Source organism: Schistocerca nitens, chromosome 2 (assembly GCF_023898315.1).
Source record: "Schistocerca nitens isolate TAMUIC-IGC-003100 chromosome 2, iqSchNite1.1, whole genome shotgun sequence".
NCBI classification, from domain to species: domain Eukaryota; kingdom Metazoa; phylum Arthropoda; class Insecta; order Orthoptera; family Acrididae; genus Schistocerca; species Schistocerca nitens.
This window is the reverse complement of record NC_064615.1, coordinates 70,914,551-71,491,266: the sequence shown is the minus strand read 5'-3', so window position 1 is coordinate 71,491,266 and position 576,716 is coordinate 70,914,551. Positions and strand designations below refer to the sequence as shown.

Below are 576,716 nucleotides of genomic sequence, written 5' to 3'. Positions count from 1 at the left end.
AATATTTCGTGACAGTATATTGCAATCATGACAAATGAAACCGATATTTCGGTAAGATCCACACCAGTCGGCGCCTTCCTCCTTTATTCTTGATATTATTACATTCTTCTTGGAGTGTGAGGGTATTTTGTTGTATATACCAGATGGAAACTTCTGTAATTGTTGGCTCTCCAAAGGATCTTAATAGTTCTGAGGGAACGTCGCCTACTCCGAGTCCTTGTTTAGAAATAGGTCTTTCAGTGCGCTGTCAGATCGGATCTCCCATCTCATCTTCATCCACTTCTTCTTTCTTTTGCATTGTATAATATTTAATTTTATATAACTCTTCTGTATATTCCTTACGCCCTGCAGCCATACTTTTTCGCACAGTATTGGCTTGCCATTTAAGCTCTTGATGTTCATATTGTTCCTTCTCTTTTTTCCTAACGTTTTTTTAAAATTTTCTTTTACGCAGCATTTACATTTTCTGTTCATTCATGCTTCTACGTATTGCACTTCTTCTCTAACCTTTCGTAGCAGTTTTGCATTTAGACACCTAATTGCCTCTTGCATGCTTAACTTCCTGCATTTATATATTTGCTCCATCCATCAATTAAATGTAATATGCCTGTGTTATTCAAGAGCCGTCTTTTTGTCTTCACAATTTCATCTCTCTAAGCTACCCGCTCGTTTTCTATTGTGTTCATTTCCCTGTTTCAGTTATCGCTTCCTAATGCGCTCTTTGACACTTCCAGCGTCATTTGTTTTTTTTTTCAGTTTATCCTGGTCCCATCTCCTTAATTTCCTGCCTTTCTTCGGTTTTAATCTGCAGTTCATAGCTAATAAATTCACATCTGCCCCTGGAAATATTTTACAGTTTAAATTATACTTTGGAAATCTCTGTCTTGCCATTACGTCAACTGTTTGTACAATCCGAGTATTTCCAGTTCTCGTCCACGTATACAAACTTATTTCATAGGTCTTAATCCAGGTGTTAGCAATGATTAAATTGTCCTCTGTGAAATATTCTACCAGGCGCCTTCCCCTTTCATTCCTTTCCATGTTGTTCTACTCTTTCTCCCTTTCTTTCTTTTTCCAATCTCCAATTCCAGTCTCCCGTTACAATTAAATTTCCATCTTCCTTAACTACATGAACACTTTCTTTTAACCCACCATACAGTGTTTCAATCTCTTCATTATCTGCGGAGCTAGCTAGTGGTCGTATAGATTCATACTACTGTGGTGGGTGTTGGTTTTGTATGTGGCCTTGCGGGGTAGCCGTGCGGCCTATGGCGCTTTACCACGGTTCGCGCGGCTGTCTCCGTCAGAGGTTCGAGTCCTCCCTTGGGCATGGGTGTTTGTGTTGTCCTTAGCGTAAGTTAGTTTAAGTTAGATTAAGTAGTGTGTAAGCCTAGGGAACGATGACCTCAGCAGTTTGGTCACAAATTTCCAAATTTTTTGGATGCGCCTTGGTTGCAGCAATGCGTTTACTGTGTTGTTCATAGTACTTCAGTCAGACTATTAATAATTTTTATTACGCCTACTCTTCAATTACAACTATTTGATTTTGTGTTGACAACCGCATACTGCTCTGTTCTTCTGCCACCGTACTTCAGTACACTAAGGTGACAAAAGTAGTAGGGATATCTCCTTATATTGTGTCGGACGTCCTTTTTGCATAGTGCAGCAACTCGAAGCAGCATGCACTCGTCAACTCGTTGGAAGTCGCCTGCAAGAATACTGAGCCATGCTTCCTCAATTGCCGTCCATAACTGCGGAAGTGTTGCCGCTGCAGTATTTTGTGCACCAACTGACCTCTCGAGTATGTCCCTTGAATTTTCAAGGGGACTCGTGTCGGGCGATCTGAGTAGCCAAGTCATTCGCTCGAATTGTCTAAAATGTTCTTCAAACCAATCGCGAACAATTGTGGACCCATGACATCGTTGTTCGGGAACATGAAGCCCCTGAATGCGAATGGTCTCGAAGCAGCCGGACATAACCATTTCGAGCCAATGATCGGTTCAGCTGGACCAGAGCACCCCGTCCATTCCATGTAAACACAGCCGACATCATTGTGGAGCCACCACCATGTTGTAGGGTGCCTAGTTGACAACTTGGGTCCGTGGCTGCGCCACACTCGTACCCTACCATCAGCTGTTATCAACTGAAATTGGGACTCATCTGACCAGGCAAAGGTTTTTCAGTCGTCTAGGATCCAACCGATGTGATCACGAGCCCAGGAGAGGCGCTGCAGGAAATGTCGTGTTGTTAACAAAGGCACTCGTGTCGGTCGCTTGCTGCCTCAGCCCATTAACGCAAAATTTCCCCCCACTGCCCTGACGGATACGTTTGTCGTACGTCCCAAAGAGATTTCTGCGGTTATTTCGCGCACTGGTGCTTATCTGTTAGCACTGACAGCTCTACGCAGACACCGCGGCTCTCGGCCGTTAAGTCCATAGTGAGAGGTAATGTCTGAAATTTGCTATTCTCGAAACACCCTTGACACTAAGAATCTCGGAATATTGAATTCCCTAACGATTTGTGAAATGGGATGTTCTTTGCATCTAGCTCCAGCTACCACACCGCATTCAAAGTCTGTTAATTCCTGTCGTGCAAACAGAATTACTTCGGTAACCTTTCCACATTAATCATCTGAGTACAAGGGACAGTTCCACCAATGCACTACCCTTTCATATCTTGTGTACGCTACACTATCGCCATCTGTATGTGTGCATATCGCTATCCTTTGACTTTTGTCACCTCAGTGTAATTTCTACTGTATCTATACTCTACCTATCAATTTCTCATTTTAAATTCTCTATCGTACCTAAGCGAATTATGTTTTATCATAAAGATAAGAAAACCTCCGTCTTCCGCAACTGAACTTTATTTTTTAGTACCAGACATGTTTCGCCTATTCATGTTAGGCATCTTCAGTGGTCTACAATACACATAAAATTATTTGATTATATATGTACTGACATGAGCTTTTTTGTCATTCTTTGACAGTCTATTTAAATCTAGCTATTTCTGTTTGCAATTATATGGTTGTATTTTTTACTTACAGTCATTTTTATATTTTGTTCATTCAGCCATTTGTTCTCTCTTTGTATATGTTAAAAACATATAGTATAGGTTTCTTCCAACAAATATTTCTTTGCACATAACTTGTACTGTGGCATGCGATTAAGTGTTCTACATGCGACGCTCTGATCCGTAGAACTCCAGTTTGTTTTTCCTGATGACATACATACAAGATATTTTTAGAGTTTAACATGTATTGAAGCACGAAATATTTTCTGTGTTTGGACTGAAAAGCCTAAAGGCCGAAATTACTATTATGTATTTCATTCACAAACAATTTTAAAAAAGGTGACGATGATTTCTTTTAAAATGTTTTGTATGATCGTAGACTTTGTAAAAAATTGATTAAAACTCAATGGTCAAATTAATTAAATTATTTGTCACTCGACCTGGAATTAGGCGTATAATTTTGTATTTCTTCATAAACTTAAGAAAGGACCGAATCCTAAGCATTATCGTGTTGAAATCTTGTGTTCCGAAAGAAACTTTCTTCTAATTTGTAGTCCTTAACAACCAAATCCCAAAAGGATTTCATTGTAACCAAGGTTTTCGTGTCAGAGTAATCCGTGAAATGTCCCTAAGATACACCGTGTAGCGAAAGGTAAGCGTAAAGAACATATTCCACCCACGTATCATGAACTGTGCGTGTGGTTTGACCAGTGTAGGCTTTGTCGTGTTGGCGTGGTTTCTGCAAATCTAGATCATGCTATACCGAGCCGAGAAGGCTCAAATTCTTTCAAAGTGCCTGTTATCGATTTTGCCTAGTCTTGATTAAATAGTGACAACACGTACAAGGAACGTCGTGTACTTGAATATTAAGCTGTTGTAAAATTCACCTGAAGACGGCTGCCTGGTCGTCAACGGAAGTCTGAGTCATGCACCTGCAGTCCCGGAATCTTATGGAACGCTGGTTACGCCGGAGAGACTTAACCAATAATAATCTTAAATTTTTTCCCGCTTTAACAGTGAACGAACTATGTGCGCACAATTTTTCCAAAAAAAAAAAAAAAAAAAAAAAAAGTGGGGGCTTGGGGGCGACGCGAAACCGCACAGGGCGAGGTTTTGACTGAAAACTGTGATTTAAACGAAGGAGTCACATCTCACAGAATAGTGTAGTGTGAAATTCCGTACAGCCAAGAGCCCAACCCCTGTCAGTAAGCGTACACACAGGCATCTGTCTTTAAATTTCAAAACTATTTAGCCATTCCCCGCGTATCTAGCGTGGGTTGCCTCCCACACTTGCTCGGCCAGACTCCGGGAACGCTCTTCGTACAATGTTGTGACTGCAGCAGTAAAATCAAAAGATTTTCACGTATACAATAAAACAAGATAATTTCCAAGAAGAGTTGCATATCTGCTCGATACATATCGGACATGTGGCTCTCGAGGCGGCAAATATCGTTGCTTTTTACTGCGTTGACAAGAGCGACGGTAAATGACGAACGTTTTGTAACGTGATGTAATTTAAAAAAGGAAACTACCAATTTGACTTACTTTGCTCGTCATTCACATCTTCAGCGTGAACAACACCCCTGACAAAGTCTCTCAGAAATATCAGCAGGGTCTCAAGCGAAAGTTTTTCCAGACAACCGTAATTCTCGAGGTATAGATGCTGGACAATATCTAGTTCGTCACGGTCTTCCAGTCGGCACTCTCTCTTAATGGAGTTCAAATACACTCCTGGAAATGGAAAAAAGAACACATTGACACCGGTGTGTCAGACCCACCATACTTGCTCCGGACACTGCGAGAGGGCTGTACAAGCAATGATCACACGCACGGCACAGCGGACACACCAGGAACCGCGGTGTTGGCCGTCGAATGGCGCTAGCTGCGCAGCATTTGTGCACCGCCGCCGTCAGTGTCAGCCAGTTTGCCGTGGCATACGGAGCTCCATCGCAGTCTTTAACACTGGTAGCGTGCCGCGACAGCGTGGACGTGAACCGTATGTGCAGTTGACGGACTTTGAGCGAGGGCGTATAGTGGGCATGCGGGAGGCCGGGTGGACGTACCGCCGAATTGCTCAACACGTGGGGCGTGAGGTCTCCACAGTACATCGATGTTGTCGCCAGTGGTCGGCGGAAGGTGCACGTGCCCGTCGACCTGGGACCGGACCGCAGCGACGCACGGATGCACGCCAAGACCGTAGGATCCTACGCAGTGCCGTAGGGGACCGCACCGCCACTTCCCAGCAAATTAGGGACACTGTTGCTCCTGGGGTATCGGCGAGGACCATTCGCAACCGTCTCCATGAAGCTGGGCTACGGTCCCGCACACCGTTAGGCCGTCTTCCGCTCACGCCCCAACATCGTGCAGCCCGCCTCCAGTGGTGTCGCGACAGGCGTGAATGGAGGGACGAATGGAGACGTGTCGTCTTCAGCGATGAGAGTCGCTTCTGCCTTGGTGCCAATGATGGTCGTATGCGTGTTTGGCGCCGTGCAGGTGAGCGCCACAATTAGGAATGCATACGACCGAGGAACACAGGGCCAACACCCGGCATCATGGTGTGGGGAGCGATCTCCTACACTGGCCGTACACCACTGGTGATCGTCGAGGGGACACTGAATAGTGCACGGTACATCCAAACCGTCATCGAACCCATCGTTCTACCATTCCTAGACCGGCAAGGGAACGTGCTGTTCCAACAGGACAATGCACGTCCGCGTGTATCCCGTGCCACCCAACGTGCTCTAGAAGGTGTAAGTCAACTACCCTGGCCAGCAAGATCTCCGGATCTGTCCCCCATTGAGCATGTTTGGGACTGGATGAAGCGTCGTCTCACGCGGTCTGCACGTCCAGCACGAACGCTGGTCCAACTGAGGCGCCAGGTGGAAATGGCATGGCAAGCCGTTCCACAGGAGTACATCCAGCATCTCTACGATCGTCTCCATGGGAGAATAGCAGCCTGCATTGCTGCGAAAGGTGGATATACACTGTACTAGTGCCGACATTGTGCATGCTCTGTTGCCTGTGTCTATGTGCCTGTGGTTCTGTCAGTGTGATCATGTGATGTATCTGACCCCAGGAATGTGTCAATAAAGTTTCCCCTTCCTGGGACAATGAATTCACGGTGTTCTTATTTCAATTTCCAGGAGTGTATCTCCACAACCGCTCAATATGCTTGGTATGCAACGACGGAGGACACATATTCGTAGTAATTGTTCGCAAATCCGTGATATATGCTTTCCTTTTTCAAAGTTTCATAAGACTTCCAGTGTGTTCAGTTATCACTTTGGTGCCTGTTAAGATGAACTGCTTTGCTGTACAACAGGCACTAAAGTTTTGTTGTTCTTAGTATAAAGCACTTCCTAAACTGCCTTTCAGTATCCCCGAAAACCCATATATGTTCTGTATCGGTTTTTAGGTCCTCTGCCGTACTTCCGAGTACGGATATATGACTCATCAACTTCCACACTCTTGTTCTCACCACCGATGGGAGCATTTTTATTCGTTGTGACAACCTAGCACACCTCTTGACAAAAAACGTAGTAGTCGCAAAAGTGTTTACTGACACTTCAGTTTCTGACACAGTGGTTTGTAACATGTATTCTTTTACCAAGCACGACATTATAATCATACTCTTCTCGATGGTCAATTTGGAGGTATCAAACCATGTTTCCTTCCTGACAGACGTCCTTTTCTTGCATTTTGCGCATCACAACTGAAAACGGAAGTCTACAACGGCGGTCTTGTTAGAGAGTGTCTCACACGTTTCCTTATGACAGTCGACACAATTCCTCAGATCGTGGTTTGGCAACAACCCATTCTTCCAACAAAACTGTAAATAATTGTCTACACTCCACAACCGCGGAATTAACTTGGGCCGCGAGAAATTATTCGAACTCGATACTGCACTGAATTTGGTCATCACTGTAAACAAATTTATGCGACGTTCCGTTGTCAACGCAGAAATCAATATTCATATTTGCCGTCTCGAGCGTCGTGCGTTCGATATACATTGACGGAAAATAAAAATCGCTACACTAAGAAGGAGATGTGCAAAATAAACGAAGATGTCTATTCAAATTTCGCACCAGTCGCATAAGAGTGGTGTTAGTAGCGCCACTATGAGGATGCAAATGAGGTATGCTTTAAATACCCGCTGTAAAAGTCGTGAGTGTTAGTTAGCTTCACATTACATGTGGTGAGTTGAAGCTAGTCAAGAATGCCTTCAAGGCGACAAAGACGCCGTTATCAACACCTCACTGAATGAGATTTCACTCTGCAGCGGAGTGTGCGCTGATATGAAACTTCCTGGCAGATTAAAACTGTGTGCCGGACCGAGACTCGAACTCGGAACCTTTGCCTTTCGCGGGCAAGTGCTCTACAATCTGAGCTACCCAAGCACGACTCGCAGCTTTACTTCTGCCAGTAGGTTTGGAAGGTAGGAGGCGACGTACTGGCAGAAGTAAAGCTGTGAGGGCGAGGCGTGAGTCGTGCTTGGGTAGCTCAGTTGGTAGAACACTTGCCCGCGAAAGGCAAAGGTCCCGAGTTCGAGTCACGGTCCGGCACACAGTTTTAATCTGCCAGGAAGTTTCAACACCTCACTGAGTTTGAACGAAGGCGTGTAACAGCGCTACGAGAAGTGAGATGTTCCTTCTGCGACACTAGAGACAGACTGGGTAGAAATGTAGCTACTGTACATGACTGCTGGAAGCAGTGGTCACAGGCTTATACGGTCTCAAGAAGACCGCGCTCCGGACGGCCACGAAGCACTACCGAGAGGAAAGACCATCGCGTTCGGCGTATGGCTCTGGCGCATCTGCGTCTGCAGCAGCAATTTGAGCAGCAGTTGGCACCTCAGTGACACAACGAACTGTAACAAACCGGTTATTTCAAGAACAACTCCGAGTCAGATGCCCTGTAGCATACATTCCACTGGCCCCAAACAACGCCATTTGCGACTTCAGTGTTGTCAAGCGCCCGCATCTCGTGGTCGTGCGGTAGCGTTCTCGCTTCCCACGCCCGGGTTCCCGGGTTCGATTCCCGGCGGGGTCAGGGATTTTCTCTGCCTCGTGATGGCTGGGTGTTGTGTGATGTCCTTAGGTTAGTTAGGTTTAAGTAGTTCTAAGTTCTAGGGGACTGATGACCATAGATGTTAAGTCCCATAGTGCTCAGAGCCATTTTTTTGTTGTCAAGCGAGAGCTCATGCAAGGGCAGCGTGGAGGTCTGTTGTGTTTTCTGATGAAAGCTGCTTCTTCCCCGGTGCCAGTAATGATCAGGTGCTGGTTAGAACGACGACAGTCAAGGGTCTGCAACTAACCTGTCTTCGTGCTAGACACATTGGACCTACACCTGCAGTTGAGGTAACGGGTGCTATTTCGCATGACAACAGGAGAAATCTCATGGTTATTCTACGCAACTTGACTGCAAATTTGTACATCAATCTGTTGGCTCGGCCTGTTGTGCTACCATTCATGGTCAGCATTCCAGGGGTGCTTTCCAAAAGGATAAAAAAAAATGGCTCTAAGCACTATGGGACTTAACATCTGAGGTCATCAGTCCCCTAGAACTTAGAACTACTTAAACCTAACTAACCTAAGGACATCACACACATCCATGCCCGAGGCAGGATTCGAACCTGCGACCGTAGCAGCAGCGCGGTTCCGGACTGAAGCACCTAGAGCCGCTCTGCCACAGCGGCCGGCTCCAAAAGGACAACGCTCGCCCAACTTGTTCTACAGAGTGTCAACATGTTGCCTTGGCCTGCTCGACCACAAGATCCGTCTCCAATCGAGCACATATGGGACATCATCATACGACAACTGTAGCGTCATCCACAACTAGCATTAACCATCCTTGTATTGACCGACCAAGTGCAACAGGCAGGTAACTCGTTCCCACAAACTGACATCCGGCACCTGTACAACACAATGCATGTTCGTTTGCATGCTTGCATTCAACATTCTGATGGTTACACAGTCTGTTAATGTACAGCACTTCACCTTTGCAACGCCTTATCTCGTACTTACATTGACCTGTGACCTGGCAATGTTAATTATTAAATACGGTACTTAGGCAAATGTATTGCCGAAATTTCATTCATCATCATCTTCATTATGATCATCAGCCAGTCCTATCACTTTATAATGTGATCTCTTTGAGTCGGCATATAAATGTGAAAATTACCGAACTATCAGTTTCATAAGCCACGGTTGCAAAATACTAACACGAATTCTATACAGACGAATGGAAAGACTGATAGAAGCAGACCTCGGGGAAGATCAGTTTGGAGTCCATAGAAATGTTGGAACACGTGAGGCAATACTGACCCTACGACTTATCTTAGAAAATAGATTAAGGAAACGCAAACCTACGTTTCTAGCATTTGTAGACTTACAGAAAGCTTTTGACAATGTTGACTGGAATACTCTCTTTCAAATTCTAAAGGTGGCAGCGGTAAAATACAGGGAGCGAAAGGCTATTTACAATTTGTACAGAAACCAGATGCCAGTTATAAGAGTCGAGGGGCATGAAAGGGGAGCAGTGGTTGGGAAAGGAGTGAGACAGGGTTGTAGCCTCTCCGCGATGCTATTCAATCCGTATATTGAGCAAGCAGTAAAGGAAACAAAAGAGTAGGTATTAAAAGCCACGGAGAAGAAACAAAAACTTTGAGGTTCGCCGATGACATTCTAATTCTGTCAGAGACAGCAAAGAATCTGAAGAGCAGCTGAACGGAATGGACAGTGTCTTGAAAGGAGGATATAAGATGAACATCAACAAAAGCAAAACGAGAATAATGGAATTAGTCGAATTAACCAGAATGAGATTTTCACTCTGCAGCGGAGTGTGCGCTGATATGAAACTTCCTGGCAGATTAAAACTGTGTGCCCGACCGAGACTCGAACTCGGGACCTTTGCCTTTCGCGGGCAAGTGCTCTACCAACTGAGCTACCGAAGCACGACTCACGGCCGGTACTCACAGGTGTTTTAGTCGAATTAAGTCAGGTGATGCTGAGGGAATCAGATTAGGAAATGAGACGCTTAAAGTAGTAAATGAGTTTTGCTATTTGGGGAGCAAAATAACTGATGACTGTCGAAGTAGAGAGGATATAAAATGTAGACTGGCAATGGCAAGGAAAGCATTTCTGAAGAAGAGAAATTTGTTAACATGGAGTATAGATTTAAGTGTCAGGAAGTCGTTTCTGAAAGTATTTGTATGGAGTATAGCCATGTATGGAAGTGAAACACGGACTATAAATAGTTTAGAGAAGAGGAGAATAGAAGCTTTCGAAATGTGGTGCTACAGAAGAATGCTGATGATTAAATTGGTAGATCACGTAACTGATGAGGAGGTATTGAATAAAATTGGACAGAAGAGAAATTTGTGGCACAACATGACTAGAAGAAGGGATTGGTTGGTGGGGCATATTCTGAGGCATCAAGGCTGGCTCTGAGCACTATGGGACTCAACTGCTGAGGTCATTAGTCCCCTAGAACTTAGAACTAGTTAAACCTAACTAACCTAAGGACATCACAAACATCCATGCCCGAGGCAGGATTCGAACCTGCAACCGTAGCGGTCTTGCGGTTCCAGACTGCAGCGCCTTTAACCGCACGGCCACTTCGGCCGGCTAGGCATCAAGGGATCACCAATTTACTATTGGAGGGCAGCGTGGAGGGTAAAAATCGTAGAGGGAGACCAAGAGATGAATACACTAAGCAGATTCAGATAGATGTAGGTTGCAGTAGGTACTGGGAGATGAAGAAGCTTGCACAGGATAGAGTAGCATGGAGAGCTGCATCAAACCAGTCTCAGGACTGAAGACCACAACAACAACATAACAAAGCATCCCAGCAAGATCTTCCATTTCTTCCGATTCTGAGCTTCCCGTTGCCAATTGAATCCCACTGTCTTCCTCCCCGAAATTTCATTACTCTACATTGATTATTACTTGGTTTTGCGATTTCTTTCTCCGTCGGTGTATATCGGAGGCAGGTCGCGACCCCAGTGTTGGAGATTACCTAAAACACACCTAGGTACCAGAATGATCGAAAGAAAAAGTCATAAATTCAAAGAAAAAAGGAATTTGCACGTGAAATAACAAGAATGTTGGGAAAGAGAAGTATCACTCTTTAGTTTGAGTTAGACTGTGAGAGTGTAGTTCGTAACAAATGCTATATATGATGGGTAATAAAATTCGAGAAACTGTTATTGGCCTCGCTTCCTACAAAACTTTGCCATTGCGGCCTCATTCTGAAGTGTCAGTAATGGAAACAGTATTACAAAGAGATACTGGAGATGGCCAGATCGAGATACTCTCAAATTTTGCTCTAGTGGAGTGCTGGTGTATCGTCAGGAGAGGACACGGCTGGGAAACGCGGCCCCGGGCTGAAAGCAGGCGCCTTGAATAGCGGCGTCTGGCACCTGCCGCCTAGCCGGCGGACACGGCCGCAGTGCCGACAGCCGTGGGAGACAACTGGCGTTCCGGCCCAGCCCCGTAGCAGTGTTTGCACGCGCCGAGATGTATCGTGGTACACAGTCTAACAATACCACCACCTGCAAAGTAGGTTAGAAATCAGATTAATAATGTTGCTCACGCAGCATATGTTCGCTTTATCGTGCAACAACAAAGTTACTGACTGTGGATGGTATCGTCAAAATGGAAATAATGAAGTCACTGTAAAAAAGACATTAATTTTGGCACTTATCTTGAATGGGTTCCCACGTAGATTTCGTCGAAGTTGTTATGGCTCATCTTGTTGATTCTAGGGTGATTCCACTTTGACTGTTAGAAGGTCCAGATCTGTATTTTAGCAATATTTGAAGACCTAAAAAATGCGTTTTTCAGGAAATTCTTAATGATCGAACAATCCCAGATTAGAACAATGGTATGGTAGAAATAATTTTTGACTTGGTGTTCACGATCCACATTTTTATTAAACTTCTTGTAAATTCACATGTACTCCTTCTTAATAGTCACATCATCAAGAAAACAGTTTTGTATCAATCTTCATATATTTAATTTCCACTTTAACCAAACATAAGACTTGACTGTTCTTTTACAAAGCGAAATAACAACTAAACTTCTGCAAAGTAAAACTAAGACTGCTCTGTGCGCATTCGCGCCAAAACGGTTACGAGTAAGTCAAAAATTATGACAGTCTCATAGAAATGAATACACACAAGAACCATATCACTGTAATATATCGATACATCGGAGTACCTATACATTAATAAAACCAAATGTGAATATTGTCACAAAAATATGTCTGTTGCTTCGCAGAAAAGTAGTACGATATTACTGGTTTCGAGAACTGGGGTTGGAGTGCCGTAATGGTCACGTAAATAAAGAACCATGGCTACAGACAGTGCACGTAACCGTGGAAACACTCCGTAGTGTGACATAAATCCAAAAGCATTCAAATTGAAGGCGGAAGGGAGAGAAAGGAAAGGGAACAAATTATTGATGTCAGCTACATCGGGATTTATACGGAATCAGCGGCGACGAATGAAATGTGTGCCGCCCCAGGACTCGAACCCTGGATCTCCTGCATACAGGGTAGTTGTGTTAACCACTGCGCCATCCAGAAACAGTGTTAGTCACAAATGCGAAGATTACCTCGGCACGCCCCTTGGCCGACCTAAACTCCCACAGAGCGTCTCCTGTCAGCAGACCCCATTCGTGTCCTCCATGGTCGCTATTTTGAGATTCCCGGAGGAGGTCGTACGTAATTGTGCATCCGCACCGAAGGTGGTGGATTCATGGCCCATCGAAGCGAATTAACTGTATGAATGTGTGATGTCTGTTGTGTCAGACATGTCCGAAAGCAGTAGATCTCCGGTTCGAGTCCCGGTTCGGCACACATTTTCACTCGTCGCCGCTGATTCCTCATGAACTCTCGATACAGCGGACATATCACAAATTCCTTCCCTTTCCTTTCCTGTCTCCCCATCCACCTTCAAATTACGTAATAGGTATCAAACCTGCGGATTTCGTGAAGTGTCCGTTTTTTCGGACGTATCCGAAAGAACTACTTTCATCGCATTCATGTAATAGATCCAAAAGGCATTATATTTCGACTAGGACGCTTCGATAGAAGAGGCTGCATTTGAAAATGACACCATCTGACAATCGAGACACATCGGAACAGACTGAGGAAGAGAATCGTTCTGACTTAACACCTACATCACAAATAAATAATTAAATAAATAAAATTAATCGGGAGATGAAGAGGAAAATTGTTTCAACAAATGATTTATTCATTCAAATACATTAAGTTAGGTATACGTTTTTGTTACAGCCACCGTTTACATCAAAAGACTGGTAAACTATTGCCGACACATTTGAGTTGAAGTGAACTTCCTCAAATGACTGTGCGCTGCTACTAAACGGCAGCATAGTCCTGTCTTAACGGCAACTGTTTACACTACCTACAATTTCCTCAACGTCACCGTTAGCAGCAATGGAAGAACATCAGATGGGTGAGTTTTCAGAGCCATTGGAGTTTCAGGTTTCATTGAAACCGCAGTAATAGTTCTCGAAAAGATACCTTTCCCAGGAAGAAGACTGTGTGTGCTGCATGTTCTTGTATCTGACGATGCATTTGCCTTACAGCTTTATTTTATGCAACCACACCCATTTAAAAGTCAAGATTCCGTGAGAAGTAAAAATTATAGACACTCTAAAGCAAGAAGAGTATTGGAAAACGCCTTTGGTATCATGTCTAACATCTTTAGAGTACTAAGGAAACCCCTTCTCCTTGCTCCACAATGTGTGGAGTCTGCAGTTTTGGCAGTTCGCACTTAACATAATTGGTTACTAGCTGAAAAAAGCACAAAAAAGGCGAATATGCTCTTCTCAAAAAAAAAAAAAACTCTGACAGAGAAGTGAGGAACTGGCTGCCTCAATCCACATACCGTCTTCCCCACTAAAAATTTTTGGCATGAGAACATATTAGTGCTGTTTTAACAAGGAACAATTTAAATCCTTTAACCCAGTCTCTCTTTGTAGTGATGCTTTCGTACTCAGCATCTCCCTCTCACTGCCACTGTCTATACATGTCTCTCTCATTGTCTGCTTTTTCTCCCATTGGTACTTTCTCTTGTTTATACACACATCAAAAAAATTTTGCAACACCTCCCTTCCGAGAGTTCCGGAACCTGTACAGAAAACTGGAATAGAGATCAAAATAAACATCATTTCCGTCCTATTTATTGCTCATGACAACCACACATTGCATGTTGTACCACCATACAGCGAGACCTTCAGAGGTGGTGGTCCAGACTGCTGTACACACCGGTACCTCTAATGCCCAGTAGCACGCCCTCTTACACTGATGCGTGCCTGTATTCGTCGTGGCATACTATCCACAAAGTCATCAAGGCACTGTTGGTCTAGATTGTCCAACTCCTCAACGTTGATTCGGCGTAGATCCTTCAGAGTGGTTAGCGAGTCACGTCGTCCACAAACAGCCCTTTTCAATCGAACCCAGGCGTGTTCGATAGGGTTCATATCTGGAGAACATGCTGGCCACTCTAGTCGAAAGATGTCGTTATTTTGAAGGAAGTCATTCACAAGATGTGCACGATGGGGGCGCGAATTATCGTCCATCAAGACGAATGCCTCGCCAATATGCTGCCGGTATGGTTGCACTATCGGTCGGAGGATGGCATTCACGTATCGTACAGCCGTTACGGCGCCTTCCATTACTACCAGCGGCGTACGTCGGCCCCACATAATGCCACCCCCAAACAACAGGGAACCTCCACCTTGCTGCACTCGGTGGACAGTGTGTCTAAAGCCGTCGGCACACGGACCGTGCATCCGAACGTTGAGCGTTGAGCGTGCCGAGTTTCTGACGTCATAGCGTGCAATTGCACGTTCGGGAGTCTTTCCGAGCGTGCAGAGCAATATCTGGCATGTCAGATATCCTGAGCGTGCGTCTGAACGTTGACCAATGAGATGGCACAACGCCACCTACGTCACACGCACGCCGTCTCCCTTCAGTACAGATTTGAGAGGCGCCATATTGGCATTCATTTCAAGCTTATATGTATATATGCCGTTTCCGAGCACCAGCAAATTGAGAATCACTGGAAAACCCGTTGTTAGTTGTGTGATTTGTTCCAATAACATAATGAGGAACATCATATTGGTGGCAAAAGAATTACTATAACTTGCGTATTATGAGAGGAGGCTATTTGAAGGCAGCCACACACTGAAGATCCACCCAAAACGCATTGTTCTTGGTACAGTTCGTTATAATTAAATTTCAATTAATAACATAATTATCTAAGATTAACGTTTTCAGTAAGCGCTAACATAATATGATTAAGTGCCAGGGCCGAGTAGTTGGTTTAGCGTAATGAGTAGCGTCTCTCTCCAGTAATGAGTTTTTGTTGAGGCAGTGGTTCGCGTGTCAACACTTCCAACTTTTTTTTTCCTAACATTCGCGCTTTTATTACGTTCTGATACTTCATTATTAGTTGAATATAACTATATGCTATAATATTTGATGTTATGTAAATATAAGTTCACCTTGTTTTGAGGGGTGACTTTGTTCGATTGGCTTAATCTGCAGGACAGCTTGCGCTACTTGTATAAAGATATTTTGCCCCTTTTTCTTTTACGCTTCGTAATTCACATGTTGCAAAGATTCTGCTACTGGGTAGGAACAGTGATCAAGTAAGACTGACCTTGGGGTTTTAATAAAATGTGGGAATGATGAAATAATGTTTATCTTATGCGGAGAAGTGTTCCAAATTTGTACCGCACTGTTTGTAATGGAACTTTTATAAGCCTGTGTCCTTATTGATTGGACACGGTACTTTCCTTTTCGTGGACGATGGAGGAAATGTGTGCTTTAATAGAGCTAACATGGGAATTTTACGCGCGCCCGTTGAGTAAACAGTGTGATTTACGAACTAGAAACATCCCTCAAACTGCCGCTGGAGTGCGTTGCGATCGCGTATAGCACGTTGGGTCCCACGTACCGTATGCACAAGTCGCATCGTTCCTGAGCGTTCATCAGCACGTTGAACTTGACTCGCTCAACGTTAACGTTCGACAGCACGGTCCGTGTGCCGACGGCTTAAGGCTTTCAGCCTGACCGGGCTGCCACCAAACACGTCCCGGACGACTGTCTGGTTGAATGCATATGCGACAATCATCGGGGAAGATGAGCGGTCCATTCGGCATGTTGTTGGGCCCTTCTGTACCGCGCTACATGCTGTCGTGATTGCAAAGATGGACCTCGCCATGGACGTCGGAAGTGTAGTTGCGCATCTTGCAGCCTATTGCGCACAGTTTGAGTCGTAACACGACGTCCTGTGGCTTCACGAAAAGCATTATTCAACATGGTGGCGTTGCTGTCAGGGTTCCTCCGAGCCACAATCCGTAGGTAGCGGTAGTAGCCCTTGGGTGGCCTGAGCGATGCATGTCATGGACAGTTCCTGTCTCTCTATACCTCCTCCATGTCCGAACAACATCGCTTTGGTTCACTCCGAGACGCTTGGACACTTCCCTTGTTGAGAGCCCTTCCTGGCACAAAGTAACAATGCGGACGCGATCGAACCGCAGTACTGACCGACTAGGCATGGTTGAACTACAGACAACACGAGCCGTGTACGTCCTTCCTGGTGGAATGACTGGAACTGATCGGCTGTCGGACCCCTCCGTCAAAAAGGTGCTGTTCATGCATGGTTGTTTACATCGTTGGGCTGGCTTAGTGACATCTCTGAACAGTCAAAGGGACTGTGTCTGTGGTACAATATCCACAGTCAACGTCTATTTTCAGGAGTTCTGGGAACCGGGGTGAAGCAACAAAGGGAGAACTCTGCCAAGTTCAAAGGATAAGCTGTAGTCAAAGAGCTGAAACTCCATTATCACCAATATTGTAATATCCTCCAATCCCTTATGGAATGACTGGAACTGATCGGCTGTCGGACCCCTCCGTCTAATAGGCGCTGTTCATGCATGGTTGTTTACATCGTTGGGCTGGCTTAGTGACATCTCTGAACAGTCAAAGGGACTGTGTCTGTGATACAATATCCACAGTCAACGTCTATTTTCAGGAGTTCTGGGAACCGGGGTGAAGCAACAAAGGGAGAACTCTACCAAGTTCAGAGGATAAGCTGTAGTCAAAGAGCTGAAACTCCATTATCACCAATATTGTAATATCCTCCAATCCCTTATATTTTTAAAAACAAAAACCTTCTCACATTATGCTCCAAAAATAGAACACTCCAAGGATAAAGCAAACATTATGTGGAATGCCGGCCGGTGTGGCCGAGCGGTTGTAGTCGCTTCAGTCTGGAACCGTGCGACCGCTACGGTCGCAGGTTCAAGTCCTGCCTCGGGCATGGATGTGTGTGATGTCCTTAGGTTAGTTAGGTTTAAGTAGTTCTAAATTCTAGGGGACTGATGACCTCAGACGTTAAGTCCCATAGTGCTCAGAGCCATTTGAACCATTATGTCGAATATTACTAAACAAAAACAAACAAGACAACGATCCTAATGAAATTTAGTATCGAGAAAATAGTTGTGGTGGAAATTGTGATACTTTCAATTTATTGAGCACCAGATTCAAGGATTACTTCTTCACAATGCCAGCAAACATGGCACCCATTAACATAAAGCCAAAAAAGGGTTTTTATTTACGTCCACAGTTCACACGTTGAATACATCGTCAACAGACATTAATTTAGCTCGTGATGAGAATGCCTAAATTCATCAGAGTACTAAAAAGTACGAGCAGTAATCAGCTGGATACGGTGGTATGTCTAACTGATGATTAAAATCTTGCCCTGACTTGACAGTGCGATACCTAAGCTATCTATGTAATTTCTCCTCTGAATGCGAAAATATTTTGCTGACGCCCAGTTACATAGACAGAAAAGATCATAGTAATAAAATGTTAGAAATTGGAACTCGACCTGAAAAATTTAAGAGTTCGTTTTTCCCACGCCATGTTTGAGAGTGGAACCGTATAGAAATTGTGGTGTCACCGCCAGACACCACACTTGCTAGGTGGTAGCTTTTAAATCGGCCGCGGTCCATTAGTATACGTCGGACCCGCGTGTCGCCACTGTCAGTAATTGCAGACCGAGCGCCACCACACGGCAGGTCTAGAGAGACGTCCTGGCACTCGCCCCAGTTGAACAGCCGACTTTGCAAGGAACGGTTCACTGACAACTACGCTCTCATTTGCCGAGACGATAGTTAGCATAGCCTTCAGCTACATTTGCTACGACCTAGCAAGGCGCCGTATTCAATTGATAATTAATATTGAAGCATGTATCATCAAGAGCGATGTTCTACAAATGTGGATTAAAGTTAAGTATTCCAGAAGCTACGTACTTTTCTTTATAGCATTCATTACGTTTCCTGTTTCAGACCTCACGCCAGCCTGCGTGAGATTAAGCGCGTGCCTTTCGGCTTCCTCTCATTGTGTCTAGGCTGTCTTGTCTAGACACAACAGAAATAATGCGAAAGTGTCCGATGAACCCTCTACCAGGCACTTAAATCTGAATTCCAGCGTAGTCACGTAAATGTAGGACCAAGGACTGAGGCATATTAAATATCATTTAGTAACACACATCTGTAAACTGAAGGTAAGCAAACCACCTCTAATTACAGACCTATTTCGCTCCTTCCTCTGTTTTCAAACGTAATTGACGAAGCGGCCTATGATAGAAAACTGACTGATTTAACCTAACTTTATAACGTATCTGCACTCTCATTTGCGTATAGAAGGTTTTTGTGACAAGTATACCTGATGTTCCGTAGTTAATGGGACCAAGGCATCGAATCCGAAGATCAATGCTTACCGATAGAATATAGGCAGTTAGAGCTTGATCGTTATCGTACGACTGTTTAACGTATACAACATCAATCGAAGTGTAAAAAAAAAAAAAAAAAGGTGGTAAGTTAAAGATTGAATGAATTAAGATTGCAGAATGAAACACATTCGCCAGCTCCAAAACCAGCAAAAGTTAAATTTGGTAAATGACTGTAATGATTTTGAAATTACGCGACTATTGGGCAAGGATGATATGGCGGCAACCGGAAAAAATGCACTCGCGCGTGCTTAGATATAGAAAATAAATGTAACATGAACACTAAAGACGTCAATTTGGAATGCAATGACGTTAATTATAATTACGAAAACCAATAATATGCAACAACTTGCAACATTCCACAGAAAGTATACTATATTACCTAACGTGGGATAACGCTGTCTGTCTGGATGTTTGCATAATCGTGACCAAATTTAATTACTGTTCTTTACCGGTTACTTTTCAACTTTAAGTTAAAATGAACAGTCGAGATCGCAAAAATATTTGCTTATTTACCGGTTTCGGCTGATGTACAAGCCATCTTCAGAATTTTTGGCCCTCTATGGCTGGTCCTGGCGTCTCCACGGATTTCTCGTGATACCAAGATAGACAGTAAATAAATAAATATTTTCTCGACTGTTCATTTTAACTTAAATACAGCATAATGTCGCTACTTTCCATAGACCATGTTGTCTAAATTTATGTGCTTTTCAACTGATATCGTAAATGGATAGACGAAGTAATTGGAAACAAAACCGAGTGACAAGAATTAATACGAAATAAAATAAGCAAAGAACCTGTAAAGGAAAAATTAACAAGCCGAAGAAACTGAAAATATTTGAAGTAAGAGAGAATTCAGTGTTGCTCTTTACTCTTTGAAGTGGTGAGTCCTAGGCTGCGATCTTATGCTTTTGATTTAAATATCTCAGCAGTACACCACTTTTCTATATTAATCACATAATTTCATACAGCACAGTACAGTGAACAGTAATAAACATAACGATACACAGTTTAGCTGGTCCAAGATGGACGATCTTGTTACACCTCGCGCGTAATGGCGCGCTTCGTTATTGAAATAAACGCAATCAGTATTGTGATCATTTAGCAACAGTGTTCATAAATGCAATTTATTAATCTTTCAATATTATGCTCAAAACTAAAAAATAAAAAATGGCAGAAACAACTCCCATAACATATGTACGGAAGAATAAAGTAACGAAGTAGAAATTAATTCAGACATAGAGGATATTAATGCTACTGTGTGTGAAACCAGTACACTGTCTGAAAGTGTGACACATTTCAATGAGATATCCAATCAGCTACGAGTAATGAACAGATCACGAATGCAATGGTTCGACCTTCAGTCGACCTTCCGTCCCCACCCGCACAAGCTTCTAGTGAACTCGATACACAAAAAGGTTGCAAAAAATATTAGCTAATATGACAACTAAAGATAAAATGATCACATTTAATAATGAAATTGCTGCAATGATATCAGACGAAATTATCTCAAAGTTCGATCAAGCAACGAAAAATAGCACATCACAAATTTCAGAGCTTTCATCGACTGTGCCTGATTTGCAGCAACAGTTTAGCAACATTTCTCTGTATGTAGGACAAATATCCCAAGGGAACAGAATTTCAAGCGACAACAAGAAATTTTAGCTAGTAACGTAATAAAATTATCTAGCTAATGTTTGCCGGACTTTGTCTACTAACATAGATAAGATCACTGGTTAAAATACCACGCTTCATGACACTCAGTCTGAAGTAGAACATTTCATGATAGAACATTTAGAATTCGATGACGAGATGTAAAGCTTTAGCAGTAATTATTCCGAATGGGTAGGTAACAAAGATAAGCACGCTGATAATGCATCAGTGAAGAGTTACCGCGAGCGGTGGAAAGGGCGGTGCATGAATACTTTGCAAGCAATGAGATTTCAAAATCTGAACAGAATCATGAAATTAAACAACTTAAACAAACTTTTGACAAAGCTCTGCGGTTTGGCAACAAAATGTGTCTTCACTCTTGTCTAATTTGCAAAAGGAACTAAAACAAGCACAGGAAAGTGTAACACATTCCTCGCCCACGGTTGCAACCGGGCACTGAAGTTCAAGTCACGTGCAAAATGCACGAGGTATTGGTAATGAAAATGTGTACTGCGCTCGGTTCCCACTAATGACCTAACTGTATAGTCCGGGGGTAGTATCTAACTTTCCAACTGCATTACTGGACGAGAGTTTACTGGAACATCGTCAATTCCAGGTATACGTTCCGTAGAAAGGACTGTCTACCCTTTCGTTTTTCTTAAATCATTCAAAACGGCTTTGCCTGGGACTTGGACTGATCGACAAAAGATTAATTATTTAGTTATTTAAATAAACGGTGAGGCCGCCGTACGGGCAACCGAAACTGCGGATAACTGTATCGACTACGAGCAGTTTGGACAAACTTCTGTGACCAAATTTTGGTCAAGCTCGTTTAGGAGAGGTTAAAATAAAAATGCGTTGAGCCAGAATTCTTTCATCTATGTCAAGGTAGCCTGAGACGTTATTTCGGGAAGTATCTAAACATGGCACACTACTGGGACTATCCTGTCACCAAACTTGATGTGTTGCGGATTGTAAAAGCAAAATTACCGTTTTAGACATTTGAAAAATTGTACAAAATCCAGAGGTAGATACGGAATACTTTAAGCCCGCACTTGTATGACATAACAATAGTCAGAGGGTCTACGCCACACAGTCGCGACAGTAAAGTCAACCGAATTCGCGCCGCGAAAACTTTGTTAACTATGTAGTATTGGCTAACCAGCCGTCAAGTGCGAATCCGGCTCCTCAAAACTATGGACCGAATTCGTCTAATAATAAAAGAAAGAGAGGAAACCGTTTCCATGCACGACTCCATAGCAATCATAAGATACGAAATAGCTGGAATGGGAAAAGGAATGATAATGGAAGCCGTAACTACGGTAACTGCCAAAATATCGACTATGACAATTACGCAAACGGACAATGGCAGGCGTACCTACCAAACAAAACTAATAATTGTCCTGGGAACCGGATTTCCTATAATATTAACAGTAAACCAGAACAGTTCGCAAAATAGCACTCAAAATCTTGTGGTCCAAGGTGTGAACGTGATGGAACAACAGAATGAGCGTCAACTGTCAAATGACGGTCCGTCAAATTACATTCGGTCTCATCTTACCTCCAGCTGATGACTGGGGTTCATAGCGGGGGCAACAACCTGTCACAAGTTAATAAAAAAACATAATATACAAAATAGTAATCAGACGTATCCTATATTCTTATTGAGGTACAACAGGTTAGCTGGAGAAAATACGAAATGTTGTGGGCCACAGAATCAAATGTTACAGCCCACAACACAAGCAAATGAGGATGGTGTACTAATCACTGTTACAGGGGCATCAATGTGTGTTGTATCATACAATTTGTATATGAGGATGAGGGGATTGGGCCTTATTCCATATCATCCTGGCGCAAATGCCGAATCGTGGGTACAGTTGGTGTTAAGTCACGTGTGGTTAGAATGCAGGTTTTTGTGACAATTAAGTTTGAAGTAGGCTGTTTAGGTTTTTATGTTGGTAACTTCACGTAGCGCTCTGTATGAAAATCACTGGCTGTAATGTGTGCAGTCTGTGACTGGTTGGCATTGTTGGAATATTCGCTATTGTAGAGTTCGGCAGTTCTGGACGTGTGTCCGTCAGAAAAAGCGAAATTTGTAAGACTGGATGTTATGAACTGATATATGTATTATGACTTTTGAACACTATTAATGTAAATACATTGTTTGTTCTCTATCAAAATCTTTCATTTGCTAACTATGCCGATCAGTAGTCAGTGCCTTCGGTAGTTACAGCCTTTTATTTAGCTGGCAGTATTGGCGCTCGCTGTATTGCAGTAGTTCGAGTAACGAAGATTTTTGTGAGGTAAGTGATTCATGAAAGGTATAGGTTATTGTTAGTCAGGGCCATTCTTTTGTAGAGATTATTGAAAGTAAGACTGCGTTGCGCTAAAAATATTGTGTGTCAGTTTAGTGATGATCATAATAAGTAAAGAGAGCAATGTCTGAGTACGCTCAGTTTTGCTCAGCTGTTTGAAAATCAAAGAAAGTAAGGGGTTTACCAGCAAAGTCATTCATAATTTTTCTAAGGGGACGTTTCAAGTTGAATAACGTAGTAATCCCCCCAATGAACCATGGACCTTGCCGTTGGTGGGGAGGCTTGCGTGCCTCAGCGATACAGATGGCCGTACCGTAGATGCAACCACAACGGAGGGGTATCTGTTGAGAGGCCAGACAAACGTGTGGTTCTTGAAGAGGGGCAGCAGCCTTTTCAGTAGTTGCAGGTGCAACAGTCGGGATGATTGACTGATCTGGCCTTGTAACACTAACCAAAACGGCCTTGCTGTGATGGTACTGCGAATGGCTGGAAGCAAGGGAAAACTACGGCCGTAATTTTTCCCGAGGGCATGCAGCTTTAAAGTATGGTTAATTGATGATGGCGTCCTCTTGGGTAAAATATTCCAGAGGTAAAATAGTCCCCCATTCGGATTTCCGGGCGTGGACTATTCAAGAAGACGTCACTATCAGGAAAAAGAAAACTGGCGTTCTACGGATCGGAGCGTGGAATGTCAGATCCCTTAATCGGGCAGGTAAGTTAGAAAATTTAAAAAGGGAAATAGAAAGATATAGTGGGAATTAGTGAAGTTCGGTGGCAGGATGAACAAGACTTTTGGTCAGGTGAATACAGGGTTATAAATACAAAATCAAATAGGGGTAATGCAGGAGTAGATTTAATAATGAATAAAAAAATAGGAGTGCGGGTAAGCTACTACAAACAGCATAGTGAACGCATGATTGTAGCCAAGATAGATACGAAGCCCACGCCTACTACAGTAGTACAAGTTTATATGCCAACTAGCTCTGCAGATGACGAAGAATTGATGAAATATATGATGAGATAAAAGAAATTATTCAGGTAGTGAAGGGAGACGAAAATTTAATAGTCATGGGTGACTGGAATTCGAGAGTAGGGAAAGGGAGAGAAGGAAACGTAGTAGGTGAATATGGATTGGGGCTAAGAAATGAAAGAGGAAGCCGTCTGGTAGAATTTTGCACAGAGCATAACTTAATCATAGCTAACACTTTGTTCAAGAATCATAAAAGAAGGTTGAATACATGGGAGAAACCTGGAGATACTAGAAGGTATCAGATAGATTATATAATGGTAAGACAGAGATTTAGGAACCAGGTTTTAAATTGTAGAACATTTCCAGGGGCAGATGTGGACTCTGACCACAATCTATTGGTTATGAACTGTAGATTAAAACTGAAGAAACAGCAAAAAGGTGGGAATTTAAGGAGTTGGGACCTGGATAAACTGAAAGAACCAGAGGTTGTACAGAGTTTCAGGGAGAGCATTAGGGAACGATTGACAAGAATGGGGGAAAGAAGTACAGTAGAAGAAGAATGGGTAGCTCTGAGGGATGAAGTAGTGAAGGCAGCAGAGGATCAAGTAGGTAAAAGACGAGGGCTACTAGAAATCCTTGGGTAACAGAAGAAATATTGAATTTAATTGATGAAAGGAGATAATATAAAAATCCAGTTAATGAAGTAAGCAAAAAGGAATACAAACGTCTCAAAAATAGGGTCGACAGGAAGTGCAAAATGTCTAAGCAGGGATGGCTTGAGGACAAATGTAAGGATGTAGAGGCTTATCTCACTAGGGGTAAGAATGATACTGCCTACAGGAAAATTAAAGAGACCTTTGGAGAAAGGAGAACCACTTGCATGAATATCAAGAGCTTTGATGGAAACCCAGTTCTAAGCAAAGAAGGGAAAGCAGACAGGTGGAAGGAGTATATAGAGGGTCTATGCAAGGGCGATGTACTTGGGGACAATGTTATGGAAATGGAAGAGGATGTAGATGAAAATGAAATGGGAGATACGATACTGCGTGAAGAGTTTGACAGAGCAAAGAAAGCCCTGGGTCGAAACAAGGCCCCGGGAGTAGACAACATTCCATTAGAACTACTGACGGCCTTGGGAGAGCCAGGCCTGACAAAACTCTACCATCTGGTGAGCAAGATGTATGAGACAGGCGAAATACCTTCAGACTTCAAGAAGAATATAATAATTCCAATCCCAGAGAAAGCAGGTGTTGACAGATGTGAAAATTACCGAACTATCAGTTTAATAAGTCACAGCTGCAAAATACTAACACGAATTCTTTACAGACGAATGGAAAAACTAGTAGAAGCCGACCTCGGGGAAGATCAGTTTGGATTCCGTAGAAATGTTGGAACACGTGAGGCAATACTAACCTTACGACTTATCTTAGAAGAAAGATTAAGGAAAGGCAAACCTAAGTTTGTGCGTTTGTAGACTTACAGAAAGCTTTTGACAATGTTGACTGAAATACTCTCTTTCAAATTCTAAAGGTAGCAGGGGTAAAATACAGGGAGCGAAAGGCTATTTACAATTTGTACAGAAACCAGATGGCAGTTATAAGAGTCGAGGGACATCAAAGGGAAGCAGTGGTTGGGAAGGGAGTGAGACAGGGTTGTAGCCTCTCCGCGATGCTATTCAATCTGTATATTGAGCAAGCAGTAAAGGAAACAAAAGAAAAGATCGGAGTAGGTATTAAAATTCATGGAGAAGAAATAAAAACTTTGGGGTTCGCCGATGACATTGTAATTCTGTCAGAGACAGCAAAGGACTTGGAAGAGCAGTTGAACGGAATGGACAGTGTCTTGAAAGGAGGATATAAGATGAACATCTACAAAAGCAAAACGAGGATAATGGAATGTAGTCGAATTAAGTCGGGTGATGCTGAGGGAATTAGATTAGGAAATGAGTCACCTAAATTAGTAAATGAGTTTTGCTATTTGGGGAGCAAAATAACTGATGATGGTGGAAATAGGAAAGATATAAAATGTAGACTGGCAAGGAAAGCGTTTCTGAAGAAGAGGAATTTGTTAACATCGAGTGTAGATTTAAGTGTCAGGAAGTCGTTTCTGAAAGTATTTTTATGGAGTGTAGCCATGTATGGAAGTGAAACATGGACGATAAATAGTTTAGACAAGAAGAGAATAGAAGCTTTCGAAATGTGGTGCTACAGAAGAATGCTGAAGATTAGATGGGTGTATCACATAACTAATGAGGAGTTATTGAATAGAATTGGGGAGAAGAGGAGTTTCTGGCACAACTTGACAAAGAGAAGGGACCGGTTAGTAGGACATGTTCTGAGGCATCAAGGGATCACAAATTTAGCATTGGAGGGCAGCGTGGAGGGTAAAAATCGTAGAGGGAGACCAAGAGATGAATACACTAAGCAGATTCAGAAGGATGTAGGTTGCAGTAAGTACTGGGAGATGAAGAAGCTTGCACAGGATAGGGTAGCATGGAGAGCTGCATCAAACCAGTCTCTGGACTGAAGACCACAACAACAACAACAACAACGTAGTAATGGAACGCCCATTCCTAGTAACTGATCATTCAGTTCCGACTGGCTGATAGGCGTAGATTTTCTGAGAGAGGAAGACGCAATAATCGATTTTTCCTTGGGAAAATGTTTCGTGATGCACAATGGCGAGCTGTCGTGTACTTAGGCAAAGATGATAGTCATAGCGCTACCAATCCCTTAACAAACTCCATGATCACTTAGTGTTAGCTCTTACTATTACCGCCCGCTCCTGTTTCTCAGACGTTATCATGACAGTGCTGCCATCCTGGCCAGGTCTTCGGTTTGGTGGCCAACAGCATCCTCATCCACTCGACACTGATAGAAACTTGACACACTAGTCCCATAGTGCTCAGAGCCATTTGATCCATTTGACACACTACTTCAGTGGTTTCCAACGTGGGGTAATTACCCTCTGAGGGCTAAAATGAAATGTTCTGTGGTGTGAAAACAAAAAGAGTTTGCTTGTGTTTATCACGAAATTGAACTATTTATAAGTGATAATATTGGTTATATGAGTTAGCAATATTTACTTTTTCTCAATAATTACTTTTTCTCAAATACTAGCATTAATGCGTGACACTACACGCTGGAGATTACAGGTTACTCACGTAGTCGACTCACTACATATATTCTTCGTGCTTTCTACTGGACATCGATGACGGAAAAAGTTATACATAGACGTAACAAACACTAATTATTTGATCAAAATATCTTTTTCAGGTCGTAGATAGTTCCTGGAGTAGGCAAAAAATGCGTCGTTACTCACTTCGAAACAGATAAACGAACTAATTGACAGCGCGAAACAACGGTAATTACATAACGTTACTGTAGTGCTCCGCACAGTATTATTATCGTTGTTATTTTGGACAGACACAAAGCGTTGACAGTCTGAGGTCTACCAATTCTTGACAGTGCAGAAGTAAGGAGTCTACTCAAGTGATTTACTGACTGTAATGCAGGGCACATACTTTAAATTAATTTTAAATTGGAGTGCACAGTGCAGGTGAAGCAGCTGGAGACGAGTAGTGCAGGGGGAAAATGTTTTGTAACAAGTGTCCACGCTCGCTGTTGATAGCTTTCTTACCTCTGAGGAGGAGTTGTAGGTAGCATTCCGATACATCGGGAACTGTCTCAAAATTTATTCCAAAACACACACACACACACACACACACACACACACACACACACACACACACACAGTCACTCACACACACACACACACACACACACACACACACAGTCACTCACACACACACACACACACACACACACACACACACACACACACACACACGAACGTGCGCATGCGCGAGCGCGCAAACTGCCAGAACACAGCACATCGAAAAGAAATGTGCCATTCAAGATTTACACACGTGTAAGTACACTACTGGCCATTAAAATTGCTACACCAAGAAGAAATGCGGATGATAAACGGGTATTCATTGGACAAATATATTATACTAGACTTACATGTGATTACATTTTCACGCAATTTGGGTGCATAGATCCTGATAAATCAGTACCCAGAACAACCACCTCTGGCCGTAATAACGGCCTTGATACGCCTGGACATTGAGTCAAACAGAGCTTGGATGGCGTTTATAGCTACAGCTGCCCATGCAGCTTCAACACGATACCACAGTTCATCAAGAGTAGTGACGGGCGTATTGTGACAGCCAGTTGCTCGGCCACCATTGACCAGACGTTTTCAATTGGTGAGAGATCTGGAGAATGTGCTGGCCAGGGCAGCAGTCGAACATTTTCTGAATCCAGAAAGGCCCGTACAGGACCTGCAACATGCGGTCGTGCATTATCCTGCTGAAATGTTGGGTTTCGCAGGGATCGAATGAAGGGTAGAGCCACGGGTCGTAACACATCTGAAATGTAACGTCTACTGTTCAAAGTGCCGTCAGTGCGAGCAAGAGGTGACCGAGACGTGTAACCAATGGCACCCGATACCATCACGCCGGGTGATACGCCAGTATGGCGATGACGAATACACGCTTCCAATGTGAGTTCGCCGCGATGTCGCCAAACACGGATGCGACCGTCATGATGCTGTAAACAGAACCTGGCTTCATCCGAAAAAATGACGTTTTGCCATTTTTGCACCCAGGTTCGTCGTTGAGTACACCATCACTGGCGCTCCTGTCTGTGATGCAGCGTCAAGGGTAACCGCAGCCATGGTCTCCGAGCTGATAGTCCATGCTGGTGCATACGTCGTCGAACCGTTCGTGCTGATGGTTGTTATCTTGCAAACGTCCCCATCTGTTGACTCAGGGATCGAGACGTGTTTGCACGATCCGTTACAGCCATGCGGATAAGATGCCTATCATCTCGACTGCTAGTGATACGAGGCCATTGGGATCCAGCACGGCGTTCCATATTACCCTCCTGAAGCCACCGATGACATATTCTGTTAACAGTCATTGGATCTCGACCACCGCGAGCAGCAATGTCGCGATACGATAAACTGCAATTGCGATAGGCTACAATCCGATCTTTATCAAAGTCGGAAACGTGATGGTACGCATTTCTCCTCCTTACACGAGGCATCACGACAACGTTCCACCAGGTAACGCCGGTCAACCGCTGTTTGTGTATGAGAAATCGGTTGGAAACTTTCCTCATGTCAGCACGTTGTAGGTGTAGCCCCCGGCGCCAACGTTGTGTGAATGCTCTGAAAAGCTAATCATTTGCATACCACAGCATCTCCTTCCTGTCGGTTAAATTTCGCGTCAGTAGCACGTCATCTCCGAGGTGTAGCAATTTAAATGGCCAGTAGTGTACATAGCGATATGGCAGTGCTCCGCCCCGTATTATTATTATTGTTATATTGGTCAGATACAAAGCATTAACAGTCTGACGTCTACGAATTCTTGACAGTGCAGAAGTAAGGAGTCTACCCAGGTGATTTATTCGCTCTAATTACAGGGCACACACCTTAAATTAATTTTAAATTGAGGTGCACAGTGCAGGTGAAGCCGTTGGAGACTAGTAGTGCAGGGGGGCCGGCCTGGGTGGCCGAGCGGTTCTAGGCGATACAGTCTGGAACCGCGCGACCGCTACGGTCGCAGGTTCGAATCCTGCCTCGGGCATGGATGTGTGTGACGTCCTTAGTTAGGTTTAAGTAGTTCTAAGTTCTAATTTTTTTTTTTTTTTTAGTGCCGGGGGAAAATGTTTTGTAACAAGTGTCCACGCTCACTGTGGATAGTCAGCTTTCTTACCGGAGGAAGAGTTGTAGGTAGCACTCCGATACATCGGGAATTGCTTCAAAATTCATTCCAAAACACACGTACAGACACACACGCGCGCACGCGCGCCTTCGCGCGCGCTCCTGTGCGCAAACTGACAGAACATGGAAAACAAATGTGCCATTCAAGATTTACACACGTGTTGGTAGATTTTTTGCTATGATAGGAATAAAAATAATAACAAGGAAATGAATGGATTTGAAGTGAGATTTATGACGTACACTGACAGAAAGACTCAAATACAAAAAAAGTTGTTAGAAATAAACAGTAGTGATTGTCTCATTGACTCAGTAGTTCGTAGCTTGGTAAAACACCCACAAAAACTAAATACTATTCATTTTTTATAATTTTAAAACTTAAATTGTCCAAATAGTTGGTGATGATGGGGAGGAGGGTGGTTGCAGGGAGCGAGTACTAGAAAATGTCGGATTGCCCTAGGGTAACGGTTTGAGAAAGGTTGGGAACCAATGCACTACTTTGATGAAAGTAGATGAGTCGTAACCCAGTACTTTATAATATTCCATCATTGCCTACGGAAACAGTTCTCAGAAACACGGCTGCAGATTCAGTGCGTACACGCGCTGCCGTCGTTAACGCGTGCGCCGCCAGATTTCGGGAGTCCGTTCCCTGCAAATGAGGGCAAATGCGCGCGCCCGGCTCTCTCCCCTCGTCCGCGGCGGGTGGCCGCTCTCCGCGGGGGCGCGTGTAATGACGCGTGCCTGTTTGTTGTTGTACAGTCATTACGGCGCGCGCCCATTCAGCGTAGAATCAATCGCCGGTGCTGTCAATTGCGCGCGCTCTGCCGCGCTCCCGGGGCGCCGCCTTTGTTCCCCGACCCGGGCGCAGCGCGCGGCAGAACACACGGCGCTGCACGGCGCTGCCCGTCCGTCACTCGGCCAGGCATCGCTGACGCCAAATTGAGCGCCTGTCACGCTAATGCCCGCCCGCGCACACGGAACGCCCCCGTTTAAGCCCTTCACAGGTCAGCGAGCTGCCGGCTCGCTTTCCAGCTGCCGCCTCCACGCTGGCACATGTACCGCGCCCCCGTCGCTCACTGACTTCCTGCACGCCCACGCCGGTGCACTGTCAGTCTACTGCCGCCCCTGCCGGGATCCTAATTTTACGAATGAACTCCCTCGATATGAAAATGAACAAACAACAAGAACATAACAAAATCTGGAGAATCTAACAATAAAATCCGTCCATTATCATTTCAAAAAAGATGGTTCAAATGGCTCTGAGCACTATGGGACTCAACTGCTGTGGGCATCAGTCCCCTAGAACTTAGAACCACTTAAACCTAACTAACCTAAGGACATCACACACATCCATGCGCAAGGCAGGATTCGAACCTGCGACCGTAGCGGTCACGCGGTTCCAGACTGTAGCGCCTAGAACCTCTCGGACACTACGGCCGACCATTATCATTTCAATTGCGCTTTCACTTCGACAATGTTCGTTTAGAAGTCACAGATTCGTCATCAGGGGACCTTCACTGCGATTTCAACATGCCAGAAACAGCATTCTGTGACAGTTACAGTGCATTATTAATCGCCATTTTGTAATAATTCTGGCTTATTCAGCCATCATATTAGGCTCCAAGAAGCTGTTCGCAGAGCAGTGGAGATGCAAGAAGTATATAGATGACGAAATGTGGTGTGAGGTACCTGTGACAGATGTTAGATTCGGTACCATTCCCGTGAGAATGGGACCGCCTGCATAATGCTACTGCTCTGTGATTGGCTGCTGTGTTCGGAGCAAGGGCGCCAAAACGTTACAGTTATTATTATTAGTTAAACTACCCATTGGAATGACTTCACTTTTTAATATAAATATCTCTCAACAGATGACTATCAATCAGTCATTTTAGAATTATTAAAAACAGTTTAAATAAAAAACAAAAGACTGACGAAATTGCAGACGAAGCACTTCGGAAGCGTTCGGGTCACGCCTTTTCTGGTAAGGCGCGTGAGGGGTGGCCGAGCGGTTCTAGGCGCTTCAGTCTGGAACCGCGCGACCGCTACGGTCGCAGGTTCGAATCCTGCCTCGGGCATGGATGTGTGTGACGTCCTTAGGTTAGTTAGGTTTAAGTAGTTCTAAGTTCTAGGGGACTGATGACCTCAGAAGTCAAGTCCCATAGTGCTCAGAGCCATTTGAACCATTCTGTAAGGCGCGCGAAGTGTTTCGGGCTGTTCGTCACTCTGGATTAGGCAGTCGAGAAGAACAGACGTGTTTTCTGTCGCAGGAAGTGTTTCCAATTTTTATTTAAGTTCATGTTCGCCACTCTAGATTAGACACTCGAGATGTACAGTCATGTTGTCTGTGGCAGGATGTGTTTGCCAGTATTCAGTACTAAAAGATACATTTTCGTAAACATCGTGTTTGATCATGTACTTTGCTGTACTCTGTGGCTGGTCGCACTTGCAGTTGGAAATTAACAGTCAGCGGTGACAGCTGTTGGAGGTGAATAACCAGCAGTGATGGAGGTTGGATGTCTGAAGTGTTAGCGCGAGCGCACAGTCTAGACGTGTGTCCGTCATTGAAATTTAATTTTGCCAATGATTATATAATTTTTGGAACTGGTTGTCACGGTCGATTATATAATTATTGAACTGGTTGTCACATTCTTAAGGTAAATACATTGTTTGCTCTGCAACAAAATCTTTCCTTTGCTAACCACATGCCTATCAGCAGTTAGAACCTTCAGTAGTTAGAATCTTTTATTTAGCTGGCAGTATTGGTGCTTGCGGCATTGCTGTAGTTCGTGTAATGAAGATTTTTGTGAGGTAAGTGACTTATGGAATGTATAGGTTATTGTCAGGATTTCTTCTTATTCAGGGCCATTCTTTTGAGTTAATTTGAAAGCAGTCAGATCGCGTTACCGTTGAATATTGTGGGTAATTAATGAATAGGAAAAGTTTGAGTTCTGTTTGTCAGGGCAAATTCTGTAGGTCAGTGTTGATATGATAAAGAATAGCAAAGAGAGAGTATACTCAATTTCACTCGGCAATATAAGCAGAAAATTTAAATAAAGAAGTTTCAATACAAACCAATTCGTACATAGTTGTTAAGGCTTTCGTGGCCACGTGTTGACAAGTTGCCTGTTGGCTTCTGTCTTGGGATCTTCCGCTGACGACCGTTTGATGAATTTTCTGACGTTTCACCAGCACGAGTGGGTGGCATTTCAAAGCTTAACCTTCCATAGTTACTTGTGGAAAGTCTACCACAAACAATGGAGAGGAAGCTTTGACAACGCCAGCCACCCGTGCTGGCCCGATGTCAGAAAATGCATCAAACAAAAGTCGGCAGAGAACCCTAGACAGAAGTCAACAGAAAATTTGTCAGAGCTATTCACGCCTTTTGGCGTCGTGTTGTAGAACTATTTCCATCTGCATCTGCATCTGTATGGATACTCTGCGAATCACACTTAAGTGCCTGACAGAGGATTCATAGAACCACCTTCACTATAGTATTATTCCACTCTCGAACCACTATACCTCTCCGTGCGAGCTCTGATTTCTCTTCTTTTATTAAGATGATCGTATCTCCCTATGTAGGTTGACGTCAACAAAATACTTTCGCATTCGGAGGAGAAAGTTGGTCATTGATTTCTTGAGGAGATCCTATAGCAAAGAGAAACGTCTTTGTTCCAATGATGCCCACCACAAATCCTGTAACATGGCCGTGGGACTCTCTCCCCTATTTCTCGATAATACAACATGTGCTGCCCTCCTTCGAACTTCTAAATGCATTCCGTTAATCCTATCTGTTACGGTTCCCACACCGCGCAACAATACTCCAAAAGAGGACGGACAAGCGTAGTGTAGGCAACCTCTTCATTAGATCCGTTTCATCTTCGAAGTGCTCCGCCAATTAAACGCAATCTTTTGTTCGTCTTCCCCACAACATTTTCTACCTGTTCTTTTCAACTTCAGTTATTCGTAGTTGTAATTTCTAGTCATTTAGTTACAATTACGGCCTTTAGTTTTGTTTAAGAAATAAAAGAGGAAGCCGCCTGGTAGAATTTTGCGCAGAGCATAACTTAAACGTAGCTAATACTTGGTTTAAGAATCATGAAAGAAGGTTGTATACATGGAAGAACCCTGGAGATACTAAATGGTATCAGATAGATTATATAATGGTAAGACAGAGATTTAGGAACCAGGTTTTAAATTGTAGAACATTTCCAGGGGCAGATGTGGACTCTGACCACAATCTATTGGTTATGAACTGTAGATTAAAACTGAAGAAACTGCAAGAAGGTGGGAATTTAAGGAGATGGGATCTGGATAAACTGAAAGAACCAGAGGTTGTACAGAGTTTCAGGGAGAGCATAAGGGAACAATTGACAGGAATGGGGGAAAGAGATACAGTAGAAGAAGAATGGGTAGCTTTGAGGGATGAAATAGTGAAGGCAGCAGAGGATCAAATAGGTAAAAAGACGAGGGCTAGAAGAAACCATTGGGTAACAGAAGAAATATTAAATTTAATTGATGAAAGGAGAAAATATAAAAATTGCAGTAAGTGAAGCAGGCAAAAAGGAATACAAACGTCTCAAAAATGAGATCGACAGGAAGTGCAAAATGGCTAAGCAGGGATGGCTAGAGGACAAATGTAAGGATGTTGAGGCTTATCTCACTAGGGGTAAGATAGATACTGCCTACAGGAAAATTAAAGAGACCTTTGGAGAAAGGAGAACCACTTGCATGAATATCAAGAGCTTTGATGGAAACCCAGTTCTAAGCAAAGGAGGGAAAGCAGAAAGGTGGAAGGAGCATATAGAGGGCCTATACAAGGGCGATGTACTTGAGGACAATGTTATGGAAATGGAAGAGCATGTAGATGACGATGAAATGGGATATATGATATTGCGTGAAGAGTTTGACAGAGCACTGAAAGACCTGAGTCGAAACAAGGCCCCCGGAGTAGACAACATTCCATTAGAACTACTGACAGCCTTGGGAGAGCCAGTCCTGATAAAACTCTACCATGTGGTGAGCAAGATGTATGAGACAGGCGAAATATCCTCAGACTTCAAGAAGAATATAATAATCCCAATCAAAAAGAATGCAGGTGTTGACAGATGTGAAAATTACCGAACTATCAGTTTAAAAAGTCACAGCTGCAAAATACTAACACGAATTCTTTACAGACGAATGGAAAATCTGGTAGAAGCCGACCTCGGGGAAGATCAGTTTGGATTCCGTAGAAATATTTGAACACGTGAGGCAATACTGACCCTACGACTTATCTTAGAAGAAAGATTAAGGAGAGGCAAATCTACGTTTCTAGCATTGGTAGACTTAGAGAAAGCGTTTGACAATGGTGACTGGAATACTCTCTTTCAAATTTTGAAGATGGCAGGGGTAAAATACAGGGAGCGAAAGGCTATTTTCAATTTGTACAGAAACCAGATGGCAGTTATAAGAGTCGAGGGGCATGAAAGGGAAGCAGTGGTTGGGAAGGGAGTGAGACAGGGTTGTAGCTTCTCCCCGATGTTATTCAATCTGTATATTGAACAAGCACTAAAGGAAACAAAAGAAAAATTCGGAGTAGGTATTAAAATCCATGGAGAAGAAATAAAAACTTTGAGGTTCGCCGACGACATTGTAATTCTGTCAGAAACAGCGAAGGACTTGGAAGAACAGTTAAACGGAATGGACAGTGTCTTGAAAGGAGGATATAAGATGAACACCAATAAATGCAAAACGAGGATAATGGGATGTAGTCGAATTAAATCGGGTGATGTTGAGGGAATTAGATTAGGAAATGAGTCACTTAAAGTAGTAAAGGAGTTTTGGTATTTGGGAGCAAAATAAGTCATGATGGTCGACGTAGAGAGGATATAAAATGTAGACTGGCAATGGTAAGGAAATCGTTTCTGAAGAAGAGAAATTTGTTAACATTGAGTATAGATTTAAGCGTCAGGAAGTCGTTTCTGAAAGTATTTGTATGGAGTGTAGCAATGTATGGAAGTGATGGTTCAAATGGCTCTGAGCACTATGGGACTCAACGTCTGAGGTCATTAGTCCCCTAGAACTCAGAACTAGTTAAACCTAAGTAACCTAAGGAGATGACACACATCCATGGCCGAGGCAGGATTCGAACCTGCGACCGTAGCGGTCTCGCGGTTCCAGACTGCAGCGCCTAGAACCGCACGGCCACTTCGGCCGGCTGTATGGAAGTGAAACATGGACGGTAAATACTTTGGACAAGAAGAGAACAGAAGCTTTCGAAATGTGGTGCTACAGAAGAATGCTGAAGAGTAGATGGGTTGATCACATAACTAATGAGGAGGTATTGAACAGAATTGGGGAGAAGAGGAGCTTGTGGCACAACTTGGCTAGAAGAAGGGATCGGTTGGTTGGACATGTTCTGAGACATCGAGGGATCACCAATTTAGTATTGGAGGGCAGCGTGGAGGGTAAAAATCGTAGAGGGAGACCAAGAGATGAATACACTAAGCAGATTCAGAAGGATGTAGGTTGCAGTAGGTACTGGGAGATGAAGAAGCTTGCACAGGATAGAGTAGCATGGAGAGCTGCATCAAACCAGTCTCAGGACTGAAGACCACAACAACAACAACAGTTTTGTTTGATTTATCGTGTAACCGAAGTTTAACGGATTCCATTTAGCCTCGTGTGGATGACGACACACTACTAGTTATCTGGGGTCTATTCCCAATTTTCGCTGCATACAGTATCTTTTCTGTGTCGTTTTGTAATTTGTTTTGATGTTCTGACGATTTTACTAGGCGGTAAACGACAGAGTCATCTTCAACCAGACTGACGACTGCTCAGATTGTCTCCTAAATCGTTTATATACACTACGTGATAAAAAGTATCCTGACAGTATTGGAGCAAGGCCAGTCCCATGCCATTGCCGGTACTATTCCAAAGTACCGTTATCCATGATGGCGGCCATGGCGTCAGAGACATCCCCCCCCCCCCGTTTACATATACGCGGTAGGCATGAAATGTTTTCATAACACCGCCACCATTCCAAAGCACCTTGTTCCAATACTCCCGACACCCCCAAAAACATACGTTATTCATGTTAGGTGCATTGTGCTGCCACCTACTGCCAGGTACTCCATATCAGCGACCTCAGCAGCCATTAGACATCGTGAAAGAGCAGAACGGGGAGCTCCGCGGGACTCACGAACTTCGAATGTGGTCAGGTGATTGGGTGTCACTTGTGTCATACGTCTGTACGCGTGATTTCCACACTCCTTAACATCCCTAGCTCCACTGTTTCCGATGTGATAGTGAAGCGGAAACGTGAAGGGACACTCACACCACAAAAGCGTGCAGTCCGACCTCGTCTGTTGACATACAGAGACCGTCGCCAGTTGAAGAGGGTCGTAATGTGTAATAGGCAGCCATCTGTCCAAACCATCACACGGGAATTCCAAACTGCATCAGGATCCACTGCAAGTACTATGAGAGTTAGGCGGGAGGTGAGAAAACTTGGATTTCCTGGTCGATCGGCTTCTCATAAGCCACACATCACGCTGGTAAATGCCAAACGACGCCTCGCTTGGTATAAGGAGCGTAAACAGTAGACGATTGAACTGTGGAAAAACGTTGTGTGGAGTGACGAATCACTGTCCATAATGTGGCGATCCGATGGCAGGGTGTGGGTTGGCGAATGCCTGGTGAACTTGTAACCTCCCCACAAAAAGTAATAATATAAATAAATGTTATGGATAGTGATTCTAATTTTAGTGTAACCTCCCTACAGAAATTCATTCACATTTAACCTCCACACAAAATTTGTTTCCCATTTAATGTTCCCACAAAATTCTTTTCTCATTAAATGTAAGCTCGAAACAGAAAAATTCCTAAACCTCGTAATAAAAAAAAAAAAAAAATTCAGTAACCTGGTAAATTTTGGAAGACAGCAGTGCTGCGTCATGGCCCTGTAAGATCATTCTGAATAAAAAGCAAAAAATTCTTACCTCAATAAAGTCGCCAACTATCTGCTCTTACAATAGCTTTTTCCGACACAGCTCTGTGCAATGCTGGTCTATAGATTTGTCATTTATGAAAGAAAGCAACTGATTTTTCTTTTGCAACGATCGGAATGATCATGGATTGGAGAAATTAGTAAATTCTTTAAATTGAAATGAATGCTTGTTAGAAATTACTTTATATGACGAAGATTATTATTAGGACATTTTTAAAAGATTTACAAGGGAGTTCGCATAACATTACTAGATATGCGCGAGGCTGCTTTTACCTTATACTATAACGCTCAGGCTCCGCCATCGCTGCACCACGACCGGCCCAACCAACACGATACACCTGACTGCTCGCTAGCAACAACTTACTGCTACAGCTACACAGTTCGTACTGCATACAACACTGCTCTTTGGTCTCAGATTCTCTTATAGCTTACATATCGCAGGTAGCGCGCGAGCAACCCATCGAAATTACATCTGCTCGAGTGGGCTAGCAACAAATTCCTTAATCATGGACCTCTTACATAACCCTCCACTGGGGGGGGGGCAAAAATTTGGCAGCGATGGTGAGTCAATCGGACTTGCCATGAGCAAAAAATTTTTCTATAATCTACTTAATTAACTAAATCTACAGTCACAGAGTATATACACTATTGATAAGTGCAGAACATATTAAGAAGGACAAAATGTATGTGCAATGAATACAAAATATATTAACAAATGACATAAAGTGCACACGCGCTGTAAAACTCTTTAGCATTTTCACAACTAATAAACATATCAAGGAGTGAAATAAAGCGCACACGCAGTGTAGAAGTCTTTAGCATTTTTACATAACATATCATGGAGTGAAATAAAGTGCACACGCACTGTAGAAGTCTTTAGCATTTTTACATAACATATCATGGAGTGAAATAAAGTGCACGCGCACTGTAGAAGTCTTTAGCATATTTAGGACAACTGATCTTGCTAACAAATGAAATGAAGTGCACACACACTGTATACGTCTTTATCATTTTACAAGAATTTAAACGCACTGTATAAGTCTTTACCATTTTACAAGAACTAGGAAAGGAATGGGAAGGATTGCATCATGGTTGTAGCACAGTAGGTTGCACGCAGCTGCACTGAAAGTCGATATCTTTCTACAGAAGCACAACACCAAGTGAGACAATCTGAAGTTCTCTTCCTGAAGTATTTATCAGTGTAGCCAAGACACTGAAATGTTGTATTAATATTGTATGTTATCTTTTTGGTAGTACGTTAGGTACACCAAATAGTATAACCATAATAACATCTCCATTGTTCAAGGCGGTGGACAGCACGTTGTGTCAACACCACACTCTTTCACCAACGTAGAATTAGTGCAAAAACCAAATATGGTGCTTCATGATCATAAAGATGGACAGGACAAACGGATATTGAAGTAATTTCTGGTAATTAGGTCAGAAGGTGAAGGACATTAAGTCTTATGCTAGTCATCATTGAGAATTACACTAGTCTATCAACCGATTTGAGTAATTGGTGGCACTCATTGCCTAGTTACTAAACATTTCTGTACTATGTATGAAGTATTACAGAATAATATTCATAAGTCATCTGATTACAGTGAACATTGGCACTCATTGGCCAGTTACAAACCATTTTTATGCATTATTCAAAAGTGATTATTCAAAACAAGAGTTAATTAATGGCATACCATTTACATAATTCATCTAGTTACAGTAATCATTGGCACTCATTGGCCAGTTACGAAGTATTCTTATATTTTTATAAAACATTATACAGTATTATTCAGAAGTCATCATTCAAAATGAGAGTTAATTATTGGCATAGCATTTATAGAGTATAACAAAAATATTATTTACAGAAATTATTGGCATAGTATTTATGCATTATTACAAAACATCATTCAGTGTTACTCAGAACTCATCATTCAAGTGACATAGGATATATTTAAAATGCAACACACTATAACTATTACTCAAGGTCTGTGGTTAGAAAACATCATTCAGTATTACTCAGAACTCATCATTCCAGTGACATAAGACATATTTAAAATGTAACACACTGTAACTATTACTCAAGGTCTGTGGTTAGAAAACATCATTCAGTATTACTCAGAACTCTCTTAAACTGGTAGCATTATTTGGGACTGGTAATACATTTTTTTGTGTGTGCTAGCAATGCATTGCGTTGGGATCGATAATTAATTGCTGGGGACATAACAATATTTGCATTTGACTTATTGCTGCAAATGAAGATGTGTAACGTCATTCGTCATGAGTCAGCTGTAGCAAGGTTATGAAACAAATAGAGTATATGTGATCACATTCATAAATGACACAGGTTTAAAGACCAACTGCTTATAGCGCATTAATTTCATGAATAATTTCTCCTGCAAAAAATACAAAATGGATTATTAAGCTGAAAGAAGAAACGCATATTATGCTGAAAAGTAGTGAACTTCGAATTAACAGGTAATGAAATGTGTAAAAAATATATATGTTCTCTAGCTGTCCTTTCCAAAACCTTCAGTCATCATACCATGCGATATAAGACATACTGTCAAAATGAACTGCAACAAATACTTAAATAACTACATAGCATTTCTTAACTAACAGTAAATATATAAACTTCTCTCATCTGCAAAGAAAAACTTCATTATTCATATTACCATAACTTCATTACTATCATCACCTGCAAAGAAAAACTTCATTATTCATATTAGCATATTCTTCATATAACTATTCATCATCATTCATTATCATCTGCAAAAAAGACACTTCATTATTCATTATTCATATTACCATTTACTTCATACAAATATTCATAGTATAGAGTTTCTTATTTCTAGCGTATTTCATCACTAAAACTAAGATCTGTAGTTCTGTCTGACAGCCTGCATCAATCGCCTCGTATTCTGAAAGAAAAAATTAGTTAAGACTGCTATCATACGATGTGTATAGTATATTCTTGTTAGTGTTTGTTAATTCTGATCCATTTACTCTTCGTGACGAGGTATTGCATCTTCTTTCGTTCATTCCGAAGGTGAAATTCCCATTTCATAGTAATCCACTGTGGTTTGTTTAATTTATTTCTTTTACACGTTATTGCTTTCTGAAAATGTTGAATAAGGATTAATATCTTGCATTTAAATCATATACCCATTAAATAAAAACTGGTTTCTAGTGATATAATTAAGCATACAGCATAGCATGACAGAAAACGTATTATGTCAAAAACATAGACAGTGTTCAGGTGCAAAAATGTACACAGAGTATCATAATGTAGTAGAAAAAAAAATGTAAAATAGTCACGATGTTGAGATATCATAAGGCAAAATGTCAAAGTCAACTGGTGTTTGTTACATCTTAAACAGTTCATAGTGCATACAAAGAAACAGGAAAACAATCATACATACATGAAAAGTGGAAAATGTGCACGGTCTGATATATAACGACTTGAAATGACTTTCTTTGTGTTCAGCTTGTATGTTGTGTAGTTGATAGAGGCGATAGTTGAAGACTTTAAAGGAGAAAGAATTTAATAAAATTAATATGTCATTAGATAGAATTGCATAATTGGTCATAAAATATGTAAGTTTATCTGGAAAAATGTGCACGGTCTGATGTGTAACGACAAGAAAAGCGACCTGCTAACCTTACCTTGCCGGGCACTTGCCAAGAAAAATATGATAATCATCATTAAGTGGTCACATAAATATAATTGCATCATTGGTCATATAAAAATCAGGAAATGGCATTACAGTGTGATAAATCATAAAGTATGTTCATTCAATAAAGGGTTTAATATTGGAGACATGGTGATTGCCTTTGCTTTTTCTGGTTCTCAAAGTTTCGACGTGTACTACATTGGGGTGAGAAATGCTGCGAATTCGATATGGACCTGCGTATAGAAGCTCAAATTTACTGCATCTATTCTTTCCTCTGTTTGATAGATAGTGTGTACGTACTAATATCTTCTGTCCAATGTGAAAGTCACGGTCGGAGATAGCATAGTAGATTCATTTGGTATCGAGTTAATTACATCCTGGAATGACAGTATGTGTGTATCCCAATCAATATGTTTTTTATGGCAATATATTCTACACAGTTTACCAATTTCTTTCATTAGACGTTCACAAGGGTTCGAGGAAGCGTGATACTTGGATATATAGATCGGAGAAATGTTTCTTGCTCGTAACATATATGTCCATATAGCAGATCGAAACTGTGGTCCATTGTCGGAAATTACTTTCAATACATGTCCTACATGAAATAGAAAATGTTTTATAAATGCTTTCGAAACAGATTTAGCAGTAGCTTTGCGTAACGGAGTGAAGGTAACAAATTTTGAAGTGAGTTCAACAGCGACAAAGATGTAGCAAAAACCCCTATTAGTTCTGGGAATCGGACCAAAAATGTCTACAGCGGCCATGTGTCTCAATTTAACAGGTACAATGGGATGTAATGGAGGAATATGTGAAGTCGTATCTGACTTAGCTTTCTGGCAGATTTTACATGACGCTAAAACTCGTCGAATACGTTTCTCCATATCGGCAAAATAACAGTTCTGTCTCAGTATAAGAAAACATTTTCTGGCTCCGTAATGTGCGTAACTTAAATGAGTATACCAAATTAATTTGTTAACAAGCTCGTCAGGAATGCATAGTAACCAATTGTTGCTGTCAGTGTGAGAGCGGCGAAACAGAATATTATTACGTACAGTGTAATGGTTTCTAATGGTAACATTATTCCTATCTTGCCAAATGTGTTTAATTTCTTTCCACGCGTTGTCTTTACTCTGCTCTTGTGCTATGTCTCGTAATGACGACGAAATGAAATTTTCAAATGCAACTTGTTGAATATGCATGACGCTGAAATTTGCTTCGCAGAAGTTGGTTGCGATGTCTTGCTGATTGTTGCTGAGAGAACGGGATAGTGCGTCTGCTACAATATTTTGTGTACCGGGAATGTGAACAATTGTAAAATTAAATTCCTGTAAATAAAGTTTCCATCTGCTTAACCTGTCGTGTGTAAATTTTGCTGAAAGTAAAACCTGTATCGCTCTATGATCTGTGTAAACGGTCGTATGTCTTCCATAAAGAAAATGCTGAAATCTCGTAAATGCCCATACAACACATAATGTTTCAAGTTCTGTGACAGAATAATTGCGTTCAGCAGGTGACAGAATGCGACTCGCAGAGGCGATGTTTTTAGTTACTGTAGTACCATCTTCTTCAATTTCCTGAAAAATGTGTACACCTAAAGCGGTGTTAGGACTGTCGGTGGCAATGGAAAAATTTCTAGTAAGATCTGGATGTGATAAAAGTGGTGCATTCAACAAAGCATGTTTTAGATTGACAAATTCAGAATGTGCTTGGGTATCCCAGGACCAAATAGTGTTTTCACCCGTCAATTGACATAATCTAGGGGTGTCTAAAGCAGAGTAATGAATAAATTTACGAAAAAAGTTAATTAAACCCAAAAAGCTGCGTAGTTGTTTCTTCGTCGTAGGAACAGTAATGTCACGTAAAGCTTGAAGTTTTTCCGGGTCAGGCGCAATGCCTTCTGCTGAAATTACATGTCCAAGAAATTTTATAGAAGTTTTGCCAAAGTGCGATTTACTGAGATTAACTGTGAGTCCTTGTGCACGAAAAGTTCGTAACAGTTGTTCAAGAATCAAATTGTGTTCAGGCCAGTTAGCTTCTGCAATAAGAATGTCGTCAACATACGTTGTGATTCTGTCTTTAAGTTCTGTCGGAAGTATACTATTCAAACCGCGAATAAATGCTGCTGAAGAAATAGTTAAACCGAACGGTAATTTACAAAATTGATAACAGTCACCAAAACAGAGAAAAGCTGGGTACTTTCTGCAGTTCGGATGGAGCTGAATTTGCCAAAATCCCGATTTCAAATCTAACGTGGAATAAATAACAGTACCATGAAATTTCTGTAGAAGTTCTTCTAGTGTCTGTGGGCGATCTGTTTCATTAATAATAATGTCATTGATGTGGCGCGAATCAAGTACAATGCGAAGTGAACCATCCTTTTTCTTAACAATGTGGAGCGGGTTTATGTACGGACTAACTGCCGGTTCAATAATACCTTGGTCAAGCATAGCTTGCAATTCTTTCTTAACTTGTTCTCAGTGAATATACGGAATGGGATAATGTTTGGCTTTAAATGTGTCGTGCTGTTTAACTTGAAATTCATACATAAAACCGGACATAGTACCAGGGACGTTGTCAAAAACTGGAGCTTGCTGTAAAAGAATTTTGCGTAGTTGCGTGCGTTCGTCGTTTGTATTTGCACTGCTCTGTTTAACTTTATCAGAAATCATTTGTATAACGTCATAGTCGGCTTCGTCTGGAGTATTATAGTTGTGTACGTAGGTATCTGTGAACAATGTGGAATGACAGTCTATGTTACGTGATGCGGAAATGACCTCTGTACGATTAATTGTTTGTTCTTCTGCAGATAAAGAGTGCTGAAATTCTAAAGCCAGTTGTACATTTTCATCCTTTAACATTAAATAGGAGTTTTGAAAGTCAATAATTTCGTCGTGTTGTACCAGAAAATTCGTACCTAAAATAACGTCTGTTGTCAATAAGGGAACAATCCAAAAATTTGAGTGAAATGTATGACCTGCAAAACAAAATGATAAATGTGTCTGTAATTTTACATCTACTCCTTTATCAGATACTGCTCCTTTTACTTTAGTTTTGCCTAATGGTAACGTAGGATAGGTATGCTGTTTGTTACATTCGTTGAAAGTTTCCTCATTTATAACTGACATAGGTGATCCAGAATCGATTACTGCTGACAATTTGGATGATCCAATCTTTACGTCAATGACAGGGTGGGAAATGGTTTTTTGAATAACTGGTCTTTCCTGCAAAAGACTGTCTCGGATGTCGTCAAAAGTAATAACATTTTCGTGAACAAGATTCTGCGTGTCAAAAGTATTGCGTGCGTTGCTGGAAGATGCATCCTGTACTGTATCTAGTCAAATTCTATCTGACGTGCTATTATTTGCGGGAGGATGCTGTGGCATTTCGACTATTTGAACTGTTCTGTTATTTCGTCCTGACGTTTTACGTTCGGGATGATATCTATTGTCTGGTTCATTCATGATAATCTGTTGTTGCGGATGATTTTGTTGCTGGTAAGACCGACTGTTATTAAACGTACTCTGAAAATTGTGCTCATTATTTTTACGTCTGTCATGATAGTCATTGCTATATGGCGCGTTGCGATAGAAATTGAAATGATGTGTTTTCTGTACGTACTGGTTTCCTTGTTGCGGTGCGTTACTATTTGGTAGAGCCGACGCTATACGTGTAGGCGGCGAAACATTAAAGCTTGGTTGACCTTGTGCATTACATTGTTGGTTAGGCATGCTAACCGGCTGGCTTTGATGCTGTTGCGGTGAAAAGCGTCTATTGTTACCAAAATGTGGTTCCTGTTGCTGATAATTTTGACGATACTGATAATTAAAATTTTGTCTGTTACTAAAGTTCTGGTGGTTGTCGTTCCTGAAGCGTCTATTAGCTTTGCTATTGAAATAGCGTGGCTGATCGTAATTGCTGTATCCTTGTTGACCTTGGTTATTATGTGAAAAATTTTTGTTTATGAAGGAATAATCTTATTGCTGAACTTCCAAAAGCTGTAACAGATCTCTGAATGCCGAAATATTTTCTTTCTGCTGACCTGTTAAAAGTGATACTCTTAATGATCGTGGCAATTTAGAAATACATAATTGGATAAGCGCAGATTCACTGTATGGCTCACTTAAGTACTGGTTTTGTTGGACCATGTGATCAAAAAATTGCGTGACAGTGGAAAAATTTGAGTTCCCATAATTCGGTAAGCTAATTAATTGATCCTTGATTCCACGTTGTGTCGTCTTCGACCAATACGCTGACAGAAAAGCATTCTGAAATTCTTCTACCGAATAGCATTGTCTCGCGATCGGTCTCATACGAATTGCCGGTTCGCCTTCCAAAAAACTGCAAATAAATTCAAGTTTGTGTGTTACGGGCCAAGTTGGTGGAAATGCAAAGCTAAATTGTTGTATCCAATCCAAGGGGTGAATCTGTGTTGTGTCATTTTTAAATACTTTAAATTTTCTCACGGATAGAAAGTGCTTGTAATCAAAATTATCGTCGCTGTATGTCTGAACAGGTTCACGATTGTATGATAATCTGTTTGTCTGTGACTGTTCGGAATCTAAGTCACGTACTCTCTGTAAATTACCTAAATTATACTGGCTGTGTGAGTCTGACAAATGTTCGCAAAGTGGCGTATGCTGTGATGTGTTAAAGGCTGAAACATTTTTCATCTCTGTCACTTCTTGCTGTAAAGTTGACAATTTTGTACGTAATGTATTATTGGACGAACCTATCTCACTGATTGTCTGCTGTAAATTTTGGAATTCAGGTGTTTGATTAAACGAAATCGGTGAAGTATCGTCTGATTTGGTGTCATTATTACTTTCGATAACATCAATACGACTGGCCAATTCATCATATTTTTCAGTCAGTACTTTTACCTAATCATCGTTTTTAGTATCGCAAGCATTAATTTGTTCTTGTATTTTACGTGTGGTTTTGTTTAATTTCTTAACGTCTGCTTTGATGGCATCGGGATCCTGTATTAGTTCTAATTGTTCAAGTCTGTCGGTCACTGTCTGAAAGTCTACTGTGTGTGTGTCTGCTTTTGTTTTAAGATCAGAGGTTTCATCATGTAATTCGGTGTTCAACTGTTTGATTTCGTCTGATACTGTAGCAATATTGTTGTCTACGTATGTTTTTGCTTTCGTAAACAATTTACGCTTATCTTTCTGTCTCTGTGCAGTAATTGTTTCCCTGACTTGTCGCTTTATTTTATTCTGTTCCTGTATAAATTTACGGTAACGCGTTTCACTGTTTTGTAGGTGTGAGAGGTGGCATGAGCCCCCTCTCATATTTCTATCTTACGATTCTCCTCTTTAGTTGCATGCGGTGGAGGGTTGCTTTTCCTTAACACGCGTACTTCCCACGCAGCGTCTCTCGTCACCCGGGTGGGCCGGTGACAGGCGGGCTCGGTGGAACTGGAGAGAGTTAAGCCGACGTGTGTGAGGCAGTCGAGTGAATGCTTTTCAGACGCCGACATTGTCAAGAGACACGCCCGCTGGGGTGTGAAGTAGCGGCTGGGCTAGAGGTTCCGTTACTTCAGAGAAACTTTGCGAAAACACTTTCTGGCGGGCTACCAGCGAGGCGTGGGAATGACTTGTGTACCCACGCAGTTGTGGCGGGAAAATTCCCGCACTTTCTGCAAAATCAGCACAGAAATTGGCGCCAAGAATCTCCATTGGTGGAATGGTAGTGCTCCGGCAATGGAGTGGAATTTCCGCCGGTTTTCGAGTTGCTGATTGGAACGTAACCACGGCCACTGTCGTGGGGGCGGGAATGTTCGGTGTTCGGCCTGTGCGGGTGCTCTGAGTAGTCAGCAGTCGCCTTTCGGTCGAGGACGTCAGAGCAACCAGCCCTCGCCTGCGGTACGCCAGATCGTGTTCTGGGAGATAAGAAGACTGTTGGTAATGTACGTCCGCAGCACCGGCAGGTAGGGATTTTCCTAGGTGATAATCAGAGCTCAGCAGAGCGCGCCTGTTCATCCTTTTCTAACTTTGTTCAGTTTCGAGTAGCAGCAATTACTATTGGGTTAGCTGTGTGTCTCTCTTGAGATTTGAGTGGAAAGGAATTGGCTCCACATACCACTTCGTCTTAAACCTCACGATCTAAGTTAGGGACAACTTCACCTTTACTGTGTTTGTATGAATCTCCAATTTTAGCCGATTTGATGTTTTATATTTCCTGTGTCTCTTTTACTATTCTGCGTTTAATCTTAATAAATCATATTGTTATTTTGGACAGAACTTTCTTTCTGTTAATCAATAGAGCAACCCTATCATTCCTCACTATGATAATGAAACCTTTGTTTATTTAATTTATTTATCAAATTAAATTATTGCAGGTGCCAAACTCTCTTCTACTCCACTAGCAGGGTTGATTAGAGTCAGTTCGCGTATTTGTTTTATCCTTGTGCAACAGCAAAAGTCGGAGTTAGAATAGGGGGGGCTTAGAGCATGATTTACACATGTGGATTCTAGTAGAATTTAGTGATAAATACACTACTAGCCCCGGCACCTCGCATAATATGGCGACCCTTGGCCTCGGATCTTTCCTGTGAATCTCTGATAAACAAACAGGATTCTTAGTAGGAACATTCAATTTTTTTTCTCTCTATTTTTTTTAATGATTAATACCCAAGTTTTTTTTGGTAGTTCCGCGTTTAGTTTTAAGTAGCGGCGCATGAGTACAGTTTTTGTTTTCAGTGTATATATTTTTTGTTCATTGTTTTTTCTGTGTTTCGCTGATGTGGTGTATGTACCGCATCGCACTTTGTCGGATTTGTGTGCGGTTTCTGTACCACATCAAATTGTGTTTGTGATTACAGCGTTGGAACAGCGTTGTTGAAATTTTATGTTTATGTGTAAAAAATATATGGAGTAGATTAATTTTATCGTGCATTTTAGATGAATTTGTTTTTATGAATGATAACGAGAAGTAAGGCACGACTATTATCGGGCGAAGCTAAAACAAAAGAGGATAGCATAATGGATAAGGGGCAGTTTACTGACGGTAATAGGTTCGGAGATGAGATGGGCACATTTTTAGCAGGACAGGACGCCAGGGGCATTGATGAGGAAGGTGATTTGGACGCGATCTCAGAGCAGCGTTGCGGCCGTGATTATGATAGTGAAGTAGAGGATGAAACAGAGACAGGCACACAGGTCGAGACGGTAGCAGAAGTTTATAGTCAAACGAACGAGTGCAGACAGAGGCCAGCTCGGTCACGTCAGAGCTCTAGCGCCCAGGTGTCCAGAGTTACATCGCCCATGTTTGAAGAGGATCAAGAAGATGACGTAAACCCAATACTGAGCTTCCTACGATCAATGAAAGAAGAAGCTGACGAACAGCGTAAGAAGGAGAAGGAAGAAGCTGACGAACAGCGTAAGAGGGACACTGAGGCAATAATCTCGCATATAGGGGCAATTCGTGGGGAATTATTAACAATAAAGAAAGAATGTGGAGAAGCAAAACAAATGTCAATGGTAGCACAAAAAGTAGCAGGCCTAGCCAAAACTGCAGCAACAGGGGCAATGAAAATCGCAAGAGTAACTTCTAAACTCGCAGGGCGCTTGCGACGTGCGACACAAGTCCACTCGAAATCCCTAGCGGCCTTAAAGACTCAAGGTAATATTGCGGTTACGAACATCACGAAACGAATGAAAGAAGTAGAGAGTCGGATAGCAAAACTAGAGCGAAATGGGCACACGAGCACTGCGCGTTCGGATACCAATGATGGAGCACACAGGATTGTGTCTCCGAGGAAAAGCCCGCCGTGCTCTAGCCCAGTGACAGCGTGCGGAACAAACAATGCACACGCAGAAACAGCGAGTAATAGCTCCAATAATTGCAGCCCACTTAGAAGAATGAATGCAGAATGCCACTTCCACTGTGATACAGACGTAGCACATCACAGTTATCAGCAAGATAGATCAGGACACTCCGCAGACGTGCAAGTATCGGAAACGTCTGACAACACCAGTGCGAGGATCGGACAGAATTTTGATCACAATCACTTCCTGTCGATACTCAAATTCCAGAAGTTCAAAGATAATGGAGGGTCGATGCATCCGAAGAGCTGGGTGGTGCAATTTACTAATTCATTACCGTCGTCATGGCCAACCCAGGCCAAATTAGAATTCATGTGTGGACACATCGAAGGCCAAGCCGCGGAAAAGATGCGGGGCGTGGCAGCGACGTGTCGGACTTATCAGGAATTTGTTGGTGCATTCCTGCGGACCTACTGGTCAAAGGAAACGCAAGACAGGATTAAAGAGGAAATAATATTTTGTCCTGAACTGGAAGTGTCCGGGCATAAGAGCGCAACCAAATTTTTTGATGACTTACTCAAGAAGAATCAGTTTTTAGATAGTCCATACAGCAACGGAGAAATTATTAAATTTTGCTTTTCGAAATTGCCAGTTAGGTATCAACAGACACTTGTCGGGAAGTGTGGATCTGACATAGATGCATTCAAGAGTCTACTGCGCGAACTCGAAGTAGTCTTCGATAAACAAGACGCAAAGGACAGGAAGAAGGCGCAAAATAACAAATACCACGGGCCAGCAAGGGAAGACGACAACAGATCGCATAATCGCACTGGTCAGTTAGGAAACCAGGGTTACCGAGATCAAGGTTACGCTATTCAAGGTTATGGAAACCAGAGACACGGAAACCAGAACGTCAGGGAACAGGGTCAATCCAGACAAGCAATCTGGGACAGGAGGAATGACGAACGGCAAAGCGACCGTAATTGGAGGGAGCGAAATCAAGGACAACAGGAGAACCAGGAGATTGAAATTAGACCTCCAAATCCTAATGCACGTCAGAGGAGGGGGAGTCTAAGAAGGGATTGACGCTAGTCCATAGGACTCCACCACTTCTCTCACATAAAGGAGTTCGTAGAATAGTAGTAGTGTAAGAAATGTACATAGTAGAATAGGCAAATATATGAACCTTTGTTCGGGGAACAATAATCGTTACATTAATAGATTAAGATTGCTAAAGTATTAACACGCTGCGTTGTCTTGCATAAGAATTTACTGCTGCTATCCTCTTTTTGTTTATGTTTGCGATCTCCAATGTCGATGGAGTAGGAGACACTACCTTTTCATGAGCAATGTTTTTGTCCTTTCCTATCTGGTGTCCATGTTAAGGGATAAGAATGAGTGACGAGACGTCGCACAAACGGGCGCATACAAGAACGTGCTCTTAGAAGCGTTCTGAGAGGTCGTGATACGCTCCATAGCGGCCACAACCAGTTCGTGAGACGTTCATACCAATGCTTGCAGGCACGCGTCAGTGCACTGCACGATTGTGGTATATTGCGCGATTTCGAGGGTGAATATGGGCAGTATAGTTTTTGCAGAGCTGCGCCGGTATCGTTGTCTTGCAAGTCGGGGTGAACCTGTGAGCATTTGACTCTAATGGTGCCCTAGACGAGAGAAATGAGGGCATAAAAGCCTACCATGCTAATGTGCTGGTTGGGGATTTAGCGTGCTGCTCGTTTTTGTCACAGATGAATCACCAAGGAATTGTACTTGGATATTCGTGACATACTGTGTAGCTGGCGTGTGTTGGGTGTCTGAATCCTCAACAGGAACCAGTCCTGGCTTGGTCATATTACATTGCTTCTGGAAAGAGGTACTTCGATCGCGAAAACCGCTTCACATAGAGAAGGAAGTTGCAACTATAAATTTATTGTCGTGTATAGCCATGGCTAACCCAGTCTCTGGAGTTTCAGTGAGGCGTAATGAAAACTCGGAGGTCATGTCGTACGGCGCGCACATCACTGTCGTCAATAGCGGCGAGCAGCAAGACATCTCAGCGTAACAGGAACTATGTAAGGGTATTGTATAAGGTAAATAAAAAAAAATAAATAAATAAATAAATAAATAAATAAAATAAAATAAATAAATAAATAAATAAAAGGGAAAGTACGATACTAGGATAAGTTAAACTGTAGGATTTAACAATAACTAGATTAATATTGTGGGGGTTTTCTACCACAAGTGTGGCGCGCGCCTGTTGAGTTGCTATTTTTCAGGTCACCAAACCACAGACCCGAGATGGAGGGACGACGGGCGAGCGAAAGTAGCGTAGTTGCATGTTCTTTATAGCACAGTAAAACTTAGACCTGCATAACAACATAATTTAATTAAAAGACGTAGAATGTAGATCATTGGGATATGGTAGTTAATTCTTGAAGCATGTCTACTGTCGATCTATATAATTAATAGTAATATTAGTGCGGGCCCGCACATTTAGTTGTTCATCCATTACAAAGCATCAGTTATCACACACCATGTACATACTGAGATCGGTCTCTACACATATATCAAAATAAATTATTTCCATGTCTAGATTAGATGTTATAATGATTGCCATAGATTAATAACTATAAAAGTAAAATAAGAGTGTCTGAAATGACAGACCATCAATGTTTCATTATGTAAATTTATTATAACATAGAAGGTCATGGGAAAAAGTTAGGCATAAGACTTTTGTAAGAATTGTACAGATGACGAGGAACGTGGCAATGCAGAGGCCAGCCAGCGCAAAAACAAGAGGTCTTCGGCTACCTGCTAGAGGGCGAGCGTCCCGTCCTACACGCTGACAGTCACCCGGCTGCCTACCTGAGGGATTACACGGGACCCTCGCCCCGCCACAAGCGAAAGTGGGGCTGGCCGTTGACCCTGACACGCGACAGCCTGCTAGCTCTCCGGACGCGGCAGCCGCTTGGAGGGATTCCCTGCGGCAGACCACGTTGTCGTGAGTACACGAAGAACATCACATATCGTGTCAGAACCTGCGCCTCATGTGCCTCAGGACAGAAAGGGACGCTCTATACTCACCTGTTTGGGTTTTTACAACTCACTAGCATTGGCCGATCTGCATACACAAAGCAGTATCGTGCCACACTAACAAATGTATGGTCTCATGTCTTACTTCTCCTCTCTATTAGAGAGCAGTTTTTAACAATAGTCGCTCCTAGTTCGATCCTGTATGGATGACCTCACACACTTGTGGAGTCACTCCACGTGCCATCATCCCTCGTCGAACTGCAATATTGGGAAACGTAAAGTTCTGTCCAGCGAGAGAAGAGACCTAGACTAGTGATGTATCCCAACAAGGAGATCTCAGAGACAATTAATCGACGTGAGGAGAACCTATCACTGTGTCTTCCTACCGTACTGCCGTGATCATATGCGTGGGTCTGACTACAATCTCAACAGCGTACTGCAGACACTCCAGAACTCCCTATTGCTGTTGCCACAACGTAGCTACTACAACCGACGTTTAGCCTTATGTGATGTCAGTACAGTGGAATCAGTGAAGTGCCACGGATATTTCTAACAATGTGATTTAGTGCCTCATTCTCAGCACAGTCGTGAACTTTGTGCAATGTGCACGCACAATTTGATGCCCCATGAACCTTGTTTTTTTTGTTTTTCTTAAATTTCTTTCTCTTATGTTGTTTCTGTAATGTATGTTATACCTTGTATGCGTTTGTGTTTTACACTGTAATTCTTATTACAGATTACTGTATTGTTCTCCACATCATGTTTTTTTTGTATTTTGTGTTTATTGTTGTGTGTATGCTAACAGTGTGCCTGAAGTCCCCATAAACTGAAGCAGATACCACCACTGTCATTGTGACTGGACCATCAGTTCAGGGAACATTTTGTAAAGGTTATTCTTGCTGCAGGGAGACAGAATGAATCGGAGGTTGTAACTAGATTCTGAAAACTCACAAAGAGATTGTTAACTTAAATATTATCATGTGTGAGTGAGGTCAGGTTAGTTTAATGATTAAAATTGTTGTAACATCTTGGGCATTTAATTGCGGAGCACTCCAACTCTGATTGTAAAGAATAAACTGCTCCATATTTGGCTCAGATGCCCGGGCCATATTTAGAGAGTGAATGTCTGCGTGAATCGGTGTTTGGAAGGGGCTCCCTGGGTATGGATGTGTGATGTGAGTGTTAGTGTTCCATATTAAGAAGGTGAAGTTGGCTACATCATAAATAATCCTCCCTCTATGAGTTGCATTTTTCAGTTGCAATGATCTTTTTTATAGAGTGCGGTATGTGGAGTCACTTTGTAAGATTGTTCTTGGGCGATTGACTCACTACCTTGCTCCTAAGTGAGCCAACCGCTCACCAATTACAATCTAAAATGGCGTAGGGGCAATGAGAGGTGGCATGAGCCCCCTCTCATATTTCTATCTTACGATTCTCCTCTTTAGTTGCATGCGGTGGAGGGTTGCTTTTCCTTAACACGCGTACTTCCCACGCAGCGTCTCTCGTCACCCGGGTGGGCCGGTGACAGGCGGGCTCGGTGGAACTGGAGAGAGTTAAGCCGACGTGTGTGAGGCAGTCGAGTGAATGCTTTTCAGACGCCGACATTGTCAAGAGACACGCCCGCTGGGGTGTGAAGTAGCGGCTGGGCTAGAGGTTCCGTTACTTCAGAGAAACTTTGCGAAAACACTTTCTGGCGGGCTACCAGCGAGGCGTGGGAATGACTTGTGTACCCACGCAGTTGTGGCGGGAAAATTCCCGCACTTTCTGCAAAATCAGCACAGAAATTGGCGCCAAGAATCTCCATTGGTGGAATGGTAGTGCTCCGGCAATGGAGTGGAATTTCCGCCGGTTTTCGAGTTGCTGATTGGAACGTAACCACGGCCACTGTCGTGGGGGCGGGAATGTTCGGTGTTCGGCCTGTGCGGGTGCTCTGAGTAGTCAGCAGTCGCCTTTCGGTCGAGGACGTCAGAGCAACCAGCCCTCGCCTGCGGTACGCCAGATCGTGTTCTGGGAGATAAGAAGACTGTTGGTAATGTACGTCCGCAGCACCGGCAGATAGGGATTTTCCTAGGTGATAATCAGAGCTCAGCAGAGCGCGCCTGTTCATCCTTTTCTAACTTTGTTCAGTTTCGAGTAGCAGCAATTACTATTGGGTTAGCTGTGTGTCTCTCTTGAGATTTGAGTGGAAAGGAATTGGCTCCACATACCACTTCGTCTTAAACCTCACGATCTAAGTTAGGGACAACTTCACCTTTACTGTGTTTGTATGAATCTCCAATTTTAGCCGATTTGATGTTTTATATTTCCTGTGTCTCTTTTACTATTCTGCGTTTAATCTTAATAAATCATATTGTTATTTTGGACAGAACTTTCTTTCTGTTAATCAATAGAGCAACCCTATCATTCCTCACTATGATAATGAAACCTTTGTTTATTTAATTTATTTATCAAATTAAATTATTGCAGGTGCCAAACTCTCTTCTACTCCACTAGCAGGGTTGATTAGAGTCAGTTCGCGTATTTGTTTTATCCTTGTGCAACAGCAAAAGTCGGAGTTAGAATAGGAGGGGCTTAGAGCATGATTTACACATGTGGATTCTAGTAGAATTTAGTGATAAATACACTACTAGCCCCGGCACCTCGCAGGTGGTGATTAAAACGTTCGTCAATTTCGCTGTTCTGATGGTCAAATTTCGCGTCTACTTTCGCATCCAGTGTGCTTGAAAGTTCTGCTGACATTAATTTAAACTCGTCGCGTAACTGTGTTGCGTTTTCAGAACATTGTTTAGCGACTGCACTAATTTCATCTCTAAGTAATTTAGTTGTGGCTACATGTGTATTATTCAATTCTTGTGCCACAGATCTAATTTCTTCACTACTGTTCCTAGCACAAGCCTTAATCTCCTCACGTAATTGTTCTTTAGTATCATGACATTGCGCGGCAACGGCTGTAATCTGTTCACTAAGTTGTTTGTTCGATTCAATGCAGTCAATTACAGTCATTGGAAAAGGAATGGACAAGGTACAGGGACACAGTACTAGAAGTGGCTAAAGAATGTCTTGGAACAGTAGTGTGTAAAAGTAGGATGAAGCAAACAGCTTGGTGGAATGACACAGTCAAGGCAGTCTGTAAAAGGAAAAAGAAGTCGAGAAAGTGGTCAATAGATTGCAGTGCAATAAAGCACCTGGAGTGGATGAAATTAAGTCGGAACTCATCAAATACAGTGGAATGTCAGGTCTTAAATGGCTACACAGAATAATTGAAATGGCCTGGGAGTCGGGACAGGTTCCACCGGACTGGACAAAAGCAGTAATCACACCAATCTTTAAACATGGCAACAGAAAAGCTTGTAACAACTATCTCTTTAATCAGCGTTGTGAGTAAAATCTTCTCAGGTATTGTTGAAAGGAAAGTGCGAATATTAGTTGAGGACCAATTGGATGAAAATCAGTGTGGGTTTAGGCCTCTTAGAGGTTGTCAGGACCAGATCTTTAGCTTACGGCAAATAATGGAGAAGTGTTATGAGTGGAACAGGGAATTGTATCTATGCTTTATAGATCTGGAAAAGGAATATGACCGGGTTTCTAGGAGGAAGTTATTGTCTGTTCTACGAGATTATGGAATAGGAGGCAAACTTTTGCAAGCAATTAAAGGTCTTTACATAAATAGTCAGGCAGCTGTTAGAGTTGGCGGTAAATTGAGTTCATGGTTCAGAGTAGTTTCAGGGGTAAGACAAGGTTGCAACCTGTCTCCACTGTTGTTCATATTATTTATGGATCATATGTTGAAAACAATAGACTGGCTGGATGGGATTAATATATGTGAACACAAAATAAGCAGTCTTGCATATGCGGATGACTTAGTTGTGATGGCAGATTCGATTGAAAGTTTGCAAAGTAATATTTCAGAGCTAGATCAGAAATGTAAGGACTATGGTATGAAGATTAGCATCTCCAAAACGAAAGTAATGTCAGTGGGAAAGAAATATAAACGGATTGAGTGCCAAATAGGAGGAACAAAGTTAGATCAGGTGGACGGTTTCAAGTACTTAGGATGCATATTCTCACAGGATGGCAACATAGTGAAAGAACTGGAAGCGAGGTGTAGCAAAGCTAATGCAGTGAGCGCTCAGCTACGATCTACTCTCTTCTGCAAGAAGGAAGTCAGTACCAAGACTAAGTTATCTGCGCACCGTTCAATCTTTCGACCAACTTTGTTGTATGGGAGCGAAAGCTGGGTGGATTCAGGTTACCTTATCAACAAGGTTGAGGTTACGGATATGAAAGTAGCTAGGATGATTGCAGGTACTAGTAGATGGCAGGAGGGTGTCCACAATGAGGAAATCAAAGAAAAACTGGGAATGAACTCTATAGATGTAGCAGTCAGGGCGAACAGGCTTAGATGGTGGGGTCATGTTACACGCATGGGAGAAGCAAGGTTACCCAAGAGAATCATGGGTTCAGCAGTAGAGGGTAGGAGGACTCGGGGCAGACCAAGGAGAAGGTACCTGGATTCGGTTAAGAATGATTTTAAAGTAATAGGCTTAACATCAGAAGAGGCACCAATGTTAGCACTGAATAGGGGATCGTGGAGGAATTTTATAAGGGGGCTATGCTCCAGACTGAACGCTGAAAGGCATAATCAGTCTTAAATGATGATGATGATGACTGAACATTTTTTACAACGAATGGAACGATACGAAGCATAGCACCGACAGCAACTGAGAGATTTATACAAATAAATTTAGAAACGATGGAGCTGATCCCAGATGGTACACAAAACAGGTCAGAACAATGTTGCAGAAACGATGAAGAAAGCATGCCAAATTTAAACGGATGCAAAATTCCCAAGGTTGGCTATCTTTCAAGAAGATCGAAATTTAGCCTGGGCTTCAATGCGAGATGCTTATAACAGTTTCCACAACTAAAGCTTGTCTCGAAATATGGCAGAAAATCCAAAGAGAATCTCGTCATTTGTAAAGTATGCTAGCGACAAGACACAATCAATACCTTTTCTCCGCGATAGCCACGGAAATACTGTCGATGGCAGTGCTGTTAAAGCAGAGTTGCGAAACACAGTCTTCCAAAATTCGTTCACCAAAGAAGACGAAATAAATATTCCGGAATTCGAATCCAGAACAGCTGTCAACATGCATAACTTAGGGGTAGATGTCCTCAGAATAAAAGCAAAGCCGACAGTAGTGGCCGAGCGGTTCTAGGCGCTACAGTCCGGAGCCGCGCGACCGCTACGGTCGCAGGTTCGAATCCTGCCTCGGGCATGGATGCGTGTCATGTCCTTAGGTTAGTTAGGTTTAAGTAGTTCTAAGTTCTAGGGACTGATGACCTCAGCAGTTAAGTCCCATAGTGCTCAGAGCCATTTGAACCAATAAAAGCAAGTCTTCCTGTCCATACTGTATACCAATCAGGTTCCTTGTCAGAGTATGGTGATGCAGTAGCTCCATACTTAACCAACATATGCAAACGCTCGCTCGACAGAAAACCCGTAATCAAAAACTGGAAAGCCGGCCGCTATGGCCGAGCGGTTCTAGGCGCTTCAGTTCGGAACCGCGCTGCTGCTACAGTCTCAGGTTCGAATCCTGTCCAGGTGACTGATGACCTCAGATGTTAAGTCCCATAGCGCTTAGAGCCGTTTGAACCATTTGAAAGACTGGAAAGGTGCACAGATAACACCAACATTCAGGAAAGGCAATAGAAGTAATCCACTAAATACAAGACCATATCATAAACGTCGATACGCAGCAGGAGTTTTGAATATGTATTATATTCGAACATTATGAATTACCTCGAAGAGAACGGTCCATTGAAACACAGTTCTTGTGAAACGCAACTAGTTCTTTACTCACACGAAATGTTGAGTGCTATCGACAAGGGATTCCAAATTCATTGAGTATTTCGAGATATCCAGAAGGCTTTCGGGGGACTATCGTCTTAGGCGACTGGATTCGTGATTTCCTATCAGAGAGGTCACAGTTCGTAGTAATAGACGGAGAGTCATCAAGTAAAACAGAAGTAACACTTGGCGTTCCCCAACGTAGTGTTATAAGCCCTCTGCCGTTCCTCATCTATACTATGTGATCAAAAGTATCCGGACACCTGGCTGAAAATGACTTATAAGTTGGTGGCGCACTCCATCGGTAATGCTGGAATTCAACGTGGTGTTGGCCCACCCTTTGCCTCGATGACAGCTTTCACTCTCGCAGGCATACCTTCAATCAGGTGCTGGAAGGTTTCTTGGGGAATGGCAGCCCATTCTTCATGGAGTGCTGCACTGAGGAGAGGTATCGATGTCGGTCGGTGAGACTTGGCACTAAGTCGGCGTTCCAAAACATCCCAAAGGTGTTCTATAGGATGCAGGTCAAGACTCTGTGCAGGACAGTCCGTTACAGGGATGTCATTGTCGTGTAACCACTCCGCCACAGGCCGTGCATTATGAATAGGTGCTCGATCGTGTTGAAAGATGCAATCTCCATCCCCGAATTGCTATTTAACAGTGGGAAGCAAGAAGGCGCTTAAAACATCAATGTAGGCCTGTGCTGTGATACTGCCACGCAAAACAACAAGGGGTGCAAGCCCCCTCCATGAAAGACACGACCACAACATAATACCATCGCCTCCGAATTTTACTGTTAGCACTACACACGCTGGCAGATGAAGTTTGTAAGAGGTATGCACTGCCTGCGATATGTAAGGTATAAGAGAATCACAGACCAGAGAGTAGTGTTGTATGCAGTAGGAACTGTGTGGTAGTAGCAGTAAGTTGTTGCTAGCGAGCAGTCAGGTGTATCGTGTTGGCTGGGCCGATCGTGGTGCAGCGATGGCGGAGCCTGAGCGTTATGGTATAAGGTAAAAGCAGCCTCGCGCATATCTAGTAATTTCAATTTAAAGAATTTACTAATTTCTCCAATCCATGATCATTCCGATTGTTGCAAAAGAAAAATCAGTTGCTTTCTTTCATAAATGACAAATCTATAGGCCAGCATTGCACAGAGCTGTGTCGGAAAAAGCTATTGTAAGAGCAGATAGTTGGCGACTTTATTGAGGTAAGAATTTTTTGCTTTTTATTCAGAATGATCTTACAGGGCCATGACGCAGCACTGCTGTCGTCCAAAATTTACCAGGTTACTGAATTTTTTTTTTATTATTACGAGGTTTAGGAATTTTTCTGTTTCGAGCTTACATTTAATGAGAAAAGAATTTTGTGGGAACATTAAATGGGAAACAAATTTTGTGTGGAGGTTAAATGTGAATGAATTTCTGTAGGGAGGTTACACTAAAATTAGAATCACTATCCATAACATTTATTTATATTATTATTTTTTGTGGGGAGGTTACACTTGGCGACAACCGGTCAGGATCGTATTTCTTTGTGAATCTCTGAGAAGTAGTCATATATCTGCTCTTATATACTTAAATGTAGTTTGCATCTGGCGCAACGCATTTACTAATTTGTCACGCTTTCTTTCACAGATCATCGGCAATTTATTGCTCTTTGTTGTAATTGTTTGTTCCATTTCGCTTTGTCTTTGTTTCATTTGTGCTTAATTTTGATTCGTGAAAAATGCCGCGAAAAACTCTTAACAGTACATCGCGATGTGCAATGAGTGAAATAGCCGACTCAAATAATTTGACCGATAATAATTGCGACACACAGTGTAATAGTGATAATCGTCTAGTTACAGATAATCAGTGCCTGCCGATCACTAGTATTGAGTTAAATACTAATGAAGGCAAACAAATTCAATTATGTCCACAGTAAATTTAACAATTGATGACGCGGCACGTTCCGATACAATGAACGCTGCTCAGCTTGACACACCCGGTTTGCAAAATTTGAATTGTGAACAGATAAATTTTTCTCACGAAGATGAACAATGTAGTCCAAACACGTCAGATTTATTTGGTTCCGAGGTAGTGACCCACAGTGCACATCCGATTGGCAAACCTTTTCGAGAATCACAGAATGACCAAAAGGTTACACAAAACATGACAATTGCAGGTACGCCATCAAACAGCACAGAGAATATAGTAGGTAATTTTGGCATGGATCAAGTTGTAGTATTATTACTACAATTCAAGAAAGAACAAGGTGACAGTCTCAAACAACTAAATGAAAAACAAGATAACAATTCCAAACAGTTGAATGAAAGTCTCAAACAGTCGAATGATAAGCAAGATAACAACTTCAAACAACTTAATGAAAATCTTAAACCTTTCTGAGATCGCTGTTATATACTTGTGCCTGATTTCCTTATCCTGAAGTTTCTCCACTCTTATCCTCCTACATATGGACCTGACCTCCTGCACTTTCGGCCTCACAATCCCAATTTCACTGAAGATTAAATAATGATCAGTGTCATCAAAGAATCCCCTGAATACACGTGTGTCCCTCACAGCCTTCCTGAATTCCTGATCTGTTATTATATAGTCAATGACAGATCTGGTTCCCCTGCCTTCCCAAGTGTACCGGTGAATGTTCTTATGTTTAAAAAAGGAGTTTGTGATTACTAAGCCCATACTGGCACAGAAATCCAAGAGTTGTTTCCCATTCCTGTTGGCCTCCATATCCTCTCCAAATTTACCCATAACCTTTTCATACCCTTCTGTTCGATTTCCAATCCTGGCGTTAAAATCACCCATGAGCAGAACACTGTCCTTGTCCTTTACTCTAACAACTACATCACTGAGTGCCTCATAAAAACTATCGATCTTATCTTGATCTGTCCCTTCACAATGCGAATATACTGACACAATCCGAATTTTCTTGCTAGACACTGTCAAATCTATCCACATCAGTCGTTCATTTACATACCTTGTTGCAACTACGCTGGGTTCCATTTCTTTCCTGATGTAAAGCCCTACACCCCATTGTGCTATTCCTGCTTTGACTCCTGACAGGTAGACCTTGTATTCTCCCACTTCCTCTTCTTTCTCACCCCTTACCCGAATGTCACTAACAGCTAAAACGTCCAGCCCCATCTTACTTGCAGCCTCTGCCAGCTCTACCCTCTTCCCAGAGTAGCCCCCATTGATATTAATAGCTCCCCATCTCATTACCATTTGTTTGCCAAGTCGTATCTTAGGAGTCCCTGGTTTGTCAGTTAGAGGTGGGACTCCGTCACCTCCAAAGGTCCGAGGCATTTTGCTCTGATTGTTGCCAGCATCATATTTAAAGTACCAGGGAAGCAGGTTGCTAGCCTTACTTGCCCCGAGTCCCATTGGGGTTTACCCGTAACGGTTGAGGGACTAACCGGTGGATTTGGTAGTCTTTGCTGTATGAGCACAAAGGTGACCACGACTCAGAATATGTCCGAGATGCCCAGCCTTATTCCAAAGTAACTGGTATCCAGACTATCGGGACCACTTATTTGGCCACTCATACGTTGCCCGAGGTTCATGAACTAGGACATGACTACAGGAACCCACACCATGAACCACAAAAATGTTCAGATGTATGTGAAATCATATGGGACTTAGGATAATTTAGGTTAAGTAGTGTGTAAGCTTAGGGACTCATGACCTCAGCAGTTAAGTCCCATAAGATTTCACAAAAATGTTCAAATGTATGTGAAATCTTATGGGACTTAACTTCTAAGGTTATCAGTCCTTAAGCTTACACACTACTTAACCCAAATTATCCTAAGGACAAACACACACACCCATGCCCGAGGGAGGACTCGAACCTCCACCGGGACTAGCCGCACAGTCCATGACTGCGGCGCCTGAGACCGCTCGGCTAATCCCGCGCGGCCCATTCGTTGTATATTTTATTGTTGTTGTTAGGGTTTTCAGTCCGAATACTAGTCCGTTTAGTAAGCTGTTAATATTTGTTGCAGTAAATATATAAGTTAAAAGAGAGAGAGGCGATTATAATGATGAGGTAAACGACGAGCACGATGATTCGTGGCAGTGGAAAGAAGATTAATCAGTTTTGTGCGTCAGAATTAACTTTGCAATAAAATGACGCTCATAAATCGGCATCGGACTCCGTTATCATGTAATTAAATGAAGCTTGGTTCGTTTCCTGGAACGTGCCATGAGCACTTACAGCTGTGACAGTGGCGGCCGATCCATTGCATCATCGTATTAAGACGACCAACAGCAAATATTTGCTGAAAAACATCAAAAATTATTGAATAAGTACAAACGATAAATAATACAAATGAATGAAGTAAATCTTCATGTTATTGTAATTCAACTAATAGAAACTAACAATGTAAGACGTAACCTCTTACTACGTCCGTTCTCTAAGACGGGTGAGACAGAGGAGAGTACAACACAGTACTGAGACACTAGCATTTTTCATAAGTCAAAATAATTTCGAAAATAAGTCACAGAACATCTTTGAAATCGGGGAGTTGTGACGATACTAACTGTGGGGTTACAGTTTCCGCACTAGTCTATGCTGTGGAAGCATCTTCACCTCCGGGTAGCTAGCGTGACCTACATCCAGTAAACCTGCTTACCGTAGTCAAGCCCTGCTCCCCTTCTTCAATTTTTACTAGCCACATTTCGTTCCATTACCAAAATAAATATTCCTTGTTTCCTGAGGGTGTCCCTTCTCAACTGATTCCTTCTTTTCGTCAAGCTATGCCATAAATTTATTTCCACTTCATATCGATTCAATAGTCTTGTCATCTAATCTTCAGCATTCTTCTGTAGTACCACATTTCAAAGGCTTCTTCTCTTGTCTGAACAGTTTATAGACCAAGTTCCACTTCCGTGTAAGGCTGCGTTCCCGAGAAATATTTTCAGAAAATACTTTTTAACACAAAAATTTAAATTCGATGTAAAAAAATCCCCTTCTTCAGAAACGCTTTTACGGCTGCTTCCAGTGCGCATTTTACATCGTCCCTGCTTCGATTATCCTCAGTTATTTTGATGGCCAAACATCAGAATTCATCAACTACTTTTAGTGTCTCGTTTTCTAATGTGATTTCCTCAGCAGCACCTGGTAGGAATGGGAGAAACCGACCAGTTAAAACCCATACCGGTATTTTATTTCTGAATAACCGGTGTTTTTCGGTATTGTCTTGTTTCGATTATATAGGGGTTTCTTTTTTATTTTTGATTAATAACTGGGCAAAAAAACTGAAATATAAATTAGCTATAGCAAATTAAAACTTTTTGTTTTTAAATTAATATTATTTAAAAAGGCCTAGTTTTTATTTGCAAAGTTTGCATTGGTTTGAAATACTGCGTTATTATACACACACCAAAAAAGATTTTGCATCACCTGCTTCCCAGAACTCCTGAAGATAGAAGATGACTGTGGATATTGTATCACAGACACACTCCCTTTGACTGTTCAGAGATGTCACTAGAGCCGCCCAAAGATATAAACAACCATGCATGAGCAGGGCCTATTAGACGGATGGGGTCCGACAGCCGATCACTTCCAGTCATTGCATCAGGAAGGAGGTACACGACTCGTGTTATCTGTAGTTCAACCATGCCTAGACGGTCAATACCGCCGTTCGATCGCGTCTGCATCGTTACTTTGTGTCAGGAAGGGCTCTCAACAAGGGAGGTTTCCAGGCTTCTCGGAGTGAACCAAAGCGATGTTGTTCGCACATGGAGGAGATACATAGAGACAGGAACTTGTAGGGTGGCTGGTGGAGAATATTTACTGTTGCATAAGTGTTTGAATGTGGAATGTAGAATTTGTTTGAATGGAGAAACACTGCATTTCCCTGCCGTTTTACCATATGTGGGGCGGCGGTTGGAAATTATGTTGTTGTTAAAATGTTCCTATTATTTAGAATGTTATTTATGCTGTCTTTCGCCGTTCTCAACACTGGCTCTCTAACTACAATATTGGCAACCAGAAAGTGATTAGCAAAACGTGAAGCCTGTAATTAGAATTCCTAGTGCCCACTTCATCTGAGAATACACTTATAGTTACAGCTTATAGCTCTGAAGAATTAGGAGATTGTCTGGGATTTATAATCAAAAACGGTCGTGAAAAAAAAAACGGTCTGTATTCTGAAAGTCACAGATGAAAACAAAAGAATCCACACAATCTAACTAACAGAGCAGTTCAGAGTCTAATGCGCTGATGCCACTATAACTGTCCAAGTTAAATATTTAAATGAATGCTCGCCATAATTTGATGATAAGGTTCATCAAACGCCACGCTAAATAATTGGTAGAATGTCTGTCCCGCGGCGGCACGTGAAAATACGACAATACGCAAACTGAAGATCGATAATTAAAGTCAACCCAGAATTAACACTTCACTCGAAAATGATTTCATGGTTACACGTATCCCGAGTAACTTAATACGGCATCCGAGGCTGTTTGTAGCAATGATATCGACGCGACGCTACTCCCGACACAGATGGCGTGCTATTCAGCGTCTGGAGAGAGCTGGGGCCTTGCTTCCTCGCGCAGCGTTCTTATATATAAAGCCGCGGTGCGGACGGCTAAGGGAACGCCTGATCAAATCGGCTCTCCCGACTAGCCGCTGGGCTAGTAATGCACCACTTTAAGTTACCTAATAAATCATAGCTTCTCTTGCTGATGGCCGATGAAGCTCTTAATTTAAATGTGCATTCAGCACACAGGTAAGTATTGATAATACAATTTTGACGTGGCTAAGTTAAATATTTTGGGCGAGAGAATTAATTTAATTACACTGCGCGCAGTAGACGAGCTCTGAACTGGCCCTTTGGAGATACGCTATCGCTATAGTTTTATAGGTATTAAAATGAAACTTCTCACATCTTCATAGTTATAGCGGATCTCCAACCTACTTAAATATAAATATCCTAGCCTTATTTATTAGCCTACTTAATCTATCTTGCTTCCTTAAGTTTTAAGACAAAAACCAGAAAATCATGAATTTCCACTAAAATTTTAATTTGTGAAATCCAAAGTACTGTTTTTATTAAATAATTATGAAAAATGAATCTAATTATAAATTTTTAACTCTCTAGCTCTTTTCTGTTGCGCCAATGATTTTTACAGAAAAACGTCCAAATTTCGAAAATGGCTAAAGTTATCGAACTGATATTCAACACATATTAATTTAGTATTACTCCTGACATGCTAGAAACGTTTTAGGTCATTTATTTGATTTTTAAAGTATTGCGCAACATTTATGACGTCAGAGCTAGTTACAGCGGACTGGCTGGCACACAATGGAAAGACTGATGTGAATTTACTACGGCATGAGTAGGCTGCTTCCCTACATCACCCTCTACTTAAATTTTTTGTTTTTGAATGTTAATGAATGAAAAAAAAATTAATTACAAAAAGGGAAGCAAGAGTACAGCGTAACTTCCTATGAAAAATTAAAATTGAAATGAAAACATGTTGTTGTTGTTGTGGTCTTCAGTCCTGAGACTGGTTTGATGCAGCTCTCCATGCTACTCTATCCTGTGCAAGCTTCTTCATCTCCCAGTACCTACTGCAACCTACATCCTTCTGAATCTGCTTAGTGTATTCATCTCTTGGTCTCCCCCTACGATTTTTACCCTCCACGCTGCCCTCCAATACTAAATTGGTGATCCCTTGATGCCTCAGAACATGTCCTACCAACCGATCCCTTCTTCTGGTCAAGTTGTGCCACAAACTCCTCTTCTCCCCAATCCTATTCAGTACCTCCTCATTAGTTATGTGATCTACCCATCTAATCTTCAGCATTCTTCTGTAGCACCATGCAGAAACATTAAAAGAAAACTGATTGCCTACATTAATTATTTAAATTGCGGGCATGTTCACTGCCTCTTAAGCAAAATTATTACTCAAAATTTAAGCAAAGTCAATGAAACACTTTGGCATACATATTGCCTTAGACACACAAACACATAAAATTATGTAAAATTATGAAAATCTTAAATCCATTAAATACATTTTTACATACACAAACTCAAAAAATTTAACAGTTATTCAAGATGCATAAACAGATGATTATATCTTAGCAGTCTTTTCTAAACCTGAAAGAAAATTTCACAAATAATTTTTACACACGTGGTTGTAGCCGCTTTGGCTGGCGTTCTACACTTCCATTCACAAGGGTAGAGGAGGGGAAGTTGCTATGGTGTGCGTCCTTCACGTTCAGTCTAAATTACATGGGAAAAGGGGAGGGGTCACTGTGAGTTGTGTCCAAGTCACTCCACGCTTTCACGCAGCTACCAGGCTGCCATTATCTGGTTTGTCCTGTAGAACAAACAAAAAGAGTGCCTCAGACTCTGTTCACTTAACATCTAAGGGTGGGTCACAATGAAATGGGGATATATACATTTTATCTTTCAATATTTTACTGGAACAAAGTTAACAGAACCTTTTTAATTTTACTCCCATGGTTACTTAATTGTCATAAAATCGATAAACAAATGGCTCAAAACGCCGTTAGTCACGTACTAGAGAAAATTAATGCTCAAGGCATACAATCATGAATCCTATTTAATTTCAATTTATTATTTCTGGGCCGGAACACTGAACCAATGCTCGGTACATTCCTGACAAATCTGTATTTTATTCACTTAGCTTACTCATCTTTGATTACCTTATTCTTAGAGATAGTATGAGTATATTTGATTAGTAGTTGTTGTCTCAGCTTCTTTGTACATGTGAGTAACGTTTGGTAATAGTACAGTTCTGAGTGTTCAAAATACACAACGTTTAGTTGACTTCAAAATCCACTTATTGGTCCTCTGCTGCTGTGTCGGTTCCACATCTGCAATTATGTACTTAATTCATCGAAGTGTATTTATGCTGAGCTATAAATAATGTTTCACGTCTGTCATTATGTGCTTACTTACTTTGCTAGTGTATGAACTTAAGTAATACTCACTCTATTAACATTTAAAGCATAGGATAGCATATTTATTTCATATCTATAGTGTATTGCAGCTGATCAGTTTGCTCACGTGGCAATCCATTTCCACTTGATCGGACGCTGAAACCACGGGTAGTCTCTCTCGACCTACCACTAAAGTGCATCAAGTAATTATGGACGAGCGTAATGCTAAATTCCTTAAACCTATAGGACACCATGAGCTCCTCTGTCTCATCTAACATAAGGGTACCTATGGTCGCATTCACGCCTCCAACTCAAACCTCAATACATGTAGGTGTGTCCTGTCACACACTACCCCAAAATAATGGCCAGCTCCAACCTTATAAATACTTCAGGGACGTGTCCTTCACGTCTCAACCACAAACACTGTTCAATTCTATTACACAGCCATTCCTTGCTACACAAGGTGAGTTTATTCTTACAACTTGTCTGCATATTTTTTTCATAACACTAAGCAATATCTTTTACTATTAATTAGTTAGCTTTAATGCATACACTAGGTTTTACTGCCACTTCAGATCCTGCTTGAACACGAATTTGTACATCTTTTTAAAATAATATTGTGGGACCATCTCCAAGAAAACAACAATTTTGTACTTATTATATTACCATGGTTCTATACATAATTGTTACTCAAATACATTTGTACCTTAATTACGTCATACTTCTCTATTGTTTATGTCACTATTAGGTTTGTCACATTAGGTTTTTTTTTTCACTAATCGGTGGATAGAATGGTTCCAGAACTCATGGCTGGATAGCCATGACGGAAAATTTAAGGTGTTGGAAAGAAGAGGTCGAAATTTTAGGTGGATAGAAACGATGAAGAATGAGTGAGACCTGAAAAGGAAAGAAGATCTCACACAGCTGGGACTGCACAGCTGCCACACTGTGTAGAGGTTACAGAACAACCTCCTCTCTACAGCATTCATTAGTTTATTATTGGTTTGATAACCATAACGGAAAATTTTAGTATTTGGAAAGAAGAGGTCGAAATTTTAGGTGGATAGGAAAGATGAAGAATGAGTGAGACCTGAAATGGAAAGAAGATCTCACACAGCTGGGACTGCACAGCTGCCACACTATGTAGAGGTTACAGAACAACCTCCTCCCTACAGCATTCATTAGCTTCAGAAATTTTTCGTATTGGAAAGAAGGTGTCGAAATTTTTGTAGATAGGAAAGATGAAGAATGAGTGAGACCTGAAATGGAAAGAAGATCTCACACAGCTGGGACTGCACAGCTGCCACACTGTGTAGAGGTTACAGAACAACCTCCTCCCTACAGAATTCCTTGGTTTCAGAAAATTTTCGTAATGGAAAGAAGGGGTCGAAATTTTTGTAGATAGGAAAGATGAAGAATGAGTGAGACCTGAAATGGAAAGAAGATCTCACACAGCTGGGACTGCACAGCTGCCATACTGTGTAGAGGTTAAAGAGCAACCTCCTCCCTATAGCATTCATTCACTACCTATGAATTTCTTTAGGTCGATCACGTTCCTGAGACCTAATAGCTTTTTACTTTTAGGGTACTCTAGCCTATATGCATTGGCATGTGGTTTTCCTATGATCCTGAAAGGTCCTTGGTATACGAACATAAATTTCTTTGTTTCTGCATTTACTTTCTTTGATTTTTCCTTGGTTTTGACAAGGACTAACTGACCTATTTCAAAACTAGTAGGTACAGCTTTTGCGTCATGACGCTTCTTCCTTTCCAACGCTCTTTTTCTTATATTTGCCCTTGCCTTTAATTTCTTCTCGTCTGTGGATATTTGCGTTAGAATAGGGAATTCTACCATATCTGCAATCACATTGTGCGGTTCTTGGCCAAACATCAATTCGCAAGGTGCAAAACCAGTTGCATCATGTCTTAAGTTGTTAATTACATTCTCAAAATATTTAATGTGCTCTGCCCAACTTGAGTGTTTCCGAGCACAATAAGTTCTGCAAAGCCTGTTCAATTCTCTCATAATACGTTCACTCATATTTCCTTGGGGGAAATAGGCAGATATTTTCAGATGTTTCACGCCGGCCTTATCTAGACATTCCTTAAATCTATCAGAAGTAAATTGAGGCCCATTGTCTGACAGCAAATTCTTCGGAACGCCAACGTTCACGAAGAAATCTTTTTCCAACTTTTCAACCAATGTTTTTGCATTTGCTCTTTTAATTGGGTATAGCTTAACATATTTACTGAATCCATCCACAACAACAAAAACATGGGTGCAACCACCTCTCGAAACAGGAAGAGGGCCAAACAAATCACAAGCCAGTAATTCTAGCGTTTCAGTTGGCTCTACTGAATGTATATTCCCTTGTATTCTGGTGTTAGCAGCACGGACTTTTTGGCACACTACACAAGAGGCTAGACGCTTGGCCACACGGCGGTACATGTTGTCAAACACAACCTTCTCTTTTAATTTTGCAATGCACTTCTTTGCACCGTAGTGCCCATACCTCAGGTGTACATAGTCGATTAGTAAGTCTACATGTTGTGAGGGAAAGCACAGCTTCCACTCAGAAACACCTACTTTTTTTCTCCTAAACAGAATACCTTTATGCAGACAATAGTATTGCGAAACCTTTGGATAGTTCGCATTTCCTAAATAGCTCTTCACTAATTTCAGTTGGTCATCTGCATTCTGCTCACGTCTCAAGTTCTTAATCACTCTCTTTAATGCACTTTCTTCCTTTACTTCGTGCAATGCAAACGTTCGAACTTCATTTGGGTCTGTTGCTGTAATTCCCGCGTCATCACAGAGCTCCGCACTTCTAGATAACCCATCAGCTACCAGATTGTCTTTCCCTTGAATATATCTAACCTCAAGGTCAAACTGCTGGAGATACAATGACCATCTTACCAAACGAGCATTCCTCAACTTACATGTCTTTAAAAAGGTCAACGCCTTATGGTCACTGTAAACAATTATCTTGTGACCTAATAGATACTGCTCAAATTTCTGTACCCCAAATACAATTGCCAATGCTTCCAGTTCTGAGATGCCATATTTTCTCTCTGCTGCCTGTAAAGATCGACTTGCGAAAGCTATAGTCTTGTGCACTTCTTGTTCGTTCTCTATTTCTACTTGGAATATCTCCATAGCTACACCATAGCCACTAGCATCAACAGACATACAGAATGGTTTTTCAAAATCAGGATGATGTAAAATAGGTCTATTAATTAAAGATTGTTTAAGCACCTCAAACGCCTGTTGACATTCTGCTGTCCAAACCCAAGGGGTATTCTTTTTCAGCAGGAGGTGAAGACAGGGCGCATTAAAAGCCTGATCACTAACAAAACGCCTATAGAAGCCGAAAAGACCGAACATTGATCTCAACTGCTTCTTGTTCCTGGGAGCCTCAAATTTTTCAATGACTGCTAGCTTGCCTGGGTCAGGCAGAATACCTTTTCCACTTATCATATATCCCAAGAAACCTGTTTCCTCTTTAACACACTCTGTCTTTTCAATCTTTAGTTTCATGCCACCTCTCTCAATAGCCTCTAACACTTCCTCTAATAAAGCTATGTGTTTTTCCCAGGTAGGAGTTGCTATTAACAGACCATCTACGTAGACTGTTATTTTATTACTTAAGGCTGGTCCTAAAACATGGCACATCACACGTACGAAGGCACAAACAGAGATATTAAGTCCGAAAGGTACCACACGGTATTGGTAACAAACTCCTTCGTACAAGAAAGCTGTGTACTTCCTTGAACTTTCCGCCAGTGGCAAATTCCAATATCCACACGTGATGTCCATAGAAGTTAAGAATTTTACTCCCCAGAACTTTTGCAATAACTCGTCCATGTTCTGCGGTCTATCACTTTCCCTAACCACTATTTCATTCAACCAACGAGCGTCCAAGACCAATCTGACACTCCCGTCTCTTTTTGGTACAACAACAAGACGATTATTGTACTCACTGACCGCTTTTTCAATCACACCCCAATCTAGCATTCTCTGTATCTCCTTTCGAACCGCCTCCTTTCTAGCTACATGTATTTGGTATGGCTTCCTGAAAAACACTTGGCCGGGTTTCACCTTCGGTTGACATTCATAACCTTTGACCACGCCAGGTCAATCTGAAAATACCTTAGGATGCCTTTTTAAAACCTGTCTCAGTTCTTCCTTCTGATTGGCTGAAATTTTATCGATTTCCTGCAATTTAGCTTCTATTTTGTCTAAAATAATTGCTTCTTCTTCTTCTATGTTCAGCTTATTTTCACTAAGATTAACACCTTTGTCCCAATACCTCCTATTTTTCAGAACTCGTATAGGCATCTCCCAAGTGTCATCATTAGTTACTACATGGTTATCACTAAAAGGTACTGTAATTACTCCGGTTATTGGCAAGACCATTTTTAACTGGCTTCTTTCAAAGTCAACAACACTCTGATATTTTGACAGGAAATCTATGCCAATTAAAACCTCAATACTGAGATTGTTTACAATTAAACATGGATGATCAATTAAATTACCATTAATGTTAAAGGGCAGCAAAGCTTCTTGCTTTACCGTTTTTGACACCTTGCCAGTAGCCCAATTATTCTTAGTCCTGATACCCTCATTACTGTAAGCTTGTCTTTACCAGGTAATGCATCAAAGAAGAACTGAGATATCGCACTCACCTCACTTCCACTGTCTAAGAGACAACGTACATTGATACCCAACATATTCACTATTATTATAGGGTGGCTTATTCTAGGTTGTACAGGTGGTTCCTCAAACTCATCCAATAGTTCCTTTTGGATTTGTCTCCAACTAAAGTGATCGACATCTGTCTTCATTACATTTAGGTCACAGTGTGTAGGGGTTTCCTGAATTACATTTTCAGCTGCCTTTTCCAGTCGGTCTATTAATTTCAAATCGAAACACCACACGACTTCATTACATTTAGTTTGCTGAACATAACCCAAATTACTGTAGTCTGGGCGATTCTGCGCCTCCAGACCGGGCATAACACTAGTTACAGCTAAACCACTTTTACCATTATCGTCGGGTTCCTTCTCAAGTAACAACTGGTCACAGCTACTGGGTTCATCGACCCCCAACAGGCTACCCTCTACATTCTCACTTATCTCCTGCCCTAAATCTATTAGTATAGTATCAACATCTTGCACAGGCACTTTAGATAAAAGCACATCATCCTCATCGTAAATATAAGCATGAATTTCTTCTGCTTCTTCACCTGACAATTCAGTATTTTTGTAGCTCTTCCCTATCATTACACTGCTGCGCCTTCTCTTTCTCTTCCCATTTAGAAAGCGTCTCTAACACGGTATTTATCAAATTCTGTGAGTGATCTAATATTTCTGTTGTATCCTTAGATGCTACCGACACTTCATCCACATGTTCAGTTTGAGTATTCTGATCTGTCTTACCAATTATTGTAATTACTGGCTTAGGAAAAGTAACCGCCTGGTGAGCGCCAGTGTCCTCATAGATGGGAACTAGTTTTCCTGCCTCGGCCTACTGCTGTTTCCTTTATTTTCATTATAGTTAACTGACATAGCATTGCTTTCCGTACTGTTGTTTACATGCATAATTTTGTTTGGAACAAAATTATTATCACTTGGATGCCATTGTTGGTTCTGATAATTATTTCTCCAATTCCTACCTCTCTTAGGATGGCGAACACCTACTGTTCTGATGTTTACATTGTCATTTTGCTCGTTCCTAAAATTACTACTATTGTTATTAGCATTTCTGTTATTACGTGCTTGCTCCTCATTGTCAGCAACACATTCTACACGTTCCAAATATTCAATGAAACGATCCAGATTGTCTCTAGGGGCAGATATAATTCTAGTTTGCCAATACCATGGCAGTTTGGCTTCAAGACCTAGTATAATCATTTCCGGTTTTAGCTTTTCGCCCAAATGTGACAAACGTGAGATCCATGACCTAGCAAACTCTTTAATAGATTCCTTGCCTGCACTGAAGCGTTTTCCACTCCAAAATTCTCTCAACACTTTATTTTGATTATTGCTAGACCAATACTCATTAATGAAAGCTTTTTTAAATTCTGCTAATGTTTTAAACTTCAACCTAACATCCGCTGACCAGCGCATGGCGTCACCTGCTAAATGGCTTCTAATAAATGAGATTTTCTCTCGTTCAGATCACGTTGGTGGAATCAAATCTTCAAAATCGTTCCAGAAATCTAGCGGGTGGATATTTTTATCTGGATTGAACCGCAAGAACTGCCGACACCCGATAAAAGCGGCGTTTGCAGCTACAACTTGTTGTATACTACCATTACCAGAAGTTACTGAAGCTACTTTACTCTCAATGTTAGCAATGTTAGTACTAATATTTTCTACTTTCATTTCAACATTATCTACTCTTTGCACAATATGAGTATTATCAGTTTTGATTGCGTCTACTTCTGCTTGACATATATTTACTTTTATATCAACATCTTTAAACCTATCTGAGCACAGTTCAGATTCCGCCTCGATCTTTTCTGTTAACTTGTGCTCCAGCTTCGCATCTTCCACTTGGAAGTCTCTGCGAACCTCAGCAACTTCAGATTTTACTGTTTTATACATTTCAGAAAATTGTTGAGCAACCTTTTTCTTAATATCCTCATGATTGTAATTAATTTTATAATTCAAACTGTCCAGATCCTCCTTCAACTTATTGCAACCAGCCTTGAAGGTATCGTCCATTACCTCCAATCGTTTATTAAAATTTGTTTGGCTGGCCACAATCTCAGACTTTAATTCAGCATTACTGTTTTTGACCTGTTCACTTATTTCAGACTTTAATTCAGCATTATTGGATTCTAATTTATTGTCCATTGCCTCAAACCGTTTATTAAAATTTGTTTGGCTGGCCACAATCCTGTTATTTACCTCAATTATATCAGATTTTAAATCAGCTGTCACTTGAGCATTACTGGCAGGTATTGCTTGTAATATAACATTTAAATCAATAGCCCCAGTATCTTTGGGTTGCTCACTAGCTGGTTTCTTTTCACACTCAGGTGACGAAAAACTAGCTCCAACACCAGAATCATCAAAACTAAATGAAACTTCTGATTGATCCGTCATATCTAACTTATCCTTTTTAAACTCTACTACCTCTGATGACTATTTCGTTTTTAACTCATCAGATAAACTATCATCCAATAAATTTTCAATTTCTAATTTCTGCTTTACTACAGGGGTCTCTATTATTGAATCATTGCCCCTTTTTACACTACTGCCAGGAGACAATACTTCATATTTCACTTTAACATTACTACTTTCATGCATATTTACACTTGAACCATTGTCTGGATTTACAGTTACCTCAACAGACATAGGTTCTGATATAAGTTTAACCTCAGTTTCTTTTGGCGGTTCCATCGCCGACAGTCTTTTAGTGCAGGTTAGTAAAATTTTTAACAGCTTTTCACTTAACTTAGTTCCTTCTGCACGACGTATGGCGTTGCCGGCGTGGTGTACCAGGATTACTGATGCGACGCAGCTCGCTGAATTGCAGATGGCACTCCAACGGCTGTTGTGTGTTTGCGTGGCCCGCAACTGCAGGCGCGGCTCCAGCTGCTTCGGCGGATGACTGCGGTGCGGCGAAACTGGCTTCTCGCGATGCCGGCAGTGCCGCTAGATTCAGTGCCAGCTCCGTCAATCCAGATGCGTTGTTAATCCAATTGCGCCATCCACATACACACGTAACACTTTCACTGTTCTATTACTCAGCTGCGTGTCGCATTTCACTCGCGAATCCGAATATTTAAAAATCACTTTCACTTTTACTCAGTTTCGTTTCCCGGCCGATGCATCATATGTGGGGCGGCTGGTGGAGAATATTTACTGTTGCATAAGTGTTTGCATGTGGAATGTAGAATTTGTTTGAATGGAGAAACACTGCATTTCCCTGCCGTTTTACCATATGTGGGGCGGCGGTTGGAAATTATGTTGTTGTTAAAATGTTCCCATTATTTAGAATGTTATTTATGCTGTCTTTCGCCGTTCTCAACACTGACTCTCTAACTACAATATTGGCAACCAGAAAGTGATTAGCAAAACGTGAAGCCTGTAATTAGAATTCCTAGTGCCCACTTCATCTGAGAATACACTTATAGTTACAGCTTATAGCTCTGAAGAATTAGGAGATTGTCTGGGATTTATAATCAAAAACGGTCGTGAAAAAAGAAACGTTCTGTATTCTGAAAGTCACAGATGAAGACAAAAGAATCCACACAATCTAACTAACAGAGCAGTTCAGAGTCTAATGCGCTGATGCCACTATAACTGTCCAAGTTAAATATTTAAATGAATGCTCACCATAATTTGATGATAAGGTTCATCAAACGCCACGCTACATAATTGGTAGAATGTCTGCCCCGCGGCGGCACGTGAAAATACGACAATACGCAAACTGAAGATCGATAATTAAAGTCAACCCAGAATTAACACTTCACTCGAAAATGATTTCATGGTTACACGTATCCCGAGTAACTTAATACGGCATCCGAGGCTGTTTGTAGCAATGATATCGACGCGACGCTACTCCCGACACAGATGGCATGCTATTCAGCGTCTGGAGAGAACTGGGGCCTTGCTTCCTCGCGCAGCGTTCTTATATACTGTATAAAGCCGCGGTGCGGACGGCTAAGGGAACGCCTGATCAAATCGGCTCTCCCGACTAGCCGCTGGGCTAGTAATGCACCACTTTAAGTTACCTAATAAATCATAGCTTCTCTTGCTGATGGCCGATGAAGCTCTTAATTTAAATGTGCATTCAGCACACAGGTAAGTATTGATAATAAAATTTTGACGTGGCTAAGTTAAATATTTTGGGCGAGAGAATTAATTTAATTACACTGCACGCAGTAGACAAGCTCTGAACTGGCCCTTTGGAGATACGCTATCGCTATAGTTTTATAGGTATTAAAATGAAACTTCTCACATCTTCATAGTTATAGCGGATCTCCAACCTACTTAAATATAAATATCCTAGCCTTATTTATTAGCCTACTTAATCTATCTTGCTTCCTTAAGTTTTAAGACAAAAACCAGAAAATCATGAATTTCCACTAAAATTTTAATTTGTGAAATCCAAAGTACTGTTTTTATTAAATAATTATGAAAAATGAATCTAATTATAAATTTTTAACTCTCTAGCTCTTTTCTGTTGCGCCAATGATTTTTACAGAAAACGTCCAAATTTCGAAAATGGCTAAAGTTATTGAACTGATATTCAACACATATTAATTTAGTATTACTCCTGACATGCTAGAAACATTTTAGGTTATTTATTTGATTTTTAAAGTATTGCGCAACATTTATGACGTCAGAGCTAGTTACAGCGGACTGGCTGGCACACAATGGAAAGACTGATGTGAATTTACTACGGCATGAGTAGGCTGCTTCCCTACAAACTGTCGATGACATGTCTCGCTCAGGCCGAACAAGGGCTACCAATGCAGTGGATGACCGCTACCTACGAATTATGGCTCGGAAGAATCCTGACACCAATGCCACCATGTTGAATAATCCTTTTCGTGCAGCCACAGGACGTCGTGTTACGACTCAAACTGCGCTCAATAGGCTGAATGATGCACAACTTCGCTCCCGACATCCATGGCGAGGTCCATCTTAGCAACCACGACACCATGCAGCGCGGTAACACATGGGCCCAACAACATGCCGAATGGACCGCTCAGGATTGGCATCACGTTCTCTTCACCGATGAGTGTCGCATATGCCTTCAACCAGACAATCGTCGGAGACGTGTTTGGAGGCAACCCGGTCAGGCTGAACGCCTTAGGCACGCTGTCCAGCGAGTACAGCAAGGTGGAGGTTCCCTGCTGTTTGGGGGTGGCATTATGTGGGGCCGACGTACGCCGCTGGTGGTCAAGGAAGGAGCCGTAACAGCTGTACGATACGTGAATCCCATCCTCCGACCGATAGTGCGACCATACCGGCAGCATATTGGCGAGGCATTCGTCTTGATGGACGATAATTCGCGCCCCCATCGTGCACATCTTGTGAATGACTTCCTTCAAAATAACGACATCTTTCGACTAGAGTGGCCAGCATGTTCTCCAGATATGAACCCTATCGAACACGCCTGGGTTCGATTGAAAAGGGCTGTTTGTGGACGACGTGACTCGCTAACCACTCTGAAGGATCTACGCCGAATCAACGTTGAGGAGTTGGACAATCTAGACCAACAGTGCCTTGATGACTTTGTGGATAGTATGCCACGACGAATACAGGCACGCATCAGTGTAAGAGGGCGTGCTACTGGGCATTAGAGGTACTGGTGTGTACAGCAATCTGGACCACCACCTCCGAAGGTCTCGCTGTATGGTGGTACAACATGCAATGTGTGGTTTTCATGAGCAATAAAAAGAGCGGAAATGATATTTATGTTGATCTATATTCCAATTTTCTGTTCAGGTTCCGGAACTTTCGGAACAGAGGTGATGCAAAACTTTTTTTCATGTGTGCAGAAAATGAGAAAACCGATGAGTGCTGTTTTAATAACGATGCCAACAGAACATTTGTGCAGCATTTCTGAAACAATGATGTCCCTGTTGCCGTGTGTAATGGATTAATATACGTGAGTACGAGTAGTGTGCAAGACATGTCCCCACCTGATCTATACGGAAGTTTGTCGCTGTAATCGCCGGACATCCGTTGTATTGCAGAGTAACACGAACCTTAGTCTGGAAATGTTTTATGAAGTGACGTATCGATGAAGTACAATCCTTCATTTGCTTTAAAAGATTAGAGACACGTCAGCCATTTCTATGAAATAATAAAAGAGAAAAGAAAATTGTTAATGGTAATAATTAAAAACTTAATAAAAACTCTTCACAACATGCAAGTAGAAAGTAGCTAATCCGTTACCAGCATCCACGTAATATGCCTTTGACTTATAGGATATAGGTTCCGCCTTCTTGCAACATGTTTTACCGAAACATGTTTCAGCACCTCTGTGCCATCATCAGTGGATTTTTTTGCTTATTTAAACCTGTAAAAAGTGAACATATTTTAGGTTGTAACTGATCTAACAAAGTGAGGCCTAAAGAAAATTTTTGTTCGCTTGCTTCTTACCGTGGTTTTGCATTATATGGTTTTGCACCATCGACTGTATGGTGCCCTGCCAAACCATATAATGTAAAATCACGGTAAGAAGCAAATTGACAAAAATTTCTTTAGGCCTCACTTTGTTAGATCGGTTGCAACCTAAAATACGTTCACTTTTTACAGTTTTCAATAAACAAAACAAAAAACAAACCACTGATGATGGCACAGAGGTGGTGAAACATGTTTAGGTAAAAAGAAAGCTGGCCGTTGTGGCCGAGCGGTTCTAGACGCTTAAGTCTGGAACCGGTCGACCGCTACGGTCGCAGGTTCGAATCCTCCCTCGGGCTGGATATGTGTGACGTCCTTAGGTTAGTTAGGTTTAAGTAGTTCTCACTTCTACGGGACTGATGACCTTAGATGTTAAGTCTCACAGTGCTCAGAGCCATTTGAACCATTTTTTGGTAAAAAGAAAAACCACTGTGTCTGCAAATAGGCGGAACCTATATCCCAAAATCTGAGTGCAAATACGGAAAAAAAGCGAAGACCTGAAGGTCCAAAAGATGAATATGCATTTCACTGCTTGTTGTCCTAGAAAATGGACAAATTAACACTAAAAAAAGAGTTTTTCAACCTCAATTTTCACCATTCAGCACTGACTACTCATAACGCATAAATAGCGACATGGCTCAGATTTGAGTATTATTTTTGAGCAGAGTTTAAAAAAATTAGAGTCAATAGGATTTTCTGGTGATTTTCTGTAGCATTATCAGTTTGCGAGAAAAGCAACGAACGGTGGGAGAACTGAGTTTTCTTTTATTTGCCTATTTAATTTTATAGTTTGATTCTATGTATCCTTACTGAGAAAATTAAAAATTTTTCAATCTTTGCTTTATTACAGGATATAACACATAGAAAAAGGAAATGGAAAATCAGTTATTTCAGAAACCAGTTATTCTGACCGATTTAATCGGTCATGTTAAACTGACATAACCGAAAACCGGTTGTTTCAGCGACAACCGCCATTCTTAAACACCTGATCTGATTCGACTACATTCCATTGTCCTTGTTTTACGACACACCTAATCAGCTAATAGTATTGACATATTGAAGCCTGTGTAGCCTAATGGCTCGTCCTAGCGTCTTTTGTATCGCGACCAAATGGATTAAAATGGGCAACGAGAGTGTTCAGAATGAGATTTTCACTCTGCAGTGGAGTGTGCACTGATACGAAACTTCCTGGCAGAATAATACTGTGTGCCGGACGGAGACTCGAACTCGGGACCTTTGCCTTTCGCGGGCAAGTGCTCTACCAACCGAGCTACCCAAGCACGACTCACGCCCCCTCCTCACAGCTTTACTTCTGCCAGAACCTCGTCTCCTACTTCGCAGGAGAGCTTCTGTAAAGTTTGGGTAGCTCAGTGGTTATATCACTTGCCCGCGGAAGGCAAAGGTCCCGAGTTCGAGTCTCGGTCCGGCACACAGTTTTAAACTGCCAGGAAGTTTCAACGAGAGTGTTGTCCGCCACGAATTGCACGTGCAGCAGAGGTGCGCTCGCGAGAGCGGCAGGTAGTCGGCAGCCGCCAGCTGCTGCTGTGTCCGGCTGGCTTCCTTTTGAGTGGCACGCAGCGCAGCGCAGCGGCTATTATCGCAATTACACGGCAATCAGCCGCCGCCGCCCATTGTCAGCCGTCGCCCCCGCCCACGCACATGGCGCGCTCCTTTTGGGCCGACACGCACCGGCCTGTAATTGGGGCCGTCCGTTCTGTATTGACTGCCGCCGTCGAATGCTGTCCCATTTCGTTCCCCTTGTCCGCCGTGTAAAAGCGGAGTCAGCCTTCAGTTTTTACCTTTTGTGGCACTCGGGCAGCGCGTGATGTAAGGGAAGCTGGCAGCAGCCATGTGGTTGACTGCTGGCCAGTCCCATGTTACACGCAAGCTGTTCCACTGAGGTTTGGCTGCATGCGACGTGTGCTGGGACTCTCCCTGTGTCATATAAGCTTCCCGGAACGTGAAACTATGAGCGAGAACTCCAAACTGGTGCGGGTGACAGGTTGCATATCGTGACTTATATATAAGCAATACAAGAGCGATGTACTTGAGGACAATATTATGGAAATGGAAAAAGATGAAGATGAAATGGGAGATATGATATTGCGTGAAGAGTTTGACAGAGCACTGTAGGACCTAAGTAGAAACAAGGCCCCGGTTGTAGAAAACATTCCATTAGAACTACTGACAGCCTTGGGAGAACCAGTCCTAACAAAATCCTACCATCTGGTGAGCAAGATGTATGAGACAGGCGAAGTTCCCTCAGAATTCAAGAAGAATATAATAATTCCAATCCCAAAGAAAGCAGGTGTTGCCAGATGTGAAAATTACCGAACTATCAGTTTAATAAGTCACGGCTGCAAAATACTAACACGAATTCTTTACAGACGAATGGAAAAACTGGTAGAAGCCGAACTCGAGGAAGATCAGTTTGGATTCTGTAGAAACATTGGAACACATGAGGCAATACTGACCCTACGACGTATCTTAGAGGAAAGATTAAGGATAGGCAAACCTACGATTCTAGCATTGGTAGACATAGAGAAAGCTTTTGACAATGGTGACTGGAATACTCTCTTTCAAATTTTGAAGATGGCAGGGGTAAAATACAGGGAGCGAAAGGCTATTTACAATTTGTACAGAAGGCAGATGGCAGTTATAAGAGTCGAGGGACATGAAAGGGAAGCAGTGGTTGGGAAGGGAGTGAGACAGGGTTGTAGCCTCTCCGCGATGCTATTCAATCCGTATATTGAGCAAGCAGTAAAGGAAACAAAAGAAAAGATCGGAGTGGGTATTAAAATCCATGGAGAAGAAATAAAAACTTTGAGGTTCGCCGACGATATTGTAATTCTGTCAGAAACAGCGAAGGACTTGGAAGAGCAGTTGAACGGAATGGACAGTGTCTTGAAAGGAGGATATAAGATGAACACCAACAAATGCAAAACGAGGATAATGGGATGTAGTCGAATTAAATCGGGTGATGCTGAGGGAATTAGATTAGGAAATGAGACACTTAAAGTAGTAAAGGAGTTTTGGTATTTGGGAGCAAAATAAGTGATGATGGTCGACGTAGAGAGGATATAAAATGTAGACTGGCAATGGTAAGGAAAGCGTTTCTGAAGAAGAGAAATTTGTTAACATTGAGTATAGATTTAAGTGTCAGGAAGTCGTTTCTGAAAGTATTTGTATGGAGTGTAGCCATGTATGGAAGTGAAACATGGACGATAAATAGTTTGGACAAGAAGAGAATAGAAGCTTTCGAAATGTGGTGTTACAGAAGAATGCTGAAGATTAGATGTGTAGATCACATAACTAATGAGGAGGTATTGAATAAAATTGGGGAGAAGAGGTGTATTTGGCACAACTTAACTAGAAGAAGTGATCGGTTGGTAGGACATGTTCTGAGGCATCAAGGGATCACCAGTTTAGTATTGGAGGGCAGCGTGGAGGGTAAAAATCATAGAGGGAGACCAAGAGATGAATACACGAAGCAGATTCAGAAGGATGTAGGTTGCAGTAGGTACTGGGAGATGAAGCAGCTTGCACAGGATAGAGTAGCATGGAGAGCTGCATCAAACCAGTCTCAGGACTGAAGAACACAACAACAACAAGCAATTCCCACAATCTTTCCGTAACAACTAACAGCATTCATAAAGTAATTACGAGTTCTTGTCAGAGTTCTTGAATACGAACTAAATTCCACTCTTTAAAATAACCACCAAGTGATGTGCCAAATTATGTATGTTGCAGGGGTGGTAGAAGGGGCCTTTTTTTTAATAGTGCGGAAATCCGCCAGCACCATAGAGTAGTGGGCATTCGGACGCACAGAACTACAATTCTGCCCGCAACATCTGCTGCAGCTCAAGTCGCGTGATTTTGGGACGGCGTAATTTGGTCCGTACAGCGCGTAGCGTTATTTGGAGTGTTATTACTTCGCACATACAGACAGATCACTTTCAGAATTACCGTGAATCTTAGTTCACGCGTTTTACAGACAAATTAACCATTTTATACCAGGAACTGAAGTTGGCTTAAAGATATGAAGAGCAATGGTATTGCGCTTTTTCACCGCAGTATCATAGCTCAATTCCACTTTACTTTTTCGGTAACATAAGAAGTGACATCCAACAATATTTTTTATGTTTTCTATTCCTCTTTTTGATATTGTCGAATCTCTATCTTAATTAATTACGTTACAATGACAACGTATAGGAAGCTCTCTCATGCAAAAATACTTTGATACACACAGAGGTTTGAGAACCTCCGCAAATAGGAGGAAATCAATCAGACAGTCATGTATGAATTTTATCTGCATATGATCATAGCACCGATATGTACACACTGACTGGCAATTTACTCAGACACTCTTTCAAGTTATCTTACACTTGTCTCGTAAACACACGCCCATAAAATCGCAGAAATTATCTCTAGAATACAAGACTTTATAATACCGTGTCTCAATATTTTTCAATATATAAAGTGCCTCTTATTAAAGTAACATTTACAATCATACCTTCGTTGTACAAACCCATGACAAGTCAAAGGCCCTACTTTCACAAACTTTTCCTTACCTCCATAGCAACGACAAAACTGCACTATAGCTGTTACTAAAACTCAAGCATGTAGAAATATATATAAAATAAGAAGAATACGTGTGATATTCAAGTTTTACTATTACCGAAAATTGTAGACAAGCACAGTCGTCCCAAAATCACGGGATTAGCCCGGTTTGATGTTGAGAATGTGCGCGGTAGACTTTCCTCACTCCATGGATATACCTGTACATACTACATACTCCAAGGCCAGCAGAAACTATAGTAAAAAAAAAAGTTGTTGCCGATTATGTCTCTGAAGCAGTCACTAGAAGCGTAAACAAACAGAGAGGAGCGTCTCTCTATCCGTTGGTCAATGTTCGGGACTGTTTTTAAAACAAGGCACCGCTCTGAAAGTGGAAATTTGTGGGAAGTTCCTATGGGACCATACTGCTAAGGTCATCAGTCCCTAGGCTTACACACTACTTAAGCTAACTTAAACTAACTTAGGCTAAGAACAACACACACACCCATGCCCGAAGGATGACTCGAACCTCCGAAGACGATAGCCGCGTGAACCGTAGCAAGGCGCCTGAGACCGCACGGCTACACCGCGCGGCGCACAGCTCTGACCAAGCTTCTACGTGTACCCGCGAAATGAAACTTGTTAGTTGCTTTTTATCCTTCAGAATTATAAAGAACCTTGGAAGAACATATCGTGGCAAAAGTATTCCCCTTGGCGTGCAAGACTGGCGAAATACCCGCTCATTTCGAAAGAAAGGTAATTCTGGTTCCAAATGGGGCAGGTGCAGACAGGTGTGAATATCACAGAATCGTCTGTTTAATAGGTCATAGTTACAAAACACTGACGCGAATTACTTACGGAATAACAGAAAGACGTAGAAGTCGAACTCAGGGAGAATGAGTTTGGATGCTGGAGAAATGTACAAACACGCAAGGCGATACTAACTCTACGATTTAGAAAATAGACTGCATCTATGCAAACCTGCGTTGATAGCATTTGCAGATTTAAAGAAAGTTTTTGACGAACTTGAATGGATTAGGCTCCTTAAAATTGTTAGTGAGAAAGGCAACCTAAAACTTGTACAGAAATGAAACAAGGAAGAAAGGGAAACCATAGTTGAGAAGGATGAGAGACAAAGTTGTTGTCCGTTGCCACTGTTATGCACTCTGCAGATTGAGCAAGCAGAAATTTGAATGGGGAATTAAGGTCTAGCGAAGAGTTACTTACATGTTGTATAGATCATCTGAACGAGTCTTTTATCGAAATGATATGGCACTACTCAGTTTACAGGAATATAGGATATGCAATAATGGTGTTGTGATTAATGAACACAAAATTTGAGGTTTGGCGACGACCTAATTCTGTCAAATAAGTTGAAAGAGCAGTTAAACGAAATTGATAGTGTCTTAGAAAAAGTTTTTAAGACAAACATCAATATGGTTAATGGAATTTAGTCAAATCAGGCGTTGCTGACAGATTACGAAATGACACTAAACGCAGTAGACCTTTTTTCATTCTGGCAGAAAAATAGCTACGGTGACCGAAGTAGAGAGGATATATAATGCACACTGCCAATAGCAAGAAAAACGTTTCTGCAAAAGAGAAATTTGTAAACACTGGAAATAAAATTAGTGTTAGGAAGCCTTTGATGTAGGTATTTGTCTGGAGAATTGCGTTTTACGGACGTGAAACATGGACAATAAACAGCTCAGACAAGAAGAGAATAAAAGCTTTTAAAATATGGCTCTACACAACAGTGGTGGAGATTAGATCGGCAGATCAGATAACTAGTACAGAGGTATTGAATCGGAAAAGGGAGAAAAGGACTTGACTAACAATAGAGATCGGTTGATATGACACATCCTGAGACATCAAGGAAACTTAAATTGGTAACAGAGGGAAGAATGAGGGGTAAAAACGGAAGAATGAGGCCAAGGTTGGGCAACAGTTAGAAGGTTCAATAAGTGAAGATTGCAGTCGTTGTTCATAGAAGAAGGGGCTTATATAGGATAAAATAGTCTCGACAGCTGCATCAACCACTGTTATGGCAAGAAAATAACAACAAAAATTACTACTACTACTATTACTACTACTACTACATCTGAAGCTTACTAGCACGATTTCTGTCGACGTTATGTTGAACGAGCCAGTTTACATACTACAGATACATCATATATTTGGGTCTATAGCTACATACTGCTCTTTTACTGGTTCCTAAATAACAATCTGCCTCATATACGAGGGCTGTTCGGAAAGTAAGGAACGATCGGTCGCGAAATGGAAAATACAGTGAAAATCTGATGAAGCTTTGCACAGATGCGTTGAGCACTGTGTCTAGTACGCCTGTCGATCGGATCGTGTCGCTCTTTTCAGTTCTGAGCTCAGTGAGAACGTAAAGATGGCTAGAAATTACCGTCTCCCGCCATGTATGAGGGCCTGGCGAAAGATTTCGCCTGAAGCTATGCAATCCACATAACATGACTGTCATGCGGTTCTTTCTACACGACAATTCTCAGCAGCACTCTGCAGGGGCAATGAAGATGCTCCTGCAGTGTTTTCGATGGGAAGTGTTTGATCACCCACAATGCAGCCCGTAATTGGCTATCCATGAGGTTCATCTCTGCTCAAATGAGCCACTGGCTATGAAGACAATGTTTTGACACAGACAACGAGCTGCAGTCCAGAGTAGAAAATTGTTGAAAAACGCTGGCGGCTGTCTTCTATAGCAAGAGAATTGAAAAGTTGATACAACGCTAAGACAGATTATTTATTTCAAGTTTCTGCTATCAGTCACTTTTTATTTTATTTTATGCTTAATCAAACATAATACATCGCGTTTCGAACATGTTCTGTTCATTTTCAAGCGTTAATGCATACATACATACATAGAGAAATGTTACTTAAAAATAAACAGTCTTAAACTAGATTAGTTTAGTATGTAAAAATGCCATACCTTGGAATAGTATCTGACAAATTAGCAAGACTATTCGAAAACACACAAGTACAAATTAGCTTCAGCACCAACAACAACCTAAGTAGGAAGCTTACTCACATTATAAAACCACCAGATACAAGTCTTGATGCATCTGGCATTTACAAAATTACCTGCAGCCAATGTAATAAATAATATATCATGCAAACAGGCAGGAATTTCAGAACCCGATTCAAAGAACATTTAGTCTGCTATAGGCTTGATAAATGTAACAAATCAGCAGTAGCAATTCACGTTAAAGACACAGGCCACCCTTTGAAAATCGAAGACAACCTCGAAATTTTACACAAAATAGGAAAAAGTAAAAGAATGGATATCATGGAAGAAATGGAAATTTTCATACGTAACACAAAGCATGGAGATAACATTCTTAATTAAATATCCGTATTCAAAAACGCAAAATTCTTAAACAGTCTTAAGCCAGTTCTAACTCAATAGATTCAAGAAATGTCAACGTAAATAATGGACTAGAACCAAGAATATCGATACAAAACCTCGATATTCTATACAGACTCACATGCTACAGTCCGCCATCTTGTGTTGTGTGTATAAAATTGAAGCAATTTGTGCAGTGGCAATCAGTGACAAAATATAATGTGCAATAGTGTAATGTCAGTCAACAGCTCCGCCATTACACCAGTGATGCAAGTGAAGCAGCAAGACGATGAATTTGTAAGTGATCAACTGTCATATAAAAACCCTTCACACTATTTTCGTAACACATAACTGAAGCAAATCTATCTACATCCGATACAGGCTGTAATATACATAGTCAACAACAAAGAAGAAAACCAGCAGAAGACATCACTGATTTCGATTTCTAGATATACACTGCCCCCCTCCTTCCCCCCAAATGCCACACAAGCAGCTACATTAAAAAATGAAAAAAACAGTGGACAAAGTGTTCTAGACTAATCTAGTTTAAGACTGTATATTTTTAAGTAACATTTCTCTATGTATGTATGCATGTATTAAAGCTTGAAAATGAACAGAACATGTTCGAAACGTGTTGCATTATGTTAGATTAAGCATAAAATAAAAAGTGACTGGTAGCAGAAACTTGAAATAAATAATTATCCCACAGAGTCCACAAACATAGCCATTACAGCTACGACAGATGTCTTAAGTCTGAGAGGCGACTGTGTAGAAAGTAGCTGGAAGGTGCAGCTAACTGTTGCAAATAAAACAGTTTTGATTTTCACTGTGGTTTCCACGTCGCGACCTGTCGTTCCTTACTTTCCGAATAGCCGTTGTATAACAAAAATGAACACATTAATGATCGACAATGCTCATTTTATATCCTCTTTTCTTCGACCAACATCACTTTTTTGCTCCCCAAATAGCAAAACTCCTTTACCACTGTAAGTGTCTCATTTCCTAATCTAATTCCCGCTGCATCACCCGATTTAATACAACTACATTCCATTATTCTCGTTTTGCTTTTGTTAATGTTCACCTTATATCTTCCTTTCACGATACTGTCCATTCCGTTCAGCTGCTCTTCCAGGTCCTTTGCTGTCTCTGACAGAATTACAATGTCATCGGCGAACCTCAAAGTTTTTATTTCTTCTCCATGGATTTTAATTCCCACTCCGAATTTTTCATTTGTTTCCTTTAGTGCTTGCTCAATATACAAACTGAATAACATCGGGGATAGGCTACAAGCCAGTCTCACTCCCTTCCCAACCATTCCTTCTCTTTCATGCCCCGTGACTCTTATAACTGCCATCTGGTTTCTGTACAAATTGTAAATAGCCTTTCGCTCCCTGTATTTTACCGCTGCCACCTTCAGAATTTGAAAGAGATTATTCCAGTCAACATTGCCAAAAGCTTTCTCGAAGTCTACAAATGCTAGAAACGTAGGTTTCCCTTTCCTTAATCTAATTTCTAAGATAAGTTGTAGGGTCAGTATTGCCACACGTGTTCCAACATTTCTACGGAATCCAAACTGATCTTCCCCGAGGTCGGCTTCTACCAGTTTTTCCACTCGTCTGTAAAGAATTCGTGTTAGTATTTTACAGTCGTGGCTTATTAAAGTGATAGTTCGGTAATTTTCACATCTGACAACACCTGCTTTCTTTGGGATTGGAATTATTATATTCTTCTTGAAGTCTGAGGGTATTTCACCCGTCTCATATATCTTGCTCACTAGATGGTAAGGTTTTGGTAGGCCTGGCTCTCCCAAGGCTGTCAGTAGTTCTAATGGACTGTTGTCTCCTCCCGGGGCCTTGTTTCGACTTAGGTCTTTCAGTGCTCTGTCAAATTCTTCACGCAGTATCATATCTCCTACTTCATCTTCATCTACATTCTCTTCCATTTCTATAAATTTGTCCTCAAGAACATCGCCCTTGTATAGACCCTCTATATACTCCTTCCACCTTTCTGCTTTCCCTTCTTTGCTTGGAACTGGGTTTCCATCTGAGCTCTTGATATTCATGCAAGTGGTTCTCTTTTCTCCAAAGGTCTCTTTAATTTTCCTGTAGGCAGTATCTATCTTACCTCTAGTGATATGCACCTCTACGTCCTTACATTTGTCCTCTAGCCATCCCTGCTTAGCCATTTTGCATTTCCTGTCGATCTCATTTTTGAGGCGTTTGTATTCCTTTTTGCCTGCTTCATTTACCGCATTTTTATATTTACTCCTTTCATCAGTTAAATTCAATATATCTTCTGTTACTCAAGGATTTCTATTAGCCCTCATCTTTTTACATACTTGATCCTCTGCTACTTTCACTATTTCATCTCTCAAAGCTACCCATTGTTCTTCTACTGTATTTCTTTCCCCCATTCTTGTCAATCGTTCCCTAATGCTCTCCCTGAAGCTCTGCACAAACTCAGGTTCTTTCAGTCTATCCAGGTCCCATCTCCTCAAATTCCCACGTTTTTGCAGTTTCTTCAGTTTTAATCTACAGTTCATAACCAATAGATTGTGGTCAGAGTCCACATCTGCCCCTGGAAATGTCTTACAGTTTAAAACCTGGTTCCTGAATCTCTGCCTTACCATTATATAATCTATCTGAGACCTTCCAGTATCTCCAGGCTTCTTCCACGTATGCAACCTTCTTTCATGATTCTTGAACCAAGTGTTAGCTATGATTAAGTTATGCTCTGTGCAAAATTCTATCAGGCGGCTTCCTCTTTCATTCCTTACTCATATTCCATATTCACCTACTAGTTTCCTTCTCTTCCTTTTCCTACTATCGAGTTCCAGTCACCCATGACTATTAAATTTTCGTCTCCCTTCACTACCTGAATAATTTCTTTTATCTCATCATACATTTCATCAATCTATTCGTCATCTGCGGAGCTAGTTGGGATATAAACTTGTACTACTGTGGTAGACGTGTGCTTCGTATCTATCTTGGCCACAATAATGCGTTCACTATGCTGTTTGTAGTAGCATACCCGCATTCCTACTTTCCTATTCATTATCAAACCTACTCCTGCATCACCCCTATTTGATTTTGTATTTATGACACTGTATTCACCTGACCAGAAGTCCTGTTCCTCCTGCCACCGAACTTCACTAATTCCTATTAAATCTAACTTAAACCTATCCATTTCCCTTTTTAAATTTTCTAACCTACCTGCCCGATTAAGGGATCTGACATTCCACGCTCCGATCCGTAGAACGCCAGTTTTCTTTCTCCTGATAACGATGTCCTCCTGAGTAGTCCCCGCCCGGAGATCCGAATGGGGACTATTTTACCTCCGGAATATTGTATCCAAGAGGACGCCATCATCATTTAACCACACAGTAAAGCGGCATGCCCTCGGGAAAAATTACTGCTGTAGTTTCCCCTTGCTTTCAGCCGTTCGCAGTACCAGCACAGCAAGACCGTTTTGGTTAGTGTTACAAGGCCAGATCAGTCAATGATCCAGACTGTTGCCCCTCCAACTACTGAAAAGGCCGCTGCCCCTCTTCAGGAACTACACGTCTGTCTGGCCTCTCAACAGATACCCCTCCGTTGTGGTTGCACCTACGGTACGGCCATCTGTATCTTTGAGGCACGCAAGCCTCCCCACCAGCGGCAAGGTTCATGGTTCATGGGGGGGGGGGGGTGGTTCCATGCATTAGAGTTTTCAGTTACATACATCCAGGTTGATTGGGTATGTTTTGTGTCATCCACCCATCTTCCATTAGGTCATGGTCTAGGACATCCAACAAAGAAATTTCTTGGTCCATGTACTATCCATTTGCCTCGCTACATGTCCTGCCCACCTCTAGTGTATTCTCATTACAGTTGTAATTAGGTCTTCCACTCTTTTATCTTATCTGATGCATTTGTTTATTATCGTGTCTCTCCTAGTAATTTCGAACATTCAAATCTCCGTTTCTCGCTGGGCAACTCATCAGGTTTTGATGTATTTGGTATCATAATCTTTTATCTCACCTCCATAACTCAAAATTGGTATCATCTACTATGAGTACCAAAACAACTCAGGTCATTTTTACTTTCTTGTTCATTTGTTCTGCAGTCCATCCAGACACTGCATTCTACAGTTGTAATTGCAATTCTCATTTACTGGTTCTATTACTTCATTGTCCATTTGTCGATTTGCGTTCAACATATTGGCTAGTGTCAGTTAACTACATTGCCGGAAAAAAGAAATAGTACACCGAAAGACGACGTCGATTTTTATCCGATGATGGCATATGCCACCTGTGGATAGTAAATGTACTGATAATGGTTTCAACGTCGTCCGCCAACAGATAGCGTAGTGGCATAGCTACCAGGGCGCCATTTGTATCTACCCTTTAATAGGGAGTGCTCACACCCAGAAGGCTGTGGGGTGAAGCAAGCTATGCCACAGAGACGCACTCACGCTTCCTACAGCCAATTGAGCGAGTTTGAAATGGGTCTGATTCTGGTCTTCCGAGAGGTTGTAACCTCCCCCCCCCCCCACACTTATCGACCTTAATGACAGTGAAAAATTAAACCGCGTGTACCTAATGGAAATTTGGGAAAAGCAATCATCACCGAAGTTAATCTGTCGGTAAAGAGGGAGGAAGGGTTACATCTAAATGCAAATGAAATTGGTGGAAATTAATTTTGAAAAAAGGTAAAGTTAATAAAGAAAGTAAATGTGCGGTCGCTACGTTAACAATTAACTGGTGTTAATTAGATATTTGAGATTGCGGGAAAATTACGGTCGCCAGTCCTATGGACAACTACTATAATAACTGAAAAAGAAAAGTTAATGCACATATAATTAGCACTAAAAGTGTGGCAACTGAAGGTTGACACGTGTTGTGTGAAAACTGAATGTTTGTCAGAAGTAATAAATTTCGCTACACTCTGACTTAATTTAGCAAAAGAATTAATAAAACCAAAAAATTGAATGTTAATTTAGTGACAGAAGTTAATAGTGAACGTTGTTTCAAATAAAATAAGGTTAGTCTTGGGCTGCCTCAACAGTCATCTCAAAAGTAACTCGAATCTACGCAGTTTGGAACTAAGAGATTTAACCTTGAACTTGAATTAAATGATTTTGAACAATTAACAATAGCAAAATTTAGTACGTACCAAGCTGAGCTGTAGTCTTATGTAAGCTAAAATATGGTAACAAAACTCGCAATCTTAATTTGTGCTTGTGTAATCTAAATATAGTTCATAGCCAGCTATGAATACTTTAACTGAACTTTGAAATTAAAGCAGTGAAATGGAATGATATTACTTTAATGCTGGCGTTTGAATTTCAACGACATTCGGGTTCATTTCGGAAAAGAAAGGGACCCTGCTTGGTAATGCCATTGGGACAATGAGCAACAAAGGTTGATGCTAAGTTGCTGTATTTTAGTGATGCAAAAGGAACAGTTTGAAAAGGTGAGGTCTGCCATACAGTTCTAAAACTTTACGTGCTTTCAGTCTTCTTTGTTGGTTGATTGAAGGTTTGAAGTCGTCGATCGAGGAGGTGGTGACAATCACTCATTATCGGCCTTCGCTGTTGCAGAAGCTGGATGTTGGCGCGCCTTCTTCTCGACACGGTCACGAGGCGAAACGAGCTCTTGATGTTTCCCGTCCGCGACACCGTGCCAGAACTATCATAGCAAGTCGAGCGCAGTTACATGCTGCCAAACCCCGAAAGCGCAGCAACTCGCGGGAGCGTCAGTCAACACACGTGCTCCACTGCCCTACTCCAGCCAGACTCTGCTCTGCCCGCGCTCCACGCGGCAGAATTAACACTACCAAAGATCCTAAACACTTTGGTTCTCCACACGACCTATCGATGTAATCGTTCGATAGCATAGTTTTCCCTAGGCCAGACCCAGCGTAAAAATACAAAACAATATTTACAAAACAAACCAATTATACATCGACATAAATGCGTAAATATATATATACACAAATAATAAAACAATTACAGTATATAAAGACACAGAAATGTCATATCTTGAGGTAACAAAATAAGGAAAAAATTTGTAGTAGAATGGATGGAAATTGGAGGGTATGCATTTCTGGCGTTACAAGGTGGGATGGTCCTTTGGGATATCGGCCACACAAGTAGGACGTGCTGCATCAGTTGTGCAACGATACTGCTATTAGTGGTCACATGAAGATTCTCAAACCTGTAGACGAGGTTCTGACGGTCCACGCTGCATAGAGGCCCGCCAGGATCGTCGTAATGTAAGGTGCAGCAGCTACTAAAGCGCAGATATGACGGCTTGTGAGCCCAGACGTGTCAACACGAACTGTTACGAACCAGTTATTAGCAGTGGGGGTACAGGCACGTACACCTCTATCCCGTCTCCCACTCACGAAACAGCATCGACACACACGGCTCGACTGGTGCCGTCAGAGGATCACTTGGAACATGGAATGGGGCGTCTTCAACGGTATAAGCAGATTTTGCCTGTACGCAGGCGATGGTCGTTCGCGCTTACGATGTACACTTTGTGCGCACTGTCTCGTAGATGCCTTTGTCCAAGACACACTGGCTGCACTCCAGGCCTTATGGTATCGGGTGTAATAAGCAACAGCTCTTGTTCATCTTTGATGTTTCTAGAGGGGAGGATAACCATCGCTCAATACGTGCGGAACGTCGTTACAACCGTTCTTTTGCCGTTCTTACCAGGCACTTAAGTGTGATTTGTAGAGTACCTGTGCACATGTAGATGTAGATGTAGAGCAGGATTACGCTCGTCAGCACATTGCCCGTAAATCTCAACGTGCTAGTCAAGACGTGCAGCAGTTTCCCTGGCCAGCACGATCTCCGGACTTGTCTCCAATGGAGCACATGTGGGACATGATGGGACGAGAAGTGACTCGTGCCACTCGTCTGCCAACAACTTTTACAGAACTACGTAAACGGGTCGAGCAGGAGTGGCATAAGGTATCCCAAGACACTAGTCACCATCTGTACAATCGACTGGATGTCAGACTCAGCGCCTGCAATGCCGGCCTGGGGGCTACATCACGTACTAATATTGGTGTTTCAGCGTCGTTCGATACCTTACCAATTGTGCTGTTGATCTGCAAATGGAATCATTCAACGCACTGTGGAAAGAATAAATCTTGAGTGAAATGTAAACGTCTACAAGAGTGTACTAATTTTTTTCCGGCAGTGTATTTGCATGTTCCTTGGATCATCAGTAATTGCGACCTCTCGTTACGTTGTTGACTGAGTCAGTTTTACCTCTTTTATTTTTTTACATGCAGGCATTTACGCTTATATTCACGCTCCCATCCCTCCTGCCTCTCTCTCTCTCTCTATCACACACACACACACACACACACACACACACACACACACTAGACATTCAGAAAGTCTTCTATGGAGTAGAAAAAGTTGTCAAGCACATATAATTTCAGTTGGTGAAGTTTGGTGAAGTTAATTTTACTATTTCATGAATTTGTAAGATGACTGTCACATATTGCTTTGTGATTTTGTTTCGACTCCGTTACGAATACGTAATAACTGATTGTGTGAGCTTGCTACGTTTTGATGGGAGTGGAGTTCTGCTCGCCAGAAGGAAGTCAGTCTGGAAGGCTCTGCAGTCCTACAGGGCTGGCACGTTTTTCACGGTGCCTCAAAAGCTGTGAACGACCACCACCTGGGTGGCAGAGAGTTTTCGCGGAAATGGTCTTGTTTCCCGAAATGCTTATTGTGGGCAGTTCCTAGCACTAATCCGCTGGCCACAAGCACGGTACTCCCAGCCTCCATAGCTTTCCCCTGAGGGTTGTGGAGGGTAAAATTTGCCTTTCTGTCCTCGCATCAAAAAAGATTTACCTACCGGCGCTTTCTCGGTGTGAGAAAATTCGTTGTTTCTCTTCAGAATTATGGACTGTCAAATCCAAAGTAGCGTCTCCGCCACGAGACGCGTTGGATTTGGTGCTGATCACTGGAGAGAGACTGTTCGAATCCAATACCAACCTCATGAATCGTAATAACACTTTTGTAAGATTTGAGTGGGAAGTTTATGCTGTTTTCCTCTGTTGTACATACAAAAAGGAACATAGTTGTTCGTCAGAATAGTAGCAGGTTTCAGATCATCTCCAAGATGACCTTTGGAGTTGTGAGAGTTGAGGAGAAGATTTGGTTCCTGGCTCTGGTCTGGTTCGGACTGGTACCCACTCGTACGTGAAGAATGTAAGTTTCGCTCAGGAATTGACATAACCCATCTTCTGAGCATCTAACATTTAACTAATTTTGCTGTGCATCTCGAATGATCAATTATCTGTATTAATATTTGTCTCATTTATCGTGCTTTTATAAGCTGCCCAGATGTGGAAGTCTTATTCATTTTTGCTTCCTTCTATATTCGAATTAAATGCGAGTTCCACGGAGTTTAGAGTTATTTTATTTTAGTTTGCTACAATTTTGAGGACATTTCTCTGCATTACTCATTGTCAGTTATTCCCTTGATTAGATTAAAGAATAGTTTCACGTTCTTGATCTGGCTTACATTTTGAAATCCATAATGTCCTGGAATAACTGACAGAAGCCAACCTCGGGGAAGATCAGTTTGGATTCCGGAGAAATATAAGAACACGTGAGGTAATTCTGACCCTACGGCTTACCTTAGAAGGTAGGTAAGGAAAAGACAAACCTACGTTTATAGCATTTGTAAACTTAGAAAAAGCTCTTCACACTGCTGACTGGAGTGCTCCCTCTGAAATTCTGAAGGTGGCAGGGGTAAAATACAGGGAGGGAAAGGCTATTTACAACTTGTACAGAAACCAGACGGCAATTATAAGAATTGAGGGCATGAAAGAGAAGCAGTGGTTGAGAAGGGAGTGAGATAGGATTGCAGTTTATTCCACATGTTATTCAGCCTGTACATTGAGTAATCAGTAAAGGAAACCAAAGAAAAACGTGGATTACGAATTAAAATTCAGGGAGAAGAAATAAAGACTTCGTTTGCCATTGACATTGTAATTTTGTCAGAGACAGCAAAGGCTTGTAAGAGCAGCTGAACGGAAGAACAGTGTCTTGCAAGAAGGATATAAGATGAACATCAACAAAAGCGAAACAAGGATAATGTAGTGTAGTCGAATTAAATCAGGTGATGCAAAGGGAATCAGATTAGGAAACGAGGCACTTAAAACTAGTAGATGAGTTTTGCTATTTGGGTAGCAAAATAACTGATGATGGCCGAAGTAGACAGGATATAAAATGTAGACTGGCATCGGCAAGAAAAGCGTTTCTGAAGAAGAGGAAAATATTAACATCGAATGTAGATTTAAGTGTTACGAAACCTTTTCTGAAAGTATTTGTCTGGAGTGGAGGTATGTATGGAAGTGAAACACGGACAAAAAAACAGTTTAGATAAGAAGAGAATAGAAGCTTTCGAAATGTGGTGCTACAGAAGAATGCTGAAGATTAGAGGGGTAGATCACGTAACTAATGAGGAGGTACTGAGATAAGAAATTGGTGGCATAACCTGACCACAAGAAGGGATCGGTTGATAGAATACATTCTGGGACATGAAGGGACAATCAATTTAATATTGGAGGGAAGTGTGGAGGGTAGAAATCGTAGAGGAAGACCAAGAGATGACTATAGTAAGCAGATTCAGAATGTCGTAGGTTGCAGTAGTTATTCGGAGTTGAAGAGGCTTGCAGAGTACAGAGTAGCATAGAGAGATGCAGTAAACCAATAGTGGAACTGTAGACCACAACAGCAGAAGAACGGCCTACAATTTCCCTATGGTTACTTGAGTCGTAAATAATAAATGTAACAAGTTGCATTTCTAAGATGTTTGCTTCATTGTGACGAGTCTTAGTTGTAAGCGGTGGCCAAGCACTATTTTTGAAGTGGTAAAGAGTGTGGAACCCTCGCATGTTATACAGCAGGAGTAGCTGGAGCACAAGCCATTGAGCCTTGTGTCTACCCCTCCCAGGCCCGTTAATTCAGTGTCTAGTCATGGTAATTGCGGCATGTGCCCAGTGTGTGAATATTTTGCATATTTCACATTTAATTTCCGCAGACAAAATGAGCTAATTACGCACTGATACATATCTTCTTTACAACACAAGTCATGCAATTTTGAAATTTTTTATGTATAAAAATAAAAACTTTTATTTGTATAGACCGGAATTTGATAACAATAATTAGGTAACTAGTTTCGGTTGAGAAAAACAAGCACCTACAAATACAGTTTGTTGAGAAATTAGTGTTACTGTACGTGTAAAAAGGATAAATCACAGCAGCTGAATAGCAAGAAGCACACTCATAAGAAATATATGAAAGTTTAGTTTGCTGCATTCACTATGAACATTGACCTACTTGCACATCTGTATATTTTCCCTTTGTGACAAGTTAATTCCGGTAACAATGCAGTGCACAAACTACTGTCTTATACTTACGAACATTTTCATTCAGCGTGGCTTAGAAGCACTTGCTCTTCTGTTGATACGATGTATTTTTAACGACTATCGGTTTCATAAGATTTCATTGTGGTAGACAATAGATCATTTTTTTCGTTTTTTGAGTATGCTCCCTGCTGTTCAGAAGCCGTGATTTAGCCGTTTTACATACGGTGACACTAATTTCACACCAAACTGGATTTCAAGATAGTTGGTTTTTTCTTTTTTTTCTTTCTTTTTTACAACAAAAACTTCTCATTTTAGTATTCATTTCTAATTCCAATTTAGACAATTAAAAAGTTTAAATTGTTGTTTTTAAAAAATATAAAAAATATATTTAACATCGCTTCTCTCCATTCTGACCGGGCCAGGTAGCAATTTGCAAATTCTTTACATCCCTCGGTAGGTTATTTTTGGGGTTGGATATCTCAGCTCTTTCTGTCTCACGCTAAGGCTTAGTGACGGCTAGTGTTAAGTCATTACTCCTTCTAGTATTGTATTTGTGAATGTTACCGTTGTTTTCGAACTGTAGCTGATTGTTTATAACAAACTTCGTAAGAGCATACATGTACTGTAAGGCACTTGTTAGTTAGCCTAATTGTTTAATGAGCTTCCTACAAGAGGTTCGAGAGTGGACGGCCAGTGTTTTGCGCATAGCAAGCTTCTTTGTAACAAAAACTTTGTCTTCGGCGCTGAGTTAGCTCTAACATTACATAAGACATTAATGAATGGAAATAGATAGCGTAAGTCAACTTCTTAGTATTTTCTTCTCCAAAATCTGATATTTTCTGTAACACGTAAGTTGCAGAGCTTAGACATTTAGGAAGATCTGTAACGAATGACTTCCAGTTCAGGTTCCTATTAGTAGAAAAACCCAAAAATTATGGATATTCTTTTGCGCTTATTGATTTACCCTCATGCTTCATTTATATTGGTGTCATCAGGTCTTGTATAATACTAGGACGATATCAATGTCTTATTGTAAACGAATGGGAACATGTAGAAACCCCACATGTACGTTTGCTGACAAAATTGAGTCACCTGTGATTCTGTATTTTAAACCGATGAACCGAGCATGATATAGGAAACCCCATACATTCTTGCATTTTCCGTGTTGTTAAACACCCAATGTGTAACGTAAACCGAAGGGGAACCCACACATGTACAAAAGAGATGAGATTTCTAAAAATTTTATTTATGGCCTATAAATGACAAGCAAATTCATGACCTAAGGCGATTTCTACCATTCCTACCAAAAGAAGAAACCATCCAGAACTTCTACAGTGACATATACAATTGGCCAACATGTATCAAAGAATAAACGATGTGGGTAGCATAATTTCTCAGAGAAAGAAAAATAGGCAGAATTTGTTTTACTTTTGTCCATATTAGCAATAGAGTATGAATTAAGTAATGATTTGCGCTTATTTATTACGAAATATTGAAAAATCCCACGTTTTCAAAAAAAAAATTTACTTTAACGTAAAGAAAACTTACCACGATTGTATACAGTGCAGTGGCATTCATACCTCCGCATTTACTGCAACTAAAAATCAGAAGAAAATCGGAATTTCAGCATAATTTTAAGGCCTAGGAATGTTTTTTGTATTTTCTGTAATGTTTAGTTTTTTGGGCATGGGGATTTCTCAATATATGCATTCAAAATGATTCGTTGTTCTAATTTCAAACTTGGTCTTCCTCCATCCTCTCCTTGTTCACGGTTTAAGAATCTGACAACTTTCTTTAGGGCTGCTGAGAATACTTTTTGTGATATGGAAGCTTCTTGCCTGACTTCTCTTTCAGTTTAGAGTTTCTCACTATCTTGATGAAGCCTGATGGAAGCTGTAGTGTTGGCATACACTTCAGTACACTAACGGAGGTTGAATCAAAGCCATGTCTCTGCACTTGTTAATTCAGATTCTGCTGGAACTGTGTCAAAAGTTTTCTCAAAATCTATGAATTCCAGAGACGTTGTAAGTCATACTAGTTGTTACGTTCAGTTACCTCGATTACGACTAGCAGATGGTCCGTTGTACTGTACATATATCCATTTCTGAAGACAAGTAATTCGTTGTCTGATTAAAATACAATGTTTTTATAGAGATAATTTAGGGAATATCTTGTTCGTTTTAGAGAAAAGGTTCGTAGTCCATACCTTTCTTTATGTGTCCTTTTGCTGAACAGAAAACTTTGCTCCATGGTTCCATTTCTATTAAATTGTCCTTCTCTGAAGACATTTTGTAAACAACCTTCTTCTGTCTTCGACAGAAAAAGGTGAAGTTCCCAGAAGCCCGAAGAAGGAAACGCAATGAAACTTTCCGGGTTGAGAGGGAATGTAATGTTATTTCAGTAATCACAAAATGGAATCAAATTTACGAAGAACTAGGCAGCACCACCTGTCATTCCCCCTCCCCCTACCCCTCCTCCTCTCCAGTGCGGACGCACGCACTGAGGCAGTTGGCAAGACGGCCCACAAATTTTGTAAATATTCCTTGACGTCCTAGATACCGCCATTGGGTCGAAACTGACGTCTGAGCTGGTCCCACTCGTGTTCTATCGGTGACAGATCTGAGGTTTTCGCTGGCCACGGGAGTAATTCACCGTCCCGCAGACAGTTCGTAGAGGTACTTGCCGTGTGGGACGAGCGTTCTCCTGTTGAAAAACGGCACCACGATAATATAAAAAAAATGGTTCAAATGGCTCTGAGCACTATGGGACTTAACATCTGAGGTCATCAGTCCCCTAGAACTTAGAACTACTTAAACCTAACTAACCTAAAGACATCACACACATCCATGCCCGAGGCAGGATTCGAACCTGCGACCGTAGCAGTCGCGCGATAATGTCACATGAGAGGTAACGCGGGAGGACACAAGATGTCCGTGACGAGCCTTCTGCCCTCAGAGTTCCCTCAGTCCACGCCAGCGTCACCTGAAGTTATGCACTGTGGTTCCCCACATCACGATGCCAGGAGTAACACCACTGTGCCCCTACAAAACGTAGGATGAATGTGACCTCTCACCATGAAATGTTAAGTAAATTACTTCTATTGATTTCGTAAGGAAGTACTACAACCTTTTCGAAAACATGAAGGTGAAGAAAACAGAATTAGATACAACAGGACTCAAACCCTATACCGACCTAATCTCTCCACTGAAACATCGTGCCTGTAGTTTACACACTATGCTAAGCTGTTGCTCGGTTATTAGAGACTTTGGATTTTATGTTATGGGCTTTTATAGCCTGTAATCGCCGATATTTTGTTATTTTACATTCAATTATTTTCATGAGTTTTTTATGTGCCGTTGCCTTAATAGGACTAACTTCGATAACATAGGAGTTTTAACGGTATAATTCTTTAATTACCTATGAGCCGTTTCCCGTAGTTTTATTACAGCAAATCGTAGCAATAACAATTCGTTCGCGACATATTCAATGTGCTGGTGTTTATAGACGCACGTATACTTGTAGTGCATTGTATAACATAAAACCCACCGAATATTGGCCTCTACTGAACAAGACAAGTACAGTGTGACGTCCTGCTTTCTGCGGGGCCTGATTGTGACGTATGGAGCGTTCTTGCTTCCTATTGGCTCCACTTTACGTGACATGCCGCCGAATTATCGCAGAACTTATTTTATGTTTCACGTGACGAAATGGCTCCTCGGCGTGACGTAGCAGGAAGTGACGTCGCGAAACTCGTAGAGCTCCACGCCAACGTTAACGAACTCGTCCCATCTGCCGACGGCTTAAGTGAGCACGGCTCGGGAGTGAAATCTGTGGGAGTGAGGGGCGTGGCGATCCTCGCGGTCCGGCTCACTAGCAGGTCCATACACTGGTTCAAGTGGCCACTAGCGGCTCTAGCTGAGTCGATTATCACCACAACAACGAAACATAAACGCAGTCAAAGTCAAAAGAGAAGCAGTCACACAAAAACATCACGACACGTACGACATTATTTGTATCAATTAACCGCAGCCCGAGCCCATCACTTTTTCCTACACCATCTCCAGCTAAATAGTAGCTCAACGCTTTTCAGAACCTTCAACATTTATGGCGGGTCATGGCCCATCGAACATAGGCCGGTGTGAGGTGGAGCGTACACCATTAAGTTAAGTAGTGGTTTTGTCTTTGTACATATGTACTGTTTGTGTTTTCCTTTTTTCGTTTATAAATGTATAGCCATGGTGTTCTTTTGATCATTGACAGAGGTCTTCTTAGGCACTTGTGTGTTTTATTGTTCTGAAGAAGGTGTAGTTATCTACGCCGAAACCTAGGTTAACACTAGGCGCTTTTTTCGCAATCGAGGCGGGTTTCTAGTTTTTTAATATATTACCGATTTTCTTTGATGTCTCTCTCTCTTTACCGAACAAGTCCACGTTCAGAAACAGAGAAGTGCCAAGTAGATTTCCACGCCCAGATCCGGGTATGCGCTTCGGATTCCCTCAGTCTTCCGTACTACGCTATGTAACTTGGTTTATTATGAAAGGTCACCTGCCCCCAACATCTGATATGAAACACCACCTCCCCCCGCGGTGGGAGGACACACACCTTCTCCACCCCACATTAGTCGTCAGCCGACTCCTCGGTTTCATGGATGCCGTACAGCTGCACGAAATTACTTAACTTTTAGGTACTCCAGCCAAATCAGTGCCACGAGCAACCTTGATTGGCCATTTTGTGCTCGCACTTACAGAGCTTCTGTAAGGTGCTGCTGTCTGCCACTGCCTTCAGAAATTTCTCTACAGAGAGTGTCGGACACACCAACCCTACTGTCATTAAAATCCATAAAGTAAGCTCCGACCACCAGCCATATAGGAGGATTAGGGCAAAACCCCATTCCTCCTGCAGCTGGAAAATAACTAAGGAGACTCCAAAGGCAGAAAGGGCTAGCACAATATTGCTCATTTTAACTGTCTTATCGTGTTTTTTGAAGTGCCAAGGTGATCTCGTGGCCAAAAGCACACGCCTCGCGTCGGCACGCTGCGTGGGTATGACGCAGAATAAAATAAATCAGAGAACACAAGCTCCGAGAAATTATTGTACGAGGGTTGGAACATAAGTAGTGGCAACTATTTATTCACAACCGATACAAGAGAGTTACATGTCTGCACCTGCTACTGTCCTTCAAAGTAGTCACCAGCGTTATGTAGAACCCGTTGCCAGCGATGTGGAAGGCCTAGCATAGCGTTAGCAGAGCTTGTTCTGTTGATGGTGCGAATGGAGAGGTCTACTGCCTGTCGAATCTCTGGAACAGTTCTGGAGCGAATGCCACCAAGTGGTTCCTTCATCTTTGGAGTCAAATCAAAGTCACAAGGACTTAAGTCCCGGAAGTATGGTGGCTGGTACAGTACTTCCCAGTCCCATAGACCTAACAGAGCAGCCACAGCTTGTGCTGTATGCGCCCGCGCATTGTAGTGCAAAATGATGGGTGGTTGCGCAAAAAGTGTCGCCGCTTCTTTCGCAAAGCTGGTCGCAGGTGATGCTCCAAAACCGAACAGTAATACTGTGCACTGACGGTCTGCCGTGGAGGAACGTAATGCGTTAGGATAACACCATCACAGTCGTACACGAGAATCACCGTAACTTTCACCATACTGGGGCTCCGACGCACTTTCTACTTTCGCGACGACCCATAACGACGCCATTCGTTCAATTGGTTCAGTTTTGGCCCATACGATGTGGCCCGTGTCTCATCCAGTGTCACGATACGGCGTAAGAAGGCCTCTACTTCGCACTCATAGCGCTCCAAGTGCGTCTGAGCAGCATCGTAACGCATCCATATCTGCATTTCCGTCAATTCATGCGGAACCCATCGTGATGCAATTTTTCGCATGCCCAGGCGTTCCTTCAGCATCCGAAGCACCGTCGTATGCGCTAATCCGGTTTCGTGGGCGAGCTCACGAATCGTATGGCGTCGATCCCTGTCCACTAACGCGGCAACAGCACGCACTTCTTCTTCAGAGACGCTGGGACGACCTGCCCGACACATGTCTGCCACAGTTTGCCAACCTTCGTTGAAGGCGTTTGCGCAACGTGCCACTGTTCTGTACGGCAATGCCGATTCCCCGCACGCCTCTTGAAGACCTTGATAACCCTGCCGTTGTGCACGACCTCTGGCATATTCAATGTTGATCCAGTCCCGTTGTTTCTGTTTCGAAAACATAGCGAGACCGTTACGTTAGACCACTCGCTCACAAGTGATTGTGTTTCCCTCGATTGTGCGCACGTAGGTGAAGTGGGGCGGGCGAGTCCATTTGCTCGGAGGTAAGGTACACTGCTGGCCACCGTAAATGCAACACCAAGAAAGACAAGAGGTAGCACAACAAGATTTATTTTGTAGATAACATGTTGACCAAGTATCAAATGATTACGTTTACAGACGTCTGTGACATGTGGTTCCTGCCAGAATCAGTAGCCAGAGTAGCCGCCATTGTTGGAGATCACCGCTGCCACACGTCTCGGCATTGAGTCAAAGAGACGTTGGATGTGTTCCTGGGGTACAGCAGCCTAAGCAGCTTCCACACGTTGCCAAAGATCATCTGGTGTGGCAGCTGCGGATGTAATCTGGGTCACTCGTTGAGCAACCATGTACCACATGTTTTCTATCGGCGAAAGATCCGGAGAGCGAGCCGGCCAGGGAAGCAATTCAATCTGGTTATTGACGAAGAACCTTTGGACAATGCGTGCCACGTGTGGTCGCGCATTATCCTGTTGAAATATGGCTGTGGCCGAGCCCTGAAGGTAAGGAAGGACAACTGGCTCCAGCACCTCGGATATATAGCGCCGGCTATTTAAAGTACCGGCAATGCATACTAGAGGCGTGCGAGAGTAATATCGAATACCGCCCCATACCATAATACCCGGTGCAAGACCAGTATGGCGGTTCATAACGCAGCTGTCCAGCATCCTCTCTCCACGGTGTCTCCACACTCGAATCCGACCATTGCGGTGCTGCAGACAGAAGCGTGCCTCGTCAGTAAAGGCAACGTCATTCCATTCTGCCGTCCACATCCGTCTGTCATCACACCATTGGCGACGGAGGCGTCTGTGGTTCTGTGTCAATGGTAGACGAAGCAATGGACGTCTTGCGGACAGACCACCCTGCTGTAAACGGCGTCGAATGGTACGCGCAGACACTGGATGATGCGTTACAGACGCAATGTGCTGTGCTATGGTTCGGGATGTCACTGAGCGATCCGTCACTGCCATGCGCACAATTTGCCTATCAGCACGTGCAGTGGTGCACCGAGGTGAATGCGATCGACCACGTCGGTCCGTCGTACCCTCCTGCATCCAACGGTCACATATCCGCATTACAGTTGTTTGGTTTCGTCCAACACGAATAGCGATTTCTCTGTATGATAATCCACAATCTCGGTAAGCCACTATCCTTCCTCTGTCGAACTCGGATACTTGATCAAAAGATGTTCGCTGTTGTCTACGAGGCATAACTGATCGTCTTGTGAAACAACCACAAGGTAAACACACGTGCCGAACGTACACTCGTCGAAATCGCCAAGGCTTAAATGGCGCTATGAGGTGGCGCCACAGGCGCGCGTGATGTGCGTCTGCGCTGAAATTCTAATCAGTTGCATATCTCATCGCTGCAAACCTATGGTGTAAATTTCACTTGATTCGGATGCTTCCTTCAGGGTGTTGCATTTACGGTGGCCAGCAGTGTAGGTATGTCAGCAATGTGTGCTATCAGCGACAATAGTAGATTGCATTGCATAGTGTCTCCACAGCAGTGTTGCCAGTATTGAAGTTTCAACCTGCATACCAGTTGATCAAAAATTGAGTATAAATTTGAAAACTTAATAAACCAAGGAGTAATGTAGATAGAGAGGTAAAAATTGACACACGTGCTTGGAATGACATGAGGTTTTATTAGAACAAAAAAAGTGCACAAAATGTCCGACAGATGGCGCTGGACAGCAAAACGTCAGTGACTGCTACCGTGACGGGTGAGAGGTACGCCGATATGTTACGGAATCGCATCATCCCCAGCCTGGCTGATAAACATCTGCTGGAACATACGATGTTTATGCAGGATGGCGCTCCACCCCATATTACTAGACGTGTGAAATATCTCTTGCACGCGTCGTTTCGTCATGATCGCCGCCACTTTCGTCATGCTTGGCCTCCCAGGTCCCCAGACCTCAGTTCGTGCCGTTATTGGCTTTGGGGTTACCTGAAATCGCAGGTGTATCGTGATCGACCGACATCTCTAGGGATGCTGAAAGACAGCATCCGACGCCAATGCCTCACCATAACTCCCGACATGCTTTACAGTGCTGTTCACAACATTATTCCTCGACTACAGCTATTGTTGAGGAATGATGGTGGACATATTGAGCATTTCCTGTACAGAACATCATCTTTGCTTTGTCTTACTTTCTTATGCTAATTATTGATATTCTGATCAGATGAAGCGCCATCTGTCGGCCATTTTTTGAACTTTTGTATTTTTTTGGTTCTAATAAAACCCCATGTCATTCCAAGCATGTGTGTCAATTTGTACCTCTCTATCTACATTATTCCGTGATTTATTCAGTTTTCAAATATATCCTGACTTTTTGATCACCCGGTATTATACTTAACTACAAGACTCCTTGATGAATTCCAGATGCAAATTCTTGACAAAGCCAGGATACGTCAGGCACTTCAACTGTTCGCAACGAAATCATGCGCAAGTCTTGAGTCCGAGTCTGAAGTATTACTTTCGTAAAGAAATGGCGACTACACTATGTCGACACTATACTGTTCTAGACTGGAGCTACGCAACAACTCAGCAAGACCTCGTCTACCACTCAGTAAGAAATGAGCTCAACTGATGCGGTGGACTCTTTATTGCCGGCCGGAGTGACCGAGCGGTTCTAGGCGCTTGAGCCTGGAACCGCGCGACCGCTACGGTCGCGGGTTCGAATCCTGCCTCGGGCATGGATGTGTGTGATGTCCTTAGGTTAGTTAGGTTTAAGTAGTTCTAAGTTCTAGGGGACTGATGACCTCCGATGTTAAGTCCCAAAGTGCTCAGAACCATTTGAACCGTTCGAGGCATTTGACACTTTATTCTCGTGACCCACAGCACCGGTGGCATATCAGACCAGGGGGCGTGGCACCCGTGCGGCTAGTGGTTGGGCAGTCGCTGTCGCCGCTGCTGCTCCTGTTGGCCGACTGTTGAACTTCAGGTGACAACCACTGAACCTAAACGGTTGCCCCCTGCGCGATGTCGACTGGCTACGGTACCATACTTTCTGCATCTGCTCTGGTTTCCAAGAAACTAAATGGGAGACATTTGTTTTGTAATGAGCGTCGTATGGCATCATTTACTAGAGCAGCGTCAGGAACTCTGGGACAAAGTAATAGCGAGGGCCTAGTTTCGCTTTCGCTCTGTTTTCCCGCAGGCTGCTCCGCGTGAGGTCAAAGCGCATCAGCCGAGAGTGAAGGCGGAGAAAGAGCATCGGGTGCAGGTGCAGGCCGCAGCCAGCAAGTGCTAATCGAGTTTCGCGCGCCGCTGCCCGCCGCTGTTTGCTCGACGCTCCTCTGCTCTCGGCGTGTGTACCCTGCCTGCCGCCGTGGGGAACCGACAGCTGGTGCTGCAGCTCCTGCCGTGGGGCAACGCTGCCAACCTCGTACTGCTCCAAAGCCCGGCGAGGATCCGAGGTGAGGGTCACGACTCTGTGCCCCCACCGCCCTGCTCCCAAAACACATTTCAGTTCTTGTTGTTGTTGTGGTGTTCAGTCCTGAGACTGGTTTGATGCAGCTCTCCATGCTACTCTATCCTGTGCAAGCTTCTTCATCTCCCAGTACCTACTGCAACCTACATCCTTCTGAATCTGTTTACTGTATTCATCTCTTGGTCTCCCTCTACGATTTTTACTCTCCACGCTGCCCTCCAATACTAAATTGGTGATCCCTCGATGTCTCAGAACATGTCCTACCAACCGATCCCTTCTTCTAGTCAAGCTGTGCCACAAGCTCCTCTCCTCCCCAATTCTATTCAATACCTCCTCATTAGTTATGTGATCTACCCATCTAATCTTCAGCATTCTTCTGTAGCACCACATTTCGAAAGATTCTATTCTCTTCTTGTTTAAACTATTTATCGTCCACGTTTCATTTCCATACACGGCTACAGTCCATACAAATACTTTCAGAAACGACTTCCTGACATTTAAATCTATATTCGATGTTAACAAATTTTTCTTCTTCAGAAACGCTTTCCTTGTCATTGCCAGTCTACATCTTATATCCTCTCTACTTCGACCATCATCAGTTATTTTGCTCCCCAAATAGCAAAACTCCTTTACTACTTTGAGTGTCTCATTTCCTAATCTAATTCCCTCAGCATAACCCGACTTAATTTGACTACATTCCATTATCCTAGTTTTGCTTTTGATCATGTTCATCTTATATCCTCGTTTCAAGACACTGTCCATTCCGTTCAACTGCTCTTCCAAGTCCTTTGCTGTCTCTGACAGAATTACAATGTCATCGGCGAACCTCAAAGTTTTTATTTCTTCTCCATGGATTTTAATACCTACTCCGAATTTTTCTTTTGTTTCCTTTACTGCTTGCTCAATATATAGATTGAACAACATCGGGGATACGCTACAACCCTATCTCACTCCCTTCCCAACCACTGCTTCCCTTTCATACCCCTCGACTCTTATAAATGCCATCTGGTTTCTGTACAAATTGTAAATAGCCTTTCGCTTCCTGTTTTTTACCCCTGCCACCTTCAGAATTTGAAAGAGAGTATCCCAATCAACATTGTCAAAAGCTTTCTTTAAGTCTACAAATGCTAGAAACGTAGGTTTGCCTTTCCTTAATCTTTCTTCTAAGATAAGTCGTAGGATCAGTATTGCCTCACGTGTTCCAACATTTCTACGGAATCCAAACCGACCTTCCCCGAGGTCGGCTTCTATCAGTTTTTCAAAATGGCTCTGAGCCCTATGGGACTTAACATCTGAGGTCATCAGTCCCCTAGAACTTAGAACTACTTAAACCTAACTAACCTAAGGACATCACACACATCCATGCCCGAGGCAGGATTCGAACCTGCGACCGTAGCGGTCACGCGGTTCCAGACTGAAGCGCCTAGAATTGCACGGCCACACCGGCCGGCCATCAGTTTTTCCATTCGTCTGTAAATTCAGACATTTCAGGAGAAACATTTATATTTTTACTATACTAAGTTCTACCTATCGAACATAAGAGAGGCCAACGGGCTTGCTGCAGTGGTAACACCGTCTCCCGTCAGATCACCGAAGTTAAGCGCTGTCGGGCTGGGCTAGCACTTGGATGGGTGACCATCCGGTTTGCCGAGCGCTGTTGGCAAGCGGAGTGCACTAAGCCCTTGTCAGGCAAACTGAGGAGCTACTTGATAGAGAAGTAGCGGCTCCGGTCTCGGAAACTGACATACTGCCGGGAGAGCGGTGTGCTGACTGCATGCCCCTCCGCATCCGCATCCAGTGACGCCTACGATCTCAGGATGACACGGCGACCGGTCGGTACCGTTGGGCCTTCATGGCCTGTTCAGGAGGAGTTAGTTAGTTTTAGAACATAGGAGGAAACGACTGAAAAAACAGCGCTCCCTTTACGCTGGGGTGACAAAGGTCAGGGAATCTCGATATGCTCGTATACAGATGGCGGCGGTATCGGGTACATAAGGTGCATTGGTAGAACTGTCATTTGTACTCAGGTGATTCGTGTGAAAATGTTTCCAACGTGATTATGATCGGACGATTGGAATTAACAGACTCGGGACGCGGAATGGTAGTTGGACCTAGATACAAGGAACATCCCGTTTCGGAAATCGTTAAGGAATTCAATATTCCGTGATTCACCAAGAGTGTGCCGAGAACATCATATACGGATAACGCAGTGGCAGGTGGCCTTCACTTCAAAACCGACTGCAGCGGCGTTGCGTGGAGTTGTCAGTGCTAATAGACAACCAGTGCTGCGTGAAATAATCGCAGAAATCAATGTGGGACGTACGACGAACATGGCAACAGACGACTAAAGCGAGTACCTCTGCTAACAGCTCGACATCGCCTGCAATGCCTCTTCTGGACTCGTGGTCATATCGGTTGGATCCTAGACGACTGGATCCGAATCAGGTGAGTGCAGATTGCAGTTAGCTACATGCATATATGAAACCATGGGTAACAGAAGAAATACTTCAGTTGATTGATGAAAGGAGGAAGTACAAACATGTTCCGGGAAAATCAGGAATACGGAAATACAAGTCGCTGAGGAATGAAATAAATAGGAAGTGCAGGGAAGCTAAGACGAAATGGCTGCAGGAAAAATGTGAAGACATCGAAAAAGATATGATTGTCGGAAGGACAGACTCAGCATACAGGAAAGACAAAACAACCTTTGGTGACATTAAAAGCAACGGTGGTAACATTAAGAGTGCAACGGGTATTCCACTGTTAAATGCAGAGGAGAGAGCAGATAGGTGGAAAGAATACATTGAAAGCCTCTATGAGGGTGAAGATTTGTCTGATATGATAGAAGAAGAAACAGGAGTCGATTTAGAAGAGATAGGGGATCCAGTATTAGAATCGGAATTTAAAAGAGCTTTGGAGGACTTACGGTCAAATAAGGCAGAAGGGATAGATAACATTCCATCAGAATTTCTAAAATCATTGGGGGAAGTGGTGTGTAGAATATATGAGTCTGGCGATATACCATCTGACTTTCGGAAAAGCATCATCCACACATTTCCGAAGACGGCAAGAGATGACAAGTGCGAGAATTATCGCACAATCAGCTTAACAGCTCATGCATCGAAGCTGCTTACAAGAATAATATACAGAAGAATGGAAAAGAAAATTGAGAATGCGCTAGGTGACGATCAGTTTGGCTTTAGGAAAAGTAAAGGGACGAGAGGGCAATTCTAACGTTACGGCTAATAATGGAAGCAAGGCTAAAGAAAAATCTGGACACTTTCATAGGATTTGTCGACCTGGAAAAAGCGTTCGACAATATAAAATGGTGCAAGCTGTTCGAGATTCTGAAAAAAGTAGGGGTAAGCTATAGGGAGAGACGGGTCATATACAATATGTACAACAACCAAGAGGGAATAATAAGAGTGGACAATCAAGAACGAAGTGCTCGTATTAAGAAGGGTGTAAGAGAAGGGTGTACCCTTTCGCCCCTACTCTTCAATCTGTACATCGAGGAAGCAATGATGGAAATAAAAGAAAGGTTCACGAGTGGAATTAAAATACAAGGTGAAAGGATATAAATGATACGATTCGCTGATCACATTGCTATCCTGAGTGAAAGTGAAGAAGAATTAAATGATCTGCTGAACGGAATGAACAGTTTAATGAGTACACAGTATGGTTTGAGAGTAAATCGGAGAAAGACGAAGGTAATGAGAAGTAGTAGAAATGAGAACAGCGAGAAACTTAACATCAGGATTGATGGTCACGAAGTCAATGAAGTTAAGGAATTCTGCTACCTAGGCAGTAAAATAATCAATGACGGGCGGAGCAAGGAGGACATCAAAAGCAGACTCGCTATGGCAAAAAAGGCATTTCTGGACGAGAGAAGTCTACTAATATCAAATACCGGCCTTGATTTGAGGAAGAAATTTCTGAGGATGTACGTCTGGAGTACAGCATTGTATGGTAGTGAAACATGGACTGTGGGAAAACCGGAACAGAAGAGAATCGAAGCATTTGAGATGTGGTGCTATAGACGAATGTTGAAAATTAGGTGGACTGATAAGGTAAGGAATGAGGAGGTTATACGCAGAATCGGAGAGGAAAGGAATATGTGGAAAACACTGATAAGGAGAAGGGACAGGATGATAGGACATCTGCTAAGACATGAGGGAATGACTTTCATGGTACTAGAGGGAGCTGTAGAGGGCAATAACTGTAGAGGAAGACAGAGATTGGAATACGTCAAGCAAATAATTGAGGACGTAGGTTGCAAGTGCTACTCTGAGATGAAGAGACCCCGCGAAGTCACGGACACAAGTTGTGAAGAACGTACTGTGCAAGCCGGTGGTGACTCCAAACGGTGTGTGTTGTGTGTAAATGGAATGGACTGGGTCCTCAGGTGCAACTGAACTGACCAATGACTGGAAATTGCTGCGTCGGCTACTTCGAGACATTTGCAGTCAGTCATAGACTTCACGTTCCCAAACGAAAATGGTATTTTTATGAATGACAGTCTGCCATATTACAGGGCCGCAATTGTTTGAAATCGGTCAGAGCAACATTCTGGACAGTTCAAGCGAAATGAATGGGTCACACAGATCGCCGACATGACTCCCATAAAATATTTATGAGATATAATCGAGGGGTTACGTCGTGCACAAAATCCTGCACCGGAAGCACTTCAGCAATTGTGGATGGTCATAGTGGCATCATGGCCCAATATTTCTGCAGCGAACTTACGACGACTTCTAGAGTCCACACCACTTCTAGTTGCTGCACTAAGCGTGGAAAAAGGATGTCCGGCACGATATTAGGAGGCACCCCGTGAGTTTTGCCACCTCGGTGTATTTACACGCTCACACAGGCATAGTCTGTAGACCTGTGTTTCTCACTCTAGCGCTGATAACGGTGAGTGCACATTTGGATTTTATGTTCGTAAATTATGACGCTGTCAGAGTTACGATTGTTTGCTACTATCATAGTTCGTATATCAACTGCATGACACATGAAACTTCCTGCCAGATTAAAACTGTGTGCCGGACTGAGACTCGAACTCGGCGTGGGCAAGTGCTCTACCAACTGAGCTACCCAAGCACGACTCACACCCCGTCCTCACAGCTTTACTTCTGCCAGTATCTCGTCTCCTACCTTCCAAACTTTACAGAAGCTCTCCTGCGAACCTTGCAGAACTAGCACTCCTGAAAGAAAGCATATTGCGGAGACATGGCTTAGCCACAGCCTGGGGGATGTTTCCAGAATGAGATTTTCACTCTGCAGCGGAGTGTGCTCTGATATGAAACTTCCTGACAGATGAAAACTGTGTGCCGGACTGAGACTCGAACTCGGGACCTTTGCCTTTCGCCGACAAGTACTCTACCAGCTGAGCTACCCAAGCACGACTCACGCCCCGTCCTCACAGCTTTACTTCTGCCAGTATCTCGTCTCCTACCTTCCAAAGGTCCCGAGTTCGAGTCTCGGTCGGGCACACAGTTTTAATCTGCCAGGAAGTTTCATATCAGCGCACACTCCGCAGTAGAGTGAAAATCTCATTCTGGAAACATCCCCCAGGCTGTGGCTAAGCCATGTCTCCGTGATATCCTTTCTTTCAGGAGTGATAGTTCTGCAAGGTTCGCAGGAGAGCTTCTGTAAAGTTTGGAAGGTAGGAGGCGAGATGTAAACGATCCTCAAACTCAAGTTTTATAAATTGATGATCTATTCTGAAAATGATTGAACATAAATTTTTAGCTCATTGTAATGATTCAATTTATAAAACTTTAGTTTGGATCGTTTACATAAAACACATTAAAAATATAACAAGAAACTTACAATACTCAGTTAGCGCTTAAATACCTTTGATGTCTTCATGACTTCGATTTTTAATAATTACCAATTATAGTACTCTTCAAGTAATATATATCTGGTAGCGAACAGGCACATCGCTCTGTCTCTACACACAACTTCTCTGCACAAAGGTTGACTCACGAGTGTTCTTTCGACAATGCTGCGCGCTTCTTGCCACGCTATGTATCAATGCGCGGGCTCTCCCGCCAACAAAGAGCTTGGTGCGGATACCTGACTCTCACCATCGATATGCAAAGAACTTAAAAAAATTTTACAAAACATTTTTCTTATCATTTTTCTTACATACTATAATTGTTATTTACATATTTCTTAGCTTATAAATATTTTTCATGGCCTATTTGATTTTCTATTGACATATTTCAATACGTCAACGAAACGAGATATTAGTTTGGTGGGTAAGTTCATAGCGTTTTTATTTTGCATATTGGTATTGTGGTTGTTATGGGTTTATTTATCGATTGTGATTTTTATATTTAGTTCACTGTTGATAATTGAGTTCCTATATAGTCATTTTGTCGCTTGGAGGTAGTGAGAGGAACTGTGGACGCTAGAAAATGGAGTGCTAAGTGGATAAGTAGGAACATTTCTGACATACTCTTCTGTTTGAGTTTAGTAGAGGGGTGAGAACAACGGAGGCAGACAGAAATACACTCCTGGAAATTGAAATAAGAACACCGTGAATTCATTGTCCCAGGAAGGGGAAACTTTATTGACACATTCCTGGGGTCAGATACATCACATGATCACACTGACATAACCACAGGCACATAGACACAGGCAACAGAGCATGCACAATGTCGGCACTAGTACAGTGTATATCCACCTTTCGCAGCAATGCAGGCTGCTATTCTCCCATGGAGACGATCGTAGAGATGCTGGATGTAGTCCTGTGGAACGGCTTGCCATGCCATTTCCACCTGGCGCCTCAGTTGGACCAGCGTTCGTGCTGGACGTGCAGACCGCGTGAGACGACGCTTCATCCAGTCCCAAACATGCTCAATGGGGGACAGATCCGGAGATCTTGCTGGCCAGGGTAGTTGACTTACACCTTCTAGAGCACGTTGGGTGGCACGGGATACATGCGGACGTGCATTGTCCTGTTGGAACAGCAAGTTCCCTTGCCGGTCTAGGAATGGTAGAACGATGGGTTCGATGACGGTTTGGATGTACCGTGCACTATTCAGTGTCCCCTCGACGATCACCAGTGGTGTACGGCCAGTGTAGGAGATCGCTCCCCACACCGTGATGCCGGGTGTTGGCCCTGTGTGCCTCGGTCGTATGCAGTCCTGATTGTGGCGCTCACCTGCACGGCGCCAAACACGCATACGACCATCATTGGCACAAAGGCAGAAGCGACTCTCATCGCTGAAGACGACACGTCTCCATTCGTCCCTCCATTCACGCCTGTCGCGACACCACTGGAGGCGGGCTGCACGATGTTGGGGCGTGAGCGGAAGACGGCCTAACGGTGTGCGGGACCGTAGCCCAGCTTCATGGAGACGGTTGCGAATGGTCCTCGCCGATACCCCAGGAGCAACAGTGTCCCTAATTTGCTGGGAAGTGGCGGTGCGGTCCCCTACGGCACTGCGTAGGATCCTACGGTCTTGGCGTGCATCCGTGCGTCGCTGCGGTCCGGTCCCAGGTCGACGGGCACGTGCACCTTCCGCCGACCACTGGCGACAACAACGATGTACTGTGGAGACCTCACGCCCCACGTGTTGAGCAATTCGGCGGTACGTCCACCCGGCCTCCCGCATGCCCACTATACGCCCTCGCTCAAAGTCCGTCAACTGCAGATACGGTTCACGTCCACGCTGTCGCGGCATGCTACCAGTGTTAAAGACTGCGATGGAGCTCCGTATGCCACGGCAAACTGGCTGACACTGACGGCGGCGGTGCACAAATGCTGCTCAGCTAGCGCCATTCGACGGCGAACACCGCGGGTCCTGGTGTGTCCGCTGTGCCGTGCGTGTGATCATTGCTTGTACAGCCCTCTCTCAGTGTCCGGAGCAAGTATGGTGGGTCTGACACACCGGTGTCAATGTGTTCTTTTTTCCATTTCCAGGAGTGTATTTGCGCTGTGTTTGGGGATTATGCCACTGGACAGAGCATGGTAAGAAAATGGTTTTCTCGTTTTATGCAGAACCGTTTTGGCACTAGTGACTCTCCATGTTCAGGAAGAACTTCCGGGTTTGATGAAGATCGTTTAAACGTATTAATCCACATGACCCACGTCTCGAGAACTGGCTGATGTGATGAGCTGCGATCATTCCACCATCGTGTGACATTTGCATACAATGCAGAGCGTTCAAAAATCGGGTGTATGTTCTGAACCAAAATCACAAAAATCAGTGAGTGGCTGTATGTGTACCTCTGCCTGGTCGTCATCAGTGGGCTCATTAACAACACCGACCGTTCCTATCCTGTATCGTTACTGACGAGAAATAGTGCCTTTATGTTAAAATAAGGAAAAGAAAGGAGTGGCTGAGTCCAAACAAAGCAGCAACTTCCCGTACAAAGACCTTCGCGCATCCACAATAGATATTGTTATGCATCTTGAAAGGTCTCTGTTGGACTCCTTTCATGTTTAATTTCTTAAATCTGTTGTCATTTACGGCATAAATTCCTCTTCTAAATTTACTGTGGCGTTTCTGACTATCTGGGAGGAGACTGAGTAGTGGAACGTGTTACTTTTACACATAAACAAGAACGATCTGTCACACTACTACACTTTAAAACACAGTTTATATGTAATTCATGTCACACAGTCTCATACGGAACCTACATCAGCTTTCTTTTATATACTGTATATGATAAGATACTGTCATCCTCCTTCCCTTCTGTGTGAGAGGATGAATGAGCAAATGTATTTCTAGTTGCATGCTTGAGGGTAGCAGACAAGCCTGTCTGCTAGAGAACAGTAGGACCAACGTCGGAACAGGTAGCTACGCTTTCTAAAAGCAAAGAGGTTTTTATCCTTAGTATGGTCCTGTCCGTCCGTTGTCATGTTGGTATAGGAAGCTGCCCCTCTGGCCACTTCCGTTTGTATTTGTGAGCCACCCCTCAGGAAGGGACCAGTCAGTCTGTCCGTGGCGAGCGTCTGAAGTGGTAAGATCTCCGGCTAAGCGCGTGTCTGCTAAGTCTGTAGGACAATGGATTTATTAAGTTCAGCCTAACAGAAAATTTAATCACCTTTGTTTCAGGTTTAGCACTAAAATATCTAATGTTATCTTAAATTGCAGCGCAGTGTAATTCTCGTGTGAAGTTCAGATTATTTTCCGGTAGTTGCTTTGTCACTACTTTGTGAGTAAAGTGGAACCACGTGTTGATCAGTAACTCTAACTAAGATCAATCTTAAATGCGAATGCTTGTGTGATTATAACGTCTCGTCTTGACAATATTTTTCAATATAGCAACTTTTCTTTATGTTCAACCCACGAGGGGTGTACTTTGCGAGACCAGTACCACGTGCTTATACAATTGTTTGACCCATCAGGTTAATAGTAAGACGTTAGTAACCAGTTCGAGGTTTTTCTTTTGTAAATTGCTTTTCGATCTAATTTATTTTAATTATCAAAATTATTGTGGAGTTACACTCTTTGTGTAAACCAAGTTGACCACGTGAAGCATGTGCTGTAATCATCAAAGTAGCCCTCAGCTATTCTTTTCGGGAAGATTTCACAGCGAGTTAATATGAATTTAGTATACCAGTGTGTGGTAATTACATGACGGACAGGATTGTGCTACGAACGTAACTTCTTTGGGTGAAAATTGAATCGGTTGGTAGTGGTGAATTTTCTGTTGCATATGTTTGAACGTTCTTTGTGTGTTGTTTTATGAATGCAGTGTTGTATGCAGTCTCCCAATCTTGGCTCCATATTTGATGTGTTCCGTAAGATTACAATCTCACATTTGCACAATCCTAAATAAGGCACCAGCTTAGTTAGGAATCAAGTTTAATATGCTGAAATTTCAATGATCAATGTTAAAATAAATTTCCAAATATAAACTGATTTATTTCTTTTTATTTAAATTCTCTTATATATATATATATATATATATATATATATATATATATATATATATATATCTCACCGGTTGTCGTATGACTATTAAAAGATTATAATTAATGTTAGTCTGGTTGGGAATTTGGTAAGCTAGATTGGATACCTGGTGAAACGGTTGCTCAAGAATGCAAGGTTAACTTCCCCAGACAGCTCACAGCTTTTAACCCGCTTTTATTGGCTAGCAGTACCGCTTTCATAGCACAAATTAAAGTAACAACGTTACAATCTGTCTGAACAGCGACCGTGTGGTGTTCTAAGAATTGCTTCCCAAAAGTGTAACCAGCACTGCTGACATTTATTGCCAAATACTGAGACATCTTGCAGACTGAATCCGAGAACAACGACCAGGGAGACTGCGTGAAGTAATGCTACTTCACCATAACGCCCGCCTGGAATAATGCTAGACTTATAAAAGACACTATACAGGAGTTGAGATGGGAAGTCATTCTGCACCCAGTTTATTCACCTGATCTTGGTTCCTCAGAGCCGGCCGCTGTGACCGAGCGGCTCTAGGCGCTTCAGTCCGGAACCGCGCTGCTGTTACGCTCGCGGGTTCGAATCCTGCCTCGGGCTTGTATGTGTGTGATGTCTTTAGGTTAGTTAGTCTAGGGGACTGATGACCTCAGATGTTAAGTCCCATAGTGCTTAGAGCCATTTGCTCCCTCAGATTTTCACCTTTTCCACTCTCTATCGAACAATCTTCAAGCAGCTTCTTTTCCGGATGAAAATGCGCTCCAAATGTGGTTCGACAAGTTCTTCGCCTCAAATCCATGCGATTTCTACAGTTTTGGAATCGAGAAATTACCCCAGAGAAAAAAAAAAGTTCAAATATGTGCGAAATCTTATGGAACTTGACTGCTAAAGTCATCAGTCCCAAAGCTTATACACTACTTAACCTAAATTATCCTAAGGACAAACACACACACCCATGTCCGAGGGAGGACTCGAACCTCCGCCGGGCCCCGCCGCACAGTCCATGACTGCAGCGCCTAAGACCGCTCGGATAACCCCCCTCGGCTTACCCCAGAGATGGTAGACTGCTGTAAACAGTGAAGGAGAATATATTATTTATGAGTAAAGTCTCTTTTACGTGTATGTGTTGTGTTTATTGTAAACTTATGCAAAAACGCTACGAACGTTTGACCAACCTAAAAATATAAAGCTATGGTTAATTTCTACCGAAGTTCGATAACCTTCATGCAGAATAGGAATCCAGAGATCACAGCAACGAGAGGCACGAGAGTCTTCATTGTTTACCCGGGAGAACTGCACCTGATGTTAGAGGAATACTTTCGAAAAATATCGTAAAGAAAACAAAAAGCTTAAAGTTTAATGCATGGTTGCGATGTGCTTTTATTTATATTTTAAAGAGACCTCACGGAAACAGCTTACCAAGCATTTCTGTGTCACGTTTAGGTTTTTGAATCGTTCATGAAGCATTAGGAATGTCCAAGTTGCTTGGGATAAATAAAGCCGCGTGTAGTTCTCGAATGCAACTATTTAATGCGTGGTTAAGAAGCTTTGTTGTTTACGCAGTTACGGCGATACCATTCCGTTACTTTACTGGCGAGTAGACCATGGGTAGTCGCTCGTAGTGAGTGAGCACTGAAGAGAGCCGTTGGCTGCACTGCAGGGCTGCGGGCGTGGCGGCGTTAATTGAGTTAAAACTCGGCCGGGCGGTGATAGGGAGGGAGATTAGCGTGATGTGATGCATGGCGCGCTCTGCATACGGCGCATGTATTCATGGCCGATGCGTATCGCTAAGCCACGCGCCGCCGGCAGCCGCCGTTTGCTTTGCATACATGGCGGGCCACCTGACCCCTTTGTTATTCAGATCCGAGCGCCAGGCGATTAATTTGCCTTTACCGAACCGATATCCTCGAAAAATTGCCTCCTGCGCCTCGACCCGGAAAGCTGATGTGATGAAAGGGCTGGGCGCACCTTGCAGCGTTTGTTGTTGGGATTTTTCTCTTGTGATGTACGTCAGTCTGCTGGAAGTTGACCTTAGGATCAAAGAGACCCTGGTCTGCACCTGTTGGAGCTTAACACTCGCCAAACTTTCAGAGCTGCCATTCCAGATATATTGTAAAATGAACATAAACCATCCAAAATAATGCAAAACGGTTTGCTGCGATCCAGAGTGCCGAGCTGCATGTTCAATGGTTGAAGCACGGAGCTCCAATCAGAACCGGTGGTGTCCAATTCCCAATGAGTGTCGAAATTTAGTTTCTCTATACTTTTCCTAAATCACTCCAAGCAAATGCTGATGTGTTTTCTTTGACCGTGCCATGGTAGATTCCTGCCCCATGATTATGCAGTTCGAGCATGCGCACTGTCTTGTCTGATCTCCTAGTCAAGGTGACAGTAAACATCAATCTTCCTGCTGTAATATCCACGACACTATGTTCTAGCCACAAGATGTTAAAATGAACTAAGTGTACAAACTTCAACAAATATTATCGAAACCACGTATAAAAAAGATTCTATCGTATAAAAATGACGATAACTATTTCATTATTTCTGTAATAACTTAATTTCTGTGTGAATTACAACTATTATCAGAGAACTATATTCATAAACAACGAGAATTATAATCTTTTTTTGTTATCTGTGATAATTGTGGTTCAGTTGTTCTTCCTGTGCTAAGCGATGAACTGTTCGGACGTAAGACTTGTGAGGTCTGTAAAGAGAAAACCTGTAACTATAGCGTTAATTATTATTTGAAAAATAGAGTCGCTATTGTCTAGACATGGATTTGTATTTATTTCAACTGTAATCAAATCTAATTAATGTTTTGAAGTGTTAATTTTTCAGCTCCGCAATTAGGAGCCATTAGCGCAAGTAACTTACAGCGGAGTTTACAAGTAGCTGGTATAAAAAATAGGAAACATTTTTCATTGAGAATGGTTTGAAATGCTAAAGAATAGAGAACAAAAGGCTTAAGGGCTTTTATCTGAATATATTAACTTGATATAAAAGGAATCGAGAACCACAATAGACAAACTGACTATAGTCTGTCTGCCTCCACCTTAAAAAAATATCTCCGCGGCAGTTTTGAATCGAGAATTTTAAGAAACATAAATGTTGTTAGGTATAAATGTATGGAAATAAATGTGCACCGGTGGTCCCGAATCTACTTTAAAAGACAGAATTCAACTCAGATTGAATCTTTAAAAATAGTGCTCACAGCACGTTACGTAATATTAATTTCTTATTTGCTGATGTATGAAGCCTAATTATTTACATGAAATATTTTAATAGGAGACATACGTCAGTGTTGTGCGCGGGTAGTATTTTGTGACTAAATGTTCCTTTTGCTAGAGAAAAGTGCTTCCATCTTCAGTAACAGTTGTGTAAAATCTGATAAATGATGTGCAATTTAGTGCCACTTACAGGACTTTACAGACAACATTTCTACACAACGTCAAGTGGAGATTTCTTTAGCAGAGTGACAAATATTAGCCGGGATAATCATTTTTTGAGATCATGCGAATTGTTACACTGACAATAGGTAACTGGTTTTATTTTTTTTATCTACCTGAAGTATCATTTATAAGTAATTAAAGTCACGAAATACTATAAAACGGTTCCGCCACTCTACCCTTAGTAGTCCAACGCCGTTAGATGTCCTACAGTCTCAAATTCGATCTCACTTCTGGCGTGCGTAAATCGTTCGTTATTTCATCGTAAATATATCGTTCTTCTGCCTTTTTGCCTTGACTGTAACAATAAACTTGGTTCTCAATATGTCTTGCACTACGATTGTTAGCATTGTAGCGCACATGGAATTATAAGGGAGTAATATTTTGCTTAGTTCATTTAACACGCGCAACTTTTGACTTACGAAACATCAGATGCGTTGTCAGACAGCGTGAACGTCCCAACTACGCACATTTCCAAGATAGATTACTGTTCCAACGCCAGGGGTCCAAGAGATTGAACAGTCAAAGAAGTTTTTCTATCGAGTTCTGTATCTCTCCTTGAGACGTGGACGGGATGTCGTGAAACAGAGCTTGTAATGGTTCCATATTACTACTTGAATATTTTACTTCTGCCGCTACTAGTGCGGTAAAATTAAGAAACATTAAACTTGAGCAGCCTTTTTAGATGATCACATTGAAGTAGATTTCTTGAAATGTAATAAATTGATAACCAATAGCCGTTAGTTTTGTCAGCTGCGATCTTTGAAACTAAACGCTCGAAAGAGATAAAAACAACAGTGCACAGGCTGGTGTCAGGCAGTACCGATCGCTACAGCGCGATGTGAGCTTGAGTCCAAAGATGGCTCTGCTACAGCTGTCCAAGCTGTACTGTCGTCCGCAATCCTCTTCATCTCTGCATATTTACTGCAAACTATATCCATTTAATCTGCGTACTGAAGTCAAGCCTTGGTCTGCCTCTACAAACCCTCCCTCCGCCTCCTCCTCCCCTCCCCCCCCCCCCCCCACACACACATTTTCTTCTATTAACAAATTGACAGTGCCTTGATGCCTATGGATTTCCTCCATAATCCGATCCATTATTCGTTGTTGTGCAGTTGTGTAATAAATTACTTTTCTCCCCTATTCGTTAGGGTATCATTTCATTAGGTATCCTACGTACCTGTCTAAACTTCAGTGTTCTTCTGTAGCATCACATTTAAAAAGCTTCTATTATCCTCTTATATGAGCTACAACGACGGAAAAAAATATCGTAACACCAAAAAACAATTAGCGTAGAATGGCTCTGAGCACTATGGGACTTAACTTCTGAGGTCATCAGTCAAAAAAAAAAATGGTTCAAATGGTTCTGAGCACTATGGGACTTAACATCTGTGGTCATCAGTCCCATAGAACTTAGAACTACTTAAACCTAACCAACCTAAGGACATCACACACATCCATGCCCGAGGCAGGATTCTAACCTGCGACCGTAGCAGTCCCGCGGTTCCAGACTAAAGCGCCTAGAACCGCTCGGCCACTCCGGCCGGCAATTAGCGTAGAGTAATGAAATTTCGGGCATACGTTTGCCTAGGTAACATATTTAATTGATTAAAATTGGAAGATCGCAGGCTAGTGTAAGCACGTGATAAGTCATTGCAAATGTGAAATACTGGTACAATGCATTCAGTGTGTTGTAAAGGTGTCGGATGTCAGTTTGTGGGATGGAGTTAAACGATTGTTGCTCTTGGTCGGTCAGTACAGGGACGGCTAATGCTGGTTGTGGATGACGCTGGAGAAATCGTCCGTTGAAGTCCCACATGTGCTAGAATGGAGACAGGTCTGGTGATCGAGCTGGCCGGGGTAATATGTCAACTCTCTGTAGAGCACGCTTGGTTATAACAGCGGTATGTGGGTGAGCGTTATCCTGTTGGAAAACACCCCTGCAATGCTGTTTTTGAATAACACCACAAAGGTCGAATCACCAGACTGATGTACAAAATTGCAGTCAGGGTGCGTGGGATAACTACGAGGGTACTCCTGCTACATATGGGCTCGCACACTAGACTAGAACTCCAGGTGTAGCCCATTGTGTCTAGCGCGCAGACGCATGGATAGAGACCGTCAACTTGTAAGGTGGCTATACTTTCGCACCTTACAAGCACTATCCACATACTTTGCCGTGATCTACAAACACAGTTAGGTATCATGTGATAGGTTGTACATCGTACATATGAATATATAAAGCAGACTGACATTGTCACGTACGTCTTGTAAATAATTGTTAACGCTTATTGCATGAAAGGTGATGGAGTGTCTTTATTATAAAAACGACGTAGAGGTTGGAACACCAGTGGAAATGAAACAGCTGGCGGAACTGAAGCCCTGGGTGGAAGGCCCACACAGGTGTGCTGGTCCTGCTTAAACACAGGAAATAGTAAGACGGACGTCGTAGCACCTAAGCGCTGGAGCACAATAGAGTAGCGGCCGGCATATATTGTAGCCGAACCGGAAGGATTATACTTCGGAAACACTGAAAATCTTGGACGCAGGCGAGAGGAAAGAAGAAGCGTCACCTCGGAAACCACACAGGATGGGTTATTTCCAAGGATTTGTACTCAGAAGCGTACGAGTATAGGTTGTTCCTCGCAAACTTTCCGCGCTGGACGACAGAAGACTAAAATATGGTTGGTCGGCGTTCGGAAGATTCTGTAGAGAGGGAGAATATTCCGTGGTTTCGGGAATATGATTCGTTTTCGGAATTACGAGTGTGGGGAGCCAAGCCTTGCTGGAAAGCCAGCGCTGGACAGACGAGGTCTTCCGTTGTGAGCGCCCGAGTGTGACGGTCGCTTGATATCAGCTTTGTTGATACAGACTTGCTGTCTTTGCTCTCAGGAGAGTTTATAGTTAGAACAGTTAGGCACTGTACTGTTGCGAACCTATACGATTCTGGACTTCACATCCGGGTTGGCAGTCGTCGTTGAGTACGCAGCGTTCAGTAATTGAGAGCACTTCCTCTACCTACACTTACGTTGAGACGTTACCTGAACTCCGTCCTTGTGGCTGGGAGTTCGCGTTTCTCGTCTGTAGAACACAGAGAGGAGAAGACAATATTAGAGTATATTAGTCAGAGGACTGCCTTCTACCGTCCTAGTGTTTGAAAGAGTTTTATTTTGTGGCTGGCGTTCTTCCATCGACGCAGACGTGTACGAGAACCAGCACGCCGTCGCACCAGACGCAGTACATACGGTGATATTGCTAGTTGCTTTGGCTTATTAGGGGCTAGAAGGCTAAGCAGCTGTGATCACGTAGGATTTATTTCCACTAGCGTTGCACTCCATTGTAGATCATCTTTAAAAGCAGTGTCTTCTTGTGTTTGGTACATAGATGATGTCAGTCATTTCGCGTTATTTATATTAGATCGCGCAGCCAAAATAAAAGGGCAGAAGCCGGCCGGTGTGGCCGTGCGGTTCTAGGCGCTTCAGTCTGGAACCGCGTGACCGCTACGGTCGCAGGTTCGAATCCTGCCTCGGGCATGGATGTGTGTGATGTCCATAGGTTAGTTAGGTTTAAGTAGTTCTAAGTTCTAGGGGGACTGATGACCACAGATGTTAAGTCCCATAGTGCTCAGAGCCATTTGAACAATTTTTTTTAAAAGGGCAGAGTTGTTCAATGGATCAGCAATTTTAGTTAGGAAATATAAACATTTGTAGTAAAGATTGTTTTCAATATACAATAAATGTATAAGTAGCAACAACATTTATCATTTAGTGTAATTAGTTCCCTTAATCAGTCATTTCTGTTTAGGTTGGAATTTATATGTTAAAAAGCATTAAGATATCCTAAGATCTGCTTCAGGGATAGTCAGACAGGGCCAAATATTCAATTTAGCGTTTATTATTTTCGGTTGCGCACAGTCATTTAACACCCGCCTGCAGTAGCACCTTGGAAACTTGCCTCCTTCTAATCAACACGCGGCCATCACTGGCACCGAGGCAGAACCCACTTTCGTAATGAAACGCAACAGATCTCCATCCTGCCCTACAGTGGGCTTTCGCCTGACACCACGGAAGTCGCAAATGGCGGTGGTTTGAGGTCAGTACGACGTGTGCTCGGTGCTGTCCTGGAAGTAACCGATTTGTAAAAGGTCGTTGCGTCAATGTGATGCCAATTGCTGCTCAAACTGCTGCTGTAGATGCAGTACGACGCGTTAGAGCCATACGCCGAACTGTATGGTGTTCCCTACCGCTGTTGCCACGTGGCTGTCCGGAGCTTGGTCTCCTTGCGACCGTAAATTCTTGTGACCACCGCTGCGACCAATCATGTACAGTGGCTACATTCCTATCTAGTCTTTCTGCAGTATCGCAGAACGAATGTCCATCTTCTCGTAGCCTTAGTACACGATCTCATTCAAACTCAGTGCGGTGCATGACACTGGCGTCTTAGTCGCCTTAAAGGCATTCTTGACTAACATCAGCTCACCACGTCCACTCTCAAAGGCGACTAACCCTCACGAACGTCACAGTGGGTATTTAAAGCAAACCTGACCTGCATACTCATTGTGGTGTTACTAGCGCCACTGTTATGCAACAGGTGCTAAATCTGAATAAACTTCATCTTTCATTTGTAGAAACACTCCCACAAACTTCCGTTTACATCGCAAAACTCCTTCTTGGTGCTGTGATTCGTTTTTCTTTCAGCGCATGGGTCACCAACAGTCCACTTCCAAACTAGGTACGCGTCAGACGAATGCCTTTAAATTAATATTCGATGATTACAGATTTCTCTTTTTTTCAGAAACGCTTTCGTTGCTATTGTCAATCTGCAATTTATATGCTTTCTACGTTACCCATCGTCAGTTATTTTGCTGCCCAAATAGCAAAACTCGTCTACTACTTTTAGTGTCTCATTTCATAATCTAATTCCCTCATAATTGCCTCTTTTAATATTACCCTTGTTGTACTTTTGAGCTACAAATCTGTCTCACTCCGTTTTCAACCACTGCTTCCCTGGCAGTCCCTCGACTCCTATAACAGCAGTCTGCTTTCTGTGTAAATTGTAAATAACGTTTCTATAGACAAAGATTTACCTTCCTTCAACATATCTTCTAAGATAAATCGTAAGGTCAGTACTATCTCTGTAACCCAAGATTGTCTTCTACCAGTTTTTCCATTATTCAAGAAATAATTCGTTTCATTATTTGCTACCATGACGTTTAAACTGAAGTCTGAGAGAATTTCACCTCTGTCATGTGTGTTACATATCAGGAGGAACAGTTTCTCATGGCTGGCTCTCCCAAGCGTCTTAATAATTCTGAGGGAATGTCGTTTACTCTAGACGCCAAGTTTTGACTTTCTTTCAGTGCTCTGTCAAATTCTTATCGTAGTATCACACCTCACATCTCCTCCTCAACTACTTTCTCTTTCCTTTCTGTAGTATTGCCTTCAAATCGTTTCTCTTGAATAACCTTTCTATATACCTCGCTCCACTTTTCAACATTCCTTCCGTTATTTAGTACTGGCTTGCCATCTGAACTCCTAATAAACGTACAGTGTATTATGACTTTCTGCAGTTGGTAACGGAATTGCAAGTTAACACCCAAGGCCAACAACGGCCGTGCGGGATCCAGCGGACCCAATGGAGCACGCTCGCTGAGCCACGTGTCCAGCACCTCTGGACTACGGATGCCCTTTGCCGCCGCAATATAGGACGGCCGGCGGCAGCCGCTCAGCCCCAACTGGAGTGGGAACCATATTTCATGCTTTTGTTCAGACGGACTCTTCCTGTTGAGATATATGTCATTTGACCATCTTCTTCTTCTGTGCGGATGCGCAAACAGTGCTCGAACTCTTACTGGAATCGACAAAAAGCCGCGCGTAATGAGTATAATGGGCAGAGGCACTATGAATATAGTGTGGGACAATAAGTTGGCAATGTGAGTCTCACTGGAGGCGTGCCAGAGATAAATCCCTGCAGTCGCACTATCCTCTGTGTCCTCGGTGACTCATAAGGATAGAGCGTCTGTCATGTAAGCAAGAGATCCAGGGTTCGAGTCTCGGTCGGGGCACACATTTTCAGCTGTCCCTGTTATATCAACACCTGTATGCAGCTAAGGGTATTCATGTTATTGTAATTTCTTCCTGTTGACCGTATGATACTTGAACTCTCTTTCTTGCTGCATCATTTGTAATGCGTCTTCGTTCACTTGGAGAAATACAGTTTAAGTGAATCTTTTGTTTGTTGTGTTATCTTGTTCGCTAATCATTTCTGCTCCTGTCCTGCTTTCCTGCGACGACAGTTGCCACGCCACTCTGAAGCCTACCTCTCCTTACCACTGTGTACGAAGTCTTACACAACAAGAACTAGAACGTCCAGTCACAACTGTGGGTTCTTTGATTGCCCTGGGAGATGATTTATCGCAACTACAACATTTGAAATATTAGTTCACTTTATTACAAAAACGGTAAAAAGCTTTTCTTAGCTTTATACAATCCATAGCCACAGGAATCTGTCGCATATTTACAACTATCTTTGAATATTAAAGCATCACTTGGTGCACACTGTTTCTAAACTCTTCTCTCGAAGTACAAAGTTTTCTGCGTTCAAATGTACAAACATGCGTAACACTTGAGTCCTAACTAGTCGATGTTGTCTTCTTGATCGGAGATCATGAACTGGGCTGAGCCTTCCTCTGCTTTATATTGGCCACTGTGCAGTGGCGTAGTGGAGCTACGAGCGATGGTGTGACTCCGTCAGCGCCTCCCATTCGTCGGTGTGCATTGCAGGGAGACAGCGCTACGTTCTATGGTATCGATGCAAGTTGTCAACTTTGGTATGGCACCACGAGTTTCGTGCGATACCACACAATGCCTGTTTTCTCTTCAAATGTTTCTTTAATTTTACAATAAGTTCCATCTGTCGCTTCCTTAGTATGCATGTTTCTCCAGTTTTGCATTTATCCTCTAGCCATCCCTGCTTTGCCATTTTGAATTTCCTATTATAACTTCTCTTAGACGTCTGTAATCCCTCTTACACGTTTTATATGCTGCATTTTCATATTTTCTCCTTTATTCAATTACGTTCGATATACGTAGGGTAATACTGGGCCTTGTCTTTTTCCTATTTGATCCTCTATTACCTCCACTATCTCATTTCTGAAAACGGTATATCGTAGCCATTTATTGTTTTATATTTCAGATAAAGAAATCAATGGAAACATCAAACTGTACAACTTCACAGAGTGTAGCATAACTAATGTGTTCACAAAAACAGATGGCACACTTGATAGGACTGCAAAATAAAGTTATTCAACATCCCCATGAGATTAAAAAAAATCTTCTCACTCAAGGTATGCGTCATTGAAGTCATTCTTAGCAGCAGAGTAATGCTCTCCACTCTCAAAGGTTGGTATACACTCTGAAGCTCCTTACTAGGGATGATGGTATTGGAAGTGATATGCCCTTTCTGTCCTCCGACCAAACTGCCAGTCACTTGCTCGTGACCGTATAAATTAATGTGGACTGCGAACTATGGTGGACCTTTTCATTTTTTCACATTAACAATTTATTGCCAAATGTGAAGGAAGAGTTAAGCAACTGAAAAAATACTAGAACCAACTAGGGATTGAAGCTAGGATTTTTGGATTTGTTGTTGTTTGCGTTTCTGGCCTCTGATAGTTTTTCCTTTCATTACTTTGTATTTCTTTCGGCTCATGTGCACCAATACCAATATTGCTTCTATTACATCATTTTCCTCAAAAATCATAAATCCTTTGACTCAAACTGAAATTTGTTACTTGTCATTCAAAGAATGGAATGCATCCACTAAGCCATCTCGTCACCATCGCAAAACAACAAAAGCCCTTGTTTATCGTGCTCTGCCAAATTGAAGAGGCTTCTGCAATTGTGTCAATGCAAATGCCGGTATGGTTCCTTTGAAAAGTACCATCCCACTCAACATTGGTGTATCGTTCTGTCTTTACTGGTCTTGTCATCGACGAGACGTAAATTCTTTCTTCTTTCTTTCAAACGGAAGATAGAGATTTCGTTATTGTCAGAGGATGGACACAAAATACAATTATCAAAGACGAAAATTTTGTCCCCTGCATCGTATTACTGAGAAGCATCAGAAAAAAGTGAGCCAAGACTTGATTACAACACTGCAGTTTTGAGGCAGTTGGCAGGTCATTGGCGTGGGCCTTTGACATCAGGAAGGAACAAGAAATGAAACTTGAGGGTGTCAGAGAGGCGGCGTCTGTAGTTTAGGAGCAGCCTGTGGCCCTTACTCACATTCTGTGACGTCACGTAGTTTTGTGGTGGGCTGGAACTGCCTTGCGGAGGGTAGATTGAATCTCTGCCTCGCACGTGTAATATCAGTCCACCACTGGAAAGGTCTGGACATTGGTACTTACCCACAAAAGCAAGTCACCTACTAAATCTATGGAGTCAGCAGTTACACCTTTGATGATGATTTTGAGTGTTGCTAAAAGCTTTAGAATTTTATACATTGATCCTGCAATTCACATAGACCCGAAAATTTTATGTTACGGAAATGCCTTTCTCTATTTCTGGCATACCACGAGTCATGTAATATGGTAGATGCAGTTACTAATATCTTCTTAGAGCTCAAGGTCTTAGGTAAAGGTCACTGCTGTACGTTTTACAATAAATGCGAACTGACCTAAGAACGCATCAAAAGTATAACAATACATAAATAAATAAATAAATCAAAATAAATACCCTAAACAGTGTGCGTATTTGATATCGTATTACTTAAAAATGAAATTTATCAAATTTTGCAACACAATATGAAGAATACTTAAGAATAGCAAACGTAATGGCTATGAAGTTACATGTTACGAAAAGCAAATATCAATTACAGCAAAGAAGATTGTTATGGCATCTATGAAGAACACTTTGCTTATCATAAAATAAATAAGAGCGTCATACAGTCTGAGCTCGTGCGGTCAGCTTTGAATTTAGCGACTTCAGAAGAACATTGATCTTGAGGTTGAGGCTTACTCTTGTGTCCCTGTTTGCTTACAAATAAATTTGTTTTTAGCTTGTCAAATGAGAAATAGTTTTGCTCTCTGATTAATTTAACATTGTTTCTGATTTCTTTTAGGCAGGGTTAGGAAAACTCTGCTGTTTGATAATTTGTTGGTTTCTGCGACGGGAATATCTACCCACAAGTAAGTGAACGACTAGCCATCATCTTTCTTAATCACACTAAGAACAAAGTATTTGAAACCACTGTAAGACCTAAACAAAACAGAATCGTGTATTGGCATCACTATGTAGATGACATCGTATGCATTCAGGATGAAACACCCAGTCTCTTAGAACAACTACATAATGACATAAACACAGTCCACCCAAAAATAAAATTTGTCATAGAAATAGAAAGTTATAAAAACTAAATTTCATGCACCTCACAGTATACAGGTACAACAACCAACTTCATTTTCCTATATAAAAGAAACCCACCACTACCAGTACAACCACACACACAGGAACTCAAGTCACCCTATTACACACAAACAAGCCAGTTTGCAATATACGCTTCATAGACAGTATAAAACTATACTCAATAAGGACAACTACAAAAATGAACTACAGATGATCAATCAAACAGCTGTTTAGAATGTATATGGAGCAAAACGCCACAGACAAACGTAATGCTAAATTAAAACAAAGATGAAGGGTCACCTGGCACACAAAAACATATATATATATGAACCATGGACCGTGCCGTTGGTGGGGGGGGCTGCGTGCCTCAGCGATACAGAGGATCCTGGCCTGCTAACGTCGCCCCCCCCCCCGCACCCCCACCCCCGTGCACAATAGGCACACTACAGAATATCAACAGACAGTGATGTAATTGAAAAATCAAATATATTTACTTATGTTTTGAGAAGCAGTGGTGTAGAACACAACAAGCATTTCGAACCTCTGAATAAAGTCTTCTGTCAGTTGAACAGTACACTATCTTTCTAGCTGCGTTGGTTCTTCCAGACTTAACTATGACGTCGGCAGCCGCTGCCCCGTGGAGCTGAGCTGTCGAACTGAGGAGACGATATGCACAGATGAACTGGTCCCTGAGCACTGTGACCGGCGTCCGGCGTCGGAGAGGGTGCTGACGTCATGTAGTCTTCCCGGAGAGGGGAGAGGGGAGGTATGGCGCCTGATTTGGGTATACTGCTACGCTGGCGCCACCCCTTGGGGTCCGCAGATACTGACGGCCAGTGCACGAGTGGTGTCTTACGATGCCACCAAACTCGCTATCAATGACTCTTCGTAAATTATTTGCGCTGTGTCTTCGTAAACCCCCCTCACAATTGGGGACTAGAGGTCGAGGGACGACCCCCGTTTTGGAACATGAGACGAGAAGAAATAGTTATCGACTTCTACATCTATACTTTGCAAATCACCGTGAGGTGCATGGCAGAGAGTTCGTCCCATTATACCAGTTATTAGGGCTTCTTCACGTTTCACTCACGTAGGGAGCGCGGGAAGAATGATTATTTGAATGCCTCTCTGCGTGCAGTAATTATTCTAATCTTATCCTCACGATATCAATGTCAGCGATACGTAGGGGATTGTAGACTATTCCTAGAGTCACTATCTAAAGATAGTTCTTGAAATTTTCTTAGTAGGCTTTCTCGGGACAGTTTACGTCTATCTTCAAGAGTTTTCCATCTCAGTTCCTTCGATGTGTCCGTGACACTTTCCCACGGTTCAAACAAACCTGCCGCCATTCGCGCTGCCCTTCTCTGTATACGTTCAATATCCGCTGTTAGTCCTATCTGGTACGGGTCCCACACACTTGAGCAGTATTCTAGGACTGGTCGTACGAGTGATTTGTAAGCAATCTCCTCTGTAGACTGGTTGCACTTCCCCAGTATTCTATCAATAAGCCGAAGTCTACGACCTGCTTTACCAATGACTGCCAGCAGTGACTCTTTGATATCATAGTCATAGGATATAACGTTTTTTTCGTTTTTTAAAGTGCTAAATTTTACAATTCGGAACATGTAAAGCAAGTTGCTAGCTATTGCATCACTTTGAAATCTTATCAAGATCTGACTGGATGTTTATGCAGCTTCTTTCAGGTAGTTATTCATTACAGGCAACTGCATTATCTGCAAAAAGTATGAGGTCACAATTAATATTGTCTGTAAGGTCATTAATATAGAACGTGAACAGGAAAGGTTCCCAACATACTTCTCTGGGGTATACCTGAAGTAACTTCTACATCTGACGATGACCCTCCATCCAAGATAACGTTGCGTGCTCACTACTAAAAAGTCCTAAATCCAGTCACAAATTTCGCTTTTGACAGTAAGCGTATGTATGGTAGTGAGTCAAATGCTTTTCTGAAATCAAGAAATACTGCATCTACTGACTGCCTTGATCGAAAGCTCTTAGTATGTCATGTGACAAAAGTGCCATTTGCGTTTCGTATGATCGATGTTTTCGAAATCCATGGTTAGTGGCATTGAGGTCATTCTGTTCAGGATACCTCATTATGTTTGAATTCAGAATATGTTATAGATTCTAGGATATTGGGCGGTAGTCTTGTGGATGACTTCTACTACCCTTCCTGTAGACGGGCATGACCTGTGCTTTTTTCCAAGAACTGGGCACGTTTTTTTCTTAGAGGAATCTACGACAAATCGTAGTTAGAAGAGGGTCTAACTCAGTAACAAATTCAGTATAGAACCTGACAGGAGTTCCATCGGGCCCTGGAGCTTTGTTCAGTTTTAACAATTTCAGCTGTTTCTCAACATCACTGACACGGTACGAGGATAAAATTGGGGCAATTCTCCTGGGTTTTCCTTTGTAAACGAACATTTGAATACGGAGTTAAGCATTTCAGCTTTTGCTTTGCTACCTTCAATTTCAGTTCGTGTCTCTTTCACTAGCGGAAGGACACTAACTTTGCTGCCACTAACAAGCTTTACATAGGACAGAATTTCTTCGGGTTTTGTGAAAGACTATTGGACAATATTCTAATCCGATAGTTACTGAAGGTATCACGTATTGCACTGCTGACAGTCAAACGCGTTTAATTCAGCATTTCTGTACCTATAGCCCTACGCTTTTTTTTACACCTACCAATGCAGTAATCTCTGTTTCTTTAGAAGTTTCTTTACAGTGACTATATACACGGAGGTTCCCCTCCCATTATGAACTGTTCTACTGGGTACATATCTATTCCGTGCATTGTCAACTATTCTTTTAAAAGTTTAAAGTTCTTCATTCAGGTATGACACTACTGATTTTTTCGTCTAGTTTGCTGAATATAAGCATCTTTCTGCTTGTGTTAGTTATTCTGTGTAATTTGGTAATCACTGCTGCAACAACCACGTCTTGGTCACTGGTATCAGTTTCCATGTGGACATCCCCAAAGAGGTCAGGTCTATTTGTTGCCATTGGATCCAATATATTTCGATCATGAGTGGGGTTCCTAAGTATCTGTCCTGGATAGTTTTCAGAGATGGCATTTAGTAGTGGTTCACTGGATGTTTTATCAAGGCCACCACTAACACATCTGTAATTTTTTACCGATGACCACAGTTCACAGATGGAAACGTGCGTTGAATGGCTTCCAGGATTTGTTCACATAATTACTTTAATTTCCTTCGACCGTGTGTTCGTTGTCTGCAGTATCACGGTAGCAGTTTCCACTCTGTTATTTGTTCTTCAGTGTCTAGAGGCTACCCGTCTGTTTGCAAGATGCTTGAAATTTTATTTCATGTTGATGTGATTTATGTTGTTCAAATTATTTACAATGTCGTCTCTATAACAGAAACAATCTGTATTAAAATTATATCCCTAATTACGGAGTTGAAGGAAAAAATCAAAAAAAGAATTTGGATGGGGCCATTCAGAGAAGATAAAAAAAGTTTTAAAATAGTCAGCGCAACTTATTGTTGTGTGGGGGATCCAGGTTCGTTTCCAGCGTAGGTCGACGATTCTATCCGCTCGGGGATTGGGTGTTATGTTGCCCTCATCATCATTTCATCATCGTCATCGTCGTCGACTAGTAGCCGAAGTGCGTCAAATAAAAAGACTTGCTCTCGTTGGCCGAACAACCCCAGAAACGGTCTGTTTCTCCGTCTCCGTCTCCCACTTCTCTGTGTCCATTTCCGTCTGGATGTTCAGTACAGTATCCTGAAAAAGTCTGAAGTAAATGCATCCAAATCTTTTCCAGAATTTTTGGTAACTGAGTTTCCTCTTTATATATATGTATGTAGCCTATGTCCGTCCGAATGTTCATTAGAGTATCGTGAAAAAATTGGAAGTAAATCGGTCAAGATTTGTCGTAACTATGCTTCCCTTTTGTATATGACATATATATGTTACAAAAATATATATCCTATGTCCGTCCGAACGATCATTACAATGTCGTGTAAACATTTGATGTAAATTGGTGAAGAACTTCTCGAGATTTTCGGTCCAATGTTAGTTCCTTATATATTACGTATGCAATTTAATATATGTCAAACCCATTTTTTGTTGTGAAAACATGTGACACCAGAACTGTCAAAGTGAACGCATTTTTTTTAAATTTTCTTTTTCATACCAAAGATGCCATTAGCATCCACAACTACAAAAAAAAAAAAAAAAAAAAAATTAAAAGCAAAATAAACAAACCTGTCGAGCCGTTCTTAGTTGATGGTATTTCGTACATGCAGCAACTGATGTTAATTTCCGACTTTTCCGTTGGATTTTCCAAATATTTTCTTTCATGCAAACCTTTTCCTACAATAACGAACACAGCAACAAAAAATCGGTCAGATCGGTCAAGTTTTCTCACGTGTGGATCTTTCATACGTGCGGCGTTTGATTTTTATTTACGTAGGTCGACTTCATGAAATATTTACTTCAGATACGTCGAGCAGATAATTTTCAGTATTTTGGGAAACCTTGATAGTATCATGTGGGGTTGTAGTAAAAAAGATGCATTTTTTCCCGAAAAGCAGACCTATATCGCGTCAAGCTTGATGGATTGGTGTGCGTCAGCCCTCGAGAGTATTCTTTTCGTCGAAAGACTCGAATATCGGAAATTCTTGCCAGCCGAACACAATGCGGCGAGCGCTCGCTTTTATCGTGGACGGGGAGTAAAAAAGCGGCGGCGCCGCGCGCCTGATGAGGTCACGGCGTTCATCCATCAGGGAGCGACCGGGGTGGCCTCAGCGAGTCTTAATTAAGGGCGACGACAATGCAGAGCCGGGGGTCGCGACCTCGCAGCGCGCGCCCCGAGCCGTGCCGATTCTGGTCCGGGACAGCGGGATGAAAAGGGCGAGTGGCGACGGACGGGCGGCCGTGTGATGCAGGCAGGCAAACAGCGCGTGTCTAACGAGGAAGTGGACGCGTGGGGGCAGAGCAGGGTCACCCTCTTCGTGAGGGCTACCTGCGGTGCTAACCGAAATGCTGCGCGGACTTTTGCAATATAAAGCAGTTCTAGGAGGAGCCAGAAGCACCGATGAACTTCCATTCGATATGAGAAGGTGGTGCCAGGTACATTTTTATTTTGATTATTTTTATTTTCTTCGCACGTGATGTTCTGCAGCACGAACACATTAAATGCAGTTTTTGTATTTATATTCCACCAGAGCTACAAATTCTTTTTTTAGATTATTTTATTTTTCAGCTAGTAGTTTCGAGCATGGCTCGTGTACTATCAACGGAGAATCCATTTTTACTTAATGTAAAAATTAGACCCTAATATACAATACTGGCCATTAAAATTGCTGCACCAAGAAGAAATGCAGATGATAAACGGGTATTCATTGGACAAATACACTCCTGGAAATTGAAATAAGAACACCGTGAATTCATTGTCCCAGGAAGGGGAAACTTTATTGACACATTCCTGGGGTCAGATACATCACATGATCACACTGACAGAACCACAGGCACATAGACACAGGCAACAGAGCATGCACAATGTCGGCACTAGTACAGTGTATATCCACCTTTCGCAGCAATGCAGGCTGCTATTCTCCCATGGAGACGATCGTAGAGATGCTGGATGTAGTTCTGTGGAACAGCTTGCCATGCCATTTCCACCTGGCGCCTCAGTTGGACCAGCGTTCGTGCTGGACGTGCAGACCGCGTGAGACGACGCTTCATCCAGTCCCAAACATGCTCAATGGGGGACAGATCCGGAGATCTTGCTGGCCAGGGTAGTTGACTTACACCTTCTAGAGCACGTTGGGTGGCACGGGATACATGCGGACGTGCATTGTCCTGTTGGAACAGCAAGTTCCCTTGCCGGTCTAGGAATGGTAGAACGATGGGTTCGATGACGGTTTGGATGTACCGTGCACTATTCAACTATTCAGTGTCCCCTCGACGATCACCAGTGGTGTACGGCCAGTGTAGGAGATCGCTCCCCACACCATGATGCCGGGTGTTGGCCCCGTGTGCCTCGGTCGTATGCAGTCCTGATTGTGGCGCTCACCTGCACGGCGCCAAACACGCATACGACCATCATTGGCACCAAGGCAGAAGCGACTCTCATCGCTGAAGACGACACGTCTCCATTCGTCCCTCCATTCACGCCTGTCGCGACACCACTGGAGGCGGGCTGCACGATGTTGGGGCGTGAGCGGAAGACGGCCTAACGGTGTGCGGGACCGTAGCCCAGCTTCATGGAGACGGTTGCGAATGGTCCTCGCCGATACCCCAGGAGCAACAGTGTCCCTAATTTGCTGGGAAGTGGCGGTGCGGTCCCCTACGGCACTGCGTAGGATCCTACGGTCTTGGCGTGCATCCGTGCGTCGCTGCGGTCCGGTCCCAGGTCGACGGGCACGTGCACCTTCCGCCGACCACTGGCGACAACATCGATGTACTGTGGAGACCTCACGCCCCACGTGTTGAGCAATTCGGCGGTACGTCCACCCGGCCTCCCGCATGCCCACTATACGCCCTCGCTCAAAGTCCGTCAACTGCACATACGGTTCACGTCCACGCTGTCGCGGCATGCTACCAGTGTTAAAGACTGCGATGGAGCTCCGTATGCCACGGCAAACTGGCTGACACTGACGGCGGCGGTGCACAAATGCTGCGCAGCTAGCGCCATTCGACGGCCAACACCGCGGGTCCTGGTGTGTCCGCTGTGCCGTGCGTGTGATCATTGCTTGTACAGCCCTCTCGCAGTGTCCGGAGCAAGTATGGTGGGTCTGACACACCGGTGTCAATGTGTTCTTTTTTCCATTTCCAGGAGTGTATATTATACTAGAAGTGACATGTGATTATATTTTCACGCACTTTGGGTGCATAGATCCTGAGAAATCAGTACCCAGAACAACCACCTCTGGTCATAATATCGGCCTTGAAACGCCTGGGCATTGAGTCAAACAGAGCTTGGATGGCGTGTACAGATACAGCTGTCCAAGCAGATTCAACACGATACCACAGTTCATCAAGAGTAGTGACTGGTGTATTGTGACGAGCCAGTTGCTCGGCCGCCATTGACCAGACGTTTTCAGTTGGTGAGAGATCTGGAGAATGTGCTGGCCAGGGCAGCAGTCGAACATTTTCTGTATCCAGAAAGGCCCGTACAGGACCTGCAACATGCGGTCGTGCATTATCGTGCTGAAATGTAGGGTTTCACAGGGATCGAATGAAGGGTAGAGTCACAGGTCGTAACACATCTGAAATGTAACGTCCACTGTTCAAAGTGCCGTCAATGCGAACAAGAGGTGACCGAGACGTGTAACCAATGGCACCCCATACCATCACGCCGGGTGATACGTCAGTATGGCGATGAGGAATACACGCTTCCAATGTGCCTTCACCGCGATGTCGCCGAACACGGATGCGACCATCATGATGCTGTAAACAGAACCTGGATTCATCCGAAAAATGACGTTTTGCCATTCGTGCACCCAGGCTCGTCGTGGAGTATACCATCGCAGGCGCTCCTGTCTGTGATGCAGCGTCAAGGGTAACCGCAGCCATGGTCTCCGAGCTGATAGTCCATGCTGCTGCAAACGTCGTCGAACTGTTCGTGCAGATGATTGTTGTCTTGCAAACGTCCCCATCTGTTGACTCGGGGATCGAGACGTGGCTACACGATCCGTTACAGCCATGCGGATAAGATGCCTGTCATCTCGACTGCTACTGATACGAGGCCGTTGGGATCCAGCACGGCGTTCCGTATTACCATTCTGAAGCCACCGATTACATATTCTGCTAACAGTCATTGGATCTCGACCAACGCGAGTAGCAATGTCGCGATACGATAAACCGCAATAGCGATAGGCAACAATCCGACCTTGATCAATGTCGGAAACGTTATGGTACGCATTTCTCCTCCTTACACGAAGCATCATAACAACGTTTCACCAGGCAACGCCGGCCAACTGCTGTTTGTGTATGAGAAATCGGTTGGAAACTTTCCTCATGTCAGCACGTTGTAGGTGTCGCCACCGGCGCCAACTTTGTGTGAATGCTGTGAAAAGCAAATCATTTGCATATCACAGCATCTTCTTCCTGTCGGTTAAATTTCGCGTTTGTAGTACGTCATCTTCGTGGTGTAGCAATTTTAATGGCCAGTAGTGTATGTCTTACTTCGATGTTCGGCTTGTTCATTTAAAATGTTACTTGGATTTGCAAACGTATGTAGATCTGTATCTCCTCTAGAATAAAATGTAATCACAGATTATGTCTCTGACATAAAAACAGATATATAATATGACAGCTGATGAGAGGTGCACAGTTACACTATAAAAATGACAAAACAAAATAATGTCACTTTGCAATGTTGAAGAACATATACAAAAGATGAACATTAATAAAACCGACAAACTGCAGGTATGGAATGCTGACTGGAAATGGAGGAAAAAAGATCCTATGGACATGTGTCCGGAAATGTATCGTTGCCACGGTAGATGGCGCTGAGGAATGAATGATCCCTTGATCGTGTGTTCCTTGTGTATTCCAGGCTGTGTGATGGACGCAGCGTACTGTAAGCATCAGAATGGTCCCGTATTTACGTCAGGAACAAGCCGAGACGGTGTTTGTGTATGGCCAAGCAGATGGAAAAGGTCGAGAGGCAGCACGGCTAAACCAAAACAAGTACCCTCACAGACACCAACCACATCACACAACATTTCAAGCCCTTTTTGGATGAACCCTATACCAGCTCCAGGCAAGTGGTCCGCCAGAATGGTGTAAGCCAAAGTACAATTACGTGTATCCTGCATAAAACCCGCTGCTATCCCTCACACTTGCAACGAATGCAAGGTGATCGGAGGAACTTCCATCCGTCAATGCCATCTACCGTGGCTGCGAAGCATTTCTGGACACATTTTCATAGGACGTTTTTTCCTCCATTTCCAGTCAGAAATCCGTTCCTGCTGTTTGACGGTTTTATTAGAGTTGATTTTATACAGGTATCGCTTGAAAAAGAGCCATGTTCGAAACATCACATCTCGAATACATTTATACATGCCGAATGTGTAGGCAGACAATTTGTTAAAGGGTTTTACAACTATCGTTTCCTTCTTTTTTCTTTGTTTTTATTTCTGCTGCTATTACCTACCCAAGTTCGCTAAAATCAGAAATGAAAAATAAAATGTCTCATGTCGTTTCCTTCGTAAAGGAGTATTGTTAGGGCAAAGGCGAGTAGTAAGATTAATACGTTTTGTTCACCTGCATTCATCTTGTGGGTGCCTCTTCAAGGAGTTAGCTAGTTTAACTGCACCTTCACAATACATCTTATCACTATTGAAATTCGTCACAAAGAATCCATTACAATATTAGAAAAATAATGATGCCCATACCTGTTGCTGCTGTTGTGGTCATCAGTCCAAAGACTGGTTTGATGCAGCTCTCCATGCTACTCTATCCTGTGGAAGCCTCTTCACCTCCGACTAACCACAGTAACGTACTTCCCTCTGAACCTGCCATCTCTTGGTCTCCCTCTACGATTTTTACCCCTCACGCTTCCCTCCAGTACTAAACTGGTGATCCCTTGCTGCCTCAGAATGTGTCCTACCAACCGATGCCTTCTTTTAGTTTGGCTGTACCACAAATTTCTCTTTTCCTGAATTCTATCAGTACCTGTTCATCAGTTATGTGATCTACCCATCTAATCTTCAGCATTTTTCTATAACACCACATTTCAAAAGCTTCTAATCCCCTCTTGTCTAAACTATTTATCGTCGATGTTTCACTTCCATACATGGCTACACTCATTACAAATACATTCAGGCAGGACTTCCTGAGACGTAGATCTATACTCGATGTTAACCAATATCTCTTCTTCAGAAATGCTTTTCTTGCTATAGCCAGTCCACGTTTTGTATCCTCCGTACTTCGACCATCATCCGTTATTTTGCTTTCCAAATTACAAAAATCATTTACTACTTTAACTGTCTAATTTCCTAATCTAATTCCCTCAGAATCACCCAACTTAATTCGACTACATTCCACTATCCTTGTTTCACTTTTGTTGAGTTCATCTTATATCCTCCTTTCAAGATACTGTCCGTTCCGTTCAACTGCTCTTCCATGTCCTTTGTTGTCTCTGCCAGAATTACAATCCCATCGGCAACGTTAAAGTTTTTATTTCTTCTCCCTAGTCTTTACTCCCTACTCCAAATTTTTCTTTTGTTTCCTTTACTGATTACTCAATATAATGATTGAATGACATCGGGGATAGGCTACAATCCTTCTTAGCCACTGCTTCCCTTTCGTGCTCCTCGACTCTTCTAACTGCCATCTGGTTTCTGTACAAATTGTTAATAGCCTTTCGCTCACTGTACTTTACCCCTGCCACCATTAGAATTTGGAAGAGAGTGTTCCACTCAACATTGTCAAAAGAGTTCTCAAAGTCTACAAGTACTATAAACGTAGGTTTGTCTTTCCTTAACCAATCTTCTATGAGAAGTCGTAGGGTCAGTATTGCCTCACGTGTTCTTACATTTCTCCGGAATCCAAACTGATCTTCTCCGAAGTCGGCTTCTACCAGTTTTTTCACTCTTCTGTAAAGGATTCTTGTCAGCATTTTGCAGCCATGACTTATTACACTGATACTTCGGTACTTTTCACACCTGTCAGCACCTGCTTTCTTTGAGATTGGGATTATTATATTCTTCTTGAAGTCAGAGGGTCTTTCGATTGTCTCATACATCTTGCTCTCTAGATGGAAAAGTTTTGCCATGGCTGGCTCTCCCAGAGCTATCAGTAGCTCTACGGAATGTTGTCTACACCTGGATCCTTGTTTCGACTGAAGTCTTTCAGTGCTTTGTCAAATTTTTCACTCAGTATCACGTCTCCCTTCTCATCTTCCTCTACGTTCACTTCCATTTCCATAATATTGCTCTGAAGTACATCTCCCTTGTATAGACCCTCTATATACTCCTTCCACCTTTATGCTTTCCCTTCTTTGCTTAGGGCTGGTTTTCCATCTGAGCTCTTGGTATTCATATAGGTGGTTCTCTTTTCTCCAAAGGTCCCTTTAATTTTCCTATACGTAGTACCCATCCTACCCCTAGCGATACACGTTCTACATCCTTTCATTTGTCCTCTAGCAATCCCTGATTAGTCTTTTGCACTTCCTGTCGATTTCATTTTTTAGACGTTCGTATTCCCTTTCTCCAGCTTCATTTATTGAATTTTTGTATTTTCTCCTTTCATCGAGTAAATTCAGTATCTCTTATGTTACCCAAGGATTTCTACTAGTCCTCGCCTTTTTATCTGCTTCATCCTCTGCTGCCTTCACTATTTCATCTCTCAAAGCTACCCAATCTTCTTCTACTGTATTGCTTTCCCCTGTTCTTGTCAATCGTTCCCTAATGCTCCCTTTGAAACCTTCTACAACCATTGGTTCTATCAGTTTGTCCAGGTCTTGGCTGCTTAAATTCCTGCATTTTTTAGTTTCTTCAGTTTCGATCTATAGTTCATAAACAATAAATTGTGGTCAGAGTCCACATCTGGAAATGTCTTACAATTTAAAATTTGTTTCCGATATGTCTGTCTATGATGCAATCAATCTGAAACCTTCCGGTGTCTCCACGTCTCTTCCACGTATACAACCTTCTCCTGTGAGTCTTAAACGAAGTGTTAGCTATGATTAAATTATGCTCTGTGCAAAATTCTACCAGGCGGCTTTCTCTTGCATTCCTTTCTCCCAGTCCATATTCACCTACTACGTTTCCTTCTCTCCCTTTTCCTACTATCCAATTTTTTTACTCATTATTAAACCTATTCCTGCATTATCCCTATTTGATTTTGTATTTATAACCCTGTATTCACCTGACCAGAACTCCTGTTCCTCCTGCCACCGAACTTCACTTATTCCCACAGTATCTGACTTTAACCTATCCATTTCCCTTATTAAATCTTCTAATCTACCTGCCCGATTAAGGGCACGCTCCGATCCGTAGAACACCAGTTTTCTTTCTCCTGATAACGACATCCTCCTGAATAGTCCCCGCCCGGAGATCCGAATGGGGAACTATTTTGCCTCTGGAATATTTTACCCAAGAGGACGCCATCATCATTTAACCATACAGTAAATCTGAATGCCCTCGGGAAAAATTACGGCTGTAGTTTCCCCTTCCTTTCAGCCGTTCGCAGTACCAGCACAGCAAGGCTGTTTTGGTTAATGTTACAAGGCCAGATCAGTCAATCACCCAGACTGTTGCCCCTGCAACTACTGTAAAGGCTGCTGCCCCTCTTCAGGAACCACACGTTTGTCTGGCCTCTCAACAGATACCCTTCCGTTGTGGTTGCACCTACGGTAGGCTATCTGTATCGCGGAGGCACGCGAGCCTTCCCACCACCAGCAACGTCCATACTTGAAGAAAACAAACACCGTCCAAACAAGCGGTGATGGTGATCCCCGGCCGCCGTGTCATGCTCAGCCCTTAGGCGTCACCGGATGCGGATACGAAGGGGCGTGTGGTCGGCACACCGCCACTTCTCAGTCAAGTAGCTCCTCAACCGGCCTCATAGGGCCTGAGTGCAGCCTACTCGCCAACAGCACTCGCCAGACCTGGACGGCGACCCATACAAGTGCTAGCCAAGTCCTAGAGCGCTTAACTTCGGTGACTGGAAGGAAAACTAACTTTACTACCTTCTTTCAAAGCTATCAGTGATTCAGAATGGAGTTTTACAGGCATCAACAAAAATTTATGCTCGTTTTCCCAATACCATAAAACATCTGAAAGGTAGCAAATCAAGTTTTAAATCTAGCCTAGAATCATTCCTTCCAGACAACAGATTCTATTCCATACATGAATGTTTATTTAAGAGCTGATAGCCTAAAAAGGCGACAAATACAACTTAGTTTTAAGTTTAATTGCATGACTACGATTGAAAAATAATATGTTCATTGACGTTAAAACTAATCATGTAAAGATATCCTAAAAACTAATTCCACAAGATTTTGATTAAAAAATTGTTCATATGACCTACGAAACATGATAATGACTAATAAACTAACAGTATAATAGAAAAGAGCTTAGACGAATAGATTATGATCTTACGGACTGATTCTGCGGCTCTTCTCTCACGGAAAATTCAAAGGTATTTTGTTAAGCAAAAAAAAAAAAAAAAAAAAAAGTTCAAATGGCTCTGAGCACTATGGGACTTAACTTCTGTCATCAGTCGCCTAGAACATAGAACTAATTAAACCTAACTAACCTAAGGACATCACACACATCCATGCCCGAGGCAGGATTCGAACCTGCGACCGTAGCGGTCGCTCGGCTCCAGACTGTAGCGCCTAGAACCGCAAGGCCACTCTGGCCGGCTAAGAAAAGCAGAGCTCGCGATTACGCCCTCCGTGCTTCACACAGCAGAACATTTTTCTGCTATCGAAATCGCTGAATAAATGTTGACTTGTGAACAGCCCTGCAAGGCAACTCCGAAAATGGCTATATATTGACTCGAGCAACCCCAAAACTTCATATACTGTGGAGTGAACGGCGTTAAATTAAATGCTGCAACTGTGGTCTTTTGTGTATGAGTACCATGAACTGATGAAAGTAGTTACCTGTATTTGGTTTCACAGCCGTAACATGGATTCGTAGGTAACCCCACCCAAGGCACTAGATCGCTATAGTTGAAACATTACTATTACATTACTCGTATGCCTTTCTCTCATTTACTATACTTCTGGTGCCTCCAGCTACATGTGTTGTGGTCTACAGTCCAGATACTGTTTTGATGCACCTCTCCATGCTACTCTATCCTGTATAAGCTTCTTCATCTCCCAGTACCTACTGCAACCTACATCCTTCTGAATCTGTTCAGTGTATTCATCTCTTGGTCTCTCTCTACGATTTTTACCCTCCACGCTGCCCTCCAATACTAAATTGGTGATCCCTGGATGCCTCAGAATGTGTACTACTAACCGATGCCTTCTTTTAGTCAAGTTGTACCACAAATTTCTCTTTTCCCGAATTCTATTCAGTACCTCCTCATCACTTATGTGATCTACCCATCTAATCTTCAGCATTCTCCTATAACACCACATTTCAAAAGCTTCTATTCTCTTCTTCTCTGCCGGCCGGAGTGGCCGAGCGGTTCTAGGCGCTGCAGTCTGGAACCGCGAGACCGCTACGGTCGCAGGTTCGAATCCTGCCTCGGGCATGGATGTGTGTGATGTCCTTAGGTTAGTTAGGTTTAACTAGTTCTAAGTTCTAGGGGACTGATGATCTCAGAAGTTAAGTCCCATAGTGCTCAGAGCCACTTGCACCACTCTTCTTCTCTAAACTATTTATCGTCCATGTTTCACTTCCATACATGGCTATACTCCATACAAATACTTTCAGAAACGACTTCCTGACACTTAAATCTATACTCGATGTTAACAAATTTCTCTTCTTCAGAAACGCTTTCCTTGCCATTGCCAGTCTACATTTTACATCCTCTCTCCTTCGGCCATCATCAGTTATTTTGCTCCCCAAATTACAAAACTCATTTACAACATTAAGCGTCTCATTTCCTAATCTAATTCCCTCAGCATCACCTGATTTAATTAGACTACATTCCATTATCCTCGTTTTGCTTTTGTTGATGTTCATCTTATACCCTCCTTTCAAGACACTGTCCATTCCGTTCACCTGCACCTCCAGGTCCTTTGCTGTCTGTGACAGAATTACAATCTCATCGGCGTACCTCAAAGTTTTTATTTCTTCTCCATGGATTTTAATTCCTACTCCGGATTTTTATTGTTAATTTTTATTATTTCGTAATTTATCTTCACAAAGAGGATGTAGGGATGTGTGTAACACGTGGACGTATGGCACAAGTAGTAGCAATAGTAAAAGTAGCACTCCACATCCATTTACAACACAGAACAAATTAACACAAACAACAACAGTTGCGAGGAAAATGTTGTTTCTGGTTTACAACTGCGAATATTTAGGAGGACATTTTGGTTTCTGAATACATCTTAGAAACATACATCTTAGAAACATACATCTTAGAAACCCTTTGTTACTTCCCTAAAATCTTTGACGGACTGGGTTTGTATCCTTTCCAGTACTACTGCCTACATTTTTTTGTTAATTTATCCGGTTATCAAATTAGGCGTAATCTTTAATGGCTTACTGATATCAGGCGTCACTTCTGGACACTCTTGTCTGGCTACAGATCATGTGCCTACTCATTTTGTGTCTGGTACTCATTCTGACAGATGAGCCAAACCATTACGATCACATGACTAGTAGGGTGTTACTCTACCTTTGAAACATAATACAGCCGCTGTTCTGTATGGCATGGGTTCGACAAGTTCTCGGTAGGTTTTCAGAGGTATGTGGTACCACGTGTCAATGCATGGGTCATTCAACCCACATAAATTACAGGCCGGTTGTCTGTGGGCATGGAGCTGGCACCTGATAGAATCCCAGATGAGTTCCATTAGGTTCAGATAAGGCGAATTTAGTGGTCATGCTATCAACGTGGATTTAGTATTATCCTCCTCAAACCACTGTAATACGATCCTGGCCTTGTGTTGGAGACAGTTATGCTGCTGGATGATGCCATCGCCATTGGGCAAGATAATACACAGCAGTCTGCTGGAGGATTGGTGTGTCTGATGGGCTGTTCGTAATTGGATTTATAATCATTACTCCCGAATTTTGTTGACGTCTCTCAATAAAATACTTGAAGATTGTAAAGAATAACGCCAGCAGTTTGCCTGTACATTCCTTCTCTAAACTGGTAGACGTTTTCCTTGTAATTTTCTCTGTAGAAGAGTCGAGACGGACGGATCACGTCAGTGACCCAAAGTTAGGAACGACCCCCTGGGTACTAGAGGCCACTTTTTCAGAGAATGGCATAAAACGCAGTGACCACTGAAAGCAGGTACTGGGCGCTAGCCGCGCTATTGTCAGGGATGTCATTTTAGCATAATGCTTTGTGCTCTGCCACAGAGGGGGTCTAGGGCTGCATTGACAGAAACAGGCAATGTGACGTGGAGAACACCTACACTCAGGAGATAGTCGCAGTTTTTACAAGCAGAGCCAAACAAATTTCAAAATAACTTTGTTATAGGCTTACAATTGGCCTTCCGGGAATGCTGTGTGAGGGTCAGTCAGTTACAGGTCAACATCTTGGCATGCCGTAAGAAGTGACTGACCTGCTTTGTGAACACGAAGTCTTTTCTCTGTGTAGAGCACAGGGCCAACTCTCTGCCGCCACTTTACGCAAGGGGATGATCTCTGGCCTAAACAGTTGTGGAAGAGTAACGTAAGTCAAAAGAGTTTTCAAGAGGTGCATATGTGGGGGTGACCACATTGCCTAAAACATGAAATTGGCTGAAGAGTGGAAGAAGAACTCAGAATGGTTTCCCGGGTTCCCGGGTTCGATTCCCGGCGGGGTCAGGGATTTTCTCTGCCTCGTGATGGCTGGGTGTTGTGTGCTGTCCTTAGGTTAGTTAGGTTTAAGTAGTTCTAAGTTCTAGGGGACTGATGACCATAGATGTTATGTCCTATAGTGCTCAGAGCCATTTGAACCATTTTCAGAATGGTTTAGGAGTTGCAAGTCCAGGTGTGTAGCTTCTGGGTAATATTGCAAACTTTTTTTGCGTGGGAAGGAGATTTCCGACTTAGTTATAAATATTTCACTGGCCAGCAGTTTGCAGAGCTGATCTAATTGGCACATGAGAATTAAGCGGACTGCAGAGTGGATAACGAACTCAGCTTTAAAAGAGAAAATTCTTTTGTTCGAGGCACAATAGAGAAGACTTTAGAGTGAGATACGGAGGTGGAGACTTGGATTCAGGAGACGAAAGAGTACATTTGACTTAGAGGCTTCAGCTGATATGTCGCAGTGAGTGACAGATCACGGCCACACTTTGCTTCATGCATCTGGGAACTGAATATGGTGAGACATCACAGCATTGGCGATCAGAGTGCGACAATTCGTTTACGTTTATTGGCACACTGCTAGGAGTAGGGATGTTTGCGAATTCAATACTCTCGCAAAGACGTGCAGGCTCGTTACAAATCAATCGGAAATGTTAGTCGCATGTGTAGTTCTTCCAATCTTTTGGCGGACACAAGCAATCACTGCAAAGTCACCGTAGATTTATGTCTCCACGAATCTTGTGTAAATTACAGTCTTGTTCCATCCGCCTGAATTATCCAATTTTTGTCAAAGTATTCACATTTTAGATTTTTGTTGGCCCATGTTGCTATTAATGGATACTTTAGTATTCTCTGCATTGCTTGTGATCGAACAGATTCTGTAATAAATTATTATTCATGTATGTCATTAGGGAACTTAGTAATAAACAGGAAGTGATGTGGACCATTGTTTCAGTCCGTAGCTAGACGAATAACATGTTTGTCATCTTTGTTAGTTAAAGCACCCATTTCTCCTGTTTGCTAGGACCACCGTTACAAGACACCTTTTCATTAAATGCATATCAGTCCGTGGGTAGCGATTGACTATTGGCCATTCCAAATGACGCTGTTCATTCTGGCATCCACAGAGGTATGTGGAATGCTCAGCAGTATCCTCGCCAAGACAAAGCATAAGGGTTGTCCACAACATTGTTCACGCAGTCGACGTTGCCTTCGATTAGAACCACAGGGACCATGGAACACAAGGTGAATGTTCCCCGAAACATAATAATACTGGCCCCATCGTCATGCGTCGCTGACACGATGAAGATTTCGAATAATCGTTTGCTTGGATGACTGTATACAAGTTTCTATTGATGCACTGCCCAGTATCCATGATCTTGTGCGCATTGCAATCATAATGTTCGTCATAAACCTGTCTGTACTGATATACGTCCTTGAATTTTCCTTGTTTGGCTATTTTTTCGTTTACCTCAAATGCTGATAACATAATGTGTCTCATAGATCAAACAGAAGAAAGAACTGACAAATATCACATGAAAAGCAATCTGATATACAGGAACATTAAATTGCAAAAGAAAAGGAAAAGGGATAAAAGAAAACCTTTTTTGACGTAACAATAACAAAGGAAAACGGTAAAAAGTGTCTCAACATGCACAAAAGCCTGTTGTCACTGCCACCATTTTACACACCACATCGAATCAGCTCCACAGTAAAAAGCAAGATGCACATGTTACACAGAGTAAATAGAATCTCACTTAACAAGAGAAATAATCAAACAAACAGCAATGTACAACCTATGTGACAGACAGACAGTAGAGAAACTGAATTACAAACTTAAATCAAAAATATGTGCATACACACAATAGAGGCAAATACAAAAATCAACAGACCACATTCGAAGACAGCACATTCACATGCAGCCTACAATACACAAAAAAGGACCTGGTACACAGTGACAGACACATAAACCAACACACGAAGTTGCAATCATTATAAAGAAACAAGGCCTATGTATAGCATATAAAACAATAAATACCTTTTAAGAATATTTAAACACCTCAATATTCGAGAGAGACAAATTGCAAGGATCAGCCATGTATCAAATGAAACGTGAAAGCTGCATTCCAGCGTAAGTTGGAATGGCAAGCAGGAATTTTAACACCGGATACAAAGAATATTTCAGATGTTGAATGTATGAATGTATTTCACGTTTTCAGAACACTTAAAGGAATATAGCCAACATGCCACAAATATAGAGCAAGCCAAGAAAATTATCAGAATAAATAATCACATTAAATATCCAAACACAACAAAACGAACGTATTCAAAAAGCCATTGCAGAGAGAAAGCAACTGATAAATGACCAGACATATATAAAACAGTGACAACGACTTACCACTAAATCTGACCAAAATTCTTTCTCTCTCTCTCTCTCTCTAATGCTACACACACACACAAACACACACGCGCGCGCGCGCGCGCGCATCACAAAACATATAATCGAGCAGAAGGTGTCTGGCTCAGAACTGATTGTAATTTATGTACAGGATAGCAGCAGATAAATCAAGACTTATATGTATTTCCGGCCACTTATGATGATTGAATGAACTGAGGCGAAACACATCTGACAAAACAAATATTGCCATTATTCAGTTGCATTCAGACAGTGTTAACGTAAAAGCCATTACTACGAAGGCTATTTTTTTTTCAATCTCGGTTCGGTCGTGAAATTAAAAAAGCTGGTGAAGCTTTCCCCAGATGTGTTGCACAGGGTCTGTAGTGTGCCTGCCTATCGCATCACGTCACACATTTCAGTTTCAAGAGCACCGTAAGCATGTAAAGGTGCCAAGAAAACACAAGTGTGAAGTCCTTCTGGGGTGGAGTTACGCCTGATTTCATACAGCCCACACCTGTCACGCGTTCCCTTCTTCATGACTATTCTAGATATTTGATTACCCACCATACAGCCTGGACTTAGCTCCTTTGAGTTCTATCTTTTCAATCACACGAACAGCAAGCTATGGGGACAGCAATTTGGCGCAGTCAAGAAGCTACAGACCAGGGTTGGGAATTGACGGAGATCAAAGGCGGTTGCCTTCTGTGCGAGGATGTTGGAAGTTGGTTCCACAGTATGACAAGTGTCTAAGACGGAGTGGTGGCTATGTAGGGAAATACCTGGAAGATGTAGCCAAGTGCTGCAACTAAAGCATTTTTTAAATTTTCATTGTGGTTTCCTTTTCGCGACCGATCAGAGACTGAAAACAGCTGGCCCTTGTATAACAGTGGCATAATTTTTTGGCTCATCAGTGCACACATGGTGTTCCTACATTCCCTTTACAAACTTCTAGGACTTGTAGAGAGGACTGAGTACATAATATTTTGAATGGGAATCTATGTTCTGAAACATACCGTTTCTGTGCTACAACCATTTGAAAACATGTTGGTAACGCAACCACTTTGACAACTAATTTATTAGGCGTTATCCAGTATATCACTTGTTTCACAATGCCGTTCATGAATAGCCAAAGAAACTGATCGTGTTCACGTTGGCGACGGGATCTCTTCAGTGTGATGAAGTATGGCCTCTTCTACTTCGGTTGTTAGGCGTCTTGGTTTTCGAGCTTGGTAAAGGCGACGAGCATTTCTTCCATTACCGTGAGCTTCACCACACAGAAGTATCATGTCGCTGTATTCAGCAAATGAGTACTGAAACATGTTGCTCTAACACTCACAGACACGAGAATGAGATTCGAACTAGGACAGACATCACATGATTTATTTTACTTTGCCGGCCGAGGTGGCCGAGAGGTTCTAGGCGCTACCGTCTGGAACCATCAGAACGCTACAGTCGCAGGTTCGAATCCTGCCTCGGGCATGGATGTGTGTGACGTCCTTAGGTTAGTTAGGTTTAAGTAGTTCTAAGTTCTAGGGGACTGATGACCTCAAGTTAAGTGCTCAGAGCCATTTGAACCATGTTTTATTTTATTTTATTTTACGCGTCTAGTTTCGTAGGACGAAATTGAGGAGCAAATCTCCAAGGTCATGGAACGTGACAGTACATAAAATTACGACAAAAGTAATAACGGATAAAATAAAACGATTATGAACCTAAAAGAGACGAACCATGCGTTTATGTAAGCGCAGTCAATAATATAACACAGGAAACAGCTTGACTTTTCAATGAACTCTCGACAGAATAGAAGGAGTAACCCATGAGGAAACTCTTCAGTTTCGAATTGAAAGCACGTGGATTACCGCTAAGATTTTTGAAGTCTTGTAGTAGCTTAGTGAAAATGGATGCAGCAGTATATTGCACACCCTTCTGCACAAGAGTCAAGGAAGTGCGATCCAAACGCAAAATTTCTGCCTAGTATTAACTGTGTGAGAGCTGCTAATTGTTGGGAATAAGCTGATATTGTTAAGAAGAAATGACAGTAAAGAGTATACTGTATATATTGAGACTCCAGTCTTAGAATACCCAGACTAATGAGCAGAAGTTGACAAGAGGTTCGCGAACTTAACAGCACTTATTGCCCGAAGCGTCCGTTTCTGAGCGAAGATTAACCTTTGAAAACGGGAAGAGTTACCCCAAAATACAGTACGATACGTCATAAGGGAAATGAAATAAGAAAAGTAAGAAAAGGAGACTACTTGTGTCGAACTATCACTTACTTCAGATACCGTTCGAATAGTAAAAAGGGCAGCATTAAGTCTTTGAACAAGGTCCTGAACGTGGGCTTTCCACGACAATTTACTGTCTATCTGAAGACCTAGAAATTTAAACTGTTCAGTTTCAGTAATCATATGCCCAGTCTGAAATGAAAACGTCGGGTTTTGTTGAATTGTGTCTTAGAAACTGTAAAAACTGAGTATTACTGTGATGTAGCGTTAGCTTATTTTCTACAAGCCATCAGTCTTGCATTTAATATCCTTTACTACCAATCTAGTGTCATCAGCAAACAGATATATTTTAGAATTACCTGTAATACTAGAGGGCATATCATTTATATAAATAAGGAACAGGAGCGGCCCCAACACTGATCCCTGGGGCATCTCCCCCCCCCCCCACACACACACACACCGCCACTTGACCATACCCCACTCTGACCCCACATCACAGCCATTCTCATCACTGTGGATAATGACCTTTTGCAGCCTGTCTGTTGAAGTAAGAGGTGAACCAATCGTGAGCTACTTCCCTTATTCCATAATGGTCCAACTTCTGGAGCAATATTTTGTGATTAACACAATCAAACATCTTAGTTGAATAAAAAAAAGTGGCCTATCGTTCGAAACCTTTTGTTTAATCTACCCAGTATCTCATAGAGAAAAGAGAACATAGCATTTTCAGTTGTTAAAGTACTTCTAAAACCGAACTGTACATTTGATCGCAAATTATCCTTACATACACAGCCTGTTGAATAACTTTAGCAAACACTGATGACCTAGAAATAGATCTAAAACTGCCTACGTTATTCCTTTCTCCCTTTTCTTAAAGCGGTTTTACTACTGAGTACTTTAATTGGTTAGGAAACTGACCATTCCTAAAGGAAAAATTACAAATATGACTAAGTACAGGGCTAACATGTGCAGCACTCCTAGACTCTCCGTCGTATCCGTGAGAAACCTCAGTCTTCAGTGATTTAATTATTGACTCAGTCTCCCCCTTGTCAGTAATACAGAGGAGTATTTCAGATATCAATACCGGAAAGGCATTTTCCAAGAGAGTTATATGATTCCGTGTAGAAACTAAGTTTCTGTTTAATTCGCCAGAAATGCTCAGACTATGTTTATTAAATACAGTACATATATATGATTTATCGGTAACAGAAATATTTTTACTACGAATTGGCTTTATGTCCTTGATATATATCCTATGAAATCTACCAATTCGATGTAATCACCCCTCCCCCCCCCCCCCCCCCACTATTGTGTCTCACTGTTTAGAGGCACAAAACGCGAGGTGTTTTCAACTCGTTACTAAATGCAAATAAGTAGGCGGCCGAGTTGATAGGAGCTGAAAGAGTCCAGGTTGCAATAATACGCGGTACGGCACACTGTTAGAGAAAAGGATTATTATTCAAGAAACACATAGTACAGTGGAATTACTTATCTTCAGTAGTTTGTAGGGACTGCAGCTGCGGCTATAAACTGACAATCTCGTAACATGGAATACCATGAACTAATACAACATATTCTCAGGGACTAAGCCTGATGGGCCCTCCTCAGAGAATCAATGCAGACATTACAGAACTGGCTGAGGGCCGGTTATGAAAGTGCGTCTGCCTAGGTTGAAACCTAGCTAAGAAGTGAACGAGGCACACTCCAGTTCCGTCGAGCTGCACAGCCCGCTAGAGTGCGCTGTGATAGGCAGACGACGGGCTGCCAACCTTGTGTTGGCGCGGCGTTGTAGTAGTATCTGTGGCAATGATACTACACCCGCCACCATGACTACCCTGTCGCATGTTTGCTGCGCAGCAAAGATGTTTTCGAAGGGCTGTAGCAAAGAAACGGTGCTTTTCCGGAGATGAGTTCCAATTCAAAATATTGTCTATTCAGTCCCCTCTGCAAGTAGTGCAAGTCTGTACTGGCGATTTCCGAACGCCCTGTATATGTTGAATGATATTTGTAAACGTATCTGTGGCCTCCGTGCTTTCTACATCTACATCTACATCTACATCTACATGATTACTCTGCAATTCACATTTAAGTGCTTGGCACAGGGTTCATAGAACCACAATCATACTATCTCCCTACCATTCCACTCCCGAACAGCGCGCGGGAAGAACGAACACCTAAACCTTTCTGTTCGAGCTCTTATTTCTCTTATTGTATTTTGGTGATCATTCCTACCTATGTAGGTTGGGCTCAACAAAATATTTTCGCATTCGGAAGAGAAAGCTGGTGACTGAAATTTCGTAAATAGATCTCGCCGCGACGAAAAACGTCCTTGCTTTAATGACTTCCATCCCAACTCGCGTATCATATCTGCCACACTCTCTCCCCTATTACGTGATAATACAAAACGAGCTGCCCTTTTTTGCACCCTTTCGATGTCCTCCGTCAATCCCACCTGGTAAGGATCCCACACCGCGCAGCAATATTCTAACAGAGGACGAACCAGTGTAATGTAAGCTGTCTCTTTAGGGGACTTTTTGCATCTTCTAAGTGTCATGCCAATGAAACGCAACCTTTGGCTCGCCTTCCCCACAATATTATCTATGTGGTCTTTCCAACTGAAGTTGTTCGTAATTTTAACACCCATTTACTTAGTTGAATTGACAGCCTTGAGAATTGTACTATTTATCGAGTAATCGAATTGCAACGGATTTCTTTTGGAACTCATGTGGATCACGTCACACTTTTGGTTATTTAGCGTCAACTACCACCTACCACACCATACAGCAATCTTTTCTAAATCGCTTTGCAACTGATACTGGTCTTCGGATGACCTTACTAGACGGTAAATTACAGCATCATCTGCGAACAACCTAAGACAACTGCTCAGATTGTCACCCAGGTCATTTATATAGATCAAGAACAGCAGTGGTCCCAGGACGCTTCCCTGGGGAACACCTGATATCACTTCAGTTTTACTCGATGATTTGCCGTCTATTACTACGAACTGCGACCTTCCTGACAGGAAATCACGAATCCAGTCGAACAACTGAGACGATACCCCATAGGCCTTCAGCTTGATTAGAAGTCGCTTGTGAGGAACGGTGTCAAAAGCTTTCCGGAAATCTAGAAATACGGAAACAACTTGAGATCCCCTGTCGATAGCGGCCATTACTTCGTGCGAATAAAGAGCTAGCTGCGTTGCACAAGAACGATGTTTTCTGAAACCACGCTGATTGCGTATCAATAGATCGTTCCCTTCGGGGTGATTCATAATATTTGAATACAGTATATGCTCCAAAACCCTACTGCAAACCGACGTCAATGATATAGGTGTGTAGTTCGATGGATTCCTCCTACTACCCTTCTTAAACACTGGCGCGACCTGCGCAATTTTCCAATCTGTAGGTACAGATCTATCGGTGAGCGGGCGGTTGTATATGATTGCTAAGTAGGGAGCTATTGTATCAGCGTAATCTGAAAGGAACCTAATCGGTATACAATCTGGACCTGAAGACTTGCCCGTATCAAGCGATTTGAGTTGCTCCGCAACCCCTAAGGTATCTACTTCTAAGAAAGTCATACTAGCAGCTGTTCGTGTTTCAAATTCTGGAATATTCCATTCGTCTTCCCTGGTGAAGGAATTTCCCTCTTCTTTCATGTTGTTTAAGATGTAAGCAGCAAGGCAGCGACTGCGGAGAAGGAAACAAACGTCGCCCTCCTCCGGGGGTCAACTAGCGATCGCTCGAGCTCGCCCTTTCGCTTTCGCCGGCGCACTCCCCTCCGGCGTCGCCCCTTAGCGGCGGGAAATTGCGCCTCGTACTCTTTTTTCTTCCGGCGCGGCGCTCTGACTGATGGGATGTGAGGGGAGCAGATAACAGGGGGGCCCGCCGAGTCGTGCGCTCGCGCGCACGCCGGGGGATCGCGTTACGCGGCCCGCCTCTGTGTGTGAGGTCACCGGGGCCCGGCACGCTAATGGGAGCGCGGCGCTTCCTTTTTAATCGCGGCCCGATCGCCACCTGTGCGCTACCAATTAAGGCGGCATTAACGGAGCCGGCGGGCACGCGCGGATAAGCCGCGACACGGGCTGGGTGGCCGCAACAGGTCTGCTCTCTCACTCTGGCTGGCAGCGCTCGACAGTGAACGTGTGAGCCGCACGGCAGCGGGGGAGGCGACTGGTATAGAAACAGGGGCAAGCGAGGTGACTGCATGCGTCGAGTTTGTGTTCGACGCATCTTCATCAGCGACGAAGCAGCAGCTCAGTGGGAGAAGGACGGGTGAAAGAATGGACGTGGTCATATCAAAGAAATCAACCTCCGATTCGGGTAGAGTGTTTGGACTCAAAGAGCCAGAAAGGTAAGGACAGCACAGGCATTACGGCGAGCACAGAGGAGCGTACACATGCACCTGACATATATGTATAGAACAACACTTACTGCTGGTCATATTAGGCTCGCTACCTCCGGACCTAGCAGTAAGAAAGAGAAATGCACAATACTGACTCAGAGAGATACTGGGCACAAGAGCCATATCGAATAAGGAAATTTATTTACTTATTTAATCGTATGGCTAGAGCCCCCTGTCGGGCAGGTCGTTCGCCGGGTGCCGGTCTTTCAATCTGACGCCACTTCGGCGACCTGCAGTCGATGAGGATGATAGGATGATGACGAGGACAGCACATCCAGTCCCTGGTCGGAGAAAATTCCCCGACCCAGCCGGGAATCGAATCCTGGCCCAGAGGATTGACAATCCGTCACGCTGACCATTCAGCTACCGGGGATGGACAATAAGGGAATAAAGGCACGCATTGGTAGAGAATGGCAAGAAAGCTGGGACAGGGCAGAAACTGGGAGGAAACCCCACCAGTATCTGCCTAACATAAAAGAAAGAACCAGAATGACGTACTTCCTTCCGAGCAAGGGAGCTCTACGCTATCTGCCGGAACATGGTCCGTATCCAAGGTACTTACTAAAAATACAACAGCGCACCACAGACACTCATGAATGTGGAGCAATCGGCACCTCGGATCACATCGTCTGCGGATGTGCCATTAGACAAGATGTTACAGACCAGGACAGGAAACAATTTGGAGGTGCAACACTCTTTAACACAATAAGGGATGAGAATCTGTGACGTAAGCTGAACCCACTGACAGCTAAAATAGCAGCCTACGAATTGGAAGTCTACAAGAAGAGAGCATACGTCATGATAACGAGCGTTCCACGGCAGAACTTCCACCTACAAAAATCCTTCTGGTAACAGTGAGGAAATAAGCCACGCTAAGGACCAGAAGGTATTTTCTGAAACCCTGACAGCCATCTCCTAATCTCCGCACCTTGGGTGGAACAGCAGCGCAGTCCCTGTGAATCCTAGAGTTGCGCCCAGAATGAGATTTTCGCTCTACAGCGGAGTGTGCGCTGATATGAAACTTCCTGGCAGATTAAAACTGTGTGCCGGACCGAGACTCGAACTCGGGACCTTTGCCTTTCGCGTGCAAGTGCTCTACCAACTGAGCCACCCAAGCACGACTCACGCCCCGTCCTCACAGCTTTACTTCTGCCACTACCTCGTCTCCTACATTCCAAACTTAACAGAAGCTCTTCTGCGAACCCGAGTTCGAGTCTCGGTTCGGCACACAGTTTTAATCTGCCAGGAAGTTTCATACCTAGAGTTGCGTGTCAGCGCGCCGAGGTAAATGAGAAATCCACCTTGGTTCTCATGCCAAGTACAGTAGTGTAGTAAAGTGTTATGTCGTTTAGTGCTGTTAGTATAGTGTTGCATAGTAGTGTATCCAGAATAGTGTAATAGACTAGTAGCGTATGCCTTCTGGATATCGCGTGAACAGATACCTGTGCGGCAGATCGCCAAATGGTAGTACATAGACATTTTTAAGTTTTTTTAGTTATCATTCTTCTTTTATGTAGACATTCTATGTAAATTTATTTTCCCCCTCTTAAACAGCATTAAGCTTAGTTATTACTAACACATTTGAAATTATGTTAAAATATTATGTGCTATATCCATGCCAACTGATGTGTAACATTCGACCTGTTCTTTTATATAGATAACAAAATAAAAGAAAATAGCAAATAAAAATAAAATGAAAAAAAATCACTGAATAGTAAACATGTGAGCTGGTGGTATCGAAATAGGGACAGGCGAGGTGTTTTGCATGCGTAGTGTTTGTGTTCGACCCATCCTCATCTGAGACGGGACGCTACCTGCGTGGGAGAAGGATGGGGGAGAGAATGAAAGTCGTCTTATCGAAGAACCAATCCCGGATTCGCTTCAGCTGGTTTCGGGATATCGGGAGAAATCAGACTCATGATCGCCAGAGCGGAATTCCAATCCCTCTCCTTCCGATGTAACTTCATTTCGCGCCAAGTTCACTATGGATTAGTGAATACAGTTAATCTGTTCTTTACACAGCACGTAATGTAGTTAGGTGTGATTGCATAAACTGCAGCTGGAGACGTTCGCTACAAGAGCCATGAAATGGTCAGGATTCTGTGTGAGCTCGTCAACGATAAACCTATCCCACTTACAGATTTAACGGTGAAACGGGAAAGCAATCCTTGTTAATCAACATAACAGTGAAATACATTGTGGATACTTTATAGGAGAGCGTTGCTTTGTACATTCGCTGACAACCACTTAATTCAAGTGAAAAAGGGAAGATTGGTAAACAAACAGACATCGTGGCTACGGTCTCCTCAGAGGATGGCATGTTCATGGACGTTCTGAAAGGTCCCTACGCCCCCAAGTGCCGTAAGACTAAATAATGGAGAGATAAATTTGTTATCTACCTCCTCTATTATTGAATGGTGCGGGCGCAGTACTTCAGTGTGTTCAATTAGGAGACTCGCCACCGTCTATAATGAAAAAACTATATAAAGTTCTTATCGATAGAATTTGAAACATATCATGCGACATCCGCAGACAACCGCCGACGACGTAAACACGAAGGAACATCGAAAACAAAGAAAATGAAAGGTTAGCATGCCCACCTTCAGTGCGGAAGGACCCGGGTTCGATTCTCGGTACCTCCTCAGAATTTTTCCGAAGTCGGGAGGTCGGATACAGACTAAATGAGGAGCTGCGTGATTAAAGAAGCAGGGGCATCATCAGGATTTATCTCCTAGTTATAACGGTTGGAGATCTCAGCGACATGTTGATCACGGGGCCCACGACCATACATCGGTCGTATGCCTTGTAGGCAGCAACTGAGCAGCCGGAACAGGTCTGAGGTCTAATCCCTGAGTGGTGTTTACTTCCACATTTGTCATTTGGCCGCATAGAGGACGAATTTTACTATTTCCACCACAAACAAAACCAACAACATCGCAGTAGTAGTTTGGAATATATACTCTGCTCAAACATTATGAGTCACCTCGACGAAAACGATTTATTGACAAATAGCCTACACGGAGTCAGAAAATATCGTTCTTTTGAAACACAACTAGATCTTTATTTTGACGAAGAAATGAGTGCTATCGATAGGAGACGTCAAATTGATTCCATATTTTTAGATTTCCAGAAGGCTTTTGACACCGTTCCTCACAAGCGATCTCTAATTAAATTCCTTGTCAATGGAGTGTCGTTTCAGTTACGTGACTGGATTCGTGATTTCCAGCCGGAAATGTCACAGTTCGTAGTAATTGACGGAAAGCCATCGAGTAAAACAGAGGTAATATCTGGCATTCCCCAAGGAAGTGTTGTAGGCCTTCTGTTGTTCCTCATCTACATAAACGATTTAACAGACAGTCTGAGTAGTCCTCTTAGACTGTTTGCAGATAATGCTGTCATTAAACGCCATGTAATGTCACCAGATGATCAAAACGAATTGCAAAATGATTTAGACAAGATATCTGTGTGGTGCAAAAAGTGGCAACAGACTCTAAATTACGAAACGTGTGAAGTCATCCATATGAGTACTAAAAATGATCTGCAAAATTTTAGTTACACGATAAATTAAAACTAAAGGTTTTAAACTCAACTAAATACTTAGGGCTTACAATTACGAATAACTTAAATCGGAACGATTGCGTAGATAATTTTCTGGAAACATCAAATCAAAGAATGCGATTTATTCGCAGAGGTTTACTAGAGAGACTGCTTGCACAACGCTTGTCCGTCGTCTTCGGGAGTATTATTGTGCGTTTTGGGATCCCCATCAGATATCGTATTTTACGGACTGTAAGACGCACTTTTATTTCGAGAAATTTCCTCAAAAATTCAGTTGCGTCTTATACTTGAAATTAATATGAAAATGTTCGGTGTTTGATTTAAAATTCCCGACAGTCTTAAAAATGGCTATATATTCGATACCGCGGGAAACCTATCTCTATCTGGTAACATTCGTTTCAACTGGCAGCAGTGCACCAATGCGACGAACGTGAGTTGCGAGGATTCACAAGCTAGCTAACACTGTCCCTTTCCCGCCCCGCCATCACAAACACAGAACACTGTCTAGCCTATGATGCGTCGTTACAGTCTACGGTGCTAGTGAACTTGAATTGAAAGGGATTTGTGTTGTCGGTAACAGTACAATATTTTTGTTAGTAGCTAGTGTCGTAATGGAAAAAAATAAATTATGCGGGCTATAAATTGAAAGTAATAGCATATGCAGAAGAACGTGGAGACAGAGCAGCTGAGCGGCGTTTCGGGCCCCCACCAATAGAAAAAACCATTCGCGATTAGCGGACTGATAAAGAAGAACTGAAAAAAAATGAAGAAGACTAAATGTGCAGATAGAGGACTGAATGCAAAATAGCCAAAACTAGAAGACGACGTACTGAAATGGATTCAAAGACACCATCAAAATGGCATTGGAATCAATAGAAAAATGAATGAGATACACGCTCGAAACCTTTCGCTACAATGGAACTTGTAAGTGGACTGCTTCTGTGTTGGCAGCGATGTGTGGCGGTTTGCATTGAATCTCTGACTGCGCTTTCTTTGTAAGAGACTCTGTGGCTGGTTGGACTCTTTGTTGGCAGTTAATCGCCAATACTGTTGGGCAGTTGGAACTGTTGGAAGCCAGTCGCCAGCAGTGATGGAAGTACCGTTGGGCAGTTGGAGGTGAACAGCCAGCAGTAATGGATGCTAAATGTGGGAAGTTAGCATTGATGGAGAGTAGAAGTCTGAAGTGTTAGCATGGTCTAATGATCTGGAAGTATCCGACTTGGAGACTGAAAATTATTCCTGATTATATCTCTTTGTACTGGATGTCAATGACGATTTATATTCGTTTTTGAACTGGATGTCACATTATTAACGTAAAAATTACATTATTTGGTTTGCAACAAAATCTTTCCTTTGCTAACCACATGCCTATTAGTATTTAGTGGCTGTAATAGTTAGAACCTTTTATTTAGCTGGCAGTATTGACGCTCGCTGCATTGCAGTATTTCGCGTAATAAAGATTTTTGTGAGGTAAGTGCTTATTGAAATGTATAGGTTATTGTCAGGATTGCTTCTTACTCAGGGCCATTCTTTTGTATTAATTATTTGAAGTCAGGTTGTAATTCTTTTGGGCAGTAAGTTTGCTTTGCGCTAGGATATTGTGGGTCAGTGTGTGGTGTCACCGCTAGACACCACACTTGCTAGGTGGTAGCTTAAATCGGCCGCGGTCCATTAGTACATGTCGGACCCGCGTGTCGCCACTCTCAGGATTGCAGACCGAGCGCCACCACACGGCAGGTCTCGAGAGACGTACTAGCACTCGCCCCAGTTGTACGACGACGTTGCTAGCGACTATACGGACGAAGCCTTTTCTCTCATTTGCCGAGAGACAGTTAGAATAGCCTTCAGCTAAGTTAATAGCTACGACCTAGCAAGGCGCCAATTGTACAGTGCATGTATCTTACGAGTCTCATTTGTATAGTCAAGAGAGATGTACCACAAGGAGTGATTAAAAGTTAAGTATATTCCAAAGCTACGTATTTTCTTTATAGCAGTCATAACGTATCCTGTTCCAGACTTGACGCCAGTCGGCGTGTGTGTACGCGTGCCTTTCGGCTTCCTTCTCAGTGTGGCGTAGCTAGCTTGTTACGCCACAACACAGTGTTGACTTGATAAGGAAAAGTAAGGAGAAAGTAAGCTCAGTACGTTCAGTTTTACTCAGCTGTTTCAGAATCAAATAACGTAGAAATTTCATCTTCTCAGTCATTCAGCAATTTAAGTACACATTCACACATTTAAATAAAGAAGTTTCAAACTTAACGGACTTTAAGGGTGAATCTGGTTAGTGCTACGGATTTATGAAGCGTGTTGGTCTTAGCATGCGAGCCAAAACCAAAACTGAAAGTCACACTTGGGAACTCTGAGGTGGCAGCACCCAAACCACATGAAAAGAGCGCCTTAAGCAGGGAACTGCAGGGGGGAGCTGGAATCACAAAGCGCTCATCAGTGGTGCAAATGCGCGTCACTGGAAAACATGGTGCCGAACCCATAAAACCCGGACTAGGGAGCATATTCTGTCTGATTTTACGTTCCAAGAGTGGGACATGGTGGATGTTCGGTGATGATATGGCCAGCCATATCGTTGTATTCCATAGGCCCCATGGTTACTTTAACCAGGTCGCGTTACTGCCCAAGATTATGTAACATTTTGGTCCATCCCACGGTATAATATTTGTTCCCCAATGGGGATACTGTGTTACAAACAGGCCCCCACAACCGCACGAGTGGCCGACTGTGAAGAGCGGACAAATTGAATAGCTGGGCCGCGGCCATTAGAGTGGTAAACTGACGCGCGGAGTTCGAATGTTTATACATCGCTTTTGGTTATAAAATGCCTTCCCTTGAGTTAGGTCACAAACATAATGCCTCATTTAAATACGTTACTACAATATACTTTTTAATTTATGAACAAACGGCAACTAGTCACTGTTAATGAATTTATATTACGTACTACATGGAATCTGCCGCAGCTAAAAGTTATGTACTGGACCCCTAGCATTTTTCGTAGTTCATTTACGATAGATGTACGCAAAATGCGTCAAAATACTCGAAGATTTGCCCACTTTATTAATAGATATTTTCTGACTCTGCTTTGCTTTAGATTTTATGACGAGAAGTGCGTTATATATGGCATAGTGCTTTGGCAACTCACGACCAAATTATCGAGTTTCGACCTAACCTAGACCATGAAAACACTACCGATCAGCCAGCTTTCTTCAAAATGATCAGAATATATAAAATGGTATTCTGTCGGTCGGAAATGTTGCCTCCTGACAGCGTGTAACCATTTTTGTAACAGCTGTGGTTTTGAGAAAGGAAACCTGCAAATAGATGCACAGACACTATGCTAATACCGTGTTACAAAAACAATTATTAAGCAAGTCCACTGACATACAAAACAACTTCAAATATTCACATACCTGTGAAATGTAATATTCGTTCCTTTCTCGAATCTATTTGTACAATTAATCGCTGCAAACTCTTCACCATTGTACTTCTTTTGATTGGAACGTACAGACAGTAGAATTGCGAGTAACAAATACTGTATGTACGCCCCAACAAATATACAACGTTGAATCAGGGTCTTCATAAACAACAATACTACACAACACATCTCTTTTTTAATCTCATTTTGTTCGTTTTAGTTTCTTTGTATTTGCTCGGGGCGGACGTCGAAACACACGCGTTTCAGTTCGTAGCTGATCCATTAACTCAGTTTTTTTATTACAGAGGGCAGCTAGCCCTCCGACCGAACACTCTGAGTTACCGTGCCGGCATCAGACTACAACCACTATAATGGCGTCCAGCCGAAGGTTCAAATTATCCCGCGACTGCAGCGCTATCAGTGAGTCTAGTTATTTTTTACAAGGTCTTTGGTTACAAAACGGTAGGAACCGTGTTTACGCAGCTCACATCGTCCATGACTGCTTCTGTGAGCACGAGGATGGAATGTCGCATCTTCTCTGGTCAGCACAGTCACCAGAGTTTAGTACTGTTGCGCCTTTGTGGTCTGCTTTGACGAGAAGGGCGCTTGATCAGTGTTCACCTCCAACATTGCTCCCTGGAGTTGCATTTATCCATTACAAGATGACTGGAACCTGTTCTGAATGCCAGTGGCTTTCCTACACCGTATTAGCCATTTTAATATGTTTTTGATGTTTCCATATTTTTGTCCACCCCCTTTATATACGAGGAGACTTCAGAAAGTAAGTCACACATTTATTGAATCCCGCCCTATACTTCAAAGTGACACAGGTAAATCACACTAGTTTTCACCATAGTCATCATGCGTCTGTGCAGAACGGTCGGAGCGTTCTGCAGTCCTTCAGTTCCTCGACGATAGAAAGCGGACTGTTACCTGAGGACAGGTATGTGTTCAGAAACTAAGTGACACGCAGTCATTTGGTTCCTAGAAGAGAGGCAAACTTAAATGAAGCAGAAAACTTGTTTCTAGGCTGGAGATAACTGTAGAAAAAAGGATCACATAACTCAAGCCACGTTCACTTTTTTAGCGTTCGTTTTCATTCGAACAATGACTGTTTTTATAAATAGACTGAAAATATAGCAGTAATATAGAATTTGAGCTATATGCTGTAGTTCGTTTGCTTGTTTTTCTTTATTAAATAACACATATTGATATAAAGGCGATTTCTATAAGAACGTAGTTGCCTTTTATCATATCATGCATAAGAACAATGGAATCACAATATCGATTAGATGGCTATGTTTTAGGGATGAACAGGTTTTTAAATTTTGCTTAGTTTTATAGAATATTAAGTTCTCTAAAAAATCGTGTATTCGGAGTTATGAGCATGAAATTATGTTCATAAGCACAGATCAGGCAAGCGACTAATTTTCAAAATGATGATTGTGCGGAACAAAACGTAAAATTAATAACAACGATTAGGAAAGTGTTAAGTTATTTAGTTGCTTACGCAGTGGTGAAGCATCCTGCGGAAGCATATGTCTGCATTAGGCATGCTCCATCTGCCGTGTGACCATTTATAGAACGGACGGCGGCAGGCCACACGAGCCAATGGAGTACCTGCAAGAGAATCCCTCACGTAGCACAGTAGAAAGACAGAACGACTCGTAGGTGCGCCGTGGCTACTAGAGTCATGCGCGGCGCAGTTTCAGCCTGGCCAGCAAGTGCGTAGCGCGCTGATCCGGGCCACGGACTAGAAGTTCAAAAATGTGTGTGAAATCTTATGGGACTTAACTGCTAAGGTCATCAGTCCCTAAGCTTACACACTACTTAACCTAAATTATCCTAAGGACAAACACACACACCCATGACCGAGAGAGGACTCGAACCTCCGCCGGGACCAGCCGCACAGTCCATGACTGCAACGCCTTATACCGCTCGGCTAATCCCGCGCGGCACGGACTAGAAGAGCAGGCCGTCAGTGTAGGCTTTACACCCGAGACATGGTTTAATTTTTTTTTTTTTTTTTTTTGGTGGGATCTGAAATTTAAAAACCTCTCTCACACCGGCCTGATTTAGCTTCACTGATCAGTATAGTAAAAAAACATGCGTATATTAAGGGACTTTTCATTCACAAAGCAGGCTTATCTCATTCACAGTTCAATACTGTTCTATCCTGATTAAATTGAGCTTAACTTAAATCCCATAAGGCAGTGAAGCAATTTCGAAGTCTCGGTGCGACGAAAATTGTCAGTCGATCACCTGAAAACATTTGTAATAATTATTAACTTTCGGTGATCACATGGGGAAGACCAGAGATCTGCTGGTAAGACCGTGTTGGCCCATTTATTGAAAGTAATAAACTGGATATCTTGAGCGTACAAAACGGCAGGTTCGTCCAGTGTAAATCAGACGTTCCCCACTGATCCCGTGCAACACAGCGTAGTAAGCAGACACTGTCAATAATAATCAGTTAAATAATACGCGAACACAATTACTTTAGTTTAGTTCATGTATTAAATTCCTTCTCATACAGAATCTCATCAAGATGGCGTCTAGCTCAACAATACATACATATACATCTTCGCTCTTTTTCGGCTAATCGGCAAGATCTCAATCATTCTTTTCATAAGAGAAAACATAGATAGCAGAGAAGCTATTCCGTGGAGTAAATGCACGCTCCAAGGAATAATAGGGCTTGAAACTACTTTGCGTTGATAATCATCGTATATTAAATTTTAGGAATCGGTAAGATAAGAAGAGATATTTCGAGATATGTACTGAGTTATATAATTTATAAAAATGTCTGAAAATATTGCGGGGAGACTGCTGCAAGAGACATTACAATGGCCTTCACAGTAGTTCTGTCCATAAAAATAGAAACTGCTTTCACCAATTACGGGCTGCTTCCAGCAGAAGAAATAAAATTCCAGCCGTCTGTGCCAGCTTTGACACTTGGTCTTCAAACGTAGATTCTACACGATGTTCTTTGCATTTGCCTGTATTTGAATATGAACATTACACACCCAGTTGCTAATTTCCAGTATATTATCACAATACGACAAGCTGACATTGTGCTGATGTAAATTGCAGATTTAATCGCCTCGTTGAAGCCCAATGGACTGGTTATATTTGTGTACACGGTGGTTAGAAACAGTCTGAAAAACTTGTAAGGCTGTTGCAGGTTAAGGGGCTCCGGAACGCCCTATACTTGCAATGTTAAAATAACGCTTATAAATTACATCTTTCCTCACAAAGTATTCGAGGTAGGAAGTTGAACTTTTTGCAGATTATTTATTGGAATATGGGCTACAACTTAACACAGGGATTTTACAAAATTTTAGTTCAGTTATTAAATATGATTTTTTTTTCAATTGTAATGACAATTCACAACATTTTTTTGCAATTTTTTATTTATATATTCAAAAGTATACAGTTTTTGTGGTGTCACCGCCAGACACCACACTTGCTAGGTGGTAACTTAAATCGGCCGCGGTCCTGTAGTACATGTCGGACCCGCGTGTCGCCACTGTGTAATCGCAAACCTAGCGCCACCACATGGCAGGTCACAAGACACGGACTAGACCTCACCCCAGTTGTACGGAAGACATAGCTTGCGACCAGACGTACGAAGCTTTCCTCTCATTTGCCGAGAGACAGATAGAATAGCCTTCAGTTTAGTCCATAGCTACTACCTAGCAAGGCGCCAATTGTATCAGTGCTAATAGCGTACTAATATTCAAGAGAGATGTATTCCAACAAGAGAATAAAGATAAGTATTAAACGCATCTACGTACTTTTCCTCTTATTCATTAATAAGTCTCATGTTCCAGAACTTCAATCCCGTCTGCGTTAGTTTAGCGTGCACCTAGCTACCTCATTGTGTCTATGCTGTATGAAATAGACACAACAGTTTTTTGGAAAAAGGCTGTGTTAAATTATGCTGAAGGTACTGTGTAACATTTACTCAAAGTTTGAAACAAATATGTTTGGAAGATCCTTAGAAAACATGTAATTAGTATGAGAAAATAAAAGTTTTGGGAATCGAGCGACAAAGATTGGATTAACTTTTTAGTGCATTCCAGGTCCATAGGATGGATTATCTTCATCCTCTGCAAACTCCTCCTCCAGCTTCCTCTTGTTCTTCCTCCTGTTTACTCTTGCTTGTATTTCTAGACTCTTTACAGCCCTGTCTGCAGCCCGAAGGCGTTCCTTGTCTAAAGCAAGCATCGCTCGTACCATGTTAGAACCTATCTTCATTCCCGTATTTCTAAATACCTTGCACCTTACAATGTTGCCATCATTGAAAGTCGCAACAGCATCATACACACCAAAGTGAAGTGTTTCTATTCCAACAAATACAGTCTTGGGGATTCTCGACCATATAACACTATTTACACTTTCATTGGGGTTTTGAGTTTTTCCGTGAATACACTTTTTCAACAGTTCAGGTGCTGCTAAGTCTCTGAAAATAGGTTTTATCACCTCCATTATTGCATGAGGCAGACTATGCTTATGAGTGTACACTTCACCAGTTAGCAATCCTTTGTTATATTTACACCAACTGTCTTCTTCTTTGGGACACAAGCTATGTTGGGGATTTTCATCGGTTGAAGAAGTATGAAAAAAAAAAGAGCCCAAACAGCCTTCTTCATTTCGTCGACACTTTGTGTGTTTTGCCTAATAGCCTTTCCATAATAGTTCTGTATTTTGTCAATTACACTGTCAGTTAACCTTCCCTTCCCATCCAACCCTTTACCGTCACTGAGTTTTTGTTTTTTGTACGAAGCTTTCAGTCGCCGAAGTCTTGTTCCCATTCGCTTCTGTACGTGTCCAATACACTCAAATTTCTGCACTACAACATCATCACCATAGGGCTTCAGTCCTTGAACATGTTTGAAACTTTTAGAATCACCGTCACCAAGGTAATTAACATATCGCACTTTATCACACGCCTCAGAACGCTGGAATATACTGGCAACACCAGCCACTTCCATTCCTCCACTACTGCCACTATAGTTAGCTTTGCAATTATTTTCATGTGTACCTTTATATTTTTGTGGACATGTACAATACTTTGATATTACTGCTACATCTAAAACTTTCCCTGTATACATACTGGTGGCAGATACTACACCATGAAGAGATGTGTGTCCCCGTTTATGCCAGGTACCATCGAACGCTGCAGTCAAATCTCTGTTACCATTATTTTCCATTTGACAGCAGTTTAACAGCGGCACAGTGGGTCACACCCATGTGGAACACATTTCAAAAAAAATTTAAAAGTAGTTGTAGCCTTCGGAATTGAATAAATTATATATCTATTAAAAGGTAATAGTCTGCAGATTCAGAAAACGCAAAAAAGTAAAAATTGAACTTTTCATGATTTTGAGCCTTTCCAGAGCCCCTTAAGCTGAACTGAGAAATAATTGTTAAGAAAAAAAATGGGTACGTTGGTCCTCTTGCAGATTAATTAGCATCGAAGTTAGCCTATGAGGCCGCTGCGCGCGCAAATTCAAGCGGTCCACCAGAGACTGTGTCATCAACCATGTTCCTCGTTTAGCTTCTTAAAACTTCTTGCAGAACTCACAACCGACCGGTTGCTATTTTATATTAACGTGACAAACCCTAATTCTAGGGCTATATTTTATTTTTGACACATGGATCTATGCCGGCAATTGTAAAAAAGGCGATGGTACATTAGTCCTTAGTAATGTAAAACTGTTACCTTGTGAAGAAGACAAATTTATATTTGTCGAAACCTAGGTAAAGAATTTCTTTATCCATTGCAACTGGTCGGCTGTTTATAATTTTATTTATAAGCCAATTAGTGATTTCTGCGCCTTTCAACAATTTTCGATAGACGCTGACCAGTTTAGCCGTTACTGAGAGATCATTTCCAGGTGCAGAGTCCTAAAAATCTTCGACGAAACCACTTATGGAGGGGGATTTCTCCATCTGCAGCCAATATCGTCACTCAAATGATTCCTCATTCGCCTCTAGTCAGCTGATATACTTAACACTCGGCGTCACGTGTCCGCAACGCCAGTAGCCGGCCTTCAGTCTCAGGGTGTCAGCAGTCGTCATGTTCTAGCTCTCATGTGTATTTCAGCTTTAGTGACTTATACGATACTCTGTGTCTCAACAAGTTTTAGTGTACACACGATACACTAATAATACATTGACGGGAAAAAATGACAACACCAAGAAGGAGCTGTGCGACATAAGTTGGCAGGCGTGTCTCTACATCTGATAGATAACGTCTGTTCAGATTTCGCGCCAGTCGCATAAGGGTGTCGCTACTAGCGCCACTACGAAGATGAAAATCAGATTTGCTTTAAATACACTCTGTAACGGTTTTGAGCGTTAGTTACCTTCCAGATCGGACGTGGTGAGTTCTGTTAGTCAAGAAAGCCTTTAAGGCGACAAAGACGCCGTTATCAACACCTCACTGAGTTTGAGCGAGGTCGTGTAATACGGCTACGAGAGGCTGGATGTTCTTTCTGCGATATTGCAGCAAGACTTGGCAGAAATGGAGCACTGCACACGAATGCTGGCAGCGCTGGCCACGGGAATTTACGGTCGCAAGAGGACTGGGCTCCGGACAGCCACGTGGCACTACCGGGAGGGAAGGCCATCAGGTTCGGCGTATTGGCCTGGATGTTCTTTCTGCGATTTTCCGGGAGGACTTTGTAAGTAGGCTGTTTAGGTTTTTTATTGGTAACGCCACGCCAGCCGGAGTGGCCGTGCGGTTCTAGGCGCTACACTCTGGAACCGCGTGACCGCTACGGTCGCAGTTTCGAATCCTGCTTCGGGCATGGATGTGTGTGATGTCCTTAGGTTAGTTAGGTTTAAGTAGTTCTAAGTTCTAGGGGACTGATGACCACAGCAGTGCTCAGAGCCATTTGAACCATTTGGTAACGCCACGTTGCGCTCTGCATGAAAATCACTGACTGTGCTGTGTGCAGTCTGTGGCTGGTTTGCATTGTTGTTTGCTATTGTAGTGTTGGGCAGCTGGATGTTAACAGCGCGTAGCGTTGCGCAGTTGGAGGTGAGCCACCAGCAGTGGTAGATATGGGGAGTGAGATAGCGGAGTTTTGACAGCGGATGATCTGGACAGACAGTAAATTTGTAAGACTGGATGTCATGAACTGATGATATATATATATATTATGACTTTTGAACACTATTAAGGTAAATACATTGTTTGTTCTCTATCAAAATCTATCATTTGCTAACTATGCCTATCAGTAGTTACTGCCTTCAGTAGTTTGAATCTTTTATTTAGCTGGCAGTAGTGGCGCTCGCTGTATTGCAGTAGTTCGAGTAACGAAGATTTTTGTGAGGTAAAAATTCATGAAAGGTATAGGTTATTGTTAGTCAGGGCCATTCTTTTGTAGGGATTGCTGAACGTCAGATTGCGTTGCGCTAAAAATATTGTGTGTCACTTTAGTGAATGTCTGAGTACGTTCAGTTTTGCTCAGCTGTTTGAAAATCAAATAACGTAAGATGTTTATCAGCAAAGTAATTCATAAATTACATATGTCGACCCTTAGCTGAGGATACCTCACTGGAATCTTCTGATTTTTTCTTGTAGTTTCTGCAATTAGTGTAGCTATTGTTTATTGCTACCGCGTAATTGTAGAGAGAATCTTCTTTGTAGTTGTAGTTTTCATTGTTGTACAGTAAAACAGTTGTGGCATGCATGTAGATTTGCACCAAGTATTTTGCAGCTGCGCTTGCAATTAACTAGATATTATTTTCAGTACTATGTTAATGTGTTTTCTTATTTTACTCTTCCAATTGTGCTTTTCTGTGTTATCGTGTGAAACATTGTGACAACTATGGCGTGTGAAAAACGTAATACTAGGCTCCAAAGTAAACTGAGAAATGACAGTGAAGACCATAGCAGTGTATCAGCACCACCGTGTAATGAATTAACTAATGTTCAACATAGTAATTTGGTAATTGTGCATACGGAAATGGTGTAGACAGTGAAACAATTAGTGAACAGGGAAGCATTATCGATCGGTCGGTCGGCAACAGTTCGCCTCAGGAATCCGAAATGACAGGATACAATCTCGCAAGTACTGTAGATTCAGGTTTTGCGTCCTCACCGTTTTCTCAAATAAGTCAAGACCCATTTTCTGCTCGTCAAAATGTGAATGTAGCCGGTGCAAATGCACTGGCGAAAAGCATAGAGGAATAGATTCCAGACACCAATACATTATTATTGCCATTAATGCAACAAATGAAACAAAATCAGAGAACAAACAATGTATTTACCTTAATAGTGTTCAAAAGTCATATTATATATATCAGTTCATGACATCCAGTGTTACAGATTTAGTGTCTCTGTCCAGATCATCCGCTCTCAAAACTCCGCCATCTCACTCCCCACATCCACCACTGCTGGCGGCTCACCTCCAACTGCGCAACGCTACGCGCTGTTCACATCCAGCTGCCCAACAGTACAATAGCAAACAACAATGCAAACCAGCCACAGACTGCACACAGCACAGCCAGTGATTTTCATACAGAGCGCTACGTGGCGTTACCAATAAAAAACCTAAACAGCCTACTTACAACTTGGCAGAAATGGAGCACTGCACATGAGTGCTCGCAGCAGTGGTCACGATAATTTACCGTCGCAAGAGGACTGGGCTCCGAACGGCGACGTGACACTACCGAGAGGGATCGCCATCAGGTTCGGCGTATTGACTGTCACGCATCGCACTACATCTGCAGCGGCAATTTGAGCTATAGTTGGCACGACAGTTACACAACGAACTCATACAATCGGTTACTTCACGGACAGCTCCGCGTCAGACTCCCTCCAGCGTGCATTCCACTGACCCCACACTACCGCCATTTGCGATTTCAGTGGTGTCAAGCGAGAGCTCATTGGTGGGCAGGTTGCAGGTCTGTTGTATTTCCTGATGAAAGTTGGTTCTGCCTCAGTTCCAATGGTGGCCGTATGTTGGCTAGAAGGAGGCCATTTGAGGGCCTGCGACCAACCTGTCAGCGTGCTAAACACACTGGTGCTACACCTCGAGTTTTGGTCTGGGATGCGATTTCTTTTGAGAGCAAGAGCACTCTCGTGCTTATCCCACGCACACTGACTGTAAATTTGTACGCCAATCTGCTAATTCGCACTGTCGTGCTGCCATTTATGGACAGCATTGCAGAGGGTGTTTTCCAACACGTAATGCTTCTGACGCTGTTGTAATCCATCGTGCACTACATCCTGTCTTGACCTGCTCGATCACCACACCTGTCTCCAATCGAGTACACATAGGCATCATTAACGACAACTCCAGCATCATCCACAAACAGTATTAAAAAAAAGCACTCCGTCTTCAGGCCACAAGTGGCCCATCGGGACCGTCCGACCGCCATGTCATCCTCAGTTGAGGATGCGGGTAGGAGGGGCGTGTGGTCAGCACACCACTCTCCCGATCGTTATGATGGTTTTCTTTCACTGGAGCCGCTACTATTCGGTCGAGTAACTCCTTAATTAGCATCTGGAGACTGAGTGCACCCCGAAAAATGGCAACAGCGCATGGCAGCCCAGATGGTATCCATCCAAGTACCGGCCACACCCGACACCGCTTAACCTAGGTGATCTGACGGCAACCGGTGTATCCACTGCGACAAGGCCGTTGCCACAAACAGTATTAACCGTTCCTTTATTGATCAACCAAGTGCAACAGGCGTGTAACTCCATCCCACAAACTGACTTCGAGCACCTTACAACACAATGCATGCACGTTTGCTTGCTTGCATTTAACATTATGGCGGTTAAACCGGTTAATAATACACCAGCATTTCACACTTGCAGTGGCTTATCTCGCTCTTACATTAACCTGTGATCTTCCAATGTTAATCACTTAAATATGAAAGCTAGAAAAATGTATTCCCGAAATTCGATTGCACTCACATTAATTATTTGTTGGTGATACGATTTTTTTGCTGTCAGTCTACTACAGTGCGAACGGTCCAGTGACTACTTGCCACATCCTCTACTCTGCTTGCCAGAGAAATAATGGTGACGGAAGTTATTCCTGTCACCGCGGATTAGAAAACTACGAGGAGCATTCAGTAAGTAATGCAACATTTTTTTTTTCTGAAAGCATGTTGGTTTTATTAGGATTCCAATACACCACATTATTTTCCACTCTTCTGGCTACAAAACCCTGTTTTTTTTCAACATAATCTCCGTTCAATTTGACGGCCTCACGCCACCTTACTGGGATGGCCTGTATGCCCTCATGGTAGCACTCTACTGGTAGACGTCAGAGCCAATGTTTTGCAGCATGAGTAACCTCCCCGTCACCCACGTACTGCTTGCCGCGGACTCTCCCCTCATTGGGCCAGGCAGGTGGAAGTGGGAAGGTGCATGATCCGGACTGGAGAGTGGATGAGGCAGAACAGTCCAGTGAAGTTTTGTGAATTCTTCTCGGCTGCGTAGACTTGCGTGACAGGCCTTGCGTTGCCATGGAAAAGCAGGAGTTCGTTTGCTTTTTAGTGACGACGAACACGTTTGAAATCATTTACTCAATTTCGTTGCGATAGCACAATACACATTGTAACAGCTCCATGACTAAGGAATTTATTCCAAGCGCACTCGAACATATGTAATTTCGATGGATTGCTCATGCGCTGCCTGCGATGTGAAAGCTATAATAGAATCGCAGACCAGAGAGCATTGTCGGCTGCAGTAGGAGCAGTGTCGGCGGTAGCAGTAGTGGTAGCTCGCAGTCGGGCGGTTGGGCCGGTCGTGTCTGAGCGATGTAGTATGAGGTAAAAAAAAAAAACAGCCGCGCGCATATCTAATTTGTTACAACTAAATTTGTACTATTTTTAAAACAAGTCCCATGTAAATGTTGTAAGAAAATCTTTTGATAATAATTTTTTTAATAAAATTAACTTTTTGACAATCATTCATTTGAATTTAAAGAATTTACTAATTTCTGCAATCCATGGTGATCCCGATTATCGTAAAGAAAAATCAGTTGTTTCTTCTTATACATGACAAATCTAGCGGCCAGCATTACACTGGGCTGTGCCAGAAAAAAATTCTTATAGGAGCAGATACAGGGTGTTTCAAAAATGACCGGTATATTTGAAACGGCAATACAAACTAAACGAGCAGCGATAGAAATACACCGTTTGTTGCAATATGCTTGGGACGACAGTACATTTTCAGGCAGACAAACTTTCGAAATTACAGTAGTTACAATTTTCAACAACAGATGGCGCGGCGGTCTGGGAAACTCTATAGTACGATATTTTCCACATATCCACCATGCGTAGCAATAATATGGCGTGGTCTCTGAATGAAATTACCCGAAACCTTTGACAACGTGTCTGGCGGAATGGCTTCACATGCAGATGAGATGTACTGCTTCAGCTGTTCAATTGTTTCTGGATTCTGGCGGTACACCTGGTCTTTCAAGTGTCCCCACAGAAAGAAGTCACAGGGGTTCATGTCTGGCGAATAGGGAGGCCAATCCACGCCGCCTCCTGTATGTTTCGGATAGCCCAAAGCAATCACACGATCATCGAAATATTCATTCAGGAAATTAAAGACGTCGGCCGTGCGATGTGGCCGGGCACCATCTTGCATAATCCACGAGGTGTTTGCAGTGTCGTCTAAGGCAGTTTGTACCGCCACAAATTCACGAAGAATGTCCAGATAGCGTGATGCAGTAATCGTTTCGGATCTGAAAAATGGGCCAATGATTCTTTTGGAAGACATGGCGGCCCAGACCAGTACTTTTTGAGGATGCAGGGACGATGGGACTGCAACATGGGGCTTATCGGTTCCCCATATGCGCCAGTTCTGTTTATTGACGAAGCCGTCCAGGTAAAAATAAGCTTCGTCAGTAAACCAAATGCTGCCCACATGCATATCGCCGTCATCAATACTGTGCACTATATCGTTAGCGAATGTCTCTCGTGCAGCAATGGTAGCGGCGCTGACGGGTTGCCGCGCTTGAATTTTGTATGGATAGAGGTGTAAACTCTGGCGCATGAGACGATACGTGGACGTTGGCGTCATTTGGACCGCAGCTGCAACACGGCGAACGGAAACCCGAGGCCGCTGTTGGATCACCTGCTGCACTAGCTGCGCGTTGCCCTCTGTGGTTGCCGTACGCGGTCGCCCTACCTTTCCAGCACGTTCATCCGTCACGTTCCCAGTCCGTTGAAATTTTTCAAACAGATCCTTTATTGTATCGCTTTTCGGTCCTTTGGTTACATTAAACCTCCGTTGAAAACTTCGTCTTGTTGCAACAACACTGTGTTCTAGGCGGTGGAATTCCAACACCAGAAAAATCCTCTGTTCTAAGGAATAAACCATGTTGTCCACAGCACACTTGCACGTTGTGAACAGCACACGCTTACAGTAGAAAGACGACGTACAGAATGGCACACCCACAGACTGCGTTGTCTTCTATATCTTTCACATCACTTGCAGCGCCATCTGTTGTTGAAAATTGTAACTACTGTAATTTCGAAAGTTTGTCCGCCTGAAAATGTACTGTTGTCCCAAGCATATTGCAACAAACGGTGTATTTCTATCGCTGCTCGTTTAGTTTTTATTGCCGTTTCAAATATACCGGTCATTTTTGAAACACCCTGTATATACATGTTATCCGGCGACTTCATTGAGGTAAGATTTTTCGGTTTATTCAGAATGATCTTTCAGGGCCATGACGCAGCACTGCTGACGTCCAAATTTACCAGTTTAGATTCACAGTCAGTTAATTATTGAAAGGTTATATATGAGTCAAAATTTTCATTGGGAGTTTAGTTACGTTATTATTGAGAGGCTACGGAGAGTTACTGTGGCGCCATCCCATGGATTGCCGTTTTGTTTCCGGTGTTCGAAGTGATGAACCCGTGCTCCACCGCCTGCGATAATTTTAGACAAAAAATTGACAAGATCAGCCTCGTAACGCGCAAGTAATTCCGCACAAGTGATGCTTCGTTGCTCTTTATAATCTTTTGTTAGACATGGAAACACCCAGTGTATTCACACCTTCGTGTACCCCAACTGGTGGACGAGTGTGTCAGCGCTAGTAACAGAGACATCAACTTGAGCAGCGAGGTGTCTAATTGTGATCCTTACATCATCTCGAATGAGAGTGTCCGCACGTTCGAATATTGCTGGAGTCACTGCTGTGTGCGGCCGGCCGACACGCGGAAGATCGGACAGGTTTGTGCGATGATGACAGACATCTGGCTCAGTGACTCGCCGTGCTTTTGTTTACTATCAGGTCTCCGTAGACATTTTGCAGGCGACTATGAATATCTGCAATGCTCTGGCTGTCCACCAAAAGAAACACAGTGACAACTCCTTGCTTGGGACGCACATCCGTAACAGACGCCTTTTTGAATGCTACGTATAGAACTGCCACTTGTCGGAACTTCATGAAACTATATGAGCTGAAACGAGAATGTCCCACAACAAATTCTGCATTTTTTAACCAAAGCTGGCCGAGGAAAAAATGGTTACATTGAAAGGTCTCTGTTGGATTCCTTTCATGTTAATTTCTTAAATCTGTTGTCATTTACGGCATAAATTCCTCTTCTAAATTTACTGTGGTGTTTCTGACTATCTGGGAGGAGACAGAGCAGTGGAACGTATTACTTTTACACATGAACAAGAACGATGTGTCACACTACTACACTTTAAAACACAGTTTATATGTAATTCATGCCACACAGTCTCATACCGATCCTACATTCGCTTTCTTTTATATTCTGTATATGATAAGATACTGTCATCCTCCTTTCCTTCTGTGTGAAAGGATGAATGAGCAAATGTATTTCTAGTTGCATGCTTGATGGTAGCAGACAATCCTGTCTGCCAGAGAACAGCAGGGCCAACGTCGGAACAGGTAGCTACGCTTTCTAAAAGCAAAAAGGTTTCTATTCTTGGTATAGTCCTGTCCATCCCTTGTCATGTTGGTATAGGAAGCTGCCTCTCTGGTCACTTCCGTTTCTATCTGTGAGGTACCCTCGGTAGCGGCCTAGGCCAGTTGGTCCGCGGTGAGCGTCTGAAGTGGTAAGATCTCCGACTAAACGCGTTTCTGCTAAGTCCGTAGGACAATGGATTTCTCAAGTTCAGCCTAACTGAGAATTTAATCACCTTTATTGCAGGTTTAGATCTAAAATATCTAATGTTATCTTAAATTGCAACGCAGTGTAATTCGAGTGTGAAGTTCAGAATATCTTCCAGTAGTTGCTTTGTCATTACTTTGTGAGTAAAGTGGAACCACATGTTGATGATCTGTAACTCTAACTAAGATCATCAATCTTAAATGCGAATGTGCTTGAGATTATAACGTCTCGTCTCGACAATATTTTTCAATATAGCAACTTTTCTTTACGTTCGACCCACGTGGGGTGTACTTTGTGAGACCAGTACCACGTGCTTATACAATTGCTTGACCAATCAGGTTAATAGTAAGACGATAGTAACCAGTTCGAGGTTTTTCTTTTGTAAATTGCGTTTCGATGTAATTTATTTTAATTATCAAAATTATTGTGGAGTCACACTCTTTGTGTAAACCAAGTTGACCACGTGAAGCATGTGGTGTAAGCATCAAAGTAGCCCTCAGCTATTCTTTTCGGGAAGATTTCACAGAGAGTTAGTACGAATTTAGTATACCAGTGTGTGGTAATTTCGTGACGGACAGGATTGCGCTACGAACGTAAATACTTTGGGTGAAAATTGAATCGGTTGGTTGTGGTTAATTTCCTCTTGCATATGTTTCAACGTTCTTCGTGTGTTATTTTATGAATGCAGTGTTGTATGTAGTCTCCCAATCTTGGTTCCCTATTTGATGTGTTCCGTAAGATTACAAACTCACATTTTCACAATCCTAAATAAGGCACCAGTTTAGTTATGAATCAAGTTTAATATGCTGAAATTTTTACGGAACAATGATCAATGTTAAAAAAATGTCCAAATATAAACTGATTTATTTCTTTTTATTTAAATTCTCTTTATATATATATATATATATATATATATATATATATATATATATATATATATGCTGAAATTTTAACGGAACAATGATCAATGTTAAAATAAATGTCCAAATATAAACTGATTTATTTCGTTTTATTTAAATTCCCTTTATATATATATATATATATATATATATATATATATATATATATATATATATATATATATATAGGGTGTTACAAAAAGGTGTGGTGTCACTGCCAGACACAACACTTGCTAGGTGGTAGCTTAAATCGGCCGCGGTCCATTAGTACATGTCGGACCCGCGTGTCGCCACTGTGTGATCGCAGACCGAGCGCCACCACACGGCAGGTCTCGAGAGACGTACGAGAACTCGCCCCAGTTGTACGACGACGTTGCTAGCGACTATACTGACGAAGCCTTTGCTCTCATTTGCCGAGACACAGTTAGAATAGCCTTCAGCTAAGTTAATGGCTATGAATTAGCAAGGCGCCAATTGTCACAGTGCATGTATCTTACGAGTCTCATTTGTATAGTCAAGAGAGATGAATCACAAGGATTGATTAAAAGTTAAGTATATTCCAAAGCTACGTCTTTTCTTTATAGCAGTCATAACTTATCCTGTTCCAGACTTGACGCCAGTCGGCGTGTGTGTACGCGTGCCTTTCGGCTTCCTTCTCAGTGTGGCGTGACTAGCTTGTTACGCCACAACAAAAGGTACGGCCGAAGTTTCAGGAAACATTCCTCACACACAAAGAAAGAAAATATGTTATGTGGACATGTGTCCGGAAACACTTAATTTCCATGTTAGAGCTCATTTTATTACTTCTCTTCAAATCACATTAATCATGGAATGGAAACACACAGCAACAGAACGTACCAGCGTGACTTCAAACACTTTGTTACAGGAAATGTTCAAAATGTCCTACGTTAGCGAGTATACATGCATCCACCCTCCGTCGCATGGAATCCCTGATGCGCTGATGCAGCCCTGGAGAATGGCGTATTGTATCACAGCCGTCCACAATACGAGCACGAAGAGTCTCTACATTTGGTACCGGGGTTGCGTAGACAAGAGCTTTCAAATGCCCCCCTAAATGAAAGTCAAGAGGGTTGAGGTCAGGAGAGCGTGGGGGCCATGGAATTAGTCCGCCTCTTACCAATCCATCGGTCACCGAATCTGTTGTTGAGAAGCGTACGAACACTTCGACTGAAATGTGCAGGAGCTCCATCGTGCATGAACCACATGTTGTGTCGTACTTGTAAAGGCACATGTTCTAGCAGCACAGGTAGTGCATCCCGTATGAAATCATGGCGGTGAATCGAGGAAGTACAGTACATACTGACGAAACTAAAATGAGCTCTAACATGGAAATTAAGCGTTTCCGGACACATATATATATAACTGGGTGTCGTAAGATGAGTATTAAAAGATTATAATTAATGTTAGTCTGGTTGGGAATTTGGTAAGCTAGACTGGATACCTGGTGAAACAGTTGCTCAGTAATGCAAGGTTAATTTCCCAAGATAGCTCACAGCTTTTAACCCGGTTTTATTGTCTTGAATATCAGCACCGCTTTCAGAACAACTTAGTGCATCAACGTTACAACATTACTTCTTGAACGCCCCTCCAGTTGCTTATCGATCGCCATTATTGCACCATCGTGCGTTGGCTGCAGAGGATGGCGGCAGTTCGGTAGTTGTAGAGCGCAGCGAGTGTAACTAGAGAAAATCGCAGAAAAACGCGCAGAGAAGCCGCGTCTCGGTAGGCGTGCACCTGTGCGTGTGTCTAACGAACTGCGCCGTGGGCGCGGAGGACCGCGTGGGGAAGCACCTGCAGTGTGGTCGGTGTCGGCTTGCTGCGGCCGCCTCTGCTCGCCCGCGAGTCCAGCGCAGCAGCTCGGGGCGGTAGCAATAAGAGAGCCCTTCTAGGGCCTCGCCCTTCTCACGGGTATTGCCGAGGGCGCGCCGTCTCAGGAATGCGGCCGAGTCTCATTTGACCTGGAGCCTGACCCCGCGCCTGTCTCAGGTGACTGCTGTAAATGAGCCGTGTGGGAGGGGGTGTCCTCCACTGGGCGACTTCACTTTTCACCTGATTTCGGTGTCTCTTAACCTTTGAGTTTCAATAACATAAAAAATTAATTTTAAAAAGTTTCGCAAAATTGACTTGTCATTGTATGGAATATTCCAGAATTTGAAGCACGAACAGCTGCTAGCATGAGTTTCTTAGACGTAGATACCTTAGGGGTTGCGAAGCAACTCAAATCGCTTGATACGGGCAAGTCTTCAGGTCCAGACTGTATACCGATTAGGTCCCTTTCAGATTACGCTGATGCAATAGCTCCCTACTTAGCAATCATATACAACCGCTCGCTCACCGATAGATCTGTACCTACAGATTGGAAAATTGCGCAGGTCGCACCAGTGTTGAAGAAGGGTAGTAGGAGTAATCCAAGGACTACAGACCTATATCATTGACGTCGGTTTGCAGTAGGGTTTTGGAGCATGTACTGTATTCAAACAGTATGAATCACCCCGAAGGGAACGATCTATTGATACGCAATCAGCATGGTTTCAGAAAACATCGTTCTTGCGCAACTCACAAGAAGTAATGGCCGCTATCGACAGGGGATCTCCAGTTGATTCCAACTTTCTCTTCCGAATCATCATCATCATCATCATTTAAGACTGATTATGCCTTTCAGCGTTCAGTCTGGAGCATAGCCCCCTTATAAAATTCCTCCATGATCCCCTATTCAGTGCTAACATTGGTGCCTCTTCTGATGTTAAACCTATTACTTCAAAATCATTCTTAACCGAATCCAGGTACCTTCTCCTTGGTCTGCCCCGACTCCTCCTACCCTCTACTGCTGAACCCATGAGTCTCTTGGGTAACCTTGCTTCTCCCATGCGTGTACCATGACCCCACCATCTAAGCCTGTTCGCCCTGACTGCTACATCTATAGAGTTCATTCCCAGTTTTTCTTTGATTTCCTCATTGTGGACACCCTCCTACCATTGTTCCCATCTACTAGTACCTGCAATCATCCTAGCTACTTTCATATCCGTAACCTCAACCTAGTTGATAAGGTAACCTGAATCCACCCAGTTTTCGCTCCCATACAACAAAGTTGGTCGAAAGATTGAACGGTGCACAGATAACTTAGTCTTGGTACTGGCAAATGGTTCAAATGGCTCTGAGCACTATGGGACTCAACTGCTGAGGTCATTAGTCCCCTAGAACTTAGAACTAGTTAAACCTAACTAACCTAAGGACATCACAAACATCCATGCCCGAGGCAGGATTCGAACCTGCGACCGTAGCGGTCTTGCGGTTCCAGACTGCAGCGCCTTTAACCGCACGGCCACTTCGGCCGGCAGTCTTGGTACTGACTTCCTTCTTGCAGAAGAGAGTAGATCGTAGCTGAGCGCTCACTGCATTAGCTTTGCTACACCTCGCTTCCAGTTCTTTCACTATGTTACCATCCTGTGAGAATATGCATCCCAAGTACTTGAAACCGTCCACCTGTTCTAACACTGTTCCTCCTATTTGGCCCTCAATCCGTTTATATTTCTTTCCCACTGACATTACTTTCGTTTCGGAGATGCTAATCTTCATACCACAGTCCTTACATTTCTGGTCTAGCTCTGAAATATTACTTTGCAAACTTTCAGTCGAATCTGCCATCACAACTAAGTCATCCGCATATGCAAGACTGCTTATTTTGTGTTCACATATCTTAATCTCACCCAGCCAGTCTATTGTTTTCAACATATGATCCATAAATAATATGAACAACAGTGGAGACAGGTTGCAACCTTGTCTTACCCCTGAAACTACTCTGAACCATGAACTCAATTTACCGTCAACTCTAACTGCTGCCTGACTATCCATGTAAAGACCTTTAATTGCTTGCAAAAGTTTGCCTCCTATTCCATAATCTCGTAGAACAGACAATAACTCCCTCCTAGGAACCCGGTCATATGCCTTTTCTAGATCTATAAAGCATAGATACAGTTCCCTGTTCCACTCATAACACTTCTCCATTATTTGCCGTAAGCTAAAGATCTGGTCCTGACAACCTCTAAGAGGCCTAAACCCACACTGATTTTCATCCAATTGGTCCTCAACCAATACTCGCACTTTCCTTTCAACAATACCTGAGAAGATTTTACTCACAACGCTGATTAAAGAGATACCTCTGTAGTAGTTACAATCTTTTCTGTTTCCATACTTAAAGATTGGTGTGATTACCGCTTTTGTCCAGTCTGATGGGACCTGTCCCGACTCCCAGGCCATTTCAGTTATCCTGTGTAGCCATTTAAGACCTGACATTCCACTGTATTTGATGAGTTCCGACTTAATTTCATCCACCCCAGCTGCTTTATTGCACTGCAGTCTATTGACCATTTCCTCCACTTCCTCAAATGTGATCCTATTTCCATCATCATTCCTATCCCATTCTACCTCGAAATCTGAAACATTACTGATCGTATTTTCACCTACATTGAGCAACTAGCCCGCATCTCGTGGTCGTGCGGTAGCGTTCTCGCTTCCCACGCCCGGGTTCCCGGGTTCGATTCCCGGCGGGGTCAGGGATTTTCTCTGCCTCGTGATGGCTGGGTGTTGTGTGCTGTCCTTAGGTTAGTTAGGTTTAAGTAGTTCTAAGTTCTAGGGGACTTATGACCACAGCAGTTGAGTCCCATAGTGCTCAGAGCCATTTGAGCAACTCTTCAAAATATTCTCTCCATCTGCCCAAGGCATCCACAGGATTCACCAGCAGTTTTCCTGACCTGTCCAAAATACTTGTCACTTCCTTCTTACCTCCCTTTCGAAGACTGCTAATTGCACTCCAGAATGGTTTTCCAGCAGCTTGACCCAAAGTCTCCAACCTGTTTCCAAAGTCTTCCCAAGATTTCTTCTTGGATGCTGCAATTATCTGTTTGGCTTTGTTTCTTTCTTCAATATAACTTTCTCTGTCTACCTGGGTTCTAGTATGTAGCCATTTTTGATACGCCTTCTTTTTCCTTTTACAGGCTGCCTTGACTGTGTCATTCCACCAAGCTGTTTGCTTCATCCTACTTTTACACACTACTGTTCCAAGACATTCTTGAGCCACTTCTAGTACTGTGTTCCTGTACCTTGTCCATTCCTTTTCCAATGACTGTAATTGACTACATTCAACTAACTGGTACCTTTCTGAGATCGCTGTTATGTACTTGTGCCTGCTTTCCTTATCCTGAAGTTTCTCCACTCTTATCCTCCTACATATGGACCTGACCTTCTGCACTTTCGGCCTCACAATCCCAATTTCACTGCAGATTAAATAATGATCAGTGTCATCAAAGAATCCCCTGAATACACGTGTGTCCCTCACAGCCTTACTGAATTCCTGATCTGTTATTATATAGTCAATGACAGATATGGTTCCCCTGCCTTCCCAAGTATACCGGTGAATGCTCTTATGTTTAAAAAAGGAGTTTGTGATTACTAAGCCCATACTGGCACAGAAATCCAAAAGTTGTTTCCCGTTCCTGTTGGCCTCCATATCCTCTCCAAATTTACCCATAACCTTTTCATACCCTTCTGTTCGATTTCCAATCCTGGCATTAAAATCACCCATGAGCAGAACACTGTCCTTGTCCTTTACTCTAACAACTACATCACTGAGTGCCTCATAAAAACTATCCATCTTATCTTGATCTGTCCCCTCACAATGCGAATATACTGACACAATCCTAATTTTCTTGCTGGACACTGTCAAATCTATCCACATCAGTCGTTCGTTTACATACCTTATTGCAACTACGCTGGGTTACATTCCTTTCCTGATGTAAAGCCCTACACCCCATTGTGCTATTCCTGCTTTGACTCCTGACAGGCAGACCTTGTATTCTCTCACTTCCTCTTCTTTTTCACCCCTTACCCGAATGTCACTAACAGCTAAAACGTCCAGCCCCATCTTACTTGCAGCCTCTGCCAGCTCTTCCGAATGCGAAAATATTTTGTTGAGCCCAACTTACGTAGGTAGGAATGATCATCAACATAAAATAAGAGAAATCAGAGCTCGAACTGAAAGGTTTAGGTGTTCGTTTTTCCCGCGCGCTGTTCGGAAGTGGAATGGTAGGGAGATAGTATGATTGTGGTTCGATGAACCCTCTGCCAAGCACTTAAATGTGAATTGCAGAGTTATCATGTGGATGTAGATGTAGATGTAGATGTAGATGTAGATGTAGATGAAGCAACGAATTCAATTATTCCTTTCGGAGTATGCTGATGCATTAGCTCCATACTTAACAATCATATACAACCGTTCGCTCGACGAAAGATCCGTAGCCAAAGATTGGAAAATTGCGCAGGTCACACCAATATTCTAGGAATTACAGGCCCATATCGTTAATGTCGATATGTAGCAGGATTTTGGAACATATATTGTGTTCAAACATCATGAATTACCTCGAAGAAAACGGTCTATTGACACACAGTCAACATGGGTTTAGAAAACATCGTTCCTGTGAAACACAACTATCTCTTTATTCACATGAAGTATTGAGTGCTATTGACAAGGGAATTCAGATCGATTCCGTATTTCTGGTTTTCCGGAAGGCTTTTGACACTGTACCATACAAGCTGCTTGTAGTGAAATTCCGTGCATATGGAATATCGTCTCAGTTATGTGACTGGAATTGTGATTTCCTGTCAGAGAGATCACAGTTTGTAGTAACTGACGGAAAGTCATCGAGTAAAACAGGAGTGATTTCTGGCGTTCCCCAAGCTAGTGTTGTGGTGTCACCGCCAGACACCACACTTGCTAGGTGGTAGCTTAAATCGGCCGCGGTCCATTAGTACATGTCGGACCCGCGTGTCGCCACTGTCAGGATCGCAGACCGAGCGCCACCACAAGGCAGGTCTCGAGAGACTGACCAGCACTCGCCCCAGTTGTACGACGACGTTGCTAGCGACTACACTGACGAAGCCTTTCTCTCATTTGCCGAGAGACAGTTAGAATAGCCTTCAGCTAAGTTAATGGTTACGACCTAGCAAGGCGCCATTTGTACCATTGCATGTATCTCAAGATAGTCTCACTTGTATCATCAAGAATGCTGTATACCAAAGGACGATATAAAAGTTAAGTGTTCTAGTAGCTACGTTCTTTTCTTTATCACATTCATTACGAATCCTGTTCCAGACTTAACGCCAGACGGCGTGAGTTGACGCGTGCCCTTTCGGCTACTTCACTGTGGACTGGCTGCCTTAACCAGTCCACTGCAACTGTTATAGGCCCTTAGGTGTTCCTTACCTATATAATCGATTTGGGAGATAATCTGAGCAGCCGTCTTAGGTTGTTTGCAGATGACGCTGTCATTTATCGACTAATAAAGTCATCAGAAGATCAAAACAAATTGCTAAACGATTTAGAAAAGATATCTGAATGGTGCGAAAATTAGCAGTTGACCCCAAAATAACGAAAAATGTGAGGTCATCCACATGAGTGCTAAAAGGAATTCGTTAAACTTCGGTTACACGATAAATCAGTCTAATCTAAAAGCCATAAATTCGACTAAATATCTAGGTATTGCAGTTATGAACAACTTAAATTGGAAGTAACACAGAAAATGTTGTGGGGAATGCTAACCAAAGACTGCGTTTTATTGGCAGGACACTTAGAAAATGTAACAGACCTACTAAGGAGACTGCCTACACTACGCTTGTCCGTCCTCTTTTAGAATACTGCTGCGCGGTGTGGGATCCTTACCAGATGGGACTGAAGGAGTACATCGAAAAAGTTGAAAGAAGGGCAGCACGTTTTGTATTATCGCGAAATATGGGAGAGAATGTCACAGAAATTATACAGGATTTGGGCTGGACATCATTAAAAGAAAGGCGTTTTCGTTGCGACAGAATCTTCTCACGAAAATCCAAACACAAACTTTCTCCTCCGAATGCGAAAATATTTTGTTGACACCGACCTACATAGGGAGAAACGATCACCATGACAAAATAAGGGAAATCAGAGCTGTTGCGGAAAGACAGCTAGGTGTTCGTTCTTTCCGCGCGCTATACGAGATTGGAATAATAGAGAATAGAGAACTGTGAAGGTGGTTCGATGAACTCTCTGCCAGGCACTTAAATGTGATTTGCAGAGTATCCATGTAGATGTAGATGAAATTCTGTTATTTTAAGGACGTCGTTTCACTCTGAAATATAATTTTAAACCAATGGTCATAATAAACAACGAATACAAGAAAAAATTAGCAAAAATTAATCGTCGTTTCACTCTGAAATATAATTTTAAACCAATGGTCATAATAAACAACGAATACAAGAAAAAATTAGCAAAAATTAATCAGTCACTTGTTTTGAGGAGGTCGTTTCACTCTGGAACCACTGGGACCCGCAGTTTCCAACTACCCGTCATTTCATGATGTATATTTCAAACGAATTTCGCATTTTCCCTAGACACAAGCCCACATCTCGGAACGCCTGAACTCACAATGACAAAGACAAATTATAGTCCTAAATAAGAAGCAAAATGGGCCTTACAGCCGGCCGGGCTGGCCGAGCGGTTCTAGGCGCTACAGTCTGGAACCGCACGACCGCTATGGTCGCAGGTTCGAATCCTGCCTCGGGCATGGATGTATGTGATGTCCTTAGGTTAGTTAGGTTTAAGTAGTTCTAAGTTCTAGGGGACTGATGACCTCAGAAGTTAAGTCCCATGGTGTTCAGAACCATTTGAATCATTTGGGCCTAACATTTAACAAATTTATATCAAAAGTGCATACTGCTCCAGTGGTTTAATTTCGAAACCACTAATAGAAGCAAGATTACAAACTCAGATTTACGTTACGATACCTTTAGATGAACTTAGTTACCCTGATAATCATCTCAATACGATCATTATCAAAAAAAAAAAAACCAAGTCACACTCTTTTACATCCTACAGTCACGTAGCACAATCTCCCCGCCGACTGTTGTTTTGAACTCTGTGACTGGTACAATGCACTACATTCGTAGTAGTATCTCAGTGTACCACTAGGGGTCTCTGTCTTGCAGTACTATCGTAGGTTTCATGCGAAAGGCATTACTACTAATAGCGACTGCGAAAAAAGTGTGGCTCGAGACTATTCTTTTCAGGACCAGAACGGAAACAAGGACGAAACAGAGTTTCAGTCGACAAATATCGTGTCAAGAGTGTTCACGAAAAATCCATCAAGATAAATCTAACTTCGCTTCACCTTCCTGCTTAGAAAAGTCCTTGAGTCCATTCTGTCCCGAAGATCAATAAACACCTACAACAAAACCTACCCATTCCTGCCCATCAGTCTCTCTTTCGCCCCAATTTTTCCTCCCATGACCAACTCCTGAACCGTACTCATCTTCTCTCCCACCAAATCAACAACCGAAAATCCGCCAATTTTGTCTCCCTAGATCGTGAAAAAGCTTATGACCCTGTATGCATTCTGGGCTGCTCCTTAAGCTCGAGACCTATGCCCTTCCCATAAATTACGTCCCCCTCATCGCCTCCTTTCTCTCCAAGCGCCCGTCGTATGTCACCGTTGACAACACCAGCTCCCGTATCTTCCATCCCACTGCAGGTGTGACAGAAGGTTCGGTGCTCTCACCTCTGCTGTATGTCCTCTACAGTGCCAATATGCCCAAGCCCCCTCTTCTTGTTCATCTCCTCCAGTATGCCGATGACACTGCCTTCCTCGCCCTCTATCCTACCCTCCAGCTCTGTCTCCAGCTCTGTCTCAATCAGTTCACCTCCTGGTGGGACCAGTGGCCCCTCAAAATCAATCCTACCAAAACGCAGGCAATAATTATTGGACGAACCACCCGTAGCTTCCGTCCCCACGACTTTTGCCTTACCATTTCAATCGTGCCATCCAGTTAACTTTTTTTTTGAGTCATCAGTCTTGCGACCGGTTTGATGCGGGTCGCCACGACTCCTCTCCTTTGCCAACCTCTTCATATCTGAGTAGAACTTGCAACCTAAGTCATCAATTATTTGCTGGATGAATTCCAATCTCAATCTTCCGCTACTGTTTTTGTCCTCTGAAGCACTCTCTAGTACCATGGAAGTCATTCCATGATGTCTTAAAAGGTCCTATCATCATGTCCCTTCTCCTTGTGTTTTCCACATGTTCCTTTCCTCTCCGTTTCTGCGCAGAACCTCCTCATTCCCTACCTTACCAGTCCACCTAATTTTCAACATTCGTCTGTAGCGCCACATCTCAAATACTTCGATTCTCTTCTGTTCCTGTTTTCCCACAGCCGATGTTTCACTACCATACAATGCTGTGCCCCAAATCTCAGAAACTTCTTCCTCAAATTAAGGCCTATGTTCGATAGTAGTATACTTCTCTTGGCCAGGAATGCTCTTTTTGCCAGTACTTAACTAACACACTAAAATACCTCGGACTAACACTTGATCGCCAATTAACATGGAAAGCCCATCTACTAACTATTAAATAGACTGAAATCACTAAAACTACTAACTGGCGGAAAATGGGGATTCCACTCTTCCACAATTCTCCACACCTATAAAACCCTGATCCGACCCATCGCCTGTTATGCAAATGTAGAATGGATTTCCGCTCCTCCGTCCTTTATCACGCACTACAGATCCTCGAACGCTAACATAAAATGTCCCTCCCTCATATTCCATCTCGAACACCTCTGAATATCGTACGTTGTCAGCAAACTCATCACTACCAACCTCTTAGTTTCTCCCCTGCTCACTGCTCCTGGTACTTTGCCGCGCCTCTATCACCGCATTCCCCCAAAAGCTACGTCTCTACACTATCCACATCCTCTGCCAACGAAGCTTGAATCAGCTTCCCTTACCCGCCCATGAAATCCGTCCTGAAATGTACCCATCCTACCAGATAAAAAAAAAAAACCTCCCTCTTCCCCCGGTCAGGGCTCCCTTTCCCTTCCTCCCCACTCCTCTCCAATCACAGCCTAAATCTTTGTCCGGAGCGGCATTCCTCTTCACTCTTCCGAATTAGTCCTCCAAACATCCGCCCACACAAACATCCTTTCACACACTACCTCACCTGCTACATTCCCATGATACCCCTCTCCCTGGCAGTCTAGGCCCACTCGTCACTTCACCATCTATGTATCTGTTTTAATCAGTCAACACACTGGTTCTTTACTTTTTTAACTTGTGTAACCGTCCCTCCGTCTTTTATCTTTTATGAAACACACATTTTCCATTTCATCTGTGTCAATCATTTAATTAACCAACAAATCCGCCTTTTACATCTTACATTATGTAACTGAATCTATGTCTTTTTATTTGTCAAACACTCATTTTGTCAACTGTCACGTCCAATTTTATACTACGTTTTAAACTTTTTGCTTTCATACGGTTGAAGAGCCGCGGCTTGTGTCCGCTGAGAGCCCCTACCCCCCCTCGCCGCTCATGTAGGGCGAGGGGCATCAAATGACAATAAAAAAAGTAAATAAATTTGATTGCATTCTTACAGATTCACAAATAATCGGCAACACTTTTAATCAAGGTAACACACGTTCTAAATCTCTCTCGTTCATTCTGTGAACGGTAAACATTCCCGAACACAGTGAACATAGCAAAAAGTTACTTATTCGGACTTCACTAATTCGGAATTCGCTATAATTTGGACTGCTTTTGGATCCCGAAGTGAAACGCCGCCTTACTGAAACGGATATCATTCGCGCCAAACTCATTTATTCTAAAAAGTTGAAAGCAACATCTCCCTTCTCGTTCGCTGCATCCGTGACCGATAATAAGTAATGTATGAATCTTTGTTGGTCACAAGCAAGCAATAAAGTCAAAGTCATGAGTTGCGACATATTCGCAATTATGTTTAATAGCGATCCAGAAAATATTTGTTTTGTTATAAATCCAGTCATGGATCACAAAAATTTTATTAACCAGGAAATTAATTTCGGTCAGCTATGACTATTCTCAGACATGAGTAAATCCAGTACATTACATTATTCGTGTCATTGCGTATATACATATATGCTACAGTCACGTTACTTAGCCACACAAAAAAAATATCTAAAAATTTTTCTTAGTACCATGGATACTACTACATGATTCCTACACATTTCGAATACTTTCTCACAGTTTCACGTGGGATAATACTAGACGCAGAAGGTGGGGCACTCGCATTCCGTCCCAGTGGGGAAGGGAGGAGGGGCGGTAAGAAGAGCGCCGCTCCACCCTCTACCACTGATATTGCTCAATCCATAACAACATGCTGACAACTACAAGGACAAAAAAAAAAGGACAAGAAAAAGAAGAAGAATGAGATGCACTGCACTTTACATTCCTAATTATTGTTCCATGTAATTATTTTAGCAAACATCTATATTATTCGAACTTTCAATAATTCGGACTGGGAGTCACCACAATTACTCCGAATTACTGATTTTTCACTGATACGTCACCCATATCAGCATGTAATTGCTGAGGAAAGCAAAATCAGAATGGCTCACTCGGAAGCTTTCTTTTAAATTAGAAACAGAACTTATCAACACACTGTCCTGGCTGAGCCTTTTATCACAGACGGAGTTCGAGTAGATTGCATCTCATTCTTAGAATGAGTCGCACTAGCATCTCTCTGTTGATAAACGTTGGCCGTGAGGTGCAAGGACCCCGGTTCCAGCCTCTTAGCCATTCAATCGACAGGTTCCATTACACCATACAGTCTGTGTAGGATGACTGACAAGCCGTATGGTACACTTAAACCTTAGGCAGTCTATAGCTTTCAGGAATCGTTTCCATTAGACGAGCCAGCTACTGAAAACTGTAGCTAGACGAAAATATGTTAGACTACTTAATCGTCTTTGTACTTCAAGAAACGCTGAAGACCTAAGTGCTCGAGTATTTCTCATATCTGCTTGGCGGTCACTTTAACCTCCGATCGGAAGGGAAACAGATCCGGAGCTTCCCGGTAAAGAACAGGAATAAAGAAAACAGCACGCAGTTCACCGGTGAACGTCTGGTTAAAATGTTCCACGTATGCTCTAACAAAATTTTTGCTCGATTTCTAAGTCTAAAGTACTCCATCTAACCCGCTCCCCTCTCGCTGTTTCACTCTGAATGAGATCATAAATTTTACAACAATAAGACGGATCTATGAAAATAAAGCTACGAAACGAAATGTAGAGTGACGACGAGTAAGATGGTCAGATATGCCTAAATGGTCCCAATTTCGACGTTAAATTCTAATTTAGTTTTCGAGAAAGAGTACTCTCAGTACAGATATTATGAACACAATAGTTGTCCAGATGTGTGCTTTATTTAATTTAAAAAAGCGACATGCTTCGGAAAGATATGATTCCATGATGAAGTTCTACAAACAAGGAAAACAATTCATTATTTCACATACAAACATACATGTATACGCACAAAAATATGCATCACCCGTTAAGAAGAATCACACAAAGCTTGATTGTATTGTATTTAGAAGTTTGCTATCAAACTTCAAAGAAACAGGAATATTTTACGCTTTCAGAGCTGATTGGGTCAACGTGTTAAACGAAAAGACAGTACTGTCTAATGAACATTTCTAGGCCCATTTTGCGATATTTGCAGGAAAAGAAGACACCATACCTAATGTCGTTTAGTAATAATAAGATTTTCTTACATTTTTAGTTTGTAATTTATAATGTATGTAGCGATCATAGTTCGGAACGTCGATCAAGCGTTGATGATTATGGTTCTATTGGTTGCCACGGGTGCTTAATTGGGATGATATACCAGTGCCTGTTACAATATTCTGTCAAATTTCAGTAGATGTAAACATAATAACTAAGATGTAAGAATTATTTTAGTTAGTTGTAATACTACAAGGACAGATGTCCATTAAATGTACTTCATTACAGTAAAATGGGGTGGTCTCGTGCCACTTTTGAAGTTTTTCTTCAAAAGCTTTTTTCTAAAGAAAAAATATTTAATAGACTTCAAGCAGGAATTTAAGTTGAACACATTCATCACCCAATAAGCTTAGTTCCTGTCTTCTGCAGTACGCCTTTGGATCAAAATGTCTTGAATTTGACACAGTCACTGCTTAGGGACGGGTGATTTTGTACCAATGCCTCAATACTGGGTTTTCCAATGCTAAACAGTAAATGGCCTAATGTTAACCTACCTTCAAGGCAACTTTGTAACAAAAAATAAAATAATATGAAATAAAACAGCATTATAATTCTTCTTAGTTTTTCAAGTATTTAAAAAAATTTACATAACAAAATTATTGGCCTCAAATTCCTTGTAAATCTGGAATACAAAAGAGTTCTCTCTGTGACTTCAACTCTGGGTTTTCTAATTTCTTAGAGAACGTTTGTGTTAATGTGAAATATTTCATCTCTTTCTTTTGGCCACTTCCAAAAACACCATTTTTTTCTTTTCTCTCTCTCTCTCTCTCTCTCTCTCTCTCTCTCTCTCTCCTTTTTTTTTTTTTTTTTTTTTTTTTTTTTGTAGAACATTCACTGTAACAGAGTCGATGTAAGTGACTTGCCCAGGGGCCAGCTCTGTCTCATATTGCGTAATCATGTAGTCAGCTGAATAGAGAGTTTTAGAACACACTACACAGTACTGCTAGAATATGACTACTGCAGGAATTATACACAAATGTATATTCTCCAATAAAGGTCGTTTCACTCTCACTGTATACAGACATGCCACTATCGGTAGTGCTCTCCTCTTTTAGTCTACAAATATTCTTTAAATTCTCTTCCACCAAGCAACGAATTTCGTGCAACAGGAATTTACACAGCAAAGTTAATAGTTTTAGTATCGGTAAAATATGGATTTAATCAAATTTGTTTTGTCGTCAGTTTGAAATAAAGAGAGTCTATAATTAAAGTTCCAATTTCAGAACGCTGTAGAAAGCGAACCACTGCTCACAACGGCGTGAAATTTGGACAGCATATTATTGACGCAAGGGGAAACGTCATGGGGAAAAAAATAACGAAAATTTGGCTAAGAGATGTCGCTTAAGCGTCATAATATGCACACCAATGATGCGCGGCTCATGGCTGTCCCTAAGTTTGCGTCCGAAACGCCCAACATGACTTTCTCCATAGAGGATTGGGCGGTGCTGGTAAAGCTCTTTTACAGGAACGCTGACTGAGCGCCAGTAGCTATGCAGAAGTGCCGTACACGCCAAAGTATGTCTGCTACGGGTCTGTAGAAAATGATACAAAATTCGAAAAGACAGGTTCTTTTGAAGTGCAGTCTGGCAGAGGTAGGAAAGTAGTTGATCTGACGTCTGCCGAAGATGTGGCCACAACATTGCAGGAGGCACGAAGCGATTGTGTGTAGACATGCCGTATACGTGGAATTTCCCGAACGCTGGACGTGCCTGCGAAGACGGTGCAGAAAATCCTACGAAACGTCATGCATTGCTATAAACACAGAATCACCCATGTTAAGGAGCTGCTTCCTGCTGACCTGGCAGCAAGACAGATGTTCGCTCTGCATTTTCTTGCTAGCGTGGACGGGAACAGTGAAAGGCCTTAGAACATTCTGAGGACAGACGAAGTCCATTTCCATCTCCAAGGACGTGTTAATACGCAGAATTGCAGAATATGGGCAACTGAAAAATCCACATGCACATCAACCAGTACCACTTCATTGTGCAGCGGTGTCTGTATGGTGCGGTTTGACAGCATCGTTTATCGTACGGCAGTATTATTTCGTGGAGATAAGTCCTACGGGTCCTGTTACCTGTACCGTCACTGGTAAACACTATGAAAGTCTTTTGCGCACCAACGTCATTCCATCCCTTCAACAGCGTCGATGTGTGGTCATTTTTAGGCAAGATGACCCTGTTCCGCACGTTGCACAGCCATTCAGGCGGCTGCTATAGAGGTAGTTCGGAAATGACAGGATTATCAGCCCCACAACCTGGCCGGCCAGATCACCTGATCTTAACCCACGTTAATTCTGGCAGTGGGGTTATCTGAAAGATATCTACAGTGGTCCAATTACGAACGCATTGCGCAACACATTCAGGGCTTGATCCCCGAGGCACTCCAACCTGTTGTGGGCCGTGCTCTTTCTCGATTTCAACTTGTGGCAAAATACGGTGATCATCATAATGGGCGTGTCTTGCGCCAGTCTCATGACAACTAGAATCCGATGTCACCTTGCTTTTTTTTTGCAGCTTCTGGCCCCATGTCAATTAAAAACCGATGTCTTTTGCTTTTTATGCGGTTTTTGCCCACAGTACAAGTAACAATCAATTTTTCCCATCCGATGTTGTATGACCTTGTCGTGGTAGGCGTGTTTACCTAACTAACAGTGCCACAAATGTTAACTGCCGAACTTATGCTGAGTGAAAAATACAGATGGTATAGTGTGCAACTCAAACCACAGACGTCGTATTGCGATTCATCTGTCACTTATACCTGATCCCTTTACTTACAGTGCCATCTATTGGTAAAATTTCCGTTAATTTTTTTTCTTGATTCCATGCGCTTCCTCCTTGGTCAACAATGTACTGTTCAAATGTGACGTCATTCTGACCAGTGGTTCTGTTTCTACAGCGTTTTGAAACTAGAACTCCAATTACGGTATTTACGAGTATTAATGCTGTTTCTTTACCTTTCTTCTACAGAAATTCAAAGAAATATCTTTAAAAATATCGGCTAAAGTCCTTACGAGAGTGTGACACAAAGTAATCCCAGAATCTCTCAGAATGTGAGAAAACCAACAGGGAGAAAAAAAACTCATACTACAACAGCAGACTGTTGAATAATGTAGTAAAAGCGTATACTAACTTGATTTTTTGATAAACTTCCTTTCATGCGATACAACAGAAATTCTACGACAAACCCGGACATGTCCGAAACAACAGACATCACACATTTATCTAACGTGATAGGCCTAGCTGGACAATGAATTCACCTTGTTCAGGGCGGATGCACAAATACGTCCCATATTTTGTGGGAATCTCGGAAAAGCGAATATGGAGAAAATGGGCAGGAGCTGCGAGTAGGTGGCGCTCGATGCAGTGTGGATCGGCCGTGACGCGGGCCGAGATAGTCCGTGCAGCTGGGATAACTCTGTGCCCCGGATGTCGCACTGGCTACCGCACCTGCCTGAAAATCCGGGTTCGAATCCCGGTCCGTCGCCGCCGATTCCGCGTAATGCCCAAATGCAGCTGACAGCAGTGATCCCTTCCCTTTCCTATCCCTTCTTCCACTCTCCACCTTCAATTTACATATAATCAGATAAATGCTAACGATGTCGCGAGTAACATTCGAGGGAAGACATAAGTGATAAGCACGCCAGTATATGGCACGACTATCCAGCCGACGTTTACGTCCACCTCTCGTGGAGAGAACTGAAACTGTCAGGAGGCATTTGTCGAGATGGAAGTTCGGCAGGAACGAAGCCACACTTCCGACACAAAGTCACCGCGGTTTACTGTAACGATACCAAATAATTATTGATGTATTTCCTTGATAGTGGGTTAATTTCTTGGCGAAACATGACTATTAATGAATTAAATCACACATTAGGACAAGTGGTGCGTCATAATCCCCTTAATGACACCGTGACTCAGTTGCATTATGTTTTGTTGAAACATGTTTGTTAATTAAATAAATTGCACATTGAGGGGAGACGGTGGCAGAAATAATGAAAAATTTACAAATTATTTTTATTTGCTTATTTGATAGTAAATATAATTGAGATTATTATCTCAAATTTTTTCCTTGAAATTCGAACTACAAATGGCATAAAAAAAATTAAAACCCTAAGCAGTGTAATAGGCCAAGCCCGCTTTTCAATGTACCAAATGGAGGAAAAATTTTATTGCAGAATTTGGCCTGTGAACCTAGAAAACATAGCTTTAGAAGGCTGTCATTTTCTGTATACATAACAGCAGTGTTGTAAAGAAGCCTGTGGAGCCATTTTCTGGTTCAATCAGTGTGGTATAGAAGGCTGTGGAGTGTTGTAAACAAGTTTTGTGCTGTTCAGTGGAATTCGAGTGATGCTTGATTTATTGTGCCATTCTTTGTGCCAGGTTGAATCTGTTGATCACTTTTTACAATGCCTAGGCCTGGTAAAGTATTTAAAAATATAGTAAGGCTGTGGAGTGTGCAACGTCCCCTTAGAAAAATTTATGAATTACAGTGCTGATAAACCTCTTACATTATTTGCTTTTCAAACAGCTGAGCAAAACTGAACGTACTCAGACATTACTCTCTTTACTTATTCTGATCATCACTAAACTGACACACAATATTTTTAGCGCAACACAATCTGACTTCAAAAATCCCAACAAAAGAATGGCCCTGACTAAAATTAACCTATAACTTTCACAAATCACTTACCTCACAAAAATCTTCGTTACTCGAACTACTGCAATACAGCGAGCACCAATACTGCCAGCTAAATAAAAGATTCAAACTACTGAAGGGACTAACTAATGATAGGCATAGTGAGCAAATGAAAGATTTTGATAAAGAACAAACAATGTGTTTACCTTAATAGTGTTCAAAAGTCATAATATCTACATCAGTCCATGATATCAAATATTACAAATTTACTGTCTCTGTCCAGATCATCCGCTCTCAAAACTCCGCCATCTCATTCCCCACATCCACCACTGCTGGCGGCTCACCTCCAACTGCGCAACGCTACGCGCTGTTCACATCCAGCTGCCCAACACTACAATGGCAGACAACAATGCAAACTAGCCACAGACTGCACACGGCACAGCCAGTGATTTTCATACAGAGCGCTATGTGGTGTTACCAATAAGAAAACCTAAACAGCCTACTTACAAGTGTTGTAAACAAGTTTTGTGCTGTTCAGTGGAATTTGAGTGATGCTTGATTTATTGTACCATTATTTGGCAAGGCTGAATCTGTTGATCCCTTTTTACAATGCCTAGGCCTGGTAAAGTATTTAAAAAATATAGTAAGTCCCATATTTGCAATATAAAGCGAAAAACTGACATTGAGGTTAGGGTCAGGCCTGCAGATGCAAACATTAGCTTGTCTCCAAGAGCATCTAAAATAGAACTTGGGACAGGGATTGTGTCAGAAGAAACAAATCATGACAGAAATACAAGTTTCAGAATTGTGGATCTGGAAATTGTGCCAGAAGCACTTAGAAAAGCCTGCGAGTGCTCTGTTTGTGGAGGAAATGTGGATTTGGTTGATGATGGAAAGAGAGAAGGTTTGCTTTGCACATTGCACATTTTTTGTCAAAACTGTGATGCTGACAGACCATTCAAGACATCAAAGGTCAGTAATAGAATCTATGAAGCCAATATGAGATTTGCTTATGGACTAAGATGTATAGGGATTGGAAGAGATGGTGGAAACCTTTTATGTGGTATTATGAACATGCCTGGTCCTCCCCTAAAATTTTCTGCAATGAATACTGCTCTCCTCAATGCAGTTGCAGAAGTACGTGAAGAGAGCATGAAAATGGCAGTCCGAGGGGCAATTCAAGAAAATTGTGAAGCAACTAATAGCAACGATATAGCAGTTGCCTGTGACAGTTCCTGGATGAAGAGGGGGCATACTTCACTGCATGGAGTTTCAACAATCATTAGTGTCGACAATGGAAAATTATTAGACTTAGAGGTGATGTCTAAATATTGTTCTGCATCTTCCCTGCACAAGAAATATATTGATTCAGGTAAAGAAACAGAATGGCAAGAAGCCCATAAAGCTGTTTGTAGCAGAAATTATGCAGCCTCCAGTGGTGGGATGGAAACTGCAGGTATGAAATTCATTTTCCATAGATCTTTGCAAAAGTATGGAGTAAGATACGTACAGTATTTAGGATATGAAGACTCAAGTGCTTTCAAGAACGTAGTTGAAAGTCAGCCCTATGGAAAAGACTGCACTATAGAGAAACTGGAGTGCTTAGGCCATATTCAGAAGAGAATGGGTGGACGACTCGGAAGACTTGTTGCAGACAATAAAGGCAAGCTACTAGAGGATGGGAAGCCACTGGGAGGTAATAACAGACTAACAAAGAAGAGAATTGACAGCCTACAAGTCTATTATGGTGCTGCAATCAGAAGTAACCTCACAGGCTTGGACAGTCTGAGGAAAGCAGTATGGGCCATTTGGTTTCATTACTTGTCGATAGACACTACACCTCAACATGGCCTCTGTTCTAATGAATGGTGCAAATTTTTGAAAAGTAAGGAAAGTGGGGAAGCTTATACCCATAAAAATAACCTTCCTTATGAGGTTTCATTGGCCACTAAACCAACTTTTAGAGCACTGGCTTCACCAGAACTGCTAGAAAAATGTCTGCATGGGAAAACACAGAACCCAAATGAAAGTTTCAATGCTCTTATTTGGAAAAGATGTCCAAAGACTGTGTTTGCTTCCAATTTGGTGGTGAAGATTTCTGCTTTGGAAGCTGCAGCAGTGTTTAATGATGGGAATGTGGCAAGACTTCACATCCTCAGCAAGTTGGGCTTTCCACCTGGAGTCTTCACTGAGCAGATACTGTAGATCATCGATAAGCAAAGAATCGCGAAGGCGGAGACTTCAGTCCAGAACATACAAAAAATTACTAGGCAAAGGAGCAGAGAAGCTAAAAGAGCTGTAGAGGATGATGAGGAAGAAATGGAATATGGATATGGGCAGCTTTAGCTAAGGTATGATAGATTTATTTATTTATTTATTTATTTTTTACATTTCATCCAAACTTTAAAACGATTTTTCTGCAACTTAAGGTATTCTGCTTTCAGGAACACATATATCAGAAACTACTGGAAGGATTGCAATGAAATTTGGCACACCTATTCTTTTACTTTGAAGCAATATTTAAATGGAACAAAATTTTAATCAAGATATTATACACAGTTTTGTGGTTGATAATATATTGAAAAGTTTGCTTGTAAAAAATGTTCGAATCCAAAATATCACAGAAAATAATAGCATTAATTTACCAAAAAGTTACTGCACTTAATTCTACACCTATTAGTGTAGATTATTTTACCATTAAAAATTTTGCCAAATTTGCCGCAAAATTATGAAAAAGTGTACCTTAAAATAATAATGCAATAAAAAATTCAAAATTACCTCACTGCATTAGATTGTTATTAAAAATTCTGAATTTAAAAAAAAAAACATATTAGATCTCTATACAAAGGTGTGCAAAATTTCAGTGAGATTGAACAAAAAATGGCAAAGATATGGATTTACAAAAATATCAGTGCAAGACTGCCACCATCTCCCCTGAAGACAACTGATGCGGCATAATCTCCTTAATGACATCGTGACTCAGTTGCACTATGGCCTCACAACAGATAAAAGAGGCTTGTCATCGATCTGTCCTTACCGAACATTGAATTTCAATTTAGAGAGCCCGAATTCGTTTGTGTGACTGTAGTTTACGGACCTGTCACAAGTTTCCTACTGCCCTTTCACCTGCTGTTACACTAACTCACTTCTTGACCCAGTCGCACAGTTGGCTGGCGTTCGTTCCTAATGGTATATTCAGCCTTTGTACGCAGGGGCAGCATTTCACTATTTCTTTGTCCAGGCGGACAGCTACTGCTTTACAGCCATTGGCCCCAGACAGTGACAACTGGCAATTGAAACTTGTTTCGCAGTAGCGAAGGAAAACTTTAAAGCGAGTCGCCCTTTCTGCCCGCCATGATTTATTCATCGGCAGCAGTGATCCCCGGAGGTCCCTTTTCTGAAACGCGGCCGTGTTTGTGGGCCCTGCTCGCTCCCACGTCGCGTCACGTCACGTCAGGCCGGCTCGGGATAAGCCGGCGCGACAGCGCGGATCAGCCGCGGATAATCGCCAGGTGGCGGCGACTCAATTACTGCGTGAGCCTCGCCGGCCGGCTCCGTTGTGGGGCGACGCTCGCCCTCGCGCCAACATTCCCTGCCGCGGGTGCCAAAGGGCTCAGAGAGGGCGCGAGCGCCTTCTCTATTCAGCGCCGCGCGACGACTTGCAAGACGCGGTCTCCTACCTGCCGTGGGTGGCCAGAATGCCGACGTGCCAACTACAGTTAACTCTGGAGGGCTGATCTGTTCATTACGAGTAATATGTTACGACACTTCCATTCCAAATGCGCTGACTGGAAAAAGTCATAACACAAAAAATATTTAATGTAGATTAATGATACACTACTGGCCATTAAAATTGCTACACCACGAGGATGACGTGATACAGACGCGAAATTTAATCGACAGGAAGAAGATGCTGTGATATGCAAATGATTGACTTTTCAGAGCATTCACACAAGGATGGCGCCGGTGGCGACACCTACAACGTGCTGACATGAGGAAAGTTTCCAACCGATTTCTCACACGCAAACAGCAGTTGACCGGCGTTGCCTGGTGAAACGTTGTTGTGATGCCTCGTGTAAGGAGGACAAATGCGTACCATAACGTTTCCGACTTTGATAAAGGTTGGATTGTAGCCTATCGCGATTGCGGTTTATCGTATCGCGACATTGCTGCTCGCGTTGGTCGAGATCCAATGACTGTTAGCGGAATTTGGAATCGGCGGGTTCAGGGGGGTAACACGGAACGCCGTGCTGCTTACCAACGGCCTCGTATCACTAGCAGTCGAGATGACAGACATCTTATCCGCATGGCTGTAACGGATCGTACAGCCACGTCTCGATCCCTGAGTCAACAGATAGGGACGTTTGCAAGACAACAACCATCTGCACGAACAGTTCGACGACGTTTGCAGCAGCATGGACTATCAGCTCGGAGACCATGGCTGCGGTTACCCTTGACGCTGCATAACAGACAGGAGCGCCTGCGATGGTGTACTCAACGACGAATCTTGGTGCATGAATGGCAAAACGTCATTTTTTCGGATGAATCCACGTTCTGTTTACAGCATCGTGATGGTCGCATCCGTGTTTGGCAACATCGCGGTGAACGCACATTGGAAGCGTGTATTCGTCATCGCCATACTGACGTATCACCCGGCGTGATGGTATGGGGTGCCATTGGTTACACGTCTCGGTCACCTCTTGTTCTCATTGACGGGACTTTGAACAGTGGACGTTACATTTCAGATATGTTACGACCCGTGGCTCTACCCTTCATTCGATCCCTGCGAAACCCTACATTTCAGCAGGATAATGCACGGGCCTTTCTGGATACAAAAAATGTTCGACTGCTGCCCTGGCCAGCACATTCTCCACATCTCTGATCAATTGAAAACGTCTGGTCAATGGTGGCCGAGCAACTGGCTCGTCACAATACGCCAGTCACTACTCTTAATGAACTGTAGTATCGTGTTGAAGCTGCATGGGCAGCTGTATCTGTACATGCCATCCAAGCTCTGTTTGACTCAATGCCCAAGCGTATCGAGGCCGTTACTACGGCCAGAGGTGGTTTTCTGGGTACTGATTTCTCAGTACCTATGCACCCAAATTGCGTGAAAATGTAATCACATGTCAGTTCTACTATAATATATTTGTGCAATGAATACTCGTTTATCATCTGCATTTCTTCTTGGTGTAGCAATTTTAATGGCCAGTAGTGTATTTTAACGTTGTAGAGACCAGGTCCAGTTTCCATTTTCAGGGGGAAGGGGTTTTTATCCAGCCTAGAGTGGTGGGTCAGTTTTGCTGCAATATTTCTAAACGTTTGTTGTTGGAGTATGCTGTGCTCGTGTAAGAGTCGGTGATTTTCTACTGCGGCAGGTGTTTTCCAGCCTGTATTGGTAATAAAGGAGTCGCCAAGAAGTCGGCTCATGAGGCATTCCCTGGCATGACTGCCATAGCGCTCAGCTTCATTGAACACTTCTCCCACTGCCAGGCCACCATACCACACTTGTCTGAGAGCGAGGAGGGGAAAGAGGGGGAAACGGGAACGTGCCACATTTAAAGACTTAGTTTTATATTTCACATTCCTCAACAACATAGATCACAAACAAAACGAATTTTCAGTATTATTTAATTATTTTTGGCGCACTGAAGACATAATACCATTTTAACTAGTACAAACTGTCAGCATACGGACAGTCGTAGACATTTTCAGCGATTTTGTACTCTAGTTGTTACCTAATCGTAACTTATTTAGTTTCATAATCTAAAAAAGATCCTTCACCCACATACATTCATCGAAATAGTGTAGCTCTTTTGCACCCTCATTATGAGGGCGTGGAATCGCTATCTGAGGAAAGCAATATAGACGTCCTGGGCTCTTTTAACGTAAAACGGTTTGTTTCTAAAGCGAGAATTACCTTACAGTTCAGTCATTTACATCTGCACATTCACAAGGGTACTTTCGACAGAGAAGGCAAACCATCTCGAAACCAGCTCGAAAACAGATATAATATTGGCAGTGTCCTCAAAACGTTTATGAAACTACCTTTGTAAATCTTTCACAATGAACCTTGAGTTCTTTTTTTTTTTTTAATACCAGTGATCTTAGGGAAATGGACTGTGTTTGTCAGAATGTGTCCCTCCTTTTTAAATACATCCCAATCACATCAGAAAGAAAATGCATCCCAGTCACATCAGGAAGAAGTTGTTTCTCACCTTATTGTGTCTTGCTGTGGGCGGTGTGCAGTCGAGTGCATCTAAAATGCGAGTCTGCAATCCATTGTTCCAGGCATACCGCTTGACACATAACGTACTTTGCAGTAACACATAAAGTCTCCATACTCTTGGTTGAGTTCCATCGCAAACTGTTTCAACTGCATTATCCAGTGCCTGAGCCTTCAAAAATTTCGCTATTCATCCTATCAAATTTAGCACAAAGTTCTTCTAGGTGCACAGAACAATGAATCCCAGCTATCGATCGTTGTAATTTTTACTCTTTCATTGATAACTAAGTCTTTAAATCCTTCCTGCGTCATATTGTAATGTTGGTTCTTAGTAAATTTGCAGTACCCGTCGCTTTTGCGACTGCACGGTAAGCATTGAGAATTCTCATCCATCTCTTCCGTCGTTCCCATCAATTTTTAAAGGCTTGTTGAGCATAGATCGCGAGACTGCCTCTTTTTGTGCAAACAGCATTTGGATCTGCGGACGTCTTTCATACCACTAACAAATAGCGAATGGTAAACAGCGCTGACACCAGGACTCTGCCGAATTGAAGAGAGTTGCGCCGGCCGAAAAATGCCACACCGCAGTTCTAAATGAAATGTCGCACTGTAGCGAGTACTTTAGAGATGGACCGAGGCTTAGCCCACACGCGGCCCGCACACTGGAAGACAGGGATACAAAGCCAGTTTTATGGAGTGAAATGAGGGGTTGCCTGCTGCCATTGTGGACACAGGAGGCGAGTCATGGATCTTGTGGGAAAGAGATGGTGTTATAAGAATGTCGCGTGTCTGAAGTAATGCAAGTTTTCTGCTGGTCCGGAAAGCACACAAGACTTCGAAAGTGCGTTACCATGTGTAAGCATGGAATCTGGCTTACAAGGTGGTCGTATTTTTTTTTAATTTTTTCATATTTATTGCACAAGAGGTTCAGAACTCAAATATCACTCAGCCAAAGCATTTCGGTGCAACTCTCAAAAATTCCTGAGAAAATCGATTTGAAGTTTTCCGATCAGCTTCAATAACCTAAAGCGAGTTCGATTTTTCGGTGGTCCGCTTGATGCTTTGGTACATTGCTCGCATATCATGTGAGGAGGCTGATAAGGTTCTAAAGAAAGGTACATGTTCCTTCATAATTTTCGTGAAGAGTAAAATACGTAAGAATGAAAATAATTAATTTATAATGTTTTTTAATTTAAACAATCTTTATTGACTGAATTTTTTGAAAGAGCGATCGTTAAGAATTTATACTTGCAACAAAAACCGATTTTTGAGTTTGATATCTGATAATAAATAAAGGTATGAGCATTTTCATAAAAATAGCAATTACATATGTACTAATTAGCATTTATTTAATGAATTTTATATTTAAATTACATGGGTGTTTGAACTTATTGTGAAAGGAAAAAGAAACGAAAACATAATGAAGAAAACGAACCTTGAACCAGTGACCCAGTCTCGCATGCTACCGATTTTTTCCATTTTTCTGTATTTTACACATGACGAAAATGCTCGCTGAACAAACACAATTGTTTACAAATTTGCAGCAGCGGGGAATCGACCTCAGGACCTCTATTTTGGAAGCGAGCATACTACACACTGCCATACTGCATATATAAAGTAATTTATCTTAGTTTAAGGTATTAAAGACACTCTAACAACTTCGAAGTCTATTTTCTCGAGAATGTTTTAGAGTTGCGTCGAACTGCTTTGGAATTTTGATAATTGAGCTCTGAATGCACGTATAATAAATATAAAAAATTGCAAAAATCCACGTGGTTTCCATGTGGCTTGTAATTGGTGTTCTTCCCTTTTAGTTAAACTCCATGTTTCTGTTCTGTAGGTCAGGACTAGTCTGATGATTGTTTAATTTCATTATAGTTTTCCTTATCAGCAGTTTAGATCCTCCAAGTTTCTGAATGGAGTAGTGATTTTAGATCAGATTAGATTAATTATTCATTACATAGACCCACAAAAGAGGGGATCCTCCTGGGTGTGGAACATGTCAGATAAACACATTACACAAATGTAATTAGATAAACTTGAGTTTCATTAATTTTAATGATACTCAGTCAATAAACAGTAAAATTATATACATGAATTAAAATTAAACTTCTAATATTTACAGGTTTAATACTTACATCTGCTTTCCATACATCCATCATTCACACAGTAGGTAGTTACTTGCTGTTACAACCAAGTATTGTCAAAAATTAAAGTATAATAATTTTCATTAAAATGGTCTACTGGACTTGTTGAGAAATTCATGGATGGAATAGAAGGAGTTGGCCACCAAAAATTCTTTTAAATTATGTTTAAATTGTGCCTTGTCTGAAACTAAACTCTTAATGGTTGCTGGTAACTTATTGAAAATATGCCAGTTTTTTTTATATTTATTTCTTCTATCTCTGACATCATTCGCATTGCAAACACAACTTGTTTAGGTGCTTTAGCAGTTTGTTAGTATGTGGCTCCCAACTGAATTTATTATCAAGTTGTAACCCCAAGAATTTTACATTCTCAACTTCTCCTATTTCTATGTCATCATATTTTATACACACACTAGAAGGAAATCTCTTGGAAGTTCTGAACTGCATATACTAGGTCTTTTCAAAGTTTAATGACAGTGAATTGGCTATGAACCACTTATTAACGTCAGTAAAAATTTGATTAGCTGCCCTTTCTTAATTTATATTTGATTTACTATTTACTGCAATGTTTGTATCATCTGCAAATAGGACAAACTTGGCATCTGTTAATGTAACAGATGACAGGTCATTAATAAACACAAGAAAAGTAGTGGACCTAGTATTGAACCTTAGGGAACACCACATGTAATTTCTTCCCAGTCAGATGATGTCTGATTGCCTACTGCTGGAGTGTTACATAATGACACCCTTTGTTTTCTATTAGTAAGATATGACTGAAACCACTTTGCAGCACCTCCAGTGCACTCCCTCTTCAGGCCACAGGTGGCCCATCGGGACCATCCGACCGCCGTATCATCCTCAGCTGAGGATGCAGATAGGCGGGGCGTGTGGTCAGCACACCGCTCTCCCGGTCGTTATGATGGTTTTCTTTGACCGGAGCCGCTACTGTTCGGTCGAGTAGCTCCTCAATTGGCATCACGAGGCTGAGTGCACCCCGAAAAATGGCAACAGCGCATAGCGGCCGGATGGTCACCCATCCAAGTGCCGGCGACGCCCGACAGCGCTTAACTTCGGTGATCTCACGGGAACCGGTGTATCCACTGCGGCAAGACCGTTGCCAGCACTACCAGTGATGCCATAATATTTTAATTTACTTAAAAGAATGCTGTGATTCACACAGTCAAAAGCCTTTGACAGGTCACAGAATATACCAGTTGCCTCCAATTTGTTGTCTAATGAATTAAGGACATTTTCACTTTAAGTGTAAATAGCCTTCTCAGTATCAGAACCCTTAAGAAACCCAAACTGTGACTTTGACAGTATGTTATTTTCACTAAGGTGCTTAAGTAGACGCTTGAACATAACTTTTTCAAAGATTTTTGAAAAACCTGGCAAAAGTGAGATCAGTCGCTAATTTGACGGCATTTCTTTGTCCCCTTTCTTGTAGAGAGGAAAAACTTCAGCATATTTAAGCCAGTGCGGGAATGTTCCTGTGATAAGTGATTGATTATACAAATAACTTAAGATATGAATAAGCTCACATGAACACTCTTATTAACTTTGTCGATATGTCATCATTACAATTAGAATGCTTTGATTTCAAGGACTTTGTGATGGATTCTATTTCTTTGGGGGAAGTAAGTGTCAATGCCATTTTACTGAGACTGCTTGTGTGCACTGGTCTCAGATATTCCACTGGATTATTTACTGAACCTGGCAACCCCATGCTATCAGTAACAGAGACAAAATACTTGTTCAAATGGTTTGCAACACAACATGCGTTTGTTACCAGGGTTTCATTTATTTGTAGAGCTATTTGTTCTTCCTCATTTCTGGTCCTACCTGTCTCTGACTTAACTATATCCCATATTGTCTTTAATTTATTGCTGGATTTAATTATCTTCTTCTCATAATGCAGATGTTTAGATTTCTGGATAACCTTCTTCAATATTTTGCAGTAATTTTTGGAATTAGCTACAATGCTACTATCAAAGGTATCCCTACATATCAGATAGAGTTTCCTTTTTGTCTCACATGATATCTTCATCCATTGTGCGATCCATGGTTTCTTATTATACTTCTGCTTAATTTGATTTACCTTCAGGGGAAAACAATTTTCAAATAAGGTGCTAACTTTATTAATGAATGTTTTGTATTTTCCATTTGGGTCTTGGATGCTGTAAACATCCATCCAATTAATTTCTTTGAACAGTTTCCTAAATTTCTCAGTTTTTGACTGTTTTATTGGCCTTCTGTACTCAGTTCTATAGATGTTTTACCCTGACAATTTTCAAAATTTATTGTTAGGTGTTGCACGTCACGGTCAGATAACCCAGTTACTACTGGTTTTGTAATGTGGCTTAGTTGCCTAGAATTGTCCATAAAGATATTATCGCCGGCCGTTGCGGCCGAGCGGTTCTAGGCGCTTCAGTCTGGAACCGCGCGACCGCTACGGTCGCAGGTTCGAATCCTGCCTCGGGCATGGATGTGTGTGATGTCCTTAGGTTAGTTAGGTTTAAGTAGTTCTAAGTTCTAGGGGACTGATGACCTCAGATGTTAAGTCACATAGTGCTCAGAGCCATTTTTTGAAAGATATTATCAATGGCAGTCTTAGAACATTTGTATATTGTAACCTCCCCACAAAAATATTCGAAAGACAATACTTAATAGAAATGGAGCCACAGCTAAGTGTAACCTTCCCGCAAAAACATTAATGACAAAGACAATTAAATAAAAATTAGTTATCTGACCCAAGTATAAGTTTCTCACAAAATGAAGGTCAATTCAGTGATAATAAAATCTCAGTGACAATGAAAATGCAAATAGACCGGAATGTCAGTCTTTGGCCCTGTGCGAAATCAGAATTAATTTCTTACCTCAATATGTCTGCATGAGAAATATCTGCTCTTATTCTGCGCCACAGCTTGGACGAAATGCATCGCAATAACTATTTTTCTTTTTTTTTTTAAGTTATCTGAAAATTTTCTTTAAGGAAATGCAAGGGAATCAAATGATTTTTTTTCTTTGTTAAAAAATTGTTTTGAAATCAAAATTATTATTGGGGCGATTCTTTAAAGTCAATTACAATGGATATACACTAGATTATCTGATGAGCGCAAAGCTGCATGAATACTTATTTAATAAAAATATACCTCATCCTGAATCTCGACCATTGCGGTGCCGACGCCCGCCGACTGCTCTGGGCTGCCACTACTGAACTCTCTCGCAACTACATCGCAACTCTACTCGGCTACTCATCATCGCTGCCACACAACATACGTGTTTCATAACCCTCCACTGGGGGGGCAAAAATTTGGCAGCGATGGTGAGTCATTTGGACTTGCCATCGTAACAAATTTTTTCAACTAATTAACTTTTACAATTTACAAAATATTCACTTATAGTACAAAATGTGAGTACAAAACATATCAGAAAAATATACAAATTATTTGACAGATAACAAAGTGCATACGCACTGTAAGATTCTGTAGCTTTTTCAGAACAAAATCATGTTGACAAAGGACATGAGTGCACATGCACTGCAGTGGAGAATATATCATCAAAAGACGAAATGTATATACAATGAATAACAAATGACATAAATCATAAAAGTATGCAGAATGAACACAAATCATATCGAAAATTGAGAAGAGTGCACAGGCACTGAAGTTCAGTTGAAAACATATTCACATAAGTGCACATGCACTGAAAAATTTTTGAACATTTTTATAACAAATAAACGCAAGGGTAGAAAAATCATCAAATCACAAAAAGTATATACAATATAGATGACAAGAGTGCACACATACTGCACTTCAGAACAAATCGAAAAATGTCTTCAGTATAATGGCAAAAAAATCATGTCGACAGGTGACATAAGTGTACTCGCACTGGAGTTCCACAAATCGAAAAAAAAAATGTATAGGCCATGAACATAAATGGTGTTAGTTAAAAATGATTTTCACTATTAGGATAGGAAAGGAAAGGATTGCATCATGGTTGTAGCACTTTAGTTTGCACACAGCTGCACTGAAAGTCCATATCTTTCCACAGGGTCACAACACTAAGTGATACAATCTGCAGTTCCGTTCCCAGAAGTATTTATCAGCGTATCAAGACACTGAAACGTCGTAGTAATATTCCATGCTATCATTTGGCAGTATGCCAGGTACACCAAACAGTGGGACCATAATAACGTCTTCGTCGCTTACGGTGGTGGACAGCATGTCGTGTCAACACCACGCTCGTAAGAGGCACACCAACGTAGAATTAGTGCAAAAACCAAATATAGTGCTCCATGATAATGAGGATGGACAAGACAAATGGATGTTACAATAATTTCAGGTAGTTAGGTCAGAAGGTGAAGGACATTATATCACAGACTAGTTTTGATTACATTAGTAGTTTGCGGTATCCATAGCCTAGTTATTGAACATTTCTGTACCAAGTATTTTAGTATTACAGAATAATGTTCATAAATTGTTTTACAGACAACATTGTCATTGCTCATTTCAATACCGTAATCAGTAGCATTCATTTCCTAATTACAAAGCATTATTAATTAAGCATTGGTCATTTCAATACAGTAATCGGTAGCATTCTTTTCCAAATTACAAAGCATAATCAATAGCATTCAATTCCTTGTTACAAAGCGTAATTAGTAGCATTAATTTCCTAGTTACAAAGCATTAGTAATTAATCATTGGTCATTTAAATACAGTAATCATCTCAATACAGTAATCACTAGCATTCTTTTCCAAATTACAAAGCATAATCAATAGCATTCAATTCCTTGTTACAAGGCGTAATTAGTAGCATTAATTTCCTAGTTACAAAGCATTAGTAATTAATGTTCATTTCAATACAGTAATCAGTAGCAATCATTTTTCAGGTGACATTATTCATAGCTGATCAGCATTACACAGAATTCTCTTAAACTGCTATCATTATTTGGGACTGGTAATACATTTTGTTAGCAATGCATTGCGTTGGGATCGATAATTAATTGCTCAGGCATAACAATATTTGCTTTTGACCTATTGCTGCAAATGAGGATAGGTAACGTCATTCGTCATGAGTCAGCTGTAGCAAGGTTATGAAACAAGGCAGCATATGTGATCACATTTATAAATTATAGACACAAATGGGTAAAAAATAAAAATGCAAGTATTAGAACGGTATAATAAGTAACAGGTTTAGTAAGTATCATGAAAAGCTTCTGCTGGAAAATACAAAATGGATTATTAAGCTGAAAGAAGAAACGTAGACTATGCTGAAAAGTAGTGAACTTCGAATTAACAAGTAGTGAAATGTGTATAAAAAACGTTTTCCATAGCTGTCCTTTCCAAAATCTTCAGTCATCCTACTATGCAATATAACACCTGGTGTCAAAGCAAACTGCAACAAATACTTAAATAACTACATAGCATAAATACATAACTTCAACATTATCCTCATCTGTAAAGAAAAACTTCATTATTCATATCATCATAACTCCATCATTATCATCATCACCTGTAAAGAAAAAACTTCATTATTCATAGTAGCATATTCTTCATCATTATTCTTCATCAGCATTCATTATCATCTGCAAAAAGTCACTTCATTACTCATTACATAACTATTCTTAATCTCTAGCATATTATATCAATTAAAACTAAGATGTGTAGTTCTGTCTGACAGCTTGCATCAATCGCCTTGCATTCTGAAAGAAAAAATTAGTTAAGACTGCTATTCTTCGATGTGTATATTATATTCTTGTTAATGCTTGTTAATTCTGATCCATTTACTCGTCCTCATAAGGTTTTGTATCTTCTTTCATCTATTCCGTAGTTGAAATTCCCATTTCTGTTTAATTTATTTCCTTTACGCATAATTCTTTATGAAACTGATGAACAAAGATTAATGTCTTGTATTTAAATCATATACCCATTAGATAATGATTGGTTAATGGTGACACAATTAAGCATACAGCATAACATGACAGAAAAACGTAATATGTCAAAAGCATAGACAGTGTTCAAAGGCAAAAAAAAATGTACAGAGAATATCACAATGCAGCAGCAAAAGAAGAAAATGTAAAACAGTCACGATGTTGAGATATCATAGGGCAAAATGTCAAAGTCAAATGGTGTGTGTTATACCTTAACTAGTTCACAGTGCATACAAACAAAACTTGAAAACAATCGTACATACATAAGAAAGACAAAATGTGACATTCGTTGTGTTCAGCTTGTATGTAGTGTAGTTAATAGAGGCGATAATTAAAGACTTCAATGGAGAGAGAATTTGATAAAATTAATGCGTCACTACAGAGAATTGCATAATTATTCATAAAATGCGTAAGTTCATCTGGAAAAATATGCACGGTCTAGTGTGTAACGACAAGAAGAGCGACCTGCTAACCTTACCTTGCCGGGCACTTGCCAAGAAAAAATACGATAATCATCAATAAGTAGTCACATAAATATAAGTGCATAAGTGGTCATAAAAATGTGTAAGTTCATCTGGAAAATATGCACGGTCTGATGTGTAACGACAAGAAGAGCGACCTGCTAACCTTCCCTTGCCGGGCACTTGCCAAGAAAAAATACGATAATCATCAATAATTAGTGATGTGAATATAATTGCATAAGTGGTCATAAAATGTGTAAGTTCATCTGAAAAATATGTGCACGGTCTGATGTGTAACGACAAGAAAAGCGACCTGCTAACCTTACCTTGCCGGGCACTTGCCAAGAAAAAATACAATCATCAGTAAGTAATCACGTGAATATAGTTACAGAAATGTTCATAAAAATTAGCAATTAGCATTACAGCGTGATAAATTGTAAAGTATGTTCACTCAATAAACGGTTTTATGTTTGACCAATGGTGGTTGCCTTTCGATTTTCTGGTCCTCAAAGTTTCGACGTGTACAACATTGGGGTGAGGAATGCTGCGAATCCGATATGGACCCGCGTACAGAAGTTCAAATTTACTGCACTTACCTTTTAATTTGCTGGATAAATAGTGTGTACGTACTAATATCTTCTGTCCAACGTGAAAGTCTCGGCGTCTACAAACCTGTTTTTGCTGTCTTCTCCGGCGCTTTGCGGCACGTTTGATGTTGTTCAGCGCAATGTCAATTATTTCGTGGTGTCTTAGTCGACGTGATCTAGGAAAATTTACTAACTCTTTGATTTTGTTTGGTGGTTCAACGTTTTTCAGTATAACAGACGGAGATAGCATAGTAGATTCATTTGGGATGGAATTAATTACATCTTGGAATGAGTGTATGTGTGTGTCCCAATTAACATGTCTTTTGTGGCAGTATATTCTACACAGTTTACCAATTTCTTTCATTAATCGTTCGCAAGGGTTCGAAGAAGCGTGGTACTTGGATATATAAATCGGAGAAATGTTTCTAGCTCGTAACATGCGTGTCCATATAGCAGAACGAAATTGTGATCCATTGTCAGAAATTACTTTCTTCACATGCCCTACATGAAATAGAAAATGCTTTACAAATGCTTTCGAAACAGTTTTAGCAGTAGCTTTGCGTAACTGAGTGAAAGTAACAAATTTTTGAAGTGAGTTTAACAGCGACAAAGATGTAGCAAAAACCTCTATTAGTTCTCGGAATTGGACCAAAAATGTCTACTGCGGCCATATGTCTTAATTTAACAGGTACAATGGGATATAATGGAGGAATATGTGAAGTGGTGTCAGACTTAGCTTTCTGGCAAATTTTACATGACGCTAAAACTCGTCGTATACGTTTTTCCATGTTTGAAAAATAACAGTTCTGTCTCAATATAAGAAAACATTTTCTTGCTCCGTAATGTGCGTAGCTTAAATGCGTGTACCATATTAATTTGTTAACCAGTTCGTCAGGAATGCATAATAACCAGTTGTTGCTGTCTGGATGAGAGCGGCGAAACAGAATGTCATTGCGTACAGTGTAGTGGTTTCTAACCGTAACATTATTCTTATCTTGCCAAAGGTGTTTAATTTCTTTCCACACATTGTCTTTGCTTTGCTCTCGTGCTATGTCCTGTAATGACGAGGAAATAAAATTTTCAAATGCAACTTGCTGAATGTACATGACACTGAAATTTGTTTTGCAAAAGTTGGTTGCTACGTCTTGCTGATTGTTACTGAGAGAACGAGAAAGTGCGTCTGCTATAACATTTTGTGTGCCGGGAATGTGAACTATTGTAAAATTAAATTCCTGTAAATAAAGTTTCCATCTACTTAATCTATCATGAGTAAATTTAGCCGAAAGTAAGAATTGTATAACTCTGTGATCCGTGTAAACGGTCGTATGTCTGCCATAAAGAAAGTGTCGAAATCTCGTAAAAGCCCATACAACACATAATGTTTCTAGTTCAGTAACGGAATAATTTCGTTCAGCAGGTGACAAAATGCGGCTTGCAAATGCGATGTTTTTAATTACTGTAGAACCATCTTCTTCAATTTCCTGAAAAATATGTACGCCTAAAGCTGTGTTGGAACTGTCGGTGGCAATGGAAAAATTTCTGGTAAGATCTGGGTGCGATAAAAGTGGAGCATTCAACAAAGCATGTTTCAGGTTCACGAATTCAGAGTGTGCTTGCTTATCCCATGACCAAATAGTGTTTTTACCTGTTAATTGGCATAATCTAGGTGTGTCTAGTGCAGAGTGATGAATAAATTTGCGAAAAAAGTTAATTAACCCCAAAAAACTGCGTAATTGTTTCTTTGTCGTAGGAACAGTAATGTCACGTAGAGCTTGAAGTTTTTCCGGATCAGGCGCAATGCCTTCTGCTGAAATTACGTGTCCAAGAAATTTTATAGAAGTTTTACCAAAATGCGATTTACTGAGGTTAACTGTGAGTCCTTGTGCATGGAAAGTTTGCAATAGTCGTTCTAAAATCAGATTATGTTCAGACCAGTTAGCTTCTGCAATAAGAATGTCGTCTACGTACGTCGTAATTCTGTCTTTAAGTTCTGTCGGAAGTATTGTGTTCAAACCGCGAATAAAAGCAGCAGAAGAAATAGTTAAGCCGAACGGTAATTTACAAAATTGATAACAGTCGCCGAAACAGAGAAAAGCTGTATATTTTCTGCAATTTGGATGAAGTTGAATTTGCCAAAATCCCGATTTTAAATCTAGTGTAGAATAAATAGCTGTACCGTGAAATTTCTGTAGCAGTTCCTCTAAAGTCTGTGGTCGATCGGTTTCATTAATAATTATGTCATTAATGTGACGCGAATCAAGTACAAGGCGAAGTGAGCCATCCTTTTTCTTAACAATATGTAGCGGGTTTATGTACGGACTAACTGCTGGTTCTATAATTCCTTGGTCGAGCATATCCTGCAACTCTTTTTTAACCTGTTCTCTGTGGATATATGGAATGCGATAATGCTTTGCTTTAAATGTATCGTGCTGTTTGACTTGAAATTCATACATAAAGCCGGACATAGTACCAGGAATATTGTCGAAAACTGGAGCTTGCTGCAAAAGAATTTTGTGTAATTGCGTTCGTTCGTCGTCTGTATTTGCACTGCTTTGTTTAACTTTATCAGAAATCATCTGTATTACGTCGTAGTCAGTTTCGTCTGGAGTATTATAGTTATGTACATACGTATCCGTGAACAATGTGGGATTACAGTCTATGACACGTGTTGCGGAAATGACCTCTGTGCGGTTAATTGTTTGTTCTTCCGCAGATAATGAGTGCTGAAATTCTAAAGCCAATTGCACATTTTCATCCTTCAACATTAAATAAGAATTTTGAAAATCGACCACTGCGTCGTGTTGTACCAGAAAGTTCATGGCTAAAATAACGTCTGTTGTCAATAAGGGAACAATCCAAAAATTTGAATGAAAAGTATGACCTCCAATACAAAATGATAAATGCGTCTGTAATTTAACATCTACTCCTTTACTCGATACTGCTCCTTTCACTTTGGTTTTGCCTAAAGGTAATGTGGGATAGGTATTCTCTTTGTTGCACTCGTTAAAAGTTTCCTCATTTATAACTGACATAGGTGATCCGGAATCGATTACTGCTGAGAATTTCGATGAACCAATTTTAATTTCGATGACAGGATGTGAAATGGTTTTCTGAACAACTGGTCTTTCCTGCAAAAGAGTGTCTCTGATATCGTCAAAAGTAATTACATTTTCGTGAACAACATTTTGCGTGTCAAAAGTAGTGCGGGTGTTATTGGAAGATGCGTCCTGTACAGTATCTAGTCAGATTCTACCTGACGTGTTATTATTATCAGGAGGATTCCGTGGCATTTCTACTATTTGAACTGTTCTATTATTTCTTCCAGACGTGTTACGCTCTGGATGGTACCTACTGTCGGGTTCATTCACGAGAATATGTTGTTGCTGATCATTTTGCTGCTGGTAGGACCGACTGTTATTATATGTACGCTGATAATTGTGCTCATCGTTTCTACGTCTGTCGTAATAGTCATTCCTATACCGTGCATTGCGATAGGAATTGAAATACTGTCTTCTCTGTACGTAGTCATTTCCTTGCTGCCGTGCGTTACTATTTGTTGTACCAGGGACTATACGTTCACGCGGCGAAACATTAAAGCCTGGTTGACCTTGTGCATTCCATTGTTGGTTAGGTATGTTAACCGGTTGACTTTCATGCTGTTGCGGTGGAAAACGTCTATTGTTACCAAAATGTGGTTCCTGTTGCTCATAATTTTGACGATACCGATAATTAGAATTTTGTCTGTTACCAAAGTTCTGGTGGTTGTCAGTCCTAAAGCGTATATCACTTCTACCATTGAAATTACGTGTCTGATTATAATTGCTGTACGTTTGCTGGCCTTGGCTGTTATACGAAAAATTTTTGTTTACAAACGAATAATCAGATTGTTGTACTTCCAAGAGCTGTAACAGATCTCTGAATGCTGAAATACTTTCCTTTTGCTGACCGGTTAGAAGTGAAACTCTTAATGACCTTGGTAATTTAGAGATACATAATTGAATGAGTGCAGATTCACTGTACGGTTCACTTAGGTACTGGTTTTGTTGCACCATGTGCTCAAAAAATTGCGTCACACTCGGAAAGTTTGAGTTCTCATAGTTCGGTAAGCTAATTAGTTGATCTTTAATTCCGCGCTGTGTCGTCTTCGACCAGTACGCTGATAGAAAAGCATTCTGAAACTCTTCTACTGAATAGCATTGCCTCGCGATCGGTCTCATACGGGTTGCCGGTTCGCCTTCCAAAAAACTACAAATGAATTCAAGTTTGTGTGTTACAGGCCAAGTCGGTGGAAAAGCAAAGCTAAATTGTTGTATCCAATCTAGCGGGTGAATCTGTGTTCTGTCGTTTTTAAATACTTTAAACTTTCTCACTGACAGAAAATGTTTGTAATCGAAATTGTCGTCTCTGTGTGATGAAACAGCTTCATGGTTGTAAGAGAATCTGTTGAACTGTGTTTGTTCGGAATCCAAGTCCCGTACTCTCTGTAGATTACTCAAATTACACGCGCTGCGTGAGTCTGGCAAATGTTCGAAAAGTGGCGTCTGCTGTGATGCGTTATTAACTGAAATACTTTTCATTTCTGTTACTTCCTGTTGTAAACTAGACAACTTTCTACGCAAGGTGTTATTAGACAAATCGATCTCATTAATTGTCTGCTGTAAATTTTGAAATTCCGGTGTTTGATTAAATGAAACCGGTGAAGTATCATCTGATTTATTGTCATTAGTACTTTCGATGACGTCAATACGACTGGCCAATTCATCACATTTTTCAGTCAGTATTTTTACCTGATCATCGGTTTTAGTGTCAGTGGCATTAATCTGGTTTTGCAATTTACATGTAGTTTCGTTCAGTTTTCTAACGTCAGCTTTGACGACATCGGAATTCTGTGTTAGTTCTAATTGTTCGAGTCTGTCGGTCACTGTTTGAAAATCGGTTGTGTATGTGTCTGTTTTTGATTTAAGATCAGAAATTTCGTCACGTAATTCTGTGTTCGACTGTTTAATGGTATTAATTTCGTCGGACACTGTGGCAATATTATTGTCTACATATGTTTTTGCCTTCGCAAACATTTTACGTTTTGTCTTCCTGTCTCTGAGCATTGATTGTTTCCATTACTTGACGTTTTACTTTATTTTGATCATCAATAAATTTGCGGAAACGCATATCACTGTTTTGTATGTGAACACTAAGACGTTCGTTAATTTGGGTGTTCTGTTGTTCGAATTTCGCGTCAATCTTTTCATCCATTGTGCGCGAAAATTCTGCTGTCATTGCTTTAAACTCGTCGCGTAATTGTGTAGCTTTTTCGGAGCATTGTTTTGCGACTGTACTGATTTCCGCTCTAAGTGTTTTTGTTGTGGCTGTTTGCATTTCCCTTAATTCTTGAGCAACAGATCTAATTTCTTCGCTATTTTTTTTTGAACACGCCTCAATTTCCTCGCGTAACTGTTCCTTAGTGTCATGGCACTGCTCGGCAACGGCTCTAATTTGTTCACTAAGCTGTCTGGAATCTTCTCTCTGTTGTCTGGCCTGTTCACTCTGTTGTTTGGAATTGTTATCAAATCTTTCATTAAACTGCTTAGTCATTTGTAGCAACAATGCCATGATTGGATTCGACTCAAAGTCAGCATTTCTATTCTCTGTGCTGTTCAATGGTGGATCTGGAATTGTCTCGCTTTCTGTAACCATTTGGTTATTTCGAGATTTACAAAAAGCTTTGTCAGTCGAACGTACACTGTCGGTCACTATTTCGGAATTAAATAAATCCGGCGTACTTTCAGTACACTGATCATTTTCATTCGAAAAATTTGTCTGTTCGTTACTTGAATTTTCCAAACCGGGTGTATTAAACTGGGCAGCGCTCATTACAATAGAGCGTCCCGCGTCATCGATTGTCGTCAAATTAACAGAGGACATAAACGAGTTCGTTTGTTCATCATTAAGACAAAAGTCATCATTAGTAGTTGGAACGCATTGATTGTCAGTGAACGCAGGATTGTCATCATTACACTGCGTGTCACTAGTACTATCGGTCACGTTGTTTAAGTCGGTAAATTCGTTCACTACACCTCGCGACGTACTATTAATAGTCTTTCGCGGCATTTTTACAATAGTCACAATAAATCACAAAACAAATAAACACAATGCAAAAAGCAACACTCAAATACAACAGAGCAACGAATTGCCGATGATCTGAGGAAAGAAAGTCACAAATTAGTAAAAGCGTTGCGCCAATTTCTAATTATATTTAAGCAAATAAGAGCAGATATCTGACTGTTTTTCAAAGGATTCTCACGAAATACGATCCTGGACCGGGTGTCGCCAAGTGTAACCTCCCCACAAAAATATTCGAAAGACAATACTTAATAGAAATGGAGCCACAGCTAAGTGTAACCTTCCCGCAAAAACATTAATGACAAAGACAATTAAATAAAAATTAGTTATCTGACCCAAGTATAAGTTTCTCACAAAATGAAGGTCAATTCAGTGATAATAAAATCTCAGTGACAATGAAAATGCAAATAGACCGGAATGTCAGTCTTTGGCCCTGTGCGAAATCAGAATTAATTTCTTACCTCAATATGTCTGCATGAGAAATATCTGCTCTTATTCTGCGCCACAGCTTATGATTTTTTTTTCTTTGTTAAAAAATTGTTTTGAAATCAAAATTATTATTGGGGCGATTCTTTAAAGTCAATTACAATGGATATACACTAGATTATCTGATGAGCGCAAAGCTGCATGAATACTTATTTAATAAAAATATACCTCATCCTGAATCTCGACCATTGCGGTGCCGACGCCCGCCGACTGCTCTGGGCTACCACTACTGAACTCTCTCGCAACTCTACTCGGCTACAACTGCCGCAACTCTACTCGGCTACAACTGCCGACAGACTACTGTACTGCACTGCGCCTCGAGCGCAACTGCTCTCTGGTCAGAGATTCTACAATGCCTCATCATCGCTGCCACACAACATACGTGTTTCAATATCCTAGTTGGGAAATTTACAGTAGAAATTAAATTGAAAGACAAATGTAACAGATATCAGTTGCATGGGGGCTTAATAAAAAATATTAATGCAAATAATTTTAATTTCTGCTTTAGTAGCTGTTTGTCCGATTACGAAGTCTCGTAACGGTTGGCCCTGACTAGTATTATTACGCTATCTGACTGCATAGAACAATAACAAGGAATGAAATGGAAATTTTCATTAACACAATTAATTAATTAAGTCCCCAGCAACTATAAAACCTACGAGACCAAAGCACAAGTGTAACTGTTCTGTGTGTGGAAGTATGACTCAACGTACGCATCTGGCACGGTTCTTCTTCAATAACACAAGAATTTTTAAATAACATTTATACTGAATTAATTAAAGAAAATAGAAATACCATAATTACTCAAGAGAACCACAATTACACTATAATACAAGAACACAAGCCAGATGCTTTGTTGACTGAACCTGTAATGACGCATTATTTAAAACATGGAAATAATGAAAAATAAATCAAGTTTCGTTACCTTCATATATTGACCAAAATCACTCTAATCATTACAATATATCTCCACACCGACTCGCTATTACCACATCTCAACAAGAACTTTTCAGCATCACATCCCAGCAAGCACTCCCTACTAGCACATCTGAACACGAACTGACTACTACCAGTCCTGGACAAGCACTGACTACTACGACATCTCAATAATCACTCCCGTGGAGGCGGCGGAACAATGCTCTCTAGCGATCTCTGTCGCTGTGGCTCAGTGTAGCCACCTTTCATATGCCCTTCCTCCACGGCTAGAATTTGATGGTATTTTTGCCAGCATTGGTGGTGAAAATACCACCAAATTCGTCAAAAAATACAGACAAAAATAAAAGATAATATTAATACGTAAATATCATATAACTAGATAAAATTTTGGCTTTGCACTGACCTTTCAATAACCTATTATATAGAATACAGTAAGCAATACAAATTCTTTCATACATGTGACTTTACATAATAGTTTACACAAGTATTATGTGGTTAAACAATTCAATCAATAGCGTCAGCAATGACGAATATGTGCAGGTAAGAGTCTCATAACTTTTCACAAACAGTAATACACAAAAAATCAGTTCATACAAATATTCACATAAACGCTTTCCATAGCTCAAGAATAAGCAGTTGACAGTTCCAGCAGTAGCACCCAGCAATGGTCAACAGGTGCAAATACCAACAAGTAACATTTTTTCAATAGAAGCAATCCATCAGTGGCACCCGCAATGTTGATCAGGTGCACACAGCAACAGGTGACTTCATTTCAGTAGAAGCAATCCATCAGTGGCACCCAGCAATGTTGAGCAGGTGCAGACATCAACAGGTCACATCTTTTCAGTAGAAGCAGTCCATCAGTGGCACCCAGCAATGTTGAGTAGGTGCAGACACCAACAAGTAACACCATTTCAGTAGAAGCAGTCCATTAGTGGCACCAGCAATGTTGATCAGGTGCACACAGCAACAGGTGACTTCATTTCAGTAGAAGCAATCCATCAGTGGCACCCAGCAATATTGAGTAGGTGCAGACATCAACAGGTGACATCTTTTCAGTAGAAGCAGTCCATCAGTGGCACCCAGTAATGTTGACCAGGTGCAGACAGCAAGAAGCAACATCATTTCAGTAAAAGCAGTCCATCAGTGGTACCCAGCAATGTTGATCAGGTACACACAGCAACAAGTCACATTTCTCAGCAGAAGCAGTTCCATAAAATTTAGTATCACTGATCACACTGTTCATCAGAGTTTATAAGCAGAAATTAAACATGTCCTAGTGGCACCAATATTGTAGAAAAGGTACAAGTAACAGTCCATATTTTTTTTTTTACAATCACTGATCACACAGTTCATCAGCAGAAATTAAACATGTCCTTGTGGCACCAATCATGTAGAAAAAGTGCAAGTAACAGTCCATACTATTCACCATAACTACTGAGACAGTTCAGTCATGAACAATAGTTTGAATGCACATACAATTTCTTTAACAAAATATAATCAATGCTCTTACACTAAACATACAAATCATAATAAACACACAAATGATATCAGTTAATTGTCACATTAACTATTACAGTACACAATAACAGTTAACCTATAATATTTATGGGTGTCAGTGCAAGCCACTACCAACAAATAAAATAATATTTAGGAGATAGGTGGGTAGGATTAGGAAAGGAAAACACACAAAACACATCCACTCATCTTTCATCCTCATTAAGTGCTACTGTGTAATTGAATAGTGTTAACTGTGTAAATGTAACTCTGTCCAAGATTTCATGTTCATCATGTGTACCAAGTACTAGTGGCAGCAATGTATAACAGTCAATAATAGTTAAGTCAACGTCATAGTCATCATGTTAAGACCAATGTTTGCCAAGCCAGATCAAATTGTACTGTTGCTGAACAACTGTCAGTGAGCCAAGATATGCAATTGCTTCCTCTCTCCCAAAAAAAATATGTACTGCTTAGTGATTTAACAAAGTGTGTGTATAGACAATCTTCCTTCCACTTTAGTGTTCTAGTCTGCCATCTTCATCCTCCTTGTTCCATATAAACCAACAAAAACAATATGCTCCTCATTTACTTTACCTCTTATCCACCAAAACTCCAATAATCATCAACTTCACCTAATCTCAATACCTCAATAATACGTCGATACATATAAACCTCAGCACCAATATCATTTCAATATCATTTACCTTACCTTTTGTCCACGAAAACTCCAATAATCATCACTTAATCTTATCTCAATACTTCACTAATACCTCTTCAACTTCACATAATCTCAATAATACCTCAATAATAAATCTTCAATACGTCGATACCTATAAACCTTATTGCCAATATCATTTCACTTCCATAACAACTCTTTCCTCTAGTCAGTCTCCTCGAACAAGTACAGACAAAATCCTAGTGCAACTTCAATTCAGCATCCCATACAATCCGAAGACACAGTGTCCACACACAACCTCTCGTGTAATCCATCTGACCCAAATTTTCTACTCATTATAAATTATAAGATACATTTTGGTTCCTTGTCCATCATTAAATAAAAGAAATGCATACATGACCTCTAACAGACTTAGTTCGAATAACTCTCAGTAATTAAGTACGATTACGGAGTGTGAATAATCATAATATTTCACAGTGTGTACACCACTTCAAGAATCATGGCAGAAGCAATCATGTGGAGTATTCCTTGTGTCAAGTGTCACTTCCTATTTCAATTGCTCACGAAAAATGCAGTGTAATACTGTCAATGGTCTAAACCTAGTTTTGGTCTGTCATGTCGTTAGCTTCCTTCCTATTAGCATAAATTTATACAGCTTCCACAAAACCTCAGCTCATGTGACTTCTATGAAGTTTCTTGTACTAATGTCGTTCGTCGGATTATAGCAGTTCTTTTTCTTATCTTAAATATATAAGGCACTGAGCGTAAGCAAAACATGCAATAGCGAGTAAATATACCAGTAGAGAACAGAATGTTAACAAGTGGATGCAGCACAATCCCTATAACAAGGCTCTGCCAAGCGAACAATCTACAATTAATACCATAGTGTAACCTAGTCTCTATGTTTGTACACAGTATATCAGCATTTCTATATACTAAATTGAAGAGTAGTTATGACAACAAAACAGAAATGTGTAAATATGCAATCCATAAGCAAGGCAGCAAATATGTTATCTATCATAATAAACAGGTCATTAGCATCATATCAGCATAAGCAAATAAATGTTTATATGTAATCTTAATAAGTAAACATGAAGGCGCAAGCAGATAAATCACAAAGTATAACTTACATATCTAACCACATCAGCACAATTAATCAGGTGACAATTATAATTTAAATAAATAAGCACAGCAGGCACATAATAGAAAAATATGACATCAGTGAAAAAGCATAGCAGCCAAGCGATGCATAATATATACAAATAACAACCCTGTTCATTAATTAATCATTGTCAAAATCAGTTAATATGCGTAAGCACGTCGCTTCACTAGTAAATTCATAGAACATGAAATTAGCACAAAGTATGAATCACGTAATCGCAAGCAGCAAATTACGTCTGAAGTACGTACCTAAGTGGAATTATGTTACCTGAAAAATAAACTCAATTAACCGTTACCTATTTTTGGTTATTACTTTCTTCTTCGAAATGACCTTCTTCCTGAAAATTTTCTCCAAAGCAAGTCGTCTTAACGTCGGACACGCACAGAATTTACCTGAAGGTCTTAAATACTTTATACAACCGTATCCTGAAAAATACTGAACGTTAATAACATAATTTATGAAGTCCTTATAGCTTTATACAGAATTTATTCGGAGAAATTAAACTGTGTATTTATTTACGTCTGTCAGTGCATTCGCACTGAGCGCTCGATCAGCTGTAGGCGCGTGACGTAGGAAGTGATTGTTTGCGGTCAACGACTGCCTTGTGCGGCGCGCAGACTGACTGTTGCTTTGAGTATGTGCCGCCGCCAAAACACAGCGCGGTACTCTTGCATTCTCGGCATGTTTACGTAGCTGTTAGTTTCTCTAAAGTATGTCATTCTACAAAAATTTTTACGTTCGATATATGATGTATTCCTTTAGAGCGTCGTGATTTAAGAGTTTCTACTTCAACAGTGTTATCATGAATAATTTTGCGAACTCTATATGGACCGTTATAAAGCAGAAAAAATTTGCGACACAAGCCTTTTCCTTTATGAGACAAACGGTGGGACTTAATTAACACCTTCTGGCCAACTGACAAAGTTTTTAAACGACCAGGACGCTTAGCTGATTTCTCTCTTCTAGCAGCTGCAGATGCAATATTTTGCAGAGCCAGGTTCACAACTTCAGAATGCCGCAGTTTCCGTGAAGGCGGAAAAGGAACGATTTCACAAATGCGATTTGTTGGTACTTTATTTTTTAATATCAATAGAGGCGGTAAAGAAGTTGAGTCATTAGGAAGTTCATTCAGAATGTTTTGAAAAATATGAAGATACTGATCCCACGTTCTGTGATTCTGATGACAATAAAGACGACACAATTTATTGATTTCCTTCATCCATCTTTCTGAAGCGTTAGATTGAGGGTGAAAAAGTGAAATGAAGATTGGTTTAATTTTACGACGCCGTAGAGTACGAAGCCAAATTTTAGAGCGAAACTGTGATCCATTATCTGATATCACCTTATCAACATGACCAACTTCTTTAAGAAAATGTTTGATGAAAGCATTAGATACTGAACGAGCTGTTGCCTTGCGTAAAGGTGTAAAACACACATATTTTGATGTTAATTCCACTGCTACGAAAATATACGCAAAACCATTAGTAGAACGAACCACTGGACCGAACAAATCGACTGCAGCCATCTCCTTTAATTTCGCTGGAATGATAGGAAACAACGGTGCTCTGTGAGAAACTGTTGGCGGCTTAGCCTTTTGACATAATTTGCATTTGGCAAGAACAGATCGAATACGTTTTTCCATATTACTGAAGTAGCAATTTTCTCGTAATTTATGAAAGCATTTTCTGGGACCAAAGTGCGCATAACTGAAATGTGTGTACCAAATCAATTTATTGACCCACTCATCAGGAATACAAACTAACCAAACAGAGTTGTCGACCGATTTTCGTTTGAAAAGAATATCATTGCGAACTAAATAATACTGTCTGATCGCTACGCTTTCCTTTCTCCTCCACTTCTCCTTAATGTCCTTCCAGATTGGATCCTTATTTTGCTCCTTAGCGATGTCCTGGAGCGAAGACGAAATAAAGTTCTCAAACGCAACACCTTGAATGTACATCAAACAATAATGGTTTTCTTTGCCGTCCTCTTCGGCACTTTGTTTCAAACCCATAGGTGCACGTGATAAAGCATCAGCAACAATATTTGAAGATCCCTGTATGTAAACAATACTAAAATCAAATTCCTGTAGGTACAACGCCCATCGTGACAATCTGCCATGAGTTAATTTTGTCGACATAAGAAATTCCAGAGCTCGATGATCGGTGTAAACCTTAGTATGTCTGCCAAACAAAAATGTGCGAAATTTTGTGAAGGCCCATACAACAGCCAAAGCTTCAAGTTCCGTAATCGAATAATTCTTCTCTGATTTAGAGAGAACACGGCTTCCAAAGGCAACAGTTTTCTGTACTACAACGCCGTTTTCTTCTATCTCTTGAAATAAATGTGCACCTAGGCCTTTGTATGATGAGTCCGTCGCCAAACAAAAATCTTTAGATAAATCCGGATGTGAAAGAAGTGGGGCAGCAACTAAAGCATCACGAAGTTGTTCAAATTCTGACTGAGCTTCCTCATCCCAACACCAATTAGAATTTTTTCCAGATAATTCACATAAACGAGGTGTGGCCAAATTGTCCAATCTAACAAAGCGTCTAAGAAAATTACAGACACCAAGGAAACTACGAACATCACGTTTTGTGGTAGGAACAGCATAATTATGAATAGCGTCTAGTTTCTCTGGATCAGGGAGAATACCTTCTGTAGAAATAATGTGACCGAGAAATTTCACCTGAGAACGACCAAATTCAGATTTTTCCAAGTTCACTGTCATGCCAACTCGTGCAAAAATACGTAATAATGAATCCAAAATTTTGTTATGCTCACTCCAAGAACGTTTAGCAATAAGAATGTCGTCAACATAAGAAGTAATATTGTCACGAAGATAAACAGGTAAAATTTCATTTAAGCTACGAATGAATGCTGCTGAAGATACAGTAAGTCCAAACGGTAATTTCCGAAACTGGTAACAGTTACCAAAGGCTAAAAAAAGCAGTATATTTTCTACAATCAGGGTGGAGTTCTATTTGCCAAAAACTTGCGCGCATATCAATCGTGGATAAAACTTTAATTCCATGGAAATGTTGAAGAAGTTCATCTAAATTTTGTGGACGGTCAGTTTCAGGAATAATAATATTATTTATCTGTCTGGAATCCAGAACCAAACGAATTGACCCATCCTTTTTAAGAACAACGTGTAATGGGCTGGTATAAGGACTGACTGCTGGCTCAACAATGCCCTGATCTAACATGTATTGAAGTTCATTCTTAACCTTGTCTCTGTAAGCCAAAGGAATAGCGTACGTTTTTCCGCGAAATGGTGTGTGTTCTTTTACTTTAAATAAATATTGTAAGCCTTGTATAGTTCCTGTGTGATGACTAAACACTGTAGCATGTGAAGTCAAAATATGGTGCAGCTCTTCTCTTGCAACGTCATCTGGCACTTCAGCTTTCTTAACCTTTTCATTAATTAATTCTTCGCTATTAATTACATCATCCATCGCGTCCCTGTATCTATTGTCATTGTCATGAATAAACACACTGTCGTCATAATGCTCAACAAAAGCATCAGAAGTAAGAAACCTTAAACATTTTGTATCTGATTCAGATCTTGCTAAACACTCGAAAAATTTCAAACATTTCAGCATTCCGGCAACAGTGAAATTCACACTTCCTTCTTTAAAGTTCAAAATTGCCTTATGTGCGTTAAGAAACTCCATACCTAAAATAATCTGTGTACTGAGTAATGGAACAATAATAAAATTAGCAGAAAATTCGTATCCTTGACAAATGAAATTTAGGTTGGTCTGTTGTTTAACTTCCACACCTTTTCCAGAAATCGCTCCTCGAATTGTAGTTTTAGAAATAGGTAACACGGGACAGGCAATAGTTCTTTCACATATACGAAAAACTGATTCACTAATGACGTTCAATGGGCTCCCAGAATCTAAAACTGCAGTGAACTTATTCTTACCCACACATACTTCAATAACAGGATGTAAAAATGCGTCTACATTAGTTTCCTTTTCGTCTAACAAAATGTCTCTCATGTCTTCCAGTCGTACGTAGTGTAAAGTCGAAGTGTCATTACTTTCTGAACCGTCTATATTGCTGCCAGAAGCCGAAGCTGCTAGTCATTGTCGATTGTTTGCGTCACGTCTTTGATTATTCGCGTCATTTCGCGGATCAATTTCTACTAATTGCACTTGTCTCTCTGAAGTTCTGTCACGTGGAGGATGCCAATTAGGTCCTTCCTGTCTGTTAGATGCAAATTCTTGGTTGTGTCTGTTATTAAAATTTCTGTTTTCCTGTCTGTCTGCATAACTACTTCTTGTGTAATTTCGACTGTCACTTCTGAAATTATTGTTGTATCTACTACCCTGGTTATTTCTGTAGTAAGAATTTCTGTTATTGTATGAATAATTTCTATCTTGATGATACCGATTACTGTTTCCGTATGGTTGATCATTCCGGTAGGAATTACCGTTATTATAATTGTCTGTGTAATTTCTGTTAGAACGTCTGTTATTGTCATAAGGCTGGTATCTATTGTCCTGTCTGTTACGTCTGTCATTCTCAAAGTTACCCAAATAACGTCCGTTCCGATCACTATCCCTTTTCTCTGAAAATGTATTGTAATTACTGCTACTGAAAAAATTACAAGAAGTCCCGTCGTCGTTGTCATACTCAAGTTCTTGTAGCAAAGTCTTAAAAGTCTCAATGTCGTCTTTACATCTTCCGGCTAAAGCAATTTGTCTTATGGATTGTGGCAGCTTAGTTAAACAAATGCGAATTAATTCAGTCGGACTGTAAGGGTTGGAAAGGAACTGATTCTTTCGAATCATGTCTTCAAAATATTCTGCTGGCGTGCGGAATTCAGACTGTTTGAAATTACGCTGCATAATAAGACTGTGTTTGACTCTGTCTTGCGTGTTTTCGGACCAATATGCCGATAGAAATGCATGATAAAAATCATTCAGATTATTACAATCTCTAATGAGTGCACGCATCCGCGTCGCCGGTTCGTTTTCTAAATATCCACACATAAATTCCAGTTTGTGACTTAGTGGCCAATTTGGTGGGAGTGCATACATAAATTGATCTAACCATGCACATGGATGTATGTCATTTTTAGAATTGCGGAAGATCTTAAATTTCCGAACAGTCAAAAAGTGTTTATAGTCAAAGTTTTCGCCTCGTGGCGACAAAGACCTACCGCGTCTGTCCCAGTTTGAATGTCGATTATTGTCAAGTTCGCGCGCCTGGCGCTCTCTTGTTGTGTCCCGTAAATGAAATAAATTACTTTCTTCAAACCCCTCTGCTATCTGTGATTGTAAATTTCTTCTGCTGTCTTTTCCTACGATTTCGCCTTCAATTTGTTTGACTTGCTTTCGTAATGCCTCAACTTCCATTTTAACGCGTTCATTAAATTTTCCCTGATTTTCAACATGCTTATTTATGTTCTGGTACTCTTCGGTTTCTGCAAATGGTAATGGAGCTGTATCATCTGAATCTCTGTCCCCATGTAAACTAAGATTTGTCAATTTATCTGAAATCTCCTCAACTCTTTCCGATAAGTCACCTAATTGTTCTTTCTGTTTATTTACGTCTTCCGTAAGTGTCGCGACTCGGGTTTCAGTGTTGACACATTTGGTAGTTAACTGTTCATATTGTTGTGTTAGATTATTTATTCTGTCATTTGGTACGGATTCCTCGATTCTCTCAAATATCTCTTCCTTATCGTGTGCACATTGTAAATTTAGCTCTGAAAATTTTTGTACTATCACGCGATCTCTTTCTTCCTGTTCTCTATCCTGTTCCCTTTGTCTAATCTCTACTGCAATTAATCTATTATTGTGAGAATTCAAAATCGGTTGTACTTCCTCTCTAATTTCTTTCTTTAATTCATCTTTCATGTTTCTGAAACATGTCCCTATTCGTGAATCTAATCGTGTTTCCATTGTTCCTATCTCAGTTTTAATTGTTCCTATTTGTGAGTCTAGCCGTGTTGCCAAAGTTCCAATCTCTGTTTTTAATTCAGATCGTAACTGTGATCCCATTGTTTCCCTATCTGTTTTCAATTCAGATCGTAACTGTGATCCCAAATTTAATATTGCACCCAACAACTGCCCCATAATAGCCGGTTCGAAATTCTTTTCGCCCCTAACATTTCCCGCAAAACCAGTTTCCTTCGTCATAGCTGTAAAGCTATCTGTGTTCGATACTATTCCAGAATCTTCTATCGTTAATCTCGTATTCTCTAAATTTTCTGATTGAGAAAAATTTTGAAAGGGTTCTGGACTATTTTCCCTGCTTATTAAATTGTTTTCAACTTCATTATTTATCGTACTGTTGTCCTGTGTTGGCGAGTTCGCCATGTCAACAATTTCGTCATTCTGACTATCCATCATTTTTGCCTTTTTCATCGATCGCGTAATCATTTACAAAACATACAAAACTCGTCACAGTACGAAAATTACACACAATGACTCTTTATAATCAACAATACCATTCACTCGAAATGTTTCCCAAAAAACACGATTAACGAACAATTGAAATAATTGCGCTAAATCGTCAACGCGTATACAAGACAACAATCAAATTCAGAGAAAAAAATACCATTATAAGAATGACAATTACCAAATCTACACATGCAAAATAGACTATAATTACTAAACTACAAATTACAACAACAATGCTACTGTCCACTATTTTTACAATCAGAAGAATTCCAAGGGACGATCCGAAGCAGTGGTCGCCACGTGCATGGGGGCTTAATAAAAAATATTAATGCAAATAATTTTAATTTCTGCTTTAGTAGCTGTTTGTCCGATTACGAAGTCTCGTAACGGTTGGCCCTGACTAGTATTATTACGCTATCTGACTGCATAGAACAATAACAAGGAATGAAATGGAAATTTTCATTAACACAATTAATTAATTAAGTCCCCAGCAACTATAAAACCTACGAGACCAAAGCACAAGTGTAACTGTTCTGTGTGTGGAAGTATGACTCAACGTACGCATCTGGCACGGTTCTTCTTCAATAACACAAGAATTTTTAAATAACATTTATACTGAATTAATTAAAGAAAATAGAAATACCATAATTACTCAAGAGAACCACAATTACACTCTAATACAAGAACACAAGCCAGATGCTTTGTTGACTGAACCTGTAATGACGCATTATTTAAAACATGGAAATAATGAAAAATAAATCAAGTTTCGTTACCTTCATATATTGACCAAAATCACTCTAATCATTACAATATATCTCCACACCGACTCGCTATTACCACATCTCAACAAGAACTTTTCAGCATCACATCCCAGCAAGCACTCCCTACTAGCACATCTGAACACGAACTGACTACTACCAGTCCTGGACAAGCACTGACTACTACGACATCTCAATAATCACTCCCGTGGAGGCGGCGGAACAATGCTCTCTAGCGATCTCTGTCGCTGTGGCTCAGTGTAGCCACCTTTCACAGTAACTGTTCACTGACAGTGCTTTTCAGGACATCTATATTAAAATCACCAGCAACCACTAGTTCTTTGCTTTTTAATTTTAGGTGAGATAATAAATCTTCAAGATCGTTTATAAGCACGTAGAAATTTTCTGAAGGTGCTCTGCATATGGCTACTATGATAAAGGACCTATTATGAAATTCTATCTCTGTTGTACATGATTCTAAGTGCTACTCTAAGCAAAATTTATTAAAACTGTTTTTAACAAATGTGGCAACTCCTCCTTGCTCCATATTTTGTCTACAGAAGTAAGAGGCTAACTTAAATTCTGTAAGGTTTAACATATCTATACCAGTGGTCACATGATGTTCAGAGAGGCAGATTATGTCAACTGCGTTCGATGACTATGATTCGTCAATGCACATAAGTAGTTCATTAATTTTACTTCTAAGCCCTCGAATATTTTGATGCACTAAAGATAGTCGCATTTCGCATTTACCGAGATGAAATTGGGTGGAAATAAAATTTCTGCTGATTGCTGTAAATTTTTAATCAACAGCTGTGTTCGCTGATCCAATGTGCCAGGATTATGCTATTTGATTTCTTTCTCAGACTGAAAGTTTGTTTCAATCTTTACTTCTCTCAGAACGTGACTTCGTTATGTCCTACTTATCCTAAAAAAGGTGCTGCTCCAACACCTATGACCACTGGTATATTACCACTCATGGCAGTGCCTCCCCCCTTACATTTCCTGCTGTTAGCCCAGCCAGTTTACCCTTCCCTTTCCTGTTGAGGTGTAGCCCTTGTCTAGTATAATCCCACTTACTGAGAGAATCAACAGGAACCAAACCAATATGTGACCCCGCACCCGACCCAAGTAGCCATTCGAACTCCAAATTAACTCTCCTGACAGGAGAGTTTAAATGAGGTCGGTCATGACGTCTCAGAACAGACACAAACTCAACACTAGTATCTCGTTGCTGATGCAATCATTGCCAGGTTACACTCTATATTGCACCCAGGATCTCTGTCAATATTATTGCCCGGCCTACCCACAATAACCACGGCGTCTTCATTGGTAAAATCTTTACAGAGTGAACCAAAACCATATGTCACCTGACCCAGACCAGCACTAGGTTTAAAAAAAATTGTGACCTGGTATTATGATCCTAACTGGTCCCGCAAAAGTTGGCCTACAAGTCTGGCATGTGAACTACCTAACAACGAAACTTTCTTCCTCTTTGCTGACTTCCCTACATTCTTATTCAATTTTCTACTGGAAGTTTGTTGTGCCCTCACTACACCTACCTCTGTCTGATGTTCATCAGTTTCTAACTGAAGCAATAGGTCAAACGTATTCTTCACATTCACCACAAAGCTTTCTGACAAAGTTCTAGGTCTGTTCCTCCTGTTACCTGTTGCCACTTCCCACCTTTCTTTACCCTTCTCCCTCCTTAACCTGTTCAGATCTTCCCTAGCCTGCTCCAACTGTGACTGAAGGGCAGCAATTTCCCCCCCCCCCCCCTGTTCCACTATTTTCCTAGCTCTACTACATATCCTACAGAACCACTGATGAGTATGATCCACTTGCCCATTTCCCACGCCGCTACAGTCACCCCAATGGAAAAATCTACTGCAGCCATCACACCAAACCCCGGAGCTAACAATTCTACGGCACGTCAGGCACTTTTCACTCATGGTAAAAATCTTACATTAGCGAGAATAAGTAACATTAAATTACTGAAAAACTAGAAAACACCTTTACGAAAGATTAGGTCTAGTCTCAATCGTATGCAAACAAACTTACTGAAGTGACAATAATTTAGATTACCGAGAAAAGAAGAAAACACGTTTACAAAAATTAGGCCTAGTCGCAACTGTATGTAAACAAAGCTACTTCCGTATGTGCAAAGTTTCCAGATACCGGAACTTAAAATTTACGCTGTGTTTCACAAAATAAGAGTTAAACAACAAACGGATTCGCTTTTCTTAACTTGCTGAAACGGAACCGAACAATTAAATGAGATTCTATAAGTTTTACTGCGCTAAACTGTATGCAAGAATACGATCGTAACCCTACTTTATGTTCCTTTCGCTCTTAGGCTCTGTTAACATTCTGATGTCTCTTTTTCACTTTTACTTATCCCTGATTTTGTTCGTCTTTCATTGCGTCCAGAAATTTGAACTGTTCAAAGCATTCTAATTTATGTTCACCGATTATTAGATCGGCTAGATTACCTTGTTCATCACTAAATCTTTGAACTATCATGTATTTTGTTTTCCGATCGTTTACTTTTAGTCAGAGCTTGAATGCTTCGTTACGAGCTCCACAAACAAGCGTCTAATCTGTGTTTCACTTTTTCTAGTGATCACTATATCATCTGCATACGCTAAAGCTTAACTTTATTTCTCTGAAGGATCCCAGCTGTATTAGTTTGAGGACACATTAAAAAGAAGACTGAACAGAGCATATCCCCGTCTTATTCCAGTATTATTTTTAAAGTGGTCGTATTTCATACCATTTAGTAAAACTCTGCTTACATCATTATCCATGCACGTTTCACAATGATTTGCAACTTTAATTGGAACTCCCAAGTCCTTCAGTACATCGGACGGGCTTTGTCTATGTATGGAGTCATAAGCTGTCATTAAAATCGACGTACAAGTGATATATTTTTTGATTACATTCCCATACTTTTTCATTTATTGTTTTTATAACAAATATATATTATCAGCAGTGGATCTATTTCTGAAAAAGCGATTGTGATAATCCCCGTTTATGTTTTCTACGTGTGGTTTCAAGTGGATTAGCAATACACAGAATAAAATCTTACAGGCTATGTCAACTAGTAATATTCACCTATAGTTTCTGAAGTCTTGCTGTCTTGTTTCTTATAAATCGCGAGTATTAATGATTCTTTCCATTCTGTTGGTATGTTCTTAATTTCCCATATTACCTGTATGAGGTGAAACGAACATCTAAGCAGAGCTTCACGCTTCACCTCCATATTTTAGTACCCCACCAGGAATTCCGTCACTCTTGCCATTTTTAGGTGTTTGACCTTCTCAGCGCCTCTTCATACTTTGGTTCTGGAATTCGGGGATTATGGGTCAGAACAGTTCAGTAGACTGTTAAATATTCTTTGCATGATGATAAAATTTTACATAATCATGTTAGATTTTTAATTAAAACGTCTTTTAATTTCGTTGACTTTGTTATAAATTTTCCGAATGTTATTATTCTGATGATATTCGTGAACAGATCCAACCTGTTGTTTTAGGTATTGTTTGTTCTTCTTGTGATTTATTTTATTAGCCTACTTTGAGGTTGCCGATATGTTCTGTTTCAGGATTCTTATTTGCTTGTAGCCATTTCCTGCGTAATTTCATAACCTTGTCTTCAGCTTCCTCACATTTTCCATCAAACCACTTCTTCCTGCCTTTTTTCTACTCTCAGTAGGTTATTACTTACCATGTGAGGATGACTTCTTTTATTCTGTTCCACGACTCATTACAGGTCACTTCACGATCTCTCCCACGCTACTCAGAACCTCATACGAGCTAGTGAAGTACATTATTGTTTTCGTAGCAACTTGAAGTTTGCTGTTTTTGTCTGACTTGTGACCTGCTGACTTTGGATAGCAGGGCGCGGTATATTGAATGTTTGCGGTGTCTACGTTTTCCAGACCAGTAGTTGGATCTTGGAATTTTGCTGAATGTAGTTTGGTACCTACAGTTCATTAATCATTCCTCTTGGAACAGTATCAAGTTTAACCTTGTCTTGAGGTTTAAAGTGAGGTTGGCGACGCTTTTTAAGACTTTTCTGAAATGAAGCTGCTTTATCTCTGTCATCCGACAGCTAGGTAGATACCCTGTGACGTCCGCTATCAACATTTCCTCCGGCGTCCAGTAAGTGTCGCCAGGGGGCTGTGGTATGGGCCTGTCTGCCGTCATCAAGCCAGACATTAAACCTAGCCGCCAGGCCACTGCAAGACATTTCGAATAGTGCCGTGCTACTGTCTCTATCACGCTTACACCATACTTTACTACCTGGCTGTTTACTAGATTTCAGTGGACTACGTTTTGTATTCGTGTTCTTCGAATTATTGATGGTTTTGCTTCACCTGACTTTCTGGATTATCCCGCTGGTGTGTTCCACGGTTAACGACGACCTAGCGTGGACTGGAATTGTGAACTGTCAAGTGATTACTATGCGTCCATACTTTCTGTATAATGAACTGTGTACTGGAGTGTACTGGGTGTGATAGTACCAGTGCAGCTTATTAATCCGGGTTCTCTTATAAATGACTCTTTGAGAGAAATATGTGCTTAATTTGTCTCGCGGCGCGCCGCGCAGCACTAAGAGTGTGTAGTGGTCGAGACAGCGAGTGAACTACGCGCAATGCCTCGGAAGCCTTGAGGCTGAGGGGAAACGAACGTCTCATCTGGACATAGGACGACAACTGTATATCAGTGTTGGTGTTACAGCCATAATCCACCACTAATATCTCTGTATCAATATTTGTGCCTACTGTAAAATCATTGTAAATTTAAATTGTATGGAGAATAACTGTAATGAAAGATAAACTGTAAATTGTAGAATAAACACTGATACATTTTCCTTTTTAGAAAACTTACAAAACACTTCTTGTATACATTCCCTGTAATTTATTACGCACGTCCATAATTCCATGTAACAGTTTTGCCCGAAAACTAAATCTGAAAATAGTTCAAATGGCTCTGAGCACTACGGGTCTTAACATCTGAGGTCATCAGTCCCCTAGGTCTTAGAACTACTTAAAGCTAAGTAACCTAAGGACATCACACAGAACCATGCCCGAGGCAGTATTCGAACCTGTGACCGTAGCGGTCGCGCGGTTCCAGACTGAAGCGCCTAGAAGCGCTCGGCCACACCGGCCGGCACTAAATCTGAAAGCATTTAATAGAGGGTCTCCTGAATAAATGAATGTACCTCATTGTTAATGTTAATTTACAGAAAGCCTTTTCCTTTTTGACGCTATTCTGCTGTGTTTTTTAATTTATTAGCGAAAGTTGCTCAAACGCTAAACAAAGTCTCTGTCAATTGATGTATTCGTATACCAAGTAGGGAATTATAGTTACAACACTGCAGTCCTCCACATCTGACAAAAAAGATAGGAACAAGAATTCTATCTGCATAAAATAGTAACAGTTACTTTATCATACATGCTTTGTTCTATAGTTGCTGTAGTTAATGGTTTGATTAATGAAAACTTACTGAACACACAGAATTGCACAGATAGTTTATAAAACGTTATTTAAAGTGTTTAGCAGAACAATTTCAGACAGAAACTGAAGGAATTAACTAAACTGCGTCAACTTAAGCTTAATACATAATGGCTGATAAGCAATTTAGCATTCCTCGACTAAACGTCGTTGCATCTGAAGTAATAATAACATTTAGATACTACTGCACAGTAGCTTCATGCCCACCTAAAACGGGTCCTTGAACTTACAGTCGGTGTGTGGTTGAGTTACTGAACGGGGCCGGTGTCACAGTGATGGAAAACATTCTGTAATTCCCCAGACAACGATTTTGTTACGCTCGGCTCATGTAGTGACAGTCAGTATGTTTACTGTTGTGTCTACCTCATACAGCATAGACACAATGAGGTAGCTAGGTGCACGCTAAACTAACGCAGACGGGCTTGAAGTTCTGGAACATGAGACTTATTAATGAATAAGAAGAAAAGTACGTAGATGTTACTTAACTTTTATTCTCTTGTTGGAATACATCTCTCTTGAATATTAGGAAGCTATAAGCACTGATACAAATGGCGCCTTGCTAGGTAGTAGCTATGGACTAAGCTGAAGGCTATTCAATCTGTCTCTCGGCAAATGAGAGGAAAGCTTCGTACGTCTGGTCGCAAGCTATGTCGTCCGTACAACTGGGGCGAGGTCTAGTCCGTGTCTTCTGACCTGCCATGTGGTGGCGCTAGGTTTGCGATTACACAGTGGCGACACGCGGGTCCGACATGTACTACAGGACCGCGGCCGATTTAAGTTACCACCTAGCAAGTGTGGTGTCTAGCGGTGACACCACATTCCTCCCCCGCAAATCGGCGAACGGTCGTGAGATAAGGCTTCCGCCCGCCGTGGGGAGGACCCCAAGTTGACGTATGCGATGAGGTGGGGAGCCTAACAACAGGCGAGGCTGTGCCACCCGCACCCGGCCATTCGGTCCGAGGGGAGCTAGGAAACGCCTGGAAACCTAGTCCAGGGTGCACGTCAACATGAGGTGTATGCGCACGTAAGGAGACAAGAGGGGCCGAAGGGTCGACCTCCATGTGGTCGGGGAAGCCGACGCGCGACGACGACACCTGGTCCGGAGCGGGCAAGAGGTCCATGGCGGAGGACGGCTGGGCACGGGAAGCGAGCGGCGGCGCGTGACCCAGGGAGGCGCCAGGCGGCTGCAGCGAAGCGTCCGCTGCGGGCGGCGCCGGCGGCGGCGCGACGCCATGGGGCAAAATGGAAGGCAGCGTCGGCAACACCTGGGGATGAGGCGAGCCAGTAGATGGGTCCCCAAGGCGCTGACCTGACGGCTCCGTCGCTGAAAGCAGACGGGGAGCGGCAGAACCCAGGCGACGACAGAGGCGCAGCTGATTGAGATGCCGACGCACCTCACCAGAGGCCCCTAAAACCAAATACATCGCGCGGCCGAGGCAGCGAAGAATGCGCCCTGCGAGCCAACGCTGTGAACCGCGATAGTTGCGATAATAGACAACATCGCCAGGAGCAAAAGCAGGAGTCTGCCGCTGCACAGGAACCTGATGCGGCGGATGCAGCAAAGACATCAGGGTGCGATGAGGACGACCATGGAGCAATTCAGCCGGCGAGCGACCATCGCGGGGCTGAGAGCGATACGAAGACAAAAAGAGCAACAAAGCGTCCTCCCGAGAATGCGACTCTTTCAATTTCAACATCTGTGACTTGAAAGTCCGGACCAATCGTTCAGCGGCACCGTTTGACTGAGGCGAAAACGGCGCGGACGTCAGATGTTGAATACCATTGGCCTTGCAGAATGACTGAAATTCTGCGGACATGAATTGTGGGCCATTGTCGGAAACAATAGTCTGCGGAAGACCCTCAATGCAAAAGATAGCAGACAAGGCTTGGATTGTGGCAGAAGACGTCGTGGAAGACATTCGGACAACAAAAGGAAAATTACTGAAAGCATCGACCACAACCAACCATCGAGCATTCCAGAATGGACCAGCAAAATCGATGTGCAAGCGTTGCCAAGGGGAAGTGGCTGTCGGCCATGCAAAGAATTTCCGCGGCGGTGCGGATTGTTGTTCGGCACACGCCACGCAAGAGGAGCACATATTTGTAATCGCAGCATCGATTCCGAACCAAGTACAGTGCTGACGAGCAAGTTGTTTCGTACGCACTATACCCCAATGTCCTTGGTGAAGAAGCTTTAAGACAGAGGACTGTAACGAACGTGGGACTACGACTCGGGATTGATCATTATCGGAACGCAACAACAAAACACCACGTCGTACAAAAAGTCTCTCCTTGTGAGCAAAAAAACGGCGAACCAAAGGATCTTCGATCCGTGACTTTGACAAGGGCCATTGCGTAGCAACAAAACGCAAAACAGTAGCAAGGACAGGATCAGCAGCTGTGGCTGTAGCTACACGACGAAAATCAATCGGAAACGATGCGACCACGTCATCGGCTTCCGAATCAATGAACAGGCAAGCAAGTTCGGAAGAATCGAATGCTTTATCCTCAGCAACAGGCAAACGGGACAACGCATCAGCGTTTCCGTGCTTAGCAGTGGACCGAGACAAGATATCGTAGCGGTACTGCGAGAGAAAAAGTGACCAGCGAATGAATTTCTGCGCTGTACGTGGAGGTACAGGCTTGTTCGGATGAAAAAGCGATGTCAAAGGTTTGTGGTCCGTGATGATGGTAAAGTGACGACCATACAAGAAGTCACGGAACTTGGTAACACCAAACACGAGAGCTAAAGCTTCTTTCTCTATTTGTGAATAATTTCGTTGCGCAGATGAGAGCAATTTGGACGCAAAGGCAATAGGGCGATCATGCGAACCATCTTTGTGCGCAAGCACAGCACCGATCCCGAAATCCGAGGCATCTACCATCAACAAAAGGGGTTTTCGGGGATCGAATGCCGTAAGGCAAGTATTTGAAAGTAACGCCGATTTCAACTGGCGAAAGGCGCGTTCGCATTCCGTCGTCCAGACGAACGGAACACCTTTACGGCGTAAGCGATGAAGCGGAGCTGAAATGGAAGAAGCATTGCGCACAAACTTTGAATAATAAGTAATTTTACCCAGCACACTCTGTAGCTGTTTTAAGTTCTGCGGAGCAGGTAAGTCCTGTATGGCACGGAGGTGCTCTGGACTCGGATGTATACCTTGGGCATTGATGACATGCCCCAGGTAGGGTAAGTCCCGAGCAAAAAAAACACATTTGTCCTTCCTCAAGCGAAGACCATTCTGACGCAATACCTGAAATAATGTTCGGAGATTTTGCAAATGTTCTGCTCCTGTCTGTCCTGAGATCACAATATCGTCCAGATAGTTCGCAGCAGTAGGGACCGACGCACAAATAACAATGCAGGGGCGGATGCACACCCGAATGGCAGTCTTTTGAAGCGATAAAGCCAAGATGCGTGTTTACCACCAAGACGCGCTGGGATTCTTCGTCCACAGGTATCTGCAAGTACGCATCTGCTAGGTCCAATTTTGAAAAATATTTTCCCGGGCACAGTTTGTCAAAAAGATCTTCCGGGCGGGGCAAAGGAAAAGTAGCAGTCACAAGTTGTGGATTCACAGTTGCCTTGAAGTCCACACAAAGTCTCAGTTTTCCGGAAGGTTTTGGCAAAATGACCAAGGGTGAGGCCCAAAGAGAAGCCTGCACACGTTCAATTACACCTTGAGATTCTAAATCGTGTAATGTTCTGGCGACCTCATCACGCAATGCGTGGGGAACATTGCGCGCTCTGAAAAATTTCGGTTGCGCGTTGTCTTTCAGTTCCAAATGTGCAGCATAGTTCTTAGCGCAACCAAGGCCCGGTGCAAAAATGTCTGCAAATTCTTCACAAAGACTAGAAACACTGGCGGAAGGCACAGTCTGATTCACTGATAGGACCTGATTTACTATAGACAAATTAAACAACTGAAACAAATCTAAACCAAACAAGTTCACTGCCCTAGAAGAACGAAGAACGTAAAATGACACAAGTTTCGTTTGTCCCTTGTATGTGGCAAGAAGGCTGCACTGTCCTAACACAGGGATCTGTTGTCCTGAGTAACTAGTTAACTTAACATTTGCGGCACGCAATGGCGGTGCGCCCAGTTGTTTGTACGTGTCGTGATTGAGCAATGAAACTGCAGCTCCGGTATCGAGCTGGAAGGGGATCACTTTGCCTTCAAAGTCTAAGTCCACAAAAAGTTTATTGTCCTGTTGACGACAAGAGCGACTGTCACGTGCAATTTGAACTGAGACAGGTACAGAAGCACTTGCGACTTTACGGGATTTCCGGCGACGTCGACGCACACTTTTGGTGGGACGAACACAGTCACTGTTAGCTAAAGTGTCACTGGACGGGTGGGAATGAACTACATGAATGTCCATGGGCGAAGGTCCACGAGCCTGATTGTCCTGGGTTCGATTCCGGCGCGAAGCAAAAGGCCTGGAATTATTGCGATTGTCTGATCTAAGCTTTTTCTGGCAAACACTTTGTACATGTCCTTTCTTTTGACAGTAAAAGCAAATAGCTTGGCGTGACGGGCAATTTTCACGCGAATGTCTCGTTGCACACCGCGGGCATGATTTCACTGCAGTTGCTTGCTTTCGCGGCGCACGTGTTTGCGAGCTAGGCTGCCGCTGCTGTGCGGACGGGCGCGAGGCCCGTTTAGCGTCCCGTGCAGCGCGGCCGGCGGGCCGGTTAATGTGACACACGGCTGGCGAAGTTTCAAAAGAGGCCTGAGCAAAGTCAAGTGTGTCTTGCCTATCCAATATGTCGATCACTTGTTGAAGGGAGGGATTAACTAGTTTCAAAATCTGTTCCCGTATTCGAACATCAGAAACGTTCTGTGCTATTGCATCACGCACCATAGTGTCTGAATAAGGAAGGCCACAGTCACATTCAAAGGCACACTCCCTAGTAAGTCCTTGCAAAGTTGCTACCCACTCCCTATTAGTCTGACCGGCCGTACGTTTTGTACGAAAGAACGTATACCGTTTTGCAACTACATTTACTGTTTCTTTGAAATAGGCATCTAAAGAAGACAAAATTTCCTCGTAGGTCAGAGTTGCTACGTCGCGTCGGGGAAACAATTTCACTATCAGACGGTAGGTAGACATACCGACACAAGAAAGCAAAAACGGCTGCCGCTCATTACCTTGAATTCTGTAGGCTGCTAGATGGAAGGCAAATTGTCGGGACCACTCAGTCCACGACTCTTCGGCCGCCACGTATGGCCGAAAGGGAGGTGCAACAGCGTTTTGTGGCAGCGGTAGCGAAGAAACGGCGGCTGCCGCATCGGTTTGCAGCGCACGTTGACCCTGGACGAGCTGTCCAAGGGCTTCCAATAACGCCTGCGTCTGCTGATTCTGCAAGCGAAAAAATTCGGACAGTACATCTGGAGATTGAGGCGAAGCCATGACACAAACGAATTAATACAAACTCTTTTACTCGTCGCCAAATAATGTTGTGTCTACCTCATACAGCATAGACACAATGAGGTAGCTAGGTGCACGCTAAACTAACGCAGACGGGCTTGAAGTTCTGGAACATGAGACTTATTAATGAATAAGAAGAAAAGTACGTAGATGTTACTTAACTTTTATTCTCTTGTTGGAATACATCTCTCTTGAATATTAGGAAGCTATAAGCACTGATACAAATGGCGCCTTGCTAGGTAGTAGCTATGGACTAAGCTGAAGGCTATTCAATCTGTCTCTCGGCAAATGAGAGGAAAGCTTCGTACGTCTGGTCGCAAGCTATGTCGTCCGTACAACTGGGGCGAGGTCTAGTCCGTGTCTTCTGACCTGCCATGTGGTGGCGCTAGGTTTGCGATTACACAGTGGCGACACGCGGGTCCGACATGTACTACAGGACCGCGGCCGATTTAAGTTACCACCTAGCAAGTGTGGTGTCTAGCGGTGACACCACATTTACTCTCACAGTTAAATACGGTAGTATACACCTGTAGTTGGACGGTATGGTCATAACAAGATTGCAGGATTGGTTACTCTGTCGACTGAAAACCAGCCCCATCTCAGTTCAGAACTGATACGGTATTCAACTTTAACTGCAGGTAGGCTCCCTTAGAATTGCACCCGTTTCCAACTCTAATGAAGCGTTTCAAAGAAGGTGCCCTTGCTCGCCGTGCTGGTTGCAGATGTATGCACCAAACAGAATCACACCTGGACCACGGCCTCAGGAAAGAAGCCACTGACAATCTCACAGCGTCCATTGGACAAGTGTAGATCAATGTTGTCAGCTGCAACAACCAGAAACTGTTTTCTGGCAGCTGGGCTACGACTCAGGCGCCGCTTGCCAGGCATTGCCTTCCGCCACATCTGTGTTCCCCGATTTAGTCGGTGTACTGAAAGACCTAACTGGCACGATGAGTGGTGCAGGCTCGTTTTTATTGGTGAGAAGAAAATTCTTCGTACTATCAGTGTCGGCAGTTTACGACGTAGTGGCAACTGTCATGGTATATCAGCCTGCAAAGCGCACGATCAATTTTGTAACGTCCCCTTGGAAAAATTTATGAATGACTGTGCTGGTAAACTTCTACGTTATTTGATACAAAGACAGCTGAGTAAAACTGAACGTACTCAGACAGTTCTCTCTTTCCTTATTCTGATCATCACTAAACTGACACAGTATTTTTTAGCGCAACGCAATCTGATTTTCAATAATCCCTACAAAAGAATGGCCCTGACTAATAATAACCTATACCTTTCATGAATCACTTACCTCACAAAAATCTTCGTTACTCGAACTATTGCAATACAGCGAGCGCCAATACTGCCAGCTAAATAAAAGGTTCTAACTACTGAAGGCACTAACTACTGATAGGCATAGTTAGTAAATGAAAGATTTTGATACAGAACAAACAATGTATTTACCTTAATAGTGTTCAAAAGTCATAATATATATATATCTATCAATTCATGACAACCATCTTTACAAATTTCCTTTTTCTGGCGGACACACGTCCAGATCGTCCGCTTATAGTAACCTCTCAAAACTCTAGCATCTCTCTCTCCACATCCACCACTGCTGGCGGCTCACCTCCAACTGCCCAACGCTACGCGCTGTTCACATCCAACTGCCCAACACTACAATAGCGAATATTCCAACAATGCCAACCAGCCACAGACTGCACACAGCACAGTCAGTGATTTTCATACAGAGCACTACGTGGCGTTACCAACATAAAATCCTAAACAGCCTAGTTACAACTTCCGGTATCGTTGCCTGGGGAGCTTTAGCCCAAAATAATTACTTATCTTCTGTGTGTTGGAGGTACGCTAACAGTGCAAAGAACACCGAGGTGACTCTGTTGATGTTCCAGTAGCTTCAGGGAGACGTTCTCTTCCAGCCAGGTAACAGTCATTCCCACATTCGTCAGATCACTCAATATACTCCCGCGGTCCGCTGCCGCACCTGTGTAATACGTGGAGGGATGCCGTGTGACTTGTTTTCCTGGCAGCTCTCTTGAGCCAGTTGCGATAACGTTGGACGTGCAGTGGAACATTATGTTGGCAGGATCGCAATCGTCTTTTTGCACGACTACAGAACTGCAGTGTAGCTAGAGGAGGTTACAACAGGTAAGGAAGTTATTGTGAAAGACACTCCTTTCATAGGTGTGTGATTGAGTGATTATGGCAATATACATTGTACACTAGTATAAAAGTGAAAAAAGCTTCACTTGTTACCTCCTGAATGATCATTTTTGTGCTAGTGCAATTACACACTGGTTCTACATGTATACTTATATTAAACTTAAATTAGCTGCCCCCCAGCTGGGACTGATGGAAGAGTCAGAGGCTTACACAGGAGAATGGAGAAAGTTAGGAGCAAGGGGAAATTGGGGTAGGGGGTGGGGTGGTGGGGAAGGAAAGTGGACTAAATCTTTTGCTGGTTTGATGGCCTCTACATCCATGATTATGCACTGCTATCCTTCATTACACATCACACAATTTTTATAGCATTCCTCGACCATTGTGTTTAAATTTTCGCTAGTTGCTATATATCGTTTTGTTGTTGTGGTATTCAGTCCGAAGACTGGTTTGATGCAGCTCTCCATGTTACTCTATCCTATGCAAGCCTATCGCTGCATAGCTACCGCAACCTACACCCATTTAAAGATACTTCTTGCTGCCATTCCGTAAGCTCCCCGTACAATTTCTATCCGAGGTTCGTCACCCCATTGCCAATTTAACTATTCTTTGATGGCACTGCATGTGTCCTGTCAACCTATCCCTTAGTTCACTTAAGTATTGTCATAAATTCTTGTCCCCCCCGTTCGGTTCAGTTCTTCATCACTATTTATCCGATTTACACATCTCATCTTCAGAATTCTTCCGTAACAAACGCATTTCAAAAGCCTACACTGCCTGTGCTCTTTTTAGTTAATTTTTTTCTCCCGTATAAGACTACACTCTAGACAAATACTATCAGAAAAATTTATATTAGATGTTAGAACACTTTCGTTTTATTCATAAAAGTTTCTCTTGATATTGTCCGTCTGCTTTTTGTATTCTCTTTACTTCAGCCATGGCAAATTAATTTGCTGTTCACACAGCAAAACTCTTTTACTATTTTTGGTCCAAACTTACGGCTACGAATTCCGAAGTTTAGTGCTAAAGTGTTCATTAACATGTGGGTAAATAAGAAAATAACTAATGGTGTCTAGTTTCTCCAACACTATGGCATCACTTTCTTTATTTCCTGTGTAAAGCTGACACTTCTCTGAGCGGCAAGACATTGCGACTAATGGCTGGAGAAAATGTACTGTGATTTGATTAATAAGCCTTTCCCAAACTTTTCCTATCCACTTCATTTAGGGAAGGCTTAGACGGCTGGCGTAGGGAGCAGGGAGGTGAGACGATTGGGATCGGATAACTCCCGCTCAAAAGAGGAAAGGCCGCTGGACCTGATGGGATACCAGTTCGATTTTACACAGAGTACGCGAAGGAACTTGCCCCCCTTCTTGCAGCGGTATACCGTAGGTCTCTAGAAGAGCGTAGCATTCCAAAGGATTGGAAAAGGGCACAGGTCATCCCCGTTTTCAAGAAGGGACGTCGAACAGATGTGCAGGACTATAGACCTATATCTCTAACGTCGATCAGTTGTAGAATTTTGGAACACGTGTTATGTTCGAGTATAATGACTTTTCTGGAGACTAGAAATCTACTCTGTAGGAATCAGCATGGGTTTCGCAAAAGACGATCGTGTGAAACCCAGCTCGCGCTATTCGTCCACGAGACTCAGGTGGCCATAGACACGGGTTCCCAGGTAGATGCCGTGTTTCTTGACTTCCGCAAGGCGTTCGATACAGTTCCCCACAGTCGTGTAATGAACAAAGTAAGAGCATATGGACTATCAGGCCAATTGTGTGATTGGATTGAAGAGTTCCTAGATAACAAAACGCAGCATGTCATTCTCAATGGAGAGAAGTCTTCCGAAGTAAGAGTGATTTCAGGTGTGCCGCAGGGGAGTGTCGTAGGACCGTTGCTATTCACAATATACATAAATGACCTTGAGGATGACATTGGAAGTTCACCGAGCCTTTTTGCGGATGATGCTGTGGTATATCGAGAGGTTGTAACAATGGAAAATTGAACTGAAATGCAGGAGGATCTGCAGCGAATTGACGCAGTCAAGCAGTATATTGCTCCCTCCCACGTATATCTCGCGAAGAGACCATGAGGATAAAATCAGAGAGATTAGAGCCCACACAGAGGCATACCGACAATCCTTCTTTCCACGAACAATAGGTGACTGGAATAGAAGGGAGAACCGATAGAGGTACTCAAGGTACCCTCCGCCACACACCGTCAGGTGGCTTGCGGAGTATGGATGTAGATGTAGATGTACACGCCCACCGCTCCGGATTTCTCTCCCATCGATCCGCTATGCGAACCAGTCTTGATGAGATTTTATGTGGTTTTTCAATTTAGTTTAAGCGAATGCCGGGCTGGTTTCCCACGTTCATCCTAGAAATACAACATACAGTAGTAGTATCCACATCTCTTAGATTAAGATAGCACTACAGTTATGTAGTGTCTGGTCACGGAAGTAATTTCTACATTAATGATGAGGAAAGACTTGTTAAGACTAGACCTGTAATGTCTGAATAAGTTCAGAGAGGGTAAAAAGGACTTTTCGTTCTTTCAGTCTAGTAAGTCATGGCCAACGTCTGATTCAGCAGGACTGTCTAAAATGTAAGGCATTTGTTCGTTGGACGTCCGCAGAAATTTTATCCAGGGCGTGGAGACGGGGGTGAGGGGGAGGGGGGAGGCTCTAAAACTTTTATTTTTTTATATAAATGAGTTGGTTAGCTTCTAAATTATCATATCAAGAACTAAATTTTTATATGAAACACAAAAAAATTAATCCTTGATCCATGTATCAACTGATCTCTACTAAATCATCTGACATTATTGGAACTGGTCTGATTGAATCCCCCAACTAATATATTTCCTAGACTTCATTACTCTCGGTAACTGACGCACCTAATTAACTTTTTTTCCATAGAAATATTCCTTTGTCATTGATTTCTTACTTTTACTTCTTTATATTCCTTTTCGTTGCTTTTCCAAACCCCAGATTCTTAGCATTGTTTTTCTGTTTTACTATAAGTCTCTATCTTCTCTCATTTATCTTCTTTTTTGCGTGATATTCATTTTTTTGTATGTATTATCGTGTCACGTTGCCAGTGGTTTTACTCAAGTCCTTCAAACAAAAAAATAAGAAAATTACCAGAAACATGCACTTATTTTATGTAAAAACCCACGACTTGGTTTCAACAAAATATTAACTTTTTTTATATCTGCCCGGAGTACAACGATAATTTTTGGGCAATTAATTTATATGACCAATTTTCGCGATAAAAAATAAATGTGACATTCTGCATCAAAGCAGCGACATTTTTATTTTACAATGAAAAACAGGACATTTATATTTCAGCGGTTTCAGTCAAGATTTGCGTGCTTCTCATTGGGAAGCATTCCGTATATGATCATGAAATTTTGATTCCACTCATTTTAAAGTTCATGTGCCTCTTACACCTTATTTTTTATTATCTTTTTTAAATTTTTAATCAATAAAGTGACATATTCTTGCCTTACAATAGGAAATTTTAACACGAAGAGCATCCAAAATGAATTTTATGTGGTAGTATTGTTGTTACTTATTATTGTCGAATAACCACAGTTTTGTCTAGTGTGTCAGCTTGTAAGCGAATGGGGGAGGGTGGGGTTATAGTTCCGTCAGAGTTTGCTAATAGTACCCACTCACCTCGTAAATCCAACCGTCATTCGCTTCTTCCCTTGCAGTCTAGGAGCAGCAGCTTGAGTATTGCTGTAATAAGCGATAACTAACAAGGGGAACAAAGGAGTGGCAATCACCAAAATTCAAGTTTTAGCCTAGTATAATCCAATTCTTTAACACTTGCGCAACACAGGGCTGCACTGTTACACTCTTCACAAAATAACAAATATATTGATACACTGATACATACAGTAACACTACACCACAATCCATTATCCAACACTGCAATCCAGATGCGGCGTTCGTGGCAATATAGGTAATCCATGTTTTAATTACCGCCGCGGATGAAATGCTCGAGGGCATCTAATCATGTTCTAGCGATTGTTCTCGTGGTTTTGACTTCACGAACCGCGTATTACGTCTCGTGAGGTACACGAATGATTATACAGCACCAAAAACCTTTATAGACACAAAATTTACTTGTTCTCTTAGCCTGATTCCTTAACATCATCACACCAAGCACACGGTTAAACACCACCACGTGACCCTCTCGCTCGTTCTGGCGCGAAAAAACAAAAGATACGACCACAGCGATGTTACCATAATCGATATCAGTGCTACTCGATACATGCTTATAAACTACACAATTTTAAAATCATTTTTAATTAAATTTGTAGTACAGTTTCCTCCTTAATGGTAGAAGACTGCAAGAAAAAGATTTCATACGGTCAGGTATTGTCGTTGCGGTTCTCATTCGGAAGGCTGGTTTGATGAAGCTCTCCATACTGCAATACCGTGTACATTTCTTTTGTTCTTTTCAGAACTACTGTAACTTATATCTCTCTGAAATGCTTTCTGTAGTCAAAGCTTGGTCTTCCTTACTAATTTTCTTCGTGTCTGGCCAATTTTGTTTCAAATGCGACGTTTTCGTTCGCCGATATTTACTGCACAAAACGTGATCGCTTATCAGATAATCATTAGTTGCAGAATGTGAAAGAGAGAACAGATAAACTAATTATGCTTTTCGAAATAGGGTTTTTGAACTCGCGGTTTAACGCGAAGAAAAATTTTATCGTATTTTACCTGCTTAATACAAACGTTACGAGGATATCGAACAAAGAAAACTACCCAAAACAACCGATAGAGCCAGTTGCTTGAAGCATATAAGAGATGGGTGCAGAAATCTTAACACACACTACAAGTTACCAGTTAGAGAACAGCTTGAGAAATTAGGAATTCTAATAATAGCATCACAGTACACATTTTCTCACATGACATTTGTTGCAAATAGTAAGAGCTCAGTACCTAAAACACCTCCGATACTACAACAAAAGAAGGAGAAACTACCAGCATTACTCATAACTAAAATTCACTAAGAGCCTATGGGATAGTAAGCCTGCCTTACGTTACGAAAATGGTGGTTAACGCTACTGTCAAAATATTTGATCACTTATAGAATAATATTATGTGTTTTGGAAATACTCAAGCTAAATATGAAATTAGGAAAATTAAAGAGACCTTTGGAGAAAAGAGAACCACTTGTATGAATATTAAGAGCTCAGATGGAAACCCAGTTCTAAGCAAAGAAGGGAAAGCAGAAAGGTGGAAGGAGTATATAGAGGGTCTATACAAGGGCGATGTACTTGAGGACAATATTATGGAAATGGAAGAGGATGTAGATGAAGATGAAATAGGGAGATACGATACTGCGTGAAGAGTTTGACAGAGCACTGAAAGACCTGAGTCGAAGCAAGGCCCAGGGAGTAGACAACATTCCATTAGAACTACTGACGGCCTTGGGAGAGCCAGTCCTGACAAAACTCTACCATCTGGTGAGCAAGATGTATGAGACATGGGAAATACCCTCAGACTTCAAGAAGAATATAATAATTCCAATCCCAAAGAAAGCAGGTGTTGACAGATGTGAAAATTACCGAACTATCAGTTTAATAAGTCACGGCTGCAAAATACTAACACGAATTCTTTACAGACGAATGGAAAAACTAGTAGAAGCCGACCTAGGGGAAGATCAGTTTGGATTTCGTAGAAATGTTGGAACACGTGAGGCAATACTGACCCTACGACTTATCTTAGAAGCTAGATTAAGGAAAGGCAAACCTACGTTTCTAGCATTTGTAGACTTAGAGAAACCTTTTGACAATGTTGACTGGAATACTCTCTTTCAAATTCTGAAGGTGGCAGGGGTAAAATATAGGGAGAGAAAGGCTATTTACAATTTGTATAGACACGAAATGGCAGTTATAAGAGTTGAGGGGCATGAAAGGGAAGCAGTGGTTGGGAAGGGAGTGAGACAGGGTTGTAGCCTCTCCCCGATGTTATTCAATCTGTATATTGAGCAAGCAGTGAAGGAAACAAAAGAAAAATTCGGAGTAGGTATTAAAATCCAGGGAGAAGAAATAAAAACTTTGAGGTTCGCCGATGACATTGTAATTCTGTCAGAGACAGCCAAGGACTTTATTCGACTACATTCCATTATCCTCGTTTTGCTTTTGTTGATGTTCATCTTATATCCTCCTTTCATGATAATGTCCATTCCGTTCAACTGCTCCTCCAAGTCCTTTGCTGTCTCTGACAGAATTACAATGTCATTGGCGAACCTTAAGGTTTTAATTTCTTCTCCATGGATTTTAATACCTACTCCGAATTTTTCTTTTGTTTCCTTCACTGCTAGCTCAATATACAGATTGAACAACATCGGGGAGAGGCTACAACCCTGTCTCACTCCCTTTCCAACCACTACTTGCGTTTCATGTCCCTCGACTCTTATAACTGCCATCTGGTTTCTGTACAAATTGTAAATAGCCTTTCGCTCTGTAGGAGATATAAAGATCTTTAGGGGATATAAAGATCTAAAATATACGCAGAAAAGTGGGCGTGGCACATAAAAACACGTGGTAGGTAAATGATTTTTAAATACTCGAAAAAAATTTTCAACAAAATCCTTTTCAGAGTTCTTAAATAAAACCTTATCGTATCGAAATATGATGAAAACCGAAAATCTACTTTTTTCAACCTGAACCACGGTGTGGTCCTCTTGAGCCAAAGATTCTTTATTTTGGAGACGGGCAGAAGCATCCTTCTGATTTACATTCTGTGGCATGAAGCTCCAAAATGTGCCACATTGTTTACGTACGGTGTGGACGTGACCAAGACGCAGTTACAGTCTACAGAACTGTGAGAGGATTGTTATGCGGGCGGTGCTGCGAAGTCGCTCCTCGGTGTTGTGCGGAGGCGCGATGTTTGGGTGTGGGCGTGCCCGGCCTAGGCGGGATTATCCGCACGCCGCCAGCGCCACGCGTGTTTGTGCGTGCAGCCACGCGCCACGCATAATCAGCGCCTTCCGCAATAACGCCAGCACCGCATTCACACGTCGCTCAAGCAGCCGCCGCCTACACGGCACGCACATGCGACCTCACCACTCGCATTTCCTTTGGGTCATTTCACGTCAACACACCTAGGCCTCCCTGCTCGACCATCACGGGCTTCGACGAAATGTTGTGTGAATATTCGTACACGCCCCAGTGAGCACAGGTAAAGATTAACGTCCGTCAAAGCAATGGTAGCCGAGATATAGTCACTTGTTTGACTCCATGCGCGATTCTGCGCAGAGCGAGCGTGCATTTCCAGCATGTTTGAGGTGTTTTGTTGTAGTATCCCGGGTCCGAAGACTGTAGTAGCGAACGATGTCTTATTTTATATCTGTTTAGGAACCCGATCAGCTGATGGGTTTAGCGAACTCCCTTTTGTTTTGACGATAAATTCCAAAATACGGATATACACCACATGCGGATAGATGCGTTTACTCTTTGGACTGTAGCTGCCTCTTGGAGAGCTAAATCTAAAGCAAAAAACAGAGATAGATGACACACTCTCTTGCGGTTTGCGATCGAGAATAGACGTGTAAAAATCTTGAACGGTATTGTAGCACATTGCTGTCCGGCATTAAAAGCAATTTTATTCTACTTTGTTATTGTGACGAATGTATTGAAAGTACTGAAGAGAAGAGACTAATTTTTCTTAAGGATATACAGTGTTGAAAAGTTATTTAAACAAGTTTCATTTTATAAACGGTTCATTTCCAAGAGTGAACATATGTGTAAGGTTTCTGTAGGAACTTCGGACATTTCATTCGTTATGTTTGCTGACGAATCTGCATCATGGTCTTAGCATGTATATGGAGGTGTTTTTATCGGTCATTCAAGTAATCTGCTGTCCAGCTACGCATCGTCGAAGCAAATGGTAATTGGACTGCACTGGATCAGTTTCCGAAGCGTCTATACAAATCATGAATATAACCAGCAATTTACAAGCGACCGGTGGAGAATTACAGTTCATCCTACATTACGAGATAGTCAAGCACCATCAATTACTGTCTCACAATTCTCGGCAGCGATTACTGAATTTTCAACGACACACTAATAATGAGCTTTCAACGCAGTGAAGGGAATCTGTATTTCCTCCTCATAGATAACAACGAACAATTTTAACTCAAGTGAACTTTAACCCTGTCACGAAATAACTTAATTTCAAGGAGCCTGCCTATTAGTTAACTTCATACTTACTTACTTAAGTTGATTATTTCGTTCAGGTTGTAACCTCCCAACAGAAAAATCTCGTTTATAATATTCACATTTAGTGTAAACTCCCAACAGAAAAAATCTCGTTTAAGTTCCCAATAAAAAATTTCTTTCCAATAATAAAATTTCAAGTTTTAATGTGGCCTTCCATTAAAGACTGACTGCTTATCGAGATTAATAAGTTTTGACGTCAGCGCTGCGTCATGGCCCTGCGAAATCATCCTGAATAAACTGAAAAATTCTTACCTCACAATAATGTCGCCAGATAACGCTATCTATATATCTGCTCCTATAAGAAAGTTTTGGCACAGCCCAGTGCAATGCTGGCCACTAGATTTTCATTTGTAGGAAAACAACTGATTTTATTTTGCTTAATCAACATGAGTATGCACAGGAAAAATTCGTAAAATCTTTAAACTCAGATAAATAACTGGCAAAAGTTTTCTTCAGAACAAAAGTTATTATTGAAACATTTCTGCAGGGAACTACATGGGACTTTAACATTACAATTGTGGTTAAATCAGTTGTGGCAATTAACATATGTGCGCGGCAACAAAGAACAATAATATATTTTTTTACATATGTGCGCGGCAACAAAGAACAATAATAATTTTTCCCCCTTATATTACATCGATCAAGCACTGCCATCGTTCTGCACGACCGGCGCAACACAAGTCAACCGCTGGACTCCCCTGTCCGAACTCCATAACTCAAGTGCTCTGTGCGAGCTACACAAAACACGACTTCTCTCTGCGAGCTACTATATATTGACCACGACATCTTGGTAGATGATTGTTGCAGTGTATGTGTGTTTATGGGTTGCATTTTTCCATATGACTTGTCAAGCCAATGGCAGCACGGCATCTCTTGCCGCAATTGTCACAAGTGTATCTGGCTGCTGAGGCAGGAGCAGTGGTAGCATTGCGAAGCTATTTCTGCCTTAATCTGTCTAACAAGCGTTAATCATGCTTCGACATTCCAGATGATATATCATCACGCCACTCTGGTCTCATGCTAGCCCGTGCCTCCCATATGTTTGTGTCGATTCCAAAGCTCTCCATATCTCGTTTACAGGAGTCCTTGAACCTCAATACAGGACGTCCTACAGGTCTTTTGGCCATAGAGATCTCTCCAAGCATCACCTCACGTGGTAATCTGTCAGGATCCATACGGTGGACGTGTCCCAGCCAGCGGAGTCGTCTCTGCTTCAAGACAGCTGAAATACTGTTGCAGTTAGTTTTAGATAGCACTGCTTCGTTGGTCACTCGGTCCTTCCACGTTACTCCGAGGATGGATCTCAGGCACCGCATGTGGAAAGCATTAAGGCGACGTTCTTGTTTGGCATAGGTAGTCCATGTTTCCGATGCATACAAAAGGATGCTGAGGACTCAAGTTTGATATAAAAGAATTTTGGTGGTCAAAGAGAGTTTGTTGTTTTTCCAAACACGTGTAGAGAGTTTACCAAAAGCTGTCGCAGCTCTTCCAATGCGAGCATCAGTTTCCTTGTCAACAGACATGTTTGATTCTATAGTAGATCCAAGATAGCAGAAGTTATCTATGACTTGCAGAGTAGTGCCATCTAGTGTGATATTCGGCTTTGTGTTAGTACCCTGAACCATAATTACGGTCTTACTGCTGTTTACACTCATCGAGAATTTAAAAAATGGCTCTGAGCACTATGAGACTTAACTTCTGAGGTCATCAGTCGCCTAGAACTTAGGACTAATTAAACCTAACTAACCTAAGGACATCACACACATCCATGCCCGAAGCAGGATTCGAACCTGTGACCGTAGCGATCGCTCGGCTCCAGACTGTAGCGCCTAGAACCGTACGGCCACTCCGGCCGGCCATCGAGAATAGGTGGCATGCGTGACTAAATCTTGATACTAGCTCTTGCAGCTCTTCTGCGGAATTTGCAACAATTACAGCATCATCAGCACACAGGAGTTCACGAGCGACTATCTCGTAGCGCTTACTCTTCAGAAGACTGACATTGAAAAGCCTTCCATCTTTCCTAGTATGCATATGTACTCCAACACTGCAATTCTCGAAAGCCACTTGGAGCAGACCCGAGAGGAAAATTCCAAAACGTGTAGGTACCAACGCACAGCCTTGTCTTACGCCACAGTTCATACTCAATGGTTTAGATGTACTGCCATCGAAGATTACAGAGCCACGCATATTGTCGTGAAAAGATCTTATTAAAGACAGAAAAGTTGGGGAACATCCAATTTTTTCCAATATGCTGTAGAGTCCCTCCCTACTGACGGTATCAAAGGCTTTGTTGAGATCAACAAAAGCCCCATGTAATGGCACTCTGTGCTCGCGGCACTTCTCTTGTAGTTGGCGCAAGGTGAATATCTTGTCACTTGTGGATCTGCCAGTTCGAAATCCACACTATGACTCAGGGCAGATCCGAGCAGCCAAGGTTTTTGCATTCTCTTAAGGATTATCCTTGCATATGCCTTTCCAGCAATGTTCAAGAGAGATATTCCTCTATAGTTGTTACAATTACCTCTGTCGCCTTTTCCCTTATAGGTTGTTACTATATTTGCATCTCGCATGTCTTGAGGTACTGCACTTTCTTCCCAGCACTGCAGTAGGATTTGATACAATATCGGCAAAACGCAGTCAAGTTTGATGATTTTTGCTGGTAAGTTATCACGGCCCGTACTCGACTTATTGCCAACACTGCTCTGACCTGCAATTCTGTTGTAGCATAGATATTCCATATCGCAGGCAGCGCGTGAGAAATCCATCGAAATTACATCTGCTCAAGTGCGATAGCGAATAGTAATGAACGCCTTACAAGGTGTTGTAGTGATAAAGGAAGTAAGCCACATTTAGCCAGAAAATTTTAAACAAAATCACCTGAAAAAAATTTCAACGCTCGATTTCTTACATCTCATGGACTAAAGGTATCAAGAACGTGAAGCTTGGCATGTAGTAACATAACAACACAAGGTTCTTAAATATAAAGTTTAATTTATGTACTATTTTCCAATACTAAATAAATTAAGTGCAAATTTGGAGATTTTGTAAAAAGTAAAAAAAATGCGGTATAGAATACGTTCTATAAAACTCTCCAAACTGAGCTCAACAGTCTAGATAATTTGAAACAAATTTGGGTGCGAAAATCGCGACATGAAGTAAATGTAAACTTTGGATTCTTACATCTCGTAGACTAAACGCACGCTGAGCATGGAACATAATATGCGACAGCTCGCTAGCACAAGAATGTGGAATACAAAATTTAATTCACCTACTATTTTCCAGTAAAAGACGATTTTTTTGAGAAGGTAAAAAATAGAGTATATACGACACTTCTTACAAATGCTGTTTTCGATCAAAGCTTCAAAACCAGTCTCATTCGAAACAATCTGTTCTAAGCCACCAGCAACTCCCCCCTCCCACAAGAACAGTGGGTAAAACTTCCAACTGCGCTAACAATGCTTCATAAACTGAGGCAAACTAGGCGGAAATATCGCGCTGCGAATAAAGTTTTCACTTTGGCTTCTTATATCTCGTTGATTAAAAGCATGATCAACATGATACTGCGTACACAACTTAGTAACATAAGGTTTTCAATATAAAACATTATTCATGTACTGATTTCTAAATTTCTACGAAATCAGTTCCATCTTGATTGTCGTAAAAATTACAAAAAAATAGATCATGTTGTGTTTGCTCTTACAAAATCTGTTTCACATACTTGATCTTAAAGTAATCACAGTCGGAAAGAGCATATCTTCAAGCATTCAAAAAATGACGTTCGATTTTTCAATATGCGCTAACAATGCCTGAAAATGACAGACAGATTTGGGGGAATGTGCCACGGCAACAGGCTACTTTGCAGCAACCTGTTGTAAGCATATCGTTGCACATGTTTTTTATTTTTAAATTGACAAGTAATATCTCACGCTCGCTCTGCGGAAAGTCGTGCATGGAGTCAAACAGGTGACTGTATCTCGTTCAGTATTGCTTCGACGAACGTTAAACTTTTCCTAATGTTCATCAGAGAAATGTGCGAATGTTCGCATAAAATTCCTTCGAAATTCATGATGGTCGAGCTGGAAAATGTTACGAAACTAAGCGATTTGACATGGAAATACTTCTTCTTGTGGAACGAGGAGAACCCTTTTGGTTTATTCTGTTTATTATCTCCTATAGTCTCTTGGCTGCCGTGTACCTCACAAGGTTATTACAATAAAACTTCGTTGCAGAATAAAACTGTCTACCGTGCCGGTACTCTAACACGGACCCTTGCCTTCCGTGGACAGTCCTCTTCACTCAGGAAACAATATACTATCAGAAATGTCAGTCCCGCAAGCTGTGCAGGAGAACTGTGAACAGTGGAAAGCAGGTGAGAACAGGTACTGACGGAAGTAAAGCTGCGAAGGAGGGTAGGAGACACGCCTGGGTAACTCTGGCGGTAAAAGTATCCCTTGCGAATGGCAGGATTCCAAGTTCGAGTCTCGCTTCGACACACAGTTTTAATCAGTCAGGAAGTTCCAGTACAGCGAGTTATAAAAGATTCATTGCAGATTATTGCAATATTTACGCAGTGAGATTTCGTAGCACGTTCCAAAACAAAAAAAGAAATCTCCGAACCAAATACGGTTGCACCTGATTACTAGGGAGTTTGACAACTTTTTTTCTGCGAAAAGCATTAATTCTTTGACTCTATGATAGTGCTTTTCGAAACAAATCACTTCTACTATTCGCTCCCTAGTACGAGCTTCCTGTAAGACTAATTTACGCCTCTCGCATAGTCGCTATATCACCACTGCTGTGTGCACTTTATTAAACGAAAATAGCTCGAAGATGAAGGACAGTAAGGCCGGGGAATAATTCGTTATGCATTTAGATTTACAGAAGCAACTATGAAGGTTTACGTCTAATTCAACAAAAGTCACTTATACTATGTGATCAAAAGTATCCGGACACATGGCTGAAAATGACTTACATGTTCGTGGTGTCCTCCATCGGTAAAACTGGAATTCAATATGGTGTTCGCCCATCCTTAGCGTTGATAACAGCATCCACTCTCTCAGGCATACGTTCGATCAGGTGGTGGAAGGTTTCTTGGGGAATGGCAGTCCATTCTTCACCGATTGCTGCACTGAGGAGAGATATCGATGTCGGTCGGTGAGGCCTGGCACCAAGTCGGCGTTCCAAAGCATCCCAAAGGAGTTCTATAGGATTCAAGTCAGGACTCTGTGCAGGCCAGTCCATTACAGGGATGTTATTGTCGTGCAACTATTCCGCCACAGGCCGTGCATTATGAACTGGTGCTCGATCGTATTGAAAGATGCAATCGCTGCTCTCTCACGATGTCTAACGACTACTGACGTCAGTAGGTGGCAGCACAAAATTCCTAATATGAAAAACGTATGTTTTTGGAGGTGTACGAATACTTTTGATCACATAATGTACGTAGCGTTGAAACTGTGCTGCAGCAACACTATTTCGAAATCGGAGATTCTCTTATATATCATATTCCGCTTTCGACCGAACAGTTCATTTAATTATCATGTAACCTCTTTTTTTACTTCTGAACAGAAATTTCATTAAAAAAAGATGTTGAATAGTTAACAAAAACAACGTAGATAGTGACATTGAAACCAGTAAACGCTTGATTCTTTAAGAAATCGAACTCCATGTATAAAAAGCTTCAAACGTCTTTGAGTTAATATGTTCAGTATTTGACATTAAACATGTAAACGAGAAAAAGTTTAGAAAATGTTTGAAATTTTGTTTAAAAGTTTATTGTAGGTCGCTAAGTGTCTTCATTATCAAACACTGAATGAATATAGTCTCAGTAATTTACGCGCCATTTTAAGCAAAAGCTACTTTTTCACGTAACTCAGGGTTTATGACCTCGTATCTCTTTAATTATGTGTCGCACATACAATGATATAATTTTGCAGATAGGCCTACATTCAACGGTATTTGTGAATGCTGTCTGGAAAATGTGTTGCTAACAGAGTTAGTAGGAAAGGAGCAATAAACTAAAAGGCCATGCCTGATGCTGAAGTTTTGCTGCATGAACAGCATTTTTTGGGAGTGTCAAGGAGAACAAGTTTCATAATGGTTCGGAGCCATGAACTTTTTTTGGAAGTCGCTAACTGCCCTCATTCTCTAATACTGGATGAATATAGTCTAAGTAATTTGCGCGTTGTGAGTTACGCTGCCTCGCCATGTATACAGTTTCTGACTGTAATAGTTGTCTTACTGCGTCAGACCTGTAACATAAGATTATACCTCTTAATGAGTAGATTATGAAAGCGTATTAAATCGTAAATTCGATCACTTATTTTCTGAAACACTGAAAATCAAATTTCTACTGCCGGCCGCGGTGGCCGAGAAGTTCTGGGCGCTTCAGTCCGGAACCACGCGTCTGCTACGGTCGCAGGTTCGAATTCTGCCTCTGGCTTGGATGTGTGTGATGTCCTTAGGTTAGTTAGGTTTGAGTAGTTCTAAGTCTAGGGGACTGATGACCTCAGCTGTTAAGTCCTATAGTGCTTAGAGCAATTTGAACCATGTGAAATTTCTACAGCCCTTGGAACCCGCTAGATAGGCAGTCCGGTAACTGGAACCGTGCACCGTGACTACGAACCATGAACCGGGTTAAGCGATTGGTGAGATAGATTACAAGCTCTTCGTGGAATAGTGGTAAGGGTTCTTGACGGACTGTATTGTCGACTATCGTAAGAAAACCAGTTGATGTGTGTTTTTTATTCTGTCAGTAAGATAACAAACTGACACGTCTACCTCTTCTGGGGTGCTGACGGCGAGTGTGAGCGTGGTGTTACGGTTGAGATAACGCCAAAACTGCCCCAGTTTGTTTCCTTGCATTTCCACCGCTTTGGGACCGTGGTGGCTCGATGGAGTATGTCCAAGCGCGGGTTGTGATCCAATTAATCGATATAAATTCCGATTGTCTACCAATGTTCTTCGTAACTGCAATATCCAGAGCTCGGGACGATTGTTACCCACTGTTGGCATACTCGTCGGTTCCTCAGGACTCCAGATTTGCATGTCTAGTTGCTGTTACAGCGCTGCTATTGTGGACCCTTGGAGTTAAGCCTTCTGGGGTTCAAAGAATTGTGCTTCGCACCTGTATCACTGATTATGAAAACTTCGCCAAAGCTATTTATTATTTGAAGAAAATCCTATTCCCTCATTAGTGCATTAGGTCACAGATGGAGTGATTATCCGATACTGATCCAAGCTGTTACTGCTGATGCTTCCAGATGTTGCAGATGAGGTAGCTGTGCGACTTTGTGTGTAATTATCTGGAGAAAGAAGACAGCAGTTCCACCTTCCCTTCGTTGTCATCTGTGAGTCCCGTATCCGACCAGAAACGTTTCAGTCGGTACGAGATGACTCTTCGTGAGTAGCAGAATAAAAATTTTATCAATTTTTTGTTGGACTATGAAATGTTGGAGCTCTTACTGCCCATTTCTCACTTAGTCGTCATTCCAAGTACAAATATTTTCGTCACTTTTGTGTGGATTTGCCATCGTATCTTAATCCGCGACAGGCGCAAGTAGTTTTAGTAATATTATGAGTTTTATCTGTTGAATTTGACCTCTTTTATCTTTTGCCAGCAGCTATTAAATTATCCAATAAGTTGCTCCTCTTTTATTGTTTGGATGACTGACGTTGTTTCGCTAAATGCGTTGCTAGCAACAACATTCTTCGACTCGCGAGTTGGATCTCGGTCGGTTCTGTTAGCTGCCCACCAGCGTAAAGCCCGTCTCACACGGAGCAAGATTCGCTGTTAAGTTTCCTTGCTGGCTCGCGCGGCGGCTACCTTGCGTGCTCCGTCGTCTGCTAGCGGGCTACCTTGCTGGGAACCTTGTAAGATTTCCGGGATAGGTCTGGTGCTATTTTTCTTGCAAGGTTCCCTGCGTGCTACTTGCGTTGGCCAAACATGAGATGTTTCGTTTGTGACGTCAGACGCGGAAAGCTTGGGCGGGAAGCCTTTGTTGATAGTCGCCTTTCTGCTGTTGTGAGGTGCGGTAGTAAGTTCTTATAATTATTAAATAGTGGCACCACAGTGGTCCTAGGGAGCTATTGAAGCATTGATACGTACTTATAGGGAAGAACAGTGTCTGTACGTCGTGAAAAGCGCAAACTATTATAAGAAACACTTGCGTGCAGAAGCACTCGAAAGAGTTGCAAGTGCCGTGTGTCTTGTTCGACCATATACGACGAGCAAGTAGTGCTATAGCAAAATGCACAATTTACGTACTCAATTTGAAGTGGAGTACGCCAAATTAAAATCATCGAAAAGCAGTTCTTCAAATACCAGTACATCCATTCGTATAAAATTTGCAAAGGATGTACGATCTTCTATCCTATAAAATAAAGTCGTATATAACAGTCATTACTCGTATATTTATAAAGTCAAACAGTAATGAAATGGTGATACTTTTTAAACAAAAGTAGGTATTATGCGAACTAACCTCAACTCTTTATGAAGCATGGAGAGCACACCTTTTCCAGCGTTTCTCCTCTTAATCCAGTTTTTCGTCCATTCTTTCTTTCTTCTTCTCTCATTAGCATGCATTTGTGCATCGTTTAGCACCAAAACAGCTAATAACGCCAGTTTGCTCTGAACATCTGTACCTGAAGCAGCCATCTTCGTTCGATACAACATGCAGTCGATCACAACACAACTAGCTGCCGATCTTGTACCGTGGGAGAGCTTCGGCATGGAAGATAGCCGGCTCCTTCCCTGCAAGCCGGCAGGCATGCACGCCATCTCGCCAACTTGCGGCGAACCTTGCTCCGTGTGAGACGGGCTTAAGGTCTACTTTGTTGCTGAGTTCTCGATGGGTTATCTCGGACTGGTGTGGCTTGACGGCGAGAAACAGATGTCGCTGTCGATCTCCTGTTAGTAAGTCCGTGAGTGAAGTACTTGAACGTTGGCAAGGGCTTCTTCCTGACGATATTCTTGAGCTTAGTGGTTTGCAAGGCTTTTTGGAGGTCTCCAGTCCTCAAGCCGGGAGATTTTGTAGCAGCTCGCGCATTTGTCAGGGGCTTGTCGTGGTACAGGACAGTTTCTGCTGTTATGTCCCTTCCCATATTCCACGCATCTTGCTGGAAGCCAACTTTAGGTTTTGGTAACCGCCAATCGTTGGCAGCGCTAGCGCTGAACTGGATCGTTGTGTGGGAATTAGCCTTCTAATCTCATTTTGTAGTACAGTGCGTGTCTGACGTCATAAACGGCTTCAGAAGCCGCAGTATTTGGCAAGGTATCACTATAGGCTGTTTGAGGTTTGAGTAGTCCTTTGATCGGATCCTCCCGTTTGAAGTAGTGGATGTCTAGCATGTCGATGAAGTGTCCTTGTAGGTCTTGCTTAATTTCTTCCTCCGTAGCTCCGATAGAAGGTCTTTAACCGACATCTTTTTGACTTTCTTGAGTGGATCTTGATATATGCGAGATGCCTGATTTTTGTCGTGGCAATATTTACGCATTTTCTATAATCTCCGCTGGCATCGCTTTAAAGCATTGGTGTTACTTTAAAGCGACAGCGCACAACCGACTCTTTCACGCAAAAAGAATGAGTGAAGACAACAAATAATTGACAGTGACGTATAATAACACCGCCTGCTCACTCACTGTCGGAATCAAGTCGTGTCGTCTCGTGCTGTTGAACGAGTCTTATTTTCTCAATTCTCTGTTTCCTGTAGGTTCTGGTTCCATCTAGCCTTCCCCTCGGCTTTTGTGTATTGTCTCCGCTAGGCGTAGGCTGGTTGTACTTCTTCAAGTATACAGTTCTCCGTAGTCCTTTCAATAGATTGTGCGTCGTCACCCATGTTATCGAGTGAGGAGCATGTGTCCTGCTCGAGGTGGTTCTCTCTATTTGGTCTAGCCCTAGGAAAGAGTATAGTGGCATCACGTGGTAAGCCTCTTAACTACCTGTCTCAACGAATCTCTGTCCTGGGCAAGGTCACTTTTTTTGCTGCAAACCCGTGCCAGTTAAGGACTTAATCTGGTCTATTCCCCGTAATGGCGTAAGTCCTCTAGGTCTTCGGCCGTCGACTTTTCCCGCTATCGTTGTTCTTTATATTGCCTCTTGCCTTCTGGCTATGTGACCAAAGCATTTCGACTGATTTTGAATGACAATTGTCGACAGTCTCGTTCAGATACTGAACCGCCTCGTGATCGATTTATTAGTTCGATGGTGGTGGCTAATGAGGCCTAAACTGGTCCTTTCCTTACAGGTCATGGGCTAGTTTTACGTGAACGGGGTCTTGGAGCTGAAGTTCCCTGTGCTTCAGGTCCCTAAATCTAGCTAGTCCTGATATTTCATCTATTAGTGCACTAATAACTGAAGCAGTAAGCTGTGTAAAGAACTGCACTACAATTTTGTCAGTATAGCACGACAATTCTGCTTTGCTACGATCCAACGACCATTCCTGCAATGACCTTCAACCACTAATGATATTCCTCATTCGTCACCGTCCCGCTTACACTAACTGATGAAAGTGTTCAGACACCTTTAAATGGGCATTAAAGTGGAGTGTGCCCACACTACGCGTTTATGACGCTTAGAACTCTCATGGGGTACTTTCAATTACGTCTTTGAATGCCTCCTCTAGAGCCGAACCTAGAGAAGGTAATGATGTTGGGTGTTGGGGTCTAAAGCATCTACATCTACATCTCCATGGTTACTCTGCAATTCACACTTAAGTGCCTCGCAGAGGGTTCATCGACCCATTTTCATACTACTTCTCTACCATTCCACTCTCAAATGGCGCGTCGGAAAAAAAGAACACCTAAATCTTTCCGTTCGAGCTCTGATTTCTCTTATTTTATTATGATGATCATTTCTCCCTACGTAGGTGGGTGTTAACAAAATATTTACGCATTCGGAAGAGAAAGTTGGTGATTTAAATTTCGTAAATAGATCTCGCCGCAAAGAAAACCGCCTTTGTTTCAGTGACTGCCACCCCAACTCATGTATCATATCAGTGACACTCTCACCCCTATTGCGCGGTAACACGAAACGAGCTGCCCTTCTTTGCACTTTTTAGATGTCCTCCGTCAACCGTACCTGGTAAGGATCCCACACCACGCAGCAATATTCCAGCAGAGGACGGACAAGTGTAATGTAGGCTGTCTCTAGTGGGTCTGTCGCATTTTCTAAGTGTTCTGCCAACAACGCGCAGTCTTTGTTTCGCCTTCCCAACAATATTATCTATGTGGTCTTTCCAATTTAAGTTGCTCGTAATTGTAATTCCTAGATATTTAGTGGAATTGACAGCCCGTAGATTTGTGCGATTTATCGTATAACCAAAATTTATCAGATTTCTTTTAGTACCCATGTGGATGACCTCGCACTTTTCTTTGTTTAGTGCTAACTGCCACTTTTCGCACCATACAGAAATTTTCTCTAGATCATTTTGTAATTGGAATTGATCGTCTGATGATTTTAGTAGACGGTAAATTACAGAGTCATCTGCAAAGGATCCAACGGGGCTGCTCAGATTATCACCTAGATCATTTATGTAAATCAGGAACAGCAGAGGGCCTACGACACTACCTTTCGGAACGCCAGATATCACTTCTGTTCTACTCGACGATTTATCGTCTATCACGACGAACTGTGACATCTCTGAGAGGAAATCACGAATCCATTTACACAACTTAGACGATAATCCATATGCACGCAATTTGATTAATAGTCGCTTGTGAGGAACGGTATCAAAAGTCTTCTGGAAATCTAGGAATATGAATCGATCTGAGGTCCCTTGTCAACTGAACTCATTACTTCATGGGAACGATATTTTCTGAATCCGTGTTGGTTATGTATCAATAAGTCATTTTCTTCAAGGTGATTCATAATGTTCGAGTACAGTATATGCTCCAAAATCCTACTGCAAATTGAGGTCAGTGATGCGGGTCTATAATTCAATGGGTAATTTAAAGTCGACATTCTAACTCATCCCGAAGATGTTCCATTATGTTCATGTCGGGACTCCTGGCAGGCCGGTCCATTTCAGGAATGTTATTGTCCGCAAATCACTGCCCCACAGATGTTGTTTTATGACAGTGTGCACTGTCAAGCTGATACAGTCATCATCTCCAAACTGTTTTTCTACACAACGCAGTACACTGAGCTCAAAAATGTGTTCATATCCTTCCGCATTTAGCGTTTTCTTAAGAGTAACAAGCAAACCATAGCCTAACCACGAAAATCATCCCCATTCCGTAAAACCTCCTCCACGCGTCACTGTTGGCACTACTCATGATGGCAGGTAACGTTCTCCAGGAATTTTCCAAACTCAAGGTCTTTTCACAGTTTATGTAGCACGAATCATCACTACAAATGACTTGTTTCTAGTCGCCCTCTGTCCAGTAGCGTGGATCTTTACACCACCCCAAGCGTCGCATAACTTTGACTACAGAAATGTGTGGTGTTGTGTCAGTATAGAAGTATATCACAGGAACGATTATTTAAAGTAAAAAATTCTAGTAAACGAGAGATCCAAAATGCATACCTTAAGAGTGATGAGCACTTCTTCATCTTCAATACTGAGAAACAAATCTCTACAATTACAAGCCCTTTGCTTTCCATGGCTCCCAATCTGCATACTTAAGAGCTATGAGCACTTGTTAGTCGAAGAGATGTGCTCCACAGTAGCAAAGATAAAGAAGTGTTTATACCTTCTAAGCTATGCACTTTAGAGCCCATATTTACTGGACAGTTTTCTTAGTCCATACTGCCACTTCTCAAATTACGGAAAGGGAAGAGCTTGCAGTAGAAGAGATTTGTTTCATAGTGTCGAAGATCAACAAGTTCTCATAGCTTTCATGGTATGCATTTTAGACCTCTTTTCATTGCTAGACTTTTATGCTTCGATGATGGTTCCTGTCATATCCCTGAACATTGACCACTCCTTCCTGGGACACCCTGAGCATATCTACAGCAGAGAACATCCACACTTCCGAATTCCCAGTTCATTTCTGACTGAGTGTGACACCCCTAAAATTTAAGTAGTTATGGGTGAACAAGTCTCTGTGCACCACACGAAAAGGTGAACAAAGAAGAAATGACAATAAACGTGGAAACTGTAAATAACAGTATAATAGAATGAAAATAAGTCTCTGGTGTTTGGCAGCAGTCTGGAATAAATAAGGGAGGCAAAATAACAAGATTTGAGTATCGAAGGTTCTTGTTCAGCACAGACTGCAATTTACGTGGTACTAAACCACCACTTTACCTGGTACGACACTGACATTTCCAACTGCACTTTCCGTTATTTCCACAACCTCTTGGAGAAGTATACTTGAAGTCTCCAGTTTACTGTTGGGAAGCCAGCTAAAGTGACCTGCGATGTACGAAACAGAACTGAGCACTTTATGAATGTTTAATGTTGACAAAAATTACACGAGAAGGACTTTTCAAGAAAAACCTCTTCGTGGCTGATATCAGTGTATTTACATCTGGGAATTTATGTCTAACTGTCTCTGCCACTCGTTGCAATGTATTAGCCGTACATGGATAAAACACATTAAGCAGTTTCTCCGCTTTGAACACATGTGGAGCTGCATCTATTTTCAACTGGACGCTCTCTTCTTTTATGCCATCTGCCATAGTACCTTAAGTTCATCATTAATGAATTCGGCAATTGTTGAATCATATGTTGCAATAAATTAAATAGGATTTAGATGCAGCCTCAGACTCCAAGTTGCCCAAGTTTAGATTACCGATGAAACGGTCTACAGCATCCGTCGTCTTATCGGCGGAAATCAATACAGGTGATTTGCCAACATCAGCCCTGATCTTTGATTACAAATCAGCATGGCTAGAATACAGGTAATTCTTCCTGGAAGTGGACTCGTCGGGATCGTTGCGTTTGCAGCATTTCTGTAAGAAATGTTTAAATTCAGGTATCTGAAGTTTGTTCCAGGGAAACAATGCAAAACGCAGTTCTTTGTAAGCTTCACTGTTAGATGATGACTGACCCTGCAACTGTGTAAGTGGAACCTCTTTCTTTGAAGAAATCCGTTATCGATTCCTAATATATAGATTGTTTCACAAATGTTGTTTAATGTGAGATTTCATCGTACATCCTGTACGTTTATCACAAGTTTGGCAGAGGACTACTTTAAAGGTCTACCAATAGAAATCCATGATTTCAGGTACGATAACAACAAAGATGCGACCTGTGCCATGGTTAATTTAAATGCAGCTGACTGTTACACATTGTAAAGCGCCTGAGAACAAGAAAAGGAAGCGTTTAAAACGAGTCGTTGTTGTCCGCAACGAACTTGTGTAATTTAATTTTGAGTGTAACGGAACTGACGTCAGTATGAGAAATATAATAAGAAAACTTACATTTTTTCCTTTCTTGCTATGTAACGAAAATGTATGGGACTTATATAATAATATATAATAATTACTCAACAACATTCAAATATGTCAAATTATGTAGTATAGTGTGAAATACGTATTATGCCTCAAAATATATAAAAATATGTAATTTAAAACTTTGAAATAAGGATCCTTTCAATGTAATTCGACGACGTTTTAGTTTTTCATATAACTGCATATTAAAGGAACAAAATATGTAATTACATAAAATCGGGGCTCTGTGTCTTAGTGAATGAAGAATGTACTGCTAACTGAGCTCTTATGACGTAGCTGATACTATGCAACCCATCGTCGTGCACAAGCCCCCCTGGGTTTGAGACGACCATCCTGGGAAATAATCGTGTCCGCAGCCCCAACACTATAACAGCGGTTTACGAAGAGCCGCTCGACCATTTTACCCCATTCTTCTTAACTACCTACACACAATGTGCTAGAGAGACTGTTGGTAAGATTTTGGAACTCTTGATTGATTGCTTTCGCTGATCTCATGCGATGTTTCACGTTCACTTCAAGGTCAACTTTGACAGCTTTAGAAAGGTTGAAATGTTTCCGATGAATTTGTTATTCGGGTTACATCGAACGACTAATCTGCATTCCAGTCAGTGAGCTCTCCCGTCCGAGCCACTCTGCTGTTTCTGTTACATAATACTCTCCCTGTCACTTTTTTATACTGGCAGGTCCGCTTTTTGTGACGTCAAGTTGTCAGTTCTGCATTACACAGGGGTGGGGATAGCGGTTATCGCTGAAACAACCGACTTTTTCGTTATATCGGTTTTTTCCACGCCAGTTTAACCTTACTGTAAAAAGCGCTCAGAATAACCAGTTCCTGAAATACCCTGTTTTCGGTTTTTTATTTTCTATTATCTCATGTAATAAACGAACAAATCAAATAAACATTGAAAAAATGTAACTGTTTAAGTTTCTAGGTACATAGAATCAAAATATTAAATTAAATAGCCAAATAAAAGTAAACTTGGTCCGTCCACCGTTCGCTGCTTTTCTCGAAATGTGGTAAGTAGTTACATACTACATAAAATCACAAGTATCCTCCTATTGATTTGAATTTTATGAAAGTCTGCTCAATAATCATGTTGTAATAGGGGGTCATACAACTATTTGGGCATTACGCATAGTCAGTGCCAGAGGGTGAACACTGAATTTGAAGAGCACTGTTTTTTGTATTAATTTGTCCTTTTTCTAGGACTACAAGCATACAAAGGCATATTATGTAAACACAGGCGGCACAACAATTACATTCTATTTTTATTGTATTCTATGAATTAATTGTTGTTACTTTCTATTTTTATTGTATATTATGAAGAATTGTTGTTAAGTTTTGAATTTAGTAATGTTACCATAATTTCCTTCCTCTTTCATAGAAATGACACACAAATCTTTCATCTTTTACAGCAAATGAAGCATTCTACTTCATCGCTACCCCACTTCGTAAAAATATTTCCATTCTGCAACACAACGGATGTCCGGCGACGACGGCGAGAAACTACCGAATGAACCACGTGGGGGCAAGTCTTGCGCACTGCAATTACACGCGTGCCTGAAGCCACGACACAGCGCAACAGAGACATTGTCACAGCAGCGCTGTAGCAACTCTTATGCCATGTGTTTGTTGCTCGTTTCTGTCGATTTGTTATTACAACAGCACTAATGGGTTTTCTCATTTTCTATAATAACGGAATGTTTCAAACCAATACCAATTTTGCAAATAAAACTTGCTCCTTTTTTTTTAAAAAAAAGCGTTTATTTTATAGCGAAAAATTTTAGCACAGCTGCTATGGCTCATGGGTATTTCGGTTTTTTACTCGGTTACTAGTAAAAAGTTTAAAAAAACTCCTATTATAACCGAGACACAACAGCTCCGCCATAGCCGGTCCCAAGCCCGGTTGAGAAAGGAGGAGGGGGAGGAGTAACACCTCGTTAAAAAAACCTTGATTCACCTGGCCCGGGACATAGTACCTCGTGAGGACCCCTTTGCCAGAGATACGGTGAAGACCTCAACGGCAGCGAAGGCGGAGAAGATGGATTTCGGTACGGAGGAGCTGGCGGAAGAGGCAGCCTCTTGTCCAAGGCCAAAGTGGACAGAGGGCACGACGGTTCCACATGTTAGTGGCGGCACCCCGACAGCGTCTGTTCCACATGTTAGTGGCGGCTGAATAAATAATATTCCAGGCTAACAACCTGGTCTTACTTTGGGAATTCAGGGATGACCTTGGACTTCCTACTCTTTACAATTTACAGCTTAAACTCGCAATATGGAAAGTTTGCACAATGGATGCTCTACCCCAGGTGGTAACTCTGATGAGGAATCCACCATTACGTCAGGTAATGCAATGGGACCTAGGATTCTGGGGAGTCCCAACATTTGCGGTGAAGAAAAGATGAAATATATAGAATAGCCTTCCAAGTTTCAATTCAAGAAGAAGTACAACTTTGGAACCTTAACTCTAAATTCGTTTCTGAAAACTGGAAAACAAAAGGAATTAGAATTATTTCTGCAGAAGAACGATATACAGATTATAGCAGTTCAGGAAACACGATTCTTAGATGAGGATGTAGTTGATACACAACATTATAGAATTTATAAAGGGAAACCAGCAGTGAGAATAACGGAAAACATGCCGATGTTTGGAACAGCATTTTATGTAAACAAAAAAATCGTATATAGTGAACAGAACTTAGATCGAATTCAGAAAGGATATCCATGTTAACAATGAAGTGCAAGAATAAAAGTTACACCCTCATAAACTGTCATGCACCTATAAATGCTGACAACAGAAGAAATCTGGAGAAAGTAAATAAATTCTGGGATCTTTTAGAATCTGAAATTTCTATCATACCTAAAAAGAACGTTAAAATACATTTTGGTGACTTCAGTGCGCAAATTGGGAGGGAAAAGAAATTTGGAACTATTGCAGGTGAATATCCAGCACACTCAAGAACAAACAGAAATTGTGAAAGACTGATCAACATGTGTAAAATGTTCCAGTTAAAACTCATGTCCACACATTTCCGCAAACTGCCAAGAAAAGCCAAAACCTGGAGACATCCAAATCCAAACCTAGGCGAATTTCAACTGGATCACGTAGCCATATGTAAAAGGTACATCACGGAAATTATGAATGTTAAAATAGTCAGAAATGGGGAATTCGATTCAGATCATTATCTCTCTAAGATTAAAATAAAATTTCTCCCATCTAAACCAAAAAAGGCGACCAAGAAAGTGATCAGATACAACACCACTACAGCTAATATTACAAAAGAAAATATAGAAAAATTTAGAGAAGAAATTGAGACAAGTAAAGAAGTTGATTGGCGTGAACTCCAGATGAGAATAACTCAAGCAGCAGAGAAAACTTTAGGATTACCCAAGAATAAAAAGGCATGGTGGAATGAGGAGTGTGAAGAAGCACTAATACAAAGAGCTCAAAAATGGAGAAAATGGGGATGTTCGAAAAAAGAGGAAGACCTTGAACAATTCAGACAACAAAGAAAAGAAACATCAAAAATAATCCGGAAAATCAAAACGAACTTTCAAAAGTGTCAGCTTATTGAAGTAGAAGAAAATTTCACCAAAAATAATTCTAGAAATTTTTACCAAACCTTTTAACACATACTTAAAGAATATCAGGCACCAAGTATTTGTTTCAAAGATGAAAATGGCCAAATAGGATTAAATTGTAAAATTTTAGCAAATTTTTTTGAAAAGTTGTTAAACTGTCCAGTTCCAACAGATAAATTAGAATTTCCAGTGACACATCAAAATCTAGAGGAAGATTTCCCGCCAACAGAGCTAGAAATTCATGAAGCCATCAAACCACTCAAAAACAATAAAGCAAGTGGTGAAGACTCCACACAGCAGAATTATTGAAGTGGTCAGAACCAAAAATCATAAAGGATCTGCAGCTCCTTTTTGAGAACATTTGGAAAACTGAAAAGATTCCAGTTGAATGGAAAACAGCATTAATCCACACGCTACATAAAAAGGGAGACCAACAAAATGTCAGTAATTACAGAGGAGTGTCACTTCTGCCAGTGGTATCCAAAATATTATCAAAAATTCTCCTCAACAGAGTGGTAGATACTTTAGACAAACACCTAGGAGAATATCAGGGTGGTTTTCGAAAGGGATGATCCTGTGCAAAACAAATTTTTAACTCAAAGTCAATAACTCGCCATAGAATGTTAACCAGCAGACCAATACTAGTGTCATTTATGGATTTCAAGAAAGCATTTGATTGTATAGACAGAGAAACGATAGATAAGGTCATTAGAGAATTTGATGTTAAATTAAAACTAGCAAACATAATTCGTGAAACACTAACAGGTACAGTATCTAAAGTCAAATTTATGGGAGACGTATCTCAGCCTTTTTAAATAAAAACTGGTGTCAGACAAGGTGATGGTTTATCACCTTTACTGTTTAACTGCGTTCTAGAAAAAAATTGTAAGGATCTGGAATTCGGAGCTTAAAAAATCACAAAATTGAACCAATAACTCTGGGAAGGAAAACAAATGGAATTAAGGTAAACTGCTTGGCTTTTGCGGATGATTTCGCAATACTTTCAGAAAACCTGACACAAGCAGTTACTCAAATAAACATTCTGGAAGAATTAGCAAACAGAACTGGTCTCAAAATTTCAGCTGAAAAAACAAAATTCATGACAAATATAAAAAAATGCACCAAAATACGTAGAAACACAAATAGGTAAAATAGAGCGAGTAAATAAATTTAAATATCTTGTAGAAACTATACAACAGAATGGACTAGAAAAATCTGCAATAGATGTATGAGTTAACAAAATGGAAAGAGCATATGGTTTGACCAAAAATATTTACAAGAAATGCATATCTAGAAAAACAAAACTAAAGCACTAAACCACAGTGGTACGACCAGAATGTTTATATGGATCTGAAAGTCTAACGATGAACTATAAGATGGACAAACTAGCGGTACTGGAAAGAAGGATTATTAGAAAAATAATGGGTGCAATGAAAACTGCAGATGGTTGGAAAATAAGAAGTAATGAGGAGATCTACAAAAATATAGAGAAAATATCTGAAGTAATGGCCAAACGAAGATTAACCTTTTTTGGACATCTCTACCGAATGGTGGCACAACTTGACCATCGTTATACAGAGAAAACAACTAGGTCCAGCCTCCAGTGCAGTGCGCCCCAGAAGCTACAGGCGAGCTGGCAGTCTGAGCGGCAGGGGGTGGAGGTGGCGGCGGCCAGTCATTGGCGCTCTGTCTGCGGGCTGCAGGGAGGGATCAATACGTCGCGGGTCACCGCCGCCTGACACCCTGTGCCCTTCTGCTACGCCGTGCTACAGAAGCACTTCTGCTCACACTGCCTGTCTTTTAGCGACTATTAATTATTGCTGTAGTTCACGACAGACTGGTGACAACAGCATCATGTTAGGGGGCAACACCACCTAACGGCCTAAAGAAAGCATTTTCTTCACAATATATTTATTTATTTTGGGTTGAAGGAAAGGTGATAGAGATGTAATACTTGTGGTAGTTATTGAGCATACATCTATGTATATTACAAAGTTTAGTGTCGGAAAATATTACAAAATGGCAACACTGCAACAGTTCTCCCGTGCCATGTTGAATTTGAGGCCACCTGTGGAACGCACTATAACTGGTACCAATTTGAATGTCGAAAAAAGAAAAAAAATCTGTCTAATCGATATGAGTGTAGCTAGTGAACAACGTAGGGTATTTTTGAAATACTGGTTTTTGTCTAAGTGTCGCTTGTTTGAGTAAAGTCGTTATATTTTCGCTAAAAAAGGACAGTCATTAGTTAATAAGTATTGTTTAAACTAACTAATCGAAAATTCCCTTCGTGGTTCACTCTGAAAAGTTATTTCAAAGTCGTAGTTAAATTTCAAATAAAAATACTCAAAATTGCTGGAGTTATGCTGCGTGCTGTTCTGAAAAACCATATTCCAAGAAACACCCGTTTGAAGTTTTGAAATGTGTTATAGGCATGAACAAATGAAACAAATCTACTCATAGAAAACTCTCACCGTGAATGTGCTGTCCCACGACTGGCCTGTCGTACTGTTGGCATTGCGACCGAAATCATATCCACTAGTCCATTACAGAACACTTGAAATATCGGTCGTGACTGTTCCACGAACAAACAAAACTTTACAATTCCGTTTAGATCCACTCCAATCAGACGCATTTCTAGGACAATTCGACGGTTGATTTCATACGTGTTCCGTATAAACGTACTACTCGGTACAACAACTTCCGGACAGTTTGGACGAGCGATAATTGTGGTGAACCCTCGCCTCGAGGGCTTCGTTCTGGCGACGTAATGTCTGCATTGCACGTCTTACGTTTCACGTGTTAAGAAATAACAGTGAAAACGGCAAGAAAAATTGTAATCCTATAGCTCAATCCGTAATTCACATCAGACTCCTAGTCATTGTCTTTCCGTTTCGTATCAAAGACATTGACTCCTTGCGAACTGCTCTCACCCTCATATCTATTCTCTGGACGATTTGATGGCATACTGCTTCGATGCCGCATTGGGTATGATGTTTTCGTACTTTTTGTGCCCGAGTACACTTTTTACGGGTCATTCATACTTGAAAGACAAAGCTGTATACGATAAGATCAAAAACACACTATCAAAAGTCGATAAAGCACACAAAAATCAAGATTCCAAGCTACAGAGTTGCCTTTTACGTACACGTACTGACGTTTACTGACGTCAAACTAACGTATTATTGTTGTGAAATGCTTCTAACTACCCAGACACAACAGGGGTATCGATTTGGTGCAGTAGGCCATTTCAGGTCATCCCAGGCGTTAGAGGAGGAGCTCGGAATCCCATAAAACAATTTCTTTCGGGGATTAGAGCTTTGCCTCATTTTTAGTAGGTTCAAAGCAATGATTTTTTGAAAACCCGCATTAAATCAGCAGTGTTGATACAGTAGAGGATCATCAGAATGATATTTAATTTGCTTATTTCTGAAGTATTTCTTAGCCTACGATGCAGAGACTTGTTGGAGACTCTTCTTACTGAACTATTAACATCAATGTCACTGTAATTTGTGTTTTAAATTACCGATTACTATCTGGAAAGTATAGATGGACGCCTTCACTGAAGAGGCAGAGCTGTAATTTCGAACTTACCACTAAAGAAAAGAAAACAAAACATTCATTGAACTAAAATAAAATTCATTAGTGAAATGCTCTTAAACTGATCGTAAAAACAAATAAAGGAGAGTAAGAATGAAATTATTGGGTCACACACAGAAAATAGAAAAAAATTCTAGGTAATTTTCGTAAACATTGTAAGTTTATTAGCTTATTTGCGGTAGTCAGTAAAATTGATATGAGCTCTCTCTCTCTTTTCATTCGATGTGTCATACTTCATATTCGTACACTAGATGTTTTTCAAAGTCTTCAGTAGTCGATTTGTTACGTCACAGAGGCACTGACACCCAAACGTCCATACGTTACACACTCAGATCGGTACGGAACGTCGTGTGTCGATAGAATATCAACCAAAACACCGACTTAGTTTGTGCTGTGTGATCCTCAAGAAAGTTTGATTTACTAATCGTGTGTTGCCGCATTGTACTTAGCCGAACACAATTGCTCAGGCTTAATGTATTATGCCGTTAACAGAGCTGTTTTTCCTTGCGCTTAACTCGGCAAGATTTGTCTTTAGCTGGATTGGTGAGCCGCTATATTTTAATATTCATCACTTTTGAGCAGTACCGAGTTTTCCGTTGCCACAAATTAAGTCGTCAAAATTTGTTACGGCCAATTTAAGATCAGTCAGGGTGCCGTAAAATCGTTCACAGTCAAGCTTTACATATCAAAATTATTGACGGATTCAGTTCAGTAAAGTTTAATTCAGATCTCATTTACTTTCTCAGACAACCTTATTCTTACAGTGCAGTGTTACACAGGTGTTTTATGTATGTGTGTGTCATTTAGTGTTCGGGATTTTACTTAGTCTATGTACATAAAAGTACAGGACATTTTAACAAGCGCATTTTGAACATTTATTCTTTCAAAATTCTATTTCTAATTTATGCATAATTTTTATTCTCTTAGTTTTATGTACTGAAACTGCATGTCACGTACTGTGACGTCACGCATTCTAGCACTGTTCACTGCACTGCGCGATACACAAGCTCATAGGACAGTTCCTTTACTTCACAGATTTACTTTCCTTTTGGATTTGGCGACTTACTTCATCCGATAGTATTTACGTAAGCAAACCACTTGCATTGCTCAGATTGATATTCAACACAGACATACACGAAAGTTTAATAAAACAAAACATTTACAACATTTAAAGTGGTATGAGTAATGTTCTTTGTTCTTAGTCTTATAACTTCAGATGAAATTTGACACTAAACAAACAGTTTAAGTGGCAAAGTTGAAAACATAACTTGACAGATCTCAGTTAAATTAAAGTTTAACTTCAGGAGCAGTTTAGCTTTTTTCACGTATACAAATCACTGCTCGATGTGAGAGAAGCGATGAGTGACAGATAAAGTCCCAAAACACATTGAGAATTGTACCTGGAAACTATGGATTTGTCATCTTCCACTTACCCACTCACGCAACCTGTCATCCACACAGACGATATGACCAAGAATGTAAAATCAGAAAAGTTTAATTTCATATGGTGGCTTACTCCTAGACGCTAGTCGCGCAAGTAGAATTGGTCGAGCGAAAAAAGACGGATCTAGGGGAGGGAGGGGTGGAGGGGGGAGCGGAAATGTGTACAGTAGATCAAGGTGAAACTGTGGGTGTAGAAATATTGCCCTCAATGTCGCGGTCTCGTTATTGCCAACTTATTAAGGGAGAACCTTTCTCGTAGGACTAGGCGATTACACTGAGGTAACAAAAGTGATTGGATAGCGATATGCACGTATACAGATGGCTGTAGTATTGCATACACAATGGCAGCACATTGGTGGAGACGTCATTTTCACTCAGGCGACGTGATTATGGCCGCACGACTGGAACTAACAGACTTTGAATGCGGAATGGTAGTTGCAGCTAGACGCATGGGACATTCCGGAAATCGTTAGCTAATTCAATATACCGAGATCCACAGTGTCAAGAAGAGCGTGCCGAGAACACCAAATTTCAGGCATTACTTCTCACCATGGACAACGGCAGTGGCCGACAGACTCCACTTAACGACCGAGAGCAGCGGCGTTTGAGTAGATTTGTCAATACTAACAGACAAGCAACACTGCGTGAAATAACCCCGGAAATCAACATGGGACGTACGACAAACGTATACGTTCGGACATTGAGACGAAAATTGGTGTTAATGGGATATGGCAGCAAACTCCCGACGCCTGTGCTAACAGCACGAGATCGTCTGCAGCGCGTCTCCTGGGGCTGTGAGCATATCGGTTGAACCCCAGACGACCGGAGAACCGTGGCCTGGTCAGATGAGTCCCGATTTCAGTTGGTAAGAGCTGATGGTAGGCCCCACGAAACCAACGACCCCAGATATGAACAAGGTACTGAGCAAAACTGGGGGTGGCTCAATAATGGTGTGGCGTGTGTTTACACGGAATGGAGTCGGTCCTCTGGTCCAACTGAACTGATCATTGACTGGAAATGGTTATTTTCGGCCACTTGAAGACAATCTGCAACTATTCATGGACTTCAGAACAATGTGCCATGTTACCTGGTCACAAATGTTCGCGAATGGTTTGAAGAACGTTCTGGACTGTTCAAGCGAATAGTTTGGCTTCCCAGATCGCCCGACGTCAGTCACATCGAACATTTATGGGACATCATCGAGAGGTCAGTTCATGCACGAAATCCTGCACCCAAAACACTTTGCACACTGGACTCGCATTCGGGAGGACGACGGTTCAATCCCGCGTCCGGCCATCCTGATTTAGGTTTTCCGTGATTTCCCTAAATCGCTCCAGGCAAATGCCGGGATGGTTCCTTTGAAAGGGCACGGCCGACTTCCTTCCCCATCCTTCCCTAATCCGATGAGACCGATGACCTCGCTGTTTGGTCTCTTCTCCCAAACAACCCAACAACACTTCCGAAGATATGGACGGCTGTAGAGACAGAATAACTAAATTTCTGTAGGGAATTTCCAACGACTTATTGAGTCCTTGCCACGTCGAGTTGCTGCTCTACACCGGACAAAAGGAGGTCCGACATGATATTAAGAGGTATCCTATGGCTTTTGTCACCTCAGTGTAGTTCAGTCAGTCAACAAGACTGTTCCAGAAGGAGGAGATAACTCGATAAATAACGCTGCCTGACAATTCGGATTGGAGACTGTGTTGCCTGAGTGCCAACGTTTCTGAGCGATTCAATTTATTAATGTTTTGCAACCTTTTTGCTTGTTGCTTTGCATATAATTTGATCCGATTGAGGATACGTAATATGTTCAGATATATTCACTGAAGTTTTGGCTAGACTAGGCAGTCGTAACTAATGAACATGGTGCTGGATAACTTCGTCGTTCGGGAGAGGTGGCACTCAAATCCCTCAGATTTAGGTTTTCCGTAGTTTCACTAAATCGATTAAGGCGAATGCTGGGATGGTTCATTTGGAAAGGACACGTCCGAACTCCTTTATACTGATCCAGTACGAGCACGCTCTCCGTCTGTACTAACCCTGACGTGGACGAGACGTTAAATCCTAATTTTCCTTCGGGTTTTATTCAGCTTAGTTGTCCGCGATGATCCCACTCTATGCCCAACTCAGTTAGTAGAAAGAACGCCGATTAAGTGTTCATGAGAAGACTACTTTAGCCCAGATCTCAGTGGTCGCATGTGCTGTCCTTTTTCCTGCCACGTAAAATGTACAGGCACGTTTTTGGACGTCAAGACTAGTTTAACAGACTATTACGATAACGCTGGTCGTATTTCAAACAATTTGTCTTAAAAAGTTGTATTAACTGAATATTACCGTGCAGTCTTATGTATGATTCGATATTAACAAATGTCTTACATATTTTATTCGTATCTGTGATCTGCCGTCATTATTCTGTTTCTGCTTTTATAGAACGTACTTCAGAAGATGATGAGCAGTTCAATCGTGTACCTTTATAACTTGTCAAAACCTATTGTTTACGATCCAGAGACGTAATAGAAAACCAGCACATTATAAATCACTGATTATATACAAACAGTAATTGCATATACCTAACTGAATACACCTGATCAAGGCACTGTTACACTTGGAAAAGCGTCTCAGAATTCCAAAATAGGAGAAAGTGTTTGTAGATATTTGGATATTTTAGTTGGTAGTCATAAGTTGTACGATTACGCCAACTAATCTAAAACAAGTTACTTGGAAACAATACGACATTTTTGTAATCAACGAAAATAATACATTTCAATGAGTTGAACAGTTTCCGAGATGTGGTTTGATACGTTTGAAACGGTTTTCCGGGAGGGAAATTTCCATCCTTGGTAAACTTCGTGATTCTCCGCCAAGAGCTGCTGCTAAAAGTATCTTCATTATACGCCCAGTTTCGGTCCATCATAAATATTTACATCATACAGGGCAATATAAAGTCAACGACGTAAAATAATATGAAATACCTGACTCATCAATGTTGTCAAATCCATACACATTGTAAAAATGTGTGTGTGTGTGTGTGTGCCTGTCTGTTTCACTGGACCGATTTCAAATCAAACTTGGTACACATATCCCTTTCTGTCATACAATAATCGCTGTGGGGCTAAGAAATACTAACCTGCCACAGTTCAGGAGATATGCCGTCATAAACAAAGAGATGCGTCAAAAACTGACTCATCTTGCATGACGTTGAAATTTATTACTTCTTTGCTTCTGACTCTACTTGCAACATATTTCCCAGACAGTGTCCACATATACCGCTGAATGTACGTACGCACGTACGCAAATGAATCATTATACGACACATAGTTCAAGAGATATGACGTCCTTAACATTCAGATGCGTGGAAAAAAAGGGGCATCATGCTTGAAATTTTAATACGTTTATTCTTCTCTACTAAGTCACTCCAACAGTCATGACAACTTAAGGGAAATCTTGACATCTGGCAGCGCTTTTGACAGCTTTCACCTGCGAAGCGCACACGGCTGTAGGCAAAAACAATAACCGTCGACAGAGCTATGAAAAGGCGTTGTCATGGAGACGTTTATAAAGTCGCGTTGTAAACACGCGAAGCAGATGCGCCCAGCGTGCAGTAGCTGTCTGTGATCATCTCACACCAAGTCTACTACTGGAGTACGTGTAAGGTTTCGCTCCTAATAGAAAACTGGCAGAATGAAAACACGGGCAATGTCGTGTTTTGTCAGTTAGTAGTTACATAAATTACTCGGTTAATGCCAAAAATGAACCAACACCGCCCTCCTACATTTTGTATTAAAGTCAGCTTTTAACTGATTAGGAGGTACTCTAAACACTGCCAATTGCATATTTATTGTTGCTGATCGTGTATATCATGAAGGAGAGCAGTGTCTGCTACATTTTTACTATTGACTATGTAGTTCGCATTACTATTTGACAACAGTGACGAATTACGGCTTTTATAGTATTTGACGCCATTGGTTTTTTATCGCCTTGTGTGCTGTTCTAAATATTTTACGACACCTGATTATTAACTATGGACTGAAGTTGGTTGTATAATAAAGAAATTTTTGTCGGTAGCTCTCGGTGGTGAATCACGACGTTTTTCAAATATTTGCGGGCTGTGAGACACGACGTCCATTTAAAATAAAATTAACTTACCTCCGACCCTAACTAAAATTAAGAACAGATTTTGGAATCGCTTAGATGTGCTATACAGACCTATACAGTACGTGAATTTCAGAGGTATTTTCGTGAGACTGCATTGCTTTTCTGTCGCCCCGGCGGTCGTGGCGCTGTGGTGGAAGTCACACTACTCGTCCCGCCAACGGCTCAGATTCGAAGCGTAAATTCAGATGTCACTAATTTAAATCATAGTGTTGTATTACTCATTTTTTTCTCTCCGTTAGTTCAGGGAGAAATAACGCGAAAAACGAAAGGGGTAAATTATGGGGAAGCTTAAGAAACATAATGCTCCTCATTCACCAATTACAAAATTTCAGCCGGCCGTTGTGGCCGAGCGGTTCTAGGCGCTTCAGTCTGGAACCGCGCGACCGCTACGGTCGCAGGTTCGAATCCTGTCTGGGGCATGGATGTGTGTGATGTCCTTAGGTTAGTTAGGTTTAAGTAGTTCTAAGTTACAGGGCACTGATGACCTCAGATGCTAAGTCTCATAGTGCTCAGAGCCATTTGAACCATTTTTTACAAAAGTTCAGATACTATGAGAGGGTTGTAAGAGCAGTGTACAAGTAGAAGTTGAAAGATGAAAATGGTTTAAGACGAAGAGATGTGTTCAGCAAGGCAGTTCACGTTTCTGACTACTCCTTGTTTCACTTATGGACACAATCATGAATGAAATCAAGGAAGTAGAAAATGAAGATATCAAAGATTTTGCTTTTACTGATGATATCGCCATTTGAGGAAAAACGGAAATGAGGGTTCGGAGGAGCCTGGATTAAAGAACTTAAGTTGACTGAGTAAGGGCAAGACAGTAAGTATGAAAATTAGTAGAACACCAACACCTTGTAAAATCATACCGGGAGGAGAGAAGGTTGAATGTGTGAAAAGTTTCAATTGTCTGGGTAGTGTCTTATCAAATGATGAAAGTGCCAAACTAGAAATTTAAAACAGAGTAGCAAAAGGATCCAGCTTTTTCCACCAAGTACGAAACGTAGTTTGGGACAAGAGACTCCCTCTAAGGGCTAAACAGGTGATGTATGGAATCTATCTCTTGCCAATCACGACATATAAACCGGACCTGTGTCATAAATAACAGAGAAGAGAATCAGATACAAATGTGCGAAATGAAGTTCCTTAGGTCAGCTCTACGGAAAACCAGGAGAGTCTGAGTCAGGAATGAACATGTAAGAAGAGACCTGCAGGTGACTTTGAACATGGAGGAAAGAATGTGTCCTGCGAGACTGGAGTGATTACGTCGTGTGGAGCGAATGCAGTCGATTCGAATTCCACGTCATTATTTGGAGATGTAGGTACAAGACAAACACCGACTGGGCGGCCTAGAAAGAGATGGCCAAATGAGGTCAACGAAATCTCAAGAGGAGAGGTGTAACGTGAGATGAAGGGTAGAGAGTGAAACCTTCCCGTCTCCTCTATATCTCTTTTGTTACACAACCTTCTGTTCTACAATCACCTATGAAACCTTCCCTTACTATTTCTATCTCTTGCTTAATGATAACAAATGAAATCTTCCCTTTGAAATTAATTCTCTTCGTCAATAATAATAAGTACAACCTTCACATACAAAGTTAAATGCTGCTTATTAAAAGTTATTTGCTGATTATTTCGACGAAACATAGAATGTGTCGTCGTCGTGGCTCGCAGTCGTTACTGCAATAACCCAAAACTGTTCCTTACCTTTTTTACTGCTACTGGATCGCCATCTGACTGCTACATCGAACTGCGACATGAATATACTTACTCTGTTTTACTATACTCTATTAACTGCTGGTGGGCTGTCATAATAAGTGGGCTGTATTTATTACCAAAACTGACGTTATTCTTTAATTAATTTGACTAAAGTTACGTAATTCACAGTTAAACTTTTTCTTGACAACAGTAAAATTTGCAAAGTTTTACGTTGATGGTTTTTGGGATGGATTATAATCAGTAATGCAATATTGCTGGCAAAAATTAATTATATTCTGAAAACGCTTCAAGTATTTACTGTTGCTAATGAAATGATTTTACAAACGTTCAAATGGGACTTACTTTTTGAAATAATCTTACAACTAGCACAGCGCAAACATACCTTCAGTAGTCTTGAGTTTCCCCACAAAATAATTCAATAATATTAGTTCCTCTTGTTATAATAGTTAGCTGATGTCTCTGTACATCCGTTTATAATCTCTTGTAAATCATAGCTGGTGGCTGGCAGGCACACCGCTCCTCTCAACCTCTCGCTTCAGACCTGCTACCGACTCGCTTCACTTCTCGCTTAGTACTGACTTCCTACGAACGCTAAAGTGCGGTCTCTTCCGCCAACAATGTTTTCTGGTGCAGACAATCCCTGCTACCATTACAAAATGTATCAATGCGGGGTCTTTCCCGCCCTTTTCTTAAAATGTATCCATGCGCGGTCTCTCCCGCCCTTTTTAAAATTATATTAATGTGCGGTCTCTCCCGCCAACAATACTTTGGTGCAGACATTCCCTGCCACCACAATTATTTCCAAAATGACAAATATTACTTATTCCTACTTAATCCTATTAATAAAATATATACGTCTTTCATAAATTGTGGTTTGACAATAGAAATATACACGTCTTACAAGAGAAAAGCTATATCGGAAAAGAAATCAATGGAGGCACATCGTTCACAAAGTTCCTACCCGGCTCTTTGGGAGGAAATCCTGACGTAGCACTTCTGGAAGAAATGATATCAGGGAGATCTGGTTTATCACAGCAGGGGAGGGGTTTGAGGATGTTCAAATGGCTCTGAGCACTATGGGACTTAACTTCTGAGGTCATCAGTCTCCTAGAACTTATAACTACTTAAACCTAACTAACCTAAAGACATCACACACATCCATGCCCGAGGCAGGATTCGAACCTGCGACCGTAGCGGTGGCGCGGTTCCAGTCTGTAGCGCCTAGAACCGCTCGGCCGACACCGGTCGGCTTTGAGCATGTATCTTCCGTTCTGCACCGAGCGAGGTGACGAGTGGTGAGCACACAGGACGACGTCCAGCCGTCCGGATTTAGGTTTTCCGTGATTTTCATAAATCGCTCCAGGCAAATGCGCAGGTGGTTCATGTGAAACGGCACCTCCGACTTCGTTCTCCATCCTTGTCTTTTTTTAGTTCGTTCTCCGTCCCTAATGATCTCGTTGTTGGAGGATTTTAAACGTTAATCTCTCTTCCATTTCGCGTTATTATGTAGCTTTATAACCTCGTCTCCTTCCCTTGTCTTTACCGTAGTAGCTATTGTCTACTGGCGTATCCCTAACAATGTACTTGAAGGTCTTCTAAACTCCACAAAATATTTTCGCCGTCAGTGACACCGACGTCACGTTTTTTTCATTATCCTTTTTTTCCCTTTCCTGGTAGCTCCTAGACCCCGAGACCCAGGTCGCAGCCCCTCAGACGTGTGTGTCAAATTTTTTTCCGAGCGACTGGCGTTGAAAGACGCGAGGCACCGGGCCGCCGTTACAGTGTAAACTGCTGCGACTGCGATATATCTGGCGGCAAGTGGAGTGTGGTGACAACCCGTTGGCCGCTTTTGTGCCGCGGAGGCATTCACTGGGCGCGACTCTACGCGGCCCGTTCCGCGCAACGGCTCCCATTCAGCGCCGCCCTCTGCCCTGGGCCTGCTCCCTCCTTCTTATCAAGCCCCGTAAAGCGTCTCCTCTTTTAACACACAGTGAACGGCACCAGATTCCATTTGTCACCTCGCTCACGCAACTAACATCTGCGATAGTGTTAAATGAGGTCCTGTTTGAAGAACACGTATACGTGAAGGGTCTTCCGTTTAATATACAACTCACATAAAACAAGCTTCAAAATCTGCTGTAAAAGGCATACAGCAAGCGAGAAAGTGGTGCTTAATGTTATTAAGGGGAGTCGTACCGCTCTATCTCGACAATGTTAAATTGGCTATGTAAATGCCCCGTTTTCTCAGGAACTGTTGAGTACATAAAAGTGGTGTTTTATCGCCTGTTCTCCAGTGTTTTGTGGCTGTATTGCTCTACAATCACTTTAAAATAACAACTGAAAAAAAAGTTATGATTTTTTGCCTAAACATATAATTTTTGGTGTAAATTTTCACAATTTTAATTTCTTGAATTTTAACTATTACAGTAAGTACTACTAAAGTAGAGCTACAACATCATTGTACTATCTATGTTATGTTGTAACTAATTCATTGATGTAGATCCAGAACTTTCTGAGAAAAAGGGGCTTTGATACTTCCTGTCAGGAAGCTCGCAGTTCGTAGTAATAGACGGCAAATCATCGAGTAAAACTGAAGTGATATCAGGAGTTCCCCAGAGAAGCGTCCTGGGACCTCTGCTGTTCCTGATGTATATAAATGACCTGGGTGACAATCTGAGCAGTTCTCTTAGGTTGTTCGCAGATGATGCTGTAATTTACCGTCTAGTAAGGTCATCCGAAGACCAGTATCAGTTGCAAAGAGATTTAGAAAAGATTGCTGTGTGGTGTTGCAGGTGGCAGTTGACGCTAAATAACGAAAAGTGTGAGGTGATCCACATGTGTTCCAAAAGAAATCCGTTTGAATTCGATTGCTCGATAAATAGTACAATTCTCAAGGCTGTCAATTCAACTGAGTACCTGGGTGTTAAAATTACGAACAATTTCAGTTGGAAAGACCACATAGATAATATTGTGGGGAAGGCGAGCTAAAGGTTGCGTTTCATTGGCAGGACACTTAGAAGATGCAACAAGTCCACTAAAGAGACAGCTTACACTACACTCGTTCGTCCTCTGTTAGAATATTGCTGCGCGGTGTGGGATCCTTACCAGGTGGGATTGACGGAGGACATCGAAAGGGTGCAAAAAAGGGCAGCTCGTTTTGTATTATCACGTAATAGGGGAGAGAGTGTGGCAGATATGATATGCGAGTTGGGGTGGAAGTCATTAAAGCAAAGACGTTTTTCGTCGCGGCGAGATCTATTTACGAAATTTCAGTCACCAACTTTCTCTTCCGAATGCGAAAATAATTTGTTGAGCCCAACCTACAAAGGTAGGAATGATCATCAAAATAAAAGAAGAGAAATCAGAGCTCGAACAGAAAGGTTTTCCCGCGCGCTGTTCGGGAGTGGAATGGTAGAGAGATAGTATGATTGTGGTTCGATGCACCCTCTGCCAAGCACTTAAATGTGAATTGCAGAGTAATCGTGTAGATGTAGATGTAGACATGTTGAGAAAATTGCGTTTAAAGAAAACAATTTTAATATACAGCTAACTGATACATAAAACATATGTTAGAATCCTCCTGGATGGTAGTCCTCATCTCCTCCTTCATCTTCTTCACCCTGTGCTGCCCTCCTTCTCTTGGATCTGGCTTCTTTTGACATATTGTTTGTTGCAATCTCTGCCTTCATGAGTCGCAGTTGGTCCAAGTCCATCACACTTTTAGTGGTGCTGTAACCTTTATGAATGCCAAGATATTCCAGGACCTGTACAATCGTTGTCATAATACGCAAGCGATTTATCTGACGTCCAAAAGGGCATGGCCATGGCTTCCGGAACTAGAGTGGAAGCATTTTCGAAAAGGCTAAGTTTGTAAACTGTTTGCCTGCCGCCGGGTTTAAAGTACGCCGTAAATGGCAGAATTGCGCTATCCAAACCCGGCGCCGAGGTAACCGTGGGAGACGGCTGCAGAGATGTGTGTGGGCGAACAGACGCGCAACTATTGAGCAACTGATCGCGTAGTTGAACCAAGAGGCTAACATCAATGACTTCTTAACGACCGTTCAGCCAACGTTGCTGCATTTGGCACTATGCATAAGGCGCCTGATTCATGCATCCATGGAAACGGAAGTGATCGTATGGCATTGATGGCCGGGAGGCCCCATGTGGGGGATTTCGGCTGCCGTATTGCAAGTCCTCTTTAGTTGACGCCACTTAGGCGACTTGCTGGTCAGTGATGATGAAAATGATGATGAAGAACACTCAACACACAGGCCACTGCCAGGAATCGAATCCGGCCCCCCTGCGTGGTAGGCGGAAACGCTACCGCTACGCTACGGAGGCGGACCATGCATCGATGCTGACTACAGTTCGTCGACGACGAAAGCTGGAATTTGCGCGCCAGTGCCGCAACTGGACGTCCACAGAGTGGTGACAGGTGTCTTTTTCAGACGAATTGTGTTTTATGTACTTTGGTATAGATCGCCGTTGGTGTGTACGGCGTGGGACGTCTGAAAACAAACAAGCATGGAGCATTATGGTCTGGAGAATTTTATCGTAGCATAAAATGATCAAACCAGTCTGGAAGGCGCAGTGGTTTGATTTAGAGATCTTGTTCACCCCTACATGCTGCTCGTTTCACATCGTCACGATGACGTCTACCTGCGGGACAAGGCAACGCGTCACACAGCTCGCAGCATACGTTTGTTGTTCGAAGAACACCACGATGAGTTTACCGTACCACATGGCCACCAAACTCCCCGGATTTAAAGCCAATCGAGAATCTGTAGGCCATCGGGCTGTTCGTGCCTGGATCCTCAGCCGAGAACCCTAGCATAGCTGGCCACGTTCTCCGGTATCGACATGGCTTCTTATCATCCACTGGTCGGTATCTTCCTGAAGCACAATGACTCTCTTCCTGCGCATTTCGCAGCAGTTCGGGCAGCAAAAGGTGGTTGTTGAGGCTGTTGACAGGTGGTCATAGTAATGTGACCGGACAATGTATATCACACACATACTTGTATATCTCACATATAAATTAAACAAATTTCCTTGCAACGGATGTTCACGTTGTTTTTCAGATTCACCAGCTCGCAATGCGATGAAGCATTCCCACATAGCCCAAGTTGATGGTGTCGATGTTGTTCATTTCTCTGCAATTTTTCGCTTTTTTTCCTTTCCGTTGAAGCTGACCGATAGACTTTCGTTTTGTTTGAAGCTTATTGATAGCAGTGACTTAGAGAATAAGGACTATAGCTGACAACTGACTTGATTCTATACTGTTCCACACCAAGCGACTCTGCAGAGGGCGTGAACTGTAACTGTCTATGGTATTCAGCAGTGTAGCATTATCATTGTCCCCGAAACACGCTGAGAAAGCTATTGGCTGGCTATAGTGCACCTTATCGCAACATGGTTATTGCATTAAACCAACGCAAATTAGAGGCAGACTGAGCATCTTACTTTTAAGATACCAAATTCCAAATCAACTATGTCAACCCTTCTCATCTCTCCCCTCACCCCCACTTGCAGTGATGGCATCTTACTCCTAAAATATTTTTATACAAATAATGAGTCTTTTTTATACAAAATTTGGCTGAAAAAATGGTTCGAATGACTCTGAGCACTATGGGACTTAACTTCTGAGGTCATCAGTCCCCTAGAACTTAGAACTACTTAAACCTAACTAACCTAAGGACATCACATACATCCATGCCCGAGGCAGGATTCGAACCTGCGAACACTCCGGCCGGTAAAAATTTGGTTGAATTTGCCCTAGTCGTCACTAAGTTATACTTTTATTTCTCCCCATTTGACGCTCACCCTCAGCCATATTAGCGCTACGGAGGTATTTCACAGAGTTTTTTTTTTTTCTTTCAGATGGCAACTGATAAGCATCCCAGTTTTGGTAGAAATAACTTCAGATGTTATAAAAACGCTGATATGTCATTGTTTTGCACTACCCCCTCTCCCTCCGCCCCTAAGAGTGAAAATCATTGTGACTTTCACATACAACCAATCGACCCGAAAACTATTTATTCGACATTAACAACGACCATTATCGAATATTTTTACACATTACGGCTTCTCATGTTTTAACCCCTCAGTAGATTTATATACATAATTATACAAATAATGAGTCATGTTTATACAATATTTGGTTCTAACAGCTCCGGACATTCCTAAGATACGTTTGTATTTCACTCTCTTTGCTCCCCACCCCGCACTTATGGGAGGTAGTGGGAGGTAGGTAATTCTTACCCCACAAGGCTTCTTTTCAGATAGTGAGTGATTTATGTACCAATTTTGATTGAAGTCGATCCACTGGTTTAGATGGAGAAGTGGAACGCTCACGCATACAAAAGTCCAAATGATGTAACGTGAATTATTGGTCAGAAATGACAGACCGCATTAAGGCCTCAGTGTTGCCAGGATGAATAAACGAATAAATAAATAAATTCAAACTGGAAGAAACAATTTCTGAATCTTGTTAAAGAGCTGGGAATGCTAGCTTTCATAATTACTGTCATTGCAATTCTCAGAAGCAAACAGACGAAAAAGATATATTTTTGCCAGTTCGGATTCGCAGATGCCAGATTGTACGCTATTCCATGCTAACTAGTATGTTTTAGAAAATACTTTTTGTGGCAACATAATAATAAAATGTCATTGTCATCCACGACAATCATGCAGACATTTCTTTAAATGCTTAGAAAATAACATCGTATTTTCAAACGACGAATATTGTCTAATGAAATTTAATGTAAATATTCGATTAGAGTTGAAAAGAAATGATAATATCCATATTTGTGACAGTAGCCATCCACTTCGTTTCTTCAAGGTTGAATTTGGATCAGAAACAGGTAAATGATGCTGCAAAATAATTAAATAAATAAATGAAAAATCGGAGCAGAGAAAAAGTTATTTTTATTATTCTAAGCTGCACGAGCCTAATTCCATCCCTCATCCTACTCCACCCTCCAACACTCTGTTCCAGCCCACCTGAATTACACATTAATTGTTTTAATGCCATTCTAGCATGCTAACATAACACTGACGGACTCACTTTAAAGCACAAATTTTCTGTAACCTAAGCATTTTCACGTTGCTGTTGTTAATGTAATGTGCCAAACTGTACCTACAGCATCTTGCTGATGTTGAAAGGTCCCTACCTGCGAGTTAAATTTTATTTTTATAACTCTTTCTTCTGCAAAACAAACTACTTTTCCTCTTTATTTCTTTCAAGAAGCAGGTGTCATGTTCAGTGGGTCTCGTTTTTACTGATGTAAAGTGGTATACTAAATCCCGATTGATTCTCTTTTTTAACTCCGAAAGCTAGAACATGTACATTTTATTTTGTTGTGATTTATCACCTGAAACTGCATTAAGTTTAAAGATAAGATTGTACAGATTGGTTTTGTGCTTGTTTCGTGCTTCTTATGGCTTACCAGCACTTTATTTCCAAAGTATTTGGAAATATATGTTTTTGCTCAAAAACAAATTGTATTTGTACCCCTCTCTCGACAGTAACAGTAACTGACGTTCTGCACTTTCGTTTCCATCGTATTGTACATCCTTAGTGTGTTTCTGAGTAGGTTGTAATATTTTTTAAACGCCACACATGGTTGGGAAATGTAACAAACCTAGATGATACCTTCGTAATATTGTTCACATAGAGGCTGGCATAAATAACAGTAGTACAAGTGGCTTGAAGAAACAGAAAGAGTGTTTGTAAAGTTTGACTTTTGTGGACTTAAAACTCAAGTGATGGTCTTCCAGAATCATAATTCTTCATTAGGAGGTAGGGGACAAAACGTAAAAGAAATTGTAAATGTTAGTCGGGCTGCTCTGCGTTCGTTATTATCCGTTTCCTATACCCTAGGAGCTATAGAGAGAGGGTAAAAAATGTAGAGGAAGGTAGGGATTGGAATACATCCAGCAAATAATTGAAGTATACCTATGTTGCAAGCTCTACTCTGAGATGTAATGTTGATACGGGAGAGGAATTCATGGCGGGCCGCATCAAACTAGTCAAAGACTGATGGAAAAAATAGAAACCTGGACCATCGTTAGTTGCCTTGGCGGTCACGAAGTGACATTAGATACAAGAAAACACTTTCTTATTTTGTGTTCACATCAGTCAGCATTGGATCGTCCACATTTCTCGAGAAAAACGAACGAAACTGTTTCAAAAATACTACAAAAAATAGTAACGGTCATCTAACTCTATTGTGGTCCGGACATTAACAGTCTGATGATAAAATCGATTCTTCTTTAGTTTCACTTATGGTTTACACATTTATTCCACTGACATGTATAACAGTGCCATGATATGCAGCAGAAATCGATAAATTAGGTGTCATGTTAGTCAATTCCTTTATGTACGTGTAATTCGTAAAATGAAATGACCCAAACAATGCAGGCGACTCGTGAATAAAATTGAGATCATTTGCTCCGATATGTCACTAATATTGATACAAGTTATTCAGTGAATTACGCAAATATACCATAAGAAAATCTACTATTAGCACATGTAAGGACACCTTCTTCTCAATCTAACAAAATACGTTTTTTCATGCTTCTTATCTTCATTGTTTATCAGCGTTTATATCGCCATTATGTGTCATTGAGGCACGTACTACAAATGTGTCAATTTCTTTCTTTTAATTAGAAGCTGAAGGTAGATTTTTCAGAAACACAAACTACATGTTTGTGTACTATACGTGGCTCATATTGACAACAGACAAACATGTATAATATGTTAGGGAGCGCAGGTTCGAATCCTGCCTTGGGCATGGATGTGTGTGATGTCCTTAGGTTAGTTAGGTTTAACTAGTTCTAAGTTCTAGGGGACTAATGACCTCAGCAGTTGAGTCCCATAGTGCTCAGAGCCATTTTTTTTGTTAGGGAGCGGATTTTGAGACTAGTATTGCAAATACTTGTCAAGTTTCTGTGCAGTATATGTAGTAAATGCGGTATATAAGTTACGATTTAATAAATGTGTCATAATTTTCTATTGTTATTTGCAGGAACAAAACCGCAATGGAGACTGCATCTGTTTTAGCTTGTGTGAAGGACAGAACTGTTCTTGAAATATAACTTTTTATTAACGTCTTAAGCACACTGCAATTTAAGAGTATCTTACGTCAGGCAAGTTTCGCCTTTATTAACAAAAGGTCATCCGTATTTCTTCTGTAAATATGGTAGACATAGTACGTCTCTACGTACTGCAATTCATAGACTGTAACGTGTAGAAACATATTTTGTATAGTATATTTATAGAACGACCACTGATGATGTGTAAATAAAAGCGAAACGCGTGTGTCGTAGAATGCTCTTAAACTGCAATATAATAACTGATATGTAACATCTAGTTAGGAAGATGGTTATGCAAACAGGAATAATAATAATTATTATTATTATTGCTATGTGTCATCTAATATAGCACTCCAATTTGTGCTAATATGATAGTTATCCGCCTCCGATACTGTTCAGATAATGACATCATGTGCAGTCCAACTGAAACTTTTTACTTGACTACAATATGGCTAAGTTCCGTTAATAGACCATAGCGTAGAAATATCTATGGAGTGAGCAATCAGGATAACAATGCAAAATTTTTGCTGCATATAGTTTGTATGCATTGCCTCCGTAGTCAAGTGGCAATAGTAAGATGTAAGATTTGCCCGTAAGCACTCAGCAGATTTTAAATGCTATTAGATTGCGTTCAGAAGTATTGTGGATTTTGTACGTGTGTTTTGCAGACGTCGTGACAGTTTGCACTCAGTATCCTGAATGAGCTTCAGCAAAACTTCGAAGTTAGAAACGCAAGAGTGTTTTCGATTAAGTATTACAAATCAAATGTCGCTTTTTTTTTTTTTTACAGGAAAGTTAGAGTCACTGCTATTTTCCAGGTTTTGTACTGCACGAGACTTTAACAAGTTATGCTGCAGCTGCATTATGAAATGGCGTATAGTATGCCAAAATGAAAGCTTTCGGAAAAAGTTCGAATGTGGAGCAATCATACGTAGCAAATTAGTGACTTATCACAATCCGAAATATTTTTGAGGGCGACTTTATTTCGATTTTACCTCCCTAAAAATTTCTTTAATTTAAGTTTATTCTTAGGGAAGCTAAAGTATTAATCACACATAATAATTTCCTACACCATCGTTACTAATGGTACCCTTTTCTGCTGTAATTACTTCAACATAAGTACAATGGCTTGGTCATCTGTTTAGTATGAGGCAAACTGCCTGAAACTGTCATATTACAAATCTTATCTGCTGAAAAACATTCCGCCAAATGCTTATACATTCAACGGATTGACTGGAGCACTCTACCGAATTTGTTTAGAACTTGTCTCACAAATATATAGCCACAAAGACTCATAGAAGATCTACGCTATACCTCTTCACTGCTCTGTGTTTAGACATTTCTCACTTCATAAAATATATTTTACTGGTAGATAACCATAATTAGACCTTTGTGGTACTTACCTATGAAAAGTGACTTTTCCTCCTTTGAAGTATTTCGATTTGCATGCACAGCAGCAACAAATTATTCACTATTGCTGTTATTAATAAATCAATAAGTCAAAATAGGCCAAATGTGTATTTTTGAAATTTCGGCCTTATCGCAAAATATAAGCAAATAGCACCGTACGGAAGTCATGTAACAATCCCATTTTGATGTTGACGATACGCGCAGTATGCTATTGCCAGTCCAAAGATATTCCTGCTCTATGCCTCTCGCACTGGAGTTTTCCATCCCGATAGTGTAGAGATCGCTGGTTGTTGCTCAAAGCAGCAGTCTTTGACCAGTCAATTGTCACGAAAACGTGGGCTTCATCATGCGCGCGAATTGTATCGATCCCGCTACTGTTGGTGCAGATCTATACCTTGGTAAGTCACACCCTTTTATTCTGACCATATACAGCTGGTAAATTACGTGATGCATTGTGGCTAATAATCGCTAGCGGCCAGGCTCAGAATGCTTGGAATACATACAACAGTAATTATTGATCTGTTTAGCTACAGCTTACAAAGAGATTGAACATTTCATTGTAAAAGTTAATGGCTTCATTCATTTAAATTTAGAGCCTGGATATTTGAAAATAGCTGCTCTAGCTAAACAACAGTGTCGCGCCGTTGCTTACGTCTTCGCATCAGACTCCTCTGCACAACACTGTAACTTATTGAGGAATTCCGCTGAGGCATTTCTACACATACACGAGTACGTTAACAGTTGACATTAAATGTATGGCTAGTTTTTCATTCTTGCGAGAGCTGAATGAGGTATGCTGACACCTCAAAAGAAAAAGGGTAGTTATCTCGTGGACGAACATTCGCAAATTTTTTAATATCAGTTGTTAAATATTAGAAGCCTAAAATTTCAGAATTAGTGTTTACACGTGTCATCTTTAAAAGAAAAAAAAGAAAATAAATTACAATGCTTAACTGGAGTGAGAGTGCACATTTTGTTCACACTTTGTCAGTAAGGAGAATGTCTCGTCGGCTTACCTTGTGCAGATATGTCTGCAGCAGGCTGAGCATGTCTCTAGCAGTCTTAGCACTGGCGAGAAAAAATCTCCACGAAGTTTATATCTGGAACTGTGCGATATAAGCTGTTGTGGAGTACTAATCTCTGTATTCCCCAAGCTAGAGTTTTTGTTGCATATCATCAAGTCCAGAATCAACCAGCCATCTCGGCAAGGCAGTATATTTAGTCCCCGTAGGACTAAATACATTACATAGCTTACATTACAACACATCGTTAGTATATATAGTTTATGCTTTACCCATTGACATGAATATTTTGAAACAGAGCGAAAATTATCTTACGCATACCTTCATTAACTTAATAACGTATAAAAATTTGTTGACGCCACTCAGCAACACATAGAATTCTATACTGCTTCATGATATTTCTGGTGATAACATTTGCGTAGGCAAGGAAGCTTAAAATTTTCGTCTTCACTGAACAAATTATATAACTTTTTGACAATGTTTCGAGAAGCTGCTTACGAAATCCTGATTATGCTTCAGTGTTAGGTTTTCAGACTTATTTCTTGGCAACATGATACGGAGATGCAAAATCTCTATCATGCGACTCAAATGCTAGTCGAATCTACTGAAGTCTTTAAAGATAACCACCTATGATCTCCTACAATTACTGTCGATCGTATTTCGTCAGCTATAATAGGAGATTACCCTCCTGAGACTTCAGTAAATTCGACTAGCATAAAAGTCGCGTGATAAAGAATTTGTATATCCGTGTCATTTTACCATGAAATAAGATTTAAAACCTAATACTGATGTGTAATCGAGATTCGACTTGAAGAAAACAGGGCATAAACACAACAATTGTTGCAAGCATTGTTATTTAGCTCTCGCTGTATTACACCTTGGCACTATAGGAACTAGAGGAAGTAGAGGAAAACGAAAGTGACATGTTAAACTAGATTTCATGCGTATAGCGCATGAAGGAAACAGCATTTAACGAACTTGATTATACAATTAAATTATTATAAAATGATACAAACATCATGATGTTGGTCATATTCATGTTGAGTGAACATATTGAATGGTTCCTGCTACATGAGGGTGACTCAATGACAGTGCAAAATCGGAGTTTTATGCAATATTTTAGATCTCTCTCTCTCTCTCACACACACACACACACACACACACACACATATATATTGGGTCTACAACTTTGCTTCCGCCGTTTTGCAATAGACGGCAGTAGCGGAAAGTGGGGTTTAGGTGGTTGGTCATAGGTGTAGTAAAGTAAGCGTAGGCATCTGTAAACATAATGCCATAAAAATAGAAGTCGATTTGTGATTGCATCATTAGGTTATTCTCGATTAAGTACGTCAACTTACGTACCCATTTCTCGCCATTTGCGGGAAGTTTTAATTTTTTGCTTTAACATGAAGAAATCTGAGTCTGTGGCTCTTAAAATGCTGGGTAAGACCAATGGTGAGGGAACTATTAGTGGAAGAAAGTGCAGAGAATGTTTTCAACGCCTTAAGAACGGTGATTTTGATGTCGAAGACCGGCATGGCGCGGGAAGAAGAACGTTTTCGTAGCTGCTGAAACAGACGAAGACAGTCACAGGAATAATTATCGAAAGCACTTGATGCGTTCTAGCCCAGCACTGAAACACAAACGGCCACAATACAGCGATAGGCACGTAAAGGTAATTTTGCAGTAGGTCATTGCTCGACCCCCTGTCGCAAAACCCGTCTAAATATACATGGAAACGTCGAAAGAGAAGTCCTATCCCTCCCGCCGTATTCTCCATACGTTGCTCTCTCTGACTACCACCTTTTTCGATCAGTGGCTTACAGTCTGGCTGTCCAGCACTTCCGATCATATGAACAAGTGCAAAAATGAATCGCTTTTTATGAATCTTAAACAATAATTACAATAATTTATTTCTTGTACGCACTCTGGCTTCCGTGTTGTTCAAATATGCCACATTAGCTGTGGTTCAGGAAGACTAATGGCTATCGAACTGAGCACAATCTGTGACCACTGGTCGCGTGCAATATCTTAGGCTTAGGGAGAGAACATAGTGGAATCGTGTGAACGAAAGGCAGCCAACACGGTCTCGTGGAGACACTCGTGTCGTGCATCGGACGCTGCCCGTGACAGACATAGCAGTGATCGGCGCTAGAGTACGTTGGATAATTTGATTATAGCGCCAGAGGGCGACAATTAGCTTAATACATTTGTCAGTACTCATCTCCTTTCAGTTTAATTATTGGAATCAGTTCCAAAATTGATTTATCCACGCGGATAGCCGCGCGTCTTAACAGGCAACTTCAGGGATACGGAGAAACACGCCGGCCGTTGATCGAATCCACCAGGTGGATTAACGACGAGGACCGATGTGCCGGCCAGCCTGGATGTAGGTTTTAGGCGGCTTCCCACATCCGACTGGATGAATACTGGGCTAATACCCACTTTCTGCCTCCCTAGCATGATTCGCAAACATTTCGAAAACGCTCTCACACTTTCACGTCGATAACAACTGACGCAAACAGGTGGAGTACGGAGTTTCCGTCCAGAAGAGGGAAGGGATGGCGACTTGTTATCTTATACCACTTACATTGCCAAATCCAGATTAACATATCAACTCCGTGAAGATACGGGATAAAGGTCAAGAAAAAGGAGAATTCCATAGTTTAATTAATGGTACTGATAGAGTAAACCTCTTGAGTGAAGCTTCTTGAAAGTCCACGTCATGCTAGGTAACGAGTCAGTTTTAATACGTATCATCTTACTCACTTACTTCATAAATGTTTCATCTTACAGTGTTTTATGTGTTTCCATACGAGTCATGTTCAGAAAGTAAATTTACTAGATTTTTATATATTTTTAGAAAAAGTGTATTTGAAAAAAAATACAGGATATTGTTGAATCAGTTTAGAGTATTTTCCGCATAATCGCCATCTCCTCCAATACATGTGGTGAGACGTGGTACGAGTTCTTTATGCTTTCCTCGAAGAACTCTCCTGCGAGCTTCTTCCCACGCTTCAAAACCTCTTTCTGCGCCTGCTCGTCGGTTGAAAATGTAATTCCACTCATGTGTGCCTTCCGGGAGGTGAATAAATGATAATCTGAAGGCATCAAGTCAGGGCAATACGAGGTTGATTCAAAACATCCTAGGTAAATGAGTCCAAGAGCGCCTTTGAGGCTAAGGCTGTGTGTTGTGTGAGGGCGGGCTTTGTGCAAGAAGCGCACGTCTCTCGTCAGCGTTCTCCTTTTGTTTAGAATACTCCTTTTGACTTTTTTAGGAGCTTACAATATAGTTGTGCATTGGTCATCTCCCCATCGGGCAGATATTCAATCAAAATGATTCGTTTGCGACTCAAAACATTGAAGCTATGATTTTTTGCCCGAAATAGTTATTTTGAGTTTTTTAGCAGATGGGTAAATGTTGTGACGTCACTGTGACGACTGTCAAATTTGTCTCAGGCGTATAATGAGCCACCCATATTTCATCTCAACTCACATTAGAGCTCAGAAAACCGTCACCTTACAATTCAAGTCGCTCAAGAAACTCGCGGGCGCTACTGACCCGACTGTTCTCATGTCGCTCTGTCAGCTGTTTTGAGAACTACCTTGCGCACAGTTTCGGTTATCACAGCTTTCTGTGAGTGTCTCGTATAAGAGAGCTCTAGACTTTTCGTGGAAACCGTAGAAATTTCAAACAATATGAATCGACGGTCTTCGCGAACAGTTTCATCGATTTTTTTGCGCCAACTCATCAGTCAAAACGGGAGGTCTTCCACTCCTCTGTTCGTCATGAACATTTGTTCTGCCACAATTAAACTCCCTACGCCACATAAACGCACTCGTTCTGTTCATAATACCTTCGCCGTAAACCGTTCTCATTCGCGAAAAAATTTCGGTAGACGTTATTCCTTCTGCGAGTACAAAACTGATCATAGACGTGACTCGCACTTGATGGGATTTCTTACCGAAATGTTTCACGCAACTGCACACTACATCATGAGTTTAGATACTACTCACTCTACCACTCAGTACTGCCAACCCCCGAAAAACAAAAAAAGAAAAAAAAAAAGAAAACACAGCCTGTTATAGTCACAGTAGACTTACTTTCTGAACGTGTGTAGTGAATGCAGTGGTTTGCAAATTGGCGTGCCAAGATGTTGCAGTTCCTTGCCACGTTCCTTTGTGAGATCACATGCTGTTATTGTGGTTCCTTTTTGGAAGCGTATTTCCTAACTATTTTTATATTTATTATGTTGAAATGTGTGGTGTACTCGGTAACTCATTGGAGAGGAAATTCTGATTTAAGTCGAGATTTTGCGTACCACGTAGTGCGTAGTAAGTTCCAAGAACTTTATCTGATCAGATAGTGATCGAGGCCTGAGCCCGCGCAGCTTTTAGTGGGATAAGGATGGTCTCTCATATGATATCGAAAGCTATGGTTGAGTCAGCTTCGAGAGATTTTCATTTTTTTAATTGTGGAAAACCTGTGCCATCGTGCCGAGTATGCGTAGAATATGGTAGACTCTGAGGGGTCAATTTTAGTATCAACTGCATATTACGTAACTTCTATTGTTAACTGGATTTTTCTGACTACACAGTCTAAGTGGAAAATTGATTTCGTGAGGTTTCTTTAGAGATTTCCCTTGTTCCTGGATGCTTTGTCCTGGGACGAACAATGTGCGAGATATGACGAATATGCGTGCCTTTAGTTTTAAATTTAGTGTATGAATTTTGTTGCACGCGGATAATTCATTCGTCTCTTATCTTTTTATATTTTTTAATCTGTTGTGAAGATGTGTTCCGCACTTGTTCATCACATGCCGTCTTTGTTCTCAGTTTCGATTCCTTTCTTTTTTTTTTTTAATTAAAGCAGAACTTCAAAATGGTTTAAATGGTTTTGAGAACTATGGGACTTACCTTCTGAGGTCATCAGTCCCCTAGAACTTAGAACTACTTAAACCTAACTTACCTAAGGACATCACACACATCCATGCCCGAGGCAGGATTCGAACCTGCGACCGTAGCCGTCGCGCGGTTCCAGACTGTAGCGCCTAGAACCGCTCGACCACTCCGGCCGGCAAAGCAGAACTTCTATCTGTTACGCTACTACGTCCAGAGAATTAGTAAAGGGTATTTTGCAAAAAGATACGGAAGTTTTTATAATAAAATTGCGCTTAGGTATTCATTATAGTCATTTTCGTATTCATTACCTGTTCGTTGCGTTTGCATATTCGTTATCTGTCAGTTGCGTTTGTTTGTTCTTTGCGTACACTCAATGTTAGTCACATATGCTTAAATGATCAAGCTCAGTCACATGTTCTTTTACATCAGTATCAGTCAAATGTGCTTACATATGGAATCATTAGTCCGATGAACGGAAATACCAATTTCAGTCAGTTAGAAGCACAGTCATTTAACATTTGAATATAACTTAACGAAAAGAAAGCCTCTGAGATGTGTATGCCGAGTCAATATTTTTTTTTATTTAATTTGAGTAAATTAAAAGTGGTATTTGACAAATAATTTTAAATTGTTACGAGTCTAGCACTGCTTGCATGGTTATACAATAATTCATGTATGACGTTTGTCTACCGTAATTAAAAGTTAAGTTTATTTAGATCTGTCAACTCCATGTTGTGACACAAGTTGGAGCCACTGCAAGTTGAAGCCGCGACTGGCTTCCGTGTCACTCAGTAGGTAAGAGCAGTGCGCTCCACTATAGATTCCATTTTCTAGCCCTGGTTCAGCACGAAATGTTAACTTGGCATATTCTGCCACTCACTAGATAACAGTGGAGAAACTACATGACTGTTTCCTCAAATTGTACTATTATTCGTCATAATGCAGTTTTAAGCTCTGTTCCCACGCTTTCAGAAAATAATAATAAATTAAAGAGGGTCCCCCTTCTTGCAAGAAGACGATTTTATTTTGTTTAATCTCCAAACACGTTTCATCATAGTTGTGGGATGTTAAAAGCCAAGTGCACCTCAGGACAGCAATGATGAGCGTTAAAAAAGGGGTATATGCCACTGTTTCACTTAAGCACACTGTTTAAAGGTTATATTCTAAGCAAAACTTCAATTCAAACGTTGCCCCAATATCTTTGTGTTGCAGGTGATATGCACTATTAATTTAGACTTGCTGATTTCTGTTGTCAGCCACAGGACAAACATAACGTGAAATAAGTGAAGTACACATATAATCTACAAAACAACAAAATCTGATGTTGACATATTCATAACTTACATAAAGTTTCTTTGCATGTATTCCAGAAACAATGAAAGAAAAAACGCACTGAAGACGTCGTAACTGTAGCGTAACTTTTTGGAGACTAAACAAAGCAAAAATTGTGTTCTTGCAAGAAGGCAGACCCTCTTTAACTCATTATTACTTTCTTGTAAATTTTTGCACATTTCTTAACAACGCCTTTCTAGATTCTAGCATTTGAATGAGATACGCAGAAAAAAACATTTCTTACAGTATTTGCAAGCAGATGTGGATTCCTAAGGATATTACTAGAATTCATATATGTGTACCATGACTCTATAAATACTAAAATCTGTAGCTTCGTAAGAAAACTCCGCCTGTATGCCGTTTTCTGTTGCTATTAAAACGAGCTATTATTACTAGTGTTATTTGGCGGAAACTAAAGTATTCTTTACGTTAGGTACATAATTTCATTACATGTGAAAACGTTACGCAGGTATCACAAGTAAATAGAATCCGTAAAACTCTGTTTTAGGAGAAATGACATCAAGGAGGAATATAGTAACGGCGATATAATGCCCCATTATCGATCTCTTTCATACACTGTTTGTGGCAGCTTATAGCAATAAGTGTATTGAAGGGTAAATTGCTAAAAATCAGATTAGCGTAGTCTAATATTGAAGGGTATAATACTAAAAAAAAAACAAATTAGTATAGTCTTTTATAATTTTCTGGGTCTTTAGAGATCCAGATAACGGTTTATAACGTTATACAGCTTTTTACCTGCTTCCTATAAATGTATTGGCATTGGCAGTGTGTTTTCGTATCTTTGGTGTCTTGTACATTGGTGTTTTGATTACTTTGATGATTTTGCTTTATTGCTGTCTCTGCTCTACAGGATTTCTTGCGGTAGCTGCTATTTCAGTTGGTTGCGTATTACAAAAAAAGGAATTGTATCATTGCTCTTAAGAAATATAAAAATCTTCAGATAAACATCGTCCTAGAGAACAGTGTTGTAGAGCCCGCTTAGTATCGTTGATGTGGTGAGTGAGAATATCTGTACCCCACCTCCCCCATTACCACCACCACCACCACAACATTACACCATACAGTGTGTATCGCAATCAGCAAGCAGAATATGTTGTGACGTATCTGCTTTTCCTATCTGGTGATAAGCAGTGAAAAAAAATCACTATACTGTAAGTAAAATTCAATTTAATCTTTGAAAAATTACTCCAAAATGCAGGTTCGATGTCGCATAAGAAAAGTAATGATTGTATACCGATTCAATAATACAACCAATTAGATAGAAATTGCACAGCAATGTCCACTGTACTGTATGCTATCCTCACTATGCTCTTTCTTTGACGACTGAAATTCATTACTTATCTTTTTTGAATATTTCATTATCAGGGTTAATTTCAATTATGAACACCTATATGAATAAGACGACTCAAAGATATCATTTAGCAATCCACTAATAATACAGAAGCAGTACCTTTCGAATTACCAGTTAGTTCGAATGATGACGATAAAATCGTTTCTTTTAAATGTACGATTAACAATTTTATTAATTCTTAATTTCAGCGAATCAAATTAGGATAGCGGCAAGGAGTCTTACAGATCTTGCGGGTATACAGCGCCTTTGGACTGTTACTTGAAGGGAATCAGACAGAAATTTCACAAATTACGTTATAAATCACGTGATATATTACAAGCATTGTGACTGCGCTTCAACACGTAATTCAGTGAATTTGTACAATAGTACAATACAATTTGGGCTCATACACATGTCATCTCCAAGGGAATAAAGAATCAGAAGTTATCAGAAGGATTCTGCACCACTGTAACGCAATAATAATGAAGCCAAAGAATTTTGTTGAGAAGTACACTGTGGTACACAAAAATATCCCGACCCTCGTTTTGGTCAGTAATGTGAAGTTTGGGTACTTTTAGAGCAACACTAGTTGTGGTAATGAGAGTGTTATTGAATGGAGCTTAAAGTCTAATACATTTAGGTTAATTTACCTATAAAAGCCAACCTTTCAATATTTAGTATGCTTCCAAGGGGTTGCTTGAGAGACTGGAATCTTCTAGACATTCAATGAACCAAACTTCCATACAACTTAGGATACGTTTCGTAATACCAGACACTGTCGCTCTCTGTCAGCTCAATTGTAGATGCATAGTAATATTGGCGCAGCTCTTTTAATATTACCGACTAAATGTTCTCAACTAGGTTCTTTTTGGGGGACTTACTTGCCACCACATTTCTGTGTGACAGCTGATCGGTGACAACTGGCATTATCGTCTTGAAAGATAAATGTCCCAAGGTTTGCAACGCTGAAATGATCCTGAGCGATGTCCTTTACTTCCTTTTCAATGATTTTACAGCACGCCGTACCATTGACTCTACCAGCACATATTTTTATCCTTCCCACACGTCTGGAAGAATAGGCACCCCACATCATAGCACTTTCAGGGAAGTTTTTTTTGACTAACAGACTTTTTGTTCGGTTCCTCTCCTTTTTCAGTTTAGAGTTTCACGCCAGCATGGGTAACATAAACATTAAACTTATTTCCGTTAGGAAGAATTACTACTCATATTATTGCATTTGGTCTTTATCGGAAACACACGGTGACGTTACAGTAAACGAGCAGTGACTAGCGAAAAATATCGCACTGTCATTGCTTTCAGACCAGTTGTGCATATGCTCTCAATTCAGATTACGCGCTGACTCTCGATAAAGCGGATCTCACTCCCAGGTGCAATAATATTGTGGTCGACTAATACCCTGACCCAGTCTTCCACTGCTCAGTTATCGTACATGTTCACAAATTGAAAACGGTCTACAATGTGTTTGTTTGTCAGCAAAGGTTCTTCTTGGGAATCTTATTTTTGACATTCATCTCTGAAAGTCATCCAAGCAACGACTGATGCGAAATATTCTTCTTAAAATCTTCTTTAGTTTCGGAAGCAATCTAGTGCGAACTCATTTTCCTTTCTCTCTTTGCTAGCATTTTTTATTGATCTGCACGGCCGAGGATTTACGTCTTTCTTACGACCACATCTGTGTCTCAACTTTCGTATTCCAATATCTCTCTGTTTTATGTTTCTTGCAATTTCTCTGTGTAAATCTCCTGCCTTTCGAAATGAAAACTACATTATAAAAAAATGTTGTCATAAGACAATTAACGTAATTTGTCAATTTTCTTTGCATGTCTCTTGCTATCATAACATTTTATTACTGTCAATGAACAAACCTAGTGGAACAGCTGCTGTGGTAAGTTCAGTTTTTGACATAAAGTTAATCTTAGAAAGATAGCATCGTATTTTACAGCGTGGAAAAAAATAGTAAACGAATTATTACAATGGTTTCCCGTGTCACTTCTTTCTCCCATTCCAAATTTAGAGGCCTTAGCATCCACTGTTGCAGCAGAAGATGCGATTCACATCATACACACACATTGATGTTGAAAGGTCTGAATCTTAAGTTACGGATCAGCGCAGTGGTTTTGATACTAATCAAACACTTCTTCTCATGTCGTCTCAGCAGTAGAGTAGATACGTACATATGAATCTGTGCTTGAGTAAAATGATGGAACGTAAAAGATACACCGGGTGCTATAGAAAAGCTCTGGTATAAATATAAACACGATTGAGCCTTCGTGAGCCTTGCTTTCATTCGGTGAGCCTGCCCCGAAGCTTAGGATATTTTTTCTTTCTTAGGGTGTTGAACCCCTTAGCGAACAATGTCTTCAGCACAAAGCATGCACTGTTGCCTGGAGCCAAGAATTCTTGCGGCGCGTCGGGCACTATACCTCTCGCTTCACAACTGAGGTAGGAAAAAGGTGTGGCTACATTATCTTGCTTCGTTGCGGACTGTTACGACGATGCTTCATGTCACTAGGCATCAAAGGCAATCATGGACTGCCACTGGAACCGAAATTAATTAGGAAGGAGGCTGACAATTTGTGTCCATGTCTCTCCATTTGCAAGGAACTTGATTTTAATTTTTTTGTTGTAACTAATTCCATTCTTTATTGAAAGAAATAACGTTGCAACAGGGAAGTTATCCGACTTGAGCTGATCGTATAGCTTAACATTTAGAGCGGTAATTTACGAAACCGGAATGGGAAACATATCCATGTCGATTCCGAGCAATTAGTGACAGTTGCACTGGTCTTGTAGACAGGCCAGCTTGAGCGTAGCTTTTATGCGGTTTCCCACATCTATCTGGAAAAAATTGGAGGGTGGTTCCACAGATCCGCTTCAGAAGCTCAGCACACAAACAATGGATTACAGGCAGGTATACTGCAACTGGAAATAGAGTGGGCTTTCTGCAAAAACCCGTTAACTGTCTTTTAGGAAGTATTGAGAAAACTGAATTTTTACTTCTTTTTTTTAAGCCACAAATAGTTGTATTATCACAGGGATTGTTCCACTGCAGTAATTAACTAATGATGTCTTGGAAAAGCTTAATGCATAAGTGGCTAGTTAATGCATTATTTTTTAATTCTTAACAGAAAATACAAATGTTGCTACACTTATATTGTTTTGGTAGACATTATACTAATTATTTATTTGCTTGGGCAAAGTTATAATAAAAATACGTCACTAAATAATTAGAATCAGTATAACCTATCATTTTATTAGATCACTAAATGATTATGAAACAGTGAAGAAGTTATTTTTTCCTTGCACGTTGTAAATCTGTGTCACTACTGTCACTGTCTTCTACACCGGGGTCAGGAGCTGTGTCGGTGGCTGAAGTTCAAGTAGGAAGAGAGTTATACGGAGTTCGAAATTCCTCTAAAATGTTTCCCTTTTTGCATAACTATATCAGGCACTTCTCTTTCTTTCCCACTTGTTGGCAGAATCTTAGGATGAAGATGTTGTAAGTCAGCATTTTTCATATTTAAGGAATGTCCTTTACCACATGTATGTGTTTCTCCATATAATGTGATGAGTGGTTGTACTGTTTCACTCCTGGCACGCATTTTTGGTAGCTAAAACATTTCACTTTTAGCCAGTTAACTTTATTTCCCAGGCTGTCAGTATTTCTGTTTTTAATGATAGATGCAGCAAGTGTAGGTAAAACCTTGAATTCTCCTTGTTCCAGTTAGTGTACTGCCTAAGGAGAACCTTTCTTGTTTTGAACAGGTTTCCATCCTGCTAGTCTATGTTTAGCCAGTCCTGGAAGGTATAAACAGGTGCATGTTTCTTCGCACATCCAATGGTACTATGCATTCTGTCCTCTTGCATCCGTGATTTCCCTAAATCACTTCAGGCAAATGTCGGGATAGTTCCTCTGAAAGGGCAAGGCCGACACCCTTCCCCATCCTTCCCTAATTCGATGGGACCGATGACCTCCAGCCACTCAGCCAACCTCTTGCATAAATGTGTGACCAGATTCAAGAAACTTGTATTGAATAATGTCTAAATTTGTTGTCTGAACCAAGTTCAGGAACAGCACAGCTATGATTTGATTCTTGTTCTGACTCCCACAGGTATCAGAGCAGAATGAAATATGTTTTATACCTGATAAAATCTGTTTAATGCACTTCATGCTGCGGCCCGCCCGGCTAGCTCGAGCAGGAAGGCTTGCCGGACCTCGGCACGAATCCGCCCGGCGGATTAGTGTCGAGGTCCGGTGTGCCGGCCAGCCTGTGGATGGTTTTTAAGGCGGCTTTCCATCTGCCTCGGCGAATACCAGCATTGTTTCCGGTTGTTGAGAACAATACCAAACACAGATTTACCATAGCCTGCTAACAAAACTTACCTTTGACATCTTTCAAATAACGAACAGTAGTATTTGTGTCATACTGTTTATGTAAGGTATACATATTATTGTACACCAGTTTAAGATCACTTTTCTGGTAGCCGAAGCTAAGAAATATAAGCATACCACAATCTACTTATAAAATTTATTTCCGTTATATCACGTACCGTTTTCTGCTCAAATCCATTAAGTGCAGTTGATGGAATGGTGTTGTTGAAATAGTTTCACCAAGCCTATCGACAAAAATAATTGCCGGCCGCGGTGGTCTCGCGGTTCTAGGCGCGCAGTCCGGAACCGTGCGACTGCTACGGTCGCAGGTTCGAATCCTGCCTCGGGCATGGATGTTTGTGATGTCCTTAGGTTAGTTAGGTTTAAGTAGTTCTAAGTTCTAGGGGACTAATGACCACAGCAGTTGAGTCCCATAGTGCTCAGAGCCATTTGAACAAAAATAATTTACGTGCTGTATAGAATATTCAGCTACACAGTTAAACATCTGTTTAACTTCTTAGAGTGAGAACTGCACTTAACAGGGATCCCAATGCTGAAAGATACTCAGCCCGGGGTAACCGCCCGATCTAGGGCGCCTTGCCACGGTTCGCGCGGCTCCCCCCCCCCCCCCCCCCCCTTCGGAGGTTCGACTCCTCGCTCGGCCATGGGTCTGTGTGCTGTCCTTAACGTAAGTTAGTTTAAGTAATGTGTAAGCCTAGGGAACGATGACCTCAGTAGTTTGGTCCCATAGGAACGTACCACAAATTTCCAAAAAAGATACTCATTTTATGATAGAGAATGCCAACATAACCTAAAAGTGACGAAATCAGCACTTAACAGGTATTTGCAGTAAGCCGACGGTAGTAAGCCGACGGTAGTTGGAATCCGCGTGTTGGAATGGTCCTTTCTGCAGTTCGATATGTGCTTTACGAAAAGGGGACAAAGAACTGGGTGTTCTGTTTTGGCAGTCTTCGGTAATTTTTGACTGTAGGACAGGGCGGAGGTATCGCCAAGCCAAGACAAAAGCACAATTTCCCGTGAACAGTCTGACAACCAAACAAACCCAAGTTACACGCTGACTACTGGAGCAACAATATTACCTTTCGCACTCAGCAGTGCTAGATCTACAGTTTGCTACAATCACAACCATATCTAGAAATGTATGAGGATTCTGTAATGAACAAAAAAATCCCTAACCCAGTGGGTTTGTAGAATTTATGAGTCTGGATATATACCATTAGACTTTTGGAAGAATATCATCCACACAATCCCGAAACCAGCAAGTGCAAGAACTGTTGCACCATCAGGTTAACATCTCAAGCATATATATGTAAACAAATACTTCAGAGACAAAATCGCCTTTAAATATTTATTTTGAATTGATGACTGATTTCAACAGTACTTTGGTGTCATCTTCTGATGTACAATACGCAATAGACACGCACTGCAATTGTAAAGATATTTTCTATGCCAGTAGTAATGAAATACATAAGTATAATATTTTACTTATATGTAATATACCTCAGCGTTTTCAAAATTATTCCATATTTTCTGACAGAATTGAAAATTTAAATAGTTTAGAAATGCAAATTCTACCAGCGGGTGTATTACAACCAATCAGCATGTCATTGATAAAAATACTTTACTGACAGGAAAAAAAAATTCGCATCAGGAAAAAGTTGTGCAATGCAAACGAAAGCTGGTGGCCGTTTTCCACATCTGAAAGGTGATGAGCAGACAAATTTCACGTCACTATGAGGATGCAAATCAGGTTTGCTTTAAATACACGCTGCAACGATCGTGAGCGTTAGTTACCTTTGAGATTAGACGTGCTGAGTTGATTTTAGTCAAGAACGCCTTAAGGCCGTTATCAACACCTCACTGAATTTGAACGATATCGTGTAATAGGACTACAAGAAGCTGAATGTTCCTTCTGCGATACTGCAGAAATATTTGCCAGGAATGTAGCAGTGTACATGACTCTCTGGCAGCTGTGGTCACCGGAATGTACGGTCGCAAGAACACCGGGCTCCGGACGGCCACGTGGCACAACCGAAATCGAAGATCATAGCGTTCGACGTGTCACTCTGGCGCATCGTACTGCTGCAGCAGCAATTTGAGCAGCAGTTGGCAGCACAGTGGCACAGCGTACTGTTACAAATCGGTTATTTCGAGGACAGCTCCGAGCCAGACGCCCTGTAGCGGGCATTCCACTGCCCCCAAACCACAGCCATTTTCAACTTCAGTTATGTTAAGGGAGAGCTTGTTGGAGAACAGAGTGGAGGTCTGTTGTGTTTTCTGATGAAAGCTCAGTCTGCCTCGATGTCAGTGATGCCTGTGTGTTAGGAGGCTATTTGACAACCAACCTGTCTCCGTACTACACACACTTGCGTTATGGTCTGGGGTGCGATTTTGTGTGACAGTAGGAGCCCTCTCGTGGTTATTCCACGCACTCTGTCTGCGAAACTGTAAATCAGTCTGGTTATTCGACCTGTTGTGCTGCCATTAATGAATAGCATTCCCGGGATGCTTTACAACAGGTCAACGCTGGCCCACACTCCATTATTGTAACGCAACATGCTCTACAAAGCATCGACATGTTGCCCTGGCATCATCAGACATCATCGGATAACTTTAGCGTCATCCACAAACAGCATTAACCGTCTCTGTGTTGACCGGCCAAGCTGAACAGGCGTGGAACTCCATCCCACATACCGACATCCAGCAACTGTACAACACAATGACTGCATCTTCAAATATTTGCACTCAACATTCAGGCGGTTACATCGGCTATTGATGTACCAGCATTTCATATTTGCAATGGTGTATCTCGCGATAACGTTAACCTGTGATCTTGCAGTAGCCGGCCGGGGTGGTCGAGCGGTTCTAGGCGCTTCGTCCGGAACCACGCGGCTGCTACGGTCGCAGGTTCGAATCCTGCCTCGGGCATGGATGTGTGTGATGTCCTCAGGTTAGTTAGCTTTAAGTAGTTCTAAGTCTAGGGGACTGATGACCTCAGATGTTAAGTCCCATAGTGCTTAGAGCCATTTGAACCACTTTTTTGACCTTGCAGTCTTAGTCACTTAACTATGTCACCTAGAAAAATGTGTTCCCACAGTTTTGAAACGTCCCCTTAGAAAAATTAATGAATTACTGTGCTGGTAAACTTCTTACGTTATTTGATTTTCAAACAGCTGAACAGAACTGAACGTACTCAGACATTTCGCTCTTTACCTATTCTGATCAACACTAAACTGACACACAGTACTTTTAGCGCAACGTAATCTGAATTTCAATAATCCCTACAAAAGAATGGCCCTGACTAACAATAACCTATACCTTTCATGAATTTTTACCTCACAAAAATCTTCGTTACTCGAACTACTGCAATACAGCGAGCGCCACTACTGCCAGCAAAATAAAGGATTCTAACTACTAAAGGCACTAACTACTGATAGGCATAGTTAGCAAATGAAAGATTTTGATAAAGAACAAACAATGTATTTACCTTAATAGTGTTCAAAAGTCATAATATATTTATCAGTCCATGATATCCAATATTACAAATTTACTCTTTCTGATGGACACACGTCCAGATCGTCTGCTCTCAAAATTCCACCATCTCTCTCCCCACATCCACCACTGCTGGCGGCTCACCTCCAACTGCGCAACGCTACGCGCTGTTAACAGCCGACTGCCCAACACTACAATAGCGACTATTACAACAATGCTAACCAGCCGCAGCCTTCACACAGCACAGTCAGTGATTTTCATATAGAGCGCTACGTGGCGTTACCAACATAAAAACCTAAACAGCCTACTTACAGTTTCATTACTCTACCTTAACTACACTCCTGGAAATGGAAAAAAGAACACATTGACACCGGTGTGTCAGACCCACCATACTTGCTCCGGACACTGCGAGAGGGCTGTACAAGCAATGATCACACGCACGGGACAGCGGACACACCAGAAACCACGGTGTTGGCCGTCGAATGGCGCTAGCTGCGCAGCATTTGTGCACCGCCGCCGTCAGTGTCAGCCAGTTTGCCGTGGCATACGGAGCTCCATCGCAGTCTTTAACACTGGTAGCATGCCGCGACAGCGTGGACGTGAACCGTATGTGCAGTTGACGGACTTTGAGCGAGGGCGTATAGTGGGCATGCGGGAGGCCGGGTGGACGTACCGCCGAATTGCTCAACACGTGGGGCGTGAGGTCTCCACAGTACATCGATGTTGTCGCCAGTGGTCGGCGGAAGGTGCACGTGCCCGTCGACCTGGGACCGGACCGCAGCGACGCACGGATGCACGCCAAGACCGTAGGATCCGACGCAGTGCCGTAGGGGACCGCACCGCCACTTCCCAGCAAATTAGGGACACTGTTGCTCCTGGGGTATCGGCGAGGACCATTCGCAACCGTCTCCATGAAGCTGGGCTACGGTCCCGCACACCGTTAGGCCGTCTTCCGCTCACGCCCCAACATCGTGCAGCCCGCCTCCAGTGGTGTCGCGACAGGCGTGAATGGAGGGACGAATGGAGACGTGTCGTCTTCAGCGATGAGAGTCGCTTCTGCCTTGGTGCCAATGATGGTCGTATGCGTGTTTGGCGCCGTGCAGGTGAGCGCCACAATCAGGACTGCATACGGCCGAGGCACACAGGGCCAACACCCGGCATCATGGTGTGGGGAGCGATCTCCTACACTGGCCGTACACCACTGGTGATCGTCGAGGGGACACTGAATAGTGCACGGTACATCCAAACCGTAATCGAACCCATCGTTCTACCATTCCTAGACCGGCAAGGGAACTTGCTGTTCCAACAGGACAATGCATGTCCGCATGTATCCCGTGCCACCCAACGTGCTCTAGAAGGTGTAAGTCAACTACCCTGGCCAGCACGATCTCCGGATCTGTCCCCCATTGAGCATGTTTGGGACTGGATGAAGCGTCGTCTCACGCGGTCTGCACGTCCAGCACGAACGCTGGTCCAACTGAGGCGCCAGGTGGAAATGGCATGGCAAGCCGTTCCACAGGACTACATCCAGCATCTCTACGATCGTCTCCATGGGAGAATAGCAGCCTGCATTGCTGCGAAAGGTGGATATACACTGTACTAGTGCCGACATTGTGCATGCTCTGTTGCCTGTGTCTATGTGCCTGTGGTTCTGTCAGTGTGATCATGTGATGTATCTGACCCCAGGAATGTGTCAATAAAGTTTCCCCTTCCTGGGACAATGAATTCACGGTGTTCTTATTTCAGTTTCCAGGAGTGTATTTCTTGGTGCTACGATTACTTTCCGTCACTGTATTTACAACCATATTGCCGTCCAAGTTTCGCCGATTACGTGCGACTATACTCATGCTCGTTGGTTGGTTCGTTGATTTTGGGGGACGGACCAAACAGCAAGGTCATCGGTCCCATCGTGTTAGGGAAGGATGGGGAAGTAAGTTGACCGTGCCTTTTCAAAGGAACCGCCCCGGCAATTGTCTGAAGCGATTTAGGGAAATCGCGGAAAACTAAATCAGGATGGCCGGACGCGGGTATGAACCATCATCCTCCCGAATACGAGTCTAGCGTGCTTACCGCTGCGCCACCTCGCTCGATCACATGCTCGTCTGGAGCTGTACTGAGTCGGGTGCTGTGACAGACAAGCTACCTTTTATGTGCGTTAGATGATATCGTAGTAACAGACAAATGGTTCAAATGGCTCTGAGCACTGTGGCACTTAACTTCTGGTCATCAGTCCCCTAGAACTTAGAACTACTTAAACCTAACTAACCTAAGGACATCACACACATCCATGCCCGAGGCAGGATTCGAACCTGCGGCCGTAGTGGTCGCGCGGTTCCAGACTGTAGCGCCTAGAACCGCTCGTCCACCCCGGCCGGCTGTAGTAACAGACATTACTGTATCCATTTTCACTAGGTAAATTATTCAATTCATTTATTAGAAATTTGTGCGTTATTAAAGTAGTCCAAATCTCAAGTTAAGGAAATTTACAGACATCTTATAAAGGTTCTATAGTAGTGATAGCTGTCAATATACAAGCTTTCGTAAAGGAGCAATATAGTCTAAATCTGAAGTTAAAGAAAAGTACAAATATTTTAAAAAGATTCTACAGTAGTAATAGTTGTCAGTATACAAGCTTTCTTAAAGGAGCAGTATCGTCATTTAAGTAATACACTGCCAAAAAATTTTTGTTCTGCAATGTACATGTCATATTTATATGATTTAAAGTAGTCAAATAAAAGTTTTAAAAATATTTTTAATATTTAAATTTCATTGTTACTGCACATCGCAAGTTCTGCAGGATCTTTTTTTAAAGCAAATGACTGTCTTATATATTTAAACTCGTATTCTTAAGTTGGTATCTGAGAAATGTGTAAATCTTGTTTTTTATATTGAAATGAAATGATCGCATGGCATTGTTGTCCGAGAGGCCCCATGAGGGGGAGTTCGGCCGCCGTAGTGCAAGTCCTCTTTAGTTGACGTCACATCGGCGACCTGCGAGTCATTAATGATGAAGGACATACAATACCCGGTCCCCTGCCGGGAATCGAACGCGAGCCCCCCTTATGGTAGGCAGTAACGCTACCGCTACGCTACAGAGGCGGATTTTAATATTGAAATATCTCTGATCTGAAGCTGATCTATTTTCACGAATGCACTCTGCCAGACATTGTGCCTTACAGTGGACATGAATTTTGATGATAATTAAATTTATTGGCTTACCTGTGTGCACGGGATGCTCGTCTGCCCTGCAATTTGTTGCTACTAGGAATAATGATGTGACTGTGAAAAATAAAATTTCATTTGCCGTTCTTGAGATGTGCTATGCAAGATGGTGTCTTACCAATTTTCATAAATGTTTCTCAGTACACAACTCGCGATGTACAATGTGAGTGTGCAAACAGAGTCATGAAAGTAAATGAAAATGGGGAACTAATATACTGGTAAACAAGAAGAAAGATGCCGAGTTTAACTCTGCTTCATTAAGCCATGACAATACACATTTTCATAAAGTTCTCATACCCAGACAAGTTAGCAAAATATTTTTATAACCCTCCTGTGCACCGTTGCTCCCTTCACATTTGTTTCAACTATAAGATAAGACCATAGCTTCATTACAAAATATCTACAGCAAACTTAAACCATACGCAATGTTCTAACTGTGAGAAGCTACACAATTACAAGTATAAAAAACTGGATTACGTTGAAAGTTGGCTTTTATCATTCTTTCATTAATACAATATCATTTGCTCAAATTCTTTCCTCAGAGCATATTATTACAAAATCCTTTTTTTTAAATAATGCTGCCACCACTACACAGCAGACCACCTTGCATCGTTTCCAAACCAAGTACGTTGCCAAACTGCCCAACACATTCTGCTACTGCTACTCGCTGACTTACTCTGACAGGGCGAAATTAACCTCTCTGACCAAAATCTCTGGTCTCAAACACAGTCTCACGAAGAATATGATTATATCGATATTACAGAGGCTAAGTACATTTATCAAATTCGCAACTTCATTCACATTCATGGCCAAAACTTCCTGAAAATCATCATGGCAACTAGGACAGTCCCCTTTCAAGGTCACCATTTCTTATTACCTACTTAGTGTCACAAAATTACAAACCACCAGAGTACAATCACAACATCCTGACACAACTTTTCAACTCATACAATAGACAATCATCTAATGAACAACCTCCAGTGGTGATGTCACATTAACATGCCTTACACATAAAAGAGTGAATGTCCAGAACATGTTGCTCTAGAAATAAAACTAAGAAATCATGAGAACCTTCCTTATACAATAGTGGTCATTTATTTTTTAAATATTTTTCCTTGCAGAACCTGCTATGTGCAGTGACAATAACATTTAAAATTTAAAAGAAAAATGTTTGAAATTGTATTGGATTATTTTAAAGACTTTAAATATCACAAGTACGTCGCAGCTGTTACTACTGTATAATCCTTATGAAATGTCTGTAATTTTCTTTAACTTCAGATTTGGACTAGTTTAAATACTGTACAAATTTCTTAAAAGCTAGTTGTATAATTTACCTAATGAAAATCCAAAATGTAACATCTGTTACTACGCTGCCACCTAGCGGACATAAGAGGTAGCTTGCACGTCACAACGCCCAACTCACAAGTAAACCTACCCAAGGGATACGCTTGATCTTGATAGGATTGAATAGGTTGCAGTGTAAAGCAAAATAAATGGCACATATTCTTTTATATGTGCCCAAATGTCCATTTTCGGGGTGAAACACCCCCCTTGAAAAAAAAAATGAGTTCAATATTTCTGAATGAATACCATTGACACAGTAACAGGTATAAAAAAACTTCAGATAAAAGTTCTATGGTGTACGTTTCGATGCTGCACCCAGATTTATCAAAAAAGTCACTTTTTTCGAAATTCCTCCTCCCACTATTTTGTTTTTCATTTCAACATTCGACAAATAGCAAACTGCACAACATCCTTAATATGAAGTTCAATCATCTTTGATGAAGGGGAATTCCAAAGATGCATAAAGATGCATTTGTCAGAAATCAGTTAGAAACTTCTTTGTATCACTATACGTGCGCCTAATATTTATTCGCTCCCACGTGTAATTAGTCTTTCCCAGGTTTGTGTATATATATATATGTATATAACGCAGTGTGTGTCTATGACGAAGATGATAGGAAGGTACTGTTGAAACTGGTCATCAATTCTAAATAAATATTTAGCGATGACCATGGCTCTGAAATATTTCTTCAATGTTCACAATCTGCAGATCGCCCCCTGATCAGAACGTCTGTAATATATCATGCTTGCATGTTGCTGAAAAGAAAAATTTACCGAATGGAAGGAAAAAATGAGTATGTGGTAGATGACGACCAGTTCGGAAAGGCACAGGCAATAGGCAGGCAGCCCTGACGTTAATGTTGATAATGAAAGCAAGACAGGAAAAATCAAAACGGCTTCATAAGATTTGTCAGCTTGGAAAAAAAGTTCAAGAACCTAAAATGGTGCATAGTATTTGAAATAACTAGGAAAATCGGTGTCAGCTGCAGGGAAATATGGATAGGCCTAATTTTTAATACGTGCTTGAACGAAGAAGAAAAAATAAGAATTGAAGAGCAAGGACGAAGTGCTGGATTAGAAAGGGTATATAACAGCGATGTCGTCTTCCGTCTGTACTGTTCAGTCTATACATCGAAGAAGCAATGACGAAAATAAAATGACAGTCGAGGAGTGTGATTGAATACAAGGTGAAAGGATATCAACAATGAGATTCGCTGACAGCGTTCCTATCTTAACGAACGTGAAGGAGATTTACAGGGCCTGTAGAATGGAATGAACAGTGTAATGAGCGCACACAATGGACTGAGTATAAACCGATGACACTCGAAAGTCAAGAGTGTATGCAAACTAGCGTCAAACTAAACATCAAAATCGATGACCACATAGTGAACGAAATGAAGGAATTCTGCTACCTTGGAGGCAAAGTAACACATGGCGGACGAAGCAAGAAGAACATAATAAGGAAACCAGTAGAGGCAAAGAAGACATTGCTGGCCAAAAGAAGCCTAACCAGTATGAGACATCGATTGTGAATTAAGGAAGCAGCTACTCAGACTGTACGTTTGGAGCGCGGTATTACATGGACGCGAACCATGGACTGTGGGAAAACCAGAAAAGAAAAAAATCGAGGCGTCTGAGATATGGTACTGTAGAAAAATTATGTGGGCTGATAATAATTGAGGTTCTCCGCAGCATGTGTGGGGAGAGGAACTCGTGGAAAACACTGACAAGAGGAAGGTATAGGATGACAGGACGTGTGGTCAGATATCAAGGAATAAGCACCATGGAACTTGAAGAAACTGTGAAGGCTAAAACCGTAGTCGGGTTGCTTCAAACCAGTCAGAAGACTGCTGGAAAAAAAGGATCCTAAGTGTGGCGTGGAAGCGCTGGAATTATTCTTCTTGTTTTACGTGTTCTATAATTGACAAATATAACGACAGGTTTACCTATGTCAACTCATGGCAATAGTTAACCGGTCATGAGTCTCATCTCTATGACCGCATGATCTTAAAGTTCACCAGCTACTTTAAACGTTGCTCTTCAATGTTACCAGTGTCGTCAATATAGCACGACAGACTCACTAGACTTCGGATACCACAGAGATTCACAGAATCACAACTACTGTCATATCAATTTTTACAATTTTAGCTTGAGGAACTAATATTACATAAGTGTTAAATCTACTGCGTGTTGCTTAGCACCCAGAAACGAACAGGTACAACAAATATAATTATTCCAAGGAAAAAAAAGCACTTGTCTGCAGCATTTACGTATTGCTTTTTTTTTCGGTGTTTTGCGTCCACACCGGTACGAGGGTGAGAGGTCAGCGCTAGCGCAACGAGTTGTTCACGAGGTATTCATTGGACTGTTGCCTGTAAACACGTGCCACGTCAGTGCTCTTCGAAGAGAGCTGTGGCAGTGACGTGGTTCTGTTGTTCCCGCGTAGTGATTTGCAAAGATGGAAACAATCGAGATTCGAACAGTGATTAAGTACTTAGTAAAGAAAGGTATGGAAACAAAGGATATTCATGCCGATTTCCAGAATACACTGGGGGACTCAGCCCCTTCATATTCAGCTGTTACCAAGTTGACAAAAGAATTTCAATTTGGTGTGGAGAGCTTAGATGATGATCCGCGCAGTGGTCTGCCAAGATGTGTCACTACTCCAGGAATCATTGCAAAAGTGCACAAAATCGTCATGGAGGATCGCCGATTGAAAGTGCGTGAAATTGCTCACGCTTGCCAGATGTCATCTGAAAGGGTGTATCACGTTTTAACTGAAGAATTAGAAATGAAAAAATTATCTCCAAGTTGGGTGGCGTGACTCTTGATGCTGGATCAAAAACATGTGCCGTCGCCATGGCAAAATTACACGAAGTAAGGTATGAATTGTTGCCACACCAGCCTTATTCACCTAATATGGTTCCGTCAGACTTCCATCTCTTCCCAAAACTGAAAATTTTTCGTGGTGGACGAAGATTCGCTTCAGATGAAGAATTGATAGCCGGAGTTGAAAACTATTTTGCAGGCCTGGAGGAAACTCGTTTTCGAGATGGGATCAAGGCACTGGAACATCGTTGGACCAAGTTCATCAAATATAAATTTAGAAAGGGTAGCTAATCAAATTTTTACTGACATTAATAAGTGGTTCATAGCCAATTCACTGTCATTAAACTTTGAAAAGACCCACTATATGCAGTTCAGAACTACCAAGAGATTTCCTTCTGGTGTGTGTATAAAATATGATGACATGGAAATAGGAGAAGTTGAGAGTGTAAAATTTTTGTTATTACAACTTGATAATAAATTCAGTTGGGAGCAACATACTAACGAACTGCTAAAGCGCCTAAGTCTATGTTTGCAATGCGAATGTCAGACATAGGAGATATAAATATAAAAAACTGGCATATTTTGCTTATTTTCACTCCATTATGTAATATGGTATCATAATTTGGCGTAACTCCACAAACAGAGAAAAAATTTTTAGAGTACAGAAGCGTATAATAAGAGTAATGAGTTGTGTAAATCCAAGATCATCATATCGAAAGCTATTCAAAGAACTGGGCATATTAACCACAGCTTCTCAGTATATTTGTTCGTTAATAAAGTTTGTTGTAAATAATACATCTCTTTTTCCAACTAACTGCTTAGTACACAGTATCAATACTAGGAATAAGAACAATATACATAAAGATTTAAAATCACTTACTCTTGCCCAGAAAGGAGTCCAGTATTCAGCAACACATATTTTCAATAAGTTACCAGCAACCATTAAGAGTTTAGTTTCAGAGAAGGCACAATTTAAACAAAATTTAAAAGAATTTTTGGTGGCCAACTCCTTCTATTCCATCCATGAGTTTCTCAACAAGTGCAGTAGACCATTTTAATGAAAATTTATTATACTTTAATTTTTGACAGTATTTGTTTGTAACAGCCAAGTAACTGCCTACTTTGTGAATGAAGGATGTATGGAAAGCAGATGTAAGTCTGAAGTCTGTAAATAGTGGAAGTTTAATTATAAATCTTGTACATAATCTGACTGTTCTTAACGGAGGGTCACTGAAATGAATAATTTACTTTAATTTTTGACAATACTTGGTTGTAATAGCCAAGAAACTAGCATATGTCTAAATGATGGATTTGTGTATAAACCTGTAAATATTATAAGTTTAAATTTAATTCATGTACATAATTTTACTGTGTATTGACTGAGGATCATTTAAATTAATGAAACTCAAGTTTTTCTAATTACATTTTTGTAATGTGTTTATCTGACATGTTCGACACCCAGGAGGATTCCCTATTTTATGGGTCTATGGAATGAATAATTAATCTAATCTAATCTAATCATTAATCTACAATGAGACTACATTGAAAAATAAAAAAAGTTTCAGTGATGTAAGTACTTTTTTCTATTCCGTTCCAAGAACTTTTCAAACCACTCTCGTATTACGGACGTCTCATATAGAAGAAACATGCGACGCTAAAAGGGACGTTGGGACGTAAAACGGGACGTCGCACGTTGCCCCCCTCCCCCTTGCCCATATCTATGCCAATGAACCATAGTTTAGTTACGAACGGACAACTCTCGCATGTCTTTTTCGAGGAAAGCGTTTTTTTTTTTTTCTTTTGATTTGGGGCAACTATGTATGGACATTGGCCATATTAATACAGTACTGGCCATTAAAATTGCTACACCAAGAAGAAATGCAGATGATAAACGGGTATTTATTGGGCAAATATATTATACTAGAACTGACATGTGATTACATTTTCACGCAATTTGGGTGCATAGATTCTGAGAAATCAGTACCCAGAACAACCACCCTTGGCCGTAATAACGGCCTTGATACACCTGGGCATTTAGTCAAACAGAGCTTAGATGGCGTGTACAGCTGCCCATGCAGTTTCAACACAATACCACAGTTCATCAAGAGCAGTGACTGGCGTATTGTGACGAGCCAGTTGCTCGGCCACCATTGACCAGACGTTTTCAGTTGTTGAGAGATCTGGAGAATGTGCTGGCCAGGGCAGCAGTCGAACATTTTCTGTATCCAGAAAGGCCCGTACAGGACCTGCAACATGCGGTCGTGCATTATCCTTCTGAAATGTAGGGTTTCGCAGGGATCGAATGAAGGGTAGAGCCACGGGTCTTAACACATCTGAAATGTAACGTCCACTGTCCGAAGTGCGGTCAATGCGAACAAGAGGTGACCGAGACGTGTAGCCAGTGGCACCCCATACCATCACGCCGGTTGCTACGCCAGTATGGCGATGACGAATACACGCTTCCATTGTGCGTTCACCGCGATGTCGCCAAACACGGATGCGACCATCATGATGCTGTAAACAGAACCTGGGTTCATCCGAAAAAATGACGTTTTGCCATTCATGCACCCAGGTTCGTCGTTTAGTACACCATCGCAGGTGCTCCTGTCTGTGATGCAGCGTCAAGGGTAAGCGCAGCCATGGTCTCCGAGCTGATAGTCCATGCTGCTGCAAACGTCGTCGAACTGTTCGTGCAGATGGTTGTTGTCTTGCAAACGTCCCCATCTGTTGACTCAGGGATCGAGACGTGGCTGCACGATCCATTACAGCCGTGCGGGTAAGGTGCCTGTCATCTAAACTGCTAGTGATACGAGGCCGTTGGGATCCAACACGGCGTTCCGTATTACCCTCCTGAACCCACCGATTCCATATTCTGCTAACAGTCACTGGATCTCGACCAACGCGAGCGGCAATGTCGCGATACGATAACCCGCAATCGCGATATGCTACAATCCAACATTTATCAAAGTCGGAAACGTGATGGTACGCATTTTTCCTCCTTACACGAGGCATCACAACAACGTTTCACCAGGCAACGCCAGTCAACTGCTGTTTGTGTATGAGAAGTCGGTTGCAAACTTGCCTCATGTCAGCACGTTGTAGGTGTCGCCACCGGCGCCAACCTTGTGTGAATGCTCTGAAAAGCTAATCATTTGGATATCACAGTATCTTCTTCCTGTCGGTTATATTTCGCGTCTGTAGCACGTCATCTTCGTGGTGTAGCAGTTTTATTGGCCAGTAGTGTAAGAAATAAAACATAGGATGATGTTGGAAACGAATGATTCCACAGTGTATCAGTAATTGCTATTTAAAATGATCGTTTGGGAAGGCGTGTACTCGGTGCTGTTGTAGTTCCCGGCGGGGACTGCCGTGTCTTGCAGCTGTCGCGTGCTACAGCGATCACCACCGGAGTCCGGCCTCCCCTCTGCACTAATTGAAACGCGGTGTTCGTGCCTTTGTCGGCGCACTGTTCGTCAATAAATTATCAGCCGCGCCGATTGCAGGCGGCGGGGCGCGAATTTGCGTACGGCTGCGCGCCACACGTAATTACACGCGCGCCATACGTGCCGCCTAACGCGCCGTTACCTGCTTCCTTCTGTTCGTCTTTCTCTTTTTTGTTCCCGGCGTTGTTGCGCAGCAGCAGCGATTAATTAATCTGGCCGGGCTCGGCGAGCCAGATGGCCAGCTCGCCGCGCGCATGCGCATGAGTTATCGCGCCTTTACGAGGAGCGCAGGCCCGGACGGCCATATTTCACTTGACAGAAACAAAGCGGCTGGCCAATGGCGAGGCTCGCAGCGATGTAATTGCCTCGCCTGGGCGCAGCCTGCGCTGCTCGTCCCTGCCGCTTATGACTGGACGGACGGAAACGAAGGCGCGCTCCCGTAACAGGGCGGATTCTATATCACTCACACTGTAATTACCAATTATCGATGCTGTAATGATGAACTAATCTACATGTGTATAAAACAGAGAGTGTCAAATACGCTCGAAAATCGGATTCTCCATCCGGCACTCTATGTTAGTGCGTGTAACTGCCAAACGTGCGTCCCGGGTTCGATATTAGGTGCCGCCACGGATTCTCCCTTAGCGAGACGACTTAAACAGTGCTCACTTTACCTTGCGAGAACAATGGAAGCCCTATTAAAAAATTAGTAAATTGTGCGTAATTTTAGTTAGAACAAATTGTGCTTCAGAATAGCCCAAATAAATGGGTCTAGTTGATTTAGACGTCCTTTAATCCTGAGAAAATTCACAAACGGGAGTCTCAGAAACTCCATACGTCGAATTAAAAGATCATGAATTAAAAGAAATACCGATATTCAGTGGAAAATGTGTGGCTGTTCTGTGTGTGTGATCAGTGCAAGACTTTTTGCAACTGACCCCTGGTGAAGTTCGGGGATCTTGTATGCCAATGTACCTGTGTGTCCTCCTCACCGGTCGACTCGTCGACTGTCGGATGTACGGGTTAATGTTGCCCCTACTAGTTCTGCAAACCACGGCGCTGTTCTATTATGCTGGAACCACGTCCTCCCATTGATACACAGTGGTACCTGCTCCAGTAACGTCAGCAAGTGCTCTTACAAGAACGACTGTACTTTGCTCACCTCGTTTTTGGAAGCAACATGTGGGGCCAAAGGAAGTAATCACCCACAGTATCGACCCTCGTGTTTACTGCAAATTCTTTTTGATGACCTCGCATAATCGTTATATGCGAGTATTCATGCGCCCATCAACTTTGGCATAATGGTATTTGAAGGTTCATTTTTTTATCTCCGTCGCCACTTTAGTATTTGTCCATACGCACTTACGAGTTGCAGATCGACAAAGGCGGATTTTTTATTTTTTTTTTCACAGATGTTTATTACTCCATTTCCATGCTTACACCATCTATTTCAAAGTATTCCCGTCCCCCATGATTACACTTTTTATAGCGTCTCTGCCAGTCCTCGATCACATGGTGCAGGCCATTCTTTTTCAAGTCTTTGAGAATCGCCTAACTTTTCTTGAACACTACTTCTGAGTTCTCAAATCGATAACAACGAAGCTTTGCTTTTACTGATGGGAATTTAAAAAAATCACAGGGTGCAAGATTGGGGCTATGAGGCGGATGCGATACGTAGGTAACATTGAATTGAGCCAGAAACTGCATGACTTGATCTGTGACGTGAGGCCATGCATGGAATCGTCACTCAGTTCGAGAAAGTTCTCGTCGTTTCCTTGCAATGTGCTTCCTCATTTCAGTCAGTACTGACGTATAATATGCTGGTGTAACAGTAGTGTTAGGAGGATCTGCATGCTGGCAAATCATTCCATGACAGCCAAACAATGTGATCACCATCACTTTCCCTGCAGAGGGAATACGTTTCACCATTTTTGATGTTGTAGGACCTGGCAATTTTCACACTGTGCCGATTCGTTTTCCTTCAGGATCATAATGACGCAGCCGTGACTCATCACCGATCATAATCGATCCCAGAAACGCATCCCTCCATCAAAAAAGAGAGGCAGCACCTTATGGCTTGCCTGCATTCGCACAGCCTTTTGTTCGGGAGTCATCCGACTTGTCACGCAATGGACACGAAAATGGGTCATACGGAGATGATGATGCGCAATCGTAAAGACACTGACATACGAGGGTAATCCCAAAAGTAAGGTCTCCTGTTTTTTATACGTACATAGACCTGTTTATTTCTACAACGGTTTACATCAATTTACAGTTTGAACATTTAGCTATTTTTCGACATAAACACCATTTCTGTCGATGCATTTTTGTAGACGCTGTGGCAGTTTTTGTATGCCCGTGTCATACCGGCTCGCCGCCATGCTCTTCAGGAAGTTTTGTACCTCTTCTTTCACCTCGTTGTCGGAGCTGAATTGCTTTCCGGCCAAATGTTCTTTTAATCTAGGGAACAGGTGATAGTCACTGGGCGCCAAGTCAGGACTATAGGGTGGGTGGGTGATCATGTTCCACTGAAACTGTTGCAGGAGAGTAACGGTCTGCCGAGCGATGTGTGGGCGGGCGTTGTCATGGAGAATGTGTACGCCCTTGCTCAACATTCCTCTTCTCTGGTTCTGAATTGCTCGTTTGAGTTTTTTCAGAGTCTCACGGTACCTGTCAGCGTTAATTGTGGTCCAGGCGATTCAGCTCCGACGACGAGGTGAAAGAAGAGGTTCATAACTTTCTGAACAGCATGGCGGGGAGCTGGAAAGACATGGGCATACAAAAACTGCCACAGCGTCTACAAAAATGCATCGACAGAAATGGTGATTACGTCGAAAAATAGCTAAATGTTCAAGCTGTAAATTGATGTAAACCGTTGTAGAAATAAACAGGTCTATGTAGTTATAAAAAAATAGGAGACATTACTTTTGGGAATACCTTCGTATAAAATATTTCTCTGCGCTTCACTGAGGTTACGTAATGTTATCCGTCCATCCTCGATGACAATCACAGCAGCTACGTTGATGATGACTTCAGTCACAGCAGAAGCAGAAACGCCAGGTCCACTTTCCTTAAAACGGACACGTTTGCCTTCTTTGAAGTCCTTGAAGCACCTAAACTTTGTCGCACGAAGTAGTGCATCCTCACCGTATGCTTGCTGCAGCTTTTCGTTTCAGTGACTGTGTGGTTTAAACGGACAACGAATTTTATTGCGCCGTACTGCTCCTCTCGCGTCATCTCCATTCTTTGGTATGCGAAATACAAACAGCTTCTACAAAATAGAGCATTGCTACCAACCGACCGATACGAGAGTGCTGCCGCCTATGCATACTACACGTAAGAAACCGCTCTTTTCAAATAATCATGTTACAGATAGGAAATTTCCACGGAAGCTACTGGAAAAAATTAGTCTATGTTGATCAGCCCTCGTACGTTTCCGACATGTGGTAGTTTAACTAAATATATTCTTCGTTAGCTCCGTCGTAATATCTGTCAATTTGGGCACTGAATTTCTAAGACATTGGGAAATCATTGTAACAACGATACGGGTCTCTGACTCCACTCACTTCAGTTGATCGTCGTTAAAGCAGATGCCAGAGTGAGATTCATAACATCGGAAGTTGACTGAGGCTTTTTGCGAATGATGCTGTGGTATATCGAGAGGTTGTAACAATGGAAAATTGTACTGAAATGCAGGAGGATCTCCAACGAATTGACGCATGGTGCAGGGAATGGCAATTGAATCTCAGTGTAGACAAGTGTAATGTGTTGCGAATACATAGAAACAAAGATCCTTTATAATTTAGATACAATATCGCAGGTCAGCAACTGGAAGCAGTTAATTCCATAAATTATCTGGGAGTAGGCAATAGGAGCGATTTAAAATGGAATGATCATATAAAGTTGGTCGTCGGTAAAGCAGATGCCAGACTGAGATTCATTGGAAGAATCCTAAGGAAATGCAATCCGAAAACAAAGGAAGTAGGTTACAGTACACTTGTTCGCCCACTGCTTGAATATTGCTCGCCAGTGTGGGATCCGTACCAGATAGGGTTGATGGAAGAGATAGAGAAGATCCAACGGAGAGCAGCGCGCTTCGTTACAGGATCATTTAGTAACCACGAAAGCGTTACGGAGACGATAGATAAACACCAGTGGAAGACCCTGCAAAAGAGACGCTCAGTAGCTCGGTACGGGCTTTTGTTGAAGTTTCGGGAGCATACCTTCACCGAGGAGTCAAGCAGAATATTGCTCCCTCCTACGTATATCTCACGAAGAGCCCATGAGGATAAAATCAGAGAGATTAGAGCCCACACAGAGGCATACCGACAATCTTTCTTTCCACGAACGATACGAGACTGGCATAGAAGGGAGAACCGATAGAGGTACTCAAGGTACCCTCCGCCACACACCGTCAGGTGGCTTGCGGAGTATGGATGTAGATGTAGATGTAGCGTCTTTGACAAAGAGCAGATTGCGGTGCGGAATCAGGGAACGAGCTTCTCCGAAGCGGTGAAAGTGATGGGCTGTTCGCGTGCTACTGTCGTTATCATCCGTGGAAAGTGGATGACGGGCGGCGAAACCAGTAGTAGGTGACAAGACTCTGGACGTTCACAACTCACAAAAGAATGTGGAGGTCGGAGACTTGAGGAGAGGCGGCGATCTGTGACAGATACGACGACAAAATAGAATACTGGGTCAGGCACAAGTAATTCGGAGCGAACCATTCAGTGAACCCCTACGCGTTCTCATGTCGACCCAGCGATATCGTAGTAGCGATTGCAGTAGCCACGGGATGATTTACGTTGAACAGTGAACCAATAGAACTGTGTTGCCTAGTCGGATAAATTACGTTTCTTGTTGCAGCAGGTCAATGATCGTGTCCGGATACGCCGTCATTGAGGCGAAGGTCTGGGACGATATTATGCTATGTGGTCAGTATACGCCTTCAGTTAATTGTCTGTTGAGTCAACTCACTGATGTCTTTACCTCCGTTTTTATGAAATGATTCCAGTCACTTTTTACCAATACATATTGATGGCAAAATGCTGCCGAAAAGCACCGTGCTGTTGTTGCAGCAACACTATATCTTCTGGGGAAATGAAAAATATGTTCTTTTATTATAGAAGCCACACAGTTCTGTGTTAGGTCAGGTACTGTTCTCTTCGTATGTCAGAAATGATTCGTCCGTTATGTCCTCCTACAATTAAATTTTTAGACCCACGATTTCCCATAATAGTAAAGCATCGAAAACGGGAATAACATTTTTTTTTCTCTAATAATTGGGCTTCGAGTACAGATGAGTGCAAAATCTTGGACTGAAACGAAATACAAAGAAACCCCAGGCAGTTTCAATTTCTCATTCAAAGCTGATCAGGTTTCATTTTCGAGATCGTTTACCTCCTGTCTGTCAAAAAATCTGTTAAATCTCCTGATGTAATCATCATTGAACACTACCTTAACTGGACAGAAAGCACTATTGCAGTATGTGGGAAAACTATACATCTTTTGTATGCATTTATTCTAAAAACTTATTCCCATCAGCGTTAAATCACAGGCAAGTTTGACCATTTGCTCTGTCGAATATTCACTATTGTGATGTTCAGTTCAGTGCCAGCACTGGAAATTTCCAAATGTATCTGCTACATTCGCCTGTGTGATAGTTATGCTGGTTGCAACTGATCAATCAGAATGTACATCACATACGTATCTACCTCACCATATCCTAATGTAGAGTTTCCTTAGCACCTCGCTTCCTAATAAAAATGCCTTTCATCTCACCATAACCGCTACAGAAGACCCGATAAGTGTAGTAGTTTGGCTGTACTTGTCCGATATAAGAAAACTCTGGACTCATTTTACATTGTTGTTAACCGTTCCAAAAAATAACGTGTGGTCTAGAACCGTACGACATCGAGACGGAAACAAAAGCACATCTTGCTGTCATCACTGTAACTTTTTCATATTAATGGTAAAAGGTCAACCTCAGTGTCCAAATACGAAGAAAGGCTTTTGTTATATATCTTCATATGTTTTCCTGATTTTTTTTTCTGTCTTATATCATTGCTTGTGTTTTTATACCTCCTTGCCTCACTTATTGCCTGTCCCCATCATGACCTTCACACATACAATTGTTACCACATTGTTAATATTGTCTCTTGGTAATTATCCAGTTATGTGAAATAAAAGTATAATAAACCAACAAAGCGCCTCTCTTTGCATCAGGTCGATCAAAAGACCGAGATCAGTAATCTGCACAAATCGTTAAATCGTCTGATTAATGTACTCATTCCATTGTCAAATATAACACTTGCACACGTAAGACTACGTCTCAAAGCACAACATGTACTGACAACGTGTGATCGTTTTTGTTACCCTAGTAGAACAGTGTTGGGTTTTTCTTAGTCCTAAACACGTTGAATGATTACTCTTCTTGAATGGATTAGACTTTTATTTATTCTTCTGCGCTTCGTAATACAGACGAATAGTCTCCGTCTCCTGGTAGTGGAGTCACATTTCATCACAAAAAATGTTTGTTGTTGTTGGGAGAATTGATGCGGTAAGTCACTTTGAAACATCCCCTTAGGAAAATTTATGAATTACTGTGCTGATAAACCTCTTACGTTATTTGATTTTCAAACAGCTGAGCAGAACTGAACGTACTCAGACATTTCGATATTTACTTATTCTGATCAACATTAAACTGACACACAATATTTTTAGCGCAACGCAATCTGACTTTCAATAATCTCTACAAAAGAATGGCCCTGACTAACAATAACCTATACCTTTCATGAATCACTTACCTCACAAAAACGTTCGTTACTCGAACTACTGCAATACAGCGAGCGCCAATACTGCCAGCTAAATAAAAGATTGTAACTACTGAATGCATTAACTACTGATAGGCATAGTTAGCAAATGAAAGATTTTGATACAGAACAAACAATGTATTTACCTTAATAGTGCTCAAAAGTCATAATGTGTATATCAGTTCATGACATCCAGTCTTACAAATTTCTTTTTTCTGACGGACAGGTCCACATCGCGCGCTCTCAAAATTCTGCCATCTCTCCCCACATCCACCACTGCTGGCGGCTCACCTCCAACTGCGCAACGCTACGCGCTGTTCACATCCAACTGCCCAACACTACAATAGCGAATATTCCAACAATGCAAACCAGCCACAGACTGCACACAGCACAGTCAGTGATTTTCATACAGAGCGCTACGTGGCGTTACCAACATAAAAACCTAATCAGCCTACTTACAACGTTTTTACTTCTTGCGCTTTTCTGTGAACTTTGCAGAAATTTCTACGATAAAGTTCTAATGAAATTTACATTATTACATTTATTCCCGTATCCATCTAAAAAGCGTGTCTAGTGTGAGTGTCATTTGGTTTCCCTGAACCATCACTTAATAGTTTGTTTTTTGTGACTGATGTCTTTGGATTTCTCTTGTTGGTGCTCTTTCAGACTAAAACATGGTGGCAGTTCTTTGTTCTTCTTTGTAGAGACGGAATGGTGAGTTCGTGTTCTTTGACGAGCTGTATCGCTTAGATATTTGACCAGCGATAAGCAAGTCACTTAGCTTCGACAAGCTCATTAATAAAACAGTTAAGTTAGCAGAAGTACCATTGGACCAATACTGAGTATTGCTGTTGAACCACAGCCCTGTGTTACTCGAATTGTAAGGGAGAGTTTCATAAAAATTTCACGCACATTTCCATTATTTTATATCCTTATCTTAATATCCGTTCTTTTATATCCTTTGCGTTTGTAATAGGCCACATACATTTGTTTGAAACTCATTCAGTTTCTTCAAGCAGAATACAGTGCTTATTACAGTTTGAGTCGCTTTGTTCTATATTAGCTATCCTCAAACTGGCAGTCACACGTAGAAAAATTTCTGAAAGTACCTTACATTTTTTCTATTATAACTCGGTTACTCATTACAGGGATTGGTGTGATTTTGGTACCAATGTAAGATCTGTTGAAGAATCGTTTCTCGAAATGTTGCTACATACACAAAGGAATGTTATATTAAGGGATTCCATGCTTTTGTTAGTAAGTACTGCATGTTTTTAGAGCATGTCTGACATTTTCGAAATGGAAATACAGGTTTTCATCTGCCTTAGCCTCGCTCACTTAAATACTGCGCTACTAATTTTAAGACACGCCTCTCATCACCACAGATCTTATTGACATACTGTAAGCATGAACCCGTTGAACTGAATAGATGTTTCTCCTGTACGAGTTAGTTTTCTAAGAGCCATCAGGTCACTTTTCTCTGATGTTCTTAGCGGATATTACGGATTTAGTTTTTGTAATATGTGGATGAAGTCAGTTCAAACAGACAATGCTCATCCGATGTTACATACAACACACAAGATGCCGTGAATCGGTTCTCAGTTGGCAGAGTGGATATACGTTACCCTCACGCGACATTCGGTGAAGTGAACACCCCATCAGACTATTTTATGGTTTGAACCAAACTATTGTTTGTTATAGTAACCAAACCTGCGTTTTGGACGTGGAATGAAATACAGTATGGCCAGTCGTTATTTAGACTGACTATGCCTAAAGAATACAAAAATGAAATTAGAAATATTTTACGAAGGACCAGAGGTCATGTCCCCGACTATTCTTAGAAGAGGCATACTCAAATCCACATGTAAAGTGCAATAAAACTATAGTACTGATATCTTAAAATGGACTAAATATTTATTCTTATCGTACTGTTTCGTAGACCAAACCATGTATTTGTGCTGCTAAGAAAATTGACTACGTGAGTACTTGCAAAAGCGTGACAAGTGTTACTTATAAAAACCTGTGGTTCACCTAAAACACTTAAGATGAACGCCAATATGGTGCTTCAAAAAGGGCAGTGTCTGTTTCCTCCCTGTACTTGTCCAGCTAAGATAATACACCATCTCTGCCGCGCGGGTTAGCCGCGCGGTCTAGGGGGTCTAGCCACGGCTCGCGCGGCTCCTCCTGTGGGAGGTTCGAGTCCTCCCTCGGGCAAGGGTGTGTGTGTTGCCATTATCGTAAGTTAGTTTAAATTAGAGTAAGTAGTGTGTGAGCCAAGGGACCGATGAACTCAGCAGTTTGGTCCCATAAGAACTTACCACAAATTAAAAAAAAATTCTATTGATTTCGATGCGATATTGACGGGACGTTCAACCCTCTTCTCTTCCTTCCTGTGTTGTAAGTAGCATTGAGCAAGGGCGCCCATACCCGGAGGCAAGGAGGGGGGGGGGGGCGGTTCTCCTCCCTCCTCTTAACTGTCAGGGAAAGGAAAAGTTTTATTTAATTTTTTTTTACAAGAAAATTTTTTAAAAGCCGGCATTTCGCAGGTTTTTAACATGGTCGTAACTGGAACTTTTGTATGGCTATTTTAAAGTTGTCATTAGCATTCATAAATATTAAAAATACTCCATACCCTGAGGTCTAGCCCCTGCCCCTTGTCACTACAAACTATCGTGTGGGCGACTGGAGTAATGTAACTGTAACTGAATTATTGACAGGCTACTTTTTCATGTTCTTTCGCTACATTGACGTTCCACATGGCAAAGTAGAATTTCATAAAATACGGGGTACGTTCAAGGAGAATCAAACAAAGTAATATGACAATAATGAAACATTTATTTGGTTTATTTGTACACTTAACAAGATTAATTATAGATTACAGAGAATGATTACGGTATACACAGTGTAGTACGAGATGAAAGTGAAGGAGCGCAGTTACTTGAGGGGAATGTCGTCTAGTTGTGGTGACCATGGCTTAAGTCGCTCTTCTTCCGTGCCTGTAAACAAACAGGAAACCAAAAACGACGTATCAGGAATAGGCGTCACAGAATGCGCACAAAAGTTTCTGAATCAACACAGACGCTAACAGCTCAAAAGTGGCGAGGGCAGAAGCGAGGGGGTGGGCTCTTGTGCCCTGTCGCTTTCAGATGGAAATGCCGCCGGCGTATTGGGTTACCCGTGTCGGTTTCAGGGAGCTGTCAAAAGCAAGGGCGCTAGTCGTCCGATACCATCTCGAGTCCCACGAACGTCAGCCCATTGCCCCGTAATTACCCCCCGCTACGCTGTCAGCGAACCCTGCGGGCTCACACTGGGTGTCACGTGATACACCTGCGGTCCTTGACCCACAGTCGCAAAAACCAGCGACCTTCTTCCGGGAAAAATTTCATTCATAAAGGCTGCCGCCTCCGGTTAAAATGTCTTTCATGGCCAGTCCAGAGACTCTCTTCTGCCATATTTACTGTGGAAAAATTTCATGATAAACTGAAATTCTCATTCACATATCTGGAAAACAAGGATTCCAAACTCTACTCAAATTAAAATTATGTTGGAATATTCGTTCATATAGCATGACTTCAAGAGAGAGCTTACAGTTTTCATTAATGCTGCAATTGTTGAAAAAGTAATATTACCTTTGTTACACGTGATTTCCAATTCATGAAGCTTTCTCTCTAACAATAAGACAAGTAATTGAAAAGAAGTAAAGATTTCACAAAACTCTGTTTGTAGTTTAAAGTTCATCGATACCCAGTCTTCAACGTAAACTTGTTACATATGGTTCGATTACTACGTGACAACCTCAGTTATAAACTGACCGTATGTTGTTGTCGCAAAGCATTATTAGTGTCGTATGGGCAACGTATAAAAATGAGCTAGTTGCTTACTGAAATTGTTAATGTTATTACTGAATGTTAAAATTACTGACTGTTCCAGTCAGTAGTAACGTCTTCCCTGATTTCCGTACCTGACTGGTTACCACAGAGAAGTCCAGCGATCCTCTCCTCTGCCGTCGCCACACTTTTATACTTAGTAGTATATGACTATCAAACTTTTCTGTCTTTCAGCTATCATGCAATGATGCAGTTTCATGCACTAGTAATAAATAAAAGTTTTATTTTAAATTAAAACACAAACGACAAAGGATAACGATTAACAAGCGGCACCCGAATGCCAATATGCCTAGGTTTATTAATATTCAAAACATGTCAGGTTCCTATGCGTGTGACAGCGATGAAATATCACGGCGTTTCGACGAGTGCATACTTATCATCCGCTGCCACTCAGCTCTGAACCCGAGAGCTTTTCATCATCTAGTAATATCTCAGAACTCTTCTCTTTCTAGAAGGAAGGATTTGGTCATTCACAGTACTTGTATAAGATTCCACTGTTCCGGAGTATTTTTCACTTTCAGGAATATGTTTCACGACAATATGTTGATAAATATTCGTGAGACCTAGACAGAAATGATAGCAAGATATTCTTGACCGCTAAATTTTGATGTAGGACCACATAGCAAATTCTATGTCCTTCTCGTTCTAATAAAACGAACCAAAATTTCAGTACCTCGGTGAAACCAACTATGATTCGTACAACTCATGAATTAATCGTATCATAGAGAGATGTCTCGAGATCGGAGCCATCATTGCCTTTCAGTAAATCCTCGCGACATCTTTCTGTTAGTACAAGCACTTTATCTGATGATGGCGAATCTTGATCTACGCAATTTTTTGCAGTAAATCAAAGTTAACTTGGAGAAACGCTCTTGGTGCGTTGGGCTAAGATATCAGAATATAGCTAGCGAATATCATGTTTCGATTTAAGTGGTCAAATTGAAACTTAGTGCTACCTTCGTTTCTATCAAAGTTTTGCTTCCGCACAGGAGTCATGTGGGATCGCGCAATTAGTCAAATTCCTGATTAATTATAGGTTACTTCTTTCAGGTAAGGAATACACCAGATCAGAAAGAGAATTACACCTAATGACATCCAAGTAACCCACATAAAACGTTTCCACGTCTGTCATAAAAAAATGGAATTTGGTTATATATTGTTGTTAAATCCCTAATAAATTTGAAAAAGGAGACTTTTCGAAATTTTCGTTTTCAATGCACATAACAAATCAATTAAGAATTTTTTTTAATAAAAAAACATTCATTCAGGATTCATTAAGAATTATTATCCCCGAACAAAAATTACTTCTGCATAACAAGCTTCTGCACAAATCCTGTGGCCAAAAACGTTTCACCTCGTGATTTGTAAGAAGTGTCGTATTTATGGCCATTCGGTTTGAAAAACTTCTGTTTGTGTCCCACCCGATCCGTTCTCGAGACCCACAACCATTCAACTTTTGGAATTATGATGTTGGGAGCTAATGGATATAGCCAAAATACCGATTTGGTAATTGTTGAAGAGAGTCTGAATGCTTGCCAGTATATGGCGAGGATGGTGAACCCTGATCTCTCGGGTTTTCTCTGCGCGATCGATTAATAGTGAGCTTCTGGGAGTTCTGCCGAGTTGTTGTTTCTATTTTATGCACAACATTTCGAGATCTACACAGCAGCCCTCTTCAGATGCTGCGAGTTCTGCTGTTACGTGTACTCGCTGATAGACTCCAACTAGACTATGAACTGTTATGGTCCAATGTTAAAGACGATCTTAGTCTACGAAAGCCGCGTGTGTACCCCACTCTGTGCGAATGTGGCTTTCCTTACACCGAACAGACTTTCATAAAAGCCGAGGAGAGATGCAAGGAACATCGGCCACATACCCGACTAAAATAACCAAGCAATTTAGCTGTCGCCTCGAATATAATCACGATACGAAATACGATGAGATCAGTATCGTGGTGCAAACGCCAAGTTTCTGGGACAGCATAACTAAGGAGTGTATTGAAATAAAGAAGTGACGAACTCAAATAAATAGGGACGGCTGTTTCAGTTTAAATAACGCCATTTGATTTATTCATATTTCGTCGACCATCACAGGCGTCAGAGTTAGAAAACGCTGCGGTTCACGGAATATCAGTGCGAATTCTGAAAAACAAAGGAGCATCAGCGGGAGTAGTTGGCGTCGGGAACCGAACTCGACTAAAAATAGCGGCGTGAGACCAACAATAGTTCACAGTTTGGTTGGAATCCTGGCAGCGAATACGCGTAGCAGCAAAACTCGCAGCGCCTGAAGAAGACAGCCGTATCTTTCATCGAAATATTATGCATAAAATGGAAAAAAAAACAACTCGGCAGAATATCCAGAGGCACGCTCCGTGGGAAACCCTGTTGTCAAATCCTTGACTACCAGGCTACTGAATGCCATGCACTGGCCACACGCCTGCGAAGTTAACGCATTCTTGACTGGACTGCTTTGTCCCCTGGTTTGGCAACCGTACAGCACGTCAATGATGTGATGCAAAGACGCATACTTTCATAACAGAATACAGCCATGAAGCGGAAACGTATATGCTTCAAGCATGGCATCTCGAGGCTGTCTGTTAACGACGACACAATGAAAACAAAAGAGAATTCGTGCCCACAGGGGTCAGTTTTCATACTGATTATGGATCACTTTCAAATGAAATGAAATTGTATTCATTTAATACCCTTTACGTGGTGAACAACGTCACAAATTTTGAAAATATCAGGCTTTTGTATCTCATTATGATGTAACAATTTCCATTTCTGACTGTATACAGGGAGTTTCAGTTAAAGTGCACGCCTCTGTAACATACAAAACAATAGGTGTCAGGTATATTTATTGATATAGGTCCACATAAGAAACTTTACAATTTCTGCGGGTTTTGAACATAGTTTATTGACTTATTTTCCAGAGAGTTACATCAACGAGATACAGTTTTTTAATAGAACTTTAGTTTTTTCTATCATGTAGCTGATGTGTTTAAACCAGCTGTGTACAAATCAGTTTCAATCATATATCTAATATGTTTAGTTTGGGAACTAGAGATCTTCAAAGTGAGAGAGGTGGATGCAACACGCTATATAAAGTATTTGGTTGTGTGCAGATAAATGTTCAAGTGGCGAAATGTTGATTTAAGTGAGATGTTCAAATGTATCCCCACGTTTGTAAATGCACAACACAGTACGCATTATAAAAGACCTGCGGACGAGATGTAACATCGCTGGTGTCAGAGAGCAACGTGTTTCCTCGATGCGCCGTTTGACTCATTTCTGGTTGTGGGTTCATTGGCATAAACACTATTCTTTAGATGTCCCCACAAAAAAAAAAAAAAATCAGCTGGTGTTAAATCGGGCGAGCATTCGGACCAATCCTTAGGATTAGGGCGCCCAAACCATCTTGCAGGGAACCTGTTGTTCATTTCTTGCAAATCACGCGGTTCCTGCGAAGTAGTGGGACCATTGGTTTCATCCCCAAGGATTCCAAATCGCGTGTTAATGTACCAGCTAAGTTGACGATCGATAGGACGTACCCACGTAGGATTTCCTGTGGCCTAGTAATAACTGTCGACGGACAACGTAGTGGCCGATGACCTTCTCTCGAGACAAGCGGCGTTTGCTTACAGTTATTAGTGTTAACAGGCAAGCGACACTGCGTGAAATAACCCCAGGAAGCAGTGCCGGACGTACGACGAACGTATTGGTTAGGAGAGTGCGGCGAAATTTGGCGTTGTTCGACGCGAGTGCCTTTGCTAACAGCAAGATATTGCCTGCAGAGGCCCCCCTGACCTCGTGATTATATCGATTGGACCACAGACGAATGGAAAACCTTGACCTGGTCATATGAGTCCCGATTTCAGTTGGTAAGAGGTGTTAGTAGGGTGGTCATAATGCCGCGGCGCCAAGTTGTCAACAAGGCACCGTGCAAGCTGGTGATGTCTCCATAATGTCGTCGGCTATGTTTCCATCAAATGTACTGCTGCTCCGGTGCAACCGAATCGGTCATTGACGTAATGGTTATGTTCGGCCACTATTTGTAGCTATTCGTAGACTTCATTTTCCCAAACAACGACGCAGTTTTTATCGTTGACAGTGCGCCGTGCTACCAGGCCATAATTGTTCGCGATTGGTTTGAAGATGGTTCTGGACAATTCGAGCGAATTTATCGCCCTACATCGAACACTTATTGGACATAATCGAAAGACCAGTTCGTGCTCAAAGTTCTACACCGGCAACATTGTCGCAATTATGGACGACTATAGAGGGAGCATGGCTCCATATTTCTGCAGGGAACTTCCAGTGACGTGTTGAGTCTGTCACGCTATGCAAAAGGAAATCCGGCATGATATTAGGATGACTGACGTTAAAATCTTCTGGGTTGTTCGGCCGCGTTCGTATTTCTTCAAACAATCGACGTTTCGATCCCTCTGCTGGGACCCTCTTCAAGATTTGGGGTGTCAACTGTAGATTGAGCATTGTGAGAGTCCAGTGTCACCTTCATTTATAAAGGAGAGTTCCCCCACACTTGTGCTGGAGATGTGGGTTTAATGGGTAAAATGCCGAGGGCTACCATTGGTGGGCCGCCGTCGTTGGACAGTAACAGGAGTTAACCTGCGCTTATGCCGAAGAAGGGGGTCATTGGCTAAAACTCCTGTGGCCCCCATTGGTTAGAAAGAAATTTTTCCCGCATTTATTCTGGGGAAGAAATTCCGGTAGACTACATATCCATGACCTTTTTCACCTCAGTGTAGTGTTTCTTATGTGGACCTATCTCAATAAAAGTCCATGTAATCTGTTATTTTGTAAGTTACAGAAACATACACTTCATTTGAAACGCCCTGTACACTCCAGACCACAGTCCCAGTGAATACAGGACGCAGTTACCTCTCCCAGGATCAAATTGTAGCCTATCCGAAATGTTATTCTATCTGTATATTGAGCAAGCAGTAAAGGAAACAAAAGAAAAATTCGGAGTAGGTATTAAAATCCATGGAGAAGAAATAAAAACTTTGAGGTTCGCCGATGACATTGTAATTCTGTCAGAGACAGCAAAGGACTTGGAAGAGCAGTTGAACGGAATTGATAGTGTCTTGAAATGAGGATATAAGATGAACATCAAAAAAAGCAAAACAAGGATAATGGAATGTAGTCGAATTAAGTCGGGTGATGTTGAGGGTATTAGATTAGGAAATGAGACACTTAAAGTAGCAAAGGAGTTTTGCTATTTGGGGAGCAAAATAACTGATGATGGTCGAAGTAGAGAAGATATAAAATGTAGACTGGCAAGGAAAGCGTTTCTGAAGAAGAGAAATTTGTTAACATCGAGTATAGATTTAAGTGTGAGGAAGTCGTTTCTGATAGTATTTGTCTGGAGTGTAGCCATGTATGGAAGTGAAACATGGACAATAAATAGTTTGGACAAGAAGAGAATAGAAGCTTTTGAAATGTGGTGCTACAGAAGAATGCTGAAGATTAGATGGGTAGATCACATAACTAGTGAAGAGGTATTGAACAGAATTGGGGAGAAGAGGAGTTTGTCGCACAACTTGACTAGAAGAAGGCACCGGTTGGTAGGACATGTTCTGAGGCATCAAGGGATCACAAATTTCGCATTGGAGGGCAGCGTGGAGGGTAAAAATCGTAGAGGGAGACCAAGAGATGAATACACTAAGCAGATTCAGAAGGATGTAGGTTGCAGTAAGTACTGGGAGATGAAGAAGCTAGCACAGGATAGGGTAGCATGGAGAGTTGCATCAAACCAGTCTCAGGACAACAACAACAACAACAACAACAACAACAACAGCATATTACGCACAGGTATTTGAAGGAATCGAAATAACTCTCACCTGCTAGTTCCTCAAAACAGAATAAAAACTCGAGAGGATCACGAACAATAAGTCTGACGCTATTGTGGCCACTCAAAATGCTTGATACTCCTATCTCTGTTACCAAAGGCATCCCAGTTACTGTTGCTGCCAAAGTTTCTCGTTGTGGGCGCCAGCCGGAAGACTACGTTCTACGATCTACGTTACAAAGCGCGTTCTGCCCAACGTGACTGGCTCGGCTTAAGACATTGATATTCCAGCGTCTATTGTGGCCATCCCGGCGCACGCGAAGAGACGGACGCTGGCAGCGGACGGAAGGAAATATTCAGGTGCGGGGGCGAGTCGGCCACATCCGCTGGCGTGCATAATTGACGTCGGCGCGGGGGTGACCGCGCGTCGGTGAACCGAGCGACAGCACGCGGGGGATGCCGGCGGCCGGCGGGCGCGGTTTCGCGTCGGAATCCATCTGCGTTGAGGTTTCCGCTCTGCCTCCGTCATTAATGCGCGCGGTCGCGGCTGCGGCGTTACCAAAAAAACGAAGTGGTCACCACCGGGAAATAAAACCGGACACAACATTAGCATTTCACGCGCTGCAAACCACCTTCAAGTTCGTGTCGAAATGCTCGGTAGCTGATCATTTCGGTCTGTATGTTACGGGGTGTACCTCCACAGAGTGAGCATCAATACGATTATTGTCGAGTAGCCATAACACACCTAGCATTTATTCAGTTCTGAACATTCTCACCCATTTTCGTGGGAGTTTGTGGAATATACTAAAATGGTGCAACGAAACCGTTGTTGTTTAATCGCACACCAGCTGTGTACACAGCGTTGACCAGGTACATGGTGGCGCACGAAATGTGTTACCAATTGTTTCTTTCACAATTTACGACACACATTAGATATCCCGCTGGGATCTCTACAGCAGTACCAGCTGAGCTTGGAAAAACAAATGACTTACGAAATGACGTGTAATTCACGATACTGCCGCTAGGAGACTAGTAAGCAGCAATGGCTGACAATGGAAGACTGACGACACAGCAACGATCGGCAGTTGTGTTACCTTTTCATGAAATGAAAAGCCTTGTTGTAATTCAGAGGCGTTTTCGACAACAGTTTAACACACGATGTGTCTCTTGCAAGAAGATCATCCACAGGTTCTACGATAAATTTGTACAGGAAGGAACAGTATTGGAAGCGAAGCGACCTCGGCCTAAGCCTGTTTGTTCGCCGGAGAATATTGAAGCGGTACGAGTTGCTATACAGAGAAGTCCCGGGAAATCGTGTAGAAAGGCAGCAGTGCAACTGGGAATATCCAGACGCTCCGTTCAACGCATTCTTAAAAGTGACCTCCATATGTACCCATACAAGATGACTTGTGCACAGAAGCTCACTGAAGAACACAAGCAGCAGAGACTACTGTTTGCTCAGTGGGCGGAGGATAGGGAAGAAACTCTCAACAACGTTTGGTGTTCAGACGAGGCGCATTTTCATTTAGATGGTGTGGTTAACAAACAAAATGTACGCTTTTGGACCACTGAAAACCCACAAGTGCTTCATGAACGACAGCATTATGCTCCGAGGATTAGCGCGTGGGCAGCAATTTCCAGTCACGGACTTATTGGACTCTTTTTCTTTGAATGAACTGTGAACAGCGAGCATTATTTGAGCAAGCTTCGCAATAGCTTCATTTCACAGCTTCTTGCTACTGCCTTGCCCTTCAACACGCAGTGGTTCATGCAAGATGGAGCAAGGCCACATACTTTACACGAGCATTTCGACATGCGGATCATTTCACGCAGGTTTCCAGGTCGGTTCAATGACGGACAAAATTCACCACCCAATAGTCCAGACCTCAAACCATGTGACTTTTTTCTTTAGGGGTACCTAAAGGAAAAAATTTTCCCGAAACGTCCACGTGATTTAATGGAGCTCATAAGACTTGTTCTTCAAGCTTGCAGTGAAATTACGGAAGACATGTGCCGTAAGGTAATCACTAACTGCAGTGTTTGTTTGAAGGGAGTTAGGAAACGAAATGGTGGACATATTGAGCATGTGCTGAGTTAGAACAAATCTCCATGAACGGCTCTTCATTGTAGTATATGTTCCTTTCAGATTGTATTGGCAATAAAGTTTATATTAAAAAACAAAATGGTAACACATTTCGTGCGCCACCCTGTTTTTACTCCCATTTCATCACCAAGTGACGTGGCGCAGTTGTTAGCACACTGTACTCGCATTCGGGAGGACGGCGGTTCAAACCCGCGTCCGGCCTTCCAGATTTAGGTTTTCTGTGATTTCCCTAAATCGCTCTAGGCGAATGACGAAGTGGTTCCTTCGAAAGGGCACGGCCGATTTCCTTTCCCATCCTTGACACAATCCCAGGTTGTGCTTCGTCTCTAATGACCTCGATGTCGACGGGAAGTGAGCCCTAATCTTCCTTCCTTCCTTCCAATTCCATCTCCTTCCCACTCTCTGGCCATCACAACACTCCTGTCTGACGTCTCCCTCTCCCCACTCCCTCCGTCCACCCCCTCCTCCCTCATCTCTCTGCAGTCCTTAAGCATCGACTGCACACCGAGCAGCGCAGCGCTATGTAACGGCGTCAAGAAGGCGCTGACCAGCTCGCCAATGGAAAGAGTGGTCAGCGACACACCACCAGGAAGACAGAGTTGAGCGCCCCTTGTCGACGCTGACTTAACCAGCCGCCCATTGCTGGTCGGCCCAGTTCGAAAGCATCAGTATTGAGTGATAGGAAGACGTTACTTAGCCTGCGTTCTGCGAGTAGTAATAATGTGTCAAATTAATTGCACATAGGAGATACAGGAAGTGCAGCACGACACCTCATAAGAAGAAGCTAACTCATGTTTCTTTTCTTTTTAGGAATAAAGTGGCCTATTAATTAGAAAGAATTTAATGTACAGATCATTTTTCATTCCTGCCACCAGCCATCGCAACTTCTCTCCTTCCTCGTTTGTATCTGTGCTGACTCCCACAGCAGCCGACACAATAATCTCTCTATACAGCTCTTCCTCTTTCCTTCTAATCTCTCTATCCATCTCTTCCTCTGTTCATTTACTCCTCCCCTCTCACTTTCCATTTCCTCATCTCTCATTTCTCTGCCTTTTCCCCCCTCCTTCACTCCAGGCAAATGCCGGGATGGTTCCTCTGAAAGGGCACGGCCGACTTCCTTCCCATTCCTTCCCTAATCCGATGAGACCGATGACCACGCTGTCTGGTCTCCTTCCCCAAACCAACCAACCAACCAATCCCCCCTCCCTAACTCTCTCTCCATCTCCTCCTCCTCCATACCCTTGTTTTGTCCTCCTTCCCCTTGTTTGCCTGTCCGTCTCTTCCTACCCCATCTCCTCTCCACGCTATCACCCGCACCCCAATAGAAGGTTGCTAGGCCTTAGCCTCACAGTATTCCTTTCTGGACGGTAATATTGTTGTGTACATAGTTCCGCGTAGTCAGCGCGTACACAACTTTCCCACTAGAGCGCGCCCCGCTAAGCACAACAGTGCAGGCGCAGCCCTCGTCCGTCTTTGCACTACGAGATGGCGCTGCCATAGAGACGGACCAAATTCTGCTTCCCCCGATCCGCGTATTAATATGTAACGCAGCCAATGAGATTGCTGCTAACATAGAACCTTTTCTCCTCGCGGATCACACTCCCGCAGTGATACGAGTGTACAGACCTCCAATTAGTGAGACTGCATTTGTCTGCACCAGTCTGTACCAGTCTGCATTAGTCTGTACCAGTCTGTACGAGTTCTACATATGTCTGTACCAGTCTATAGTCAAGCTTCAGTCTGCGCTCAATAATATTACCATATTCCTGTACATAGCCATGAAGATAAATGTATAGTCACTTTTGTCAAGTATCAGAGATATATGTGAGAATAAGATTAACGTACCAGTACCAAAGGAACTTCAGATTGTCAATTGTAAATATCATCCAGAACCAAGTTAAGTAATTTTTATGCTTGTTATTATTTTAATAAATGTGTGTGAAAATTAATCAAGTTCTCTTCAAAGTTGGTCACCGTCAATTTGCTACTCTAAGCGTGCAAGTGGCATTTCTATCGTCTGACCTAACGGCAGAAGATAAACACGCCACGATAACACCACAAGACATATTGCTGACACTCGCCTACTTCGTTAGAGCGACGAGTCAAATAATCTGATTTTGTGTGCACTGAAGGTCTCAGTATGCACACCACAAATATGGTTGAAATCGATCAGTGGCTTTTGATGTATACACACATGTCACATTTTTTCACACGTTTTTGTAAATACATTTTGCCTGTATCTTTAGCAAATTTCGCCTTGCAGTTTCGTTTTCACGCAACTCAATGTTTATGATGTCATATCTCCAGAACTATATGTCGTACAATCATAATTTTGCACCTACATTCAGCGGCGTATGTGAACACTGTTTACAAAATAGATTGCGAGTGGAGTTAGTATCAAAGAAGTAATAAATTTAAACTCATGAATGATGCGGCAATGTTTCAAGCATCACAGTGCTTATGACGTCACATCTCCTAAACTGTGTGTCGCATAATGATATATTTTTGCAGGTACATTGAGTGCTATATGTGAATACTGTGAACTGTTTCCTTTCATCATTTTGTGGTGGTTCTCAGCGAGAAAAAGTTTCATAATGGTATGTTGCAAGTCACTAAATGCTCTCATTCTCAAATACTGGATGAACAAGAAATGGGTGTTAGCGCGTTGTGGACTACACTACTTTCTATACCCCCCGCCCTTTTTTTTTTTTTTTTTTGATAAATAGGTGGTTCTCACCCTCACAGCAATTCTTTCCAGACAATAAGTGGTACATGTACCAAGTTTGGTCGAAATCGGTCCCGTGTTTAGGAGGATACGTAGAACATACTGTAAATATGTGCATACATGCTGTACATGCACACACCTATTTTTGTAGTATGTGTGGATTTACTTTGCAAACCCTGGAAACAGTTACAACCTTATCACTCCAACGTGAGTGGAGACTAGCTTGCTCCCTCTTCAGCTTACTGTACAGGGTGTTTCAAAAAGAACTTCCTAGTTTTAATGTTTCCTAGAATCTCTAGAAAGTGACATACACGGTTCTAATTTGTGGTGTGTGATTCATAAACTCTCCAAGTTTGGCTCACTTGCTGTTAGCAGGTCTGCTTGACCTTCAGACGGCACAAGTGCTGTTTCTTTTCCTCTGTTCTCCCAGTTCTGTCCAGGCGTGCATGCAGTGCAGTGCAGAACAACTCAGCAGCATTTCATGTCAGTGGAACATTTGATCGTCAGAACTGCAGAATTTGGGGGTGGGGGGGCAGAGCATCCACATGAAGTTATTCAGCTTTAACGTGACTCTCCCAAAGTTAATTTCTGGTGCGGTTTGATGGAAGATCGTGTGATTGGTCGTTTCATTTTTGTTGAAAAAAACAATAAACGAGGACGTTTACTGTGACATGTAGACAGAGTACGTCTTTCCCCAAATGGACTATATTGAGGCGGAAAGGGCCTTGTGTTTTTCCAACAATATGGCGCTCCACCTCATTACAGTAACTATATGCGTGCGGCTCTTGACACTCGCTTTCCATGAAGGTGGATAGGCAGGGCTGGCCCAGTACCACAAAGCCCAGACTTAACAAAATGTTATGTATAGTGAAAAGATGAGAGACATCAATCATTTACGGGAAAGAATCGTCGCGGCGGTTGGGAAAGTTATACCTGAAATATTGGTGAATACGTGGTGAGACGTGGAATATCGTGTCTACGTGTGCAGGGCAACAAATGGATCCCACGTTGACGTCTGCCAACATTAAACAAATCTTGAAGGAAACCTCTCTCATGATATGTACTCATTAATGTAATTTTTCATTAATTTCCCCATTAAATTTATACTTAAAACTAAGGGAGTTCTTATTCAAACACCCTGTATTAGAGAGCCGATGTACATGACAGGGAGGCGTGTTGTCAAAAACACTGAGAACGCACCTCCCACAAAGTGTCAGTCTGCATATTATTTCGTGCTACATATCTCTCACGAAATGACCGAGACAGTAAAATCAGATGATTTTGAATTTATACGTAACATACAGACAGATGTTGTTGTTCTCGTGTACCATTCGCGACTATATGAAGACGACGAAGAGGATAAAAATTGGCCAGGTGCGAGTGGGATTCGCGCTCTGAACTTAATTATCTTTATAGACAATTGGTCCATCCCAGGAATCGAGAATCTCTACGATTTTTGCCTGTAACCGATAATGATACTGGCGTGACATCGGTCCTGGAAATTGAAAGACTTTCGAGGATATTCCGATTTCAAGTTTGAAGTAGGACAATAAATGCCAAAAAAATATTTTTTCATATGGTATAATTACAAATTAACACTTTCCGGATTTTTTTGTTTAGTTGTATTGTTGATCCTTGCTTCTTGCCAAATTTAATGATTCTAGGTCAACAGGAGATATCCTATAGGCTTTGACGAGTGAGTTTGTGAATGTCAAAATATATGACTTAAATGTCCGTATCTTTTGACTGCATTGACTGAGAAGCTTCAACTTTTTATACCGCCAGGCGACCGTAGGTCCTAGTATGTGACAAATTTCACATGTAATGTCTACCTGTTCCTGAGAAAAGTGGAAAAGAGTTATTAATAGTCGGACAGACAGACGGACAATAGACCCCCCTCCGAAAAGGGCGCCGCGCGAACCGTGGCAAGGCGCCGTAGACCGCACGGCCACCCCGCGCTACAACGTAGAAATTGAAATCTAGTATGGCATACCCTATGGCCTAATCCACTCAAATAGACACTGATTTTAATATTTCAGTGCGACTGGCGGATCTCCGTCACCAGTGTCATACTGCTTCACTCCAGGAGACATCGCGCAAAGACCGATGACATATCACCTGACTTGTCACACAGTCTGGCCATCAGTTATTAGAGGCCACCGTCTCTCCTCTTGTCACCTGCCAACTACTACTTATAAAATAGTTGTCTCACCGTAGGGATTCTAACTAACTCGAAAGTTATTTTTTAAAAAAAAACCGAAGTAGTGGACGTTGAGTGCCGATGGAGATAGCGATATCGCCTGCAATCGGTCACTCGCTACGAACCCGCCACAAACGAGCGATTCACCAAGCAGTTCCAACCAGCACTTCGAACACCCCTGTGTCGAGAACTTCTTTTATGAATACTAAGCTGCTGTGTTTAGCAGCGCTAGTAGTTGATCTGAATCGACAAATGCGTGTCTTTTTCTTTTAATCCGGGAGTCGAAATTTATAAAACTAGTTCTGGAAGGCTTCTCATGGCAACTGCAGTCTGCCACTAACGAACTGTCCAGACATATCATGTGCTACTTACCTTAAAAAAAAATTGAAGTCGTCATTTGTGTGGCCTTATTAAAGTGCTTGGAAATTTAGGGGCTGTATTTGATCAGTTCATTATTTACGTACCATTGCAGAAATTTCGTCATTTTCCTGAGTTCTTTTTTCTATCTCACTCTTTACTATGTCCGAAACAGTATTTATCTTGTGGCTGTCGAAACTATTTTTTTCTTGAAAATATGTTCATTTTGATGCTCTGATGATTTTCTTTGAATTTTACCTTTCAGTTCGTAACTTGATTTAAGCCTGTCACTATACATGTCCTGTGATGCTTAGTTTGCATGATATTCTGATTCTATTTGTAAGCCAGTATTTGGCACCATTTAATTATCTCGCCAGGTTAATTTTTTGGACAGTAGTTCTCTAGGTGTCTTAAACAATTCCTCATACTCTTCATTAATGTCAGATTGGTTGTGTACAACTCTCTAGGCCATATTTCGCAAATACCGTTTGAAGTCCTTCATTTAATTTTCCATTATTTGTCTTCTGATTTAACTACAAGTATTTGATCTACTCAATGCCTTTTAAGTGTCGATGCGTCTACAAAAATGTTATCAATACCAGCACTGTTGGTTCCCATAACTCTTGTCACAAACTATATGAAAGAGAGCTAGATTATATGAAACGCAAAAGCCTTAAGTACAGCTCTAGAGTAGGCGTGCCATAAATATTTGTATTAAAATCTCCACTTAATTCGGTACGGAAATTACAAGGTTAATATTCGTCAAGTTGTTTGATTAACAACTCAGTATCACCAGCTGCAAACTAATATATTGTGATCATTACTGTGAACTTCCAATGAATTTCTGGTTCTAGAGCATAAACCTCATACGGGTGACCATTACAAAAGCAAATAATATTAGAGTTTTATATTTGTAGTCATTCTTAATATAAGTGGCAACTACGGCTTCAAATTCACTTTTCAGAGCGGTTTGCGCTCCCTGAGCAACAAGAAATTCTAATGTTAGTCCATACTAGACGTGGGCGTAGCGGAACGAATCAGTTACACAATAACGCTTTTTACTCGCACCTCGACAAACGAGTCGCAAGACAGCCATTTTCCCACACAATGGGGCTGATCCTCTTATATTCAAGAGACTGGTTAGGATCAGGAGCGATCAGCGATCCATCGCTGCTGTCTGCGATTTGTACACGTTTCAGATATACGGGCTGTCGCGTGACTTCGCCACAGATTTCCGATATCCGTCACTAGAATGCGGGGTTCTTTAGAGTATATGTGAAACAAAATTTTATTTGGGGCAGCGATATGTAAAATTATGCAGTGTGATGTTATGAACAACTAAACACACACCAGTAACACAATAAATTTTGTTGTTGTTGTTGCGGTGGTGGTGATGGTGATGGTGGGCTTCCGTCCGAAGACTGGTTTGATGCCGCTCTCCACGCTGCTCTATTCTGTGCACGCCTCTTCATCTCTGAATAACTAATGCAACTTAGTTGCTTCTGGATCTGCGTACTATATTCATCTCTTGGTGGCCCTCTACGATCTTTACCCCTCACACTTCCCTCCAGCACTACATTGGCGATCCCTTTATATCTCAGAATGTGTCCTATCAACCGATCCCTTCTTTTAGTGAGGTTGTGCCATAAATTTATTTCCTCCCCAATTCTGTTCAGTATCTCTCCATTAGTTACATGATCTACCCATCTAATCTTCAGCATTCTTCTGTGATATCACATTTCAAAAGCTTCTGTTCTCGTCTTGTATAAACTGTCTTTCGTACATGTTTAATTTCCATACACGGCTACACTCCATACAAATACTTTCAGAAAAAACTTCCTAACACTTAAATCTATATTCAACTTTAGCAAATTTCTCTTCTACAGAAACGCTTTTCTTGCCATTGTCAGTCCATATTTTATGTCTTTTCTACGTGAGCCATCATCAGTTAGTTTGCTGCCCAAATAACAAAATTCATCTACTGCTTTAAGTGTCTCGCTTCGTAATCTAATTCCCTCAGCATCAGCTGATTTAATTTGACTACATTCGATTATCCTTGTTTTGTTTATATTCTCCTGCTATGCTGTGGAAAAATCTCCGTAGTCTCGGTTTAGGCAAAATAAAAGTTGCAGAAAATCCCATGGTCCCAGCTGAAGAAGTAAACCGATTCTTCACGTTACCTACAACCATAATTGAACCGCAAAAAAAAAACCAGAACCTTTGATTACTTCATGTTGATGAACGACTGTAGTAAAGAAAAATTCTATCTACAGCACGTCACTTGCAATACTGTCAAGAAAGCCATAATGCGGATTAGATCAGCATCTACTGGACATGATGGCATCACTATCCAGATGGTAAAACTTATTATTGATCAACTACTGCCCTCTATAACAGACATTTTCAACGATTCATTAATCACAAGTGTTTTCCCCGAGGCCTGGAAACTGGGACAAATTAAACCACTGTCTAAAAAGGACATCGCCGCAGCACCCTCTGACTACCGCCCCATCTGCCTTCTTCCTGCACTATCAAAGGCCTTAGAATATATAGTCCATGACCAGCTCACCTACTACCTAACTACTAACAACCTACTAGACGAATACCAATCAGGTTTCCGTAAACATCGAAGCACAACATCCGCACTGATAAAGGTGACAGATGCCCTGAAACTTGCCATGGACAGACAAGAAGCGACTGTCATTTGCTTCTTAGATTTCAGCAAAGCATTTGATACTGTCGACTTCGACTTCTTACTAGCCAAACTTAGCGGTGTAAATTTCTCACCAAGTGCAGTGCAATGGTTTCGCGCATGCATGACGTCTCGTCAGCAACGCGTCCTGTCCGGGAATATAAAGTCACAATGACGGCAGGTAGTGTCAGGCGTTCCCCAAGGCTCAGTATTAGGTCCTATACACTTCTCTCTGTATGTCAGTGATGTGTCATCGGTTCTGACCTATTGCAAATATCATATGTATGCTGATGACCTTCAGTTGTATCTAAGTGCGAAACCAAGCAATCTTAAGAAAGCAATTGAAAATTTCAATACTGACCTCGATGCACTATCAAAATGGGCACAGGACATAGGACTAAAACTAAACCCATCTAAAACCCAAGCGGTACTTGTTGGTCACTCTAAGCTCATTAGCCCAAAACATCGGGAATCCGTACCATCTCTTATCCTAAATGGGACAAATATTAACTTCTCTCCCTCAGCAAAGAGTTTGGGAGTAATAATAGATGAAAATCTAAATTGGACAGAGCACGTAACTGCAGTGTGCGAAAAAGCATCAGTATCCCTTCATGTCCTACAAAAATATAAAAAACTCTTCCCTTTCGATCTGAAAAAGAAATTAGTACAAACGCTTATACTCCCAACCATTGACTACAGCGATATTATCCTACAAGGCCTCTCTCAAGAAAACTCGCGACGTCTGGAACTGGTCATGAATGTCTGCGTCCGATATATCTGTGACGTTCGACTTTTTGATCACATTTCACCAGCATATGCAAAATTGTCCTGGCTGCGTGCAGCAAAACGCAGAGATTTCCATACTCTCTGTCTCATCTACTGCCTCATAAATGTACACTGTCCATCATATCTCTCCTCGTCCTTAACGCTCATGTCGGAACAACATGACAGAAACACACGTTCCCATCATAATAAAATCCTCTCTGTTCCGCTGCATCGCTCAGTCACCTTCTCCAAGTCCTTTACAGTAGCGGGAACCCGACTCTGGAATAACCTCCCTCGTTATGTTAGAGAACTCAAAAACATGTCCGGCTTCAAGAAACAGTTACTGACGTATCTACTTAAGCAACAGTAATGCCTTCCTCTGTACATGAATGCACTTCACCTCATTACTTCCCTCTTTCTCCCTCCTTAAATCTCCCTTCCCCAAAACTCGCTATACTGGTAAACATCTACTTTACACACCAAGATATTAATGTACATCTGCACAAATCTTCGTTACTATTGCCAATTTTTCGCATTTTTATCATTATTATTTGATTTTGTTTTTTTACTGTTATTATTATTGCTTTTATCCTAATTTGTATGTATAGCACCTGTTGTAAAAATACTGCCAGAATTTACTTTATTATGTCTTAGTCATTACTCTTTATTCATATTGTCACTAGAGTAATCTAATTTTCTTAGTTAAACTATTGTCATGTTGTAACTCTGATGTGTGAAATGTTGCAAGTGTGGAACACTGGTCCGATGTAAGAGAGGGCCTGATGGCCCTAATCTGATCAGGTTAAATAAATAAATAATAATAAAGACTCTATCCTCCGTTCAACTGCGCTTCCAAGTCCTTTGCTGTCCCTGAAAGAATTAAAATGTCAACGGCAAACCTCAAAGTTTTTGTTTCTTATCTTTCAACTTTAATTTTTACTCCGAGTTCTTCTTTGGTTTCCTTTACTGCGTGCTCAGTGTGCAGACTGAATAACATCGGCAATAGGTTGCAACCCGATCTCATTCCCTTCTCTACCATTGCTCCCCTTTCATACCCCTCGACGCCAACCCTTGGTTATGTAGAAATATTTTTGTTAAATGGAATACTACAGTAAGACGACTTCATATTTCTGTCCCCGATAATACGAGTAGCTATGTGTGCAGACTAGCGACTCTACAGTATAGTGCCTTTCGAAAAGTATCTTTCATAATTATGGTGACACAAAGAACGGGTAACCACTTCATGAAGTGTAATCCGTGGAGCACATATCTTAAAATGTAAAATCGTTTATAATCTAATAAAGCAATGATTGAAAATTACAGCTACAGTGCAGTTACAAAATTAATGGAATGTAACGTGCAAAAATAAAAAAGAAAACAAAATTCAACTAATTTTACGAAAATATTTATTTATACACAATTCATAAAATCATACAACTCGTCAAATAATACAATAGCAATCAAAACAATTATAAGCGTCAGGAGAATATACAATACATATAACTTTCCAAATATACACGACTAAATTTACAAAGATTCGATATTAAACGGATGCTCTCGTTTACAGCTACGTACCGTGGTAAATGTTTCCAGTACTTACGAATGTTAAGAACTCGATGCATTGCAACAAAGCATGCAAAGAACTTTTTTGGATGAAAACACATATCAAATTACGAAGAAATTGCTACACAGCATGGGAAAGATCGAGCATGTTGATTTGAAGGAAAAAAAGTAATTCTTACACAATCGTGATGACATTATGTGGATTATATGTGCGTTTGATGGAAGTGTCGTTTCGAGATTATGACTTCATGCATGAACGTTTGTCAAGAAGACACTGGAAAATTCCTGTCTTAAGGTAATAACAAATATTCTTTGATTGTTAATTGCCATAAATGTAAATTTGCAAAGTCTATTTGGTTTACAATATATACTGAGAAATCTATGCAAAGAAATGACAGTGTCTTCTTAGTTCGTTAGTTGTGAGTCACTTGAAACTGGAAGAACTGTGCCATTTTAATTCTAGTATTGTGCTAATCGTATTACATTTAAAATATAAGGTACTTTACGAACGTCATTGAAGTGACAAATTCAAGGCTAGAAATACGAAACAGTGCTGTAATGTTTCATCTGTAAAAGAAATGCAAAATATATACAAGACAGTGGTCGAACATAATAGGACAGTTGAAGGGATTCTCTCACATACTTCAACGTCAAACATTTCGTGGAGCAAATAATATAATGATTTTGCTGACATTAAGCAAAGAATGTAGGACTTCTACGGGGCTGCGCATTAAGAAAGCAGGAGATCATTTGCTGCTGGAATTTTGTTGTAGGTAGAATTTGTTTGATTTGGGAAGTGCGCATAATTTATAATTGTGCAGGTTCAAATGGCTCTGAGCACTATGGGACTTAACTACTGTGGTCATCAGTCCCCTAGGACTTAGAACTACTTAAACCTAACTAACCTAAGGACATCACACACATCCATGCCCGAGGCAGGATTCGAACCTGCGACCGTAGCAGTCGCGCGGTTCCGGACTGCGCGCCTAGAACCGCTAGACCACCGAGGCCGGCAATTGTGCAGGCCTGGCCGATAACGACGCACGTGGAATTTATCACAGAAGTAAACAAGCGATTATGTGCAACGGCTTTTGGTTGGTGATCAACAGCAATGGAAGAAAGAGTCCTATTAGAGGGGCTTCTGAAGAATTTAAGTGTCGACACGAACGTTTAGGGGAGTTGCTGAATTGCCTCTGCGTGCTGAATCACTCAAAAAGTGCATCAGCGGTTTGTAAGTCCGTGCTCGTGGCGAAGCTTAATTTTCGCGACATAGCGCCCTCGTTCAGAGGACACGGAACAGCAAAGCGCTGTTTGCGCCCGGATTTGGGCGTCGGCTGCTCTCGCTCCCAGGCCGGATCACGGCTGATCCCGCTGTTTGCCAATGCGTCACGCCAGCCGCTACGCGAGAAGGCTGCCAGTCCGAGCCCTCCGCCTAAATCTCCATCTTGGACATATGCTCGCGGATTACCCGCTGTGTAAGTACGCAGGGGGCAGCCTACCGCCGTACGGGAACAGCGCACGCCACTTGCGATTTTTTTTCCGTGACAGACAAACCCTTTATAAAGAGTAGCGAAGAAATATCTGGCATTCGCTCATTCACGGACTCATTATTTATGCCAGAAGACTAAGATCTCTTGAGATATATAAGGCTGGAAATCGCAGTGTTGGCAAGCCGGGGACGGGTAAGTTCCAGCCATGAAACTGTTCTGCTTTTTTGAAGAACATGAGGTAGCTAGTGAAGTAATTCCCCCGCCCGTTAATAGTAATTGGCACTGGCACGATGAAGGCACAATGTTCGGCGGTTAGTGGGGCCTAAATTTCAGCTATTGTGCAAACATTTTTTGAATTACTACGCGAAAGAAGCAAAATAATAAAAATTCCAGTAACAGGACAAACTAGTTGTAGCCACAGGCGAACTATCGAAAATAGTCAAAGATGGAGTATTACTTTCCTCAAGAATTGCAAACATTGTGGAGAGCGACTTGGCGCGTCGCTCAGTTACAACTCCGATAAATTACTGAAGCTTAAATTGACAACACAAGTAACAACGAACAGAAATTTAATAGGAGCTTTATCGACTGTTGTCATGCTCCTAATTTTCAGCAAATGGTTCGAGATAATAAACGGTGGCAAGTGAAAGCATTGAAAGTTGCGAGTATTGTTCTGTGCCGTAATTTTTCTAGCATTTCAAACAACTGACGTGCTAAAGTAATCATTCATTTTTATGGAACGATGCACTTTTATAAATGGCAGTCGCGAGCCTTACGAAAGAGCAGTACAGTAATATAACGCTAGCTGATGATTACAAAAATACGTTTTGCAAAAATATGAACGAGATACTCTAATACGAGTGCCATGGTATCTGTGCAAATGCCATTCATGTTTAAGGGAGGCGAAATTGCAGTTTTGACAGTCCCATTTACAACATTTTCCGGCTATTTTTTGCGAAATATTTCAAAATAAACACTAAGAAACGCTATATCGCTGTATTCTTCGTTCCAATCACTCTAAGGCTATTGAAAAGCTCATACATAACATGAAAGCACGGTTTAATATTTCAGTACGTAAAATGTTACAAATATTCAGCTGCTTGCACTCACTGCTTTCAAACAGCGTTTCGATATGAGTAACCGTTGATCAATAGTGTAAGGGTCTACGTTAGGTGATATTACGTATAGTGCCTGAATCAGAGGTGGAGAAGATGACATATCTGGAAGCAAACGTCGATATCCAGGTCAGGTGACAGTTACAAACTTCCGTTTCCATCCACAGCGATTTTAATTTACTCTAAGGTTACTCTGTCAGACAATTAGTAGCAGGAATAACATCTTCGACCGAGTGTCTGAGGTGTAGTGGCTGTCAGTCCCATGCAAAAGTGTTTGACAAGTAGGCCTATAAGGCGGACATTTTTACATTTGAATATACTCTACGGTTGTAAAGTGTACGATAATTTGTCATTCTGTCTAACTTAAAGGGTAATATCTAATACAAATTTCCAGCAACGAAAGATTTCATACAGGGTGGCGCAAAATAGGCGATAGAAAGTTTTTGTGGACTACAACATAACATGTGGTGATACGTTCTTATTATCATATCTATGCCATAGCAGACAACCTGAAATTTAACACAGAAGGTTTTCAAAGTGCTTTTCTTCTGCAGCAATGAGTGTTTAGAGTGTTGAACTAGATTCCTAGGCGAAGTTTTGAATAACATTATTTTACACTCAATGACTGTCTCTGATAATTGTAGTATCAAAATCCTGGACGGTTCGAATGGATCTTTGAAGACTCTGTCCTTCAGATAAACCATTAGAAATAATCTCACGGGTTGAGATGGGGTCTATAAGGGGGCCATCCCACACCATCCCCAGTGAATGCTACTGTGTCTAGTGCAATGATCTAATCACTGAATGTCTCCTTAGAGACGTGCGCCGTCCTGCATGAACCAGTAGTTTCGGAGCATTCAGCCACACCGTGCAACCGGCACAAATTCATGTTCTAGTAACATGTCTGTAATTGTCTGCTGTGAGAGAAGCGTCAGTAAAAATAGGAATAACAATGCCTCGCGTACTGATTGCGCACCAAACAGCGACTTTTTGTCGATGGAATGGAGCAGCAGCTTCAACGTATCGATTCTCAGTAGCCCAGTGGCGCCAGTTCAGACGTACCCATGGAGGTGCAAGTGTCTCATCACTAAACCAGATCTGATTCGTATCAACAGTTTCATTTTTAAATGCCTCAGTCATCTCATTTCCGAAAGAGTACCTCCGCTCCACATCCGTGCCCTTAGAGGTTGGCCCGTAAAATTTTGAGGCAAAATTTCTCTTCCATTATTCTCTGGAGAGATCGTCGTGACATCCTGAGTTGCTGTTGTGCATATCGTATTGATGTAGTCAGCTGCTCATTGAATTATGTTCTGCACTCGTTCCACATTCTGCAGGGCTACAACTGAGGCTCGTCGTTCTGACTGAGCCTCCCCGGAGGTATTGTCTTTTCAAAACAGTTTATCAGCCTGTTAAAAAACAGGGAAAACATTACACAGAATCTGTATCAGAGGATGCTTAAGTTTTATCATCACGATTTGACCTCAATTCTGTACCGTAACGTCGTTGAGAAGTGGTCATCCTGGATGGTGCAGTTCTTAGAACAATGTGCTGTTGAATACGCGTCTCACCACAGCGACACATTCAAAATTTGCTTCAAATGTCTTTACGATCAACAAACGTGGTTCCACTGTTAGTGCTTCCATTCTGAAATGTGAATTGAGACACCGGTGAGAGACCTACAGAATTTTCAGAGCTACAGTACAACCATATCACAAGGAGAATTATTTATGGCACAGGCCTACAGTTACACCACAGTAGGCAAATACTTTCTACTTTCTAACACATATTTTGCGCCACCCTCTGCTTCCGTCTGCAGTGAGAGGGTCTAGCTGGAAGGGAAATTCTGAAATACTTTAGTCCTCACACTGCACATTGCTGCACAGGCAGGTTAAAGGGTTTGCAGAGTTATTTTTAGCACTGACTGCTACATTCCCACATGCGCAAAAGGCAGAATTCATCTTTTGTTATTTGAATGTAATAACTACACAACTAACGAACCTATTCATACAGTGGATACCAGACTCTTGCGGAAATAACTAAAAAACTGAAGTGACACAAGTGTGGCAGGAAATTATTGTTCTTCCCGCAGATTTACAGGTAGACGTTTAAATATCTTCTTCCTGTAAACGTTCATGGTTTTTTGACACGTGCCACGTTGCGATGCTGGTGACTAAATGACTTTCTCTCCAAGTATGCCAGTGAACTGCAAAAGCAGTAAATTAGTTTCAGGCTGCACACATAGTAACCTCTGCAGTGCGTTACACCACGGCTCCACACGTGGAAAAATTAAATAATGTATCTCCAGAAACGAACGGCGGAGTGTGGTGTTTGTTTGGCTTTTTACACAAAGACGGGGCAGGATTTGCCCGCTCCAGTGAGGGTGGGTGGTGCGGCTCGAGCGTTCCCATGCGGCGCGCTGGCTGGCGCGTGTCGCCTACGGCGGGGACACGGGCAGGCCTACTTGCAGGGAGAGCCCGACGCCGACGCCGACGCGCTGCGGGCCGCCGCCCGCGCCGCCGTGGCACCGCCCCGACACCTGGTGGTGGCCGCCCAAACCGCCGCCCATCCGCAGCTGCAACACGACACACAAACAGGTCTCAGAAGCAGTCGCCTCTTCCGCTAAGTAACAAGCAATCACTGAATATTTTAATCAAAATATCCACGGGTGTACTGCCGGCGACCGAACCCAGTTCCCTCTGAGCAGCCATAGCGTACGGATCTCCGTGCCGGCACGTTCACAGGAGCTCAGTTCGTCAGTTCACCTGATGATGGCGACATGTATGATCGCCGAAATATTGTGCCCGTTGGACACTGTTGACCGGCAGTACACCCGTGGATATTTTGATTATCAAATACGCCGGGAGAAACTCAAGAATCACACTGAATATTTTATTCTTATAAATGACGACGAAAAGAAAGCAATTTTTTAATTATATGCGGATATTATAGTGACCGGTTTCAGATAGATTATATAATGTTAAGACAGAGATTTAGGAACCAGGTTTTAAATTGTAGGACATTTCCAGGGGCAGATGTGGACTCTGACCACAATCTATTGGTTATGAACAGTAGATTAAAACTGAAGAAACTGCAAAAAGGTGGGAATTTAAGGAGATGGGACCTGGATAAACTGACTAAACCAGAGGTTTCAGGGAGAGTGTGATGGAAAAATTGACAGGAATGGACGAAAGAAATACAGTAGAAGAAGAATGGGTAGCGTTGAGGGATGAAGTAGTGAAGGCAGCAGAGGATCAAGTAGGTTAAAAGACGAGGGCTGGTAGAAAGCCTTGGGTAACAGAAGAAATATTGAATTTAATTGATGAAAGGAGAAAATATAAAAATGAAGTAAATGAAGCAGGCAAACAGGAATACAAACGTCTCAAAAATGAGATCGACAGGAAGTGCAAAATGGCTAAGCAGGGATGGCTAGAGGATAAATGTAAGGATGTAGAGGTTTATCTCACTAGGGGTAAGATAGATACTGCCTACAGGAAAATTAAAGAGACCTTTGGAGAAAAGAGAACCACTTGTATGACTATTAAGAGCTCAGATGGAAACCCAGTTCTAAGCAAAGAAGGGAAACCAGAAAGGTGAAAGGAGTATATAGAGGGTCTATATAAGAGTGATGTACTTGAGGACAGTATCATGGAAATGGAAAGGATGTAGATGAAGATGAAATGGGAGATATGATACTGCGTGAAGAGTCTGACAGAGCACTGAAAGACCTGAGTCGAAACAAGGACCGAACGAGGTGGCGCAGTGGTTAGACACTGGACTCGCATTCGGGAGGACGACGGTTCAATCCCGCGTCCGGCCATCCTGATTTAGGTTTTCCGTGATTTCCCTAAATCACTTCAGGCAAATGCCGGGATGGTTCCTCTGAAAGGGCACGGCCGACTTCCTTCCCCATCCTTCCCTAATCCTATGAGACCAATGACCACACTGTCTGGTCTCCTTCCCCATAAACAACCACCCAACCATCGAAACAAGGCCCCAGGAGTAGACAACATTCCATTAGAACTACTGACAGCCTTGGGAGAGCCAGTCCTGACAAAACTCTACCATCTCGTGAGCAAGATGTATGAGATGGGCGAAATACCCTCAGACTTCAAGAAGAATATAATAATTCCAATCCCAAAGAAAGCAGCTGTTGACAGATGTGAAAATTACCGAACTATCAGTTTAATAAGTCACAGCTACAAAATACTAACGCGAATTCTTTACAGACGAATGGAAAAACTGGTAGAAGCCGACCTCGGGGAAGATCAGTTTGGATTCCATAGAAATATTGGAACACGTGAGGCAATACTGACCTTACGACTTATCTTAGAAGAAAGATTAAGGAAAGGCAAACCTACGTTCGTAGCATTTGTAGACTTAGAGAAAGCTTTTGACAATGTTGACTGGAATACCCTCTCTCAAATTCTGCAGGTGGCAGGGGTAAAATACAGAGAGCCAAAGGCTTTTACAGTTTGTACAGAAACCAAATGGCAGTTATAAGAGTCGAGGAGCATGAAAGGGAAGCAGTGGTTGGGAAGGGAGTGAGACAGGGTTGTAGCCTATCCCCGATGTTATTCAATCTGCATATTGAGCAAGCAGTAAAGGAAGCGAAAGAAAAATTCGGAGTATTTATTAAAATCCGCGGAGAAGAAATAAAAAGACTTTGAGGTTCGCCGATGACATTGTAATTCTGTCAGAGACAGCAAAGACACTGAGACACTTATAGTAGTAAAGGAGTTTTGCTATTTGGGGAGCAAAATAACTGATGATGGTCGAAATAGAGAGGATATAAAATGTAGAATGGCAATGGCAAGGAAAGCGTTTCTGAAGAAGAGAAATTTGTTAACATCGAGTATAGATTTAAGTGTCAGGAAGTCGTTTCTGAAAGTATTTGTCTGGAGTGCAGCCATGTATGGAAGTGAAACATGGACAATAAATAGTTTGGACAAGAAGAGAATAGAAGCTTTCGAAATGTGGTGCTCCAGAAGAATGCTGAAGATTAGATGGGTAGATCATATAACTAGTGAAGAGGTATTGATCAGAATTGGGGAGAAGAGGAGTTTGTGACACAACTTGACTAGAAGAAGGGATCGGTTGGTAGGACATGTTCTGAGGCATCAAGGGATCACCAATTTAGTATTGGAGGGCAGCGAGGAGGGTAAAAATCGTAGAGGGAGACCAAGAGATGAATACACAAAGCAGATTCAGAAGGATGTAGGCTGCAGTAGGTACAGGGAGATGAAGAAGCTTGCACAGGATAAAGTAGCATGGAGAGCTGCATCAAACCAGTCTCATGATTGAAGACCACAACAAACAACAACAACATCCTGAATTTAATTTAAAGCTTTGTTGAGTGCATCGTAAGGGCTCGTTTGCGACATGTGTCATAGCTGAGACGCCACTATACTTTCTCTTTTTTTTATTACAAGAGGTACATTTTTTTAGGATTTGAACTGCACAATCGTATTGCCGAGCCTATTTCAATAAATTATGCTGTGGCAGTATTGCAAAATGGCTTCCTAGTTCACCAAAGTGAAAGTGTCCCAAAAACTTTCAATTTGTAGCTAAGACATGAAGCAAAGTATCAATTTGTCACATTTTGAAATAGTTTTCGACGACGAAATTCTTCAGTTTTTCCTTTCTGGTACAACCTTGTTAATCTTCATTTATCTTTACGGAAACTTAAATATTAGTCAAACCTAATCATTATCCACGTCATAGATACATAGTAATACAGATTTCTATTGCTGTTAATAGTACTTCAAAACAAGCGTACCGTCTTGCAGATCTGCATAATCCGAAGGTTGTCAGGCTGTCGTGCATAAATCATATTGCATATGAACATTGCTGTACGCATTCAAGGGATCCACTTGCAGCACACTTACGAACTAACGGATTTATGTAGTGACGTGTCTCTAAATGTATGATCATGCAGCCATGTAAATTAGCCCTACCTTATGAACTCTTTATTACAGTGTGTCTAGATTTTTTCAACACAAAGCGTCTCTTACTGGCATCATACCTGTAATTAAACTTTTGTTGTGTTTGCTGTGAAAAGAAAGTTTGTGTTTGACATATTTTTATATACATTCGTAGCAGGAGTTATTCAAAGTTGCTGTTACTAATAAATACATACTTCAAAATAGGACATATACGCGCAACGTTAAAGTTTCAATGATAGCGCAAAACGTAAACTAACGGCGTTATATGAAAGTACCAAAGAGTCTGAGTTTCATGTTGGAGATATGTGCTTTACGCTATGGCTCGCTCCAAAGATATTCCTCTTGTGTGTTCGGGACATCCAGTTCTCGTCTCATGAGGGCCTACAAAGCCGAAAACCAGTGAGTGTATAAATAATTAATAGTTACATCATTTAAAGTGTTTCTTTTTTATGATTTTATTTTCATTATGTTTTCCAAGCACCGATGAAAACTTATTATTGTTATTATTTGGTTACTATCAAGTTATAACCTTACAGATATTAAATATATGGTTCAGTCACTTTATCTATGCTAGGTTCCACAGCTACTACGAACTTGTTATAAAGTTAAATGCGTTACTCCACCGGGGCAGTAAGCTTTTTATTAAAAATTATAATTTTCTAGAGAACACGACTCCCTAGGTTAGTCATTACTGATTTTCTAGTAACAACTAGAAGTTGCCAAGTGAGTCATGCGTCAGTATTTTGGAAAACAGAGCATGGTTCTAACTTGTGTCGAAGAGACCGAATAGATCAGCAGCGTATCGATATGAGTTGGAGACACGTATGTGTTTTTCTTTCCTATGCTTGTGACAGCTATTTGACATTCTGTTGGTATCTTCTGAAAATAGCCTCTAATGCCGAAAGTGACCAGTCGCCATTGCCCAGTAACTTATAATTTTGGAAAAAGGCGTACAGCCCCGGCAGAATGAAGTCTTTACTTGCAACGAGGTGTCATTCAGCCTTACTACTTGAGCCGTTGTGAACCGCCTGACCTCTACAACTGTTACGAAGTTGTAATTTTTAGGTGATAGAAGTTAGAAATTGAGAGTTGTCTCCTAGTATCAACTTCGCGCTATCTAGCAGTATACAGCAATAACTGGGGAAAGCTTTAAGATGGACAGTATCTTGCCGGTATTCACCGGGAATCAGATTTTAAATGGATTACTCGTTCTACGGCTATTTTGATTCATTTTCATGCAACTCGGTAACTTTTCAAAGCCGAAAGACAACCCATCGAGCAGGTATCTACCAAAGCAAAGTGAAAAAATAAGAAAATACCTACATATTTACGGCAATTAACTATCGGATTCACTCCAGCCCTCCCCACCTTGTCAGCTACGCTCCAGTTGTTAGTTGCTCGTGCAGTGCATAAAAATAATTCTGAAAGCGTGGACCATTATTGCTTCCGAAATACTACGATGATATTAGTAAAACATGGTATGCTTAGAGAGTCCTTCAGTCGCTGCGGGAAGCGTGAACTACGGTGAGGACCTCAAACAAGAAATGTTCTTGTATCGCAGTGTCGATAATTAGATCAATTAGAATAACTGTGTCAAAATGTGTTTTGAAGTACAACACTAGATGTAAGTTAATCATTGCATATGTTTCAGTTAAATTCCTTATTAATCAGTGCAATAGCCCAACACCAACGAGATCACATTCTACTATATACATAGATGTGTAATAATTATCGCCGGCCGGAGTGGCCGAGCGTTTCTAGGCGCTACAGTCTGGAACTGCGCGACCGCTACGGTCGCAGGTTCAAATCCTGCCTCGGGCATGGATGTGTGTGATGTCCTTAGGTTAGTTAGGTTTAAGTAGTTCTAAGTTCTAGGGGACTGATGACCTCAGAATATAAGTCCCATAGTGCTCAGAGCCATTTGTAATAATTATCAGTTTACAACATAAAATACTATGAGAAACAAAAGACAAAACTGCATAGAGGTAATACTTGTCACTGTACACTGAAGTGAGTTTTAATTGTGCCATGTAAGATGGCTCTGTCACTCTGAACAGATGGCCCTGCACGCTGTTAATCAAACAGCATATAAATTCTTACTAGAAGTCGGAAGACTTAAATATCTACAGCATGCAAAATAAGATCTTAACGATCAGTTAACAGCTAATAAGCTAGAAAAAGAAAATTTAAGTGGCGACTTTTAAAAATTCGAATTACACGGTTTATTGAATATTTGCGGATGGTTAAGGTTGTGTGCCCTACGAAAGGACTCAAAGCGTCAACCTAACCATCATCGTTCTGCCTAAAGAACAGCCTACATTAGGGAAGACAACAGAAGGACACGGTAATTACTCACTGACAGGTGACACGTGCACTGGCAAAGAAACAAAACAGTTACAATTCTGGTATCGGACAGGGGGTTAGCTCTAAATTTATATCAATATCAATATATGCAGGAGACCCATACCGTACGTGGGAGAGGAATAGAAACCAGTGTGTGTTACCATTGCCAAGGTTTCCCTTTGCACGAGTTGATCTGTCTTAGGTAATTCGTTCGCAGTTTAGCCGAAACTGTATTCGAGTTGTTACTATGCTGTACATGATGCGAAATGTCTCGACTTTAACGCCAAAACTGAACTAACGACTTCCGCTGGGAAATATCTTAATACCTTAAATACCACAATAGTTCAAATAACCTTAGCACAGTGCCTTGTGAAGTACTTATGCAGAATCGTTTATCGTTCGCGTTGCTATCACTGTGATGAAATGTGCCATCATATGTGAATTTTTGTCCTTCGATGAACCTAAGTGTGACGACACAAACGCATGAAATACAGGCATATTGTAATGATGAAGATAAAGGAGAGCAATATGAGAAACTGGACTAAAGACGGGTCTGTCATTAAGACAGGGGTATTACGCATCAGTCGTGCCAGGGCCCCTTGCCCAGAATAAAAACATAAGGTAAAATAATTTCCACATCTGTTTTGTTACGAAGGTTCCTGCCGCAGTAATGGAAATACAAATTAAAAGCCAGGCTTATCATTCTGGAGAAATTCACTCAATAAGATCCAAAACATAATTTTCTTCCTAGGAGATTGCAGTCAAACTGATGTAGGCGTTTCATCTTGGATACACTTTTCGAGAACGCAAAATAAAATGTAAATGTGATTTGCATTACTCTTGAAGTTTAGAGTTACTATCTTATTTATCGACAGGGTGGAGTACCGGACTTTTTTACCGTTCCAGTAGCAAGTTGCAAACGCCAGGTTGCAAAAAAATACAACCGGAGACCGCTTGAAACTTCAGCCTGCGTTAGCCATCCTCCCGTAAAGGACGCACGCTCGTAAAAACGTTCTCCCCATTTACGAACTGTCCATTAAGCGCGTCGTTAAATATTTTAGACTCGAGGACCTAACAAAAGGTCTCAGACTACAGAACAGGAAATTAGGCTGGCGTAAAAAAAGCAGAAAGCTGATAATTTTGTAAGGAAGTGGTAACGGCGCCGTTAGAGCCAAGGCCGTGGGCAGGTAGGAAGGGGCAGACCGCTCCGCTTCACGCGCTCCAGCTAGCTGCCGGCTGCTTGGCCAGCGGTGTGGACCGCCCGTCCACTCCAGTAACATATACAGTCTCACTGGAAGCTATTTGTATTTGTGGTCACTTGTTTAACTTCTTTTTCGTATCAGAAAACACGATGTAGCTATTCCGAGGATTTCCTGTCTATGGTGTTGTCGGACTTAAATCTGTGTCTTCGACTGTGACAACCTTTCTACATTTAATATCATTAGCGACTCCGTGATAAATAAAAGCAAACCCCAGTCTTATTTGCTGACGGTGAGGAATTAGGAACACAAAACTGTAGATAGTACTGCAAAAGATTTACCCCACAGATTTCTTCAAGAAGGTGAATAAACCTTGATGACCGAACGGAAGAGACACGTATGACAGAAAAACTAACTTTGTGTTCTGCCTTACGGCAGGTCTTGTCATGGGGGAAGCCTCGTCAGAGAGCTCCACCGCATGAGCGTCTGGGGAAGTGATTCCAGTGGTGGTTTCCCGTAGCCTTCAACTGATGACGATGAAATGATGAGGACAACACAATACCCAGTCCCTGAGCGGGAAAATCCCCGACCCAGCCGGGAATTGAACCCGGGCCCCTTGGCGTGACAGACCCGCGCTGACCAACTTTTTTATGTATTTTTTTTTACATGACTACATTTAGGAAACGTGTACAAATGAGAATTCTAGTAACTAAGTGTTACAACAACAAAGGTGGCATTCAAAGACCACTCAGCTATCGGGGCGGACGTATGACAGAGAAAGTTAAAATAGCGCTAAATATTGCCTATCCTTCCTCTTACATCGCTGAAGTAATTTGTTGTTTTTGGTGCAGAGATGCTTGCCACTGAAGCAAGGGTGTTATATATGAAGTACTTGTTCAAGTGGACCAGTGGGTGGAAATGAACTCGCTATGGGCTTATTAAAAAACCCAATCAAAATTTACCTGTAATAGTTGAAGCAAACCAGGATTAGGACACCCGACAAAAACATCAGTTGGTTCCTTCTAGACACGTTCAGTATTTTAGTAATGACCCTTGTTCACAACTGAGACCAAATGGATATGCTTTTGTCATTTAATTTTATATATTTGTAGTTGACCGTATTTGTTTTTATTTGTAGATATTGCTGTAGAAATTTTAGGCGTTGTTATGGAGCAGACTGTTGTGTCCATTGGACGAAGACGTGATGACTGGGTGTTGTGTGATGTCCTTAGGTTAGTTAGGTTTAAGTAGTTCTAAGTTCTAGCGGACTGATGACCATAGATGTTAAGTCCCATAGTGCTCAGAGCCATTTGAACCATTTGATTTGAACCATTGGACGAAGAAAAAGTTCCTTACTATGGTTCGTAAAACTTGTTAGTACTAGTTTAATACTATAGTCCTGACGAATATTTCTGCAGATAATAATGTATTGATAAGAAGTTTCTCAATTCACCCGAGCACTTAGCTTCACGAGCTCTGTTGTCAAAGAAAGTACTGGTACTACTACTACTACTATTATTATTATAATTATTATTTGTAGTAGTAGTAGTAATCCTGTTGTTGAAAATGGCGTGAAATTCTGTCAAAGATTTGTTCACGTCATTATTAACTCAGGGCAATTGCTTTTCCGATAGCGTCCACATATAAGGACTACCTTATTAATAAAATTATCCTCCCATTCTCTCAGTTAAAACCTTCCATCATATGTACATTAGTGTGTGCATGACATCCCCAAATGAAAATATTTTTGGTAACTAACTGTACTCAAGTTCTACAATCCCGTATATGAGGCAACATGTTATGATGTTTAATTGCGCTGTTGCCCTTCAATATTTTAAGAGTTTCAATAATCACCGCACCGTGGCTTGCAGAGTATGTGTGCAGAATCATTTACGTCCACGTTGGTACGACGTGGCTGCTAAGTACTTCCATCATGTAAATCAATTTTCATACACGAAACTAATCATTACATGTCAGACTTTTCAAGGACTATTTTTCTGCTCCAGAATAAGAGGCCTGTGCTCAGCCTCACTGATTTCACACTTCAATATAAAAGGCGGACCTGTTAGAGAAACAGACGACATACACGGTGAGCCGGAGCTCCACCGCCAAAATTTCGGAGTTTGTTCAAGGATATTTTTTGAAATTTTTTATATAAGCGATGAAACAAATTTGGTGGTGCAACAAATTTGTTCCACACGCCCACGGTACTTCCTGGTGACAACAGTAACGCCGACGTTACTCTTCACCCGCAAGCTTTGCATTCAGGAGGCTGATGTTCGGTTCTGTCTCGAGTTTGTTTTCCCGCCAGTGTTAGTTGTACATTTAGAGTGTTATAAGTGTTATACAGAAGAATAGATAGCTTTGCCGATGAAGAATTTCCTGATCCACGCCTCTGGTTTATTCAATACAATGGTAGAACGACGCTATGTTGAATTGTTGCCGCAGCGACGTCAACCACTTCAGTCATTTTGCACGTGCAAGTTTTTGCAACTCTTCAGCAGTAATCCTGTCCATACTGTTGTGTATCAACTTTTATCGTACAACCGACACTGCCGGCAAAACAAACCTGGTGCTATATACAAACTGCTAAATACCGACTTCAGGGCGAAGAGTAAAGTGGGTTTCACTGTTGTCAAAAGGAAGTACCGCGAGTCAGTGGAACAAGTTTCTTTTCAAACAATGCACACAGCGCATGTTGTCGACATCCAAACCATTGTGTATATCATATGTGTGTAAAAAAAATGGTTCAAATGGCTCTGAGCACTATGGGACTTAACAGCTGAGGTCATCAGTCCCCTAGAACTTAGAACTACTTAAACCTAACTAACCTAAAGACATCACACACATCCATGCCCGAGGCAGGATTCGAACCTGCGACCCTAGCGGTCGCGCGGTTCCAGACTGAAGTGCCTAGAACCGCACGGCCACTGTGGCCGGCCATATGTGTGTAGATAACGCTGAAAGTATAAACGTACCCGCCGGTTTTTCTGTCTCTCTGTGAAGTCTGATCTCAGGAAGTACTGTAGGGATTTTGATACGATTTCCACTTATAGATAGAATGTTTCATGAGGAAGGTTTGAACGCATAATCCATACATACTATAAAAATATGTGTGTGTGTGTGTGTGTGTGTGTGTGTGTGTGTGTGTGTGTGTGTAAACCAATGGATCGATTTCATCCAAACTACGTGCATATAGCTCGTACAGTCAGGCAACAATCACTGTGGAGGGAAGAACCATCTACCTATCATGGTTCAGCAGATATGACGTCAAAAACAGTGATTCCCGCGAAAAACTTCCACATCATGCATGACGTGTAAATGTATTATTTCCTCTCTACTAACTTTATTCGCAACACTTTTTCAGACGGTATCCCCATATGCCGCTGTTATGTACCTACAAAATTATATCATTGTACAACACATAGTTCAAGAGATATGACGTCATAAACATTGAGATGTGAAAAAATGCCGCAACATGCATGAAGTTTTAATGTATTTATTCTTTATTACAAAGACTCTCCTGCAGTCGAGGAAATCGCTGATATCTTGCAGCACTTTTGACAGCTTTGAATTGCGAAGCGTAAAGGGCTGTAGGCGATAACTATAGCCATCTATAGAGCTATGAAGAGCCGTTGCCATAGAGACGTTTGCAAAATCGTGCTGTAGACAAGCACAGAAACTGTCTGCAATCATGTTACTTGATTTGGATAGTGTATTTATACATTATGCATATTTCTTTGTACGACTCTGTCACAAATTCAAAGATGTTTTCACGAATACATGGAAATTAAATTTTTTCGACACGATACTACAAACACAGTTCATTTTTTGTTTTCGTTTCTGATATAAAATTGGCAAAATGAATACCACGGTAGTTCCGTATTCGTCAGCTGCTTTATAAATATTTCGTAAAACCGGAAACGTGATGATGTGTGTCGATGACTTCGTGCCTTCTGACAACTTTTCTGGCATGCGCTGCTTAAATCGCTCTAATTATACCACAGTTTGGAGTAAAAATTCAATTACATAACTTTGTTCTCTGAATTTAATCATAAATCTATGCAGTGGGCCTTAAACAAAATTATTGCTACGCCGGACAAGTCGTCCGGCCGGAAATACCTGTGTGAAGCCAGGGTTAGGTCCCTATGACAGATGTGAAGTTAAATGGCGGTAAAAAATCGAACGAAATTTTAATACTCTGTAACGCGCCACTAGAAACAATGAATCCCTTGTTGTTGTTGTTGTTGTCTTCAGTCCTGAGACTGGTTTGATGCACCTCTCCATGCTACTCTAGCCTGTGCAAGCTTCTTCATGTCCCAGTACCTACTGCAGCCTACATCCTTCTGAATCTGCTTAGTGAATTCATCTCTTGGTCTCCCTCTACGATTTTTACCCTCCACGCTGCCCTCCAATACTAAATTGGTGATCCCTCGATGTCTCAGAACATGTCCTACCAACCGATCCCTTCTTCTAGTCGAGTTGTGCCACAAGCTCCTCTTCTCCCCAATTCTATTCAATATCTCCTCATTAGTTATCTGATATACCCATCTAATCTTCAGCATTCTTCTGTAGCACCACATTTCGAAAGCTTCTATTCTCTTCTTGTCTAAAGTATTTATCGTCCACGTTTCACTTCCATACATGGCTACACTCCATACAAATACTTTCAGAAGCGACTTCCTGACCCCTAAATCTATAGTCGATGTCAACAAATTTTTCTTCTTCAGAAACGCTTTCCTTCCCATTGCCAGTCTACATTTTATATCCTCTCTACTTCGATCATCATCAGTTATTTTACTCCCCAAATACCAAAACTCCTTTACTACTTTAAGTGTCTTATTTCCTAATCTAATTCCCTCAGCATCACCCGAGTTAATTCGACTACATTCCATTATCCTCGTTTTGCTTTTGTTAATGTGCATCTTATACCCTCCTTTCAAGACACAGTTCATTTCGTTCAACTGCTCTTCCAAGTCCTTTGCTGCCTCTGACAGAATTACAATGTCATCGGCGAACCTCAAAGTTTTTATTTCTTCTCCATGGATTTTAATACCTACTCCGAACTTTTCTGTTGTTTCCTTTATTGCTTGCTCAATATACAGATTGGATAACATCGGGGATAGGCTACAACCCTGTCTCACTCCCTTCCCAACCACTGCTTCCCTTTCATGCCCCTCGACTCTTATAACTGCCATCTGGTTTCTGTACACATTGTAAATAGCCTTTCGCTCCCTGTATTTTTTTATACCAAAATATTCTGAAAATACCCGTGAATAGCCCCCGAAAATATGTCGTAGGATTTCGAATCACCCTGTATGACAACAGAGCACAGGTGCCACACTAAGCTAAAAATTTAGTATTGGGTTCAGTCTCTTCTTCTATTGAGGTGGTCATTTAGACTTTTTAGGTCCTTGTTAGGTTCTTTTACGTACAGACTTTTTGGAGGTGGTAGGCAAGACTCTCTTTGCTGCCGTACTGGTGCAGACCAGCGGCGCGTGGGCAGTTGCGTGGTGCGAGGTACGCAGGCGCAAGGAGTAGGGAGGCATTCCCAGGGGCCGGCCGGCACCCGGCGCTGATCAATATCTGGAGCCACAACCCCGCTCTGCGCACGCCCCACCCACGTCCGGGTCTTCCCTCTGCAAGCATGCAGATGACACAAAAAAGCGAGCCGGAGAAAACCAAAATGTCCCCTCCGCCATCAAAAGATTCGCGACGAGGCCGGCGCCCTCGGGGCTGCGCGAGATACAGTGTCATCCTATTATTCCTTAAAAGAGATAAAAGATACAAAGGGGTGGCGGGGTGCGGGGGACGCGGCAGTTACCTGCGACCCGGAGCAGATTAGCATTGTCGTTTCGCAATGGGATTAGAGGCGCTTAAACAGGAGGGCGACTGTGGAACCTGCCGGTGACATATCAGGCATGTGAGTCGAAAATGAGGGTCGCCTTTGAGGAGCGCGGCGCTTTGAGCGCGCCGCCGCGGGCAGCTCGACGTAGCAGCCAGCCAGCCGGCTTTCTCACGGCCGGCGCCGGCTTTTCGCGCAGCCAACTGGCATTCCGCGCGTTCCGGCCGCTGTGTTTACGTCGAGCCGCGGCGGACAGCTGGTGACTAATGTCGTGAGGCGGGGCGGGGGCGGGCAGTGTCTCCGCCAGGGTCGCGCGAGGGGGCGGCGGACCGTCGCCGTCTTCGAGGAGCTGCCGGCTTCCCATTCGGGGTTGTCCAGCTGTGTGAGATATTTTGAGGGGGAAAGATAAATGTTCGACGGCTTTCAAAACATGTACCCAGGTTTAGCTGAAAAGGGCCGGGACGGCGAACCGTTAAACATAGCGTTGCAGGAATTCCAGCACTGCTGCAACACTGAAATGCACTCGACCGTTCTTTGCTACTGCGCTGACATTAATCAATGACACTTGGACTAACACACTGCCTTAAGAGGGGAAGCTCGTGAAATTGGCCGAAAGTGTCAAATTTATTTTTAGAAGAACTCATGGACAACAATTTCCCTCAGTATCATTGATGAAATTGCATCCGATATAAATAATTAAATGTGTGATGCGAACTTCCTGCCACGCCCACTTTTTAACCCCCGACGCAAACAGAGGATTGTCATAAGTTTAACTTGTGTTTCAGTGTATCTGTCTGTGGCATCGTAGCTCCCAAACGAAATTTTCCTCTTTTTTTTTTTGGTTGAAAGCTGGTTTAATCGACCTGGTTCTTAGCTATGTTTCGTGTTAGTCTGTTCAGGCGTTAAAATTTCATCAGTTAAATTAAGTAAAAGTGTTTTTTGCCAGCGCGATCTCTTGATATACGCTACGTAATACATAAGAGCTATATAAGTTTATGTAGTACCAGATTGTAGAGCTCCGAAAGGTCTAAATAAAAGTCTGTCCTAATATATGTTTAATTTTCACGATTGACCAACAGTCATGATTTCTGTCTTTTGAAGTCGCCCGTTTCAGTACCTCCAAAGCAGAAAAAGTGTATTGTGATACACCTGTAAAAGATAAACATATGCTCTCGAAGGAAATTGTTGCAAGAGAACGCAATGACATCCCACTTTCTTCCGACATGATGTAGAATTATCACCATTGCTTATCGCTTATATTACGTAAAGTAGCTAAATATCGACTTGATTTAGGATTACCGCCACTGCTTATTGCTTATATTACATAAAATAGCTAAATATGTTCAAAAACATAGTCAATGAATATATGTCTGATTTAAAAAAAAAGAGACTCACGTAAGTCGCGTAAGTGGGAAAGATCTCGTGTCGCAATTTCGTATGGGGAAGTATTTGTGTGAATTTAGGAATGAGTGTCGATCGTACCGTGTTTATTAGTAAAATAAAACCACGAAATAAAACTTAAAATACAAATTTTAAAAAATGCGACACGGAAAACTAAAAAATAAAAAAATATGTGCTGCTCTTTAAATGCAATATAAGTAGTAATATTTTGAGCCAAGCATCGTCGCGTCGAAGGAACGCTAAGTAAATAAAATAAGAACAGACACATCTAAAAACGGCAAAGTATGAAATTTAAACACAAGTAAACTACCTAGGCAACGTAGGTAAATATCAAAACAACAGTATCAAGTCGTTGAGTCTAAGTCTTAATTAATTTATTCCAAAAAATTTGCAACATAGACAGAAATGTGAAGCCAGCTGCCTGTACGGGTTCGCCGCAGTTGATCACGATGCGCGCACCGCGTGACTCGCTGCCAAGGCTTAATGAAACGTGAGCCAGGACGCCATCATCAAACCACTGCAGGACATAGGCCTCGTAATAGATTAATGGATGAAACTAACTTGGTACGTAATTATGTAAAAATGTGATGTTAAAGACGGATTGGTTTTCATATTTTATATAATAAGTAATTATATCTTCACTAGCTATTTTGAGGTGTGGATGGGAGACGTGGAGGACTGGAAGAGAGAACGCCAAACAGAAGAGGCTTATACCCAGCAATAATGAAAGTTTGCTGTTCTAACTGTTGTTAACTTTCTTTCTTATTTAGTAAGATGGCCCCCGAAAAGACGACACTTGCACCAAATATTACTACGTTTTTTTGTACTTTTTAGAGGGGTTTTTGTGGCAGTTTTTTTATTTTTAATTTAAGGTTTATTAAAGCAACACTTTAGTATTAGACCTATATCTGCATCGATACTCTGCATATCACACTTAAGTTCTTGGCAAAGGATTCATCGAAGCACCTTCACATAATTCTCTATTATTCCAATCTCTAACAGCACGCGGAAGAAACGAAGCGCTATATCTCTCCGTACGAGCTCTGAACAACGATTCAGTAGATTACTTTCAAGCAAACGTGCCCTTTATCCATCTAAAAGGCTGTGATACACGCTCTTTGCTTTTATAGATCATTTGTAACTCTCTTCCGTATATTAGAAACAATAACAAACTAGCTGCTTTGTTTATGAAGAAGCAATTCTTGTTTTGCCACATTTTCATCTGTTACAGTTTTCGGCATTGCACCTTGTGATACAGTTCTTGTGTTTAATGATGGGACCTTAGGGAGGATGAAGGTATTACAGAGACTGGTCTTTAAGATAGGAAATTTCATCAATAGATCTTGAAAAAAAAAGAAAAAAAAGAATTACAGCGCATCTCTTCAGCAGAAAAGTCATTAAAGACCTGGTAAAGGGAAAAGGGCAGAAGATAACAAGAAACCAGGAGAGAAGCCTTAAAGGGAAAGAGGGCCTGAGTACAAATCTGAGGCCTTCTGAAGCGATGACATAAGAGAAAACGTTAGGTTAAACATTAAGTTGCATTTCCTGAAAATTGTTTTTCAAAGTTTATGTACTTTTCCCAGAAGCTACGAATGCTATAATTACCCAGTTTTGAACATTTGTTTCTATAAACCGAATAAATGTTGTCCCAAGAGCAAAATTTTGAAATTCCAAGTGTAGACCCGTGAGAATTATAATTTGAAAAATACCGGAATTCTCCTATTCGATATATTCAAAAGCTCATGTGACAAGCTTACTGTATGCAAAGAGATTAAACACAAAAATTTTTGTACGGATCTCATGGATAGTTTCTTCGAAAAACATACATATGTTACGTTTTGAAAATAAAAATTTTAAATTCGGTGAAACAGATATACACTCCTGGAAATTGAAATAAGAACACCGTGAATTCATTGTCCCAGGAAGGGGAAACTTTATTGACACATTCCTGGGGTCAGATACATCACATGATCACACTGACAGAACCACAGGCACATAGACACAGGCAACAGAGCATGCACAATGTCGGCACTAGTACAGTGTATATCCACCTTTCGCAGCAATGCAGGCTGCTATTCTCCCATGGAGACGATCGTAGAGATGCTGGATGTAGTCCTGTGGAACGGCTTGCCATGCCATTTCCACCTGGCGCCTCAGTTGGACCAGCGTTCGTGCTGGACGTGCAGACCGCGTGATACGACGCTTCATCCAGTCCCAAACATGCTCAATGGGGGACAGATCCGGAGATCTTGCTGGCCAGGGTAGTTGACTTACACCTTCTAGAGCACGTTGGGTGGCACGGGATACATGCGGACGTGCATTGTCCTGTTGGAACAGCAAGTTCCCTTGCCGGTCTAGGAATGGTAGAACGATGGGTTCGATGACGGTTTGGATGTACCGTGCACTATTCAGTGTCCCCTCGACGATCACCAGTGGTGTACGGCCAGTGTAGGAGATCGCTCCCTACACCATGATGCCGGGTGTTGGCCCTGTGTGCCTCGGTCGTATGCAATCCTGATTGTGGCGCTCACCTGCACGCATACGACCATCATTGGCACCAAGGCAGAAGCGACTCTCATCGCTGAAGACGACACGTCTCCATTCGTCCCTCCATTCACGCCTGTCGCGACACCACTGGAGGCGGGCTGCACGATGTTGGGGCGTGAGCGGAAGACGGCCTAACGGTGTGCGGGACCGTAGCCCAGCTTCATGGAGACGGTTGCGAATGGTCCTCGCCGATACCCCAGGAGCAACAGTGTCCCTAATTTGCTGGGAAGTGGCGGTGCGGTCCCCTACGGCACTGCGTAGGATCCTACGGTCTTGGCGTGCATCCGTGCGTCGCTGCGGTCCGGTCCCAGGTCGACGGGCACGTGCACCTTCCGCCGACCACTGGCGACAACATCGATGTACTGTGGAGACCTCACGCCCCACGTGTTGAGCAATTCGGCGGTACGTCCACCCGGCCTCCCGCATGCCCACTATACGCCCTCGCTCAAAGTCCGTCAACTGCACATACGGTTCACGTCCACGCTGTCGCGGCATGCTACCAGTGTTAAAGACTGCGATGGAGCTCCGTATGCCACGGCAAACTGGCTGACACTGACGGCGGCGGTGCACAAATGCTGCGCAGCTAGCGCCATTCGACGGCCAACACCGCGGTTCTTGGTGTGTCCGCTGTGCCGTGCGTGTGATCATTGCTTGTACAGCCCTCTCGCAGTGTCCGGAGCAAGTATGGTGGGTCTGACACACCGGTGTCAATGTGTTCTTTTTTCCATTTCCAGGAGTGTATATATATTAACCGTAAATGTGTTAATTTCTTGTAAAGTATGGTGCAAAATTTCATTGCCGTATTTTCAAAATTGTGGATTTGGTGCATCTTTTACATAGTATGTGTTTTCCATTAACGTCCCCCTTAAGGAAACACAGCGATCATCTTGAACTGAACAGTCTCGTCTTGTGCGAAGGGGTGACACTTCATGGTATCGACTACTTTTGTTTCTATCCGACACTTTTACTCGTATCAGTACTTTATAGCATATATCGTATCAAATGATCCTAGTAATAATTTATTATTTTTTACTATTAACCGAAAATTTTGGCCTATCACTCAGTTCCAGTACTTTCAACAATTGCAAGTGCGAGCTCCAATAGAATAACAGCTGACCGATTGGAGTGCGTGCGAGCAAAAAGGGAATGTACGAAAATCTTTGCGACGCTTCGCCAAACTTGGCAACGTTTCGTTCGCAGGAATACCCACGTTTTTACGATTCGATTTGTTTGTTTGTTTTTGTAATGTTGTTTTAAACGCTTTAAGTACAAGAATGATTGAATCAGCAGATAGGATGTCTACGAAAAGTACAACTTTGCAGTATTTCGATAAACTGCGTAATAATAACGTGATTTGCACAATTAGATTAAAAAGTTTGAAGTCTTCGGCAAATACTTCGAACATGAAAAGGCATTTAAGGAAACGCCCCGCCACAACAGCAAACTGAAGCTATTTACTGAGCAAGATAATAAGAGGGTGACTTGTGCGTTATATATTTGTTAGTATAAATACACGACGACATAGGAAGAGGAAGGACATAAATAGAAAAATTTAATTTTGAGGTAATCCAGTTTCAAAAATTACGGTATCAAAAAGGTGTCTTAGAAAATCATAAACTATAAATTTAGGAATTGTGGGTTCTGTTTAGTTGTTTTGCTGATAATCTGTTCTGTAATTTTATTTTTCAAGTTGCATTATTTTTTATTGTAATTTTTAATGAAAATAAAAACATTGCCTGTGTTATTCTGTTTAAGACTTGTGAAAGTCGACTGTCTCTATTATAGGTATATTTTAGAAACAGAACTGGAGCCCATAGAGTGTTTCTAAAGTAAAGCATTCCCATGATTGGGTATAACGCCGTAGTCAATAGTGCGTTACTAGGCATGGCCCTGTTGGAGGTGGTATATCGTTGCCTTCCTCCAAACTTTGTACTGACTTATCCGGTTAATTATAGAGGGGTCTACACTTCAACGTGGATTCCGAACCACGGTGTAACTCGACATTTGTCATAGCAACAAATATTGCCGGAGAAGAAAGATAAAAATCCTAGGATTGACCAAGGATTCATCCCTACACCATTGAGTCACCTAGCCACGCATGCACGAAGCTTTAATCATTTTTTTTTTATCAAAGGCGAGTACTACTAACTGAAGGTATCGACAGCCTTCTTTCGCTTCTCTTATGAGTAAGATACGTTTCTTGCGATACTGCTCATGAGAAAAGTATCGATACTTTTCGTTCGGCACCGTGTCCCTATTTGTGAGCGCCTATCCGGACCTGTTCAATTGATAGTTGCTATGTAGCTTACGCATATCATGCGACGATATCTCAGTAATAAATCCAAACTCGAAACGACACCATTTGTGTGACCTGTGGCAGAAATATGTAACAACGGGCCTTTTGCCAGCGGCTTCGCCCGCGTACACAAATGTCACATATGAAGGGCTTATTTCAATAGTGGGAAAAGTCAATTTTTGTTCATTTTGAGATACAGAGTCCTAAAGTTAAATGAGAGCTGAAAAATCTGCAGTTGAGATACCAGAAATATTCAAGCACATGGCTTCTTTCTGTTTGTTTGGATCATTAATTTCAGAAGCGTTATAGGCAGAAAAGTGGAGGTAATGGACTTGTACCACTATTGAAATAAGCCCTTCATATATTTCTCGTACTTTTAACATTTCACTCATTATTGTACACATATTTCATCTCTATTTGTAACGAATTTCTTCCCTAAGTTTCATCTGAATTGCGAGGTCTGTAATTCTCCCTGGGTAAGAAATGTGCAAAAAGTTGTGGACATTAGTTCAACTTTTTACGCGTGAAAGTGGAACAGACGTCTTTTGCATAATACGTAATATGGTAAGTATTTCATCTCATTTACTCACATTCACGGACATTTCTTTTTTTTTTTTAGTTTGATTAATGCAAGAGCGTGGGTTTAAATAAAAAGTCCAAGAGTCTTGAAAGAAACATTTATTTCAACTTATAAGCATTACTCTAAAAACAAATGAGGTCGTTCTGTTGATGAAACACTCTTTGAAGGCTGACTACTACTTGACGCCTTACTCCTGCTACACAGCCAAGGTTGTCTTTTACTGGCACAGTAATCTTTTATAGATAGCAAGTGATACTTACGCCACATTTGGTAGAAATTCCTTTCACGTGTTACAGAAAAATGAAGAGATGGTAGGGACATATTAATGAAAAGTATTTTTATGGAAATAATGAATCATGTATATGCAAAATTTGGTTGAAGTTGCTCCAGACGTTCCTGAGGTATGCTTCTATATCACTCCTTTTTCACCCCCACTCCCGCAGTGCCCCAACGTTGCTTATTTCCAAATATTAAAAATATTAATATGCCAGGTAAAATAAATGCATAAATAAATAAAATAAAATATAATAGTAATATAATAGTTTGGCTGAAATCGATCAACTGGTTTATTTGGAGATGTGGAATGTACATACGTAAATAAATACAATGATTTTTATAAATATGTCGAGAAACAATGACATTTTCTTTTATCTGACTTAGCGAGATAATGTGATGCCTTTTCTTAGCTTAGAAAAGTATAGAAAATATGTTAGAGGGTTCTTGTTGTGCGAGGAACGTCGTTTTTATGTTGTTGCTTTCGCTTACTTAGATGTAAATTGGGGTTTCTCCCCGTAGTATTCCCGTATGGAGGGCGGAAGAATGGCTGCTTGACTGTCTCTGAGCGCACTGCAATTAGTCCAGTCTTGTCTTCCAGGTTCCTACTGCAGCGATACGAAAAGAGCTGAAGTGTATACCTAAATAATTCACTTAGTATGTGAACTGAAAATGGAGTGGGGGTGGAGAGGAGAAGGTAAGGAAAGGGAAGGAATTACTGATGTCAGCTGTTTCGGGACTTACACGGAATCAGTGGCAACGAGTGAAAATATGTGCCGGAGCTACTTTGATATAAGTGCAGGTCGGACGTAATTGTGCATACTCACTGACGGTGATGGATTAATAGCCCATTGAGGCGAATCAGTTATTTGAATGCGTAGAGTGTGTTCTATCGGACATGTCCGAAAGAACAGACACCACGCACTCTCATAAATCTTCATGCAGCACTGATCCTTGAAACTTTGTAAGTAGGATTTCGAGTGATAACTGGCGTCTATCTTCAAGCCTTTAATTCGATAAAAATGTGAGGAAATATCGTGTGGAGCACTGATGAAGGTTCCATTTGCGTGTTCACACGATGTTATTTAAGGAATATCTTGGAGACCTAACTAATGCTAAGTGGAAGTTGACAAACTCTTATTGCCAGTATGACTCAGACATCTTAGGGAAAGTGTTTCCTAACCCCTCCCCTCTATGTCACACATGTAACACTGCTAGTCGGGAGGGTAAACGAATGTTCCACCAGAATTATTTATTTGCTAGGGTCAAAGGGACTGGATCATAATGGAACAAACTTCTACGAACGTAATCCACACAATGTTTGTTTGAAAACAGAAAAAAATTGACAATCAAGGTTTACGGTGGTGTATATGTATCATTAACATAACGCTCTGAAAGATACTAAATTTTGGGAGACATTCCTTCACAGCATAAAATAATTCTACAAGGAAGGATTTCAATTTAGATCCGAAAAGCTGTGCTTTGTCTCTTACATTTTTCAGTTCTGCTGATAGGGAACCTGCATATTACGATCAAAATGTTATCGATTAGATGATTCTAAACGTCACTTCGACAATGACAAAGTTAGAGAGCGAGATTTTTAATTGTGTGTGTGTGTGTGTGTGTGTGTGTGTGTGTGTGTGTGTGTGTGTGTGTGTGTGGAGGGTCGAAGGGAATCTGTCGTGGAAAATTCAGGACAGTGGAAGACTGTAGGACTTGGTGAAAGGTCTCTGTTGGATTCCTTTCAAGTTGATTTCTTAAAACTGTTGTCGTTTACGGCATACATTCCACTTCTAAATTTACTGTGGTGTTTCTGACTATCTGGGAGGAGACTGGGCAGTGGAACGTGTTACTTTTACACATAAACAAGAACGATCTGTCACATTACTACACTTTAAAACACAGTTTATACGTAATTCATGTCACACAGTCTCATACGGAACCTACATCCGCTTTCGTTTATATACTGTATATGATAAGATACTGTCATCCCCCTTCCCTTCTGTGTGAGAGGATGAATGAGCAAATGTATTTCTAGTTGCATGCTGGATGGTAGCAGACAAGCCTGTCTGCTAGAGAACAGCAGGACCAACGTCGGAACAGGTAGCTACGCTTTCTAAAAGCAGAGAGGTTTCTATTCTTAGTATGGTCCTGTCCGTCCCTTGTCGTGTTGGTATAGGAAGCTGCCTCTCTGGTCACTTCCGTTTGTATCTGTTAAGCTCGCTCGGTGGGGGCCCAGGTCAGTCTGTCTGCGGCGAGCGTCTGAAGTGGTAAGATCTCCGGCTAAGCGCGTGTCTGCTAAGTCTGTAGGACAATGGATTTCTTAAGTTCAGCCTAACTGAAAATTTAATCACCTTTGTTTCAGGTTTAGCTCTAAAATATCTAATGTTATCTTAAATTGCAACGCAGTGTGATTCGAGTGTACAGTTCAGAATATCTTCCAGTAGTTGCTTTGTCACTATTTTGTGAGTAAAGTGGAACCACGTGTTGATCAGTAACTCTAACTAAGATCATCAATCTTAAATGCGAATGTGCGTGAGATTATAAAGTCCCGTCTTGACAATATTTTTCAATATAGCAACTTTTGTTTATGTTCAACCCACGTGGGGTGTACTTTGTGAGACCAGTACCACGTGCTTATACAATTGTTTGACCCATCAGGTTAATAGTAAGACGATAGTAACCAGTTCGAGGTTTTTCTTTTGTAAATTGCGTTTCGATGTAATTTATTTTAATTATCAAAATTATTGTGGAGTTACACTCTTTGTGTAAACCAAGTTGCCCACGTGAAGCATGTGGTGTAAGCATCAAAGTAGCCCTCAGCTATTCTTTTCGGGAAGATTTCACAGAGAGTTAGTATGAATTTAGTATACCAGTGTGTGGTAATTACATGACGGACAGGATTGCGCTTCGAACGTAACTTCTTTGGGTGAAAATTGAATCGGTTGGTAGTGGTTAATTTCCTCTTGCATATGTTTCAACGTTCTTCGTGTGTTATTTTATGAATGCAGTTATGTAGTCTCCCAATCTTGGCTCCCTATTTGATGTGTTCCGTAAGATTACAAACTCACATTTACACAATCCTAAATAAGGCACCAGTTTAGTTATGAGTCAAGTTTGATATGCTGAAATTTTAACGGAATAATGATCGATGTTAAAGTAATGTCCAAATATAAACTGATTTATTTCTTTTTATTTAAATTGTCTTTTTATATATATATCACCGGTTATCGTAAGATGAGTACTAAAAGATTATAATTAATGTTAGTCTGGTTGGGAATTTGGTAAGCTAGACTGGATACCTGGTGAAACAGTTGCGCAGTAATGCAAGGTTAACTTCCTGAGATAGCTCACAGCTTTTAACCCACTTTTATGGTCTTGAATATCAGCACCGCTTTCAGAACAAATTAATACAACAACATTACATTGGATCTGAACTTTTGGTCGAACCGCTATTATCGATACGAAACAAAAGGAGGGACGTGACTTGCACCGAGTGACGCTGTTGCGGCACGGTAATTGTATTGGCACCAGAGGCACAGCTGCGGACCGGTCAACACCCCGATGGCGCCGGCTTTATTTTTAGGGCCGGTGATTAATGCAAGGGAGGCCGGTACGTGAGACAGCAACTCGTACAGACGTTTTAACGTCAGCTGCAGAGTCAGGTGCGTCATATTTCATTCGCCCCCTCGGGGCTCGGCTACCCTTCTCCGGGGAAGAATTTCATTAACGAGTTAGCGAAAACACTTAGCCCCGGGGGGCAGCGCTTTATGAATCCGCTTAGCCCTCCGGCCGCCCCGCCGCCTGCCACGACTGACGTTCGGCTCTTCGCAGAGGGTCGGGGCAGTCAGCAGCGCACGCCACGCCGCGCTGTTGGCGACACGGCGGCAGAGAGTTCGCAGCCGACGAAGAATTATGATAGTCCAGCAACATGTGCGGCACACTGCTAGGCGTATTTCATAACCCTACCTCTTCATTTCATGGGCTGGGTTTATAAACACTTTCGAGTGAACAACATTTATTTCACACCGCTTAGGCCCTGAGAAAAATTCGGAGCAGGTATTAAAATCCATGGAGAAGAAATAAAAACTTTAAGGTTCGCCGATGACATTGTAATTCTGTCAGAGACAGCAAAGTACTTGGAAGAGCAGTTGAAAGGAATGAACAGTGTCTTGAAAGGAGGATATAAGATGAACATCAACAAAAGCAAAACAAGGATAATGGAATGTAGTCCACTTAAGTCGGGTAATGCTGAGGGAATTAGATTAGGGAATGAGACACTTAAAGTAGTAAAGGAGTTTTGCTATTTGGGGAGCAAAATAACTGATTATGGTCGCAGTAGAGAGGATATAAAATGTAGACTGGCAATGACAAGGAAAGCGTTTCTGATGAAGAGAAATTTGTTAACATCGAGTATAGATTTAAGTGTCAAGAAGTCGTTTCTGAAAGTGTATGTATGGAGTGTAGCCATGTATGGATGTGAAACATGGACGATAAATAGTTTAGACAAGAAGAGAATAGAAGCTTTCTAAATGTGGTGCTACAGAAGAATGCTGAAGATTAGATGGGTAGCTCACATAACTAATGGGGAGGTATTGAATAGAATTGGGGAGAAGAGGATTTTGTTGCACAACTTGACAAGAAGAAGGGACCAGTTGGTAGGACATGTTCTGAGGCATCATGGGATCATCAATTTAGCATTGGAGGGCAGCGTGGAGGGTAAAAATCGTAGAGGGAGACCAAGAGATGAATACACTAAGCAGATTCAGAAGGATGTGGGTTTCAGTAGGTACTGGGAGATGAAGAAGCTTGCACAGGATAGAGTAGCATGGAGAGCTGCATGAAACCAGTCTCAGGACTGAACACCACAACAACAACAACAACAGGCTGTGGTATGTTCCTTCTTTCTCCACTTGGGTAGGTGCTCTGCACACAGCACAAGCCGACTTCCTGCTTCCACATCCAGGCTCTGTAGGCCACTGTGCGGATGGTAGCTCCCACTGTAACAGTTATTAGGACTCCATTCCATTACATTCCATTCCTTTATGGAGCTTGGGAAAAACGACTGCTTAAATGCCCCTGTGCGTTCTGTAACTAGTCAGATCTTGACTTCGCTATCCATATGGTAGCGGTAAGTATGGGGCCGTACTGTATACCGAGGTTCACCAAAAAGTTAGTTCTTGAAACTTATTAAGTAGGATTTTATAGGATAGTTTGCGTCTACCTTAGGCACCCGCCAGTTAAATGTTTTCAGTATCTCTGTCACGCTCTCCCGTGGGTCAAGCAAACCTTCATACATTCGTACATCTCTTCTTTGCGTACGTTTAATATCTCCTGTTAGTTCCATTTGATACTTGAGCAATATTCTGAGGGGGTCGCGCAAGGGTTTTGTAAGCAGTCTCCTTTGGACACTGACTGCATTCGCCCAGTACTCTACCAGTGAACCGAAGTGTGCCGCCTGCTTTACCTACGACTGAGTCTTTGTGATCAGTCCATTTCGGATCCCTACAAACGTTTACCCCAATATATTTGTATGCTTTTATTCCAACTGTGACTTGTTGATACTATAGTCATGGACTTTAGGAACGTAATCATATATTGGAGCGCGTATAATGTTTCATATTCTCGGCAACAATGTTTCAGAATTAAATTAAAAACCATTCCAGTCCCTCTATTCTGACCAAGATTTCAGGGAGGTTTTCCTTGGTTGTAGGAGAAATACCGAAACTGTTAATTCCCTCGCAAATATTAGCCCCTTTTGCCCCTCAACTGGTATTTGGTTGAAAAGATCTGTGCTCTATAAGACGTTTGACCTAGGATTGTCTGCTCTACCCATCGGGGTAGAAAATGAAAAATATAAAAAAGTCAGTTCTTTCCTGTAAGTTATCGATTGAGGGATATAGACCTTACTACTGAAGACACAGAGGGTATTCATGATATACTATCTTCAGTGAGAGATCTGCTTTATAAACTTTATTGAAATGTGCCACTAGTTTCAGTGCGTATGCAGTCTTCTTGCATCTGATAACTATAAACAAAAAAGACAATTAGGTCAATATGAAATTGTAAAAATTACTTTGGATTGCATACACACGCATGTATCTATTGCTTTACAACAATCCTTTCATGTGCATGTTTCTGTTGCGGAACGATGGGAAAAGAGCGGTTTCTGCACAGGAAGCGCGGAGGCCAGTGCATCAGTGGATATGAAGCAGCGCATAACAAGGGGTTTAACAGTGATGTGATGAAGGTGGTGTGACTATCACCACAATGCAATAGTAGAGCTTGACATAAATCTTGCATCATCCCGCTGGAACTAATACTCCTCGCAAAAGAAGGGTTATGTTGCCAGTTCGAAATTACCTAGAAAATAAGTTAAGAGACTCGATTAAGTTTTCCTGTGCCTCATGTCCAGCAACTATTTATCTCTAATGTTTCAATATATTTGTCGTGTTTGGCATTTTGTGGCGGCAGACGATATTACAAACGCCCCAGTAATTCCTAAATGGCGTCAAAAAAGTCTCTTTCACCGACGGCATTCAGTTTCTCAGTCTGCATTCTGTTTTTATACTCGTTTTCATTTACCTCAGAGTCTATCTTTTTGTCGCATTCAGTTGCCCTAATATACGCGTCGCTGACTTAATAATATCATTGTTCAGTTTCGTTGTATTCTTTTCAGCATGCTGACGATACATATTATTAATCTTGCTCTAGTAACTTTTCAGTTCCGTCAGCACACTTTCCCCACCGTTTTCGTCCTTTGTATGTTAATGCTTCTTCACTCTGAGAAAATAGAAAAAATGTCACCCGCAAATGATAGTTGATCCTACATCTCTTTTCAGTCTTTCGGATACCCTTCAAAGAATGCAGTACAACACTTATTTTTGTTGAAGTACGCAGCAGTAATATGCAATAATTTATATGCACTGAAATGCAATTACATGAATAATCGATGAAGATGAAAGAAGATGCAGTTGTATGAGCTGATACCTGTACAAACGGTTGAGATATGCTGAACGTGCAGTGTGACATTTAAGTTGTGATACGTAAAAGTTTGAGTTGCCTGAGACGCGTGCTCTGTTTGTCTAATGCTTAAGGCGACTGTTACCAAAAGGAGGAAACGCAGGTTCGAGTCTCACGTGTTATGACGTTCATTACATTGCATCTTTAGCATCTATAAAGGAGTTTGCATTGATGTCATTCCATATCATTACATTTTCCTTGATTTTATAATCATCAATCCATTCATTTCATTTCTGAGTGTTTAATTCGTTTCGTATCACTGTTTTTTTACTTTCACACATTTTATAAATAATTTCAAAAATTCATCAGTTGCAGTGTGCTTTCCTGACAGTTTAAAAACGTGTGCCAGACTAATTCTTTAAGCCAGATCTCTCTTGCGGACAAGGCAGTTATCGACTGGGCTATCGGACTTAATGGCTTATTTGAAAATCTCATTGAGCCAGTATCTCCCTCCTACTTTTTGAACTACGCAAAGCTATTTGGCAACTATTTTACTAAACGACTAACTTAGTTCATGATGCACAGTCCCCCTTATAGCGTATGATCTTATGTTAAAACAGAAAGACAAAAGTTACAGTTAAAAACTGTGTATATTTCGTGCGTCAGCAAACATCACATCTCGAAATTACCAACAGTATGTTCATCCGTTTTTAAGAAAAAGAGCACTTATCTACTTCCAACAAACTGCAAACATCATTACAAACCTTTTCTAAACTTTTCCTCGTTTACATGCGTAACATCAATTATTTAACCTATGGACTCATTTGCAAAGTAATCTGACGTTTGAAGCTGTTTTACACATGGGAGTTCAATTCTTTAATCCTTTGAGCTCCAGTGGTTTTTGTCTGAAACCAGCATTTTATTATTATTATTATTATTATTATTGTTATTATTTTAAGTAACCATGTCTTTTGCAAGGAAACCACAGATGCTACTGCAAAACAGAGACTTCTAGAGGTACACTTAGGTACTTCTACGCATATAGTGCATTGTAGTAGTCAAGTGTTCAAAGCAACAATCGGCGCGGAGCTACTGAGGAGATCATTGACAGCGAAAGTAAATATATCTTAAGTTATTGTAAGGTAAATCTGGATTTTTACTACTGCTTTTGTGAGTATTACCGAAATGAAATCAATGGGGTAGAATATAGCTGATACAAAATTTGTTAAATTTTAGGCCCATTTTCACTTGTTATACAGGACTATTATTTGTTTCAGGTGTTATGAGTTCTTGGAAGTTTCGAGTTGCGGGATTGTGTCTAGGAAAAGTGAGAATTTGCTTTTAAATCAGTCACATGGAATGATGGGTGAATCAAAACTGCATGTCCTGATCGTTCCAGACTGAAACCATCTCCCTAAAACAACTGATTGTTTATCGTTTGCCGATTTCATCTTATGCTCGTTGCTTTCTATGATAATAAATATATATCCGTGAAAAACCTACTCTCTCTCTCTCTCTCTCTCTCTCCCTCTCCCTTTTCACACACACACACACACACACACACACAATCACAGACACCTCTGAAAGATTCAGAACAACCGCCAGGAACACCTTCAACTGTTCCACTGTCAGCCATCTTGTTTTTTCACCCTCAACTGTTCAACTGCCCGCCATGTTTGTTTTTACAGCTGGTAAACAGTGAAACAGTGACAGTGGCAACTCAATATATAGTGTTTGTCAGTGATGAAGATGAAGAAAAAGTAAATGTAACTGAAACATTATGTAAATACACACACACACACAGAAATAAATAATTTCAGGTATAGAAATAACATTTTTCAAATCGTAATTTTGACTCAAACAATTTATCTACTTTAAGGTGTAAGTGGTCGCAGATGATAAACTGTGGAACAAAACAGTCACTGTAGAAACAACACATCAGAAAAACCACACCATGTGGTAAAAAGATATGAGTTTATAATTCATGTGTTTTTTTCCAAATATCTGTAATTACGATTTGAAAACTAATAGTTACATATATACAAACAGTAAAGAACATTCTTTATCTCTAACAGATGAAAAATAAAAGCCCACTCAAGATGCTGCAACTGTAGTGAAAAATGTTTGGGTTAAAAAACAAAATTGTGTTTTTCTAAAGGCGGACACTATCCAAAAACATACGTAATTTATATTTATATTACACCATCACCTCCTTAAAACAAGAGATCGTTTACTTCTTGCCAATTTCTTTTTGTATTTGTTGCTTACTATGATAAAAAAGATTAATTATGTAAAAACTTTTAAATTTATATTTTTCCGTGTTTTTGGTGCTTTCAGAGGGTTAAACGATCGGCGGTGAGTGTATGCTAGTTTCTACTGAAATAGGAATTCTTGGACAAGGGGGAATGATATGGAGGAATGGCAGAATAGAATTTAATCACAGCCTTTCCATGGCGGGGTGGGATAGGGGAGGGAGAGAGAGAGAGAGAGAGAGAGAGAAAGAGAGATTCTGGCCGTGAAGCGTGCCTGGATAGCCGACCATAGCACATTCCCCACGAAAGACAAGTTTCGGTTCGAATTGTGGTACAGCACGAGGTTTTAATGTGCCTGGGAAGTTCATTACGGAAATCACTTCCTCTCAAGCGTTCAGTAATTAGGCTGTCATGTTTTGACTCTTTGACGTCCGCCAGCAACGACCGTACTGGGATTCCTGAAAGTCAGGGACAGCCTTCGAGGGTGAGAAATCTGCGCATCGGTGGACACGGGTGACGAATCGAAGTGGCGACGGATGGTATTGTGCACGGCGAGGGCCGTATCGGCGCCGCTATCGCAGACGGAATACAGGAGCCGCGCGCTCTCCGAAGAGGGCAGTTAATATAGAGAAACGGGCGTAAATAACGGGCGCGCGCCGATATCGGGCCGTCATTAGTCACCGCGTGCACAATGGCTACTTTAAACTCGATTTATGAGTTGTCGCAGCGGGCTTAGCGCCTCGCTGCGGCCCTCTCTGCCCCGGGGCCGTTTTTGTCGTCGCATAAGGGGGGGGGGGGGGGGAAGGGGAGGAGGCGCCCGGCGAGGGGTGCACAAAGCGCCGCGGGGGGCCATTTGCCGGCCTGTTGCCGCTGCACAATGCGCGTGTCAACTTCTTGTTGGCAAATGTCACAATCGATGAAAGGGCGCTCCAGTCCGGGGCGCGCTCGAAATAGAGCTGTTGGCCCCTCGGGGAGCGAACACGGCACGGCGCGGCGTGGCGGGGTCTCGTCGAGGTGTCGACGCGTCGCGGGAGCAGCGCCCTCTCGTGTCGCGGCCGGCGCTTCGAGGGCTGGGGTACGTGAAGGGCCTCCGACGTGTCAAAATATCCTCCCGGCCTGCTTGCATACACGACCCGCAGGTCGGTACGCTCCGTTTTGCCCGAAAACGTGTCATAGTAGTTTGGCCCTGGTGTGTAGTAAAACTTAAATCAGCGACGACACGAGACTGCGGCTTCGACCTCTAAGGCGACGCTGGACGACAGTACATGAGGGGCACGTGTTCTTCATATTTCTCTCCTTGACATTAATATTGCCATTTGAAACTTCATGGCATATTAAAACTGTGTGCCGGACCGAGACTCGAACTCGGGACCTTTGCCTTTCGCGGGCAAGTGTTCTACCAACTGAGCTACCCAAGCACGACTCACGCCCCGTCCTCACAGTTTTACTTCTGCCAATACCTCGTCTCCTACCTTCCAAACTTTACAGAAGCTCTCCTGCTGCAGCATTGCTGCATTGTTCCATTACTCCATGTATGTGGACTGTCCAAGACCATCGTGGTCTTCCGCGCTTATGTCTGCCGGGTGGTTTCCAATCATAAACCTTCTTTGGCCACCGGTGGTCTGGCATTATCACGTGTCCGTACCATTTAATGATTTTCTTTCAATTCGATCTATCGCTGTATCATTTGCCTTCATTCTAGCGCTTACTTCATCATTAGTTTTTCTTTCGATTGTTGATATTCCGGCACTCCTACGCAAATAACCCATTTCCACAGCTGTTAGTGTTCTTGTGGAAGATGCTGCTAAGAAATAGGTTGTGCATCATAAAAATAGTTACTCATAAAACTGCGAGAGCGACCGTTGCTACAAGAGACAAACACGTGCAATTAGTACAAAGGTAGCCGAAGAGAAGGATTCCGGTGAAGTGCAGTACGTTTGCAAAGAAACCACAGACAAGATACTAGATCATCAATTCTGGAGTATTGCTCCAGCGTTTGTAGTCCTTGTCAAGAAGACATGATAAAAGACATTGAATTAATTGAGAAAAGCTCTGCTAGGTTCGTAATTGGTGAGTATAGTCCTTGCTGAAGTCTAACATACATGGAAATCTACGAGGGTTGGAACTTTAATAGTGGCAACTATTTATTTACAGCTCGTACAAAATAGATACGTATTTCAAAGTTTTACTGGCCTTCAAAGTAGTAACCAGCATTGTGTATAACCCGTTGCCAGCGATATGGAAGTCGTAGGATACTCTTAGCAGTGCCAGTTGTGTTGACAGTTCAAGCGGTGCGGTCTATTGCCCGACGAATTTGTCACCTCTGTCTCTAAGCTGGTCGTAGGTTGTGTTCCAAAACTGAACGGCACAAAGACAGAAGTGATGACACTTTCTGCAGGACCTGACCATTTTGCTGGACAATGCTCAAGCACGTACAGTGCAAGCTGTTACTGATTTGTTTGACTGATGGGGCTGCTAAGTGCTACACCACCTACTGCACTCCCCTGACAAAAGCCCTCGTCAGTTCAACTCGATTTCTAAACTGAAGGAAACACTTCACGGCAGCTTCAGAACTGCTACAAATTCGCCGGCCGGTGTGGCCGTGCGGTTAAAGGCGCTTCAGTCTGGAACCGCGTGACCGCTACGGTCGCAGGTTCGATCCTGCCTCGGGCATGGATGTGTGTGATGTCCTTAGGTTAGTTAGGTTTAATTAGTTCTAAGTTCTAGGCGACTGATGACCTCAGCAGTTAAGTCGCATAGTGCTCAGAGCCATTTGAAGCATTTTTTTTGCTACAAATTCGTCGGGCAATAGAACGCGCCGCTCGAACTGTCTACGCAACTGGCACTGCTAAGAGTATCATACGACTTCCACGTCACTGGCAACGGGTTATACACAATGCTGTGACTACTTTGAAGGTCAGTAAAACTTTGAAACACGTACATATTTTGTACGAGCTGTAGATAAATAGTTGCCACTATTAAAGTTCAAACCCTCGTATAAATAATTTACGGGATTGCAACCGGGCGACGTTCTCGACAACCGCCGATGTTTCTACAGGTGAACACCCCCTCATTTGCCGGACATAAATGAAACGAGAGATCGCTGAGCATGACAGATGCCGGGCAACGCTGACCTGGAACCAAAGACGGGGATGCTAAAAGACAACACAAACCGTAAACAAAAAAAAAAAAAAAAAATGGTTCAAATGGCTCTGAGCACTATGGGACTCAACTGCTGAGGTCATTAGTCCCCTAGAACTTAGAACTACTTAAACCTAACTAACCTAAGGACATCACACACATCCATGCCCGAGGCAGGATTCGAACCTGCGACCGTAGCGGTCTTGCGGTTCCAGACTGCAGCGCCTTTAACCGCACGGCCACTTCGGCCGGCTAAACCGTAAACAACTTGTGCCACCATACAACCAAAGACGAGCAACATCAGGCACTATCGCTAGTGAAATATTAACTAACGACAGTGAAGCAAGTAGTGCATATTTCATCCTCCTGTTTGATAAGAGAGAGAGAGAGAGAGAGAGAGAGAGAGAGATAGCTGGATTGTAACCAAGATTTACGGAAAATCTTCGGTCTCTCTGTGGTCACAAAACGACGGGCTGTTCACCTGTCGTTTATTCGGTTGTATCCGCGTAAGTTATTTAGATATTCGACAGGCGAGGCTCAAATTTCTAAACGGGAATCCTTGGAGCAAACACGAAGATTTTTCACGAAACAATGTTAAGTAAAACTAGAGGATATGTATTCGAAAAAGTCGGTGTTTTCACTATAGAATAGGATAAGAGATTAGAGCACATACAGAGGCCTACAGACAGCCATTTTCCTCTCGCTCAATAGGAAAGAAAATCGGTCATATTGGTACTATGCACCCTCCAGCATGCACTGTGCAGTGGCTTGCAGTGTACATACGTACAAGTGGAGACAGTATGACCGAGTGCATGACAGTTTAAAGGCAGGGGCGCGCATATGCCACGCTTCCTGATATACTTAACACGGAACGGGTCGCACGCGTATCCGAGTTGTGATATCTCGTTCACAGTGTAGAAACCGGCTTATAGGCGCGCGCAGGCTCCAGAGAGACGCTCGCGGCGCAGCTCGCCATCTGCATACCGCGCCGCGCGCGGGCGGCTGCCGACCCGCCGGTCAACAATGGCCATTGAGGTCCAAGGAAGAGGCCGGCTGACAGCTGAATGGCCGCCATTGTCCGCAGATTCTGGGGTCGCTTACTGCGCGAGGGCCGCGCGGCCCTTCACGGAGTTAAGAGCCAAACATCGCAGTATCGCTCCAAACGAAAAATACACCGCCTCCCCATCCCCCTCCGCCGTGCAGACAGCTCTGTTTCCCTGCGCCGGCTTTTGACGCGCCTCATCGTATCCGCGAGCCGCACAAACTGCTTGTCCCGGAGGCTACCGGGGTCGCCAGCTAACAGCCGCCCATAAGCGCATTACCGACCGGCCATCAGAGCCCACGGCGAGACCCAGCCACGTCCATTAGAGGTGAGGTGATCCACTTTTCCTTCGTACCGTTCCTTTGTCCAGCTAACAAGCGAAGTACCCACATAACGGGCACCAATTGTTTCATCTTTCGAACCGTTATCGTTGATGCTTAGATGTTACGAATCATTCTCGTACGATTCACTTCAAATGTGTTTTCGAGATTCGAAGTATAACTAGTTTGTTGTAAGCATACGAGGGCGCTAGCATTCGTGGTGCGGCGATTAACACAACTAGCTAAGGCGGTAGACTGTTCCGTCATACATTAGTACGTGTCTCGCAAATAAAATGTATGCTATTGAAAGTAGGTATAACTTCGTATGTGCTCACTGCGATATGCGCATAAATGTATCGATAAATCAATTATCATATCATCACAGTTCCTTGTTATAGCCTGATTATACTCTCGGAAGCAATAGGGTGGACTTACTCAGTTCTAACAAACTCCACTGCGCGACGGCTGACGCTCTCATATGGTATTTAACAGTATTAGGCAGTATAGTTATAGTTCTAATAGTATTGGTAGCAGTAACAGCAAAATTCCCTCGATCTCTCGAAACCCTCGAGAAGCACACCGCACCAGCTCAGCTTTCGTTTTACGAAAAGTATGTACTACAATTGTGCAAAAGATTAACAAAATCGGCAATTGTTTTTCTCTGTAGATCTGTTATACTTTTTCATTGGCAAAGGAAAGGGAATGAGATTCAGTGCAGTTGTGTCACTTGATGGATAAAGATAATTATGCTAATGACAGGTCTGATGGTAATGTGGCGTACATAAAACAACAATCATCCACAGAACGAACGATGTAGCATGATGACTTCCCTGCATACACTAGTGTATTTCGTTGTAAGTATCGTCTCTTTGCATGGATTTTACGATATTGTTTGTGCTGGGACATGTTATCCACGACAAGAACTGTATGAGATATGTTTTAAAAACGAAATTAGCACATGGCTAGAAACCAAATACCCAGGCATACATAGATTCAAATGGTAACTTAGTAGTGACTGGCAATAACTGTATTGCCGACCTGACGTTAAAATTATATCTGCCCCGCTATCTGTCTCCAGTTTCCCACCATGGCCCCTATAATTCCCATTTTCAGCATTTTCTCTCCTCGCCGACATAGTGTAAGCCAGATTATTCTTTTAAGCCAGATTATTCTTTTAAGCCAGATTATTCTTTTAAGCCAGATTATTCTTTTAATCCAGATTATTTTTTTAAGCCAGATTATTCTCTTAATAACTTATTTTTGTTCTGTACCTCTCGAGAAGTTAACTGTACTAAAATTATAATCATTGTGTTAAGTATTGGAGGGAAGTGTGTGTGTGGGGTGGTTGGGAGGCATAACATCGTAGAAGGAGACCAAGAGATGAATACGGTAAGCAGCTTCAAAAGGATGTAGTTTGTAGTAGAGTAGATATTCGGAGATGAAGAGGCTTGTACAGGATAGAGCAGTAAGGAGAGCATAACCAGTCTTCGGAGTGAAGACCACGACAACATCATGCCAATTGGCGCTATCTGTTGTGTATTCAAGTTAGGGTTCGGGAGTTAGCGATTCATTATCACCCGTTATCTGAACATTTGAGCATAAACTCCCACGACCTAGAATTTTCACCGATGGAAGCTATGACACCACAGAAGAATAAAGAGAGACAGCGTATTTCTGTTTTTATTCTTTTATAATCGATTAGCTTCTGCTTTTGAAATGTACCTGTGATTTCCCTTATTTCCGGTCTTGAGAAAATCTTCCATTCATGACTCAGAGCAAGGCACGCTCACTGCACTGTTAATTGGCTCTCTAGAAAGTTTACGCAGCGAGAGGTTCACTTACGTTACAATTCCACGCATGCGCTCTATGTCGCAGCTCAAAGTTTGTGTGAAAGGAACAAAGGAGTAGTGTTTAAACAAATAATGTCGGAGAGTGTGGAGAGCGCACCTAACGAGGCAAATAATGGCGTGACTCAGTCTCCCGTGTGCGGGCAGCCCTCTTCAACACCACTTCAAGCGCGAGGGCCTCTGCGGACCCTCCAACTCGTCTTACTCAGAGAGGACTTCAGAAATGTACTTCTGGTGCTTACGTATGCGATGCTGTCCCAAGGCGTTCTTTTCCCCCTTGCTTTAGTGTAATATAAGAGGTAACCAGTCTGTCTTCTAGGAATAGCTGCTTTCAGAGCCGACACGTATTCGGATAGAATCATGACGTGGAACTGAAACAGTCTTTATCACCATTTTTTTTTAATTTCACGACCGGTTTCAGTCTATGAAATCATCAGATGCATGTGTCATCCTAAACTAGTAAACAAGGAACCTTACATCCAAGAAACCTTACATCCAAGGAACCTTACATCCAAGGAACCTTATATCCAAGGAACCTTATATCCAAGGAACCTTATATCCAAGGAACCTTATATCCAAGATAGGCATCGTTAAAAGACGTGACAACATAACGAAACTACGATAAAACTATTGACACAATGTTGGGTCACAGTCAGCATCTTGTTATTTTTTGTTACGATTATGTTTACATCTTTTGATGGTGCCTATCTCGACTGTAAATTTATGTTTCGTTTACTAGTCCAGGATGACAGAGGCATCTGATGATAATCTCATGGATCGAAACCAGTCATGATATAAATAATTTTACAGTCAAAGACTTTTTTCAGTTTACTCAGCAATTTTTGAACAATGGGTCACTGTATACTGCAATGTAATTGTATTACATTCCATCAAGGGGGGTGAAGCTGACTCCTGCACGTGGTGCCCCTGCATAGGTACTGGACTAGATTCTCCAGTACTGAACTGAACGTCAGCATTCCAAAAGCATTGCATTATAGGTTTCACTATGAATGGAAACCAAAGGTCTTTATCAAGACCTCACCTTGTGATTGTATCAATTAACATAGAAGGATTGTCTGTTGCCAAAGAAGAACTCCTGCAACATATTGCCAAGGAACCTAGGTGTGATATTTTATGTATACAAGAAACCCATCGAGATGACACCATGAGAAGACCAAAAATCCTTGGGATGAAACTGGCAGTTGAGCGACCCCATAGACAATATGGCAGTGCTATCTTTGTGAGGAACGATATAGCTGTTCTCTCTACCTCACTTACAGAATTCAACAATATTGAAATACTGTCTGTAGAACTGAATGGTTGTATTGTGTCGTCAATTTACAAACCCCCAGGAACAGATTTCCAATTTTCACCTACAGACAACTACTCCAATCAACAAGCTCACTTTATTGTTGGAGATTTCAATAGTCATAGCAGTGTTTGGGGTTATGTTGAGGACGACAGTAATGGTGAAGCAGTTTTGACTTGGGCTGAAACCAACCATCTTAATCTTGTCCATGATAATAAACTCCCACCATCTTTTAACAGTGGGCGTTGGAAACGTGGGTATAACCCCGACTTAATTTTTGTTAGCGAGAACATAGCTCACCAATGCAGAAAAACTGTTCTAAATCCGATACCAAATACTCAACACCGCCCCATAGGCTGCCAAGTGTTTGCAGCCATTACTCCTAGAATCACATCATTCCGAAGGCGATACAATTTCAAGAAAGCAGACTGGCAGAAGTTTGCTGATCTCCTTGACTCAGAAGTTTCACGCATAGAACCCTCAGTTTCCAACTATGATGAGTTTGTAGAAGCCGTGAAAAGATGCTCAAGACTCTCAACTCCCAGAGGCTGTCGAGTTAACTACATACCTGGCTTGACAGAAGAATCCGTGAAGCATCTACATAACTATATCCAACTTTTCAATGATAATCCTTACAGCATTGAAACTTTAACTGCTGGCCAAAATTTATCCTCAGCCTTAGCCAAATCCAAAAAAGAACGATGGATAGAGTTACTCGAGAACCTTGATATGTCTAAAAGCAGTCAGAAAGCCTGGCAGTTGCTGCGACGCCTGAACAACGACCCTGTCCACAACCATGGCCATGCAAACATTGCACCAGATCAAATTGCTCATCATCTAATTCAGAATGGCAGGGTCAATTGTTCTAAAGATAGAACAAAACTCAAAAGAGAACCTGAACGTGAAAACAACCACCTATCCAATGACTTCACCTTACAAGAACTTAGAACCGCAATTCAGAAATGCAAAAATGGTAAAGCGCCTGGCCTAGACGACCTAATGATTGAGCAAATTAAACATTTTGGTCCCATCACGGAAAGATGGCTTCTACAATTCTATAATGGTTGCCTGAAGCGGAAACAGATCCCTGCCATCTGGAGGAAAACTAAAGTTATTCCCTTACTAAAACCTGGAAAGGGTGCAGCTGATCCCAAGAACTACCGACCGATTTCGCTCCTTTGCCATTTGTATAAAATCTATGAAAGAATGTTACTAAATAGACTCACTCCCATTGTTGAAAAACAACTCATACCTCAACAAGCAGGTTTCCGACCTGGAAAGAATTGTACAGCACAAGTCCTTAATCTGACTGAACATATTGAAGAGGGATATGAAAAAGGATACATTTCCGGGGCTGTCTTCGTGGATCTCACAGCAGCATATGACACCATTCAACATCGACAATTATTGCACAAAGTCTACTACATCACTAGAGACATTAATTTCACCAGAACTGTGCAGACACTTTTGGAAAACCGGCGATTCTATGTGGAGTTCCAAGGAAGAAGGAGTAGATGGAGAAGTCAAAGGAACGGCTTGCCTCAGGGTAGTGTCCTTTCCCCCATATTGTTCAACATATTTACAAATGACCAGCCTCAACCTTCTCTTACAAAGAGTTTCATCTATGCAGATGATCTTGCCTTAGTCACACAAGCCAGAGATTTTGACACAGTAGAAAACCAGCTTACTGTTGCTCTCAAGGACCTATCTGAGTACTACAGAGTCAATAACTTAAGACCGAACCCTACTAAAACTCAAGTTTGTGCTTTCCACCTACGCAATCGAGAGGCCTACAGAAAACTTACAGTGTGTTGGGAAGATCAAGAGCTTGAACATTGTTTCTACCCCAAATATCTGGGTGTCACCTTAGATCGAACGTTGACCTACAGAAAACACTGCACTAACACTAAGCAGAAAGTTGCTGCTCGTAACAACATCCTGCGGAAGCTCACTGGCAGCGTTTGGGGTGCAGATCCCAAACTACTAAGAACATCAGCCTTGGCCTTGTGCTATTCCGCAGCTGAATACGCATGTCCTGTATGGTATAAGTCATCTCATGCAAAGCAGGTTGATGTGGCACTGAACGAAACCTGCAGGACAGTAACGGGATGCCTCAAAGCTACACCTATTGATAAACTCCATAAACTAGCAGGTATTGCTCCTCCAGACATAAGGCGTGAAGTCGCAGCCAAACTTGAGAGACATAAAGCAGATCATAACACCGATCACCTGCTACATGGATACCAGCCACCAATTAGTAGACTCAAATCTAGGAGGAGCTTTATGAGAACTACTACACCCCTCACCGGTCGGACTGGAGCAGCCAGACTATCTCAGTGGACAGCAAAATCTGACAGCAATGATTGGATGACTCCTTCTGAGACCCTTCCTCCTGGTGGAAATCAAGTCTGGACAGTGTGGAAGTCTCTAAATCGGCTCAGGAGTGGCGTCGGACGAACTAAGGACAACCTGTTTAAATGGGGCTTCATGAAGGAATCTTCCACCTTGTGTGACTGCGGAGAAGAACAGACAACCAAACATTTAATTAACTGTCCTAGATGTCCTGTATCATGTTCCACACAAGAGCTTGTTGATGTTTCAGACAATGCTGCTGCCGTTGCACAATTTTGGGCTAATACCGTTTAGTTTGTTCTTTTATGAGTTGACCTGATTTGTTATATTGTATATATTGTAAATATTGTTGTAATGTTTTTGACTCGAAATAAATAAATATTCCATCAAGAACCTGATGATGGTAGAAATTTACGTTTCCTGTATTTAACCACAAAGAGAAGGATATGTGGGGACCTAAAGTTTCTGAAGGCCAAACTAAGCTTGTTTAGTTCCCAAACCTCTCTGAAATATCTCACGGTGTGACAGAATGGTCAGATGACGGCACTGAGCTCGGATATTCGAGAGGCGCTGCCTTTCATGTTCACTGTATCATCATCATCATCATCATCCACAACTTCACAACGTTCTACTCATACGCCACAGTTAAGTGAGAATAATGTAAATATTTCCAGTTGAATCACTGGGAATCACAGGGAACTTCTAGCCACAATGGCGCACGACTACCGTTCTTCGAAAACACCTTTCTGAGTTGCAGTAAAACCTCTCTGTGACGTCATTACATATGACACATGGACAAGCCTCGAGAATTCCATGACCAATAAGGCGAGTCGCCAACTAATGCATAAATGTTTCGCAGTGTTGGGGTAGCAGTGGACACACATCCATGCCCGAGGCAGGATTCGAACCTGCGACCGTAGCAGCCGCGTGGCTCCGGACTGAAGCGCCTAGAACCGGTCGGCTACAGCGGCCGGCCCATTTCCTCTCACTGTAATAAAAGTTTCAGCATATTCCCCAATGGTTCCAACATCTAAACACGTAGTCATTCCACCGCTTAGATTTCTTATTAAAGAGTGGTGTGCTTCCAATAGTTCCAGAAATCTGGGTTAGTTGTTCATATGTCTCTCGTCGCAGGCATAAGGGGCAGTCAAATGAAAGCGAAACAGATGGAGAAAAAGTAAATAAACTGTTTATTATTTAAAATGTTTATTTAAAATGTTGTCACCACAATTGTTAGTACAGTTGTCCCACAGTGAGGGGCGACCGTCAGTTCCTTCATGGAAAAATGTTTGCGGTTTCCTACGGAAGCACGACTGTAGCCACGCATGCACCTCTTCGTCCAAAGCAAATCGACAGCCACGAATGTCTTTCTTCAGGGCTCCAAATATGGAAATGTATGGGGAGGGATCGCGACTGTAAGGAGGATGTGTAAGGCTTCCCTGCGAAACTTCTGTGCAGTGCAGTCGAAACAGCCTTGGCAACATATGGACGGTCACTTTGTTGGCATGTTGTTTCGACTACTTTGCAGAAGTTTCGCTGGGAAAACCTTACACATCCTCCATACAGTCTGGATCCCTCACCATACGATTTCCATATTTTTGGAAACCCGAAGAAAGACTTCATGGCCATCGACTTTCTTTGGACGAAGAGGTGCACTCCTGGGTACAATCATGCCACCTTATGCAATTGCAATCATTTTTCCATGAAGACATCGACTATCTTGTTTCACAGTGGGATAAATTATTAACAATTATGGAGATTACTTTTGAAGTAATAAATGGTTTAATTACTTTTTTACACCTGTCTCGTTTTCATGTGGCTGCCCCTTATAAATCGTGGAGCCATTGACTTCGATTTATCTTTTATTTCTCCTTTTATGTAGCAATTTACTCGGGGCATTTCGTAGAGACATATAAAACTAAAGCTCGACAGGTTTTCCAGTAATTTTGGCAACTTGAAATTAAACACATATGTAGAGAAGAATTCAAGAGTTAAATTTTTTCTCGTTATAAGCTCAGTTTTTGCGATTAGTATTTCATTACTATAATAAATATCGAAAATTTGGCGTCTGTGGGCAGGTTAAATTATAAAAATGCCATTGATATAGAGGACAAATGAATGAGGAATGGGAGTATCGTACAATGCTTGTCTGTGGGTAAGAAAAGCGTGCCAAGAGAGATATGGGGTCGAACTTTGGGGATTGCTGAGCGCTAGAGTCGGCAGCTGTGCGGCAGTTGGGAGTATTCGGTGGGCGGTTTGCGGTGCGTGATCCCTTTCGGTGAGCGCCTACGCACGACTGATACGTGACTCCGCATAATTTTCTGGGCTTGCCGGCGAGTATTAAAGGCAGCTTCACAGCGGGTTGCGTCACTTTCCACCTAATGACGACGTAAAAACCGAGCCACCGCTCCTTTGTGGCCATTGAGTGTATGGCTATAATTTAACTCCGAAGAGACTGCAGTAAATTTTAATTAGTACAGACGGAAGATTGCGACATTCACAAGAAGCAATGACGATACCGCAAAAATGACCCAAATTCCCCACTGAATAGTACTGATTGAAAAGATGAAGCTGTATAGCATTTTTCCGTTCTTTATTTTTATTGACGGGAGAAAGTTCAAATGGCTCTGAGCACTATGGGACTTAACATCTATGGTCATCAGTCCCCTAGAACTTAGAACTACTTAAACCTAACTAACCTAAGGACATCACACAACACCCAGCCATCACGAGGCAGAGAAAATCCCTGACCCCGCCGGGAATCGAACCCGGGAACCCGGACGTGGGAAGCGAGAACGCTACCGCACGACCACGAGATGCGGGCAAGGAGAAAGTAAACGGTCCGTATTCCATATTATTGTTTTGCTGTTCCACACTTACCTTCGTACCACATTTTGAACTTATGATGGCAGACACTCTCAAACTGTTAATGATTTGCAAATAAAGTTGAGCGCGTACACTTTGATGGTTACCACAATATTTCTAATAAGTACTGGTGTGGCTAACGAAGACTTTGGATACTTTAATTGAGGACTGTATTTACATAATTTAGGGGCATGAGTCTATTAAAATATCGCATTTGTGTTCCTTCTCATTTTTGTTCTGAAATTTTATGTTAGCAGTCCTTAGAAGGTCAAATAATAAGCGGTATTCACTTAACAACTTGGGGATGGTGCTGGGCAATACTACTATCAATTATAACTGCAGCAAGTGTGACAAAACTAAACGGAAGCATTTGGTTGCTTTCGTATCAGTCAAAAAACTAACCACTTTTTCGAAATCAGTTTTAATAGTAATGCCGTCTTCTGTTGCTACACAATCAGCTTATTAAAATCCTCCGAACCGTGAGCCGAACGTTAAATAATTATTGTACTTTTTTCGAAAAGTGAATAGCTTTTAGAGAGACTTTCTGTTTTTTGCCTTTGAGTATTAGTTCCTCCGATCCCCAATACATATTGCGCAAGCGTAAATAGCGACTACCTTACATGCAAATATCTTAAAATAAAAGTTGTGATGTCTATGTAAACCTCGTACCAGTAACGAGACAGTTTTCATCAGCAGCAAAACACCATTCTAAGCCATGTTTTACATCTACTACTGTATTGCGCAGGCTACCTTACTGTGTGCGGTGGAGGTTGCTTCGGGTTCCATTCGCACTGCTTCCCATGTCTATTCCATTCACGATGACAGCACGGAGAGAAAACATTTGTGTACGCTTTTGTGTGAGCTCCTTTTCCTCTAATTTTATCATCATGATCAGTTGGCGAGATCGACATTTAGGAGGTGTTAATATGTTGTTCAACTGTCCTGAAACGTACGCTTGAATGACGGAAATGTAACAAACTGACGGTAAAAAGTGTAGAGGAGCACACATTCTGCAATACTGTAAGACGTGTATATTTCTATTGTCTAGCGTAAAACCACAATTTATGAAAGATGTTTATATTTTATTAATAGGATTAAGTAGGAATAATTAACATTTGTCATGTTGGAAATAATTGTGGTAGCAGGGAATGTCTGCACCAAAGTATTGTTGGCAAGAGAGACCGCACATTGATATAATTTTAAAAAGGGCGGGAGACACCGCGTATGGATACATTTTAAGAAAAGAGCGGGAAAGACCGCGCATTGATACATTTTGTAATGGTAGCAGGGATTGTCTGCACCAGCAAGCATTGTTGGCAGGAGAAACGTCACTTTAGCGTTCGTAGGAAGTCAGTAGTAAGCGAGAAGTAAAGCGAGTCGGTAGCAGGTCTGAAGCTAGAGGTTGAGAGGAGCGGTGTGCCTGCCAGCCACCAGCTATGATTTACAAGAGATTACAAACAGATGTACAGAGACAGCAGCTAACTATTATCGTAAGAGGAACTAATATTATTGAATTTACCTTTTTGAGAAACTCAAGACTACTGAAGGTATGTTTGCGCAATGCTAGTTGTAAGATTATTGTAAAAAGTAAGTCCCATTTGAACGTTTGTAAAATAATTTCATTCAGAATATAATTAATTTTTGCCAGCAATATTGCATTACTGATTATAATCCATCCCAAAAACCATCAACGTAAAACTTTGCAAAATTTTATTGTTATCAAGAAAAAGTTTAACTACGAATTACGTAACGTCAGACAAATTAATTAAAAAATAACGTCAGCTTTGCTATTAAAGAATAACGTCAGCTTTGGTAATAAATACAGCCACTTTTTATGACAGCCCACCAGCAGCTAATAGAGTAAGCATATTCATGTTGCAGTTCGATGTAGCTGTCAGATGGTGATCCAGTAACAGTAAAAAAGGTAACTAGCAGTTTTGGGTTATTGCAGGTAACGACTGAGGACCACGACGACGACACATTCTATGTTTCGTCGAAATAATCAGAAAATCACTTTTAATAAGCAGCAATTAAATTTGTATGCGAAGATTGAGAAAGAGAATAAATTTCAAAGGGAAGGTTTCATTTGTTATTGTTGAGCAAGAGATAGAAATCCTAAGGAAAGGTTTCATAGGTTATTGTAAAAGGGAAGGTTGCGTAACAAAAGAGATATAGAGGAGACGGGAAGGTTTCAATATGTAGTGTTCCTTATTGAGAATGTCGGATGGGTATTTGTAATGACAAAGAGCTGTTATTACTAGACAGAAAGAAAGTAATGTAGACATCGACAAATACAATAAATGCTGAAAATATTTTGATTAACCATCTCTTAAATATCGTCCGCCATGTCTTTGGTCGCTATCAACTACGATTTTTCTTTATGTGAGATCCATTTTATCGAATAAGTAGAAGACTGAAATATAGCCATAAGCATTTATTTCAGTTATTTTTGACACACCCTTAGTGGGTATTTGACACTTTCACATATGTGCAGTAGGCCTACTGGATCTATTTAAGGGGTTTAGAGTACACCTCAGTTGTTTTTGTAACCAGCTGAAAGCAAATTTTCCTGTTCCTGTTTTCACATGTCATTAATCCATACGCTCCTGTGTGACTAATATTTTAAAATTATTTAGTCACATGTACGTTTCATAAGGAAAGATAAAAAATAAAAGCGGGAACTAGAAAACTGGATCAGGAAGTCATTAAAAGACGCACAAGCTATCACACTATTTAAAATAAATTACGTGTGGCTAGGTACGTATGGAACAGCAGACAGTATTTAGCCTTCGGCTACTAGAGATGGGTGTGCTTCAAGTGCCTGCGTGTAGATTTGCCGCCCGCCAAGTCTCGAGTGAATCAGTGACGTCAATGATCAATTGACTGTCCCTAGTGTCGAGTTATAAAGTCCTGTGCATGTTGAAGACAGCACATGCTTAGCAACAGGGGACAGTAGCGTCGTCTGCTAACATCGGAAGCTAACCAGTTCGCGCTCCGCTCATTCATCTTGCAATAATGAATTTTTTGTCTTTCAATCTTTATTTTATTGTTTAATTCATTTTTGTCGAACATAGTGAAGGTGACATGAAGTTTTATTTTTTTTTCCAACGAGTGTTCTCCCACAAGAGAGATCAAACACCAGGAAGCAAAAAAATTATATAGCAAGTTTTGTTGCGGGGCCGTCATCCGCAGCAACCACCGAAATATTCGTCTGCAAATAAAAATCGCGTCTTCTTGCGGCAGTATACATAGTTTATTTCTTCCAGAGGCATCGCCTTTTACTTTAAGGCATCTTCAGTGTGATCTAGATGACACAGTTTTATCTTGATACGTGACATTTGTAGATTATAAAACAATTCACGTCTCGTTTTTTACGTAAATAAATGATTACGTACAGTTCTTCGCGTTTTTGGTTCGCATCTGCGTTTCCTCTCATCTGGTCACATGTTCGAGGTCGCACCATAAATTCACTTACGTAACGCAAGCACGTTTTCATGTTCCAAACTTCACTTGTTTGCCCTCACTGCTGTGGAGCACTATTAGTCCTGTGTTACTAGTCGTATATACAGGGTGTTACAAAAAGGTACGGCCAAACTTTCAGGAAACATTCCTCACACACAAATAAAGAAAAGATGTTATGTGGACATGTGTCCGGAACCGCTTTATTTCCATGTTGGAGCTCATTTTAGTTTCGTCAGTATGTACTGTACTTCCTCGATTCACCGCCAGTTGGCCCAATTCAAGGAAGGTAATGTTGACTTCGGTGCTTGTGTTGACATGCGACTCATTGCTCTACAGTACTACAATCAAGCACATTAGTACGTAGCGTCAACAGGTTAGTGTTCATCACGAACGTGGTTTTGCAGTCAGTGCAATGTTTACAAATGCGGAGTTGGCAGATGCCCATTTGATGTATGGATTAGCACGGGGCAATAGCCGTGGCGCGGTACGTTTGTATCGAGACAGATTTCCAGAACGAAGGTGTCCCGACAGGAAGACGTTCGAAGCAATTGATCGGTGTCTTAGGGAGCACGGAACATTCCAGCCTATGACTCGCGACTGGGGAAGACCTAGAACGACGAGGACACCTGCAATGGACGAGGCAATTCTTCGTGCAGTTGACGATAACCCCTAATGTCAGCGTCAGAGAAGTTGCTGCTGTACAAGGTAACGTTGACCGCGTCACTGTATGGAGAGTGCTACGGGAAAACCAGTTGTTTCCGTAACATGTACAGCGTGTGCAGGCACTATCAGCAGCTGATTGGCCTCCACCGGTACACTTCTGCGAATGGTTCATCCAACAATGTGTCAATCCTCATTTCAGTGCAAATGTTCTGTTGCTGTGTGTTTCCATTCCATGATTAATGTGATTTGAAGAGAAGTAATCAAATGAGCTCTAACATGGAAAGTAAGCGTTTCCGGACACATGTCCACGTAACATATTTTCTTTCTTTGTGTGTGAGGAATGTTTCCTGAAAGTTTGGCCGTAACTTTTTGTAACACCCTGTATTTGATCGAAAACTGTGATGTAAAGCCGTAACTACTGTGAGTTCACTTTATATCTAACGAAATATATGCCGAAAACTAACGTCTGTTTATTCGTGTTATGTCTGTGTGTGTGTGTGTGTGTGTGTGTGTGTGTGTGTGTGTGTGTCGATACCACCCAACGCTTTTCCGCTAACTTGTCCATGAATCCCTCCACAAAAAATCTGAACGAAAAATAAAATCAGCTGAACACCAAAACTTTTAACCATTCTCTGACCTCTGGAGGTCTCACTGTCTGGTGGTAAAACATGCAATGTGTGGTTTTCATGAGAAATAAAAAGGGCGGAAATGATGTTTATGTTGATCTCTATTCCAATTTTCTGTACAGGTTCCGGAACTCTCGCAACCAAGGTGATACATATCTTTTTTTGATGTATGTATCACTTTGTCCAACCTCAGTATAACCCGTGCTCCAGGTGCTGGGCAATCAATTCGTCAACACTGCTGATAATGACAACGACGTCGCATGCCGAAATATTGTGTACACTGCACACTCACAACAGGCCATTCACACGTGAACTGATGCGTCATTATGTGATGCGTTTGCACGGATTTATTTTCTCGAGCAAATAAACGTTTTGTCATGTTCCTATTTTTTCAGCTTTCAGCACTGTGGAGGAGTTGCCATACACCTGCGTCAAGATCATTCAGTACAAATTTGGCTTCGGTTGTAAACAAACTTACCATCATTGCTAGTTCGTTAATAATGTTACTTTAGCTAACTTTTTGTAAGAAGAACGGTTTCTCATAAGTTCGCTTTCAGAAGACGGCGGCTCTCACAACACATGTAATTTTACTATCGACTTCTAAGCGGAAGCGACAGACCGTGACTTGGGAGTAACAGTACAGGAATAATCATTAATTAAAACTTCCGGGCTGATTTGCCGTGGTCCATATGTAAAACTTCTTCTCCTTCCTGGCGTTTCGTTGCCTACTGCAGGCAACATCTTCTGAGGTGAGTCGGCGACTGGCTGCTAGGCGCTGGTGGTCCCACTTATATAGAGCGCTTAGATGGCGCCACCACTCGTCACGTGCTTTCGACTTTAAAACTATCTCTGGCTAGTGCCATCTCTCTCGATTACAGGTAATCGATTGTCACTTCGTTGCTACAAAGTCGAACGCCATATCTTGTCTAGTTTTAATCCTTCTTCTTTTCTATTAAAATTATTTCCGTGCTTGTAGATCTCTATAGCTTTCTATACATGCGAGTATACTAAAGTGAGGTCCTAGCTATCACGTTTGTCTCACTAAATTTTATTTCGTGATCACCGTCTTTGAAAACGTGTTCCGCTACAGCTGATTTCTCAATCTGTCCCAATCTACAGTTCCTTTTGTGTTCCGTTAGGCGGGTATTAACACTCCTTTTAGTTGTTCCAGTGTAAACCATGCCACAGCTACACGGAATTTTATACACACCTGGGGTAGCTAAGGGGTGTCGTGCGTCTTTCACCGATCTTAAACTTTCACTAATTTTCTTGGTAGGTCGAAAGATTGTCTCCACTTGAAACTTGGCCAAAACTTTACCAATACGGTCCGTGATGTTATGAATAAATGGAAGAAAAACTTTTCCAGCCGACGGTTGTTGTCGTCGTGTATTTTCGGACACTTTTCTTCTAGGGTGGAGTGCTCGATCTATTTCCTTGTCAGTGTACCCATTTCTCTTGAAAGCTGTTCGCAAATTGCTTAATTCATCTTGCAAGTAAATTGGCTCACAGATGTTATTAGCTCTGACCACTAAAGTTTTTATGGCTCCTCTCTTCTGCCTAGGATAATGATTCGAATTCTTATGTAGGTAACGATCGGTGTGTGTTCTTTCCTATATACATTGTGCCCTAAAGTCCCATCTGCCCGTTTAATAGCCAATAAATCCAAAAAATTTAGTTGTCCATTACTCTCTTTCTCCATGGTGAATTGTATCCTTGGATTTAAATTGTTTATGTGCATCAAAAAATCACTCAGTTCCTCTTCAGCATGATTCCATATCACAAATGTGTCATCCACGTATCGATACCATTTCAAAGGGCTTTTTTTGGCCGACTGCAGCACCTGTTGTTCGAAAAATTCCATAAATAGATTAGCAATAGCAGGGCTTAGAGGGCTACCCATGGCCACCCCATCAATTTGTTCATAAAACTCGTTGTTATATTCAAAATAAGTCGAGGATAGACAATGTCGAAACAAAGCTATTATATCAGTAGGAAACATATCAGCTATGTAAGAAAGAGCTTCGTCAACAGGGACCATGGTGAAGGTATAATATGGCAGCGACGCTGCAGTAGAGTCCCTTGCGACGACGAGTAATCGGCTGAGACAAGGAATTGGCGCGTGTGAAGGCGGCGTGAGTGAGTGGGGAGGCACTGACCTCGAGGTCGGGGTCGGCGGGCCGCTCCTGGTGCTGGCGGTACGCCCTCTGCTTCTCCTCGAAGTCCCGCAGCCGCTGGTTGTAGCGCTCGATCTGGTCACGCAGCATCGAATCCTCCAGCTGTAACACATCGACACTACTGCACACTCAACCTCTACTCCTGCCCACAACAAAGTGCCACGAACTACAACTCTGGAATACGCCAGTTTCAGTGAAGCTGAGGATACAGCAGTTATTAATGACGAGTTAGGAGCTAGGAGGGTGAAACATTGCCTCAAAGGGCTGCGCACTTAAGAACCCTCACAGCATGCTGTATGTAGCACATCATTAATATACAGAGTGTTACAAAAAGGTACGGCCAAACTTTCAGGAAACATTCCTCACACACAAATAAAGAAAAGATGTTATATGGACATGTGTCCGGAAACGCTTAATTTCCATGTTAGAGCTCATTTTAGTTTCGTCAGTACGTACTCTACTTCCTCGATTCACCGCCATTTGGCCCAATTGAGATTTTCTGTGAACGTTTGGGTAGGCATTGTTGGTGATGTCTTGATTGGGCCCCATGCTCTTCCACCTACGCTCAATGGAGCACGTTATCATGATTTCATACGGTATACTATACCTGTGCTGCTAGAACATGTGCCTTTGCAAGTACGACACAACATGTAGTTCATGCACGATGGAGCTCCTGCACATTTCAGTCGAAGTGTTCGTACGCTTCTCAACAACAGATTCGGTGACCGATGGATTGGTAGAGGCGGACCAATTCCATGGCCTCTACGCTCTCCTGACCTCAACCCTCTTGACGTTCATTTATGGGGGCATTTGAAAGCTCTTGTCTACGCAACCCCGGTACCAAATGTAGAGACTCTTCGTGCTCGTATTGTGGACGGCTGTGATACAATACGCTACTCTCCAGGGCTGCATCAGCGCATCAGGGATTCCGTGCGACGGAGGGTGGATGCATGCATCCTCGCTAACGGAGGACATTTTGAACATTTCCTGTAACAAAGTGTTTGGAGTCACGCTGGTACGTTCTGTTGCTGTGTGTTTCCATTCCATAATTAATGTGATTTGAAGAGAAGTAATAAAATGAGCTCTAACATGGAAAGTAAGCGTTTCCGGACACATGTCCACATAACATATTTTCTTTCTTTGTGTGTGAGGAATGTTTCCTGAAAGTTTGGCTGTACCTTTTTGTAACACTCTGTAATGCCGCAGTTATGTACATTCTGACAAATATACGAGTAGAACATAAATGAAGAATTCAGAGAAGTGTCACAAATTATTTCTGGGAGTTCCATTCAGGAAACTCAAAATCTAGACGACCTGCGGCTTTCTGGAGTAATACTGTTAAGACATTCAGCTTGTTTCCTTGCGTCGCCTAACTAAGGAGAAATATCCTCTGACGTAACTGGATTTCTACGTGCTTTGACCACTTACCAGCACAAGTTTCTTTGATACGAAACATTATTAGAGTAATTTTTGGGGTCACAAGTCCCGTAGTTACCTTACAATTATTAAAGAATGGAAAATCCAGGATGGAATGTATTGTTACAATTATTAAAGATATTTGAAATCATGTTGCAACTACAAAAAGAATCAATATTTATTTTGCCATACGCGTTTCCTTTTGTTCAAAAAATGGTTCAAATGGCTCTGTGCGCTATGGGACTTCCATCTGAGGTCATCAGTCCCCTAGAACTTAGAACTACTTAAACCTAAGGACATCACACACGGCCATGCCCGAGGCGGAATTCGAACCTGCGACCGTAGCAGCAGCGCGGTTCCAGACTCTAGCGCCTAGAACCACTAAGGGGCCACTAAGGGGCCGCCGGCCGCTGTGGCCGAGCGGTTCTAGGTGCTTCAGTCCGGAACCGCGCTGCTGCTGCGGCCGCAGGTTCGAATCCTGCTTCCGGCATGTACGTGTGTGATGTCCTTAGGTTTAAGTAGTTCTAAGTCTAGGGGACTGATGACCTCAGATGTTAGGTCCCATAGTGGTCAGAGTCATTTGAACCATTTTGAACCACTCCGGCCGGCTTCCTTTTGTTCATATAAAACAACACTTACGTGAGTGATAAACAGGCAAATATGCTGCCTCTGATGTTTTAAATTAGTAAAAGGAAGCGCGTACGGTAAAATAAACATCGCCGATAGGTGGCACTAGATGGTAATGTGAGTGGGCCGAGGACGTACCGATATAATCCGCACAGTTGCGCTAGCATAACTGCATAGTAAACAAAGGATCCCGGGTTCGAATCCCTGTCTAGCATACATAAAGTCCAGATGCAGCGGACATAACGAGTTCCTTTCGTATTCTTTCCATCTTTTTAGTAGTTGCAAAAATGGACTTAAATTAACTCCTTTTTTATAGAAGTTTACATACTTAATACGCAATTCAAGCATTTTTATAAATGACAAATATTTCACACAATTTTTTTTGTGTGCTATTACTTCTGATGTTATAAAATAGTTATCATATACACAAGGGTAGACCACCCATTAAGTTATCTCAAGATATGAAACGGAATAAACCTGATGACAGGACTAAAAATTAGAAATGAGACAAAGTTAAAGCAAGTGTGAACGGTTTTCATTATTAAGAATGAAGAATTTGGCTTATATATGAAGTACAATATGAGATTGCAGTTTTAATGGTTCCGGTCACACAGGAAGGCTACTGAAATTAATAACGCGTGTGGAAGCGATAAGAACACACTTCACAGGCCACTGATTAAATAAAGTAATATGTGAAAGACAATACTGAAGTAACTAAATTCCTAAAATTAGCTCTGAAGAGACAAATGTCTTTTCCACGCTCATTAGTCTCACTCGAGAGGAATATTAAATGGAATCGCTGTCGTAATGAGCACCAGACGCGAAGCACTTGGGGAGGGCGAGTACCTGCGCTCTCTCCTCGTCGTACTCGAGGCAGCCGACGCCGTCGAGGCGCTCCAGGTCGATCCATCCTCGCCACCTCACGCACACGCCGTTCATGATGAAGTGCGAACGCAGGTGCACCTGCAACAAGGACAAAGGCGGCCGTCAGTGAAAACTGCCCACCTTTCGACATTAGTCTTTTTAAACAGAAAATGGGCGTGTCTCTGTAGGTTACGGAAAAAAGCAGCAGTTCAATACTTCTGAGATCTGCAAGAAAAAAATGTGAATGTACGAATAAGATTTGTGTGTGTGTGTGTGTGTGTGTGTGTGTGTGTGTGTGTGTGTGTCTGTGTGTACCATTTCTGCTGCAAAAGTTAGTCAAGAGTAACGATGGTGATATGGTGAGGCCCAATCTTCCCTTATAATATGGAAGTGAGCTGGCAGACTGGGCACCGAACCAAAAAAAAAAAAAAAAAAGTTCAAATGGGTGTGAAATCTTATGGGACTTAACTGCTAAGGTCATCACTCCGTAAGCTTACACACTACTTAACCTAAATTATCCTAAGGACAAACACACACACCCATGCCCGAGGGAGGACTCGAACCTCCGCCAGGATCAGCCGCACAGTCCATGACTGCAGCGCCTAAGACCGCTCGGCTAATCCCACGCGGCTGTTATTATTCTAATAGTTTGTGTGTGTGTGTGTGTGCGTGTGTGTGTGCCATTTCTGCTGCAAAAGGTAGTCAAGAGTAACGATGGTGATATGGTGAGGCCCAATCTTCCGCTATATTGAACTGAGCTGACAGACTGGGCAGCGATCATCTTCACGACTGTTAGTATCTAATAGTTATTAATTAAACCCACTGAGTCCTTCGTGTCAGAATACCTAATTTTTGTTCAACATCGTCTCAGAGCCCGTAACGTTATCGGGTTGAAACACAGCAGGTTAATATTCAGAACGAAGATTGCATCTGAACTATTGCTTTCTCTGATGCTATGTACTTCTACAGGGTCTGTACCTGTCAAATCTTTGACGTTCTGGGATTTGAAACTCGCTGCTGTTGCTGATGTCCTTTCTGACGCCAATTTCAACTATGAAATGAGAATGGAACTTGACTTTTCACATTTTTTCTGTTAATTTAGTTTTAAGTTACTGTTGTTGTCTTTGTGTTGTGAGCTTCAGTCGGAAGACTTGTTTAGTGCACGCCTTTGCAAGCCTCTTCATCTCTGCATAGTTCCTGTAACGTACATCCATTTGAACTTTCATACTGCACTTAAGCCTACATCTCCCACAATATATTTACTACAGCTGCCCGTGCAACTTCAACACGATACCACAGTTCGTCACGAGTAGTGACTGGCGTATTCTGACGAGCCAGTTGCTTGGCCACCATTGACCAGACGTTTTCAATTGGTGACAGATCTGGAGAAAGTGCTGGCCAGGGCAGCAGTCGAGCATTTTCTGTATCCAGAAAGGCCCGTACAGGTCCTGCAACATGCGGTCGTGCATTATCCTGTTGAAATGTAGGGTTTCGCAGGGATCGAATGAAGGGTAGAGCCACGGGTCGTAACACATCTGAAATGTAACGTCCACTGTTCAAAATGCCGTCAATGCGAACAAGAGGTGACCGAGACGTGTAACCAATGGCACCCCATACCGTCACGCCGGGTGATACGCCAGTATGGCGATGACGAATACATCCTTCCAATGTGCGTTCACCGCGATGTCGCCTAACACGGATGCGACCATCATGATGCAGTAAACAGAACCTGGATTCATCCGAAGAAATGACGTTTTGCCATTCGTGCACCCAGGTTCGTCGCTGAGTACACCATCGCAGGCGCTCCTGTCTATGATGCAGCGTCAAGGGTAACCGCAGCCATGGTCTCCGAGCTGATAGTCCATACTGGTGCAAACTTCGTCCAACTGTTCGTGCAGATGGTTGTTGTCTTGCAAACGTCCCCATCTGTTGACTCAGGGATCGAGACGTGGCTGCACGATCCGTTACAGCGATGCGGATAAGATGCCTGTCATCTCGACTGCTAGTGATACGAGGCCGTTGGGATCCGGCACGGCGTTCCGTATTACCCTCTTGTACCCACCGATTCCATATTCTGCTAACAGTCATTGGATCTCGACCAACGCGAGCAGCAATGTCGCGATACGATAAACCGCAATCGCGATAGGCTACAATCCGACCTTTATCAAAGTGGGAAACGTGATGGTACGCATTTCTCCTCCTTACACGAGGCATCACAACAACGTTTCACCAGGCAACGCCGGTGAACTGCTGTTTGTGTATGAGAAATCGGTTGGAAACTTTCCTCATGTCAGCACGTTGTAGGTGTCGCCACCGGCGCCAACCTTGTGTGAATGCTCTGAAAAGCTAATCATTTGCATATCACAGCATCGTCTTCCTGTCGGTTAAATTTCGCGTCTGTAGCACGTCATCTACGTGGTGTAGCAATTTTAATGGCCAGTAGTGTAATTCGAATATACTTCATTGCATATGTTTTCAGGACATTATCCATTCCACGTAATTGATCTTCCGAGTCCTTTGCAGTCTCTGACGAGACTTCCTTAATTTGTTAGCCTCCACTTCGAAACGCAATGATGACCAGAAACAAAGCTGTTGTGTAAGTCTCTCTGATTACCGTATGTCTACGTGGTACGAAATGTGGGGTCGTATCCACACGTCTTCCGTAATGCACGTTGACGGCGGCCTTTTTTTTCCTGGAGTGTAACCCGATTTCACCTGACATTTTATTGTAGAACGGCCACCGAGACAATTCATTCGGGCGCGAGAGAAACACGATCTAGACGGCCAGGAGCGTTCTCTAAGGAGGCTTCTTTGTTTATTTACGGGCCTCTTTAATCCCATAATAATGAAGGACGCGAGAAAGGGAAAGTGGTTTCGTTAAACAGAGCGCCTTGTTAAAGCTACACCGGCGCCGGCGGATCATTGTGGAAGAGGAGGCCGCTGCTTAGCGCGCGACAAGCTCCTACTTAGGCGGCCACAATGCCGCCGTCACGCGCTGACACCGCTTCACACCTCGGCCCGTCACACGCGCCCCGTACAAAGAGCGCCGTCTCGGGCCGCCACCGGCGCTTTTTCCGTGGCTGCCGCCGGTGTTCATTACGGCTGAGAATGCGCAGCTAAGAGCCTCGCACTGCAGGCCCAGCACACTTCTTTTTGTCGGAGTTTTAACACCAACCGACAGCGAGGTCATTACGGTCGAGGCGAGACATGGGGAAGGACACGTTTGCTTAATGCGCCAGCCTTTTCTGCATACGTACTTGCGGGTCACCCGGCCTACGACCGTATGGCACTGCACCCGATCCGTCAAGTGTCACATTCCACTCGGAATTTAGGAGGATAATGCACGACCGCATGTTGCAGGTCCTGTCCGGGCCTTTCTGGATACAGAAGATGTTCCACTGCTGCCCTGGCCAGCACATTCTCCAGATCTCTCACCAATTGGAAACGTCCGGTCAATGGTGGCCGAGCAACTGGCTCGCCACAATACGCCAGTCACTACTCTTGACGAACTGTGATATCGTGTTGAAGCTGCAAGGGCAGCTGTACCTGTACACGCCATCCAATCTCTGTTTCACTCAATGCCGAGGCGTATCAAGGCCGTTATTACGGACAGAGTTGGTTGTTCTGGGTACTGATTTCTCAGGATCTATGCACCCAAATTGCGTGGAAATGTAATCACATGTCAGTTCTAGTGTAATATATTTGTCCAATGAATACCCGTTTATCATCTGCATTTGTTCTTGGTGTAGCAATTTTAATGGTCAGTAGTGTATATTATTTACCACAATGACAAGGAGACAGCATTATTTCTCTGCTAGTACTTTTAGCGATAAAAATAGGGCGATTAATATTAACCTCGTTGTAACGTATAAAGTTGTTGAAGATACGTGAACATCTGTAAATAATTTCATTGAGCCGTAGCAATGAGCACGAGTGGTAATACTCGAGAGCTGCAATCAATATCGACCCTCAAGAGCTCTCCTCAACTTAGGCGCGCTGTTCCTTTCGACTTGACTTTGGGCGTTCGCCGGTGACATGTAAGAGTGCGATGACCTCGCGCTGGAAGGTGTGCAGGGAGGTGGCTACGAAATGTCAGCGGACGCTGCCCTCGCGTCACGGCCGCCGATCACGCTTGACACGCAGTCTGAAAGGCGCCCTCACTTCAAAGTCAGCCGCCACACACACGTCTGCGCGCCCGCGTGTGCTCTCACGTAACTCACAAAGCAGCCGTCCTCACTCGAGCGCAAAATGTACCAAGATGTCCAACGGTTCTGCATGTAAAAACGGCCGATCCATCACAAATACATCAGAGGCAACAGGCACAGCTCTAACATCTGCAGGGCCATTGTGGCCGGCGCTCGCAAGTGCTCAGAAATCTCCCGTCTTTTCTTCACCACTCTGGCGGTAGCACAGTGCACGCATGGTAGGAAGAAGGAAGGAAGATTGAGTTTAACGTCCCGTCGACATAGATGTCATTAGAGACGGAGCTCAAGCTCGGATGGTGTCAAGGATAGGGAAGGGTATAGACGTACCGTTTTAAAGAAACCTTCCCTGCATTTTCATAGAGCGATTGAGGGAAATGACGGAAAACCTAGATCTGGATGACCAGACCCGGGTTTGAACCGTCGTCCTCCCGAATGCGAGTCCAGCGTACTAACTACTACGCACCTTCCTCGATCATTGCACACATGGCGAGCTATGTTACGGTACGTACACACTTTAAAAATGGTTCAAATGGCTCTGAGCACTATGGGACTCAACTGCTGAGGTCATTAGTCCCCTAGAACTTAGAACTAGTTAAACCTAACTAACCTAAGGACATCACAAACATCCATGCCCGAGGCAGGATTCGAACCTGCGACCGTAGCGGTCCTGCGGTTCCAGACTGCAGCGCCTTTAACCGCACGGCCACTTCGGCCGGCATATACACTTTATCTTGGTGCGTTTTTCTCAGTATCTTACTAAGTAAACAGTGAGGAATAACAAACTATTTTGTATACCGGGCAACTGCAGCTGTTGAAAGGCATGATAAGAACAACTCCTCTTTCAGCTGGTAAAATTGTTGTTTATTAAAACATAACCGGTTTCACGACCCAAAGGTATATCATCGATGCAGCAACGTCAAAAGATCATAGACATACCCATGGCTCCTAGTCAAAAGTTTCTATTCAGTGAATATCGTCAATACTATAGCGAACAAAAGGTAAGGAAGACATGCTCCATTGTTTACAACCTGCCTGCGTCAGTAAGACGGCAGGGCAGCCCGGTTCAGGGCAAGGCAAAAGCGACCGGCACGAACGACAAAGAGCCACGAAACCGGTTGTGTTTTAATGAACAACAAATTTACCAGCCGTAAAACTGAGAATAATCCTATTGCCGTTGCAAGTTATTTAGTAGCAAAGAGATGACCCTGACATTTAACTTAATGCAATCATTAAATAACACAGAAGACAACGAAGGTAACAAATATTTTACAAAAATGGTTCAAATGGCTCTGACCGCTATGGGACTTAACATCTTATATTATCAGTCCCCTAGAACTTAGAACTACTTAAACCTAACTAACCTAAGGACATCACACACATCCATGCCCGAGGCAGGATTCGAACCTGCGAGCGTAGCAGTCCCGCGGTTCCGGACTGCAGCGCCTAGAACCGCACGGCCACCGCGGCCGGCACAAATATTTTACATAAGAGTACTTTGATATGCCACTACACTTGTTTCATTAAGTTATCGAGTCAGTTAGTTGACCCTAGAATAATTTCCTAATAACAGTTAATGGAACGCCGACATTTCCCACCGAGAGTGGTGGCGCAATGGTTAGCACGCTGGACCCACATTCGGGAGGACGACGGTTCAAACCCGCGTCCGACCATCCTGATTTAGATTTTCCGTGATTACCCAAAATCTCTTCAGGCAAGTGCCGTGACGTTTCCTTTGAAAGGGCACGGCCGACTTTCTACCCCGTCCTTCCCTATTCCGATGAGACCGATGACCTCACTGTTTGGTCCCCTCCCCCCAAATCAAGCAACCATCCGACATTGCCGCATGTAGCTGCAAAGCCTGTTAATGTTACGGATTGGCAGATGGAAAGAAGAAGCCTGAGACAAACATTGCACAGAGCGATGCATTTCGAAAGATCGTTTTCGCCCTGTCAATCGTGCATGTATGGGTCACTCGATAGAAACTTCTGTTAAACACTGCTCCAGAACAGCAATTTCGGTCAAACATAATTTTGTTCAAGGTAAAGAGTGTGTTGTTTGTCATTTCGGAGATAATATATAAATCCTCCGAAGTCGAAATCCGGCGAAAAGAGCACTGTAGGACAGTTCCGGACTTCTAGAACGTGCTTCAGTTTCAGTTACAAACAGTATTTAATACTTTGCAACACTGTCCCACGAATAACGCCGTACAACACTGCTGATGGAACATTAATACTCTTCAAAATAGGGAGACTATTTCCAGAGACCTGTTTTCAGAACGACACTACTCTTCACCAGCAAAAGTTATAGTCTTCCAAGCTACGAAATTTTACTGTCGCACTTCACCCTCGCTGCTTCACGTCAGTGAATGTTTAAGGCCCGAACGACACAAACCACAGCTTGGGGCGCCATAGTGGAGGGGCGCCAGGCGACCCCAAGTGCAAGTTCCGTATACAGTGTGTATCACAACTAGTAGCGTAAACTAACACAGGTGAAGGTGCACGAGGAAAAAGGAGGGAGAGGGTGGGCATCGAATGAGAAGTTTTTTGTGTGGGAAATATACTCGAACCGGCCGTGCTTGGCGGAAGCTCGTCATAGGTGTCTGGAGCATTTTCTTACAGTCTTACTATGCTCAGTCAGTGATTGTATGAAAGCACTACGTTTTTTTCTGGTTTAAAGTATCCATTACATCATATAGTAGAGCTCTTGAGTAATTTCTATTGTTTCGGTCCTTAACACACAATTTCTGAAAAGTTCGTATGCTCCAGTTTTCAACTGAGGCCCGCCACACAATTATCGCGCCTTGCGCAGTTTGATTAACTACGTTTGTGCCATAGGCTTAATATCAAGGAACGAAGGTTAAGATTTAACGTTGCGTCGACAACGAGGTCATTATACTCTGAAGAGCTAAAGAAACTGGCACACCTGCCTAATATCGTGTAGGGCCTCCGCGAGCATACAGAAGTGCCGCAACACGACGTAGCACGGACTCGACTAATGTCTCAAGTAGTGCCGGACGGAACCGACACCATGAATCCTGCAGGGCTGTCCATAAATCCGTAAGAGTACGAGGGAGTGGAGATCTCTTCTGAATAGCATGTTGCAAGGCGTCCCAGATATGCTCAATAATGTTCATGTATGGGGAGTTTGGTGGCCAGTGGAAGTGTTTAAACTCAGAAGACTGTTCTTGGAACCATTCTGTAGAAATTCTGGACGTGTGACGTGTCGTATTGTCCTGCTGGAATTGCTCAAACCCGCCGGAATGCGCAATGGACATGAATAGATGCAGGTGATCAGACAGGATGGTGACGTGCGTGTCACCCGTCAGAGTCGTATCTAGACATATCAGGGGTTCCACATCACTCGAACTCCACACTGCTCACACCATTACAGAGCCTTCACCAACTTGAACAGTCCCCTTCTGACATGCAGGGTCCATGGATTCATGAGATTGTCTCTATGCCCTTACACGTCTATCCACTCGATACAATTTGAAACGAGACTCGTCCGACCAGGCAACATCGGAGTTGACGGGCCCAGGTGAAGTGTAAAGCTTTGTGTCGTACGGTCATCAAGGGTTCACGAGTGGGCATTCGGCCCCAAAAGCCCATATCGATGATGTTTTGTTGAACGATTCGCACGCTGACACTTGTTGATGACCCAGCACTGAAATCTGCAGCAATTTTCGGAAGGGTTGCACTTCTGTCACGTTTCTCTTCAGTCGGTGTTGGTCCCGTTCTTGCAGGATATTTTCCGGCCGCAACGATGTCGGAGATTTGATGTTTTACCAGATTCCTGATATTCACGGTACACTCACGAAATGGTCGTACGGGAAAATTCCCACTTTGCCGTTACCTTGGAGGTGCTGTGTCCCACCGCTCGTGCGCCGACTGTAACACCACGTTCAAACTCTCTTAAGTCTTAATAACCTGCCATTGTAGGAGCAGTAACTGATCTAATAACTGCGCCAGACACTTGTCTAATATAGGCGTTGCCGACAGCACCGCCGTAATCTGCCTGTTTACATATCTCTGTATTTTAATACGCATGTCTATCCAGTTTCTTTGGCGCTTCAGTGTAGAAGTAGCAGGAGTTGTGATTAAGGGAGGCAGGGGAGGGAAATCCGCCCTTTCAAATGAATCATTCCGTCGTTTTGCCTTTTAGATTTAGAAAATTTACGGAAACCTAAATCTGGATTGCCAGACGGGGATTCAAACCGTCGTCCTCCAGAATTCAAGCCCAATGTGGTCACCTCTGCGCTACCTCGCTCCGTTGGCCTAATCTTGTTACAGTGGTTTTAGAATCTCCATCTGAGGAACACTCTTCTGAAATCGGATGCTCCTTTTCCAAACACCCTGTATGTTCCCGTTAGGTCTTGTTATGAAGACTTGAGGTCGATGAACTTCCCAGTTCGAAAATTCTTCGTATTTCCGCTAAGTAGAGTATCATGACAGGAATTTACGTTGATTCCTTTAGAAATAACAAAGAATGAAATAAAGCATAGATAAGAGCCTAAAGCCTGTTCACATGAGCGTTTTTTTTGGGGGGGGGGAGGGGGCGGGCAGTAGCTTAGTAGTACCAGTGCTAAAACGGATCCGGTCTGAAAGTAACACATATACGATTAGGAGAGGCGGGACTGTTGTAGCTGCTAAGTCATGCCCGAAATCTGGGCCAAACTCGCGCGCCCCGCGGATAAAAAAGGCGAGGAAAAGCGAAGGGCAGTGCAGGTCGGCGTTGAGCAAGGCGCGGCGCGTGCGCTGCGCAGCTTTCGTGCCCGGCGACCGGAAAACAGCGCGCCCGATACCATCGCAGAAGCACGCAGCCGGCAGCGGCGGCGGGCGCTCAAGGCTGCGTTTCGTAAACACCCGGGGCTGATTGGCCAGGCTCCATCGCCTCTTCCCTGAAGTGCTGACGCCGTTTCGTTCGCGGAAACCTTATATAGCAGGCGTTGGCGCCTCTGCATCCTGACCTGGTGCTCTTTTTCTTTGGTGCCTACCGCCAGCGGTACGAGGAAGCCCTGCGGATCAGGCGTTGACGTCGGCGGCAACAAGGAACTGCAACGTAACAATGGAATCGGGAAAATCCGAATATCTTTTTAAATCTGTTAGCGTCTTTCTGAACGACAAGGATACGAGATTGTGGATCAGGTGCTACGCTCCATCCATAATACACTAGTCTTTCAACAGTGGAACTATTTAATTTCCTCATTTCTGAGTCAAATAAATCGTAAAGCTTATACTGACATCCACTTTCGTTCAGTAATGTGTAACAAATTTGATAGAAGCAATGCAGCCTAATTTAACAACGCAATTTTTTTCTCGCCAATGCTTTCTTTAGGTGCCACAACGGAAAAAAAGGAAACTTCGAAGCGATTCCTTTCACACGTTACAGTGCTACGTTTTAAAGGATTCATTCAGCCTACATCTACATATACATGGATACTCTGCAAATCACATTTAAGTGCCTGGTAGAGGGTTTATCGAACCACCTTCACATTTCTCTATTATTCCAATCTCGTATAGCGCGCGGAAAGAACGAACACCTATATCTTTCCGTACGAGCTCTGATTTCCCTCATTTTGTCGTGGTGACAACTTCTGAACTGAACATTTGGGGCCTGTTTTGCACCTACACCTCCTCCAGTACGAAATTAATTATTCCTTGAGGTCTTAAGAGTGCGTGCTTCACCAATTAGCCGGTCCACTCATCTAATCCTTGGCATTCTTCTGAAGCAACACATTCCAAATGCTTCTACTATTATCTGCACTGCATATCACCCACGTTTCACTCTCGTATAATGCAACTCCCAGATAATACTGCCCGACACGTTTATACTGCTTGTTGACAGATTTCCCTTTTTCGGAAAAACCTTTCGTGATGGTGTCAGTGTGCATTTTATGTCTTCTTTACTTTGACCATTGTGAAGTATTTTGCTGCCCAAAAAGCAGAAGTCATCTATTTTAAGTTTGTCATTTCCTAATACTCGTATACGAGGGTTGGAACTTTAATAGTGGCAACTGTTTATTTACAGCTCGTACAAAATAGATATGTGTTTCAATGTTTTACTGACCTTCATAGTAGTCACCAGCATTGTATATAACCCATTGCCAGCGATGTGTAAGTTGTAGGATACCCTTAGCAGTGCCAATTGTGTTGACAGCTCGAGCGGCGCGCTCTATTGCCCGACGAATTTGTAGCAGTTTTGAAGCGAATGCCGTGAAGTGTTTCTTTCAGCTTAGAAATCGAGCTGAAGTCACGAGGGCTTAAGTCAGGGGAGTGCAGTAGGTGGTATAGCACTTAGCAGCCCCATCAGTCAAACAAATCAGTAACAGCTTGCACTGTACGTGCTTGAACATTGTCCTGCAAAATTATGGTCAGGTCCTGCAGAAAGTATCATCACTTCTCTCTCTATGTTGTTCATTTTTGGAACACAACCTGGGACCAGCTTAGAGACAGAAGTGATGACACTTTCTGCAGCACCTGACCATTATTTTGCGGGACAATGCTCAAGCGCGTTTGACTGATAAGGCTGCTAAGTGCTGTACCATCTACTGCACTCCCCTGACTTAAGCCCTCGTGAGTTCAACTCGATTTCTAAACTGAAGGAAACACTTCACGGCATTCGCTTCAGAACTGCTACAAACTCGTCGGGCAATAGACCGTGCCGCTCAAACTGTCAACACAACTGGCACTGCTAAGAATATCCTACGACTTCCACATTGTTGGCAACGGGTTATACACAATGCTGGTGACTGCTTTGAAGGTCAGTAAAACTTTGAAACACGTATCTATTTTGTACGAGCTGTAAATAAACAGTTGACCAACCCTCGTAGTTACATTGGCATCGTCTGATTTAATTCCATTACATTCATTTAGTTTACTCATTTTGAGCCGCAATGGGCGATCTGTGATAATAGATTAAAGTAGATAAGCTTCTTTGCCAAGTTCGCTTTATTTTCGATAACCGCCAAGTCATGAGAAAGAGTACACTTACCGCTATTTTAAGAAATATGGAACAATCTTTCTGTCGTGATCCGAAAATCGTAACACTGATTAATGAAACCGGTTATCGAGAATAAGGGTTGTTATTATTATAGAGATCTTGGCAAAGATGTTTATCTTCTCTAATAGATTACATTCCGTTGCCCATGTTTTAATTTAGTTTATGATTTAACCTCTTCACAACGCATTCCTTTCAACTGATCTGGCAATTCCTTTGCCAGCTCTGATAGAACTACAACGTTGTCAGCAAACATTTTGATCGTATTTATTAGCCATAAGCTTTAATTCCCTTTTCATACACTCCTGGAAATGGAAAAAAGAACACATTGACTCCGGTGTGTCAGACCCACCATACTTGCTCCGGACACCGCGAGAGGGCTGTACAAGCAATGATCACACGCACGGCACAGCGGACACACCAGGAACCGCGGTGTTGGCCGTCGAATGGCGCTAGCTGCGCAGCATTTGTGCACCGCCGCCGCCAGTGTCAGCCAGTTTGCCGTGGCATACGGAGCTCCATCGCAGTCTTTAACACTGGTAGCATGCCGCGACAGCGTGGACGTGAACCGTATGTGCAGTTGACGGACTTTGAGTGAGGGCGTATAGTGGGCATGCGGGAGGCCGGGTGGACGTACCGCCGAATTGCTCAACACGTGGGGCGTGAGGTCTCCACAGTACATCGATGTTGTCGCCAGTGGTCGGCGGAAGGTGCACGTGCCCGTCGACCTGGGACCGGACCGCAGCGACGCACGGATGCACGCCAAGACCGTAGGATCCTGCGCAGTGCCGTAGGGGACCGCACCGCCACTTCCCAGCAAATTAGGGACACTGTTGCTCCTGGGGTATCGGCGAGGACCATTCGCAACCGTCTCCATGAAGCTGGGCTGCGGTCCCGCACACCGTTAGGCCGTCTTCCGCTCACGCCCCAACATCGTGCAGCCCGCCTCCAGTGGTGTCGCGACAGGCGTGAATGGAGGGACGAATGGAGACGTGTCGTCTTCAGCGATGAGAGTCGCTTCTGCCTTGGTGCCAATGATGGTCGTATGCGTGTTTGGCGCCACAATCAGGACTGCGTACGACCGAGGCACACAGGGCCAACATCCGGCATCATGGTGTGGGGAGCGATCTCCTACACTGGCCGTACACCACTGGTGATCGTCGAGGGGACACTGAATAGTGCACGGTACATCCAAACCGTCATCGAACCCATCGTTCTACCATTCCTAGACCGGCAAGGGAACTTGCTGTTCCAACAGGACAATGCACGTCCGCATGTATCCCGTGCCACCCAACGTGCTCTAGAAGGTGTAAGTCAACTACCCTGGCCAGCAAGATCTCCGGATCTGTCCCCCATTGAGCATGTTTGGGACTGGATGAAGCGTCGTCTCACGCGGTCTGCACGTCCAGCACGAACGCTGGTCCAACTGAGGCGCCAGGTGGAAATGGCATGGCAAGCCGTTCCACAGGACTACATCCAGCATCTCTACGATCGTCTCCATGGGAGAATAGCAGCCTGCATTGCTGCGAAAGGTGGATATACACTGTACTAGTGCCGACATTGTGCATGCTCTGTTGCCTGTGTCTATGTGCCTGTGGTTCTGTCAGTGTGATCATGTGATGTATCTGACCCCAGGAATGTGTCAATAAAGTTTCCCCTTCCTGGGACAATGAATTCACGGTGTTCTTATTTCAATTTCCAGGAGTGTATTTTCTCCTTGATTGCCTTTACCGTACCGACTGAGCAAAGTGAGGTATAGGCTATAGCACTGTCTTACCCCTTTCGGAATTAGTGCCTCACTTTCATATCTTTCGACTCTTATAGCTGCAATTTGGTTTCTGTATAAATTGCAGATAACCTTTCGTTGCATGTATTTTATCCCTGAAACCTTCAGAACTGCCAAGACTACTTTTATGCTCTCCAATAAAAATAAAATACTTGACTAAGCTGCACGAGACCTGTGGTCCAATTTCGATTATGTCAGATGCATCTCAACCCAGTATAACGTAGCACCTCTCCTCGACAACAAGCGATTGGTATAAGGTTTAAACCCATTGTAGTTGTATTCCAGAGCAGCAGGATGAAAACCACCATCCAGCCATCCTGATTCACTTTTTCTGTGATCACTTCAGGCGAATGTTGGAACTGTTTGCTAAACAGTCCCGGCCGCTTCCTTCACAAGGATTTTATGTTGTATGTGTATGTGTTGACAGTAGCTACATTTCTGAATTTATGTGAGAGCTAAACAAAATACTAGTTTCTAACCTAACATGAAACATTCATTGTGGGAGACTGAAACCAGAGTTTACTTAGATATTTATTCCACTATCCTCTGAAACGCGTAGCGGATAACATAAAAATTACTGCTGTCTACTTTTCTGTGATTAATACCAGAATTCAGGAATTTTAATTGTGCGTTATATGCTACGAAGACGAAGAATAACAGTATTAAACAAATTATCACACGATTATCTATTATCTTTTCACAAATAGGATCTAAGGAAGGTTGGTAATGTAGCTTTGATGTATAAACGACAAACTCAGAGCATGTACTCAGCATTGTAAACTCGCTGATGAGGTGTTGCGGTCGCAACCTGCTTCGTCATCATGATTATCGTCGGACTAGTGTGGTGGTACACGCCGCGAGGTGACTAGCTTGTTTACACTCTTTTGTGGAGCCGGGACCCCGGACCTGGACTGACAGGCCTTGCGTTAGCTGCTCACCGACTCACGACAGATTAACTCTATCAGCTTGTAGGCTGGCGTGTCCTCTGACAAAGAGCGGTTAGGCGACGTGGTGAGCAGACACCATTAGCGCCATAACGACGCGTGACACGCCGTACCGTTAGCCGGCTGCTCATTTGCATCACAGCCGCGCTGGCCGGGGCCACAATTAATGATGGGCGAGGCTCGCCACACGCTTCCAGTTGGTGCTCTGCTGAAAGCTTACACGCGTAATCTTGGAAGCGGCGTTGGTTCTTGATCGGGATTTCGTTCATCGTAACATTCATGTTATTCAGTCTGTACATTGAGAAAGCAGTAAAGGAAACAAAAGAAAAAACTGGAGTCGTAATTAAATTCCAGGGAGAAGAAATAAACATTTTGAGGTTTGTCTATGACACTAATTCTGTTATATACAGCAAAGGACTCGGAAGAATGGTTGAATGGAATGGACAGTGTCTTGATAGGAGGCTATAAGGTGATCATCAACAAAAGCTAAACAAGGATAATGGAGTGTAGTCGAATTAAATCAAGTCATGGTGAGGGAATTAAATTCGGAAACGACTTTTGCGATTTGGCTAGCAAAATAACTGATGATGGCCGAAGTAGAGAGGATGTAAAATGTAGACTGGCAATGGCAAGAAAAGCATTTCTGAAGAAGAGAAATTTTTTAACATCGAATATAGATTTAAGTGTTACGAAGTCTTTTCTGGAAGCATGGAAGTGAAACATTGACGATAAACAGTTTAGGCAAGAGGAGAATAGAAGCTTTTGAAATGTGCAGAAGAATACTGAAGATTAGGTGAGTAGGTCACGTAACAAATGAAGAAGAGGTACTGAATATAATTGGGGAGAAAAGAAATTTCTGGCACAACCTCACTAAAAGAAGGGATCGGTTGACAGGACACATTCTGAGACATAAAGAGCTCACCAATTTAGTACTGGTGGGAAGAGAGAGAGTTAAAAATTGTAGAGCAAGCCCAAGAGATGAATACAGTACGCAGATCCAGAAAGATTTAAGTTGCAGTAGTTACTCGGAGATGAAGAAACTTGCATAGGATAAAGTAGCATGGAGAGCTGCATCAAACTAGTCTTGGGACTGAAGACTACAACGACAACATTCACATGTAGTTTCCCCTTTCATCTCGGAATGACTATTTCGTCTCTCGATGTACGGATCCAGAAACGCCTTCACTCTTTCACTGATGCTGACCATGTGACGTTCGTTCGTATGGATTCCTGGAAAATGACGCTGCCGATGATGCTGTCAGAGCTGAAAATCTTACGCAGGCTTTTTGTCAGTTCTGTCGTCGGCAGATCTGTTTTTCGCTGTACGTAGGAACAGTCTATTACTCTGATACGAACACTAGCCCTTTCTCCGCGAACAAGCTCTACATCTACTTGACTACTCTGCAGTTCACACTTGCGTGCTTGACAAGACGTTCATAGAACCACTTACCATTATTTTTCTGCCGTTCCACTCTCGAACAACATGTGGGAAAAACGAACACTGAAGTAATTCCGTGCATGCTCTGATATTTTCCCATTCGGAGAATAATGCTGTTGTTTGAAATGTCGCTAAAAGATCCTGTCACAACGAAGAACGCTTCTTTCTTAATGGCTGCCACCCGAACACTCTTATCATATCCGTGACAATCTCTTCCCTATTTCACGAAAAACACAATACGACCTGTCCTTCCTTGAAGTTTTTAGGTATCCTCCGTCAGTTCTATGTGATGCAGTTCCCATACGGCGCAACAATACTTCAGAAGAGAACGCACAAGCGTAGTATAGGCAGTCTCTTTAGTAGACCGGTTGCATCTTCTAAGTGTTCTGTCAATAAAAAGCAATCTTTGATTCGCCATCAGCACAACATTGTCTATATGATCGTTCCAACTTAAGTTATTCGTAAGTGTAATCGCTAAGTATTTCAGATCTGTGTGATTTGTCGTGTACGAAACTTGGCGGATTCTTGTTAGTATTCATGTGGTTGATTTGACATTTTTCGCATTATAGAAACATCTTATTTGAATAATTTTGCAACTGCTTTGGTCTTCTGATGATTTTACTAGATGTAAATAACAGCATCATCTGCAAACAATCTAAGATCGCTGCTCATCTTGACTCCTAAATGTTTATAATATAGTAGGAACGGCAGAGGGAACGCCAGATATCACTTCTGTTTTTCTCTATGTCAGTTGCAACGAACTGTGACCTTTCCAGTAGGAAATCTCGAAGCGAGTCGCACAGCTGATACGATATTCCATAGCCAAGCAATTTGATTAGAAGTCTATTGTGAGGAACGATGTCAAAAGCTTTCTGGAAATCTAGAACTATGGAGTCGGTTTGATATTCTCTGTCGATAGTACTCATTACTTCGTGAGAATAAAGAGCTAGTTGTGTTGCACAAGAACCATATTTTCTGAATACGTGCTAACAGCGTCTCAATAGTTTTTTTTTTTCGAGTTAATTCGTAATGTTCGAACACAGTATATGTTCCAAAATCGTACTGCAAATCGACCTAAGTGGTTTGGATCTGTAATTCAGCGTATTACTTCTATTTTCTTTCTTGAGAATTGGTGTTACCGGTTCAAATTTTCAGTCTTTAGGTCGATGTTTCGTCGAGCAAGCGGTTGTATGTGAATGCTAAATTTTGAGCTAGTACGTTGGCATACTCTGAAAAGAACTTAATTGGTATGGAGTCTAAACCGGAAGACTTGCCTTTATTAAGCGATTCGAGTTGCGTCGCTACACTGAGGATGTCCATTTTTAAGTTACGCGCGTTTGCTGCAGTTGTTGATACCAATTCTGATATATTTATTTCGTCTTCTTTGGTGAAGGAATTTCAGAGAACCGTATTTAGTATCTCCGTTCAGGGAGATTAATCGCTTCCCTAGATCTTGAGCAACTTCCTCTCGCCCATGTCGTCGCGAGCAGTTAATTTCAACTAGGCTGCGTGCAGGGTACTGTTTTTTAGGTCATCGTCACTTGTTAAGCAGCGACCCCTCACCATTTTGTTCACATTGTAACGAAGCACTGACAGTGTGCCGTTTCCTAATTCAGTGTCATTTGATTAACCCTCTTGCACTTCAGTTTGTGTTTGTCACCTGAGTTGTCTGTGATTTTATCAGACGCAGCGCAGCCTCTAGAAAGCGTCTATTCCTTATCCGTGGCGAAGGAGATTTAACTGTCGACCATGAACAATTGTCCTAGAAACCCGTACCGAATGATCTCTTAAACCAACTGTTCATTTTAAGTTTCTACTTTGCTCGTTGTCTTTTAACGATCGTTCCACGTTCACTGCCATTAGGCGACCGTTACGTTTTTATCACCTACTATTGCCGTTTAGGACCCCACGCGTCGCTTAATTTCAAGACACGAGGTGCAGTTTCCCTAGAAAACGACCCATTTTAAGTCATTTTCTGGACCTTTATGACTCAGCTGTTCTGCGCCCTACAGAAAAAAATAAAGAAAAAGATTGCGCGGATGCTGGTATGTGGGCGGTAACAGCTACTTAGTGGACAAAAACTTATTCCGATTCAGGTATCTGCTTTATATTTACGGCTATCCGCAGTTAAGGATTACTTTGTAGTTAAGAATGAAAATACATTGTATCACCATTTTCGTCTATTTGGGTTATATGTGATCAGTTGTAACTGCTTAAACCATTTTTATTGCTATTCATCTGGGACGGAATGTCAGAATGTTTGCTTCAGTGTTCCGTTTCCTGCAAAGGGTAGATGCGTTGTTGATATTTGCAAGGGCTAAAGATGGCTACAGTCCCTTTTTTCTGATTTTCCACACAATTACACATGCATTTTGTTTCCGTCGTACTAGCAATAGCTTTGAGTGGGGGTCTTCTCGGTTTCGTTTATAGAAACAGTGTGCAGTTACTGAAAGCTGCCACAAAGTTGGCAGGATATTCCATCCACTGGAATCTTCACTTCATGGTCTGATTCCAGTTTATGTGTCTTTTGCGACACAAATAATGTTCGGTATAAAATTAGTAAATATTTCAACGTAAGTTTTAAATGTATTTACAAGGACTCAATGCAACGTTTATCAACTGAGAGATGTAGCACCTTACCATGATTCATCATTATTGGTAAATTAGTGCGTATTTGTTAATTAAACTATATGAATAACTTTAAACAGTATTCGCTACGCGCGAAAACTTTTAACAACTTTCCCAGTGCTTCGCAAATATTCTGCGCAAAATATTACAGAATCCATTTCATTAACTACGCCAGAAGCTGCAGCTTGACGAAAAATATCAAGAATATAACAGCCTATGTTGTATTAAACTGTAGTCGTGATAAGCCTGTATGTTCATAAGCAACGGAATGTAAATTACGAGGTCTAACTTCAGCTGTCGAAAATTTAGGCCAGTGATAACCCTGCCGTCAGAGCTTCGACATTCGGAACGGCTTAAAATGATTTACAAAATTTTAACATGCTCGGATGTGTATAAAAGATAGCGATGCAAATGAAAGACTTGCGGATACGGATCAACATACAAGTCTTATTTCACTTATCCGAGCACATGTCCAAAGAACTAAGCGTCTTTGAATACAAACATATCGGATGTACTTAATATTTCATCAACGCTTTAAAGCACCGAAACAACGCTTCCCGGAAATGATAGTGTACGAAAGTGATGGAGGAGACTGTTTTTGAGTATATCTCATTCTCGTTACTAAGATCAGAAGACAGTGCACCACAGCCGTGGCATAAACTCACTCCTCCGGTATTTCTCATTAACATTAAGCATGACCGCATAGCCAGTTTTTTCGTTCCCTCCCTTCTCCCTCTTTGTGAGTAATAAAAGGTAGTACGCTACACACGCCCATCACACGCACCTAAAACAAACTTTCCATGCATAGGAGACAACTCACGCAACACGAAGAGTAAGAGTCAATAGGCTTTAAGAGAAACTCATTATTTTCGTCCCTGATCGTTTAAAATATATTTTGAGAATTCCATTATGAGCAGAGAACAATATCTTGTTTTTCCTATTTTGCCATACTTGTTGCTGTGATGATATGGCGTAATTAGCGGATGTACCTTTATTTCATTTAACATAATCATATTTGGTTGTTCAGAAGATATTTCCAGACAGTTTATTATCTGTAATTTTCTTGTTAAAGATGGTTAAAGCTTTAGCATAGGCCTGTAAAGTATACGTAAGAAACAGCATTGTAGGCTAGCACAGTTGTGTTCTTTCTTTATTACTGAAGTGAATTCAGTCATCTTCATGTATATTAAAAGTAATTAGCTGAATAACATATATAAACACCGTAATTACTTCTGACATAACCTGGAGACAATCTCAAACTAACAAGTCGGTTGTTTACTGAACAAGAAAAGAAAAACTACAAGTGTGTAAATATACAATGAAATTTCTGGGATACCTTCAAGCTGTCAGTAAACGTCTACACAAGGTATCTACAAAGCTTATTTCCAACACGCACTATTCGAATATTTACTATACATTCATCTCTTGCGCCAGCTCATTTTCTGATCAGTAAATAACAATTTCGAATGTTTTGCCTTACAGTTTTGTGTTCGACATGTCATACATGGATTACACACTACTACAATGCGTTATTGTTTCTCTCACAGCCATTACAATTAAATTAAATTATTCTTTCCTGAACCGAAGCAACATTTCGGCACACGAAGCAGAGTCTACACTCATGAGATATATGTCTAGGACTCTGATTTTCAATTATGTAACACGACTCACTGTGTGTCACACTTTTGAGACAGACTTTCCTTGTGAGGTACAGGTTGCAGCAGCAGCCGCTAAGCTTTTCCTCGTGCGTCAGCGAGGCCGCCACAGTAATGACGCCTTGCGCCTTAGTGGAGAAACTGCACCTGTTGGCAGTAGCAATACACCTCGAACGACTCGAGCGTGAAATTGACCTTCCAAGGGCTTCGTGTCGCCGCTTACTGTTGGAAAACACGCGTACCGCCACGCTTTCACGAGCGCCTCGGGTTGCCTTCCGATTTAATAGTTCTCAGAGCGCTGTTCTCCTTTACTGAACTGTAAACAAGGCAGGTAAAGCAAATATATTAATTCCAGGACATGTATATGCCTTCGACATATCTAGTAACATATGAGAGAGATGTATAGTGGAATGTTAACTCTGATTGCTTACTCTTTTTATCTATGAACATCTGGTATTTCGTCTGATAGCTCACTTCGTCTCTTCCAATTTTACTGTATTTCATATAACTCACACAGGGTTCTCTAGCTTACAAAGCATATCATCCACTTCTGCTGACATGTCTGATATCATGTTAGTGAGTGCTAAGTTAAATTCTGAAAGCGTTACTGGATCACCTGTTTCATCCCTGACTATGTATTCCTTTCCTTCTAACCTCTTTAAGGCTATCATTTATCAGTACCAGATTATGATCTGAGTCCACGCATGCACCTTCCTGTGCTAAGCAGTACGCTATTTAATTTTTGTAATTTCTTTAGTGAGAATTCGTGTCTTTTCTTATCAGCGGATCCATTACAGGCATACCTTACTTGTGATTTTGGAAAAGGGCGTTTCCTACAGGGTGGTCAATGGATAGTGACCGGCCAAATATCTCACGAAATAAGCGTCAAACGAAAAAACTACAAAGAACCAAACTTGTCTAGCTTGAAGGGGGAAACCAGATGGCGCTATGGTTGGCCCGCTAGATGGCGCTGCCATGGGTCAAACGGATATCAACTGCGTTTTTTAAAAATAGGAATCCCCATTTTTTATTACATATTCGTGTAGTACGTAAAGAAATATCAATGTTTTAGTTGGACCACTTTTTTCGCTTTGTGATAGATGGCGCTGTAAAAGTCACAAACATATGACTCACAATTTTAGACGAACAGTTGGTAACAGGTAGGTTTATTAAATTAAAATACAGAACGTAGGTACGTTTGAACATTTTATTTCGGTTGTTCCAATGTGATACATGTACCCTTGTGAACTTACCTCTGAGAACGCATGCTGTTACACCGTGATTACCTGTAAATACCACATTAACGCAATAAATGCTGAAAATGATGTCCGTCAACCTCAATAATTTGGCAATACGTGTAACGACATTCCTCTCAACAGCGAGTAGTTCACCTTCCATAATGTTCGCACATGCATTGACAATACCGAGCGAGGTGGCGCAGTGGTTAGACACTGGACTCGCATTCGGGAGGACGACGGTTCAATCCCGCGTCCAGTCATCCCGATTTAGGTTTTCCGTGATTTCCCTAAATCGCTCCAGGAAAATGCCGGGATGGTTCCTTTCAAAGGGCACGGCCGACTTCCTGCCCCGTCCTTCCCTAATCCGATGAGACCGATGACCTCGCTGTCTGGTCTCCTTCCCCAAACAAACCAACCAACCAACCATTGACAATGCGCTGACGCATGTTGTCAGGCGTTGTCGGTGTATCACGATGGCAAATATTCTTCAACTTTCCCCACAGAAAGAAATCCAGGGACGTCAGATCCGGTGAACGTGCGGGCCATGGTATGGTGCTTCGACGACCAATCCACCTGTCATGTAATACGCTATTCAATACCGCCTCAACCGCACGCGAGCTATATGTCAGACATCCATCATTTTGGAAGTACATCATGCAGTGAAACATCTTGTAGTAACATCGGTACAACATTACGTAAGAAATCAGCATACATTGCACCATTTAGATTGCCATCGATAAAATGGGGGCCAATTATCCTTCCTCCCATAATGCCGCACTATACATTAACCCGCCAAGGTCGCTGATGTTCCACTTGTCGCAACCATCGTGGATTTTCCGTTGCCCAGTAGTGCATATTATGTCGGTTTACGTTACCGCTGTTGGTGAACAACACTTCGTCGCTAAATAGAACGCGTGCAAAAAATCTGCTATCGTTCTGTAATTTCTCTTGTGTCCAGTGGCAGAACTGTACACGACGTTCAAAGTCGTCGCCATGCAATTCCTGGTGCATAGAAATATGGTACGGGTGCAATCGATGTTGATGTACCATTCTCAACACCGACGTTTTTGAGATTCCCGACTCCCGCGCGATTTGTCTACTACTGATGTGTGGATTAGCCGCGACAGCAGCTAAAACACCTACTTGGGCATCATCATCTGTTGCAGGTCGTGGTTGACGTTTCACATGTGGCTGAACACTTCCTGTTTCCTTAAATAACGTAACTATCCGGCGAACGGTCCGGACACTTGGATGATGTCGTCCAGGATACCGAGCATCATACATAGCACACGCCCGTTGGACATTTTGATCACAATAGCCATACATCAACAGGATATCGACCTTTTCCACAATTGATAAGGGTCCATTTTAACACGGGTAATGTATCACGGAGCAAATACCGTCCGCAATGGCGGAATGTTACGTGATACCACGTACTTACACGTTTGTGACTATTACAGCGCCATTATCACAAAGCGAAAAATGTGGTCCAACTAAAACATTCTTATTTCTTTACATACCACACGAATATGTAATAAAAATGGGGGTTCCTATTAAAAAAAAAACGCAGTTGATATCCGTTTGACCTATGGCAGCGCCATCTAGGGAGCCAACCATAGCGCCATCTGGTTTCCCAGTTCAAGCTAGGCGAGTTTCGTTCTTTGTAGTTTTTTCGTTTGATGCTTATTTCGTGAGATTTTTGGCCCGGTCACTATCAATTGACCACCCTGTATAACCTAACACAGAAATCTCTCCTCGGTCATTTAGTATGTATCCAGTCTTTCTGCTCCTCTCCCCCCACATTTGAAGCGTCCCAATCGTCTAGGTCAAATTTTCATCGCCCATCACATTATTTTATCAAAAAAATGGCTCTGAGCACTATGGGACTTAACTTCTGAGGTCATCAGTCCCCTAGAACTAAGAACTACTTAAACCTAACTAACCTAAGGACATCACACACATCCATGCCCGAGGCAGGATTCGAACCTGCGACCGGAGCGGTCGCGCAGCTCCAGACTGTAGCGCCTATAACCGCTCGGCCACTTCGGCCGGCTATTTTATCAAGTGTTAGATTTGGTCAGTTTGTGTAACGCCGAAGACCACAAAGAAATGGACAAAGGCAGTATGCAGGATTCGAGTCAGTCTTGAGAAGATCGACCATTACTCATAGTAATTAAGCCATGACCTTTTTTCTTGTACATAATGGGGCCAAAGAGCTGCGGCTGTTCAGTATCGTGCATTGTATTACACTCAGTGAGCAGGTACAAGAGATGCATATCGACCACGTGTGTGTCAGTACACGTATCCATGCTGCCGTGTATCACTGTTAACGTGCAGCTAACCACGCCGAAAAACCATATCCAAACAGGAACGAACAGTGCTGAATGCAAGCATGATAGCGAGGAGTGAACTGGGAATTACTGTTCTCAACAGCAAGTATCGTGGGTGAACGGAACAAATTTGTTTGCAAACTAGCCAAGGGCTGTAAAACAACCGTAGACTACAGTAGAGTGTCGTACGGAAGCATAGACTACGGTAGCTTTCGTAGTAGCTTTTGACATTTAAGATTATAACCAAATTACCAGTACATTAGGTGTGTGTTATACCTAATGGGAGTTACGTCATATCGATAACTTTGTTAGTGTGTGCGATCACTGTCTTACTATATTTCCCTGGAAACGCTGAAGCCTCTAGAAACTGACAGTGGATATATAAAGGGCTGTATAACCTACGGAACATTTCTATTCTAAATTGTTGTCCTCCGGTCTGTTAACAGTCTTTATAACAAAATAGAAATTTTCGTTGTTTAATTCGTGTTTTACTCGAAATTAGTTGATTTGAAACAGAAGCTGTTGTAGTAAAAATAAAATACAGATTTATCATATAACACTAGAAAACGCAGTCTCTTAAAAAAAGATAAAATTGGAAATAAATGTCAAACAAAAATATATGAGACATAGCTACAATACTTAGCGGAGCTATCATAAAATATGTTTCTTTAATAGCCAAACAACTTTCGCAGTTATCACTTATAACAGGAAACTCTTGCCTTTGATCATGATAAACTTTCTATTGAGTACGAAAGAACGACAATAATTACATAGTTTTTTTGTGTTTGTGCACTTCAATTGCACCTGCATCAAAAGCAGCTGTTTTAGTTACAAAACAGCGCAGGAGTTACGCGAGCAGCTAATCTTTTTTTACTTATAAAATGCAATTTATGCTTTGCAAGGATATAAAATACACAATGGACTAACTGAATGGTGTGTGGTTCTGATTATGTGCAATAAAAGAACCATACGAAGAAAAAGCAAAGAAATCATCGGCTCCCAGTTCCTCTCTCACACATTCATTGTTTCTTTCCCCACCAATGTTGTTTTGCTGTGGTCTTCAGTCCTGAGACTGGTTTGATGCAGCTCGCCATGCTACTCTATCCTGTGCAAGATTCTTAATCTCTGGGTACCTACTGCAACCTACATCCTTCTGAATCTGTCTAGTGTATTCATCTCTTGGTCTCCCTCTACGATTTTTACCCTCCACGCTGCCCTCCAGAACTAAATTGGTGATCCCTTGATGCCTCAGAATATGCCCTACCAACCGATCCCTTCTGGTAGTCAAGTTGTGCCACAAATTTCTCTTCTCTCCAATTCTATTCAATACCTCCTCATTAGTTATTTGATCTACCCATCTAATCTTCTGCATTCTTCTGTAGCACCACATTTCGAAAGCTTCTATTCTCTTCTTGTCTAAACTATTTATGGACCACGTTTCACTTCCATACATGGCTACACTCCACACAAATAACTTCCAGAAACGACTTCCTGAGACTTAAATCTATACTCGATGTTAAAAAAATTTCTCTGCTCCAGAAACGCTTTCCTTGCCATTGCCAGTCTACATTTTATATCCTCTCTACTTCGACCATCATCAGTTATTTTGCTTCCCAAATAGCAAAACTCCATTACTACGCTTAGCGTCTCATTTCCTAATCTAATTCCTGCAGCATGACCCGATTTAATTCGACTAAATTCCATTATTCTCCTTTTGCTTTTGTTGATGTTCATCTTATACCCTCCTTTCAAGACACTGTCCATTCTGTTGAGCTGCTCTTCCAAGTCCTTTGCTGTCTTTGACAGAATACAATGTTATTGGCGAACCTCAAAGTTTTTATTTCTTCTCCTTGGATTTTAATACCTACTCCAAATTCTTCTTTTGTTTCCTTTACTGCTTGCTCAATATACAGATTGAATAACACCGGGGAGAGGCTACAACCCTGTCTCACTCCCTTCCCAGTCACTGCTTCCCTTTCACGTCCCTCGACTCTTATAACTGCCAGCTGCCTTTCGCTCCCTGTATTTTACCCCTGCCACCTTCAGAATTTGAAAGTGAGTATTCCAGTCAACATTGTCATAGCTTTCTCTAAGTCTACAAATGCTAGAAACGTAGGTTTGCCTTTCCTTAATCTATTTTCTCATGTGTTCCAACATTTGTACGGAATCCAAACTGATCTTCCCCGAGGTCGGTTTCTACCAGTTTTTCCATTCGTCTGTAAAGAATTGCGTTAGTATTTTGCAGCACTGGCTTATTAAACTGATAGCTCGGTAATTTTCACATCTGTCAATACCTGCCTTCTTTGGGACTGGAATTATTATATTCTTCTTAAAGTCTGAGGGTATTTCGCCTGTCTGATACATGTTGCTCACCAGATGGTAGAGTTTTGTTAGGCCTGGCTCTCCCAAGGCTGTCAGTTACGTACTGTGCCAAACCCACCGGACCGTAGTTTTCGTAGAGCGCAACTCTGCACATAGCGCATATGGTCGACACTTGCTCTGTTGTTCAAATATTTTTAGCGCAGTGCAGATACAAATTAAACTACGATAAGAACTCAACCGAAATGTAACTACCATGTACCGAGGCCTCGGGGAGCACTAAAATGCTCCGATAATGTCCCTGAACTAATTTTGTATTTTTAGAGGTAGATTTTGGGTCCATTATGTAGCAGTGGCATCCGAGAAACACGATCGGTGTTAGGAATGGGCTGTGCGGTCGGTTTTAGGAATGGGCTGTAAATCAGCTGGTGGTAGCCCCGGCTACGGGTGTTGCCGGATCTGTTCCGAGAAGCAATTGCAACAGGGCGCAGCGCGGGCAGGGATGTCGGTAAGGAGTCAATACGGGCCGGCGAGGAGCGCTTTGAGGCGCGCAGGCATTGTGCGAGCAGGGGCCGCCGTAAATCAGAGCCGGCCGCTGTCCGGCCGGAATGCGGCGGCCATCAGTCAGCGAGGTCGCTCTCTGCGGGGGCGCGCGACAATGCGGCCCGCTGCCGCGACAGGTCCGTGGGGGCGCGAACACGCCCGCGCGACTAGGCGTGCGCAACCTGCCCAGCCAGGCCGCTCCATCCTCCGTGCCCGCTCGTAGTCTCGGGAAGCCCGCACATCTTCATCCACAGTTTTACTCCGTAAGCCACCTTACGGTGGCGAAGGGTACTTTCTGCACCGGTGTCACTTCCCCGATTTCCTGTTCCAGTTGCGAATGGTTCGGGGGAGAAGTATTGTTGGTAAGCTTCAATGTTATTTCGAATCTCCCAAAGTGTACCTTCATTCTCGCGAGAGATACCTAAGCGATGCTGAGGGATTTAGATTAGGAAACAAGACACAAAGTATTGGATGCTTTTGCTATTTCTTCAGCAAAATAAGTGGTGATGGTCGAAGTAGAGGGGATATAAAATGACGACTGGCAACAGTAAGGAAAGCGTTTCTCGAAGCTAAATTTGTTAACATCTATGTTTAGTGTTAGGAAGTACACTCTAAGAAAAAGAAAAAAACAATGCACCACGAAGAAATTATCCGAATGGGACGGAAATCGGTAGATGTAATGTGCATGTACAGACAACCAATGATTACATGTGAGAAAAACTGGTCTTTTATTCGGGACAAAGAGCTGCACAAATCCGGCAAGTCAATAATTCGTTGGTCCACCTCTCGCCCTTATGCAAGCAGTTATTTGGCTTGGCATTTTGTCTCTGTTTTAGGGCGCAAAAACAACTAGGGTCATACGCGCCCATGTCAAAACTGTAAAACAGAAAGACAAAGAGAGAAGTTGAAAGGTCTCTGTTGGATTCCTTTCATGTTAATTTCTTAAATCTGTTGTCATTTACGGCATAAATTCCTCTTCTAAATTTACTGTGGTGTTTCTGACTATCTGGGAGGAGACTGAGCAGTGAAACGTGTTACTTTTACACATAAACAAGAACGATCTGTCACACTACTACACTTTGAAACACAGTTTATTTGTAATTCATGTCACACAGTCTCATACGGAACCTACATCCGCTTCTTTTATATACTGTATATGATAAGATACTGTCATCCCCCTTCCCTTCTGTGTGAGAGGATGAATGAGCAAATGTATTTCCAGTTGCATGCTGGATGGTAGCAGACAAGCCTGTCTGCTAGAGAACAGTAGGACCAACGTCGGAACAGGTAGCTACGCTTTCTAAAAGCAGAGAGGTTTCTATTCTTAGTATGGTCCTGTCCGTCCCTTGTCATGTTGGTATAGGAAGCTGCCTCTCTGGTCACTTCCGTTTGTATTTGTGAGGCTCCCCTCAGGAGGGACCCACGGCAGTCTGTCCGCGGCGAGCGTCTGAAGTGGTAAGATCTCCGGCTAAGCGCGTGACTGCTAAGTCCGTAGGACAATGGATTTCTTAAGTTCAGCCTAACTGAAAATTTAATCACCTTTATTTCAGGTTTAGCTCTAAAATATCTAATGTTATCTTAAATTGCAACGCAGTGTGATTCGAGTGTATAGTTCAGAATATCTTCCAGTAGTTGCTTTGTCACTATTTCGTGAGTAAAGTGGAACCACGTGTTGATCAGTAACTCTAACTAAGATCATCAATCTTAAATGCGAATGTGCGTGAGATTATAACGTCTCGTCTTGACAATATTTTTCAATATAGCAACTTTTCTTTATGTTCAACCCACGTGGGGTGTACTTTGTGAGACCAGTACCACGTGCTTATACAATTGTTTGACCCATCAGGTTAAGAGTAAGACGATAGTAACCAGTTCAACGTTTTTCTTTTGTAAATTGCGTTTCGACATAATTTATTTTAATTATCAAAATTATTGTGGAGTTACACTCTTTGTGTAAACCAAGTTGACCACGTGAAGCATGTGGTGTAAGCATCAAAGTAGCCCTCAGCTATTCTTTTCGGGAAGATTTCACAGAGAGTTAGTGTGAATTTAGTATACCAGTGTGTGGTAATTTCATGACGGACAGGATTGCGCTACGAACGTAACTTCTTTGGGTGAAAATTGAATCGGTTGGTAGTGGTTAATTTCCTCTTGCATATGTTTCAACGTTCTTCGTGTGTTATTTTATGAATGCAGTGTTGATGCAGTCTCCCAATCTTGGCTCCATATTTGATGTGTTCTGTAAGCTTACAAACTCACATCTTCACTGTCCTAAATAAGGCACCAGCTTAGTTATGACTCACGTTTAATATGCTGAAATTTCAATGATCAATGTTAAAATAAATTTCCAAATATAAACTGATTTATTTCTTTTTATTTAAATTCTCTTTATATATATATATATATATATATATATATATATATATATATATATATATATATATATATCACCGGTTGTCGTATGACTATTACAAGATTATAATTAATGTTAGTCTGGTTGCGAATTTGGTAAGCTAGACTGGATACCTGGTGAAACAGTTGCTGAGTAATGCAAGGTTAACTTCCCCAGACAGCTCACAGCTTTGAACCCGCTTTTATTGTCAATCAGCACCGCTTTCAGAACAAATTAAAGCAGCAACATTACAAAGTTAAAAATGAAAAATGGTTCAAATGGCTCTGAGCACTATGGGACTTAACATCTGACTGATGAGCCCCCTAGAACTTAGAACTACTTAAACCTAGCTAACCTAAGGACATCACACACATCCATGCCCGAGGCAGGATTCGAACCTCCGACAGTTAAAAATGACTACACGTTAATCCCAATTGATGGAAGAGAACACAGATAAAAACAGGGGTATGGAGAAAGGTCTATAAAATACGCCATAGAGATGGCCTGGCATTGAATGATAGGAGTTGTTAGATGTCGTACTGAGGGATAACGTGCCATAACCTGTCCAACTGGCGCATTAGATCGTCGAAATCAAGAACTTGTTGGAGGGCCCTTCCCATAATGCTCCAAACGTACTCAGCTGGAGAACGATCCGCCGACTCTCGCCGTGTGCAGGCGTGCATTGTTTGCTGAAATGTAAGTCCAGGATGGCTTGCCATCATGGGTAACAAAACGAGGCGCAGATTTTCATCGAACTACCTCTGTGGTCTTAGGGGTGCCCCGGATGACAGCCAAAGAGGTCCTGCTATGAAAAGAAAAGTCACCCCAGATCTGGGTCTTGGGCGTGTGCCGGGCGAGAGTCAGATTCATATCCAACCACTGTCCAGGGTGTCTCCAGACTCGTCTTCGCTGGTCATCGAGGCTCAGTTTGAAGCGGGACTCATCACTGAAGCCTATGAGATTCCAGGCCGAAGACATCGCGAGAGTTTCTACAGCTTGTCTTCTTGCTCGCCACACTCTACCTTGGCCACAAGGTCACCAGATCCCTCCCCAATTAAGAACGTTTGGAGCGTTATGGTGAGGGCCCTCCAACCATCTCGGGAATTTGAAGATGTAACGCAACGACTGGACAGGAATATTTCTGCAAGAACATCATTTGCTAATGAATGATGGGAGCAAATTTATACTTGCACATGACGACAGAGGACCAAATGATAGGATATTGGTGTTCGCCAGCGAAAGGAGAAAATCCTGTTTAATAGACTACAATTCGTTCTTTGTCGATGGAACGTTCAAAAGCTGAAGCAAGCAGTTTGGACAGTTATTTATTGTTCATGCCGATATTTCTAGTTCTGAGGAGGAAACAAACACAGTTCCAACCGTGTACGTCTTGCTACCTAATAAAAAGCGAGAAACGTACGATCGCTTTTTCACAGCTGTTGAGAGAAACGTACCTGGATGGAATCCTACAGCTATCATGATGGATTTTGAAGCTGCAATCATCCAATCAGTAACACATTTGTTTCCTGATGCAAAGATTAATGGCTGCAACTACCATTTCAATCAGTGCTTGTGGAGGCAAGTGCAGAATTCCGGCCTTGTTGCTGCCTACAAGGAAAACGAAGAAAGACGTTTTCACATAAGATTGTGTTCCGCTTTGGCTCACATTCCCCTGGACATGTTACATAACGGGTGGCTATGCATTCAGGAGAGCACGCCAGATAATGAAAAATTGCAGGATTTTTACGACTATTTTGTTGAACAATGGCTGGATAATGAAGACATGCCAAGAGATATATGAAACTGCGCAGGAAGGCGTTACCGCACCAACAATACTTCAGAAGGATGGAATCGGAGGATAAATACATTAATTTCGAAGGTTCATCCAAATTTTTACTTCTTAGTAAAAATTCTCAGAGAAGACGCAGAATATCATGGGTACCGAGTAGTTTTAAATCTAGGTGGGAAAAGAAGAAAGAAGTCCGCAATTAAGAGAGATGAGATAGTTTCTAAGACCCTTACAAGACCCTTACAAGACTCCAAGTTGACGGCAATATAAAATCATTTCTTACTTGCGTGGCTTATGCACAGAACTTACAATGAAAAGGAAACGGCTGAAGCTACAGCAACACTTGTAAATATTGAAAAGGAGTTAAGTTCACGCCGATAGCCCTATTTAAAAATTGTAAATATTGTAAATAAATATAATGCGGGACGAATGGTCTTCCCTGGAAACGACAAAAAGTCGGCTAAATGTCTCTTGCAAACTGTAAAAGATTCACTAATGAAGTCTGAAAACTCATAGCTCTTCTAACAATCACAATCAGCATTTTTGTGTAGAGAATTTTAGAAACAATGTCTGTTTGACATCTTGTTTCAATACATAAATTGCATCCCTTAACTCTAATTGCTAGCAGGACTCACATTAGACCTCAGTACACTTCCCTGCGGGGTACGGAAAAATTGAGGTTTATTTCGAAATAATGAAAGAAAAAGTTTCTACCGAGAGCCAAATTCTTTAGTTGGCTCCTCTTAACATATGGTAAAAGGTTGCCACTCCTATCATATCAAATTTTGGGTGAGGCGTTGAAAGATGGAAAACATTTTCGGCTTCTATAGTTTCTGTAAAATACATCGTTAAATATGAGGTCGAGCGAAAATTACGCCCTATGTAAGATTAATCAGAACAAAAATTCCAATGTAAAAGGTCTTGCGCATAACTGTGCTGCAACTAATGGTTGACATGATATCGTGGGGGCAAAATCAGCTCAGATTTCTAGTTTGACTAATGCTACTCTTCCTTGCCCAAAAAAATTCTGAAATAGTGTAAGCTGGCTGCACTGGAGGAGTGTGGACGTCCCTCGGCAGCTGCTCGGGCCGGCACAAGCCAAGCGCTCAGTCACACACACCAAGCGGCAGCAGGTAATGGCCGAGCAGGTAGTGGCGCACCATTTGCGACACACCCTGTGGCGGTCCCTTAGCATCCCGAATTTCTCACTAGTGTCGCCACATTCGTGTTTCTCATAAATGTCGCTTCTGACAAGTGTCTACAACTCGACCAAACTGCTGAGGTCATCGGTCCCTAGGCTTACGCATTACTTAATCTAACTTTAACTTACGCTAAGGACAACAGACACACCTATGCCCGATGTTGGACTCGAACCTTCGACGGGGGGAGTCGCGGGAACCGTGGCATGGCGCCCCAGACCGCGCGGTTTAGTAAAAGTAAGATAGAATCACAGAACACGTTGGTTGGGAATGAACAATCTGACTAAAGAATATAGACTTAGAGTAAATATGGAAATAAGAAAATGATGAGGACGAGGAGAAATGAGGCGGTAATCTTGACATCAAAATTGTTTGCAGCAGAAGAAATAACGGAATTATGCTACCTTGGAAGCAGTAAAGCGCGTGACGGACGAAGCAAGGAGCATATAAGAAAAAGCCTAGCAAAGGTAAAGAGCTCACTCCTTCCTAAAAAGTCTTCTTGCATCAAACACGGACCGTAATCTGAGGAAGGAATTTCGGATAATATACACTCCTGGAAATTGAAATAAGAACACCGTGAATTCATTGTCCCAGGAAGGGGAAACTTTATTGACACATTCCTGGGGTCAGATACATCACATGATCACACTGACAGAACCACAGGCACACAGACACAGGCAACAGAGCATGCACAATGTCGGCACTAGTACAGTGTATATCCACCTTTCGCAGCAATGCAGGCTGCTATTCTCCCATGGAGACGATCGTAGAGATGCTGGATGTAGTCCTGTGGAACGGCTTGCCATGCCATTTCCACCTGGCGCCTCAGTTGGACCAGCGTTCGTGCTGGACGTGCAGACCGCGTGAGACGACGCTTCATCCAGTCCCAAACATGCTCAATGGGGGACAGATCCGGAGATCTTGCTGGCCAGGGTAGTTGACTTACACCTTCTAGAGCACGTTGGGTGGCACGGGATACATGCGGACGTGCATTGTCCTGTTGGAACAGCAAGTTCCCTTGCCGGTCTAGGAACGGTAGAACGATGGGTTCGATGACGGTTTGGATGTACCGTGCACTATTCAGTGTCCCCTCGACGATCACCAGTGGTGTACGGCCAGTGTAGGAGATCGCTCCCCACACCATGATGCCGGGTGTTGGCCCTGTGTGCCTCGGTCGTATGCAGTCCTGATTGTGGCGCTCACCTGCACGGCGCCAAACACGCATACGACCATCATTGGCACCAAGGCAGAAGCGACTCTCATCGCTGAAGACGACACGTCTCCATTCGTCCCTCCATTCACGCCTGTCGCGACACCACTGGAGGCGGGCTGCACGATGTTGTGGCGTGAGCGGAAGACGGCCTAACGGTGTGCGGGACCGTAGCCCAGCTTCATGGAGACGGTTGCGAATGGTCCTCGCCGATACCCCAGGAGCAACAGTGTCCCTAATTTGCTGGGAAGTGGCGGTGCGGTCCCCTACGGCACTGCGTAGGATCCTACGGTCTTGGCGTGCATCCGTGCGTCGCTGCGGTCCGGTCCCAGGTCGACGGGCACGTGCACCTTCCGCCGACCACTGGCGACAACATCGATGTACTGTGGAGACCTCACGCCCCACGTGTTGAGCAATTCGGCGGTACGTCCACCCGGCCTCCCGCATGCCCACTATACGCCCTCGCTCAAAGTCCGTCAACTGCACATACGGTTCACGTCCACGCTGTCGCGGCATGCTACCGGTGTTAAAGACTGCGATGGAGCTCCGTATGCCACGGCAAACTGGCTGACACTGACGGCGGCGGTGCACAAATGCTGCGCAGCTAGCGCCATTCGACGGCCAACACCGCGGTTCCTGGTGTGTCCGCTGTGCCGTGCGTGTGATCATTGCTTGTACAGCCCTCTCGCAGTGTCCGGAGCAAGTATGGTGGGTCTGACACACCGGTGTCAATGTGTTCTTTTTTCCATTTCCAGGAGTGTAGGTACGTCTGCATCACGGCACTATGTGGAAGTGAGTAACGCAGGATGGGAAGACCAGAAAAAAGAGAACCGAATTGTCTGGGATGTGGTGCTGTAGAGTGTTGAAAATTTTAAGGAATGATAAGAAATGAGGTGGTTCTCGGAAAAATCGGCGAGGAAGAGAATATGTGGAAAAAGTGACTAGACGAAGGGACAGGTGGAAAGGACTTGTGTTACGTTTGTTGAGACACAAGATAATAACTTGCATGCTACTAGTACGACCCATAGAGGGGGAAAACTGTAAGGGAGACAGATTGGAAGCCGTCCATTAACATTCCTGGACGTTTCGACTTGATGCCGCGCTATGCGCAAACTGCACGCTTTGTTCCAGAAAGTCCACGAGCAACGGACTCTTTGCAGTCAAAGAAAAACGTCATTGTGACTTTCCCGGAGCTGGTGTGCCTATTGTTTCGACTACGCTGCATAAGTTTCGCTGGGAAGATCTTATACATCCTCTGCACAATCTCTGCCCATGTGATTTCCATATTTTTGGAGCCCTGAAAAACAACATTCGTGGCCTTCGATTTGCTTCGGAGAAAGAGGTGCACACCTGCGTAGAATCATGGTTGCATAGGCAACCACAAACGTTTTTCCATGAAGGCATTGCCCGTCTTGTTCCAAAATGGGATAAATGTATTAACAGCTGTGGAGCTGACTTTTGAAATAATAGACAGTTTACTTTCTTTTTTTCCAATCTGTCTCGTTTTCATTTGAATGTTATTGCGCCTGCAGTCATAGGGAGTCAACGAGAACTATGATGATTTTATTAACTCTGTGAAAACAATGCTCATCGAGTGAGGTAGTTTGGAATGGCAGTCACCGACAAGCGCGCCGCAGAGCCGTACTGTGACGTGTGGCGGTTTTCCCGCGCCTCCTCGCCGGAGTTCCCCGTCCTTGAAGGCAGCCATCGCAGCACCGGCACGCAGTGTAAGCCCACTGGCTGGCGTGACACACTTTCTCGCCGTCTGGCCTTCCGAGTTCGCTTTCTGCGGCCAGTTTGCCCGTGACTCAACGCATCTTGCACTTGGGATCGGCAGAGATCAATTTCAATCCGAGTGCTCTACCCCTGCCTCAAAAGATCGCAATAGATGTCACTGTAAGGTTAGACTGAGATGCCTCTATCTGACGGTAACTACCCCAGTATAGTCAGGCGGAAATAAGGAAGTAAGTAAATACCTCTCGAGGTACAGCTCCCGCTTCATTTACCTGGCGTTGTATATCGGCGTTACACTTCAGGTTAGCGATAGTGTTTGTAAACCAGCATAACAAAGATAGTGAAGCGAACTCTATTTACCTTGTTACTGCGATTCATTATCAACACTAAGTTCACAAACATCAGACCCAAATACAGACACATCATTCCAAATTAATCGGTGAGACTGCATGAAGAGAATCTTCACAGCTGCAGGAATAAATAAAAAAACCAGTCACATGGTTTTCGAAGTTGCAAAAAGTGTGATTTTAGTGCGTGGCTTCAATAGATAGTCTGGAACCTTGAAGTAGATCAACTCACTGTCACACGGTGGCCACGGATGACTGATGCAATGGCACGAACTTAAATCTTGAATTATCTTCCTTGAGATTTTGAGACTTTCTCTCATTCTCCCTTGGAAATATTTTGATAAGGTAGGGAACTTGGAAAAGAGATAATTAGTCTTTAATGAACAAATAATTGTTGTGCGAGCTTAGGTTTCCATGACCGTTGTCATATTCAGTAAAACTTCTCCGAATACAGGGCATCCCACACAGGGGTTTTAAACTGTTTGAACTTCAATAACTAACAAAAATAACAAAACCGTGAATTTTTAGTCACGTAGACCGTCACGACATTACTGATGATGTTTTATTGATGAAGATATTCAGAATGTCCTCCACCGGCAGCAATACGGCGCCTGCAAAGCTGCGGAACAGATCGACACACATGTTTTATGGTCGTCATTGCAATGGATTCACAGGCAGTCACAGTCGCCTTTCTCACTTCGTTCAGCGTACGTGGCTTCGTGGCGCAGACGGTGCCCTTCTGAGTTCCCCACAGAAAGATGACTAACGCCATTACATCGGGAGATCTGAGTGGAAAAACATTTCGTCGACGGCCTGTCCACCTCTCAACAAATGTTTCATCCAGAATTTGCCGCAAGTCACGATGGTAACGTGAGGATGCACCGTCTTGGTAAAAAAGAAGTATTCATCTCAATACAGCTGGTGAACAGCTGGTACAGTTCGTACCTGAAATACGGGAAAAAACTTTACACCTCTCACTGCGCCTTCAAAAATGTTCTTTGATAGACATACCTACCACACTGATAACCCAGGAAGATTAATATCTCGTTCTTCCGTGACATGGGGATTATATCTTGCCCAGTACAAATAGTTATGGCGACTGATGGTTCCATTCAGTTTAAACGTCGCCTCATCAGACCAAAAATGTTATCAGTCAACTGTTCAGTTGCAAAACCATAAAATTCCAGGCGCCTATCCGAATTGTACTCATTCATCCCGTGAAAAAAGCTGGAAATGTAGTGTTTCCATTTTGCAAGCTTTAAAATGCGCTGAACACTTGATTTGCTTGCACCTGATTCATGCGCAGCTTGCCCTATGGACTTCTCAAGCGACCTCGTGAAAGCTTGTACCACTGCGCCCACTTCTCTTTTCGTACGCTACTGATTTGTTCGTGCCGCAACGTCCCTTCTTCAGATGACGCACGCTTCCTTTCGTCTCAGACTTCTCGCGTAATTTCGTTATTGTTACAGGTGGCACAGTATCAATTCTGCTCGCCACCGTCTCTGCACTTCTTTCACGTTTTCACGCTTCCAATAACACTTTAAGACCCACGGACAACTTTTCAGCCATCTTATTACCTATGAGTAGTTACTGGCAACTGAACAAATGAGTGCTGGAAGTAGGTAGACCTGGCTATGGTAATGTGTGTGATTCAGTCATGTAGATGATTGATTCTGGGCGGCAGTTCTAGGCGCTGCAGTCTGGAACCGCGTGACCGCTACGGTCGCAGCTTCGAATCCTGCCTCGGGCATGGATGTGTGTGATGTCCTTAGGTTAGTTAGGTTTAAGTAGTTCTAAGTTGTAGGGGGCTGATGACCTCAGAAGTTAAGTCCCATAGTCCTCAGAGACATTTTTTGATTCTGGGCGGTGAACGGCCGTTACAATACTTGACTTTTCAAGGAACCGTATCTCACGAGAGATCTCAATGTGCCCCAGAGTATAAGACTAACTTTTTTCCGTTGTATTACGGAACTGACGATAGACAACGTACGAGTTACTATTCTTTGTATCGCTTGTGAGAACTTGTAAACCATCATGTTGAAATCTGAAACGTTTTGAAGCGGTGAATATCTCGTGTATTGTTATTACGAAATGGACTTAGTTTTCGCGTATCTTCGATGACTATATAGATTGAAGATTTTTGCTGCTATTCTCGTAACATTCTAAACTTAACTTTATTGCATTTCATAAAGGTATTTCATGTCTTTATTTGAACTGAATATTTTAGGACCACTTCCCGGTTATTTGAGATGTCTATACTTGAAGCAATGCTATTCTGCACAATTCACTGTCGTCTAAATCAATTAAAGACGATAGAATAGAACCCTTGTTATTAAATTATTCATTTGACTTTTGCGGGCCGCTGTGACCGGGCGGTTCTAGACGCTTCAGTCCGGAACCGCGCTGCTGCTACGGTCACAGGTTCGAATCCTGTCTTGGGCATGGTTGTGTGTGATGTCCTTAGGTTAATTAGGTTTAAGTAGTTCTAAGTCTAGGGGACTGTTGACCTCAGATGTTAAGTCCCATAGTGCTTAGAGCCATTTGAACCATACGATTTAACTTTTATTCTGTATTTATGTATATTTTATTAACTCGTAATTCTAGCTAGTGCATAGGTTATGCGACTGCAGGATCACATCTGTTGTTGTTGTGGTCCTAAGTCCCGAGACTGGTTTGATGCAGCTCTCCATGCTACTCTATCCTGTGCAAGCTTCTTCATCATCATTTAATCATACAGTAAAGCAGCATGTCCTCGGGAAAATTTACGGCTGTAATTTCCCCTTGCTTTCAGCCGTTCGCAGTACCAGCACAGCAAGGCCGTTTTGGTTAATGTTACAAGGCCAGATCAGTCAGTCATCCAGACTGTTGCCCCTGCAACTACTGAAAAGGCTGCTGCCCCTCTTCAGGAACCACATGTTTGTCTGGCCTCTCAACAGATACCCCTCCGTTGTGGTTGCACATACGGTACGGCCATCTGTATCGCTGAGGCACGCAAGCCTCCCCACCAACGGCAAGGTCCATGGTTCATGGTGGGGGAGGATCACATCTACAGGTTATTATTTGCGGCGAAGTAGCTGCGAATCATGAAAGCACACGTACGCGGCTCGGCCCCTTGACTATATCGAGCTATTCTTTTTAAACAGAGCTGTGGATTTGTTCAGGTGCCTAAGGTATGAGTAACCACAAGTAAAGGCGCAGTTGTGGTCTACTCGTACGGGATACTGTTTGGAATAGCAACTACACTCAGCAGTAACCATTAGGCACCGTCGCACTGCTGTTGAGAGCACCATACAATCACAAGTGGATCAGGTTATCAATAATATCTCCTCAGAATGAGATTTTCACTCTGCAGCGGAGTGTGCGCTGATATGAATCTTCCTGGCAGATTAAAACTGTGTGCCCGACCGAGACTCGAACTCGGGACCTTTGCCTTTCGCGGGCAAGTGCTCTACCATCTGAGCTACCGAAGCACGACTCACGCCCGGTCCTCACAGCTTTACTTCTGCCAGTATCTCGTCTCCTACCTTCCCAACTTTACAGAAGCCCTCCTGCAAATCAGTTTATGAAAGTTCATACTGTGTTAACCCCTTTGTGGGACATCCTGTATTTGGCCTCGTACATCAGTAAGGAGGCCCTTTTCCAGCAGTGGATGTTAAATACGATACGTCTTTTTTAAGAAAGAACCGTTTTTAAATTTAAAAAAGACCTGCTAAGATATCTCAATAATTTTATTTTTACATTATAGCCTGTACCTTAATCTACTTTTCTACGTAATTTCCGTCAATATTGAGGCACTTGTCATAACGTTGTACTCATAGAAGTCTGCCGCCTGACTTGTTAACCACTGCATCACCACTGTTTTGACTTCGTCATCGTGTTGAAGACGCTGACCGCCCAGGTGTTTCTTGAAGTTCAGGAACAGATGGTAGTCACTGGGCGCAAGATCGGGGCTGTACGGAGGATGATCTAGAGTTTCCCATCGAAAAGATGTGATGAGATGTTTGGTCTGATTCGCCACATGCGGACGGGCATTGTCTTGCAGCAAAACGATGCCCTTGCTCAACTTGTCACGTCTTTTGTTCTGAATTGAACGGCGCAGATTGTGCAATGTCTTACAGTAAGCTGCTGCATTAATTGTCCCATTACGAGGCAGAAATTCCACAAGCAATACTTTTCTGCCCCAAAAAACTGTGCACATGATTTTTCGGGCAGAAATTGTTTGCTTAAACTTCACTTTTCTGGGTGAATCTGAATACCGCCATTCCATGGGCTGTTGGTTTGATTCTGGTGTGACGTAGGCCACCCATGTTTCATGGTTCAATGGCTCTGAGCACTATGGAACTTAACATCTATGGTCATCAGTCCCCTAGCACCTTAAACCTAACTAACCTAAGGACATCACACAACACCCAATCATCACGAGGCAGAGAACACCCATGTTTCATCGCCCGTAGCAATTTGGCTTAAGAAATCATCACCGTCGTTGTGGTACCGCTCAAGGAAAGTCAATGCACTGTCTAAACGTTTGGTTTTGTGCACATCCGTCAACATTTTCGGCACCCAACGTGCGCACAATTTTCGGTAATTCAAGCGCTCGGTCACAATGCCATACAAAACACTACGAGAAACATTAGGAAAGTCATCCCGCAAGGAGGAAATCGTAAAGCGTCTGTTTTCACTCACCTTATTGTCCACTTCCTGTACCAGACTTTCATTAACAACCGAAGGACGCCCACTCCGTTGTTGATCATGCACATTTGTGCGGCCATCTTTAAATGCTCGCACCCACTTTCTTACCATTCTATCACTCATAATGTTTTCTCCGTAAACTGGACAGATCTCACGATGAATATCGATCCCTTTTACGCCTTTAGCACTAAGAAATCTTATAACAGGCCGCACTTCACAGTCGGCGGGACTCACGATTATCGGAGGCATCTTAAACACTCAGTACACAACGTAAACAAGGAAGAATCAGACTGCAATGGCGCCAGCGCGAAAATTAAGGTACAGGTTTTCATGTAAAAATAAATTATTAGTTATCTTAGCACGTCTTTTTTTAATTTTAAAACGGTACTTACTTAAAAAAAGACGCCTCGTAGCTAATTATGTTGCCGCTGCTGACGATGATCGGTAACTTCAGCAAGTCTGCATTATTCCCAGATTCGTTTGTATTTTTACACCTTTCAGAGCCTTGCTTTTTTAATATATATTTTCTTTCTTTGTGTGTGAGGAATGTTTCCTCACACACAAAGAAAGAAAATATGTTATGTGGACATGTGTCCAGAAACGCTTACTTTCCATGTTAGAGCTCATTTTATTACTTCTCTTCAAATCACATTAATTATGGAATGGAAACACACAGCAACAGAACGTACCAGCGTGACTTCACACACTTTATTACAGGAAATGTTCAAAATGTCCTCCGTTAGCGAGGATACATGAATCCACCCTCCGTCGTATGGAATCCCTGATGCGCTGATGCAGCCCTCGAGAATGGCGAATTGTATCACAGCCGTCCACAATACGAGCACGAAGAGTCTCTACATTTGGTACCGGGGTTGCGTAGACAAGAGCTTTCAAATGCCCCCATAAATGAAAGTCAAGAGGGTTGAGGTCAGGAGAGTGTTGAGGTCACGGAATTGGTCCGTCTCTACCAATCCATCGGTCACCAAATCTGTTGTTGAGAAGCGTACGAACACTTCGACTGAAATGTGCAGGAGCTCCATCGTGCATGAACTACATGTTGTGTCGTACTTGTAAAGGCACATGTTCTAGCAGCACAGGTAGAGTATCCCGTATGAAATCATGATAACGTGCTCCAATGAGCGTAGGTGGAAGAACATGGGGCTCAATCAAGACATCACCAACAATGCCTGCCCAACCATCACAGAAAATCTGTGTTGATGATGCGATTGCACAATTGCGTGTGGATTCTCGTCAGCCCACACATGTTGATTGTGAAAATTTACAATTTGATTACGTTGGAATGAAGCCTCATCCGTAAAGAGAACATTTGCACTGAAATGAGGATTGACACATTGTTGGATGAACCATTCGCAGAAGTGTACCCGTAGAGGTCAATCAGCTGCTGATAGTCCCTGCACACGCTGTACATGGTACGGAAACAACTGGTTCTCCCGTAGCACTCTCCATACAGTGACGTGGTCAACGTTACCTTGTACAGCAGCAACTTCTCTGACGCTGACATTAGGGTTATCGTCAACTGCACGAAGAATTGCCTCGTCCATTGCAGGTGTCCTCGTTCTAGGTCTTCCCCAGTCGCGAGTCATAGGCTGGAATGTTCCGTGCTCCCTAAGACGCCGATCAACTGCTTCGAACGTCTTCCTGTCGGGACACCTTCGTCCTGGAAATCTGTCTCGATACAAACGTACCGCGCCACGGCTATTGTCCCGTGCTAATCCATACATCAAATGGGCATCTGCCAACTCCGCATTTGTAAACATTGCACTGACTGCAAAACCACGTTCGTGATGAACACTAACCTGTTGATGCTACGTACTGATGTGCTTGATTGTAGTACTGTAGAGCAATGAGTCGCATGTCAACACAAGCTCCGAAGTCAACATTACCTTCCTTCAATTGGGCCAACTGTCGGTGAATCGAGGAAGTACAATACATACTGACGAAACTAAAATGAGGTCTAACATGGAAATTAAGCGTTTCCGGACACATGTCCACATATCTTTTCTTTATTTGTTTGTGAGGAATGTTTCCTGAAAGTTTGGCCGTACCTCTTTGTAACACCCTGTATACAGAATTCCGTTAGCACATGATGCCGAATTTCTGTCCCGCATTTTTTTTTTTTTTTTACGGCCATCCGTCGCGCTTTAGTTACGGGTGTTGGGGAACAAAGGTGCCGACACTGCGCATCGCTTAATGGCGGAGAATAACAGAAAGCCGGCACCGGAAGGGGTGGCAGGCGGACGCGGTGACCAGGGCGTTAACTTATTAAGGGGACATTAGGGGCTCGGCAAAGCACACGCGGCGCTTTGTGCCTCGGGGCCAGCGCCACTAAATCAAATCTCTTCAGACACGCCGCCGGTCCGACTGCTCTCAAACAAACAGACCAGTCGTGCATGAAAACGACACGGAAACTGCCTTTTCCCCCCTCGCTGCCGCTCGCCATTCTGCGCGCCACTTTCTTGTTTCAGCAGGGCGTCGCACCGCCGCTGAGCTTTGTGCGTCGCGTTGTCAAACAAGCGCGCCGTTTTATGGTAATCGCGGAACGGGGGCAGCGCCTGAATGGCGGCCGGGTCAGCTCGGCCGTGATAGATGGCGGCGGACAACGCCACTGAGCGCGGGGACCTTTTTGCGTCCGCGCCGCGACTCGCCCGTGGCCAGTTTTTTGCGCCCCCACACCGGCGCGCGCTATTGTCTTAGCGGGTCCGGCCTGCGACACGCCCCTCGCATCTGTATGTTTTTGACGCCGCTGACAAGTAATATATGTCCGGGACACGGGCTTGCAAAGCGGCGCTGAAAAGAAGCCAGCGAGACAAAATGAGGCGGGCACGTCTTAATAACTCTGCCCCTCGGCTCCATATATCAAGATTATTCCGGCCGGACGCCAGGGTGCATACGTAAGCGGGATGCCCTGGCTCGCGCCTGCTGTTACGTCGTAGCCCCTTCTCCCCTTTTAGCACCCAGGTACGACTCGGGATGTTTTTAGACCGGGGCCGTGGGACGTCGGGATCATTGTCGATCGGTCTCCGCCCATTTACTGGTTTCCTTTGCATCGCGTTAGTGGAGCAGTTCTGTTAGCAACGGCAATGTCAGAAAGTTAAGTCTACTCTCTTCACGAAAAAATTTTAACGTGAAAATCTACTCAAAATAGTCATCTCTGGAGTCTTCTCAACTCTTCTGGTTTTCACAGTTACAAGGAAAATTCGATACGGAAATCATCTTTGTTTGTGAAGAGACGGTGATAATGGTGAAGAGTGAAAATAGTTTTGATCCCAACACTTATCGTTGTTTCTTCTGACTCCAGAAGTCTTGTGCCTAGCGTCTAATGAAAGCACTGTCACAATTCCAGGATGATTTCAAAGAATCAGCCGTTACGACGACAACTTCACGTGCGTGTGTTGTTTCTGCAGGGTGTCAGACAAGTTCCCGTGGGGTGGAACACTTTTACTAGCATAAGAAAGCGCCTTTCCTAAGCATTATACAGCCACATCAAGAATTTTTTCCTGTCCAGTAGTGTAGCATAGCTTACTGTAGTCTACGACACGTGCTACAAGGATTTAGTATTAATATACACACATCAAAAAAAGTTTTGCATCACCCCGGTTCCCAGAACTCCTGAAGACAGACGTTGACTGTGGATATTGTATCACAGACACAGTCCCTCTGACTGTTCAGAAATGTCACTAAACCTGCCCAAAGATGCAAACAACCATACACGAGCAGCGCCTATTAGACGGAGGGGGTTCGGCAGCCGATCAGTTGCAGTCATTCCACCAGGAAGGACGTACACGGCTCGTGTTGTCTGTAGCTCAACCATGCCTAGATGGTCAATAACGCGCTTCGATCACGTCCGCATTGTTATTTTGTGCTAGGAAGAGCTCTCAACAAGGGAAGTGTCCAGTCGTCTCGGAGAGAACCAAAGCGATGTTGTTCGGACGTGGAGGAGATACAGAGAGACAGGAACTGTCGATGACATGCCTCGCTCAGGCCGCCCAAGGGCTCCTACTGCAGTGGATGACCGCTACCTATGGATTATGGCTCGGAGGAACCCTGACAGCAACGTCACCATGTTCAATAATGCTTTTCGTGCAGCCACAGGACATCGTGTTACGACTCGAACTGTGTGCAATAGGCTGTATGATGTGTTACTTCACTCCCAACGTCCTTGGCGAAGTACATCTTTGCAACCATGACACCATGCAGCGCGGTATAGACAGGCCCAACAACATGCCGAATGGACCACTCAGGATTGGCATCACGTTCTCTTCACCGATGAGTGTCGCACATGCCTTCAACCAGACAGTCATCGCCTTACATACACTGTCCAGCGCATGCATCAAGGTGGAGGTTCCCTGATGTTTTGGGGTGGCATTATGTGGGGCCGACGTATGCCTCTGGTTGTCATGGAAGGTGCCATAACAAGTGTACGATATATGAATGCCATTCTCGGACCGATAGTGCAACCATATTGGCAGCATATTGGCGAGGTATTCGTCTTATGGAACGACAATTCACGCCCCCATCGTGTGAATGACTTCCTCCAGGATAACGACATCGCTTAACTAGTGGGGCCAGCGTGTTCTCCAGACATGAACCCTATCGAACATGTCAGGGGTAAATTGAAAAGGCTGTTTATGGACGATGTGACCCACCAACCCTCTAAGGGATCTACGTCGAATCGGCGCTGAGAAGTGGGACAATATGGATCAACAGTGCCTTGATGAACTTGTGGATGGTATGCCATGACGAATACAAGCATGCATCAATGCAAGAGGATGTGCTACTGGGTATTTGAGGTACAGGTGTGTACAGCAATCTGAACCACCACCTCTGAAGGTGGACAACATGCAATGTGTGGTTCTCATGAGCAATAAGAAGGGCGGAAATGATGTTTATGTTGATCTCTATTCCAATTTTCTGTACAGGCCCTGGAACTCTAGGAGCAGAGGTAAAACTTCTTTTGATGTGTGTATATATCTATGCACCGTGTGCACCATGTACATAGAATAGTTATTTTCAAGTTTCATCTGCCTCTAGCTTTCCAAAACCGATTAGTTTTAAGGTAACACAGTCCATCAGCCTTATTTGAAACTTACTGGCAGATTAAAATTGTGTGCCGTACCGAGACTCGAACTCGGGACCTTTGCCTTTCGCAGGCAAGTGCTCTACCAACTAAGGTACCCAAGCACGACCCACGCTCCGTCCTCACAGCTTTACTTCTGCCGGTACCTCGTCTTCTACCTTCCAAACTTTACAGAAGCTCTCCTGCGAACCTTGCAGAAATAGCACTCCTGAAGGAAAGGATATTGCGGAGACATGGCTTAGCCACAGCCTTGGGGATGTTTCCAGAATGAGATTTTCACTCTGCAGCGGAGTGTGCGCTGATATGAAACTTCCTGGCAGATTAAAACTGTGTGCCGGACCGAGACTCGAACTCGGGACCTTTGCCTTTCGCGGGCAAGTGCTCTACCAACTAAGCTACCCAAGCACGACCCACGCTCCGTCCTCACAGCTTTACTTCTGCCGGTACCTCGTCTCCTGCCTTCCAAACTTTACAGAAGCTCTCCTGCGAATCTTGCAGAAATAGCACTCCTGAAAGAAAGGATATTGAGGACGGAGCGTGGGTCGTGCTTGGGTAGCTCAGTTGGTAGAGCACTAGCCCGCGAAAGGCAAAGGTCCCGAGTTCGAGTCTTGGTCCGGCACACAGTTTTAATCTGCCAGGAAGTTTCATATCAGCGCACACTCCGCTGCAGAGTAAAAATCTCATTCATCAGCCTTATTGTTCAACCTATTCGGACTGTGGAATTTTGTTATAGTAAAAAAGTATCTCTGCATTAGTTTCTAGCATAGATTTATGTATCTGGAAAAATTGTGAAAACATTCTCATCCAGTGTTACTCAAAAATTGTGAAAATACTCCCAACTAGTCTTACTGTTGAGAGGTTCTTTTTTCCGTCTTATTAGTAATAGAGTGTAAGAGTAAGTGGAAACTGTGGTCTGGTCAGATGAGTCCCGATTTGAGGGCATTGATATTTCCTTTACTTTGGCAGTCAAAAAGTGGAAATGTCGATACAAGCAACACATTGCCACTTAATCATACTCAGAACTGAGTAACAGGGCATCACAGTATATAAACCATGTCTGCCGCCCTCGTTTATTTTGACTTACGTGGCTTTATATAAGTTGTAACAGAAATACTATTCGCCCTACGGTCTAAATGAAAAGTGGCTTCTTACAGCAGTTGCCGTAAGCTTCAGTCCCGTGAAATGTGTGACTCGAGACAGTCTTCATTTGTCCGACAGCTATGTGTCGTGAAATGTGTGGTTCGGGACACAGTCTACACTTGTCCGACAGCGATTTGATATCACGACAAGAAGCCGTTGAGCCACGCTCCGTCGTGACGAAAGGCGTCCCTCGGACTTCCCGCACGTTACATATGCAGCCAACGCTCATTGCGGGAACCGCTTGCTGACGTACTTTTCTCGGTAACCAACTGCCAGCATAACGAACCTGTGAAAGGGCCGAGCTTTTGCAATGCTATTTCCTGTCAACTGTTACCGAAGCACGTTCACGTGCGCAGTTGTTGCTAGGCTTACATTAATATCGTCGCAGACTTTATGCAAATACAATTATTTAGACAGATACGGCTGCTCCTTCGTTTAGCCTATTTTCACACAGGAAGCTCTCCCGTTAACCGTAATTACGTGAACAAGATTCAATAAAAAGACTGAATACGCCATAGTATTAAAATCTACCGTTTTGTGCGACTCCGGTTGTTTGTGGTTAGTGGATGCCCGCACAAATGTATGCGTGACACACTGATGTAGAATGTAGTGAAACATATATTACGCAAAGGTTGTTTTGCAGAATGATAAACGAATAGAAATACAATGTAGTTTCTCGAAACTGTGCATTTAATGTGTTTGGGAAAAATCTTCGAATCATATGATGGATAAGTATGGTGATACTGTCTTTTTAAGTACTAAATCATTGCTTGAGGCTGTTTAAGAAATTTCAAATTTGTCTCTGCGACCTGTCGGCAGGGTCTGAGAGGTTCCGTGAAGTATTAAGTTTTCCTTTTGTTATCTTTTGATAATGGAACTCATTTCGTCGAAGTATTGAATGACCTTTTATTCACTTGACTAATCCTCACATAAATTAATGTAGCACATAGAAGCAAGTGTAATAAGTTCTTTTTTCGCTAGAAGTAGTAACTACTGTTACGCAACACAGTTCTGTTGTCTTGCAAGACGCGGCTGGTAAATTTCAGGTAGAAAGTATTTTGTTCAGGCATCTACTCTTATTTGTCTTAAAACGTGTTTTTCACCTCCCTAATTCCTTCAGTTCGTGCAAAAATAAAGATTCCGCATTTAGTTTTAAATTAGATTATAACTAGGGAGATAGTTCAGAGACCAGAAGCAGTTAGAACAGACAGCGTAATGATGTTCCGTTTCACCGTCATTTCGATTACTGCTTTATGTTAGTCTGCTGCCTGGAATCGAAATGCGTTTGAGATGGTAATGTTCACAGATGGGAGTATCTTGATTGCCCTGAGACTCTTCCGGAGCACGTCCTAATAATCCATCTAGAAAATAAATCTCCAGTATTCGATGCAGAGTTAAACTTGATCACGGGGACTCTGGAGCACATGGCGTTTGAGTGCTCTGTAATTGCTGGCATGGTCATACTCGCTGAAGGCCTTTCAATCTCTGCAACCTATGTCCCCAGCATATAAACAAGAGCAGAACATAAAAAAAAAAAGCTGCCGCTGCACGTACTCTGGTGGTATGTATCTGCTCTCAGAGATTGCTGTTGGATGAAATCTTTCTAACGCGACTGCGATGAAGATAAACTTCTTTGACGCATAGCTTCCTGCTCCAGTGAGAAGACCCTTCAGTATGTGATACGTGTAGCGTACCAATATCAGTGCGTCATATTTTATACATGCGCATTTTATGGCTATTTCACTAGTTCAGCTGTCATCTACTTTAGTAACCGACGGAAAAAAGTAATGTTTTTTTTTAAATAAGGTTTTGTCAGATCTGCATTGCAGATTATGGAAACCGCGTTGCTTGGCTTATCAAACTTTTTTCTAGTCGATTAGCAAGACTCATATTATTATGTTATTTTGGTCTTCCGTTATCCAATCCAGGATTTTAGAAGGTTTTAGAATACGGTCCATGTTCACTGTTTTACATCACAGTGACAGAATGTGATAATGTGGGTAAATGAGAATAAGGTCGTGAGTGAGAGATTTTATAGCGAATAATCTGTACAGAAACTTCACCCAGTCGCTTTATAATGTCGTTAAAACATTAATTTACCCATTAGCCAGCCCCCGAGCTACTGAAAGCATGTCATCAGTTGGTGAGTATGTACAGGCACATTATATTGTGTGTGCCCATCAGCTGATAATTAGCGCCGGCCGAAGTGGCCGTGCGGTTAAAGGCGCTGCAGTCTGGAACCGCAAGACCGCTACGGTCGCAGGTTCGAATCCTGCCTCGGGCATGGATGTTTGTGATGTCCTTAGGTTAGTTAGGTTTAACTAGTTCTAAGTTCTAGGGGACTAATAACCTCAGCAGTTGAGTCCCATAGTGCTCAGAGCCATTTGAACCATTTTTTTTTTTTGATAATTAGCCTGCAGTGGCACTGAAGTTGGCAAATGGGACAATGAATGTTTTTAAAGCATTATAAAGCGACTTATTGCATTTTTCGTACAAAGCACCTGCTGTTTTAAGTACAGCCGCAGTGTTCAACTACTAGAATGCGAGGATGGATAAGATAAATATTTTTAATTGCATGCACTTATCTATCTGTGATAACAATTAGGTTCCGATTAATTTAGGGAAAGCGGCATGCGAGTGCCCGCTCGCCCCCCCCCCCCCTTTCCCCACACACACACAATACTGTGAAGTGCGTGGCAGATGGTTCTTCCCATTGTGCGAGTACTACGTATTCCTGCATTCCATTTGCGTATGGAGCGCGGGAAGAATGACTATTTCATGCTCTAAGCATGCCGTAGTTCGTCTAATCTTGTCTTCGCGATCTGTACGCGAGTGATATGTAGACGCCACAGTACACTTGCAGGTTCCTCACGTAGTGCTGGTTCTTGAAACTTTGTAAGTAGGCTTTCGTGTGATAGTTGACTTCTTCCTTCAAGCAGAGCCACTCGAGGCTTCTCTGCACTCCTATGGATAAAGAAACCTCTGTCCAGTCGCGGTGCTCTTCTTTATATACGTTCAATGTCCATCATTAGTTCTATTTGGGATTGCTTACTGAAGCATAAGCAGTGTTTTAGGATGGACCATACGAGTGTTTTGTGCTTTCTTTTGTAGACTCATTGCATTTTCGCCGTATTCTGCCAAATCTGTCACCTGCTTTACCTGCGACTGAGCGTATGTTATCATTCAGTTTCACATTCAATATCTACTGTAATACTCTGCAAGCCACCTGTCGGTGTGTGGCAGAGGGTACTTCTGGCACCACAAACTGATCCGCCTTCCCTGTTCCACTCGCGAATGGCGCGTGGGAAGAATGATTGTCGGTAAGCCTCCCTATTAACTCTAATTTCTCCACCTTTCTAGTCGTCGGAGGAAGTAATATGTTGTCTGACTCTCCGTCAAAAGTTCTCTCCCGAAATTTCAACAGCAAACCTCTCCGCCACTCGAGTATCGTCTGCGTACGTTGTGCATCTTTGTAACGCTCTCGTGCAGTCTGAACAATACCGTGATGAAATGTGCCGCTCTTCATTGGATCTTCTCTATCTTTTCTATCAATCCTACCTGGTAAGAGTCCCAGATTGACGAACAGTACTCAAGAAATTGTTAGGGTCAGTTTTCCATTACAGTCAGGTTATAGCTAGATCACTCAGTTGCCTTTATTTTTCAGAATTCATTATTAGGTCATATTAGGCAGAGCTCAGATCAGATTTCATTACAGATGCAGACAGTTTTATTTTCACAGTGCAGTGTTACATTTGCATGTGCAGTGTTACATTTGCATGTGCAGTGTTACATTTGCATGTGCAGTGTTACATTTGCATTTGCAGTGTTGTGTGTTTGGAGTTTTGTTTGGTTGGATTACGTAGGTAAATTCACAGAACATTTTTATAAAAACATTTTGGTGACTTATTCTTTCAAAATTTGGTTAGTAAATTCACAGAGCATTTTTATTCTGTTAGCTTCGTGTGTTGAAATTGCAAGCTGGTTGTAATGCTCACTCCTGCACAATACGTAGTTTCACAGGACAGCTCATTTAATGTACAGTTACGTTTTCTGATCATTTTGGCAAAGTTAATTAAAAGTACAATTACATGGTTTAAATTTGGGCGACTCATTTTATCAGATAGCGTTTTCGGAGTTACACCAAATGCATTGTTCAGCACAACACAGATAAGAGCTATAAAGAATAGCAGTTCGTTTTACTCGAGTTCCAGGTCACGAGATTAAAGATAGAAAAGTTAATGGTTGAAACTCCTAAGAGGTGGATGTTTTCACTGCACTTTATGTCTCCCTGTTTGGCATCTTGATTGTATTTTATTGTTATGTCGGCATCAGACGTCGCGATAGTACGGTTTGAGACGGTACAGGGAAAGGACCGTCTGTAAACCTGTTGAGGGAAAAATCTCGGCCTTTAATTTGGTGAGACTTACGTAGTGTGATATCGATAGTTACGATGCCACGGCGTAGGTGCAAGTTCGTAGGTTGGCACTATGACACCGACGACAGCGCCCTCTAGCCGGCGCTGTGCAGCTCTACGAGCGCTTCTACAGATTCTACCCATTTGATTCCGAGTAGACGAACAAACAACATTGTTTCTATTTCACAGTGGGCGAGCCACTACAGATTTTGACTTGTAACTTCTAGCCTATGTTAGATCTGACTGACGTACAGCTTCGCACCTACGTCATCTCAGTCAAAGTTAAGTATTATCAGTTGTATATGTTCATACACCAGTAAAAGAGCTATAACCTATACGCAGTACCGAAGCATTTCACCTTTTCCTGCTCCTCACTTCCTACATTCGGCCTACCCTTCAGTTTACAGGAGCAGACCCACGCGCTGCCTTCCAGGTGGGATACAAAACGTATACCACGCAATACCTGAATTTGTCAGCTCGGGTGGAAATTTGAACTGTCATTAAGGCTTGAGGGGATGCTATAAATGACCGTAGTGGAAGAAATGTGCTGCACACAATGATTCGCCTTTTCCCAAAAGTGACCTGCTGTCGTGCTAACGTTGATACAACGTTCGGACATGCTTACAGCAACGAAAAAGGGTGCTGAGCCTTCTCTCCGAAGAGAAAATTTTTTGCAAGAGATGGGCAAACTGAAACACGTAACTGTTTCGAAACAAATGAAACGGTACAATGTAATGTTTCGATACGCTGTTTCGAAACAGTGAAACAGTTTGTGTTTTGTAATCTAATAAACCTACACATTTGATCATCTTGAATGTCTACTCTATAAGTATGTCCATATAAACACAAATGTGCGCGAGAGCGCTAATCCTTTCGCAGAAAGCATGAAACTATCACTTAGGTGTCTTGGCAGTTTCGTATTTCCTGCAGCAAATGCGCTGCTTACGTGTCGTGTGACTTTCATACTTTTCAATTGGCTGTGGACAGCCATAGCTGAAGACAGAAGAACCACCACGAACGGAACTGGAGGTGGGAGCAAACTGCAGAAACAACGGATATGCTACTGGGATTCCCATATTCTGTTAGTATGGGTAATATATCCACCCTGCTAATTTCCATTCACACAAAGGGAATCATTGTGGATAGTAGGCACAGTGACTATAGACTCAGAAATAACGCCAAATAATTCGAATAAATAACAAAATATAACAGAAAAAAATTTTGTCTTTCAAGGTGTTTCGAACCGTTACTATAAATTCACCATGCTTCCCAGCCCTTCCCGTTCACCATTACACTACCAGTGATACGTCAAACAGATTGCTTGCATTTATACCTACATCAGATTTATGTATATGTCTAATAACTGTCGCTCTACGCCTTTTTTTATTCAAAATGTTTTAGGCTTACTTGCGTTTCTTAATACACTCCTGGAAATGGAAAAAAGAACACATCGACACCGGTGTGTCAGACCCACCATACTTGCTCCGGACACTGCGAGAGGACTGTACAAGCAATGATCACACGCACGGCACAGCGGACACACCAGGAACCGCGGTGTTGGCCGTCGAATGGCGCTAGCTGCGCAGCATTTGTGCACCGCCGCCGTCAGTGTCAGCCAGTTTGCCGTGGCATACGGAGCTCCATCGCAGTCTTTAACACTGGTAGCATGCCGCGACAGCGTGGACGTGAACCGTATGTGCAGTTGACGGACTTTGAGCGAGGGCGTATAGTGGGCATGCGGGAGGCCGGGTGGACGTACCGCCGAATTGCTCAACACGTGGGGCGTGAGGTCTCCACAGTACATCGATGTTGTCGCCAGTGGTCGGCGGAAGGTGCACGTGCCCGTCGACCTGGGACCGGACCGCAGCGACGCACGGATGCACGCCAAGACCGTAGGATCCTACGCAGTGCCGTAGGGGACCGCACCGCCACTTCCCAGCAAATTAGGGACACTGTTGCTCCTGGGGTATCGGCGAGGACCATTCGCAACCGTCTCCATGAAGCTGGGCTACGGTCCCGCACACCGTTAGGCCGTCTTCCGCTCACGCCCCAACATCGTGCAGCCCGCCTCTAGTGGTGTCGCGACAGGCGTGAATGGAGGGACGAATGGAGACGTGTCGTCTTCAGCGATGAGAGTCGCTTCTGCCTTGGTGCCAATGATGGTCGTATGCGTGTTTGGCGCCGTGCAGGTGAGCGCCACAATCAGGACTGCATACGACCGAGGCACACAGGGCCAACACCCGGCATCATGGTGTGGGGAGCGATCTCCTACACTAGCCGTACACCACTGGTGATCGTCGAGGGGACACTGAATAGTGCACGGTACATCCAAACCGTCATCGAACCCATCGTTCTACCGTTCCTAGACCGGCAAGGGAACTTGCTGTTCCAACAGGACAATGCACGTCCGCATGTATCCCGTGCCACCCAACGTGCTCTAGAAGGTGTAAGTCAACTACCCTGGCCAGCAAGATCTCCGGATCTGTCCCCCATTGAGCATGTTTGGGACTGGATGAAGCGTCGTCTCACGCGGTCTGCACGTCCAGCACGAACGCTGGTCCAACTGAGGCGCCAGGTGGAAATGGCATGGCAAGCCGTTCCACAGGACTACATCCAGCATCTCTACGATCGTCTCCATGGGAGAATAGCAGCCTGCATTGCTGCGAAAGGTGGATATACACTGTACTAGTGCCGACATTGTGCATGCTCTGTTGCCTGTGTCTATGTGCCTGTGGTTCTGTCAGTGTGATCATGTGATGTATCTGACCCCAGGAATGTGTCAATAAAGTTTCCCCTTCCTGGGACAATGAATTCACGGTGTTCTTATTTCAATTTCCAGGAGTGTATGATTACTGTACATGAACAGAGAAGCGTATGTTATAAAAAAGTGTAATTTAACTGAATGATTTTCACATATTTATTATTTTGAATGTGAATAGTATGCGTTGTTTTATTGTTTGGTTAGTGATTATAAAGCAGATGTTACGCCATTTCGTAATAGGACAGTCAGCTAGAAACGAAGCTTTATTTTCGGATATCTTAAGCTTCATGCTATTGCTTGTCAAAAAGATTTCGACATTCTTGAAAGTGTTTCATGAAGTGTTATGTTGTGTTTCAGTACCTGTGCCGAGCCCGAATCTCGTCCGACACAGAGCGGAATGAAACATCACTGTTTCGATACAGTCAGTCCGTTCCAAGCACAGGTGGACTGAAACAGCCTTATTTTGAAACAACGATACAGTTTCTGTGTCTGGCTCGAGATCGAATCTGGTCCGGTTCTCCGAGACAGGGGCGGAATGAAACACCATTGTTTCGAAACAGTGAGCCACAGCCGTTCCGAAACACTAAAACAGTTCCACGTATCGATACACTGTATGGAAACATAGAAACAGTGGCCAAGTCTATGTTGCAGTTTCTGCCTGCCGCTGCACCAACTAGGCCAACGCGGCGAACGGCAGATGACGAATAGCTACAGGGAAGAAATGAAGGCCCCTGATGCATACATCTGAGTAAGCTTCCCAGGCGCTTACGGCATTAAAACAGCAGGGGACACTTCAGTTACGCAGCAGCAGCTGTCCGACCGGAAAGAGACTACAAGGCTCGGGCGCTGTGTTGGCAGCGCCTAGCAGGTTATTTGCGGCGCCAAATGCTTGTCGTTAATAAGGCCACAAAGCCGGGGCTCGACTTCGCAACGGGCGGTCTGTAGCGCCCCGCGAGCCCTTTGGCGAGCGCCCTGGGAGGTCCGCTCCGACAAAAGGGGTTCGCTTCCATTGTACGCGTCTACGACAGATGTTGCCGGCGCTACTTTTTGGGGAAATAAATCCATCGGGAAGTCCGATAATTTTCGCACGCCTCGTTCCGGGGACCGCGGGGAGGCGAGAGCGAGCGAGGAGGGAACGAGCGAGAGCGCGAACGCGGATGTGCTCCGCCGCTCTGATGAAAACATATAAAAGGGGAGACAATGGAGAGGGCAGTGTCTGATGTGCAGTACACGAGGAGCGGCGGCGGGACCTCCGCGCGGCGCGCAGCGGGGGGTCGCCGGGCCGAAGGGGTTGGCAGGAAGAAAGGAGTAAGCGGAGTCGAAAAGGCTTCACGCCGATTTGCGCGACAGCGCGGGGGGCATTGTGCGTTGCGCGCGCGGCGCCCACCCCGACGCCGGCGAGGTGGGCGCGCCGCCGCTACCGGGCGAAAATTCAATTACACGACTGCTGATGAGGGCACAAAAAGGCCGGAACGCCCCCCGGGCGCGCCCGCGTGTTGGCAATTAGCGCCGAGCGCGGCCGCGCTGGCGGTGCGCCGGCACTTGGCCGGAAACTGGCCGGAGCCCGCCTCCGCCCCGGATTAGCGCTCTCGCAGCAGCTGCGGCCAGCGGTCAGCGCCGGGGCGGTGCCTCGACTCGCAGTCTTGCTTTCAAATGAGCCGGCGCCCCGTTACACGTTCTCGGGAATCGCCGCGGCGCAGCTGCCGCAACGTCACAGCCGTTCTGGCCGGCTGTTCTCCACAATGACGCGTGTAGTTTGTCTCTGCTATGCCGCAGTCTGACATGTACAACGGAGTATGTTGCCTTATCTTTTCCATGTCAACCAGCTTTCAAACACAGGGTGCGCCAGAAAAGTGTATACACACTTTTCAACTGTAAGAGTGTAGAAACTCGCGGCAGTGAACACTGAATAACAAACAAGTTCTCGGATTTCCAGCCGCGTCAAGTGATTAAATTACACGAGCTTTCGGTCAAGCACTCTGAAACGTCTCTGTGAAGTCGTTTAATAAGACTCTTGTCGAATTCGGTACAACTTATTCACTTTACTACCTGGTTATAGCTCAGTTCATGCACTCAAATAAGGCCTATTGAATATTGTATGTGTGTTTTAATGTGGGGTTTCGGTTTTGTTTTGTGGGAAACGCTTAGTTGGTCATCATCTGCTGGGAGCAGACGATGTTCCTTCTTGTTCGAAGGAGAGCACAGGATGACCAACTTAGGTTTGCAATACCTAAATAGAGAGGTTTACCCATCTTAGTCGAAGGCTGTTTTTGTGTGTGAGGTTGGTGACGGAGGGCTACCCGTCTGGTAGCTTCCGCTGCACGGGGAGCTAGGTAATGTCGAAAGAGAAAGCGGCACTATTCGGTGAACGCCTGGTGAGTACGGATCGTAGCTCTTAAGGGGGGTTTCAGGTGATAGGAAGCAGATTGAGTTAGGACTTCGTTATGTTTAAGTGTTGAAATACTTAAGAACTTCAGCTTAACTGAAGCGTGTGAAGCGAGTTATTTTTCCGAATGTGCCATCATTATATTTCTTTAAATAGGCGATTTTTGGGTGTTTGAGTTAAAAGTGTGGAGGTTACTTTGTTCATTTTGAACAACGATGAAGTAGAATTTCAAACGGTAAATCTGATTAGGGCAAGCTGATTAGGATCACTTCAACCGTACGTGAGTTTAATACCGTGTCGAAGCGAGTATGATTTTTAATCTTATATTTTGTGGAAGTTGCTTTTGTCTTTGTGTCGATTTTGTGCCACGTGTTTGGTAATCAATGACCCTTCTGGTCCACCACGGCAGCGCAATAGGCTTTACTTTAACAGTTTGCTTGTTTAATGAGCTATAATTTCTGCAAGAATGTCTGTTCTTTCGTGCGCTTTCTACAAAGCAGCACAACAGTTTGATTCGAAATGCACCACGTGCTCTAGTTCGGCCGTTTGCAAGCAGCAGACGCAGTTAGTATATTGAATAATTATCGCACAACCTCTTGCATTGGTTAAACCTCTGTCCAGAATAGTGCATGCGTAGAACCGTAATGCGAATCTCACTGAGATACTTTTATGTTATGAATGTAAAGGAGATGATAGCATCATTGTCTCCCACCCACGTTTTCTATGTTTCTTCTTGCTGTAGTTAAATTGTGTTCTGTTACATTCTCACGTAATTCTTTCTTAAATATTTCTAGTCAGGCACCAGTTATGTGTAGTTAGGATGTGCAACCAAATAGTTAGATGCAATAAATAATCTACGTGAAAGATAAATACTGTGGTGTTGATCTTACCCACTTACTCCGATTTCCAATCCTGAATTAATCAAGTTGCTTCATGCACGACATGGAGTGCTATTTATCTGGCTACTTAAAGAAATTTGCATACTTGTAATTAAATTATTTAAGTAATTAAATTAATAATTTTCCATCCGTTTTTTTCTAAATGGGTAGGAAGGGCTTGGGCTGGTGGCGACCCTGAATTTCTGAATTTTTATCATTATTTGTGTGAGAGAAGCAGCTAGAAATGCGACATAACGTATATGGCTCGACGAGAAACTTCATAAAGATAGTAATACGTTACAACTCCTTGACTATTGTCATATTGTATGACTGCCAGTGGGCTGCTGGTACGCCTCTTATGTACACAAGCTGCCGGCTGTTACGTCACCGGTGCCCGCGCGAGGCCCACGAGAGACACAGGCGGCGGAGCGCACGTCCGAAGGTAGGCATGCATTCGCCTCGCTTGCTCTCTCAGCTCAGTAGACCAAATGGCTTTCTAGACCTGTTAATTCACAGCTGGGCGTGTACGTACTAAAGAGAATTGCATCTTCTACAGGAATCCGCTATTATAAAGACTTAATTATTAACAGTGCCACAACAAAATTTAATTTAAGATCAGTACTCGATGTAAATGGCAAATAAATATAAATGTCGTGTGACTAGGGCCTCCCGTCGGGTAGACCGTTCGCCGAGTGCAAGTCTTTCGATCTGACGTCACTTCGACATCTTACGCGTCGATGGGGATGAAATGATGATGATTAGGACAACATAACACCCAGTCCCTGAGCCGAGAAAATCTCCGACCCAGCCGGGAATCGAACCCGGGCCCGTAGTACTGTCATTCTGTCGCGCTGACCACTCAGCTACCGGGGGCAGACGATGTAAGTGGTATAACGGGTTAAATGGTTCCAATGGCTCTGAGCACTATGGGACTTAACTTTGGAGGTCATCAGTTCCTAGAACTTAGAACTACTTAAACCTAACTAACCTAAGGACATGACACACATCCATGCCCGAGGCAGGATTCGAACCTGTGACCGTAGCGGTCGCGCGGTTCCAGACTGTAGCGCCTAGAACCGCTCGGCCACTCCGGCCGGCATAACGGGTTATTTATAGCATTTAGTCTCTTCTTCTAAACAGTCCCATTTTTATACAAGAAGTGGTGCCTTATGCAACTGATAATAATTTTGGCATGATTTTAATTTTATTGTACCCCAGTACAGCCCTTGTGCTTCCCACGCCCGGGTTCCTGGTTTCGATTCCCGGCGGGGTCAGGGATTTTCTCTGCCTCGTGATGGCTGGGTGTTGTCTGATGTCCTTAGGTTAGTTAGGTTTAAGTAGTTCTAAGTTCTAGGGGACTGATGACCATAGATGTTAAGTCCCATAGTGCTCAGAGCCATTTGAACCATTTTGAACCAGTACAGCCGTAACAAATTATAAGTAGACCTATGGATTCCGATCATAGTAGAACTAATAACGGTAAGACTCCATAATAGCGTATTCCAGTAGAAGATGCAATTCTCGTTTGTACGTATATATCTAGTTACGAGTTACCAGGTGTAGAAACGTAGTTTGTCTGCTGAGTTGAGCGGGCGAGCGAGCTCAGGCCTACCTTTGTTACGTACGCACCGCGGCATCGCCGTATACTGGCATACATTGACTCTTTTCGATGCGCCCGCTTCAACCGCTTGATCGCTGAATCCGACGCCTCGCTGAGCTGCAGACAGCGTCTCTATTAGGGGCGTTATCGGTGATTTTTATTTCAATATCTTCTTTAATTACACAAACCAAGAAGCTGTTAGTGGGAGCCACGACGAATGTTTCGTCAAATTCTGTCCGGTGTCCGTTTTCTAAAGCACGATCAACTAAAGTAGATTTCTCGGGGTAGCGTAGGCGGTAAAATCTCTCATGCTCCTTCCTGCGTTGTTTGTCTGACGTGAGACTGACCACACCTGAAAGCTATCTTCTAGACCCAGGTGTTGTGAGACCTGCTGCGTCTTGCACTGGTCTCAGTAACTGACGGAATTTTTTTCGGAGACCAGAAGATATATTTAATCCTGCGCCGTTTTAGGAGGCGGCTTCTCTCGGCCCACACGGAGCCACAGTATGGCAAAAAAGCAAGTTTCTTTTCCTGCTCCTCGTCGCTGGTCTTATTGTGAGTCTTGCTTGAAATCACTGCATTTAGTGCAGGAATGATTTCAGACGCTGACAACCTCCCCCATCAGCTGATCCACCTACGCAGGATCTTCAAGGACACCGGCTATAATAGATGAAGTAATCTCAAGCAAGATTCACAATAAGATCATCGACGACAAGCTGAAAAAAAAAAGCTTGCTTACAGTTCAGTGGCTCCGTGCCGGGAAAGATAAGCCGCCTGCTGAAACGACACAAGACCAAATCGATCGCCAGGTCTCCGAACGCTCGTGCAATTGTAATCACTTGTTGCTGTTGGAAACCAGAGAACTTTTTGGACACTTTTGAACTGTCATTGAAAATTTGTTTTACACCCTTCAAGGTTAAATTTCTGGGAAAAGTAATGCTATAGTGCAATTCTTAAAAATATATGTATTTTTTGGTCAAACGGAAACCAGTTATAGCAAATGTTCAAAATGGCGGCCTTCGACATAGATACATTTCTGATTCCGAGTCACGACTGATTCCGTACTTTGCCCAAGTGAGATTTCTGCGCACACCGCTTGAATGTCATTCCAAACTATGTCCAGGTTAAGTTGTTCACGACGGTACTCCAGTACTGTTGAAGTGCACCAAAAGAAAAAGTCGAGTGGAGCAAGGTCTGGAGAGCGTGCGGGAAACTCGATTGGTCCTTTGCATCCTGTCCATTGATCTGCTACATTCTGATCCAGGCATGCTTGCCCATCCATATGATAGTCCGGAGACGTGCTATCTTATTAGTAATGAAACCTATCATTACCGTACATTGCACGAATGGCAGCAAGCATTGCTAGGTATTTTTGTTCAGTTACAGTATTTTCAAAACTGAAAGGCCCAGTGAGTCCCCTGGAGACAAACCACGCCACACATTTACACTAGGTAAATTCGCAGCTTTTCCAACAGTAATGTGAGGATTGTCTTCAGTTCAGTACACACTATTATGTCTGTTGACAGTTCCATTAAATTTAAGTTGCACTTCATCCGACCGAACAACGTTAGGCAAAAATCTGAGTTCACATGTAACCACCTACTGAACCCAATCACAAAACTCTGTCCAGCGATGTGGATCTTCGTGTCTTATCTGTTGCACCGATAGTGCAACCATAGCGGCAGCATATTGACGAGGCATTCGTCTTCATGGACGAAAATTCGCGACCCCATCGTACACATAATGTGAATTACTTCCTTCAGGATAACGAAATCGCTCGACTAGAGTGGCGCCGACCGCGGTGGCCACACGGTTCTAGGCGCTGCAGTCCGGAACCGCACTGCTGCTACGGTCGCAGGTTCGAATCCTGCCTCGGGCATGGATGTGTGTGATGTCCTTAGGTTAGTTAGGTTTAAGTAGTTCTAAGTTCTAGGGGACTGAAGACCTCAGAAGTTTAGTCCCATAGTGCTCAGAACCATTTGAACAATTTGAAGAGTAATACATACTAAAAAAGGACCAAACGTCAAAATTTATTTTCATATTTACTTTATTTCTTTGACAGACTGTAAATTTTAAAAGCATGGTGACAAAGCACAGGTATCCTCCAAAGAAAAAAGTGCGAGGTGTATTTTGAGCACTTCCTTGCTCTAGAGTGACAAAATTTCGTGCTCACTCAACAAACGCCATAATATATTTGTATCAGATTTACAGAAAACAGCGAAACCTAACGACTACAGGCATGAAAGTACGTCAATGCGAACCATATTGCTCAGCCATTAGCGACAGCAGCTGTTAACGTTCTCTAATGTGTCTTTCGAAATAATCCTACAAATTGACAACAGAAAGCAGCACCAATCAAGGGGCAGGTAGCGAGTCGTCCGTAAATTTTTCTCATATGAAATTAGTCAAGTTTTCAAGTGAAAGGCGGCCTTTGCATTGAGAAAATCGCGGCGCGACCTGTACTCGGGCGCGGTCTCACAAAGTAGTGGCCCGAGCTCTGCTCGGGCTTGGTCTCCAAACTGTTAATGTCACTGCCACATGGATATGACATAACGTGGTAAGTTAACAATACACTGTTATGAACTTTTTGTAAGTATTAAGTTGAACCACCACACGTGTAATTTATTGTACTCTACACATTTCTGGTTGTTATATATTTTTTGGGCCGCTGCATACAGATACTGTAACGATGGTTATTACCCGAAACCAGTAGTGACAATAAATAAAAAAAGCAGAATGTTACGAAGATCGTTTCGCCTCCCTAGATCATTCTCGACTTCCGTGTCACCAGCCAGTAAGGCTACCCAGCAGCGCACGGAACCGGCGCAGTCGTATTAGGTAAGAACTTCTCCCACGTAAAACAGGCTTCAGACCATCGAGGCAAAGTTTATTATTGGAATTTTGTTGGCACCATTGTGATGGAAATATATATTTTTTCGGGACCGGGTATTTTCTCCCTAGAGGTTTCGAGGGCGTAATTGGTGTTTCCTTTTCTTCGTCTTCCGGCGGTTCACCGGCAGCGGGACGCGGCGGCCCTCGGCTCCCTCACAGTTGTTTATGGGGGCCGTAAAAGGGGCGCAGAAAACGGCGGCCAGGGTGCGCGCGCAGAGCCGGAGGTAATAACGGGCTCGGCAGTCATTAGGGGGCGAGCCGGTCGCTACAAAGTGGAGAGCGGCCGACGACCGCTGTTTACAAGTTTGTGTAAATCCGACGTTCCGAAACAAACAAAAGTAACGGCGGCTGGGGCGCGCATCCGTTTTATACGCCGACTCGGCTGAGCGCTTTGTGTGTGTTGCTGCGTAATAAACGCAGCGTTTACGGCCGCTGACAGCCGGCCGGGCTTGTCATTACGCGTCGCGCCGCCAGCGCTGAAAGTAATCACAGCCCCGACTCGCAGCAGAACGTGTCGCCCGCAGATGGCTGTAGGCGCCTTGTAATCTCAGCGGCCGTCCAGTCTCCAGTTCCATTTCCTACCTAAACATCCGCCAGCTCCAACCATCGTGGCTCTCTGGCGTCCACAGCGAGATCGTTTGAGTCATTCTTAACTAACTTCATCCGTTACAGATAGTGAATATAACTGACGAAAAGAGAAAATATAAAAATGTAGCAGATGAAGGAGGTAAAGCAGAATATAGCTGTCTAAAAAATGAGGGTGACAAAGTGCAAAATGACTTAAGAGAGATCAAATGCAAGGATTTAGTAGCATGAGCTACTAGGAGAAAGGCAAATGCCACCTATAGGAAAATTAAAGAGACCTTTGGAGGAAAGGCAACCAATTGTGTGAAGATCAACAGCTCATATGGTACGCAGCACTTTATTTATTTAGCGCTTGATACATAACAATCACAATAACACATAAAATACAGTACCGCAGACACATTAAAATACAGTTTAGATCTTCATATCTAAGCCATTGATCCAATCCTCCACTTCGGAAGTAACCAGGTTCAAATCCACTAGATTTCCAGGGAAGGCACGGAGGGGGCAGTCCACTGCTATATGCTTCATTGTTTGTGGAACGTCAGCACAGTCACAGTATGGGGTGTCCACCCAACTCCATTTATGAAAAATCGAAGCACATCTTCCCACACCACATGTGGAACGGTTAAGCCTGTTCCAAGTGTATCTTGGCAAACTGAAACCATTGAGCCTTGCTGTTGGATCTTCAACTTTCAAGATGCCCTGTGGCGTAGAAGATGTCCATTCTTTCCGCTAGTGGTGTCGAAATGGTTGCTTAACAATTCCATGGCCGTTATACATGCCGGTTTACGGGACTTCAACCTGGCTGATTCTAGCTGTCTCACATCTTCCTGAATTGGGAGTGACGAGTTATTCAGTATTCTTGACCACAGATGACCATGATGTTTTGTCTTCTGATGTGAGGAGGTGGTATGTTACACAACACCGGGGGCCATTGGAGTGGGGTAGCAAGTAATGTTCCAGATATGATACGCATAGTGTGACGAAGTTGAGTGTCCACAAGGTGAGTATGGCAGATATTAAGCCATACTGCCGAGCAGTATTCTGCTAAGGAATAGACGAGTGCTAGAGCAGATGTTCTCAATGTGTTGGCGTCAGCTCCCCATGATGTACCAGCTAGACGCTGAAGAAGGTTATTACGGCTCTTCAGTTTTGCAGCAGATTTACGTAATTGGGCTTTATATGTTAGGGTCCTTTCCAAAGTCACATCCAGATATGTAGGCGTGCCACTGAACCGTAATGCTTCCCCTCTAAAATTGACTCTTGGTTGGTAATTTGAGAGCCTGTTGTCCAGGTGAAAAGTAGATACCTCACTTTTGTGAGAGTTCGTTTTCAAACGCCATTTCTTAAAGTATTCATCCAGGAGTGCAAGGTCTTAATTGAGGACATCCTCTGCTTCTGCAAAATTAGTGCGTTGAACAGTGAGGTTGATATCATCCGCATATATGAATTTGCGGGAGAGTGTGTTACGTAGATCATAAGTGTATAAATTGAAAAGTGCTGGAGAGAGGACCGAACCTTGTGGTAGACCATTACTCAATTTGCGGAATCGGCTTCTGCTGTTTTCTGAGTAAACTTGGATTAGTCTGTTACTTAGCATATTCTCGATTAAAGTTGATATCTTCACGCAGGGGACCACCTTGATCAGTTTTAATAAAAGACCTTCCTTCCAAATGGTGTCGTAAGCTGCCGTGAGATCAAGGAAGACAGAGACGCTCCTCAATTTCTTATCAAAACCAGCTTCCACAAAAATCGTCAGTGAAACGACTTGGAATAACTACGGGAGTACTAAGCAAAGGAAGCGAGGCTGACATATGGAAGGACACACAGTGTGTCTCTCCAAAAATTGTCTGCGCGTTTTCTTTGATATTTCTCAAGATATTAGCAGTTTCGTTTTTGCCGTGTGTAAGAGCAGTCAGTCACGTCTTTCACGTGAAGCCTATAGTCGTTGGAATGCGTCGGTTTGTTTCCCCTTAAAAACAAAATTATTTTTAAAGTGGGATCTGATGTGCTCATTCGATAGAGCGACTCCATATTAGTCTAGTGCGATATTCGTTTTACCAACATGTATTAATAAGGACTGAGCAAGCAGTAAAGGAAACAAAAGAAAAATTCAGAGAAGGAATTAGAATCCACGGAGAAGAAATAAAAACTGAGTTTCGTCGATGACATTTTAATTGTCAGAGAAAGCAAAGGAGCTGGAAGAGCAAGTGAACGGAATGGACAGTGTCTTGAAAGGAGGTATAAGTTGAACGTCAACAAAAGCAAAACGAGGATAATGGAATGTAGTCGAATTAAATCAGGTGAGCTGAGGGAATTAGTTTAGGAAATGAGACACTTATAGTTGTAAATGAGTTTTGCTATTTGGGGAGCAAAATAACTGATGATGGTCCAAGTAGAGGGGATATAAAATTTAGACTGGCAATGGCAAGGAAAGCGTTTCTGAAGAGGAGAAATTTGTTAACATCGAGTATAGATTTAAGTGTCAGGAAGTCTTTTCTGAAAGTATTTGTATGGAGTGTAGCCATGTATGTATGTGAAATATGGCCGATAACTAGTTTAGAAGGGAAGAGAATAGAAGCATTCGAAATGTGGTGCTACAGAAGAATGCTGAAGATTAGATAGGTAGATCACGTAACTGATGAGGAGGTACTGAATAGAATTGAGGAGAAGAGGAATTTGTGGCACATATTCACTATTAGAAGGGATCGGTTGGTAGGACATGTTCTGAGGCATCAGGGGATCACCAATTTAGTATTGGAGGGCAGCTTGGGGCATAAAAATCGTAGAGGGAGACCAAGAGATGTGTACAGTAAGCAGATTCAGCAGGATGTAGGTTGCAGTAGGTACTGGGAGATGAAGAAGCTTGCACAGGATAGAGTAGCATGGAGAGCTGCATCAAAAATGTTCAAATGTGTGTGAAATCTTATGGGACTTAACTGCTAAGGTCATCAGTCCGTAAGCTTACACACTACTTAACCTAAATTATCCTTAGGACAAACACACACACCCATGCCCGAGGGAGGACTCGAACCTCCGCCGGGACCAGCCGCACAGTCCATGACTGCAGCGCCGGAGACCGCTCGGCTAATCACGCGCGGCAGAGCTGCATCAAACCAGTCTCTGGACTGAAGACAACAATAACAACAACAACCACAACATTAACAAGGATAGCAAAACACGAAAAATAATCAGTATTCCAGAAACGACAGCACTGCCCTCGTCCGCGCCGACTGCTACAGCCAAGCTTGCAGCGCTGCTGCTCAGTTGCTCCTGGAGTATTTGTTATTCTTCGTGTTTTACTGACCGTGCTAATGTATATTGGTAAAACAAATATTGCTATAGACTAAATTGGACCACTCTACTGAGCGAGCGCGTAAAACTCTTCTTTTATAAGTCATTTTGTTTGCAACGGAAAACAAACGACCGTTTCTGTTGACATTGGGCGTGGTTTAAAGACATGATAGGCTGTGTTTGTTTGGGCTGAGTCTAGCTATACAGCGCAAAAATGAAATTGCAAATATCTGCCGAAACATCAAATATCTGCCGAAACATCAGAGAAAATGCACATGATGTCCTTAAGAGAGATTCCCGGTACAGACGAGCTATACAAGCTAAATGAACTTGAAGGTAATATTATACAATGTGTATCATAATTAATGGCGTAAACCCATATAGTTGAAAGTACACGAAACTAGAAGCAAAAAAGGCTCAGTAAACATTGGTCGAAAATGCATACCGTGAGAGTTACGAGCAATTTTTTATCTTCGATACTGTGAAGCTCTTCTACTGCAAGCTCTTTGCTTTCCAAATTTTGGGAAATGATAATATGGACCAAAACAAGAAAAAAGTCCAGTAAATATGTGCTCTAAAATGCATACCTTAGAAGTTATGAGCACTTGTTCGTTACAAGATTTGTGTTACGAAGTATCGAAGATGAACAAATGCTCATAGCTCTTTAGGTCCGCATTTTAGAGCACATGTTTGCTGGACGTAAGTGTTTTCCTACTTTTCCCCCTTCCATTAATAAAACTTTATCGCCCTCATTCCCATTTATCTGAACAAATGCGAAAGGGAAAGTAGTTAACGTGAATTTTCGTTACAGAGAATACAGATCGCTTGCTTCTGGGACTCAGTTGTGGTAATATACACTACTGGCCATTAAAATTGCTACGCCACGAAGATGACGTGCTACAGACGCGAATTTTAACGGACAGGAAGAAGATGCTGTGATATGCAAATGATTAGCTTATCAGAGCATTCACAAGAGGTTGGCGCCGGTGGCGACACCTACAACATGATGACATGAGGAAAGTTTCCAACCGATTTCTCACACACGAACAGCAGTTGACCGGCGTTGCCTGGTGAAAAGTTGTTGTGATGCCTCATGTAAGGAGGAGAAATGCGTACCATCATGTTTCCGACTTTGATAAAGGTCGGATTGTAGCCTATCGAGATTACGGTTTATCGTATCGCGACATTGCTGCTCGCGTTGGTCGAGATTCAATGACTGTTAGCAGAATATGGAACCGGTGAGTTCAGGAGGATAATACGGAACGCCGTGACTGATCCCAACGGCCTCTTATCACTAGCAGTCGAGATGACCGGCAGCTTACCCGCATGGCTGTAACGTCTCGATCCCTGAGTCAACACATGGGGACGTTTGCAAGACAACCACCATCTGCACGAACAGTTCGACGACGTTTGCAGCAGCATGGACTATCAGCTCGGAGACCATGGCTGCGGTTACCCTCGACGCTGCATCACAGACAGGAGCGCCTGCGAAGGTGTACTCAACGACGAACCTGGGTGCACGAATGGCAAAATGTCATTTTTTCGGATGAATGCAGGTTCTGTTTACAGCATCATGATAGTCGCATCCGTGTTTGGCGACATCGCGGTGAACGCACATTCGAAGCGTGTATTCGTCATCGCCATACTGGCGTATCACACGGCGTGATGGTATGGGGTGCCACTGGTTACACGTCTCGGTTACCTCTTGTTCGCATTGACGGCACTTTGAACAGTGCACGTTGCATTTCGGATGTGTTACGACCTGTGGCTCTACCCTTCATTCGATCCCTGCCAAACCCTACGTTTCAGCAGGATAATGCACGACTGCATGTTGCAGGTCCTGTACGGGTCTTTCTGGATATAGAAAATGTTTGACTGCTGCCCTGGCCAGCACATTCTCCAGATCTCTCACCAATTGAAAACGTCTGGTCAATGGTGCCCGAGCAACTGGCTTGTCGCAATAGGCCAGTCACTACTCTTTATGAACTGTGGTATAGTGTTGTAGCTGCATGGGCAGCTGTACCTGCACACGCCATTCAATCTTTGTTTGACTCAATGCCCAGGCGTATCGAGACCGTTATTACGGACAGAGATGGTTGTTCTGGGTACTGATTTCTCAGGATCTAAGCACCCAAATTGCGTGAAAATGTAATCACATGTCAGTCCTAGTATAGCATATTTGTCCAATGAATACCCGTTTGTCATCTGCATTTCTTCTTGTTGTAGCAATTTTAATGGCCAGTAGTGTACACTCCTCGAAATGGAAAAAAGAACACATTGACACCGGTGTGTCAGACCCACCATACTTGCTCCGGACACTGCGAGAGGGCTGTACAAGCAATGATCACACGCACGGCACAGCGGACACACCAGGACCCGCGGTGTTGGCCGTCGAATGGCGCTAGCTGCGCAGCATTTGTGCACCGCCGCCGTCAGTGTCAGCCAGTTTGCCGTGGCATACAGAGCTCCATCGCAGTCTTTAACACTGGTAGCATGCCGCGACAGCGTGGACGTGAACCGTATGTGCAGTTGACGGACTTTGAGCGAGGGCGTATAGTGGGCATGCGGGAGGCCGGGTGGACGTACCGCCGAATTGCTCAACACGTGGGGCGTGAGGTCTCCACAGTACATCGATGTTGTCGCCAGTGGTCGGCGGAAGGTGCACGTGCCCGTCGACCTGGGACCGGACCGCAGCGACGCACGGATGCACGCCAAGATCGTAGGATCCTACGCAGTGCCGTAGGGGACCGCACCGCCACTTCCCAGCAAATTAGGGACACTGTTGCTCGTGGGGTATCGGCGAGGACCATTCGCAACCGTCTCCATGAAGCTGGGCTACGGTCCCGCACACCGTTAGGCCGTCTTCCGCTCACGCCCCAACATCGTGCAGCCCGCCTCCAGTGGTGTCGCGACAGGCGTGAATGGAGGGACGAATGGAGACGTGTCGTCTTCAGCGATGAGAGTCGCTTCTGCCTCGGTGCCAATGATGGTCGTATGCGTGTTTGGCGCCGTGCAGGTGAGCGCCACAATCAGGACTGCATACGACCGAGGCACACAGGGCCAACACCCGGCATCATGGTGTGGGGAGCGATCTCCTACACTGGCCGTACACCACTGGTGATCGTCGAGGGGACACTGAATAGTGCACGGTACATCCAAACCGTCATCGAACCCATCGTTCTACCATTCCTAGACCGGCAAGGGAACTTGCTGTTCCAACAGGACAATGCACGTCCGCATGTATCCCGTGCCACCCAACGTGCTCTAGAAGGTGTAAGTCAACTACCCTGGCCAGCAAGATCTCTGGATCTGTCCCCCATTGAGCATGTTTGGGACTGGATGAAGCGTCGTCTCACGCGGTCTGCACGTCCAGCACGAACGCTGGTCCAACTGAGGCGCCAGGTGGAAATGGCATGGCAAGCCGTTCCACAGGACTACATCCAGCATCTCTACGATCGTCTCCATGGGAGAATTGCAGCCTGCATTGCTGCGAAAGGTGGATGTACACTGTACTAGTGCCGACATTGTGCATGCTCTGTTGCCTGTGTCTATGTGCCTGTGGTTCTGTCAGTGTGATCATGTGATGTATCTGACCCCAGGAATGTGTCAATAAAGTTTCCCCTTCCTGGGACAATGAATTCACGGTGTTCTTATTTCAATTTCCAGGAGTGTATTTCCACGAGGTCAGTATGAGAAAGTAAAGGCGGCAATAAAAGATTCGACAAGGCAGTGACAGATTGCGGATCAATGTTAGGTTTCAACAGACAGTCATGCAGTCTATGAGAGTCATGGTGAGCAGTGGCGCACGCTGATTGACAAAGGATAGGGCGACCTACCTGTGCGCCCCCCTCCCTCCTCCCATCCCCACGGGAAGAGCGGCGGTGAAGCGTGATGCGCCACGACGTGGGTGGCCACGTGTCACTACGGTCCGACCTCCAATTAGGCTGCGGGGGCGGAGGCGGAGGCGGGAGGGTGGCTCCAGTGTCGTGGAAAGTCGTCGCGACCGACTCAGCGCGGCGCGTGCCGCTTTGTCCTCCGTGCTTGGTGTGATGTGGAGGGAGGAGGGGTGGGGAGAGGGGGATCTGACAGGTGAGCTCCTAAAGGACATCAGTGACAGTGTGATCGTCCTCTTCACATCGCGGGGCGCATCAATAACGTCCTTCACATTCACAGATCTTTCACACCTATACAACTGGAAGCAGTACTCTATGGTGGCATTGTTGCCAAGAATTAATAAGCGATCTCATGCACCTATGTTTTTCAAATTTTCTTTTCTACCGACGCCCAGTGCAGATATCTGAAACTGTGGTGTTAACTGCCTTGCTCACCCAGGTCCCCTCGGCGTGATTGATTAATGGTGTGGTCTCGGCTGTTCAGCCCACTTGTTTCTATTTTCCACACCATATTTTGACGACTGCCCAGTCACCTACTCCAGGTGCTGCGACTAGTGCAGATACGTGTACTCGCTGTCTATATTCCACCCAGGCTGTGAACTACTGCTGTTCTCGCACCGATATGTAAACCTTAAGAATCGGATAATAAACAGCTTCATTTCTTAATTCTTTTATCCGTTCAATGCGAACAGTTACTGGCGAACAAGAACCACGAGGCACATGGGCGCTTCACACGGTCCCAGGTTTTTGTTCACCTGAAGATGGGCTTATAATTACCCGAAAACGGTTGTGATTGAATCAATAAAACTATTTATAACTGAAGCTGCTTATTATCTGATTTCACGATGCTCACTTGCACACATCCTATTAACCAAATTTTATAATGTGTAGCTGAGTTCGACTCCCAACCCCCACACCACTCTTTTGATACTCCTATTTTTTACAGACGGCACTGATATTCCGTGAAACGCATATTCTCTCAGCGTTTCCCAGTTCTGGTGGATGGCCGGTGAGATCTTTATAAATTGAGAGCTAGATCTTAAGACTTGTTTAAATTTAAACCTCTGTTCTTGTTTATTAGGTTTTCCGACAAATTTATTTCGATAGAGCCCTTAATCGCGTCGTCCTAGAAATTTGGCATTAGTTTCATCGAATGAAATTACAGTGAAATCCAGACCTTTAGCTGCTGACAGGTGTTGATAAACGTCAACGGCGACAGCTGATAATGTGTGCCCCGACCGGGATCCGAACCCGGGATCTCCTACTTATATGGTAAGCGTTCTATCCGTCTGAGCCACCGAGGACACAGAGGATAGTGCGACTTCAGGGACTTGTCTGTGGCACGCTCCCCGTGAGACCCATATTCCCAACTTACTGTCCCAACACTACATTTGTAGTGCCCCTGCCAACTATACTCATTACTCGCGGCAGTCAGTCTACCGATTCCCGTAAGAGTTCGGGCAATGTGAGTGCATCCGCACTGAAGAAAATCATTGGCAGTCCGTGTTCGTGCGGTAGCGTTCTCGCCTCCCACGCCCGGGTTCCCGGGTTCGATTCCCGGCGGGGTCAGGGATTTTCTCTGCCTCGTGATGACTGGGTGTTGTGTGATGTCCTTAGGTTAGTTAGGTTTCAGTAGTTAAAGTTCTAGGGGACTGATGACCATAGATGTTAAGTCCCATAGTGCTTAGAGCCAAGATCATTGGCCGGTAAGCCTTATCTATATATGAAGATGGTATCTGTTCTGTTTAGTTTCATCGTGTTTCATGGCACGATTATATGCGAGGCAGTGCTCTACGAACACTGATTTGCTTGATTGTTTCAGTCGAGTATGTTTTTGATGTTCCTTGCATCGCCCCTCGACCATTGTAGTAGTTTCCCCCCGCAAGACGTGCCATATTCGCATGTAATGCGGTCCAAGCCCGACTGTTTAGCATTACAATGAAGATTCTCTTTGTTGACGGGAACGAAATACACTGGATTCCACGTTTCTGCAGGTGTCTACCGAACTCTCTGAATATTGGATCAGCTTCAGGTGGATAAGCGGTTCTTGGCTGCTCTTTATCTCTCTCAGGCGTCCATGGTATTGATTGCAACGGCCGACGATCTGAGTACCCATTCAGTCGTAACTCTATGCGCAGGTGTTATAACTCTTCGGCGAGGCTCTTTGTCTGAAAGTATTATAGCTCTGTGGACGAGACTCCTTAATCCATATTTCTTTGCAACGGAGGGTGGTGTCTCGAGGCGTGCAGATAGTCAGTGTTTGTGGAAACAACAGTTCGGCTCAACACCTAGTGCTATGGATGTTAATCTCTGATGTTTTAACTCTCAGTTTCATCCACATACTCCTTTCCTCGCCGACACTGCAGACAACATTTATTACCTTATCAGTGCACTTAACTTGGAGCAGCCCACTGTAATACTACATCTAAAAACGCTTCTACATATTATGAAGATGACCGGGCTTTGAATCAGGGATTGAATGGCCCTCAGTGTCGGGATAGTGCTAGTAAAGCGAAAAATAAGTAGCCTAGAATGTTCCTTTGACCCTTCCCTGACGCGAAGTGCAGCGTTATGAACGTCCTTCCAGGTATTAGGCTTGAAATCGGTGGACGATGGATTGTTAGTGAGACAGATGATGTAGCTGCTTTAAACAGTTTCTCTGAAATTATCATAGATCTGTGCTCTCTTAATTGCAAAAAACGGCAGACACTGCAGGAGAATCAGTATTATTTGGGTAACTGCTGGTCCTGTAACAGCCCCTTTTGTACAGCAGATATAGTGCGAGTTAAAGAAATTGGCGTTTGACAGCTAGCAAGTTGGACTACTTCCCTACCAGCAATACACCGATGGGAGCTGCACTGGCATCATCGGAGCCCGCTGTGTTGCCATTTGCGCTGCGTAGATCCATTGTGCCTGCCGATTCTTAAACAGCAAAACATTTTGGGATGAGAAAATTTCCGGTCCTTAGAAAAACTGAGAACAGATTTTTTATAGGCTGCGAGACATGACAGAGATCAGTATCATACGTGAATTTCAGAAATTTACATGTCCTTTCATAGGAGTTAGAGGTCTTAAAGCTCACACTTTTTACGAGTTAATAATGGCCAAGTTGAAAAATAACGCTGTTCTCTGGAGCTTATACATAGTAAATTTAATGTGACACAGAACTTCGGAAGTTCCTTTGCCTAGCCAGGTCTTTTGGTAAATATGAAAAACAAAACTTATTTCAAAGAGTTGAATAGTCTCCGAGATACGACGTGTTGGGTTTAAAACGTAAAAATATCATGTTTTCTTTAAGAAAAGATAATTAAAATATGGACAGATTTTTTACGCGATTATTGTTGGAGATAGAGACTTTAAAGTGACGTTGTATCGCCACGCAGAGTGGAGTGCTGCCTGCAGATAGCACTTGTCGCGACAACGTCATAACTTCAAGCCTAAAACATCATACGCCAACTACCCTAAATCACATGATGACACCTGTAATGAGTCACATAACAGACGAGTTAGCGGCATGCCCTCAAGTTCATCGCACGATTACTGGTCGCAGTATACCTGCTTTCAATCAGCCCCCCCCCCCCCCCCCCCAGTTTCCGCACCTGAAGGATGACTCGCGCTTGTGGCGAGGATGTCGCAGCACTTTCGGTACAAGCCGTGAATCACAAGCGGCGCGGGACGACCGTGTTGACACTGCTCGCGTGCTTCAGGCGCCGGGACGCGCTGTCTGGCTGGCTCTTTCTTTTTTTACGGTCGTGGGAGAGGTTCACCTGGAGCAACATTAATCTCCCGGGCCCATAATAGGATGCGAGCGCCGCGCCGTGAGGCCAGATTACAGCAATTTGTCAGAGCGGCGGCTGCTTTGTCAGCGCCGGAGGCAAGTCTGCGGGTCTACCGCGGCTGGAGGCTGTGGCGGCAGCGGGGCAGCAGAGCCGGCGTCGATACTGCACTTACCCGTCTCATTACCCTCGTTTAGTAATACTACACCTACAAGTTGCATGCAGCTTTACTGATCGAAATGGAAGACGATGTAGATGAAGATGAAATGGGAGATATGAAACGGCGTGAAGACTTTGACAGAGCACTGAAAGACCTAAGTCGAATCAAGGCCCCGGGAGTAGACAACATTCCATTAAAACAGTCTCGGGAGAGCCAGTCATGACAAAACTCTACCATCTGGTCAGCAAAATCTGAGACAGGCGAAATACCCTCAGACTTCAAGAAGGATATAATAATTCCAATCCCAAAGAAAACAGGTGTTGATAGATGTGAAAATTACCGAACTATCAGTTTAATAAGCCACAGCTGCAAAATACTATCGCGAATTCTTTACAGACGAATGGAGAAACTGGTAGAAGCCGACATTGGCGAAGATCAGTTTGGATTCCATAGAAATATCAGAACATCTGAGGCAATACTGACCCTACGACTTATCTTAGAAGATAGATTAAGGAAAGGCAAACCTACGTTTCTAGCATTTGTAGACTTAGAGAAAGCTTTTGATAATGTTGACTGGAACAATCTCTTTCAAATTCTAAAGGTGGCAGGGGTAAAATACAGGGAGCGAAAGGCTATTTACAATTTATACAGAAACCAGAAGGCAGTTATAAGAGTCGAGGGGCATGAAAGGGAAGCAGTGGTTGGCAAGGGAGTGAGACAGGGTTGTAGCCTATCCCCGATGTTATTCAATCTATATATTGAGCAAACAGTAAAGAAAAACAAAAGAAAAATTCGGAGTAGGTGTTAAATCCATGGAGAAGAAATAAAAACTTTGATGTTCGCCGATGACATTGTAATTCTGTCAGAGACAGCAAAGGACCTGGAAGAGCAGTTGAACGGAATGGACAGTGTCTTGAAAGGAGGATATAAGATGAACATCAACAAAAGTAAAACGAGGATAATGGAATGTAGTCGAATTAAATCAGGTGATGCTGAGGGTATTAGATTAGGAAATGTGACACTTAAAGTAGTAAAGGAGTTTTGCTATTTGGGGAGCAAAATAACTGATGATGGTCGAAGTAGAGAGGATATAAAATGTAGACTGGCAATGGGAAGGAAAACCGTTTCTGAAGAAGAGAAATTTGTTAACATCGAGTTTAGATTTAAATGTCAAGAAGTCGTTGTTGAAGTATTTGTATGGAGTGTAGCCACGTATGGAAGTGAAACGTGGACAATAAATAGTTTAGATAAGAAGAGAATAGAAGCTTTCGAAATGTGGTGCTACAGAAGAATGCTGAAGATTAGATGGGTAGATCACATAACTAATGAAGATGTATTGAATTGAATTGGGGAGAAGAGGAGTTTGTGGCACAACTTGACTAGAAGAAGGCATCGGTTGGTAGGACATGTTATGAGGCATCAAGGAATCACGATTATTGGAGGGTAGCGTGGAGGTAAAAAATCGTAGAGGGGGACCAAGAGATGAAGACACTAAGCAGATTCAGAAGGATGTAGGCTGCAGTACGTACTGGGCGATGAAGCAGCTTGCACAGGATAGAGTAGCATTGAGAGCTCATCAAACCAGTCTCAGGACTGAAGAACACAACAGCAACAGCAACACATACAAGAAAGAGAAATATTTTTTTTCCACAGTCACAGTGGTTTTTAGGTATGAATGACAGAAATTTAGGAATTTTGGTTCAACACATAATACACACCTTTTTACAGCACCAAATGATTATAATTACAAAGGGATAGCCCATTCATGATTTTTGCATTATCGGTAGTATACAGGGTGCACTCGATCTAACTCCACCGACAAAACTTCTGTTGGTCTTCAAGTGTACACAGCCCAGTCACAATAACGTGACCGCCGCCTACGTTCGACGTCAGCGTGCGGTAACCACTCACAGACGCCAGGTGGCCACCAGCAGTGGAGGGCCCATGAAGTGTGTCGGGGGTTCAAATGGCTCTAAGCACTATGGGACTTAACATCTGAGGTCATCAGTCCCCTAGACTTAGAACTACCTAAACGTAACTAACCTAAGGGCATCACACACATCCATGCCCGAGGCAGGATTCGAACCTGTGACCGTAGCAGCAGTGCGGTTCCGGACTGAAGCGCCTAGAACCGCTCGGCCACAGCGGCCGGCGTTGTCGGGGGCGGAGGTGGAAAATATTGCATTCGTTGCAGTAATACGGAAGCGGAGCGATTTCTCTGAAGTCCAAAAGGATATGATCATTATATTGCAGAACAACTGTTCGCGTGCCGCCGTTGTTAATATATACCGTGCGTGGCAAAACGGCGCTAGCCAAATCCAGTGCCGAGGCAATTGTGGTGCACCACGGATCGTAGATGACAGGGGTGAAGACGGCTGCGGAGATGTGTACGGGTGAATAGAAGTGCAAACTGTTGAGCAACTGACCCCCCACATGAACCGAGGGGCTACCAGCAGTGCCTCCTCAACGAAAACCGCTGTGTGTGGGCCTCCGCAGCAGACAACTGGTTCGTGCACTCGTGCTCACTCCTGTTCATCGGCGGCGAAGGCTGGAATTTGCACGCCAGTGACGCAACTGGACCTCCATTGAGTGGCGACATGTTTCCTTTCAGATAAATCTCGTTTTATGCTCCATCGGACGGCGTGAAACGTCTGAAAGCAAACGAGTAAGGAGCATTATGGTTTGGGGAATGTTTCCGTGGCAGTCCTTGGGTTATCTCGTCATTCTGGAAATCACATTGGTTCCTCTGAAGTACGTATCTATCCTTGGGGACCATGTTTACCCCTACATGTATATTTTTTTCCTGCGCAATAACATGTACCAGCAGGGCAATGCAGGTGTCATACAACGCACAGTGGTTCCAAGAGCACCGGAATGAGCATGCCGTACCCCCCCCCCCCCCCCCCGCACCCTCCACCCCTGGACACCAGACTCCCCGGATGTAAACCCAGTCGAGAATTTGTGGGACGACCTCGAGTGTCGAGTGGGATGTCCGCGCCATCGATTCTCAACCGAAAATCTTAGCGCAGCTGGCCATGACACTGGGGCAGACGTGGCTCCACATCTCTGTCGGTACGTTCTAGAACCTCACTGACCGTCTCCCTCCGCGTCTCACAGCGGTCCGCACTGCAAAAGTTGGTTATTGTGGTTTTCGACAGGTGGTCACACTAATGTGATTGGACAGTGTATTTTCTGAATATTTTGGTGTAAAGAACCCTTTGTATCCAGCGGCTCGTTAGTGAGTAATTGCATTTCGTTTGACTTATTACATCAGTTCATCTTTGTATCTGTATTACAGACAGTGAAAATGTCGACTGGGTGTCCCTTGTGCCTTGTTTCCATTCACTCAGTATACCTACCACTGACAACAGCAACGCCAGCTCTACTCGACGCCTTCAAGCTTGCATCACGACTGCTCGGTTCTGTCTCGTGTTTTTTTTTTCCCCTGGCACTGTCAGTTGTATTTAGCAGCGATACGCAACAATACGAACAAGTTTACTATAGAAGAGTTGGCCGATACGCATCTCATGTAGGTTCACTGAGTGCCTTCGAAAAGGGGCACAACGGCACTATCCTAACCTATTCGCGCAACGATGAAAGAACAGCACAGGACGTCTTTCGTATGAAGGTCGTTGCATTAATCTCTGTTTTCTGTTGTACGTACTGATGACTGCGTATTTCAGGCTTTATCATTGTTAAGTGTTTTCAAAGGAACATAAGTAACTGGGGCAATATGCCGAATAAATCACAATTACATTGTTACTCTGTAAGGAGCCATTGGAGACGACGTGTCCCATACACCATATCGTTTATAAAATATCCCTGAATAACATCCGAAATTTTGTCGATGGAGTTCGGGATCACCTTTTATACAAGGTATAATTTTTAATCTACAAATATAATTAGGTTTGAAACATTTTAGTTCCAACGGTTCTCTAACGTAATAATCAAAAAATGGTTCAAATGGCTCTGAGCACCATGGGACTTAACATCTATGGTCATCAGTCCCCTAGAACTTAGAACTACTTAAACCCAAGTAACCTAAGGACAGCACACAACACCCAATCATCACGAGGAAGAGAAAATCACTCACCCCAGCGGGAATCGAACCCGGGAACCCGGGCGCGGGAAGCGAGTACGCTACCGCACGACCACGATCTGCGGACCGTAATAATCCGCCGGGATTTTGAAACTATTAACTTTGTACATGTAGTTATTTACCTGTTTTTCAACAGCACTTGAAAGTTACTGAAAATAGTGAATGTTATCACATAACTTCTTTGTTTGTAGTAATACGACAAGAAAAGCAAGGGGAACTTGCTTTAAAACAGCAGTATACCAGCGCATTATCAGATCAACATCCAATACTTACAAGAGATTAGAGGTAAAACTACTATGTGTCAGCAGTTTTAGATGCCATGTTTAGCTCATTTCTAGCCTCGTTCTGACGAATGTGTTGCCCCAGGTTTAGCGAGCGTCATATTACTTTACCGTTTACCGACCTCCATCACGGCGTTGAAAACATACGCAGTTCAGTTGAGAAATCCGTTGTTACTTCAAATATACGGCAAGATTGCACAGTGTCTAGAGTTGAAGGCCGTGTTTCGTAAACTTTACCCCTTCTTCTACTCAAGTTGTGCCACAAGCTCCTCTTCTCCCCAATTCTATTCAATACCTCCTCATTAGTTATGTGATCTACCCATCTAATCTTCAGCATTCTTCTTAGCACCACATTTCGAAAGCTTCTTTTCTCTTCTTGTCTAAACTATTTATCGTCCACTTTTCACTTCCATACATGGCTACACTCCATACAAATATTTTCAGAAAAGACTTCCTGACATTTAAATCTAAACTCGATGTTAACAAATTTCTCTTCTTCAGAAACGCTTTCCTTGCCATTGCCAGTCTACATTTTATATCCTCTCTACTTCGACCATCATCAGTTATTTTGCTCCCCAAATAGCAAAGCTCATTTACTGCTTTAAGCGTCTAATTTCCTAATCTAACTCCGGCAACATCACCTGATTTAATTCGACTACATTCCATTATCCTCGTTTTGCTTTTGTTGATGTTCATCTTATATCCTCCTTTCTAGACACTGTCCATTCTGTTCAACTGCTCTTCCAGGTCCTTTGCTGTCTCTGACAGAATTACAATGTCATCGGCGACCCTCAAATTTTTTATTTCTTCTCCATGGCTTTTAATACCTACTCCGTATTTTTCTTTTGTTTCCTTTACTGCTTGCTCAATATACAGATTGAATAGCATCGGGGAGAGGCTACAACCCTGTCTCACTCTCTTACCAACCACTGCTTCCCTTTCATGCCCCTCGACTCTTTTAACTGCCAACTGGTTTCTGTACAAACCTGATAAGGTTCTCATAATCCGTGACACCAATGCTACCTTGTAGAGTAACCACGGGGACCAGGAAGTACCACGGTATAACTGCGCTAATCATCACCGAACCCTCACTCTTGGGACATAAACTCGGTCCGAAGCTGCAGACAGTGTGAGACAAGACTCATCCGACCAAATGACTTTCTTCCATTGCTCCATAGTCCCTGTTTTATGGCTTCACACATTTTCCTGATAAGCGCATTTTCCTCTCTGTTGATTGGTTTCGGAATTCCAGCTCGCCCTGCAGTTCCCTACTTACGGAGCTCCCTTCGCCTTCCTTTGATTCTTACAGGGTTCGCGAGTACGACTTTCAGTTTCGCAATGACTTTTGCAGTTGTCGTCGTCTTATTTTTCGTCACAATCCTCTGAGTGACCGTCCGTAATCATAACAGACACTTTCGTCCGAGTTGTGACTTAGCGAATGATGTTTTTCCGTTTTCCCCCTACATGTGGTATGAATCTTCGAGACGATGTCTCTTGAAACACAAAACACTTCGGATACCTTGGTTACGGAAGCGTTCACCGTACGAGCACCATCGATTTAACCACTTTTGCCACCATTCTCAAAAATTTTAGAAAAAGTAATGTACAGGCAGCTTATCAACCATCTGACCATAAATAACATATTATCAAGAACGCTGTTTGGATTTCTGAAGGGTTCTGATATTGAAAAGGCTATTTACACCTACAGTGAAAATGTACTTAATTCATTAAATAACAAGTTACAAGCAGCAGGTATTTTCTGTGATTTGTCAAAGGCATTCGATTGTGTAAACCACAACATCCTTTTAAATAAATTAGAATTCTATGGTGTCATGGGCAGTACTGCAAAATGGTTCAAGTTATACCTAGCTAACAGGAAACAAAGGGTGTCAGTGCAAGGGACTAGTGAATTAAGTCATCTGTCATCATCAGAATGGGAAGAAATTACATGTGGTGTCCCACAAGGATCCATCTTAGGGCCATTGCTTTTCCTTGTGTACATTAATGATCAGTTACACTGCCAGAAGCAGAGTTCGTTTTGTTTGCAGGTGACACGAGTATTGCAATAAATAGTATGTCGAGTGTAGTTCTATAAATATCTGCTAATGATATTTTCATGGATATTAATAAATGATTTAAAGCCAACTCACTGACATTAAACTTCGAAAAGACTCACTATATGCAATTCAGAACCTGTAACAGGTTTCCACCCAGCATATGCATAAAGTACGAAGAAGAGCGGATAGAAGAGGCTGACAGTCTTAAATTCCTGGGATTACAACTTGATAATAAATTCAGTTGGGAGTAGCACACCACAGAACTGCAGAAACGCCTTAACAAATCTGTATTTGCAATTCGAGTGTTAGCAGACATAGGCGACATAAAAGTGAAAAAGCTTGCATACTTTGCCTACTTTCATTCCATAATTTCATATGGTGTAATATTTTGGGGTAACTCTTCAAGTAAAACAAAAGTTTTCAGAGTCCAAAAGTGTGTAATATGTATTATTTGTGGAGTAAACTCACGGACGTCTTGTAGAAACCTCTTCAAAGAACTGGGTATACTAACTACTGCCTCTCGGTATATTTACTCCTTAATGAAATTTGTCCAAAATAATATATCTCTTTTTCCAACAAACAGCTCAGTTCATACATACAATACCAGGAACAAAAATGATCTGCTCAAAGACTTAAAAGCACTTACTTTAGTTCAAAAAGGGGTCCACTACTCAGGAACACTCATCTTCAATAATTTGCCAGAAAACATAAAAAAATTAGTTACAAATAAAGATCAGTTTAAAAGGAGCCTGATAGACTTACTAGTGGCCAACTCCTTCTACTCCTTTTAATAGAAACAAATGATGTATTGTATATATTCATACTATTAGTATTGTTATTTCAGCTTTAAAAAAAAGTGACATGTTCCACATCCACGAGGATCTCCTCAACACGGATGTATGGAACGAAAAACTAATCTAATCTAATCTCTAGTCTCACTCAGCTCCGACATAATGCACTCTCAAGTTCTGACCACAACTGACACTTGCAACGTATTGAGGATATTTCACAGGTGCCGCTCGTGGTTAAATACAACATCGCAAGCTTGAGGTTTTGCTAGCATCTGCATTTATGTTCAAACAAGCATTTCTCACTGTGTGTCTATATTTTTGTCCACCCCCTCTACATGATAGACGCATTGTATTAAACGCCACAATGACCTTTAACATTGTCAGCTTTGTTGCTCCTGCTGTACGTCAGTTGGAAAAACGCTGTGGCTCAAATAACCTCAGAAAATACCATAGAACATAGTTACATGGTTTGGACCGCTTCGACTTCTCGTCCTTCGCGAAAACTCTCGCCACTTCGTGAATCTGTAGCCCCTACGGAACACAATACATCTAAAAGTATTCTTGGATGAAGTAGTGTGAAGTGAAGTAAGACAGTCGTAAATCGGCAGTAAACCATAAAATGTGGCGTTCAGCCTGAGTTATACACAAATCACTCTTGGAGTTACAGGTGGAGTGCAGAGTCTCTTACCATAGATTTTGCAGTTTACGTAAACGTAAGATAACGATAGAATGAAAGTAAGATCAATGATCCTACATTTCCATTACATAAGATGAGCTTCATTTTTACGTGCGCACACCGTACCGGTACCAGCTGACGTTATCTACAGCTGTCTCCTCTGATCATTAAACAACGTTTAGCGCTCTCTCGAAAGCAGGATGAACGGCCATGGAATAGTACCCGGTCGCTACAAGTAATGCAGCCTCGTATCACCGACACGTAAATACCCACTGCTGACGCAAAAGCCAGCCGTTCTACTGTCCAGGAAAGCAGCAGCTTCTCAGAAGAGAAACGATGAATATTTTCCAACGCGCCAAATGATTTAACTCAGTAGAACAGACGAACAGCACCTTTAACACACAAAAAACATCAAAAAACTGCAGCAGCATTCGCCAGCTCTCCATACAACTGAACATTTAGTATGGACGCAACTGAACAACTTCGTAAACAATGTCTACAAATTTTAAGCTGAAAGCTGTGATCTGCTTGACCGTGGCCAAGATAGGTCTGTTAGCCAACGGTGCATTCGAGTGAACTTTAATGGCGCTTCTTTATCTTAGGAATCTTCAGACATAAGTTTAGTCTCACTTGAGGTGTTACTGGGTGTTCACTGGTCGACACAAAAACGGACAGGCAGAACACAGGCCGGCCGGAGTGGCCGTGCGGTTCTATGCGCTACAGTCTGGAACCGCGTGACCGCTACGGTCGCAGGTTCGAATCCTGCCTCGGGCATGGATGTGTGTGATGTCCTTAGGTTAGTTAGGTTTAAGTAGTTCTAAGTTCTAGGGGACTGATGACCACAGCAGTTAAGTCCCATAGTGCTCAGAGCCATTTGAGCAGATCACATAATCGGCAAGCTGTAATTCTTCCATACTGGTAAATCCTACTATCTCAAAGGTAAACTTTAGTAGACATTGTTTGTTATTGGGGACAGTTTTTGAGAATAACTTTTGGCACGCAATGAGATAGAGATGAAAGTCAGAAAAATTTATGTAGTTTTGATAATAAAATAATGTGTAAATGGGAATACGTGATTAAAGAATTTTATGAGGAATAGAAAATTAATATATCTTCGCTAACGGTTCCTTAGCTCAAGAGAGTTGTCTACTGCTACAAGTAACGTGTCATGCCACAGTCATAACGCCTGGAAAATTGTATTGTAAATGTGATACCGCATCTGATCTCTGTTCTGACCACTTATTAGCTTCGGAATTCTCCTACATTTGACACTAGCCTGCGTTATTCAGCCACCAGTTAACAATTTCCGCAAATGGATGTCTTGGCTTAATGCTACCCGTTTCCTCAATAATTTTAATTAGCTAACGCTTTCAGACAGGCGTAATACCAAATTTAAATGATACTACACGCTTCTTCATTTTCCCCATCTTCACAGATGATGAAAACTCATGAAATACTGACAGTAGGTCGATCCAGTGGAGTGTGGCAGTGGCAGACACGTGTCGAGAGGAATGGGACTGAAGTCCCCGTATTGCTATCTTGGTTTACGTTTCCCCAAGGCAAAGACAGAGCACAATTAAAGCAGAAGCTTAATTTGTTTCAGTCATTCACAATCTCTTCTTCTCAGTCCATATCAGGTTCTATTAATAAGTCTGTAGCAATTACACTAGCTTGTATCAAGGGAGAGGTCTCTTACATGGCAAGTGTAAACAGTCCCACTACCTGCACAGAGATTTTGCGGTTTAGATGTACAGAAAAAAAAAAACAGGAGCCGCGATTCTATATTAACTGATACCAGTAATTTTCCTTGTTGACAAATCAGGTGGGTTGAGATACATCTACATCTACATTTATACTCCGCAAACCACCCAACGGTGTGTGGCGGAGGGCACTTTACGTGCCACTGTCATTACCTCCCTTTCCTGTTCCAGTCGCGTATGGTTCGCGGGAAGAACGACTGTCTGAAAGCCTCTCTGCGCGCTCTAATCTCTCTAATTTTACATTCGTGATCTCCTCGGGAGGTATAAGTAGGGGGAAGCAATATATTCGATACCTCATCCAGAAACGCACCCTCTCGAAACCTGGCGAGCAAGCTACACCGCGATGCAGAGCGCCTCTCTTGCAGAGTCTGCCACTTGAGTTTGCTAAACATCTCCGTAACGCTATCACGGTTACCAAATAACCCTGTGACGAAACGCGCCGCTCTTCTTTGGATCTTCTCTATCTCCTCCGTCAACCCGATCTGGTACGGATCCCACACTGATGAGCAATACTCAAGTATAGGTCGAACGAGTGTTTTGTAAGCCACCTCCTTTGTTGATGGACTACATTTTCTAAGCACTCTCCCAATGAATCTCAACCTGGTACCCGCCTTACCAACAATTAACTTCAAATCGTTCCGCACGCATACTCCCAGATATTTTACAGAAGTAACTGCTACCAGTGTTTGTTCCGCTATCATATAATCATACAATAAAGGATCCTTCTTTCTATGTATTCGCAATACATTACATTTGTCTATGTTAAGGGTCAGTTGCCACTCCCTGCACCAAGTGCCTATCCGCTGCAGATCTTCCTGCATTTCGCTACAATTTTCTAATGCTGCAACTTCTCTGTATACTACAGCATCATCCGCGAAAAGCCGCATGGAACTTCCGACACTATCTACTAGGTCATTTATATATATTGTGAAAAGCAATGGTCCCATAACACTCCCCTGTGGCACGCCAGAGATTACTTTAACGTCTGTAGACGTCTCTCCATTGATAACAACATGCTGTGTTCTGTTTGCTAAAAACTCTTCAATCCAGCCACACAGCTGGTCTGATATTCCGTAGGCTCTTACTTTGTTTATCAGGCGACAGTGCGGAACTGTATCGAACGCCTTCCGGAAGTCAAGAAAAATAGCATCTACCTGGGAGCCGGTATCTAATATTTTCTGGGTCTCGTGAACAAATAAAGCGAGTTGGGTCTCACACGATCGCTGTTTACGGAATCCATGTTGATTCCTACAGAGTAGATTCTGGGTTTCCAAAAACTACATGATAGTCGAGCAAAAAACATGTTCTAAAATTCTGCAACAGATCGACGTCAGAGATATAGGTCTATAGTTTTGCGCATCTGCTCGACGACCCTTCTTGAAGACTGGAACTACCTGTGCTACCTGTGCATAAGACCTGGTGCGGACCACAGAGGAGTTATGCGGCTCTGGGCTTGATACACAATGTTACCAGCTCGGAGAGGGGCTTCAAAACTGTACACCTAAACTGATACCGATCATTGACGACTTCGACAAATTGCGAAGCAGCGGCTGGTAGAAAACCGTACTCATACGACGATAGCACCACGGAGTTTAATCTTCATTTGTGCGGGCAATAACAAGTGAGGCTATGCGACACATCATCTTGCCCGCAAGGACGTGTTTTTCATTCTTTATCCGGTCATCATTTGCTTCAACGTTAATTTTTCGAACTAATATTGTAATCGTAAATTGCATAATCATAAAACGAGGAAGAAGATGAGAGACAAAGCGGACGCCCTAAAAAAAAAAAAATGAACAGCAGATTTCCTCACGTTGATGTTGATATGTCATAAAGTCATTCATCAACTTTCTGCCGCTAGTGATTCCAACGAGTCCTCCCTAAACGACCTACAGCTTTGCACGCGCTCTAACTTTGAGCCTCACGCTCCTACTCTCTTAGGGCTGTCAGGAGGATGCAATGCGTTTCGTTTCGTTTCATAACACCGTCCCGCACGCATTTTTCAATACGTCCTGCGCGCGGTCCACTGCAGCCACTTAATCACGGCGTTTTCATATAGCCGCCCGGAGCAGGGCGCACACTCTAGCAGCTAATAACGACGGCGTTCCATATTGTCGTCGCTGTCAAAGTCCATCTGCCGGCGCATAGCTACGTGCCTTTTAATATACTTGGAAGGGCGAGCAGTCATTTCTCGCGGAGATTAATAGGGCGATGACTCAGGGTCAGCGCGCAGCTCCGAACAATGGCCGTTTTTACCCTTTGAAGCGGGACTGCATCTGGGGAGCGGCGCATCTCGCCCGATAGAACTCCTGCGCTGCGTGGGGGTGGGGGGCAGCAACGCGAGCTGGGGTATTACCTCTGACGGTTCGTGATTCCCCCAGTCTCGCTGAAAAATGGACTGCCGCTCTCGTAGCGCAAATGTAGAGGAGGATCAAAACGCCTGTTGCTGCACACGCTTTGTACTTGTTTTAGTTTAATTTGCACAGTATATTGTTCCGCTTCAGAGAGGATCTAAGTGTTCGCCAAAAGGAGTTCGACTTTGAACTCGTTTTCAGATGGGGAATGAGTCAAATATCCTCCGAGACATTTACTAACTTCTCGACTGTCTTTGAATGCCAAATTAGAATGATTGTGCTCTTATGTGATCTGCTCTGTGGCCCTGAGTATGTTGTAATTCCGTAAAAAGGTAAGTTTTAATCATCACAGGGGCCCATAAAGAAAGAAAAAACTGGAGGCAGGGTTCTGATGACAACACTGCTTCTTTTAAACTCTTTAAGACCGTCTCGGACAGGTCTTCCAGAAACTCCTTGATTCTCAATGTTTGTTGTATTACGCTAATATATGAGGTGTGATTGGAAACTTCAGTGCTTAGTGGTTTGGCGGGCAGTTACACGGAGTGTGGGGAGTGAGTCATTTCCCTGTCCTAAAACGCCCTCTGACAGGACACTGCGTTTCCTTCATTCAGTTCGTTGTGGTAGCTGGTTGAGTGCGGGTCTGTCAGAGCTTGTTGCCGGATTCTGTCTGCGTGAAAATGGAAGTAAAAACGGAGCAACGAGTTGGTGTGAAATTTTGTTTTAAAACTGGGAAGTCAGCTTCTGAGACTTACGAACTATTAAAAACAGCTTTTGGAGATAATTGTATGAGCCAGTCAAATGTTTTTGTCTGGGTCAACAGAATTAAAAATGGCCGCGAATCATTTGAAGATGAACCACGTCCGATTGGCCTCCCGCCTCAGAAACAAATTAAAACGCTGTGAAAGTCGCGACTTAGTGCGCTCTGATCGTCGACTTACAATTAGGGAGATGGCTGATCAACTTAATTTAAGTTTCTATGCAGTTAAGTCAATTTTAACTGAAGATCTGAACGTGCGTCGGGTGTCCGCAAAATTCATTGGAAAAGTTTTGTCGAGTGACCAGAGACAATACCAACTTGAAGTGTGCCAAGAACTGATTAATCGGACTAAAAATGACCCAGATTTGTTAAATAGGGTAATTACAGGTGACGAATCGTGGGTATATGCACATGATCCTTAAACCAAAGCGCAGTCTTTGCAGTGGAAGACACCAGGTTCACCACAACCGAAAAAAAGCACTGCAAAGTCGGTCGAAGGTGAAGACAATGTTGGTGATTTTTTTTCGATTCTACAGGTATTGTGCATCATGAATTTACCCCTGGAGGACAGACAATTAACCAGGAATACTAAAAATGTGTCCTTCAGCGTTTGGGTGAAGAGGTCCAGAAGAAAAGGCCTGCGTTGTGGAAAGACAGGAGTTGGGTGCTACACCACTACACTGCTCCTGCTCATCGTGCCTTCTCCATCGTTGAATTTTTGACCAAATTCAAAATTCCTGTGCTTCCACAACCGCCATATTCTCCTGATTTGGCCATTGCGGAATTCTACCTGTATCCTAAACTCAAATTTTCACTGAAAGGGAAACGATTTGACTCGATTGAAGACATCCAGGAAAACACGGAGAGCGTTCTTAACACACTTAATGAAAAAATTTTCCAGAAATGTTTCCAAAAGTGTAAACACCGTTGGAGTCGGTATGTTCAGTCAGAAAGGGACTACTTTGAAGGATATGCATCACAGTAGCATGTACGTACCACCATTGTACAATTACAAGCCCATTCTTAAAACTTTCCAATCATACCTCGTAATAAGTCGCCAGTATTTTCGATAGTCATTATGTAAATTTTGTAAACGCTCATATGTATGGCGGATTCAATGAAAATTGACCCAGATTTTTTGCGACAGCACTATAACTGATGGCAGTATTAGCTCAACCACGTAACTACAGTTAACAGCTGACAGTACGAAACAGTGGCCCGTTACGGTAAGAATACTAGAGGGCTCTGCTGTTTTAGAATTAATGGTGTATGTGACATATAGTTTACTTTAAATCATTCGAGACGATTACGGAACACTATGTTTTCCAGGAACATTACGCGTCATGTTTATCGTTAAGTCCAACAACAACAAAATCTTGACAGTGTAAGACCATAAGTTTTGACTATCATAAATATCTCTGTTTGGCGGGTTTTACTGAACACCTTAAAAGTTACTACACAATCAAAACTGTGCAGCAGTGAAAAATACGAAAAAAAAGGATATTCTAATCCATGTAATGATAGCCAGAGCGACAGATTGTTGTCCGAAATGCTAAGCAACGTGCGATTTAAAAGTGCTCCTCTTTAATATAGCTCCTGCAAATGTTTTATTGCAATCACTTGGTTAGGTTAGTGAAGTGTCGTAAATTTTTAAGTAAGTACAAGTAGAAACTTCCTAATAATTTAATAATGTATCTCTAATCTGTGTGCTAATGTTATAGTTAAAGCGTACATACAGTTGCGATTTTTTTATCTTGTCGTACAAGACTTCATAGCGTATCGCATCACCGTAGAATCTGTTCCTGAACACCGTACAACATTACTTGATCTATCAGCTTACACATGAATGAGCATTATCTCGGAATAAGGCACCATTAGAACTATTCACTTAGAGCATTCCATCATAACGTGTAGTCGCTGAGAAATCAGATCCTGACGTTCTTATAACATGGGAAAGTATATTAGGTGTTAGTCTCATTGGAATTCCGTCCTATTCACTTTAAGGACCGATGGCGGAAACGACAGTCCCTTCTTTTTAATGAGCCGGCCGGAGTGGCCGAGCGGTTCTAGGCCCTACAGTCTGGAACCGCGCGACCGCTGAGGTCGCAGGTTCGAATCCTGCCTCGGGCGTGGATGTAGGTGATGACCTTAGGTTAGTTAGGTTTAAGTAGTTCTAAGTTCTAGGGGACTGATGACCTCAGCAGCTGAGTCCCATAGTGCTCAGAGCCATTTTTTTTTTCTTTTTAATATAGTTGGAGTTATCTGCGTATCAGCTGAAGTTGTTGACAGCAAGTTTTCGCTCTCGTCACTAAGATTACTTTCAAATTCTACACAGCAGATACTAATACAGGAACTGTGGTTTTGTTGTTGTGGTCTCTGCTTTTTGTGTATGGCTCTTCTTACAATTAAAACCTGCAGAGAATCCTGGTCACTATAGTTGTTCAAAAATGGCTCTGAGCACTATGCGACTTAACTTCTGAGGTCATCAGTCGCCTAGAACTTAGAACTAATTAAACCTAACTAACCAAAGGAAATCATACACATCCATGCCCGAGGCAGGATTCGAACCTGCGACCGTAGCGGTCATGCGGTTCCAGACTGAAGCGCTTAGAACCGCACGGCCACACAGGCCGGCCACTGTAGTTGTTTTCAGCAATTGCGATCAGTTAAGCTTACCACATTTGTATATAGTACTAAAGAATGGGCTGAAAGAGAGTTCAGTGCTTATAACTCCGTCTGCGATATACAGATGGTTTTTTTCGCAAAACAATAAAACAGTTTCTGATGTCGACAATTTAGCCATACAGTCACACTGCTTTGCTTGCGCATCCTCTGTGGCATTTCTCAGCGTACGTGCATAGAGCCAGTTCCTGTGCTGCTTCCTTCATAAACGAAGACATTGTTCTGTACCACGGAGTCCTGGCAGTGGCCGACGAAATGACGCGAATGCGAATGCTAAGTAAGCCTAAAACTTCGAAGCAGGAAACTACCTTAATGCAGGTCGAGAAATGATACCATGAGTGAACCAACCCACATGAAAAATTCCTATCACGCAGCTTAAAGTCGCAGACGTTCTCATATACGCTGAGATCATAATGCTCGAACTCAAAAGCTATCAGTGTGTTGTACTTTTCTTATAGACGATTGTAATTCTATCCTCTCCTTCACTTGCCCAACGTTTTCCCAGAAGGTAACACCCACTGAGAGAAGAGGTGGGCCCGTGTGTGTGTGTGTGTGTGTGTGTGTGTGTGTGTGTGTGTGTGTCGCCTGGCCCTCGCCTGAGCTGGCAGGTATCGGTGCGCGGAGTCGGGTTGCCCGTTCCGTCTCGGGTTGCTCCGTCAGGCGCGGCAGCACGGACGAACTGCCGTCCCCCACGTGGCTGGCTGACGCCCTGTCCTACTACAGCCTGCTAGCCACACTCACAGTTCTGGAGAAATCTTCACTGACTATAGCGCTCTTCTTTTTCGCCAACCTTCCATCCACTAAACAGCCACAGCAGGCACGAAAGCACCGCTACGCGAGTGGCGCCACCCGAAAGAGAGTTGCCTCAGTACCATAGAATACACTACTGGCCATTAAAATTGCTACACCACGAAAATGACGTGCTACAAACGCGAAATTTAACCGACAGGAAGAAGATGCTGTGATATGCAAATGATTACCTTTTCAGAGCATTCACACAAGGTAGGCGCCGGGGTCGACACCTACAACGTGCTGACACGAGGAAAGTTTCGAACCGATTTCTCATACACAAACAGCGGTTGACCGGCGTTGCCTGGTGAAACGTTGTTGTGATGCCTCGTGTAAGGAGAAGAAACGCGTATCATCACGTTTCCGACTTTGATAAAGGTCGGATTGTAGCTTACCGCAATTGCGGTTTATCGTATCGCGACATTGCTGCTCGCGTTGGTCGAGTTCCAATGACTGTTAGCAGAATATGGAATCGGTGGGTTCAGGAGGGTAATACGGAACGCCGCGCTGGAACCCAACGGCCTCGTTTCACTAGCAGTCGAGATGACAGGCATCTTATGCGCATGGCTGTAACGGATCGTGCAGCCACGTCTCGATCCCTGAGTCAACAGATGGGGACGTTTGCAAGACAACAACCACATGCATGAACAGTTCGACGACGTTTGCAGCAACATGGACTATCAACTCGGAGACCATGGTTGCGGTTACCCTTGACGCCGCATCACAGACAGGAGCGCCTGCGATTGGGGTACTCAACGACGAACCTGGGTGCACGAATGGCAAAACGTAATTTTTTCGGATGAATCCAGGTGCTGTTAACAGCACCATGATGGTCGCATCCGTGTTTGGCGACATCGCGGTGAACGCACATTGGAAGCGTGTATTCGTCATCGCCATACTGGCGTATCACCCGGCGTGATGTTATGGGTTGCCATTGGTTACACGTCTCGGTCACCTCTTGTTCACATTGGTTCAAAAGGTATAAATGGCTCTGAGCACTATGGGACTTAACATCTTAGGTCATCAGTCCCCTAGAACTTAGAACTACTTAAACCTAACTAACCTAAGGACATCACACACAACCATGCCCGAGGCAGGATTCGAACCTGCGACCGTAGCAGTCCCGCGGTTCCGGACTGAAGCGCCAAGAACCGCACGGCCACCGCGGCCGGCTGTTCACATTGAAGGCACTTTGAACAGTGGACGTTACATTTCAGATGTGTTACGACCCGTGGCTCTACCCTTCATTCGATCCCGGCGAAACCCTACATTTCAGCAGGATAATGCACGACCGCATGTTACAGGTCCTGTACGGGCCTTTCTGGATACAGAAACTGTTCGACTGCTGCCCTGGCCAGCACATTCTCTAGATCTCTCACCAATTGAAGACGTCTGGTCAATGGTGGCCTAGCAACTGGCTCGTCACAATACGCCAGTGAAGTGTGGTATCGTGTTGAAGCTGCATGGGCAGGTGTACCTGTACACGCCATCCAAGCTCTGTTTGATTCAATGCCCATGCGTATCAAGGCCGTTATTTTGCCCAGAGGTGGTTGTTGTGGGTAGTGATTTCTCAGGATCTATGGACCCAAATTGTTTAAAATGTAATCACATGTCAGTTCTAGTACAATATATTTGTCCAATGAATACCCGTTTATCATCTGCATTTCTTCTTGGTGTAGCAATTTTAATGGCCAGTAGTGTAACAAACAGTTGTTTCATGATTAATGGCTTCAGCGTAATCCAAATGGACGACCAGCTCTTCTGGAGTGTCCATAAGTTTCGTATACCAAACGCTTCATCTGCCCCTGCGAAAAGAAATCCATAGGAGTGAGGTCTAGAGAACGTGGTGGCCACGGTACAGGCCTACCCCCCTCCCCCCCCCCCCCCCCGCACCCCCAAGTACAAAAACTGCGGGAAACATTGTCTAAATGTTCGTAAAGAATACCAGCCCACACATTTACGGTAAATTTCTGTTGATGATGTAACACACTAGTTGCCTTCGGATTTGCTAACTCGCAGACCTGGCTGTTGTGGCTGTTGACTATACCTTACCTTTCTTTCAATCCAACCCTGCATAGCGAAAATTACGCCTGATTATGGAAAATATTCTACATGATGCTTTTTAATATTAATGTTAAATGTATCTTTTGATTACCAGAAGCGACTCCTATGGATATCGCAGCTATACGTCGGTCAAAGTCTCTGAACACATCTAAGACTTGTATTAGGTGTAAAGGATCATTTTGAAATATCTTTTATAAAAGATTTTATGAAATCTTTGACAGTGGACTGCGGTACTTTTATCATGACTTTTATAAAAGTCAGAAAATGGTCCTAGCTTTTATAAAAGGTTTTCCGAAGAACTTTGGCAGAGTAATACAGGCCTTAAGAATCGGTATGTAGGGCACCGACATTGTCGGAGATGGGCTATGATTAGCCTGTAAGTCCCGCAACCCGCGCAGGGCACCGACATTGTCGGAGATGGGCGTATGATTAGCCTGTAAGTCCCGCAACCCGCGCAGCAGCTAGGAGGACGTGCAGCATGGTAGTGAGGGAGCACGGAAGGGACCTCTCTGACGCAATATGACGCTGCCTTGATTGCACATAGAGGAACGAGAGCGCGAAAGATAGGGTAACACGCTTACGAAGTAAACCTGACCAGCGTGGGTAAGACGCTTCTGAACTGCAGTGAATTGTCTACCGGGAATTTGTCTACCATTGCATAATGAGTGCCGAGTTTCCTACTTCCTTATCCGATCAGCAATGTCGTCACGGCTCGGTATATACTTTACGTCGTGCAAATACAATAATCAGTATTTTGTTCCCAGCATTTCTGCTTTTAGGTTCATGTACCTATCACACTTGCTTTTGATGTTAATCACTTCGAATAGGAAATTTTGAAATCGCGAGGAACAGAGACTGCTAGGCGTCCCAGTTCCGTGTACATCACTTATCTCTTACGCATCTACATCAATACCATTTTGAGGACAGTACTCCTGGTACCACTGACTTATCCCTTCCTCATTGTTCCGTTCGTGAAGGCGTGTGGGAAGAAGGATTATAGATAGAGCCTCTATAGCTCCAATTTCTCGAATTTTCTCCATGCGGTCATTTTGTGAGACGTGTATATGAGAAACAGTATGCTGTTCGGTTCTTCCTGGTACGTATTGTCCCCGAATTTCAACAGTAAATCTCTCCATGATGCACAGTACCTCTCTTGTAGCATCTGCCACTTGAGTTTATTGAGAATCTCTGTAACTCTCTCGCACTAGCTAAACAATCCCGTGACGACGGGCGCCACTCTTCGTTGGATTTCTTCTATTAATCCTACCTGGAGATGTAGGATTAGGCTTGTTAACATAGAGGTTAAGTGCGGCTTTGGTGTCTTTGCAGGGTTGGTCGTTTTCTTCTCTCGTTGTTTCCCGTCTTACAACGAAAATCGTCTTTAATTCCACACCAATATGACGTTCGCTATCTGTCGATCTACAATGTATTAGTGCTAATTTTTACACATTATATTTTAAGTGGTTACGACGTACGGTTTTAAACCAAATCCAGCACTATTAATGATATTAATCCAAGACAGTTTTGAACCAGGGAACGTACGAACCATAAAATTGATACCCGCAGCTTACTGATATAATCAGTTTCTAACGATTCAGCTTCTAAATCCTCTTATTATTGGGAAGTTATTCCCTTGGCGCTAAGGAACATATGATGAGTTCAGTTTCATACCATGGGGGCAAGTTAAAAGATGAAGAGTAATTGATACACTTCTTGTATGAAACTCGGCAGCGAGAATAACTTCTTTTGTAATACCTTTTCGAGCGTGGTCTTCAGGATAGAATGATAGCGCTAAAATGTGAAATGAATTTCTGATTAGTTCAGTCCTTTCCATTGTTCCATAGAAGTACAAATAGATCTGATGAGAGTTCGTGAATCGCAGTGCTATCTCTCCGATATAAACTGCGTCGAAAGGTCAACTACGAGTGCGGAGAAACAAGACAACCTATTAGGAACGTCTTTAAAAGCACGAGCAAAATGTCTAAATGAGTGTAGGAAACATACCGAGTTCAAGGAAGCTCAGTGGTAGCTAAGCAGCCACTTACGTCTAAGCGATCGAGATAGCCAAGCGGCCTACCAACAAGAATCGTGACGATGCATGTGGGGTTCCACCGTCTTCGCTCCGATATGGCGAATTTCATTTACGCTCACTTTAAGCAAATATAGCGACAAAGACAGAATGCAAGTTTTAAAGTGCATTGCCCTATTAGTATTACACACTGTGACGGTGTGTCGTTTGGTGAACTAAATACGAGATTACCGAGTGTCTGATGAGATTTGTGACTGTATTCAGTACGTCCATACTCATATCTCACCAGTCAGGATTTCTACTATGTTGCTCGTGGCACTCCCTCCTACCACTGTACAAAAATTTCCGACCAGAGGAACCACTCCCGATATTCAGCCTTTTTCGGTGTCTACTGGTTGGCTTATTATGACACCAGCAGTTGGCTATTTGGTTAACGTTACTAATTTAAACGAGCCCGTGAGGGTAACGACTTTTCTAAACGTTATGCCAGAACTAATTACGTTGACAATTCGATACAAACTAATCATTGCAGGACTGTAGTTTCGTAGGCAGAAGGCCTGACGAATACATCGATGTAATTGATTATTTTATGTTGTTGAAATTCACAAAATTGTTTGGTAAATTTTGCACAAATATCAGTTTTACAATTTTTGCCCGTCTAAGCCAGTGGCGTATTAAGGCCAATCAGTTAAGACTAAAGATGATCGAATGTGGTAAATAATTCGTAGAGCCGCAACTTTCTGTATACTGGTAGGAGGGAGTGCCACGAACAACATCCACAAATCCTGACTGGTGAGGAATGGGTGTGAGTGTGGACGCGGAGGAGCGTTTGAAGGTCACGTCTGTACGTTTTTCTTAAATGACTATCCCAGTAGAAAATTTAGCTACATAAATTTCGTATATAAAGGTGCTGTTCATTTTTTCTGTAGGACTAAGAGTTTGCGCGTAGCGAGCGAGAAAATGTGAAATTCTAGGGCGTTGTTTTTGACGGGCAGGTTAACATTGAGGATTGCATAAAACAACAACGGAAGGGGCTGTTGAATCACCCTTGTAGCTTGCATCGTCAACACTGGAAACTCCATGAGACTTCTCAGACGGTTCTCTCGTCTATAGGACGATAGTAACGTTAGAAGACTGTAGGGAATTGCGAAAGATAAATGATTGGTGCAGTGACAGTTAGTTGATTCTGAACGTAAATGAACGAAACGTATTTCCGCGTAAATTGGTGAAAAGACCCATTATCATTCGATCACTGGAAACAGTACTAGAAGTTAACGAGTGGTAACCGTTCAGAGGGACCTGAAGTGGAATAACCACATTCAGCTAATTGTAATAAAAGCAGATGACAGTTGACATCGAAGGATCTTAAGGAAATGTAATCCATACAAGGAAAATGTGACTTACAAAACACTTGTACGACCAATTCTTTGGTTTTTCTCGTCAGTCTCGGAACCTCAGCAAGCTCTGTTAGTAGAAGTGAGGAAAGATCGAACGAAGAGCGGCACGGTTCGTCACGGGATTGTTTAGTAAGCGCGAGGGCGTTGTAAAGAAGTTCAACAAACTGCAGCGTCAAATGCTACAAGAGAAGTTTACTGGTGAAATTCCGAGAGCGTATTTCCAAGGAGAGCCTGACATTTTGCTTCCTGTCACTCATGACCAGGATAAGAAAATCAGAGAAATTGGAGCTCGTATAGAGGTATATGGACAGGCGCTCTTCCCGTGCACGATTCACGAATAGAACAATGAAGACGAGAAATGGCAGTGGTTCCAAAACTGCCCTCCACCACACACCGTAACCTAAATAAGTGAATATCGTGTGGCTCTGGCATGTTCGATTTGACTCCACTGTGAAGGCTTGCGTCTCACTTTCACTACTTTTTAGGATTCTGTACCTCTGTAGGTAAAAACGAAACTGTTTTAAGATCACTTTGTTGTCCATCTGTCTGTCTATTCGACTTTTAAGAGCACTTTTTTCTCAGGAACAGTCGCCAGAGGCAACACATGGTTCGGATTCCACGGTAAATTGTAGGTCCCGTTTGCCTGGTTGGATAACTGGAGTGGGCTAAGAACACGCAAGTCGCCGAAGTGACGTCCAATAGACAGACTTCCAGCGGGCCATTGAGCCACACGAAATTGAAATAATAACATTATTAATAATAGTTATTCATTTCTTTTTATTGATTTTAAAGTCTTCACAGTCGATGAGCCTAGTCATATTCCTGTTTTATCGTTTCGATCGCCATGCTGGTATCTTCCTCAAAATTCCATTGGTGTTCCAGGATGGATTCACATTTACCCTCACGAGGCTGACGGACCCCGTTCCAAAGCCTTGTGCCACAAGACAATGTGAAATGGTTACTGGTAATCGAACTCGGGACCTCCGTGACAGCCGGCCGGTATAGCCGAGCGGTTCTAGGCGCTTCAGTCTGGAACCGCGCGACCGCTACGAATCCTGCCTCGGGCACGGATGTGTGTGACGTCCTTAGGTTAGTTAGGTTTAAGTAGTTATAAGTTCTAGGGGACTGATGACCTCAGATGTTAAGTCCCATAGTGCTCAGAGCCATTTGAACCATTTTTGAACCGTGACACTACACATCGTAACGTGATGTACAGAGTGCAGATGTAGGTCACTTACAATACATTAGTGGCAGCAACAATGGTACCTTTTACGACGCCATGAGATCTAATACGCAGAAGAGTTATGAAAGTTGACGCCAGTTGCTAAATGTCAGATCTTACAGGAGAAGGAAATGAATATTATAACTGCATTTAACCGTGGACAGTTGTATGTATGGCTGTTTAAGAAAGAGAGACTGAAGCGTCTATGATGCACGATAGATGTAAATGTTCCGTAGCAGGCAGACCAGCAAAGGTTTCACGGAGCAGTGGTTTTGATGAACCTCTGGATGAAAGGGAACGCCTGGTGGGCGCAAGTGGCCGACATTGAGGTGTAGGGCGGCGTGTATCGGCTGGCTTTGAGCGCGGGTGGTCCGCGGCGGCGGCCGAGCAGCGTCGGATCGGATGAGTGCCGCGCCAGCGCGCAGCACACCTGTACGGCCGCCCGGCGCAGACCACACGCAGCAGCCGGCGCCGCCGCCGACGACTCGTGGCTGCTCGAGCCGCTGGGGGCTAGCGCTAAGTGGCACCAGTCCCCCGTCTTCCTAGTCGCCGCTGGGGGCGGATGTGTGGAAAGAGTACAGTGGGGGCCTCCACGAGGGGTGAACCGTCTGATGACGTGGTAGGAGAAGAAATGGGACGCGATATGGAAGACATAAACAATCCAGTATCACAGTTTGACAGAGCTCTGTAAGACTTGAGATCAAATAAGGCGGGAGGTATAGATAACCCCTCCCCTCATTTCAGAATTTATTATCTCCGCGAACAGTGGCTTCCAAACGACTATTGAAGTTGGTGCGTATGATCTATTAGACCGGACACAAACCATCAGACTTTCGGGAGAAAATCTACACTACTGGCTATTAAAATTGCTACACCACGACGATGACGCGCTACAGACGCAAAATTTAACAGACAGGAAGAAGGTGCTGTGGTATGCAAATGATTAGCTTTTCAGAGCATTCACACATGGTTGGCGCCGATGGCGACACCTACAACGTGCTAACATGACGAAAGTATACAACCGATTTCTCATACACAAACAGCAACTGACCGGCGTTGCTTAGTGAGACGTTGTTGTGATGCCTCGTGTAAGGAGGAGAAATGTGTACCATCACGTTTCCGAGTTTGATAAAGGTCGGATTGTAGCCTATCACGATTGCGGTTTATCGTATCGCGACATTGCTGCTCGCATTGATCGAGATCCAAAGACTGTCAGCAGAATATGGAATCGGTGGGTTCAGGAGGGTAATACGCAACGCCGTGCTGGATCCCAACGGCCTCGTATCACTAGCAGTCGAGATGACAGGCATCTTATCTGCAGGGCTGTAACGGATCGTGCAGCCACGTCTCGATCCCTGAGTCAACAGATGGGGACGTTTGCAAGACAACAACCATCTACACGAACAGTTCGAAGACGTTTGCAGCAGCATGGACTATTAGCTCGGAGACCATGGCTGCGGTTACCCCTGACGCTGCATCACAGACAGGAGCGCCTGCGATGGTGTACTCGACGACGAACCTGGGTGCACGAATTACAAATCGTCATTTTTTCGGATGAATCCAGGTTCTGTTTATAGCATAATGATGGTCGCATCCGTGTTTGGCGACATCGCGGTGAACGCACGTTGGAAGCGTGTATTCGTCATCGCCATAATGGCGTATCACCCGGCGTGATGGTATGGGGAGCCATTGGTTACACGTCTCGGTTACCTCTTGTTCGCATTGACGGCACTTTGAACAGTGGACGTTACATTTCAGATGTGTTACGACCCGTGGCTCTACCCTTCATTCGATCCCTGCCAAACCCTACATTTCAGCAGGATAATGCACGACCGCATGTTGCAGGTCCTGTACGGGCCTTTCTGGATACAGAAAATGTTCGACTGCTGCCCTGGCGAGCACGTTCTCCAGAACTCTCACCAATTGAAAACGTCTGGTCAATGGTTGCCGAACAACTGGCTCGTCACAATACGCCAGTCTCTACTCTTGATGAACTGTGGTATCGTGTTGAAGCTGCATGGGCAGCTGTACCTGTACGCGCCATCCAAGCTCTGTTTGACTCAATACCCAGGCGTATCAAGGCCGTTATTACGGCCAGAGGTGGTTGTTGTGGGTAGTGATTTCTCAGGATTTATGCACCCAAATTGCGTGAAAATGTTATCACGTGTCAGTTCTAGTATAATATATTTGTCCAATGAATACCCGTTTATCATCTGCATTTCTTCTTGGTGTAGCAATTTTAATGGCCAGTAGTGTGCATATACCTAAAGATATCAGGCGCAGATAAATGCGAGAACTTCTCTAAGATTAGGTTAACATCTCATGTTTCCAAATTGCTGACCAGAACAGTGTTTAGCAGAATGATACAACATTTGGTAAGACATCAGGGAATAATTTATTACCGAGCGATGTGATGCAGTAGTTAGCACACTGGATTCGCTTGCGGGAGAACGTCCGCCCATCCTGATTTAGATTTTCCGTGATTTTCCTAAATCGCCTCAGGCACGGCAAATTTCCTTCCCTAATCCGATAGGACCGAAGACGTTGTTGTTTGGTCACTTTCTCCAAATCAATCAACCAGCCAATAATTTATTGGAATACACTCAACAAATAATTGAGGCCGTTGGGTTCAGTGCTACTCTAATAAGGAAACCCTTGAGTGGGAGGTCGCAAGTTAAATCTTTAGTAAGGCTCATTTGAAGGTGTGTTAACAATTATGAGAGGAAAAATATTAGTAACTAATGACTCAACATGTGCATGCGCCTCCGGAAGGGGCAGAGATCATTTTTCTTTGGGATATATGTAGCACACTTCATAAAATGGATATCGACAACATTCAAAACAAACCATTAACTTGCACCATGAACACCGAATGAAATTACGATTGGAGAATTCTTTCCAAGAGTTTTGATCTTATGAACATAAGCATATCGACTGTAAATCTTCATTTCGACTGATTTACGCAATAAAAGTTTTGCTGCGCTCTTTCAGTAAAAGATATCACTTCTGGTGCACAAACCCAGTCAGCATCGGTTATCTTCGAATACGATGTGCAAATACCTTGTAATCTGAAGAAACCTTGAAGTACGTGAGAAATAATAGACCAGTGTGCAAAAATGGTTCAAATTTAGCATAAACATTTCACAGGATTTGGATTATTACTCACTAAGAATCCTCAAACATACGATTTTAAGAAACGGTACGGTAGATGACATATCGACAGCGATTTGAAACCACGAAATACTCTTATTTAAAGCAGAAATAAAATTGAATAACTTAGGTTGGTACATCCACGTGCAATCATTCGACTTTAAAACATTGACGCGGTTGTGGCAGTCCATGCACTAAAGAGCCTGATGAACTTGTGACTTTTCTTTAGGTTTTATTCCGACAGCAAATATGTTTTTTAAAGGTTTCCATGTACTGGCGAATTTTCTTCACATGAATATGTCGTGTCGTATCACATCAAATATTTTATCGTGACGTTATGAGAGATATCATTCCCCGTACAGTACAGCAGTTCTCATAACCTGTGAAGTGGTCTGCGTTGTACGTTGCGTGGGCCCTTACTGCTGGAAATATTTTCCTATGCCTACTTTCTGGCTGCGGGCACCGTGGTAAATCCGTTACGCTCCAGAGCAGGCGATGATAAGCCGAAGCAAATCGCTGAACGGCACTTTTGCTGTTCTGCTCCCGAACAGAGTTCTCACAAAGAGTAGGCATCCTTACGGTGGTATAGTGGAAGCAACTGACTGAGCAGCGCATCTCTCTTCTAAGGTTTTTAAAAGAAAGCACTGCATTAACATGAACATCTGATGCACTGTTGTGTAATTTATGAAAACAATTTCCCTCGCCCTGATGCGCTAACGCCACCGTTCGACGGCTGGCATTCGACAGGTTCGTAAAACGTGGACCTCGATTTCTCGTAGCGCACCTTACTAGGTCAAAGTCAGCATTGATTCCGCAGACAGAGATCTCGTTCCGTTCCTCTATGACTTCTACGGCGCTCAGGCTGATGCCGTTTTCCTCGACTTCAGGAAGGCCTTTGACACCGTCTCGCACTGCCGTTTAGTGAAAAAGTTATAAGCATACAGAGAATCGGACCAGATTTGCGAATGGAGTCAAGACTTCCTTACAGATACTCAACACGTCGCTGTTGGCAGAACAAAATCGACAGATGTAAAGGTAATTTGGTTCAAATGGCTCTGAGCACTATGGGCCTTAACATCTGAGGTCATCAGTCCCCTAGAACTTAGAACTACTTAAACCTAACTAACCTAAGGACATCACACACATCCATGCCCGAGGCAGGATTCGAACCTTCGACCTTAGTGGTCGCGCGGTTCCAAACTGAAGCATCTAGAACCGCTCGGCCACCGCGGCCGGCAAATGTAATTTTTCAGAGTACACAAAGAAAGTGTATGAGGGTCATTAATGATTAAAATTTATATAAATGATCTAGTAGAAAGCGACGGATGCTCTTTAAGACTGTTGGCAGATGGTTTGTAACAAAGTAGCAACGCCAGAAGACAGTATCAATTTGCAGAATGACCTGCAGAGGATTGATGAATGGTGCAGGCTCTGGCAGTTGATTCTGAACGTAAATAAATGTAACATATTGCGCATACATAGGAAAAGAAAGCCACTACCGTACTACTATACTACTGAGAGAAACGGCTGGAAACAGTACGTACCATAAAATATCCAGGAGTAACTACCCAGAGCGAGCTTGACTGAAATGACGACATAAACCAAATAGTAGTAAAACCAGATGCCAGACAGATTCATAGAAAGAATCTTAAGGAAATCTGATTCATGAGCTAAAGAAGTGACTTACAAGGCGCTCGTTTCACCGATTCTTCAGTACTGTTCATAACTCTGGAACGCTTACCAGCCAGGACTGACAGAGGATCCAAATAAGATCGGCGTGTTTCGTCACGGGAACGTTTAGTCGGCGCAAGAGAATTACTGACACACACAACAAACTCCAGTGGCAGACCTTATAAAAGAGGCGCTTTGCATCATGAAGAGGTTTATTATCGAAGTCGGAGAACATATTACCTCCTGCCATATACCCGAAATGACCACAGCGATAAAATTCGAAAAATTATAGCTACAACAGAGGCTTACCGACAGTCACTTTTCCCACACGCCATTCGCGAATGACACAGGAAAGGAGCAATCAGATAATGCTTCTGTATGAGCATTTGCTCATCTTCACCACTATGAAACACAACTCTTCTACTGCAAGCTGTCCGCCTGCTTAGCTGCGTGGTAACGTGACTCGTCTCCCATGCAAGCGGGCCCGGGTTCGATTTCCGGCCGGGTTAGAGATTTTCTCCGGTCTGGGACTGGGTGTTGTGCTGTCATCATTTCAGTCTCATCACCGGCGCCCAAGTGGCCCAGTGTGGCGTCTACTGATATAAGACTTGCACTTGGCGGCCTAACTTCCCCGGATGGGGCCTCCCGGCCAATGATGCTATACGCTCATTTTATTTTTACTGCAAGCTGTTTGCTATTACGAACGACCTTCAGAATGCAGTAAAGAAATGAGGACACATTATTTTATTACTGTGAATCAGCACAAAGTCCCAAGCGACTGGAAAAAAAGCGTAGGTGATTCCAATGTATAAGATGAGTAAAAGAAGGGACCCGCAAAATTACAGATCAATATCCCTAACTTGTGTTTGTTGCAGAATCCTTTAACACATCCTCAGTTCGAATACAATAAACCTACTTAAGACTGAGAAGCTTATGCCCACGAAGCGGTCGCGCGGTTCCAGACTGTAACGCCTAGAACCGCTCGGCCACCTCGGCCGGCGAGATGTACAGTCATGTTGTCTGTGGCAGGATGTGTTTGCCAGTATTCAGTATTAAAAGATTCACTCCGCTAGTCATGAGGCACAGACACGTGCTACAAATAGTGTAAAGAAAAATTTTCGTAAACGTTGTGTTTGATCATGTACTTTCCTGTATCAGAAGGTGTTGTATTGAGATCATGTAGTCTTCTCGTGTGGCTATATTAAAATACGCGAGTGGCATCCCAAAGAAGTGATACATTATTTCAGAACAGAACCTCGCTAAAAGTCAGTTTCAGCCTCAAGATACAGAATCTACGACCTGCGTGCTGTTTTCTACGCTGGAGACAACTTGAAGACAGCAGGTTAGTGAACTATAACAGAACATTCGTATGCTACACAGTGCAGTGGAAACAAGTAGGCGCCTCACGTGTACTGCATGCACAGAACAAATGTGCTCAGTGACACGTACTGAAATGCAGGAGGATCTGTAGCGAATTGACGCATGGTGCAGGGAATGACAATTGAATCTCAATGCAGACAAGTGTAATGTGCTGCGAATACATAGAAAGAAAGGTCCCTTATCATTTAGCTACAATATAGCAGGTCAGCAACTGCAAGCAGTTCATTCCATAAATTATCTGGGAGTACGCATTAGGAGTGATTTAAAATGGAATGATCATATAAAGTTGATCGTCGGTAAAGCAGATGCCAGACTGAGATTCATGGGAAGAATCCTAAGGAAATGCAATTCGAAAACAAAGGAAGTAGGTTACAGTACACTTGTTCGCCCACTGCTTGAGTATTGCTCACCGGTGTGGGATCCGTACCAGATGGGGTTGATAGAAGAGATAGAGAAGATCCAACGGAGAGCAGCGCGCTTCGTTACAGGATCATTTAGTAATCGCGAAAGCGTTACAAAGATGATAGATAAACTCCAGTGGAAGACTCTGCAGGAGAGATGCTCAGTAGCTCGGTACGGGCTTTTGTTGAAGTTTCGAGAACATACCTTCACCGAGGAGTCAAGCAGTATATTGCTCCCTCCTACATATATGTCGCGAAGAGACCATGACGATAAAATCAGAGAGATTAGAGCTCACACAGAGGCATACCGACAATCCTTCTTTCAAAATTGTTGAGGCTTTCGTGGCCACTTGTTGACAAACTGCCTATTGGCTTCTGTCTCGGGTTCTTCGGCTTTCCACGAACAATACGAGACTGGAATACGAGGGAGAACTGATAGAGGTGCTCAAAGTACCCTCCGCCACACACCGTCAGGTGGCTTGCGGAGTATGGATATAGATGTAGATGTAGAATGCAGAGGAGGTAAAGGAGGATGATCGTTATGAACAGCAACAAGCAATTCATTCTTCCTTTCTTGCCGTAGGGAGTTTAAGACATTGCCTCCAAATCGTAGGATAGTGAGCGATAGTCTAACTCATCAAACCGTCTACACATCTAGAATGAGATTTTCACTCTGCAGCGGAGTGTGCGCTGATATGAAACTTCCTGGCAGATTAAAACTGTGTGCCGGACCGAGACTCGAACTCGGGACCTTTGCCTTTCGCGGGCAAGTGCTCTACCAACTGAGCTACCCAAGCACGACTCACGCCCCGTCCTCACAGCTTTAATTCTGCCAGTACCTCGTCTCCTACCTTCCAAACTTTACAGAAGGTCTCCTGCGAACCTTGCAGAACTAGCACTCCTGAAAGAAAGGATATTGCGGAGACATGGCTTAGCCACAGCCTGGGGGACGTTTCCAGAATGAGATTTTCACTCTGCAGCGGAGTGTGCGCTGATATGAAACTTCTTGGCAGATTAAAACCGTGTGGCGGACCGAGACTCGAACTCGGGACCTTTGCCTTTCGCGGGCAAGTGCTCTACCAACTGAGCTAGTTCTGCAAGGTTCGCAGGAGAGCTTCTGTAAAGTTTGGAAGGTAGGAGACGAGTTACTGGCAGAACTAAAGCTGTGAGGACGGGGCGTGAGTCGTGCTTGGGTAGTTCAGTTGGTAGAGCACTTGCCCGCGAAAGGCAAAGTTCCCGAGTTCGAGTCTCGGTCCGGCACACAGTTTTAATCCGTCTACACATCTGTTTATGGTACCTGGAAAGGCCCAGAGGTTGACAGGAAGCAAAGAGAGGTAGCCGGGCCCCCGGGTCGCGAGATAACATCTCGGAAGCCCCTTGCTGCTGGGCGCCAGGCCGACCCGCGCGACGTCCGGCGTCGATGCCGTCCTTGTTTACAATGGCGCATTGTTGTCGGCGGCGCGCGCACGCCTCATTAGAGCGGCACTGGTCGCGCGTGCTGCCGGGCCCCGGGCCCCGGGACTTGTTGCTGAGACAATGGCGGCGACACGCGACCGTCGCCCTAATTGACAGCCGCCTGCCCCCAATTAGCGGGCTTTTCTTTTAATTAATGGCCCCATTGGCAGGCCGGCCTCGGCCAGCTTTGTCCGCCGTCACGCACCGCAGGCGGCATTGTCTCATACCGATCGCTGCCGGGGACCGGGAGCAGAGAGTACCGAGGCCCAGTGCGGGCAGACTGCGCGAAGGAAGCTTTCCCCCTACACTTTCTATAACCGCGAGTCTGACACGCGCAGCCAGAAAAATGTTTACTCCCTCGAAGCCCATGTCACTATGATGAAGTGACAATTACGAGCTCCCTTGGCAAAATATTAGTCGCCCTTCTTAAAAATGCACACTGGTCACTTTGGAGCGCTGTAGAAGCTGGGTATCTGGTACCAGGCGATCACCTGACCCTCCATTATCAAGGCAGTGAAGTGGTGTGCGTAGAATCAGCGCCGTTGTAAGAGTTGAAGTTGTGATGACCTCAACCTACAGGAAAAATAATTATCGTAATCTGAACTGTGAAGTCATCCAAAATTCTAGTTGGAAAACCACACTCTTTGTTATACTTCTCAATTGGTCACGATCCCACTTTGTCTATGAACTGAAAACTCTAATATTCACAAGAAACTGCTCTGAAATTAACCTGCACCGACAAAATTGTGTATATATTCTCTAAAACTTCAAAGACATCTAAGACAATTTCTGAAAGGAATTAGAAAAAAAGTGACAAAATTTCGTGAATCAAACACAATACTGTTAATAATCTCATGAACACTGGGGAGTTTCACCATACATCTACCCACTTTTGAGTATAACCAGTGTCTCTTAACATTACGACTCGTAGCAAATACAATATCAAAAACTTTTATTACTGGGTAAACAGTCCCTACGTGATTTGACAACTGACATTTATAATTCACGCTCACGTCAGGAAATGCACCAATACGGGAATAGCAGCTTCTACGTTATTGGTCAGAACGCAAGCAATTATGGCGGTCGCCGTAATTTTCGCGCGACGCCATATTTCGGGACAAAATACACTTATTAGTCACTGTCATATCTAGTCTCATAACAATACATAAAACTACATAAAATAACTACAATAATTTTGACATGCAAGGAGAATCAGTTCTAATGTGAGGAAGAAGTTTATATTTACTGGTGTTTCATCAATGACTACCAGGCAACTTTTAATTCACTGATTGTAATTTTATTTTCGTTAGCAGAAAGCAAACATAAACTAAACAAAGAATTTATTTGAATAGAGTCTGTAATTCTTATACTTTTAATAGAGAAAGAAAGTTTCTAGGTCAGGGGATAGCGTTCGGCGAAATCTCTTAACTTTTTGTTGCATACGAAGCGTTGCGTTGGGAAGCACGATGTCGGCGGGTTACGATGATTAGAGCAGGATACAGGCCGTTCCGCTGGTTAACCTTCTCCGGGGAAATCGCAAATAAAGTTCCGGCACAGCTGTATCATTAACCCCGTGGTGATTAACAAACCACAAGACGCCAGTATACGAACGTTGTTGACAAGTCCTCTCTTTCAAAGTACATTACGTAGACATCGCTCGTTTTTACACTTTATGCGCTGTCCGTCACGCTATCGTCCATAATTACACAGTTCATCACATTCATATAGTCTTAGCCACAAATACACAGTTCATAGAATTATTCCTGTGTGTGAAGCACACCGTAAACAATGTCCACTCTGTTCTCGCATTTCAAACTTCGACAACGTCACTGAAAGTCATTTATATTGCACAGTTAATTGAAGTCTTCACTTTCACGACTTGATAGAATGTGATATACAACAGTTTCACCACCCAAAACCAATACCAGCAAAGTTCATTCGCATAAAAGCACAGCTCGTGTCGACCACAACAAAGTATTGTTAGCGGCACTTTCACAGTCCGGTTTATTTGCTCTTGAAGTTCGCTAGCGATGTCATTACATACCGCAGTGGTAAAGAGAATTAACAATCTGATAGTTCGGTATCACTGTCCATACAATTACGTATGCTTTTCATAAAACTCAGTACTACTTTCCCGCGCACGCTTCACAGGCACACCATCCACCATCCCCTCAACTAAACACCACCAACCTTTCGACTATCGGTATCACTATCGCTGTCCCGTGTCTATAGATGTTATATCGTTATCGTAAATTACATAAATCTTTATAAATGTTATTGAGTGCATTTTTCACAATTAATAATATTCCAAAAGAGAACTTTACAAACTTTACAACAGGTACAAAGGAAGAAACATATTTATCCATTGGCAAACGAAATAATCACAATTACATCTTTACGTTTAAAAACCACAATAGAATGTTACATAATCACAATTAGAAACGCCTATATGAACAAAAGAAAAAGAATAGAAATCTAAAGAAAATCGCGAAAAAATTTTATATGCGTAATTAGCAATGCCTTCACAAAGTGGAGACCTGACGAAACGGTACAAAGTAGCTACCGTTTTTGGACGTGCTCGAGACCACCCCTTGAAAGAAGATGCGACATTTCTTTGTGCGTCAACGTGCACTATCCAACGTGTCCACAAGAAGTAGTGCACCATCCGCAGCCATCAATCGTAGCGTAGGAATGGTTGTCCTAAAGAGATCGAAACCGACAGGGGCCGGAGACGTGAGTCATGCTTTAGTAGTGGCAACTGGTTCGAACTTTACAGGAATCGCTGCTCTTATAGAATCGCACGATTCACGATTTCGCGTCTTTTCAAATGATCCAAGATGTCATGAGCCTCTGGGGGCAGTAGTACGCTGTGGGGTTCATCCACCTGAGTTAATCAGAGGAACCATGTACACAACTGCTGACCAGCTGCTTCCCTTCATGCTCGATATTTTTCCAAATGGCGATGCCATTTTCTCGCAGGATGTCTGTCTCTGTCACAAGACCAGCATCATTCTACAGTGATTTGAGGAGCTTGATAGTGAAATAGACAACTAGACAACTTTAAAATGAAATGATAATTAAATCGACACCCTAGCTGCAAACAGGCGTGAGTCGTGCTTGGGTAGCTCAGTTCGTAGAGCACTTGCCCGCGAAAGGCAAAGGTCCCGAGTTCGAGTCTCGGTCCGGCACACAGTTTTAATCTAAAAAAATGGTTCAAATGGCTCTGAGCACTATGGGACTCAACTGCTGTGGTCATAAGTCCCCTAGAACTTAGAACTACTTAAACCTAACTAACCTAAGGACAGCACACAACACCCAGCCATCACGAGGCAGAGAAAATCCCTGACCCCGCCGGGAATCGAACCCGGGAACCCGGGCGTGGGAAGCGAGAACGCTACCGCACGACCACGAGATGCGGGCAGTTTTAATCTGCCAGGAAGTTTCATATCAGCGCACTCTCCGCTGCAGAGTGAAAATCTCATTATTCTTCCCCCCATGAACCATGGACCTTGCCGTTGGTGGGGAGGCTTGCGTGCCTCAGCGATACAGATAGCCGTACCGTAGGTACAACCACAACGGAGGGGTATCTGTTGAGAGGCCAGACAAACGTGTGGTTCCTGAAGAGGGGCAGCAGCCTTTTCAGTAGTTGCAAGGGCAACAGTCTGGATGATTGACTGATCTGGCCTTGTAACAATAACCAAAACGGCCTTGCTGTGGTGGTACTGCGAACGGCTGAAAGCAAGGGGAAACTACAGCCGTAATTTTTCCCGAGGGCATGCAGCTTTACTGGATGATTAAATGATGATGGCGTCCTCTTGGGTAAAATATTCCGGAGGTAAAATAGTCCTCCATTCGGATCTCCGGGCGGGGACTACTCAAGAGGATGTCGTTATCAGGAGAAAGAAAACTGGTGTTCTACGGATCGGAGCGTGGAATGTCAGATCCCTTAATCGGGCTGGTAGGTTAGAAAATTTGAAAAGGGAAATGGATAGGTTAAAGTTAGATATAGTGGGAATTAGTGAAGTTCGGTGGCAGGAGGAACAAGACTTCTGGTCAGGTGACCACAGGGTTATAAACACAAAGTCAAATAGGGGTAATGCAGGAGTAGGTTTAATAATGAACAGGAAAATAGGAACGCGGGTAAGCTACTACAAGCAGCTTAGTGAACGCATTATTGTGGCCAAGATAAATACGAAGCCCACACCTACTACAGTAGTACAAGTTTATATGCCAACTAGCTCTGCAGATGACGAAGAAATTGAAGAAATGTATGATGAAATAAAAGAAATTATTCAGATAGTGAAGGGAGACGAAAATTTAATAGTCATGGGTGACTGGAATTCGAGTGTAGGAAAAGGGAGAGAAGGAAACGTAGTAGGTGAATATGGATTGGGGCTAAGAAATGAAAGAGGAAGCCGCCTGGTAGAATTTTGCACAGAGCACAACTTAATCATAGCTAACAATTGGTTTAAGAATCATGATAGAAGGTTGTATACATGGAAGAACCCTGGAGATACTAAAAGGTATCAGATAGATTATATAATGGTAAGACAGAGATTTAGGAACCAGATTTTAAATTGTAAGACATTTCCAGGGCAGATGTGGACTCTGACCACAATCTATTGCTTATGACCTGTAGATTAAAACTGAAGAAACTGCAAAAAGGTGGGAATTTAAGGAGATGGGACCTGGATAAACTGAAAGAACCAAAGGTTGTACAGAGTTTCAGGGAGAGCATAAGGGAACAATTAACAGGAATGGGGGAAAGAAATACAGTAGAAGAAGAATGGGTAGCTTTGAGGGATGAAGTAGTGAAGGCAGCAGAGGATCAAGTAGGTAAAAAGACGAGGGCTAGTAGAAATCCTTGGGTAACAGAAGAAGTATTAAATTTAATTGATGAAAGGAGAAAATATAAAAATGCAGTAAATGAAGCAGGCAAAAAGGAATACAAACGTCTCAAAAATGAGATCGACAGGAAGTGCAAAATGGCCAAGCAGGGATGGCTAGAGGACAAATGTAAGGATGTAGAGGCTTGTCTCACTAGGGGTAAGATAGATACTGCCTACAGGAAAATTAAAGAGACCTTTGGAGAGAAGAGAACCACTTGTATGAATATCAAGAGCTCAGATGGCAACCCAGTTCTAAGCAAAGAAGGGAAGGCAGAAAGGTGGAAGGAGTATATAGAGGGTCTATACAAGGGCGATGTACTTGAGGACAGTATTATGGAAATGGAAGAGGATGTAGATGAAGATGAAATGGGAGATACGATACTGCGTGAAGAGTTTGACAGAGCACTGAAAGACCTGAGTCGAAACAAGGCCCCCGGAGTAGACAACATTCCATTGGAACTACTGACGGCCTTGGGAGAGCCAGTCCTGACAAAACTCTACCATCTGGTGAGCAAGATGTATGAAACAGGCGAAATACCCTCAGACTTCAAGAAGAATATAACAATTCCAATCCCAAAGAAAGCAGGTGTTGACAGCGTTGTGGCGTAACAAGACAGCTACGCCACACTGAAGTAGCCGAAAGGCACGCGTTACTGACGCAGGCTAGAGATAGGTCTGAAACAGGATACGTAATGAATGCTATAAAGAAAAGTACGTAGCTGCGATAATACTTAACTTTAATCCATCATTTGTATACAGCATTCTTGATGATACAAGTGAGACTCTTTAGATTCATGAAATAACTAATGGCGCCTTGCTAGGTCGTAGACATGGACTTAGCTGAAGGCTATTCTAACTGTCTCTCGGCAAATGAGAGAAAGGCTTCGTCAGTGTAGTCGCTAGCAAAGTCGTCGTACAACTGGGGCGAGTGCTAGTCAGTCTCTCGAGACCTGCCGTGTGGTGGCGCTCGGTCTGCGATCCTGACAGTGGCGACACGCGGGTCCGACATGTACTAATGGACCGCGGCCGATTTAAGCTACCACCTAGCAAGTGTGGTGTCTGGCGGTGACACCACAGACAGATGTGAGAATTACCGAACAATCAGTTTAATAAGCCACAGCTGCAAAATACTAACACGAATTCTTTACAGACGAATGGAAAAACTAGTAGAAGCCGACCTCGGGGAAGATCAGTTTGGATTCCGTAGAAATACTGGAACACGTGAGGCAATACTGACCTTACGACTTATCTTAGAAGAAAGATTAAGGAAAGGCAAACCTACGTTTCTAGCATTTGTAGACTTAGAGAAAGCTTTCGACAATGTTGACTGGAATACTCTCTTTCAAATCCTAAAGGTGGCAGGGGTAAAATACAGGGAGCGAAAGGCTCTTTACAATTTGTACAGAAACCAGATGGCAGTTATAAGAGTCGAGGGACATGAAAGGGAAGCAGTGGTTGGGAAGGGAGTAAGACAGGGTTGTAGCCTCTCCCCGATGTTATTCAATCTGTATATTGAGCAAGCAGTAAAGGAAACAAAAGAAAAATTCGGAGTCGGTATTAAAATCCATGGAGAATAAATAAAAACTTTGAGGTTCGCCGATGACATTGTAATTCTGTCAGAGACAGCAAAGGACTTGGAAGAGCAGTTGAACGGAATGGATGGTGTCTTGAAGGGAGGATATAAGATGAACATCAACAAAAGCAAAACGAGGATAATGGAATGTAGTCGAATTAAGTCGGGTGATGTTGAGGGTATTAGATTAGGAAATGAGACACAAGTAGTAAAGGAGTTTTGCTATTTGGGGAGCAAAATAACTGATGATGGTCGAAGTAGAGAGAATATAAAATGTAGACTGGCAATGGCAAGGAAATCGTTTCTGAAGAAGAGAAATTTGTTAACATCGAGTATAGATTTAAGTGTCAGGAAGTCGTTTCTGAAAGTATTTGTATGGAGTGTAGCCATGTATGGAAGTGAAACATGGACGGTAAATAGTTTGGACAAGAAGAGAATAGAAGCTTTCGAAATGTGGTGCTACAGAAGAATGCAGAAGATTAGATGGGTAGATCACATAACTAATGAGGAGGTACTGAATAGGATTGGGGAGAAGAGGAGTTTGTGGCACAACTTGACCAGAAGAAGGGATCGGTTGGTAGGACATGTTCTGAGGCATCAAGGGATCACCAATTTAGTATTGGAGGGCAGCGTGGAGGGTAAAAATCGTAGGGGGAGACCAAGAGATGAATACACTAAGCAGATTCAGAAGGATGTAGGTTGCAGTAGGTACTGGGAGATGAAGAAGCTTGCACAGGATAGAGTAGCATGGAGAGCTGCATCAAACCAGTCTCAGGACTGAAGACCACAACAACAACAACAACAATTTAATTTAACGTTTGTTAGTTTGTCTGCCCTTAAATCTATTTCTGGCTGTTTACTAATGTACCGGTACTTACGGCTGTATGCTAACTCTAATGCATGAAAGTGATTTACTGGGTGAAAGTAATTTAATTAGTATCATGTTTGTCTAGTCCCATGTTTTAATATGTTTGTGTGTATGGTCCATGAACACGTGTTTATAACTGTTAAGCTTTTCGTTACCTTCATGGTTTCAGAGGGTACAGGACTATTTCAAAATGCACAATATGAAGCAATGTCAAGAGGCTGATAAAATGGATAGTGAGAGGTCAGGGTCCTACGGAGAGGTATTACAATACTAACAACAGGTGCTACAATACTAACAATAATCGCTTGATCTTTGGCAAAACCAGTGTATGGTCTTTATTGTTTACAATAAATTATTACACTGCCTAAAATAGATATTTTACAATTGTCATTAGCAATTTTAAACCAAATAAAAATGTATTAGTCTCTTTTTTTTCTTTTTCATCCTTCTTCTGATGGTTATATATACAGGGTGCCCGAAAAGTCTGCCGGCCGCGGTGGCCGAGCGGTTCTAGACACTACAGTCTGGAACCGCGCGACCGCTACGGTCGCAGGTTCGAATCCTGCCTCCGGCATGGATGTGTGTGATGTCCTTAGGTTAGTTAGGTGTAAGTAGTTCTAAGTTCTAGGGGACTGATGACCTCAGAAGTGAAGTCCCAAAGTGCTCAGAGCCATTAGAACCGAAAAGTCTTTCCCTGATTACATAAATTGATAACTCAGGCTAGAAGTAAGATACAAATATGAAACTGGTGTCTAATTGTTCACAAACTATCAAAGTTTTTTTCACACATCAGTAAACTTCCACTTCGATTGTTGCCCATTGACAGTACACGTCGAAATGACTTTGCGGTCGAAATGCTATCACGTATTGAGGACGATGATGGTTGTCTGAGACGAATTGCCTTTTCCGACGAAGCGACCTTTTTTGTCAGTGGAGTAGTAAATCGCCATAATGTGCGCATTTGGGGTTCACAACCCCCTGGCGAGGTCATGGAGTGCACGAGAGGCAGTCCAAAGGTGAATGTTTAGTGCGCGCTATTGCACGATCGAATTATCGGGCCACTCTTCTTCGCTGAGGCTACCATCACATCTGCAGTGTATCTGGACATGTTGCAACTGTATGCTGTTCCTCAGCTGCTTCAGTATCATGCCGATGTCTTGTTTCAGCAAGACGGTGCACCGCCTCATTGGGGTTTGGACGTCGGTGCCTATCTCGATATGACCTTTCCTGGGCGATGGATAGGTCGTGATGGGCCAACGGTTTGGCCTCCACGCTCTCCTGACATAACTCCATTAGAGTTCTTTTTATGGGGTTATGTCAAGGACGAGGTCTACCGAACACGTGTACCAGATCTTGGAACCCTGCGGCAACGGATAACCACAGTCGTTGAATCGATCCCTCCAGTGATGTTGGCTAATGTGTGGACGGAAATTGAATATCGCCTAGATGTGCTACGTGCTACCAAGGGTGCTCATGTGGAAGTTTACTGATGTGTGAAAAAAACTTTGATAGTTTGTACACAATTAGACACCAGTTTCATATTTGTATCTTACTTCTAGCCTGAGTTATCAATTTATGTAATCAGGGAAAGACTTTTCGGACACCCTGTATAACAGCTTTTTCCAGGAATGGTACGTAAACAGCAAAATTTGCATTGGTAGCGCAGGTGAATCGGATCCTTCAAGCACACCTGGCTGTCTTTCCACTTCCGTAGCGACTGCATCTGAGCGTAGCGTACAACTGGCCACGTGGCCGACCACCCGAGTGGATATCAGTAGGCGGCACAGAGCGCGGGCCGACAGGCGGAGCTGCCGGCATACGAGGAACAGGCGTTGTTTACGGTCAAGGGTAGGGCGGGCGTGCGGCCATTGATACGTGCCGTGCTTCACGCTGTGTGTTGCGCAGCGGAGCGCGCGGCGCGCTGCGTCGGCTCGGATGAGCAGCCGCGAGCCGGCGGCTGGCGGCTGGCGGCGCCACAAAAGGCGCATCCGGCCCGCAGCTGCCTTAAACACCAGCACAGCACAGCGGATCTGCCGCACGGCCAGTGTCCGCGCAGTCGTTCACTGTGGGAGGAATATGTTTCTCGGCAACTCTGACGATGGCTGCTGCTCCTGACTTACTGTATACCGGAAGTCGTCGGACATCGTGGCAGGCTTAATGCGGACTTAACGTGACTGTGTTTCCTCAACATAACCTTCAGAGATCTCCCCCCTTACGAGGAATAGGTGCGATATTTCTTGATGGCATGGTGACTACCGGGCGGTACGTGAAGGTTTTGGAAAATGATTTCATCCCTATTGTCCAAAGTGACCCCGATTTTGACAAGATGTGGTTCATGCGAGACGGAGCCCGACCCCATCGAAGCAGGAGAGTGTTTGATGTCCTGGAGGAACGCATCCTCGCTCTAGGATCTGAACACATGAGACTCTTTTTTGTGGGGCTATGTTAAAGACAAAGTATACAGCAATAACCCCAAAACTATTGCTGAGCTGAAAACAGCGATTCAGGAGGTCATCCACAGCACCCATATTCCGACACTTCAGCGCGTCATGCAGAATTTCGCTATTCGTCAACGACACATCATCCCCAATGATGACGGGCGTATCGAACATGTCATAACCCAAATCCGAACATCTGTAGTGACGTTTATATGTTGAATAAAGTGGTGTACAGCGTAGTTCGTACCAATTTACGTTTTTTTCCACATAGTTCAATAATTGTCACCCCGTACACAGTGACATCCCCACAATCTGGTACCGCACCATGCCGTTGGAGGACCCAAAATAAAACGGTGTAGCACGTCTATAAAGTGCAGTATCGTGCGGTAATTAGGAATATTTTTTCGTTTGAAGGGAACAACGGTGCAACACGCCTTGCTGAATTGGAGGAACTGTACGGCAGCAATGCACCCTCCTACGACACAGTTGAAGGGTAGCGCAGATAAGTCTCAGTAACGAAGAAGCAACTGGCAGACCGTCTCGGAAGAACTGAGCAACCAGGAAGTGGAAGCCCTGGTGCTCGAAGACCGGCGTCTCGTACCCGAACGGATAGTGACAAATCAGTCATGGATCAGTTTCTATCGTCTCGCACGACCTTTTTACTACGACAAAAGAGGCCATCTGCTGTGTTCCCTGAATGCTAATGCCCATTCGAAAAGTGAATGCTCACGGCCATTCGAAAAGTCCTCAGAAGTGAGGTAGCAGTGGAAATGCCTCGGTTGTATCAGGGGACTCCAGACGACTTGTTCAGCATCCTATTAACCAATGGACAAAAGGCGAAAACCTAGCCATCACTGCATAAGATTGATTCTTTATGTTGTTTGTGACTGCGGTGATGATGCTGACAGACTATGCTGGCAAGGAGCAAACTGTCAAAAGAGCACACCACCGAAATTTCCTGGTGAACTGTGGGAGGCTGTCAAGGCGAAACGGTCGCGGGAAGCGGCCGAAGGGGATATTTTTGTTCCACGACAAAACATCAGCTCCTTCTGCGCAGAACGCAGTAACGCATGCTGCTTCTTTGGGCTGTCAAATTTTGCCTCACCTCCCGTATTCTCTTAACGCGGCACGCAGTGACTTATCTTCTTTCCTCATATGAAGATACCATTTTGTGGCAGGCATTATTAGAATGTCGATGAGGTGATTTTCGAAGTTTAACAGTCCTGAACAGCCTAAACGTAGACTTGTACAATAAAGATCTCCGCCAAGTCATCCATCGTTAGGAAAATTGTGTCACACTGGGTAGAAAAGGGCTTTCACATCACCGCTGCAGTGACGCGGCAGAGTACGTCTACAGCGTAGCCCCATAAAAGGAAAACCAGTTAACCAAGTAGAGCCAGCGTCATTCTCTACATCTACACATTTACTCCGCTAGCCACCAAGCGGTGTGTAGCGGAGGGCACAATTCGCGCCAAAGTCATATTCCCCCCCCCCCCCCCCTGTTCCACTCGCGGATCACACGAGGGAAAAACGACTGTCTGAACGCCTCAGTACGAGCTCTAATTTCCCTTATCTTTGAATGGTGATCATTGCGAGATCTGAAAGTTGGTGGTAATAATATATGCTCTACATCCTCAGCGAAGATCGGATTTCGGAGTTGAGTGAGCAGCCCCTTCCGTTTAGCGCGTCGTCTATCTGCAAGTGTATCCCACTTCCTTTCTATGAGATATGTAACGCTCTCGCGATGGCTAAATGTACCAGTCTCGAATCTTGACGCTCTTCTTTGGACCTTTTCAATCTCTTGAATGAGACCCAACTGGTAAGGGTCCCATACAGACGAACAGTACTCTAAGACTGGATGAACTAACGTATTGTAAGCAGTTTCTTTTGTTGAAGGACTGCATCGCTTCAGGATTCTACCAATAAACCGCAATCTAGAGTTCGCCTTGCCCGTTACTTGTGTAATCTGATCATTCCATTTCAGATCATTTCGAATAGTCGCACCCAGATACTTGACGGATGTTACCGGTTCCAAAGACTGGGCATTTATTTTTTACTCGTACATTAATGGGGATTTTCGACTTGTTACACGCAGTAGGTTACACCTAACTAATATTGAGAGATAACTGCGAGTCATTACACCACACATTTATTTTCTGGATCCTCATTGATTTGTAAGTCATCCCGTTCAGAACGACATACTGTGAAACGTCCCCTTAGAAAAATTAATGAATTACTGTGCTGATAAACCTCCTACATTATTTGATTTTCAAACAGCTGAGCAAAACTGAACATACTCAGACATTACTCTCTTTACTTATTCTGATCAACACTTAACTGACACACAATATTTTTAGCGCAATGCAATCTGACCTTCAAAAATCCCTACAAAAGAATGGCCCTGACTAACATTAACCTATACGTTTCACAAATCACTTACCTCACAAAAATCTTCGTTACTCGAACTACTGCAATACAGCGAGCGCCACTACTGCCAGCTAAATAAAAGATTCAAACTACTGAAGGCACTAACTACTGATAGGCATAGTTAGCAAATGAAAGATTTTGATAGAGAACAAACAATGTATTTACCTTCAAAAGTGATATTATATATATATATATATATATAATATCAGTCCATGATATCCAATATTACAAATTTACTCTTTGTGATGGACACACGTCCAGACCGTCCGCTCTCAAAATTCCGCCATCTCTCTCCCCACATCCACCACTGCTGGCGGCTCACCTGCAAATGCGCAACGCTATGCGCTGTTAACAGCCAACAGCCCAACACTAATTGCGAATATTACAACAATGCCACCCAGCCACAGACTGCACACAGCACAGCCAATGATTTTCATACAGTGCGCTACTGGCGTTACCAATATAAAAACCTAAACAGCCTACTTACAACTGCTCTCTGTCTGTTAGAAAACGTTCTGTCCATCCGCATATGTCATCGGATAGACCGTAAGCGCGCAGTTTTTGGAGCAAGCGATAGTGCGGAACTGAGTCGAAACGCCTTTAGAAAGTTGAGAAATATGGCATCAACCTGGGAGCCGGTGTCTAGAGCCTGTTGTATATCATGCACAAAGGGGCCAACTGTGTCTCGCATGACCGCTGTTTCCTAAAACCGTACTGGTTTCTGCAGATGAGCTTCTCAAATAAATGGTTCAAATGGCTCTGAGCACTATGGGACTTAACATCTGTGGTCATCAGTCCCCTAGAACTTAGAACCACTTAATCCTAACTAACCTAAGGACATCACTCACATCCATGCCCGAGGCAGGATTCGAACCTCCGACCGTAGCGGTCACGCGGTTCCAGACTGAAGCGCCTAGAACCGCACGGCGACACCGGCCGGAGAGCTTCTCAGAGTTTAGAAAGGTCATTATGTCTGAACACAAAATATGTTCCATGATTTACAACAAATCGATGACAGTAATATTGGCCGATAATTATGGGCATCTGATTTTCTACCCTTTTTATAGATTGCTATGTCCTGGGCCTTCTTCCAGTCCCGTGGAACTTTCCGCTGTTCCAATGATCTCTGATAGACGATGGATAAGAATAGTGCTATATTTGTAGCATAGCGCTTGTGCCTCGTCTAGAACACAAGTTTGAGAAGACGGCACGCGCCCATGGGACCGGAAGTGCTGGCGCTATCAGACCCGGCGATGGGCAGAGGGCGCCGTTTGTTTTGACAGCTTCTCCAGAGGAAGTGGCTGGCGCGCGGGGAATTGCCCGCCTTCTCACACCGCAGCAGAAAGCAGAAATAGTCGCGTCTTCCTCTCTGGGCAGGCGACTAATGGCTGTGGTCGTTCCCACTGACGCTCAAACGGCAGGCAACAGTCAGCTGCAAGGTAAACTGGAACATTAGGGCCTAGAGATCCCTTAACAAGTAGTAGATTCAGTACATGAGGTTTTGCGGAATATGAATGTACCTGAAGCACTTACGTTCCAAAAACAGCACGGTTGTGAGGTGGTAGCACCGAACGTTTATGAGCGTCACTGTAGTTTGTAATGTCAAAAAATGGTTCTAAGCACTATGGGACTTAACATCTGAGGCCATCAGTCCTCTAGAACTTAGAACTACTTAAACCTAACTAACCTAAGGACAGCACACACATCCATACCCGAGGCAGGATTCGAACCTGCGACCGTAGCGGTCGCGTGGTTCCAGACTGAAGCGCCTAGAACCACTCGGTCACACCGGCCGGCAATGCGGCCAGCGTTTGTAATGTCACTGAGGTACGTTAGTCACAAATAAGCGGCGTACAAAATTTTCTTCCTAGAATCTGACTTATCTAAGAAGGAAGACTCCAAAACATTGTTCACTTCAGCATATATGTTGAAGCATGTTGAATATATGGAGAACGGATGTGTACACTGTGATAACGGTGCGGCGTGCACGTGTGACTCGGCGGGTGACACATTACTTGCTCGTGGGTCAGTTCTCGTATTTTTCTTCCCAGTTTACAGTTCTCGTTAAATTGTAAGTGCCACAATAATCAGACTGACAAGTCAGCTCTTAGGAAGAAAAATGAATATCATGTCCAATACGACCATATCTAATATAAGGTGCGGGTTCAAACTTTGTATAGCGTTGAGGACTGCTTTCTCTTACTTTGTCTTCTTACACCATGAGCATAATTATAGCCTCAGACAAATCGCTTGCAATATGGTTACGAAGTACTGATATGGTTGTTTTTGTTGTAGTAGTTGTGGTGTCACCGCCAGACACCACACTTGCTAGGTGGTAGCCTTTAAATCGGCCGCGGTCCGTTAGTATACGTCGGACCCGCGTGTCGCCACTGTCAGTGATTGCAGACCGAGCGCCACCACACGGCAGGTCTAGAGAGACGTCCTAGCACTCGCCCCAGTTGTACAGCCGACGGTCATAGCAATGGTTCACTGACAAATTACGCTCTCATTTGCCGAGACGATAGTTAGCATAGCCTTCAGCTACGTCATTTGCTACGACCTAGCAAGGCGCCGTATTCAATTGATATTTATCTTGTGAAGCATGTACAGTCAAGAGAGATGTTCACCAATTGTGGATTAAAGTTAAGTATTCTACCAGTTACCTCCTGTTTTGCTAGTCTTATTTCTCAGACCTGTTCCAGACCTCACGCCAGCCTGCGTGAGAAACGCGTGCCTTTCGGCTTCCTCCAAACCCCGTGAATTGGCTCTTGCCAATTCACAACAGTAGTGGTGATCTTCAGTCGGGAAAAAATGGCTCTGAGCACTATGGGACTTAACTGCTGAGGTCATCAGTCCTCTAGAACTTAGGACTACTTAAACCTAACTAACCTAAGGACATCACACACATCCATGCCCGAGGCAGCATTCGAACATGCGACCGTAGCGGTCGCGCGGTTCCAGACTGAAGCGCCTAGAACCTGAATCCTTCATGGTCATGCTGACAAAGTTTTATGAATTTATTTGTAAAAGTATAGACAGTGCAACTTAAAATGTCCTGTGGTGCCTCTCCTTCTCGAAGTCGGCCCGTTTGACGTCCTACCCCCCTTAATGTTATACTGCGGAATAAAATACATGTCCTCCACAGATAACATGGCATTCGCAGATAAAGCTCATGCATCAAAGATGTTGCAAGCGCCGGGACTAAAACAGAGCTCTGGATGCATAATATACCTCCATGTATAGAGCAGATGCAAATCCCCAGTGATAATCAATTAGGTGTCTAATCATTAAACTTGTTAGCCGGTTTCGATAAACCAGGAAGCAAAGACTAAAAAAAGTCTTTCTTTGTGAGCGGAGACGCGAAATAAAAGGATTTACACGAATTGTTCAGTTGGAAGACTCGTTTCAGTTGAGCAGACTGTCTGACAGTTGTATTTCCACTTCTTTCTTGATTATAGAATCCCAATCGGATTAGCCCAGAATTTTTAGCACAGTGCCAAGGAATTTTGCATAATCCTGCGTCTCGTAAGAGCAGATTGTCGTCAAAAGTTGCTAGAGCTACTGTCTTGGCTGGTAGGCGGAACATCAATTCATGCTGCTTCATTATTCTGGCACTTTTTGAAGAAACTTTGCACTCGTATTGAAAAACTAACGTTGACTGCACACGTTTTCCTCTTCTTTTGGTTAGTCTCGCTTTTCGGCTCTAAGGACTGAGTGACCGAGTCCGGGTTCCCGTTCAACATGAGAACTCTTTCGGTTCAAATGACTCTGAACACTGTAGGACTTAACATCTGAGGTCGTCAGTCCCCTAGAGCTTAAACCTAACTAACCCAAGGGCACCACACAAATGCATGCCCGAGGCAGCATTCGAACATGCGGACGTAGCGGTCGCGCGGTTCCAGACTGAAGCGCCTAGACCTGCTCGGCCACAACGGCCGGCGTCAGTCGGGAAGCTGTTTTATATTGTGATAGAAGTGACATCAGAACCTTATTCTCCAAATGTAACCCGATGCAAGTTGCACACATTGAGCAATCTCCAAACCTCTGATCACTGCTAACGAAAGTCAAAACAACGTTCTCAGTATCGACACATGCAATAGGAACCAACGAAGACAAGAAGGAAAACTTTCACCTTACTTTTAATGAAGTCCTAGATGCACGCATACTGACGAAAAATGAACTACAGTGCTCACATTACTAGGAATCTATTTTTCAAGACGTATTAATGCGAGACTGCTTTCCGATTCTGAATTATTCCTTTAAAATCGATAACTCAAAGCCACTGAACTGTTTACTACAGCAATGGAAGAAAGGAAAAAAATGTATTTGTAGATTGCCACTGTGATATCGTACAGAGATCGCGTTGCCGCACCAAATTTGGCAAAACGAATCGATACCGCAGAGATTATCGAATGATCGCAATGACGTGAGGGAGGCGCTCCTAAATACCACGGCTCCACTTGCCCTAACGCTGAGGTCAATACATGTAGCGTCGAGCTATATAAAGCTCTGCCCCCGTTCGTGACATCGTCTGAAGAAGTCAGCATCATAGTATAGGACCAATGTGACTGGTCGAACGATTTTACTTTCGCCTGGTCACAACAACCACCAAAAATTTAAAACATTCGCAGCACCAGTTTACTTTATTTTGTATCAGACCTCGTAAACGACTTTTTTGGACGAGAGCAAAATATGTCTACAGAAAACCGCCTGTCAGTTGCCATGGAGTTGATCGGCTTTGAAAAAACACTCCACACAGTAAGGGCGCCGTATTAGGTTGAAAGTGGTCGTACACTAGTACGCCAGAGCAAATAACTCCTTCGTAACTAAGCTGTGTGTCAGACGTATTTACGTCCAATTCCGGAAGAAGCCTGAGATCATATTGTATAAATCTTAACCTTAAATAAGTAGGGGACAGATGACGCAGGCACCTGTCGTGATATTGTATTTTTCAAGGAGAAACTACGACTCCGAGGATGAGTTGTACGTTACGGGCGATCAAATGTCTCATTGCACAGACATTGTTACGCGGAAGGAGCACATTTTCCACGACGGCGATTCTACAGCTGCAAACCACACCGCGTTACGTAAGACACAATCTGCTATCCGACTCGACGGGCATTACAGCTTGAACAAGCCTGGTGATGACGCCAGCATTGCGCAGTGTTGCTCTTCAGCTGTAAACAAAAGGAGATCTTGGTTCATAAAGACAAAGTGAAGCAGTAAGTATATAGTCTCTTACAGTATACTTTCCCTTTCGAGAAGGAATTCAAAACAACGTTCATAAAAGCCCTGTGGATATTGCACGCGAGCTGCCTATATACACACACATATTACCCCAGACACCTGCTTCGTAAGATAGTCCTAAAAATAGCTGAGTGAGCTATTTCATAAGATTTTCGCATCAGATCAGCGACCAAGGACAACCATAAAGCTCAATATACGCCATCGCCGTATTACTCATGTACAGGTGTTTCTTCTGTTTTAACAGTCATAAGCGTTCTATTACCAAGACATGTCGTAGAATTTCTCCTGCTAGAAAACAACGTTTTTATCACAATTTCAAAATAGTTAATACATTTTCGAATCAACTAATATGAAATATATTAGTGTTATAATGCTGGTGTCAACCTCCAAGCTTAGCTGGAGATTGTGTGGCTTCCTTATGAAGCCCCAACGTAAAAACTGATCGCCCGCAGACAGAGCCTGTAAAAATAAGAAATCGCCTGAACATTTTCGCAGTAAACTTAATTATTTCTGATTATGCCGGGAAGGGTTTCCTGACTATCAGAAGGTCGTAGTACAAATACAGTTAGGATCCTAATATTATGAAGCTTTATGCCCTAACATGGCGAAATGGAGAGGTGTGGATTGCGAAATAAATGTTAAATCTGTTATATTTGTGCTGCAAATTGGCCAGCCGCTGTGGCCGAGCGGTTGTAGGCGATTCAGTCCGGAACCACGGAGCTGCTACGGTCGCAGGTTCGAATCCTGCCTCGGGCATGGATGTGTGTGACGTCCTTAGGTTAGTTAGGTTTACGTAGTTCTAAGTCTAGGGGACTGATGACCTCAAATGTTAAGTCCCATAGTGCTTAAGGCCATTTGAACTTTTTTTTTTTTTGCAAAAACATGCCATACACATATTTCTGTAGAATATTTCTACACGGCTGCTGATATGCAAATAACTGTTACTGAAACGTTTCTTGTTAATATTTTATCAGGCGAGTCAAAACTGCGCAAATGTTCAAATGTTAGCGCCGAAACGCAAATCCGACATCTAGAAACTGCAGAAGCTACTCTTTGCGCAGCCATAGTTCGGACTGTTTCTGAGATAGTTTTACTGTAAAACGGGTAGAAATTTCCGACATGCAACATTTATCTAGGATTGTTTTCCGATTGAAGAGTCATTAGCTTAGGAAAGAGAGGAGTATCTACGTTGCAGTTCTTCTCATCGTAATATTTCAAACTGTCATCAGCCCCTTCGTAAGAATCTCTCTCTCTTCCGGTGTAAACCTGATCTGTATAATTTACAAATATCTGCCTCTTCTTCTCTTCGAATGCACGAATATGCAGAAACTTTAACAACTAATAAAATTTCGTATCATATATGCGAACGTAGTTTATTAGTCGTTCCATGTCAATACGTTCGCATATATGATACGAAATTTTATTAGTTGTTTAAGGGGGGTAGGACGTCAAACGGGCCGACTTGGAACAGGAGAGTCACCACAGGACATTTTAATTTCTACTGTCCATACTTTTACAAATAAATTCATAAAACTTTGTCACCATGACCAGGATGGATTGAGGACTCACACTCATCGCAGTGGAAGTTCAAAAACGTAGCAAAATACCTTTTCCTTACTGAGAAATTTCATCATTTTTTCACTTATTACTGGCTGCATTTGTTGCTATAGGTACACTTTTCTTCCTAAGTAAGAGAGATTCTTCGATGAATTTTTCATAGCATACAAACAGTAGTTACATGTGTATGAAACTCTAGAATTTTGCAATTCCATTAAAAAACTGTGGAAAAAATTGAGGTAATTAACTATAAAACTTGAATTTTTTCTAAACATGAAGTTTAAAATGTAACAGTTCATTCATTTTTTCATAAATTAAATAACTTCTAGAGTTTCATACACCTGTAACTATGGTTTGTACGCTGTGCAAACGTCATCGAAGAACCTCTCTTACTTAGGAAGAAAAGTGTTCCTATAGCAACAAATGCAGCCAGTAGTAAGTGAAAAAATGATGAAATTTGACGTGTAAAAAAAAGTGTTTTGTTACGTTTTTGAGCTTCCACTGCTATGAGTATGAATCCTGAATCCTTCCTGGTCATGCTGTTAAAGTTTTATGAATTTATTTGTAAAAGTATAGACAGTGGAAATCAAAATGTCCTGTGGTGCCTCTCCTGCTCCAAGTCGGCCCGTTTGACGTTTCTGTGCATTCGTGCATTCGAATAGAATAAGAGGCAGATATTAGTAAATTATACAGATAAGGTTCACACTGGAAGAAATGCTTACGAAGGGGCTGCTGACAGTTTGAAATATTACGATGAGAAGCACTGCAAAGTAGATAATCCTCTCTTTCCTAAACTAGTGACTGTGACTCATCAAACTTGGAAAACAATCCAAGATAAATTTTGCACGTCGGAAATTTCTTGGCCGTCACATTCGACGCCCCTCGCCGAAAAGCAGTATACCACACGGGAAAGTTGTGTATCTCTCGGACCCTACGCGTAACGTATCCCAGTCAGCAACCGGTAACTCGATATTTTCGTGACGTGAATGTACCTCCTCCCCTTCCCGGCGCATTTCTAGTCGTCCCTCGGCTCTAAAACGCGTCCCCTATATTGCCGGGGATAATACGGTCTGCCTGAGCCGTAAAGCTCGTCGCGTATTTCAATTTGAACGGGGAGTGTCAGGGGCTTGGGGAGGGGAGTCCCGGTAGGGTAATGAAGTAGAGGGGTGCGCACCCCAGTCCCAGCTAATCACGGCGCGCCTGCAGCCATCGCTACGGCACCCCTTCTGCCACCGCCCGTGGCGCCATTTTGCGTCGCACGCCGCGCTCTGCCAGTTTTTAACGTTATCCCGTAATCAGATTCTCTGAGTGCATCACAGCCCAGCTACAATTACATCGAGGACGACATGGCGTTTTAGAATTACGAGGCGCGCACTAAATGTTTTCATACTTCACTATTTACAACTGTCAGAAAAAATTGACGTACATTATTCCCTTACTTTTCGGGCGTATATGCGGAACATCAACATTTGCTCTTCCGATATACAGACACTGCAGACATTTTCAAAGCGAGTTGTTGACGGTTTCGAATGTTCAATCGTGCCTATTTATACGGAATGCCAAAACGTCATTTAATGTTATACTGCGGAGTAAAATACATGTCCTTCACAGATAACATGGAAGACGCAGATAGAACTTGTGCATCAAAGATGTTGCAAGCGCCGGGTCTAAACAAACAGAGCTCTGGAGGCATAATATACCTCCATGCAAAGAGCAGATGCAAATCCCCAGTAATAATCAATTAGATGTCTAATCATTAAACTTGTTAGCCAGTTTCGGAAAGCCAGGAAGCGAAAACCAAAAAAAAAAAAGTCTGTCTTTGTGAGTGAAGACTCGAAATAAAAGGATTTCCACGAATTGTACAGTTGGAAGACTCGTCTCAGTTGAGCAGACTGACAGTTGTATTTCCACTACTTTCTTGGTTACAGAATCGCAGTGGGATTAGCCCAGAATTTTTTAGCAAAGTGCCAAGGAATTTTGCATAATCATGCGTCTCGTAAGAGCAGATTGTCGTCAAAAGTTGCTAGAGCTTCTGTCTTGGCTGGTAGGCGGAACATCATATTCAGTTCATGCTACTTCATGATTCTAGCACTTTTTGAAGAAACTTCGCACGTGTATTGAAAAATGAATGTTGACTTCATACGTTTTCCTCATCTTTTGGTTAGTCTCGCTTTTCGGCTCTAAGGACTGAGTGACCGGGTCCGGGTTCCCGTACAACATAAGAACCCTTTCGGTTCAATCACGCTTGAATGAGCGCTTGAAAAATTCTGAACCCAATGATCGCTACCTAACTAGTCAAAAGGAAGAGAAAACTTGGCGGATGCTAACGAATAGTTTGAAGAAACATATATGGCAGTGATTTTGTAATCAAATGAAACATTCTCCGAATCTGGCAGAGGTAAAAATTGCAAGGAGATTGCATGCAAGTGTACAGTGAGAAAAATGATATATAAATTAGGACTTGCACTCCGAATTTAGTGCCTTTTTGCCGCGAATGACCCACATGCGCTAACGGAGAATAGTCAGTGAAGATGCGGAAAAGCTAAGCTCTCACTTGTTTAATGAATTATATTGGTTCTATGGTACCTGGAACTTCAAGGACAAAAAAAATCCTTAGAAATATTAGCTAGCTCGTTTCTAGATATGTTGTCGTTACGTTTTGCTATTACACAGTGATTACCTCAGGGCGAAAACGTGTATTGCTAACCACAATTTTCTGAATGTATTTCTGAATTTGGAAAAACTGTTCCGTGACGCATTTCTGTTTCTAGCCAGTTTTTTAGTTACACAGGAATTGGGTAGAATGCTGCTTAGTTGGTAGACATCGCTTGTAAAAAAAATTCTTTATTCGAACCTATTAGAAATACATGTTAAAATGTTAAATGAATGTCATATTATGCTTATGGCTGTACAAGTTTTTCTTCTCATATTGCAGTTTAGGCGTTACGCTATTGTCAAGTATAAATAATTTGTGCTATGTTAAGGAAAGTATATAAGTTTTACTTAGTTTAGTGTCCTATTTTACAACAACGGGGCAACAGCTGTGACAACTGACATAAGTAACGTCACTTTACTCGTGCTTATTTCTCACGCACATTGAAACGTATGCAGCTGTAAAACGTTAAGTCACAACGTGGCAGCAAAGATCTTACTTTGTATAACCGCATTTCTGATTCACTCCGCACGAAAAATAACATGAGTAAAGTGATGTTACTTATCTCAGTTGTCGTAGCTGTTACCCGTATGATGTACAACGGGACACAAGGCTACGGGGATTCCGTCACTCAAAACGTGTGTTCCGTGACATGGCACTAATTATTAATGTTTGGCAGTGGCTTAACGCCGAAATTCGGATGTTAAAAATTGTTACACAGCCAAAAGTTGCGGACTCAAGTTACATGTTAATGCACAAGTTAAAATGTGTAGCATACGTGCAGTTTTCAGTTTAACATATCTTCGGCTACTCCTGCAGATGTTTGCTAATCAGTAAACATACGTATCTTCTGTAACTAGAGCTGCACAAATATGGAAACAGAAAATATACTGCTTGTGGCCACCAAAAGAAGCCTTCTAATATTTGTACTGTCATTTTAGGAGTATGACACGGCCATACTTAAATTTATGAGAACTATTTAGTGAGAATACTTATATGCGTAACTAACTGTGCGACAAAGAATGACTAACACAAACTACGTGCGTTTAATTCCGCCATTAGGCTACATCACTAACGACTAAGTGTGATAAGGGTAGTAGCCAACGGAGTGGAAATAAAGCAAATCTGACTTTGCTGCACCAGTTTTGGGAAGACGTAACTGGAGGGGCACTGTGCAGGGTGGCGGGTGCAACAGCAGAAATCAGTGGTACGCGTCGCTGCGGCAAGATGGCGGCCGTCATCGATCGGTGGTCAGCTTTCTCTCGCCCCCTCGCCCGCAGAACTCAGCTTTTCCTCTGCGAAGCACGAGTTTCTTGAAGACCTTTCACACGATCAGGACGACTACAGATCACGTGCGACACTTTCTGAAATCCGTCCTTTAGCAATACTTTCACCACCTATCGACATAATTTGTAGACATGGTAACAAGTATGAGAAACATCTCTTGATTGGACTCTCACTGCGCTAAATGTAAGAGTCGTACTTTTGACATTGGTTTATTGTAATACCAATCGAAGTTACTACAGTGAGAACTTCTGGCTTCATAACAAATATGTTGCCTGTTTACAATTATAGGGTGGACTTGGGTAATTCACACTTGTTGCACACATTCACTGTCGCTGACTGTAAATTAATGTAGTCGTAAATGGAAGTGGTTGTAATCTTATTCTTGGAATGCCTATATCCTCGATACACAAAGTGAAGCGGCTCTAACCAGATTCCGGCGAACATATTTGTTCATCCTTACACAAGACGATTTCCCTCATTGGAACAGTGGTTATTTTGCTGAAAAGTTTTCTATAATGAAGAAAGGCCTTAAGCACTAAGTGATCAACAGAAGTCGGTTCTCCAAACAAGTAAGGAATGGCATCTAATGCTATATATGACGATCAAAATGACGCCGAAGTTGTAAGTAACTCTGCTGGGGCGGTTAGTTCAGAACTTTGTATGTATTCCGCCGCTTTCGGCCACAGTGGGCAACCTCCTTTAACTATTTTCTATTAACATACTAAAGCTGTCACCTGTAATGAACAAATACGAAAAGTTTTAGTCAAGTTTTCCCAGATACTCATTCACGTTACAAGTAGATTATAGCTCAGAAAGATAAAATGAATTTTAGCTCATAAAAAATCTATTACCAGTATGTATTGCGTAAAAGATGAATACACGATATAGGCCCTACTTCCCGAAAGTTTACTTTTAACACTGCTGCTAATACCTTCCCCGACCACCAACGTCGCATCGCCATTTTTCCTGCTAAAGCATAGTCCAGGTGCTTATATTGAGACAGAGTGTTTGCTAAAGTACTAATAAAACCTAATCAAAAAAATAGCAAAATTAAGATGGTGTTGTGATAGGAAATATCTAAGTCAGTTGTCAGAGCACTAGCGATTAAATTTAAAGTCTTTTGACGGCGTAAAATAAATGCTATTTATTCGCTTTTTATTCCTCTATCCAGACAGCCGTATCTGTTGTTTTCCATTCGATTTGCAACTAATTTAAAGGAATTTTGTCTGTGAATGTGCTTTTAGACATTGGCTTGTGGCTTCAAAATTTACTCCAATTCCGTTGGAAAGCAATAAATACAGGCGTTTGGTTACAGAAATAGAAGAGCATAAATTGTATTGCAATGGCATGAAAATTTTAGCAACTGTCTTCCCCACGTCTCCATCACTGTGAAAGATACAAGAAATTAAAAAGTACCTTAATCATTGTCACAGTTTCCGCATGACTAAAACCGGAGTATTACCAACAACATATATAGCAGGAGGCACCGTCAGTGCTTGTGCGTGGAACTGTGTAGTCTACTATGAGCGACATAATCCTGTAAGAGCCGTATAGGCTGCAAGCTGGTCTATAGCTAAGAGAGCTACAAACTCCCTGTAACAACTGAAGCGGATTTTTCTAATAAAGTCTGCTGACAGGTCACAGTGAAGGAAAAAAAAAAAGGTTCAAATGGCTCTGAGCACTATGGGACTTAACATCTGTGGTCAGCAGTCCACTAGAACTTAGAACTACTTAAACCTAACTAACCTATGGACATCACACACATCCATGTCCGAGGCAGGATTCGAACCTGCGACCGTAGCGGTCACGCGGGTCCAGACTGAAGCGCCTAGAACTATCACGGCCACATAGGCCGGCCAAAAAAAAAAAAAAAAAAAAAAAAAAAAAAAAAAAAAAAAAAAAAAAATATAGTACTGGTGACAAAGAACGGAAGGTTAAAGATCGATTCACACTGGTCGTCACGGAACGGAATGTCGTCAAGGTTTTGATTCAAATGGCTCTGATCACTATGGGACTTAAGATTGGAGGTCATCAGTCCCCTAGATCTTAGAACTACTTAAACCTAACTAACCTAAGGACATCACACACATCCTAGCCCGAGGCAGGATTCGAACCTACGACCGTAGCGATAGCGCGGTGCCAGACCGTAGCATCTAGAACCGCTCGGCCACCCCGGCCGGCTCGAAGAGAAATCGAACATCGGGCGTATTAGAGGGGAGTGCAATAGGACCATTACTTTTCACAATATACGTAAATGACCAAGTGGATAATGTCGGAAGTTCCACGACGCTTTTCGCGGAAGATGCTGTTGTATACAGAGAAGTTTAACGTTAGAAAATTGTAGCAAAATGCAGGAAGATCTGCAGAGGATGCACGCTTAGTGTGGGGCCTCGCAGTTCATACTTAACATAAACAAGTGTAACGTATTGCACATACATAGGCAGGGAGACCCATTACTGTATGATTACACTATTGTAGAACAATAACTGGAAGCAGTGCTTCCATAAATCACCTAGCAGTGTGCGTACGGACCGAATTAAACTGGAACGACCACATACCTAAGACTAACCATATACAGATTCATTGGGAGAATACTTAGGTAGCTCACCCACAAAGGAGGTAGCGTACAAAATCCTCGTTTGAACAATACTTCAATACTGCTCGTCGGTTTGGGATCAATACCAGATAGGACTGATGTAGCAAACAGGTAAGACACAAAGAAGAGCAGCACGTTTCGCTACAGGATCACTTCATAAGCGTCACAGCGTCACACAGAGGCTAAGCCAACTCCAGTTGCAGATGCTGTAGGAGAGGTGTTCTGCACTGTGGTGTGGTTTATTTTTTAAAGTAAGTACTGTTTGACACGCACTTTCAACATCCGTTTCTCCCAGCACACACGGCGGCGCTGGGCGTCGCACGTGTGGTACTTCAACAGTTAACCTGGAACTGTGCAACTAATGGTACTACCTATTATTCTACATATAAAGTAATTATAGTATTTGACGTCTATAGCGAAGCTCATGTGCTTGTATCTGAAACGGTATGAATTTCTATATATAAATGCGTTTTGGTCTTGAATATTTTTCGTTTAGAATTTACTTTTATAAGAAATTTGCGTTTCTGTAAACTTTATAACAAAACAGGTATTACTTTTGACTGTTTATAATAGGCCTTCGAATGATGGGTTAAACTCGAAACGCATCATGACAGTTAATAATTAAATTCAGAGAAAACTCGCGGCTTGTTTCAAGCAACCACACAACCTTTTTAAAATCTTTCCAATAATTGTACCATTAAGTATCCCAAGCCACCCGCCATAAGGTGGCTTATGGAGTACAAATGTGTATGCATAGACTTCCATTTTTCAACAATGTGCAAAATCGTATATGACCTATCAAGGACAAGTGTTATGAACTTTACTTCGGCTGTTAAAGTACTTTAATATATTTGCTATATTCTGGGTTTTTGCAAGACGGACGGAATTTCATAACCTCACTTTCACCGTCCAGTTCTGGTCTAAGCGATGTGACATTATGTTGAATCTCCGTCTAGAGTGAACACACAACCATCTGACGGCGACATTACCTTCCGTTCCGAGATGTTCTGTTGACGCCCAGCACTGAGCCGTTTTCAGACGTCCTGTCGATCTTGACATCTCTAAGCACTTCGAACGGTGCACGGGATGGTAGCGGCTGCGATCTTATAGAACGAACCAATGTCAGCAACTGACAAACGAAGTAAGCGAGCCACGTAAAACTTAAACCGACACGGTGTATTACTACAGAATCGGAACATAGTTATTTAACCATTGCACAACGACGTTAGTGCCTCTTAATTTGTAAATAAAGGCCCTCAAAACGTTCTAGACTGTTGTTTGGTAAATGGAAACAGCTCTCTCTCTCTCTCTCTCTCTCTCTCTCTCTCTCTCTCTCTCTCTCTTCCGTGTGTGTGTGTGTGTGTGTGTGTGTGTGTGTGTGTGTGTGTGTGTGTGTGTGTGTACACACAGAGAGGTTCGTCAGCCGCGGCAGAAGCTGCGTCCTCAGGGAGTCCCCAGAAGAGCAGTCATGAATGCTGAGGGCGGTTGAGTACCGTTGCAACGGCCTCTCACAATGTGCGCTTTCGCTCCGGCCGTCAGCTTAGCGAGCCAGGGGGTGTCTGGCATGTCTGCCGGCACACGTGGACCTCCAGTCCTCTCCGATGCGTTCTGGCGAAAGGCCTACCCTTAAACGTTTCTTTTCAGGCACCGTTATATTGCTTCCAACTCCAGGTGCCCCAAGTTATTGGCCACGCACTTCCAACGAACGAAAGATAACCACTTACAAATTACCTGAAATATTTTCATCCCTAGAGGGCATCAATAAGTCGTAGTATGCTGTTTTTATGAACTTTTTACGGTACATTTCAAGAAACACTTAATCAAAATGAGAGGAAGTAAAATGTAACAAACATTATCACACAGATATTTCGGGATTAAGATAACTGAAGACGGACGAAGCAAAGAAGACAAACAAAGAATTCTAAAAGCAAAAGCAATGCTCACGGGTAAAAGAAAATGCTTTCTTCAGAAATCATATATACTGAAGTGAGGAAAAAAGGGAGTGTGTGTTGCATTTTAAGCGTAACACTGTATGGAAGTAGAACATGAACGATAGGCAAAAATGAAATCAAATCTCTTTAAGCATGCCGCGCGGGGTAGTCGCGCGGTCTCGGGCGTCTTGTCACGGTCCGCGTGGCTCCCCCCGTCGGAGGTTCGAGTCCTCCCTCGGGCATGGTTGTGTGTGTTGTCCTTAGCGTAAGTTAAAGTTAGATTAAGTTCAAATGATTCAAATGGCTCTGAGAACTATGGTACTTAACATCTTAGGTCATCAGTCCCCTAGAACTTAGAACTATTTAAACCTAAGTAACCTAAGAACATCACACACATCCATGCCCGAGGCAGGATTCGAACCTGTGACAGTAGCGGTCACGCGGTTCCAGACAGAAGCGCCTGGAGCCGCTCGGCCATAACGGACGGCTTAGATTAAGTAGTGCGTAAGCTTAGGGACCGATGACCTAGGCAGTTCGATCCCATAAGACCTTACCACAAATTTCCAAAAATTTTTCTTGAAGCATTTTACCTAAGATGCTGCAGAAACCTGTTGAATTGGACAAATAACACTAACAACCAGGAATTCCTGCAAAGAATTGGGGAAGAAAGGTCCTTTAGGAGAACAATAGCGCTAAGAAGACGTGATGAGTGGTCTGTTCTAGAAGAAACAGTACAAAGCACGAAGGTCCGAAGAAGACTGCGACTGGCATTTTTAAAACAAGCTATACGTAGTGCAGGAGTCCATAACTATGCACAAATGAAAACATTACATCCTAACAGATTCAGGAGGAGATCTCCCAACCAATCGGAAGACATGACGGAAACGAAGAGCCAGTAACTTCATTTCAAGCCACAAATTAGGCTTCGTAGCGTCTACACCATTGTGAGCTGAACCGGGCGAACAACGTCGTAGTCGTATCGCAGATAAAGAGCAGCAGCTATCAAATGACCGAGGCCGAACAAGGATTCGTGCTCATCGACTGTAAAACTAAACACTTGCAAGAAGGCAATGTTACACATAGTAACCGCTCTGCACATTAGCGGTATGGAGCAGCCTCATAAGGAACTGTTAAAAACTGAAAAGATCATAACTCTACGAGGTAAGCACCAGCGTGGGACGCGTTCATAGGAAGTAATAATCGTTGCTCTCACGGTACCCAGGATGGATGACTGTGACGTATGCCCCTTACCCTTAAGTGTAAATTTTATCCTGCGAATAATGTACAACAGCCAGTCAGAACTCAGTTTTGGTTAACTTTATTTGAAAAACACGATTATTGGTTTCAAAGTTACAAATTTATCATCACACTGCTTGCAGGTCTTTATCAAAACACGGGGAACAGGTGAGTACGCTTACCATGTGTTTTGTAATAAGGATAAATTTGTAAATTCTATGCCAGTAACGTGCTTTTACTTCTTTTTTTCGCAAAATATAGTGAACACAAATTGAACTGACGCTGACTGCCGATGTACGGTATCAATACAACACCCACTGTTCCCCTATAATGTCATTACTTAGCAAAATAGCACAATACCATATACATTCTGATGTTGTCATAGCTGCGCAAAGAGGTTACTGAGATAACTTGTTCGTAAAATAAAATGTTCAAGAACTGTGAAGGATAGCTGAAAGGGAATCAGGGAGGGGGACTGTTTAGATCTTCAGCAGAGGTATAAGCGGGATGGACGAGCAGGCGGGAAAGGAATTCAGACTACGTGGAAAATGGGGGGGGGGGGGGGGGAGTAAGAGAAGGTGGAGGAGGAGGAAATTAGTGTTTAACATCCCGTCGACAACGAGGTCATTAGGGAAGGAATCGGGCCGTGCCCTTTCGAAGAAACCATCCCGGCATTTGCCCCAAATCACGGAAAACCTAAATCAGGATGGCCGAAGACGGGTTTGAACCGTCGTCTTCCCGAATGCGAGACCGAATGTGAAAATGGGGAGGGGGGGGGGGGGGGGGAAGGTGGAGTAAATTGTGGCTGAAACCAACTCTGAGTAAATGGTTCAAATGGTTCAAATGGCTCTGAGCACTATGGGACTCAACTGCTGTGGTCATAAGTCCCCTAGAACGTAGAACTACTTAAACCTAACTAACCTAAGGACAGCACACAACACCCAGCCATCACGAGGCAGAGAAAATCCCTGACCCCGCCGGGAATCGAACCCGGGAACCCGGGCGTGGGAAGCGAGAACGCTACCGCACGACCACGAGTTGCGGGCTGAGTAAATGGTATTGGTGATTGTGGGTCATATGTCTTTATTTAATATTATACTGAGTGGTCTATTAATTTAACAATTGTGTGGTTTGCCCAATTGATCTGGTCATTTCCGAGTAGTTTAATTTCTGAGTTGTTTCATTTCCGAGTTGTTTCATTTCCGAGTTGTTTCATTTCCGAGTTGTTTCATTTCCGAGTTGTTTCATTTCCGAGTTGTTTCATTTCCGAGTTGTTTCATTTCCGAGTTGTTTCATTTCCGAGTTGTTTCATTTTTGTTGTGTGTGAGTCTTTTTTTTTCTTTTTTTAATGTGGTAGTTTTCTTCTAGAGTGGGAAGGTGTTTCTTCTATACCATTATGATTTCCATGTCTGAGTCTCTGTCGGTAAGTTTATGTCAGAGCGAGAGGACGGCTTAAATCCTTAACAGAGCTTCCAAAAATGCGCAAGCAGTCACGGCTGGTAGGGCAGAGCCAGATGCTAGCTGTGACCTGCACTACGCCGCCGTCTTTCACGGCCATCGCGCGCCCCGTACTCACCTTGCCGTGCTCCTTGTCGAAGTCGCACTCGCGGCCCGGGTCCGCCGTGCTGTAGCCGTTGGTGCTGGGGTTGAACACCAGCTGGATGTTGGTGCCCGTCGCCACGAACGCCTGCAAAACCACCGACCGACGTGCTGCTTATCTGTACAAATATTTTAACTTAAACCCCCCGCCGCGATTTTCTCTCGTGAAGGCTAATCTCAGGAACTGTTGTAGAGATTTTGTGCAGTTTTCACTAATAGGAAGGTTATCTGCTAACCCCTCAGTTGCCAGGTTGTAACACCATAGCTTAGACATTACATACCTTTTATTGATTCATTTAGCTTTCTATTTTGTTCAACACCCCATCGTTGAACTTCTGTAATTAGTGTACGATTAATTCGATACTGCAATGAAGTATAATCTCTGTAATGATCTTTTGTCTTCCTCATATAATCTCTTTGGTTATCTTTAAAATTAAATAATTTTATTTAAATAATTTTGTGTAGAACTACCAATATATGTAAATGTTCTGTTTTATTTAAAATGTTTGTTTGCTATTATGTAAACTGCTGACCTTCACTTAGGGTTCTTAGTTATTTTGTATGTAAAAGGTGTTGTGGTTCCCCTCGGGAACGGAACTGTGTAGCGCGCGCAAATTGTGATTGGCCTAGGTAGAAAAGGTGGAACCAAGAGTCAGTCGGGGTCGAGCTACCAAACCGTCAACTGCTCATGTAAAAGCTGCATATTGTGCTGGTGCCGAGAGAGGCTTTCTGTGCCACTTTCCGGATGGATGGATAAAGAGCTGGAGCTATTCTGGAATTGATGTCTATCATCGCCACCAAGAAATGACAGAGTCCGGCAATTCTACCTGCAAATCCACCTACCAACATGCAATCGCCACCACATTGCGCAGTCACTGTAATGGAACACTAGAATAATGTACAGTGAAGAAGCAGCTCATTGGATGTTTAGTGTAATCAAATACAAGGTAAATTTTAACTGAACTTTTGTACCTACCGTGATTTATCCTCAGTCACATGTCCACTTAGGGTCCCTCCCACGCCAAAGTGCTTACCAAGTGTCCTTTATTGAAAGAAAGTTAAAGTTAATGTGGCAAGAGAGTGAGCTAAAGTACATGACGCTTGCTGAAAATAATTTTTCTATTAAAACTGCTTATTAATATGTTGTTGCCAACTTCAAAATTAAAAGTTCTTAAAACTGCGGCTTATAAAGTTTTGCTTAGTAAATGACCACTTTGCTGCCTGTAGTAAATCGCAAAAAGGTGAGTCAGTTTCTTACAGATATGTCAAGCTGCGTTCTACTGCAGTAAGAGATGAGAACTAAAACTGTTGAAGGTTACATGTTCATACTTGTTAATGGCTTGTTTCTTTAGTGTATTGAAAGTGTGTTTAGTATGCTCTCCTACAGTGGTCAAGATTAAGGGACCCTCCAGTGAAAGTAGTTCAAATGCACAAAGTTATTTAATTATAGCAAGTTTCAATTATTCTTGCTATTCAAGTCAAATTCTGTACAATATTGGTTTCCTCTTGTGTATTAAAAGTGCATATTAATGTTGTAACAGGATCCATAGTTTGTCTATTATGCTCATGCTACATAACGATTAATAAAAAGACCACTGTCTATGAAAACAATAAATTCTTTATTCAAAAGACAGTGAGAAGTAACCTGTTAGTGAATGCCATTTAACTTTCATTCTAAATAGAAAAGTATTTAGCTGAGAGAGACTTAACCTGTGATCAGTTCATAATTTTGCAGTGAACTAGATTTACAATTTTATGTCGGCTAGGAAAATGTTTGAAAAGTAATACTGAACCTATGTCCAATTTATGATTCTACAGTGAATATTAATAGTAATGTTATAAAGACCATTCAGTTTGAATAAGCCCTGAAAGTAATAGTGTGTATTGTTATGTGTTATATTTATGCAAGTAATTTGTTCTACTCTGTCAACTCCAGACTTAACGTTAACATACGCAGGCGTCAGAGTTCATTGCACTCGCGCGTTGCAAAATATAGGTTGTTTTTGTCCGTTAAAGTTACTCATACTTATTTTCTTGAACAAGAATGTCAATCATTCTCTTGCCTAATTAGGCTAGCGACAGTTTTCATTATTCTTTGAACAGTGTAGATAGGTAAAATATTGTTTGTTACTGTTTAAATGTTTACGTAATTCTGACATTCACTTCCAATAAGCCACCTCCGTTAGGTAGAACACGATCAACAAAACAAAATTCCTCTCAGAGGGTAACACTGCTCTGTTGCTTTATTCCATGATTGCTTTAACAAGATAGTTTTATTTCACGACCTGCCTCCAACTTTAAGGTTATGGTATAGCAGTAGGAGACGGTAGTGTTATAAGGTGTACTCCTTCCAGCCCTCTCACCAAAGAAAAGTCACTGAACCCGAATCGGCGCGTGGCAGTCAGACACGCATACTGCTCACTATCGGAGGCGGACTACTGACCAAAAATTACAGAACAAAACTGTAATTAACTGATCATGCAGGTGGTACGAAGCAGTCACCAAGAAGATAAGATCATTTATAAAGTTCATGTCCTTGTTTACGAATATTTATGCATGAACGGATTCCGTTTTCCGCTTTGAGATTAAACGTCTGAAGTTTCGCTCTACAACTAACGGTAACTGATCGCCAGAAGCTTTTATGGCAATACTGATGATTACGGTAAAAGTGCTTAAAAAGGAGAAGTCCCGTTAACTCTCTGCAAGCATCATGTGTTATGAAGTTGGACGTAGAAGGAACAATGGTTTCCAAAACATCAGTTATATCACGTACCTTTAGAACTTAGAGATGAACGCGAGTTTTTACGTATTAAAGACTGTTTAACCCACTTGCGTAGCCGAGGACACTAGCGCACGCCTGTGCGATGGCTCTTGAGGAAGCCGGCTGTAGTCCTATCCTGGTTGTGGATGAAATTTTCACTTGTTTTCTTCTCGGTGGAGCACCGTAGCCTCGATAAAATTGAAAAAATACATGCACAAATACACATGGCACGTGACAATTGACGAGACGAGGCAATGTATCTGTTGCTAGTGTAGATGCACCTGAGAATGTGCCATACCCTAAACTAGTGGTGCAGAATAAAGCAGTTTTAAAGCAGTCCGGTAGAATAATATCCTTCAAATTTTCAGTGCTAGCAAGAGGAGAAAGAAAGCGGTATAAAATTCTGATCGTTAGTTTTTGTGCCAGTGTCCTGGATTAAATTCCGTATCTCACTGCAGCGTCTCATGTAGTGAGGGCACGTGATACTGTTGATGGCGATCCGCCGTCGGATGGGGACGTTAAAATTTACCAGCCCGCATGGTGTTATTCAAGAGGAGTATATCACGTGCTGACTTCGGGTTTCAGCCTCTCCCTTCTTTCATTATCACCATCGCCACACTAGACGGACATTGCATGTTACTCTTTGACATTTTCAATCGGGGGGCGGGGAGATACGATCTGTTCATTTAAAACACGTTGAACAAAATTCCTACATCAAGATCGCAAATATTCTTTTCGAGGCATCTTCAGAGCAATCTTAAATGTTGTTTAGTGTGTGACAGACATTCACAGCGTCGTATTCTTTGGAGCTAAGAGGCCGCAGTTAAATAAAGTATCCAAAAGTGAAAATCTTGGTTCGTTATGTAAATTGACAACTCTGCTTAGTGGTTAGCGTATTCAGTTTACATAACCAACAACGAGTTTCACTTCAGGTTATATATATATATATATATATATATATATATATATATATATATATATATATATATATATATATATATAACTAGGGCGACTTGTGTCGTGTGGTGTCGTGTCGTGTCGTGTCGTGAGTCTCACAAACTGAACAACATTTTAGATTGATCTGAAGATGGTTCGGTAATCAGCCTAAACTGGTAAGCAGTAAGGAAAATTTGCGACCTTCAAATAGGATTTTTATCCACACATGTTACAAACATTACACTATATAAGCGACCTACACTCAACGAATACACATACGACACAGTTCTCACATATCCGCATGGAAAAGGGCCAGTGAGAGCGGAGAAAGAACACTTTTTCCGATAGGCGGCTGAACCTCACCCCGTAGGATATCCCAGCCAACAATGCCACACAACATTTACATTTTTAAGGATTATGTCATTTAAAACGTAATTTTTAACTTTCCAATTTTTAGTTACCCCAATGTTAACACAATCACAGACTGAGAAACGAATATCCTAGTCTTGAATGAAATTATATAGTTCTTAGTCAAAATAGTAATCAATATAGGGAAAACAGAATATTTAAGATCACGAAAAATCGATGTTTAAATCATTTGGGACGAAAAGTGATTTATAAAACGGGCAACTTAACTGTAAAAAATCGTCCTATGGTTTATATGAAATGAGAAGCCGAACATAAATGATTAGTAGTTGAATCCATTAACAACAGTGTTTGGGACAGAGACTATCAGTAGGATGAGGAGTCAGGGGTGAGAACTGTACGTGTTTCCAAGAAGGCTGAAGCGATTCGCGATTCTGGAGTGAAAAATTCCTCTGTGTCGCAAACATTTTTTTAGTGAAGCCTGACATAGACAGGGAGGAGACTGCGGTCTTAATGTGGCTTATTAAATAAACTAGTTGTATTTTGTGACAGGAAAATTGCGCTGTAGGCGTCAAACTTTTTTTTTTTTTTTTGACGTCTACAGCGCAATTTTCCTGTCACAAAGTACGACAACTAGTTTAGGTTGCTATCTGCAACCATATTCAGATCGTACAGAATGTGAAAAAGCGGTGAATGTGCATTGGAAAGCACCATTAGCTGTTGTCATGCAATAACTTACATTCGTAAATACCAAGACAATAACACTATGTAGTTTAAAAACATCACCGTGAGCAAGCCAGGTTGCCGACTGTACTCTCGCAGCACGATGGTAATATACGAAAATGTCCAGTTGCATGAATAAAAATTGGATTAAGAGGTCATTTTTTTAGTGTTAGTATGTTGTTTACAAAAAATGGCGGCGTTCTAAGCTGCGCCTCGGCTGTAACATGACGTTTATCTCTGCCTTCGAACTTCTTTTTCTTCGATTGTAATATTGATAATTCTTGCAGAGTTGCAGCAGTAAAATATCAGCATCAGTGTTTTTATTCAATAATATGAGATTTCTTTTTTTGTGCGGGAGGGGGGGGGGGGGGCGGACGGGAGAGGCGGGAGTGGGGCAGAAAGCCCTTTTTAGGTCTCTTGAGCATAATTCAACGGTGCATAAACTGTTAAGAATCATTACTAGTGGTGCGAAAGAAAAACATTTTTGGTTGCAAGGGAAAAATAGTTTTACTGACGCGTTTCATCCTTCTGGGACATTATCAGAAAATCTATAAGTAAAAGAACAAAAGGAAAGGATTATTCGTCAGAGTATATATGTTCCTACTTTGCAAAGCTATAGTGGACCATACCTTGACGAATACTGTTTTCTTTTTCTTATAGATTTTCTGATGTTACCTCACAAGGGCGATAGGGTTTTGTTTTCTCTGCAGCCAAGACTGTTTTTCTTTCGAATTACTACCCACGGTTGCTGTACCCGATACGCCATGGAATGGGAAGAATAGCAGTACATTTCAATATAGTCTGTGATACGATCAGCTCCTTTTTATTTTTTTAATTCTTGATGTCTTTTAAAACTGGATGAATAGCCCTTCTTTTTTTGTAAAAAAATCAAACTATGCTATCAAAAAGAAAATAAAGTTTTTCGCGTTGCTTACTTTGTAATTGTTTGTAATTATTGGGCGTTTTACAGGTTAAGGATATTCAAAACAGCAAACAGAAATGAATGAGAGTCGCGAAATCTATTGCATTCGTTTCAGAAAAAATATATGATGTAGCCAAACAAGAGAGAGAGAGACTTACGATTTCCGTGTGCCCCTCACGACAGCCGTTGTGGAAGCGGGCCTGCCTCTCTTCCAGTGGTCGGTCCCGGTAGCCAGTATATCGCACCTGTAACACGAACACAGTTCCAGACTCACTACTTGGAAGACAAGGACAGCAATTTAGCGCAGTGCAACAGGAGTTAAGTTAGTGGGCTGCGTCTACTGCCAAAACACTGTTACCATACTCATGTCCTCAACAAGTTAATAATAAATTAAGAGAATGGCACTACTTCAACTCTTGAGTGTAAGAGCGATGTGTTCAATCTGCCTCGTAGCATAGCAACCAATCTGCGCATCTCCTGATTTTGTTTCGCCTGCAGCACAGTGAGCAATTGCATTGTAGAACTGGCATTTATATCTCCTCCGACGCTGCATCGTTTTAACCTAACTGGTGGGACACGTGGGGCAGGGGAGGATGCGGCTAATCCAGATAATAGCGTTAACTCTCCCGCAGAAGCTTGGGGAACCGCCTAAGAGCTGTACCTTGACTGGCTGCTGGAACACTCCAGTGGTCGCCCAATTGTCGCTAATCCGAAGCAGGAATCGATTTATGCTCTCTTGTATCGTTATCTCTCGCTGTACGTACTAATCTGTCTGAATATGGGACAATGGCGCCAACCCTCAAAGTTTAATAGCTACAGGTACATCTGACTACAAATTTAACACAATAGGCCGTTGAGGACTGCAGGATATATTTGGTAGCGTGCAGATAAATGTGAAAAATGTCAGACGTTAGTCTGCCATGTCCCGCTTGTAAATCAGAATAATATGCAGAAGGATAGAAAAAGATTTCAGACGTAGTGAAGGAATATCAATTTGGTTTCAGAAAGAGAAAAGGTACGAGAGGAGCAACTCTGTCATTACGCTTGGTAGCTGAAGGCAAACTGAAGAAAAAGTAGGACATCTTCCTAGCATTTGTCGACCTAGTTGAAAGCCTTCAATAACAGATTAAGACAACAATCCGTAGAAGACTGGGGGACACGTACAGTCATAGACAAATCGTCTATATCATACATGTACAAAATCTACGTGGGACTGACAAAAATGAAAGAGCAACGAAGGCGAGTTCGTGTAAGGGACGGTGAGAGGCAGAGTTGCAGCTAATCACGGTTGTTGTGCACAACCTGTTCGTCGAGGAAGCAATAAAGTTAAAGAAAATTTCGGAAGACAAATGAAAAAACAAATTTCGCCTACAGCTTTTTGGCCGGATGTAAGAAAGATTAGAAGACCCGCCGAAAGGAACATATGACATCTTAGTACGGAATATGGCTTAAGGATAACCACAGCTGGGACTAATGTGGTAAAGAGTAGATGAATATGTTCCAAAAATAGATTAGCATAGGCGAAGATAGCTTTCTTCAATAAAATAACTCAACTGAATCAGATACTAGTATAGAATTGAGGAGAAAGTTTCTAGAAGTTTCGTTTGGAGCAGTGCATGGAAGTGGAACGTGAACCATCGGACATCTGGAGAAGTAAGACCCGGGAATAGTTGAAAAGTTGTGTTAGCGAAGAATGTTGAACTTCAGTGGACAGATAAAATTTGAGATGGAGAAGTATTCCAAAGAATAAGGGAGGACAAGTATAGTTACTTCACAGAGTAGATCTTAGCATGATAATGTGACGCTAGGTGTCGAATGCCAACTTTGACAACAAGATAGTGACCCACAGCCGAATGAACGACCGACTCAGCATGGCTCTGGTTGTTAGGTGATTTGCAATTGCCGTTTAGGCCAATAATGGACCCATTATCCATCTCCACCACGTTAGCACAGCACACACAGTTGAAACATCGAAACGATTAACACATTCGACGCTCTTAGCACGTCGTTACGGACATCAGCTAGGCGACAGGAACAAGTGACAGGTCTACGATGAAAGAAGAGCCGCCAGGTGACGTCCTGCACTAAAACGATACGAAACCCAAGGGGAAAAAAGATAGTACGAAATATTAAAGAAATCAGTGTGATTGGGGGATCCAAAATGAGCGTGCTATGTAACATGTGTTGTGTTATTAACTGCTTAGGACCGGGCCTACGTACCACTGACAGAATTCCACAGTGTATTCTTCCAGCAAAACGGCTGAGAAACTCCAGGATGGAACGCCTCGGACGCCCGTCAGGGGCTATTATCGCCTTCGCGCGGCGTTACTGCATTCGCGCCGCCGAATTATCTCAGCTGCCAGCATCTTCAGCGTTCATGGTTCTTCACGGTAGTAGCGCTAGTAAGGTGTTGTCTTACAAGCAGAGCATCATGCATTCGAATCAGCTCATTTTTACTACATTCTTCTGTAGTCGAATCACTGACTCCGTTAAAATTAATGCTTAGGTACCTAATTCGGCAAGCACACCCACTGCACGAAGGATGAAGGGAAACTGTCAAAGGTTACGCCAGTATCAGTACAGACCCTTTGTGCCTCTGACAGCGTATTGATAGAGTATTACATAAATTATAGAGCAATTTAGTAAAGTGTGGCGCGCAGACATTCAGCAAGGAACTCTAAAATTCCATCGTCGTACGACCCAGTTGTCTTTACGAAACAGAAAGGAAGAAAATTTAACACTTAACGTCACATCCAATCTCATATCATTAATGATAGGCAAGGACGTGACGATGTCGCCGTGACCCTTTCGAACGAACTTTGCCTGCCTCAGATGATAGAGGGCGATCACGATAAGCATGAATTAGACCGATCCGGAGGAAAACTGAACGCCATTCCTATAGAATTGGGGTCCAAGGCCATAATCACTGCGCCGCTTCGTTCTCTCTCTATTCAAGATATTGATCGAAACGATCCATAGCATGATCCGTAACTTTCTCTTCCAGATCGACAGGAAAGTTTGGACCATATCTAGCAAGCTCTTCGTTTGGAGCTTCGGACTCGAAATAGTTGCCAGAGTATTTACCACCAATGACATTAGCTGTCCTACTTTAAACTTACTTAAAAACTACATTAAACGTTACCATCGCGATTCTAAATACCATCCTTCCCTTTCCTTATTTCTCCTCCTAAAATCTTCCAACCTTTACCTCACAGTTATTGTAAATGCCCGAGAAAGATGATATTAAATAACATGCTTCCTAATCTCTGTAAAATTACGCCGATCTGCTTTTCACACTGGGGTATTTTCACAACTTTAGCGTCCCGCAGAAAGGTAGAGGGAAGTTATGGAATGTTTGATCAAAGATTCTATTGACAGTTGCATTCTTAAGATTTATTATACTTCAGCAGATTTAAAATGATGTCAACTGCACAGGTTTCCATAACGGATGTGACAACTTAGCTAATTTACTTTCAATATTTTCATTTCTAGAGATAATTGTAACTTCGTAATTCACTTTGCTATGCATTGCTTCTCGGCGCTACACTCTAATACCTTCATAATCTACTTTGAAATCTTCTGTTGAAAGTACTGACTCACAATTTACTTACATATTTAGTTGATCTGCAGTACGGTCTTAATTCTAAATGCCACGCGATCTGTCTTTATTTATTTAATCGTATGGCTAGGACCCCCGTCGGGCAGGCCGCTCGCCGGTTGCCGGTGTTTCGATTTGACGCCACTTCAGCGACCAGCAGTCGATGAGGATGATAGCATGATGAGGACAGCACAACACCCAGTCCCTGGGCTGAGAAAATTCCCCGGCCGAGCCGGGAATCGAACCCGGCCCCAGAAGATTGACAATCCGTCACGCTGACCATTCAGCTACCGGGGGCGGACACGATCTGTATATAAGCTAGGAATGTAACTGGTGATTATGGTGTCGACGCAATGTTTACTAGAAGTGGAGAGAACATACACGAAAGCATTATAAGCGACACCTTTCTTTCATCGCTTTTGAGACAGTTACAATGAACCATAGTCTCACATGTCGTCTCCACAATGAGATTCACTTTTTTCTGCTGTGAATCGCTTCAAATGATGTTTTATACCAGTGGTGTGATAGCTTGTTTTATGTAGGTTTTGCGTTTAACAAAATATAGAATGTAATCAGACACGGAGGCATTCATACTTACAACAATTAAAAATACAAATTTTCCTTTGCAGATGTCAACAACTACAATAAAACTAGACATCCATGAATTTGTGGTCAGTAACATCTAATCTTAAGTGCGGATGATAACATTGACCATATGATAAAAGTTTTCATATCCACTTAAATCGTAATTGTAGAAAACACTATTAGTTAAGAGTTTGAGTGCATTCATTGTACGATTGTGTGTCAGAGGTTAATACTGGGTGTACAACTAGGACTGGACTTGGCCAGAACTTCATCAACTGAGAGAAATCAGTACACTTCGCGTACCGACACAAAGCTTCAATTTTTGTCTGGGTCCTTCACAATGAATACGATGGTAGACTGGCGGCTGGGATTAAACGCCTCATACAGAATACCTGGGTGTAATAATTAGTGGAGATATAAAATGGGAGATCATCTAGATTCAGTCGTTGTTAAAGCAGGTGGCAGACTTCGGTTCTTTGGTAGGACACTAAAAAATGTAGGCTGCAAACGAGATAGCTTACAACACACCCACACGACCCAGCCTACAATATTGCTCAGGTGTTTGGGACACATACTAAATAGGGCTCACATGGGATGTTGAACGTTACACGGAAGTGTGGCACGAATTGTCATAGGCTTGCTTGACACATGAGAGAGCGAAGCGGAGATGTTTAAGTAACTGAACTGGCAGACGCAAATTATCCCGTGGAAACCTACTTACAAAAATTCAAGAACCAGCTGTAAGTGACAACACTACGAACGTATTGCAACACACTACGTATCACTCGCGGATCGCGAAGACAATATCAGACAAATTACAGCGCTCACGAAAGCGTTTAAACAGTCATTCTTCCCGCACTTCATATCACAGTGCGATGGAAAGAACCCCAATTGCTCGTGCAATGGAAAGCACACCGTTCTATCTACTTCACAGCAGTTTGCAGAATGTAGATGTAGATATCTTAATTACACCACACGCTAATAATCATCCTTGCCAGTTCAGTTGTCATTTAAGCTCGATCTACCTTCCGTCCTAAATTCTGCGTTTTTCTGAGTCATTCTGCATATGCTGACACCAAAGAGGGTTAAAGTAGCCTCTCCCCCGCGAAAGCAGTTCCAGTGTTTAGCTGTACTCCGGTGGACTGTCATTAATTGTTTCAGTAAGGAGTTAGCATCGAGCATGAGACTCGGCCGGGCGCTGCTGTGAAGTGCAGTGAGCTCTCGGGTTTCTCACGGGTGCAAGGCAGGTGTCTGGGGAGCGCGTTACCGAGCGTGACGGCCTGTGCGGGCGCGTCCACAGCCGAGCGATCGCCCTCTCTGTTATAATAGCCGACCGTTTAAACGCCTGCTTCCTGCCTCCTGCGGTCCGGTCTACCATCTCACCGCTTGAGAGAAACTGATCAGCTTTGGGTGCAAGCTCTCCGCTCAGGCATGCGTTCCACGTGCCGAAAGCCAGTCGGTTACACCGGCGTGGTGTCAGACCTCCTGTGCGTTTCGACAAGAATGGTTGTCTCCTATCTCTTTTGGACTTTCGTATTTCAGACGTCACCATCAAATAGTGAAGAACTGAATTACTTTTTGTATATGCTGTTTAGCAGGTTTAATACATTGTATGAAATGCATTTTTGTGTGTGTATTTCATTGCAGCTGTAATTTATTTATTTTATTATTTTACTGGTTTTGAGCATGAACATGGCTCGTTATATATAGAAAAAGTGTCTAGTAAACGAGACCTCTAAAGCGCATACCTTAAGAGAGCACCTTAAGAGCACTTGTTCATCTTCGATACTATGAAAGACATCTCTTCTACTGCAAGATCTTTGCTTTTCATATTTTGGACGGAGGTAGTATGGACTAAAACAAGAAAGAATGTCGCTGTAAAACGCATACCTTAAGAGCTGTGAGCATTTGTTCAGTAGAAGAGATGTGTTTAACACTAACAAAGATCAAGAAGTGTTCATAAGTGTTAATGTAAGCATTTTAGACCCCATGTTTACTCGACAATCCTCTCTTGTTTTGGTCCTGCTAAAATATGGAAAGCAAACAACTTGCAGTGGAAGAGATGTCTCAGGAGAACAACAACTTCTTGGCAGAGATCGCTATAAAACTTTATTGTCGATAGCATGTTTCGGTAAAAATAAGTTACCATCTTCAGGTCTGTAATAAAATTACAAGAAAGCTTTCATAGCGATCTCTGCTAAGAAGTTGTTCTTCTCCTAAGTAATCACTACAGATCGTCCCTTTGACCTCAACATGAATAAACTAATAGAAGAGGTACGTTTCATAGTATCGAAGATGAACATCGATTCATACCTCTTACGCTACGCACTTTAGAATGAATCTGCACTTAACCGTTTTTACTTATTTCTGTATAAGGAACCTGTCCCTAAAGTTTGTGCTTTATCGGACACCCTGTATAAATATACTCTGCGCAACAGAATAAAAGGATAACTTTTTCGAAACTTCGTAACAGCCTCCCATTGAACCGCATAACTTTGAAATTTGGTTCAAAGGTGCTTTCGACCTTCCTCTGTAGAGGAGCTAAAGCACGGAGCCCTGCAACGTCACGTTCGGCCTTGACGACACTTCAAACAGCAAGGTGTCGACACTTACGAAAAAAAGGCCACAGCTCAGTAGTTCATGTGAGGTGTAAGGCAGGTTAATGATGTCACACTGGCACCACATTTTACCACAGTTCCGCTCACCTCGACTGTGCACGTGTCACACGATGGGATGATCGTCACAATCCCTCTTACTCACATTTCACACCTTCTTTTGACGTCTCTACGGTGGAGCTCAGTGCCGCGAAACTCCGCATTGAAATCAAACGCGGCTTTCTTATGGGTGGCCGAGGAAAACAGTTCAGACATACCGTCGCTCACAGTCGACACGAAAAGGCCACAGGGGATGACATAGAGAGCATCAATGAAACTACCCCTTTCCTTGGGGTGTTGATCCCCACACATTTCACGTTCGAAAACGACAGTTCACAGTGCAGTGAGCAATAGGAATACATTCTTGACTCCCTTTGTCACTGATGACACCCTCGCATGTTTCAACCCTTCTCTAAGGACATTGGGGGCCTGCATCCCCTTTGAACGTCATCGACCCCTTTCGAGTGCAGCACGACCGCAATTTTCGCTGTCTCGTGCGTGTTGAAATCGCTAGAAACCGTTCAAACCTATTCGATGAAATCTGAAAGTGATCCGAAGCATCAAAGAGTACTCTTGCTTTTTCAGCCCTCCTGTGGCGTGATCACGCGGGAGTGCAACATTAACATGTGCGCCCATAAAACGGTAAAATGTCCCTCTAAGACCCCGAGTTCGGCAACATCCTCGGTGCCACCCACGTAACTTTCTTGAGCACGTTACAAAAGGGGAGTACCTGTCAGGAACTTAGACACCAATTCAGCCTTGCGGCTACCCTAGCGCCTGAAAGTAGGCGAACCGCACCAAGCCCGTGTCGAAGGGGTTGCCAAACCCTCAGGCGCTAGAGCCGTCGCCAGCCTAATTTCGTCTCGAAATTTCGGAAGGTTACAGAGGCTACAGAGGGTAGCTAACCCTCTGACCGAACACGCTGAGCTACCATGTCGGCAACTGACTGAGCTACCCAAGCACGATTCACTACCTGTCCTCGCAGCTTTATTTCCGCCAGTACCTCGTCCACACACAGTTTTAATCTGCCCAGCGCACTCACCGCTGCAGAGTGAAACTTTCATTCTGACCCAGTCTTCAAAGAAACTGACTTTGCATCTGTGGGGAGATCTGAGTTCGCCAGTGTCACACGTGTCCTTCCGTGAATATAACGGGCAGTAGATAGGATATATCGAGTCGCTGTGTGCAGTTTGTGTTTCTTTGCTATCGGTACAGAAGATGCGTAGCGCGCGATACGAGCCGAGCGGCAGGAAATGCCTGTGCGCTGAGTGCGTGCGTGGTCGCACGCGGGTCCGACGCTCGCCTTCTGCGTCGCATGACGCATCGCATCCTTGCACGGCTCTGCCAGCAAGGCTCGTACGAGCGCGGCAAGCTGCTACTGTGCGCACGCTGCTACTGCTCCGCCATCTAGCAGTTGTTGGCTTTACGCCGTGTTCTAAATGCCAGCTTAGAAACTATTCAGATGTGTAGAGAATGCCAGGTAGATAACTCAACCATAAATCTCTGTTCGCTAATAAACCGCTTTCATGCTACAGGAACAAATGTAGGAAGGAAAAAAAAACAAGTGTTCTACCTTCCTCGCCTCTGCTGCGTGAAACAGCGATAATACACTACTGGCCATTAAAATTGCTACACCAATAAAAATGCAGATGATAAACGGGTATTCATTGGACAAATATATTATACTAGAACTGACATGTGATTACATTTTCACGCAATTTGGGTGCATAGATCCTGAGATATCAGTACCCAGAACAACCACCTCTGGCCACAATAACGGCCTTGATACGCCTGGGCATTGAGTCAAACAAAGCTTGGATGGCGTGTACAGGTACAGCTGCCCATGCAGCTTCAACACGATACCACAGTTCATCAAGAGTAGTGACTGGCGTATTGTGACGAGCCAGTTCCTCGGCCACCATTGACCAGACGTTTTCAGTTGGTGAGAGATCTGGAGAATGTGCTGGACAGGCCAGCAGTCGAACATTTTCTGTTTCCAGAAAGGCCCATACAGGACCTGCAACATGCGGTTGTGCATTATCCTGCTGAAATGTAGGGTTTCGCAGGGATCGAAAGAAGGGTAGAGCCACGGGTCGTAACACATCTGAAATGTAACGCCCAATGTTCAAAGTGCCGTCAATGCGAACAAGAGGTGACCGAGACGTGTAACCAATGGCACCCCATACCGTCACGCCGGGTGATACGCCACTATGACGATGACGAATACACGCTTCCAACGTGCGTTCACCGCGACGTCGCGAAACACGGATGCGACCATCATGATGGTGTAAACGGAACCTGGATTCGTCCGGAAAAATGACGTTTTTGCCATTCATGCTCCCAGGTTCGTCGTTGAGTACACCATCGCAGGCGCTCCTGTCTATGACTCCGCGTCAAGGGTAACTGCACCCATGGTCTCCGAGCTGACAGTCCATGCTGCTGCAAACGTCGTCGAACTGTTCGTGCATATGGTTGTCGTCTTGAAAACGTCCCCATCTGTTGACTCAGGGATCGAGACGTGGCTGCACGATCCGTTACAGCCATGCGGATAAGATGCCTGTCGACTGCTAGTGATACGAGGCCGTTGGGATACAGCACGGCGTTCCGTATTACCTTCCTGAACCCACCGATTCCATTTTCTGCTAACACTCATTGGATCTCGACCAGCGCGAGCAGCAAAGTCGCCATACGATAAACCGCAATCGCGATAGGCTACAATCCGGCCTTACACGAGGCATCACAACAACGTTTCACCAGGAAACGCCTGTCAACTGCTGTTTGTGTATGAGAAATTGGTTGGAAACTTTTCTTATGTTAGCACGTTGTAGGGTCGCCACCGGCGCCAACCTTGTGTGACTGCTGTGAAAAGTTAATCATTTCCATTTCACAGCATCTTCTTCCTGTCGGTAAAATTTCGCGTCTGTAGCACGTCATCTTCGCGGTGTAGCAATTTTAATGGCCAGTAGTGTAGTTTATGAAGTATTGGTAACCGTATAATGCATGCGATAAGAGCACCCTGTGTCAGTAGCTATTTTAATAGCTCCGTGACCACCAGTCAAAACGAGATACAGGATGTGACATGTGCATTCTACATTACATTTCGCATCTATCACATTAATTAGTTGGTTACAAATGTAGCCATTACTACAGTAAGTAAAAGTTTGTCCTCTCTCCCAGCAGACGCATCAAAATGAAACATGTTGCGTTGGATGATGACAACTATCGATTCTAATTTATTAATGAAAATCCTCTTTCGCAAAAGAGCATTACTGTAATTTCTATTATGTCCCTGCACTGCAGGGAAAATAGGAATAGGTATCAAATTTATAAGCCAGTTATTAAGAGCCAGAGAGAGAATGCCTTGAGGAATGGGCGAACAAGCCTATGTGCAGTTGTTAAAATCTGGGAGGCTGAAGCAGATAATGTGAGATTAACGGTAGGGAGACAGGTCTTGATCACATCCCCTCTGGATACTGCCATCTAACGGCGCACATTTCAGAGCATGAAGTTGTAGTTGGTCCAACGACCAAATCCAACAAAAGTAGCAAGACATAAAATCTAATTTGACGAATTTGAAGGATCCATTCGAACAACCGCTTACGTAGTTGTTTAACAGATCAGAAGACACAACAAATGTTAACTACTCATGGCACCTTCATGGAAGACTTCAATCAACAAGATAGCGATAACTTTCTTTAGTAGTGGGTAAATGAATATACTAGACATAAACAAGTAAGGATAGATGTGTGAACTAAAGGCTTGCAACAGACCATGAGCTCACAAATAACTCCCACTGATGAACAACTCACGTATTCGCAATTAAACAATTGTAATCAGGAACATTTACGTATTGGATAAATGGAAACAAATTCAACGCCAAGAAGAGTCCACCGTGGAGTAGCCTGGAGCGAAATATTTGTGGGAGGAGCTCCCATCAGATGGGAGTTTATGACAGTACTTAAGAGCCCATAATCCGATGCCGCCATCATCCCTGCAGAGTTTCCTTAGCTGCAACTTAACTGGCACTTACTGCAAACGTGTCTCGTTTTCACAGCTAACGAGGTTAATTGCTCATTTAATATGACGTTAAGATCTCAAGTACGAAATACATTTAAAAATGCGTTCAAAGAAAACCTGCACTCTTCCTGCCGCTGTATACCGTCCATCAGGTTTGATTAACAGTCTCGTATGCGCATTTCGTTCCGACAAGTATTCAACGACATTATTTTGAGGTACACTGTCGAAACTGCGAAGTACGAAAGGAATTTCCATCGCGATGATTGCGCAGCGCCATCTCACCAGAAAGAGCTACTCTGCCTGTCGTAAGCTTAGGAGAAAGTTCATAAAATACGGCTCGTTACCTTCAGGCGGTGTGGTAATTACGGTTTTTTCCTTATTTTCTCGTTTAAAATATAGTAGCGTTCTTTCGGGAAATTATGCGGTCATTACAAGCGCCTGAAGTCACAGCAATTACACTTGCAGGATTTCTAACACAGTTAATAGAAGTGAAAAGTCTTACAAACAAACAGCCATTCCTTTTCGTAGGGTGCATCTACACGGAAATTAAATGTTTTGAAGTTTAACTTGAGAAGTATTAGGCCTCAAAGTTTAAGGTCGTCACATGTCAGCAGATAAAAAATGACCCGACAACGGTGGACTTTTTTATTTACTGACAAGTGATATGGAAGGCAAATGAGAACTAAGTTTACTTGACTGGCATCACACGCAGAAGTGGCAGCCGTATACAACTGTAACAATTCCACCCTGTGTATACGGCCTATAATCGTTGAGAAATAGCAGAAACGATCAAAGGAAATGTTCTTCACAAAAACTTCAGGAGGACACGAAAAATACTGTATGACGGTCTGTTTCATAAATTTTGGAAACTGTCCTGAGGATTATTAGTGCCAGTTACATAAATGTTAGTAGCTGTACCCACACACGAAGTAATAATATAATCGCAAAAGTATGTATAACCAAGACACTAAAGGAGAAAGGGGGATTAGAGTTTTGTGTTTTTACAGAGTCTATACATGTTCCGACTCGTCTTCGGGAGGACGACGGTTCAAACCCGCGACCGGCCATCCATATTTCGGTTTCCCTAAATCTCTCTGGTCAAATGCCGGGACTGTTCCTTTGAAATGGCACTGCCGATTTCCTTCCCCATCCTTGAACCATCCGAGCTTGTGCTCCGTCTGTAATGACCTCGGTGTCGACGGGACGTTAAACCCTATGTTCCTTCCTTCCTCCAGGCCGTCAATTGGAAATAGTTTATAGATCATTTTTGACATTCCGTTTATTTCCTGGGGCTAAAAGTATCGTCGGAGAATATTCTCAGAATTGTGCACGTGAATAGGTGGCAAATTTCCACAGAACATGCTCTGTCTTCACTGCGTTTTTATTCATATTCTTCTGCATTGATTCATTCGTTCTGACTATAAGGATTGTGTGTGGATTATTGTTTAACGTCCCGTCGACAACGAGGTCATTAGAGACAGAGAACAAACTCGGATTAGGGAAGGATGGCGACGGAAATAGGCCGTGCCCTTTCAAATAAACCATCCGGCATTTGCCTGAAGCGATTTAGGGAAATCATGGAAAACCACAAAAACTTATTTACCGATTTACGTAACATAGACGGTTATATCCGTAATTTCTGTCATACTAGGCATCTGATGACGTCAAAAGCCTTCACTGATTTAAGGATATGAACTCCTCTGCACAGTTAAGTTAATATTGCGGAATGTAGTACTGGAAGGATTGTGCTTCGCGTAAGTTGCGATTTTTTCTGAGTTTTGAACAAAAGTTTTGTGGCCTAGGGTTAACTTTAGAAACACGTGTATATAACCCTGGAAGTAAATGTCCTGGACATTTTTCGGGAAAAATATTATAATAGCTGGTCACCTCTTTTAGAGAAACCTAAGTAGGATTTGTGAAAATGCGACAGTAATTACTTATCAAACAGAGGAAAGTAGTTGGGACGAGGAGCGAAGCTCATTAATAAAATTTTTGATTTTGCTTGTTACAACGGCCTTGTCGCGTCGCATACTGCGGTTCTCGTCCGATCACCAAAGTTTAGCAGTGTTGGTCCCAGTTAGTACTTGAATGAGTGACAGCCTCGGAACACCGGGTGCCTTTGGCTCATGGATACGAAAGTCGCCGATTTGGTGTCCAATTGAAAGACTTGCATCAAACTGTTGAGCCATACGACATTATTATTTATTCCCTCGCTTGAAATACCTCTGAAGAAAATACGTAAGTTGACTCTCGGTGGTAAGCAGCGATCGTACATAGATACGTAAACGAAATGTAAAGGTTTCATGAACCCCAAGGATACTCTCCAATTCATAATTAAGTGCCTGGCAGAGGGTTCATCGAACCTCTTCCACACTATTTGTCTACTGTTGCACTCTCGAACAGGTCGCGGGGAAAAAAGAACACCTACATCTTTCCACGCGAGCCCTTATTTCTCTTATTTTATTACGCTGATCATTTACCTCTGTTAGTGGGCGTCAACAAATTATTTTCACATTCGGAGGAGAAAGTTGGTGATTGAAACTTCGTGAAAAGATTCCGCCGCAACGGAAAACGCCCTTGTTTTAATGATTGCCACTCCAGCTCGCATATCGTATCCGTGACACTTTCCCCCTATTTTGTGATAATAAAAAACGAGCTGTCCATATTTGGACTTTTTCGATGTGCTCCGCCAATCGTATTTGGTAATGATCCCACACCGCACAGTCGTACTCCTGAAAACGACTGACAGGCTTAGTGTAGCCAGCCTGTTCAGCGGATTTGTTGCATCTTCTAAGTGTTCTGGCAATAAAACGCGGTCTTTGATTCGTCTTGCCCACGACATTTTATATGTGATCGTTCCAGTTTAAAGTGTTCCTGGCTGTTATCCCAGGGTATGTGATTGAATTTGCAGCCTTTAGATTTGACGGATTTATCTTGTAACCGAAATTTAACGGATTTGTTTTAATAACTCAAGTGGATGCTCTCTTACTTTTCAATACTTAGGGCCCGACTATTGAATAGCTAGTTACAGCGACATCTACAACTGTAACGCTGACTCCAAACCACAGTCCAGCTTGGCGTTTTGCACTCTAATAAACTGTTTGTAGTGAAAGAAGGTGTAAATTAACGAAAACATCCTTTATCGATCTCGGGCTCCTTGTAATGTGTTTTCTACCGTTGGCCATAGTCTAAACTAGTCAGGAGTAGAGACTAAGCCAGTGCGCATAGCGCAGAAAAAGAAATGGTTCAAATGGCTCTGAGCACTATGGGGCTCAACAGTTGAGGTCTTCAGTCCCCTAGAACTTAGAACTACTTAAACCGAACTAACCTAAGGACATCACACACATCCATGCCCGAGGCAGGATTCGAACCTGCGACCGTAGCAGTCGCGCGGTTCCGGACTGAAGCGCCTAGAACCCCTCGGCCAGAAAAAGAAATCTTTTACACTGGTGTACACCGAGGTTTCAAAAGTCATGGGATAGCGATATGCACACATACAGATAGCGGTAGTATCGCATAGTCAATGTATAAAAGGGCAGTGCATTGGCGGAACTGTCCCTTGTACTGAAGTGAGTCATGTGAAAAGGTTTCCGATATGATTATGGCCGCACGACGGCAATTAACAGACGCTGAACGCGGACTGGTAGTCGGAGCTAGACGCATCGGACATTCCATGTCAGAAATCGTTATTGAAGTCAATATTCCTAGATCCACAGTATCAAGAGTGCACCGAGAGTACCGCATTTCAGGCATACCTCTCACCATGGACAACGCAGTTGCCGACGGCCTTCACTTAACGACCGAGAGCAGCGGCGTTTACGTAGAGTTGGGAGTGCTAACAGACAAGCAACACTGCGCGGAATAACCGCAGAATCAATGTAGGTCGTACGACGAACGTATCCGTTAGGACAGTGCAGCGAAATTTGGCGTTAATGGGCTGTGGCAGCAGACGAACGACGCGAGTGCGTTTGCTGACAGCGTGACATCGCCTGCAGCGCCTCTCCTGGGCTCGTGACCATTTGGCTTGGACCCTAGACGAATGGGAAACCGTGGCCTGGTCAGATGAGTCTCGATTTCAGGTGGTAAGTACTGATGGTGGGTGCAGACCCCACGAAGTTGTCAACAAGGCTCCATAAGGGTGTGCGCTGTGTTTACATGAAATGGACTGCGTCCTCTTGTCCATCTGAACAGATTATTGACTGGAAATAGTTATGTTCGGCTACTTGGAGACCATTTTCAGCCATACGCGGACTTCATGTTCCCAAAAATTGACGTCATGTCACTGCGCCACAAATATTCGCTATTGGTTTGAAGAAAATTTTGGACAATTCGAGGAATGAATTGGCCACCCTTATCGATCGACATGAATCCCATTGAATATTTATGGGACATAACCCAGAGGTCAGTTCATGCATAAACATCTGCACCGGTAACACTTCCGCAATTATGGTCAGCTATACAGGCAACATGGCTAAAAATGTTTGCAGGGGACTTCTAAAGACTTTTTGAGTCCATGCCATGTCGAGTTGCTGCACTACACCGGGCTAAAGAAGGTCCGACACGATATTAGGAACTTCTTGATGCAATAATTTACCAACAGCCGTATGTATTGTAGAAATTTATTTTATTTTATGAACTTCTATGTGCTACCAGTTTCGGCATTCCTTCGATGCCATCTTCAGGCCCTACTTGTCATAGTCGTAAAATCGCTATAGACGGAAGGAGCCATATAACTGGGTCCGTGAATCAATCGTCCTGCAACAGCTCTTGGTGGCCAGGCGACACACGACTATGACGAGTGGGGCCTGAAGATGGCATCAATGTAATGCCGAAACTGGTAGCACATAGAAGTTCATAAAACAAAATAAATTTCTACAATACATACGGCTGTTGGTAAAATATTGCATCAAGAAGTTCATGCCAGCCGTCGTCCCACGACCCAGAATGGATCAACAAAGACGATATTAGGAAGTATCCCATGCATTTTGTCACCTCCGTGCATGGTTTACGCTGTTTCGGAGAGAAGCGGAGAGATACCGTAAGACTGATTCTGTGAGTCTGCCGTCAGAAATGTCTAGAGAGCTGCATCAGTAAAAGGATTGCCCGCAAAAAGCAAGTAGAGTGATTCGAGTTCTGGTGCGCCACAGTTTTGACCCTCGCGTCTAGTAAAAATTTTAAGGATATTCGCCACTATCATAAAATACGCTGCGACACAGGAGAATCCATGTCTTTATATCGGAAATGCGTGGCCGCGGTCCGCAGCCAGATGGGGTCAGGTTGCTTGCGGTCTAACGGCTACTCCCAGGTGTGCTGCCGCAGCCAGCCTCGCTGCTCCCACATCCGCTTCCTCGTTTCGCCGGAGACTTCTCGTTCTGGCCACCTGCTCCAGTCAACCTCTCAGTACTCGAGAAAGGAAGGAAGGAAGGAACGAAAGGAAGATTAAAGTTTAACTTCCTGTCGACAGCACGTCATGAGAGACGGAGCACAAGCTCGGATTACGGAAGGATAGGGACGGAAATCGGCCGCGCCCTTTTTGAAGGAGCTATTCCGGCATTTGCCGAGAGCGATTTAGCCGGGCTAATAAAGAGTCCAGCGTGCTACCACCGCACCATCTCGCTCGCTCAGTACTCTAGTCTTACATCTACATACATACTCCGCAAGCCAACAAATGGCGCATGGTGGAGGGTATCTTGTACCACTACTAGTCCTTACCTTTTCTGTTCCACTCGCAAACGAGGCAAGGGAAAAAAATAAGTTCAAATGTGTGTGAATTCCTAAGGGACCAAACTGCTGAGGTCATCGGTCCCTAGACTTACACACTAGTTACACTAAGTTAAACCAACTTATGCTAAGAACGACACACACACACACACACACACACACACACACCCAAGCCCGAGACGGGACTCGAACCTCCAGTGGCAGGGGCCGCACAATCCGTGACATGGCGTTTCTAATCGCACGGCGCAAGGGAAAAGCGACTGTGCTTTCCTACGAGCCATAATTTTTTTTAATGCTGTGCTTCTCGAATGTACGTTGGCTGCAGTAGAATCGTTCTGCAGTGATCATCATCATCATCATCATTTGCGAGAGTGAGTAGACTGGATTGTGAAAAGAAAATGGACTGTGTAAAATTTGGGACTTTGTACGGGTGCTGATGACCGCGTTGTTCAGCGCCCCAAAAACCAACCATCATCCTCATGAAGGCACTGACCGATGTGTCTCAGTGGTACAAATGTATTGACAGTTGTGGTGACTACTTTTGAAATAATAAACAGTTCCATTAGTTTATTCCATCTGTCTCGTTCTTGTTTGATTGCTTCTCATGATGTTCCTTCGCACGACGGTGTTCGTTTTTGCGTTCTGGTCTGGCTGATCCCTTTACGAACTTCGTGTAACGCAGTGGTTAGCTACTAACCACCGAAGGGCTGGAGTACTTACGATAACGCACCGCACCGCTTTCTGAAAGTACACTTCCATACATTTCCATGATTTCATATGGCGATGAGTAGGTTTGTTCGTACCGGTCCCCATTCCGCTCCTGATCGATGAAGATACAGGAGCACTCGAGTTGAGCCATCCCTTGCACCACCCTCTTTTCTCACTTTAGATAATTTGCGAAATCAGCCAAATAAGTTATGGCTCCTAATTTGATTTACATCTACATCTACGTACATACTCCGCAATCCACCATACGGTGTGTGACGGAGGGTACCTCGTACCACAACTAGCATCTTCTCTCCCTGTTCCACTCCACAACAGAACGAGGGAAAAATGACTGCCTATATGCCTCTGTACGAGCCCTAATCTCTCTTATCTTATATTTGTGGTCTTTCCGCGAAATATAAGTTGGCGGCAGTAAAATTATACTGCAGTCAGCCTCAAATGCTGGTTCTCTAAATTTCCTCAGTAGCGATTCACGAAAAGAACGCCTCCTTTCCTCTAGAGACTCCCACCTGAGTTTCTGAAGCATGATGATGAAACCTACCAGTAACAAATCTAGCAGACCGCCTCTGAATTGCTTTTATGTCCTCCCTCAATCGGACCTGATAGGCATCCCAAACGCTCGAGCAGTACTCAAGAATAGGTCGTATTAGTGTTTTATATAAGCGATCACCTTTGCAGATGAACGACATCTTCCCAAAATTCTACCAATGAACCGAAAACGACTATCCGCCTTCCCCACAACTACCATTACATGCTTGTCGCACTTCATATCGCTCTGCAATGTTACGCCCAAATATTTAATCGACGTAACTGTGTCTAGCGCTACACTACTAATGGAGTATTCAAACATTACGGGATTCTTTCTCCTATTCATCTGCATTAATTTACATTTATCTATATTTAGAGTTAGCTGCCATTCTTTACACCAATCACAAATCCTGTCCAAGTCATCTTGTATCCTCCTACAGCCACTCAACGACGACACCTTCCCGTACACCACCGCATCATCAGCAAACAGTCGCACATTGCTGTCCACGCTATCCAAAAGATCATTTATGTAGATAGAAAACAACAGCGGACCTACCACACTTCCCCTGGGGCACTCCAGATGATACCCTCACCTCCGATGAACACTCACCATCGAGGACAACGTACTGGGTTCTATTACTTAAGAAGTCTTCGAGCCACTCACATACTTGGGAACCAATCCCATATGCTCGTACCTTAGTTAGGAGTCTGCAGTGGGGCACCGAGTCAGACGCTTTCCCGAAGTCAAGGAATATGGCATCCGTCTGATACCCTTGATCCACTTTAGCTTCGAATATCGTTTTATTTTATGTATATGACGTGTTTATGCCGCTTCTGACACGAATAAATGAACAGGTTAGCAGAGACAAGAGAGCTTTTTTTCGTGATACTCTAAGAAATTGCGTGTGAACGCGTTGCGGTCGTTACCACGAGAAAGCGACGCCTGGGCTGGAATCAGCCTCGATTATCAGTGCTGGGCTGGCACTGCGGCCAAGCAGCAGCAGTAGCGGCAGCGCTCGCACGACGTGGCGTCGCCGCAGCTGCCTGCGCTTATCGGCCGCCAAGCAGCTTCCCGGAAGCTCGCCGAGCACTGTGTACAGCAGCGACTGTAAGCCGCTCCGCACACCGCGAGGGCGCCCGTAACTCCGATCGCTGTACTGGTGGGTGCCGCGGTATTGCTATCGCTTCCGATACCTGAAGCAGAGTACGCGAAAGAGCTTGCCCCCCTTCTAACAGCCGTGTACCGCAAGTCTCTAGAGGAACGGAAGGTTCCAAATGATTGGAAAAGAGCACAGGTAGTCCCAGTCTTCAAGAAGGGTCGTCGAGCAGATGCGCAAAACTATAGACCTATACCTCTGACGTCGATCTGTTGTAGAATTTTAGAACATGTTTTTTGCTCGCGTATCATGTCGTTTTGGAAACCCAGAATCTACGGTGTAGGAATCAACATGGATTCCGGAAACAGCGATCGTGTGAGACCCAACTCGCTTAATTTTTCATGAGACCCAGAAAATATTAGATACAGGCTCCCAGATAGATGCTATTTTCCTTGACTTCCGGAAGGCGTTCGATACAGTTCCGCACTGTCGCCTGATAAAGTAAGAGCCTACGGAATATCAGACCAGCTGTGTGGCTGGATTGAAGAGTTTTTAGCAAACAGAACACAGCATGTTGTTATCAATGGAGAGACATCTACAGACGTTAAAGTAACCTCTGGCGTGCCACAGGGGAGTGTTATGGGACCACTGCTTTTCACAATATATATAAATGACCTAGTAGATAGTGTCGGAAGTTCCATGCGGCTTTTCGCGAATGATGCTGTAGTATACAGAGAAGTTGCAGCATTAGAAAATTGTAGCGAAATGCAGGAAGATCTGCAGCGAATAGGCACTTGGTGCAGGGAGTGGCAACTGACCCTTAACATAGACAAATGTAATGTATTGCGAATACATAGAAAGAAGGATCCTTTATTGTATGATTATATGATAGCGGAACAAACATTGGTAGGAGTTACTTCCACAAAATATCTGGGAGTATGCGTACGGAACTATTTGAAGTGGAATGGTCTTATAAAATTAATTGTTGGTAAGGAGGGTGCCAGGTTGAGATTCATTTGGAGAGTCGTTAGAGAACGTAGTCCATCAACAAAGGAGGTGGCTTACAAAACACTCGTTCGACCTATACTTGAGTATTGCTCATCAGTGTGGGATCCGTACCAGGTCGGGTTGACGGAGGAGATAGAAAAGATCCAAAGAAGAGCGGCGCGTTTCGTCACAGGGTTATTTGGTAACCGTGATAGCGTTACGGAGATGTTTAACAAACTCAAGTGGCAGACTCTGCAAGAGAGGCGCTCTGCATCGCGGTGTAGCTTGCTGTCCAGGTTTCGAGAGGGTGCGTTTCTGGATGAGGTATCGAATATATTGCTTCCCCCTACTTATACCTCCCGAGGAGATCACGAATGTAAAATTAGAGAGATTCGAGCGCGCACGGAGGCTTTCAGACAGTCGTTCTTCCCGTGAACCATACGCGACTGGAACAGAAAAGGGAGGTAATGACAGTGGCACGTAAAGTGCCCTCCGCCACACACTGTTGGGTGGCTTGCGGAGTATACATGCAGATGAAGATGAAGCCCCTCCGATGTCAGTGTTATGTCGAATGTCATTGCTCCACGGCTGAGACAGGAAAAACACTTCTTTTGTCTGGCGATTTTCTGTACGCTACCTATTTCACTGGACGATCATAATGCAAAATCTTTTACAGTACAGATATCCATAAATTTTGTTGTTGTTGTGGTCTTCAGTCCTGAGACTGGCTTGATGCAGGTCTCCATGCTACTCTATCCTATGCAAGCTTCTTCATCTCCCACTACCTACTGCAGCCTACATCCTTCTGAATCTGCTTAGTGTATTCATCTCTTGGTCTCCCTCTACGATTTTTACCCTCCACGCTGCCCTCCAGTACCAAATTGGTGATCCCTTGATGCCTCAGAACATGTCCTACCAACCGATCCCTTCTTCTAGTCAAGTTGTGCCACAAACTCATCTTCTCCCCAATTCTATTCAATACCTCCCCATTAGTTATGTGATCTACCCATCTAATCTTCAGCATTCTTCTGTAGCACCACATTTCGAAAGCTTCTATTCTCTTCTTGTCTAAAGTATTTATCGTCCACGTTTCACTTCCATACATGGCTACACTCCATACAAATAGTTTCAGAAACGACTTCCTGACATTTAAATCAATACTCGATGTTAACAAATTTCTCTTCTTCTGAAACGGTTTCCTTGCCATTGCCAGTCTACGTTTTATATCCTCTCTATTTCAACCATCATCAGTTATTTTGCTCCCCAAATAGCAAAACTCCTTTACTACTTTAAGTGTCTCATTTCCTATTCTAATTCCCTCAACATCGCCCGACTTAATTCAACTACATTCCATTATCCTCGTTTTGCTTCTGTTGATGTTCATCTTATACCCCCCTTTCAAGACACTGTCCATTCCGTTCAACTGCTCTTCCAAGTCCTTTGCTGTCTCTGACAGAATTACAATGTCATCGGCGAACCTCAAGGTTTTAATTTCTTCTCCATGGATTTTAATTCCTACTCCGAACTTTTCTTTCGTTTCCTTTACTACTTGCTCAATATACAGATTGAATAGCGTCGGGGAGAGGCTACAACCCTGTCTCACTCCCTTCCCAATCACTGCTTCCCTTTTATGTCCCTCACCTCTTATAACTGCCATCTGGTTTCTGTACAAATTGTAGATAGCCTTTCGCTCCCTGTATTTTATCCCTGCCACCTTCAGAATTTGAAAGAGAGTATTCCAATCAACATTGTCAAAAGCTTTCTCTAAGTCTACAAATGCTAGAAACGTAGGTTTGCCTTTCCTTAATCTTTCTTCTAAATAAGTCGTAAGGTCAGTATTCCCTCACGCGTTCCAACATTTCTACGGAATCCAAACTGATCTTTCCCGAGGTCAGCTTATACCAGTTTTTCCATTCGTCTGTAAAGAATTCGCGTTAGTATTTTGCAGCCATGACTTATTAAACTGATAGTCCAGTTATTTTCACATCTGTCAACACCTGCTTTCTTTTTAATTGGAATTATTATATTCTTCTTGAAGTCAGAGGGAATTTCGCCTGTCTCATACATCTTGCTCACCAGATGGTAGAGTTTTGTCAGGACTGGCTCTCCCGAGGCCGTCAGTAGTTTTAATGGAATGTTGTCTACTCCGGGCGCCTTGTTTCGACATGAATTTTATAAGTATCGAGTCTTGCTTATCTGTCTCACCGGAACCCACAGATGCCGCGGGAATACACCTACCGAGACAGGCGTGGTTTTGACGGACTGTAATGAGTCTGTTCTGAGAGTGCCTACCGGGCAGATCGCGTGTGAGCGTGATAGGGGAAGTCGTGCACAGATGTGTGGAAAATAGGCGAGAACAGGGATATTTGTATATCGACGGCAGTGTTGTACTATATGATACAAAATACATTTTGTGTTAGTCGGAGCTTATCTACAGTGTGAGTTGGACGCGAATAAGGAGTGCCCAGCCACCCATTCGTGGCGGGAAAAAATATTTGTAATCATTGATTTACTTGCACTCGTATGAAATGGGAAAACACATTATTTTACGGTAACAGTAGGGAAACTGAAAGCAATGGTTAACTCGAAAAGAGTTGTTAAACCCCGAGCGGTCTAAGACGCTGCAGTCAGGAACTGTGCGGCTGGTCCCGGCGGAGCTTCGAGTCCTCCCTCGGGCATGGGTGTGTGTGTTTGTCCTTGGGATAATTTAGGTTAAGTAGTGTGTAAGCTTAGGGACTGATGACCTTAGCAGTTAAGTCCCATAAGATTTCACACCCATTTGAACCCAGTTGTGAAATCGTGTGAATGCTAATGAGGTGCGAGTGAACGTTAGGTATAGTAGAAGTATTTTTTTTTTTTTCTTAACACAAAATATAATAAATTCAATGTCTAATACGAATTGTTTGGGACTTCAAGAAGTCTTTCCCGTCATTTCTATATGTATTAACAGCATCAGGTTATGTGGAGAAGTGATAATAAAAATTTGTTAGGGCACATGTGACAGACATACTGTTAAGGTTTCCATTACTGTGATATGTGTACCTTGGGATTAACACAACCCACCAATGCTGTAAAACAAATCAGAAGTCCGCTATCATTCTAAAAATACACCAGAATAAAGAATTCAATACTCAGAACCAGCATTTAATCCAAAGTGATAGTTGTGAGCCACACAGTCTTTCACACAGTTTTGCACATCCTAAATTGAGAACAAAGCATTTCGTGGATTCTACACTCACATGTTAAAATACCACCCCAAATATGCCCAGAACAATATAAGTCTGACTGTGATAAAGAACCTTAAAGATGGTCATTTCACCAATTTCATGAAGCCCTTGTACACTAATCCAGCACGCAAACGGTCAATATCTCCCGCCAGTGCATCCCAGAAGGGAATGCGAAGTTGAAAATCCAAAAGCAGAGCTAAAAGGCGGGGAAAATTCATCACGTGCGGACAAAATCGTGTCAACAAAGTTCCTTTCCTGCTTCCGTAGCTGAGACCGATAACGTACGCTACTGTGGAAGCGTTCCACATATAGGTGGACGGTTCGAATCCTAGTTATGGAAGAACTGGAGCCGTATTTGGAGGACAAGTGGTGGCATATAATGCATCATAATCAGAGTGCATGCCAGCGTCGTCGGTACAACGCAAAATTTGTCATCTAGGAGTGAAAACACATCCTCTGCTAAGTTCCACGTTGTCATTGTCTTCAGTAACGAGCGCAAGTATTCAGTCAGTCTTTCACGGATTCTTTGTAGGGTTCGTGGGCTGTGACAGATAAGAGTCCTGTAAGTAGAGAAAAGCCGACAACAGAGTAATAAAAGATTCGACTCTGCATTCTCGGTCGGCCCTTAGATTGAATTCTGATATGTATGTGTGTACTACTTCCATTCACGAGGGCTGTACGTCGGTCGTCTCTGTATCTTAACCTTTATTACCTCTTAATTTTCATTTATTGTAGACTCAAGCGCTAGCAAGCTTTACCAATTTCTAAAAAGTGATTCGAAAATGCCGTGATCGGAAATTTTCGTCTAGTAAGTCATCTTACTCGCCACTTTTTCTAGTTTGTCTTTGATTCAAAGGTCAGATACATCTTCCTCTTGCGCCGCCAGTAATTACTGTAATTACGGCTAATAGTGGAAAGAACACAGAGAGATAGCCGTCCACGGAAGACGGCAGAATCGTATGCCTGGTATCCACTGATGGGCGGCAAACCTTTCCATCTTCGCACACGACAGCAGTGCTCTGTCGATACGCAACCGCAGAAAGCTCGGAAACGCTCACTCACAAGCGCACATAAACTACGCAATCGTCAGTAATCTCAAAAATAACATTGTGCGCTGGAAGCAAGGAAATTTATGTTTCTACCTTCAAGGTGTCCATTAATTTTGTTATTCTGTGTGACGTAACTTTCCTGCTCACGAAGTTAACATCGGTTTAACACTGGATGAGACGCCACACTAACCAAGAGACTCTTGTCTTTTGTGTATCATACGCTACTGATAAATTCTTCTGCAATAGATGGAAGTGAAGGACAACTGTTTCTAAGATACGTTGCATAACTTGATAAGCAAGATGCCGAGCGCACGCCAGAGTTAATAAAAATAGCAGCTCAACATACGAAACTAGAGCACTGAGGTAGTGAACATTGTAGGATGCACTGTTTGTGTATTTTATTCCATTTTACCATTAACTTAATAGAAGTAGGCTACTGTAAGAGTAAACGAGGCTTAGCGCCACTAGAGACCACGATAGGTTTTATGTCAACGAAACACACGCTTTTAAAATATCTTATTTAAATTTTATCACTGCTAGATGATAGTTAGCGATGAATATAATATGAATTACCAGCAATAGCGTCATGCACTTCGATGAAATAGCCTGTCTGCTTCGCCAGTTGACACCTTTCTAATTAGCACGTGGGTCTAGATGTCTGAGATAACGAAAATCGAATCGGAGAGTTAGATTTCTTGGGATGGGTCAGGGAAGATGCAGTGCATCTGTATAGAAAATCGCAGACAAATGCTAATGCGACCAATCCTGTTCGAGTGCTTGGAGTCCTCATCAGGTAGGCATGACAATAGAAAAAAATGTCTGTGAGCACTATGGGACTTAACATCTGAGGTCATCAGTCCCCTAGAACTTAGAACTACTTAAACCTAACTAACCTAAGGACATCACACATATCCATGCCAGAGGCAGGATTCGAACCTACGACTGTAGCAGTCGCGCGATTCCGGACTGAAGCGCCTAGAACCGCTCGGCCACCGCGGCCGGCCATGACAATAGACATTGACCGAATCCAGAGACTCTTTGCTCGGATTAACCGCTCCGTACACACCACGCGGATATTAACAGAAATGCTCGGGGGATATAAATGTATATCCTAGGAAGAAAGATTACTTGTCGCAAAAAAAAGTACAGGCTGATTCTTGCAGATATGATAAGAGCAACAAACCACGTTTTATAGTGATTTTTATTCACATAAATAGCGTCGTCACCGATTTCGAACCGACAGGTTGATCATCAGTCGGCTTGTTCACGTTAAGAAAAGTTTTTTGTTGTAGTATGTATCTTAAGGTCAATTTGACGAATGATGAACCTGTCGGTTCAAAGACGGTAACGGCGCTGTTTATGGAGATAAATAGCATTATGAGAATAGCTCGTTGCTGTTAACTTTTCTGCAAGAATCAACCTGTATTGCGTACACAGCCACGGTCTCAAAATGTCAGTTTTCGACCAGCTTAATACGCGAATGGAGTAGGAAAGCAAACATTTAATATGGTAGGATGTACACTTCGCCACGGAATGTAAAGAGTGTTGTTGATTACATGTGTAGACGTCGATTAGAGCGAAACAGAAAAATTCTTTTGCTACCTGGCCGCTTGTTTCTGACAATAGGCCAGCCGCTGCCGCGCGTGGACGTGGCTCAGTGTCCGCGCCACTTACCTCGCTCTCTCGACTGAGTCTCCTGAACAGCTCATCCGCCTCGAACTTCGCCTTCTGGTCCGGAACGACGCGCGGCATCTTGAAGATGAAGCGCGGCTTGGGCTGCTCGTAGAGTCCGATGGAGTCGAAGGGCAGCATGCCGGCGAGCGCAGCGCTCGGGTCGTTCATCGCGTGCATCTCGGCGGCTCTGACAGGCTATACGCTCCCTGCCGATGCTCGCTCCCGCAGCCACGGGCCCACACTGGCGCGCCCGCGGCAGCGGAGGCCTCGTGCGCGCCCGCCGCGGCCCCGCCCACTGCCCCCCACCACCGCGCCTCGCTGGCCCCGCCCCTTGACGTCACAATATGGCGGTGCTCGCCGCCCGCGGTAGCGCACGCGCCGCCGTACCTATTTTTGTCTCCCTTTTTCTTTTTTTTTTCAGTGTTAACATCTGCAGGCGTGCTGGAGTGCTTGTAATCTGCCTCTGACTATCTCAAATCCGTTGCAGAGATCGCAGTAATGGTTACCCTGGTGGCAGAAAAAGAAACTGGTTTTGAGCGGCTGTGTCCTCCCATCCCTGACGCACCCTCGTCGAAAGTACAGTGCGATAGTCGTCGTGAATACTGATTGCAGCGTAACTAAAAAGGGTACCCTGAAGCTATGCTTCTGTTTCTACTCTCGCGCACAGAAAATCTTTATTTCTAATGGACGTATTCGTTTCTCTTTTAGCCAAAAAAAACGCTAGAAATTTGATACTTTTTATCATTTGTTTAATAAATTTTGATACGTTCCGTCGTGTGCGTAATTCCAAATGATTATCAAACCATGCCTTGGTCTCATCTGGATTCTACAGCGTAGCTGGAAAAGGAGGGTCAACATATTTTTCGTCGACTACCATATATTCCTTTTTTATTCGATTAAGACTAAGGGAAGATACGATTAAGGGAAGCAGTGGTTGGGAAGGGAGTGAGACAGGGTTGTAGCCTCTCCCCGATGTTATTCAATCTGTATATTGAGCAAGTAGTAAAGGAGACAAAAGAAAAATTCTGAGTAGGCATTAAAATCCATGGAGAAGAAATAAAAACTTTGAGGTTCGCCGATGACATTGTAATTCTGTCAGAGACAGCAAAGGACTTGGAAGAACAGTTGAACGGAATGGACAGTGTCTTGAAAGGAGGGTATAAGATGAACATCAACAAAAGCAAAACGAGGATAATGGAATGTAGTCGAATTAAGTCGGGTGATGCTGAGGGAATTAGAGTAGTAAATGAGACACTTAAAGTAGTAAAGGAGTTTTGCTATTTGGGGAGCAAAATAACTGATGATGGTCGAAGTAGAGAAGATATAAAATGTAGACTTGCCGTGGCAAGGAAAGCGTTTCTGAAGAAGAGAAATTTGTTAACATCGAGTATAGATTTAAGTTTCAGGAAGTCGTTTCTGAAAGTATTTGTATGGAGTGTAGCCATATATGGAAGTGAAACATAGACGATAAATAGTTTGCACAAGAAGAGAATAGAAGCTTTCGAAATGTGGTGCTACAGAAGAATGCTGAAGATTACATGGGTAGATCACATAACTAATGAGGAGGTATTGAATAGAATTGGGGAGAAGAGGAGTTTGTGGCACAACTTGACAAGAAGAAGGGACCGGTTGGTAGGACATGTTCTGAGGCATCAAGGGATCACAAATTTAGCATTGGAGGGCAGCGTGGAGGGTAAAAATCGTAGAGGGAGACCAAGAGATGAATACACTAAGCAGATTCAGAACGATGTAGGACACAGTAAGTACTGGGAGATGAAGAAGCTTGCACAAGATAGGGTAGCATGGAGAGCTGCATCAAACCAGTTTCAGCACTGAAGACAACAACAACAACATTCAATTAAACCTTTCTTTGCTCCCAGACATCTTCCGTCCCTGGAGATTGACATTTCTTTTCTTCCTACGTGCATTTCCTACCTTTTGCTGACCTCGGTCTTTCATGAAACCCACAAGACAAAATTTCTTCTCTAAACAGGGTTCTGTTATCAATTACGTACGTTTTGAGTCCAGGGGCTTTTCTTTTTTACTTAAAAGAAAAAGGTGGTTTGTATTTACACCAGTGTTGAGTGCATCGTAGTAGGGTAATTACCATTGCACCACATACTAGAGTTTATTCGCTCTCTATTGGTACGTGGAACGCGGGAAGAAAGATTACTTAAATGCTTTTGTGCGTCTTCTCAGTCCCTACAGGAACGATACCTAGGGAGCCGTAGTATAGGCCTAACCCAAGATTCTTCACTTAATACTCGTTCTCGAGGTGTTGTAAGTAGGCTTTTGCAGAGTAGATGACGTCTTGTCTTCAAGCATCTGTAAGTTCAGTTTTTCAGCATTTGCGTGACGCTCTGCCACCACGTGCTGTTCTTCTTTGCATACTAGGCTATATCCCAGGTTAGTACAATTTTGTGTGGATCCCATGCACTTAGGCAGTATCCTTGTAACTAACTATCTTACCAACTACTGAACCCAGGTGATCGTTATTTTTCATATATTCCTGGATGAGACAGGAAATGAAATTGAGGACAGGAAAGCAATATCAGAAATGGCAAATTCTGTTTTCAAATGCTGCTTTACGAAGGGAAACTTAGAACTATTGCCCCAATATAAGTTAAGTCTCCTACCACAGAAAAGACGAGTGAAATAGATACTGGCGTGAGATAGTGACTTTGGGAAACAGCTGAAATCGTTGAAACTGAACAGATCTCCAGGGCCCGATGGAATTCCTATCAGATTCTATACTGAATTTACGTCTGAGTTCGCCTCTCGTTCAACTATAATGTATCGTAGATCCCTCGGGAAAAAAACCGTACCCAGTAGCTGGAAGAAAGCAAAGGTAAAACCTGTCAATAAGAATGGTAATAGAAGAGATCCACAAAACTGGCATCCAATATTCTTGATATCGATTTCTTGTAGAATCTTAGAACATATTATGAGCTGAAATACTACGAGGTATATCGAACAGAATATACGTCCTTCATGCCAAACAGCACCGATTTCGAAAATATCGGTCATGTGAAACCCAGCTCGCACTTTTCTCACATGACGTACTGAAAGCCTTTGATCAAGGCAGTCAGGAGATGCAATACCTCTCGATTTCCCAAAATCATTTGACATAATACCACATCTACACTTATTATTACAAGTTTCTTCTTTGCCAGGCCCACAGCATACAAGAGGTCAAAATATGACATCATCAAAAGTGCGATCATACGCTTATGGGGCATCAAGCGATATTTGTGACTGGATTAAGGATTTTTTGGTAGGGTGGATGTATCAGGTTATCTTGTGTGAGAGTCATCGACAGATAGAAGTAACTTCTGGCGTGCCTCAGGGGAGTGTATTGGGGTTTAGGACCCTTGCTGTTCACGGTTAATATAAATGACCTAGCGGACAATATAAATAGTAACCTCAGACTTTTAGCGGATGATGCGGTTGTCTATATTCAAGCAAGCCTACCGTCTGAAAGATGCTGCATGAATATTCAGTCATGTCTTGATAACATTTGAAAGTGGTGCAAAGATTGGCAGCTTGTTTTAAATGTTTGGAAATATAAAATTTTACACTTCACAAAACGAAAAAAACTAGTATCCTATGAGTATCTTAACAGTGAGTCACTGTTGGAGTCGCCAACCTCATCAAAATACCTGGGTGCAACACTTACTTAGAATATGGAATGTCGTAGGTAAAGCAGGTGGCAGACTTGGGTGTACTAGTAGCAGAATACTGGGCAAATGTAATCGGTCCACGAAGGAGATTGCTTCAGATCACTTGTGCGGCCCGTTCTAGAACATTGTTTAAGTGTGTAGGACGCGTATATTGAACGTATAGAGAATATATTGGACGGGGATATTGAACGTATACAGACGAGGACAGCACGAATGGTCCCAGGTTTGTGTGACTCATGGGAAAGTGTCACAGAGATTCCGAAGAAACCGAACTGTCAGAATCTTGAAGATAAACATAAGCTATCCCGAGGATAATGGTTCAAATGGCTCTGAGCACTACGGGACTTAACTGCTGTGGTCATCAGTCTCCTAGAACTTAGAACTACTTAAACCTAACGAACCTAAGGACATCACACACCTACATGCCCGAGGCAGAATTCGAACCTGCGACCGTAGCGGTCGCGCGGTTCCAGACTGTAGTGCCTAGAACCGCTCGGCCACTCCGGCCGGCTATCTCGAGAAAGCTTGCTTATAAAGTTTCAAGAATCGATTATAAATGATGACTTTCAGAATATTGTTTTGTATGGAACCAGGGACCTAGGAACGACGGAGAGGCTTCGTCCACGCCGTAGCCCTCAGTGGTTCACAACCCCGCAACAGGCTACAGCAGTCCACTCACCCCACCACCGCCCCACACCGAACCCAGGGTTATTGTGCGCAGCAATCGCCGACATAGTGTAATTGAGGCATTCGCCGAGGCAGATGGAAAACCGCCTTAAAAACCATCCACAGACAGGCCGGTTCACCAGACGTCGACACAAATCCGCCGGGCGGATTCGTGCCGGGGACCAGGCGCTCCTTCCCGCCCGGAAAGCCGTGCGTTAGACGGCACGGCTAACCGGGCTTCCGTAGCGATTGTGAGGACAAAATAGATTTATTACAGCACGCACAGAGGGTATTTAACCAATCATTCTTCCTGCGCTTCACACGTGAGTGGAACGGAAAGAATCCCTAATAACCGGCACAATGAGATGTACCGTTTGCCACGCACTTTACAGTGGTTTGGAGAGTGTAGATGTAGGTAACCCCACGTGTCGTTACATCTATACATTTGTATGAGCTGGCTGATTTCATTTGTGATTCAATAACGTTGTAGGTGTAGGATACTATGTGTGTTGCGAAGTCGACGATTTTCCATTTCTAGGCATGTAAAGCACGTTGCCACTTTTTGTACCACTTTTAAATTTCATCAGTATCCGAGTGGTTTGTTGTGCAGACTTTTTCGTATGGCATTTCATTAAAGATAACTATATCATGTGCAAAAGTGTGAAATTACTATTGATATTCTTTGCATGACAGACATAAACACCAATGGTCGCATTCCTCTAGAGCATGCCTGACGTTACTACCGCATCTGTCGTTGGCTCCCCAGCCAAGGTCCCTATCATGAAACAACGATCCAGTCACAAGATAGCCCATATAATCTTTATTTCGTTTGCAGGTGCTGGAGTCAAATATTCTACGGAAGTGAGGTTATATGTGTAGCGTCTCGTCGACGAAGCACTAGCTCAAACGGAGAAGAGCAAGGAAGTTTTATAAGGAACTGTCTCAGAATTCCCTAATGAAATCGAAGCCAGCCTGAATAGGAATGGCCTGATTCACATTTCTGATCAACTGAGCGCTGCTATCGCTGAACCCTGAAGGAAACACTGACGATTGTCATTTTATTACCACTGAAGTCAGTTTCGTACATCTTATATTTCATAACATGACTGCTCTCAATATGGTGCTGATGTTTCTACTCACAAGGAAACCTCCCCATCACACCCCCCTCAGATTTAGTTATAAATTGACACAGCGGATAGGCCTTGAAAAACTGAACACAGATCAATCGAGAAAACAGGAAGAAGTTGTGTGGAACTATGAAAAAATAAGCAAAATATACAAACTGAGTAGTCCATGCGCAAGGTACGCAACATCAAGGACCATGTGAGCTAAGGAGCGCCGTGGTCTTGTGTTTAGAGTGAGCAGCTGTGGAACGAGAGATCCTTGGTTCGAGTCTTCCCTCGAATGAAAATTTTACTTTCTTTATTTTCGCGAAGTTACGATCTGTCCGTTCATTCATTGACGTCTCTGTTCACTGTAATAAGTTTAGTGTCTGTGTTTTGCGACCGCACCGCAAAACCGTGCGATTAGTAGACGAAAGGACGTGCCTCTCCAATAGGAACTGAAAACATTTGATCGCAAGGTCATAGGTCAACCGATTCCTCCACAGGAAAACACGTCTGATATATTCTATATGACACTGGTGACGGCATGTGCGTCACATGACAGGAATATGTTGTCGACCCACCTAACTTGCACACTTGGCGAATGGGTAAAAAGAATCTTCTACCTTGCCCGATTTAGGTTTTCTTGAGGATATGATAATCATTCCCAAAAAAGTGATGAAAACATAAGAGTTTGGCACATAAACTGCAACAAATGAATGCAACAGTTTCACAGTCGTACAGTTTTCCCTGTGCTCTAACAAAACATATGTTTTTTGCGTTTTCAAATGTTTCCGTGTGTAGACCGTCAAATCCTGCATATGTCCAAGCAAATCTGAACATGTTCTGGAATTTTGGAGAGCGAAGTTGATTATGTGTGAGTGCCTGAACTTTGATAATTGTCTGAAAATAAAAAATTAAACTTTTCACTAGAGAGAAGACTTGAACCAAGGACCTCTCGTTCCGCAGCTGCTCACGCTAACCACGAGACCACGGCGCTCGTATGGTTACGTTCTCCTTGATGTTACCTACCTTGCGCATGGACTACTCAGTTTGTATATTTTGCTTATTTTTTTCATAGTTCCACACAATTTCTTCCTGTTTTCTCGATTGATCTGTGTTCAGTTTTTCAAGGCCTATCCCTATACCAACTTATAACTAAATCTGAGGGGGGTGCGATGGGGAGGTTCCCTTGTCAGAAAAACTGATAATGTTCAAATCAGATGTGCCTACCAGCTGACGACCTATTTGCCAACAGATTTTGTCTTCTATGGGAATGCAAGAGGTACTCCATGGTGCCGGCCTCACAAACAAAATTAAATCCTTCTATTCTTACACTATTAGTTTCGTCGTTGAAGTTCGTCTGGAAGCTCTTCCAGGAGTCTGGCTGGCACACTTATGTCGACATCGTATTCCGCATAGCAACAGTTTCACACAGCAATAACGCTACAGTGCGATTTAACGTAGGTGACATTGTATGAAGGAGACTCTCCGGATTCCAAAGTTTAAGTCGTAGTCAAGTAGTCATTCCGCTAAAGAGACATCAGTCTCGAGCTCTGGCTGAAGTAGACGTGTGAACTGGTGCGGAGGTCTGATTTCGGAATGCTGTTGCTGTGTCTTGGAATGTGTTAAAGAAGGTAATTTACCGCGTGAGTTGGCTTCGCAGAAAGTGGGATGTCGAATTTAGGGAACTCTTTCAGTTTTGGTTTGCAAATTTCGTAACTTCCACTGTCTAACTATTATGACACTGTTGAAAGTAAACCTTATTTAAAGAATTAATTGTCATGACCGTTATGTGTAAGGAGTTGCCTTTGTAAGTTTAATGTTTATTTTCGAACTTTCGTTATCTGTCAATAACAATGTGCAATGATGTAAGTACATTCACGTCTTATAACGTCTGGTAACGAATGTAAAGTAGAACTGTAATTAGTACTCAAGTTATTCGACAATGGGCCACCGCATCCCACTTGTTATTCAAAGGATTTTAAAAGAAAAGTAGTTTGGTCTGGCATTGCAGCTCGCGAGATGCGATTATTAATTTATAATTTGCTGACGCTTGGCAGACTTGCACTGCACTCCGCAATTGTATTGTTAGTAATGGCAAAAGCAGTTTGATTTTTTTTTTTAGTGTTTTCCAGAAATGCAGTTGATGCTGATGGTGATTAGCAGTTATCGCATACGTAAGCAAGTGGTTACCAGGGCCAACATTAAACTTTTTTTGTGTACTAAGGAAACACTGATTGTCTGCTAAGATTACATTCAGTGAAACAATTAAATCTAAGTATTGAGATTACGTATAAAGATTTTACAACAATATATAAGGGGCGGTGCAATCGGGCCATGGAGTGGTTACATTCAAAAGTAATCGCCACATGCGTTAAGACATTTATCCCACTGGACTTGTGACGGATCCACTTGCACTTCCTCGTCCGACTGAAACCGACGTCCACGCATTGTCTTTCTTCAGGCCATCAAAGACGAGAAAATCACACGGTGAAAGATCCGGGCTGCACGGAGGATGCTGCAGTGTTTCCCAACCAAACCGCTGAAACATACCCTTCGGCCGATTGTCAAAGTGGAGGTCGGCGTTGTTATGCAATTGCATGCATCATGATACTGTCCGACAGCCCGAGGGCAAACAGCAAAGCCAACAGTGGAAACACCCCACATCTTCACCGCAAAAAAAGAGAGAGAGTATTCCAAAGCTGTCCACACACGTTCCGGTAAGGTCATGATAATCTTCTTTTTCGATTGCAAGGGCCCTCTGCTGGTCTAGTTCCTCGAGCGTGGAATCAAATCAGTGCGCAGCGCTACGTACAAACCTTGTAGATACTGCGACACGTCATATAGTCTAAGCGCCCAGGAATACTCGAACGGTATCAGCCTGCAGCACAATAACGCCCCCCTCCCCCCCCCCCCCCCCCCCCCCCCCGCATCACACTGTCAATCGGACGAAGGCTCCACTGCACCGATTTTGTTTGGAAACGCTGCAACATCCTCCGTACAGCCCGAAGTTTCTCTGTGTCATTATTAACATCTTTGGCGATCTGAAGAAGGACATGCTTGGACGTCGGTTTCAGCCGGATTATGCAGTTCTCGTGGGTCCGTCAACGGCTGACTGCGTTGTACGAAACAGGAACTGATCACCTTTTGTCCCTATGGGATAAATGTCTCAAAGCGTGTGTTACTTTTGATTGGAACCATTCTATAGTCCCGTTGTGGCGGGTGTTCGGTTTTCATTTGACTGCCCCTTATACACTCCTGGAAATGGAAAAAAGAACACATTGACACCGGTGTGTCAGACCCACCATACTTGCTCCGGACACTGCGAGAGGGCTGTACAAGCAATGATCACACGCACGGCACAGCGGACACACCAGGAACCGCGGTGTTGGCCGTCGAATGGCGCTAGCTGCGCAGCATTTGTGCACCGCCGCCGTCAGTGTCAGCCAGTTTGCCGTGGCATACGGAGCTCCGTCGCAGTCTTTAACACTGGTAGCATGCCGCGACAGCGTGGACGTGAACCGTATGTGCAGTTGACGGACTTTGAGCGAGGGCGTATAGTGGGCATGCGGGAGGCCGGGTGGACGTACCGCCGAATTGCTCAACACGTGGGGCGTGAGGTCTCCACAGTACATCGATGTTGTCGCCAGTGGTCGGCGGAAGGTGCACGTGCCCGTCGACCTGGGACCGGACCGCAGCGACGCACGGATGCACGCCAAGACCGTAGGATCCTACGCAGTGCCGTAGGGGACCGCACCGCCACTTCCCAGCAAATTAGGGACACTGTTGCTCCTGGCGTATCGGCGAGGACCATTCGCAACCGTCTCCATGAAGCTGGGCTACGGTCCCGCACAACGTTAGGCCGTCTTCCGCTCACGCCCCAACATCGTGCAGCCCGCCTCCAGTGGTGTCGCGACAGGCGTGAATGGAGAGACGAATGGAGACGTGTCGTCTTCAGCGATGAGAGTCACTTTTGCCTTGGTGCCAATGATGTTCGTATGCGTGTTTGGCGCCGTGCAGGTGAGCGCCACAATCAGGACTGCATACGACCGAGGCACACAGGGCCAACACCCGGCATCATGGTGTGGGGAGCGATCTCCTACACTGGCCGTACACCACTGGTGATCGTCGAGGGGACACTGAATAGTGCACGGTACAT

At 42.7% G+C, this 576,716-nt stretch overlaps 1 protein-coding gene across 3 annotated transcripts; it reads right to left on the bottom strand.

The window, feature by feature from the left end:
- Positions 1-325,653: 325,653 nt before the first annotated feature.
- Positions 325,654-567,334, bottom strand: LOC126235725 (protein big brother). Of its 3 annotated transcripts, XM_049944498.1 has the most exons (7): positions 567,106-567,334; positions 541,401-541,487; positions 535,512-535,622; positions 401,879-401,995; positions 398,972-399,091; positions 350,013-350,119; positions 325,654-325,834 (listed from the first exon to the last, which is right to left on the bottom strand). In XM_049944498.1, the coding sequence occupies exons 1-7, from the start codon at positions 567,280-567,282 to the stop codon at positions 325,813-325,815; spliced, it is 741 nt and encodes a 246-aa protein (XP_049800455.1). In that variant the 5' UTR covers positions 567,283-567,334; the 3' UTR covers positions 325,654-325,812. The 3 variants fall into 3 exon arrangements, with proteins under 3 accessions (XP_049800455.1, XP_049800456.1, XP_049800454.1); XM_049944499.1 differs by lacking the exon at positions 350,013-350,119; XM_049944497.1 differs by lacking the exon at positions 325,654-325,834 and having other exon boundaries at positions 344,769-350,119.
- Positions 567,335-576,716: the final 9,382 nt, after the last annotated feature.

Bases quoted from the DNA above. Each gene is read 5' to 3' on its own strand.
- LOC126235725 (XM_049944497.1), bottom strand. From the start codon at position 567,282: ATGCACGCGATGAACGACCCGAGCGCTGCGCTCGCCGGCATGCTGCCC. The intron at 399,092-401,878 runs GTACTCGCCCTC...GATGTGTTACAG, and splicing joins ACGACGAGGAGAGAGCGCAG to CTGGAGGATTCGATGCTGCG. The intron at 350,120-398,971 runs GTCAGTGCCTCC...GTCGTGTTGCAG, and splicing joins CCGCCGACCCCGACCTCGAG to CTGCGGATGGGCGGCGGTTT.